This window comes from Parasteatoda tepidariorum, chromosome 1 (assembly GCF_982258835.1).
Source record: "Parasteatoda tepidariorum strain Cologne lab strain chromosome 1, Ptep-v5.0, whole genome shotgun sequence".
In the NCBI taxonomy this organism is placed as follows: Eukaryota; Metazoa; Arthropoda; class Arachnida; order Araneae; family Theridiidae; genus Parasteatoda; species Parasteatoda tepidariorum.
In genome coordinates, this window is record NC_141755.1 from 42,354,683 (window position 1) to 42,931,398 (window position 576,716).

The 576,716-nt window shown below is 29.5% G+C and overlaps 8 protein-coding genes, 3 long non-coding RNA genes and 1 pseudogene across 17 annotated transcripts; 4 read left to right on the top strand and 8 right to left on the bottom strand.

Annotated features, from left to right (window-relative positions):
• Positions 1 to 8,846: 8,846 nt before the first annotated feature.
• Positions 8,847 to 12,871, bottom strand: LOC147816412 (uncharacterized). The gene is made up of 3 exons (XR_015433518.1): positions 10,578 to 12,871; positions 9,784 to 9,942; positions 8,847 to 9,001 (listed from the first exon to the last, which is right to left on the bottom strand). It is a non-coding gene; the product is annotated as an uncharacterized LOC147816412 (long non-coding RNA).
• A 9,987-nt stretch (positions 12,872 to 22,858) lies between these two features.
• On the bottom strand, positions 22,859 to 27,297 carry LOC147816413 (uncharacterized). Its single transcript, XR_015433519.1, has 3 exons — positions 27,166 to 27,297; positions 26,110 to 26,254; positions 22,859 to 23,298 (listed from the first exon to the last, which is right to left on the bottom strand). It is a non-coding gene; the product is annotated as an uncharacterized LOC147816413 (long non-coding RNA).
• A 3,768-nt stretch (positions 27,298 to 31,065) lies between these two features.
• Positions 31,066 to 33,407, top strand: LOC107445616 (exonuclease 3'-5' domain-containing protein 2 pseudogene; annotated as a pseudogene). Its single transcript, XR_015433520.1, has one exon. The product of XR_015433520.1 is annotated as an exonuclease 3'-5' domain-containing protein 2 pseudogene (transcript).
• A 2,272-nt stretch (positions 33,408 to 35,679) lies between these two features.
• On the bottom strand, positions 35,680 to 60,802 carry Dis3 (exosome complex exonuclease RRP44-like protein Dis3). Its single transcript, XM_016060047.3, has 22 exons — positions 60,434 to 60,802; positions 55,823 to 55,980; positions 54,881 to 55,068; positions 54,079 to 54,164; positions 53,826 to 54,002; positions 53,412 to 53,564; positions 50,575 to 50,691; positions 48,518 to 48,658; positions 46,982 to 47,128; positions 45,139 to 45,255; positions 43,980 to 44,081; positions 43,015 to 43,079; positions 42,723 to 42,807; positions 42,408 to 42,535; positions 42,235 to 42,321; positions 40,988 to 41,144; positions 40,098 to 40,318; positions 38,073 to 38,163; positions 37,869 to 37,946; positions 37,630 to 37,791; positions 36,925 to 37,047; positions 35,680 to 35,784 (listed from the first exon to the last, which is right to left on the bottom strand). The coding sequence occupies exons 1-22, from the start codon at positions 60,650 to 60,652 to the stop codon at positions 35,719 to 35,721; spliced, it is 2,868 nt and encodes a 955-aa protein (XP_015915533.1). The 5' UTR covers positions 60,653 to 60,802; the 3' UTR covers positions 35,680 to 35,718.
• A 21,952-nt stretch (positions 60,803 to 82,754) lies between these two features.
• On the top strand, positions 82,755 to 159,597 carry LOC107445614 (sodium- and chloride-dependent GABA transporter 1). The gene is made up of 15 exons (XM_043047937.2): positions 82,755 to 82,949; positions 123,142 to 123,343; positions 125,167 to 125,301; positions 126,857 to 127,000; positions 132,275 to 132,431; positions 136,441 to 136,573; positions 145,609 to 145,743; positions 146,671 to 146,774; positions 148,436 to 148,560; positions 150,419 to 150,531; positions 150,622 to 150,750; positions 152,130 to 152,229; positions 153,927 to 154,039; positions 156,598 to 156,771; positions 157,590 to 159,597. The coding sequence occupies exons 2-15, from the start codon at positions 123,151 to 123,153 to the stop codon at positions 157,737 to 157,739; spliced, it is 1,905 nt and encodes a 634-aa protein (XP_042903871.1). The 5' UTR covers positions 82,755 to 82,949; positions 123,142 to 123,150; the 3' UTR covers positions 157,740 to 159,597.
• Positions 159,598 to 164,488: 4,891 nt separating this feature from the next.
• rg (A kinase anchor protein rugose) lies at positions 164,489 to 408,794 on the bottom strand. Of its 5 annotated transcripts, none has more exons than XM_087162543.1 (55): positions 408,312 to 408,772; positions 330,168 to 330,272; positions 329,088 to 329,214; positions 327,383 to 327,483; positions 326,430 to 326,525; positions 324,531 to 324,652; positions 321,827 to 321,953; positions 319,770 to 319,889; positions 317,452 to 317,598; positions 317,319 to 317,375; positions 315,430 to 315,570; positions 313,713 to 313,775; positions 310,756 to 310,838; positions 309,610 to 309,718; positions 309,346 to 309,504; positions 307,827 to 307,995; positions 306,899 to 307,041; positions 304,617 to 304,714; positions 300,910 to 301,002; positions 299,888 to 299,996; positions 298,713 to 298,794; positions 297,246 to 297,369; positions 296,165 to 296,357; positions 293,181 to 295,531; positions 287,924 to 288,077; positions 287,030 to 287,210; positions 281,291 to 281,445; positions 279,924 to 280,031; positions 277,844 to 278,033; positions 274,593 to 274,741; positions 274,069 to 274,159; positions 273,676 to 273,990; positions 272,127 to 272,253; positions 270,215 to 270,323; positions 267,970 to 268,261; positions 265,667 to 265,819; positions 264,645 to 264,781; positions 184,457 to 184,574; positions 182,715 to 182,817; positions 182,515 to 182,630; positions 182,071 to 182,183; positions 179,958 to 180,098; positions 178,101 to 178,220; positions 176,764 to 176,916; positions 176,570 to 176,642; positions 173,613 to 173,707; positions 173,382 to 173,471; positions 172,567 to 172,744; positions 171,360 to 171,440; positions 170,034 to 170,189; positions 169,043 to 169,219; positions 167,428 to 167,526; positions 167,072 to 167,268; positions 166,491 to 166,642; positions 164,489 to 165,219 (listed from the first exon to the last, which is right to left on the bottom strand). In XM_087162543.1, exons 1-55 carry the CDS (start codon positions 408,486 to 408,488, stop codon positions 165,129 to 165,131), a joined length of 9,510 nt encoding a protein of 3,169 aa, XP_087018669.1. In that variant the 5' UTR covers positions 408,489 to 408,772; the 3' UTR covers positions 164,489 to 165,128. The 5 variants fall into 5 exon arrangements, with proteins under 5 accessions (XP_087018669.1, XP_087018667.1, XP_087018666.1 ...); XM_087162541.1 differs by having other exon boundaries at positions 281,282 to 281,445; XM_087162540.1 differs by having other exon boundaries at positions 273,676 to 274,159; positions 281,282 to 281,445; positions 408,312 to 408,794.
• LOC107445613 (protein mab-21-like 2) lies at positions 211,637 to 213,635 on the top strand. The gene has a single exon (XM_016060044.5). It carries the CDS (start codon positions 212,084 to 212,086, stop codon positions 213,179 to 213,181), a length of 1,098 nt encoding a protein of 365 aa, XP_015915530.1. The 5' UTR covers positions 211,637 to 212,083; the 3' UTR covers positions 213,182 to 213,635.
• Positions 408,795 to 424,279: 15,485 nt separating the features above from the next.
• On the bottom strand, positions 424,280 to 433,711 carry LOC147816414 (uncharacterized). The gene is made up of 2 exons (XR_015433521.1): positions 433,471 to 433,711; positions 424,280 to 424,638 (listed from the first exon to the last, which is right to left on the bottom strand). It is a non-coding gene; the product is annotated as an uncharacterized LOC147816414 (long non-coding RNA).
• A 12,182-nt stretch (positions 433,712 to 445,893) lies between these two features.
• Positions 445,894 to 457,036, top strand: LOC107437286 (membrane-associated progesterone receptor component 1). Its single transcript, XM_016049223.4, has 3 exons — positions 445,894 to 446,625; positions 453,401 to 453,550; positions 456,041 to 457,036. Exons 1-3 carry the CDS (start codon positions 446,307 to 446,309, stop codon positions 456,178 to 456,180), a joined length of 609 nt encoding a protein of 202 aa, XP_015904709.1. The 5' UTR covers positions 445,894 to 446,306; the 3' UTR covers positions 456,181 to 457,036.
• Positions 457,037 to 468,215: 11,179 nt separating this feature from the next.
• Iswi (nucleosome-remodeling ATPase imitation SWI) lies at positions 468,216 to 506,396 on the bottom strand. Of its 2 annotated transcripts, XM_071179933.2 has the most exons (27): positions 506,195 to 506,396; positions 506,019 to 506,106; positions 504,755 to 504,916; positions 504,196 to 504,246; positions 503,349 to 503,518; positions 502,660 to 502,707; positions 494,015 to 494,118; positions 493,077 to 493,177; positions 492,811 to 492,990; positions 490,952 to 491,107; positions 490,730 to 490,861; positions 489,116 to 489,184; positions 486,655 to 486,764; positions 486,157 to 486,293; positions 485,864 to 486,075; positions 483,765 to 483,917; positions 483,540 to 483,672; positions 482,882 to 483,027; positions 481,523 to 481,645; positions 481,333 to 481,446; positions 481,095 to 481,208; positions 477,404 to 477,529; positions 476,455 to 476,571; positions 474,209 to 474,343; positions 473,137 to 473,349; positions 472,910 to 473,026; positions 468,216 to 468,547 (listed from the first exon to the last, which is right to left on the bottom strand). In XM_071179933.2, exons 2-27 carry the CDS (start codon positions 506,097 to 506,099, stop codon positions 468,485 to 468,487), a joined length of 3,267 nt encoding a protein of 1,088 aa, XP_071036034.1. In that variant the 5' UTR covers positions 506,100 to 506,106; positions 506,195 to 506,396; the 3' UTR covers positions 468,216 to 468,484. The 2 variants fall into 2 exon arrangements, with proteins under 2 accessions (XP_071036034.1, XP_087018671.1); XM_087162545.1 differs by lacking the exon at positions 504,196 to 504,246 and having other exon boundaries at positions 506,195 to 506,303.
• A 5,151-nt stretch (positions 506,397 to 511,547) lies between these two features.
• On the bottom strand, positions 511,548 to 519,101 carry LOC122270480 (uncharacterized). The gene is made up of 2 exons (XM_043047933.3): positions 518,927 to 519,101; positions 511,548 to 513,432 (listed from the first exon to the last, which is right to left on the bottom strand). Exons 1-2 carry the CDS (start codon positions 518,964 to 518,966, stop codon positions 511,607 to 511,609), a joined length of 1,866 nt encoding a protein of 621 aa, XP_042903867.2. The 5' UTR covers positions 518,967 to 519,101; the 3' UTR covers positions 511,548 to 511,606.
• Positions 519,102 to 532,546: 13,445 nt separating this feature from the next.
• On the bottom strand, positions 532,547 to 549,901 carry LOC122270479 (uncharacterized). Its single transcript, XM_071179931.2, has 2 exons — positions 549,768 to 549,901; positions 532,547 to 543,357 (listed from the first exon to the last, which is right to left on the bottom strand). The coding sequence occupies exons 1-2, from the start codon at positions 549,820 to 549,822 to the stop codon at positions 532,787 to 532,789; spliced, it is 10,626 nt and encodes a 3,541-aa protein (XP_071036032.2). The 5' UTR covers positions 549,823 to 549,901; the 3' UTR covers positions 532,547 to 532,786.
• Positions 549,902 to 576,716: the final 26,815 nt, after the last annotated feature.

Sequence of the window (576,716 nt, forward strand, 5' to 3'; positions counted from 1 at the left end):
TCCATTGCCTGATAAAACTTCACAAAAATTTTTTGATTTAATAAGTACTATTTAAAAAAAGAATAATTTCAACAATAAAATTATTGCCTATTGTGCGGATAACACTAACGTAAATTTTGGTGGAAAAGCTAGAAGAGGCATCAATAACATTTTTACGAAACTTAACGAACATTTGAAGCAAAAAAATATTGGAATAGGTTGTGCAACGCACATTCTTTACTTATACTATTCAAACAGCATCTGACTTACTTCCAGTTGATGTTGAAAATATTATTGCAAACATTTATTTGTATTTTTATGTATATATTGTGCGTGTTGAAAGTTTGACTAAATTGTAATTCTCATTTCATCCCATTTGTCCCGCTTTGTCTCAATAAAAATGTGGTCACTTTATACATAGATCACCTTAATGTTAACTTTGTAGCGTGAGTAGCTCATAGTTTTCATGTGAATAGTGATCATTATGATGCAATTTGTGATTCGAAAGGTGCTTAACCTAAGAACAGCTATGTGTTATTCTTAAATCATTTTGATGAGAAAACATGATTTTTAAGCTACTAGAACAGGGGTGGTCAACCTGCGGCTCTTTGAAAGATTATTTGTGGTTCTCGATAAATGTACCAGAGTTCCCTTTTCATATTTGTGCTATTAAATTTTAATATTTTTCTGAACCAATTTGAAATTAACACTATTCAAGGTGAGTTTTCCGTTTCCAATATAATTATGACCCAAAAAGCACCTGAAAAATTTGGATTAATAGAGAAGCAAGACGATCAAGTTCTGTAATTAAAATATAAGTCGACGTCGATTACTGAATTTTGTACCAGAATTAAAGTATTCGCGAAAAATTTCACATTTTGAAAAATGGCTCGACTATCAAAAACCTTGGCCACCCCTGTAGAATTGTGAGGCAAGATTCTGAAATTACTTAAATATGTATCACATTTTATGAATCAGAAATAACTTTAATTGAAATCACAATGTGTTATTGATACATCACTTTAATGTGAATCATGGTGTGAGATTTATAAAATACCTTAATACGAATCCTGATGAGTAATTTGCAAATCACTTTAGATTAATATTCAATATGTGATTCATTAATCACTTTCACAAAAAAAATCAAGTACCCTATGGCAGAATTCAACGACTTTCCAGGGCCCTGATTTTTTTAAACTAAATCAGAGGACTTTTAAGGTTTTTCAAGTACCGTGGGAAGCATGTGATTTGATCTAAGCATCTTCTAAGAATTTTGAATTGCTTATCTCAAAAAACAATTTTTAATCTATAAATAAATAGCATGTAATACATAATAAATAAATAGGAAATAATGAAATAAAAATATATCAGAAATAACCTGAACACAATTTGAGTTTACGACTACTAATGTTCAACTTCTTTGCTTAAAAATTTTGAACCCAACCCAGAAGACAAGTAAACTCCTGTATCAAGTATTGCTAGTAATCTTGCTAGCAGTTTAAGAATATCTTCCAGTTTAATAGTTATGCCAGATTAAGACAATTTAATTTTTGTTCTGAAAGTTTTCTTCTTTTGTTTTTTATTTTATATGCATTATTATCAATCACACAAGGAAGTTCAGCTAGTTTCGATAAGGCATTATTGACACACGTTCTATTTTATTCGGAAATGTTTCAGAAAATTTTCTGCTAGGCGAACTCTAATAATTATATATTACATTTTTATTCCTTTATATTAAAGCTTTTATCGATAAGCAAAATTAGCTAATAACATTGTAAATTTAATTATTAAGGCTCAATTTTTCATAGATCATACGGTCTCATTGAGATACACTAAAATTTTAAATTACAATGAATAATGTTGAAATTTCAATAAACAAATTTTAGCACCGTTAGTCTACTTTTCATTGAAAACTTCCCATTTTAAAAATCTACTATCTTGTAAATTAGAAAGAAAAAAAACAGTATAGTGTATTGCAAATTCGACCATTTTGTAAATTAAAAATAAACAAGTAAATAAGTACTCCGAAAATATTTACTTTTCCAAAATTATCTCCATCAGCTGATCCTTAACAAAGTTTAGGGATTAGCAGGCAATTGATTAAAATTTACTATAAATTAACTAATTAAAAATGGTAACTGATTGAAATTGGCCATAAATTACTTGAAAGCCATTACCTGTTGGCTGTCAAGTCAATGCCGATAAAAATATTATTCGCAAAATTCCGGGGGGAAACGTTTCCCTAAAATAAATAAAAGTGACAAAATGTTTTAATTCTTTAACTTGCGTTTATTTATTCCTTTTTTGCTATGGATGGGTGGTCTAATGTAAACATCCGCTCATGTTATGATTACGAGGCGATGTGTGAACAAGCCTTATATTCTATGCAGTTTTGTTATTGTAATTTGGGTTCAAATCTAAACATAATTGTACAGTCGGCAAAAAAAAAAAGATATCACCCTGAATAACTTTCGTTCTAATGATCGGATTTTCACGAACTAAGTGTTAATCTTAATGGTTCCTGGGGGTGACCTCAAATATGCTAATTAATTAGTGCTAACTACTAATTAAGTTACGAAATCAGACACAAAAACGTACTTTCTCTGAATAAACATATATTTTTTCTTACATATTTGGATTCTTAACCTTCAAAATATAGGGGGTAGCCGCAATCTGGGAAATATGGTCCCCATAGTTTGGTCAGGAGAGCGATCCAAAGTTCGTACCCCTTAATGTTAATTTCACTTTTTACGTTTTTAGTCATATTTTAAAAACTAATAAAGCAATTCGAAGAAAATTTCACCCAGTCATAAAACTCATTTACCCAAAGATAATTTCACGAAAAAAATAATTTTTAATAATTGTTAATTATTTTTTATTATTTAATTAAATTAAGGATGAAAAATTTTTGAATTATAAGGTATGAATTTTTTTATACCATATTAATCTACATATTTTTCAATTGAAAAATCTAAAGTTTCAACTGTTTTTATTTATTAGAAGCTGAGAAAAATTAAAATTAATTATTTTTAAAAAAATAATTTGGCGACAATGAAGAAATGATTAAATGGAGCGATTAATATTAAAATGTGATAAACTTACGAGGAACTTGACTTCGCGCGCTTAGCATAAAATTTCATTCATATTTTTTTCGCTAATAATCGTTTGCTTATCTTTTCATTTTTATTTTTTTAAGCTATAAAATACGATGTTTCTTCTTTAGTCGTCTAAAATTCTATTTGCAATTTAGTAAAGAAATTTGAATAAAACATTTTATTGAATAAAATACATTTTATTCAGAGAATGTGGAGTTTTATAAAAGCATGCTTCTGATAGAATATGATTAAACAACAGATTGTGCTTCTTTAATGTGATTATTATTATTTTTTTTCTCAATAACTGATAAAATTTCAATAATATACATACGAATGAATAAATTTGGAATAAAATATTCATCAATTTCTTGAATATATATTTTATAAATATTAATAAAAATACGCAGTCAACATTTTTAAGCATCTCTCACAACATCGCAAATTTCTCAAAATCTTATAGGGTAAACTAACCAGTGAAGGAATACTTAAGCTTAGCTTGCCTTTAAAAAAAAATCATAAAAATTTCAAAATTTGTAATTTTAGCTAAATGACGTATTTGTTATTAAATGCATGTCGACATATTTGTTATTAAATGCAAATTATGTAAAAAAAATTTAGATAACTTACATAATATTGTTTTAAGCTTTTGGTGGTTTAAATAATAAGTAGTAAGATAACCAAGTGAAGGAACAGTTCTTAAATTTAATAAACACTAAATTTTCCAGTGAATGAACACTTAATTTTGAGAATGTTTGATGCTCGTTAGGAATCCTTAGGCCACACAGATATCTGTCGCCCTGTAGATGCCTGAATTGACTGATGTTAACACAGGCGGGCATTAGGAAAAAAAAAATCTTTTAAGTTTTCGTGCCCCCATTTCAGTATCTTAAGGGCCTTACGAGCTCTGTTTAAAAAGAGAGTATCATATCAGATATATATATATATCTGATATATATATAACAAAAATAATCATAGTAGCAGTATTTGGTGGTAAATGTAGCTTATCGTAATTGAAGAATATGCTGTGCGACATTTTATGGTGAATTTGGGAACGTAAGTTTCAGAATGTATCGAAACATGTGGATGCTATTTGCTAATCATCTTTATCCAAAGAAAACCATGTAACGTAAATATCTAGCAAAATGAAGCAATTTTTTAAACAATGAATCATACAATATGCAACATATTATTTCAATATCTTATTCTTAAACATAACATATTTCAATGTTTTTAAAATGCCACTAAACATTCAGCAATTCATTGAGTTATAGAAAAAAGAAATCGTAAATTACAGAAAACCTTGTGAATGTGCATTAGAATTACTATACAATCTACATTTTATTTTTCATGCACTTTTTTTTTCTTCAAACTTTCATGCCTAGAAGACTCGATTAAAGCTGTAAAAATCATTATCCCTAAAATTTTGTATATAGCTATTATAAGTTATGTTAATTTGATTTTAGTATGAAATCCTCGAATAAACATAGCAAAAATAGCATAATCTGAATAATATCAGATAAAAAGTTCATGTATTTAAATTCTGAAAACTTATAAATCGATTCAAATTTTCTTTTCAAAAGAGATTAAAATAATTTTTTATTTTATTTATTTATTTTGCTTTTTGAACATAAATGAACTTAAAAATTGTCTATTCGCGATCGCAACGCTCGAGTACGCCATCTAGCGGGAGACTGAAAATATCGGACATTAGTTCCCACAAAACCATTGGCAACGACGGACGCCATTTCATTAGCAGCAAATAAGAAGCAAAATTTCCCTAAGGAAAAGGTAGAACTTCTTGAAAAAACTAATCAGAACATGCCAAACATTGAAGCAGAACACGCCAAGCATTTGAAGAACAATTTCTGGATAATTTTTACCTTTCTATTACCAACAACATAACTTCCAATTTCATGATAACTTGCTGTTACAGATTGTGTGCATTACGGTAAAATAATTTTTTCTGTCTTCAATTCATTACAAATTAAAGTGAAATCAGCATTGCTTTCGTCATTCCAATGAATAAATAAGAATTCAGAATATGCACAGAACTGTATAATATGTAGTTATAGAATATTGTTCTTCTTTATAGAACAGTATATATTTCTGTATCTATTATTCGTAAAACAACAATAAAGAATCATCCGAACTACTTGAAATAGATTCATTTGTGCTGATTATTAATAAATTTGAATCGTTTTCTTGGTAATTATTATTTTGTTTTGAAGGAATAATTTCAACTAGAATTCAGCTATTCTGTTTTTAGCTACATATTCAAATTCATATCAATTATAAAATTTTACTGTGTAGTATGTTATCTAAAAGTAATGAAGGGATAAACTATGCAGATATTATTTGAGAATAAAGTTTTCAAACAAGGAACTTATCATTTTGGAATTCTCCGGGAATTATAAATCAGGTAAGTGCAATGATTTTTACAATAAAAAATTTGCTTGTAAATATTTTTTTTTTCATTTGATGTTGGTTCTCTACAGAATGGTTTTTTACGTCTGATTAAGAACTATAAGAATAATAAAAAAAGAAACAATATGAAAGTTTTTATTTCAATGTAAAGAATTCTTAAAATCGTTTTTTTATCCTAAGAATTCTTTATTTTCCATTTTTTAGTTTATAATTTTTTGATAAAAATTGTTCTCAAAATACTTTTTCTGAAAAATTAAATGGTATAACATTATGTGTTTATGTATACTTCTTGTATATTCCAATGTTTGAAGTAATATGATTCAGAAAAGTATGGAATAAAAATTCGGTACTTACTTATTAACGCTACCGCCGCTACAGATTTGGCGGTTTTTAAGTGCCGCCAATCTACACTTAAAATTTTTGCGACAATTCATAAAATAAAACACTTTATTTAAAATCAAAATAGTCAATCGGATTTCGGTGGAAAATGAGCCGATATAGAGTTTAGCATAGATTCAAAACAATCATATCACCATATGAACTCTGATAAATAAGATTCCAAATGAAATAACATTTCCAAAACATACGTTTACCAAGATAAAGTTTTATGTTGTGGGAATTGGTACATTTTCGTTTTTTCGGTAAAATATTTCCCTCCTGAAAAAATAAAATTGCTTCTTGTTTTGTTTTTGGCAAATCCCAAAGACGAATTTTCGTAGCACTAAAAATGGCGACAAAAAAGAATTGTTTTTTTTTTTTTGTTTTTGTTTCGTCAGCATTCTTTATTTTACGTTTCTTAGTTTCTAAATAATGATTTTTATTGAAACTTGAAATTTTTTGATAAAAATTGTTGTCAAAAAACTTTGCTTACAAAATTAAATTTCATAAAATTATGAGGCTTATGTATACTTTTTGTTCATTTTAATTTTTGAAGTAATATGATTCTTAAAACTATAGAATGTAAAGTTTAAATGGGCCTTTCATGTTATATCATTAAATTTAGTAATACTATTTCTCGGGAAATTAGGTTTTAACTCTTATAAGAAATATACATATTTTTTTCTGTTAATGTACAAATATTTTTCCGATGCGTTTTGGATATTCCTTCTCTAATAAAAAGAGATACCATTTAGTTTTCGTTTGCAGAAGAAAGAATATCAAGCATTTTTCTTTTTTAAATTTAATTAGCCACAATAAAGAAGGAACGTTGCAATGCTACACGCTACGTTAACGACGTCTCCAGAGTAACTGAATGACGGTTCATATAGAAATCGCAGGTAAGCGGCTCACACAACAACGCCCCCTATAGTTCGTTGCGATCGCGAATTGCCTAGAAACTTCGAGGTGTTTTCTATTAACTATTAATTAAACCTCTCAGAGCAATCACAAAACATTATTTCAATTTTTTTACAGTCAGAAATTGGTTGCCTAGCAACCTAGTAAAATTAAGCGTTTCTCTTTTGAATCAGTCAAGGATTATCTTAAAATATTTATTTGCGCAGGCGACTTTTTTTGGCGGTTTTCTGGACTATCGCCAAATATATAAACCTTTATTGCAACCCAATTTACGACCCAATTGTTTTAAAATTTTGTCTACCCCCCCTAATTCAAGTGTCTAGATTCCAAATATGTAAAAAAAAATATATGTTTATTCAGAGAAAGTACGTTTTTGTGCCTGATTTCGTAACTTAATTAATAGTTAGCACTAATTAATTAGCATATTTGAGGTCACCCCCAGGAACCATTAAGATTGACACTTAGTACGTGAAAATCGGATCATTAGAACGAAAGTTATTCAGGGTGATATCTTTTTTTTTTTTGCGGACTGTACCATTCATAAGATCTTTCAGAAATGTATTGATTCTCAGAGGTCGTAAGGCCAAAAAAAAATTTTGGAAAGTTAATATCTCATTGTGAATAATTCTTAAGGTTTGCCATGTTTTGTATTTTATCCCTTATTTGGCTACATTTGGATAAAATGTCACCAAAAATATCTTTTTAAGATAGCCTAATTAGAAAATATTCTAATGATTATAATATTAATATGATAATCCCATACAGCACATTGACTTCGTTATGACATCCTAAAGTTGTCATCTTTAGGATTCTGTGACTTCCAGAGGAAGTCCTATATTTACCGCTAAATGTCCTACGGATGTCATCTGCGTGTTAGAATGTCCCACCTGCAGATATCTTAATGATGTCATAACTAGGACAGTTTCAGGATACCTTTAGAACGCTTTAGGATGGCATTAGGACATAATAAGACCTGTTTAGTAAGGATTTAGATAACTTGTGGGATGCATGTTGGAAATGGTATGATAGTAATAGGAGGGTGTCTTATTTTGGAAATAAATTTCATCTTCGAAATTTTTATTAATTTTAGCAACTTAAATAAGTTTTTTCTTTTAAATTTACTGAATTAGAGGTCAGAAAAATGTTTTCTAAATGAAAAAAAAAGGTGATAGTTTTTAATTTGTATACCACTCTTATTTTTCCAGAAAAATGGGCTATTCCTCTACTATTTTTTTAGGAAAATTAGTAAAGGAAAAGGGAGTAAAACAGCTAATAAACAAACGTATCTAAAGAAAAGAATAATGTATCATTTTAATACAAAAATATGCAAGATAATTGGATTTCACTTTTCTATTGTTTGGAATAAAAACTTGGCCATTATTAAAAAGTCTAATTGGATGTACCCTTTGAACACCAAGGAAGGTTACCATTCTCCTAATTAGCGTTAGTTTTCTGTAAAGAATATTTCTTATTAAATTAAATTATGAAACTTGTTGAATCTTTTATGTACATTGTAATTTACGATTGCTTCATTATTGCTCATATTGTTTAATGTAGTAGATTCATTAAATATCTTATAATAAAATAATGAATAATTTTCTTTTTAATGCTGCTCTAATACTGAGAACTTCGCATTAATATTTAAATTTCTCGTATTATCAATTGAAACTAGTTAATTGGCAAAATAATTCTCATTACATTCTTCTGCAAAATTTACTAAAAAATATTTTATATTATAAATAGTTTAAATGAAGTTGTGACTATTTTATCAAAAACTCAAAATAGATGTTTATGGATCACATACTTTATTGTTTAGTTATTGTGTCAATGATGCAATTTAAAAAACAAATAAAATTAGAAAATTATTTGTTTTTATATACAAACTAAAACAGCTGTTGCCATGTTTTGCTGAAGAATTGTTAGCTGAAGGCATACTTAAATCAGTATCTTGAAGATATCAAAAATGATAACATGTTTCAAGGATTTATCTATTTTTTGCAGCATAAATTTAGTGTATGCAAATAAATATGAGAATAGAAAAAAAAAACAATATTAGAATCACATAAGAAAAACTTTTATTTGCACAATTATTTCTTTAATTTTTTTACAGAATAAATTCTTCTTTCTTTAGCATGGTACAACCAGCCTCTAATAATGCTTCCAACTTCATTTACTTAAGTGTTTGTGAAAATACCAGCAAACAGCCTCTAAAACATAACAAAAAGAAAATATAAACAAACCAGTAGGTATTTTTATGAATAAACATAAAATTATTTCAGAACCTATTTAAAAGGTATCTCAAACTAAATTAGTAGAAGCCCAGATTTCAATTACTCTCAGGGAAAATATTATGGGGTGACCTTGTTAAGCTGCTTTTTCAATTGCCCATCATACGTAACTTAATACTAGTTCATAAAAAATAAAATGATTTGATACATTTTTGATTCATTGTTATAAGAAGAATCTAGTTACAACAACTGTAATAATGCTAAAGCTGTTAGTACAAACACATGTAACTATGATAAGAATACTTTAAAGTGCAAGTCAAAAGAAGTGTTGGATAACTTAAGTATCATATGATTACCATTCTACTGTGACTGGAAAAGGAGATGGTGATACTAATAACAATATTATTTCAAACAATTACACACTCATAAATTATTCTAATGTTAGAAATTTATAAACTCATTGAAAATTTATGGAATACTGAAATTATAGTACATTAAAAAGTTTAAAAAAAAGCTGGTTATAGATGCTTAATAAAGCTGGCTATAGATGTTTATTTGACAACTAAATTTAATAATAATAATACCATTTTAATAGGTATAAATACTTTTAAAAATAAGATTTATTTTCTAGAAAGGCAACTTTAGCAACACAAATGTTAACTATATACTCTCAAACTACAAATGAAATAATATATATATATATATATATATATATATATATATATATATATATATATATATAAACAGAGATTAAATATTACCAATAATTGCGCCTGACACTCTATAACCAAAATATCTTTTTTTTCATTATCGCCCATCCAGCTTTAGAGTTCAACAACATCATCAGGCATGATGTGACGAATAGCTCGTCTTGTATGTTCTTTAAAATCAGTTCCATCAAGACTTTGCAATCTAGCAGACTATGAGAAAGAAAAAAAATTATACAAATAACAATATTTTAAAAAAGCGAATTGACATGTAAATGACACAATCATTAAAAATTTATTGAAAATATAGCCAAGCAGAATAAGCAGAAGCAAGTATTGAGTTGGAGATTGTTATTGTTTACATTCATATTGAGAACACCATTCATAGACAATTTATAGAAAAAATTATGTAGAAATGGTAAAATAACAATATACTAAATAATGAAGATGAATAGCAACATTGAGATAATTTAATTGAGATCATTTCATCTGTAATTAGAAGAAATGATTAATTTAGGGTTACCAAAAAAAACATGCCAAATAACAAGTTAAAGGAAGAAAACAAAAATAATAGAGAGAATGAGTTATCAGAACAAATAAAAATTTGCCTCACGAAATAATAAAAATAAAGCTTTCTCAATAATTATGAAAAAATTAAATAAACTCCGCATTTAAATTTTTAGTAATGTATGTAAACATTGCAAACATGCATGTAAACATTGCAATTGAGATATTAAAGATAATGACGGGGTTCAAGTACACTTATAAATCAATTATATAAATAGATTATGAAAAAAAGAAAGATAAACAAAAAAGAAACTAATAAAGATATTTGAGCTTATAAATACCTTATTATTTAGATTTGACTAGCAGAATTGCTCTTGTCGCTGGATAAAAGAAATAACATTAACGGTAAAATTGAAGTTAACACGCATGCGCTGAACGATGATCCTACAAGACTCCTAAAACACTCCTTTGAAAGGCCTGTCATATTGCTGTCTATTTGGGACATCCTACGAAATTCTTTCTTCTGACACTCTACGGATATGACTGTTCCTGGAGTGTTCGGAATGTTTTGGGATGTCTTTAGGACGAAATTTGCTGTATGGGAATGCTGAAGTTTAAAGGCTGAAAGAAAGAACTCGGTGCAGGTGAAATACTGCAAAAGATATGATGGCGCGTTTTTTCTATCTGTGGCGTAAAAATATATCGGAAGCAGTAACCCGGAAGTCTTGCGAGAGCAATTTAACCACTAGCGCCACCCCCTTAGCTTTACGGGTCTCTATCTTTTAAGGAATTGGTAACTAATTTTAAACCATAGTTTCTACTACAGAATGGCAACAAGGAGATGATAACGTCGGATCAATGGGCTTTTCGCACTGTGATTGGCTGTTGAGTATCACTCATGGTTGCAAGAATTTGAGAAGTTATCGCGTTTATTGTGAATTAAAATAAAAATTTCAATAATTTTGTGCACGCCTGTCTGTGTTCTCGCGTAATCTCGTACTTGGTGTGATGAAACAATTGGTTCATTGATGGATTGTGTTTACATTTATTTCGTAAACAGCCACTGGAAAAGAGGAGATTTGTGCTTAAAAAAGAAATTAGGCGAAAATGTTTTCGATATTTATAAATGTAACAATAAAAATGAATGTTTTCTTTGCTGTGTTTATTATTTGTTTTTAAATAAAATTATGTCATTTTGATATTAAGAGTATGTTAACGGGTGCTCTTAAATATTTTTAAATTAAGTATTCTCTTTTAAAAGCTTAGCTGCAATATTTATATAATTTTCTTACGTTCTGTTGTAAGGAAAAGAAAATTCGGATCTAAATTAAAAGAATAATCATGCCATGTAATGTCTAATCATCCTATGCATATTTCCTAACATTTGTACTTAATTATTAAGCATTGTAATTGTAACATAAAAAATAATTCTGCAGTAAAGTGCAAATTGATGTTTAAGTGTTTATATATTATGTTTATTCGACATTAAAAGTGTTTCTACTTATAACATTTTATAAATGAATTTGTAACAAGCAGTTTTAATAAAATAAAATTATGGCTAGTTAATAAAACTATGGCAAGATTTAAAAATTATCGATAAAATTTTTATGTGGTTATCAATTATTATATATTTATTTGGAAGTAATGAAAAGTAATAATATATTTGTGAATCTAAGCACATCATGATAAACAATAATATTGAAATGATAAAAATTCTGTGGAAATAACAATAATATTGGAAATGATAAAAATTCTGTGGAAATAACAATAATATTGGAAATGAAAAAAATTCATGTTACATGAAATTTATTTTCGAAATAGTTGACTACTTACTTTTATGATGATAGATTAGATTTTTGATTACATATTTACTGCTGTGTATTAAGAGTTAGGTCAAATGTGCATCAAGTGGTTAGTATAAAAATGTTGCTTTTTTTAAACTTACCACTGCCTTATTAGAAAAACAATTTTGTAACAATCAAATAATAAATATATAAAAATCTATATTTGAAGCATATAAGAGTAAAATTTTTTATTTTTTGATTTAGAAACTATCAATCAAAAAGATCCTTTAAAATTTGAATTATATTTATATAATAAGTAGAAGGAAATATTAGCAAAGGAAAAATTTCATAATGAGTCATTCCACAACAGATCAATCACTTTTGAACTGACCCCCCTACTATTTTAATGAAATTTGGTGGAGCATGCACACATGATAATGTAAACAATTCGAACAGTTTTTAATTTGAAATTTGTCCAAGTTATAAACACGTGAAAAAATAAAATTTTCATTGAAAAAACCACTAACTTGCATGCATATAAATAACTGCAACTTTTTTTTTTTACTTAAAAAAAGTTACTTTAAGAACTTTACTTTATAAGTTACTTTTTTTTTACTTTAGAAGAAAGTAAATGGTGTTGAAAAAAAGATTTGAAACACCATTGTAATAGACCTTTCATTTGATACCTTATATGACTTTCTGAGGCTAGGTCAACTTTCAAAGCAACCTGATTAGGCCTTTGACCTGTGATATGTGATCTCAAAGAATTACGAAAGAAATATTTTTTATTGACTGCAACATTCTTCTACACCTTTCAAATTTGTAGCATAGAAATTGAAATTTAAAAAAAAAAAAAACATTAATTATTGCAAACCAAAATTTTTATTAATTGAAAGTGGTATGCTGTACAACTTTTTCCCCCTTTAAGACATTTCATACAATATACGTAGAAAACTGAGTAAAAAGCCTAAAATTCTTAAACCAATATATAAATCAATGATCATTCATACCAAAAGTAATATTTATCCCATACTTTTGGCTCCTAAAATGTATCGAAAATAACATTTTTATTTTTAGCAAGTGTATTATATTTTTCTTATTAAAAAATGGTTTACCTTTTGATATGCAAAAAATATTTAAAATAGTTACAAGATATGAATAACATTTATTTCATAGAAAATAATTTATAAAATTAAAATTATGATTATTAACTCTGTTACAATATGTTATGAACAGAATTAGTAATTTTTTAAACATATAAGCATTATAAAATTTTATGAAATAGTTAGGAATGATGTAGTGCTATTTTTTTGTTAATTATTTTTATCTCATCAGACGGTATGAAAAAGTCTTAACCTGTTGTTGTTAGTACTTCAACCTTCTAAATGATCCGTGATTTATTTACTTTCAATATCAAAGGCTTCCGTGGGTACGAGTATGACAGTAAGGGTCCATGAGGCTGTAGAAAACGTATTTTAACTTCTTCGTAGTTTATATTTACATCTAAAATACATCGTATCCACCATTGACTGTACTGCAAAATAACAACATACCCTCTAATATCTTCTAAGAGCAGTTCTAAAGGATGTAACACCACTGACTGGATCTTACTTTCAGATGAATTTGAATACATTTTCGTTTTAATTGATGTGTGGCTTTCATGTCTGCTTTAATTGATTTTTTTGGGTACCGGAGATTGTGTGGCTTTTCTAAAAAGTGTCTCTATTTCTCACAATCATAATATGATTTTATAATACACAAAATTTGTTTATTGATGACAATATTAAAAAGTGTAAGTAATTTACTCTAATTTTTATTTCATTAAAGTTTTTTTTGAAATTTTTTTATAGGATTGTTTTGTGTTGGATGAATATCTAATTTAAATTGGTCTAAATGTTGCTAGCATATATATATATTTTTTTTTCTGAAAAAGTTATGTATGAATGCTGAAACATGAAGGAAGAAATTTTTTTTACAGTACAACTGTCTCGTTTTATGTTAAAAGGGCATTTATTTTTTATGCTTTGTTTAGAAACATAAAGAGACCAAAGAACATCTTAAGGGATTGTGGATCTCATTTCAAATCAACTTAAGTAAATAGAATTAAATTGTTGGTTATTATTTGAATTAACAGTATTTGTTTATGCTTACATGGTTACTGCTACTTTATAGCCTAAAATAATAATTTTTTGTTTTGTAATCAAATGGAGAAGTGTATTATTTCTTCTTAGTCTAAATCAACTACAGTTTAAATGGTCATAAAAAGTATATTAAATTCTTAATTTATTTACCATTTGTATCAATGTTAATGTACTCAAAGTTTGGTATGAAATAAAACCTAATATAAAAAAGAAGCTGCTTTTTTACATAGTCTTAAAAAAAAGCTACAAGTAAAGTAAAGTTTCATTTTTTCGTAACAGGTTACACATATATAATTTTTTTTTTCATTTTTTTATCATGGCTAAAATAAATTTTTATACATTTAATACAGAAAATGAGATTTGTTAAATATTTAGTTAAGAATTGGCATTTTATTTATAATCTGCACTAAGGCTCTTTCTCATACTGTTTAGCAGTTTTCGAATTTTGACATTTTTTTCAAAAAATTATTGGATATAGCTTTTCTTATTTTATTTATTTTTGTCGTTTCTTAGATGACCCTTTGACTATTCTTGGGCTGCAACCCGCTAACAGTAAGCCTATACTTATCCCCATGATTCATGCATAGAATGAAAAGGCATTACCCCATTAATTTAACAGTACTTTTTATTATTTATTTTTAATTGTTCATTTGTAAAATCGCTGTTTGAACTCTAATGCACCATTGAAAAAGATTTTCCTTAGAGCATGAGTGGTGAGTTTTCATTGCTTATTACTAAGGAAAATAGTGAGGTTAACTGGTAATCAATAAATAATGTTTCAATTTTGATTTGCTACATTTTATATATGAATTAATTGTATTTGAAGAGAAGTGTGCTTAGGATGGAGCTCAAACTGGGCCGACTCTTTCTAGATGAAATTTCATTTATAGTTTAATGACAGCATTACCAGAATCGACTATACTGTTCCAAACGTCAATGATATTAAAAACTCTAAGAAAGCTCATCAATATTTGCAACATGCCTGATAAACCTAGTATGAAACACAAGGATAAAAGCAGCAGAATTTTATTTATTTACTTTTTTTTTTCCTAAGTGCCTTCGACATTCTAAATGCTCCTCAATATCGTTTGAACACTAAGTTGTTCTTTTCTTCGTAAAATCTATGCAACTTTTAACAATAGCTCATTCTAAAGAGCGGTCGAAAATATGAGCACAAATGCTATGACAATTCGCATTTCCGTCGTATCTATGAAGTTAAATTCAAGAATTTAAAAATATTTTCACATTACAGTAAAATTTATTTGTCCAAAACTAACGTTGAATGTTAACCTTTAAGAATTAAATATTATTTGTATTTTATTCATTAATGATTATAAAAAGAAGTGTATTTTAAAAGGTATGAAACATTTTATATCATTCTTAACATCATAATTTTTCAACATAATTTTGAAGAGACGTAGTAATTACAAGAAGTTAAAAAATGATATTTTTAAATTTTAGGTATTAGAAAAGCTATTTATCTTATTAAAATTTAAATTTGATTGTGAAAATTACCTAATTAATAATCACGTAAAATACTGTATATCATACAGGGTGTTCTGTAATTACATCTAACACGTTGTTAAAGCTGCAAATTGATATTTCATAGAGGAGAAAAAATGACAACTTCATCGTATCAGTTAAATTAATTGGTAAATAGGCGGTATGAAAAATAGAAAACCAGTTTGAATGGCCGATGACACACGAACGTGTTAAATTTTAAGCGCCTTCTAAGTTTTGTTTACTCTAGTAATCACAAGTTTTTAGTCAATCCCACCTTCATCAGTCGTGATTCATTAAATTTTGATTTTTTTTCCTTGCCTAAATATTAATTTATGACCCTTAATGTGTGTACTCGTTTTTTTACTTAAATTTCATCAAGGATTTTAAAAATATACATTAAGGTTGAACTTCATGAAATGCCCTGTTTAAGTTGAAACCTTTTATTGTTTTTAAATGAAATTATTACGACAACCAGTTTCGACAACAATGATTGTAATAGGATGATTTGAATGCAGTCATCCAACTCCATCCAAACTCAAATATGTTATTCAGTTTAAGTAATGATATTTAAGAGCTTTAAATCTGACTCTCAAAAAAAAAAAAATAATCGGGATATTACTGAAAAATATTGTGATTGGAGCGCGTGGTTTTTATTTTATTTCATAATCGTCGTTCAACAGTCGACCCAATTTTGGGTTTACTGTTACCAATGTTCAACAACGTCGCCTTGTAATTTTGTACCCAATCCAGAAGACAAGGGAACTCTTGGATCAAGTGTTGGGAATTTTTTTTTATTGAAACTAACCCGCGTTTGCGTTACACGAAGAAAAAAACCACGAAATCCTATAATCCGTCTACCGTGGAGGATATTTTGCATCAGCACTGTAGTAGGTGCAAGCCGGGTGCGGAATTCGCATCGACCAGCCATTATTGGGATTCGAATCTGGTTCACCTCATTCGGAGGCGAATACTCTTTCCCTTGGTTCCATCTTCACTGAGTATTAACTCTACAGGATGTTCCAATTTTTTTGATTGGCACCAATTTTATTGTTTTGTCTAAATTTAGTCATCTTCAAAATGTAAATAGCAATTCGATCGTAATTTATGGAAATAAACGGTTTTTTTCTCTTAATCCGCAATGATTAATGAGAAGCAACCATGAGGGTTGATCAGCAACGTAAACAAGGGGCGGAACTTTACAGTTTTTAATTATAAAATTACAAAACTACGGAGTTGAACATTAGTGGTCGTAAACCCAAAAATTGGATCAGCTGTTCTACGACGGATATAAAATAAAATAAAATCTATCTATTATAGGCCTGGATAGTAGGGCACTGAACCCATGCCCAAGAGTTCGTGGGTTCATCCACAGCCGGCCGAAGACTGCCCGTGTAGTAAATGGTGACTGATGCAAGTTAAATCTATCGAGTTGCAAAGTCCTCCATGTTCCTATAACAAATCAATACCTCTGAGGGTACTGAAACAAAAATTTCCTTGTCTTCTGAATTTGTTCAAAATTACAAGGTTACAGAGTTGAACATTAGGAGTCGTAAACCTAAAATTGGGTTGGCTGTTCAACGACGGTTATAAAACAAAATCTATATTTTAAATAAGGCGAGTGAAAAAGTCTTTCTCTCAGTTCAAATAAGGGGAAAAATCAAAACTGTTACTCGAGTAACCAAAAGTAGATTACAAGACAGGATATGAATATTAAAGTGCAAGAGCGTTTAGTTTAGAATAGTAAATTAAGAAAAAGACTTCGACAAAGGAATAACATAAAAAGATTAGTTGAAGTGCTTTATGTTACACACACACATATATATAGGGAGGGGGGAGAGACTCCCCCCACTCTATAGGTACTGCCGCGGTCATAATTTTACTTCTTATAATCTTAGCTTAACTAAATTACGCCGAAGGAAAAAAATGTAGCTTTAACTTAAACTAAACTCAGTGGCGCGACAGCCCCTAGGGGGCCAAGGCCTACTGGGCCCATCTCAGTTTTCTTGACATTGGGCTCTGGGGTACAGGAGCAGATGTTCCAGTTAGGTGGTCAGCCGAACGCGGAACCCCAAGTGTTTAGTTCCCAAGCATGCTTGGTACTCATTTGTCTACCCACTTAAGGGATGAAAGGCTGAGTCAACCTTGCCCGGCCTGAGGATCGAACCCAGGACCGGTGGCACGGGAGCGCAAAGCACTACCACTCAGCCACCGGGCGTCTAGCTTTAACTTAAGATAATTTAAAATCTGTTCTCCTATTTATATCCAATTATGTTAGAGGCTATGTGTCCTTTTCGCTCGCACTCACTTGTTTTTTCCTATATTTTAAAAACATGAATGTAATTATAAATGGATGCAGAATTTAACAGAGTATTTATAGTTTGTCTAAGCTAAGAACTCCCCCCGCCACATGGTCTGAGGCCGTCTGCTGCTATGGATACAAGAATAGCGTATTCCAGGGAAGGTAGCTAGCCGACCGGCCTGTGGAGGGGTTAGGGAACTGCCTTTGCACCAGAAAGGTTCTGGGATCGAATCCCGGGCAAGGCATGGATGTTCTTACTTTTCTTCTCTGTACTATCTGTCCTTACTGTGGGAGCAACGTTGGCCCACCTAATATGGTGCCCTTGTAAGAGAGGCCAACAAATCTGCCCTGTTAATGTCCGAATTGACGAACAATGTTAACACAGGAGGGCATTGGGGGGGAGGGAAGGTAGCTTCTCTTCACTCTAGGGCTAACACAATAGACTGGAAAAAAAGTCCTCTTACTCTCGCTGAATCTTAGCCAAAATCTGTCCTAAGCAATGACCCCACATCCCTTGAAATAGTTAGACCTCGTTACCATAGTCACCGCCAAGGGTCTTGACAAATGGCTAGGCGAGTTTTTTCTTTAGACAAACTATACATTAACTAGTTCATTAAACATTTTTTTAGAAAAAATTGCACGTTGAGACATAAAGGTTTGCCACCCCTGGACTAAACCATCCGACAGAGAGCAATGAAATTTGGCATACTAATAGTTCGTCGCACGAAGATTATTGTTCACATTAAAACATTATATTACAAACCGTTCGAGCGAAAAACGGATTGGAACTTTCTTGCGTCATGTCCACTTAATTACATGTCGGATAATCGAATAACAAGCTTACACGAATGGAACCAAATCATTTTGTATGCAACTAATGTTAAACTTCCCCGTTTAAACTGAGATTCTTTGTTTTTTGTCCCCGCCTAATTGCATGAAGAAGAGGTACTGAAATGAAAAAAATTTGTTTATTTTGGAGAAATGCTTCACTAACTAAAATGAAATTTTCGTTTTTCAGTTAAGATAAGGATACAATAGGTGGTCACTTCAAAAGGGTCCTGTTCATTAGTTGGTCTAAACAGGTGTTAGGGGTAAAATTGAAAAAAAAATCTAATCTTGCTGCTAGTTATACATTGAAGTGAGCGACGAGTGTTTTACCCCTCTTTGAATTATAGTTTGTTTACGGTAAGAACTCCCCCCGCCACTAAATCTGAGGCCGTCTGCTGCTAAGGAAACAAGAATAGCGAATTTCAGGGAGGGTAGCTTCTCTTTACTTTAGGGCAGTGTTTCCCAAACTTATGACTTTTGTGTACCCTTTCTAAATTTTTCGTAATGCTGTGTACCACTAATAAAAAAATGAGTGTATTTTTTACTATAAAAAAAAATTGCACAAAAGTTAAAAATCACAACTGGCTGTTGACACCACTAATTATTAACTGCAAACTCCGCAAAAAATAGCAAATAGAAAAATACGTAATCGTAAATTTTCATGGCTAGCTTTGTTTTTAAATAAGTTTGTTTGAAATTTTCGTTTATTGCAAGATATTTCGCATAAGGACGCGTACCCTCGCTAAACTGTTCCCGTACCCCTGGGGGTACGCGTACCACACTTTGGGAAACACTGCTTTAGGGCAATATGAAGAAAAATGATTCCCTTTCTCTCCCCCACCCGAGACAAAATATATCCTAAATAGTGACCCACACCCCTATTTGAAATAGTTATACCTTGTTACCATAGTCACCCCCACAGGTCCAGACGAATAGGGGAGTTCTTACTTTAGACAAATTGTACTTACTTACACATCATTTAGAATTTTAAAAAGGTACAGAGTGATTTGTTTTGTAGTCAAGATTTGTGGTCCCCTCCTGGTGCGCTATTAGCTTTCATAAGAAAAAATTTCAAAAACGTAACAAATCAGTATACAGTGTGTCTTTCTCTTAAGTAAGAATAATTATTGCTTAATCCAGAGAATAACTCTGAGAATGATTGCAAGTTCAGCGAGAAAAGGATGGATTTGACTTAATCGAGGGGGGGGGGCAATGAATCTGGGAAACGATATATTAAAAAAAATTCCAAACTAAAATAGCTCATTAATTTGGAAATTCTCAAGACGAGGTTAGAAAAAAAAAATTTAAAATAAATAATCTGACTATGCGTTTGAGAGGAATACGCAATTATTCATGAAAGTTTTAATAGAAACTGAAAGGGAAAATCTAATTTTGATAAATTGACGAATTAAACGGGTATAAAAATAGTCTTCAATTATAGATTTTTTCGGAAGGGATCAAATAATATTTTAGTACCTATATATTATACTATTCACTAATATTGATTTATTTTTATATAACTTTAAATGACATTTATATTTTATGATACTAACACAGATACTATTAATCAAAATTGTTTATTGATCATAAAACTAAGTTTATTTAATCAAAACACTATAATTTGCATTAAATACCATTAAAAATAAAATTTCGCAGAAATTTAGGATAGAATATTGCACTATCCTTTTAATCGAATAACCCGCTCAATTGCATAGATTTGGCTGGAACTGATGATATTCCTTTAAGCGGGGTTGACTGGTTAAGCCTTAGCCGTTGTTTCCTCAAAAATCTTAAAGATAACATCATCGATACTTTATAGCTCTATTTAATAACAATAAAAAAGAGTTATTGCTTGTACTTTATTTAGTTTTTTTTTCTCGCTACGTCATAATTTCAATCAACAACAGTTCCGCAATTGACTGATTGTTGTCACGTTCTCAGCAGATCACCGAAGTCGAGCATATCTGGCCGCTGTCAGCGTGCGGGTGAAAAACTACTTGGATCAATCTGTGAAGGGACCGAGGGTGTGAGGTATTGTTTCTCGTTAAAATGTTATACGTAAGTACTTGACTTCACGCGCATGTCGTCGGTCTATCGAAGCGAAGGGAGCCTCACCTCGGCAGAGTTCAAAATTGTGATGGCATGTCTTCAGATGATTGTCAGGAATGTTTACCAGACCGTTACCAATAGCCCATTGAGCAGCTTTAGTGCGACGTAAACAACAACAATGAAAAAAAAATTTACGTGGTAGCAATATGTCACCAAATTATCTCTAAAGTTATCTGAAATCACGTATTTAATTTGTCACGTCTGTCAAAATGTGTTTCGGTATAAGTAAATAATTTTAAAACAGCGGTAATTAAAATTTAAAAAAAATTCTTTTGCAATGAAAGGCAAAATTAATGGGAAAGTGGTACTAATTTGCTTAGGAAAAACGTAGAAAATTACTTCAGTTTTATTAACCGCTGTCCCTCTTTTCTTTTTCTCTGGCCTTTTAATTCCTAGTAAGAATATATATATTTTTTTGGTATTCTCTCTTTAAAAATAAAAAGTCAAACAGCTGATAAAAAATATTTGTTAGATTACGGAATTATATATTTTACTGAAATATAAAATTCAAAATAATTAGTTTGTAAAAATCTTTTTTTGATTCATATTCGAAAATGTATTAATGATTTTGTAAATTAAAAAAGTTTCAATTATAAATAACTGTTTCGCTAAGATTTAAATAACTGCATATTAGTTAAATTGTTTGGAAGTGAACCGCGTTTGAAATATTTGACTTTTTATGCAGGAAGGTGTTTCACATTATATTTCATCTCACCAAATATTATTAAACTTCTAAATTTATTTCTCACCTATCCTGACATGAATAAATAAAAAGAAATAATGAAAAAAAATATATTTAATGAAAATTCTGAGTCAAAGTGTTAATGCTGACGCTCAGTTCATTTAAGTAATGTAATAGATGCATATTGAAATACTAAAAAGTAAGCCATTATGATACAAAAAGCAACATTTATGGAGTTCAGGTACTTATTCGTATTGACTAATCGTAAACAAGCGCCATACTATTATTGTCGCCAATGATGCTTAATTAATATGGGTAATTCCTATTATATAAATTAAAAAAATTACTTATTTACAAAAATTCCAAGTTAATGGTTCATTTCGATAGTATGCCTAATAATGTTGAATACAGTTAATCTCAATTTTAATGGGCTGAACAACAAAAAACAGGTTTTGTTATGTTTTTGCTTATTAATTTTGTCAGTATATACCGTTCAGTTTTGTCCACGATTTCATTGGGTTGTTCAGTACCGAGTTATTGTTTTTTTGATTTTATTAATCCTGTTCGAAGAGTGGATATTCAGCTAGTTGAAAATAAAAAAAAAGTTGAATTACAGTTCATTAAAAATAAGTTAACTAACGCTTTTCGTTTCCCAATTCCTATTGGAATAATATTTTCCAATAAAAAGCTACTAAAAATTACTTTAGCACAATAATCACAGGATGCATGCTTGTGGCGATCAGAAAAAAGGATTGGTTTAAAATCAAAAATTTTATGAAAATTCAGAATTTTTATAAAAATATCAGATTGGATTTAAAAATTAGGAACAGATTCGAAAAATTCTGAACAGTTGGCAGCTATGCTATTGTCTGCTTAGCCAGCTGTAAAATAAAAGCATTTTTCTAGATAAAAAAATAGAAATCGTGTTACTTTAAAATTCTACAGTGGATCAGAATCCAATCAAAGACTTCAGTTATATTAATAACTGACAACCGTGCCGGAAAATAAAGAGCTTAATTATTTTTATGAATTTAAAAAATATACAATTATATTTAATACATATAGCAAAATCAATGACTGAAATGTTATCTTGTTACGGTACAGAGATATTCTTCAAACTAAATGAGACTCTGCATAAACCATTGTAGAAAATCAAGTCCTGGTAAATATATCTCACAGAAAAGCTTTAAGCAGACAATGCTGTGAGACCATTCCCCGGGACAAACATGAATCATCAGCAGAATCCAGGCAAAAGCTAGAAGAGAACAAGTTGCTTCAAATTAATATTGTAATCAAGATACCTTGTTAAGATTTCAACCAATGATTAAGTATATAGATAAAAGCACAACTAATAAAGGTGAATCTAATAAAGGATTGCATACATTAGTTTGAATCAATTTGAATTACAGAGTGAAAGAACATTTAGCACAGAAGTATAAGTTTTAAGTTATAAGCACAGATTAACATAATTTTTTTTATTATTATTAAATCTGGCATATCCATCTTTTTCCACGCATATGGCATACTTGCGACACTTTCAGAGTGGTCTCACAACTCTTTTGGGTGGAAGCATCACTCAAACTCATACTCGGGGATTTGACACATCTGTCACTTTAAAATCAAGACATAAAAAAGGAGTGTAAATTATTGCAACATTAGCTTTGTTGCTCGATATTTTCTTTTCGCAGATCCCCAATTTAGTCAGGTTACTTACATCTGAAAGAGAGGGAAAGTGTCTGAATAATATTATTTAATATTTCTATTGCAGCATCAATCAGGGTTTACATATAAAGACTAATGGCTTTAAGAACAAGACAATCACAGGACATTACATCACAGCATTTAATAGTTAGTCACAGCACAGATTTTATTATATTTTCTTTACACAACATAAATGACCCCACAGCCAATTGTTCAGTTGGTGTGTGCACTGTTGAGTCACCGTTTACCCTAGAGACAGCCACGTAGGCTTCTTAAAGGCACGAATCCATGATGGATCATGGAATGTGCATGTTGTGTTATCCCCACGCTGACTTTTAATGATGAGCCAGTACATGTTGATGTGTTTGTCCGTTGTTCAGGTTTGATTGCACTGTTCCCAGTTTTTTAGTATCTAATCATCTAAATTCGGTCGACATCACCAGTTCCTTAATGAATATTATTTTCTAAACCTTTTACAAGAATAAAAAAATAAAATCATAAATTAATTTTCTGAACTTATTAGTATCTAGATCAAACATTAAATTAGTTTTTATTTAGAATGCAATAAATGCCACTGATAAAAACAAAATTAATAAATATTTTTAAATAATTGAAATAATCAAAGTAAAAGAATATATATTATTAATAAAAGAGGAATATACTAACTGGTAGGGCACTGTCTTTTCCTTAACCACGGTGTGATTAAAGACAAATACTGATAAACATTAAAAGATCATTTAATTCATTCTGACTTTAATTATTTTATTAATACTGTAATAATTTATAAACAGTGCTGTACTAACAGTAAACAATCCGTACTATAACAATACAGTTGGGGGAAAAAAACTCACAACGATTAAGGTATAATGCCACTGTTAAAAATATACAATTCTCCGAATAATCAAAACATTATAGTAATAAAAGAGAAAGATACTAACTGAGACACTCATATTAGCTTCTGTTGAGTCTAGATCTCATTTAAGCTGACAAAGAATAGAATTAGACCAATCTCCGTGCAATCTAAAATTTTTTATAATCTCTTTTAGTGTTGAACATATACCCATTGCTATTTAGAAATAGCAATTGGCATTATTCATTAGCGTTATTAGCATTATTCATTTAGTATATTTTACCAAAGGCATTTAAAGTGGAAGAGTATTTATAATTCAGGTACAATGCTCTAAACAATCTTCCCTCTGTCCTTTAAGGGTAGAACCAGAATCATTGAGAGAGAGAACTAGTCATAAAACATTCTATTGCAGCTAAAAAATTTTCTGCATTGTGTAAAGTAGCACAGATAAGAATATTAGAAAAAAACACTCTCTACTGAATAGTTTTCTTTACAGCATCATAGTACTAAATCTGTTCAAGTACTGTCAGGGATCTGTCCAGACATTCTGTAAAAGGTCCGTATTTGTAAAATTGGGAAAAAAATTACTTGTAATTTGTGAATATAAAATAAACGTTAAGTCACATTCTTTCAACCAGGGTCCTGTTTTTGTGAATTTGTGCAAATAGGGTCTGTTATTGCAAAAAAAAAAAAAAAAAAAAACTTTTTCAAGGAGTTTTTAAATTGTAAAGACTTACAAGATTATGCCCAACACTGTAAAATTATAATTTAAAAAATAAACAGCAATTGCTGCTACTAAATTAGAGATGCAACATACAAATATTTGGTATTTTGCCTATACTGCTGAACGCAGAATATTCATTTCGGACGAATAAAGGAAGAAGTGTCTGCCGAAGACAGAATTTATTTAGATTACATCTGTCGTTCTCCCCCCCCCCCGGGAAGGGTTTATTCGATTAACAAAACAATAATGAAGATAAACGAATTTGTGAAGGGTCTGAGTAAAGGATAAATTATTTTGTGAAATGTCCGTTTTTATGAAAAGATATTTTGTGAATAGTTCGTTAACGGACCCAAATCTCTTCTAAACAGATATCTGACTGTGACTACTCTTTCTTATTTGTATGGGATGAGTTCTGGTTATCTGGCTAAATGTCAAGACAAGATTACAATATTTTTATATTATTAGTATATAAAGTTGTGTATAAATACACTTCTTTTTTTAGCAACTTTGCTATGCATTCTTCAAAGATGTTTGCCAGTTGAATATGGCCCTGGCAGTTTAAATGTATGTGATCTTAACCAATACATTCATCCACAGATAAAGCTGATTCACAGAACATTAGCTCAAGTAAAATTCACAAAGTTTTAATTACTTCATTGAATCGCTTTATAGTGACGTTTCCAAGATTAACAAAATGTTGATGCATACACTGATCTTTCAGCAAGAGAAATTTCTAAACTCTTCGTTCGAGAAAAACAACTCAGAAATATTTCTGTATTGTGATTTGCCGTGCCAACTACAATCGCCAAGGTGCTAAACAGATTTTAAACTTGCAAATTTAATAACAAAAAAAAAAAACACATGTAGATAGTTGTCCGGGGGTGGTTACGAGTTATACCTTCTGAGTTCCCTTCTCTTTTTATTAGTTCCTGGCGGCTGGAATTAGTTCCTGGCGGCAGAATTATTCTTCCACAGATAACCAAACAAAATCTCCCCAATAACCCCACAAATTTTATGAGCCACACAAGCCAGTTTTTTAAAGTTGGGCATTGTACCCAATTGCACATCATTAGTTCTTTTATTTTTAAGAAAAGCAAAATAAATTATTATTTTATAGCACAACCATAAGTAATATTAATAAAAAAATAAATAAGTATCTGAATTAGAATAGTTACACAAGATACTAACAATGCCAACAAATGGTTTAGATACATAATCATTAAATATGTAAATAAATTACATTTCAACTTACCAACATGAATTAAGACAAAAACACAATCGTCCCTTCACAACTGCACACTTAATTTGTCCACACCGATTCCAGGGTGTGCAAACATCGATATCCCATTTTCATTCAGCATTTAAGTAATTAGCCAAATACTTCGCCAGGGAATCACCTAGTAAAAAAGTATTTTATGAAGAGAAAGAAGAAATATGAAAAGTTTGCTTTACATTGTCCACATAAACTGTCAAAAATCTTAGGGTAATGAAAAAAATACAATTATAGATATAGTTTGAGAAGTTAAATAATTGAAAAAATTCAATTTCATATTAATATCCAATAAAGATAACTTAAATTTAAGATAACTTGCTAATCTGAATTATCTTCTAATTTATTATAGTATTTGTATTATGTATTTTAAATAAAACAAATTATTGAGTACAAATTGTTTTGCACATAAATGTGATACACCTATAGAATATAATTTTTTTTTGAAAGTATGCATGCTCATAATTTATTCAATAGTTAAGACAACCTAAAAGAATAATAATGAATGCAGTAACTGTGAATGAAAATGATAAATATTATCTAAATTTGTTCCATTTCTATCAGAATTTTGTTTTTAGATTAGTTTACAATAAAATTGAAACAAATTATTTTAGACATGATCAAAACTCTCTTTACTATTTTTAAGAAAATTCAATATTAATCTTTCTATATAAAATAAATTTTAATTAGCAATATATTTCATAGAAAAAAAAGATACCTCTGTATTATGTCACTAAAATAAACATAAATCAAGTAATTTAACTAAATGAAATTTCATTACTAAACTGCTTCACACAATTTCGGCAGATCAAACAAAGGATTTCTAAGGAAGCAGAGAAAAACTTTGATAAATGAATTTTTATAACGATTTTCTTAAAATACATACATTTTACAAACTATTTACTTTAAAATCTAACGCGTGGTATTCACAGATATTTAATAAAATTCATTAATCTTTTTAAAAATTTCATGTAATTTTTTTATATACTGCTATGAAACGTACACTAATATTATAAATCTTTAATTAATAAGAATTACCTGTAATTAAAACTTTCATGATGATGAAATATGAAATCCCGCGCAGCCAAATACAGAAAATGGCTTCCTCTAACAATAGCTTTTGTTTAAACCAGGGACTAATATAGGGGATAAGGACATTTAACTTTCCCGGGGGGGGGGGTTGTAGAAAAGCAACACGCTTTTGACAGACCGGTTTTACGCACAAAAAGTGGCGTTCGCGTCGTCGTAGTGATTATTTTCTGACATCCCCGCCGTACCTTTGCATTGCGCGTAATCAGTGTTGATCATTAAAAAGCAATTTAATTTAAATTCTAAAACTTTTTCATTTCCGTAAACCAGTATATTATTTTGTATATTGCTTAAAGATGTCTATTCATTACTCATAATTTATTTGTTTGTTTATTGAAGCTTTAAAAGCAGAGATCATTCAGATTACGAGCAATTATATACTATAGTTTCGGTTTTGTTTAGTTTTGGTTTTCATAACTTAGATTAATTAAAACCGAAGGAAGGATATTTACTTATCCAACCATAGTTATTAGTTTGAAGCGTCTGGTTCTATTATAACTGAAGTATAGATGCTTATATTAGCATTTTTTTATATTTAAAAATATGATTTAACAGAAGGAGTTCGAAACTAAAATCCTTTGAATTTTATAAGTTTACTATTATTGTTTTAAAATCGTAATAATTAAAAATGCACATCAATGACACATTTTTTTAAAGCCATGCAACCGTAAATTTGTTAAATTTTCCGATGAGAATTAAAAATAAAAATCTTTTTCATGAAAATAATTATTCGTAATATTTATTATGAACTCGATTGTATTATCTATTAATTTCCGATCTTTATTAATGCCTTTGCACAAATAATTATTCAAATTATTATAATATATATATATATATATATATATATATATATATATATATATATATCAGTATCAAAATCTCCCAATTCATTACTTAATGTCCGCGTAAGACTATGTACCTTGCTAATTAATTGCCCACAATCAAATGCTCTTCATTTTGTTTTGATTTACAAGGAATATAGATCAAATAATTCATAATTTATGTAAATATTTAAACATTGCTGCCTTTATGAATGTTTTTTTTAAGAAAACAATCATATTTTGCGTTACACGTAAAGGGAAACCACGAAAATATCTTTCAGATTGCTTGACGCTTAAGAGCTCCAGCGAAATGCCCAGTAATCGTAATGAATTTTTTTTATATAATAAAAAATTTTTTTGCGTCTTTGACAGACAGTCAATTATTTCGGTGAATATAGCGAGATGCTCTTCATATTTTTTGTAATTTTTAACTCATTCCAAAAATCAAAGTAACGTGCAATTTAAATATCGGCGTAAAACAATGTTTATAAAAGTTATAAAAATAATTTATTTTAACCAAGATTAAGTTGAAATTAAAGTAATAAAATTTTGCGTTACAATCAAAGGAAAACCTAGAAAATGTTTTTCAGATTGCTTGGCGGTAATAGGATTTCAACTAAATGTTCATCTTTATCTCAATGAAATTATTTTTTTATAAGCAGCCATTTTTTATTATTAATCAGGCCTAGCCGTTGTGGTTCAGAAGATCAGGAGTCTCCTTGAAGTCAGGCTAACCGTGGGATGTTTTCCTCAAAATGTAACGTAAATGCGGGCTAGTTCCATCAAGAAGTCCAATATGGAGGCAAATTTCTCTCAATACTTTATAAAGGACTCTCCCTGTCTTTTGGATATGATTTAAAATTGAATTTACGGAGTTAAACATGAGTAGGCGTAAGCACATAATTAGGTCGGCTGTTCGACGACGGTTATAAAATTATGAAATAGATAAGGTATCAACTTTCTGAATATAAACGAAACACTCTTCTTTTTAACTCAACCAGTAAAACAAAATAAGCCACAATTTAAGTATCGAATTACAATTATACACTTATGAAAGTTATAAAAATAATCTATTTTATTAAAGTTATAAAAGAAAGTTATAAAAATAATCTATAGTTATAAAATAATCTATTATTGATAATTTATAAAATTAAATTATCAAATTTTGCGTTACATGCTAAAGAAAACTACAAATGCGTTTTTCAGATTGTTTTTATCGGTAATAGGTATTCCAGCTAAATGTTCATTATCTAAAAGAAGTTATTTTTAAATAATCAATAATTTTTTTTCTTCCCGTCCTTGATAGATGGCTTAACATCTTTGTGAATATAAGGAAACGTCCTTATTATTTTTAATTCAACCCAGAAATCAAAATTACTCATAAGTTACTTGGAGTACAATCATAATCATTAAAGTTATGAAAATAACTTATTTCAATTAAGGCTAAATAGAAATAATCAAATTTTGCGTTACATGCAAGGAAAAACAGCAAAAAAGTCTTTTAGATTGCTGAACGGTAATAGGATTCTAGCTAAATGTTCATTATCGCAATGAATTATTTTTTCAACAATTAATTTTTTTTATCATCCTTGAGAGACTAATTGTCATATTAGTTGATGTTGTGAAACACTTTTTACTTTTAACACGACCCAGAAATCAAAGTACCTTGCAATTTAAATATCAGAGTAAAATCATGTTTATAAAAGCTTTTGTAGTAACCTATATTGTATTTAAAATTAAATTAAAATTTAGACAAATCAAATGTTGCGTTAAATGCAAAGGAAAACCACGAAAAAATCTTTTAGATAACTGAACAATAATAACATTACAGCTGTATGTTCATTATCGCAATGAATTATTTTTTTAACCATTAATTTTCTTATCATCCTTGACAGACAAATTGTCATCTTAGTGGATGTTGTGAAATACTTTTCTTATATTTTTAACTTTTAACACGACCCAGATATCAAAGTAACTTGCAATTTAAATATCAGAGTAAAATCATGCTTATAAAAGCTTTTGTAGTAACCTATATATTATTTAAAATTAAATTAAAATTTAGACAAATCAAATGTTGCGTTAAATGCAAAGGAAAACCACGAAAAAGTCTTTTAGATAACTGAACAATAATAACATTACAGCTGTATGTTCATTATCGCAATGAAGTATTTTTTTAACCATTAATTTTTTTACCATCCTTGACAGACAATTTCTCATCTTATTGGATGCTGTGAAATACTTTTCTTATATTTTTAACTTTTAACACGACCCAGATATCAAAGTACCTTGTTATTGAAATAGAGGAGTAAAATCGTACTTTGAAAAACTTTTTGAATGAAAATAATTAGAATTTCCGTTACACACAAATGAAAACCAAGAAAACGCTTTACTAGCAAACTAATTGTACGCTAACAGGCTAGCTTGGAATGTTTACTAAAATGTTCTTTATTTTATTTATTTATTTATTTTTTGTAAGTACATAAATTGTGTGTTTTATTTTATTTCAAATATTTGAATTTCAGAATGATATAAAGAATTAAATTTTAAAAACATATTAGTTTTTTTTTTTTTTTTAATTTTAAAATTTACGATTTATAAATCTTTAAAAAAATCTGGAAAAAAAATGTGTCATAAAATTTGCGAATTTCAGATTTTTCTGGCAAAGAGACTGAATGTTATCAATTATTATTAATCATTACAACTTATAAAAATCAAATAAAAAAGAACAAATTATGTACAGCTGCAATAAACAAGCACCGCAATTCACTAGAGGGCGTGGATATAGAGTACAAACTAGTTACTAGACCAGTGATGTCAACGTTCACCGTGACGTCCGTTTGGTCGAGTGATTGATCTTTCTGCCTTTATATCTATGGTTTAAACAACGCCAATTGCTTTGGCGAAAAAGTTTGGTCTCACAATCAATATAGGGTTATAAGAAGATTGATGGATAAAAGCTAGCGTCAAGCTCACTCCGCCCAGTTACCAATTCCTAAATTGACCAAATATCTAGCTTTACACGATTCCATAATAAAATAGAAAATAATGAAATAAAAAAAAGTATCAGAAATACGACGAAAACAATTTAGTACAAGATAGCTGCTGTGTATGTTTTTTAAAAATTAATTTTGCACAAAATATCGGAATGAAACCAAATAGCCAAGCCCAAGATTGCTCAAATTCTCGGCTACCGCAATTTTCATAATTCAATTTGAAAAGAAATGAAATAATATTAAACACATGTTCCTGTTTGTTTGTAAACAAAATATGATTTGTAAAGTTTAGAGGCGTCGCTCGAGGATTATCACTGAATGATGCAATGCAAGTGAAACTCATTTAGCGCTAATTTTCATTTATATTATTTACGGTCACCTATGATATTTATTTTTTACAGGGAAATATGTCACATATGCCGATTAAAACAAGTTGTGCCGTTTTAGCTACAGCTGCGGGATTTCTAGCTTTCAAATATTGGAATTCAAAAATTAATGTACAGTCAAAGTGTATTGTTATTGAAAATATTGATGATTGGAATTATTATGAATCGGAGATTATATCAATTTTAAAAAACTCGAAAGTTATTGGACTTGATTGCGAGTGGGTAAACGAGGAAGGAAAGAGAAATCCTGTTTCACTATTGCAACTGGGCAATAATTCGGATTGCTGTATTCTCATACGATTATGTTGTTTGCCAATATGGTTTATACCAGAGAAAATTGGCATTATTTTATCCGACGATAGCATTTTGAAAGTGGGCGTAGGAATATACGAGGATGTGAACAAATTATTTGAAGACTATGGTCTTGAAGTGAGAGGTTTTATTGACTTAAGGTTCTTGGCAAAAGATTTGAAGGAATTGCATGGGAAAAGCCTAGGATTAAAGAGTTTATGCGAAGAATTATTAAATTTTGAACTTAATAAAAGTAAACGTGTGCGATGTAGCGATTGGGGTGCTTCGAAATTGTCGAGCGAACAGATTAAGTATGCTTCTGAAGATGTTATAGTTGCTGCTAGACTTTTCTTTGAAATTAAAAAAAGAAAAGCAGGGTGGTTATCTATTTTTTCCTTGAACATTACTAAAGAAATTAATTCTTTCATAAACTTACAATTTAAACAAAATTACAATCACAAACCAAGTAAATCATTTTCTCCTTACCATGTTCTATCCACAAACTCAAATAAAAATCTTTACAGCAAACCACGTCAGAAACTCTTGTATGGTAATTGTCAACTCATAGCTCCTGATGGTGAGGTACTTTGTGGCTGTGACAAAGGTAAAGCAGAATGGTACGCCATGAAAGGTTTAGGTGAGGTAGTAAGTCAAGAACCATTTACAGTGCGACTGAACTTTGAACCTTCCAGTAGACCTACATTAGACAACATATTTTATACGAAAGAAATATCAAATTGTTGTGTTGTTTGCGGTAAAGCTGATCAATTCAACCGCAAGCAAGTTATACCATCAGAATACCGTAAATTTTTTCCCAAATTAATGAAGAAAAATTTATCTCATGATATAGTATTGTTATGCGTAAACTGTCATAAGAGAAGCAATATTATAGACCAAGCGATGAGGCAGAAATTAGCTGACTTATGCAGTGCACCTTTGAGTTGCAGAAAAACTGATAAATTCGAAAGCAATTCAGAATTAATTCATGTTAAGTCCGCGGCTAAGGCTCTTTTAAAAGCAAGTGATAAAATCCCAAAAGCTCGTAGAATTCAGTTAGAGCAAACAATTAAAGATTACTTTAAAGTCTCAACTATAGAAAAAGACTTGTTAAAAGAAGCTCTGAATGTTGATGTTAATATGCCTAATGATGCTTATATTTCACATGGACAAAAAGTATATGAATATTTTTGCAAAAATAGTGGTCTGATGGAACTTGAAAGAATATGGAGACAGCATTTTTTAGATACAATGCAGCCAAAGTATTTACCTTCTATGTGGTCCATAGATCACAACCACAAAAGGTTAGCAATACAAGTAATTAATCAGGAAAGGGAAATTGACTTTGATATCTCAATTTTAGGAATGAGCCAAGAGTTAATAGATGAAATTAAATGTAAAACAGACAGGCAAAAATAATATTTTAAATCTTATGACTGTCAAAATTGTCAGGTAAAGTAGAACAGAAAAACGTAAATCCATTGCATAGAATGATTCTTTACTATTTTACTAAAGTGTTTATAAACATTCACATTCCAGATAAAAGTTTTGATATATTTTATGTGTATTTGATATTATGATAAATTACAGAATTTAGATTTTTGTTATTTATTTTCTAAATCTTTTGTTCATGTTTTGTACATATAAAATTTTTATTTGTTAAATGTTAATTAATTTATAAAATAAAGAAGTTTGAGATGGAATGACTAAGAAAGTTTTTTTCCCCAACGAAATAATTGTGAAACATGTGTCTATTTATCTATTCATTTCTAATTCTTTAGTGTAAGGAAGTTTCATTTATACCCAGATTAATAACATAGTCACTACTTTATATACATGTTGCAAATCTTGCATTGCTGCTAAGCTTTTAAAATATATTAAAATTGTATAATGCAGTAAAATTTATACAATCAGCTGTTTAAGTCTAAATAAAAATTCCCATTTTAAAAAAATACAACTTATTTCGTAGTTTAGTTATTAGTTTGGCTAAAATTAATACTAAATAATATTTTCAAGTTTACAGGAAATCTCATGTTATAAATACTATACCAATTTAGTACTACAGCAAAGATAAAAAAGTAGGTAAGCACAATTTACACTGATAGAGTCAAATTATAAAATTACTATTATTTTTAAAAATAATTATGCTCTGAAAATTAAAACATTTTATAGCCTTTAAAAATATTTTACTTAAAAAAGCCAGTCTTTTTGAATTATATATATTTTTAATTCTAACCTTTGGTCATTTTAAGTTAAGGTTTAAAAACATCATCATTGGGTTTTGAAAACAAATGATTCACCAGTTTTGTATAATTACAGAGGTGTCAACTTTCACTAACAAGCTTTCAATAATTAGAAGTATAATAATGTAGAAGTATATATAGTTAGCATTATGAAATTTTAAGTGTAACTTTATAAAGGTATATAATTTTAATAAAGTAAGGCATAAATTTATTATTAAAAATAGCTCAGATAAAGGTACTAAATTAATAGTACAACAAGGAAGCTTTTTTACTTCAAACTATATAAAATAATAGTTAATTTGATTACTTGGAATTAATGTTCTAATTTAATTATTGATTAAATTAGAACTTGCCTTTAGCTTTTTTATCATCCTGCATTTGAATCACTAGAAATTTTTATTAGCAGCATTAAGTTCTTTTACTTTTCTACAAGGAAAGAAGATGTGTCAGAATAGACGACGATGAAAAGAAGTTACAAAATCAGAATTAATCAAAATCGGATTTACAGAAGTTAAATCTTGAAACAAAAGATTAAACTACTTAACTATGTTGTAATATTTGTTATATTTATATGAATAATTATTATGAATAATTCAAGTTTCATCTGACATCCAAGTACATTCTAATATTTGTAATCTAGCCTTCTTTAACAATGATTTTTTTTCTTCCTCAATTAACATATTTATAAAAGCATATTAGCAAGTAGAATTATAGTAAATAAGTAGATCAAAATCTTCCATTGCAATCAAGTATAAAATAAAAAACAAGTTATTTTAAATTAGAAAAAAATTAATTTACTAATTAAAATCATTGTAATATTTGTAACTATACTTTTTCCCAAATTAAATCTAGAGAAAGAAAAAGACTTTATTTTCATTTTAATTAAATTTTGTTCTTATTTAGTAATATAATAAATAAATTCTAAAATATTTAAGAGTTAACTTATTAATTCTTTTGTAGGTACCAATTCTAAACAAATTAACAATAAAAAATAAAGATTTATGTCATATATATGTTTAAAAATAATTATTTTTAGTTTAAATACATATCTAATCATAAATTGTTCATAAAATTTAAATAATTTTAATTATTTCTTATTTAATTTAAAATAAGAGTTAAAATTGTTAGTCATTACTAATTTAGAAATTGATATTTTTCTTCAGTAGATTATGAGTGACACATTCTAAATTCTTTCACAAAGATTCTCCCTCAATGATGTCAATCCTTTCAATATATATTTACACAGAAATTTAAAACAAAGACATGTGGAACATAAACAAACTAATTATGCATCGAAGTTGCCACGTACACAAAACAAAAATATATCATGGTTACAATAAAATACTTAAACAAATAAGTAATCTAAGTTAAGTAAAAGAAGTAGACGAGAAAGAATTGAATTTCAACTAATTTAATGTGCAATATGGCTCTGTATTTAATTAACTTATCATTGATTAGCATTCTAACTTATGTAGAGAAACTTAGCTCAACTTGAATACACCGTTTGCTGATAAAGATTAGCTGGTGCTGACATCGTAAGTCACATGTGTTGGTATGGGAGGTCTTAAAATCCACATATCCAATAGAGTGACATTTTTGAAATAATCATAATTGATTTTTAAAAGGTAAATATATATTCTACCTTAATATGGTGAAATTAAATTTTACTAGTGTTAATAGGATTGAATTTTAGTATGGTAAAATATAGAGGCAAAATAAATAATGATCCAAATTTTTATTAAAAATATGTTTATTTTATTTTAAAAATATTTTACACCGTTTTTTTCTTCTTGGAAGGGGGTTCACTTGTTAAAGGAGGCACGCTAAAACCAGGAATCTGTAATAAAGTAAAATACATAAAAGGTTTGTTTTCTAAAAAAAAAAAAAAAAAAAAAAAAAATATTGATCAGGCGGTATCTAAAGATTATTTTTATTACATTCTTTTTAAATCCAATTTAGAAATGATCACAGTTGATGCTGACTGGCTCTGATAGTATTACTGTTGGATAATGTGTAACCCTCACACTAAGTTGGAATGTACTAAAAATTCAATATGATCCTTACATTCTTATCAAAAGAATCTAGAATGTGTAGAAATTAATATTTTCAGAAATACTTTGATAAATTCATTAGGTTCACCTTTTTAATCATTACTCAGAGTTGCACAACCATTTTAGAAAGCTAGTCAGAAAATAAAAAAAATATTATTATGAGGGTCAACATTAACATTACTGTATAAATGTAAATAAATTGGAAGTATTTAAAATTAAAATGAATATTTATGTATATCTATTTTTTTTCTTAAGTGCAGATGATAAAGATAAATATATTTAATGTACTTAAGTCTAAACAAATGTACTTACAAAATTATTGGAATAGAAAAAAAAAAAAAAATTTAAATGTCTCCCCAGAGTTAACTTTAATTACCATTCATAAAGCAAAACAAGTAACTTATACAGTATCAGATTAATGTGATGGAGGTTTTCTTTGAAATCATAATTTTTTACTGTTTATGAATCTTTTCTGATTTCAAAATTTTCTTTCCTAGTTAGTTAGCACAAATACATAAAAGAATTAAATTTCATGGTAAACACTGAATCCATTGTCACAGATAAGTATTGCCAAAGTAAATAGTTACCCTGAGAAAGACTGTAAACTAGATTTGTAATTTTTTGTTCCAGAACATGACGGAGAGAGCTTGAAAAAAAGATTTATACTTTTTTCTTTCATATTTTTTTATTATTTTCAGGAGTGGGCCACTTTGGGCATCTATGTAATAATTTTCTGGAGTCTTGATATCCAGAGATAAGGAATTTTAGTTACGGTGACTCAAAAATTGTGTGAATTTCACTCAATTATAGTAATAATAATATAGTATTTTTCATATCACCTTTTATAATTTTAAATTGCTTAATAATTACAGATATAATTAACAGGAATGCAATATTATACGGATTTAAAAATAAATTAGGCTTACATGAGGCTTTACAAGTTTTAGAATGGTCTTTTGATGCTGAACGTTAGTTCTGTCAATGTGAAGTTGGACAGTCACAGGATCAAATTGTCTGAGAGAAACTCCAACAGCAGTTTGTGAGGGTGCCTAAATAAAAATTTAAATATTTAGAGTTTACAAAATATTTTAAGAAATTTTAAAATTGATACCGAAGAAATTCAAAAACAAGTTAAAATTTGCAGAGCATCACTCTACATTTGATGACAAACATTTTGAAAAAAAAAATTATAAATAATTAGACATAGTAGATTTTAGTTTGAAATTTTACTTTAAAAAAATTAAAATATGTAGCAAATTTAAACTTTCAAACCTTTTTTATTTTTGAATCATTAGTTTGGAAGTATTAATTGCATTATAAGTATGAACTTTTTTTATAGCGCTAAACAACCTTTTTTTTTAATCACTTTTTTAGGGAAAAAACTCACAAAAGAAAAAATATCTTTAAACTGAAACTATCATCTCTAAATATTAATATAGATTCTCTTTCCCCACCCCCCACTTAATCCGAAAAAAAAAACTTCAAATATTCTGCTTATTTCTGAGCACTTCTGCTTACTTAGAATTAGTAAAATATTTCATAATTTATAAATTGGGAATAAATTTTTAGAATATCAATTTACAAACATACAGATAATAATGATTAGGTTAAATAAGTAACAGAATACTCACGTTTTCATCATATTCAAAAACAACTTCATCATCTGATTTATTTGTTGAACTTAAATACAGTGTACATTCAAGTCCAAAACGAGGTAGAAGTATTTGCAAAGCATTTTCTCGAATAAATAAAATGTAACCTTCCTCTTCAACAGTTTTGTCTTTGAAAAAGATCTGAAAAAGTTAAGTTATTAGGGCATAAACTTTTTGCAAATTTTATGATGAATAACATTTAAGTTTTATAAACTTACATGCGTATAGAGATTTACTGATGATCTACCACAATACTGGGCTTGCTTATGACGATAATTTAAGTTATTACATAGCTCCTGAAACCAAAAAAAGAAAACTTAGTTAAAAGAAAATTAACTGTAAAATTATTTAATACCAAGATCTATCAATTATTTATACAAACAACCGTAACTGACAGAAATAATACATAAAAATTGCAAAACCTGTGTTTTCTTTTTGTCAACAAGATCTGGATAGGTTACATCAGCTCCAATTGCTACAGCAAGTAGACGATGGACAATCACATCAGAGTATCTAAAACATTAATAGAATAACATTTAACTACATTCTATAGCAAATTATTATTTCTCTAGATTATTACACTTTTTTTTATCTACATACAATGAAATCTTCAAGCTGGCCTCTATTATCAAGAAATGGTATTTATCTTGAATAATAAAGAGGGCAAAACCTCCATAACTATATAACCTGTCTATCTCGTGCGTTGACTGCTAAAATAAGTCATATTTGTTTAGTTGTGTTATTTTGAATTTTCAAATTTTAAAAAATTGAAATGAAGACCGTTAAGTTTTCTAATTGTATAAATTAGTGAGTACTGATATTTTTAGAAATTGTTTTGAATAAATTACTAGTCTATAATAATATCAAAATATGAAATTATCTATTTAACTGACTATATATTACATAAAATTGGCTAGAAAGATTCTGTGAAGTACATACACAGATAAAAATTTACAATCAGTTTACATTCAAAATAATAGCAGTTATCCAAGACAAGCTTTGGTACTACAATCTACTAATTATCCACATGCTGAAATTGTGAATTATTTTGTGAATCATACAGTCAACATATTTATCATGTCTTGTGTCAGATTATGTAAAAAATAGAACTTTCAATTTAAAAATAAAACTTTGTTTTAGTTACTATACCATGTAAATAATACACTATTCGAAGAAGTAATAAAAGTCTTAATATAAACTTGTATTATTTTTTAATTGAATTTGTTTTGGGGCAAAAAACTATTTCAATTTCATCTAATTCCAAACTTCTGCTTATTGTCCCTTGTCCCAATAATTCCACTTCATCCCTATCAAGACTCTAATCACAGCACTTTTGCTATTTCGTTACCCAGTAATCAACAGATTCATCAATTTCTTCATTTCTCTTTTTGGCGACAGATTCTCATTTCTTATTATAATTTTTCCATTCATGTAGAAACATAAAAGAGAAATTACTCTTATCAATAACAACTTCTTCCTTCCTTTTTTTCTCGTAAATTAATATTTTCTAAATTGATTTAATGCCAGATAACATAATTATCAACTAATTTCAACAGAACATTTAAGGAATGGATTTAGGCCCTAGGTCTGTTACCTCCCGATTTATACTATGCATCCACTGTAACAACAACAGTAATTGTAAACAGATTTTAATAATTGTAACAGAAACAATAACTCCTTAGCATGGGAGGGTGGGTCAGTTTCTCTCACTAAATAAGACATGATACAATTCTTAAGCTATTAAAATTATTCCATTCTCTTACAGAAATTTTGTAATCACTTATGCCTTTTAAGTAAGACCTATTTACCATATTGGATAGTATATTTAATTTCCTAGCATTATTAACATAATTTCGGAGAATGTAAAAAATAGCGAATCTTACAATAATGAGAGTAAATCTTTGTGTAAAAAATATCAAAGTTTTAGAGCATTAAAGCTAAATCCAGAATTCCATTGCCCATCTAGCGCAAAACTTTGCTTGGCAGAAGGTAATAGGTTCGATATTTCCTCACCTAATATCATTAAAAGTATTTCATGCACTGACCTGGATTTCTGGGAGAATTTCTACTTCGAAAACTCAATTTTTAATGACGTAGCTACTATTATATATTTTACAAATATTTGAAAATCATTAATTTCTTAACTTCTTTTGTTTATTTAATGGCGTTACTTTTAATTGTATATTTATCTCTTTAGTATGATGTAACCTCTGATGAAATACAGTTTCATCATTCGTGCCATTTATCGTACTGGTGAAGGTGTATTAATGTGACACTGAAATGAGTATAGGTTGAGTACTGCTTATAAAGAAATTTTAGTGATGTTACAACTAGAAATAATAAATTTTCATAGTATTAAGTTGTTAAACAGTTGTTAATTTGTTTAACAGAGTTTAAAATGGATTGAAAAAAAAACATTTAGAAGAAAGAGATAAAATTATGTTTACCTTCTTATAGGAGAAGTAAAATGAGTATAGATTTGAACAGCCAGACCATAATGGAAGTACTCAGACTGAGGTAGAACTCCACTACTAAAATACAATGCCTGTGCCATACATCGTGTGGCTACCATTCGCAACATCACATTAAAATAAGGATTATCTGATACAGAGGCAGTATCTAAGGACACAGCCAGATCCTTGGCACAATCAACTTTGATATCAAAACCCTAGAAATTAAACTAGACTATTTTAAAAAGGCTTTAACACCATACAATAATGCTGTTGGCACCTAATGTTAAAGTAAGAAACAATTTTCTTTTCTTTCAAATAATTTAAATTAATACTGAAAAATCATTTGTAGCCCAAAATATAATTTTTGATATGTTTATTACTTTTTTTAAACATTAAAAAAATTATGAAGAGAGAAAGACTGCAGATTTTTGATAAAAGGAAAACAGATGATCTATTATCTGGAAAAATCTATTTTCCGGACTTGTCGAAGGCTCGACGATTTTGGATACGGGACTTTCGCTGTATATATAAATATATATTCAAGTTAAATAATGAGTTCAATTTTCCTAATATTATTTTGAAAATTAAGTAATATATTTATTTACAATATATGTTATACAATCACACACCAGCAATAAAAATTTTTTATTTTTATTTAAATAAAAATATAAAAAAAATTTTTCTTATGTTTATAATTAAGTGAAAATAAATTTCAATTAAACCTTTGAGCATTTGACCAAATATTTTTTGCCTTTTAAACTAACTTCTTTTCGACAAAACAAACAGGCATAAAAATTCTTTATAAACTAGTTAATGGGGTTACTGTCTGTACGGTTAATGTTTGGTTTCAAGTATAATAAAAAATCACATTAAACAATAAGTACTTTTGATTGGCCAGCACGGATGAGTGGTTCAAAATTAGCTAGAGCGGGTGCGGGATGCCTCCTTAGAAGAGCACAATCTGGGAACTCTTCAAGTATTCTTTTCGCTGTAGATATGTTTGCTAATAACATAAATTCTTCAACCATTGAGTTTGTTTCCCTAGAAAAAGATAAATATGGTATATTTATTAACTTTATATTATACTACATTTCATTTTCATACAAATACCGGGAGGCATAATCTGTTCCATTATCCTATCACTTTTTTAGATGAGTTCATAACAATGGTTTTTGGATGCAGATATACTATAAAGACATTATCTATATTTGTTTTACATATTACAAAAACTGTGGATATTTCTCTCAGCTGTGAACATTTTGATCAAATGTGAATGCCTTCTATGTATTGTTACTTTTCAAAAATATGAAAATGCACAACATGATAAAATAAAAAAAAACTTTTATTTGAAACTTAGATGTACCATAGGTTTCCCTAACTTTTTTCCTCAGCAAAATACATTTATTTTTTATGTTGTTCTGCTTTAAGACAATCAAAGAATAATAATAATAACAATAAAAAAAGCATAATATGTAATATTAGACCTTGTAAACATTAACACAGGGTTCCTACTCAAATTCAGAAAAAAAAATTCCCTGACTTTTCCAGGTATACCAGGTAAATTTCAATGAAAATTTAGAACATCAGAAAACTTTGATTCTTTTATTTGTAATGCAAAATATTAGATTTTCTGAGTAAAAAATATCACTAAATGAGGAAAGGAATATCTCAGTTTGACTAAAATGTGAAAATTGTACAACAAATCATTGTAATAGATATTAGAATTATTTAACTCAAATCTCAATAACTGATTACTGTTACTAACAATTTTAAGGCTGGTTATTTTCCCAGTATGATATAGAAATATTCCAGGTTTTTATATTAAAAAAATTGCAACTTTCTCTGACTGTTCTTTGATTTTTGGAGTTCAAATAAAATTCCCTGACAATTCAAGGTTTTCCCTGTTCTCCCTGACCCTTGGAAACCCTGTTAATATTACAAAAAAAACTAAAGAAAAGACAAATGAAGCAAATAAATAAATTATTGTTTCAGAGGGGGGAATCGACAACTAACATTAACAACCCTTATTTAGAACTATTTCATGGATGTAACAAATTTCTTAATTAGCAACAGGCACTTTTTAATTTAAATGGTATGATGGTTAGAAATTATATGATATTATTATATTTACTTTAACTCTTTCTTCTCAACATCTATGGGATCGTGAGTTTCAGTGTCCATTGCAAATCTGACTTCAGTGGATGCAAGGGATAAGGCTCTAAAAACAAAAGATTATCAAACAAGAATGATTAATTTAATTATAAAATACTAACACACAGAGAGTGTTTAAGGCTTCTTTCTTACCCATTGTCAATTCTTTGCTTTTTAAGAATTTTAGCCAGGCGATTCAATCCCCTCAGACTTAATGTGAGATCATCATTTAAAGACTGGTCATCAATTCGCATTTGGGCTTCAGCATAGGTAAGTGCAGCCTAAGAAAATGATATTAAACAATGTGTAACTTTAAATAGTTTAGCCTTCTTTATATCTTTACTCATTTAATTGAAATAGAAAATAGGTTTTATTTTAAAATCTTAAAATGCATGCAATACTCATTTTTAGTTGATAAGGTATAGATTTTTCATAAACTTACTTTTCATTGGTAATGTGAAATCTTACCTTTGACTTGATAATAGATTTGAAAAATGTAGTTCGAAGTATTTTAGCCTCTGGTGTCATTTCCCAAATCACAGTAAAGGCAAACCTTAAACAATCAAATTATTAATTGTAAAATTTTTACCCAAAAGAAAAATTGGAATAAATATATGTCATTTTTTTTTTTTGTAAAGTATTTTTTTTTCAAGAAAAGCCATTGTCCAATAATTGAAACAATAAAATATTATTAAAAAAATATTTTTGGACATGCCTTAAACAGAATTTTAATTAAAAACATTTTTTAACACTGACTCACCTCTCTTCGTTGCCTCTTAAAGAACATAAATTCGAACTCAATAGCTCAGGAACCATATCAATTCTCTAAAATTAAAAAAAAAAAAAAGAAATATTTCATGACTTTGTGAATAAAATTATTGAAATTAAATTATTAATCATTATTAATACAATAGTTTCCACACTCTTGTATTTCCTCTTATAAAAGAAGAAATAATTTATATTTTGATCAGAGAATTTCATAATGTCTGCTAATAAGTAGTATATGTCCTAGGCTAATTGGAAAATTTGGCTGTCTACAAACCTCCCTTCACATACAAGGCTAACAACAATAAGCCTAACAAATGGCAACATCAGCTTGCAAAGAGCCAGATTTTTTCTAATTAGCCTACATCATACATAGTATATTCAGTACATTTCTTTAAATTATTTGGCTTATCAACTAATGCAGATTAAGAAAATTATTATTATATTTAGAAAAAATAGAAAAGTGAGTCTCATATGCATAAGAAGATTGTCTAGAAATAACACAATAAAAAAAATTCAACCTCATGTAACTAATTTTTTTCTTAAGTAATTCTTTTAACTATCTGGTGACAAACATACCAAAAGCTCTTTAAGCATACTAAAAAATTTTTCAACTCATGGTAATGCAGAAGAAGTAGAAAACTTTCTTATAAGCTTATAGAAAGATACATTATTATGACATCAACATATAGTAACAAAAAGCCTATAAGTCCTATGATTATTATATACATGGAGCTTATAGGCTTTTTGATATTATATGTTAATGTCATGAATATAAAGTCACTTAATTTTTGGAGTTTTGCCTTTATCTGTTATTGGAACAAAATCAGCCTACAAGTAAGTGTTATAAAATTGTTTTTTTTTTTTTTTTAAATAACTTATTTATACACAAATGGCACTCATACAACATGTTTATCAAAGGTGATAAGAGATAATGACCTATGCATAAAAAATCTATACCTTATCAACTAAGTAAACAGTTGTTCCTCTCATTGCTGCCTCGTTATCAATAGCTGTTCCTGGTCTAATAAAATGAGAAACATCAGCTATATGTACACCCACCTGAAAAATTATAAAACACATTCAGTTAAAAATCTCAATGACTATTAACATGATTGAGCTATTAATGCTAAATATAACATTAGTAACTAGTGATGAAATTAGATATTGTTTTACTCCAAAATACAGAGTAATGCCACAATAGGCCTTACATATTTCCTAGCTTTTAAAATTTCATAATTCTTTTAATCATTCTTAATCAAATTTTAATTAAATTAAACCAATTATTTAATTTTTATGACATTTTATAAAAAGCTAATATATTTTTATTCTTTTCTTAACAATCAATGTAACGGCTAACTTTTTATTTCAACACAAATGTAAAATTCATTAATTCACTGTTTCGACTAAATCAAATACAAAATCTGTTTATAACTCTTTATTTCTTATCACGAAAATGTTTTAGTTACATGGTTAGACTAATTCTCACAGTCTTTTTGGTAATTCGCTATCACCAAATTAATTTAATACTAATTATGGTGTGTTGGCTTTACTTTTGGCTGTGTTATTTTTCGATAAATCACGAACCATGGATCTCTTCCCATGCTCCTAACTGTCCGCCTGGAACAATCCATTTACCTTTAATTTCGAGCTATTGGTGTGAAGACTGGGGGCTTCGGCCTCTCAGTTCCAACTGTTACATTGACATCTTTACGGAAATTCTTGATGAGATAACAAGAATGATTCTCTTGATCCCTTTAAGGGACTTTCTTTTCTTTATTTTATAATTTTGGAATGTGGCCAGGTTCATTATAATATTTACTTAATAAATCAATTTTTCCTAATTGATTTTATTTATATCTCTAGGATAAATATTCCTGTATCATATCCAAATTAAAATGTATCTAAAATGGCCATAATATGCTTGAATTCTACAAAGAAACTACGTTCACTATCAATAATTTGGTTTAAAACTGCTACGAAATACAGTATTGTTTCCAACAATAATGAAAAATTATGAAATCCCTCGCTCTTGAGAGAAAAAAGTAGTTACAGTTATTCTTTATCATTCAGATTATGTATTAAATGAATAAAACAAAAACAAATTTAAGCATAATACCTCAAAATTACCATTTTCAAGTTGCCTGCAGTGCAGGGCATCATCAATGTCAGTGCATCCAGGTGGATCAACACTGCAAATGGTTATATCTCGGAGATCTCTTCGAACTGCAACATCCTAATTTTTGAAAATAAGCAGTAATTAAAAACAGTAAGTAGTAGAAAATGAATGTGATATAACATTACTTATTTTCAAATCCCAATGAATTCTGTTTATTGTCTGCAAATACTAATATCTATATTCATTTCATTATATAAGTCTTAGAAATATGATATTATTTTAAGACAAAATTAAATTCCATATAATTCTGAACTATTGTTCATAAGATTTTACAAACAGGACACTAACAATCCTTGTAAAAGAAATCATTGCATGACATCTAAAAATTTCCATTATTAAAAATTTATTTTATTACAGGTATTGACCATTGTCCAAGACAAATTACACCGATTTTAATGGGAAAATAAGGGAGAAAATATGCATTTTAAACAAACTTTTTCACTGATTCTATTTTTGGTTTAAATAAATTATTGATTTGTGATCTAAAATCTACATAAAATCTTGTAATATTTTGCAAATACTTCGATTAGAAAACCAAGTATCATGCTCTCTTCATTAATAAGTAGTTAAAATAGTTCATATATTAATTTTTTGTTATCCTAAACAAGAAAAATAAAATCTTTTCAATTAAGCTAGCATGAAGACTAGAAAGATGTGGGGGGGGGGAGGAAAACAATTTTTTTTTCAATTTTAAGCACCATCAAAATCCCCACAACTTTGTTAGATATCCTGACTTTTCATGGGTGCACATCAATTAGAAAATAACATAAACATAATATGCATAGATAGAAAAAACAACAATATTAATCTACAAAAATTTGATTTCTCAAAAAATAACAAAGCCTCTTAAAATTTTTGTTTTAAATTTGATACACCATAAAAAGCCTTTTACAATTGATAATTCTAATTAATAATTTAATACATCAATTTATAGAAGTAAAAAGTGTATTACCAATGTTTATTTAATCATGGTAAAAGGTGTAAGTAACTGAAACATACTTAATCTGAATTGCATGCATAATGACGAAAACTAATTTTTCAATAATACTAAATTAATAATTTACAACATTAATTTATAACAGTAAAAAGTGTTTAAGTAATGTCTATTTAATCATGCTAGAAGGTGCCAGTGACTGAAATATATTTAATCTGAATTACATGAATAAAATCAGAAACTAACATTTTAAGAATTCTAAATTATAATTTATAACCTCAAATTTATTTATAATAGTAAAAATTGTATCATCAAAGTTAGTTTAATCAAACTCGAAGGTTCCAGTGACTGAAACATACTTAACCTAAATTGCATGTATGATAACAAAAAATGTATCATCAATGCTTATTTAATCATGCTAGAAGGTGCCAGTGACTGGAACAGGTGTAATCTGAATTGCATGCATAACAACGGAAATTACTTTTTTAAAATAATTCTAATAATTTTTTCAGTATTTTTAATAATTCTTGAGAATTATGAACCTACACAATTTTTATTGTGTCTAAGAATATAAATTGAAAATTAAAATAAAATCCTATGATTCTATTCTAACCATAGCTTCTGATACAAAAAATAATTTTCACTAAAAGAATTTAAGAAATATATTTCACAGAAATCACATTTTAAGAGTATGTATTATATGAGTTACAAGAAACTTAATATCTAGCCAAATAATGTTGAATAATTAAAGTGAAAGAAAAAAATCATGTAATAAAAAAGACTTAAAAAAAAGAAAAAAGTTCTGATACAATTAAATATTAATAATTTAAACTTAAAAGAACTACTTACAGCATCTGTTATGATCCAGGGTAATTTTGGTAAGCAATCAAGTACTGCTTTTGAGAATGGTTGGTGAGGAATGTCATGCTCCAAAAGAAGTACTTGATTTTCAGTGTCTTTTTCTCCAAGATCACCAAGACATTGAACAAAATGCCCCTTTGATAAAAAAAATTGTAATAATCATAGAACAAAACTATCAAGTTAATTAATAAATGCAAAACTTATATTATTACAACATTAATGTATAATTTTAGCAAATTTGTGGAAAATGAAATATGCACTTAAATAGTCAAAGCAAGAAAAGACAACATATTAGAATTAACATGGGCTCAAATATGTAAATGGTGTGCTGTACATAGTCGATTGAAATAAATAGGAGGTATTCAGCAAGAGAATGAACAGGATAAGCTAAAATGTGGGAAATTATTTCTATTCAGTTTTTAAACTGATGAATTAGAATGGACGAGGAAAAACAACAATTTATAATTTTATTTAGTTTCTGATGAATCATTATTTTTAATGCTTTGTTAAGTTTGTTATTTACAATTTTATAGTGCATATCACACCAAGCAGCCTTCCATCCCTTCAGTGGGTTGATAAAATGAGTACTAAGCATGCTTGGGGACTAAACATTGGGGGTTCTGCATTCGGCTGACCACCCAAGCTGAATATCTGCCCCTGCACTTGAGCCCAAGGTGAAGAAAACTGAGATGGGCACAGTTGGCCTTAGCCCTCTATGGGCTGTCATTAAACTGAGTTTAGTTTATATCACACCAAGTCATAAGAAGATAAATAACAGTAACACATGTTTTAATGTAAAGCTTTTTAATTAAAAATTTCTTTTCATGAAAATTATCCCTCATTCTTATTTTTTTTCAAATTAAAAGAAACTGATTATTGATAAAAAAAAAAGGAATTTAGTGGCGCATATCAATTAGCAATAACTCTATTCTTTTTATTTAAAAAAAAGATATTGTAGTTGTTGCTTTCATTGTAAATCTTTGTAGCAGTGCTTCTTACTCTAATAACAATTAGCAAAAGCTATTTGGTAAAAATAAAGGAAATCTTGCACATTAAAAAAACTATTTCAGGAACATTCTGATATTCATATGCAATCGACAGTCATGAGTCTTTGAGATATTTTATGTTAAAATGAAAGATTTCTTTTTGAGCTACAAACCAAATGACGACCAGCAGTAACACTTAGCATTATAAAAGAATAAATATAAAATTTAAAATATAGTAAATAATACATATACATAAGAATATGTTTAAGTTATTTGTTCAGATGAACATTGTATCAATTGTATAAAAGTAAAATAAGCTTACTATATATGATAATTAGGAAACATATTGGATTCTTTGGCTATAAAGCAAATCAAATTACAAAGGAAATTATTGAATTCAAATACTATGAGATTAATTTTAGATTATAAATGGATTTTTTTATAAAAAATTTAATAATTGGTTACATCTTAAATTAATTTAATATGCAAGCCTATTAAAAAAATAATGAAATTCTAATGCAATTTTGCTGATTCTTACTTGGGGATATCTTGAATCTCTTGGCCAGCCATCAATAGAAACTATGATTCTTTTTGACAAAAGTTTTTCGCCTTGGCGAGTTTCAATTCGAATTTTTGGTATCCTTCGCTCCGAAGGAACAAAAAGATAATGTGTGGTTTGCTGCAAAAATAAAATCATAATTAAAAATTATGAAAATAAACACAACCAGTAAAATACAAAATAAATTATACTATTTTTTCCCAACAAAACAATCTAAAATGTATCAAATTACTGAGATTACAAGTGGAGCAATAATTTAGTTTACTTGCAAAATTCTCAATTTCCATCTTTTTTGGAAAATGCATAATAGTTCTCCAAAGAGCAGAGCAGTGGCCTCACACATCATAACTAAAAATTTACATTTATGTTCATTTTCAAGTCAGTTCAAATAATTAATTTTTATTTTTAAGCAAAAGTTTTGGCACTGACTTTATAGGAATAGGATAAAAACCAGGCATACTATGTTTTCTTTTAACCCTTCTCCTTTTGCAGTAAATGTAATGTAACACTTTTGCTTGAATCCTGTCGGCAAGAACTGTATTGAAGTGAAAAGAAGACCAAGTAGTCTGACCACTATGTTATATCTTTTCTTGGTTAACCGCTTGGCTATCTTTCTGGTTAACCACTTGGCTTTGCTGTGAGATATTTGGATGATCTTACTCAAAATAAACATTGTTTGTATATTTTAGTTCCCAAGTTTTAAATTATTTATAAAATGATTATGATTTTAAATTATTTTGGAATAATTATAAGGTAATTTATTTATAATTATTCCAAAAATGAATATACTTTGCAGTAACTGATGGTTTTTGCAGTGAAATGGATTATCTTAAGATACTTTGCAGTAAGATACGTCATCTGAACAACCACACTCATCTCCAGTGGCGTGCAAAGGTGAGGGATGGAACAAAGGGAGCAACAGCTCTAGGAATCTAGACGAAATGGTCCTTTGACCACAAACAAAGGGTTACACATTGTTTTTATTATGAGATAAATTTTTAACAGGAAAACATTTATTTGGCTTAAGCTAAGTATTTTATGAAAAATTAAATATGATTTTCAGACAAAGTTAATAATGGCAGTTTCAGATCACTAAAACTTAAGCTCAAATTTGGAAAAAATAACAGAACTCTGTTTCAAAAAATAATTTTTAGATTAAATAAAACATGTAAGTATTCCAAAACGATTACGTTTTGAAGAGTCTTAAAACTATAGGATCAAAAATTAGTGACTAAGTTACAAATTTGATAAATATTTTCATAACTTATTAAAATAAAATAATAATAATCATTACAAGGATTGACTGTCATCTGAAAATAGAGTACCTTGTGCAACTTCACACACAGATCATTGAAGGTACAAAATAATAGTTTATAACACACAATTAACTTACAATATTTACCACAACAGGATACTCACAGTATTTAGCTTCATTTAAGGCAGATTTTAAGAGTTCAACAAGTTAATAGTTAGATTTACTGACTTATGGTGTAAAATGGCAATAATAGAAAACAATTCCGTAAAAAGGGTGAGGTCACTAAATTTTTATTTTTTTTTACAACACTGATTCAGCAATGATTCATTCTTCTAAAGAAAATGGGACGATAAAGAAGGAGTTCTGTTTTTATCGCTAACTCTCTTTCACTTGAAACATGCTTCATACTGAACTTTTTGAATAAAAAACATGCTGGTTTTGACTTCGCTAAGTTTTTCTTATTTCTTTTCACCATTGTGTCACCAAAATATTGAATAAAGGAAAAATTTCATTAACTTATATTTTAAACAAACAAGTTTTAAAGAAAAATTTTTTAAGCTACTCTTTTTATAATAAATTTTTAATAAAAATAAAATATTCTTTAAAGTAATTAAGCCCATAGGTTGCAATGATAACTTATCAAACCAGAAGGAAAAAAAAAGTTGAAGCTATTATAAAAAAATATCATAAAAAGAATAAATCATTTCTGACTCTTTTTAATAATTAAAAAAAAACAACAACATAAAAATAATTCTATTGCCATAACAAACCAGAGACATACTTTTATAGAAGGAGGCTGAAGTATTCCACAATAAGGTCTCCAGTTTCGTTTGATAATTCCAATAATAGCACCAGACATAATTTTAAGGCTAGATTTTTTCTTCTTCAAGATCTTTTCCTAGGAAAAAAAAAGAATTTTTTTTTAAACATGAAGCTATAACTTATATATACTCAAAATCCAAAAGGAAAAAAAATTATTATAAATTAATTCAAAAATATTAATAAGTTTGTTAATCAGAAAATTGCCGAAACACTCACGTTAAAAACTGAATAGTTTGAATAAAGCAAGAAAATGCTGAATTAATACAAGAAAACAAATTTTTTTCCATATTAATTTCTGCATTATAGATGAACTTTTCAACATTTATGCCATTTAAAATATTAATGCCCTTTAATGTAATATATGAATTAATGTAAAAAAAAAATCTTATTTTTGTGAGGTTAACAAACACATTCAAACCATCCAGGGGTAGCAGCAAAGTTTTTTAAAATTTTAGGGTAATTTTAGGAGCTTTTTTCAAAAAAATTTAGGTAAATTTTAGATAACATATGATTTTGCTAGGATAAAAGCAGATCACACGGTAGTTTATTACATAACAGAAGATTATTACAATTCATCCACACATATCATAAATAATTGCAAGCCATAAAATAAAGCTCTGAAATTTATTAAGTCAAGTAATGAAATCTCTAAAGTGTAAAAATGAAATTTCAACTTTACATATTACCTATCAGAAATTAAGTGCATAATTCAGGAACAGGCAAAAGTGAGAATAAATCAAGAGAAAAAAATAAATTAACACCAACTTGGATTTTTATTTAATTTTTACCTTCTTAATCAAAACTTTATTATTACCCTTTAGCTTACTTTATTAAGAAAAACTATTGTGTGATATTATTAGATTTCAAATCAGCAATTTATATTAGAAGTTAGAGAAAAACAAATTAATCATGATAATTTTTCTAATATATTCTTGATATGATTTGTGAGATTCTTTTACTGCCCTCAATAGTGTTGTGGTGATCTTCAACACTCTTCCATAATTTTGAATGGTATCTTTGATTAGTCTAAGAGACATAATAGTATTCTCATGGTGACTCACATTAAGCATTGCTTTATTTATCGAAAAACCTCTCTCAGGATCAGAATTCCCATGTGGCAAAATTAAAACAGTTTTAATTAATGTAATTAAATTCTTATATTTTAGATTATTGCTGTTTTATTTATATTTAGCCTATAACTCTAATTTTATTAGGAACACCAACAAAATTTTATCAGATTTTTAGGAATTTTAGGGTTTGCACATAGTTTTAGGAATTTTATGAATTTTAGGGGGAATGGAATGCGACCCTTGAACCATCCTATATGGTTTATAGTTTTCATAAATTTAGTACTGCATAGAAATACAACAGACAGAGGCAAAAATATCTGTTGAGTTCAAAAACTAAGTATAAAGAACGCAAAGCATTCTCCATGAAGCGGAAAGATATTTATTAAATATTGATTCCCTTCTGAATGAAAACCAAGATATATAAGGAAATGCATTTTAATAAAGATAATCTTGAAATAATAAGAATCATATTTGCATTCATATTTAGAAATAGGTATCAGTGCAGCTGAAAGATCTAAGTTAAAAGGAATTATAACCAGGGTTGGCATTTTGTCTGGAAGGAATTTTGAAAAACTGGGAGAAACTAAAATAAACTAATATAATTGTGTAATGATAACTAATACTATTTTCAGATTATTTATTTTCAATTTTGACTTATATTACCTTTATTTTTCAGAATAAATTAGTACACTTATATCTAGATGAATTATGTGTGCTTACATTATTTCCAGCTAGTATATTATACTGAATATAAAGATAGAACTATCTAAAAAAATTTTTAAAAAATATAACTTGGTAAAATATTTATTCATTATTTATTACATTTTTTCAATGGGTAAAACTTTTATTACAAATTTTTTTAAGGTCAATGTATTTTCTTTTAGTTTTAGATATTAATTTCTTTTAATAAATTATCTCTTTTTATTAAAAAAACTGATTTAATTAACATTAAAATAAGAGTTAATTTTTCTACCTAAATTTATAATATTACTAAATAAGCAAAATACTGTAAAATTTTTAAAATGTGAAGGAAAAAAAAACATATAGAGAGAGAAATAAACTGACATGTTGTACTTATTCAAAATAAAACTTGTTTTTACATAATTTTCAGTTCAAATATTTTAAAAGTTTAGAAAATTATTTATTGATAAATGATTCGAATTCGAATTGAATTCTTCATACAATGAAAACATTGCAACAACCATTTAATGGTTTTAAAATATATTTTAAGCAAATGTTAGTTGTAGAGTAATTATCAACTTACAGAATTTATTTTTTCTCAACTCAAAAAAAACCTCTTAATAATTATATTTATTGAAAAAAAGGATTAAAATAAATTTAATTATTAAACTAGTGGAAATATACCCATTTCGGCAAAATGAGGAATTATTGCACTGAGTAGAACTATAAGTGGCAGGATAATTCAAATACTGTTTCGCATTTAAAAAAATAATAATGTTTTTAAATATAAACTTTTCGTTTAAAACTTTACATTAAAGAGAATGGAAGTTACAACTACTTATATAAGTTCTTATTTATTTAAACTTAAAATAAATAAAAACTTATACATACTAGTATAAAAATTCTTTTGAAACAAATAAAACTAGAAAAGGTTACAATGTAGTCAAAGTAATAAAAAAAATAAAAATAGAATCTTAATTAAAAATGTGCAGCAAACAAATATTGAATGCCAGTTATTTTTTTTCAAAATTATAAAAACATTTACTTCCTCAGGATCTTTTTCAATATCTGGACTTTTTGTTTTGTCCTCTAATACAAGAGATGATGGGCAAGTCCACTGATCTTCAGGAAGAATTTGGACAGCGACCACATCACCATGAACGACTCGGTTCAAGTGCTTTAGACTCTGTATAAAAATCTATAATAAAAAGTATAAATAATATATAAATTGTCATAAAATGCTCACTTTGAACGGGGTTCATCCAGGTTTTATCTTTTGAGACTAATTTTTGAGAGAAAAATAATATTTTAGTAATTAAAAAGTAGAAATTATTTTTTGTGAAAATGAGATTCAGTTTTAAAATATTAAATAAAGTGTAAAAGAAAAATAAGAATAAAAATAAATTGTCAATTAATAATGAAAATAATTTGAATTTAAAATTATTAAAGAATAAAATACCGATTTTCCATCTGAATCATCATCACCACCAACAAAAACATATCCTTCAAGATAATTTTCCCTACTGGCTTGGAATTTTCCCTGCACAACTGTTCCAGATTTTAAACTATCTTGAATTTGTGATAACTTCCAATGCTCAGGATAAATGTAAGCTTTCTTACCAGTTCGAAATTCTGGCTACAAAACAAATGAAATATTAACATTTTATGAAAAAAAAAGAGGGAAAAAAAGAAACAAATAGTATAATACTTACCCCTGAATGATTTGAATGCATATTTATCTGTGCCAATTTGTCCACTAGTGAAGGATATTCTTTCATGCTTTTCACATATTCTGAAACTAAGCAAATTACTTATTGTTTTTTTTTTTTCAGTATAAAATGGTAAATAAATTTTTATTAAATATTGACATAGTATTTTTTTCGCAAAAAATAACACAGTTACTTTTATTCTGAAGTCACAGTCACTTTTATTTTATACTCACAGGGTTCCCACTCAATTTCAGAAAAAAAAAATTCCCTGGTTTTTTCAGGTATATCAGGTAAATTTTGATGAAAATACATATCATATTTTATCTATACCATGCAGATTTTCATCAGAAAACTTTTTTTTTATTTGTAATATCAAATATTAAATTTTGAGAGCAAAAACACATAATAGAATGAGAATGGAAATCTAGAAAAATTTCACTAAAAAGTGGAATTTTATAAAATAATTGTAATAGATGTTTGAGTTATTTAACTCGAATCAAAATAACTGATTACCGCTACTGACAATTCTAAGACTGGTTATTTCCCAGACATGATATAGAAATTTTCTAGTTTTTTTTTTTTTTTTTAAGAAATTGCAATTTTCCCTGCTTTTCAGAGTTAAAATAAAATTCCCTGACAATTCCAGGTTTTCTCTGACCTGTGTAGGAGCCCTGTACCAGTAAAGATCACTTATAAAATCATAAAAAATTTCCTTAAAATTTTTTTAAATGATACAAAATTAAAATTTTTTTTTAATTTTTAAGTCTATAGTAATGTAATTACTATTAAAATATTATCCACTTACAAGTATACACTAATATGCCATCTTTTTCCGCTTTTATTGAGTTTTCTTTATCATTAGTCAGTAGGATGACTTTAAGGTTGGCATCTGAAGGTTTTAAATGATCCTGATACCATTTTGCAGCTAACCGTATTGATCTGTCATTTCGGTCATTAGGTGTTTCACCAGGTTTTCTTTCAGTGTAAGTATCTCTAAAAAGATTTAAAAGAAAAATGAAAAAAAAAATTACATAAAATACAGTGAAACCTCCTGGAAAGACCAACTCTATGTAGCGACCCCCTCTATTGACCACCAAAAAAATAACTCAGGAAAAGTTTGTGGAAGAGGAAAATGATTGTGATCTGTTAGAAAAACATGTAAAGCAGGCTTTTTTTAAAAAATGGTAACGTAAAATCTGGAAAAATTTAACATTATCGGTATAGGAAATTTTCATGAACCTGCAGAAAATGATGTAGGAAGCAGTACAACATATAACCGGATTTCACTATATAAAGATATTTGCTTTTATAATTTAAATAAAGAAAAAGCTAGCACATCCAAAGGGTTAGGAAGCATTTGTACCTACATCAAAATGGTCACCAAATTCTAGTAACAACCGGTCAGTGGCACACTTAAAGCTGAAAAAAATCCCAGATACCACTAGGTATCTGTGATTGTGAACCAACAATGAAAGTATTTACTTCATTACTTGTAAGTTCAAGAATTGGATGGTTAAACTTGGTGATTTTAGTTGGTGCAAACAGGCCCCAATATAGAAATATCACTCCAAGAAGGATCACTTTAAAAAAAGAATGCACTAGTTCGAATTTTTTTTTCTTCCATTCTTATGACTGTAGTTAAGATAAATTTATAATAGATGAAATACTTTATAATTAAATTTAAATATGATAATAATAAAAAATCAGAAATGTAAAATATTAACTTTCAGATGATGAAAATGTTTACCTATGGTGCTCATTTGTAAAAGCATAAAAATGTCGATCAGCATTAGATATGACTTCTCTAATTCTATTGTAAGCAGGTGAGTGCCGATGTCTAATTTCTTCCAAAACAGTTTGTAAAATAATAACATTTTTAAAAACAGTTTCAGTTAGAACATCAATCTGTAAAATAAAAAAATCAGCTTTTAAGTACTGATGGTTAATAATTTAAATATAGAAAAGAATAACTACAGCAGGTTTCAATTCATGGTTTCTGCCTAAACTTGGGTACAAGGTCTTAAATACAAATTAAATCAATAACTCAAGACAAATACAAATTAAATTAATAACTCCAGAGAAAATTTCCATATTGGTACATTAGCCAAAAGCAATACTAAGTTTTAACTGCAACACAATAGTGACTTGCACAAAACTAAAAAAAGATGAAAGAAGGCATTAACTTGTAGAACATTATTCAAAACTGCTATACAGATAAATATTTTAGGGGCAAGCTAATTTTTTTGAATTTTATCTATGTTTTGCCGATACCACGGATACAAAAACCACGGATTAGCATTTTGATTATTGCAGTTGGTGTGAACAAGTATCAATATGAGGATATACCCTAATTTTTAATCTTGAAAATCTATAATAATAATATACAGCATTTGTCTCAGAAGTTTTAGGGCGATTATAAATAAATATGACACTATACATCCTCAGTAGTTAGTAGATGGATTTTAAGGTAAAGTCATCTTGTTGGGATAATCAAGAGAGATATCTATGATTTTTTTCTTCATGTAATATAAATGTGGAGGAGCTTCACTTAAGCCCTCCACAAAGGGAAGTTCATAACATTTTTAAACTGTATAGAGTGAAAATTGAATTACAAGTTTCCTGATCTAAAAAAACATTGTGTCAAGGTGCAAAATCTCTATCAAAGTAAATTTTTTGAAAGGAATTTTAAGAGAGGTAGAATTAATTTTTTGCATTATTTAAAGCCCAAAATTTCCCAAAAAGTCTCTATTTTAGTCCTAAATAGGACTGGGCTATAAAGCGGTATATCGTTTTAACGCCTGAATTGGCTGGCCGACACAGCGACTTTCGTTCCAGGCGATGCATCAGAAATCTGATTTAAGCCGTTGAGTAAAGAAGACGAACGATATAGCGATACAAGACACGAAAAGATCTTTTACGTTCAGATGCCAACTCGCGCTGGGGAAGACGATGTACATATCGTTATATTGAAACGCCTTTGATTGATGAGCGGTACAATCAGAATCAGTTTTGAGAACATATATCGTGATCTCGCACGTTCGTTTCCGCACCTCTTAGTTTTTTTCTTCTTCTTTGTCACGACTTGATATCGTTTCTTGTAGATTATTTTCAGTGGGACTGACTTTGTGATCGTTACCTTGTTCTGAACGTAATCTATTATTGAAAAGAATATATAAAGAAGTGTTTCTTAATTAATTAGGTAAATTTTTTTTAAAAATAAAACTTTCTTTTTTATTTTTAAATGTGAAAATTAATTTTGATATTATATGTTTAACTATTATTTTACATTATTGAATTTATTACAAATGGAAATCTAATTTAAGGTGCCCATAAAGAATTAAATTAAAAAGTAATTAAATTTGTTAGGTTATTTTTTACTTTATTAAAAACTTTAATAATAATTTAATGGGTTTTTATTACTGAGTTTAAATTTATAAATATTTAGTTGTTTTAATTTTTATAAATAAAATTATAACAAAACTTATTTTTCCTCTTTTGGATTTGGACATAAGTCAATCAACTTTGTTTATTCAAAGTCCCAGTCCTAAACCATGATGGAAAGAGGCTCAAAAACTGAGTTTGCCCCCCATCCCAAGCGCTGTAAACCCAAGCTACACCTCTGTAGGGTACATGAATTAAAAAATAAATATATCAGGTAGTTAAAAAATTATAAACTAACTCTGCATTCCTTTGTTTTACTAAGTATTATCCTATATGAGTATTATATTTCAACACTAGTATTGAACAGTTGATTTATATTGGATTTGTAACTAGTAATAATCAAGTCTGAGGGTTTGTACCCAACCTAAAAGACATGAGAATTTCCAGATAAAACATTTTAAAATTTAACAGTGTACACTAGCTGAGCATCTATTCAACTTTGTTTTTGATTGCATACATTGTTTTTGATTAGATGATAAGTATATCTTCAAAAGACATATTTCTCTTAATATGTCCCCAATTCGCTAAAAATAATTTTTAAAAAAAATAATTATGTGCAAACAAACTACAATATTAATTGCCCTGATATTTAATTCTCATGTAAATCGAATAAAAATTTCAAGTTATGAATCCTCCAATTAGCGAACAAAACTGAGGTTATTTAAAAGAGAAAAGCATTTTACTCTAGATTTCTTTTATGATATTTCATGTGTTTGGCACCCCTCTAAGGGTGCACCAGGGGACAGATGTCCCTCCTAGCCCCTCACAAGCTATGTGACAGGTATCCTATTATTATTCTTTTTGAGTGTAGGGCCACTTGCTCAGCAGGTTGATTAGCAAAGTGCCACACACATATTTATCCACATTGGTGGCAAATATGATAATTTTCAATTAATAACCTAAGTTGATTTATCAATATATATATATGTAATACAAAAATTATAAATATTTTTGTATTAATAAAAGTATTAAAACTCTTTTCATAAAATGTCTTTGGTAAAGAATAGGTGTAGAGATATTCTATTTTGGAACATCAAGGCTGAAAACATATCACTGAATAATAATTAGATTTATATTTCAAAGGAGTTATTTTTAGAATCTTTCCCTTCCATATTAAGAAGCATTAAATGATTTTCCTTAATGCGTAGGGTTACAAGGTATGCGACGATTGAGCCTTTTCAGTCATTTTTCTGTTAGTACTTAATGCAGGAGTGATTCTTTTTGCATGACTCTTGCTGTATGATGTATTCCATGTAAGATCTGCCGGAACCATCCCGAGTTTTGTCCACCCCCCTCCCTTGTGGAGAGTGGACGTGAAATGTTATAGCCACCAGTCTACCCGTAAATAAAACTAATGAAGGAATAATTGGTTCACGACAGAATTATTGGAACTAATTGTAACAAATGATAACAGGGATGTAGCCCTGTTTTTACACACACACACATATATATAATGGGAAATATAAATTTTAACAATAAATGCTTACAGAAAGAAAGTGAAAATAAAAATATACATATTTAAATGAATAATATAAATTTGAAATAGTTTATTTAAAAAAATTGAAACCAAAAATTAAAACAAAACAATTATAGTACAAAATAAGATTCAATATTCATCTGATATTATACTTCAGAAATTTCATCTAATTCTTGAATTATTAAGAGGTTTTCTGCATTTTAAATAGGAATATTTTCATTTTTTTACAAAAAATCACATAAGATCTAAAAAATTTCAAACAAAGAGTAGTTTAAAAATTCATGTTTTCCTCCATTTATGTTGTTATAACATTGTACTAAATAATCTGGATTTTAAATACCACATGCAAATGCATGGCACTAACTGCTGAAAAAATAATTTATAAACAATGAAATATGCACAAATAAATTATGTCAAGGACTGATTATTCAAATGAGCGATTAGAAACTCGTGTGACGTAATAATATTGTAGTTAAAATAACAGGAACATCACAAATACGTGAAAAAAACATAACAATAATTGAAAAAAAACTTATATAAATATAAGATTTTTCGTGATATATTGAATAAAACCAGCATGAATAAAAAAAAATAAAGTGCCTAATAAATAATTATTCAAATGCGTGATTTAAAATTCGCATGTCGCAATAAAAATCAGAATTTTGAAAGCCACAGGAGAATACATCACAAGATAAATAACTGGCACTCAGCACGAAATCGGCAAAAACAAAGAGCGTCAAAAAGTGATTACTTGAATGTGCGATTTGAAACTCATATGTCGTAATAATATCTTAAAAAAAGTACAGAATTTTAAAAATCAACAATAACAATCAGCAAAAGCTGCCTTTAGAAAAAGAATCAAAAAGACATTTAGATTTACAATGAAATCGGCATTAATAAAGCACGTCAAAAAGTGATAAATGTGAGATTTATAACTCATTAGATGTTCACTCCAAACTGCATGGAAATTGGTAGTTATGAATGCCAAAAACTATTGAAACAGTTGTTAGGTTTATGATGAAATTGGTGCTTTTTGTCTGGCTTTAAAATTGAGTAAAAAAGTGACTACTTAAATTTGAAATTCGCATATCGTATCAAAAATAAAACAAAGCGGAATGGCGTAGCAGTAACTGTTGAAAAGCGATCAAAGAACAACATAGTTTAACAATAGAATCTGCGCAAATTGAATGCATCAAAGAGTGAAGACAGAAATGTGTGATTAGAAATTTTCGACAGTTCTTTATTTTTAAAAAACAAATTGTGTTCAGAAGCTCCCGCAGGTTTTTGTTACCTGATTTGGTTATCACTAAATTTTTAACAAAATAGTACAGAAACAATGTTGACTTTCAAATAGATTCATAATAGCAATTGGAAATTGTGGATTGAGGGATAAAAAAATTGAGACCCCATTCAAAATAGTTTCTCTATAAATTAATTTACCTGATGCATGACAACATTAGTGTCAGGTATAATATAATGAGGGTCTGAGCATAAATCACTGATGCTTAATGGCTCAGCTTCCAAACATGCATTTTTCTGAGAACATTCAGAACATAAAGCTGAACCACATAAAATGTCATCACGGAGATAATGTTCTCGAATACCTTTTACAACCGATCCTCTTTTAGTTTTCTTTACAAAAACTTTGGAGGTTATCATAATTGGATGAATTCGGTAATTTATTGTACTGAAATAAAACAAAAATTTAGTGTGAATGCTATAAAAGCATGCAATTGTTATTTGTTTATTTACAAAATTATAATGGAAATGCCGAAGTCACAGTTACAGCAGTTACATTGACCTCTGAATGAATAATGAATTATAGATGGCGCTAAGCAAAGCGAAAAGTTTTTTCGAATTGCACATTCCAAAAAAAAGAGGAAAAAAAAAAATTTACTTTTGCAAAAATAGTTAAAAACAAAAAATACATGGCTCCGTTTTGAATATAAAATCGATTAGAAACACAACCTTTTATGAAATTTTTACGTAAGACTTATTTAAGCAGAAAGAGTTAACAATCAATTAATTTTAGTTTAAACGTGAAAGTCTTTGATGAATGCGCGAAAATATCGTAAAAATTACCAAAATTACTTTATATTTTTAAAAAACGAAATGGAATTTGTATTTCACATAGTCATAGATAATTATTTGCTGAGTTTCGTATCTGTGTAATTTCAACCATTTAGACCAAAACCTTTGGAATTCATTTGAAACTGGTATCAGATAAAAAAGTGACTGACAATATGTTTAAAAATACCCATATATGTGTCAAAAAATTCTTATTCACATTTTTGAGAAAAATTTGTTTAGCCCTAAACATGTTAATGTATCACGAAGTTGATACGAAGTTCAATCAAAGAACTTATACAATCTTTGGTTCAATCCTCATATTTAAAAGTCAGTGTGAATTTTCTTGAAAATACCCTTAAACTAAACAAACTTGTAACTAATAAAATTTTAAACGTTTTGGCTTATTTAGGGTAAAAAATGCTGCGAAAAAGATCATGTACAGTGCGCCAAAAAAAGAGGGGAAGAAATGGATTATTGGATGTTTACTTTCTAGGACTGAATCTTAATGGTTTGAAAATGTGTGGCTATATTGTATACAAATATCAGGACCGGATTAAGCGTACGCGGGGCCTTAGGACATTCAAACTTTTGGGGCCATTGGATTAAAGTATTTATAAATCTTTTCATTTAAGAAAGCAAATTTAAAATAAAAATAAAGAATAATAAAATAAATATTACTTTATTTTATTAAATTAGGACTAAAAAATAATCATAACATTTTGAAAAATCATTTTTTTCTTAATTTTTTAAAATTTATTTAAAAAAAATCCATTTTAAGGGGGCCCCTAATCTTTGAGGGCCCCCAGGCCATAGCCTAGTCTGTCCTAATGGGTAATCCGGCCCTAACAAATATGCTAATTATTTACTGCACACGATACTATAAGTTGTGAAATCTGACACAAAAACACATTTTTTCTTAATAAACAAATCTTTCCTCGACGAAATTGAATTTCTGATCCGCAAAATAAAGGGAGTTGCCACAATATGGGAAATATGGTGCGTTTATTCTGGTCAGGAGAGCGTTCCAACGTTTTAACCTCTTCATAGTAATTTTACTTTTTGCGTATTTCACAATATCTCGGGAATTTTTTAACTTGAATTTAAAAATTTCCGCCACACAATTATAAAATTCGTTTATCCGAAGATAATTCCATGCAAAGAATGAGTTTTAGTAAATATTTATTATTTTTTATAAATTTATTTAATACTAGTAAAAAAAAGTTTGAATTGTAAGGAATAAATTTTTTTATATAACTTTAAAGTATCTAATTTAAGATAGCAAAGTACAAATTATAAGCGAAATCGGTACAATAGTTTCTAAGAAATCGAGTCTTAAATATGCAACTTCTTTAAATTTCGAATTCTCAGGAACTATTTAACCAATTTGGTTAGAATTTTGTATTTTGCCATGTAAAATTAAATACTTCAAAATGAAGTAAAGCATTGCGCACCATACAATTCAAGAAATTTTCGGCTATTATTAAATAAAATAAGGAGAAAAAAAACATTTACTAAAATTTATTTCAAGAAATATCTTTGGATAAAAAAATTTAATAATTTTGTTCAAAATTCGGATAAAAAATTCTCGAGATATGGTGAAATACGCTAGAATTAAAATCAAGGGGTTTAAACTTTAGACCGCTCTCCTGACCAAACTATTGTGACAATACTTCCCAGATTTCTCCCCCCCCCCCAATATCTTTGAGGCCAGAAATTTGAATACATAGCAAAAAAAGGTATGTTTATTCAGAAAAACTACGTCTTTGGATCGGATTTCATTACTTAAAGTATCGTCGGCCCTAAATGCTTATCATATTTGAAGTCACCCCCCGAACCATTAAAATTGAGTCCTAGAACGTGAAAATGCGATTGTTAGATCAAAAAAAATTTTTTTGACGCGCTGTACAAACAAAGAATATCATAAAGGGGGACACTTTTGGGATTTTTTGTTAATAATTTTTTTTGCAATTCGGAATTTATTTCAAACTTAATTCAAATCAAAAAGTGAGTACCCATTTGCATCAAAATACTGAAAATACCCATATATATCATGAAATAATAGTCGAAAATTTTTGGTGAAGAACTTGTTTAGTGCAAAACATATAGGTTAAGAGAATATATATCGCGAACGTAAGGGAATTTTTTTTATAATATGTTGCAATTCGGAATTCAAATTAAACTTCGTTTAGATAAAAATATGAGCGTCAATTTGTTTTAAAAATCCTATATACACCATGAAAAAAGCTTTGAAATTTTTCAAGACCTTCTTAGTCTAAGACATGCTAAGTTAAGAGCTTATGCATCGTGAACCTATAAGGGAGGACGCCTCAGCGATTTTTTTATACTTTTTTGAAATTCAGAATTAAGTTGAAATTTGTCACCTATTTCAAAGTCGGCTTCAATTTGTTTAAAAATACCCTTAAATGTTTTAAATTTAAATTTTTTAAAAGTTTTATGAAATTTTGTTTCTTCGAAATAGGCTTAAGAGAATGTGTAAAGCCGTCATAAAGGAGTTCTTTTGCGAATTTTTGTATAATATTTTACAATATTGAATTCATTTAAATCTTGTTTCAGACTAAAAAGTAAGCGTCAATTTTTTATAAATACCCATATATGATAGCAAATATTTATTTAAAATTTTTGCGAAGAATATGTTTATTCCGCAATTTGTTAAGTTAAGAGGAAATGTATCACAAGCGTAAGGGAGTTACCACTTTGCGAATATTTTATAATTTTTTGCATCTGAGTACTAATTTGAAATTTTCATTGCAGCTTTCGTGGCCCCAACCAAAACTCTTCCTTTCTCCTTTTTTCAGTTAGAGAATAAATTATTCCCATAAATTATCAACATGTGTTATCTGGTTTATCACGTGCTTATTTTAGTAAAATTTTTTCCTTCCGTTTTCGACCACTACCAAACAATGTTTTCTTTCTAAATGCATTTTTTTTAAAAAGTTTAACCCGATATTCGATATCAATTTTGCGTGGTTAGGATATTAACATAGCTCTGTTTTCTTTTTTCTTTTTTTTAACTTGTGTAATTAGTTTCTAATATTTTATATAATACTAGCTGAATGCCCGTTCTTCGCATGGGGTGAATTAAAAAAGAAAAGAGTCAATAAATCAGTACTGAGCAATCAGGCTTAAAATTGAAAGGCATTTACTAAACTAAACTCAGTGGCGCGACAGCCCATGGAGGGCCAAGGTCTACTGTGTCCATCTCAGTTTTCTTAACCTTGGGCTCTGGGGTGCAAGAGCAGATGTTCCCGTTAGGCGAAAGCGGAACCCCCAATGTTTAGTTCCCAAGCATGCTTGGTACTCATTTATCGACCTACACCCACTGAAGGGATGAAAGGCTGCCCGGCCCGAGGATCGAACCCAGGACCTGTGGCATGGGAGCGTGAAGCGCTACCACTAATCCACCTGGCGTTTGAAAGGCATATACCGACACAATCACTTCTTTCTTAACTAATCCAAATTAGTTTTTCGTGCGCTTGCATGATTTTTATTTCAAATTAGGCAGTGGTAAATCAAATAAAGCAGTGGTAAATCAAATAAAGCAAAGAACCAATCATCAAATAAAGTCCACCTTCAACTTCAAATTGGTAATAAAATAATTCGGATACAACATCTTTTTTCGTTCTGAAAATTTTACATACCTGATTCTTACACTAAGTTTTTCAATTAATATAGCTTAAATAATTTCATTTTTTTAAAATTTAATATTATTTATTGTGATAGATAAAATGCATTTAGCATCACTTGATATGATGCTATTGCTCGCGGCCAATTCATGATAGTTAAAATTTACCACTATTAAGTGATTTTCTCAGGTACTATCCCTTCCGAGGGGCCATAAAACACTTAATTCCAAAGAATGGATATTAAAACTGCTTAGTATTGGTGCAGTTTTAATAATCACCAAATATATCAATATAATATTTTTTTGCCTATTTTAGTAACATTTGAGTTTATACATATTTGTCAGTGGCAGCCAAGTAAAGCCGAATTTAAAAATATATACAAAAAAATTAGAACTTCATAAGGAATTTGGAGCATGACTCTGTCTGACCTTTAATTTACTGTTAAAATATTTATAAGTAGTAGTGGAAAAATTTTCTTTTAATTCTAATTTTTTAGAATATAAATACACCACTAATTACCACTGGAAAAAATATTTTCTGAAACTACGGAATATCCGTTGTAGAATTCTTACCAAAACCAATTCACCAATTACCATAATACCAGTAGTCAGTGATAAATATGAATTAAGCGTCATCTGTGAATGGCAAATTTTTACGGTTGTCTTAAATGAATTTCCCATTAATTTTTCCACCATGGGTTTGGCTTTTTAGCACATAGCTTATTTTATTTTATTCAACAATAATTAAGCATCATTGTCGTCAATGATAGTATGACGATTTCTTACGGTTGTTCTAGACATATAAATACATTTGCTCCATTTCTTTTGCTTTCTATTACATGGCTTATTTCTTTTATTTCAAAATGCATATATTACTTTAATTAAGCATAGTTGGCTTAATTAAGCCTCATTGGCGCCGATTTTTTATGTTTCTTCTAAACGAATTAGTACCACATTCCAGACACAATTTTGCTTTTGAATATGTAAATATTTTTTTTCTAATCCATTATCATTGGTTTTAAATAAGTAATTTTACAGAAACACATTTAAAAGTATTAATATAAATAAAACAAAAGCACTTAGTATCAGACAAAGTATAAATGTGGAGACGTAGACCACGCGTGCTACCACGTAATGTTTATTGAATTTATCTGACATAAAGCCCCTGAATTAGCATTAAGGTTGCAACATTGAAGAGCTCTCCTGACCCTACTATTAGGACCATATTTCCCAGATTGCGTATACCCCCTATATTTTGGGAATCAGAAATTTGAATCCGTCGAAAAAAGGTATGTTTCTTCAGAAAAGTACCTTTTTGTGTCTTATTTCGCAACTTAAAACAGTGTTTGCACTAATTAGTTAGCATAATTGAAGTCCCCTCCTAGAATCATTAAGATTGAGTTGTAGAAAGTGAAAATCAGGACATTAGATCAAAAGTTATTCGGGGTGGTGAGTTCTTTATTTTGCGCACTGAACAATGTATCATCGTGAGAAAATCACCATGCAGTCTATGCATTCACTATGTTAAAAGGTTGATATAGAAAATTACAATCATGTTAGTTTCTTTTCAAAGGGTATATTAGATTCATCAATCATACTTGTCTTTCAAGATTTTGTTTCTCGTGAAGTATTAGTTCTCTTGTTTGGCTCATTTTCGAAATAAAACATGCAGCATTCGCATTTCATATGCTGTATTTTGTTTTGTTTTGACTCTGTTGTTCTCTGGATGTATGTTAATCATCGAAAATAATATTATAATAATATATTGATGAATATTAATTGATATCATCATGTTCATATAATAATATTATTAATTATATAAACATGTTAGGAATCAGAATATTATTTTAGTATTTTTCAACGTGTTATTTTAAATAGTACTTTTACTTATATATTAACTCAGAAAATATCAACTTACTTATTACACTGTCAGTTTCCAAATTCCTATTAAAATATCTATCAATGTTTCGTCTAAATTCCAGTGCTTTTTTAGTCATCAGAAAATAATTATGCGGTTTTCGGTCACATATAATATGACACTCTCACTTTACAATAGTCGCTTTCATTTGAAGAAGATAGAGCTCTTTCTCTTCTCAGAGCTGCGGTAAAAAAGCCGCAACCTGTCAAAAGTTTAAGTTTAAACTTATGAATCACCAGTTAGAAATTGTATATTCTTTGATAGCAAGATAGCATATTAAAGCTCTAGAATTGCTAAAAGCAGTAACTAAGCGAGAGTTCAGAAGATTGTTATGGACTTAAGAAGTCACCCTACAAACTGCAATCCCTTAACTTCTAAACTACTTCGTAATATGGACACTACTTTGTTTTCTACATACGAATGGACACAGCATGTTTTCCGCATACGAATGAACACAACATGCTTTCCACTTTGTTTTCCGTTTTCAAACTGTAGAATATACTTTCCGCTGAATTAGCGTACGTCAGTTCGGGTACTTTCCCTGTAAAAACTTTAAAAAAAAGTACAACAGTCTTATAGCCAGAATATTTTATTCTTTATAGTTAAAAACAGAAACTTCAAATAACCAAACACTTTTTGAAGCTAGCTTCAAAGGAAAAAAGCAGTATCTCTTTTTTTATTCCTTTAATAATGGACATTTATTTCATAACAGTTGAATTACGATTTCATTTTATTTGGTAAAGTCGATTTTTTTCTTCTACAACTTCTTGTGTGAAGTGGAGCATTGGACAAAAAGTTATGAGCTTATCAACCCACCTTTTTTCTTTATTCTATTGTATTTTGCACAAAAATGAATACTCTCAGTTTTCTGCCCTTGCAAAAGAAGTTCTAAATAAAATCATGGCCTTGTGACTCCGGTCGACTGCTCTAGCAACACTCATGTATGGCCTTTATGATAGCGTTTGAAACACTAACGTCTCGTGACCTCTGATGTTTAAGATGCTTTTTTAAGAGATTAATTATGATTTCTCTTGTTTGCTACTATTCTCTATCACGTGATTTAATGTGTATATGTCATAGATTGGAAGAAAAAAATATGGCACTTTGAATACCGTCATGAGACAGGGTATTTGGAAAAGTCTTCAGTGTTTTCAAATCGTCACGGCACTTTTTAAGCTTATTGAAATGAACACGAAAACTTTTAGGCTAATAAGAAAGTGTATCATTTATTTCTCAATTGATTTGATTCACAATAATACTTGTTTATTCAAAGCTCCTGCAGAATTACAATGGTAATTGCTGTAAACCTAATTAAATTCAGCCTGATGGAGTAAAATGTCGTGCATTTTTTGCTTGCATACAGAATGATTCCAGAAACCCTGAAAATATTTGATTTGATAGAAAATACTATACATTCCGGTAAAAAAAATAAAGGGACATTTTTTTGCAATTGAAAAGACAAAAACTAACAAAGCAAATAAAACCAAACCTTGCCAAAATATCATCCAATATCAGACCAATATATGAGTTTATTTGCATCTCGACCCGCCCTATTTAAGGGCATACGAGAGTAGATACATACACAAAACATACATTAAAAATACGCAAATCTCTAAAAGTTACATCAACAGCGAGTATAAAAATCAGAATATCTAAAATAATGTTCAATACAATTCTATTAAACAAGTGTAAACCAATTGAAATAGTAAAGTAGTAAAAGGGTTAAAAAAACAAAATCACCCCAAAACCAATAAATGTTAAAACTTTACAGAAGTATGTAAAACAGTGATAAAATATTATAAGTTAAAATTCGGTATAAAAGTGAAAAAGCAGGACAAGTTAAGAATCAAAACAATCAGTTAAAAATTGATAATAGCAATACAAGTTAAATCCTAGAGAAGTTTAAAATGATGGTAGATAAAAACACAAGACAGCAGCAATAGAGTTCGCAGGCTCCGAGCAGAGTTAAATGTGGTTCAGAATGTCCTCCAATGTTGCCTTTATAATTTTTTTAACAATGTTTCTACAGACCAACTTAGCAAAGCATTGATGCAAATAAATATCAGACCTATATATGAGAAAAAAAATGGGTACAACCTATATCCCAGAAAGGAAACTGTCACTTGTCCAGCACAGAAACTGACCGACATTCTGTCAGGCAAAGAAAACATGTCTAATAGAAAGTATGATAACATCTAACAGCTATATAACTCTCGCATCAGCGTCTTATACTGCTTATTCGGTTCCTCATCAATCCCAGTGGCAACTGCAACCACTCTTGCACCAGGGCACCAATCCAGCTAATTCATGGTAGTTGGAACTGGTCTTCGTGCTGCAATTGAGCGTCCAAGGGAGACCCATACGTGTCCAATGGCTTTAAGGTAAGAGGACATCGCAGGTCACTCCAATCGTTGAATATCCTCCGTTGTTCTGAATGTCGCCATAATCCATATACCTCCTAATATGGTTGAAGGTGTTTGCTCACCAACTAAGCCTTGTTTGTATGGGCGTTATTGCCCATAACGATGAAATTCGGTTCATAAGATCCGCAGAAGTCTTACAAAGGATGCATGGATCTTGTCCCTGTACCGCTAACCTGTCACAGTACCCTTATCAAATACATGAAGGTCGGTATGTCCATCTGCCATGATACCTGCCCTGACCATAAAACGACCACGACGAAAGATGTCCTTTTCGACAATATTAGACGGCCGATATCGACTCCCGGGTTCTCGCCAGATGATTTCAGTCTCGATTCGTTGTCCAGTCTGAATCGCGACTCATCACTGAAGAGAACCCTCCAGCACAGTTTCACAGGTCCAACACAGGTTTTGTAGGAACCATGCTAGACGGACCTTTTTGTGGTTACAGAGTTATGCAGACCAGACCACCTGCATTAAGTCTTTGGGCGACTGTTATCCGGGAAATGAATGTTCCTCTTACATTATACAGATTGAGAGGGACAGTTGTGTCTTTATTACGGACTTATCTCTTTTTCCATCCACATCTTCTTTTTCATAGCGCTTGTTAACTTAACATTATTTTTATGTGACCATATCTAATTATAATCAAACTGTAACTATGCACTGACTTGCCAGGCACAAATTTTAATGTATTGTAATATGTTTGTAATTAGTGTCAAGAGCTGTCTCAACTTAATAAGACATTTCAATATCAATAGGTGTCAATTCTAATTAATAATCTATTATTAAACTAATAATTGTTCGATTCAAGTCTTTCAATGAGTTAACTGTGCTTAACAGTATTAATAGTGCAAAGCAATCTTACATATAGTATTATCATGTAATGTGTAACTCAATAACTTTGCCAATTTAAAATTAATGATTGTAATCAAACCTAATAATTATTAAACTTATCGTTAATCTAGACCATCTCTATCTAATGTCCATAACAACCTCAGCTTGCGTACAATAATTCTAAACTGGCACCGCACTAATTCAATCATGGTCCACATTTAACTTCCAATAACTGCAAGTGACGTAGTTGACGCGGTCGATCCTGATTGGTTGTCGAAACGTGGCATCTGTTTCCTTAGCAACTGTTCTTTCAATTTTTTTCGAGTAAGCCAAGCCAGTCAAGTATCAATTCTCTTAAGTGATACACTCTATATTCCTTCACGCTGATTCTTTCACTAAAATTTAAATCCTTTCACTATATATTTATATAAAGACTTAACACAAAGACAGACACGAAGCCATATAAAACATAAATAAACTAATTATGTATCGAAGCTGCCAGGTACACAAAACAAAAATATATCACAGTTACAATAAAATAAATAAACATATAATAAATAAATATATAATTTATCTAAGTTAAGTAAATGAAGTAGACGAGAAAAAATTATATTTCAACAAATTCGATGTGCACCACGACGATGTATTTAATTAAATTCACGTTAATTAACATTATAATTTATGTGGAGAAACTTAGCTCAACTTTAACACGCCATTTTGTTTATAAACGATCAGATGGCGCTGATGCCATAGGTCATATGTGTGGGTATTGGTGATATTTTTTCTTCTTCTTGAAGTGCAAGTACTCAATTGCGAAGTTAATACCATTACAAAGAACTTAAAAACATTGCTTTTACAGAAACTGTTCATAAAAATGATTTTATATAGTTTTGGAAGGGATACACACCCAATAGGTGTTAAGTCGGAATTATCACTTGGTGGTATTAACTGTTGTGAAAGCTATTTGTGAAAATTAATTAAGCGGAACGTATACCAAGCCTCTTGTTGCTATTGCTAATCAGAGATGAATTTGTTAAAGCGATGGCATATTATCTAAGAAATTTTTAAGTGAATATTATTTATTTTTAAATTAATATTATAAAGTTACTCTTTTTTAATTGTATAAAGATAGCAAGATGGAAACATTTACCTCTAAATCATTAATTACTCTGAAATAGCAAGCTTGAAAAAAATAGTTAGGGGGAGAAAATTACACTACAAAATGTTAGTTACTTCAAAGAGGAATCATGTCATGAACATTCAAAAACATGTTCCACGTGAATCTTTTAAAAAGTATGCAAATGAAGAAATTTTGACACTTATAAGTACACCTTATGACTAAATCAAGTTTCTCTTTATTTGTAGGTTTATTTGTATACTCTTCCGGTTTGTTTTTCATTTATAGTTGATGAAATCTCTATATGTAAGGGATTAAATTTCAATAAGGCAATATGTCACTGCATAAGTTAGTTGCATAATGCGTAAATTAGTTCTACCCGAAAAAAAATAAAAGCTAAATGAAGAAAGTTTTTTTTCTTTTTTTCCAATGCCCGCCTGAGGAATGACTTACGTCATACAGGCATCTGAAGGGCAGATTTGTTGGTCACTCTTTCAGGGGCACCATATTAGGTGGACCAACGTTGCTCCCACAGTAAGGACAGATAGTACAGAGAAGGAAAGAACATCCATGCCTTGCCCGTGATTCGAACCCAGAACCTTACGGATGCAAGGGCAGTTCCCTAATCCCTACACAGGCCGGTCGGCGATGAAGAAAGTTATAACTTAAAAAATTTGTAATGTATTATTTTTCGGATTTGTGATTATTATAATGATTTTATTAACTTGACTTCACGTGCATAAGGACAGGATATTACTGTCAAAATTTCAACCATTTTCCTTCTAGCTATCATCAATCAAAATTCTTTCCACCTTCATACTAACTAGATAAACAAAATCTATATTTGAACGAATTTTATTTGTTTTCTAACCTCTACCAGCTGAATGCATCGTCATTTTATAGCCAAATAATCTATCAAAATTCCAACCACTTTTTGACTATAACCATGCTGAAATCTCTTTTGCAGCTCTGTACCCGATGAAAATACGAGTTTCCATGGTTTCCCCTGAGTTTATTTTATTTTATAATTGTCGTTGTAAAGTCGAGCCTTGTTTGGGTTTGGGGCTACCAATGTTCAAACGCGTAGCCTTGTAATTTCGAACCTAACCCAAAAGATAAAGGAGCTCCTGGATCAAGCATTGAAACAAAAGTAGCCCACATGGAGAACTTTTTGATGGAACTTATTTTCATTGCATTTAGAGGAAAACAAATGGTTAACCCAACGGCAAGGGGATTTTAACTAATGATCCATCAATAACTAGGGATATATGTGGTTGCAACCAACCACATTGAGCTGAGAGCAGAATTCGTGTCCACCAGCCATCTCTGGGATTCGAACCTGTGTTGCCTTATAGGAAGGCAAGCGTTCGATCCTCTGAATTTATTTTATTTTACAACCGTCGCTGAACAGCAGACCCAATTTTATCGGTTTACGACTAATGTTCTACTCCGTAGCCTTGTAATTTTGAACCCAATCCAGAAGACAAGGGAACTCCTGGAACGAGTATTGGGGGAAATTTGCCTTCGTGGAGGATTTTTTGATGGAGCTAACCCTCATTTGCGTTACATTGAGAGGAAGACCACGAGAAATTGACACGGTTAGCCTAACGGCAAAGTGACTCTAACCCATGATCCATCTACCACTGAGGATATTTCACGTCAGCACTGTGATCGGTGCTAGCAGGATGCGGAATTCGTATCGACTGGGATTCGAACCAGGTTCGCCTTATTGGAAGGCGAACGCTCTATCCCCTGAGTCATCGCGACTCCCTCTGAATTTATTGTCACATTATCGCAACGTAAAATTTTTCTTTAATAGAAATTCTGATTACTGACCGATTGGCTAGAATAGACAAATCTTGATTTGAGCTCTGTGCATGATGCCAATGCAAGTTACACTATTATACCTTAAATGGTGCAAGCAAATTTAATCATCATGTTACCGCCAATTGAAATTTAGACTACTTTCTGTCATAAACAAATTTAAAAAGAAAAAAAAAACTGTGCAGAAGAAAGTAATTAAATAAATCTTTTAAACAGTACAACTTTTTGCTGAAAAGGAACAAAAAATTACATTTGTTAGACGTAAAGCGTGAGTTTCATCAATTTTCTCTCTCCACTGCTAATTCCAACTCCATATATTTATCACTTTAAATCTGACATAAATAAAATGAATGTTCTCCTTTTTCTATACAAGGTTTAAAATAAAATATGTATGTCTACTTAAAATAATTTTTTTTTAAATTTTTATTTTCTTTTGCTCTTGATTATATAAATGGAAAAGCGTTCAATTTTTTTATACTTCGCTTTAGCACCATTTCACTCACAAGGAATGCGTCAAGTTGGCGAGAATATCTCTTTATCATTGCTTTGTATCATCACTCTTATCATATAACTTTATGTATAGGACGGAGAATGAAAAATAACATCAAAGTATAAGAAAATTATTAATTTTTTTACCATTTCCGCATCGATTTTAAAATATTTAATAATTTTTTTTTGCAAATTTAAAAATACAATGAAATTCCGTTGAAAGAACTCAGGAAAAAATATAACAATGATTTATTTTCTCTCATTTTAAGTGTACGCACTTAATAGTGAAGTGTTTGCAGCTAAAAATTTCATTTACCATATTTTGTTCACTTTAATTTATATGTAAGCATCATTATTTTTTATAAAGCCGAGAACGCTCGAGGTCTAGATACTCGTCATCCAAAGGGGTTAGAATCCCTCTGTGATGATCAGTTGTATACTGTATCCAACGTCCAGACGAAAACTATCTGCAGTTGTAGACAGATCATGCATTCTACTTTCCTTACTGTCGGGCTAACTGTGAGTGGTTTAAGTAGTTTTCCTATCCATGTAACGCAAATTCTTGGTTAATTTCACTCAAAAAAGTCTTCTACGAAGACGAATTTCCCAAATTCTTGATTCTTCGCCATCAAGATCGTGTTCAAAATTAAGTCGCTGCAGAGTTAAACATTCGATAATTCGAAATGGATTAGATTTTTAACACCGATCAATAATTAAATAAAAAATCTTTAAAACATTAAAGTAGAGCTTTGAATGTAAGACATTTTGTAATTCTTTTCTGTAAAAATTGATGAAACATAGCAGAATTTCAAGCTTTTACAAAGTTTCAAAAACAGTGCATGAATACAAACAATTTTAGAGCTTAAAAATAATTTCACAGCCATTTATTCGTTTTCTAACAAGTTTTCTATAGGAATAAAAAAAAATTTTTTGACCAAAGAGAATTCCCGTTTTTCCAAACCAAAATATAAATCAATAATTATAAAGGAAAAAGGATTTTAGTTTTGAAAAATAAAATTGAAAAAAAAAACGTAAATTTTAAATGGATTCATGCGATAGGTTATGAAATTATTATTTTATTAAGTAAAACATCATTTTTTCAACACTTGAAAGCTTTATTTTATTTACTCATTTGAAAAACCAACATATTATTCATCATTTTTCCCGTTAAATCCAACTGACGCAGAATTTTATCACTTAATTATTATTTGTACTGCCAAATGTTTGAAACACGAGTAATCAAAAATCAACTTCCCGAAAGAGTGTTTTTCATACTAGCAAATATCATTTCCCTGTTTATCAGACATTAGCACGAATTTCTCCCTTTTCGTCAATGACTTTACTAGTAGTAAAATCGTAACCGGACATACCCACACAAAGGTACATGACAGGACGCTTTTGTTGCCGAAATAGTTAGAAATATGCAAAACACGTTCATCCCATAGGAAGGGAAATGTTTAAAAAGAGAATTAGAGAAATATCATCTAAAATTATTTGCGGGAAGGTTATATGATTGCTCTTTTAGTCGTGTTGGGTTTTCACTCGAAATAAAAGTTTTGCGAAATGTTGCGCAATGTTAGTGACAGGACGTGAAAGACACAATATTGAATACATTAGTTTACAGGAATGCGTATGAAAGCAAAACATTTTTTTTTTAAAACAAGATTTGAATTTTCAGGAAACTTGTTATTAAAATATTGTGAATGTGAAACAAAGGCGCCCGTCGAATTTTTCTCACGAAAGAGCATCAAAGGAAAAAAATCTTAAAATGTTTCGAAAATTATGCAATTTTTTTGTGTACTTCTTAAAATTTTTTCACATGTAGCCTTACAACAACAAACAATTTCAAATAATTTTTACAAACAATTACTAACAATTTTAGTAACTTAATTAAAAATGCGAAAGCAACTATTTTTTTTCCAAATTTTTTTAAATATTTTACAGCATTCAAGTATTAAAAGATAATAAATGAACATAATTCATGCTTTGTTAAGAACCTAATTAAGCTTGTTATGAGAATAAAAGTGAAAACAGTGGGTTCTTGTGATAGATAAATTTCTTTAATCATGACTTAACTATTTATATTTTACATTTTTCGATGAACATCTCATCCAATTTTGAGTTTACGGCTACTAATGCTAATCGCCATAGCCATGTATTTTTGAACCCAATCCAGAAGACAAGGAAACTCCTGGAACAAGCATTGGGAGAAATTTGCCTTCGCGGAAGACTTTTTGATGGCACTAACCGCCTTTACGTTAGATGGAGAGGAAAACCACAAAATCCTCGCATGGTTATGCTGGCGCCAAGGGGACTCTAGACCATAATCCGTTTACCACTGAGGATATTTTTCGTCTGTACTGTGGTTGGTGCGAGTGAGGTGCGGAATTCATATCTACCAGGCATTGCTGAGATTCGAACTCATTCACCTCAAAAGAAGGCTAACGCTCTATCCCTTGAGCCACCAAATATCACTACTTTGAAAAGTCGTATTTGTTACATCCTCTATTTTAAAAAATATATTAGTTTGAATGTAAGTAGAATGTAATTTAAGAGTGTACATTTCTGCTCGGCTTATGAATCAGGATATTATTTGCTATTACTTAAAATTAAAAAAAAATATATCATCTTTCTTCATTTTACATTGTGAATCTTTCAATAATATGAATCTTTTTCATTATTGTGTTTAACCATTGTGTTTAAAATAAAAACTTTATGAGAAAGAATGTCAAGAAATTCTTGAAATGCCGACATTTGTATGCTATTTGCATCGAAAAGTTTATAAAGGTGGAAAAAAAAGAAGCAGTCAGCAAGGTCAAGTGGCGTCCAGGAGAGAAATGAACTCCAAAAATAGATTTAGAACAAAATGTCGAAGGAAAAAAATATATTTATTCAATTCAATGGAATGAAAGAATGACTGAGATGTGGCCTCAAGTGTACCTAAAAGAATTTCTTGAGTTTCAAAAAAAAAAAAAAAATGTTCCTAAGTAAATTTTTAGAGATTGAGAAAACTAGTTTATCTTGATAAAAGATTTGGAATAAAAGGTGGATAAAATATTTAAGAATCAACCAAAAAAATTCAAAAAATGCGTTTTTGTTAGTTAACAGTAAACGCTGTGTTTAACATTTTTGTTTTATTACTTTTTTTCGTTTTAGTTTCGTGTCTGTTAGTTTGTTGAATATGGAGAATTAGTAGCAATTTCGATTGGCATTGAAATAGCGATAAATTTTGTTAAAGAATAAATTGAATTAAAACTTGTACAGACTTACAAAAAGTGGACTTATGATTGCAAGACTGGAGAAATTGTTAATTTACTATGATGAAACTTTTTAACGATATATTTTATTTGATACGTTTTTAACGTTTTATTAATTATACTGATGATTTTCCTGTCAATATAACTATGTTAATTATCTTTTAAATTTTATGTACGAGCTTTTCTTTTTTTGGTCGACTATAAATTACTGGGGTTTGGACATAAGTCCAATAGATATCTTATTATACATAAAAATATAATGATGGTGTCGCAGTTTTCCATTGTTGCCAATACATTTTTATTGGTCGTGGAATCCCGGGGTAGGATCCAGTTTTCCCACATTAATTTTCATATTGGTTTGGTTGTCATCAGCATAAAATTGATATAAGTCATAAAGTTATTGTTTTACTATAAATATTTTTGTTTTCCTAACTTAAAGGTTAAAATTACCTGTACTGTTATTATTACGTTTTTGATTTTGTCTGATTTCTAAATTACGAGTTTATGAGGATTGTTTTCATTATTATTATTATTAGAATAACGTAATTCTACGTTACATTTTAAGATGAAGTTGTTTAAATAGGTGTCTGATCTTATTAACCATTTCACAATCATTATTTTTTGGTGCAAATTACAGTAATATACTATTATGAATTACGATTAAAGAGATTCGTTAAATGATTTAGAACTTAACTTTCAGCTTCATGCACAAAGTGATGAATGCAAAAATTGTATTTAAAATACATCAATCCTTTTGTTAACAAAAAATATTAAATTACAGGGGAAAAATATACTTGAGGGTGCCCCTTGGCGAAATTGGCGACTTATGTTTGGCGCTATTCCTGTTTGCGCGGAACACTGTGGTAACAGGAATGGCGGCCAAAACATAATGATATTTCAATAAAACATTGGAAGATTTAAACAAAACATCGGCCAAAACTTGCAATGAACCCAATATAAGCAAAATCAATAAACCCAGTAAAAGGATTTTGAATTGAAGCAAAAATTAACGGAGTAGGCGCAGAAAGAAAAGGAAAAAAACAACTCACTTCTTCATTAAGCTTGGATATTCTCAGAGTTAGGTGCACAGAATTATCTAATAACAGTTAGATACTATCTAAATTTATCATGAATACAATCTGTATACTTCCATCGCCACATAAATTCGACGAAATACGAATCGAAAATGGCGTCTGTAATACCGGACTAGTGGTGACATTTTTTTCTTAAATCCCTTTTTATGACTGCCCTCATACCTTCGATCTTATTGACCAGGTTCAAAAGTAACCTTACTAGCCGGTATCCAACGTAGAACTAACGGACCTCTGATATTACATGTACCGCTGAACATTGAACATTTAAAAATAACGCTAAAATCTAAACCAATCAGAATCACGATTGGGTTTCAACATGGCCCAGCTTGGCGATCAACCGCGATCACAATTTGGCGAGAATCAAGGGGCACCCTCAAATATAGTCTACCCAATTACAGTTGTGAACTCACCAAATTTATGATAGCAATATACTACTTTTAATTTTAAATGTTAACTTAACAAAATTATTACTTAGAAAAATGATTTATGTTCACTTATAGATCTTAATAGTAATCATAATGGAAGTATTTGAAAGTAGGAAGTGTAGACACAAGTGTTCTTTTTAGTACATCTATTTTTAGTCGAACTATTTCAGCTCTTTTATGCCAAGAAACAGCAATTATTGCGAACCAATCATCGGGGTTGGTGAGCGTCAGCGAACAGGGGTTTTCTTAGCCCTTTAAGTCTTCATAAAATAAATGCAAACATTTGAGTATTTACTGTTAAAACTTTTATTACTTTCATTTAACTAAAAAAACTATTATCCTCTACACCTTGCATTCTGACGGTGGTTTTTACATGTTTTAATTTTCATGCCTAAAATTTGTAAATTGAAAATTATGTATTGCCGAAACTACTTTTCTGTATTGTTTTGTTGTTTTAATAAATGCAAAGGGTGGTGGGTCAGATGGATTACCAGGCAGCGTGGAGATGTGCTTTACTTGGGGTTCCCCTTGAGGGAACCCGAATGCTCCATAATGGGGGAGAAGGATAAAAAAAAATCATACAATGTAAAAACTTTTCATTAATCTGAATACAAAAAAATGGTGGCAATTACTTTAGACCAAAGTATATTTGATAAGTGTTCCTCGACACCAAAACCGAGGATAGTTTCTGGAGTAGAGAAACACATAGAATGTTCATTAATATAGTGCCGCTTTGAGGAGAACTACTCCAGACTGAAAGTCTAGGGCTATCTGCCGCTATGGTTACAAGCGAGAGCACATTTCTAATGGGGGTGGAATGAAGGAAGGAAGATGTCGATTGTCTTACTCACGACGACCTACGCTAAGATTACGACAAAACTATTCACCCCACACCCCTATTCGAAGTGACCTTTCCTCGTAACCATAGTACCCGCCACGACGCGAGACGTGTGTCTGGAGGAGTCCTCCTGAAAGCTGCACTATACTTAGTGTAAAGTAGTTTGTTATTCAGTAACGTGTTTCAGTATCATGTTTCACCATGTTTGTGATTCAGTAATGCTAAAATTTATAATTACAGTAAGGTATGATACGCATAAGAGTGCAGTAAAGTTACTTTCACGATACGATCTAACGCAAGAATAATAAATTTAGAATGCATGTATACAATATTTCCTAAAATGAAATTAGTTTGTTAATTAAACATACACTCAGCAGAGACAGAATATCAATTTGAATTCTAACAAAACCGAAGTGAATTGAAGTTAAATGTTATAAAATTATTTTCATATAATTGACAGATTTTGAACTTCTAACAATGGTCCAGGCACATTTGTTATTAGTTTAAAATGTATACGCTTAAAAATAAGTACATGTTTAGTTTCTGTCAACTCAATATGTAAACAATAGAGTAGTTAGCAGATTTATATTACCTTTTCTCTCTAGTTTGAAATAAAAATACATTTGACCTGACTGTAAGAAATTTATGAAGATATTTATATTATATTTATTCGATATTTGAATATCAGCTGAGGATAGATTAGGCGAAACATCAGTGTTCGGAGTACCGGTTAAATGTATACTGGGCTGTGACACTTGACCTTAAAAAAACATTTATATAGGGTATACCGGGCAGTGGCACTTAACTATATGTGATTGTTAACATTCACCGAAGAAAGTCAACAACCACCAATTTCAGTCATCCACAGTAACACACATAAACTTAACACGAGTTTTTTTCAAAAGTCTAATTTGTTTGAAAGTTATTGTTTTCAATGTTACTTTTGCGCATATTTTATTTCATTTTTGACTTTAGATTATATTTTGTTTTGCTGCCCCAAAAACTATAAAAAGGACTCGAAATTATGAGGATGAGTAGAAATTTTTTTAAGAAGTATGATAAATAAACAAAATTAAATTAAGATCTGGCCATTAGTTTGAGAGTTTTCAACTTATAAACTTTCAGTAAAGAATACCAAGTGAGACAATTTACAGCCAGCTACAATGCAACAGCAGAGTTGAAATTCGATGAGGGGAAAGGACTATTTTCATTATTAATAATTAATTATAAGTTAATTATGAATTAAATATATATAATTTAATAATAAATTCATAATTAATCATAATATTAGTTAATGAGTATTTTTTGCAATTATTAACATTTAATGACTATTTATCCGTCGTTGAAAAAAAAATTTTTTCTCTCTAGAGACCCTTATTCTATAAGCTCAAGCTTAATGTCACAAATAACAAAAAAGAAAAACAACATTAAATGAAATTAAAAAAAATAAATAAATAAAACAAGAGAGTGAGATATTAGATGTTGCCAGATATAAATCTTCACATTTATGTCGGATTTTTTAAAAATATTAAGAATCATAGTCAAAATAAGACATGTATACTAAGAAACAATGATAATTCAATTTTATTTGTAGTTAAATAAGTAGGGATAAACGAATATTTTACAGGCTAACTATACCTTTATGGCTTTTAATTATTTCATATTGATAATAACCAAGGAAATATTGATCTACTTGGGAGTCATGCCATGTGATTTACCAGTCCAATGGGATCCGTCATAATTTTCATGTGATTTTTATGTAGATATATAGATTTTTTTTCTTCATCTTAGGTTTAAGTTATGTAAAATTTAAAAATGTTGTTTTCTTCCAGCGGTTTTGTTTTGTATTTTCATTGATGTTATTTTGTTTTGAAAATCATTGATGCTAATTAAGGTTCAAATTAAGTCTTAGTTAAGTCTTTTGGAAACGTTTTCATTTAAATAAATAAATAAATAAAAACTTGTTTTTTTTCGAGGCATTCGAACTATCGTAAAAGAGAAAGTAAAAATAGCAAAATTTGCAGTTGAAGCAAAAGTTAACTTCAATTTATCCATAATTCTTTCTCCACCCCTACAGTGATTTATAAGTACACATAAAATATTACTATTGTTATGTTCTCTATTGTTTATGTCGCGATGGCTCAGTGGTTAGGACACTGAACTGTCACTGTGAAGAGCTGAGGTTCGATCTCAGTGGCGGCTTGAAGAGCATCCAGCCTTAATTCTGCGGCTTTCAGCTGGTCTGGGGGGAAAAAAAGGCAGCCTGGCTGTATAACCATAATTATACAAATGGTCACGAAATTGTGGAGCCTTAACCTAAATAATACTCTCCTAGCCTGAAGCGGGCTGTTGAGGAAGTAAACAGGTTCAAAAATGTTGTTTACAAATTTCTCCCTCTTCTTCTACCAGCACAACAGCCGATTTCTATCCATGATTGTCCCAAGAAGCTCCATCCATCTCGATCAGCCAGAGTCTGTAATTTTCAAAAGCTTTTCTTTGATATCATCCAGCCCTGCTGAACTGTTACTATTGTTCGAATCACTAATTGCCATTTCCACTTCCCCCAGTATAGGGGGTGTTTGTTCATTTATTTCCACATGCGACATTAGGTGTTTCCGTTAAAGGCCTTGTAATTCATCTTTACCATTTAATGATTTCTTGAAATGTTCTCACCATTTAATAAGTACAGTACACTCTTCATAACTCGAAAACCTTGTTATGTCAAAAAAATATTTTCCCCCTTGTCATTATATATGCACCGAATGTTAATTTGAATTCCTAAGTCGAAGAGTTTTTTCTCAAAACCTTGTTGTGTCGAATTTTTTTTCGAAATAGGAATTGAATTTTTTCCGAAAAATCCCAAAGTAAGTTTATTGTATATCAATTCTTTTCTATTTAATGCATAGTTATTTTTATCTTACTTTCAAAAAAAAAAATTATTATTGGTGTATTTAGATTTCAAGTCAACTATCATTACATACATATTTAATAGTAGTTTTTCTTATGTTATGTTTCAAGACTCTACTTTTTAGAGTAGAATATATTTTTCTACTTTTTAGAACAAATTTAGCTCTAAAATCGTTATTTCGAAAACTCGCTATCTCGAAATTTTTTTAGCATCCCTTCAACTTTAAGATATCGAGAGTATACCGTATTTCTGTTTTGTCATTATCCATTTTTATTAAGACATGTGAGGATTCTAGTTCAGAATTATTTTCTTAAAATATTGACGTTTTTGTAGAGTTTTCTTACCTCTTTCTGCTTTTTGAGGTTTTCAATTTCTTAGTATTGTCGTTCCCAATATAATCTCTTCCTCTTTTTTTTTAAAAAACGTTATTTTTTAAATGTGATCTAACGCGTAATGCTTTGTTTGCTAGTAGATGTTTATTTAGTATAACATAGCGAGGAACAGTGGTTAAAAATATTAAAAAAAGAAAAAAAAAGCTTTGACATCATTAATGGACAGCCCCTACAATTAGTAATAAAATTCTTTCGTTTTATTAAGAAAACGAAAGAAACACTTGAAAAACGTGATTCATTTAGGATGAAACGCCTGTAACTGTTTGGGAAATGAAGGGTTTTACCGTAATCTTTCGGAGAAAAAAAAAAGATATACACATAAACAAAGCCACGTTTTTGCCCCGGAGGTGAGTGTTAGGGTGGAAATACTTTCACTTTACTATTTTTTTTCCTTCTCATTTCTTGAACAGAAACGGCATCTAGTTTTACCGAAAAGAATTCAACGTCACCTGTAGCGGTCCACCAATAAGAATGCTGGCCGCACGTGAAATCAGAGCGGAAGTAAACTTTGAGAAGCGGACGCATGCGCACTTTGAATTTACCTTTTCCATCGTCTGCCGTAAAAAATATTTCTCTCTGAGTTTTACCCTTCTATTTCATTCAGAAGATCTTATGATTACAGGAGGTTGGATGTGGATGAGATATCGTTTTTTGTGATTTTCCGGTCGATAAAAAAAGAATTTTTTTTTTTAACGGAATTTGATTGGAATACCGATTTGATCAGGTAAATATAGTCATATTTAACAAATAATAAATTATTGTATTTTTAATTTTACTTGGTTAATTTTTTTCCGAATGTTAAAGTCAAATTATTTTTAACGTATAATGTGCAATGATGTGCAAAGATCATTTGAAATTTTTCATTGGAAACAATGCCTGAAACAATTTTTTTTGAAAATATCTTTTTTAAAGCTTCTTTTAAAAGCATTTTTGATTATAAGACTGCAAAACAAATAGAGGAATAAAAAATTTACAATGTATGAATTTTTGACAAATATGTTTTAATACTAATAACAGTAAACTATTAGTAAAACAATATTATGTTGATTAAGAGCGAACTAAAGTTGCATTTAGCACCTGCAAATAATTTTGAAAACCGAAAAAAAAGAAAAACAAACTATTTGGAATTTTGAAATTTTGTTAACTGAAAAATTTCTTTACAATCTCATTTTCAACGAGAAATTGAATATTTTTTATTCTAGATTTAAGATAATGTGAGAAAGATTTTAGTAATATATTTTTTGTTTTAAAAAGATGAATAAAATTTCGTCCTTTAAAAAATTCAATTAAAATTTCCTAATTTCACAAATTAATTTTAAAATTTCGTTAATTTCATTAAGATATTTGATATTATTAATGAAATTTATGGGCTGTTAACAAAATTGTTCTAAAGCAAAACTTTTGCTTTACTATTTTTTCATTTCTCTTAAGGTCGGTTTTTCCTTAAATAAATTTTTTATTTTGTACAATCTTATGCAATTGACATAGAATAGCATTTGGTGAAACAGAGAAACATTTGTGATGCATTTTTTAAAAGGCAAATTTTAAAAAAAAATTTGATTACTGACGTACGGACAGTCATAGATCCAAATATCATATGCACAATATCCAATAACGCGAATGAAGAAAAGCAAATAATTTCACTAAATCCCTTGTTACCGACCAAAATTTTTTTTTTCATTGCAATTATCAAATTGCTAAGTGATCGGTCATGCCCTCTTCGTGGTACTTTATGTCCATAAAATAATTAATAAAATAATTAAATAAAATGATAAAACAATTGTCTCAATTTACGTCCGTACTAATCATAAATAATGTTAAAAGATAAATAAAAAAATTAATTAGATGAGGGAAATGCTTTAGAACATTAAAAAAAAAGAAATTTAAGTGAAAAGAATTTATTTCAAAATGTAACATTTCATTAATTAATGAAATAATACAATATATAGATTTTTTTTTCTTCCTGAAATTAATGAAAAGTTGGATTAAATGGTTCTAGTTTTGCAATTTCATTAAAAATAATTGAAATAAAATATTTTTCATGTTCCTTAACCTTTACGGTCCTACAAGTAAAAAAATAAAATGAAACAAAATAAATAAATTAACACATTTTCACCAGAATTTTTTTCTCCGCATTCATTTCTACTTGTTTAATACATAGGAAAATCACGTATTGGGGAAAAGCATTCCTCCAAATTGGCGAAAGCGTTAGAAGGTATCAAATAAAACTTTTAATTTGTTTTGAAATCGTTTTAAATGTTCTCAAAGTTACATGTGTTTTTATTTTTATTTTTATTTTATGTAAACTTTCAGAATAATTCAAATAAAAAAATTATAATAAAGAATTGTTTTGAAAAAAAAAAGAAAGGAAAGAATTTTTGTACTGATACTATTGATGTTTGCATTAATACTGATCTATATATGCAGAATAATAATAAAAAAATAAAGTAATTTCATAAGTCACTTAATTTTGTGAAAAAAGTCGAACGTTGTTAAAATGTTTAGGTGACGTTGTTAAAACAAGTAATTAAACAAGTAAAAAGTAATAATAATTAATAAATGAAAATGAAAAAAAAAAAGAAATCCTGAATAAAAATTGACTGCACTAAAAAATTATAATGAATTTTTCATATTTTTTATTGCATTCTTTACATTAAAAAACTTGATTTTCGGGAAATTGCGGTTGAAATTTCGATTAAGTTTGAAAAGTATAAGGCACATAGAAAAGGTAATCGAATTAGTATATTTAAAGCTATATGAGACTACGGTGCGTTTGTTTTGTTTACGATTTAGAAATGTGTTTTTATAAATCTAAACAAGGCAAAAGCAATGGTAATTGAAATAAAAAAAATAAGAATGAGAAATAGAAAATATAAAACAAATATTAATAAAAATTTTAAGTAAAAAAAAATGCATGCAAAAATGCATCAATTTCATTAAAATAAATAAAAGCATAATTAATGAAAACTAAAAAAAATATAAATGCATATTCTTACAAATATGAGCAAAAAATAAAAAATTTTCAATTAAAAAAAAAATTTAATGTTTTAAAAAATTTGCCTGCTTTAACGAATGATCATTCTTTTAAAAAGCAATAAAAAAAATCAGTTTGTTATATTCCTTAATTTCAAAGAAATCTTTAATGATACATTGCAAACCTTTCCTAAAGGCATACTAATTTGAAGTTATGTGTCTTATTGTTTTGTTTTAGTTTTCAAAATGAATGTGACAACAGTTGTAATTTAAATTAATAATAATTAAAATGAGCAGAAAATTTTCCGAAACCATCCATGCATATTAAGAACAATTGGAAAACTATTTAACTTGCAATAGTTCGGGTTTCACAGCTGTGATTGCAACATTTATTCCATTTTTTTTTCTACCGCTACACAGTTATCAATTAAAAATAAATACAAAAGTATATTTCAGTTATGTTACTGTGACTCTATTTAACAAAAATCTTTATTTTTCTCACTTTTTTTTAAAAGGATATAGCTATTTTTTTATTTTAGAAATGGGAAGTTTATGAATAAAAAATTCGTTTAGAACATTAAATAATGTCTTTTAAAATTTGCATATTTATAGCGAGCAGCTAAATATCCGTTTTTCGTAAGAAGTATAATAGAAATTAATAATTCCGTATTAATCAACACTACGTAATCATGTACAAATCTGAAAGGCAAATAGCGACACAATTAAAATAATTAAATTTATTTATTTATCTTTATTTAATTTCTGCCCTTCTGCCTGACTTTACGTAATTAGATTAATCAAAACAAGTTTATGGAAGTTCACCTCATCTATAAATAAATGAATATATTCAAAATCGTTCGGCACCAAAAAATGATGTTATGAATTGCTGCCAATTTATGATAGTCAAAATTAACCACAATCAAGCAATATTCTCCAGGAATGTTGAACTTTAATAATTATTATTATAACTAATATAAACTCATAAACATCACTTATTTTTTTAAAATTTCAATTACCTTTGCTTTTGCCTTGTTTAGATTTATAAAAACGCATTTATAAATCGTAAACAAAACAAGCACATCGTAGTCTCATATAGTTTTAAAAATACTTATTCGATTATTTCACATACCAATCAGTTTGATTTACCTTCAGCGTACATGACTTATTCAAAAATAAATAATTGTTGAAGAACGGTAATAAACTCTCAGTGAAACTTTTTTTTTTGATTATATAGAGATGTAAGCAAGGATGCATCATGGTTGCCATCCAGTAAATAATCGTCTGCAATAATCCAGAAACAAAATCGTCTGCAATTTGATTTTCGTTAATGCGTAATGCTGAAACATTGATTTTTCTAACGTCCCTCCATAACCTGTTAATTGAAATTTTGAATGATGTTAAGCCTCATTGGCTAAAATTGTCACTTTCACCAGCTGCCCAAATTTGAAGGTTTTTGTTTAAACGATTAAGGAATAGGGGAGACGCACAGACACAAGCACACATGCTCTTTCTTTTATTATTATAGATGGTGAAAATATTCAAACGTTTCACGCTTCGAACACTTTAGTAAAATGTAATTCTGAAGGTGATATTTCACGCTTCGTGATTTGATATGATCTATTTGTTATTTAAGATTTTTTTTATCAACGATATGTGTCAGAAATACGTGTTTGTCCGATTTTTTGGTCCATATTTATAAAAAAAAAAGGCCAAAGCACTTTTCATTTTTTTAATTTACATTTATATGAAATTGAATTATTTTAAAGTTTTAAATTTAACACATAGTTTTTAAGCTTTAAAATAAAATACTGGATTTGGAAACAATATTTCAAAAGGATTCGGATTATTTTCATTTCTGATATTTTTTAAAGAAAATTATTATTCATTTGAATGGTAAATATGAGAAAATAGTGTAAACCTATTTGTTTAAAATTCATGACACAGGGAAGGATTAGGCATTGTGTGTATAAGAGGTATTAATAATAAAGAACTAGAAACGGTACCAGTGTTTTGTACCCTTTCAGGAGCTGCATCAGCTTTCCCTAAATGCTGCATTCAGAAAACCTCATTTGTTGAATGGGACAAAGAAGCGCGTAAGAGAATTTTTTATTGCCGTATAATTCAGTAGTATGGTGTGAGATAGTGAATAAATATAGTCTTTCTAAGCTAGTAAAGACATTCAAATTTCTTAAGAAATTAATTGTGTTCTGGAGAATTTTATATCGCGCTTAACATATTGAAGAATTATGCTAAATAGAATTCTGTCGATGTCGGCACTTGAAATGTTCGACTTCGACTCGTTTGAGAGTTTAACTCCGACTTATAAGTTATTAAAATTTTTTCAGAATCCTCGGAAAATATTAATATTACCATTATAATATTAATTTTATATGATATATTTCCATTTTTTTTATATATGATAGGAATTAAAGGAGTTTTATAAAAAATAATTACATTTTTTATAATGACATAATAGTTGTAAAATAATTAATAAATATATTTGTACAAAATATTGAATTTGTGCAAAACCATTATAAGAAAAGAGCTATATATTAATATCTCATGCATTAATAGACATCTTAAAACTATAAAAGATTCTTTAGAAAATATTCTGGAATTAGTAAACCATTACAAATTGTATTTATTTGTAAATCCTCCTAATTAACTTTTCAACTGAGTTAAATTTAAAACTTGTTTTTGGAATGTATGTACTATTTTAATGGTTCTATCAAACATAAACTCACGAATGTTTAAGTGTAATACATTAAATTTGAAGCAAATTATAATTTAAATACTTATCACGAAATTTATTTGGGAAATATTTTGTTCATAGTTATTGTAAATATTTTTCTTAATAATTTCCTTTAGATAAACAAATTTGTTTCTGTTTCCACCTGAGGCAGTTATACTTCGCGGCACAAAGAAAAATTAACAGGAAGAGATCTACGAAAGAATTTAGCAAACAGTTTACAACAAAGCAAAATCTATTTGATGAAAGCTTAAAACAAAGATTAACGCTTGTAAAAATTCAAAGAATACAAAGGGAAGAGAAATTAAAAGGTGATTAAAAAATCTATTTGTCCTATTTTGCCGGTATCACGTGTGAACTGAAAAGTCCCTCACAGAAGTTGTTGTGCTACAGTTTCGGTTAAAGTTATAATCTCGTAACATTTATTCTTTTAACATTTAACATACAGGACTTGATCTTATAGTCGGAGTTGAGCAAATTTTTTTCTGACTCCTGTAAAATCTGCTTTAACTCCGATTCTTTGATGTTGCATACGATTTCACAATCGAAGTGAAATGCATAAAAACACCATAAATTACCACACATTTTAAGAAATTTAAATATTTTCTTAAAAGTTATAAATAATGAAATTTAGTATTATCAATACCGAACTGCATGTGATTGGGTTCGCAAATTATTGAATTAATTATACTTTTACTACCCTGTTGCATCACCTTACTATATTCATCATGAAATAATGAAGATAATGTTTTCATTAGTTGTCCAAGCTATTAGCTTTCATAAAATATAGCGAGTTTTAAATGATTAAAAATAACGTTTTAGCAGTTTTTTTTTTAAAATAGTAGAAACTAAAAGTATCAAAGTTATGCAAGTTAGATTTACACAAGTTAGTTGCAACAGTTAGCAACAAATCTATTTAATGACTGATAAAACAAAGATTAAAGCTTGTGAAAATTTGCAGAATACAAAAGAAGAAGAAATAAAAAGGTGATGGGAAAATCTTATTTTGCTGGCATCATCCTGAGAACTGAAAAATCTCTCGCAAAGGTTGAATTTCTACATTTTCGGTTAAAAAAATCATACGCTCGTTACATTTCTTCTTTAACCAAGAGAACCTAACCTTAAAGTAACAGGAGTCAGAGTCGAGCAAATTTTTTCCGACTCCAACTCCTGCAAATTTTCTTCGACTGCAAATCTGATGTTACATACGATTTCACAACCAAATGCTTAAAATGAAATGTATAAAAACACCACAAATCACTGTACATGGTAAGAAATTTAAATGTTTCCGAAAAAGTTATAAATAATGAAATTTAGTATTATCAATGTCGAACAGCACGTGATTCGGTTCGTAAATTATAAAATTAAATACACTTTTACAACCTTGTTTCATCAACTTACGAAATACATCATGAAATATAATAAAGAAAATGTTTTTCATAGGTTGTTCCAGAAATTAGTTTTCATTAAAAATTGCGTGTTTAGAATTATTGAAAATAGCTTTTTAACAGGTTTTTTTTTTAGAAAAATATTATAAACTGAAAATATGAAAGTTATGCAAGTTAGGCCAACAGGCTGCGTTGAGAAGCAATTAGATAAGCTTCATTATCAGCATTTAATATGCGAAATTTTTATTTGATATGAGTAGCATTTAAATTGAGATAACATACTTTTGAAATTTGCTACGTGAGAAATTTAAAACAGAAATAAAATTTTCAGTTTCATGAATTGTGCTATTTTTCAATCATTAGTATAATCGTGTAATCATATATAGTATACAGAACAGGAAAAAAATGATAAAGGGATAATGAGTGAAATATTCCACTGAATTAACAATGGTAATATTTTATTAACCATTGTTGTGCAAAAAATTGCAGTTTTTGGAATTGTTTCAAGTTTTAATTTCAAACCACAAGTCATACCTTTACTCTAATTTAATCTAATCTTTTAATTTTCTTCGGCTCTAATTGTTTGAAAAAAGGTTATTTTTTAGGTCTAACTAATTAGAAATCGAAACATTACTGTCATACTGTTTATTAATATGTAGCATTGTTATCAAATTAAAATACGTAACTACAAAATAATATTGTTATTAGAAAACAAATTATCTGCAAACTATTATTTATCATACATTTGAATTTAAAGACCACTTCTGTGTTTCTGTTCTATTTATTTTATTTAATAGAAACACAGACATCTTCTAATCAATTCAAAAGAATCAACGCGATTCTTTAAAAAAATTTTTAGAAAACCCATAATACTTATTGCTATTGTTTCATGCTCTTTCTTCCAGACAATTAGATATTATTAATTATTTTTAAAGTCAAGAACGGTTTGTAACGTTTCTGAAGCTTCTATTGTAGCAGGATGGGGTGGAGTAGATAAAAACTATTCTTGTTTTGTAACCTAATGAACCGGATAGTCCCAGAATGTTTCGGTTTTATGAATTTGTAGCAGTTTCATATTATCGCCACGACTCAATCTTAAATATGCTAATTAGTTAGTGCAAGTGTAAGCGATATTTAAACTTACTAAATTAGACATAAATGTACTTCCTCTGAATAAACACACCTTTTTATCAACGAATTTGGATTCCTGACCCTCAAAATATGGGGGAGTGGGATCTAAACAGTAGGGTCTCAATACTTTGGCCAAAAGATATGTGGAAAGTTTAAACCCCCTAAATGATAATTTTACTTTTTATGTATTTCGCCATATCTTGAGAACTTTTCAAGTTAATTTAACAATTTTTGCACTTAGTTGTAAAATTCAACTTCGCACCATTTTTGCACAAAACACAATAATTTTTTTTTAATAATAATTTTTTTTAAAATTCCTTGTTATTTTATTTAATATAAGTTCAAAAGTTTTTGAATTGTAAGTTTTGTTTTGTTTGAGTTGTAAGTAAGTTTTGTTAAATTCGAATTTGAATTTGCCAATTTTTGCATGATTTTAAAGAATGTAATTTTAAATGGCAAAATGAAAAAATTGAGAGCAATCGATCAAATAATATCCTAGTTAATAAGTTTAAAAAAAAGATAATTTAAATCTTATTTCTGCTCTATTTAATTAGCATATTTAAAGTTAAGCTCTCAAACCATTAAGATTGAGTCTTAGTATGTAAAAATCCTATCATTACATTAAAAGTTATTAAAGGTGCTTAAATTTTTTTCTCTTTCTTCCGCATAGTACGTCTATATAATAATTTCAATATAAAATCACTTAGTTCGAAGAAATAATTACTTCTATGAAACATGATTTCATTTTTTATAAAGTTAGCCAAAACAAGTGAATTGCGCATAAAAATTATTATAAAAGTATTATCACATAATAAGTTAATTTTTTGCAAATTTTGTATAAAGTTAATTTTGTAAGTATGTCATTATAAATGGTACAACAGAAAATTTTTACTCTTCAGTATGGGCTCCAGCCCATACTGAAGCGCTCCAGAGGACAATCCTTCTTCCTCTTATTTTTTTATTTTTATTTATTTACTTTTTTATAGGCTTTAAAATCAAACTCTTTACCTGACGTAATAAGGAAATCTCAGTTAACCTTAAAGTTGACGAATTTTAAAACAGAAAAGTTATATTTGTTTCACTTGGGGGCCGTTCAAAAAGTACGTACACAAAAATGGAGAAATTTTAACATTATCGTACATAAGGTCTTACTCCCCCCCCCTTAGAGTACATACATTTAATTAGTCTACCCCCCTTTTTCATAAAAATTAAAATAATTTTGTTTTAAATAAAATTAAATATTTATTTAAAATAATGTATTCATTTAAATTATTTAAACAATAACACCCAACTTTATCTTTGAATCAATAAATAAAACAATCTTATCTGATCAATGTAATAATTTCCTACAATCAATACAATTAATCTACAGTATTTTCCCAAGGACATTCCAAATGCTTCTTGAGAGACACCAATTCAGTGTTACTCTTGTCTGCGACTGATGTAAAATTTCACCCGGTACAAGAAAAAGTTTCGGGTAAAATTTGGAGGTCGCAATTTTTTATTTTGCGAGACAACTTTTTTTGAGAACTGATTTACTCATTCTAACAAGTGGTCGCCGTGTGAAAAAAAATACAAGAACAAACATATGTATAATACATGTACAGGAAAAGTGAAATTTGGTGCATGCTTATAATGAACGTAATTTGTATAATACCTCCCCCCCTCCCCATCGTACAAAACCGTACAAAATAGCAAATCCCCCCCTTCGGGATGTACGTACTTTTTTAACGACCCCTTGTTTACTTTTGCTTTCCTTAGTAAACTTTCATGCACATAGAAATCTAATTATATTCTAAATGAACATATTTAAAATCATAACCGCACTACATAATTACATAAAATAGCAAATAACAATAAAAAATTTAGATTCCTATCTACAGAAGTAAGTTAAATAACATTTGAAATTTTTTTTAAGCTTAATTTTTTCCTTTCACGTGTAAAGTTTCAAGTTGTAATAATGTCTCTCGTCTCACAATATATACAATAGAATAACACAGATTGAAACCAAATTCATGGACAGTATTTTTCTGGTTAATGTCGATATTAGTATAAAATCTATAATTTATATCATAAAATGTGACTAGAGCTCATAATGTTTGGGTTATATTATAAAGAAACTACCGATTTCTTGTAAAACTAAAATAACAAAACATAGTAAGCTTCTAAGAAAAAAATTATCAGGTTAGTAAAGTTTAAATCTACAACATATAGACGCGTTTGTTGCGTTTGCCATTCAACTCTTTCGTATATATAGAATGACAGTTTTGTCCCATGCATAACATTACACGACCTCATTAAGTAGGTGACGTCACAGGGAACCGGTGAAACACGTAAAAAAAACTGTGCACGTGATAAAATTCTTAATTTTTGAAGTTCGAAATTATAACCATCATATGATAGACGGCCTCGACGATGTCAATAAAATGATCTCAAATTGTCTTTTGATAAATAGCTCAATGCTCTTATATATAATTTTATATTTTTGTTTTAATTAAATAAAAATTACTACCTTTAAATTACAACCTGTGTTTTAGACTAAATTTATAATAAAAATTAATCATTAATTGTGGGTGTACATACCTAGACACACAGGGCATGAAATTTCGAAGATAATAGCCGAACTAAATTTTTGCTCGCCACTATTTTGCATTCATGAAAAATTAGAGCAATTTATAACATGTTAACATTTATAATGTGAAGAATTTTACGGTAACCAAAATCATAAGAGAATCTAAATATATATATATATATATATATATATATATATATATGGGCAAATCTCTAGAACCTTTAACCTATGGTGTCTTCAAACTTTTCTTATAAATATATAACATAATATGGGAAAATTAATTCCAATAAAATTACAGGAGTAACTATGCATTATTAACTTTAAGATACGTACGGTTTCGATCGCGAATAACTTGCTTTTGGCTGTCATTTCTTACTTCAATCCTACATTTGACAACTTTTCATGAGTGTCGCTTAGAGTGTTTAACATACTTTTTTTTTTTTCAATATGTATTCCGTTTAAAAAAAATCTGAAAATCACTAAAGACATAATTTAGTAGCTCAGCTGTACTATCATATTTTCTTGAATGATATTTTTCGTGAATATTGGCTTTTGCAAACACTTAAAGTTTGTCGCGAAATTTTGGCACGTCAAACCGTAACCATCGAAAATTGAAAAAAAAGTATACAATCCAATTCTGCGAGTTTTTTGTTAGTGATATTCCAAAAGCTTATTTAAAGTAGAACAAATTTGTATCATTATTATAGATAAATATTTTTATTTGCAGTAATTATAAATTAATCGAATTTATCACAAACTGTCATTCGGTGAGGTAACATCAACGATGTCAAGACCGTAACCAGACGCAGATCTAAAAAGTAAATGTTAAAATCAATCAAAATTTTGCGCACACGTTTGTCATTGCCTAATTTATTTTCTGTGTTGTGTGCATCGCATTGCGTTGCATCTAAGTAAAGTTTTCAATCTATTCCGTAGGTTGTCCAGACCGTAACCCTGTCAAACCGTAACCTCAGGATTAATTCATTGAATTTAACATATCAGAAATTAGTTTTTTCCCTATGTTTTACTAATTGAAGATATTTTTTGACTGAAAATAATTAAAGTAAGCCTTTCTATACATTTTATAACAATTTAATTCAATATTAAAATTTTTCAATTTATTTATGACACTAATAATTTTTGATGAAAAATAAAGGGTAAATATGGAATAATGAAAAATTTTAATTTTTTGTTTATACTTATAAGGGCATCAAAATTCTCGATGTTCACGATTATTTTCTGATATTTCATACATTTTCAAACAATTCTGGAGATGTAAAAATAGTGTGCCTATATTTTTTTTAATTTTTCTTTTTTAATCAAAAGTTAAAGGTTGTAGAGATTTGCCCATATATATATATATATAATATATATATATATATATATATATATATATATATATAAAAGTTAAAAGTACAAAGAAAACAATGAAAAAAAATTTAAAGAAAGAAGAAAAATTATTAATAAAATTTTTTTTCTCAAAGCATTTAAAATTAAAAAAAATAACTAAAAAGCCAAAAAACAAAATAAATAAAAAGATATAATCTAGTCATCAGCTCACACAATTATATCCGTAAAATACAGTGCTTTTTAATTGTAGTATATTAATATAGCCAAGGCAAAATGTACCAATACAAGAGTGTGAGTGTAATTTTTAAATTTTAAATATTTTTAAAAACTTTCTATTTATATATAATTTTTCTTCTTCTCTTTAAAAATATTATTTTCTTTGTTTCTTCGTATTTTTAACCTGTAATTTAATATTTTACAGCGTGGAATAAAAAAAAAACCAAAGCAATGCTTTAATAGGAAAATATATATATAATAAAATTATTTTTCTTTAAATTTTAAATTTATTATAAAGGATTTTAATTTCTACCATCTAGAAATCTTTAAATACTATTTCTATTTTCAATGAAGCTGTTTGAGAAAAACTTATATGTTCTGTGAAAACTTAAATATAATGTAAAAATGCATTGAGTGGTGGTTGAATAAAATAAAAATTAATAAAATAAGAGGAAGAATCATACGCAGCTAATGCAACTTAATAACAATTATTAACTACATAAAAATATTCCATAAAAAAGATTAAATAAATTTGAGTTAGAATCTCTACACTATTGCAGCAGGTATAACATTTCCACCCTATTTCATTACCATTTAATAACGAAAGAAAAGTAATATAACCTAGTATTGCAAGCGTTATGTGAAGAAAGAATCAAATAAAGAAAAATATGGATTTTCCAGACCCGCAAGCTATATCACATGCTTATTACTTTTTTCTCTTTGTTTAAATGCCAGACAGTCAGTCTGTTCCAGTTTCTTTAAGTTTAGCGATTTGCTTGCTTTAGATGAAATTCGATTATTTATAATGATATTGAAAGACTGTTTTTTTACATTAGCTTCTTGTCTTAAAAAATAAATTTAAAAAAAATACAAAAAATTATATATATATATATATATATATATATATATATATATATATATATATATATATATATATATATATATATATATATATATATATATATATATATATATATATATATATATATATATATATATATATATATATATATATATATCTGAACAATACAGAAAATTTTATGATACTTGTATTGCTAATTAATGTACTAAAGAAAAATTAAATAGATAAGAGTAATGGAACACCCTGAATAACTTTTGATCTTATGATCGGATCTTCACGTTCTTGATCGAATGTGTTCCAATAATATTGTAATTAGCATTGATAATTACTTTTTATAGTAAATTCATAAAAAAAACTCTACTTAAATTTTATCATCATACTATTATGTAATCGATAAAAGATCGATGGTAGCAAATATTTTTGAGATAACAGGGATTTTCCTAATATATTTTTTAAAGTGGTTATATCTACAAGTGAAAATTACTTTAAAGTAATTTTCTATTCCAAATCATTCCATATTAATATAATTTTGCTAAGGAAAATTAGTTAAATCTGCTGATTTTAGACAGATTTTAAAAAGTTATCAAAATATTTTTTATCTTACAGAGAGATGAAAAATATTATAATCATTTTTTACATTTGAATCTTTTTACTTTTATAAGCAAATCTTCAGCTACCCAATGTAACAACATAAATTTAAAATGTAAAAGAAAACAAAAGAAAACAGGTTTCGAGCGTGTTACTCAAGAGAGAGAATGATTTATTACTATTCATTAAAGAATAGTCTTCAGAGTTTTTAAAGCAATTTGAATCTTAATAATACAATCGGCTTTATAAATGAGAAAACTAAACTTTTCTTTATTGCTAAGACAGACTGTTTTTTCATAAGCCAATCATATGTAAGATATAAAGCGTAAAAAAAAATTAAAAAAAACTCATATCGCGAAAAAAAAAACTGCAGTGTCAAATAGTAACTCTTATTAACTCATCTTCACCTAATTCCGATTAAAACAGCAATAAAAGTTTCAATTACATCACAAATAATCCCCAACAATCTTTTTTGAAACTGTTAAATGTTTGTTTTGAAATGTTTTTATGAGTTGATATTCTTGAATTTTTGAGTAACCTACATCTTGAATTTGATTGGGTGGCATGCCAAATTCCTAATTATTAGTAAGTAATAATTCAATTTAATTTCTATAATTTTTCTCGATAAGTAATCCGTGTATTTTGCAAAATTTTAAGATTTTTTCACGAGCTCTAAATATGATATAATATAAACATGAAATGCTCAAAAAATGGAACCACAAATCACTTTGTTAAAAACCCCTGAATCCTTTCGTAAAAATCCCTATCTCTTGATTCTGTCGAATTTCTTATGGCTCCCGCTGTAGCAACTCGACCCTAAATGATCAACACCCTTTTGATGGAACCCCACCTTTATAATTAAAGTATATAAAGACAATTGTGAAAGTATCAACCTGTAAAAGATTGCTTTATTTTGAACATATTTAATGGCTCAGGGGATAGAGCGTTCGCCTTCCAATGCGGTGAACCGGATTCGAACCCCAGCGATGGTTGGTCGAACCGAATTCCGCACCCGGCTTGCACCGATGACAGTGCTGACGTGAAATATCCTCACTGGTAGACATAACATGTCCCCTTGCCGTCAGGCTAACCAAGTGAGGTTCTCTGGTCTTTCTCTTCATGTCAAGGCATTTTTTTCCATCGTTTTATCATTAATAATCTTAAATTCGGTTTCAGATTAGACAGTTGAATCCACAATCCTGGAACTGATTCTAGTCTGAATTTGTTTTTGGTGTAAGCTGAAATTGAATAAAGTAAGCCGAATTATGGTTTTCGTTGAAATGAAAAATAAAAATAACTGTTATAAATGTTGAAAGTGATTATTAGGGAATCTTTATTAACAATTTAGTTATTTTGTTCTGTCTTGAAAAGCGGGATGTGAAGTACTAATGCAGTATTTTATAAATACATGTCCTTGTCATAGTTTATTTAATACAGTGTTTTAGGGAAAATTATGCATTTTTTCCAAAATAAAAAGCCGTGCTATTTCTTTTTTATTGGCATTTTACTTTAAATATCATCGTAAAGGCAATCAAAATATTACGGAAATAATGGGTTATTGATTGGATCTAAATATAATTACAGGTGTCCGTGGTACTCTAGGGTTCCGTGGAATACCATTTAGGAGTAGCTGAGCAATTCTCTACATAAAGGCTAGAGAAATCACTCAGGTTCGAAGTAAACTTAACAGACCGGTTTACTCGATTTCTAAATATGATGAAAACTTTAAAAAAATTAATCGCAAACTTGACGTGTTTTTTTTTAGTATCTTTTTTGTGCAATGATAAATTACAGATATAACAATAACACCATATTACGAGAAATTCGCTATTGTTACAAATTTCCATGTCATCGTCAAAAGGCTAATTTTAAAAATACAAAAGCTATTCGTTTATAACGAGTTAAAAATTATTAGCTTTCCTTACGACAAATTATTTTGAAGGAAATGCATTTTTCTGCTGTTTAAGTAAATAATGTTATAGGAAAAAGTTTTTAATGGAAGACATTGCTATTGGTTTCAAATGTTATCGAAGAAGAACTAAAAACGGACATGGTTTAATGGTTACAATTTTAACACTTTATTTTTATAAAGTAATGTATGGGTGACCACCAGCTAAGATGTCTTCTTCCTAACAAACAAACAAAAAATTTTCGTCTATCTTTAGAAATCACGTCACGCGATTCAAAAGAATGTGCCTTCTGTTGGCCACTTATCTTTCACGCCTCCTAATTTTCCTTTTTAACAACTTGCTATTTGAAAACTTATAGTTTGAACATACCTATCGTAAATATTTCTGCCTTACATAAAGCACAGAGATACGTAGTTAGGTCTACTATATAAAACGAAAGCAGTTTACTCCAGATATGTATTTTCTATCAAAAGTTATTCAAAATTCTGGAAAAGGAGGCAAGAATATTTCTTAAACATTTTAGACTCTTTATTGCTATTTTAACAATAAATAAGATATATTTTTTTATAACGACAAGCTCACTATAACGGCAATTACATCTGCTATTATGTAACAGAATCTTTCTCAATATATATTATTATATATAATACTATGTAAAATATTGTGTAAAATATCATAATAATATATGTATTTCGTAAATGAAATTCAGTTTTCAGTTTAATTGCTAGATTCAGAATTAAAATATCAGTTTTAATAATAAATCTAAATATATATGTTACCGTTAAACTATGAAATCCGTTATTTTATAGAATGCCTAGTTATTCCATGAAATAACTGATCGTGTCCGTTAGTTAAAGTGTGAAACTCTCTTGTATTTCACGGTTTAACTAGTTATTTCATAGAATAACGATCTGCAGCCCGTTAAAGTGTAAAATAATCTATATCATATTCATATATCTCGCACAACAAATACATTTTTTACCTTCCACCCCTACTGCATTTATGAACTATTCAACAAAAAATGTTTTTGTTTCAGAAATAATGTTCTTTGTAATTCCAAGTGTCATTTTAGTAATCCTTGTTGTAACAAATGATTTTCTGGTACGTTTCCATAAATACCATTTATACGCTGCATAAATTAGATAAATTGCTTCTTTTTCATTTTAATTATCTATCATTAGTTTATTTATAGAATACCTAGTTATTTCATTTTAGATCAATCGTTTATTTTACACTTTAACTGTCTCTCATTAGTTAATTTATAGAATACCTAGTTATTTCATAGAATAACTAGTTAAAGTGTCAAATTAATAACATATTACACACTTTAACGGACACGATCAGTTATTTCATGGAATAACTAGGTATTCTATGAAATAACTGCATTATATACTTAAACGGTAACATATATATAAATTATTTCAGAAGAATGACACGACAGTTGTGTTGTAAATTAGAAATATTTTATCGTTACATTATTTTTGTTTTTCATATTAAACAGAAAAAATAATTTTAGATATAAACAGCCAAATATGTATAGGAAACCTTGATCTTGACCTTGCGTAAAAGCAGACATTTCCCACCGATTTATCTTCTGCAGGAACCCGAAGTAACCCAAACAGGTAAAAAAGAATGCATATTTAAAAATCAGATATTGTATTTCCTTTTGCTCTTGCAAATGTAAATCCCGCTTTCTCAAATGATGAACCCACGAAGTTCACAAAAGGTCACCCATTTTACATAAAGAGTTAAAAATGCCTGTAAGGGTCACACCAGCCTGCTGCATTTCATTTGTCCTACTTCACTGCATTGTTAATTGTAATTTTTTATTTTTTTTTATTCGACTGTTGACATACATTCCTCAATGGAGAATTTGTTAAATGCATGTTTTGGGGAAATTATTATTTTTTTTACTGTCATGTACTTTCATCAAAAACAGATAATCCCAGTTAGAGGTTGTTTGAACTTTATTGAAAGTGTTTTCCATTGTTCTGTGTAAATTTCTTCTTCAGCGTGTAGTCTTCAGACTCTTCTAAAAATAAATGAACAAAGAAACTATAATTGTTTATGTAATTTTTTATTTCTGCTTTATTTTACTTCATTTATAACTCTTTATTTAAATGTCGAGGAGGAAAATTCCCGCTTTGTTATGAGCATTACATGGTTTTTCGTGGTGTTTAAAATGTGTGCCAAAGTCATTAGTCTGACTTCAAGTTTCATTTCCTTTTCCAAAATGGATTGTTTCTCATAGTTTCAAGAATAATTCGAATTCAGTGATCTTCAATCGAACTCAACATCCCAACATCAATAATATATGTTTTACATAAAGTTAAAAAATCATATATATTTTATTTTAATGTAAAACGTTAGAAACCTTTTTTAAACGTTTTTACAATGCATGCTATTACATTATATAGAGAAAATTGTTGTCGTTGAACATACATCAACAACAGCATAAAGTTACTTAGTATCAGTAATCAATTACTTAGTATCAGTAATCAGTTACTTAGTATCAGTACTAAAGTATCAGTAATCAAACTGGAAGGAAACTACTAAATATAGCCGTGCCCTTTTGTCCGCTTATTTTATCGTTGAAAAGGACAATATTTTATATGATATTGGCGGATTTTATCCGTACATATTTGGAACTAAATTAAAATATCAATTATTATTTAATTCTCTTAAAAAATTGGAATATAATGTTCCTATTTTTTTAAGAGAATTTAAGTAATCAGGAGTTAAAATTCCAATACAATGTTACTGATAGTATTTGTTTAGTTTTGGGTAGGTATTTAAATGAGCGTATTTATTATGTTATTTTACAATAATATAAAACAACGGAATTATGAAGCAAATCAAACTCGCCTTTTTTTTGTTCCATATGAAGAACGCGTATTCAGCTAGTTTATAACGAAAGTATAGAAACTTATTTAAAACGAAAGAATAATTAGCATGCACAATTATTTCAAAACCTGCGCAGTTACTCCTCAGAATTTAAATGGACGAGAGTGTGTGTGTGAAATCTTATTGCTTTAAAGTCTCTAATGCCCTAATATATTTGTCAACTTGTGCGATTTTTTGTGAATGTTAGTAAATATACTTAGTGCAAGCGTGTCCTGTCAAGAAATTGTATCACAGAGCTTCTATCAACAGTATCTATACATACTGCACAAAGTTTGCAAGAATTGTTCCATAGACTTGATGGATGTCGTGCAACAAAAAAAAGGAATATTGAATGTTTGTTATGTCTACATTCAAAATTTGATAATAATGCTTACATACATAGATCTTGTAAATAAATGTATTAATTACATTTCGTATTTCAATGAACAATAAATGTATTAATTACATTTTATGTATAATTGAAAAATCCCAACATTCATTTTGGCTTATTTGTATAAATACAGAATAATTATCGCCAAAAGTAAGCTCTAATTCCTTTCTTATACCTAATAACACAATAGAGTTGAAGTATTCAGTCGTGAATTCAGATCTCAATCATTTTTCAAGACAGAGATCCCAGCTGGAATATAATTGAATCAAGCAGACTGAGCTGTCGTCGATATTGTTGATAGACGTACTATTATACCGGAGAAGGAAGCTTAGTCTTATTAAAGAGTCAATCGCGCTTCCTTACAATAGGAGAAAGCTCAGTCGTATCAAATAAATATATTCACAAACCTTTGTCAATTAGAATGTGATAACACTGAGAAACAATTTTTTTTCGTTGCATGCGATTTTTGACCGAGTCTTACACATGTTCAGGTAGCGGATTTCAAATTTTAAATATGTAATCGGTTTCTCTCTACAAGCTTCAGTTTTTATGCAATTTAATAATATATTCCCATGCAATTTAATATGCAATTTAATAATATATTCCTATGCAATTTAATATGCAATTTAATAATATATTCCTATGCAATTTAATAATATATTCCTAACCACGATTTTTCAAAAGTTACTTGAGTAAATGTTAAGTGTCCCCACTTCTCTGCAACGCAGGGAGTGGTATAAAGAAGGAGATAAAATATTTCAGCTTATCATGCAATACGTTAAGATTATGTGTTTTTTTTTTGTCTTAAGTGTTATTTTTAAAGAATCTGACAGGTGTATAAGTATGTATATAAACCTATATGTTTTCTGTAAACTTGTTCATTCAGACAAAAATAAAATAAACTATAAATCTTCAGCCTTTGGAACAAAACTAATTTCAGATCTGAAATTCCCACACCCGAACAAAGTAAGATCAAATACTTGTTACAGCTGCAACAAAAATTTTGTTCTCATGTGTAATCATTACACTCGTAAAGCAGATTAAAACAACAAGGAACACTTTCAAAATAATATTTTAAATAAAAAATAATAATAATACTTATTTGACTGTACAAAATAATAATAGACATTATTTAAAACTGTGAAAAGAAGTTAGTTTCAACACTTGAAGTTAATGTCAACACTTTAAATATTTTTAATTGATATGTTCTTAAAAAAATATTATAATTATAGCTTACATTTTGTGACTTAGTTGGAAAACTTAGCTGAGTTTTTCAGATAATAAGAAGTAACAAGTTTGTGAGGCTGACCTTCTTAATTAATTGTATTTTTTATTTCCATTAACTTTGTGTTTAGGTCAGCAAGTGACACACAAACGTCTCTCAAGCAATAAACAATAAATTTAAGCCGAAACAGTGTATGAAATATGTTGATTAAAATGCTGATCATCTTTCGTTAATGTCTTTATAGGCATTAACGAAAGATGATCAGCATCATACAGATGATACAGATCAGAAAGATGACGGATACATTTAGCGGGTGGGACAAATCCTCTTATGGGTCAATCGGGATAAATATATTATTTAAAAAAAAACTTGACTTTAAACGTTATTTTTAACTAATTCAACAGAGGCACAAATGCTGTGGATTAGTACATTTTCTTATTCGTTTGCAATAGAAAGATTATTGAAATCTAATGAATGAAAGTAAAATGTGAAAATCTTAAGCTGTAACTAACAGAAAGGTTATGACGTATTTAGAAATACACCTTTATTTCTTAGCAGTTAAATGACTTTTAAAAAAAAGAAGTATATCTCAAATCTAAACTAACCATTTGTTTTCAGATGAGGAATTCCCAGGTTTCGTCGGATGGGGGGGGGGAGACATTCGAAAATCTGGGAAACATGTAAAGCAGGAAATAATAATCCCAATAAATTAAGCAGGAAAGGAGGGGGGGGGGGTCAAAAATTTGATTATCTTCGAGTAACTTTCACTTTTAGCACACTTCACCGTACCTAATGCCATATCTATTAAAATAAATGAGTCCAAAGAAAACCCGAACACAGTTTTCTCACAACCAAAATTTAAAAAATAGTAAAAATATATGTGAAAAAAAGAGGAATTTTTTCTTAAATTTTTTTTATATTTTTATTCCTAATACTATGGCAATTAGTTAAACTCAATTTGGATTATATTTCTTTATTAATGAATATATATAAGGAATTAATGAATGTGTATAAATATGTATATTTCTTTATTAATCTTAAATATGTATATTTCTTGTTAGTGATAACTCGAAAAAGTGCCCTAAAGTAGATTCGGTTAGCAATGTAAGGTTTTTCTGGACTAAAATTTTAAAAATAGTAAAAACATATGAAAAAAGAAAGATTTTTTTCTGAAATAAAATAGTAAATTCTTATTCTTAATATTATAGCAATTAGTTAAACTCAATTTGTATTATATTTCTATATTAATGAATATGTATAATGAACTAATGAATGTGTATAAATATGTATATTTCTTTATCAAAGAATATGTAAGTGAAAACACGAAAAAGTGACCTAAAGTAGATTCGATTCGCGATATCGGGTTTCTCTGGACCAAAATTTTTAAAATAGTAAAAATATATGAAAGAAAAGGAAAAGAGTAACAGGTAAACAAAAACACGATTCTCCAACTTTCCATTTTATTGTTAAAAATATTATGGTAAAAAAAAACTGAACAGATGAGCTTAAAATAAATTTAAAACTGTTTCATAATTTTGCTCTCCATTATTTTGAAAGTAGTTAGATATTTTATGCAAATATTATCAAGAGTGCAAACAATTACGTGACGTAAGAGTAATAAAGAAACTGTAGTTGAATATCAATTGCAAACTCTTATCAAAGTTTTCCACAATTACATTTTTTTATCGAATACATTCTGCACGTTAATACTAATTATTGAGTGTAAGTATGAGTTGATTTTTGACCTCCTTTGGGACACGTGCCCACGTAATGAGGGCGCTCAAATATTTATATAGCGATGGGTCGTCTCGGGTGCTGATGAAAGCAAATCTCCACCCCCAAGTCACCCATTTAATGTTTTTCAACATGCGACCCTGAATATTTTTCTCTTCAGTTTCATGAATCGAATTTAAAGGTTGCGATACATATTCCTGAGCTTTTCCTTTAACCTTGACCCGTGGAAGATGTTTTAACATTGTTAAGAAATATATTTTATTGTTATCCTTGAAAAGGAAATATTTATTTAGTAATTCATTTTTAAGTTCGTGGTTAAAACAATAGAATTTCCTCAAAAAGAAATATTTTGAAATATGATAAAGCATTTTTCAGTTAAAATTTTTTAAAGAAAGCCTAATCTTGTAAAGTTTATTTTTTTAAATTTAAATTTGAACAAAGAAAGACATGGCAAATGTAAAGGTAGTAGTAAAAACCATACTAAAATACCTTGACGAGTTTAAAGAACTCAATAACCTACCTTACCTTAATAAAAATAATAACTCAACCTTAACAAGTAATTCACCTTAATTAATTTACTCAATTTTAATTTATCTTAATTGAAAGTAATCAAACTAATGATTTAATACATCCAAGAAGATCTTTTGGTTTCAAAAAATTGAAAAAGTTATTTACTGATGTCCAAGATTTCTTATAGGAATAAAAAAAATTTATATTTCAATCTTTATATTCCTTAATTTCATTTTTTTAAGTCAATAAAATCTTATCTTAAACCAATCTAATAGTTATTTTAAACTGTTAAAAAAATAGCTATACGTTTAAAACACAAGTCCAACGTGAAATAAAACGCTTTTTTAATATTGTATATGGTCTAACGAGTTATTTTTTATTTTTATTCTTAAAGTAATGTAAAATATGCCTTAAAATAACAAATTAATGAGTTTGATTTAATGAAATAGAATATAGATTGAATGAATAGATAAAAGAATAGGGTGGCAGATTACAGAATAATTTAAACTCAAAAATTAAAAAATAAGAACAACTGGTGGGTTGGGTTCCTTGGGGTATTCATCCGTTTTTCCTTCGAGGAGAATTTCATTCCCCCTTCCTTACCCGTCGAATATCGAAGGCCCTGTTATTATCGTTTAGAAAACGATTAGAAGCTGTTAGCGAAGAATTCTGAATGCTCTGCGAGTGTACTATGCATGATTCTTTATCGCCTTACGAGATCATCGCCAACAAAACCAATTATTTTTATTTTTTGAATCCGGAATGAAAACTTTAGCAGAAGAGTTCCGATTTCTGTGTGGATGCTAGTTTCTGTTTAGTTAAAGTGGTTCTTCGCTTACTGACCAAGTACCAATCTTCATTTCTATAGTTCTTTTTTTTTTTTTTCCTTTTCCCTTTATTTCAATCGCTTTATTTTGTTATTCACAGATATATTTTAAAACAAAAGGATTAACTAAAATAAAAAGTTTGTTTTTCATTAAAGCTTCATACGTAATTAAAATTAAATAAATTTGTGTCTTAGATTTAATTTGTGTTATAAAATTTTTAGCAAAATAAATTCACCACATGTTTTAAAATGCTTTAAGACAGGGAAAAAATTATATATCACATTTACCCATTATAGCTTTCTGATTATGTCATTTTAATAAGGATAAGAAGGATATGAAAAGAATAGTGTAATAATGCAATTTCTAGGAGAGGAGATTTTATTAAATAAAAATGAAAAAAAAATTTGGAATAACATGCATTAATAAACATTTTTGTTTTAAATTTATATATATGTATGTGTCTAATCATAAATACAGGAGTTTAACAAAATAATTGAGACACTTCGATACTAACACATTTTTTAATATTTAAAAAATAAATACTTAGAGAATCAGTTCATAAATTTAAAAATTATTAGATGGTACGATTTCTCCTACATATCAATGAAGTTAACGCTTTTTGAAGTTTGAGGTACCGACAATGAACCACAAACGGAAAAAAATGTTTTTCAACAACTGTGCCAAAAAATGTGGCAATAAATTTGCAACTCATAACTATTATTTTGGATATTATATGCAATAATTGGACAAAACTTCGTACACCTTGGTTAAATATTTCTGGAGATGTATGAAAATTTTTATAAAAAAATAATTTTTTTTTTTTTTGCTATAGTTTAAATATTAAAAAAAAATTAAACAAAGCGTTTGAATCAATTTTAAACTGATAACGAAACTATTGCTTTAAAACTAAAAAAAATAATAATTAAAACTGCGCCAGATAAGAGTAATTGAAGTAGTTGCTTTATACAGCGCATGTGCAGAAAAAAATTTTTAAAAAAAATTATCTTAATTTTACAGTGAATCGTATTTGACAACTAATAAGTTAAGTCCGATTTGAATATCTTTAAAATGAAAAAAGTTTCAAGCAATTTTCTAAGTAGTTTTCTTACTCTTTTATGAGAAAACTCAAAATTATGAGGGTTTTTTCACAAATTTCATTTTGTTCTATTAAACAAGATTTATTAACAAATGATGATACCCAGAAAATGATGGTCTGGATAACAAAGTGTGATGGAATTAGGAAATAAAACATGCGAAAGAAAGGATACTTTAATCGGCATAATCTCCAACCGATGTCATTTATAAATCTTGTTTAATAGTACAAAATGAAATTTGTGGAAAATCGTTTATTATTTTGAGGTTTCTTTTAAAAAGAAAAAAAAAACTCCTTAGAAAATTGCTTAAGATATTCAAATTGGACTTAAGTAGTAGTCAAATAAGATTCACTACAAAATTAAGAAAATTTTTTAAATTATTTATTTATTTTATTTAGTTATTTTTATTTTGCGTATATGCGCAGTATAAAGAAACGTTAATTACACGTATTTGGAGCAGTTTTTAACAAATTTTTTTTTAAAAATTTCTATGTCAATAATATTTTAATCAATTTAAAATTGATTCAAACGTTTTTTATTTTATTTTATTGAATTTTTTTAAAGTTATTAAAAAAAAACGCAAGACAAAAAAATAATTTTTTTTTAAATCTTTTTTTTTATAAAAATGTTCATATTTTCAAAAATATTTAAGCTACGTTTACGAAGTTTAGTTCAATTATTGTATATAAGAACCAAAATAATAAGTTACAATTTTATTACTACATTTTTTTGTCATAGGGTGCTCAAAAGTATTTTTAACGTTTGTCATTCATTCTCGGTGCCTCAACCCTTATAAAGCTGTAAATTTCATTGATATGAATAAGAAATCGAAGGATCTAAATTTATATTTTGATTCTCCATGTATTTTCTGAGAAATATCAAAAAATGTGTTAGTATCGATTATCGAAGTCTTTCCATTATTTTGTGCAACTCCTGTAGAATTCTTTTAATCAAAATTCGAACATTTATCTTCATTTTCAATGAAAAAATCGAACATTATGATTTTAATAATTTGGAAGTATACTTTTTCAATAATCATTTCGTTTAAAATAATTAAACACTACTGTAGACACGTGAGGGGCTATTGTGGATAAGTTATAAAAATAATTATTTAATCTATTGTTAGTTATAAAAAGTAAATAAAATTAAAATACCATTCAATTCTCAACTTGGTTATTCGATTTGTTAATATTCTGTACCACGTCCACAGCTATATTTTTAATAAGATACAGCGACCGCTGTGTCTATAAATGATAGCAAAATGATAAATTATAGCATTTTGTCACTTAATTTGAAAATAAACAAAAGAACCAATAATAATTCAGCAAGTCTTTTGTGTTTAAAATAGTAGTTTGAAACAGCGCAGGTGTAGAAATCAAAAAATTTTCTTTACGAATTCAGCAAAAGCTGCATTTGAATGGGGAAAAAAATTAAACATTGTTGGCAATTAATAACATATTATTCCGGAATTTATATTTTAAAAAAAGCATTTGGATAAGGAAGGATTTTAATTAATTTAAATAAATACATAAAATGTGGTCATCATGCTCTGAGGTTTATATATGATAAAAATATCGGGCAATCGTACCTTATCTTAATTGTTAAAACTTTTGATTTTAAAATGATTTAACATATCAATTTAAATATCCCTGATAAATATCTCTAAATATATTAAAAATGTCCCGCAGTGGACTGATCGTTAAGACACGGTTCCCAGCAGATCACCGAAGTCAAGCATCGCTGGCTGCAGTCAGAGTGCGGGTGGGTGACCACTTGGATTAGTCTGCGTAGGGACCGAGGGTTTGCGGTATTGGTCCTCGTTAAACTGTTCTATCGTAAAGTGCTCAACTGCGCGTACAGGTCGTCGGGCTACCGAAGCAGGGGTGCCATCCCCTCTGCAGAAGATCAAAATTGTGAAGGCATGACTTCGGATCATCCTCCGGGATGTTTCCCAGACCGTCTCCAAAAGCCCATTGTGCAGCTCCAGTGCGACGTAAATGAACTACTATTAACTAAAAATATAATGAAAAATAGTTAATAGTCGCTTCATGTTAAACGTCATATTTTCAAAACCTAAGACTCATCAGCAATCCAGTTGGAGACACACACACTAATTCTTTAGTTTATTCAGGGCCGGATTTAAGCTTGGTGGGGCCCTAAGCTACTGAAAATGATGGGGCCCTTATAAGTTCAATTCCATTTCTATACACCTAAAGTAAACTGTCATTATTTTTTATTGTTGAGTATTAACATTTTATTATTAAAAAATTTGATAGTATTACTTTATTGCTAAATATATTAATTGTGATGAGACTATTATGTAGAACCTTTCTTTTATTGCACAAATTTTTTTAACGAGGGGAAAAAGTTACAAAAAAAAAAAACACATTTTAAGCACAGAGTAAAAATTTGGCGTGCTGGGCCGCTATATACTATTTAACAGAGTTTTTTTTTTTTTTTTTTAGATTCATTTTGAATATATTTTATTTGCAATTTTTAATGATTTTTTTGCGAATTGTTTTCTCAATTGTTTTTTCTTTACGTTACAAAATCTGTGAGACTTAGAAACATGAAATTTTGAATGCGCGTAGAAAATATGCAAAGAGTTAGAAAGAAAACAAGAAAATACAATTTGATTATTAGTTTTATTTTTTTTTAATTACCGCCGTTAAACAACCAACTCAATTTTGAATTTACGGCTACCAATGTTTAACTCCGTAGCCTTGTAATTTTGAACCCAATCCAGAAGACAAGGGAACTGCTAGATTAGTACCCAGAGTACACACACGTGCACTGCAACCAGTCCATTGCGAACTGCAATACCATACCGATTTCTGATCCTTATTCGTTCTTTTATAGTTGAATAAATTCTTCCTAAATATAAGCACTCTGCCTCCTCTTTCCGAAGGAAGAAATTGAATATTATTTTCGTCCATTTAAATTTTTATTTGCAATGCAATTTCGAATAAAACTAATTTGTAAAATGTTGCGTTAAAATTAAAATTGTAAGTTATCATTGATATGTTTAAATTGTGTTCACTTCTCTTCACAAACGCCATTAGTATATGCTTATATGAACCCAGTTAGTTTTGGTAAAAATAAATTTAAGAATATTTTTATCAGCAAGTAAGACTCCTCAGTTCAACCTCTCACTTAATTGCTGGCGCGTCACCCCTACGGACGCCAACCCGAAGGGGTGTCCCTTTCGTACGCCAAAACGAAGGGGTGTGCAACCCTAAATGCCACACACCTCTTTTAACCCCCTATATCATTATCTCCTCCATCATGGCTGCAGCTTCTTAGAGGGGTGGGGGCCGAAATCCAGGTGCATCTAAAAACGGATGAATACCCCAAGACACCGGTGGGTTGCGCCTCCTGCTCGCTAACGCTCGCCAACCCCCGAAAATTGCTACGCAATCTTATATGGTTTGCTTCGCAAACCAAGATCGCTTTACTCGCTACTAAGTTAGATACATTGCAAATGCACAAAATTCTAAGAATTCAAAACAATCATTCAAATCCATATAACAACTTTTTTTTTTATAAAAAATTACATCTTTTTAGTAAATACTAAATCGTTAAAATAAATTTGATGTCAAATAAATGACACGTAATTCGTTAAACCTATTAGAAATGTGCTATAGTATAAAATCTTAAGAATTCGTAATATATAAATTCATGAAAAAAAGCGCTTTCGACAAAATACTAAAATAGAGATCTATCGACAAAGACTACTCACTTCTGCCAGCTTAATAGTATGAGATTGCCGCAGCTGATAGGGTGAATTTCGGAAGAGATTACATTTGGTGATAATGCTCTCTCTGGTTATTTCAGTTTCCGTTTTTAAAAGCACTATATGTTGAGCCACCTCAGCTAGATTTGGCATGTGACATTTTCAGCGGCAATCATTGGTCAATTTTCTAGCGCTGCCATTCGGGGAGTTGTAATGAGGCTTTTTTTTGTCGCCGTGTAAGAGAAATATGCATATAGATTGTAAATTTTTAGTGCAGAATTCAACTGCGCATCTCTCTCTCTCTCTCTTTACACATATATATATAAAAGTACACCTATAAGTATCTGGCCAAATACGTGTTCATTAAAATTATTTCAGAATTCCTCAATTGTTTATGTTAAGGGGAAATTTATTTTTCTGCACTTGCATATTTCCAAATTCTGTAATAACAAACTCCACTCTCATGGCAGATAAAATTTTACGCAGTATGTTCTTTGCTGTTATTATAAATGAATTATTGTTTTTAGTTATTTATTTTTCAAGAAGGGCATCCATTCTGTCATTGTTTTTCGACCGATAAGACGCAAAAAAAAGTTAAGATAGCTTGAACGTGCATGACGTCAATAAGTTCACAAAAAAAAAAAAAAAAAAAAAAAAACTGAAAAAATAAAAAATGTCAGAATTGAAAGCTGTTGAACTTGCATGAAAACAACCACCGAATACTTCCTGAATTCTTAAGCGTTTTTACTCTAGGAAGTTCAAAAATACTTACAGAAAGCTAAAACTTTTACTCCATCTAAAAATTGTACTCTTCAATATATATTTTAGTAAAACCCATATTGATTTTTAAGCGAATGATCATATACAAAATAAAAAACTGAATACATTCAGAGCTTTTAATCTAAAAATCAGATTTTCTCTTACTGACATACAATCTTAATCATACGAGGGTCAAACTTGACCCTGGAAACATCAAGAGTAATCGTTAATCTGGAAATTATGGTTCGAATAATTTATTCAGGAGAAGGATCGAAAATTTGAGTCTCCTCATGTACGCCTATTTCGTTATATTTAAAAGAATAAAAGCAATGGTACACAATAATAAAACTTGTCTATCTAATGATGTTACGAATTGCCTACGAATACTAATTTTTTTTATGATTGCTCCTTTATTTAACTTAATGATCATCATTGTAAACTGCACAATCTTCAACGAAAAAACTAAAATTTTAAAGAAATTTTTTTAACTATCGACATAAAAATTTCAAAATGCAACTTTACGAAAATCTTATTCGTCAAAAACTATTCGACTAACTTTAAAAAAAAAATTCTATTTTGGTAATTAAAGCTCAAATCCTAAAAAGAAAAATATATATATTTTATGATACAAAATTTTTTCAAAGATTTTGAATTTAAATAATATTACAAAAGTAGTTTTAACCATGGATACCGTGTTGTAAACTGAAATACTAATTGTGGTACGAATAAACGTGCAAGAGGATTACGAAGGTTAAGAGGTTGAAACTATTGGTATGCTTAAAGTGTGCAAGGTTCAATAATGAATTTACAATTAAGAAAACAATTATCTTTCCTTATTAACTTCTCAAGCGTTAATTTTGCTCTTTTCCTGCCTGCTTGTTTAATTATTGCATATACATATGTAGGCTTGTATTCTCATTACACAGAGGAAAAAAATATGGTCACAACTACTAAAATTTGAAAAATTTTAACGTGTTAGTGGCTCTTTAGGAATACCAAAAAGCTTGGCAACTTCTGCTGAAGCGCTTTAGTAGCGATTTTGGTAAAATTAACAATAAAATACTGTCTCATATAAAATTTGGTAATTGTGAAAAAATTTGTTAAGCTTATCATACCTTAAAGCATGGCATAAAAAGCATTTATTCGTTTAAATTTGCTTAAAGTTTTGTATTTTTTTAAAATTAAATTTATGGTAATAAGAACTAGAATTTTGAAAAGCAGAATTTTCGGTGAACCGCTACCATATGAACGGAAAAATTATCAGAATTAAGGTTTTAACTAAACAGAAATGTCATTACCATACAGAACGATAATTTTACCAGATTTTTTTCTCCGTGTATAAAGTACGATTTATAAGTTGGGAACTTGAACAGAAAGCAAAACTTTTTTATAATTTTGATTCGTATTTGATTCTCCCAACCAATTATGTATTTTTTGGTATTATCTCCTCGCATTAAAGATTAAATTTAAGTGCGAAGTTGTTAAGACTTCTTAATAAGGAACAAAAAGGTTTTGATAATTTATTCACAATTAGTTCCAGGGGAATCCAATTATTGATCAAGCTCACAATGTAAATTTAAACTTAGCGCGTGCAGTATTTTTTAAGAAAAAATCCAAATACGATAATACTATGTTAATTTTTATAGTAAATGGAAAAAACAAAGTTATTTCCGATGGAGAAAAAAAAATTATGCATAGCCCAATCCGCAATAGAAACCCGCATTTTAGCAGAAAATCGATCAGGGATTAAGGAAAACAGCATGATCCTTCCAGCTCGCTGACAATTTATGAATTACTGTTCATGAGTCGATAGTCAACAGGTTCGGAGATGAATACGGAGTTGACATAAATTAAATCTATGCTATCAAATTAACTAATTTATTAAAATCTTTAGAACAATTGACAAAATTTTGGGGATTACGGATTATTTCCTGAATAAAAAATTCCCAATCAGAAAAGACAAGATTTTCTCCAGTCTGACGTAAGTGAATACTGTGACTTCTTTGTATATATATGTTGCGGTTAAAGTAATAAATCCAGTTATTATTAATACTAACAGGTCAATATAAATAATAACCGCTTCTTCTGGTCTAAGTGAGAAATATCGTAAATTATTCATTTTAACCGGTTATTATAATTAATAACCAATGAAGTTTGTTTAATGTGATTAAACGGTATATAAAGCATTGGGACATGAGTTTATCTCTTTGTATATGTGTTACGGTTAATATGATAAATACGGTTGTTATTATTAATACTATCCTGTCAAAATTAATAATAACCACTTCTTTCGCTCAGAATGAAAAATAAAAAGGAGGAAGTTCCGTATCTGTGGCAGAATAATCGCCAAGTTTTGGCGGTAACTTCCGGGCAGTGGTCCGCGAAAAACTGAAAGAAAATGAAAGAAGAAAAAAACATCACAGAAAGGGACCAACTTGAAGTATAGCTCCTAGTCACAACCGAGCAAACATATACGTGTTTTTTTTTCTTCTAAATTTTCCAGTTTAAAATCAGTTTAGGGCTTTGGCGATTGTAGTTGGCGGGCAGATCACGATAAAAACGAATGAGGAAATATCCTCAATAGAAACGCAAGAGAATGACATTGACCAAACTTCATTGGTTATTATTAACAATTACCTGTTAATGGGATAAATTCGCTTAAATACTCTTTAACCGGCTTCTTTGGTTAGTATTAATATTGATCGGTTAGTATTAGTAATAACTAACTATTCACAATGACTGTAACACATATATATTTTTTTAATTTAATATGAATGATATTTCTTGTAGTTTTATTTTTTAAAAGCTTATGCAGCCATTTTTACTAATCAGACATTTGCATAAATTTCTAATCCTTCAAAAAATTCAAAGTTTCATATTATTGGACCTAAAAGCTTTGTTGTCATGAGTACATTACCATATAAATACTGAGAGAAAATTTATTGAATATTTTGTAAACATTTTTGTTATCATAAACATATTCTCAGGAAAAACACCAATTATGGATAAGAATTATTAACGAAACGAAATATTTTTAAATTAAATAAATCATATCTTTTTAAAAGGTGTACCGAGCACGTAATAGATTGCCATATTAAACCAATTTCTGTTAATCGTATTTTTTGTAAACGAATCTTGTGCAAAAACGGGACAATAATCGTTATCTAATGATTGTAAGTTGAAAAACATTCTAATTGCTGGAAATGAGTTCCAATGAAGTGAAACGAAACTATGCTTGTTCTGATGAACATGTCAAATCAAAACAGCTTTCAAACTTTGAAATTAAAGGCAAGTTTTGTTTTTCTTCTTTCAAAAAAGTAAAGAAAAGAGAAGAAAAATACCTTCATGAGCTCAAGTATGATTTCGACACTGGGTCAAGATCGTATATGACGTTAACAGAAATGAATCTTACATCAATGTTGATTTTTTCAGTCGAATATCATGCAATACCTAGAGCTAGAATTGGAGCAAGGGCTTAGGAATTCCTAATCCGGATAGTTTTATTATCAAAGAAACATCTTTCAATAAATTCAAGAAGCTTAATCTGTAAGATGACTGTCTCAGAGTATCAGCACGCGGTCCACAAGGTTACTCAATAAACTATATTGCATCTGATAGTGTTTAGATGAAAAAGTAATTGGATCAAGGTCTAAAGTTTAAAAAAATTGAATTATTTTCTCATATTTCAATCGTTATCAGTTACTAGTGCCATTTTCAAAATAATATAAAATAATAACTGAAACATGAGAAATTAGAAGCAAAAAAACTTCTGTTGTCCTTCTGTTAAACATTCACGATTCAAGAATTGCAAAAATTTTAAGAAATTTTGTTTTGCGTCTTTTGATAACTTGCATAATTTTTTTTTTAACATTTAGAAATGTTTCAGCAAGCATTTGGAAACGTGTTTCCAAATGCTTGCTAAAAGAGCTCATAATTATAGGAATTTAAAATTAATTTACTTAATTACTCATAATTAGAGGAATTTTTAAATTACTGGAAATTTTAATTAGATCGGTTGATGTTAAAACGAAGATGTATTTTACTCAAATGATTGGTCTCCACAAAATTTAATTTATAGCTTAGTTGCTATTAAATTCATTGTTAAAGAAAAAAAAGGAAAAAATAAAACAAATTACAAGATCTATTTTAGAACATATCTGTTTTATTATCGCAAAAAAATTGTTACGAATAAATAAAATCTTAGATACCAACCGTCAGAGAGAGAATCCAAACCTGAACTCCAGACTTCTTGATTTAAAAGGGGAATCCCGATGCAAAAAAGGGGATTCCCCTCTTGGAAATAATGTGGCAGAAAATATGTTAATTACAACATTATGATGTAACACAGGTATTCCCAATTTTTCGGCAACGGAACCCTAATTGAGTAACCTCCTTTCGGCGGATTCCCAAAGTAAATAAAGACGATTGCGGCCGTATTTACTGTTAAAGGACTTCAGTTTAAAAATAACAACAATAGGAAGAATGAACTTTTTTTCATCGTTTAATCATTAATAATCTTAAACCAGTTTTCATGTCCGACAGTTAAATTCGAAATCACGAAGCTGTATCTACTCTAGTGATAAATTTGTTTTAGGTGTAATGTATGCTTGTAGCTGAAAATGAATAAAATAAGTAGAAATATGGTTTCATTTGAAATAAAAACTAAAAAACATACTGCTGTAAACGTTGAAGATCGTTATTAGGGAAACATATTTCTTTATTAACAAATTTAGTAATTTTATTTTCATTTGAAAAGGGTGATGGGAAACAAAAAGGAAAGTTCAATAAATGCAAAATCTTTTTAGAATTTATTCAATATATTGTTATTAGAAAACTTATATTTATTAAAACATTATCCTTTTTTTCTTTAATGGCATTTTACATTAAATTTCATAAGGGCAGCTGAAATATTAAATAAAAAATGGAATATTGATTGGATCTTACTCGTTTTAAATGTTTCAAAGGCTGCAAGTAAAAACAAATGCCCTAACCTCTTTTACTCTTCCACGGAACCCTAGGGTTCCACTGAACATCACTCCGGAAACGCTGATCTAACATACAAAACTATTTTTAACACATAATTTTAGAGCATCTGTATTTATCATAATATTGCTTTGTTTTCTTGATAATTAAATTCACAATAAGCCGGATTAACCATAATTTTAAGTTTTCTTCTGATTGCATGAAATGATTTAGTCCACCATCCATCCACAGGGTTTTTTCCCCAATTACATCAGAGTTAAAACATTTATATCTTTAAAAAATTGCTTCTAGGTTAAGATATTAAATAATCTTAAACAGCAATTGTATTATATTTCATGCATAAACTTCTATTATCAAATGTCTGATTATGCACCAGACTCCGTTTGACAACAAGTTTAAGTCAAACATACGTGGAAATAGTTTCTTATTTACATATTCCTTATATTATTGACTTAGGCTTATTTATCCAATTCTCCAAACGTATACCATAACATATGCGGTCGAGTCTTAACTCGTGACTTCTGAGCTACAAAAATGCAACCTGATAAAATATATTCCATATCAGAAAAGTATCCACATTCTTCAAAGAAATGTTTTCGCAATTTCAGCGGAAACTAGTTTATAAAAACCTTATACAAATATCAAAAATACAACTTAAGATAAAGTAGGGTAAATTTAATGTAAGGTTTAAAAACTAAATTAATAAGCAATCCAATACTTTAAATTCTCAAGAATAGGTCGAGTAAAGCTATTTTAACAAATCATAACAAGCGAAACAGATAAATAATTATTAAACTTTAAAAAAATAAGAAAACCAATTCATTCAAGAACTGTACGAGAACTGTACGAGATAAAACTAAACTAGATCAAAAAATTGCATCCTTTATGTTTGTATAATTACAAATCTTATTTAATTCCCTTCCTAAATCTAAAATTATGGAATTTTTAGTGATAACACACTCTGGAGTAGTCACCAGATTTTTTTGTCTTGCATGTTAGGCTTTAAAAATACTTTGTGACAAAAAAAGTATAAAAAAATAAAAACAGTAATTGTACATTACAAACTGAACCCAACACTTGTTTAAATAATATATGTATTTCAAAAATAAAGTAAAAAAAAGAAAAAGAAAAAATTAATGTACATTGTTTTTTTTTTAAAATTAATAAACGGTTTTATTTTTCATTTTTTCAAACGAAGATACTGCTATAATAGCGTTTCTTGTGCCTCCCCCCAAAGAAAAAACTGCTTGATTGTGGCAAATTTCTATTATTAATTAGTCTCCAAGAATAGAATCGTGCCGAATGATACTAGAAGCAATTAGTAATTATTTTGATATGATTAAATTCCAAAAACGAGTTTTTCTAAATCTGATAACGTAAAGCCACCGAGAAAGGTTGAAAAAATAATGTATTAAAAAATTATATTTATTTTAGTTTTATTAATTGCGTCATCATACCTTTCAGTTTTGTGCTTCACTTCGTAATGTTGATAATCCCGATACGTTAATAATTTACTTTTTTCACCCAGTACGTAAAACAGGTATTGAACTACAAATATAAAAAAGTGTGTTTTCCTATGATTTATTGTTAAAGAAAATGTCAATTCCTTGAAGAAAAAAAGTTGATTAACCTTAAATGTTTCAGGTCACATAAGTCTGAATTTTTTTTTTTAACTTAAAAAGTAATTTCTATTTATAAAGTCAATTATGCAAGTGAAATAATCGGACTTTAATTGCAAACTCAAGGGCGGTGTGTTATGAAATCTTTGATTTCACAAATCGCTTAAGCATTTTTTTTAAGAGTGACTCAATATTTAACAATAGTAGAAATCGTAAAAAATATTTGTTTAAAATTCTTTTTTTGTTTAACTAACCTTATTTTCCTTTCTAAATCACGTAACGGAACTGACTTTTCATTTCCCGAACGAAATTCCGATTTTTTTTAAAAAAAAAAACCCCAACAAATGCAAGTGTTTGTAGGTGGTAAACAATTAGGAGGAAGCGTTCATCACTCTCAGCTATAGAAGCCTTGAACTCATTGAGCCATATCAAACATTTTATTGGGGTTAAACAAACTAGTAGTACAACGAGTACGTGAACACGATTTTCGACACTGTTGATTACTGACAAAGACATCAGTCATTTAAAAGGGGGGGAAAAAACGATGTATATCATGAATTCTTGTCAGGGACAAAGAGCAATATACTGAGCACACAACGCGGAAATCCGAATTAAATTAAAAACATTCAACTGACGGATGCCATACCTGTTTGGGATTTAACATACAGGTAACAATGTGTTAGTACCGTTAAAAAAGAAATAACACATTTGCATAACATTATAATATGTAGGTTAAATTGGAATGACACGGCAATGCAATGCCCTCTTCCAATTGTCACAACGCTTTAATATAATAATCAAACTCTATTTTCATTTCATGGTTTTTTGTAAGTGGCATTTTCGAAACGTCCATTTCTGTGGGCTTTCTTCGTAGCTTAATTTTTTTTCCTTCAGAATTTTAGGATGTCACATTTTAGAAACATAAATTTTTATTTCATGGTTTTTCAATGTTAGATTTTAGAAACATTAATGTCACCACGTTTTCTTCATAGCTCAATTTCCATTTCACAGTTTTTGAGCATAAAAATTTAATAACACCAATAATATTGCTTTTTCTTCATAATTCAATTTCCATTTCACCGTTTTTGAGCATCACATTCTAGTAACATCGATATCATTGTGATCATCGATATCTTCGTAGCTCAATTCCCATTTCGCAGTTTTTGAGCATCACATTCTAGTAACATCGATATCATTGTGATCATCGATATCTTCGTAGTTCAATTTCCATTTCGCAGTTTTTGAACATCACATTCTAGTAACATCAAAAACACTGCTTTTTCTTCATAATTCAATTTCCATATCACTATTTTTGAGCATCACATTCTAGTAACATCGATATCATTGTGATCATCGATATCTTCGTAGTTCAATTCCCTTTTCACGGATTTTGAACTTCACATTTTAGTAGCATCAATAACACTGCTTTTTCTTCATAATTCAATTTCTATTTCACTGTTTTTGAGCATCACATTCTAGTAACATCGATATCATTGTGATCATCGATATCTTCGTAGCTCAATTTCCATTTCACAGTTTTTGAGCATCCCATTTCAGTAACATCGATATCAGTGTACATATATATCACGTTATGTTAATTATTTCTATCAAAATCATCGAATTAAAATATTGCATTTAGAATTCGACCTTTCATTAATTATGAACTTCAAATTATAAAGTATAATATATTATTACCTTGCGCAAACCCAATTTTTGGGCCGATCCAAGGTAACTATCAAATCAAATGTGGTTCTCTATTCAGCATGACAGCGTTTTAAAAATATATCCCACAACCCTCTATTTGCGCGTTAATTTTGTAATTCGAAATCTGGCAATTTAGTTATTATTATACATATTTATTATATATATTTATAAATAATTATTAATATTTATAAATAATTGTCATTTTTGTATGATATTATTTAGGACATGACATCTGTTTTGTCTTCTCGCTTTATGTGTTCTTGTTTGTTCCTATTTGTGTTATGTTATGTATTTTTCTAGAATTTTATGATTTTTACTCGTTAAAACTTTATTTTTCGGTTTCTGATTTTTCTTTTCTACTTCCTTTGGCTCCTTACACTATTTTATAGATACATTTTCATTGACAGATACATTGACAAATTTCTTTGTTTGAACTTGTAGCTTTCAATTAATTTTTTTAACTAACTTAAACGTGATTTTTTCATCGATATTATTTCTGGGGCATTGAGTGAAATTTTTGAGATTCCCTACAAATTTCTTAGCTTGAATTTACATTTTCAATACTATATGACTCTGCAATCAAATTAGAAGGGGAAAAAAGTTCGGTCGTATACTTTGTCTATATTTATATAGTGTTAAAAAGCGCTATTTTTGCGGTTATAATCGTGTGAGTTGATGACAAGATTATATTATTTCGTTATTATTTTTTCCCAAGTTTGGTTGTTTTTTAAATATTTTTAAATATTTTTATTATTTTTATATTAGATATATATGCGGCACGTTTTTCCTCTTTTAATTTGATTGCAGAGACATAAATTATTAAAAATCTAAATTCAAACAAAGAAATATGTAGGGAAACGCAGAAATTTCACTCAATGCCCCAGAAATAATATCGTTGAAAAAATCACGTTTAGGGTACTTAAAAAAATTAATTGAAAGCTATTTCTCGTTAGAGTTGCTAATTCAGCTAATGAGTTGATAATATAGGAAGAGATTGCAAAATGCAGAGTAATCAAGTCTTGTAATTTAATTTTGAAAGTTTAGCCTTTTAAAACACAAATATGTCGTTCTTCAATTCATTAGTTCTCACTCTCATTATATATATTTATATATCTTGTTCAAGTTTTCAATCGTTAATAAAATACTTTTTATTCATTCACTCAAATTTAAATACATTTTTTTAAACTTGTAGCGGATGACAGTTGATGTTAAAACAATTTTTTTAAATATTAATTGATTAATTAAATTTAATTAATTAATTTTAGTTTTATATGGGAGAAAAAAAATCTTCTTATATAAGATATTTAGCAGGATATAAATTTAGGAATAAATACCGTTAGTGGCGAAGCTTGTAGATCTCTGGAAAAACTAACTAATTAAATTAATTAATTTAAAAAGTAACTAAAATAAAATTTTTTATTGTTGACCTAAGTTGGAATTAACTTCAAAATTTTTTTCTTCATATTACTTGTTTTTTAAAGTGGAATAAACCCATTTTTCTTTCTTTCTTTTCTTCTTTTTCTCTCTTTTTCTGTTTTTTTCTTTTTCATTGAAAAATAATTAGTATTTGAAACTTCTTAATTTACTCTTGGTTTATCTGAGCTTATTTTTTCTATACTTTAAATTTAAATAACTAAAGTAGTTGGAAGAGAATTTATCATGAAAGGATTTTCCCGCAGTATAGCTTCCATTCAAAAAAAAACTTATAAAGATTACATATGTTTGTCATAAAGGTAAGCTGTATTGAAGTGAGTCATGTTCTGAAATGTAATTGCATATTATGTTCTCAAATTCTTTTGTTGTCATAAAGGTAACACATTCTTTATTGTACATTTCTTTCCCGGTATGCAACGACAATCAGATCTATTTTATTGTTTCTAATTTAGCGCTGACGTTAGTTTAGAAAAAAATGCTCTGTTCAACAGACCAAATGGAATTTGACAGTTATTTTTTTGATTCGCATAAGGTCCTTTGTTCAAACATAGCAACGCTAAATGAATGGGGATTTTAACACATTAGAATATTGTTTATAAGCGCGTGTACAGATCTTGTTTACTTTATATCCTAAAACAAAGAACTAAAAGGAAAAATTTGTTTCGCATTTTTCTGGCAACTAAAAATTCCTGCTTTTTTTTACGTATTAATTAATACTAGAAATAACCCCCAAAACAGTAAACTTAACTAACATATTTGTACATGTATCTAATAAAGTAATTATGATACCTGATAAATAATATTTTACCTGATTATATTGTACCTGATAAAAATATTTTGGTTACAAAACTATGCACTACTAGCTTGCTCCCTTTCAATTTATGAAGCAAACATTACTACATGATTAAATTGTACAGCGTGTCAACTATCTGTATAAATATGCCTGTCGTTGTCTTGTGCAGTGGATCTTCTGTATGCATCGAGTTATGGTAAAAAGTGCCATCAGGGTGCCGGTACTTTCTACCGTAAAGTTCACTTTTACCGAATAAAAATTACTGAATAAAATTATTTCATGTTACGGAACAAAAAATCTGATATACCATATTTTTTACTCTAATTATCGTAAAATCACTCCAATTAAATAATTGTTACTGTGAAAATTTCGGCATAATATTTAACGGGAAAATAGATTTCACAGTAAAGTGAATTTTAAGGATGATGCACCCAAAGCCCCTATACTTTATACCGTTATTTGATCCTAAAATTTTTTTAAAACGTGGCATAAGAACATATATAACGCGAAATTGTGTTGCGCATTATTTTTTCGTACTTGCGTACTGTGCTCCAAAAAAAGTGGACCACTCAGAATAACTTTTGATCTAATGATCGTACTTCACGGATACTTCACGTTCTAGAACTCAGTCTTAATTGTGACTTCAAATATACTAATTAACTAGTACAGACGATATTTTAAGTAATGAAATCAGACACGAAAGCGTACTCTCTCTGAATAAACATACTTTTTTATGAACGAAATTAAATTTCTGACCCTCAAAATAAAGGAGGTAGCCACAATTTCGGAAATATGGTCCCCATAGTTTGGTCTGAGAGAGCGATACGAAGTTTGGGCCACTTAATGTTAACTATACTTTTTGCGTATTTTGCCGTATCTCGAAATTTTTTTTTAGAGAAAGGAAAATTTTTTACACGAAATTATAAAATTATTACTAAAAATGTACTTATTAGTTATTTTAGTAAAAATGTATTATTTTTTTATTATTTTATTTAATAATGGTCGAAAATTTTTTTATTTGTAATTTATCCAATCTAAAGTATGTAATTTTACATGGATACTATCCATTTACTATCCATTTTAAAGTATGTAATTTTACATGGAAAATTATGAGCTTTCGAGAAAATTGGCTGAATAGTTCCTGAAAAATCGAATTATAAATATTGGACTTCTTTAAAATTCGATTTCTCAGGAATTATTCAGCCGATTTTGCTCAAATTTTGTAATATCCTATGTAAAATTACATACTTTAAAATATGCTACGTAAAATAAAAAAATTTATACCTTACAATTCAAATTTTTTTCAACTATTATTAAATAAAATTAAAAAAAATAATAAATATTTACTGAAATATTTTTTTACGGTTCACTGTTCTCAAAATTTCAAAATGAGAATAGAATATTTTGTGATTATTGAAAAACGATTAAATTTTTTTAATATTTATTATTGACCTAAACGTTCGATTGATTTCTTATTCTTGTCATCAGGTGTCCAGAATGACATCTGGGAAGGAAAAAGCTGCAATGGTGATGGATGCAGAATCCACAGTGGTACAAGACTACGAGGAAGATGTACCAGACCGGGGACATTGGACTGGGCGGTTTGATTTTTTGTTGGCTTGCCTTGGAAATGCTGTTGGATTGGGAAATGTTTGGAGATTTCCATACCTTTGTTATAGGAATGGGGGAGGTAAGTACTGCACTTAACATGTTTCTTAATTATTCTTATTCAAAATAAAAGTTAGCAATTTTATTTCATAAAATATTATTTGGTCAGTGTTCGGTGCAGTGAGTTTAATGCGTAGAGAGCAGCACATATTACATAGAAAATCCCCGACAGACTTGTAGCCATTCGAAGCGCTCTAGTAGCAGATTGAAAAAAAAAATAAAAATTTATTAAAACTTGAATTGGTGGCTCAGGGGAAAGAGCGTTCGCTCACCAATGAGGTGAACCAGGTTCGAATCCCAATGATGACTGGTTGATACGAATTCCGCACCCGACTCACACCGATCGCAGTGCTCACGTAAAATATCCTGAGTGGTTTATGGATCATGGGTTAGAATCCCCTGCCATCAGGCTAACCGTGGGAGGTTTTCGTGGTTTTCCTCTCCATGTAACGCAAATGCGTGTAAGTTCCATTAAAAAATCCTCCACGAAAGCAAATTTTCCTCACTACTTGATCTAGGAGTTTCCTTGTCTTCTGAGGTTAAAATTAGAAGGTTACGGCGTTGAACATTAGTAGTCGTAAACCGAATAAATTGGGTCGGCTGTTCAACGACGGTTATACAGTAGAGTCCCGATTATCCGAGCCCCGGTTATCCGAGTTTCCGCTTTAACCGAGCTATCAAATATTTCAAAGATTTTTTTTGTTCTAGTTTATTTTTAAAAAAAACCGCTGAAAAATAAATCTGAATTTTATCTTCCAAACACTCAGAAAAACAAAATCTAACAACTTGGTCTGATGAAATTATCGTTAATATCGTCAATAATGATAATGAATCTAGCGAAGATGATGAAGACAGTGATTATTAAAATCAACATATAAAAATCTCTCATACAGATGGACTAAAAGCTATCGAATGTACTATTGAATATATAGAACAAGAAAAAGAGGCGACACCAGCCTTCCTGTTATCCCTAAAAAAGGCGAAACATTGCTACAGGAAAGTTACAAAGTTACGTAGAACGAAAAACGATTAAGGACTTTTTTTAAGTAAAAACTATTTAATTCTCGCAAAGTATGATTTTTAAATGTTTTTAAGTAAGCTTTTTAATTTATAATATGAATCGTATGTGGTATTCTCGTATACTTTTTGTATTTCTTAAATATATTGCATTTATACCTTCTCCTTTTCTTTCCGTTTTTATACTCTTCGCTTTAACCGAGTTTTTCAGTTATCCGAGTTTGTTGCGGTCCCCATTAACTCGGATAATCGGGACTCTACTGTAAAATAAAATTACTTAAAGCAATGTAAACTTTTTAGTTTTATATAATAATTTACTCTGTCAGTTACCAGTGACTGACGCAGCTTAATTTTTATAATAGTCTATATTAAATTTATTTATAATAATGAACGGAAAAGAAAAACATGTTAAAATAATAATTCTTATAATAAAAGAATTTACCTTTCAATAGAATAATACCGATAAATGCATTAAGATATTTAAAACTTATTACAAGCTTTTAATTCCTTAAAATTGTTATGACCTGTATACAATAATGAATGCTTAATTTTTATTCTAAAATAAACCTTAGTTTATATTATTATAATTGAGGATTGATTGTAGTAATAACTAAAATACAGACAACAGAAAAATCGCTTATTTCCTCTAAGGAAGTAGCCCTTTTCCCGAAAATTATGTCTTCATTTTAATGCACATTTTATGTAAATATACTAATTTATGTTTAGACCAATAAGTTATTCACAACAGAATAATTAAAATAAAAACAATTAGTAATTTTGCCTTTCTTTAGTATCCAGTACAATATATTAATTATTGTCTTTCTACAGGTGCATTCGTCTTAGCCTATGTGATAATGGTATTTTTAATCGGTATGCCAGTGTTTCTGTTGGAGTTATCCATGGGTCAGTACAGTGCTTTTGGACCTTCGAAAGTGTTCACTACAATATCTCCTGTGTTTAAAGGTACCATACTTTAAAATTATATTTATCAAAAAACTTTTATAAGCTATATATGGAATAATGTTAATCAGCAAAACATATTTGATATTTATAACTAGCTTGTTACAGTTACTTTGAGTTAAGCACAGATCCCTGGAGTTAAGTTTAGCCTATCTTCAGTCAGCGCCCTCTATGTTTATTGTGAAAATGGCCCAACTTGAAAAGAAGCCACAGTTTCGGGAAATAAAAGTCTTTTCGTGCTCCTATCTTATAGTATTATTTAAAAAGCTACACCAACGATGTTATTGTATAAACTCATAAAAAGTTTCAAAAGTTAGGAAGTGAAAAACTCTCGAAAAAATTGGCGACTTTTTAAAAAAGTCAATATTTGAGACATTTGTTCGCTCTAATGTACAAATAATTGAAGGCGGTACATGTATTTAAAATTTTCTATCAGCACTGAAATTGTGGCTTCTTCCATAGCAAAAGAGTTTCTGCAAAAGAGACTGTGTTTTTTTCAAATTAAATTTTAATAAGAAACTTTTCCTCGTCAGATTATATTATTACAGACGTAAGATTATATTTTCTTTTAAGGAAAATTGGCACAATTTTCAACCTTAGTTCGGTGCTGAGTGGTTGCAACCTTTATACCGCGTTTCTGTTCAAGTTATAATGTTGTGTTTTAGCTGTACTGTATTATACTTTAACTTAACATCACATTTAGGGTGAACCTGATTTGAACGAAAATATTGTTGAATCAATACATACCAAAATTTCCAATTGTGGAAACTCATTTTATAATATTCTATACCAAATAAAGGTATTTCTTAACTACATGCTTAACAAAATTATTACTTAAGATACTTAATAACTGTCGAGTTATGTGACTTATTTTTAGAAACGAAGATGTTAATTCTTAACTAAAGATACAAATTTAAAAATCTAAGTTTATTAATATTAATTTATCTTGGTTATTATTTAGAATTAATGCTTCTGATTTTAAAAAAAAATGGGAAGTTATTTTTTGTTTTTAAATTTTTTGTCAAATAAAAATGCGATAGTAGTCATTAAATAATGTCACGCAGGCGCATCATTGAGTAAATGTAAAATAAATGCATAAACTGCTCATAAATTTCGAACTTACTATAAAGGAGAACATTAAACAATAAATTTGACTGCAATCAGCCAAAAAAACGGTAGAAGTTTTTATAAGCCTGCGCAATTAAGTTTAGCCAAAGAATATACATAGGAGGAGGAGTCTAGCTTCCATAGACATTATGCAAACCAGTCGCTCAAAGTTAGATGCAGTACCTGTGTATAAAGGGAAAAACAAACAAGAAAACCTGATTTGAAATATATATTACAAGGAATATAATCAAAATTTTAGATAAAATAAAGTTTGTCAATAACCAGAATAAAATTCATGGTGTTTTTAACAAAATGTTCGTTATTAGTAAGGGTGGCTTATAAATTGAATCATTTAAAGCGAGAAAGCTTTTTTTCTTTTCTTGGTAAATAATGAGCGAAAGTATTTATTTATTTTTTCGACACCATTTGACTCTGAATATTTTTCTCACAGGAGTGGGCTATGCCATGGTGATCTCATCATCTCTAGTCGCTATTTACTACAACATGATCATTGGATGGACCTTGTTTTATTTTGTACAATCTTTTCGATCAGATTTACAGTGGCAATACTGCCATCATGATTTCAACACTGACAGTAAGTACGAATCTGCTTTCTTAAATTTGTGATAGCAAAGGTAATAGGCAGCGCAATCTTCATAACTTTAAATTTGTCCGCGACACACAATCTGAGAGACTATTATTGTAAGAATCAAATACTGGAGAATGGAGAACTTGTGATAAAATTAGTTCTGTTTTCTGACTAACTCAGAATTGCACTTAACAAGTCAAAAAGAAGGATCTACCACATCTGCGTGTTAATATTGATAAATTCACGGCGTCTGCGTAGATGAGTTTATTTTACTATGTGAACTTTCAAATGTTCTTTTGCTTTTAAATTATATTAGCGTTATATATTGGTCATACAGTTACAAAAATTACTTTCTGTCCAGCGAAAAATAATTAATAACCCGTTTACTAAAGACCTTAATAATTAATCCTGTTGTGCTTCGATAACCTCTGCTCCCGGGGTAAGACTGCCCTGGTAACAGAGTACCATCATTTTTACGTCAAAAAATCGCATATTTCACTTTTGAATTTTACTAAGAAGTCTTAAAATTTGCGTAAAACTAAAACGTCGAATTATAGCAAGAAATAGTTATCTAAAAAACGAAAAAATATGGGTAAATAAATTCGCTTTTTTTTTTTTTTTGTGATTTTGCCAATCACTTTTTACTAGGTAAAAATAAATACGCTATTTTTACATACTATTTTCGTCAAAAGTACGTCACAATTTAAGTAAGTTGAAACAGTGAATTATAGCAAAAATTGGTAATCCGAAAAAAAAAAAAATCGGAAAAATTTAGTACAGTTTTACATAAACAAATTTTCTTCTTTTGCAACTATTTTACCAGCCACTTTTTACTAGTTAAGAATGAGTGCGTTATTTTTACATAATGTTTACGTCAACAATACGTCAAATTGTGCGTAAGTTGAAGCTTCAAATTGTACAAAAATTTGGATAGTCAAAAAACAATAATATTTAAAAAAATTGAATCCATATGCAGCTTATTACCAAGCTACTTGATTTTTTGCAAATTAATTATTTTTTTTTATTTTTTTCAATTTCCAAAGTTTTATTTAATTAAATAAAAGATAATTTTCCAAATCATCAATTTTCCTAAAGTTTTATACCTACAAATATAAAAACAAGCATTAATGAGGAACTGTAACCTACAGTAATTGAGTAAGTTTAGGAATCAAAAATAAATATCTTGCTCCTTATCTCAACAAATTTTCGTACTTTAAAGAGATAATTAAAAAAAAAAAAAAAAAAAAAAAAAAAAAAAAAAAAAAAAACAGAAATTTTGATATGAAAAATAATTTGCAACTGCTGAATAAAAGTTTTGATTTTTTTAAAAACTTTTTTCCGCAATTTTAATTTAATGCAATTAAATAAATTTTTAAAAACGAATGCAAATTCAAAACATTAATATTTTATGTTAAATAGTTCTAGTTTTTATGATTCTTTCACTCACTTATTATATTTTGATCATTTATCACTACGTTTTTGTAAGTTTTACATTCCCCTTCATTAAACTTTTTTGGGGTTCTATTGTATTGAATTTTCCTTCCTAAGTTGAGGCATTTACTCCACAGCTACATCTACTGCAGCAACCCTCTATAAAAAAAATAGTTAAACCTAATTTTGTGGTTAACAATTATAATGATTATAATAGTTAGCTTCAAGGTATGTCTAGACTTCCTGTTCTCATCTTGCATAATCATTTTTTTTCTTTTTCATGAACTTGGAGATTCATTACTTAAGTGATCAATTTTTGTAAAATATCGATTTAAGACTTCTTTACTATCCCATTCGTCCTTCACAGAACTTGGTGTCCTTGTTTGATCACGGACCTAAATTGATTCAGATTAAAATTCGTTCGAAGACAACCAACTTTCCATTCAGGTGGTGACCTTGGCGAAAGACCATAATTTTCGTCATCAATTTTTCGCTTTTCACTTGGAAAATTAATCGACACGTAAAGGTTGTTCTTTAATGTGAGAAAAGAACAAAGAAATTTTATACGCAAAAAAAACTAATTTGTTCCGTTTATGAGTGATTTATAAGTGTTTTTTTTTTTTAATAAAACAATTCTCTCATCCTGAAATATTGTTTTGATCATTAGCATCTACGCCAGACATTGAGAAGGCACAAAATATTTTCATAAATCAGAAAAGAATGCTTTCTTTTTTATATGTTCTTCACAATTGTCACTCTCAAGGAAGCATGTATGGAATCCGAATATCCATACATGTTTCTATATACGTGAATATCTAAAAATAGGGATGAGCTATTGAAGAAAATATCGTTTAGGCATTTCCGTATATTATGTATAATATCCTCGCAATAAACATATAATAGTTCATGTAGAAAAATGCAAACATCTGCGTCAAGCATCGAGGCTATACACTTGGAAATGTTTAACGCACTATATGGGAATTTAAATTTTTATGATCGTATTTAATGCAGCTTCAGAGTAAAATATCAAATATTAAACACATAAGATTATTAGCCCTTTTATTCATATTGACATTTTGTGCCATTTTCAGATTCAGAATAGATAAGCAAATCTTAATACGTTCTAACCCCGTTATTATAAACCCGGGATATATTTTATTTTACTATCGTCGTTTAACAGCCGACCCAACTTTTAGGGTTTACTACTATTAATGTTCAACTCCATGGCCTTGTAATTTTCAACCCGATCCAGAAGACAAGGGAACTCCTGGATCAAGTATTGAGAGAAATTTGCCTTCCTGAAGAACTTTTTTGATGGAACTCACCCGCATTTACGTTACATGGAGAAGGAAACTACGAAAATCTCCCAAGAAAATACCAACGGCAAGGAGACTTCAACCCGTGATCCGTCTACCACTGAAGATATTATATGTCAACACTGTGGTCTCAGCGAGCCGGGTGCGGAATTCTTATCGATTTGTCCTCGCTGGGAATCGAACCCGGCTTACCTCATTAGGAGACGAACGCCCTATGCCCTGAGCCACCACTGCTCGAACCCGGGATATAGTGGAATCCAGGATAATATTCGTCTTAAGTGAATGTTTTTATCGGTCCTTTCCAAGCTGTTATTTAATAATAATCTTTCATCAGCTTACAGTGAGCGGCCAAGAAATTTGCAGTTCATTTATAGTGGACTCGTATTTCCTTTCTGCAAGAATTTAAATAAATGTTACATAACTCAAAAAGTATATGATTAGGACTTTTAATTATAAATGAAGAATTATTTAGAAAATTCATTTTGGCGTAATTTTGAGGTTCGAGTTAAATATAGATATTTCTATCTAGTGGAAAAAAATCATTCTCTAAAACACAATTTTATTCGCCAAATGTACGATTTTATTCCATTTGGCTAGGTGGTGAGGTGAATGCTTAGCGCGGGTCCTGAGTAGGGAAACAACCACTTTGTCAGAGAAAAATTAGGCATGTTATTTAACGTTGTGATTCAAAATTTCGTTACTGAAAGAAATTCACTGTGAGTGAACTATGTTGTTGAGAGACTCTATACATTTAATTACTTAATAATATATAAAGCGAATTCTTTACTATTAAAGATATCATTTCCTATGTTACAACTGCAATACGCTAAAAAATATTTTTCATAGATTTTGGATATAGTGAACAACCATTTATAGTGCGTTTATTGTTGCGTCTGCAGACGGTTCATTAAAGTGGGATTCGACTGTATAACGACATTTATGAATAACTGTTGCAAACTCCGAACGGTTATAAAAATAACATATGTATCTGTAAAAATACCATGTTATGTTATTTCGAGCCATGATGACTCAGAGGATAGAGAGTTCGCATTCCAATTATGTGAACCGGGTTCGAATCCCAACGATGGTTCCACATCCGGCTTGCACCGATCACAGTGCTGACGTACAATATCCTCAGTGGTAGACAGATCATGGATTAGCCCCCTTGCCGTCAGGCTAACCATGGGAGGGTTTCGTTGTTTTCCTCTCCATGTAACGCAAATGCGAGTTAGTTCCATCAAAAAAGTCCTCTACGAAAAGCAAAATTTAGCCCAATGCTTGATCTAGGAGTTCCCTTGTCTTCTGAATTGGGTTCCAAATTAGCAAGGCTACGGAGTTGGTACTCGTAAACCAAAAATTGGATCGGCAGCTCATCGACAGTTATAAATATAAATATTATATTTCATGTGACGTCGATGGTCTCGAAAAACATTAGTAGGGATCGTCGGGGATTCACGATTTTTTTCCCGGCTTGATTTTTCCATATTAATAAAACATTATAAATGTGGAACGACTATGAACAGCCATAAAATCCTGTTCTTATGCAAAATAAATCTATATGTGGCTCATCAAGCTAATTAAAATTCAGAAAAGGGGACACCAATCGAGTAATTTTGAGAACACATATATATTAGGCTCATACACACTGACATTGAGTTAAAACAAAAACCCGAAAACTTAATCTGAAAATATAAATTTGTTACTAAAAATAATTGCAAAAATCTCAGTAATCGATAGTACGTACGAACTATTTTCGAAAATGAAGTCTATTCCGCTGAGAATACTATCTGCAAAACCTTCATTAATTTTTCAAGGAACTTAGATAAAACAAAGAGATGATACCATCAAATGTGCAACTTTTTAAGGGGGAATTTAAAATAATCACAATATGATTAACATTAAAACTCATTCGAGCTATTCATAATTTGTATAATTAGTTTTATTACTGCTCATATTCAGATTCAATACGTTATGATGGGTATGTCAACTGTGTCTTGCGAAGTTCTTTCACCAAGAAAAATAAAGAAGCCACTGTTGAGGTGCTTCACGGTTGAAGCAAAGCTATAATTTTGCATATACCAGCATGCTAGAAAGAATTATCTGGACTTTAGAACGGACTGATAACTTTTAAAAATTATCATCCTTTTTTTTATTTGAAAATTAAGTCACTAAAGATTTTTATTTTTACAAAACTGTAGCGTTTCTTTTTATTGATGTTTTGTGCCATTTTTAGAATAAGCATAGAAAGAACTGATTAAAGATAAGCTAAATTCAAGCTAACAATCATGAATCACTGTTGAAAGTGTGCTTTAGTTATGAAAATAGTATATAGTTCACTAAGAAAAAATATATATACATTTTAGGTGACAAGAGCCAATCGAAAAGTAATCTTAATATTTTGCAACATTTTCCAGCTTTCTTGTAAACTTCTACTGGAGTGTTCGTAAAACAAAAACTAGTGTTCTAAGTTAACCTTAAAAAAAAAGCAAATGAATGCTTAGTTTAGTTGTTCTAATTTTTCATATTTTTGTAGGATGCTTCAGTGATGTTGCTTTCCAAGCTTGTAAGTCTGATAACTCAAGTAACGTCTACAACTTCAGAACATGTTACAATGAAACATATGCTGCGCAACAAAATCTGACAGATCTTCCAGAAGATCTGAGAATTTCAGCACCAGAAGAATACCTGAAGTAAGCAATACAAGGTGTCACTTAAACTATACCATAAAGGGGGGATTCTAGAATTTGCGATATTTAATTTAGCCTAAAATCACGTGAATTATTTAGACCTGTTTAATAAGTTTCAAATTTACCCCTCCACCTGCCCTAACACACTTCTCTATTCCACTGTTAAAGTTTCAGAACCAACTTTTAAAGTCCTCATTCAATTCTGGTGTTAGGGTTATCCTAATGATTCCTGGTTGTTATCGAAGACATTAAGAACGTCAGAATTCGAACAACAATCAGATAGAGGACTTTGCATTACGACAGGTGGAGATTACATCAAAATAATTTAAATAGATATGTAATTCACATAATATTTTTTAAGAGTTATTAGAGCGGTTCCAAAATTAATAGCACACGTTATATATATCTATTTATTTGATATTTATCTTGCTTTAATAAATTGTCTACTTTATCTATTTATATGTTTGTTGTCTATCTATCTTCAATTACTTATTATATATCTGTCCATTTATTCATTCATTTCTAATACTTTTCTGAAAAACGCTGTTACATGTAGTTAAGTTGCTTATAATGATTAAACTAATAATCATGTCGTATATTTATAGTCTGTTGCAATTAACATTTTGTTATTATTAAAATTGTCTTTCATTTTTCTAACAAAAATTAACGGTTGTGTGCAATAAATAGAACATAGATAGTATAAAAATAATTGAAGATAGTTTCAATTATTCATATGTAAACCTTGCACACAAACTCGACATACAATCTCATTTATCATTGTTAAATATTCATTGATATTTGTTAGTGGTTAATAAATGTTCGATAGCAAAACTTTTCTGCTCGACAAATAAGTAGAAAATTATAACAATGTCATAATGTTGGTAAAGGTAAAAAAGAAGAAATTAGCAATTATTCAAAAAGCATTAAAAACAAAACAACTTTATTTCGTGAAACAAACTGTGTGCACACTCAGAAATAAAATCCTCTCTTTTGACGATTCAGCAATCCTTAAGCAGTACTTTGTTAGTTAATTTTGGGAATAATTTCGTTACGAAATCACGTGACTTGTGACGAAGCGCGTACTCTCAAATATATGACGAAAATGTTTCCTCGACTCGAGACCTCATCGTAGTAGACCTTATCCATGAGTTACAACAGGTCTAGTGATTGTTTTATATAGCATTTTTTGTCTGTTAAATAATTTTGACTTTCGAAATGTTCTTAAGCTATGAAGGCATCGATTAGCTGCTATAATGCTTCTGTTCATCTCTGTGTTTATATCGTCTAAAGCATTAATACTTGAACCAAGATAAGTGATCATTATAAATTACCTGTAAAAGATTTCCTTCTCTTGAAGGGTTAATTTTGTTTTTATTATTTTATGGCTGACCGTCAAACAGTCCGCAAAATTTCCCAAAAAACAGGAAAGCAAACAATGAAATTTTATTTGTATAAAAACCCCTTTACTGGAGGTTTCATTATATCGTGATGATGAGTACGATAACAAGTTTGCATGTAGTTGGAGATGGGATTGCACAACATTTAACTGTCATCCTTCACAATCGAAAATGTTAAATGACCGGGAAACAGTGTCTGTCGCGTGCTTTGTCTGGCCATGACATTCCTCAAAACTACAAAGTATATAAAGTAACACAAATATGATGGACATTGAAAACTCGCACGATTGCATCCAGTTAATATCATTTTAAGTCATATAACACGCCAGCAATAATTTTGAAAAGACCTATCAGTCACTGTAGGTGACTTTGGTTTCTCACAATATTCCATCCTTCTAAAATTCTTGTCCAGGAAGCAGGCTTCAATAATTTCCTCTTGAGCAAGAAAATAGGCTGCCCTATGTTTAAGGTGTTTTTCTAATTAGTTATGCAAATATTGGCACTGTAGTTTAAATTTATACTAAGTTTAAATTTTAAAATGTTATATTTATTTCAATATGTAGTTTAAATTTTCAATTTAAACATGGCGCAGCTATTTAAATTTTTACCAAGTGACAATTTTAGTTTTTATATTAAGTTTGTAGTGTACACGTGGTGTACAATGCGCAAAAAAAAGGAAAAAAAAAAGGAAAAAGAATATTGAAGATTGTTTGATCTAATAATCGGATTTCCACGCATTATGACTCAATCTTAACGGTTCGAGAAACTAACCTTAAATCTGTTAATTAATTAGAATTGACAATATTTTATGTTATGATATTAGTGACAAAAACGTACTTTCTCAGAATAAATAAACACATCTTAATTTCAACGGATTAAATTTCCTGACCCTCAAAGTGTAGTTTCATTAAAGGCAAATATGGTTCCAGGAAAACGGTCGAAAGTTTGCACCCCTTAATTTTGGTTTTTGTGCATTTCGCAATTTTTCAAGAATTTTTTAAGGGAATCGAAATCTTTATGCACACAATTATAAAATTCGTTTATCCAAAGATAATTCCATGCAAAACATAATTTTCAATAATTATTTTATTTAATAATAGCCGAGAAAGTTTCAGATTGTTAGGTATACAAATTTTGTTATCACTTTAAGAAGCAAAATACAAAATTTATGCGCAATCGGTCGAAAAGTGTCAGTTCGACTATTCGAATTTCTGTTCTGCCGAAAAGTTCTGAATTTCGACTTCTTTTTTGAAGTTGAACTTAAGTTTAACCGATTTGGTTCGAATTTTGTATTTTTCAATTGAACTTTACATTCTTTAAAAAGAAAGAAAAATGTGCATACCTATTAATTCGAAAATTTCTTTGATCATTTTTAAATAAAAAAAAACAGTAATAAATAATTATTAAAAATATTTTTTGCATATCATCATCTGTGGATAAGGGAATTTATAATTGCATACAAAAATTACGCGGAAAGTAAAATTTTACATTAAGGAGATAAACTATTCCCCAGTTTGTCGCAATCTGGGGAATAGAATAGGGAATAGTACTTCAATATTTTCTTAGTGAAGAATTAAAATCAGTTGGAAAAAAATAGATATTCAGTGAAAATGCATTTGAGTCTGAATTCTCACCTTAAAATATCGGTTGCACTAATTAACCAGCGAATCACTCACTCCAATTATTAGATAAAAAAATATTCCAAGTTTTCCATTTTTCATTCTGCATGGATGCTGAATTATCAGAATTAAAAACGTCAGAGCATTAAAAAAGTATTAGAACAAATTTGAATAGAGCGGACGAAGGAATTAACAGTGAAATAAAAAAGTATTAGAACAAATTTGAATAGAGCGGACGAAGGAATTAACAGTGAAACGATCGTTTTGAAATGTAATTTTAGCCAACTCTTTTGTCTAATACCGCAACTTATGTGAAAAAAATTGCTCAAGACGCAGTAGGATGCGTAGCGCGGCGAAGTTCAAGAAAAAAAACTTTCTTTCTCGGAGTTTTTTTCTTTTTTTCTCGTTGCATTGTATTCATGTAAGACTTACGAAAGTTTATCCTGTTTGTGGAATAGTCTTTGACGCTGTGTTCCAAGATCAAAATAAAGATGCTTCCTATTACAATCTGTATGAACTCAATCAGAATATGAAGAAAAAACCCACTCCACCATTTATTGCACGTTAAGGGTTTATTTTTAAAAACTCTTGCAGCTCAAATCCAGCTTCTAATTTAACTAGCCACCATAAACTTGTATACATTCAAATACTTTTTGTTTTAAGAAGATTGGTGTTGAAACTTACAGCTGATTCGCTGTTTACACGGTAATGCAATAGAGTGACGGTTGACCATTTTTGGTACTCTGTTTTGGTGATCACCTGCACGCAGATCGGAGATAAGCTAGGTTAGGTTACAGTTAGGTACAAAGGTACAAAGACAATCATCGAAATAAAAGGGGGACAATGCCACAACGGGTAAATAAAACGAAAACTAATAAAACTCAGTTAAGTTAGTGAAACAGAAACGGTTGGTTAAAATGTGATGTGACAAACATCTCAATTACTCTTTATGTAATGTGTTCCTTATTTTTTATTTATTTTCAATTCATTTATTAGCAACTACATGCTGGGTAAATCAGATAGTTTTGAAAACTATGGAACAATACGCTGGCCATTGATGTTGAGTCTCTTCGTGGCATGGATAATTGTCGTACTCAGTCTTTTGAAGGGCATTAAAACATCGGGAAGGGTAAGTGCCAATTTGAAACGAATTATTTTAATAAATAAAAAAACTAGATAAATACAAAACTTAAACTACTTTCTTTCACTAAAAATATTAGTTTTAAACCATTTAAAGATGCTGATTTTACTGTCTTTTCGCGTTAAGTTCACAGATCGGTTTCTTGTAAGTCAACCTAGAACAACATATGCAACTATTGAAGAGATTTTGGAAGAAAAAAATTATTTTTGAATAATCAGGAGGTTTATCATTGTACAAATATATGATAAAGTTCCTATTTTTCGAAAAGTGTAAAAATTATTAGTGAACGGAGAAATTTTGTTTTAAAATTACCGTATTGTATGGTAATGACATTTCTTGTAAAAAGAACAATAATTCTGGTAATCGAGCCCGAAATATACAGTATTTAAACCATAATTTTGGTAATTTTTCCGTTCATATGGCAACGGTTTACGGGTATACCGAAAATTCCGTTTTTCAAAACTATAGTTCAGATTACCAAACATTTAGTAGAAAATACAGAAAGGAGCAATAAATTTCACTGAGCAAATGGATTTTATGCCATGATCTGAGGTATCATGATAAAGTTACCCAACTTTAACGCATTTACTGAATATTATCACGTATTATAAAACCACACTTTGAAGCTAAATTTACCGAAATTATTACCAAAGAGCTTCGGTAAAAATTACACTATGTTCTGGTAGTTTTCACCATGAAGTTTTTCTTGCAAAAAAATCAGTCTTTTCTGGAAATTAGTATACATTTGAGACCGACGCAAATTAATAATAAAGTATTACTTAAATATTCAAATCTGAGCTAGTTTTGAAAGTATAAAATATGAAATAAGAAGTACGCCGTTTCGAAGAAAAAAAAAAAGGAATTTCTTGAATTATAAAGCAAACAAACGGTATCATTTTTAACATCTAAATTTTCGTGAAAAGTCCTGTGACTTTAAATAAGTCTTCGACATTTTTTAAAACCATTGTATTACTAATAAATACTCCATATAAACTTTATAAGGAGTATTTATTAGTAATTTATTAGTGATTTGGTTACATAAATTTCATAAATTTTATTTAATTTTCTTTACATCTTTTCTCTTATCTCTTTCTTTCATCTATTTTTTCTTTTCTCATAAATCGGATCTTAAAAGTTCAAATAAGAAGCAATGAATGTTTTTATTATGTGGAAAGTTAATATAATATTACACATTAAAAAATAGTGCTTTAAAAACAACATAGCTAGATTATTACATATAAGTTTATAAATTAGAAAAAGACAAAAATTGATGGTATGTTTTTCACTGTTTGCGTATTAGATGGATCTGAAAATTCCTTTCAACTTCATTAATCTTTATAATTTTTATTTTTTATTCGATTTCGTTTCAATATTGACATCCAAACAGCTGTGTAATATCTAAAATTAATGACTATTCCCCATTGTTATTGTTAGCATTTTTTCAATGTCATTTAACACACAACTTTCATTTGAACGTCCGACTATAATTATTTTTATCTTATTTTTAATAATACTCGGTTTTTGTTGCCTAAATTCAGCTTGTTAATCGTAATCAAAGCTACAAAATATTGTTGTCTCTCGATTACAACATTTATGTGCAAAAGTATAATGCATTTCGCTTACTTTTAAAATTGTTTGTTTTTGAAACTTCTGCTTTCGCAATCATATTTTTCTCTTTTCCTCTTTTACACTTTAACAAAGATATTCTAATACTTCCCTCTGAATTTGATTGTAATAGATAAAAAAAATCGAGACAAAAAAAAAAGGAATATTAACTTTTAAACAGTTTTGGATTTCATTTATTTGTACCGAGACCAGTGCCGTAACTTCACCCCTCCGGGCTCTGGGGCAAACATTTTTGGAGGAGGCCCTTTCAAAAACTTTCAGTACTCCATCTCTAACGTCATTTTAGCTATTTATGTACTATGTTAGCGAATATATTTATGAAAACAAGTTATTTGTTCGTATATAAATTGGACTACAAAACATTGTAAGTTTTCTACATGGCAAAATATAAAATTTCAGCAAACTCGATTAATCCTGAGAAATTAAATTATAAAAAAGTCGTTCTTATAAAACTCAATTTCTCAGGAACTAATGCACTATTCAACCAATTACGCTCAAATTTGTATTTTCCATGTGGAATTAGATACTTTAAAATGATACGGAAAAAAAATTATATGGCTTACGATTCAAAAGTTTTCAGACTATTATTTCCCGAAGTGGAGTGACCGTTAAGACACGGTTCCCAGCAAATCACCGAAGTCAAGCATCCCTGGCTGCGGTCAGTGTGCCGATGGTGACTACTTGGATCAGCCTGCGTAGGGACCGAGGGTGTGCGGTATTGGTCCTCGTTAAACTGGTCTACCATAAAGTGCTGGACTTCGCGTGCATGTCGCCGGGCTACCGAAGCGGGGATGCCATCCCCTCTGCAGAGGATCAAACCTCAAGGGATGTTTCCCAGACCGTCGCCAATAGCTTATTGTGCAGCACTAGTGCGGCGTAAATGACCAACAACATCAGACTATTATTAAATAAAAAATAATAAATATTTACTAAAAGTTATTTTTTGCATGGAATTATCTTTAGATAAAAGAATTTTATAATCGTGTGCAAAATTTTTTCGATTCCCTTAAAAAGCTCTCGATCTGTAGTGAAATACAAAAAAAAAAAATAATAAAATTAACATTTGGGGGTCCAAACTTTGGATAGCTCACCCGACCCAACTATTGGGACCATATTTTCCAGATTACAGCTACCTCCTATATTACGGGGGTTAGAAATTTGTTGAACAAAAGTTATGTTTATTCAGAGAAAGTATGTTTTAGTGTCTGATTGCGCAACTTAAAATAAAATATCGTGCACTAATTAATTTGCATATTTGAAGTCATACCCTGGAATTATTAAGATGGAGTCCTAGAACGTGAAGATCCGATCATTAAATCAAAAGTTATTCAGGGTGGTACATTTTTGGTTCACTGTACGTAAAGGGTACCAATTTATGACATCTCACCGAGGAAATATGACTAGGGGAAAAAAAGCAAGGTGTTAAACATTAGGCAAGGTGTTAAAAAAAAAAGCAAACAACTGTCAAAAGTAAAGAGAAGTGGATTCGAAATCAAAGGAGGGCACTGGCCCACCCTGGGCTGTCTAGCCAGATATGATGATGAAAAAAAAGCTATTCATGTTGTCTACTTTTGTCCCCCATGTCCACAGTAGCCTCCTTTTCCTCTAAATATAATTCTAATCATAAAATACCAATTTTATAAACCTGTTGAATCCGGTTACTATATCGCAAGGAAGGTCTTTTCAAGACAAAACCATTATAAAAATGAAAATTTATTTTCAGTTTCAAATCTAAAAGTTTTTTGATCGCATTATGGAAACTGAAGGAAATTATAGACTTTTTTTTTCTATTGGCACATATACCACATTTAAAAAAATTCCTAATAGAAAAAAATATACCGAATTTTTTTCTCTATATACATCGATTAACAAAAACAAAGTTGCCTTACTCCAATATGGACATGTCCCTAGAAAATCGTTCTTGAATATTTGGACTATGTATTCATGACACCATGTAAAAATGAAAGAAAAATGAGAAAAAGTCAAAGCATATTTGCTAATTAAAAAAATTTTTTTTAAATGGTTTGTCAATGCAATGAATTTTAATTGCTACGGATTTCTAAGCTGATGTTCATAGCATTTTTATAAAATTAAATGCGTTTTTATAAAGTTAAATATGATATTTTTTTTATATATAACATAAAGATTGCATTTCATTTTTTAATGAAAACAAAGTTGTTAAAAACCCTAAGAATTCGAAGTTCCAATTAAAAAAAATTAAAGGTCTTAATAATTTAAAAAATATAAAATAAGAACAAAATCAATGCACACAATAAACAGCAAAGTTATCAATTAAAGTACTATACAAACAAAATTTTATATACGAACGTAAAAAAAAGCAATTGCTATGTTACCATTCTTATAAAAGAATTCTAACAGTATATAAATATAAAATTTAAATGTATTAAATGAGTTAATGCAAACAATTACTTACCTCCTTATAAATAAATTTACATTTGGTTTTCCAAAGAAAAATTTTATTAAGAATGGGAATTATTGATATCACGATTTATGTTTGAAAAAAAGGAAGTTGCAAAGTAATTTCAATAACTGTTAATTAAAGTTAAATTTTAATTTCAAAAATTGAATAAAATAAAAGATAACAGAAGATTTTTATCTGAATTAAAAATGGTTAATTTAAATGACGCAATTAAATGCGCTAATAACTGGAATTTAACTGGAACCTTTTACGTTTGTCTCAGAAAAAATCTCTTGGCAAAATGACCTAAGTAAATGTCAGCAAGAGTCATCCCCTTGGTTCCCTTAAAAGCATCTGTTTTCCTAGAACATCTAGATTGTTGCTAGTTTAAGACAACTTAAGGGACATATAGATGGTACTGTAAATATATGACATTTTATAAAAGCACAAAAGAGCCCAGGGTCATAAATAAGATTAAGGCAATTTAAAGAAGCAAAAGGTCATTTTCCCATGGTGTAAAAGGAGATTATTTTTTGAGGAGTCAAATAACTGTGGGTCAACTCTGCGGGTGGTATGAAGGTTTTAACACCTTCATTCCACCCACAGTCAAAAGATGCTTTAAAATATATCGATTAGTCTCAGTGTAGAATGCATTTTTCAGGTGCAAAACAGTGGTACTTATTTAGGTTTTCTAAACACTTGTTATGTTTTTTTATGATGTGCAGCTCTTCTCTTTAAGCAATTTAGTTTTAAATTTTTTTAATAAATTAGAAGTCGTAACATGTAGAAGAAATTGAAACAAAACCGAAGTACTTTTCTTGTGGGGAGGAATTTCTATTTCAATTTGTAAAATAGCTAGTAAATTGCAAAAAAAGTAGTTTCTTTTTCTAAAATTCTCAATTTTTTTTACTTTATTGTAGCGAATGTCAAATTTTCAGAAGAGGTGGCTCACATTATCTGCCATCTCAATTAAATTTCAGAGGAAAATAAAATTTTCGATTTGGAAAATAGCTTTAAAGTCGAAAATAAGAGTTAAATATAAATTTTACTTGACCTTATGTCTGAATTTCAGAAGAAGTGGAGTATATTCTTCGCCCCCTCATTTTAATTTAAGAAGAAAATAAAATTTTCTTTTTGGAAAATAGCCTCAAAGTTTTTTTTTAAAACAATTTTACTAGACTTTATTATTTCAAATGTCTAAATTTCAGGAGATACAAAACACATTTTAGCCCCCCTTACTTTATATCAGAAGAAAATAAAGTTTTCTATCCCCTTACCGTGATTTAAGAGAAAATGGAGTTTTCTTTTTGGAAAACATCGTCGAAGTTCTGAAACAAAAATTTTTTTTCTTCAAAAATTTCCAGCTTTTCTTGATTTTATTCTATTAATGTCTAAACTTCAGAAGATGAGAAGCAAATCCAACCCCCCTCTCACTTTTATTTCAGAAGAAAATAAAGTTTTCTGTTTGGAAAATAGATTCAAAGATGACATTTTTTTCTGATACCAATTTTTATTATTTTTGATCACTTTGAAATTTCAGAAGGAGTGAAACACTATGTTCGCTCCCTCATTACTATTTCGGAAGAAAATAGAGTGAAAATTGGAAATAAAATATTTTTTTCCACTTTTACTTTACTTTTCGAAAAGTCAATAAACACATTAATCGCCCATAACAAGATAAAGTTTCTTACTTTATGTATATCTGCCAAACTGAAGAAGAATAGCTTTTTTTTTCTTCTCTAAAATTACCTATTTTACTAAACTTCGTCTTGGCGAATTACTAAATATCAGAAGAGGCAAAGCACATAAATGTTAGAGGAATATATAAAGTTTTCTATTTAAAAAATAGCTTCAAAATTTTTTTTTTTTTAAATTACGGATTTTACTTTATTTTCGTGAGTGTCTAAATTTCAGGAGGGGCGAAACGGATCGTTTGCCCATCACTTAAATTTTAGAGGGGCCCTCTGCCTCCCCCTGGTTGGCACGCCACTGGGTCTGACGCTAGAGTGTAGAAGAAACAACTAAAGTTAACCAGAAGTGTAATAAATAGAAAGTGTTAACAGTCAACTACACGCAGCTGTGGCCTTTCCTCTTCTCTACAAAGCGTGTTTGTTCTGTTGGGAAAGGGAAATAATTCGCGAAAAGGTGTTTTACAGTTTTTTACCCTTCCCTTTATGTTATAGTAGGTACGCAATTACAAAAAAGAAAATGTTCATCAACTCTATCTTAACACTATTTCTTTCCTACATATATATAATTAGAGTACTTTATTTTGTAAAAACATGATGTGGTCTCTTCATATGGGGCCCCCTTGATCGTCGGGGCCCCGGGGCGGTGCCCCGACTGCCCCGGCGTAGTTACGGCCCTGACCGAGACCAGAAAAACATTTGCATTACCTTGAATACAATTTGTTTGAATGATCGGATTTTCATGTACTTATACTATTTTTTTTAATTCCAAAGTTCCACTTCAAATATGCTTGTTCATTTATTACTAAACATTAATCATGCTACGAAAGACAGAAAAAATGTACTTTCTCTGAATAAGGAGATATTGGATTCAACGGATATAAATTTTTCGCCATCAAAATGCGTGGGGTAGCCAATGTCTAGAAAATATGGTGCAAAGACTACCAAGTAACAAATAATTTTAATAACTATTTATTAAATTTTATTATTTTGTTTAAAGAGGTGGAAAATTTTTGAATACTAATGTAAATTTTGACATCATTTTTAACTACGTTATATTAGATGACAAAATACAAACTCTGAACGAAATCAGCTTCAAAACTCATATTTTTAAATTTTCATTTCTCATGAAACGTTCCACTCAAACTTTAGTATTGTGTCATATAAAATCACTGAGTATAAAACGATGTAAAAAGTTGTATGCCCTACAATTCAAACTTCAATTAATAAAAAATATTAAATAAACATTATAAATTAGTTTTTACATAATATGTATTATCTTTAAAAAATAAAAATAATTTCCAATTATGTGTGCTGCGGAATTTTTTTCGAGGGGCTAAAATGTTCTTGTGATATGAACGAAATATGAAACAGTCGATTAAACATTTAGGAAGGCCAAACTTTCGGCCATTCAATTGCTTGAACTATTAGAATCATATTGTCCTGATTGCGGCCGGCTACCCCCCCCCCCCCCATTTAGATGGTGAAGAACCGAAATCCGTTGCGAAAAAAAATATAGAGAGAATATACCTTTTGGTATCTAATTCCGTAAACTACTTAACATTCAGTACTAATTAAGTATCATATTTGAAGTCATCAGCCTTTGAACCATTAAGAATTTACTTTGTTCTTGAAAATCCGATTATTCAAACAAAAAAGTAACACATCATTAAAAAGAGAAGCAAAAGTAAAAGTAATCGATAGTATGTACTTTTTTTCTTCTCTATGCATTACAAATGCAAAATGTGCATGTCTGTTATCAGATGATTGCAAATGTTCGTATTCAATTAAAAAACTAAAATAACGCAACCTAAAAAATAATTTCATTTATCGATTGTGTATTTTTAATGATTTTCTATAACTGTCTCTCAAATTTAAACAGTTTGAATTCCTTCTTTGTGAAAAACAGCGTTATTTCTTTATTTCATTTATTTATTTACTTATTTAGATTTTTTTTTTATTTCGCTTGCTTATTTATTTATTTTTAATTAATTGATTCATTAATTAATTTACTTACATATTTTCATAAAAGAAAATCGTAAGAACGGTTTTTGATTTCTTCCCCCAGAATGGGTCCTCTGTCAAATTACAGAATGTAAGGCGGAGTAGGAGGATACCTCTTTTGAAATCTTTAGTTTTTGCCGTGTCTGCTCAGCGACATGTGGTGAAAGATGATACTTTTTTGACTAACCAAATGAGGACATTTTCCCTTGATTCCAATATTAAGTTAAATTAGTGGCTCACGATAATCTACTCCACAATCATTTGTTGGTCACGTTTTTTAGGAATATGACCGGACGCTGCGAAGCTTTCTTCTTATCCTATTTAAGTCGGTCACGAACCTTTGCAATCATTTGGTATACATGGAAAATATGAAAGTGATAACATAGAGTCTATTTTTTATGTTCATTGGAGGATTTTTATTAAGATTTTTTTCTTTTTTCAACTCTTAAAAATCATTAATGTTTTAATTAATATCTATTATCAATATTTATAATTAATATAGCTCATTAATATTTTCTGAACCAATACGGAAGAAACAACAATGAAACTTTTGTTTTTGATGCTTTTCTAGCAATCGCTTTCATTAATTTTAATCATTTGCATCCCTTACAGTTTAAAATATTTTTGAGGTTTATTTGCCGTTATTTTGAGGTGTCGAGGTTGATTGAAGGTTTTTTCTGAAGTTGATTTCAAAAACAGCCTTAAAGGATCAACTTCCCAAGGTGTATAATCAAGATGTTTTATTTACACTTGAGGTAGAAGTTGTTTTGAGGTTGATGGAAATCTACCTTAGAGCAACCCAGTTTAGGGAGGTTGTTTTTGAGGAGTACGGATTATTTTCTCTACTCAAGTATATTTGAGATGTGAATAATTTCACCCAATCTAAACTAAAATTATTTCAGAGTTGTACATGAGGTTGGTTTTGTGAGGCGTAAATGAGGTTGAAATTGAGGTTTGTTAATGAGTATATTTTTGGTGCAGATCATTACCTCATTTTTTACCTCAGGTGTATTTTTTCATCTGTCAACCTCTAAACAATCTCAAAAAACTCCTTATCTTTGTAAGGGGTCTTACCTCGCATTACATTTCATGTAAGTTTGTTTCAATTTGCATAACTCCTTGGTTTTGCAATTTTCACAAACATGAATGTAGTAATTAAAGGGACAATAAAAGTAACATTATACTATGAGTATTAACAACAACTAAAATAGTTATTTCAAGTACTACGGAAATGATTGTAGTAATATTACTATCTGTTGTAATAAGAAATATTTTTCTAATTTTAGGTGGTGTATTTTACAGCTACTTTTCCATACGTCATTCTGGTCATCCTCTTTTTCCGTGGTGTAACATTAGAAGGAGCAGCTGATGGAATATATTTTTACCTTGTTCCTGATTTCCAAAAACTCCAAGAAATAAGCGTAAATTATTTAAAGTATACTTTACATGAAATCGTAGGAATTGAATGACCGTTATTTTCTTCTGCTTAAAATATTTGCAATTTAAAATTACTGAATTGGAATATAAAATGACATTTAAATAATATTTTAAATTAGTAATTTTGATAATATAATTATACTGAAAGCTATGAAATGATCGCGCTTAATGTATATATTTTTAGAATCCTTGTAAAACATGAAGTGAAAAAACACAAATTAATTTTAAAGTTATAAATAAGCGATAACGTTTCTAATGAATATTGAGAACGCAAAAAACAAAGAAGGGGTTAAAATAATCTAATTTTAGAATGAAGTTTGTAGGTAGTGACCAAAGAAAGGCAAATGCATTCCAGTCTGACTAGATAAATAAACAGGGGTTACATATTTTTTGAAATTTTTAAATTTTTTTATATATATAAGTGGGTGGATAATTACAGAGCAACCAATATGTAACGTCATTATGGTCTCTCAATTTATTTTGCAAGTAAAATACCATAGAAACAGCAACGTAAAAAATCTCAGTTACGTATACTTCAGAAACAGTATACTTACGTATACTTCATCCACAGACGCTCAGTTATGATCAGAACAGATCTGATAATCGTTGAGTTGTTGTAACAAAATTATGTAATACATTTTTACTAACTCCAATCTCTTATGAAGAGTTGAGATACTGAAATAATTAACAGTTACTTGTAATTTAAAAATTACATTAAAATATTCTACCTAAAAATATGATAATCATTTGCTTCAAAGCATGGTAAAAATTAAATATTTCTTAGCCTCAAAGTTGATTAGTAATTTGATAAAGCGTATATCTTTTCTTTCAAAAACCGGTGTATGAAATTTCCAGCTGAATTTTATAACCATAAAACTATTTCTTTTTCTAAAAATAAATTTATTCTATAGGTGTGGCAGGATGCAGCCATACAAGTATTTTATTCTTTTGGGATTGCCGGAGGTGGAATGATAACTTATGCAAGCTACAACAAATTTAACAATAATTTAATAAAGTAAATATACTTCCTTATTTTCAGCTATCACTGCTTCATTTATGTACTTTTATCAAGTTATTCCGAAATGTTCGAAAATTCGGAGAATCGAAATTTTATTTTACCTTCTTTGGAACAAAAAAAGCCTAGAACCCGTAATTGTAACGAACTTCAGACAAAATTAGTATACCTAACTGCTTTTAATACAGCTAACTACCTTTTTTTAGATTAAAGCCGGATTACGGTCTACGGTGCTTGTTATTTAACGGTAAAAACTTATTTTACTGAAATCCGTTGCAATAACTGAGTTTTTTTTTCCTCAAAAAAGACAGTATAAATCAATTCTACTACAAATTTTACGGAAATTTCTTAGAGCGTTTATCAAATATTGTGGGAAGCTACTGATGCGTAGCGTCTTTAAGATGTTTCGCCCTTGTCTGTATTACTGAATTCAATAGATAAAAGAAACATTGATTTGGTTGGTTGTCTTCCTTAAGGACGTAAAACATCGCTTCCGATAATGGAAGCAAATTACCTAATCTTCTAAGAAAGGATATTGATTGTAAAAATTATGTTTAAAATGCAAAATTCAGACAAAAATATGAGAGCTTTCCATGTATTAAAAGAACATTTTGCTTAATTGAGCTTTCGTAAAAATTGGAGGAATGCGATATAGAAATTTGTGATAAGTTTATTTATAAGAATATTTAATGAAGAGGATCGAAATATACTTTACTTATGTCACAGAAATTATGAATATTAATTAAAGTAAACGCTTATCTCTCTCTCTCTCTCTCGATATATATATATATATATATATATATATATATATATATATATATATATATATATATATATATATATATATATATATATATATATATATATATATATATATATATATATATATATATATATATATATATATATATATATATATATGTGTGTGTGTGTGTGTAATAACAGGGCTCCAACCCTGTTATCAGTGTTGTATTTAGCTTGAAATAATTGCAGTCATAAGTCATCAGACGTTCTAAACAGATTTATTTAAATATAGGCTGGTATTGCTAACAGTTTACGTCCACACTCCCTATGGGAGGGGAATGGACAAGACTTCTGACAATTCCTGAACAGCTTATCAGGATCAAATCATGATGAAAGGACACTCAAAACTATGCGTTCTTACGTTTTATACCAACATAGATTTGAAGTAAAAAGGCACATTTCGTACATTCCTTGTATCCTTACGCATTAAGGAAAATCATTTCTGCTTCCTTATATGGAATTGAAAAAGGGAACGATTCTAAAAATAACTCTCCTTTGAAATATAAATCTATTTATATTTCAATGGTATGTTTTCAGCCTTGAATTCCCAAAATAGAATCTCTCGACGTTTATTCTTTAACAAAGACATTTTATGAAAACGAAAGAGATTTAATTCTTTTATTAATACAAAAGTATTTCATTTTTGTATTATATATATATATATATATATATCAGTATATATATAACAGTTTTCTTCACTTCATCATCAGCATCAGTGATCTGTTAACCATTATTCATTGCGAACGAAATAAATGAATATTGATTGAAATTTCTCACAGAAATATTGGATATCTCATAGAAATGTAATGAATACAGACATAGTATACTTTTTTTAAAAAAACTTTTTTTCTTCACAGAGATGTGATCATCATCGGCATGGGTGACATGTTAACCAGCATATTCAGTGGATTAGTCGTATTTTCTATGCTCGGATTTATGGCACTTCAAATTCAAAAATCAATACACGCTGTCGTCAGTTCAGGTAATTTAAATGTTTTATCTTCCGTTTTCATAAGCGAGAAAATATTAGTTTGACAGCTCAAATTTTTTTAAGATCTCAAAGCGCTTTCCATGACGCTTCATACTAACTCAACTGAATAAAAGTATTGAGATGCATCTTTACAGTCAAAATTTGCATCAATCATGAGCTGTGGCACTAATTACAGGTATGGCGCCGTCTTCCCACACAACATAAATGTCACGAGCAGCTTTTGTGGCCTTAAAACATACAGTAAAAGCAAGATTAAGAGGCTGTCAAAAATGCTCATTTTTTCTCAATTTAACATTTCATTCTAATCATCTGATCATCTAATCATAAATTAACGAAAAAAAATCCAATAGAACAAAACATTCCTTTTTGAATGTCTAAAAAAGTGGCAGAAATATTTACAGACTCATGAAATATTAAAGTTTGATCTTGTTTGAGAGGATTTAATTGCCAATCCAATATTTCAAGATTTTTCATTGTTTAAATATGCATGTAGATACTAGAATGGAGAAATGGTATAATTATGATTACGACATTTTGATAAAATTATTATTCAATTAATGCCTTGATTATATTATTAATATATTTATAATTTAATATAAATTATTCAAAGCAAATAGGATGAATAAAAATAAATTCTTGTATTTTAATATCTTAAAAACTAATTACTTATTTTCAAAAGAGGCATTTTATATAGGAAAAAAACTAATTTTAAAATTTTTTAAAATAACTTTTACAGTGTTGACTCAATGCATTTTAAAAGAAGGCAATATAATTTAATTTGCATAATCCTTTTTCTTTATTTTTTATTTTTTCAATTTTTGAGAATGTACGCATATATAAAGGGAAGAAAAGTTTTTGCAAAATGAGTTTTAAAAAAATCTAATTTATCTGAAATTTAAGAACTAACAATAAGTAAATAAAAATCAAATTCTGTAATCGAAAAAAAAATCGATGATTTCTGACCCGGTTTTTAGTATTTTTTTTATTCCGAAAAAAAAACAAAAAAAGAAACAGATTTACTACAAATATTTTTTTGAAACTTAAGAGTCTTTGAAAACCTATTCAACAATTAAAGAACTGCGTTGCATCAATTTAACTTTAAATTTGCCTATTGAAATTTTAGATGGTTTTTCTCTTATTTACTAATTATTCTGTGATTCGTGATTTTCGGGCCGTTTCCAAAAGTTTTGAGAATAACACAGATCTAAACTTTAAGTTCTGACAACAACAAAGTTTAAATTTAATTCACAGTAACAATTTTAGAGTATATTTACAATTATATCAAGTAACATTGCTTTCCTTAAATATCATAAGAAAAATCTTTTCGATACGCAAGGGATTTCAAAATTTTAGTTCTTATTACCTCACTTAAAAATACAAAACTTAAAATTAAATTTAACCTTATAAATAGTTTTGTGACATGCTCTTAGGTATCATAATAAAACTATCAAATTTACCACATTTACTACCAAGCAGGATAGTAATAAAACCATATTTTATTGCTAATTTTACCAAAAGTCGTTACTAAAGAGCTTCGGTAAAAATTACTGTGCTTTTTGATGTTCGCATAGAGTCAAAAATATGGTAAATATCACCATATTTTGGTAGTTATGATAATACTTTTTTTTTCTCAGAGTATAAAATATGTAAGAATTAGCTGTTAATTTTATTGTTCCACCATTTGAGAAGTGATCTCATCTCACAATTTATAAAAATACATAAACAAGAGCAAAAATCTGTGATATAACACATAAGTTTCAGTCATGTATATCGCACTAAAAGATTTTTAACTGAACATTCTAACTATTATTTAGAGCATTCGAATTTTATTTATTTATTTTATTTTCAGGTACGGGGTTAGCTTTTATTGCATATCCCGATGTTCTAGTACGCATGCCTGGAGCAACTGTGTGGGCTATTTTGTTCTTTTTCATGTTGTTTTTACTCGGAATAGACAGCCAAGTAATTATGCTCCTGCATCTTCTATTTTTATTTCAAAATTTAATCCTAAAACTCTTTTTATACCATTTATTTTCATTTGATTTCTTTCAGTTTGCAGCAGTTGAAACAATTATAACATTTGTTTTTGACCAATTTCCAAAAACAAGAACGAAAAAACCGTTTATAGTAATTGGTACCGCTCTAGTATTATTTTTACTTGGACTGCCTTTGACTACCAATGTAAGTAACTATATAATTGTTATTAATAACATATTAAACTAACTTAACAATTTCATGGCCATTAAAAAGTAAATTAGAAAGATATTTTTCTTCAACTATGAAATTTTTCTTTCTTTATTCGTTATTATTAATAATTACTTCAATATTCGTTAATGTTTAAATATAATTTAGAACAAATCAAACATATTTATGTTACATATTTTTTTCGTTTTATAATTAATAAAGACTCATTAACTCTATGGTTGTTATTCATAACACATTAAACTAAGTTAACAATTTCATAGGCATTAAAAAATAAATTATGTATATAGATATTTTTTGGACAATAAATGTTTCTTTCTTAAATATTCATTAATGTTTGAGTATAATTTAGATTGTAGCAAACATATTTATGTCACATATTTTTTCGTTCTAAAAATAATAAAGATTCATAACGTCTAGGAAATGCACAACATGGTGATTCACCAGCATTTAAATTTACTTCGAAATGAATAACTCAACTTTAAAAAAATATTTTCCTTTAACACAACTTTCATACCCTACGATAATAAAATGAGTAATCCCAAGAAAATGAATCGAAAAAATATACTAAAAAATATAAGAGCTTCATTTCCTTCCGAAACATATCGACTTCTTCCACCTTTATAATTTGTGAAACAAATGAAATATTACATTATTATCAAGTATATGTTTCGACATGGTAAAGAAAAATGGGCTTTTTTTTTTGTTGCGAACACTGCTGAATAATGATTAAATATTTTTTTAAAAGAAAAATGTTGGTAAGAATAGAAAAGTAAATGCCATGATCAATTGTGTGTATAAAACTGGTAATTACTATTTATATCGAAGTACTGAGAATTTTTCTCCTTTTCAAGTATTGCATCAAAAACTAGAAGTATTTTATAAGTAGATATTTTTTTTTTTTAAATAACTGTTGTTTTGTTTCGGACAGAAAAACTAAAAAGGCCGACTGTGAAACATCAAGGAGTGATCAATAGTATTTTTAAAAAATGCGTCCAGAATTAAAAAAAAAAATTATTTAAAATTTAATATTTTAGTGGCGGATGGCGATACGAGGCATTTTAACTCATTTCTAAGGTTGGCAGTAAATATTGAGTTAATAGCTATAATAGGTAGCTTTTTTCAGATTATAAACCATTTTATTTATAGACATAGCAGAAGAAATAATTGCTTCTATAAAGCTGAGCATAATGTAATTGCATACACAATATTTCTAACGTTTTAAAATTGAAACTTTAATTTAATTTTTTTAAATGTTTAATTACGATATTCAAAAACTCCTTTCAATCAATGATGTTATAAAAATAACCATACAAAGAAATGATGAAGGATTATTTATTATTATGTTTAATTTTTAGGGTGGCATTTATTTATTAGAAGTTATGGATACCTACGCAGCTGGTTGGCCTTATCTGGTCACAGGTCTCATGGAGCTTTTTGTGATAGCTTACGTTTATGGTAGGTATTCTCAGATCAAATCAATATGGTAAGAAACTAGAAACCAGTAACAATGGACAGTTTAGCAGCAATATAAGTAAAATGTTTTCGATATGCAATCATGAATATGAAGTAGAAAAATAAAAAAAGTGAATATCCTGAATAGCTTTTGACAGTAAAAAAGGGTTTCGCAAAACTGAGCATGAATGTGTATTTAAAATTGAAACAACATAAATTCATTTTGGAGCAAAATACATAGTCTCAAAAGTAATATTGGGGGAGAAGTGGGCGAGAGAGATTTGACTAAAGCAAGATTCAAACCAAGAACATCCGGCATCGTTGTAGGCCACAGTACAGGGTGCATCGCAGTTCGTTCTAGTAATAGTACACCACAGTACAGGGTGCGTTAGGAAGCTTTATACGTCGCAATGACGCTCGTGACATACTAATTTTCAATTTCAATGTGATAAAGGATGGCAATTTGGAAAATATAATACCAATAGCTTAGTCAGGAGATAGGTTCTTGCAAATTGTTTCTAATGGAGATTGGAGCTTCACTCTTTGCTTATTTCGCTATAACTTAACTTTCAAGCGAATGGAATATTTGCAATGACGTGTCATTGCGGCGACCACTCTATACAGCTTTCTAATTCTTTTTGGACAGGAGGGCAGAACTATGGTAGTTAGAACATCCTACTGCGATTCAGGGGGTCCTTGGTCCAACTCTTGCCGACAGCAAACGAACTTCTCTCTCGCACAATTCTCCCTAAACATCAATTTTGAAACTAAGACATTTTGTAGTTCATTTACGTCGCACTAGAGCTGCACAATGGGCTATTAGCGACCGTCTGGGAAACATTCCTGAGGATGATCCGATCACATGCCATCACAATTTTGATCCTCTGCAGAGGCGATGGCACCCCCACTTCGGTAGTTCGACGACCTGTATGCGAAGTCGAGCACTTACGGTAGAACAGTTTAACGAGGACCAATACCGCACACCCTCGGTCCCTACGCAGACTAATCCAAGTGGTCGATCAGTCCAAATTTTTTCGATTACTATCTAATAAAAAATAATAAATCAAAAAAATATTTTTTACGTTAAATTATCATCGGATAAACCAATTTTATAAATGTGAGCAAAAATCTTTCGTTCAAAAGTTTAGACGACTGAAAAAGGAAAAAATAACGTAAAAAGGTAAATAATTGAAAAAGGGAGGGTAACAGTTGTTGGTCCAAACTTTCGCTCGCTATCCTCACCTTTTGGACACTATTTTCGATATTGCGGCACTCCCGACTTTTGAAGGTCAAATATCCAAATCTAATAGAGAAAAAAAGTTATCATTTTTTCCTAAAAAAAAAAAAGAAAAAAAAACTTGAAGTTATAAAACATCAAAAAAACTTGCAACACACCGTATATACCAATGTGAAATTAAGAAAACAATTAGTTAGCACATTTGTATTTTTTAAAAAATTTGTTGAAAGCAGGTAAATTTAAAAAATGAGTAAAAAAATATGCCCAGCCCTTTTTTCTACCTTTAAGTTAGTCTTAAAAAAAAGTTTACATTATCAACCAGACATTTAAACGAGCTGTCATTTTAAATTAAACGAATTCTTTAAAATAATTAATAATTATAGAAAAAGTAAAACTTACGTGCAATAATAAGAGAAAAATAAATTTCGAGGCAATAATATTATCAATGAACATTTTGTTTCAGGTATGAGCCGTTTCATGAGAGACTTGAAAGAGATGACGGGATGGAATCCCGGGTCTTGGGTCAGAAGTCACTTACTAGTCACAGTCATGACCATCAGTCCAATAGTTATAGGAGTAAGTTAAAATACATTTTATCTATTTAGACAACAGAAACCAAAAACAAGTAGTTTAGAGGTCTAGATGGTTTTGATTTAGTGGTGAAAGCATCAATGCACAACTTTTTTTTTTATTTCCGTTAACTTATTCAAAATTTAACATGACTTTCTTATTTCTGGGAATCTAAACACACGCATTATTTAAATACAAACACTTGTGTGAAATAATGGAAATAAGTTTTATAATTTAATTTTCTTGAGGGCAAAAATTAGAAGAAAAAAAAGAGAGATACTATGACGTTTTGAGCGATTAAAGTCATAAAACTCATATTAACGACTTACAATTACTTTTAATCGGTAGTCAAATATGCTCTTTTAAAAACCATTTAAGCTCAAAGAAATTGCGAAAGAAAAAGTATTTATTAATAGAAAAAGCTTTTGATTTTTACATAAAAAAGTATTTTGATCAAAAAAGGGAGAGTTATAAACATCAAAGCCAGTTTGATTGCTGGATGAAATATTATGGCGTTTCTAGTATAATCACCTTTCATTCTTAAATTCCACCAGTGATGTTTTGATGATTTTAATCGTTCTTCGTAAATGACTAGTCAAATATTAACAGCATTTTTTTTTCTTATTTAAATATTAATTTGCGATCCCCGATGTATGAGTTTTTTAAATTTCATTTCTACTGAGTATTCTGAATAAGAATGAAAAATAATAGAAGAAATATTGATTAAGAATGGTCATTATGGAATAATAGACCCGATAATTTAGCGGTGATGCCTTTTGAATACGGAAATAATTAAGAGAAAGCTGGAAATAATTTTAAAAGTTGTGTTTCGGGCTCAATATTTATATCTGAAGTTTGCCTCTTACTCCAAAGTGAACTTTAGCCGTCATCTTGAATTTACTGAGAGGATAGGGTGTCAAAAGAGAAGGAAAATTTAACTTCAATCTAAAAATCATGTGAGATATATTGAACTCAATGGCATTTTTATGAAACAATGTCGGTGAATCTAATAGTTTGAAAATTACTAAGGTTTTTATGCACAAAAAGTACAACTTAGTATTTATACCTATTTAAACCTCTGGTATTTTATAATGACTTGCGAAAAGTAATACTGTATATATATATTAAGATGAACCGAATGTGATCAAATCGAGGTAGATAGAACTGATAGTTTAGAAGCTATAAGAGTTTAAATTTTTCAAAATATAATTTTTCACTTTTGCTTTTTACTCATAAAACGCTTATATATTCGAAACTATTCATTCTATCGACGTTTTTTAAAAATTTTATTGAATTTAACAATTAATTTGAAATTAATTAAAATATGAGGAAATACATTCAAAACAATGCATCACTTTTCTATATAACAATGTCAGACGTATAAATATGCAAAGTGCGAAAAATGAACTTTTTATGCATAGAACAGGTATAAATCTTATAACTTCTAAAATATTAGTTCCTGTAGACTTGATTTGGATCAATTGGCGTAATATAAACATAGTTTTAATAATAACAAATATAAACTTATCTATCAAGCATGTCAAATGATACAAAAGAATAAGTGGAAAACAATAATTTTCATGCATAAAAATTTTATAACTTTTAAACTATTAGACCTGCCGACTTAATTTTAATTTAATTCGATTCAGTTTCAAAACTACATCGGAAATATTACCTCACTTGTCTAGATGGGCATATCAGATGCATAAATAGGTGTAATCAAAAGTTGTACTTTTTCCATACTTCATACTTAATGAATAATTTATAACTTTAGAGCTGTAAAGTCTATCGATTTGATTTGGATGTCATTTGATTTAGCGCAAATAAATACACGGGAAACAACGTCTCACTCATTAATATGATGAAGTATAAGTTTTTACCCCTTTCGACCACCTCTCCTTCTCAAAAAATTCAAGATGGTGGCTAAAGCTCCTCTCGGGGAGGGTCACATTTTGGTATCTATATTGGGCCCAAACTACAACTTCTAAAAGAATTTTCAACCTTTCTCTAATTATTTTCGTATTTAGCCTTTTCTGTAACGCGTGAACTTGCCTATTAAGCTCTATTGAAAATTTTAGTAGTAGTAGTACATTATTTAAGTCGTACTTGAGGTTCACAATCGGCTATTGGAGACGGTCTGCGAAACATGTCTGAGGATGATCCGAAGACATGCCATCACAATTTAGATCCCCTGCAGAATGGCTCTCTCGCTTTGATAACCCGACGACTTGCTTTCAAAATCGAGCACTTGAAGGTAGAACTGTATAGAGGATACCGCGAGGATACACCTGCGTAGAGGACAGATACCGCGCACTCTTCGTCTCCACGCAGACTGATCAAAGTGATCACCCAGCCACGCACTGACAGCAGCCAGAGATGTTTGACTTAGTGTTCTACTGGAAACCGCATCTTTACGATCTACAGCGGGACTTGAAATTTTTAATGTAGAGTTACTATCATTAGTAAAACTCTTTCGCCGACCTGTGTAAAATTCGACATTCACGCCTTTACCAAATCCAAATTGATTCATTGATAATTTAATTACCCATATTTCTTTTTCCTAGGTTATTTTACTGTTGAGCTGGATCAACTTCCAGCCCCTTACAATGGGAGATTATGTATTTCCCATGTGGGGCAATGCCATTGGGTGGACAATGGCTCTCGTTCCCATTTCAGCCATTCCAATTGGGGCAATATGGCAGATGTGCACAAAGCATAAGCATTTATCAGTCATACAGGTAATATTTTTTTATTTTTTCCCAGTTTTAAATTAGCAATTTCTTTTTTATTTATAACATAATAAAGCTTGTAGTGATTATTATATGAATTTTTACGTTAAGATGGAGTTATAGAATGACGCTTATTTTTTCAGCGTTCTCCATAAATATCTTTTCAATAACTTTGTGTTTTCATAATATATGCATGATTGCAACTTATCTGCTTAAATAAGATGGAAATAAGTAACTACCGCTTCGAAGCAAAATTTTTCTGAGTGTTTTTCATATTGTTAGGCAATTCTGTAAGATACTAATTTATGTACAATGAGCAAAAAAAAAAAAAAAAATTAAACCGGACCATCCTGAGTAACTTTTGATGTAATGATCGGATCTTCAGGCTCTAGAACTCATTCTTAATGGTTTGAGGGAGTTACTTCAAACATGCTAATTAGCGCACTATAATTTAAGTTACGATTCAAACACAAAAACCTTTTTCTTTTTCCATATGGATTTGGATGTCTGACCCCCTTAGTATAGGGGGCAGCCGCAATCAGGGAAATATGGTCCCTATAGCTTGGCCATAATACTAGTAGTGTCTCTTGCCTATATAGTGTCTATTGCCTCATTGAGGTCAATAATAGTATTTAGGTTTTTTGCTTTTCGCCTAAATGAATTAGTAACATTTCTCCGTACATTTTTCTTTTTAGTACATATTCTTTAAAAACATTCAGAAAATCAGACATGTTATCCCCACACTGTCAAGATATCTTTGCTTAGAGTTCTATCATTCATAAATCCTCTTAAAATTAAATTGACATTAATAGACTTATTCTTTGCAGCGTTTCAAAGTTCTGATAAAACCAACGGATGAATGGAGGGCCAATGCAAAAGCAAACAGTACTTCTCAGATTGGGAATGGTAACTTAACAGGTTATGACAATCCTGCACTGACTGAACCACCGCCAGTCTACTCACTCTCCCATCTGTGATTTCCTTCTCTTCCAAATCATCTACAGTTTGTCTATAGAAAGAATTCCCCTCACCACAAAGTCTAAGGCCGTCTGCTGCTATGGTATAGGGCAATAGGGAAAATTCTTTCTCCCCTGATTCCCTTTCTCTCGTCGACTCAAGCCAAAATGTGCCTTAAATAATGAATGCCTTGAAATAGTGTAACCTCGTAACCATAGTCCCCGCCACTACTCCAGACGAATGGTTAGGGGAGTTCTTCACATAGACAAACAATACTGATTCACTCCTCAACGGATGGTTTTGAGGAAACGCAAGCATAGGAAGTGAAGTTCATCATTATGTATATAAATTATTTTGTATTATAAGAAATCTATTTTTAAGAACACAGATATTTTTGCCATATAGTGAAAAATGAAAGGAAGAACAAAATATGAGTTCATCCCTTAGAACTGTATTTTCAACCATAATATTTATTTTCTTTTTTTAATAAGCAAGCAAGAATGACTTAATTATATAAGTAAATGCATATTCTCATAAAACCAATGTAAGCCTCAAATGTAAAGAAACATTTTCTTCATATGATCAAAATGAAAAGCTAGACTGATTTATTATATACAAGTTGAAATTCCTTGATCATGGAGAAAGAAAAAAATAATCATGAAAAAAAAAGAACCATGTTCAAAAATGAAAACAAAAAATTATTCTTGTAAGAAAGTAGATATTTAATCAAGAAAAAAAACAAAAACACTCTCGAAATCTGACAAATCACAGTACAGGAAGACGGACAACATGTAAGAGATAAAAATTAAATCCACTTTCTTTTGAGCAATATCAGTCTTACATATTGTCTTGATTTTTGACAGTACGATTTTAAATCTCGAAATTCTACCTATTTAAAAAGGCGGGTTAGATGAATGTCGAAGGTGGCTAGTTTTTAATATAATTATTAGTCATTGATAACAAATTAGTATCAATTACTTACTATAAACTGTAAAATAATAGATTTTTTTAATAAAAAAGAATGTAAATTATTACTTTCAATTTGAATGAACAATTAGTTATTTTTCTGTAATTTATTAACAAAATATTTTTTTAAAAATTTCAATTAAAAATCACTAATAGCTTATTTATAAAAAAAAAGATATGTTAATCACTCATGTCTAAAAATTTAAACTGTTTGATGTCTCACATAACACCAATAAGAGTTTCAAAATATATAATAGCTTTTAAAAATATCGTTATTATTGTCAAATTCTGAAAAAATGAAATAAAAAATGAGAAAGTTATTTCTATTATTTAAGATTAATGCCATGCATGCACAAATTACAGATAAAAAATTTAGTGTTAAATTAAGTAAGATAACACTAAAATAAGTGTTAAATTAATAAGTAAGTAAGGTTAAGCAAAGCTTAAATTAGTAATTATATTATTCATCTTTCAGAAGGTTTAAACATACTTCATTTACTGAAATACATCAAAATTTATTTGTTTTACTATGATTTAGTATGCTTTGTATTTTCTATGTACATAATGTGAATCTCGATTAAAATTTCCCATTCTCAGAAAATGCTTTATAAATTTGATGAAATTTGGTAGCTGAAAAACTGAAAGTCAGCCTCTAAAATAAATAAATAAAGCTAAATTTAATTGTATTTTTTTTTCTTTGTACTTATTTAAATTTTTACATTTTGCCCTTTCGTAGTGAATAATGCATAGAGAGACTTTAAAATAATTTAATAATCTATTATCGGCATGAATAAAATTGATACCTTGAAGCAATGTTTTTAAAATATTGCTGAAAGCATTTGTACATATGTAATCATTTTTATTTGTGTTCGTTTTTTTAACTTGGAATAAAATTTATACGTACTTTGACAATTTTGAAGTTTTTTTATTATTTAAGACTTACACCAATTCATCTGTGGTTTAAAAACAAAAAATATAATTGAATAGTGGTGCGGAGAAAGCTCCGGTTTTAATGTTGTTGATTTCGTGTCCATGGATTTTCATATAACATCAAAAGTCTGGACTATTGCGGCTGCCAGCTTCGGCGCCTCTTGACTGTAGAGAACAACTCTTAGATTGTCCTCAATTGGTTCCATTCCCATTTTCAAAATATGTGTAGTAAGTGCAGGGCACTCAAATATCTGTCTTGATGTCAACGCGACATCCGATTTTAATCACAACGAAAAGTACTTGCTGGAAGAAGTGATGAAACAAATTTAAAATGATGCTTAAAAATGGTATTCCGTTCGCAGTCATTAATGGCAACATAAATTTGTTATTAAATTAATTTAAAAGATATTAATAGTAATTGCAATACTCCCACATTGAAAGTTGTACATTTGGAAGAAAAAAAATATTAAAGAGCCCTGGTGGCTCAGGGAATAACGAGCTCGCCTCTCGAAGAGATGACCCGGGTTTGACTCCCAGCTATAACTGGTTGATACGAATTCCACACCCAGCTCACACCAACCACAGTGCTGACGTAAAATATCCTGAGTAGTAGGCGGATGATGAGTTAAAGTGTGCCCTTGCCGTCAAGATAACCGTAGGAGGTTTTCCTCTATGTAACGCAAAAGCGGGTTAGTTCCAGTTAAGTTTGTGATTAACAAATTTGTGTATATGTTACTGTGAATGACCGAAATCATGAGAATGTCGACTTTCACCTTAGAATGTCAACAATCACATAGTCTCTTAGGTGAATGTCCGAAATATTTGTTATATCCGTTTTGATATTAATTTATTCGTTGATATTATATTTACTCGATATTTTAATAACGGCTGAGTTGAATAAAATTAAATTTTTATAAAAATATGAAATGAAAATTATATCGAGAAGAATCCCAAGGTCGGATTGTAATGGGTAAAGCTTCTGGGGCCATTCGCACTGCATGCGATTTACACATCTCCGATTGCCGTCGATGAATTGGTAAAATACATTGTACCAAGAAAAACTCACCAATCAGCATCGCTTGAGAATTTCTTCTTTCAGTCCCTTCCCTCTCTAAGTAATTAATTGTTTCAACTGGTTGTGTTATGTAATAAGCTGACGAGCTCTGCTTGTTTCTTTGTGTGAAAGCAGGAGTAAACGTGACAAGCACACTTCAAAACCAGTATTTGCTTAGAATGGAACAAGGAACATTAAATATTTAAATTTATATAAATATAAAGTTCCTTAAACTAACAGCTAATAGATTTCTTAGATTGACCAAAACATTTTACTCTTAATATATAGGAAAAACTGAAATTTAATCGAAGTTATTAAATTTTTTAAATTAAATTAGTAACTGGCATTGAACAGCTTACCCATTTTCAGGTTTACGACCATCAATGTTCAATTTAGAACGCTGGTAAATTTTTTTATTGAGAAACACTAGCCATTGTGGAGGACGGAGGAATTTTTGAAGGAACTAACCCTCATTTATGATACATAGAGTCCGATGTTAAGGGAATTTCTACCCATGATCAGTATAACCATTGAGAATATTTTATGTCAGCAATGTGATTGGAGCTAGCTTGGAAAAGCATTTACAATGACTAGTCGTTGCCAGGATTCAAATCTGGTTTCCCATTGGAAGGCAAGCGCTCTATCTGAACCACCGTGGCTCTATTATATGAAATTAAAAATATTAGAGGTAACACACAATGAAAACAAAACAAATACAAGTCAATAGCTTTATTGAACCAGATCACCTGATTGTTATACAAGCCCCAATATCATTTGTGCAGACAACAAAGGGCATTGACAGTGTAATTGAATGCATCGAAAAAACATAAAATTCAAAAGCAAATAACAGTTTGTACAATTTTTTTTTCTTTAAACAAATGTTTTGCTTTCGAAAGGAATGTTCAGTAGAAATATAGTTTAAGTACAATTTAAATCACCTTTCAAGATAGAAATATTTCTTTACACACTTTTGATAGAAAGAGATCAAAATATTAAATTTTAGTGCATGCGCGAATTACAAAATTTTCAAATATAGTTATTTTTAGTATCACACATTGTAATAAATGAGCAAAATATCATGTGCAACAGCATTAAAAAAATATTTTAAATGCCTTTTGGCGATTGCTAATTCACCTTTAAAAGAAAGATAACAAAATGAAACATTAAATTGCATTTAAAATTTAATAATTTTTTTTAACACTAATCTCAGGTAAGAATTTCTACTCAAATAAAAAAACATCATTAAAAACAGTAATTTTTAAGTAATTTTGAGCAGATACTTTAAATAAAATAGTTGTCCCAAGAGTAGCTTAAAAACATTCAGTTGAGAGATAAAAACATAATAATTTTGTTCTTTTACATTTTTTCCGACTCAACAATAAAACTTTTAAACTGGGCAAGAATCTTATTTCAATCAATAAATCTAATTGAGTTTAAAATTTTTTTTTTTTACCCTTGAAGACAAATTTATAAATTTAAGGAATAATTATTTTGTTTCACAGAAAAGAAACATTTTTGTATTATATAAAATAATAATAACATTTTCCGCTACTTTAAATGCATAAAACATAATTGATTTTGTTAAAGCAGCAGCAACATATAGTTTTAAACCAAAAATTTAAGATTCACGATTCAATAAAAGCACTATTTAAAATCACAAATAGTGTGTTTATTAAAAACTAGTATATCATAGTATATTTATTATATACTAGGTTATAAAATGTATACTCTCGATAACTCGAAAATCTTGTTACTTTAAAAAATTATTTTTCCCCCTGGCATTATATATCCGACTAATGTTAATTTGAATTCCTATGTCGAAGAGTTTCTTCTCAAAACCTCGTTAGGACTTTTTTTTCGAAATAGAAAATGAATTGTTTTCGGAGAAATCAAATGAAAGTTTATTGTAAGCCAATTCTTTTCTATTCAATGCTTAATTATTTTTGTCTTACTATTAAAAATAAAATTATCATTGTTTTATTTAGACTTATCGTCAAATATCATTATATACATAATTATTGGTAGTCATGTCTCCTGACTCTACTTTTTAGATAGTAATTTTAAAATATATTTTTCTACTTTTTAGAACATATTTATTTCTGAACTTGTCCTTAAAAAAACTTTGCTATCTCTAAATTTTTTTAGTGTCCCTTCAACTTCGAGACATCAAGAGTATACTGCAATAGGTTCTAATGAAAAAAAAAAAAAAACTATGTAATTTTAAATGATTTTATTTAAACATTGTTTTATTATCAAAGGTTATCCCTGTTATTTCCTTATTAGGGTCCTATTTAACTATTTTGAAGAAGAAATTTTAAGAGCATTAATAAAAAGGAAACTTAATTTACTCAGCTGAAGCAAAATTCTAAGTCAGAAGCACCAAGATTTAAGCCATTTTTTTTAGTACACCAGATAAATAAAATTTATTTTCCTAAAAAATTGTTATGTTTCCTTAACTATATAGCATAATTTATGTAAAATGACACAAAATACAATAACTATTGTAGCACAATCAAACCCGTTTGCATCTTTGAAATAATCACAGATTTATAACAATAACAGAAGAGTACCCTTTTCTTCCCAAAAACATAGAAATAGGAAAATAAAAATAATGTTAACAAAGAATTTCAAATTTAAATACTGTACAAAACATACATGAAAATAATACTAAAAAATTAGTTACAATGAAAAAAAAAACAAACACATTTTGATATTTTTTGTTAACATTCACTTTCAGTGTCAGTCTAGGTAAAAGCTTATAAATAATTTTTCTAAGAGCTCCAATAATTTGAACAGATAAAATATTTCAATGCCAGTTGATCACTGCACGATACCCTAGGCATTTGACTAGAAATAATTCACTAAGAGTTGCTAGAGGGCAAAGAGATAATAGACTTTGCTAAAGATAATTAATAGTTTTTTTTTGAGCCAAATTTATTTTGTTCTTAGAACTATCTCAGGCTAGACGGAAAAAAGGTTGGGTAAGGAGAAGTGTTAACTAATACATCGTATTGAGCAAGGCAATTTTTTTCAGCTAGGGGTGTTCTATAACCATTCAAAGAAATTTTATTCTAAAAATTTTTCCTTAGATATTTTTAAGATTTTTTTTTTTTTTTTTAAATTTAGTGGATATACACATAAAAGAATGCATGCAAACTGCGTATAGCACAACTGAAATAAATATCAAGATTGTATTCCAACTTTAAAAATTATTAAAAAAATTTCATTATTGAATAAGTAAGAAAAAAAATCTCAGCAGTAATTGAGAATATTTATATCACAAATGCACAACAGCATATACTAGTTTCTATAGAATTTTCTATACTTTCATAAGCATTTTTGATAAACATATACCTATATATTTTGATGACATATACTTTGCAAAATTAAACCAATTAAGATAATTTTATTTTTTCTTAAGTTATTATAGAAATGCCGAACTCAAAATATGCTTAAATTTATTATGACATTCTAAACCAAAACCTTTCCTAACAAAATAACCATTAAATATTCTTTACTAACATTAATAATTTTAAACTATATTCAAAGAGCTAAACTTTTAAATAAATACTTAAAATCAAAAGTAAATCTTTTAAGTATGAATAAATATCTCTAATTTTTCGAAACAATAACAATTACAACTTAAAGAAAAACCATAAATACTTTTTTAAATTCTTAAATATTTTATGCACCATAAAATGTAAAGTAAAAACAAAAATACGACAATAAATAAAATACATAATAAATATAGCATTTATATGATAATATTAAAATAAAATAAAATACTCAAATAAAGGACAATTTTGCCAAAAAAAAAAATTTAAATTTGTAATCCAAAAGCAAGTTTCTGAATTCTCTAGGCAAAGCAAATCTTTGTCAGCGTATAAGAACACCCCTGAAGTCAAAATTTAGTGAAAGGGATAAAAGACTATCAAGAAAATTGCAACACCTTGTAATTGGCAGAAAGTGTCAAAAAACATTGACAACTCTATGTACTTTTTTTTAAATATATTTATATGTACAACTGGAGGGCCTCGCGCTGTGGACGTTCAGAGTTCTATCTGTACAACAACTTTTAAGTACAACACTACAAATGCACCTAGGGACTGTGCTGGAGCTCATTTTTTTTTATGCGCCAGCTCACTTCAATAAAATAAGTGCAAACAAACATAAAAACATATCTAAAGCAGAAAAAAAAACAATACTTCCTTTGGAATGATTCAGAGTCAATGATTTACATTTAACATTTTTTTTAATAATAGGTCGTTCCGATTATCTGTAAAATGAGTGCATAACAGCATCGTGTTCTTGCATGGCCGGTTTCTAGATGAAAATAATGAGCCGCACTTAGCCGTTTTTGTGGTTGCTACCCACATGGACTGTTAAGAGCGACGATATTAACAACAGTTTATGTTTACAATATTTTGAAGGGCAAACCAAGGTCGCAGCCCTTTCAAATTTAGTACCGCTGCTGGAACTCGTGGTGCCAGCGATTGAAGTCAATATAGAATACAGTCACTGAGCCATTAGATAAACCGGCTAGGAGGAATCTAAAAAAATAAAAGTCCATTAATTTTGTTTACTTTTTAAGTTCTATAAAGAATAATATAAAAAAGAGCAACAACATAGTTTATACTAAAATTTGAGTACATGATGGATATATTCATTCAATATTTTAACTGGTGATGGCAATTGAGTGTTAAAAGCAGTAGTTTTCATTAACACTGAAACATCAATTATCAGCACTTTATAAACTGATTGGGGCAGTCATTTAAAAATTTTGGCAGATTTCAAAACAATAATTTAAAATTCAATTTAAAATGATAGACATGAATAATTTGATAATAATATCAACAAAAATAAAATTTTCACTGTGTTTGTAATGTGCCTAATATAAATTTTTGAATAGGCTTGCCACACGCTTTTTTCCAAAAGGTGAAAATAACGACGCTTCATGGTGATCACACACTATGATTACAAAGATTGATATGCTGGTGACAACTAGATACAAATTAGAACTTAAAAGGTCATAGACACGAAAGATGTCTTAAACTCATTTTAATGAGAAATAAGAAACAACCTAAAATGCATGACAAACATCAAAAAATTATAGCAATCAGCATAGAAGTACAAGTGACAGTTCTACTTAAACCCACATTCAATTTATCAAAGGTGAATTCCAACAGTGTAAAATAGATTATTATAATTGTCTCTAATTTAAAAATAAATGAAATTTTAAGAAAATATGACGTTAATTGAAGACGTATGATGTTGCATTTGATAATTCTGTTCCCTGCTGACAGAAATCATCCTTATAGGTGCAAACAAAGAGACCAAATTTATTTTGTATATAAAATAAATTATGTCGTAATAATTAAGTCGTTAGTAACATCCGTAGATCAGAGCATTTGATATTCTTAATTTAATTGATAAAATGTAGCAAATTGGGAGTAATTTTAAAAAAAAATCATTAAATTGTAGGTTAGGGCAAATTTGTAAATACAAAATAAATTTGATCATTTAAAAAAAAAAGCGAGACATTATTATAAAAGGCAGAAGCTGCCTGCATGTAGGAGAATCAACAATGCCAAGTTTATAATAACAGACACAACATAAAGTAATGCTGAATTGATGTAAAATTTTCATTTTCTATATTGTGGTGGATTTTTAACGTAGTAAAGAATCTGGGTCTGTAGTTTTCAAAATATGTCTAAATTAAATTGGTATTCAGGAAATAGATATTGATGTTTAGATAGAAATTCTCTGTGTCTGATAAATTTCTTGTACCTGCATGACTTAAATAAATGCTTAAGATACTCACTTCTGATCATGGGAGAGTGCCAAGGACCTCACACCACTATCACATGTCGAGAAAGCATACAGCAACGCAAGATTGAAAGTTCGCCAGACTTCAACAACACCTTTGTCACTGCCTGTCATCATGTACTCTCCGTCTCTGCTCATTGCTAAGCACTTTAAAAAAAAGAAATATATTATAAATATGAAAATATGCTCATGCCTGCATATTTTTGGCCGTTAAGCTCATCACTACTTTTCTATAACGCATTTATAATGAAAGGATGAATAAAAAAGAAAATATACAAATTTCACAACTTTTTCCGCTTTGAATACAAAAAAAAAAATTTGAGGAGCAATATATATTATGTACATATTTTGTTAATAATTCAGAAAGTTAGAAACACAAATCAAGCAGAAAACAAAGAATATGAAGAATTCATTTTCTGCTTGATTTGTGTTTCTAACTTTCTAAATTATTAAAATAAGGCGAAATTTGGTTTTAGCTGCTTTTAGCCCTTTTCCATTTTGACTTCTTATTTCGTCTTTTTCTGAATTTGTGTAAATCAGTTTCATTCATTGATTAGTACATATTTTGTGTAATACCTGTATAGAATGATGGTGGGTGTCACTTCGAAGTCTGCGACCATTAATTGTAAAACAACAAACATTGCACTGGTCATAACAAACAACAACCAAGCCTTCTCTACAAAGTGCACACAGTTCAGGAGAACGGAAATTTTCAGGAGCTTCAAGTGACCTCAACAAATCCCCATTTGTAGTATGGACCAAAACAGGTCCATCTAGAAGAAAGAAAGAGGGGAAATAAGATATTTATGAAAATTATTATTATATCAATCATTAAATTAAACACAGACAATCAGAAAAGATATGAAAATAAATTTGAGCAAAAGTTTGTAACTATAAGCTGGCAGTTTTACAGTTACAACAAACATGTTTACCTTTAGAGCCACTCACAACTAGACCAAGTTCTGCAGATACAACTATACAGGTAACTTCACTTTCATGCCCAGTAAGCGTTGCTCTAGGTGTTGGAATATCTAAAAGTACAACAATATAACATCAATGAGTATAAAATAGTTATAAAAAATTATATATATGATTAAGTTCGATAAATAATAAAAATTTATCGATATAGCCAGTCACCATCTCTCCAACTTCATTCTCAAATTTAATTTGTTATTTGGATTTTTTTTTTTTGTTGATATTTAATAAAACATTTGATCATTTTATTACTTTAACTATTTCAGTTTACAATTGCTAATTTTATTCTTAATTTACTATTTACTTAAATTACTATTCCAAATTCTAATTATTTAATTATTATTATTATTCCAATTATAATAGTAATTATTCCAAAACCAAAAACCAGACCAGAAGTTAAAAACTTGCATTTAAACACACCTTACATTCATGACGAAGTTAATTCTAAAATCATCACGCTATAATAATTTCATAGATTGTATATTTCGCATTTTGTAACAATGTTTCAAATTTAAAAAGAGGTAATTTGTTAGAATTTTTGAAGCAAAAGAATTAACCCAAAATATTGCTCTCTAAATGTCTTTTTATAACGTAAAAATAAATCTTGACTTAAAGGGTGTGGTAATTTGGTGATAAAAGTAAACTGTTTAACATTTTTCTTCAGAAATAGTGCTTCAATTTAACTCAAATGATGAATAGCTACAAAATACTTTACAAACAAAATACATATTTTGACATACCTTATTTTGTTTCAAAACAGTACTTTCAAGCGAAAACATAAAACAATGTTGTGAGAAAATTTCCTACTTTCATTGTTGAGCAAAGTATGACATATGTTACTGTGAATGACCGAAATTGACTTTCACCTTTGAATGTCAACAATCACATAGTCGCTTTCGTAAATGTCCGAAACATTTGTTTTATCCGATTTGCTACATCTGATATATTCGGAGTAGAGGTTAAATGTATACTGGGTGCTTCGAAAACATAAAACAATGTTGTGAGAAAATTTCCTACCTTTATTGTTGAGCAAAGTATGACATATGTTACTGTGAATGACCGAAATTGACTTTCACCTTTGAATGTCAACAATCACATAGTCGCTTTCGTAAATGTCCGAAACATTTGTTTTATCCGATTTGCTACATCTGATATGTTCGGAGTAGAGGTTAAATGCATACTGGGTGTTTTACCTTAAAAAATATTGATGAAGGGCATACCTGGCAAATGTATACCGGGCAGTGGCACTTAACTAGACCTAGTATATATTTTGGACATTTACCAAAGCGACTATGTGATTGTCAACATTCAACGGTGGAAGTCAACAACCACCAATTTCACTCATTTACGGTTACATATACATACAATTAGTGGATATATAATTTGATTGTATAACATATATACAATAAAGGTACTCAATAGAAAAAAAAGATAATAAGCTATTCAAAATGCGAATTTTATCTCATTATTGACATGCTTCTAAAAGAAAATATTTAAAAATTATTTGTACAAAAAATTTAAATTTTACCCCACATTATTTGGAAAAATTCTTTAAGTATATAATCAATGTACCTGGACAGTTCAAAAGATCTCCTGCAATACACTGTGTTCGAGCATTCCAATGCCACAACAGAATAGTGCAGTCTTCAGAACCAGATGCAATGTAACAGTCAGAAGTGATGTTGCATTCAGATCGAGCTAAGCAGGTCACAACCCCAAAGTGACCATACACAATTTGGACAATTTTTGCTGCAAAAGAAAAAGTCACTAAATTACAGTTGATTGGAGGAGCCAGCAATGTTGGCCCCGTAGCACTTAAAAAACTTAATCCAACCAGCTGGTTAGGGTCTCTATATCTAACATAGTTAGAGAATTATGACAAGCAGTTACAAATATGCGTGAAAGAGAAAGCCTACAAAGTTCATTATTAAACTTTACAGAAATTTCATTCCATCTTGCTTTGACAATCTGTGCCAAAACCATATTAACTATATTGAGCTACTTTTTTTAAAATCAGTTGAAGAAAATCCCAACTACACTAAAATTGTATAAGTTATTGATTAAACGATTCAGCTCTTTATGTATTGTTTTTGTTTTGTTAGCGAAATTTTCAAAACTAATGCTTCATTACAACATTAACTGTTTATTTCGCATAACAGCATTACAGTGGAAAGAATAGGTATCGTAGTTTTTATAAGCATATAATTTCACAAAATACATAGTTATTTAACAATATTTTTATGTGTAACATATACTTTGATGTGTAAAATTTAATTTCAAAAGCAAGAAAAAAAAATCAACAGTTTTGAGATTTTGTCCATTGCTGAATGTCAAGTTTATGAGGAAATTTTTGTTTCGCTCCTTTTCGATAGATACATTTTGGCTTTTAACCAATTAGTGTTACCTGTATACATTAATAGTCTAACTATGTTAGATAAAGGACTTCATTCCTTGTGAACAAAAATATTTAATAATTTAGAATGGAACATTTGGTCTTGTTTTTCAAACAATACACAGAATAAGAATTTCTGAAACATATCACAATTTCAATGTTAATACATACCAGATTCTGTCGAGAATACTCTGAAGCTATTATCCCAAAATCCACATGCTATGAGAAACCTGCTATCTACAGTTGTAACGAAACAGCACGATCGCATTTTGACTCTCTGACTAAAGTTATCACCCAAGTGTCTCTTGTATGGGGCAACATTCATAACTAAAACAAGGAAACAACTCATTATGATAATTTGCATTAAGTAACACACACGGCCTACACTAGTCATTCGCCACCTCGCCAAATACCATAATATCGCAAATATGACAAATAAAATTGCGCTTTGGCAAATGATTTTTTACTTTAGAAAGAAAAAATATATTTAACTCACTCCTCAAAATTACATTAAAAAAAATTTCTAAACAAATCAGTATTTGTTATTTATTTGATTACAATAATTTTCGGTTAATGTGCCACATAACAGATTAGAATTGGGTCCAAATAATATAAGCTTGAAACAAATTACCATAAAATAGTTTTTGATGGGAAAAAATAATCATAAAAAATCAGGGTGCGTAGTCAAATCTTTTAACAAAAAATAAACACCTTTAAAGTACTTTTTAAGCACTCAAAAAATATATTAAGCATCATATACTAATGATCATAATAAAACAATGATCATGATAAAATAACCACATCCTGAGAAAGAACTCTTTTCTTGATTATATTAGCCATTATAAAAAGATCAAGAGGTTTTTCAGTTCAATATCAGAGGGTGGGAAATGAAGCCTGAAATTGAGAATATCTTGCAAAATGCAACAGAGTTGCACATGAGAATGCAAGAATTTCACCCAACTCAGCTCAATAGACGCATATGTCGGCTCGTAATTATTTCGTGAAACATGTAAAATGGTTGGCTCTTTCATACACTATGTACCGCTGGGATGCCAAAATAGATTGTGGGTCAAAAAATTGTGAAAACCTTGAATAGAAAAATGCGAAAAGCTCGCTTTTATATAACACATGGCGAAAATTGACACAGTAAAGAAAGAAAAATCATGTTTTCGAAAAGGGAAAATTAAGCACTTCTCAAAAACGCCCAATGAAAAGAAGCACCTTTAAGGGCTTTTAAAAAACAAATATCGAAAATAAGCACTTTTTAAAAACGCTATGCACCATGAAAATTGTTATGTTTTGCATTGGGCGAAGACTTTTGAAAATTGGCAAATACTTCGGATGTTTGGCTAATTTATTGGCTGATAAATCGAAATCCTTAGCGCCGGCCCTGAACATTCAATACATAATATTAACTATAACAGCAAAACTAGATTATACAAGGTTTTTTTTACAAAAAGTTTTACAAAATGCATAAAAGAACTTTAGACAACTCACTGAGAAGAGGATCCATGGCAAGTGGTAATTGAGAAGGAGAAGTTTGAGAATTGTCAGAATATGGAGGTTGATGCAGGGGACCTACAGCAACAAATTAAAATAATTATAAAAATAAAAACTTTTTATTACAACACAATCGACTACATGGAAGTTTAATTTACCCTTATAATGTGCAATCAAAGTTATAAATGAATAATAATTTCAAGCTGACATTTTAACTCAAGTTCTGTAATTGATTAATAATAGACACATCAGATCATATTTAAAAGAAATTATTAGAATCTATAGGAGGAAAACTTCGATCATTAAGTTTTGGAGTTAAGTCTTCTAAAAGAAATTCATAAGAAAACTACAGATAAAAGACTTCACAGATTCATCACTAATTCTCCAACTTATAATGAAGTTGGAGAACTAAAATTTGAATCATATGTTCTTTATGAGATTAAAAGAAAAACTAAAAAAGTTTCATTTTGTTGTTTTGTAGTTATCTGGGCAGTCAGGCTAATGGCTAACAATTAGCCTAATGGACAGAACATTAGATAACACTTTTTCAACAAAACAGAAGTCTCAAGTTTAAACAGTGTTTTTTTTTAGATAAATAAAAAAATTCTATAAAAATTTTATTTCAATATTCTAACAACCAAAATAGTTAATAAAATTATTTTCATCTTAAACAACAATCAAACATATGAAATGTCTCTATAGGAATAATAATTATTTTTAAATATTCTGTCAATTTAAATTTTTCATTAATACAATTAGTTAACACATAGCACAAGACAATAGTATGGTTAGCAGCATTTTTGAAAAAATTGAATTGATAGAATCATCTGCTAAATTTTACAAAATTTCATTTTGTTACTGTTAAAGACAATTCCTTAATTAAAATTAAAGAAACCCTGATTGTTATAATAAATATATATATTATATATATATATTATATATATATTATATAATATATATATATATATATATATATATATATATATATATATACATATATATATATATATATATATATATATATATATATATATATATATATATATATATTTGAATTATCGCATTTACCATTGATAAGGAATGTGTTCTGAAGAGAACCTTTACATTTTCCTATTAAAAAAAATATTCCATTTTATTTTATTTATAAAACTTAGATGGCCCGTTTATTTCCGAAAGCAATTTTATGAAGGGTGCAGAAACATACCAGAGAAGCAAGGGTTCCACCTATTAACAGCAAAATTTTGATTGCAAGATATTGTAACAACAGATGGCAAAGGGAGCTGTGGATAGGTGTTAGCCGATATATGACAAACTGGAGAGTTAGACAAGAACTTCATTATCATGCACACTTCTTCAGTAATGGGAGAAAACATCATAGGGCTCTATTTTCAAAAAGAGACATTATCATGATGGTTATAAAGTGAAGATAAAAAAAAACATTACTGACAGATAGAATTTTCTCCAATTCCTTTAATTTCAAATTTTCAAAAAAATAAAATAAAAAAATTATTTTTTATTTTATTAGTAATAATAAGTTTTTAATCCGTAACCTGCACAAACGTAACAAATAATTAAAATATGAATGAAATGAAAAAAAATCACTTATTATTAAATAATAGATTAAAGTTAAGGAAATTTAAATGACTAATATATCTATAAATCAATAAAATAAATAAAATTTATGGATATTGACTAATTAATTGAAAAGACTGGAACTAAAAGAGCATTTTATTAATCTCTAACTGATATTGTCTTAAGACTTCAAGCTAAGACTTTTAGGGATGAAAAAATCAAATTTGGATATATCTATGTTGGCAAGAAACACGTTTAAGAATGAATTATGAATAGATTATCAAGTTCAATTATTTAATATTAAGTAAAATTATAAATATTAGAAAGTTTCAGAAAATGATAAAGCACTAGTCAAAAACAAATGCTACGAGTTAAAATTTTCATAGAGTGATTCATAATTCAGCCAATTTAAACAACAACAAAAATATATGCAATTGTTTTACTCACAATGTGCATAGCTGAGCTTCTTGGTGGATGAGGTTCCATTAGTAATTGTGAAGGTGTTTGCCCAAAGTTTCTAATTTGATTTTCAATTGCCTAAAACAGGAATATAATACAATGACTAAAAGGTTTGTTTTAAAAATGAAAATTAAGTTTTACTCATGCTTACTAAAAGGTATTTAATTTCAATTAGGCATAATTAACTGACAATAGAAAATTAGAAACAAAATTACTCACCTCTTTCATCACTTGATCCTTCATGTTTTCAAGATCAACACTTCCTTCATAAGTTAAATAATAAAAGACATTTGTCGCTCTGACAGCTTCAGGTCCTGAAAAAAAAATCATTACTGTCTACCAATTCAAATCAAACATTTAATTCAAGCAAAGCATTTAATCTATCATTAAAAAATTTATTAGACAACACCATATATATATATATATATATATATATATATATATATATATATATATATATGAAGCATGTATGTCAGGAGCACTAAAAAAAAATTGAAACAAAATAGAGCACATTAAGTAAAAAGTACATCCCATAAAAAAAAACAGAAAATAAAATGTAAAGAAAAAACAGGACAAAACACAAAACTAAGTCTATAAAGCGAGTTGTGAATTCAAATGAACTTACATGTACGGGAAACTTTCAAGAATTATTTAAAATCTTTTTGTAATACGACTGCCAGATTACAAAATATGAAAACAAAAGTATAAATAGAGGGATTTCGTTTTATGGCATGCTCTTACTGCAGTACTGAAGCTTATTTGATTTGTTAGATACCAAGGATTGGCCCGAAAATGGATGTGAGCTAGGTAATAATATTATACAGGATAATTCAAAGAAGTTTATAATTGATAAAGTTGATATTGAATTATACAATTTTAATGATTTTTGGAAAATCAATGTTTATTTTTTTTTAAAAAAAAGAGAGAGAGAGAAAGAGAAACATGATTTGCCTGAATTAGATTTGCACATGGTAATAATATAAATTAACAAAGAGGTTTTTAATAAATTTATTAATAATAACATACAATTAACTCAATGATTTTACATAGAATTTAATTACTTTCCATTCTTTTCATTGATATCCACTGTTTTTTTTTTTTATCAAACTTTGATAGAATTTGTCTATTTTTTTCTTAAATAAACAAACATTACTACAGATTCTTTTCATTTGATTAATAATGGCATTTAAATAGATGCTTTAGAATTCCAAGTAAATAGTTTATTTATATTAAAATTAAAATCATTTCTTTAGTTTTATGTTCCTGTAACTGCGAAAACTTTTAAAACTTATTAAACACATAGTTTGTGTATACAGATAATGAAGAAAAGACTTGTTCTTGCAAGAGTAGTTCAGAATTTATTTTTTTCTTTTGGTTTTTTGATCTAACTTAATTTACTTTCATCTGACAAATTAGGTCTTTATCTTTATAAATTCAGAAAAGTTTTGAGCTTCAATAAAATCAACTATATTTTTAATTTTTCAGTGATTTGTTAGTAAAATAATTACATCTATTTTAGGTAGAAATATTAAATATTTCAGTTAATAATATTTTCAAGTAGTATTAAATATTATTAATATATTCTTAAAAGTTTTAATTTGCATCATTAAAAAAACAATAAAATATCTTATTTTAATGTAAAACAAATCATGATTTTTGCTAACCCTGAGTGTGCGCAATATATTTAAATGCAATATGAAAAAAAGTGGTTAGTGGTTAAGCATGAGGATACTGACCCATGTGAATGCTAATTGAAATCATACATAATATTTAGTTAATTTCCTGTTACTATGCATTACTATATAAAAAAACTAATAAACTAGTATATATATATACAGTCAGACCTCGATATATGGTCACCTTAAGGGACATTGCAAAAGTGACCTTATAAGCGGGGTGACCTTTTAACCGATTCATTAGCAGTTCGTAACTAAGCATGTAAATAGTACACATTATAACTTTTTAAGAATAAAATTAAAACGAAAACGATCGGCCATAAATTAAATATTTAAGTCAGCAAATTTTAACAGAATTAGTAAAGAATTAAAGTTAGTTAGATTTTCAGAAATTTTTTTTAATTTAAAATAAAGCTGTTTATAAATTTCCTCAAAGTGTACATACATACATTACATCTTACCTTATTTAAAATAATCATTTATGCAGGTCTGTCTCGTTTTTGGTTTCATTTTTCGAACAATGTTTTCTAGCCTTTGTAACTTCTCAAAATGTTCCTCAGCTAACTCATGGTTTGTAAAAAAAATTTGTATAACATTGAAGGCTTTGTATTGCATTGAAGGCTTCCACTTGGGTTACAGCTACAGTCTCAGGATCACTGTCATTGTAATCACTGTCCACAACTTGTGAAACAATTTCAGAAATTGTAGCTTGTTCGTTGGCTGCAACATTTTCTTAGAACTTGAGAGGGGTAATTGCCTTGTACAGAAGTTAAATAAGATTTTGTTAGAACAGAGCTTCCTTCGCCTCAGATAAAAATTACCTTATAAGCTATAACGATTTTTAAAACTTGACCATATATCTGATAATCTGTAACAAAGAATTCCTATTCAGTAAGGCGGGACTTTGGAAAAGTGACCTTATTTTCGGACGACCTTATATCGAGGTCTGACTGTATATGTATATATATCTATATATATATGCAATGTTTTAAAAAAATATACATATATAGATTTTATTCTTATTTTCCAAAATATTGAATCCAACATGGTAGTAATATTAGTATTTAATTTACATCACACTAGAGTTTTGCAATGTGCTATTGGGGACAGTTTGGGAAATATCTCTGCGGATGAACACATGACATCACAATTTTGATCCTTTGCAGAGGGGTGGATTTCCCACTTTGATAGCTCAATGGCCTGCATCTTGCAATTTACAACGGAACAGCTTAAGAAGAAACTATACTGTGCATCCTTGGGCCCTTCGCAGGCTGATCAAAGTGGTCACCCACATGCTCACTGATCGCAGTGAGTGATACTTGACTGGTGACTAACTGGGTACTACGTCTTACAATCAGTTCACAGTGGGACACAGACTAACATGGAAAATTCATAACAAATTTAAGTCATGACCCAAAGGTTTAAATTCTTCAATCTATAAAAATATTTTAGAAATAAAAAAAATAGCTAAAATAAAAATAATAATTTTGATAGCCATACCTCTTTGTTTGTAACCAAATATAAGATCAATCCATTGATGCAGCTGGCAGGAAACAAATTCAGATTCCAAAGCCTACCAAAAATAGATAGCTAAACGTAACTCAAAATTATATGTTATTAATTTAAAACAAAAGTTAGTATTACATTTAAAAATAATTCGATAAATTTAAAAATATTTTGGACAACTAACGCACCATTCTGTTGATACGGACAAACTCCTCTGGTGTGGAGGCCCATGGTGGAAGAATCACATCAACCACCGGTACACCGTCTTCTTGGCAGCCTAACTGATAACCATTTTTATTCATGAACATTTCAGCCAAATAGAAAAATTCAGGTATCAATTCCTGAAAATTATACACAAGATATTTACAACTTACATGTTTTCAATATAAAAACTAAGAACACATTTTAAGTTTATAAAAAGGGGATATTTCATCTTTCAGAAATGTCATATTTGCAAACTTAAAAAACAGATAACTCAGACGAAAAAAATCGCATAGCTCCAACAATTTTTATTAAAATAAGTCTAAATGCCGTTCCTTCTTACTCCAATTTTTAGTAATTAGTTTAAAAAATTAATAACTGGGTGTTATGGTCATAACACAATATGAGTTATGCTCATAAGAGCTAGCTTTTAGTTTTTAAAATTTTTGAAAATCGGAGTGATTGTAAATTACACCCAGACTTTTTTCACAAAAATTAGAATAGCTCGAATTTTTCAACTGAGTTTTAAGCTATTTAAGCCTGCAAAAACTAAATACAACGTTTGTAAATCGTGGAATTGCCAAAAGGAAGAAGAGTAATGATAAGTTCAGAGAAAAAGAAAATTTCTTAATGAAATATTACGATAAAACCATCAAATTTCGTTTGTTTCGAAATGCGATTATGGGTCTTAATACAATTTAATTAGAAACTATGAAATTTCTAAACAGAAATTCGATTGATAAAGCAAACTGTGCAATTGTAGAAACGAGAATATTAATTTGTATTAAAACAAATACTAACATTCAATTGTAGAAACGATAATATTAATTTGTATTAAAACAAATACTAACATAGTTAGCCAATTAATGATTTTTATTAAAGTGCCACAGAGTTAAAAGTAAAAATGCTTTGGATTTTGTTTACCTACAAAGATTAAATACTAAAACAAGAGTATAAATGGCAATTAAATATATTTTTCAACATTTATTGTATAAAATGAGAAAAGATAAAAAGTTGGGTTTGCAAAGATATGTACAAACTTAGTAACATTTTTTGGTGAGACTAAAAAATATAATTTTTAAAAATATCTAATATTTATAATAGAGTAATATATTTTTTCTTGCTTAAAATCATTTTTAAAATGTTAAAATATTAGAAATCACCAAAAATTCAAATGAATGGAGAAAGACATATGAGCTATTCTGTTTTAAAGAGAAATGAAAAAGGAAGAATTATCATTCATTAAAGCAAGTCCCTAAACATGAACAAGCTGAGGAACAAAAACTTAATCAAAAATTCATATTATTGCAACAACAAAAATTACTTTAACATCTGAAGTATCTCTTTGGCAATTTTTCCAAGCCTGAGCTACAGAATGGAACATCCTGTTGGCATGATCAAATTTACCTCCTTGCAATGACAAGAACATGGTTGTAAATGGCTCCTAAAAATTAAATCACATTTATTATTAATTTTAATGACATGATCTAGTGATAAAAATATGGAAAACAACAAAAGGTTTTAATTAAAAACAAAATATCTAATAATTCTATAAAAAAAATTCAAATTCCTACATTATTTAAGAAAAAAAATCTACTTACAAAGTAGAAATTTACTAACAAATTGCAAGTGAATAAAATTCTACAAGATTATTAAGATTTCCTTTTTTAAAGCAAAAAAAAATATTAAAGATGTAAATTTAATTTATAAGCTCTTTAAAATAATGAAGAACCAGAAAACTAATAATATATTGGAAATTTCAATTGTGAAAAGATAAAATTGTGCACAGATAAAAAAAAAAAAAAAAAAAAAAAAAAAAAAAAAGAGCACATTTTAGAAATAAAAGGTAAAGATTAATTCTGAACAAAATTTGCATGTATATAGTGAAAAATACAAATCTCTATCTCTGATTGAGACAGATGAACAACATGGCAAAACAGCAATTGCATTGCTTTTGTAATTCCATAAGAATAAAAAATAAATGTTATGTTCTTTTAAACATAATCAGTTATTGGAAGCTAAAGGATTATTTAAGACCCCAGACTTCCAAATTTCTGAGTCTTACTAGAAGTGATCCCTATTTAATATAAATTTCTACTTGAACTGTATACATAAAAAATTTTATGATTTGGAATAAAACACATTGAATAACTGATTCAGCAATTATAAATCCACAAAGAATTATAACTAAAATTACTATTTTCATTTAAAATTATTTTCATTTTGTAATTCTGCTAACAAAACAGAAGAAAAAATAAATTTTTTTTTTTGCTGTTTAATTTTTTCCAAATAAATCTGCTTGCACACTATTTTTTCGTTTTGTTACAGAAGACCACCTCTATTTATGACCCCTTTTGGGAGGCACAGAATTTTTTCCATAGACTTTATCTTAGAAAAAAACTTTAAGACCTCTCCCACCAATCAGGGAAGCATCCACACCGAATGCAAAAAATGTCAAATAAGGAAACACGAAAAAATATCAAAGCAAAAAATTCAAGAAAACAAATAAGTAGATTAAAATGTATTCAAAACATTTGTGTGAGACTCTTATTTTGAGAGCTTTTTTGACGATACAACCTCATGTTGCAGTCAGAGTGCACTAAAAACGTGCTATCAATGATTTACTTTCAGAGTTGAAAGTTAAATTAGAAAAAAACATTTTTTTAGAAAAAACAAGCATCTCCTATAAACAAACCTCTTCACAAATTTTAAAGCTAATTTTTATAATATAAAAAATTAAATGCAAACTTAAACAAAAAATATTTTATTTATTCAAATAGGTTCAGTTGGAATAATTTTTATAGATGCTGAATCTTATTCATCGATCCATCTTTTCATGAGACCAACAGAAGTGGCATTTATGCACCAAGAATGACGCTGACTAAAAATTAAATCCTTTGCGAAAAACCATGCACCTTCGATAACAATTTTGAGGTCAATGGAAATAACCTCTAAGAATGACCCTAACCTCTATCAACGACCATTGTACCGTGGAACGGAAAGTGGTCACTACCTAGAGGTTTCACTGTATTATTATTATTTACTTTGAATGGCGAGGGATGCGTCATAACTTACCACCAACTACTTTCTAGTATTTGATACACTATAGTGCATAAGAGGAATTACTGCCCAGATAAAAAACAATAAAAATTAATTACTATAGTATGAGAAGGCAACTTACCACTCTGACTAGCCAGTTTAAAGTGAAAGCAGATGTTGAATAATGGGTCCCAAAATGAAAGGGAGGTATTGTTTCATGTTCCCAGGTTTCATAACGCTCCTCAAAAAATGCTTTTCTGCTAGGATTAAGCGCTCCTACAGGCTGAAATAAATAAATTACGGTTTTTACCACCATAAAATAAAATTCAATCAAAACAAGCTTTGTAACAGCTTTTCTGCGTTACAACCTATAGTATCAGTGCTGTAGTTGGTAACGCCATTCCCCGAAATATTTGATTTACAGTGGAAAATTTTTTTAAATATTTGAAAAAAATTTCAAACATTCATTTTTTTATTCGTTCTCATATTTAAAGTCAAACAAAAATTTCTGCTCAGTTCTGGGAAAAAACAATTCTACTCTGACAGAAGTGCAGATTGTACTAATCATATTCGAAAGGACAAATGAGCTTTCAATTCTGAATGATTCGTTAACAAATCCGAATGATCGGTTTTCATTAATTTCATGAGGTTTGTAAAATTTTGAATATTAAATGACATTATTTTTCTTTACAGCTCTGTTTTACATATTCTATAATCTGGTAGGCAAGGAAATCAATCTAAGAACAAATAATTATGTTCCAGTAATAAAAAAAAATTAAAAAAAAACTCAGGAAGTTCACTTACTTTTTATTTTAATAAAGATCCTTTTAAAGTAAGTAACATAAGTTATTATTAATGTGAACTTCTATTACTGTTAAACTCTTACAAAACAAATTAGTATATTTTTTTTTTTGTACATGCATGTATGTATTTTCTTCCTTCTAGATATCAAGACAAAGTGTTTAACAGATAAGTAGTTAATAGTGTTTTTCAAGTGCTAATAAAGAATTGTATAATTGGTTTTATTTAATCGAAATTTATATGGTTAATTTAATTATATAATTATTTTATCAATAGCTTTTATGATGAATACACAAAATATAAAAAAAATGCAAATTGGGAAAAACCTTTTTTTTAAAAAGATAAAAAATAAATGCCTGCATTTTTTAATTAAAGTTGGCCAAGTAATTTAAATTGGTTGTTTTTCGGCTTACATAAAATCAGTCAAATATAACATATATGCTATAAAAAGATGAGAGTTCCCCAAATATTTTTTCTAACTACAGCACTGTATAGTATACATTGACAAAGTGACAACTTTTAGTCCTAAAACCACAAAATTTTCCCCTATGGGCTGCATCTCACCTACTAATTGCTTTCACAAGAATTTTGTAGGGATGCCAAAACTGTTATGGATAAAACTGTTAAACATTGAAGAGAAGGAAATTCTTGATAATCTTCTTAGCCATTGTGATTATTCAAAAATTTTGGGAAGGGTTAAAAAGTATAAGTGCAAATTACTTATGTAAAACTGAATTCATCTCACATGATTTAAACGAAAATGAAGAAAATAAGGAAAATGAAAAAAATAAACCAGAATTATGGAAAAAAAATCAAGAATAATTTTTCTTTGGATTCTGATTTTAACACTTCTGTCAATGCAGATGTAAATCTTGAAACAACTGAAATATTATTAGAAAATAATTCAATTATATATATTTTTATTTCAAATCTATTTTATTCTTGTTATGCTGACTTTGAACTCAGCAAATTTTTATGAATATTTTGAAAAATATATTCTTTCTTTGTAAAGAAAAAAAAAACTCAAAGTAATTAAGTCTAAAGACACAACATTATAAGATAATCAAAAATTCTTAAATAAATTGTGACATTCCAGATCCTGAACATTTTTTGCAGTCCTCGAAAATATGAACAGTTTTGTAATTAGAACATAAAATACACGGTAACAATTTTATAAAAATGTTTACTCTATGTACAATAACAAAAAACTGGTTAGTTATAAAATCTACTCAATAAAAAAGCAACATAAATATTCATTACTATCCCAATAATAATTATAAGGAATTATTCAAAAACTATTTAATAAAGTAAAAAGCATAATTAAAACACAATGGATGAACATAGTAAAAAAAATGACATAGTAAATTATTCAATAATAATATGGCAAAAAACTGCACTTTTCCTTATCTGAGTTAAACTTTGTTAAAAATTATGTAAAACAAAATTGATAATACCTTGGAAAGATCTCTATAGTTACTAGGTAGGCTAAGATCCAACTCAGGTGATTCATAATTCGTCAACACCCAGGGGAAAACAGGGTATTGGTTCAAATCATTGTAAGTTCGACCTGTATCATAAAAATATAAATGTACGAAAGCTAAGTGCAAAATTTTTTAATTTTTTACTAATTTAAGAGTCACAAATGTAATGAATAACAACCAAAACCAAACTAAACCAAACCCAAAAATGTAATGAATATAAATAAATTTGTAATTATTATAAATTTAGAAATAATTGTTTTATAAAAGAATTAAATTATAATATTGCTTTAATTACAGCAATATTTTTTGTCAGTATCACACTGAAAATATCTAAATGAAAAATAAAACTCTAAAAATTCGTTTTCTTCTAGGAAAAAAAAAGAAAAAAAAAGAAGAAAGAAATTTGAATGAATTTACCAGCAATAGTGTTTAGGAACATAAGGTATTCAAAATTTGTTATTTCTCTTCTTTGCCACTTCTGCGTCATGTTGGATTGTTGGAAGATTTGGCGAGGAGACATTAAAGATGCCCTCCTGCACATTAAAAAAAATGGCATGTTTAGAAAAATAGAAAAAAATTCAAATAATGTTAATAATTATCTTATAGAGTATAAATACCTAGTTTGAGGAATGCCATATTTAATTCCAACACCAACACATGGAAGGGCTTTCACAACTTTTTTCACAGTTAAATGATCCATGAAAGCAAGCATTATGGAGGCTAAAATAAAAAACAAAAAAATATAATGATAATCAGAGAGCAAGGTTTAAAATAAAAGAAAATGTATTTATGTATAAACAATAAGCATACCTGCTGTTTTCAAATAAATAAAATAGAAATCAGTAAATTTTATAAATATACAATCTCATAAATATATTCACCAGTTAAACGGACATCAAAACTATGTGCTCAGCTCAGAATATTTATACTTTTTGAAAAAAAGAAACTGTGATCAAAATAACAAGGTTTTAAACCATTTCAGACTGCTGTAGTAGAAACGCAACATTTTATTACGATATAAGAAGTACCATTATGAAAAGGGATTAAGTTTAAATCAATTACCAATTTAGTTTCAAAACATCACAGTACATTAATTTTAGACAATTTTATTGAAGCTTAACAATGTCAATATATTTGAATAAACACACCTGTGCCTTTTTTTTTCCAAGTTAAATTTTGACAATGAAATAACTGGGTTACCATTGATAATTTTTTTGAAAATAGCTCATAGGAACAATGATCTTGAATGGGTAAATAATAAATTAATTTGTTAATTCTTATAAATATTAGGAGATAGTAATTTCAAAATTTTGTAAATAACTCATATAGAGTTGAAATAATTAGAAAATTATTTTTAAAAATTCATGTTTTTTTTTTCCTTTTGTACTATTATTTTTTTTTAATAAATTTTAAAATATGTAATATAAGTTTTAATTAAGAAGTTGATAAGCCTCACATTTTACACATTTATTCAGAACGTATATATCTGTCAAAATTTGCTCTCTCGAATCTTCTAGATTATAAAATATCTCAAACTTTGATACTAAACAAAATTTTGTAATATTGTAAGATCATAACAAACAAAACATAATATAAAATAATAAGTATATTTATTCAAAAAAATTTTTTTGAAGGGAGTTGCTTCAAGTTATTTATACCATTCAAGTTACTCATTCTAAAATATAAATAATATAACTTGAAATTTTAATAATCAGTAAAGAATCAAAATACTTGTCTATTTTAACTGTTTTATACTTTTTTTTTTAATTCTGGTATTTTTAAAATCATGTAAAAAATTTTAAAAAAATGATGGATTTTTTACTTTAAAAAACGAAAGTTATTATTATAAAGAAATTGTGAGTAAAAGCTTCACCATCATCGCTTTTGGCAATTGTGCTCGCAAATTTTTAAATATTTTATGATTTAATTACGATTTATTTGTAGATCAATGATTCATAGAACGTTATTGAGTGTATCCCGCTGACATTTGAAGATAAAAAACGCAAAAGGGATATTTTTTAAATTTTACAGAGCTGTAAAAACAGTCTTAAATGGTCCTCTCAGGCGAAATTTATAAAACTGACTACAACGACTATAACTATTTCCACACAACAAGACAGAAATGTGCGGTTTGCTGCTCAAGCTAAGGAAACAATTTATATAATTCTTCAATTTTTCTTTAATTAGCAGTGGCATCTATTGACGAAACTTAGAGAGAATAAACAATGGTTTTCTAAGCAAAACGCAGCAAACTAGTTATTTCCATCTCCTGTTTTTCGCTATTCGATTTTTTCTTAATCGATGGTCGCTTTAGAGCCATTTACATTAGACAAACAATAATTATATAAATAAAACTAACTTCTTGAGGCCAGAAATATTTCCAGAGCAACATTTTGCAGTAAATATCGCCTCGAGAACACAGCTCGTATCTCACTAAAATGCCACTTCCCATGGACATGATCACAATATTTGATAACCTGAAAGAAAGAAAAAACTTTTTAAAATAAAGCACAAAATAAATAAAGTAAATATTATTTTAAAGGCTACGAAAAAAAAACACTTAAATTAATGATGATCACATACAAATGCAAGTAAAACAGGAGATAAACACAATAAAATTATTAAATAACTTCGTTGAAAAAAATTCTTGAAGCAGAAGGTAAGAATTTTATTGTAAATACCGAAAATGAGAAAAATAATTAAATAAAAATAAAGTCAGGCGATAATTTCGTCAAAAAACATTATACTCGAGAAGCCCTTATTTTTAATAATAGAAAAAAATTGACATTAGTATCATTTTTCTGGGGGGAGGGGACAGAAAAATGGGACAGGTATTTCCGACTTCGCACGAATATTAAACACAATAATAAATACCTGAATAACGAGTATAAATATATATTTTTAAATTAATATCGTGAGATGAGAAGGAAGACTGTATGAGTTAAGAGAAATGTTTTCGACATAAATTTTTTTTTCTTTCAATAAAGCGAAATATACTAAAAAAAATTCGTAAAACTTTTTAAATACTTTTTTCCTAAAATTTAACTAAATTGAACGATAATTATTTCAAATTAAATATTTTTAGCAGTTGTTCGGTGACAACTTTAGGTTCGAAATGTCTTCCCCTATATTAGTAATTATTTAGTGATAAACATTCCTTACAGGCACCTAAAATGAAGAACATTTTCTTTGTTTCCTAACATTTCGAAGGCTACGAACATTTTAAAACTGAATCTTCAATAAGTCTTCATTTAAATCTCAATTATAGAATACATTAATCGAAATGGAACTAACAAATAATTTTCGTATTTAAATTCAAATAGGTACTTCTTGCATATCTCAATTTTAAATATTTCAAAACAGTGTTGAATTGAGTGTGATACATACAATCTCTGGCACAAATTTCTGATATTACTATGGGCTCTTCCCACGTGACATAACAATTACGAGGGATCGTTGAGTACTATGGTTATGTCAAGAGCCGTGGTGGCTCAGAGCTTCGCTTTGCAATGAGGTGAATCGGGTTCGAATCCCAGCAATGGCTGGTCGATACGAATTCCGCACCCGATTCGCACCGACCACAGTGCTAAACGTAAAATATCCTCAGTGGTAGACGGATCGTGGATTAGAGTCCCTTTGCAGTCAGGCTAACCGTGGGTGGTTTTCAAGGTTTTTCTCACCATGTAACGAAAACGCGTGTTAGTTCCATCAAAACAAATCCTACATGAAGGCAAACCTCTCCCAATACTTTCTGAAGCACCTGTCTTTTGTATTGGGTTAAAAATTACAAGGCTACGGAGTTGCAAATCCAAAGATTGGACTGGCTGTTCAACGAAGTTATAAAATAAAGTTAAAATATTGTTCGACTTTGCTAAAACGAGAAAGAAAGGCACTGTTTTTATTTTTCAATAAAAGACCTAAAAAAATATTTGTGTAATTTGTGTACTTAAGAGGCATAACTTTAAATTTGATAGCCGTACAATAAATGTATCAAGATTTAATTTGAAATGATATTTTGTTATTCTGCAAATAGAGACATTATCATTTAAAGTAACATTCAAAAGGTTGAAATTTACTTGTTTTTAAATGAATAGAATTTCTTGAAAGATTGCAAAAATTGGTAAAACCATTAAAGTTACTTTTGTTACAAAAGAATATGAAAACATGTCTCTATATAGTATATGGTTTTAACTTTTAATCTTGAATAATTTAATAGAGGAATGTATATCGTTTTATTCTTTTATCATTTACACCCACTAGAAAGAATAAATTATTAATTGATAATTAAATAATTGATCTTTTAATAAAATAAAAAACCAGTACTTTTAACTCAGCATTATATTAAGTTACATCATTTTTAAACATAATATAACTTTTTAACAATTTAATGAATTAAAAAAAGAATTTCAAATGTATAACGGTTTATCCAATTGACTGTAAGTAATTACCGAACAAATTGGGATGAAATTCATTATTTTCCCTAGCATTGCATTAAGAAATATTTCAAATTCTAGTAAGATATTTCAAATTCTATTTCGAAAGAAGAAAATGCAAATAAAAATTCTTAGCAATCTAAATACACTGTAATACATATACACTACAAAATGGTATAATCTACACTATGGTACATATTATATGAAATGGGATAATCCAACACCCTATCCTACACCACGTGACCAAGTAGTTAACGTTGAGAAGAGTTCATTGGGTCCGCTTTTAATTACTTTGTTTACTTATTTTACTTTTTATTATTATCCAAGTCATTAATTTCACATCTACAAAAATATAAAGAAAAAAAAACGTTTTAGAGAAGTAAAACAGAAATCAATCACTCAACAATAATTTCCTTAATAACGTTTCAAATATTAATCCTCCCTAATGTAATTAATTAATCCTTCGTGAAAAAAAAAGTTTTTGAAGTAAATAAACTTTAAGAACATACGTCAAACAAGCCTAATTTTCATCCCAAAACAATTATGCTGAAATGAAAAATGGGCAATATTTGCATAAATTATTTTTCCGGATCAATTAATTTCAATATACCAGAGAGCTAAAGATTGAAAGAAAAAAAAAATATAAAATTATTTAAAAAAAAAAATTTAAAGTAGAACTACCGATTTTTGCCGAGCAATTAAAAAAACAACAACCTAAATGTTTCACGATAAATTTCCAGAAAAGCGGTTAAACAACTATTTACTTTACCTTGCTCGCGTTATTAACTCTAAAATAGAATTAACTCTAAAAAATGATTTTTTTTATAGAAAAATTATAATTAATTTTTTGCAATGTAGCTTATATTCAAAAATGCCAAATAAAAAAAAATCTAAATTTTGATTTTTCTTTCCCCCCGCTGCTTGAGTTTATTATTTTACTACATGGCAGAATTAGCTTTGTTTTTTTCTTCGATTCAATTTTCTTAAAAAAAGCTTAAAATCCATAATAACATTTTTAAAATACCAATTAAATAAAGGTTTGATTAGTTATTGAGTTAAAAAATTATTTTTACGCAAGTTGCGTTTTATATCTATGAATGTATGATGAAAAAAATTAATAATTTTACTTAAATGGCAGTAGTAAAGAATTTTTATGCAAATGTAACAAATTTTACAGAATGACATTTCCATCTTATCAATATTATGTCATCAACTTATTTTAAAAACAGTTCAGGTTATAATTATAAGCTGAGTTTAAAATATTAAGGAGAAAAAAAGTTTAGGGACAATAATTTATCATTTATAACACCTATCATATTCCTCCAAATTCTATTTATAAAATTGTAGTTGTAAACAAATCTTAATTATACAATTTTTAAAGCATGATTTATTTCAAAATAAGACCATTCTTTTCATAGAATCCGACAAGGTAATATAAAAATAACTTGATAGATGGTCACTTTTTTTACAATAGAAATACTGCAAACTGAATAGTCTTTTTATAGAAGTGTAAGATAACTAGCAAATTGAGTTTCAGATTATTTAAATTCTTTAAAAGGTTATAATTTTGTTTTGGATTTAAATTTCGATTTCTCTAAATCATTTATATAGTATTCAGCTAGCACTGACATATACAGAGATGCCAACTGCTCCGGACACGCCAAAATACTTAAAAAAAAACGGTAAATAACTACTAAGTAAATTTTTCAAATATTTGACTATTTTTGCTTGCTTTTTAAAAGATATAGCATGACATAAGTACTTTAAAGTGGCGAATTATATAAGCCTACGAATTATTTAGAAATAGTGGTGAATATAAATCTACTAAATTGAATTTATTAAACCAAGAATTACAATTAATAAACTACCACTTTAAAATATATATTTGCTGTCCGGAGCAAGTTGGCATCTCTGCATATATAATAAAAAAATTCTATCATAATTCTCATTCATAACATATTGAATTTATAAAAAAAGAGCCAAAACTTATACATCTGTAACAAAAAAAAAATTGTTTTATTAACGCGAAAATATTCTTTTTGTGATAATAATAGAAAATATTTTTTTAGTGATAATAACTATAGTGGTTCCCAAACTTTTTAGCTACTTGGATCAATTTTTTGAAAAAAAGAAGAAAAAAAAAGAAAGATAGAAGTTTTTTTATGCTTTGTGAAGTTTTAAATTAATGATATGTTTGAAAAAACCCATTAGATTGATATCAATGACTTAAAAAAAATAGTGGATTTCAATCAAGCATATTTAAAACTAACGAGCCTTGATCTGAACAGTAATATATTTTTTATTTCTCAATAGACGTACAGTGCGGGGAAAAATAAATAAATAAATAAAATAAAATAAAAAACAGACCACCATGATTTCGCTCTAATAATCGGATGTTCCAGTTCTAGAACTCAATAGTTCGAGGGGGTGACCTCAAATGTGTAAAATAATTAGTGCAGATGATGATTTAAGTAACAAAATCAAACACAAAAACGTACTTTCTCTGAATAAACATACCTTTTTTTTCCCCCAACGGATTCGGATTTTTGACCCCCCAAAATAAAGCGAATCTGGAAAATATGGTCCCCAAAGTTTCGTCAGCAGAGCGATCCAAAGTTTGGACCCCTTAACGTTAATTTTACTTTTTGCGTATTTCTGCATATTTCGAGAACTTTTTAAGTTGAATTGAAAACATTTTGCACACAAGTACAAAACTTGTTGGTCAAAAGAAAATTTCATACACAAAAATAAATTTTAGTAATTATTTATTATTTTTTTATACAATAATAGATCAATTTTTTTTAAAAAAAATTGTAATGTGCGTAATTTTTACATCATTTTAAAGTATGTAATTTTGCATGACAAAATACAAAATTAAAGCGAAGTTGGATGAATAGTTGAGAAATCGAATGTTAAAGAAATCGAATATTGAAAATTCGATTTCTCAGGAAATATTTAACCGGCTTCGCTCAAATTTTGTACTTGGCTATGTAAAATTACATACTTTAAAATGATGTAAAAAATTGTATACCTTACAACGAGATTTTTTGGACTATAATTAAATAAAATAATAATAAATAATTACTAAAATTAATTTTTTTTTATATAGAATCATCTTTGGATAAACGAATTTTATAATTGTGAGCCAAAATTTTTCAATTCGCTTCGAAGTTCTCGAGATAAGGCGAAATACGCAAAAAGTAAAATTATCATACAGGGGTTCAAACTTAGGATCGCTCTCCTGACTAAACTATGGGGACCATATTTTCCATTGCGGCTATCCCCTAAATTTTGGGAAACAAAAATTCGAATCCGTTGGAAAAAAAAAAAAGGTATGTTTATTCAGCGAAAGTATGTTTTTGTGTTTCATTTCGTGATTTAAAAAATCGTCCGCACTAATTAATTAGCATATTAGAGGTCACCCTTTCAAACCATTGAGATTCTAAAACGTGATCTCTAGATCAAAAGTAATTCAGAGTAGCAAAGTAGTTCGTTTTTTTTCTTTTCCCTTTACCAAAATAAACTTGATAAAATTAGAAGGGGAAAAAAAAAAAAAAAAAAAAAAACACTTTTTCTTTCTGCCGAATCTTTCCTCTCTCTAAATTTGTATGAAGTAATCATGAAGAAAATGGGTATTAATTCGATGACGATTTTTCCTGGAAATGAAAGAAAATATTATTCCCGAGAAATGCTTTTTATTAATCACAAATAATAAAATAACAAATCTAAATAACAAATTAAAAAAAAATTAAATGGACAAAGATAGAATGCAAATCATCTTGGTGACGTGAGAAATAGAAGAAACAAATAACGCGGATTAATTCTATCACTTATTCATTTAATTCTTTAATTAGTTCAATTTTAACTTTACGGCATAATATCAGACGAAACGATTTTATTAAACAATTACGATGAATTAGTGCGATGATAAGTCAATCTAACAAAAAGCTTCAAGCGGTTTTCAGTTTGAAGAATAGAAACCAAGGTCATCAAAAAAATTGGAAAATTTTATCCTTTTATCAATCTATCTAATAATAATAAGTGAACAAAATTATTAATTTGATTGTTTAATTAATTTAATAATGTCTAAAGGCATAATATCAGCTGACACGCTTTTATTAAAAATTACAACAAATTAGTGCGAGAATTTTTCAATGTAGAAAAAAGCTTCAAGCATTTTTTCACTGTGCAGAATAAGAGGCGGAGTCAAGATGTCATCAACGTTTTCAAAAATAAAATCATTATTCATTAAACACTAATAATTCTATCATTTAATCCTTTAACTTAGGTCATCAACGATTTCAAAAACAAAATCATTATTCATTGAACACAAACAATTCTAGTATTTAATTCTCTAACCTACTTGTCAAACAATTATACATTTGATTCTAAAATTCGTTTAATTTAAAATCAATGGCATAATATAGGCTCCGCAGTGGCCTAAAATAAAAATCAGAACAACATATTACGAAAAAATTAGGACAAAATCAGTGGCGCAACGCAATACACACTGAAGAAAAGGAAATGAAGAGCTAAAAAAAATATTGTAATTCATCGCTCAGAAAATTCCGTTTTGTGAAGCATATTTATTTAATTGCCCACAATCTTACGGCATATTTCTTTAAAAACATGTAGACAACAATTAACGTTTTTAAATAATAAAAAAATATGAGCAAGTTGATCAGAAATAAATTTAAAAACGGTGCACTGCTACACGGTGCAATGTTTTGCACCTGCCTACACGCAGTGGAAAATTTCGGAACCCGAATTTTCTTGACTACGGAAACAGATTCCTTTAGGTAAAAATTAATCGAAATGAGTTTAAAAGAAAATTGATAATCATAGATATTTTCATACTACAATAAATTACTTGAAAACTAAATTGTATACAATCTACTTTCTAAAGAATAAATGTATGCGAAAATAAACAAATGACAAGAAAATGTAATACGTCGTCGTAGTATGGCAGCAAAGATCACCAAAATAAAAAAAAATAAAGAAAATAAAACGATTGTTTGCAGTAAAAGGACATTTAAGAGTACTTTCGATTTTGCAATAAAGAAAATTTATTGCTCTAATATGTTAATAAGTTTATTTTTAACACCACTTTTCAGTTAGCAGTCGGACATTGTATATATAAAAAAAAAAAAAATAATCGGCGGCAAAAATGCTGTTTCTTGTTCATAAAATGTCCTGTAACAAGACTAACAACTTGAGCAATAGAATTTTGTGATTTTTACTAGCAGTATTAATTGAATTGAAAAATGCTACATCGAAAATCCCTATCTTTCGTTTCTTAAAATGTATTAACTCTCATTGATAGATATTGGTATGTGCTGAGAACGCACACAAAAATCAGAAACATCAGGGGGGGGGGACTAAAAATCAGGACAAAATATTTTGTACCAGGAAAATCAGGACAACTACGGATCCTGTCTAATATCAGCTAACACATTATATTGAAAATTAAAACGAATCATTATGAAAATTTTTTAATGATTTTAAAAAGCTTCGAACAGGCTTTCAGAGTAAAGAATAGAGATCGCGAGGTTATCAAGATTCTAAAACTGAGATCATTATTCATCGAACGCTTGAATCATTTAATCAAGCTGGCAATTATTCCTTTAATTCCTTAATTAGTCTTATCTAACCTAATGGCATAATATCAGCCTCCAAGTTTTTTTTTAAAAAAAAAACTATGATGAATAAGTATGAGAAATTTTCAATGAAATAAAAAGCTTCCAGCATACTTTTTTCAGTGTGAAAAATAGCGGTCGAGAGGTCGACTAAGACAAAACCAGAATCGTAACTTGCAATGGGAACTCAGCAATTCCATCTGTCTCCAAGATTTGAAATTTACGACCCAAGGAGATAAATCTTATCACCCAGTCGCCACACGAATAATTTTTCGAGGATGGTTGCGAATTTTCTTATCTGTGAATGCGGTTATCATAAAGAAGAAAACATGGAAACAAAAGGAACACTGATGGATGAGAAAAAATTAAGAAATGTTTTTTTTTAAGCTTATTATTTCAGGATGCTCAAGTTAACTTCTGTCGTTTAGAAATTCAAGGCACGACGGCAGGCAAGTGTCGAGAACTATCCATCACAGGGACTGGCTGTCCTAGCTTGAGATGGCGCATCAACTAAACAGTTTGGACAGCGGCGGACAGTAAATTATGAGAAAGATGCTTCAAGAACTGATAAAAATCACACTCTCTTCTTGAGTGAAAGATATTGCATATTAGAAACAAGGAGTGGCATAGATGTGTTAAGCTGATTTGAGGTAGCAATGTGGAAGTTGATCATCAGAGAATCTTGGTTACGGATAGTTAACAGTCTGTCCTCAAATAAATTTTATTTTATAACCGTCGTTGAACAGCCGACCCAATTTCAGGTTTACGACTACTAATGTACAACTCCGTAGCCTTGTGATTTTGAACCCAATCAAGAAAACAAGAGAGCTCTTGGATCAAGTATTGGGAGAAATTTGTCTTCGTGGAGGACTTTTTGATGGAACTAACCAGCATTTGCGTTACATGGTGAGGAAAACCACGAAAACCTCCCACGGTTATCCTGACGGCAAGGGGGACTCTAAACCATGATCCGTCTACCAATGAGGATATACTGGCAATGATGACGAAGACGTGAAAATGGTCGTGGCCTCTTGGTTAATGGAGCAGGCGACAAGTTACAATAAAGAGGGCATACTAAGTTTAGTTATAAGATATGTTAAATGTTTTAGTAAACTTGGCAATTTTTATGGGATAAAAAGAAAAATCAAAAAATAAATTTGAGAATTTTCTTCCGTTTGGTTTATATTTTCAAACGGCCCTTACTTAAAAAACAGCCATCGCACTTTGAATTTTTCACGTGCAGTTGTGGAAAAATTATTTAAAATGAAAAATACTTAACTAAAAATAACTTAAATTTCATTACCACTAGAAAATATCTTTTTACAAAGCGGAGAAAATTATTATTTCGATATAGATACATACAATTAAATTTCTTCATTCTCAATAAACTATATTAACCAGACAGAATTTTTTTAAAGAAAAATCTTACGACTAAACGTGCAAAAATTTAAAAAAAGAAATGTATGAAGAAAAAAAAAAGAATCTGACGACATTGAAATAATGTATAACCATTTCAAATAACCCTAAATTATGTACAGCTATTAGACATTTTGGATAAATAAAAATGTTGGAAAGGCACTCAAAAAAGTACGGAGAAAAAAACCAAAGTAAAACTATGTGTTCAACATTTAATTCTGTTACATAAAATCACCGATTACCGCACTCAATCAATAATGATAGCGATGAAAGGAAAAAGTGTAACTGGAAATCGCGGATAAAAGGGGAAAAAAAGATCACCACTATAAGTATATATAAAAAAAGTATTCAAACTGTCAACGTTGGAAAACAGTTTTACACCCTGAAAATGCTCGATATCAACGAAGTACCACTTCTCTTTTTTTAAAAAAAGGAAAAACATTATGGAAAGGAAGTATCTGAACAAATGTTGGGGGAGATGCAAACAGCGGGAGCAAATAATTAAGTTTGGACAGCGATTAGGACCCAGAGTGGATGGGTTCAAAGAGAGCATGACTCCGGGATGCTAATCCGATTTGTGAGACGAGACGGATAAATGCGGTACAAATTATATTATACTTACATTTAGACGATTCTGTTTGCATCTCTAGTTTTATTTTGGAGGAGGGGGATTGAAACTGAGTCATATAAGAGTGCTTCTGATGCGATAATGGATTACATTGGATGCTTTCGATATCTCATTCACAGTAACGAGTCCAGAAAATTTGTCAATAAAATATCGAATCGAGAGAAGATAGACCTTTTTTTTTATCACATAATTAAAGCCAGTTTCCATATTTTATTGTTATAGTTTTCTTAAAAAATATTTCGTTAATGATAAATTAAATGTAAATGTACTAAAAATGAGTAAAAACAGCGGTAAAAACATAAATAAACAAACATGGCTATTTCGGTGACAATGGTCAAGGTACAGATGATTGTACTTGTTTAGAGTACCAAAGTGTCTTATTTATTTCAGCTTCATAAGCCATTGCCTCATTTTTCTTTTACTACATTAGTTTTCAAGGTGTGACCTAGGACATTTTGATTATAAGTGTAGCTTAATCAGTCTTCGTAAAAGTAACTATTATTTCTGTCCAACGAACATAGGCATTAGTGATAAACGCACGTGTTTATCATTTTTACTTTTGGCAGTGTCATGCAATTTATTTATTCTTTTGTTATTTAAGTCATTTAAACATTGCAGATTCAAATTCAGTTACGCTTTGTAATAGTGTAAAAAAAAAATTTCTTAATTTCAAATTTTTTTTTTTTTTCTTCTCAGAATAGGGCCACTAATATATGACGCAAATATGTTTTTAGCATTTCTGGACATTTTTATTAGTAAAAATAAGCAAATTGCAAACTGCTTACGCAAGGAATGTGGTAACACCCTTGATTTTTTTTCTTACTCCCTAAGTTTTGCCTTAACAGTGACTGTAATAATCAAATTTTAGGATTAAAATCAAATATAAGATGCAGCTTTGCAAAAAAACAAAATATACGTTTTAAAAAAAGATGTAGCTTTGCAAAAAAAGAAAAAAAAATATTTGCGTTTTAATTCATTTGACAATAGAATATATTAAGGAATCTTATGCGATTTTCTTCGGCAGTCAAAACTTTTGATCCCCAAAACTCTTTTGGAAAAAAATTTTTTCCAAATTTTTCTTTCCATAAATTTAATTTTCATTTTCATTTAATTTTAAAAAGCATTAAACTAAATCTTCATTTCAAACTTAAAATATTTAAAAATGCAAATTTGTTTTAAATTTCCATTTTATTGCATTAAAAAATTTCAGAGTTTCAAAATTTGATGACATAAATTAATGAAAAAAACATGATGCTACACTGCATCATTTTAGAGACACGAAAGCTTTGTGGGAGTAATCCTTAAGAGAGAGACCAAATAATTAAAACAAAAAGAGATAAACCAAAATAATAAAAAAAATTCAAACTGAGAGAGAGGGAAAAAATGTCACATTCCTATTTAAGTCCAGCATCTTTGAAGATCAACCGTCACTCACGTTTCCAGGTCATGATAGCAATCAGATTAATGTTGGATATCCCTGGAGTATCTTTGTCACTGAGCGCCCTTGCAAAAGGTACAAAGAGCAGCCGCCAAGTTGACCCTGACAATACATCTAAAGAAAAGCTTATTTTTACATACTTTTTCTATCGATGAAGATCAGAATGGTTCAAGGAACAAATACCCGGCATTTTTCGTAATACAAACTCGTCAAGAGGAGGGGAATGAAGAGATTAGAAAAAAGCAAGAAGAGAAAAATATAAGGCACAATAAGTTGAAAGAAAAAGTAAATATAAAGAAAAGGTAAAAGAAGAAAAAACTTCTCTTAAGCCTGAGGCTATTTGTCTCGTTTTTCAATAACCTTTCGAGAAGGCAGGTATTCTGGCTTTCCAGTTTTTCCGCATGACTAAAAGTTCTTTTTTTCTTTTTCTTCGGAGATAAGAAAATGAAATGTGAGCACTTTCAAAGAGGAATCCTAAAAAGATACTGGCTTCAACGTAAACGAGGCATTGCAAAAACAAACCTGAAGTTAAAGTCATCCTTTATCATCCCTCCTGGAACACTTTCAATAACTCTAAAAACATACATTCTTTTTTGAACGTACATCAACCAAGTAAAATCATTATATTTCTGTTTAGTTAAACTATCTTAAACCAATGCATCATTCTTTTTTTTAACTAGTAGGCCGCGATGAGTAATCAGAGGTTTGGCTCAATCAAAATCCATCACGCTTCCGTACGTAGGTTCTGCGCAAGATCTGCAGAAAACCGAGATCGTTTTGTGGTAACAACGCAGAACTTAAGTAAGCTACATGTCAGAGTACGTAATCTTTCCTACTTCCACAAAGAGGACATTTACATTTTTTAAAAAGTGTTTAGTTTGGAAAATTTAAACTATTTTAAGGAACTACATGGAACACGATAAAATTTTACTCTGATAATGTATAAATGTAATAGCAATTGTCATTTTAAAGGCATTAAAAAGACAGACCCTTAGATTTGTTCTGTTTAACCCTCTCCTTATATGGTCTGTATAAGTTTGCCAACTGATTACCCAACGTTGTCATTATAGCAAGGCTATCCTGTAATTTCATTATCTTCTTATACAGTAAAATAAAAGAAATCTTCAATAAAAATAAAGCGGGCAATAGGATGTTGCTGAAAATATTTTTCACCTGAATTGCTTAGGAATGCTAATTTTTAAAAAAACTTAATTTCAGACTCAATACCATGTTGGGTAGGTAGAAGTTAAATATCTCTTTAAAAGTTTTACATAAACAAAAGACTAGTGTGTCAGAGACCACATTATTGAACTTTACTGGCATAACATATCATCGAGATACATATAATCTAAGGATAACAGTAAATTTTAAACTAAAATTTATTGAACAAAAAATAATTTCCGATTCAGCAAGAAAATACTAGAATTTCAGAGAAAAAATAAATAAATGAGTAAAGAAAATTATTATAATTATTTTAATGAATTGTATCAGCTTCCAAAAGCTACGATTAAAGTAACATGCAAAACTTAATTTTTGAAAAGCATTATTCACTTGATCTTAATATGTATGTAAATTATTTTCTAAGAACGTTATCTTGGTACGTAGGAAACAATGCGATGAGATCTTCATAAAATACAAGGAAAAAAAAATAATAATGAGTGAAATAAATAACCTCTTTATCTTTAGTAGGTATTATAATAATTTTTTCGCGAATAATTTTTAAAATAAAATTCTATAGATATAGAGGCTAATATAGGGAATGAAATACAAGCAATCCTTGTCTGATTAACACTAATTTATATTGTTTATTAAGCGGTTTCAGCGAAGTTAAGCTGAAAATTGTGTGCATAAAATATTTTATCTCATCATTAACAATTGCACAAAAAAAAAAAAAAAAAAAAAAAAAAAAAGAGAGAGAGAGAACCGTAACTGGCTAAATTAGTGATGAACAACAAATGGGTACATGGAGCAATAGTGGCCAACAAAGCCTTTTGACATTGCCCCTGGACTGTCTTAAATATTAATAAAAATATCGAAAGAAAGAAAAAGTAACAGAAAAATTCTTTAGTTTCAGTCGACCTCTATAACAGTTAAGTTATTGAACTAGCTCAACTTTCTTCCAAAGTATCAGATGGTAACCAGTTTCAATCATAACCATAACATACTTCTTATATATTGCATTACTAACAAGTCCTGTTTTCTGAATTAAATATTAATAAATTTTAACTTCTGGGGTACATGGAATTTAATTTTCTGCTTCCATTTACCTTCTATATATCTAATAACTCATTATTATAATTTGAGGAGTCATTTTGTAACTAATAAACAAAAGATGAATAAATAAAAACATTTTAGTTTAGTTTCATCATCTGCGTGCATGTTTCATTATCTGTTTAAGTCTTTTGGATAAACAAACTCTTCTTGCGTTCCACGACGACGAGACTCAAAAAGAACTTCTAAAATAAGTATGAATCCGGAGTTAAAAAGAATCACCATCGCCTTTTTCTAAATGCCACGCTTAATTAGTTGTGGCAGAATTCAGAACAAAAATAGAAGGAGAGTTGCACACACCTGTCTTCCGAAAAATCTACCGGCATTTATAAAAACCAAAAACTCGGGCAGTTACTTATTTAACTTATGGTAATAGCAGCTGGCGTCTTGCGTGTTATTTCCGGCGGCTGACTTCCAATAGTAAAAAGAACGTTTTCTTTTTAAAGGTAAGAAGACACCCCCCTCCTTGTCCAGAAGCGGCATATAAAGCAGAAAGGTTTAATAAGGGGTGATTTTCCGTAAAAGCTCTCTCGGAAATTTGAAACTGGGTGGGTTCATTCAAAGGCATTTCTGATATGGCACGGTCACAGTTTAACACTTACCAGATTTTGACACAAGGTCCGCCACAGTCATCGTCAAACGCATACCGGCGGAACTCAAAGAAAAAGGGTAAAGAGAATCGTGCAAATAGAGCGTGAAATAACTTGAAATACAAAAATAAAGCAGAACATTTTCTCGGAGAGAGAAATTTTTCTCATAAATAAAAATCCTTTTCCCATCTGAAGAAAGACGCTATATTAAATTTTTAATTTATCATTCATTCCTTTTTAAAAAGAAATCCCTCAAAATTAAGACTAATTCAATAGTTAAGCAAGTAAATAAAATTTTATTAAAAAAAAAAAAATAAATAACTTTGCTTTAATAAAAAGTCATAACATACAGTACATATAAGTCGCGAAAAATTTATTCACAAACTGAAGATTTACAAATCTTACAGATTTGTGTTTTTTATATGGTTTACAAGAAATCAAGAATGTCATAAGGCATCTTTTCGCCAAAATATAAAATATACATAAAATTAAGAGTGTTAAAATTGAGAAGTGCACGTATGAAAAATAAATTTGTTTATGACTAATGACTGTTACAGCAGTAAAAAAATTTTTTAAAAAATATATGATTGTAAATTTATCGAACAGAAACTTTTACGAACTTATAAAACTTGAGTATACATAGAAAGGGAATAAAATAATTACTTATTTAAAAAGAGAAGAAAAAAAGGGGGTTGAACGTAAGATGAGCGGAATATTACTTTTTGGATAACACAACATAAGATACAATGCTAATTTTCCATCATTAAAATTTTAAAGAAGAGAATAAAGTATTCTGTCATAAATTTGAAAAAGAAATTATGCAATATTCGACGAGTCTGTTTGCATTTCTGAATACTATAAAAATTTCGTCTGATTATCACAACGAACCACTCTATAGAATATCAGAGAGGATTATTAGGATAGAAAGAAATCAGAGAGGATTATTAGGATAGAAAGAACTTCACAAATGAATGGAAAGTAAAATATCGATAGATGGCCGGAAGATACTCTATGCAAATTAGCACAAAGAACGGTAGACTCATCAGAAAGGATTATAGACACGTGTGCTCGCAAGAGATTAATGTCAACATTTCAATAAATTTCAAAATATTAAAAAGAGCCTCCAGCCTTATACAAATTAACTTGCCTAATTCCTTCACTGAAGTTTACTTATTCCTCCCCCGTGCTCTACCCTAAATAAGGATATTGTAGTAACGGTATTTTAGTTGAACATGGTTTTTCCCATTATAATACTTTCTGCATAGCATTGACATGCTTTAAATAACCTGTTAAACACTTATATAAAAAAAAGATGAATATTGATATTTTGAGAACGTAATTTGTTACAAATTTATAAGTAATCTTAATTTGTTACAAATAATCGTAATTTTTTAAAATCTGAGTACAAATTTATAAGTCTTTTAGTTTGTACTAGTAATAAAGACTCCAAGTGATTTTAATATATGAACCCAGGTATAGAGAATAAGTAGTGGAGTCCGTGGAGTCGGTAGTTGAAATGTTCGATTTATTCTTAATTATAATTCAAAATCGCAAGAAAGTATGAATATTAAGTAACCCTTACGATTTCAAATAATATTTTTTTATTTTATTTTTAAGCAATAGACACTTAATTTAAAATTACATTTCGTATTCTTACATAAAAGTTTTTTTTTCCCTAATGCCCGCCTGTGTTATCCGTCAATTCAGGCATCTACAGGACAATTTTGTTGACCTCTCTTACAGGGGCACCATATTAGGTGGGCCAACGTCACTCCCACATTAAGGACAGATAGTACAGAGGAGGAAAGAACATTCATGCCTTGCCCGGGATTCGAACCCAGAACATTTCTGATGCAAGGAAAGTTCCCTGCCCCCTACACAGGCCGGTCGGCCCTCTAACATAAAAGTTGAAGAAATAAATATTCAAAAATATATTTGTAGAAAGTATAGAAATACTGCAAAACTATCATAAGAAAACAAATACATACCAATATCTAACACGTACACTCGCACATGTATAACGTTTCATGACAAGAAGCATGTCGAACATATATGAACCAGGAACGTATTACATATGTTACATTAATCACTTAGCATATTTTTTGTTAATTTACTCATTCACTTAGCTAAATAAATTTAATTTTGAAATTTATAAATCGAAAGATAACTTTCTAATAATCCCATTATTAATGCTGCTTTTTCAATTAAATCAAATATTCTATAAAGTTCTATGTCTTTTTTCTATAGTTTGGTTAAACATAGGATCAAAAATGTTCAAATGACATTTATTAACTTTGTGATAGGCAATAATTTTAATGATTGTTATAATAAGCATTCGCGTGATATTTTTTCTAACATAATTTTAAATATTTTTCGAAGAATTTCATAAAACTAAATCCCTCCTTCTTTTAATCTACAAGACCTAACTTTCAACTAGTTGAAATCGAGCAAAATTTCCAGACTCTTTCAGAATTTTTACGATTCCGATTCCATAGCCATGGTTATAAAGCTTACACTTTAAAACTATTTAATTTTATATAACCATGTTATTCTGATTCTAGTGCAAGTGATGGTAAAAAATGTGTAGCGGGAAAAAAAAATCTTTTTTTCCAAATTGAGTAAGAAAAAAAAATCAGAACAAACTTGAAAAAAAAAGGACGAATAGCGTAAATTATATTACAATAGAACAGAATAGGTATCTCCTGATAAAGATTGGAAAAGAAAAAAAAATCTACGGGTTTGTCATGCATATTTTTGCGCTATGGATTTCCAACCAGTAGCCAACAGGCAATGCAGCTATGTGATATGAAGTTTAATCAGTGGCATGCAAAGACTTATAGAAAAATTTTAAAAAATCCTGTTTAGGAAATTTGGCAAAATCATTATAAAAAAAAAATCATTTAATATGTCACAAACCATCTAAATATAAATTATACTATCTATATATACCGAAGTGAAGTCGAACCTTTCAACTGCAGACTCTACAGCTTTGATTGTTTGTAAATATGGAGAGAAAAAAGAGAAAGAAGTTTTAGTTATATTATATATATAAACAAAATGTAAACAAAAAATGAAATTACGTATTTATTAATTTCGATAACTCTTCATTTTTAAAATACGCTAATGAAAAAAATAATAATTTCGTTAAAAATCCAAAGTGTCTTTCACGAGTGAAAAAAAATAAATAAATAATAGTGAATCATAAGAAAGTCAAATATACAGGATCATTAGAGGATACAAAATTACAGGATCATTAGTCACTATTTAACTCATTACATTCCTCTACTGTAATTAGTCAGATTTCAAAAGCGTTCTTTGTTTTTTTCCTCGCTAAAATATTAATTTGCGATTCCCCAGACGTATACTTTTTTGTACACAGATTGAGGCATATACAGATTGTGAAAATACACATTAAGGGCGATCTTTACGAAATACCCAGTATTATAAATATAAAAACAACAAATAGTTATTACAGGCTAGGGGTGCAGTGAGACAATTCTAAGTTTCATAAAGCTTTCGCAACTTGGAAATATTTGGGAAACTCTGCCTTAATTCAAGAAAAATTCATATATTAAACCTAAAATAAATGAAAATTTTAAGTTTAATTAGGTTTAATTTTAAGTTAATATTAATTTTAAGCTTTGTATCAATATGATAGTAAACACCGTTTATCAAAATAAATTTCATTCAAGAAAAATTCATATATTAAACCTAAAATAAATGAAAATTTTAAGTTTAATTAGGTTTAATTTTAAGTTAATATTAATTTTAAGCTTTGTATCAATATGATAGTAAACACCGTTTATCAAAATAAATTTCATGCCAAGAAAATGACTCTCAAAGAGAATTGATACGGATTAAAATGATAAAATACATATAAATATTATTTTAATCCTCTCCCCTTTATTAATATAATGCTCATATATATTTACAGTTCTCACGTTTTACTATTAATACAATTTAACCGAATAGAAGGGCTGCTAATCAGCTCTAAATTTTAAACAAACGACAATAAAATATCTTACATTACAAGAATATGTAATTTCAAATATGCATTGTATGTTACTATTAGTTACCATTAAAACCGTCAGGTAAAATTTCCTTCGAACAGTTTTAGAAAAAAAAAACTGCAGTAAAATTTAAAAACACTAAACACATATACGAAATTTTCCACACTTTAGAGCATTAGTTTAGTAAAATTAAAATTTTTAGTTTTAACCCAAATTTTGCTGTAAAGGCCATTACTATATTTCCTATTCTAAAACCCAAATGTATATCGCAGTTTATCTCCGTCATTCAATCTATTAATTTATTATTTTTTTTAATAAAGTATCTCTACGAATTTCAAGTCTCCAAACTGTCGCACAAAATAAGTCTTATCTTCACCTGTCTGGCCGTTGCGATGGATTGAAGCTAGGACAGATCGTATCGAAGTTGGGCCAAGACTCATCGCCTACTCCTGTCATGAATAACAAGTCCTCCTCAACGCCCAGGTCACAAGCAGAATATTCAATTTTACGTCCTTTGTTTGTCAAAACAGTCTTATCATTCTCTTATGGGTAATGTAAAAAACAATTGCTCTTAGAAATGGAATTTATCCCTATCCATAAGATATAATAAAAGTAAATAAGCAGGGGGAAAAATGCAATCACATCGCAATTTTTTATGACAATGTCTCGTTAGTTAAACTATGTAACTTTTAATTTTTAGTGCTTTTACATGTCGCACGGCACGCATTAACGATTCTCAAGTAGCTGAAATATTTTCAACTAAATTGTAATGCTAAAATAGACCCCCAATTTACTCGTTTTGTCGAGAAATGCTTAACTCTGAAATAGAGAATATAACGAAAAATCGAATTAAACAATAGGACATTAAATAATCAGTAGTAGAAAAATTCTGTGCAAGATACTATATTGTGGAATCGAGTTATTAAAAAGAAGACGAACGAAAAACGTATGATTTGTGCGTTCCATTTAGAAAAAAGTGTGAATGCTAGGGATATGTCTGAGGAAAAAAGTACTCAAAAAGAAAAATATTTATCCTTTTTAGATGATTTAAAAAAGAAAAGTATGATAAGTGATATTTTTAGTGTATTTATTATGCGATATAATTTATTTTTGCTTTCATAAGACGGTTTTGATTGAAATATACTAATTGTGAATTTTCTTTCCAGCATTAACTATTCATAATTATTAAATTTTCTTTTAAATTAATGCAATCTATTGCATTTTTCCATAGAAATTGTGTTTGATAATCATTTAATTAATAATTTTGAATTTTTATTAAAACAAAAGTATCTGATTTATAAATTTTGATATATTTTTTTTTAACGCAAATATTTATTTCATCCAAGTGACACACAAATCAAAGCGCTCCGATATAAAAATTAGGGAAAATTTTGCAAAATAAATCAGTAAAATGTTTCGTTTTAGGGCATAAGGGAAATCTGAGTAATAACAATTAGTCAATTAAATAGGTCATGGGAAAAGTTTGTTTTTCACAAGTTAATAAAGGGAAAACTATAAAATGTTAATTAACGCATTGCACAACTTGAAGCCAAAAATATATTAAAAGACAGGATGTGAATATTAAAGTGTGAGAAAGCGTTTAGTTATGAATAATAAATTAAGAAGAAATAACATAAAAAGATTTTATATATATATATATATATATATATATATATATATATATATATATATATATATATATATATATATATATATATATATATATATATATATATATATATATATATATATATAGCTGTTTCAGACAGTGCGCAGCACTATCAGAAACAGCAACGTATGCATGATGGTTATAGGTGTACTGTTATATTCACAACAGTGTTGCTGTAATATTTACAGTACTTCGTGAAATTTACATCAGTCTGCTATAATATTTGAAACAGTCTACTTTGGTGTAAATTTTACAGCGCTTACTGGCAGTTGCGGTGCGAGTAATTTTAGTTCTAAAATACAAACGATTTTTTGCAGAGTATTTTTTTTAAAAATTCATCTAATTAAACTTAGCTTTTTTTTTTTTTTTACTTATTTTTAATTATTAGATAAAAAAATTATAAATTTTTAACTTTCTTTTATTTACATATTTTAGGATATTGCCATAAAATATTTCTTCTTTAAACAAAATTCATTCAATTTAAATAATAAGATAGTTAAGCGACATAAAACTGTCTCTCTTGAATCGAACATCTTTTTCATTGTAATTCAAAACTCCAACTAACGAGAATGAATGCAATAAGAATGACATATAAATAACCGCTTTGCTTTCTAAAAGTATACAAGCAAGCAAAGAAGAAAAAAAAAAGAACAAAAAAAAAAATTATCTCAAAATATTTCCCAAGAAATAAAATTATACCAAATGTTGTCTATATATATTATATATATTGAACGCTTGGTTTAAAGAAGATATTATTATATATATTACAGGTATTACATATCACTGGTAGAAAATCCGCTTGCATTGATTTTTATTTTTTATTTTTTTAAATCATACTACAACTTCTTTTTAAATGTAATCATTTGTTTTCGATGGCGAAAAATTCGTTTGCAAGTGCCGGCAGTTTTTTTTTTATAACCGTCGTTGAACAGCCAACCCAAATGTTTCGGGTATACGGCTACCAATGTTCAACTACGTAGCTTTGTAATTTTGAATCCAATCCAGAAGACAAGGAAACTCCTGGACCAAGTATTGGGAGAAATAAGCCGGAGGCGGAATTCGAATCGATCAGTCATCGGTGGGATTCGAACCCAATTCACCTCCTTGGAAGGCGAACGCTCTATTCCTTGAGCCATTACGGCTCAGTGACCGCAGTTGTTCTGCTTTTCGGTGCACTATCCGTCGAAGCATTAATTTGTTATCTGAAATTAAGATGCTCGAATTAATTTTAAGATCCATCCGGCCGAAATTAATGAAGTAATGCATTAAAGAGGAAAGACAGTCACGTTCTGCTTTGACATACGAAAAAGACAGTAAAACTTCCTGTAAGTTTTTTTTTAATTATTATTATTTTTTTCTTCTTAAATAGATGGTGAATAAGCACAGTAAGTGCTATGAAATTAAGTATTGGGAATTGATGATATCACTGAAAAAGCTAAGAATAAGGAAATTATTAAAAAGAAGAACAATGATTCGCTTGTATAAGCATATACTTAAACTGCTTCGTTTACTTATTCAACGATTTTGTGCATTCACCAAGTAAACTTACTTCATGATAATAAAATAAGTTAATACAAGGTATTTTCCCTATTTGATAAAAATCAGGCAGAGCTATGATAAATAAATCCGATATGTTCGTTCAGTATTAATTAACTTCACTTTTAGGTACACCACTCTAGGTTCAGATTCATTTTGTTAGGTTGTCGTAACTAATAATTTAAGTAATGTTAGACAATCAGTTATACGGCAAGAATTTATTTAGATTCATGTTGTAAAGTAGTTTTAAGTGATAATTTACTACAGAGTGTTCAATATTTATTAATTTATTAAACATTTATTTAAATAGTGTTCAATAGTTACTTAGTAAGTATTTATTTAAATTCATTTCGCAAAGTACTTTTAAGTGATAATTTAAATAATGTTTAACAGTTAGTAACTTATTAAGTATTTATTTAAATTCATTTTGAAAGGTAGTTTCAAGAGAAAATTTAAATAGTATTCAATAGTTAACTAGTTATTCAGCATTTATTTAGAATAATTTTGTACTTTTATAGAAATAAACACTTGATTCCGAAGTAATTATTTAGATTTACTTTTGATTCTTTCTAAAATGGCTGTAGAATGGCTTTCTAAAATGGCTGTAGAAATTGTAAACATACACAGTTTTCTATACTATATCACGACAGAGCTTGAAGTAATTTAAATATTTCTTTTGCCTACTATTCCGAAATATCCTGTACTCGCATGGTGGTTTGTGTGATTTAATGGCTGCCGGACAAATTTTAAATCATTATTAAAATTCAATGCATGAAAAACTTAGATAATATAGTGGACATCTACTGAAGATCGTCAAAATTGAAATCAAAGTACTTAAGCGCGGGTAACAGCTAATTGGTTAAGCATGATAACTTAAGTAACGTATATAATTTTTTTCTTCTACATTTATATCAAAGATTAATTTTACAGTATCTTTGTATTTTGTAATTACAAGCTTTTTATTGAATCCTATCGTAAAATGTTCTTGATTTCAGCTTCAAAAATTAGACTAGTAGTTCATTTTTTAAAATATTTTAAATTCAACACAAAAAAATTGCTTTTTAAATAACTACTATTGACAATCATTTTTCTAATAGTCAAGCTAATCTGAATAAACCTGTAACGAAGCTAAAATTACACTATTATGAATTTTGAAATTAATTCTATACTGCTACTACTCCCGCAAAAGAAGGTTATCACCAAATAATCTGTTCTGAAAAGCAACAATTGTGTTAGGGCTAAATTAAATATCAAGAATATAAATTCAGTACGAATGATGCCTCGATAAGTTTAGATACGGGGAAAAAAATTGAAATTTCTCATACTTCAAGCATCTGAATGATTCGTGTATTCAGGTAACAAAATATATAACATTTCTAAAAAATCGGTTCAACTTAGACCGTGAATTCTATCCAATTTAAACCAAGGAATGAGGTAAACAAGTTTAAGATGATTAAATTTAAAAGATATTATGGTTTAATACGATCCAAAATTTTTAACGGGAGCACATCAAATGAGAATTAACCCTTTTAGGGTCGTATTAGTTTTTTATTTATCGATTTATTTATTTCAAATAGTTGTGTCACACTGGCCGAAGTTAATTTTTGTTGGAAGAACATAATATATAGGAAAAGAAGAGGAAAAAGTTCTATTTAAAAAAAGGAAAAAAGTTATTACACTTAATTGCAATTTGTAAGACATTATTTTGAGTTTCATCTATCTCCCAAAGCCGGTAGATTTAAGAGGAATAAAAACAGTATATATATATATATATATATATATATATATATATATATATATATATATATATATAGCACAATAAAGGCCAAAAGGATAAAAAGAAAATTATTTACTGCGAATAAGCTGCAAGTATATAGAGCTCATAAAATAAGTTAAAAATATAGAGAAAACATGGAAAATAATATAATAAAGATTAATGAAAAGAGAAGATAAAAATTATTAAAATAAAATATTTTAAAAAAATATTTATAAAAAAATTTATTTAAAAAAATATATATAAAAAGCTGGCAAACAAAATATGTGGATAATTTCGTGGATATAATCGTGTCAGCTAATGACGAAATTATATCTTTTCATTCCGGCTTTTTTATTTTACTATAAAATTATTCGTCTTTTTATATTTCATAAAATAATTTTTTTTTTAAATATTTTATTTTAATAATTATTCTTTACCTCTTTTCATTGATCTTCATGATATAATTTTCCTTGTTTTCTCTATTAAATTATTATGTTATTAAAAAAAAAAGACACTATTAGCCATGTAAATGACAACATTAAAGAAATATAACATCGAAAATGCCATTTTCTTTAAGTTTAAAAAATTACATAAAGCAAGGTATAAAAAGGCTGGAAAACAATTGAGGAGGGCAGCGGGACTCGGTTTGTCAGCACCCCCGCTAGTTCCTCTGGCGTCAACCCGATCTCTATCAGTTGCTGTGGATGGTGAGGGTCCCGTGGAAGAGCACCCCACAGGTAATCGATCCTAGGTGGAGATAACGACCTCCACTTTACAGGTAATGTCAGTATCGTCTTTCACGAACCACTTTTGAAGAAAATGAATGTCAAGTTTAAAACAGTAGGGTTCCGTCTGCGGTATAATTTTTAAAAAATATCTGACATTTATTGCAGCAACAACAACAGAAAAAGAAATTACGTAAAACAAAATACGAGCTAGAAAAAGAAACACGTTTTGCTTCTTTTTTTTTCCGAGAGCGTTTTTCGAATGATATTTTGACAATACTTATTGGTTGTTAAAACTGATTAATCATTGAAAAAAATTAGAACTAATTAAGAAAGAAATATAACTGTCAATTTCACATTAAATAACAAGCTAAAATGAAACATGATTCAAATAGCATGCATTATAGTGGACATACCTTGCTGCTGAATTATTAAAATAAATTGTTTTCCTTTATTTTCATTATCGTTTTATCTCCCTCCCTCCCCCCTTTATTCCAAGTTTACTATGACACTTGCCTGGAAATAATACCATAAAATTGTTTTTAAAAGGTTCGTGTTATTAGAATATATGTTATTTTAAAATAGAACGATAAGTCTTTAATGCAATATAACAGTGTTCGTAGATTTATACAAATTCTCCAGTTGCGTCTTTTAATCAGGATTCTGTTCTTCAAAATAAAAACAAATAATGACAGAGGATATTTTTCTGCATAAATATAAAATAAAGATTGAATAAATGCTTCCTCAAATCAACAGGAGTCTTATTAAACATTAAAATGCTCTTACCACACAGAAATGTTCATAAAAAATGATAGAAAAATAATAATGAATTCTTATTTACATGGCATGTTCTTAAATTATGAGGGAGAGGGCTTGGAATTATTGTTTAAACTTAGACAATACCGAGGAGTGCCATTTCTACTAAAAACTTTCATTTTCTCTGGCATTTATTTAAAATGGGGGGGGGGGAGAGAGAGAATAGCATTGATATAGATTACAATACCTTAAAGATTACCAAAAAAAGAATATTAAAATTTCGTGAATGCAATATTTTCTTTGTATTCAATTTTAACACATTTTATAGTTAATAGCTAAAAAAATAATAGTAATTAACCACATTAAATTATGCAATTTTTTCGTTTTTGTAATAAACTTAAAAAACGTTGAGTTAAAATCTTCAAATAAGACAAGTTGTTTAGGCCATTACAACCAACATATTTGACACCAGAAATTGTAATGTATTAAGTTTTGATAAACGAAACCTTCTGATTATTAAATCTGTGTAGTTCGATCAAATTTACTAATAGTTTAATCAATTTCAAAGCAGAAAATATTTAAACCGTCATTTTAACAATTTCTCATTTTCTTGAAATTTTTATTTCATTCATTAAGCAGGAAAAAAAACTAATTTGAAAAAAAAAAAAAGTCTTCAATAACAAAAACACTCAAAAATATTTTGAAGGAAAGAAAAAAACACGGAATGTAAATAACATTTCGAAACATGAAGTAAATAATAAATTAACAATCAGGGGTCATTTTAAGACAGATTTGAGTCCATTTACGGACCCTTAAATAAATAAATAAAATAAATATTTATTCCTAAAATGGGATTTTTACAAAATATTTTATCTCAAAAATGGACTTTACACATCATTTTTCATTTTAAAAACTATTTTGAAAGCTACTTCCAATCGAAGTATATTCCTCGTTTATTTTCTTATTCTTTAGCATTTTCTGCTCAATTCTAAATTAGCCTATTTCATTTATTTTAAGGTCTTAAAATTAGAAATTTCAAATTTATTTTAGTAGAATGAGCTCTAAGTTACCGAGTACTAACAGATATAAATTTTAAATCTACAGACAACATGTATAAATTGTTAACAATATTAAATGTTATATATACATTGAAATTTGCATCTTAACATAAATCTAGTTAAGAACAGCAGCTACTTGAAAATCATACATCTTTTTATTCCCTGATGTTTTACAGAAACGAAAACAGGATTGTCAATATTCACAAAAAAAAAAAAAAAAAAAAAAAAAAAAAAAAAAAAAATGGCCGAACGAACAGGATTTAATGCTTATTTCAGATACACAAAATTATGAGAAAATTTTTCATGCAACAAAAATCTTTCACAAAAAAAAAAAAAAAAAAAAACTTTTAAAGAACTTGGCAATTGATGTCAATAGGCAAACGACAGTTAATTAATTTAAAACGAAATAAAAATTTAACAAGCTCATTTTTTGGAGATTGAGCTTTTTTATTTTTTACAAAGTACTGTTAATTAAGTACTACAACTTTAATTAATGAATGTGATAATGCATATTTTTCTTTTTCTAAGAGAGGTAGTTTTAAATTTAAGTTAATAAGTGACCAAAATTAATAACTAATTACATTTCAGGGAGTTGAAAAAGGAAAAGGATAAAAATGAAACAGATACTAAAAATAAATCAATAAAAGAAAAATGCCAATTTTTTAGCACTTAATTTTTTTTTATATCTGACTTAATCAAAATATTTCATTACATTTAAATATGCATAAAGAATACAAGAAAAATTAATATTATTAATATATAAACCCGAATTTATGAAAAAGAAAAACAAAAATTTGAGGGAACATCCATGACAAAATTTATTAACTAAATCTCTCCTTAAATTTATCAATTTTATTCTGAGCTAAATTGTAATTTTCGTTTCTAAAAGAATGAGAGTTTATTAGTTTAAAATAACTCAGCATTTAAAAAAAATTTAACCCAAAAAATTATGAACTTTTACAAGTAAATGAAATTAGATAAACAGTAAGCGAGCTGATAAATATATTAACCGAAGAGAAGACTATTTTCTACACGATTACTTTTAAAAACAAATAATACTCTATTTGAAAAAGAAAAAATAGATACTACAAACTATTTAATATCATAAAAAACATCATGTAACAATAGTGATCAAACAATAACTATAAAAACTTAAATCTGTAAGCGAAAAAATCAGTCATATCTCAAACAACCCAAAAGTAAACAATACTATGCTTCATATAGCTTTTTCTTTTTTTTACACGATTAATCACGTCTTTCAAATAAAACTACATTTAACGGGAAAAAGAGAAAAAAAAGGGAACAAAAAAAAGTTCGAAAACAAATTTATAAAAAAATTGGAAAGGAAATCGATAATTTTAAGTTCACAAAGAAAGGAAGCGGAACAATAGAATACAGGAAACTTGCTTCCAAGCTTTTCGCAGAGTGTGTCGAAAAAACAAGTATGCTTCGCCAATTTCGTAAACAAACACGATGCTGTGAAAGGTAGTAAAAAATATTTGAGTGAAAAGGTAGCCATCATCACTCACCTGTGTCTATTCTAAGAGTCCATAGACGCCACACAACTCCACCCCTTTTTACGAGTAGGGTTTGGCTTCACTGTTCGCACTTGTCTCATTAGAAAACATAAGAGTGACAACCTCATTCTCTCCTTTTTTTTTCGAATCATGCTTTCAAATTTCGCCACTTCAATCTCCCTCTCCCCCCACCGAAAAAAAAAAGGTCGTGGACCCTGTCCTTGTCGATCGACCAATGGCAAACACACGCGCTCGCAGGTAATGTGTTTCCCGGAGAAAATCGTTTGACGGCGTGCGGTTGGACGTTTAAATGGAGAAGGGGCGGAAACTACCACAAGGCGCATGCCGACGGTGGTCGCGATGATAGACCACGCCTCCTTTTCGCCTAAGACGTAAAATTTACTAAGAAGCATCTACACTCGGTTTCATTCAGGATAATCGTCTGCTCTAAACAATACCCATAGAATATGGGAAGATAAAATAGATTATCTTTTCAGTTAATTCTTGGAAATTCTTCTGATTCTGTGTACAGACAATAATATAAAATATGCTGGTACCACCAGACATGCTTTCTGCACAATCTAAGCTCTTATACCAGTTGAATAAATTCTATGGTGAAAGGGTTCATCATCGTAAATCAAACATTGCAAAAAACGTCCGAGAGGTATGCAAGGTGGTTCAAGATGTCCTGAAAGAGGTCGAAGTTCAGGAACCTAGATTTATCTCTTCCTTGAATGATTGCAATGGACGCTACGAAGGATTCGACGTTATTTCCCCCACCGAATTCGAGGTGGTGCTTTACCTCAATCAGATGGGAGTCTTCAATTTTGTCGATGATGGATCTCTACCAGGCTGTGCGGTACTGAAACTCAGCGATGGAAGGAAAAGATCCATGTCCTTGTGGGTGGAGTTCATCACCGCTTCAGGTTACTTATCAGCAAGGAAGATAAGATCCCGGTTCCAGACTCTAGTGGCTCAAGCCTGTGATAAATGCAGCTACAGGGACGTAGTCAAAATGGTAGCTGACACCACTGAAGTCAAACTCAGAATAAGAGAGAGATTTGTGGTTCAAATCACTCCGGCATTTCGATGTAGTGGACTTTGGCCGAGGTCAGCCGCGCACTGGCCTATCCCGCATATTCCTTGGCCGAACCCGAATCTGGTTGCAGAAGTCAAAACTGAAGGATTCGATCTGCTGTCCAAAGAATGTGTCACCCTCCAAGGAAAGCAATCTTCCATGGAGGGAGATGCATGGGTGCTAAATTTCGGAGAAGCCGAAAATCGATTGTTGCAAGGAGGTTGTAGAGGAAAATGCTTGAGCATTTTGAAAACAATGAGGGACCGCCACTTGGACATTCCTGGCAATCCGGTGACCAGTTATCACATGAAAACTCTTGTCCTTTACGAGTGCGAAAAACATCCCCGTGAAATCGAATGGGACGAAACATGTCTCGGTGACCGACTCAATGGTATTTTGCTGCAACTGATATCATGCTTGCAGTGTCGACGTTGCCCACATTACTTTTTGCCACAATTGGATCTTTTCAAAGGGAAGTCAGTCAGTTCGTTGGAAAATGCGGCAAAACAATGCTGGAGATTGACGAGGGAGCTTCTCACAAATCCCCGAGCATTGGATAAACTGTGAATTACATTGTTCGTCTTCAAAACGCTTCCCAGTGACTTTTTAGTGTTCTTTTTTTATTTTTCATCAAACTTAGTGCAATCAATTTAAGTGTGAACTGAAAATGTGTTTCTGAATCAATTACTGTTAGTTTGGAAAACAGTGCTTTAAATTAGTGGTTTTGCAAAACAGGAGATTAAGTGCTGTTTATACTTCATCATTTTAAACATATAAGGTTTTTTGGAGATAATTGCAGACTTATAACAAGAAAAACAGCACAAACATTTAAAAAAAAATACGACTGCTCATCACTGACAAATTTTTTCCCCGAAATATTTTAAAAGTGGAAGTAAAAAGCTTTTTTGTTATGAACAGTTATGAATGTTTTACGAATTTATAGAATATAATATAATACAGCGTCGTTTTTGTAAGATTATGTGTACGATATTCAGCAAAAAATATAGAAGGTAAATGTTTACATTTTGTCTTATTTATTGCCTATTGTACTTTGTGATTCATTCTAACTACTGGAAAAATACAAATAAATTTAACATTAATTCAAATGTGGCATATTATAGGAAATACTACTGAAAACAGATTATACAAAGTTAAATTCAAGTATGTAATCTTTAATTTTAAAAATTACAAATTTAAAAACTATTTTTTTAAATGAGAAGTTAATTTTTAAAATGAGTAGAAAATTAAAATTTATATTTTCATATTATATGAGAAAAAGCATGATTCTGCTGATTTAAAGGTTGATTAGACAAAACTAATACTTAATACTAATCATCAGTTAATAAAAAATAAAAAAAGAATTCATTGATAATCATAAAATAAATAAATAAAAGACTAAATTTTCATATATAATTCATTATTTGAATAACTGATAAATCTTAAATGCTTCAATTCAAGTAATGACAAGTAATGGCTTAAAATTTTTATGTGAGATTCGATTTAGAATTTAAATAAGTTCTACGCATTATAGTGTAAGGGGGAAAAAAATCGCGATTTTTTATTACTTTTAAGTACATATCATTAATTTACCAGTGAATAATTATGATTACTTGCGATGATTAATTTACTAGTGAATTATGATTAATTTACTAGTGAATAATTTTAATTATGATTAGGAATTACGTAATACTTTGCATTAATTTTAAATTCTATATAAATAGCAATGGAAAGTTGAAGATTTTTTTTATTATGGAATTTCGTCACGCGTGGTTGAGAACATTTCAATATCCAGTGATGGGGGGGGGGGCATGTGATAATGGCAAAAGATGTAAAGGAAAAAAAAAGAAAGAAAACAGTTTTTATTTTCTTAAAAATATTTTTCTTTAGCAAGTGTTCTAGATTTCCTTAATTCATAATTGCTTGATTATATTTTTGATAGTAGAATTTTTTTACGCATATAACGCCTATTAAAATTTATTTATAGATTCTGCATTGGCAAAAATTTTTTTTGATTGCATCAATATTTTATCTGAACAAATTCATAATTAATTAAATAATTAAGCCAAGAAATTAATTCTAAAAGTTGTTAATTTTGTAGTTCATTAGTTTAAGCCAGACATTAATTACATTTATAGTTTTTATTCTCTGAAGAGTTAAAATAATGCAAATCTATAAAAAAGAGTTTAGAGTAATTTAGAATTACTACATTTAACTATTAATTTGAATAGTTATATTTCAAAGAAATAGATTAATGATACTCTGAGAAATCAGGGAAATTGATTATATAGAGTGGGAGATTAAAAAAAATCATAAAAAGTACAAATAAAAATAGTAAAATGCTGTTTCGATACAAGAAATAAAGATAATTAGTGTCAAGACACAGAATCAACTGAAACAGTATTAAAAGTTGTTAACACAGTAGTTGTGTTTACCTAGCACACACAGTTCCTTCAATTTCAGTATTAGACTCAGAATATTTTTATAATTATTCAGAATATTTTTTTCCATTTAAAAATGCAAACTTAAGAGATAACTATTGCTAACTAACCTAAGGTCTCAATTAAAATATTCCTTAAAAAAAGAAGAAAAAAAATACTGATTTCAGAAATTTTGCTTATCAATTAGTTATAATCTATCAAGACTAAAGACGTGCTATTATCATCTGGAAAGAGACTAGACTATACATTCACAGTAATAATAAATTATAAATTAAGTAAATAAAATAAAAAACATGCACAAATAGCAAAACATAAAAAATTTTGCTACATTTAATTAATCTAAATATGTACGATATAATACTCAAATTATTATACAGATAACGAGAACATAAGTATATATATATATATGTGAATGGCGAGATTGATTTTAAGTAAGTTGTCTTTGAATAATGTTTTGCTTTAAAGTTCATTAAACATACAGAGGCATTACAATCAAACATCGATTGAAACACACAACATCGATTGAAAACCTGAAACCTCACTGAGAGAATATTCATTCATTAGTTCGGTATAGAAATTAAAAATGAAATTGAGCTAAACTATTAAAAAAATACTGAAATTTAACTGATAGAGTAAAAGTTGTTGGTGAAAAGGATGAAAATTATGTAGGAAATAAGATATTTGTACTAAAAAGTACACGTGTATAAGACCAAACTAGTTTTAAAAAAATTTATAAGTAATTTAGAATTTTTAGGGAGGAGTTCTCTCAAAATATTAGGGGCCCAGGACAAATGAACCGAATTCAGTCCTGTGAATCAGTCCGTGCTAATAATATAGGAAACTTATAGTAGAGGATATAGAGCTATAGTAAGAAGAGCTATAGTAGAGGTGAAACTTGGGAGTTCCAACTCCAAAACCGCTATAATTCAAAAAAATTTATTTAATATAAAAAAAGGATCTTTATATTAAGGAACAATTATTTTCAAATTATGCCTTATAAGCTTTTAACTAAACAGACAAAGAGATAGAAAAAATAGAATTTATTAACAAAAGCGAAAGATTTGCCTGTCCGTCGTTTCATATCTTGATAATCTTTAAGCACAAATATTTTACAAGGAAGAACAAGTCAAATAGACAATCGAATTTTCTCAGTTCTCATTTTTTTTAAAATTAAATTAACCGTTTTTTTTTTCTTTCTTATTTTAGAAAATTGTCAAAAACTGCAAAATTAAATGTGAAGTTTAAAAATAAGTATAACTGTTAAATTTTAAAATAAATCTCATTAAAAAAATCACTTCGAGCTTTTCTATTTTAAATATTATAAAACAGTTATTAGTTTAAAAAAAATATCAGAATTTCATTTTTAAATTAATGAAACAATATTTAATGCATAACTATCTAAAATGAGTTAGATATCTATAACTAATTAAAATTATGGATTCAAAAATATAATCAACATTATAAAGCAAACCAATTTAATGTGAATCATAAGAAGAAAATTTAAATTTAGAGTTTTTAGAATAATATAGGGTATTAGGGTAATGGTTTGAAGTTTATATTAATTTGTCTAACCTAGTCTTCTTCTCTTTTATAATGTAAGCTATGAGTTCAAATTTGAATCCTTTTAAGTTTGAAACAATGCAATTAAAATACGACAATACATTGTTAAAAAATAATAATAAAGTAGAGCAGAGATAGTTTGTTGTAGCAATTTTATCACACACCAAGTGCTGAAGGATCTTAATAAGTTATAACGAGGATGCAGGTCAGGGGGTGACAGTGCGGCGCACGCGACTCCCTCTTTTATGAAGGGAAAAACATGGGGGACCTCTGAACTCCCACTGAGACCTTAGGATTTGTGACTCCGATTACGTGTGTCCCATCTTTAAGAGCAGTTTTACAGAAAAATTCGCTCCAAATAGCTTACAGCTATTAAAATAATTTAAGGTATTAAAAACAGATTATATAGCTTCTAAGTATTATTACCTTAACAATAACTGCGCAATAATTAATATTGATTAATGATAAATATTTTAATTAAAATAGCATTTTCTTTTATGCTAAAAACTATTTAAAAACTAATATTTGAATAAGAAATTTTAAGTTAAGAAAGGTATCAATCGTTCCTTTCCAAAAGACATCAAAATAAACTTATTTTTGACCCAACACAATCATTGTTTTTTAACACAAGGATTGGCAACATTTTGACAAGTATCAGTTATTGACAAACCATCACGTAAAAATATTTTTGTGCAGGTATAACTTATGTTGAACAATTGCTTTTGAAATAATTCCACGAATAATTCCTTCACATCAAGAAGTTTAAAAAATCCTGTTGTGCTCTGGTTTAACTTATGTTAAACATAGCTTTTGAAATAATTTCATCACGTCAAGAAGTTTTAAAAAAAAGGCCTTGTGCACTAGTATAACTTATGTTGAACATAGCTTTTGAAATAATTCCATGAAGAGTGGTAAGGTCAAAAATTAAATATTAATTTCTTATATTTAAAGTGTAAGAACGTGGGTGGAAATGTCTTGGGATTAAAAACAATATAGTTGAAAATTCAAATTATTTAATAAAAAAAAGCTGTGCTCACATAACATCTTAATTTTAAAGTTAGTAGTGTACTTAAACATTCATACGCTAAATAAAGCAGACAACTCAGTAAAAGTTGCTTTAAAGAATAACAGTCGAAAAGTAATTTTAAACATTTTAGTGATTATTTATACTTTTTTTCCCGTTATTTCCTCATAAAAAAAAAAGAAACAAAGTGATTACTTTCGGTATAGAATTAAAATTTGTTATAAAATTAATACAATACGCAGTTATTAAATGTAACTAAGGTCATTAAAAACGAATTTCCATTTACAAACCTCATAAAAATTGTTTTTATTAACACCAAAATTAAAATAAATCTTTAAGTGATTAATTGATTCCTTAGGTTTATTTCCGATTTTATTATGTTAAATTTAATACTTTTTATTCAACTATTTTGTTTCTGAAAGCAATTCGGTTTATAAATTTAGTCAATTTTGTAATTCGTATTTCATGTTGTTGTAAGACTCTAAAATATACTAAATAATTATTTAAAAAAAAGCGTGCAAATTGTAACAATATTTTATATTATTCATAAATATTTTCATTTTAATGATCTACTTAAAGATCCCTATAAAATACGAGAGAGAGAAAGAGAGCTCACCAATAAAAATAAAAGTTATGAATATAAAATGCAATTAAATTTCTTTTGCCTAAAATATTGTACAAAAATTGAAAATTGCAATAAGAATTGGATGGAACAACTGTTTAAATTAAATTTTAAAAAAAAATAAAAAATACTTCTAATGCGAAATGATTAAAATTTTAGTTTAATAATTAGGTAATAATTTGTTAATTTTTTAACAAAAGTGTAAGACTTAAAATATTAAAAACTAAATTGTAAACACATGAGCTTTAAAAGATTGCTCAAAAAGAAATTGGCTACAATTTAGTTATAAAAATTTGATACATTTAAATGCTCGTTACACCAAATTTATAAAATTATCTCCTATAATTTACAATTAACCCAGACTATTGAAATTATAATGACAGTATATTCAGTACTAGAATAATTTTAGAATAATTTAAACTTTTAACTGTTAATAATCCTATATTTATTTATTAACATGCATTTATATATTAGACCTTTTTTTTTTAAAAAAAAAAAAGTTATCAACGCAGGTTTTAAACTATAACAAATTTTCGAGGTCAAAACTCTTGTTATAAGAAATAGTTAAATGATAATTAATCTTTTGGAGCAAAATATTAAAACATCTTGATTTTTTATTGTTCGTTTAAAATGCTTTTTTTCTCTCTTTTTTTCAAAAACCAAACTGGAAATTTTCTTGGGAGCTCTATTTATTTAATGTAAAAAAAAGTGGGCAGGAAAAATGTCAATATATGAGAAATATTTATGAATCTCGCTTGCTTAATATTTCAGTATTTTATATACTTTAAATTATTTTGACCATGAAAACTCTACTTAAGTATAATGAAAGTTTTAAAAATATATTAAGCACTTGAAAAGTATCTTTAAAAATTTATAAACACAATAACATTTTATAAAATTTATAATTTAATGTGCGGTAGTGGTTGATAGGCGGAAAAATAAAATTATATAGTAGGTTTTGTCTTTACATTAAAGACTCAAAATTAACTAAAAATTTTGAAGCATCAAAAGACCAGAATATCAAATCATTCAGCTCAATTCATGATTAAAAGTAAAACTCGAGTGAAATTTTTTTTAGATGCCGTTATGTAGAAGTTGATCAACAAATTATAAAAATATCGAATTTGAGGTAACATAAAATACTCATGAGAAGCAACTGTATATATTAAAAAAAATGTTTTGATTAAAAAACCAAAAGGTAAATAAAATATCTCACATTGCAGACTGAGACAATAAATGGACATGGAAGTTTAAAAAAATAATGAATGCTTTCTTCCAGTTCATTGCTTAAATATGAATTAATCAGACAGAGCGAAATAACCTAATTGATTACATCAGTTTAACAATGCCTAGTTATATCTTCAGATCGATGTATTATTTCTAAAATAAATATAAACAAAAATAATGAAATATATTTTTTCTGGTAATAAATGAATAATTTTTATTCAGAAATTGCTTTTCTTGGTCAACTTTTCTTCATAATTTTATTTGCAAATAGCTAAAAGACATGGGTTTCCGGAGAATATGATGCTGTTAATTTTCAGCAAACCAACACCGGTACATCCCACCAGGATATAATTTTAATAAAGAATAATAGTATTAACTATAAATAATAGTTATTTATAATTAAATAATTTATTGTGTTTTCTTTAAATTTTATAACCATCGTTGAACAACCGACCCAATTCTTTGCGTTTACGACTACTATTGATCAATTCCGTAGCCTTGTAATTTTGAACTATAAAATAGTAACGAAAATTTTACGTTTAAAATAATTTCGGAATAATTTGTTTAGACACAAAGTTCCATTTGAATCTTCGTCAAACTCATTCCCTGATAATGAAGTTTAATTTAAAATTTGATCTGTTTGATAACGATTAAAATATAGTTTAATTAAAGAACTGGCAAAAGTAGACGTCGACCACGTCGTCTGAGAGGGATAAAAAATGCAGACTCCCAGAATAACTTTAAAAAAAATATTGATTTAATAGAGGAATACAATGAATGATCTTATGCTTGAACCCAAATACTATAAATTTAACTCTTGTTTTCTAATTTATATGCACTAACAATACAATGCAAAATGTCTGAAAGTGAAGAAACTTAACTGTAGAACCAATCCTTATCATGGAGAGCATGCATTTTAATTTTAAAAAAAATAATTAATGAATAAAAAAGTTTTACATCAAAAAAGCATTGAATAAAAGACATTAAAATAATTATTAAGGAGAAAAATACTTAGTTTAATTTATAAATATCTAGCTCTCGATTCGCAAAATTTTAAACACCAGTTTTTTTTTGTTTATTTATTTACTTATTTTTAATTCTATTCAAACCAGGTTGGGTTTTTTTCCGGTTCAAACCAATTAAAAAAAGCAATATGTTGAATAATATTTTAGGCCTTTAATAATTTAAATTAACTAAACTCTTCCAAAGTATTTCATAGTATTTAACTATTAATTAATATTTTCAAAAACAATTAAAAAATATACAGTTTTTTTCTCCTAATTATGCAAACATAATAATAAAAAAACGAAGAACTGAATACTTTCAATATGCTTTCATATTACTTTACAACTCAACTTCCTATAGAATTAAACACTCAACAAATAAATTTTATTTCAGTACTTTTTTTTCTTTTTTTCAGTAAAGCATGTTAAAAGAGTGATTTATCCCCATTTGCTTGCCTGTTAATATAAAAAGGCAATATATCAGTTTCATTTATTTAATATCATTATTTAGCTGAATAAAATTTATAATATTAGCATTAATTAAGCTTTATGAATTATACATCTCTTGTTTTTTTTAATACATTGTATCAATAACAATTTTAATATATTTAAAATAATAAATATATCGTATATATTTTATATTAATAATAATTTAAAAGTTTTTTGAAATAAATGAAATGATGAAAAGGTTTAAAATGACATGGGTTGGTTATAAAATAGTTAAGTAATTTTTAGAACTAATGGTTTAATAATAAATAAAGAGTAAACTACTTTTCTTTATTTATTTTAACATAACAGACCTTTAAATTTAATAATATCTGAGTTAGTAGTGGTCCTAAAAAAAAATTTATTTTGTCGTTATTTGTCCTTTATTTTTAGCTTTTTGACCTGATATTTTCGATTTGCGTGCGTTCAGAACATCCCATTTACCACTAATGCAGTTCTTAAAATAATCAGTTTGAATAAACGAAAGATTTGGACTCTTGATCTTATAGCTTTTTATTTTAATTGATAGTCCATCTAGAAAATTATTTTTGAACACAAATGCTTGCACACGTATATTCACTGCTTTCGTTTCGAAAATATTGAAACCGCACTTTAAAATATGTGATTAAAGATGTCTTAAACTCAATTGTAAAATTTAAATAAATATTGATATGAAGGAATATTAACTAACTAATACTGATTACTTTTTAATGAACAGTACCATTAAAATTTCCTAAATATTGATCTCAACTTATTGTGAGTTGCTCAATGCTTCATTAATCAAATTCTACTGGAAAAATTGTTAAAACTTTTTCAGAATAAAAAAAATACTGAAATAAAAAATAGTATATTTTAAAATTATTTGCAGTAAAGTTTGCCCTATTGCACTTAGGTTGAGCAAATTATACTTTTTTTTTATGTGTCCTTTGTTGTTGTTTGTCCTTTTTAAAAGTAGTCTGATACATGTATACTGTACCAAAAATGTCTTTTGGCCCAATAAGAGGTCTACAGTTTGCTTACTAATATAATGCAGCATTAAATAAAATGAAAAAAGATCATAATGCAATACAAATTTGTTAACACTGGTAATTGAAAAAAAATTCTAAACATAAAACGAAAAGTAAAGAATAAAACTTAGACAAACACTTCATTTCTATTTAAGCTTTTGATTGTAACAAGCAAAATGCGTCCTAATTTTTTTAAGTTTTTTTCTTTTATTTTTTAAATTTTATTTGTTTAATAATTAAATTATTTTACTGATTTTAAAAATAATCTGAAAATAGATTTGGTAATGTTGTATTTTATTTTAAACATTTTAGAACATTTTACCCCCATCAATTTATTTTTATAGACTTTTTCGCAGGAAAGCTAACAATTATATTATTATATATTTATTGACAATTATATTATATACTTATTATAATGTTTAGATATAACAATTATATATCTAAACAATTAACAATTATATATTTATGTTTATTTAAAGAAATACAGACTCTTATTAGTGTTTAAACTTAAAAGTAGGAAATTTTTATGAGAAAACTTAATATTTTTTCATTTGGTAATATTTAAATTAAGACTATTAAAAAATTAAAATTTTAATTATGAAAAAAAAAACAGGCTTGGTGTTTTTAATATAAAAACATTTGGTCTAAGCCCAACTCTGCCATCAGTAGTACAAGAACTTGGGGACTAGCTCGAAACTGTTAATGGTAAAAATAGATTATAAAAAAGTGTAAAAAAGAAATATAACAAGCCGCAGTGGGTAAACGATAAGCTTTAGAAAAACCGTCCGAAGTTTCAAATAACGGCAACAATTGTCCCAAGAGACCTTGTTATAAAGGATTAAGTGAGGCACATAAAAGAGAGAGGGAAAAAAATTGAATGCGTCAATTAAAAAATGGGGAAAATCTCTGCCAAGTATCAAGAGGATGAGTATCATACGAATTAAAGAAAATTTTGTAATAAAAAAATACTTTTACAAAACTTTATATAAAAATTTAGAAATGTAATTAAAGAAAAATTTTTACACAGGAATATAATGTAACTTAATTTTTTCGTTCTGACTTATAGTTGGAGGTAGTGTAATTTAGAGGAAATAAGTAAGATGAAAATTTTACAATGAGAAAAGAATTCATTATTTACATTGAAATCTAATATCAATTTTACATTGAAAGAAGAATTGTGAACTTCATTTGCAAAGAATGATAATAATTTAAAGGAAATATAATTTAGCAGAAAATTTTCAACCAGAAAAAAAAATATATCGAAAATTTATTCGTTATGAATTATAATAATTTAGGTGAAATATAATTTAATAAATTTCAAAATGTTAAAATTAAATAACTAAATTTTATTTGCTGTGAAATACGATAATTAAGAGAAAATGTAATTTAGAGGAAAATTTTACCAAAAAGAAAATAATGTAACAAAAGTTTATTATAATGATTCTAATAAAGAAAAATATTTATATTTTTTTCTTAGATTCTTTCTTACTTATATTTTTACTTATTTCTTCTGTACACAGAGTCTTCAGCCGACAGGGATCGAACTCACTACCTCTTAGACATGGGTTTAACAACCTACCAACCAGGCTATCCTGGCTTCGCGCTGTAATAGCTCAGGAAAAAGCGCAAAAGCATTATTCTGAAAAATTCAATAACTGATATTCAAAATATAATAAAAATATGGGGAATATTTCCATTTTCAGAAATGAAATGTTAAGAGAAAGAAATAACAAAATGTCATGGGTAGATTTATTTTAAAGATAGGGGGAAAAAAATCTAAAAACTGCAAAACATTCATCATTTTTCATAATTCGAGTTCGCAGAAATTTCAGACTTTTTCTTATTTTCCCACTCTCGTGGCTTTATTGTTTAACATAGAAAATTTTACAATAGGATTTAAAATTGTTTTAATGCACACCCCCACATGCAAAATCTAAAATCTAAATCCTTGCTTCCTTATTCTTCTATAAAAAAAATAACTTAAAAAAAAAATTAATACATACATTTTTTGTATCCTTTAAAGTGCGGTTTAAAATAAATGAAATTAATGTGCGATAGAATCGAAATCTCATACACATGTGTGGGAAATAAATGTTGTTGCATGGGAAAAGGATAAAAAATAAATAAAGATAAGCTAGGCGCCAAGTTTGACTGGCGAGGGTGCTAACTACGTTAGGATTCATGGTGTGACAAAAGGCAGAACACCCCTGGCTGCAGGAGTTTTGAAACTAGGAAAATGAAGCTGACCAGATAAGGCACATAAAATCCAATTTCCGCTTCCGACATTTAAAGACATTATAATCAGCGGCAAACTTCACTGAACAAGAAATAAAAGATTTTGAGACACTCTTCTAACATTTAGGAAAGGAAAAAAAAAAAAGAGTTTTTTTTTTTTCTTTGTGGAAAAGAAGAGGAAGATAAGAGCAAAAAGCGGCAGAGAGATAATTCAATAAGATGTACAGTAATAATTCCTATCTCACTCCGAGTAATTCAAAACTTCGAATGTGATCCCGAAGACAAGAAGAAAAAAAAAATAGAAATACTTAGTAATTTAGCTACGTTTCAAGAAAGTTACATCTAAAACAAGTGGCATCAAGAGAAAAAAGAATTTTAAAGGCAAGATATAACTAAGAAGGAAAAAGCTGTTGGTTACACTCTATGTCTGCTTATACAAAAAAAAAAGTCGACAAGAAAGCCTCAAAGTTGATTTCATAAAAAAGAGAGAAGAAAAAAGAAAGAAAGAAAGAAAAGGGATATATGAATAGTAATCGTTAAATCTGAAAGTTATTTTTATCAACCTATTGATTATTATGCGTAGATATAAGGCGTATTGACCAAAGTGAGCTTGAATTTTTTCTTTAAATTTTAATCAGTTGAAATGGTACTTGCATACTTTTTTTTTTAAAATTAACGTAATTCAGTTAACACTAGATTGCCCAAGGAGGTCATTTTGACTGCTTTTTAATTTCAATTAGAAAAATAATGATGACACAATTTCTTAGAAATTTGTGACTTTTTGCACAACATATAATTTTTTTATTGTTAATATTTACTAATAACTTGTTATATAACTGAAAATAATATCAAAAATATTAAAAATTAATTTTAAACAAATTTCTTTATACATTAGTTATTCTTTCACAATGTAGTCATTTTGACTGCTTTTGGGCAATATAGGTATTTTAGTCTTTCTAGTGTAAAAAGTCTCGATCATTGGTTATCCCAGCATTTACTAAAAGGTGTTCCGCAGAACTCTAAGAGTTCCGTGGAAAGGTCAGAGGGATTCTCAGAAGTCAGGACTGTATTTCACCAACTATGATTAAAACCTGTAATTATTTTTAAGTCCCTCTAATAATTCAATATTTTGGTTATTTCCATAAAATTATTTCGGAAAAATGCAAGAGAAGAAAAAAACAAGCTTTATGTTAAACAAACAATATAAAAAAACATTTGTAAAAAAATTTCTATAGCATTTCCAATCAAACTTTTCAATTAAAAATATAACGGTATCTTACAATAAATAAATATGTTTCTCTGATAAACACGTTCACAACTTTTCTTTTTCGTTTTCATTTCAACACAACCATATTTCAGCTTATTTTATTCATTTCCAGCTTTCTTAAGCATTCAACAAAAACCACATTCTGAAATAGACCATAAGCCTCTACATCAGGGGTTTCCAACTTGCAAGAGGCCGGGGCCACAATTAAACACACAAATCAAATGGCAGGCCGCAACTTTATCAAGATTTTATGTATGACTCTTTTATGTTTGAAGGAACATAAATGTTACTGTCAGATTCTTACCAAGTTGTAAAAAACAAAAGTATTGAATTACAAATTAAAATAAGAAGTAGATTTTTAAAAATATTTAATTGCATATTAAAAAATTCGGACTATAATAACTTTAATGTGCACCCATATATTAAACACTAATGTGCAACAGATATCTAATTGTTAAGATATAAAACTTCAAAAAGGTTGGTATTAAAACTAGCACACAAAATATTCAATGACAAAATTGAGGTTTGTCTGCTGCAACCACCAGAGAATAGATATTTACATTTAAAATTTACAAATGTGTGTGTAAATATTTTCGTCCAAAATGAGTGGTTTCAAAAAGTTAAATCGGAGAATTTGTTCGAGAAAATTTCTGAAACGCACATGCTAAATTATATTCACAAAATACAAAAAAAATTAAATAAAAAAGAGCAACATACACGATTATTTTTGTATTTGAATAAATATTTTCTTGCATGCAAAACCTGAGAAATAATTTTTTTTGCACCGTTGGTATGATAAATTTCGCAGGAACGAGGAAATTAGGTTTTTATTAAGGAGAAAAGTATTTTAAACCCATATAGATTTTTTACGAAAATTGTCCGCAAAAAAATGACAACTAATATATTTTAGTTCGCGGGCCACAAAAAGAGGCTCCGAAGGCCGCCAGTTGGAAACCACTGCTCTACATGAATTAAACTGGTATAAAACCTTATTTTTAGACTAGTTTTAAAGTTGCTGTTGCTGTCTTGCTTATATCAAGGGTGAATGTTTCCAAATTTTGGAGGATGAATTTTGCAAGTTCTGGCTCCTGAAGCCTGGCTGACCTTTGATAAAAATTAGATTTCTTCCGTTTTCAAAATAATTAGAGCGCGAAATAATTAGCAAAATATTATTATAATAATAACAAATTAGATATGGCGTGTAAAAATTATTCTTTTCAAAAAGCATTAAATATATTAAGTCATATAGGACAGTATTAAAAAGCGCGTAATTGTTTAGATAAATCTACAAACCTTCTTTGCGCGTAATTATCACACACATTTTTTATTCTCATTATTTGTTTATTTTTATTGTGCTGAGTACATCCTCAGAAAAATCAGTGCAGTTTAACCAAAGGAAAGAAATCTTGAAGCATGATAAATACCATGCAAACTTACTCCAATCTTAATTAAGGGCTAAATTTGAATCATGTTTAATTTGAACCACAGTATTGCAAAGCCAAATTGAAAAAAGTTCATATTTTGTCTTGACCTATTCCTCAAGATTCTCCTTACATTTCAAAACTTCATGGTCACATATTTTTACATGGGCATTAATGTTGTTTCTTAGCCTCCTCTGTTAGACCTGAAAATAATCACCCGCCACATGGCGAGCCGGCGAAAGAAAATGGCGACTTAAATTAAATAAGCAACCGGTCGTTTTTTTCAATCTTTTATCTAATTGCTTTATTGCACATCGAGTTTGAATTTTCTTGCATGGCGAAGTTAAGACAGAATGTTTAATTAAATTTTTTCATATATTTATATAATTTTTAACGTTGAATCAACTTTTTATAGCCGTAGATAATTTCTAAAGCAAAATTTAAAAAAAAAAAAAAAATCTAATCCAAGCAAAAAATCAAAATCAAAACGTGACTTTTAAAGGAATAGGTGTTGGGCCGGTATTGGTCACCAGCCCATTAGTGACAACTACTTGAGTCTACTGGCAACTGACTACTAACTGAAACCCTCTGCATATCTATAGTTTGTCTACGGTAAGAACTCCCCATGACACGAAGTCTGAAACCGTCTGTTGCTATGGAAATAAGAATAGCGCATTTCAGGGAGGGTAGCTTCTCTTCACTCTATGAATAACACAATTGACCGAAGAAAAAGATGACCTTTCTCTCTCGGAGCCGACCCAAAACCTATCCCAAACAATGACCCTACACCCCTACTTGAAATAGTTATGCCTTGTTACCGCCACGGGTCCAGACGAATGGATAGGGGAGTTCTTACTTTAGACAAACTATAGTTCTGTCCTTATCTTCAAGACCACTACTCAGTTCTAGAGCTCTACTCGCCGATCGAGAAGAGCTATGGTAGTATCATCGCAGTAAGATGGAATAAAAATTAAATAAATAAAACCTTCCTTCCAGGATGAATTATATTAAACATATAATCAAATTTGAGATGCTAGTAAACTATTCCTACAAATCCCGTGTTTTTAAAGCGGATACTGCACTTGGTTGCCTGAATCCCAAAACTCATTTTTTTTAATGTCCTTCCGTGCTGCCGGAGGTTGTGGCTACAGCCTCTTTCCCATTTCACGGGTGGACAGCTTCCCACCAGCATCTGAGTCAGATGGATGCGCGAGAAAAAGACCGTATGTAATCGGTTTACGTGCATACAGGAGTGTAGGGGGTGTAGGGGGACTATCATTAGTCGCACTTGACTGCTTTCGAATAACTCACCCCCTAGAATGATCAGGGAGTGCGAAAACTTTTTGGAAAAAAGGGGATCTTTTCGTTTAATGAGGATGTTGTGCAACAAAATGATTGAAGGGGATTATACGATGAAGGAGGGATGCTCAGTTTTGGTAGAGTTTATGATGAACGGCAAAATAATGAAGGACTCTCTTGCCCAATTTTAAAGTATATAACCCTACTCGAGGCATTATTACTCGCATCTATGCGGCATTAGATGATGAGTTTGCCTAGTGTGAAGATCTACTGCTCTTTGGCTACAGAAATATAAGATTTTAAGAACATAAATTTCGTCGATTTTTTTTTTTTTTTTTTTTATTTTTTTTTTTTTAAGAATTAAAAATACATTTGGAAGGAACATTTTTAAGATGGTGTGGAAAAAAAAAATATAAGTAGATTATAAAAAGGTTGCTATCATTGGACAATCTCCATTATTTTGTAGTTATTGACAGGACAGGAGCAATTTTTTAATGGTTTAGAAAAATTTAATAAGTTTAAAAATCACCATGTTTATCGCAAATTAATTTACGTTTAAAGAAAGTTCCTGTACTACACCATAAGGTAAGAATGTAGTACCTTTTTTTTAAATTTCTCAATGCAAACAAAATATGGATATCAGAGAGGTATTAATGGAGTTTTAGTTGTAACTGAGAACATTTAAATCAGTTACATCAGCATTATTTAACCATTTTAACAATAGTAGTATAATTTGTTACAATCAGTTTTACATATCAACTGCTAGTTACTACGAGCCCAACCATGGAAATTATATGTAGGCTTGCATTTCACAAATTTTTCGAGTTATGCAATAACCAGAGGTTCAGTCGAAACATATCTACAATTCGAGAAAAATCTGATTAATTTTTTTCCTTTATTAGTACTCACACCAAAAAATCTCGAAACATTGGAAATTGCTGGCATTTCAGAATCATATAATGCTTATCCTGATTTCAAATATTTTTTTACTGATTTGTATTTCAGGTGACACAGCAATTGATCCATTCGTTAAAATTTCCTTTCCGTTCGATCTATATTTTTCCAATAATTATTTAAGATCCTATCTATATCTAAATAGATATATATGTGTAGTATGGAAAGTAATAACTACATTAACACGCACAAAACTATAAATCGGGCTAACTATAATCTTAAACAAAATTATCTTAAGGACCTTTAGCTATTTATCAATTTCAACGGAGCAGTATGCGTTATTAGTTTTCTATTATGCAAAATAGAGATTTATTAAGAAATAATACATTGAATAATATTTATATCTTCTTCATATTTTATAAAAGTGGAAAATTGGTTTTATCGAGAAAATTGAAAAACAATTTTAAAAAATGAAACGAATTAAAAAAGCGTCAGAAAGCGTTTACCGATTTTTTCCCCTCGTCTTCAATATAAGATAAGTAATTTTACTCATTATTTTTCTTTTAATTGTAATATATTAAAAGTTAAAAATGTTGATCCCGTCAGTTCAAACATAGTTTTATCCAAACCAACTGAATGAAAATATGCTTAAATTAGAGCAACCTTTCAGTTTCAATTTTCATTTGACCAACGAGTAGAAATGGGTGTCTAATATGAAGTAAAATTTGCAATTTCAAGTATAATCCCATAACTTATTATTATTATTTTTATAATAGCAAAATTTTTACACAATCTCACATTTTTCACACATTCTTCCAGCTTTAAATATGCGAAGAAGTTTTTACATGCTACATGATTATTAAAAGCATTCAAATTTTATCTGATAAAATACATTTCTACAAAAAATATTAGTTTGATGGGTGAGTATCACAGAAATTAGTTCTATTTAGATAAATCAAAAAAGTGCTCTTAAGATAAGAAAAACTGTAACTCTAGTACTTGAATTATTTTCATTTTCTAATATAAGCTATTGATTTTCTCTCAAAAAAAACAGATGGCTAGAGTTTTCTATAACAGTTCTTTTGTATCTATCATAGAATCGTGCCTTTTATGTTAACAACAGAACAGATCAAACTGTTTTTCCAAATAAAACCGAGCGAGTTCAGCATGTATGCGTTTGGACACAGTTTAGTAAAAATTTGATACTTTCTTAATGTGACAAAATTATCTAAGATTTGGAATTCGAAATAAGCGTAGAAAACTTATAAGAATTCGTATTACGACTAAAAGCAGTTTTCCTCCTACTTTTTAATTAAGTTAATATAAATAAATAGAAGAAAAACTAGGTTATAGAATTAGGAAATGAAAACACGCCATTTATTAAATTAGTAAAACAAAATATCGAGTACTCAATAAATTTAAAATGAGTCAAGCGAAAAATTTTTGAAATGCAGTACACTCTTGATAACTCGAAAACCTTGTTATGTCAAAAAAATATTTTCACCCTTGGCATTATATATCCACTTAATGTTAATTTGAATTCTTATGTCGAAGAGTTTCTTTTCAAAACCTTGTTATGTAAAATTTTTATCAAAACATATGAATTTTTTTTTTTTTTTTTTTTTGGAAAAATCAAGAAGTAAGTTTATAGTAAACCAATCACTTTCTATTTAATGCATAATTATTTTTGTCTTACTTTTAAAAATAAAATTAAATTATGTTGTATTTAGACTTAAAGTCAACTATAATTACATGCATATTTAACAGTAGTTATTCTTATGTTTCATGACTCTTCTTTTTAGAGTCATGACTCTTCTTTTTAGAGTCATGAGTTTTGTTTCATGACTCTTCTTTAATATTTTATAATATATTTTTCTACTTTTTAGAACAGATTTAGTTCTGAACTTGTTACCTCGAAAAATCGCTATCTCGAAATTTTTTAGCATCCTTCAACTTTGAGACATCGAGAATATACTGATAAATGGTTTAAAATTTTAAGTGGAAGCTATATCTTATCTTGCCAAACAATTATTTCTTAAAAAATAATAACTTCTCTGTAATTTATAACCATCCCAATTAAATGGTAATGTTATGTAAGCACAGATTTTATTTTAAGCTCCTGGCAGAATATTTTTTTCCAGTTAGTTTATGCTTTTATATTTTATTCCTCGGTTACATAAATTTCATAATTTACGCGTTGTAGTGAGTAAAAAGGATTTTAATCACTACAATGCGTAAATAATTAAAATAGATACATGTCAGCAAAATATCTGTAAATCCTTAAATGTTTTTAGTCTTATCGCCATTTCAGAAGAAGGGACATATTTTTTACGACCGCCTCCAAAAATCTTCCTTGAAAAGTGTGAAAAGTATCAACCCTGTAGTTATCAAGGATTTTTTTAATACTAATAATTAACAAAAAATGTAAAGTCAGAATGAATTTGAACATAATTCCTGTAAATGAAAATGTTTTGAGCAACTTGAAAGATAGTATTTATTTTAATTAGGATATATTTAAAGCCTACTTCTTTCAAGCAGATAAGGTATTCTGTTTATTAATTATTATATTTTTTAATGAAATATTTTTATTGAACATAGCTAGCAAATTTTTAAGTTTGCAAGCATTTATAAAACTTTAAGAATTGAGTAGAATCTTTTTTCAGGGTTCCCACTCAATTTCAGAAACAAAACTCCCTGACTTTTCCAGGCATATCAGAAAAATTTTAATGAAAATCCATATCATATTTTATCCATAACATGCAATTTTTAATGAAAAAACTTTGATTTCTAATGTCAAATATTAGATTTTGTGAGACTTGGAAAAGTTTCACTAAAAAGTGGAATTTTATAAAATAATAAAAATAGATGTCTAACTTAGAACTATTTAACTAGAATCTCAATAATTTATTATTACTGTTACTGACAATTTTAAGACTGGTAATTTTCCAGGTATAATATAAGAATTTTCCAGGTTTTTTGTAAAAAAATTCCAACTTTCCCTGACTATTCCCTGTTTTTTAGAGTTAAAGTAAAAACCCAGACAAATCCAGGCTTTCCCTGTTCTCACTGACTCGTGGGAGCCTTGTTTATTTATTTGCTTATTTTTGAAGCAATAGCAATATATAGAATAAAGTAGAATTTTTAACAACTTGGAAACACAGTCTGCATCCAAATTATTTCAACTATACAATCTAGCTTTATCCATTAATTAAAGTTAAGGCAAAATCAAAAATATATAGAGAGATGAATAAGCAAGGAATAAACTACTATTTAATGGAGAGAAGAAAAAAAACTTTGAAGAAAAAAAACTGATTAATTCAATATTTTTTTCCCATTTTTATTTTAATTATTTACTTATTTTGTGCATACTTAGATTGTTTTGAAAGAGAGAGAGAGAGAGAGAGAAATAAGTCGAAGGGTTCAAAATAAGCTTGTAATGGTCGAGAAGAGAAGACAACCAAAATGGTGGCCTTTCACACAAGAGTAAGGAAATCTCAATTGTTGTGAGGGAGGTATTGAGAGGGCGTGTTCAAGGGAAGAGATGAAGGCGGAGGAAAGCGTGCAAGATGAAGGAGGGTGTCAAACAGAGCTACTGCATTGCGCATCCCGCATCGATTATTGCATTGACCCATCTCTCTGACTTGGGAAGATCTTCCTTCTTTAATGAATACGTCAAAGTGATACGCCATTGCGAATAGCGTCCAATTCTACTTTTAAATATTATTTCAGCATCTAGTATATTTTATGCAATACAAGGGGACCCCAACAAATTATTCAATTAAAAGATTTTTATTTTAGTATCACATAATACAGATTTATATTTAGTTCTAGATCCTATTGTGCAAATCATTGAGATCGGTTACCATTGCAATCTCATTCACAAAAGTTTTTTACTTTTAATTAATTTTTGGTTACCATAAAAACACGTTAATTCTTTTAAATATTTAATTATTTAGTAGAATAGAGCAAGAAGTAAATTACTAATATTTCACTATTTTAAATAGTGATTCAGTATTTAATCTTTTAATTGCATAGGCTGTCTAAACACAGTTTTATATAAAATTATAAAGGCATAGATAATTTATTAAAAAGTATATTTGCGGTTTAACAATTGTCTAACAGTAATTAAATATCTTTTTACAAAAATGTTGCATAATAAAATAATATCGTGCATTTATTTTTAGTATAATAAAGGACCAATATGTATTTTTAGTTTTTAGCTCTTAATTTTGGAAGCAAATACAAAAACGTAATAACAACAAAGAATAATATCAAGAAGGAGTGATAAAGAATTTACATATAAATACAGCTACAACTTTCATTCATCTTATACTTAAGACAGTCAAATATAGCTGGATGTTCTACGTTTATTATAAATCATATCAAGCGACTTTCGATCCAAGAAAAAGTATCTTTTTATGATATATACAGAGACAAACTTCGTCGACTGTTCTAGAAAATTTCCATTACAGTTCCGTAACTCTTAAAATTGGGTTATCAATTAATAATGATTCTATTTGGTGTGTTATTAGGCAAATACTAAAAAATAAACCAAATAAAATCTATAAAAAAACACATTAGCGTCATGGCAGTCATTATCTCAATTTCAAGAAGACTTTTACTGAAATCGAAAGTAGAAAATATGTTTTTTACCCGAATTTAATATTTAGATTATAAATTCTTAATACGTCGCATCGAATATTAGATTTAGTAGCACATGAAATCTAAGTAGGACATGCTGCATTAAGACGTAATATTTTTAATTAAATAACTATACATAATAATCAGTACGTCACTAATCCTCCCGTACTTTATCAATTGCTATGTTTTAAATTTTTATTTTTTAATAGTTAACATACAAATATCTTAACTATTTAATTTAAATTACTTTTTACAAAACGCAATAATTTAAAAGGAAATTAATAATAAAAATATTTAATAATAATTTACACTATATGATTTCTGGTCGTAAAAATTTTCACTAGTGCTCCATAATTTTTGGGACAAAAATAATAAAATTATTTTAGAACCAATTAATTTTTACTTGTCATTCGGAAACAATTTGATTTCTGGTTGTAAAATTTGTAACTAGTGCTACATAACTTTTGGGCCAAATATATTAAACTGGTTTTAGAACTAATTTATTTTTAGTTGTGTATCTAACTTTCGGGAAGATGGTTTGCTTTGGCCAAAAATGAGTGAAATTTGATATGATTTTTCAGAGAAAGGTTCTAAGCGACATTTTTGAAATGCAACTCTTAGATTTTAACACGTTGTAGGAAATTTAATCAAGTTAGAACAATGAACAAAATAATATTAATAAGCAAGTCAGTTTGTATTAATGAATAAAAAAGATAAAACAGGTCAGATTGGTTAAATAAATAAAATAATGAACATGCGAAATTTTACTTTAAAAAAATAATAAAATAAAAAATAAAAAACAGGTCAGTATGGATTCATGAACAAAATAATGAATAGGTTAGCTTAAACTATTGAACAAAAAGATAAACAGAACAGCTTAGACCGACGAATAAAAGAAAACAGATCAATTTTGATTAATGAGCAACATGTTAAATAGGTCAGTTAGCAATATGTGTTAATTAGGTTTATTGAACAAAATAATAAACATGTTAGCTCAGACTAATGAGCGAAAGGATAAACAGGACTGCTTGATTGATAAGCAAATGGATGAACAAGACATAGAATTAACAGGCCGGGGCAGTGTGAACTAATGAGCAATAAAATAAACAAGTCAGGATAAATTGACATAGATAGGGTAAAAATATTTTACTCTTGAATTTAATGCAAGATTAATACTCCTTTGAAAACAAAACAAAAAAAATAATAACTATAATGATAAGCAAAATATCACCACGATTGGAATAGCTAACGGTTTTTTTTTTTTTTTTTTTTTGAATGAATGAATGAATGAATTTCCATATGCACTTGAATTTGGAAAAACAACGAAAGTAAAATCATGAAATTTGAGGTCAAAAATAATCATAATATTTGGCTCGATATCACCTGGTTTACATTCTAAACATTCTCCCGAAGAAGTCAAATGATTAAAATTTGATCTAAGTTATGTAACTACATAAAAAAATATTTCTCATCTTCAAAACTCTTACATTAAGTGAAGAATAAAATTCGGAATTTGCTTATTTTTGAAGGCAAGGGAAGAAAAAGGGTTACTATTTCCAAAAATAGGCTTACGTGTTATTCAAGTGGCTTTTTAACAATAGTACCTCATAACCGAAATTCCAAACCAAGTGCATATTTCAAACCTTTATAACTATAAAAATCTGTATATTTTGATGTTCCCAATCATTTAGAGAAAAATTATTATCTATGATGATAACAGCCTGTCAGCCGAACCAGACAAATTTGAAAGCTCTGATTATATCTATTATCCCCTCCCTAACGACAACAGAAAAACAAACCTTTGAAATTCTAAGAAGATAACAAGCTTCGATTTGAATTTCAGACAGAAAGACACAACAATTCACCCCCCCCCCCCCAACAAAAACACAACCAAAATTAACCATAGTTTTGAGAACTCCTTCAGAGGACTCCATCAAGAAATCCAAACATCCATCGCAGACCAAACAAGCCGTAAAAAGAAAAATGGGGGGAAACGAGAGCTATCCATTACATGGTATAAATCCTGGAGGTCGAGGTGAAACCACGAGGGGGTGTTGGAGAACCCCCGTTCATCAGATGGAATGGAAAATCGGTTCTTCTTGACCAACCAAGCGATGCTATTCGGATGATGGTAGGAGTACCCTCTCGAATCTGGAGAGCCTAAGTTGTCACAAATGCTAAAGTCAGAAATATTTTAACTTCAGCTCCTAAGCCGAATGTACCTGCGCTGAGTCAACAACAAAGAGATTAAAGCGAAGAGAAAATACTCTAGGGTGTCATGAGAACAAAACTGAAAGCCCCAATAAGCAATAAACCTCCATTCGTTAAAGATTGAACATAACGTACACTTGAGCGTGTAATATGCTTTTCGGCTGCGTCACAATACGAAAAAAAAAATTTTTTTTTCGTTAGTTAGAACAGTTTAAAATATAATTCTTTTATAAATTATACAGAGTTGTGATGACTCAGAGGAAAGAGCGTTTGCCTTCCAATGAGGTGAACCTAGTTCGAATTCCGGCGGTGGCTGGTAGATACGAATTCCGCACCCGGCTCGCATCGACCACAGTTCAGACGTAAAATATCCTCAATGGTAGATAGATCATGGGTTAGAATCTCCTTGTCATCAGGCTGACCGTGGGTAAATTTCTCATATCACTTGATCCAAGAGTTGTCTTCTAGATTGGGTTCAAAATTACAAGGCCACGGAATTGAACATAGGTTATCGTAAACCAAAAAATTGCATCAACTGTTCAACGACGGTAATAAAATGAAATACTTAAACAATATTACACCCTTGAGAACAGAATTTTACCAGATATCGTTATAAAGCTTTAAAAAAGATACAGATAGCTTTATCGAATATAAATACGAAGAAAACATTATATTGTTAGAATCAAAATTACATCGGTTAGATGTGCGATGTGCAGCACAAGGGCCGAATGCAATCCCTCCAACGAAACATTTATAGGAAAAACTGCATAATTAGCATATCAATTTTTTAACTATTTTTTAGAACTAATTTTATTAATTGATGAAACAAAACTTTAGTTAACAATATTACATTAAAAAATGCAGAGGTACTAATTCAAGATGACAAAGGATTAAAATCATTCAAAATTTAATTAAATATTTTTTTAAAGAAAAATTTCTTTAACTAAAACATATTCAGACCTAATATAATATAGCTATTTCGTGTGAAATTAAAATTGTGAGAAAAGTATTAACAGAATTTTTTTTTTTTAAACATTATTTTTTACTAATTTGTAGTCAACTACCAAAATAGGACGTTCAACTCAAATTTATTACTATATGTGAAAGATCATAAATGTTTATTCTTGAGACTTTATTTTGATGGCACAATCCTCATGACGCTAAGGTTAGTCATTTATAAAGCTACAAAAGAAGGGTAACTGAAATGAATTATTTTCTAAGCCAAATTCAGGAATTAGGACTAAGGCGTATATCCGCGATTTTAAAATCAAATTATTATAATAATCTAAGTATAGTTTATTTAGCTCCAAATTAATTTCGGTGAAATTTTTAAAAATTGAAGTGAAAGTTAAAATAAAATAAATAATATACATCACATTTTTAAGCAATGTGTCGATGCGATAAAAGATAAAGATGGTCGTTTTCATAATTGCACACACGAGTAACACACATATATATACATACACGAGGGCTGACGGAGAGAAAATAAAAAACACATTTGAAAATAAAAACCAAATAATAAATAATGAAAAAATGAAAATAAAAACCAAATGAAAGAGCATTTTCATGAAGCAAATAAATTTTTTGATTCTACATATGTTTTTCTTTTTTTCAAAATAGTAGCCAAATTTGCTTTAACACTTATCATACCTTACAACTAGATTTAGAATACCCTCTTCATAGCTGCTTGCTCCGATAACGAAAAGATCACGCCCGTATTCATGTCTTCGTCATCGTTTAATGATTGCTCCCAAAATGATGTCTGAAACATCGGAAAAGATGAAAATCACTTAGGGCAAGATCTGGGCAGTATTGTGGGTGATCCAAAACTTCCCAGCCCAAAGAGTCCAATAAAGTTCGGGACCGAGCTGTGGAGAGAGTCATTGTCATGGAGTAGCAAAATTTTTTGTCAGTATGCCAGTAGGAAGTTTCGTTAACTTCACAAATCGGCCAGTGAATGTATGCAGCAGACAGGTTTTTTGCGGATTAGGAGGACACACACTAGGAGGTGTTAAAAATTTTAAATAATTTTTCATCAGAACATTTGCATTCGTTGAAACTTTCAAGCTCAAAAAATATGAAATTATCAAACATTATTGAAGAAGAAATAGTTTTCTGAAAAAATTTGTAGAAAAGAATTAAAAATAAATAAATAATAATAGCTATACGAAAAGTGATGTAAATAACGAACTAAAATTCCCCCCCCCCTATCTATACTTAAACTAACTTTCCATCTAAATTGCTATTCATAAACGAAAAATTCTACGCCGTCCTATTTTATAATAGTGTTAAATATAAATCACATTCTACGAAGGTTATAAAGAGCAATTAATAAAAATATAAGTTTTCCTCAACCTAAAAACCGCTGTCCACAAATTGATGCGCCATTTCTGCTGCCAAACATTTAATCAGAATTCTATTTAAACTTCTCAACTGGAATTTAATGTATAGAAGAGCATAAATGAACAAAATAAAAACTATGCCAGAATGTACTCCATAAAGGATAGATGCAGAAAAAAGAAGAAGAAAAAAAAAGATCAATATTCGAAACATAACGCTCATTAAAGCAGAAAATTAAATACATCATGTCTCTACTTTTTCCACCCTAAACGTGGCCACAAATATTTCGAGGGTTAAATTTATGAGTAGTTAGGAGGGGCAGAACTTAAGAGTAAATTAATGATAGAATATGGTGTGGAAAAGTTTGGTCAGGCTTCTCTTATCCTTGTTTCAGATTACAGATAAAGGTAACATCAATCTACTCTCCAATCGTGCAAGGAGGGTACAGTGCGTTAATTAATTTTTTTTTCTCCCTTCATCTTTGCCCCAACGCCTGGAGGAGGAAATTTTCATCAAACAAGTACCAATACTTTGGTCTTATTAATATATTAATATATAGTGAAAGGATCAGTAACTTTTATTATTATTTTTCAATCATAATATTGAAGTTTAAATTATGTAATCGCATTTACAAGGCGCTGTTAATTATTTTCTGGCCTGCTCCCTGCAATTAATTGTTAATTTAATTTGTTTCAAAGTAATCATCCACTAATACACTTCTATATACAGCCGTTGGTAGGGCACTGGGCCCATGTCCAAAAGTTCATGGGTTCGATCCCAGGTCGACCGAAGACTCCCCGTGTAATAAATGGTGACTGATGCACGTTAAATTGTCGAGTTGCAAAGTCCTCCATGTTCCCATAACAAATCAAAACCTCTGGGGGTACTGATCCAGGAGTTTCCTTGTCTTTTGGATTGGTTCAAAATGACAAGGCTACGGAGTTGAACATTAGTAGTCGTAAATCCAAAATTGGGTCGGCTGTTCAACGACAGAAATAAAATAAAATAATATATATATATATATATATATATATATATATATATATATATATATATATATATATATATATATATATATATATATATATATATATATATATATATATATATATATATAAAGAGAGAGAGAAAGAGTCGTGGTGGTTCAGGAGACAGAGCGCTCGCCTCCCAATAAGGTGAACAGGCTCGAATCCTGTACCTGGCTCGCACCGGCCACGGTGGTGACGTAAAATATCCTCAGTGGTAGACGGATCATGGGTTAAAGTCCCCTTGCCGTCAAGCTAACCGTTGGAGGTTTTCCTCTCAATGTAAAGCAAATGCGAGTCTTCCCCCCAGTTACATTTCTTTCTCTAAGACAAAGCTTGGAATAATTTAACGAAAAGTTCTTTTTATGGTGAGTGAGTATTGTGGCGTAACTACCCACTATAAATATCAAATACCAATTTACTAATATATAAGACACGCTATTCTATCTCGGGGTACCTTTTAATAGATGAAGGTTGACATTGTCGACGAGTTATGAACACGCCTACTTGGATGGATGGTGCATGTAACAAGTTGACTAGCTATTTGTGACTGCGTCATCGTCCTCCTCGCGCTGTTGCTTCTCAGTCTCATTTAATCATAACGGATTCCCACACACACTCGACTGTAAATGGCAGCATAGGAGAGATAACACACACAACCGTGAACTTAACACAGCTCTCACCACAAACGCTCAAAATCCGATAAACTTAAAACAACTCTCCCAGTCTTTCGCGAAAACCGCTTTGAATCAACTAGTGGTATGTGTAGTACTCAATCCCAAATAAAATTCTGGTGGGGGAGTACTGTGGCTTAACTACCACTACGATTATAAAACATCAATTCACTAGTCTATAAGACAGACTAATCAGAATTCATGCAATTTTGATTCTTTATGTTACATTTCAGACAGGTATAAATTAAAGAACATATATTGAGAAAAATATGAATTATTGCTACTAAAAACTGAGCATGAATGCTTAAATAAGATATTCAAAAATAAATAAGTGTTGTTTCGATCACTTTTATTTCACTTCCTTAATACCTTTTAAACACTGATACCACATTGACACAAAATAAAGTGAAAAGGAATTGAATTAGAATTTTAACGAAAACCACTCTCGATTTTTAAATCTCTGTACATAATCAATTTCGTTTGAAAAATAATTAGTCTTTATAACCAGATTCCTATTAGTTTACTTATTTGACTAAGTGACTTACAATTTTTTACCATTTTCAAAATAGTAAACTAAATCAAAAGTACAGAATTTTCACATTTTTTTGATAGATTTAATTTATTTTACTTTTTACTTTGAGTAAGGAATGTTATACTTATGTTTAACACAATATAGACTATTTCAAATTTTCTACAATTTAACTCCTACATTCAATCACGAGAAATTATCTTTTCTTTTTCATTTTTTTTTTCTAAATTAGAAATTTGGTTTCGGCATATTGAACATATAAACACGTTTGTTCGGCACAGTACATTCACTTTTGGCCATTTAACTCGACAACGAACCTTCCTTCCTCAGAGGCACGACAACCGAGGATGGGCCCAAGTCTTCTTCAAAATTTGATATCAGATGAACCTATCTTTGGCTTTGCCTTTCTATCCTATCTACAACAAATCGATTTTTACCATTTAACTATAATAATAACAACACAAAAACCAACTTATCGAGTTCATTTGCAAAATCAATAAAAAAATTGGATCCTGAAAACGCTCTAATAAAAATAAATAAACTTAACTGAAACAAATTACAAAAAAGCATTATCTTTTTCAATGCTATTCAATTTCAGCTTTAAATTCCACTTATCTTAACGGAATAACATTTTTCTTCGGGAATGGGGGCGGAGTTGTACACGTCACGACTTATGTACACAAACGTAGGTGTGGCCCCCCTTGTACTAAAGAAGTATCAAATTCATTAATCATCGTAAAGCGAACCTCCACATGAATAAAAGTTATATAAGATTCTTTCGCTTGTGTACACACACACCCAAGTGCATACTCTCCGCCCCTACATCGTAATCCTTATCACCCACTTATGCTGGTGGTTGGTTTAGACTTTTTTTTTTTCATGATAGATAAGAGTTTCAAGTTTCCCACTCTAGACGCTTTTTGCCATGTTCTTCAACACTTTTAAAGAGAGTTCATCGCCTTTTGTGTATGCTACTTAAGATTATTTACTTGTAAAAAAGATCTGGCTGGTAGACGCGAGTGATGAAAAATAGGATAATTAAATAAACATACTTCGTTGCACTAACAATTGGTATTCCTATTGCTGTCTATTTAAAATGGAGCTCAATTTTACCATATTTTGATTTTTTCACCAGCTCCAAATATCAGTGTAGAAGGTTGCACCAAATTGAAGAAACAAAACACCTATTTTCATTCTTCCTTTTTCGTTTCTTTTTTTTAAAATTTATTTATTTATTTTTATTTATTTTTAATAAAAGCAGAGGAAGGTTGTACCATTATTAGGTATTTTTAAAGCGCTCAAATGGATAGCTAGGTTGCAATTCGCTAGGCTAAATCGCTAGGTTGCAATTTACCGTAAGTAGGTTATTTTATACCGCGAACCAAATTGAAAAAGGCAACATAAAAGAAAAGAATTTTAATTAATGTAAATAAAACATTTACTTATCTAACTAAGTTGATACTTGAAACACAACATGAATTAATCGTCCTGATACACCGTAGTTGTTGATAGTTGTAAATAAAACATGGCGTTGTAAACAAATATCGTTTAGTTTACAGTCACCGTCAGAGTTTTGTGTCTTTTACCAAATTTTGTTGCAGTTAGTTGCACCATAAAAGTATTTCTCGATTATACTTCACAATTTATGGTGCAACTAATATAAAATGGGGAAACACAATATGAATTAATCGTCCTGATACACCTTAGTTGTTGATAGTAGTAAAGAAAACATGGAGTCGTAAACAAATATCGTTCGGTTTACAGTCACCCCCAGAGTTTTGTGTCTTTTACCAAATTTTGTTGCAGTTAGTTGCACCATGGAAGTATTTCTCAATTACTTACTTACTTACTTATCCTCTACGTGCCTTGGGCACTTAAGGCCTCCAGCATATCCCTCCAACGCCTCCTGTCTTTAGCAATAGATCTTGCTTCCTCCCAGCCAGATATTCCACATTCTTTTAATTCGCCCAAAAACATGCGCTGGATGGTAAGTCTGGGTCTTCCTCTTGTTCTCTTACCATCAGGGGCCCATGTAAGCGCAACAGATGAAATTTTTTCTTTGGGCATTCTAAGGATATGTCCGAGCCAGCTCCATCTTCGTTTTTTAATTTCATCTTCGATTGTTTTTATTTTAGCTTTCTTTAATAGATTTTGATTTGATACTTTGTAAGGCCAGAAAATTTTAAAAATAAATCTTAAACATTTGTTTTGAAAGGTTTCTAATTTTTGTATTTCGATCTTAGTCTGTTTCCAGGTTTCTGCGCCATATAATAGTACTGCTCTAACAATAGCTTTGTAAACAACTATCTCAAATACACTTCACAATACATATTATTCCTGCTTTCTCAATTACACTTCACAATTTATGGTGCAACTAAAATAAAAGATCTTTCATTTAACTAAATTTTGGGATAATGAAATACTTTACACCAAATACTGGTTAAAGACTTACCGAGTTTTTTTTTTTTTTACAGTGTTCAAGTAATTAACATTTTCAATTAGATAAACCTAATTTATTTTAAATATTGAATATTTTAAAATTATATTTCAGGGAAGGAAATCTGGCTACAGATTTACTACTACATTGCGTCTTCTACAGTAATCACCTTTCTTTCTACTACTTGATGATTATTTTAAGACGTGACTCAACAAATGGTCATGACTCTTAGAATTTTTGTCAGCTACAATTGATATAGTCAATAATCTAGTCTTCTTTTAAATAAATAAATAAAACTGTAACACATTGGTTCCCACCACATTATTTATTTTGTTAAAGCATTGGCTTTAATTCTATACAACATAAGTTAATCAAATAACAAAAAATTAGAGAAAGTGAAAGAATATTATTCAAATGCCATAAAATATATTCAAAAAAAGCTTCAAAATGTAATAGAAGAACTAACAAACAAACGCAATGTTCTAAATGATATTAAAGATACATATGTAAGAGCAGCTAAAAATTTTAATAGGGGAAGAAAGCGTTATTTTTTGGACATTGAGGTAAAAAACGTGATTAAGGGTTAACAGAAAAATGGACATTTTAGAAAGCAGTTCACGAACAAATGAAAGTGTTAATATCCGGTCTCGGTTTAGAAGGTTTCGTTTTTTCGGGGGGAAAAGAACGGAAACAATGGGACTCAACTCGGATGTCCGTGAATAGAGGAATATTCGTGATTAGCTAAAATGAATCACACTATAACGAAATGCGCAAAAAATGAATACTAAATGACATCAGAAATTTACAGTGCGTAAAAAAATAAACGAAACACCATGGGTACAAACTTTTGATCCCAATAGCTAGATCAGGAGAGCGGTCGAAAATTTCGACCCCGTAATGTACTTACTTAATGTCAATTTCTGCGAATTTTAAAAAATCATATATTTAAAATAGGTTTTTTCAAGCAGTATTCGACCAATTTCGTTCAAATTTTGTACTTTGCCTCATAAAAATATATTCTTTAAAGATGTAAAAACTTACATAACTTACGATTCAAAAATAATTTTTAAAAAATATATTTCGCATTAAAGTATTTATGGATAAACGAATTTTGTAATTGTATGCAATGATTTTTCGATTTGCTTAAAAAGTACTCTCACAAAATGTAAAAATTTCGACCACTCTCCTGACCTACCTATTGGGGACCATATTTCCCAGATGGCAGCTACGTATTTTGAAGATCAGGAATTCGATTTGTCGAAGAAAAGGTAGGTTTATTCAGAGAAAATAGGTTTTTGTCTCTGGTTTCGTAACTTAAAATACCATCTGCATTGATAAATTAGCATATTTGAGGTCACTCCTTTCGAAACATTAAGATTGAGTCCTAGTGTGTTAGAATCTGATCATTCATTTCATTAGAATCTGATAACCCGTAAACACACGTTAAAACAAAATGCTTTTCACAATCATCTCAAAATCCTTTTTCAAGAGTTGGCATGCTTTTGTGGCGAACACACATCACTTATCAAATGTCAATAATGAAACGAATAGAGGTGGATTTAGTTAATGGTTCAAAGGGCCAGCAACTAAAAGATATTACTAGTCAATACACATTTTCAGTGGTTCGTTTACATGTCTTTATTACATTTTTTTAAAATGAAAAAATTACGATACAGAGAAAGTGTGATGTTCACAATTATGATGAAATATTATATTTGGTGACAAAACACAAACCAAAAAAAAATTTTAAGTGCTTAGGTTATATAATTTCTCTTACTTATGAATGAAGTTCAAAGTTTTTAAGAGGTTTGAGGGGCCAACAATAAATTACGAACGGAAAATAGTGTTTTTGAACACCCTTTGCCAAAAAATATAGCAATAAATTTGTAACTTGTAAGAATTATTTTGGTTCTTATGTACGATAATTGCTCAAAGTTACGTAAACCTAGCTTAAATATGCATGGAAACAAGGATATTTTTTATATATAAAAATAAAATAAATAAATTTTAAAATAAATTGTCTTACCTTTTTTGCGATAACTTTAAAAACATACAATATTATTCAAAATTATTGCTTTAAAATTTGAGAAAAATTTGTTTAAAACCACGCAAGATATGAGTATTTAAAGTAGTTCTTCTATACCGGGCATGTGCTGAAAAAACTTAAATTTGTTTCATCTCACTTTTGTAGTGAATGGTATATAGCAACTAATAAAAAAAGTTCGATTTGAATATCTTGAAAAAATAAAAAGTTTCAAGCAATTTTCTAAGTAGTTTTCGTATTTTTTAAAAGAAATCTCAAAATGAGAAGGGGTTTTCCACAAATTTTATTTGCTATTAAGCAATATTTATTAAAAATGACACCTACATTGTTGGGAATCATCCCCAATAAAAGCATGTTTTCTTTCCTTATACAATCATATTTCGGTGTATGAACGTTTATTGTAAGGTGTTATCATTTGTCATTTAATTTTGTTTTATGATGCAAAATAATATTTGCAGGAAACCCCATATCATTTTGAGTTTCAAAAGGTACAAAAACTTAGAAAATTGCTTGAAACTTTTTAAACGTTTAAGATATTCAAATCAGACTTTTCAATAGTTGCCAAATACGATTCACTACAAAATTAAGAAAAAAAAATTTTTGATGATCCCGCGCATGAGTAGTATAAAAGCGCTAGTTTAATTACTTATATATTGTACAGTTTTCAAAGAATTTTTTTCAAATTTTTAAACAAAAATTTTGTAATTAATTTTAAATTGCTCTAAAACTTTTGTTAAATTTTATTGAATATTTTAAACAGTAAAAAACAAAAAAAAAAAAAAAAAAAAAAAAAACGTAAGACAAAAAAATTAGTTTTTTTATAACAACGTCCATATCTCTATAATTATTTAATCTAGTCGTACGAAATTTTGTGCAATTATCGAATATAATAACTAAAATAACTGTTGAAAGTTACAAATTGTTAGCTAGCTTTTTTAGCATAGGATGTTCAAAAACACTATTTTCCGCTCGCAATTTTGTGTCGGTACCTCAAACCTCTGAAAGTTTTAAACTTCATTGATAAGTATAAGAAATCGTTTGATGTAAACACTTCGGAAGTTATAAAATGATTCTTTTAGTATTTCTCGAGCAATATGAAAAAATTTACTAGTATAGATGTGTTTCTATTATTTTGTCCACCCCCTGTATATCACCAACAATAGCAGCAAAACAAAGTAATTCAATTTTAATAATAAGGAAACTAATATAATACAACAACTAAATAATTGATTTAATTAAGTCAACTATTTAAAACTCTTGAAAAGATGAGAGCTCTCATCTATAAAAATAAAAGGAAGAGTTTGACTAGCTGACAGAGGAGTTTATTGAGCATTCCTTAATTACTTTTAACTTTACCTTCTTCAATTACTTTTTATTCGTTATGTTAAATAAGCTCAATGATCAACGAGGATGACCCGTTAGATCTACGCCACTGAACTAGGATGTAAGTGTTCTGAAAACGAAGTGTTTATTTGGTTTACAGTTATACTTTTAAAACACTCTTCGATGAAACTAAATAATTTAAAATAAACTTTAATTGATATAAAGAACAAGTTGTGGACTAAAAAGAAAAGTAATAGATACTTATTCGTTTAGGAAAATCGTAAAAAAATTCGCCATACTATTATTGACACCAATGAGGCTTAATTAATTTTGGTAATAGGTACAAATTGAAATAAAAAATTATAAATTTTGCAATAAAAACTAAATTAATGGAGTAATTTACTAAATTATGAAAACCGTAAAGAATCACCATGTTATTTTTGCCCATTGATGTTGAATTCATTTTGATAATTGGTTTCACTGACATTAAATCAATTGACTTTTATTTTTAATAAGTACCAAATGTAGTTATATAAATATCAAGTTACCTACTATAGGTACTGTGTAAATAGGTGTTTTACGACCAAAATTATTAATAATGGCAAGTTTTGACAACCAGCCTCAAGCAAAAGCATTATGCCAAGTGATACTGAATGCAGATCATTTTTACTTTGATGGGATGAATTACTAAAAACGTATTTTGCTTAACCTAAAAACATAAAGACAACAGGAAGGGCGGAAAATAATAATAAATAAAAATATGGAATTGTTTTAGCTTATTTAATTGTGCCAGCATATGTCGTTCAATTTTGGGTAAGATTTCGTAGTGTTGATCAATACTGATTTCTTGATTATTTCCTTTTTTTTTTCTTTAAAAAAAACCGAACAAAAAAACGAGCATTAAGCTAATGTAAAATAAAAAGGTAAAAGGAAATATGAATAAAGAGGTAGAATTATTTTTCTTCTAGCCTAAACTATAATTTTTACTTTAATATAATTATTGTTCATTCTAAATTTTTATTTAACATATAATCATATACACAACACTGTATTTGTTTATACTTATAGACAAACTCCTGTTTAAAATTTACTACAAAAAAGTTACAGTTTCGTAACTAAAACCTTAAATTTTTGTCACTTTTTGACTGTCATAACTAATTTTTGAAATGTCAAAACCGAACCCTAGTTCTAAGTTCCTCAAAAAGAATCGAAATTAAAAAAAAAATTTTCAAAACACCCTTATCAAAGGTAGCCTATTAAATAAATAATAAAAAGTTGATTTACTGTTTTTTAATTTAGGTCATTAGTATACATTGTTATTTGTATAAATTGACACAGCCACAGAGAGGGACTTTTTGCCAGCTCTAATTAAAAGATATGCAATGAGATCAAATCACACTCCAAAAAAAATGGAACGAAAATTAATTGACATATTTTCAAATAAAACAAGATACCTTTGTAGCTCTTGTGAATTAATCCATACATGTTTCATACAAAATTGACTTAATTTATGCTTTTTTAATAATTTGTTTTAAGATTTCGGAAAACAAAAATCAAACTCAAATATTTTTATCTTTAAAAAAGTATTATGTTTTAGATAAAAACCAAATATCGATTACTCAGAAATCTTACACAGGGATTTTTTGCAGGCGGAAAGCGGTCGACCGCAGACAGCAGCCTGGAAGCACGCGATGTGCCGATCTCCAACCGGGTTTTCAAAAAAGACCACGCGGTGGGGGAGTAACGGAGAGATTTATTCGGGAAAAATATTGTTAACACGTGAACAGCACGCGACCAAAAACGCAGGGCAGGGAAAGTAACAACTAAAAATTTGTCAAAATAAAAAGACGCGTACTTCTCACACACTACCTAAAAACTAAACAAATAAACTACAATATCAGTTAAATATAACACCTAATAAATAAATAATATGCAATATCAGTTAAATCTAACACCATATAAAAAAATAAATAAACTACTGCAATATAAGTTACATATAGCAACAAAATAGTATGCATTTTTTCATGTCTGCAAGACGCTTCTAAAAAATAACTATTTCGATTTTTTTAATATGATACTACGCATATTTTATTTATTTCTAAAAAATAAAAACAACATAAAGGAACTTTCTTTTCAGAAATTTCTGCGATTTATAAAATTTATTATTAGTATTTTATTTTATTCTAATTGAGCTTTACTCACATTTATTTTAAATTGAAACAATGTTTGCTAATATAAGTTAATTACTCTAAAACTATGAGATTCGTGATTTTTATTTTGGTGACTTATTTATTCTTATTTTATTTATTGGAAAAATTATTTATTTTTAGTTTTACGCAATACGGTAAAATTATAATTAGGGTTTACATGACTTAAGTTCCAATTTCTGTATTTGAAGCAAGCATACGCTAGGAAAGCATGCTTTCTAAGTAAACTATTTCACAGAGTAAAATAAATCTAATGTTTTTTCTAGTTGTTCTTTACAATATTTTTTTTTAAAAAAAGCAGAAATACACTTTAACATAAAAATCAATGTATTAATTTTTTTATTTTTGTTTTGAAAGGGTGAAAAAATTGCTTATTAGAAAAATTAAAAGCTCCAATATACAATGAATACATTTATAATTTACCGGCAAATTAAAGAAGGTAACATAGTATTAATAGATGGCTTTAAATAAGGTTTCTTTTTTTTTTAATTAATGTTGTCTGAAAATATTACTATTATTCATAATTTTTTTTACAAGAAACTGATTCAAATTTAGAAAAACTAGAAAGCAAACCCCAATCTAGGAAAAGACTAATTGCAAATCTTCAATTCTATTTTAATTGTTAAAACATTACATTAAATTGCAACTTAATAAAATTCAGTTTCTAAAATATAAATAGAAATGTTCATAATTATTAATACAAACTTGTAGATAAAAATAAAAAATAGAAACGAAAAAGTTTTAAAATACGAAAAACAATCTGATAACTGTTCAAATAAACATAGCATCTCTTAAAAAAAATAGTCTTTTAAATAAGGCAATTCAGCAAGCGGGGGAGGTATTTTATGTAGAAGAGATAATAATAAGGTAAAGGATAAAAGGAAGAAAAAACTGAAATCACTAAGTTATGTATATTAAAAAAAAGCCGGCGGTGAACATATGACTTATAATCTGCTGTCCACTGAGAGAGGACAATGAAATTGCCAGGTACTAGGAAAATAAATAACCCATTATTAGATGTCTGGCATATATTGAAGTACTTCAAGACAAGGTGGAAATAGGTGGCGGCAATATTTAATAGGTAAGACGCTGTTTGTCACTCAAACACTCTTTAGCGTCACTCAAAAAAAAATATTGGAGATTGAAGCTATCATCTGTGGCTGGTTTAAACTATGATTTAGTACGCTAAGAAAGCACGCCTTTATAGGATACAGTGACAGATGGCTGTTGTCAAAGTACCACCAGCATCAGTAACAGGCAAGCAATATACTTTTTGTTATTTTAATCATTATTATTATTATTTTTTTAAATAGGAAAGAAGGAACTAAATTTAAAACACATACATTCAATACATTCTTAAATAAAATTAAAAAAATAAACGGAAAATGCTTTAAGGGAAAAAATGATTAATTAAAAAACAATATGTAATGAAATAATTACGCGCAACAAAAGTGAAACATCATATATTCTTTTTTTATTTCATAACCGTCGTTGAACAGCCGACCCAATTTTAAATTTATGGCAACCAATGTTCAATGCCATAGCCTTATAACTTTGAGCCCGATCCAGTCGACAAGATATAATAATAATTATTTGTATGCAATTATTTGGAAGCGATTATGAAATTTTATTTATTTTCCTTCATCTTTTTAAGACAATCGTATCTAAAAGTACTTATTAGAACTCGATTTTTTTTTTTATCATTTACAGGAAATGCTATCCTAAATGCTTTTAACATACAACATTCTTTCAGTAATATTAAAGCAAAAAATTAAAATTCTTAACAACTTACTGTAAGAAAGAAATTAAAGCCTAAATTAAAATTAATGACAAAAATTAATTATGTCTGACTTAATTATCGACTTTAAACTAGCTCAGGAAACAAAAATTGACAGATACCTAAACATTAAGTCTAATCGAAAATACAAAATGTCTCCCAAAACAAAAGTTTTCATTTATTATTATTTTTTTCTTAATTTAAAAAAAATTACTTTGATTGAATTTATAAAACACTACCAGAAATAATATGTTATCACTTAAAACTACTATCATTACCATTAATCCATCATCGTGTCCAATAAATTTAATTTGAAATTGAAATTTAAAAACTGAAATCTCAGCAAATTAAATCTACTTGTTTAGCAACATGAAAATCGCAGCGATAAATGTCTTTTGCCAGAGACAGATGAACAAGATCGAACAGAAAATGTTTTAATTAAAAAATAAATAAAAATGGAAGCTGATAAATAACTGAAAAATTAATTAAAACAGACCATTAATTGCTTTAATCAAAATGAGAAAGACTTAATGACAGGTTCTGCCTGGGAGGCTATTACAAGCAGCCACAACATTAAGGGATCCTACCCAATGATTAGCCTTAATAAATTGATAATGAAATCCGATTCATTTACACCAACTGTATGCGCAATCAAGTCAATTGCTTATGGTATAGTTTAATTATGCGCATAAAATGCAAGATAACGGATGGTTTGGATGACAGCACTCCAGGGCAATAGCATAACGAAGCACCTTACTTGAAGATTTTTAAGATAATGATCTTGTATTAATTAAGTCACGAGGTTTCTCATGCTTTCAGAATCATTTTATTTCCTTTATCTGGCGATTGAGTAAAGAATTCACTTTGTAAAGAATTCATTTTTACATAAATCGGATAGAGGAAAAGAAGAAGAAAAAAATAGAGGTGTGGTCCATACATCACGCACCTTTCCTCATATCTTACATTGTTTGTTTATGCAAATTTGCTGAATAGTTAAGTCGTTGGATTATGTCGTACGAATTCGGCAGTCGAAAAAGATTTTGAAGTGATTTTCGATTAATTTATTGAGCATATTACGATTGAGTAAGTCACCGGAAATATACCTTTCATCATTATCGATTATATTTTATTCCACGAAGGCGAAAAACAACAGTAGTCGATCAACAATCAACAACACAGAAATTTTTTCATCCAATGTTTAAGAATTGGTCCGTAATCTATATTATATAAAACGCTAATACGTACGCATGTATGTATGTATGTATCAATAAAACCGATGATATTTCTTTTCTCGCGCTGGCAACAGTTTTCATTTTTAATTGATTGGATTCGGAGCGCAAGAGCACGTAGTGAGCAACCAGATAACAATAACCAGAGTGAGCATTATCAGGTTGTTCAATTCAGATTCATGCACTAAAAACATGACAATATTTAATTTAAAATCAATTAGCAATTAATTAATTAATTGCAGTGAGAATGCTTTAAAAGGCCGCTGTTGAATTGATATTTTTCTACTGGGAGCTACCTAAACGTCTAAAAAACGTTTAAGTGCTTGTATTGAATGCATTGAATTTTTTAATATTTCGCGTTTATTTATGCATTGAATTTTCACGCTTTAAAATGCAGAATATTAGTGAAGCAATATTTGATAATTTATTTTGCTAATATGTTTCTTATTTAGCTAATGTTTTGATTTTTTCACCATGTACAATCTAAATAGCTAATATACTTTTTTAAAAGCCAATAAGAACATTGGTAGAATTCTTCTACATAAGTACAATACTATGTCTTTGATGATAAAATACTATGTCTTTGATGATAATATATTATGTCTTTGTGCTAGAACATTGTGTTCATTGGCGAGAGAGCGCAGCGAGCCATGGTTCACGGCGTGAACCACATAGGAGTGCGTAGCAATTCTTGGGGGTTGGCGAGCGTTAGCGAGCAGGGGGCGGAGCCTCCTAGTATTGTATGTAAAACGCTATGATTTCCCTCTTTTTGCGCTTACTAGATCAGTGGATCAATTACGATCCATTTCCCCTTCATGAAAATTACCAAAATATTATTCCTGCTTTTAATATCTGAAAACATATCAATACTGCAGTCAGATTTTTATTTTTCCTAAAACGTCTTAATACCATACACAATTTTTCTTAATACTAGCAAACTAATTATTTAAGCGAAATAAATATCAATGCGTTGTTTGATTAATGGGATGGCTAAGAAGACACAAATGTTGCCCAGACAAATCTTTTCAGTCGTAAGATTTGTACACTAACTTCTTCAAATAAATCTTTTGCTTACAGTCCAAGACAGTGAAGAACTTTTTCAAGATAATGGATTTCAAATTCTCACCAGGAAGGCATATGAGTGTTAGCAGATCATAACTGCTTTTTCCCTAGAAGTTCCCCAATAGGGAGAATTGCCCTGTGGTTGGGAACCACTGTTACTAGATTATATATTAACAAGAATCTGAGTTTTTTCAAAATAGAACATTTTCTTTTTGCATAAAGCTCATTGCAGAGTCATGTAAAAGGGTACTATTCGCATTGAAAGTTAAAGTTAAGATGTTAATAATATAGCACTATGTCTTGTTGTTACTTATGCCACATGATTTTTATAACCGTCGTTAAACAGCCGTCCCAGTCTTTGAGTTTACGACTACTAATGTTCAACTTTGTAGCCTTATAATTAAGAACCCAATCCAGAAGACAAGGAAATTCTTGGACCAAGTATTGGGAGAAATTTGCCTTCGTGGCGGACTTTTTTATGGAACTAACCCTTATTTGCGTTACATGGAGAGGAAAACCAAGAAACCCTCCCATGGTAAGCCTGAAGGGACAGGAACTCTAACCCATGATCCGTCTACAGCTGAAGATATTTTACGTCAGCACTGTGGTCGGTGCGAAACAGGTGCGGAATTTGCCACTTGCCAGTATCAGCAAACCTGCTTGAAATCAAGCGAGTTTTCAAGACAGAGGATACGTATTTTGTTTTTTCAGTGGCGCCATGTATATCCAAGAATACGACTTCCACACATACTTTACAGCCCGTTTTACAGGGAAGACCTAATCATACTCCATTCATTCATTCACATATCGTAATTTTGACCTGATCCAGAGAACGACCAATCTCCAATTCAGTACCCCTATAGGAATCGATTTGTTATGGGACTTGGCGGACTTTGTGACGTCGACTGATTTATCGTGCACCAGTCACCATTTAATGCACGGCATTATAGGTCAATAATAATAATTTTAAACAATTTAGAGTGGATTTTGGTTTAAAACCAGGGATATAAAATCAATGCAGCCCTTTGCTGACTTGCTAAGTAAAACTTTGGGTACTGAACTGTTGATATTTGAATTATTTACTGAGTTTTGGTTCCTAATGACCGGCCTTAAAACACGATTTTAAAATCTTCGTTAATAAGGAATCAAAACTAACATACAAATAAGATATCGCAAAATAATAATTAAGTTAATGAAAATCAAAAATTGGACAAAAGGGGACTGGACTGGGATAGGAACCACTTTTGAGCCACATCTTCAAATAAACCAGCTAACCAGCTTTTTGTAGATATTAATCCATGCCTTTTAATGATCGATCTTGACAAAGAAGAGTCGAAGTTTGATACATTTTTTCTATCATTTAAATATTAATTTGCGACCTCTAATGTGAGCATTTTGTTTTTACTTCGCTTTTTACAAACTTCCAGAAAGAATTGATATTAAAAACGGTCATTCCGAAACACCTTGCATAACAATTTAATAAAAATTTTAATTGAGGAAAGCAATGGATGCACTGTTGAAATCAATAAACGAGAAAAGCTTTCAGAATTATTTTCAAATTTTCTTGATTCACATAAAAGCATAATTCATTATCTAATTTTGACATTAATTTTAAGTTTTATTCTCGTATAAAAAAAAACATCGTAAGAGAAAATCGTTTTCACGCATAAATTCATATTGGTATGAAACAATTTTTATTACTACATTTACTTATAAAATGCAGTTTAAGCAAATTAAATTATTAAGTATCTTAATTATTCATTCTTTATGCATCCAAAGCTCGACCAAACCATTGTTTATCATTTTCTTAAAAAGTATTCTAAAATAATAATTCATAAATTACTAATCAAGAAAAACACAGAAGTGGTTTAATTTTGAGTTCTTTCGATTTCAACAGAGTTTAACATAGTTCGTATAATCCCGTTTTAACAATATTCTGATATTTAACTGAGTTTAAAAGAAAAAAAATATATAAAAAATGAAATACTCGTTTAATAAAAATAGAAATCTTACTCAATAAATCAGTTCCTGAAAAAAAAAGGAAAGACAGAAAACAGAGTTAAATTTTTTTGGTCATAAAAGTAATCTCGTTTTTTTTTTTTTTTTTCAAATTAGAAAACAAATTATCAAAAATAATTGTTATAAATTCAGTCTCAACATTTTTCGTACCTTAATTTGAACACATCGTTATTGATATTTAACTCACTTTTAAAACATATGTATACAAAATTGAACAATGTGTACAAAATTGAAAAAAATGAATGTTAAATTAGTAATTAAAAAAATTATCAATTAAAAAAATACATTTACATAATAATTACGTGCTAATACGTAAAAATCTGATCATAAGTTATTAAGGTGTTGGTACGCAACTCCAATTCGTGAACGTATAACGCTCCAAGATTCTATCGCGTAAACTGTCATAACTATAACTTCTGCCATAACATCAGCGTCTACAAATGGCATCCAATAAAAATAAATTCACAATAATTGGCGGAAGAAAAAAATAAGCCAAATAAAAAAATAAATAATCTTGATGAAATACGATCTTTGATGGAGTATACATAGCCGTCAATATCAATCTCGATCGCAGACCTACTCTATCAAATCTGCTGAAAAAGGGGGCGGGTACCAGATGAAACTTTTTCATACTGCGTGTGGTCCTCGCCAAGAGAAAAAGGCCTCCCCTTAATACCTTTTGTTGGTTCGACCACAGAGATGATGAAAAAAAATACAGGTATACCCAGGGTTAACCCAGCTGTCTCGAGATGACCTTTACAGACGACCGGAGTTTAGATGCGTCTCCTCTTCACTCTCATGAAGATGGGAGAAAAAGTTTCCATGCATGAAGAAACAAAATATACATAATGCTAACTATTTTTGATAAGAAAAGATTTGGACTTTCAGAATGAATTTCAAGGAAGGAAGCTCAAACCAGTGCCTGATTTATCATAACGCCTACCCCCATTTCTGGGGTCACCTAAATGTTACAAATAACTTTTTTTTCTGTTTTTTTTTTTCTTCAGAATTATCTATTAGAGTTACGAGTTGAAACAAAAATTGAAATAAATATAAGCTCAAATTTACCTAGGTATCGTAATTTACTTGTGCTATTAATAGTTTAAACACACTTTAATGAAACAACGTGTAAATTTAGTTCAAAGTAACGACCAGGAGAATTAACTTTAAATATTGGGTCGAAGTAGTCAACAGTAGCGAAGCTAGACTCTCGGGGGGCCTCGGAGCAAACGCAGCAGGTGGTGCCAGCTCAATCCCTGGAACTCTGATATCTGTCATATGTAATGAAATCTCTTTTTAATTAGAAAGTATCTGTAAACAGCATTTTTTCGGATAGATAATTTATAAATAAGCTTGTATGAAGCAAATGTCTCTCTATATTTGCTTAAAAAACCGTAAAAGCCGCAACGATTTTGGGGACTCAACTTAGCGTTATATTTCGTTTCTCAACACATAAACAAAAAGACTTAAAAACTTAAAATTACTAAGGTGTATAGAAAAGAGTACAGGGACTAAGGTGGAATAAAAAAATTAAAATTAGGTAATTATTTCGAGAATTATAAATTGTTAAACTTCTTTGAAAAAATACCATACGGACAGCTTTACAGGCCGAAGGAATACAACTACAGAGTCAAAATTTTGATATGCTAAAAGGGCCATATTTGTTCATGAATTTAAACCAAAATTCCAATTTTTCCGACAGCTATTTTATTTTATTTTATATTCGTCGTTGAACAGCCGACCCGATTTTGGGTTTACGACTACTAATGTTCCACTCCGTAGCCTAGTAATTTTTAAACCAATCAAGAAGACAAGGAAACTCCTGGATTAGTAGCCCCAGAGATATTGATTTGTTAAGGGAACATGGAGGACTTTGTGACTCGACAGATTTAACGCGCATCAGTCACCATTTACTACACGGGGAATCTTCGGCCGGCGGGGATCTTAGTCATGGGCCCAGTGCCCTACCAAGCAGGCTATCCCGGCCTTCCAACAGCTATTGCAATTTTAAATCCATTTTGCGAATTTATTCTCAAGTATCATTGCTTCGCGTTACATTTCGCTTTGCTGCTCAAAATTTATAAGGCCTAGAAACATTAAATTTAGAAGGTGTAGAAAGGTGTGTAGAAATTTAAAAAAAAAAAAATATATACGATTCGCGTTTTAGTTCGAGAATAATTAACTGTTAAACTTGTAGCAAAAATAAATAAATAAAATCATGTTGACTGATCTCCTGTCCGCTGAAATAAAACTACTGAGTTTGAAGAAGACGTGCTTATATGGGATCATATTACATTATAACTTTAATGAGATTTTCTTTTTGAAATTCCTATTTGTTCGGAAGTAATTGCAATTTTAAGTGGTTTTTTCTACTCCTTTTTTTTAAAATAACAATTATTAGATAGATTTTTTCTGTTTTATGGATTTTTTGTGAACTAATTAAAATTGCTACAACATTGCTTAAGCAATTTTTGCACCCTTACTCGAGCTGACGCCCCTGTCGAAAGTCAACCCTGCCACTAGCATGGTACAGTTTGTCTAAAGTAAAAACTCCCCAAGCCAGTCACCTGAACCCGTGGCGGTGACTATGGTAACGAGATATAACTACAGTGCCCGCCGCTAATAAAATCACCGGATAATAAAATCAGCCGCTTTATAAAATCAAATCGGCAAGAACCGAATCGTTACAATATTAATACATGTTAAAAACATCCTTTAATAAAATCAATGCCGCCTCTTTTTAAAATCAAAGATGCAATATTTCAGCTTTTTTTGTTCTTATTTATAAAATATTATTTTTTCGAAGTTTAAAGATTTTTTTAGAAGAAGCAACAGTTACTCACAAACCTGTGAAACAGGTGTGGTTAGCGCTTTCCTGCTATATACATAGTGTAAGAGTTAAGGAAAAATGTGGGTGGTAAGCGGCGAGTTCATAGAAATCAATTTATCAGTGTTAATTCCTTGACTTGAGTGAAGTTTGGAGAAACCTATCTCACTCAACAGGGGGTCGAATTCTTATCTTACTTTTAATTGAATGAACCATAGAAGGGAGAGAAGCTTCTTTTGTTATCTATCTTAACAGAGAACATGAATAGATTTCCAAAAACTGTCTGTGCGCATGTTCCATATTATTTAAGCCGTTTGAGTAAATTATAGTTAAAGTTAGAGCATATATCATTTTTAAGTTCGTTTGGTGTTAAATTTTATCAGCATGCCGAAAAGAAAGGATTTGAGTCTTAAAGATAAATTTGAAGTGTTGCAAAACTATGATAAGCTTCCTAAATGTAGTCAACGTGAAGCTTCAATGGAGATGGGGCTCATAACTGTTTCGAAGAAATGATCAGCAAGGAAGAAAATAAAACGGACGAGAATTTTTCACGTTACGTAGCTATTGACGATAACCAGTAAACATCAGGAGAAAAATCTGATTCTGAAATTGTTATAGACATCAAAAATTGCAAAGTTATTTCCCATCAGGAAATGGAGGAATCAGACTCAGAAGATGAAATGAACTCATCAGTGCCATCTTCAATGGAAGTCAGAAAAGCACTTAATGTATTGCGGCAAGCCTTAAAACAAAGAGGAGGAATATCGAAAACTATAAAAACTTCTATAAACTCTCAAATGATGTTGAAAAGTTAATTTTAAATACTGCAACTCAAGCAACCATTGATCGGTTTTTTGCAAAACTTTTGTAAATTTAATCTTATGTTGGGTTTTACTTTATTAAAATAATTAAATTAGTTAAAATAAAGCACTAATGTGGTCATTATTTCAAATTTAAAAGTGTGTGCATTTAGAATAGATCGTAAAAAAAAATTTTTTTTCTTCAAATGTTGAATTGCCTCTTAATAAAATCAGCCGCTTAATAAAATCAAAAGAGCATAAAACGAAAGTGATTTCAATAAACGGCGGGCACTATTTCAAGTAAGGGTGAGGGGTCACTGTTTATGACAGGTTTGGACTCGAGTAGGAGAGAGAAAGGCAATCTTTTTTTCTGGTTTATTATGTTAGCCCTAGAGTGAAGAGAAGCTACCATCCCTGAAATGCGCTATACTTGTATCCATAGCATTTTTCGCGTTGGTAACAAAGAAATGAATTATAAAGCGCGTAAGCTGTCGTAAGAATAAAAGCGTAAACGTACATGCTTACAAATTTTTGAATGAAAATTCTTTTCTCCGATGGAACACGAAAAGCTGAAACAAACTGAATTCTGAATTTAAAGCGAAATAGTTTATATCAACAAACAGAATATTCTATATTATGTTTTAATTATACTTATGCAGGCTAACAAAGTTGTGAATCTTTAACAGTAATTAATTTTTAAAAGGATAATTATTGTTTTTGAAAGTATTTTCATTGTATGCTATTTATTTGAATTTAATTTTTTTTTTTTTATTTCAATGACTTATTGACCAAAGATTTTATTTTTTGAAGAGGAATTAGTTTTAAATATTTTAATAATTGATTTATATTTTCAACATTTTACGCTAGACTGCACTTCAAATGGGCTTAACATAGTTACAAGCAAAGCGAACATGGTTTGCAAAGCGAGCATGGTTTGCAAAGCGAACAATAAGATTGCATAGCAATCTTCGAGGGAAGGGGAGTGTCAGCGAACAGGGGCAGATCCCACTAGTAAATTATTTATAATTTTTTTTCAAGTGTCACTTCATGGTGTTAACAAATTTAGAATTACAGAAATTTGTTTTAAATATAAATAGTAAAGAATTAATCAATTGCTTCGACATTTCAAAAGAAAATCAGAAAGTGAATCATTTTGAATAATGAAGAATTCAGATTACGTACGAAATTTTCAATCAAAATAATTACTTTGATTACAAAATAATTACTTAAATATAAACAGTTAAGAATTAATCAATTGTTTCGACATTTGAAAAGAAAATCAGAAAGTGAATCGATTTGAATAATGAAGAATTCAGATTACGTACGAAATTTTCAATCAAAATAATTACTTTGATTAAAGGGTTAAAAACACATAATTTTTCACTTCCTGCAATCGATTGAAAAGACCGTCATTCCTTTATTTACACTATTTTATTTACGCTATTTCGTTTTATCGCTATCAAATTGTTTCTCTTTTCCATAAAGATGATTTAAAGTATCTAACTCTCCATTTTCTAATTATTCGAAGGATGAAAGGGGTACTAAATTGAATAAAAATTAGCCCCGAGAAATACAATCAAAATAAGAATTGGCCATTAGTATCACAAATGATATGAGAGTGAATAAAATATAATCAATTACGAACAAAGAGGAATAAAAGACAAACAACTTTTCATCAAGAGTGCCCTCTAACACTATAAGAAATCCATCATTTGAGCTCGTATTTCAAGGTGGTCTGAGCCATCAACACAGGTTATCCAATTAACGACAAACGCTTCCCCTTACTAGAAAAGCAATTTTAACCGTACACTTGTTTCAGACCATTCAAATTTAATTAACTAAAAAGAACTCCGGAAGATAAATTAATGAAAAATAAAGTTATTATACAAATATTTTTATTTAATATTTTATTTAAGTAACAATTTGATACAATTATTTATTTATTTATTCATTTTTTTTTTTTTTTTTTTTTTTTGCTGCATCCATGAAAAATAAATGCAGAAAAAGTCCGTTATAAAAACAACTATAGTAATTATCGTTATAGCGAGTTCAACATTATTTGCGAATACACGTATTTCATGTTAAAATAGCAGTGAAAAAAGATAAATAAAAAATTTAATGTAGTACAATAGCTTTAGGCAACACTGATAAAACTGAATATTGTTTTAAGTATTAAACTGGCATCGGATTCGATAGTAAACTGGGGAAGCTTTGTTAAGAAGAGGGGGGGAAAATATGAGGTCAACAAAAAAAGCACATTTTTTGTGCAGCGGATTACCTAAAAATAGCAGAAGAATTTTTGTATTGCAAGGAGGTAGACAACTTGGTCGTTGGTCGCCCATATAAGCTTGCTTTTAAACATAAAGGGTTAAGATTGTAAGAAAGAAATATGGTGAAATGATGTTTGTTTTTACTTTTCTCAAATGATACTAATAATAATGATAATTAAAATATCTTTCATGTCGCCTTTTGTCGTACAATATTGCTCATTGAAAAAGCATAAAAAATGTATCTATCTAAAAAATTATAATAGAGATAGCGGAAGGTTAGTAATTTTTTTAACTCGTTATAAACATACAATATTTGTATCTTTAATATCAGCATTTTGACATACATTTGAAAATCGTAATACGGATTTTGATCTTGAAAAACACTCGTTAAATCAAGCTTTTACATGTTAGTAAAAAAAAAGTGATGTTAATACTAAATGTATCTAGAAAATTTAATGTTTTCTGCAATGAACAACGTTCTCGAAAAAAAAGAATAAATAAATAAATAAAAATCCAGCAACGTGAGAATGACATAAACCTCATTCTTACAATAAATGCTTTTATTACGAAGTCCTTAATTACTCAGAACATTCCAAATACGAGAATGTAAAATTCTGAAATCAGTTCGAATACGAAATATCTTAGTTCAGTCTCCTATGTATTGAAAATATCTTAACTTAAATAGCTACTTTCAACTACAAAAAAAATTTACTTTTTTTTAGGAAATTAGACCAGTTTACTTTATTTTCGTTCATTAATGCCATGCATTTTTATATTTTATGAAAATCTTTTTTTCTTACTTAAACATCAGCATTAACTAATATTAACTTCAAAATTATGAATTTTAAAATTCTTAGTTATTTACATTCCAAGTTCTAAATCTTGCAAATGTCTTTCTGAAATTCATTTGAAGTAATTAAAAACATGCATTTATATGCATGATGTTGAATATTAATAAATACGTATAAAAAATTACTAAAAGACCAACAACAAAAAATCATTCATAAAAGTTTTTCGGTTAATCAAAAAGGAATTTTTTTTTTAAAAAAAATTAACACTGCAAATAAAAAAAATAAAATTTAATTTTTCGCTTTTTAATGAAACCTTTTCCAATGACAATATTTTACATGATTTATTTGAAGTTTCAAATATTAAAAAAAATTAGCTTTCGCTATTACTTTTTTCATTTTAAGTAAAAAAATTTATATTTCTCAGAAACTTTCACCAACATTTTGTTATTTAGTATAACCTAGCTTAAGAGTGAGCAAAAAAATGTTTGGCATCTATTTCATAATAAAAATCAATCATTTTTCATATGAAATTATCTTACGATATAAGAGTTTCATAAATGAGTGCGGATATTTTTTGTTTCGTCAGAATGTGACTATATTTAGGCGGTAAAAAATTCAAAGGCGCGTCACTGTCGCGATGAAAGTGTCAAGTCAAAAGTTATTCAAGGTGCTGTTCTCAATTATGCACGGCAAAGCTTCTTAAAATAAATTGAGGCAAGATAATATATTTTCACAACTATTACTACAACACTTTTTCCATATTTGAATAATAATATGTTGAGATAAGAAAACGAGAGAGAAAATAGTTTTCCATCTTCCTCCAAGTCGAAAACGAAACAAAAACCGATTTACTTTATTGGAAAAAGCTTACAGCGCCATCTCCCGACAAGATTTGAAACACTAAAAATTAACTAATTTCCTGTACGGTGCGAATATGAGGAGTCGATGGAAAATTAAATTTAATGATAGAACCTTATACTTTTACGAAATTAAACTAAAGGACATACTTTTTCTCAACTATGTATTGGTTTCTACAAATAAGGATTTTAAAATTTCGGGGGAAAGGGGCGAACGGATTTGGAGAAAATGATGTATCACAATCTGAAATAAGTTCCAATTGAAAAACAGGAGCGGTTCAAAATTAGAACACCTTAAATGTTGTTTAATCAGAAAACTAAGTTTTTATATGTGATTAATAACTTATAATTCATAGGCAGCATATTTCAAGTCTACTTCATGAACCAACTAAATCTTTAAACTGATTATTATATCAAAAGTTATTGAAGGTGATATCTTCTTTGATTTAGCGTACATTGGGAAAAGAAAGAAAACGGTAAGTTATAAAAACAGATAAAAAAAAGTATAGGCCAAGATTTTCTTTAATTAAAAATGAAAACGTTTTTATTAAACTGATATTTTAAAAACTTTGGTCTCTGGTTTAAGGTGTAAAGTTTTTTTTCTTCCAGAACCAATTATTCCCATTTTTTACAAGCACAAAAAGAATTTTTAGCTTGTAAAAAAAACATTGTTACTTTCAAGCTGTGCGTTGCCTTGCACAAAAGTGTGAAAAATTGGATATTAACTTGAAGATTCTCTGCAAAACATTTTTAATGATAATAAAAGAGAATCGTTATTTATAATTTCAAAAATTTAATTGTTGAAAAATTCAACGAAATTTATAGATAAAGAATTGTTTTGCTATTTTTTTATCTTTGCTTTAAATACATAATATTTTCAGATGCATTCCTTTCTAATCTTCTTTTAAAGTAAAAATACTGGCTATTGTTGAGGTTGAACAATTCGAATACCTGCTCAAATAAAAACAAAAGGTACCTTTCTAACAATTACTTGTCAATTGTTATAATTAGCTCGGCAAAACCTCCATTTAAATTGTTGCTAGCAAAAAAAATATTTATTTTAACTACAGCTAGTTTTTCTTTTTCATTGAAAGATCCTAAAAACCGTCAATATCAACTATTTAATCACTCCAAAACTAATACGAAGTTTAAACAAAGTAAGATGTCTTGCTAATTTTAAGACTAAACAAACATGGTAAAAAAATAATAAATTTTTAAAACACAAGCGATAAAGTGATATAATTTTTTTGTTGCTTTTTTTAAAATATAGAAATAAAAAACAATACTATGCACCCGTTAAAAGCACATTTAAAGTTGAGATATTTTTACATATTTGTATAACTGCAAATGAATTATATCAACTCCTCACAGATTCTTCATATTCTAATTAAAAAACTCAAAAATTTGCAACTATCCTCAAAAACAATTAAATTAATTATGGTTTACTTTTGATTGCATAAATTCAAAAATTACCTTTTACATGTTTCTAACATACACAAGTTGATCTTTATAGAAAGTGAAGAAATATTTAAACACGTACCTGGCGGTCCACAAGATGTTTCCGTACTTACCCTCATGCTCCTCAAGATGCTTAGATGTTTTGAAAAGATGATATCTAGATAGTGAGATGTTTTTGCAAAAATTTTTTTTTTTGTTTTGTTTTCCTCAAATTGTTTCGCAGAGAAAGAAATTCACAGACATTCAAAGAGAATGTGTTTATTTTTAGAAATCGGTTAGTCACTAAAAACTTGGATTATCTTATATTCGTATGAAAGTGGCAATAATAGCATCTCTTTTGTTTCAGCCCCCATTACCCATAAATGTACATAAAATGTTGTTTTCTCAGAAAGCAATTTCAATATTCCTTAATTTTTTTCCTTGTACTAAACTCGAAGTAAATATTTGAAGATAAACCGTTTTGTTAACCAGCATTGATTTTTGTAATAAAATACTAGTTTGTTGTACCTTTTAACTCCAAAGAGTATTTAAATCAAATTAATATGGATATCAGGTTAACATTAGTTTACATTTGAAGCATATTTTTTAAAGCAGTTTTTAAAATTAAATAAAGTGCATTATCAAGATCTGATTGGAATGAATGGATTTCTGAATCTGGAATGAATTTGACTAAATTCTGAATGATTTTAATCAAAAGTGCAATATCTTTTTTCGAAAAATATAAAAAAAATAATGATAAACCTAAATAAAACGAAAAGATTATTTTTTATTTTTTTAAAATAGCTCTTAAATCTTTTTTAAAAGTTTTTTTACCAATAAAAATCAAGCTATCGTGATTTTAGAAAAGTTTTGTTAAGATCATAAGAGTTTTTAAACACGTGTTTGTTTTTTGTCTCATACAAGTTTCAGTAAAAAATATATGTTCAACTACGTATAATAAAAATAGATGATATATTCAGCAATACCTCTTCCCCCAATTAATGTTGATAAAGATATCGATAAGCAGGAAAAGAAAAAAGTCTAACCTCAGGATCCATCTTCTTGTACTCAGCATCATCTTCATCGACTTCGAAAAACATTTCAGCTTGAGTAATTGACAGCATACCGGGCACAACAACTCCTGGAGCAACTAATCTGCATTTTGTACTAAAGCTCACTGGACCTAACAATGAAAAAAAGAAGGTTAGATGCATAAAAAAAATCATGATGATGTCTGTTAATATTTTAATCGTTTAAAAATCTAAAAATTAATAACAGTCCTTTGAGTGGATAGTTTTTGAATTCAAATGAAACAATCTATTTTGAACAACAAAATAATTGATAACTTGTTTATAAATTATTATTAATAATTAATAATATTTCAAAATAAATTTCAAAAAATTTATACAGAAATAATCATGTATAATATTCAAAATTAATGCTTAAATTAATAATGGTTATAATCATTAATAATGGTAATAATTAATATATTGGTATAATTTTTCAAGATAACTTTTTAGTGGTGTATAAAGTTTCAACATCGCTCGAAAATAAATGATCTTAAAAATCATGCAATGTTAAATAATTATTTCTAAAAGAATTGTATTTTTTAAATAATTTTTTTTAAAATTTCACAAAACATTATTTTTACATGATATGCATATGGAATATGACTAGAATAAGATATTGATGTGTACCAGATATAAAATACATATTTTTAAATAAAATCTGATACACTGCTTAATTTTTTTTTTCATAGCAAAGCATAAAGTAAGAAAGTTGTGTAAAATTTAATATTATTTTAACAAATTTTTTGAATCAATGAAAGAAATTCTATTTATTTTATCAAACTTAATTTTCAAAGAAACAGTAAGTAATGAAGAAACAAAACATTAATATGAATATTTAGAATTCCCATTAAGCAAATAGTGAAAATTGATTAGGACTCTTTATTTGTTATGTTTCTATTAACAGTTGTTTAAAAAAGAATAGAAGTTTTGACTGTAAGGGGGCAATTTTGAGCAATTCAAGCCTTGTTATCCCCAAATCATGAGTATCAAACAAATACCTGCTAATTCAGCATCCAGATCTTTGTCGTCCCACAAATCACTGTCATCAAGTAAATCACTACTTTGTAAGTGGTGCTGTTGTTGTCTACGTGTAATTGCTAAATGTTGGTGAAATTCTTCCCGGGCCTGTAAAATTGCATCTTCTGGAGCTCCTGCAAAATAAAAAAATATACAAATAGCACAAATTTGAAAATATGAAAACAAAGGAATTAGAGGCTGAAATTTTCCAAAGAAAAATTTCAAGTGATGTTTCCCGTTGCTATGATAATAAATTTGAGAAACAGAATGTGAAGTTCTGCAGTGTCTGAATAATCTATAGCATGACAGCGCAAACTGGGCTAAGGACACCCCCCCCCAAAAAAAAAGATTTAAAAGCTACTGGTAGGGTCTCCCAAGCCAGTGAGATGATTGGTGAGGCACCAGGTGAAGAGTAATACCCTGGTCCTTCCGTTGGGTAAGGGGTTGACTAGTAAAAGTAGTTTGCTCAGAAATTCCAAATAGTTGAAGACAGTCGGTTAAAACCTATCTACATGACCTGGCATGAAAATGGACATGATTATTGATATGTGGATTATTTGAAATCTTTATAAGAGTGATGCATTGAGAAATCTAGTAGATGTTTTTTGACGAATATAAGATTGACATTCTACCATTGCAAAAAATTTACTATACAGCTCAGGGCAGCTTCGAAAAGAAGAAGCATCATGTTTATCATAGCTCTCAAGATAAACTACATCAGTTTATTACAGGATTTATTGTGAACAATAAAACAATGTCATTAAATTCAAGCCTTTAATGAAAAAAATTGTTAACTTCGGCTAAAGAGGAAATACTATACAGCATAATTTGTGTTCATGCACCATCTTAAGAGAAAACTGTGACAAGGGAAGTTTTTATGATTTATTGGAAAACACTTATGAGAATAAAGAAACTTCTGATCAGAAATTTCAATACAAAAATCGAAAATAACAATGTGATATTGGAGAACAAGGTTTACATCAATAAACTAATGAGAATAGGGAATTTGACTGATTGGTGACACAATATTCTAGCATAAGATATTCATAAAGCCTATGTCTCCCGTTGGGAAGACATGTAACCAAATCGACTATATTCTTATAGACATCAGATACCAAAGTAACTTACTGTATGCTCGATGCTACAGAAGAGCAAATGTGAATTTAGATCACTTTTAGCTTTTGTCAAAAATTAGATGTTGACAAATGACATTCTCATAAAAGTGACTAAGAAATACTTAAAAAAATAAGTGACACTGCATATGAAACCTTTCTCAAGGAGTATAAGAACAAGCAAAATAATGCCTAGGAATTAATGATCCAGAAGTAATGTGCACAAAAAACTGAAGAATTTAAAGACCTAAAAATGAAGGAAAAGCGATTACACAAAAAAAGAGACTTTTCATTGAGCAGTATAAAGAAATTGAAACTATCAAGTCCCAGAAAGAATCCAGAAAATATTATCAGTTGATTAATAAAGTTAGAAGAAAATATAAGTAGAAGAGAATATATGATACCCCGATATATGATACTACAATGATACCCCGATTTTTTATTTTCTCAGGTGACAGCGTCTTTTGAACCTAGTGTAGGCTTTCTTACACCAGGGGGAAGAGTAACAACAACAATAAATGTAACACTTAATTAAAAATTAAGTAAGTTAAAACATGAACATCTTTATTGACAGCGATGGGCAAACTGAACTTCGATTCACGAATTGGGAGTTTTCTCACAAGGTGTTGCCAAAACACAATGAGGAATAATAATGTCCCAGATGTCACATGACATGGTATTTGCCTTTCAGCTTTGTGTATGATTTTGTAGCGTTGTTCAGTACTGAATTAGTGATTCCTTAATTTCATCCAGTAAAAGAATGGGTATTCAGCTAGTAATTTAATATTTTACTACAATATGTAGTAAAATATTATATGTAGTAAAATATTAACCATAAATTAAAATACAAAGTCAAAAGAAAAATATGAGCAGATAGATGAAACTAATGAATATTTCAAATAACAATGTATATTTAGAATTTGAATATGTTTTAAAAAAGAAACAATGTAATAAGCACAAATAATCAAATTAGAGTAACTAATAATGTGATTAGCTTATTTAATTTTGATGGATCCACATTATTTTACTATCTGCACAAACAAAGCCATAGCAATCTCATAATAAACAAGTTAGGAAGACAGATAACTTTTTATTTGTGTTTAGTATGATGCTTCTAAATTATTATACAATCAGCAAAAAGATAGTTGAATAATATGTTTTTTAATACATACCATGCTCAATAGCAGCTTTGAGTGTAGCTTCAGGGTGACTAGAACCATGAGGATTTTGTATGAAGCGTTTTCTCCTCCGAGCATCGTCCTCCCAAGAATCTAACTTCAGGTATTCTCGGGGTGGCATACAAATTTTGTTTCCCCAGGCACCATGTTTATTTGTCAAAATATTTAATATTTTCTCAATGTTCTTAGACGCAGTGACACTGTCACGTCGTCGAGCTGCAGTAATGAGATGGTCGCACATCTTCTCCTCTTCCTTGCGATCAAGAACAGTTTGAGCACACAAAGACTGTATTGAAATAAACATATAAATTAATATATCGTAATTTTGACGTTATTAAAAATCATTTTAAAAAATTTACAAGCATAAAAACATACCAACTAAAAGCCAAAAATGAATCATAAAAATAAATAATATAAAACAAAAATTATAAAAACTATGCTTTTAATGTAGGTTGGTAAAAATTTCTCTATTTTTGTCCCATCTAAAACTTAAAGCTAGGTTAGACCTTTGAAAGATGTGGAGAAAATAGAAATTTATTATGAAAATGATGAGCTCTATGATTTTCAATTCAAGTCTGACTAAATTAAAATTATTTTCGCCTTTTTAAATAAATTTGATTAACAAATATCTTTAAATTTTTATTCATTTTTCTTCTTTTTAGTTTGCTTCAACAGGTAATATAGAAAGTTGTCAAAATTTTGATTGCTGATAAGTTGTGCTTCCTTCTACCATTTAGGGCAAATGTAACTTCTGTAACATGTAATAGTTACATGTAATAGAACATAAGAAACAATGAAAATCATGAATAATTATTTCAATCTAGTTGTTGTTTGGCAGTCAGTAGTGTAATTTGGTTATGGGATTTATATTTCAAGTAAGTTTTTGTGCTTTTTATTTTTATGTATTAGTCTTGATTTTATACTTTTGCATTTGCTTTATGCATTTCATATTTTGTATTGTATTCTCTTCCTGGACTTTGGCAAAACCTTTGGGGTACAGAGAGAAAGCAATTTAGACATTTGTCTTGCTCTATCAATCGAAAAGGTTTTGCATTTATAGCTTCCGGAGCTGGTACCCTTTGAAGACGTAAGCTTTGGTTGTCATATTTTTCATAATTTTCATTTTTCATTGTTTCTTTTGTTTCAATTCCCATTTGGATTTTCAGCTGCATGGCGTGTTTTTCCACTGGAAGTATTGTTTTTAATTGCTTTAATTATTTTGAATTCTTTTCTTAATATGTAATAGAACATGTAGCTTCTATTAGCATCAGGTTAGTTACATGCAATAAATAGAACATGTATTCTCCATTATTTTGCTTATAGTGGTCAGGAAGGAAAGAGAAGCAGAGTAATGAAGTATGTGAAGTCAAACCTTGTTAGAATTCAAGTGATTACGAAAACACATTTATTATAAACAGGAACTTATATGTATAAGATATTTATGCAGCATATAGGAAAAAGTTATTGTTTGCTCTCTTATTCAAAAGGAGTACTATCAGATGTGAAGAAAAAAGCAGCACATGATTGTTAGCTCAATTTAGGTCAGAATAAAAAAATTTGTAAGTTTGCATTATTATGATAAAAACATTTTATTTTTTTCAAGTTAAGCACTTTGAATAATAATAGATTTTTCCTACTAAACATCATAGATGTCAGAAAAAGTGAAGGAATATTTTTCTTCCACTTTAAAACATCAATGATGTGTAGGGAAAAAAATGTTTTGGAACAAGTAAATTTGATAAATTAAAAAACAGATTTATTATTTAAAGCAGACTGAGCAAATAATTTTAAAATTTAGAGGAGCATAAGGATTTAAAATTAAATTTTTGATCACCCCAAGTATTACCTAAATATAATGTATATCTGGAAAAAAAATTTACTTAATGGGTTTCTAGTTGAAAACTGGACTAAAGTGGCAATTATTGTTTAATGAGTTTTAAAGCAGCTCAGCATAATTTTTGGGGGAAAATGGTATTTTGTAACTATTTAGAACAGAAATTTTGTTCTGTAGCAGTTTGGCGCAATTCGTACAGCTGTTCCAACTACAAAATTATTTTAGGATTAGCTATAAATATTTTAAATTAAAAATTATAATACAATCTTCGGAAAAAGTAAAGAGAATCATCAAAGTAAAGATAAAATAGTTTAACACCAAAACAAACACCAATAATACTATCATAAAATAAAGAGAACCTATAAAAAGAAAAAATATTAAATCACAATAAAAAGAAAAGCTTACTTCAAAATCTGCATGTTTTAAGACGTCATCTGCTCTCATGCGATTTAGAATGAATTCTGCTTCATTTGCTACTCGAACGATATGATCTTTCATTGCATGAGATAATAATCTATAAATAAAATGACAAGAAAGTTTTTATTAATGAAAGTAATACACAAATAACAACAAAATATAAACAATGTAAAAACATTTCAATTTAACAGAATACATTACACGTAAGTAAATTAATGAAGTATGTTTTTAAAAACAAGCATTATAATACTTAAACACTAAATTACAGTATTGACTAACTATTCAACACTTCAAATGATCAATTTGAGAATATGTTTTAGAAGAATATAATTTTTTTAAGTAGTACCCAAATTAAATTTATTTTCAGTAAATAATTAAAAAAAACTGCAGTATACCTTTTTTTCCCCTTAATACAATTTTAAGCTACAGTGAAATCATAATTAACTGTGCATTAGGGACACTTTTTCATTATTCACCATGATGCCAACAAAACGGATAGTTTTATTTTCATTGAACAGCCAACCCGATTCTGAGTACAGAACTAGCAATGTTCAACTCCATAGTCTTGTAATTTTGTATCCAACCCAGATGACAAGGGAGCTTCTGGATCAAGTATTGGGACTAACTAGCCTTTGAAGAGGATTTGAGGGAACTAAGCCACATTTGCATTACATTGAGAGGAAAACCTCCCATGGTTTGCCCGACGTTTAAGGGATTCTAACTCATGATCCGTCTACCACCGAGGATATTTTACACCAGCACTGTGGTTTACGCGAGCTTCATATCAACTATCGTTGGTCTCTACATTGGCAGGTGAACACTATCCTCTGAGCTCAAACATATACATAGCAGAAACATGCTAGCTTCCTACTCACCAATATGATAGCATCATTTCAACTTTGATAAAGTGATACCAGTTAAGTAAACGCAGGATTGATCTGCAATCTTATCAAATCATACTGATATTTTTTTCCCTTTTGCTTTTACTCTTATGCCTTGTATTTCAATAAGGAATTCGATGTATGTCCAAAATTATTGTAAAAACACGTAACATGTTGCAAAAAATTATTCTTTATAATTTTTTTTATTTATTAACTACAAATAAAATTTTCATGAATAAACCTACTTATTCCCTACTTTAACGCTAACAAATAATCATATTTCAGATGGCACCACTAGTGTAGTTTGTGTTCTTTTCTTTTTTTTAAAATAGTATAAACATGAAAATAATATTGCTTGTTTTGATCAATCGTTAAGATATCGCTTCATTTTCTTCCACTTTCACAAATTCTTCATTTAAGGTTTTAATACTAATTCTGTTAAAAACCTTCTGATAGATACAAAATTCTAATAGATTCCATAATACTACTACAAATAGATACAAAATGAAGAAAAAAAATTTCTTATGTTTATAGTATTTTACTTGTATTTGGCCTTTCATAACAAAATTTTGGCAACAAAAAAAATTACAATTGTCTAAGTAAGTCACGACATATTTTTTTTAAAAATTATAGCATAAAGTCGAATAAAAATATAATATTGTGAGACAGAATCTTACAGGAGTAAAATATTGCGGCATAAAATCTAAAAATTATTAAGGTACAGAATCTAATTCACACAAAATATTGTGGGACATTATCTGATAATCTGACAAATAACAGAAAACACAATCAAATATGGACAAAGTATTATAACCTCATAATAAGAAAATACTAAGCAGTATTTCACACACGCAAAGTTTTGATGTAGAACCAGATCATGAATTAGGAGACTATAATCTTTATAAAACATCAAAACAACTTAAAGCAATAAATAAAAGCTAGACTAAACAGTCACAACAAAATTATTTTAGTTATGCAAATAAAAAAATATCTAATTTAAGGTGTTTAACAGTACAGACCTTCCCTCATTAATCAATTCAATAAATGCCAGTCCTGCATGCTTCTGAAGAGAGTTTTGCCACTCTTGGGAACATAGCAGCATGACGAGCTCAACAACTGATGTACTATTCTTAAAGGTGCACAAACCTGCACAATTCAATTTCAAAAGAATTTATTGTCTTTACATAATAATAATAAAAGAATACACTAAAATAGACTGTCAATCTAGAAACTAGTTTCATGGTTTATATTTATATAGACTTATAATTACTTCAAGCTGTATTTATACTATTTGTATAAACTAGTATATCCCATACCATTTTTTTTCCAAGTCCCCACTTTTTTTACAAGACAATACGACTTTAATATTACTTCTAGTAACAATATAAAATTACTTAAAAATAATTTAAAATATAATGTAAAAATAAAATAAAATATAATTTTTACATTATATTTTAAAAATAATTTAAAATATAATGTAAAAATAAAATAAAATTGTGTGTTTACAGAGCAGCACTTCATCAGGGGACACACTGTCTGTAAATTGGCCAATTTGAATTAGTGTAGTAATGGTAATTTATTTTTCCTACCTCCTATTTCATAATTTTGACTTAAGAATTTGAATTTATCTTTGGATTTAATATTACTTCTTAATACTTCAATAATACACTTAATAGACTTAAATATTACATCTATAATTATAGCTGCTGCTATACAAAAGTAAAGAGGATGCTCACCAGGGTTTGATGATTCAAATCAACTGATTTTTTTAATCACTGATTTAAATCGAATATTTTTTCTTTTTTAATGAAGTCATTGATTCAAAAAATTACAATGCATTATAATATGAGATATTAATTTTTTTTAATGATTTTTATGGCCTTAAAATTTATTGTAAATACAGTTCTATATTAACGAGTTTCAATTAGTGAAATTACATTAATACATAATACCTATCAAGCACATTATACTATTGTTACATTAGTATTGGTACCTCAGAATCCCCATCCTTAAATCGCAATCTTAAAAACCCCGGTTTGTTTTATCATAGCAAAATTCATCGCTATATTAAAGATTGGCTTGTTAGCCTGCAACTCATTAAATTATGATTGATTTCTATTTCCTTTTCAAATAATTTGAATCGTGCATTTACATGTATCATGTACTATAAAACAATTTTTAACACAATAATATTGCTCGTAATGTATTGTTATGATCTGTTTTGAATAATTTTTCAATAATAATTACATTTATGAAATTTAACTAAAATCCAAAGAAATCCAACTTAAACTAAATAAATGAAATTTTCAAATTTTTAAAAAAAATAATAATAATAAATTACAAACACTTGTGGTTACAGATTCTAGTAGACACCTTATAAATTATTTTAGTTACATTAACACCCTATATATTTCCAAAACTGTAAAATAACAGCAAATAGCATCTCATACTTGCTGTATTTTTCAATTTCAAAAGACAGTTAAGCTTGAACAACTTAATATGCATGGCATTAAATGAATTTTATACGATATTTAGGAAGAAGCAACATTAAAGTAAAAAAAATCTTACCTTTTCCTTCCATCAACAAATCTTGTCCATGAGAGCCAACCAAAGTTCTGGACAAGAATGGGGCAAAGTCCAACATAATTTCTCTTAGCAGTGGACACACACTACCCAGGGCAGACTCTAACTTCTGAGTTAAAGTAGCTTCTCTAGACAGAGAGGAGCTCAACATGTGGAAATCATCCGCACTTCCAAGTGAAGTGATGTGAAGGTCTTCTCTAGATTGCTGGCAGCCATCAATGGACTCCATATTTCTGGAAAAACCATTTTGAGTCAAAGAGGTTTGCATGACTGGAGGATCAGAAGCATGACCTTCATTGCCTATGGATATTGAACTATCATTAGGAACTGAAGACATATTAACTGTAGCATCTTCCACATCACATTTGATAAGCTCACCATTTATTTGAGGACTCACGGATTCATTTCCATTCACCATCACCTCTTGTTGAGCAGTCGTATCGTTTTTAACTTTCTGAGTCTTAATGACCTGGAAAAAAAGTAGGTTATTAGACAACTTGGTTTACTAGATCCAATATTCATTTTAATATTTCGTTCGAGATGATTTTAATTCATAGGTCCTTTACTTAATGATTACTTAAACTTTACTATGTCATATTTTCCACTAATATGATTGTATAGCCGGGAATGGGCGGAGATAATATTGCTGGCTAAACTTTATACCTGGTACTCTTTTATAACCCAGCCATTGTGGTTTGAAATAAAGCCTAAATCCTTAAAAATTAATGAAAAATTCGATTCATTCAAAGTAAAATTACTAATAAAACATTGATACATCAACTGAGAAAAGAATAATAATATAAATTAATAGTTTGCATTTTAAATATAAAATTGTAAGAAAATATCACTAGTCTCACTATAATAACTAGTCTAATGAAAAAATTCTAAATTTAAAGACTCACAGCAGAGACAGCAGCACCAGATGAATGTAAATGAGCTAATATACTAGAATCAGTGTCTTCAACAATGATTACTTCATCTTCACCATCCTCATTACAAACATTAACAGACTCAGAATTTTGACCATTGTTTCTGGATTCTGAATCAGTCCCTAAAATGAAAATATATACAAATATTATGGCACTTGTTAGAGCAGTTTCAGTCAAAATAAAATAATTAAAAATAAATTTATAATGCACGAAAATGAACTAGAAAATGCTTAAAAAATGTTACCTTTTATTGCAGATAATTCTGATCATTACATTCAGTCCATTTTTGTGGTTAATCATATAGATAACTATATAACAACTTTACATAGTAACTTATATAAGATATAAATAATCCTACTAAAATTTTAAATAAATAACTAAAATTTTCACAAGACTGGGAAGGAAGGCACTCTACAGACAAAATTAAATCCCTCAGATTTTCAGAGCAAAATTCAAAAACTTTTACAGATTTTCGTTATTTAAATTGATGAAATTATAATTGTAATTTGAAAGTTTACATTTACAGGGTTCCCACTCTATAATGAGATTGAAATTCAAGGACTTTCCAGGACTTTTCAAGGACCTCAACAAAATTTTCAAGGACCTTAATCTAAGACCAATTTTAAAAATTATTCTCTTTTATTTTACTAGAAGCAACAATGCTTGTTGTGGCAATAATTAATTTCAAATATAATACCTAAATGCTTTGCCTATATAGAGAGAAGAGTGTATATATATTATGGACTAAAATTTATATTTTTTTAAAAACAACCCTACTGGTTTTACATATTAATTCACAAAATCATTTTCAGGACAATGTATAACTAATGGTAATGAGGTGTTAATGGTGAAATCCTTTAATCCTGTGTATTTCCATGTGAAGGCTGCATGAAAGACAGAGCTAAATCTTAGGTATTCCATATTCCATGACTATTCCATAACCCCCTCCTCTCCTCTATTAAACATCCTTTCTGAAATTATTCATCCATAATTTACACAACCTTCTCTAAATGTTATGCAGCAACAATTCTTTCTGAAAATAAAAATTAGAAGGAACATCATATCCCATTTTCACCATGTTTAAAAGCATTATTCGTTATGTGTAATCCACAACTGCCAATGAATATGACCTGGTGGGAATATTTCTCTTTTAATTCACACTGAAGCTTCTAATAGAATTTCCAATTGACATAGGGTCCATCCATGGATAATTGAAGTATTTTAGAGAGCTTTTAACCATCATCCATGCATTTGTAAAAAGAGGACAAAATAGTTTCTGCAGTTCCATGACCCATAAATTGGGAGGTAAGGTACTTAGTGCAAACTTTATTATCAATTCCTTACCATAATGTCCATCTGCTTAGATTGTAGAGACTGATTTAACGTCTCATCAAAGAGTACAGTGTAGCAATCAACATTCTTCAGCTCATTTATAAGAATCCCTTTGAAGTATAGTGCCAATCCAAAGGAGCCCAAATAGGCTCACTTTGTGGCACTACAAAAAATTGTCTCGCTATACAGCTATCAGCAAACATTTTGGAGAACAATTCACTAATCCCTTCACAGGAGTTACATGAATAATTACTAGTGATGCACTTCAGACTCCAGAGAATTTCAGCATCAAGCACATTCCTTTTGACCAGATAAGAAGACAATGTTACCTCGGCCACTAAAGTTTCTGTTTCACTTGGGGCACACGATGTTGAAGGAGTATTTACACCAGATGAATTAGATGTTGATGTCTTTGGAAAAAGAGAACTCAGGGCATGATACTGCTTTTTTGTTTTACCTTCCTTTCATGTGTGATATCAGAGCAGATTTTTCCATTTTTGCGATATCGATCTCCTTCATGCATAATCGGCACTTGGCTCTGAACTTCTTTTCGGGCAACGATAAAATCTATTCCTTATAAATTTGATTATCCATCCATTGGGGATTAAAATAGCACTTCCCAGGCATAACTAGTCTAAACTACATAACACAAATACGAAGCCGTTCCTTTGCGAATACGCTTTACAATAAAGTTTTGAAATGACGCAAACGTAAGGACAAGTGCGGATGGTAAAACGGCAAATTTATTGAAAACTACAAGGTACATATTGTTACGAAATTCACGAGAGTATTCCAGTTTCGATAAGAAAAAAGAAGATCTAAGCATATGCGACAGAAGATGTAGTGGAGTCTCTCCCCAAACGCATTGATTGTCTGCTGTGCTCCGCGCGCTTGACAGACACCAAGACGCTAGGCCCGGTTAGAAACGGTGGCGTTAAAAACCACGTGAGAGAGCTCGGGAACAAAACAGAAAGAACGAGAAAGATCCGCGGGTGTTTTATAAAAAGGACCGTCGGCAGTATTGGACAAATTCAAGGACCTATCAAGTTTTTCAAGGACCTAAGACGTTTTTCTAGCACTTTCAAGGACCTAAATTTAGCAAAAAAAAATTCAAGGACTTTCAAGGACTCTCAAGGACCGTGGGAACCCTGATTTAAGTATTATGACTTTAAAACTAATGCAGAAAATTATTAATTTATTCAATCTAAATCAATTTATTATATCACACCTATAAATAAAATAAAATAAATAAAAAAATACTTATTTCTGTTTGAAGAATTCATTATCAGTTTTATTAAAATTTCTAGATAGATATGAATCAATTTTTAAAAAAATGTTTATCATCTTAATGCTTTAAGAAATTAATTTCATGATTTAAAAAACTATTTGCTCAATAAAAAGTAGAAAGAAATTATAAACTAGAATTACCTAATAAACTAATATTGGAAGCAAGAATAATAAAGGACAGTATGACTGGATAAATTTTCATAAGGTGATCAGGGCCAGCGATAAACATTCGCCACCTCGCCAAATGCGATTAAATCGTAAATATGGCGAATAAAATTAGGTTTTGGTGAAATTATTGCTGAATGATTTTTTCACTGGTAAGAAAAATATATATACAAAATGTTTAAGATTTTCATTTGGCAAAGACTTTTGAAAATTGGCAAATACTTTTGATATTTGGCTAATTTACTGGCTAAGAATTTTAAATTCTGAGAGAGAGTCTTATATATATTTGAGTTTATAAGTTTCATAATAGATTGAAAAACACTCAGAGAAAAATTGCATGAGTTCATTATACATCACTAATATTGCAGATTTAACAGTCCATTTCCTTGAGAATTTCAGGAGAGACATGCTTAGAAAAAAAAACTGTTTTGTTTCCTTACCTGTTTGGGCTGCAGTCGAAGTAGCAGAGGAGGCTGTATAATGACTCATTTCTGATATAACAGGAGGACGAGATGTAAAGGATGATGGAGGAAGTGGTGGCTCCAAAATATCTCGATACTTTGAGACCATTAAGACAGATATAAAGTAAACTACAGCCAAAGCAAGGAACTGAGCTTGTTTTGTTTCATCCTGCATAAAACAAGATCACAATGAACAAAGATTACAGAAAGTACATGGTTGAGTGAAGATTATAACTTGTTATTATATTTTATTAGTATCAAAATATAGCTGCGAATCTCGAAATGACTTTACTCTTTATAATTTCAAAATTAAGGGAAAATTTTTAAAAGTTTTTTCTGTTTTGTCTTACTCATGCACCACCAAGTCAAAAAATTTATAATTTTTAATGGCTCATACAATTCCTTAAGGAAAAACCTAGTCATGAAAATTGTTTTTAAAAAAATCCAAGCATTATTTTCAACAAGAAAAGAATCCATAATTATGAGATTCAAATATCCATTATTCTTCAATTAACAAAGATTACAGAAATTATATACATCATAAAGTACATGGTTAAGTGTGCTGGCATACAGGATGTTCATTCAACAAGAAATAAATCCATAATTATGAAAAAGCTCTTTGTTCAGAATATTGACTTTAATTAATTAGACTTTAAACAAAGCCTTAATATAGAAAGACTTATTAGAGGTTTTTTTAACACATATATATGTCCTTACTTATGCCAATGACTGAAATATTGAGTTATGAAATGAGTAAAATATATTGAGTAAAAATTATAAAGTTACAAAAATTAAGTAATGGAATAAATGAATAAAGCAAAACTCTGTGAATAAAGCACAAATAAAAGTACAGTAATTCATCATGTACATTCTGTCTTGCTTTATTCAAATGTAGCAAAAAGTATACTCCATACTCATTTCTTTGAATGAATATTATAAAAATCACAACTTTTTTTGTATTTGTAATAACAAAAAAACTTTAAATTAAAATATTAGGAAAAATTCTCAAACTTATTAATATTTAAATACAATCATTAGAACTATACTAAATGAATTTTATCATCTAGAATGATAAAAAAGCTCTTGCACAGCCACAATAAACAAATCTTTAAAACATGTTATCAATAAGAAACAATCACATAATTTATAGAAATTGCTCCCTTTTTTTCTCAATCAATTACAGTAAATTGGAAACTTCAAGTAAAAATGTATTAAATGCTATTAAAAAAGAATTTTAATAAATGTTATTTAATTCAGAAATCAATTCATAATTACTTAATACCCTATGCCTCAATTTGTATTACAGACGATAAATAAGATATATAGTACATAAATTCCTTACTTTTATTAATGGTTTTAAACTAGTGTTTTTTTATAATTATACATAAAGTATTTATTACTATTTTGGAAAAAACAGTAGATCCCTAATTATCCGACACCCACGACACCAGGTTTATGCTGGAAAATTAGAATCACCAGAAAATCAGGAAGTAGTTTTGCAGAAACATTAAACTATGAGAAAAATTTTCAAAATAATTAGCAACTTTAATAAAATTAGAAAAAAACGCTCGTTTTTTATTTTGTACTACATTTGCAATGATAAAATATCATGGAAAAAAGATTATTGATATATTTCTGTTTAATTATCCTTTTCTAACAGTCATTTTTAATATTTGTAATATGCAATAATGATTAAATGTATGTTAGGATAATTTTAAACAGTAAAGATGTCGGTAGAAACAATAAATAACTGAAGTATCATAAGATAAAATCTAATTGAGGTTCTATTATAATGAAAATTATAAAAATACTTTTAACTATATCCGATGTGAGCATCACATTTCACCAATAACATAGAATAACAACTTTAAACAAAAAGTTATTACCTCGTTATTAACAACAAATAAAAATTAGCACTTATTTTTTCAATTTTTCATCCTTTTTTTTTTAGTCTTTTAGTTCTGAGAATCAAGAATAATTGCACGAAAGCTATTAAAAATGAAAATATGGTTGAGAAATACAATATGAAATGTTATATTTAATAAAATAGATATCTTACCACGTCTCTATAGATAACTGCTCTTAAGCGGTTAACATCCATATCTTGTAAGAGTTTTTCGGGATCTCTAATAGGACTACTCTGCCCCCCTAGGTTTTCCACGATATTCTGAAAGTCAGAAAAAAAAATCTCTAAACATAATAAAAAGTCTAATATGAAGAGATAAAAGTATACTGCAATAAAAAAAAAGTGTAAACGCATGCACAGCAAAATAATAATAACAATTCTCATAATTCCAGTAAATGCACTAATAAAATAAGAGGGGGAAAAACAAATAAATCATAAAAAGATATTATAATAAGCATTAAACACTCAATTATTTAGAGTTTTGCTTATTCAAGCTTCTTTCGAAATTATAGAAATTGAAACAAAGAAGAGAAACAAAAATTAGAAGAAGAAAAAACAGTTGATGATTGCTTAAAATTATATATAACAAACTGTCTTAGTCATAACAAACATAGTATATATATATATATATATATATATATATATATATATATATATATATATATATATATATATATATATATATATAAACAATTCCCTTATATCCCAGAACTTTGAATCTACCTTTTATTAATTAATTTTCAAATAAAAACAATGAGGGGGCAATGATATTTTATCACCAAATTAACCTTTCGATTGTTTCTCCAAAAATTTGTTGATTAATTGGAATTTTTAGTTTAATCTATATAACACCACAATGAAATGCTGCAAAGATATTCGATCACAGCAAAAACAATCCAAAGTTATTGGCTTAGCCACTTTATAATGTATAATGTCTTTGTAATGTCTGCAGTTAAGATTTACACAATAAGAAGCTGTCTTTAAAAAAGATTACACAACTATTTCTAGTTTAAAATAATTGATAGAGACACATAGGAGATCTCTTTAAAAAGCATGAATAAATAAACAAACAAAAAACAGACAGTTTTTTAAAGAATATATGAAGCTTATTTAGAACTCCTTTAAAAAAAGTTTTAATTTTGGAAGCATTAGAATTTATTTTAACTGTGGGGTAACTAACTATTTTAATACAGGGCTAAAATATTCAAGAATGGGTACGCAGTTTTGTTCGAATCTCAGATATTGAAGAAATATTTTAGCATTTACCAAACAAATGAATCATTTTGTTATTAGAATTAAACTAGCATCTTACATATTTTCATGCAGTAAATTTAATGAAGAAGCTAATTTTTCTCCCTACTTTAAACTCAAATTATGGATGATGTGTGTTTGAATACAGAGCACTAATAGATATTCATGCAATAATTGAAACAAATAAATTTAAATAAGAGCTCTTATAACATTCAACAAGCACAGGACAAACACATAAAAAAAGCAAAATTATTTCATACAAAATCCACCTTGGCTGATGGCTGAACGCCACCAATCAAAGCTTGGATAGGGGAGGGCCTTAAGCCATCTCTGGACATGTTGGCACTAGGGTGAGGTAACACAGGTGTTTGTGGCAAACTTCTTTCACGACACTCCAAGCAATTACGGACAGCTGAAGTACACACTAATTTAAAAAGAGAACAATAATATTAAGTTAAATACATCTTTTTTTACTAAATTAATGGGTATATACTAAAAGACAATAACTAAAGAAAACTCAGCTAAATACAGACAAAAAAGTAAAATAACAGCATCAAAAGTATTAATGGACATTCACCACAAGAAAAATGTTGTTGTTTCCAATCCCAGAGCTATACCAGATCCATGAAGCCGTGAATCTTCAAAAAATCGAGGAAAAGGAGAGGTCTCTCAAGAACCTCTTCCATGGTGAAATCCAGGCAATCAAGTAAATGGTGAGAACTAGCCTTGCTGGAGTTACACTTTTTACAAGTTGGAAAAAGTTTAATTTGTCCACTGAAAGTGAGGCTCTTAGTATGCCCACTGACAAATCTACAGCTAGTGGTTTGGTTGGCACGTGTACCCTGAAGGTCAAGGGCTCCTCCAGGACGCTTGCGGGGATACCAATTGTGATCCGGTGGAACAAGCCAAGCTTTATTAACTTTAGATTTGAAAATAATTCAGAGTAAATGAGGGCCGTGTTTGGAGAGGCTGGAAGGGAAGTACCTTCTTTTGCCAATTGATCAGCACGTTCATTGCCAAAACGACCCACGTGTGAGGAGAAAAATACTTGGCTTAAATAATGAAACTTAATTATTTTAAAGTTAGCTCATTCAAAAAGGTTTGATTTGTGTCTGAAATTAACATATTTAATAATCTTATTAAAGTCTTTGACCATGTCTTTCTTGTTTAGAAAGGAATCTTTCCACGGGGAAAACTTTAAGTGGCTATTCCTGCCACCATCAATAAAACCTGTTAACAATTGGATACAGATCTATACAGGTGGCTCAGTAAGAACTTCCGAGAGATGCTGTTTTCTCAAAGAGTTTCCAATTCAAAAAGCCTTTAAGTCAAAATTCAAACTATGTATGACATGCATTCAAATGTATGCAATTTATGACAATCCAAACGAATTTGGGGAGGTCTGAAAAGAAATTTGTCCTTATAGATTGTTAAACTGAAATTTTAACAATCACAAACTATATCCATTGAATTTAATTGTACAAGTATCATCAACACTGTACTGGAAAGGAAATAGTTCTACAATGAATTCTTAGCTTGTAGGGAAATGCAAAAATCCACACAAGAAGGCAACTCTCTTAGAACCTCCTGCGTCTCTAGCTAATCTGAGAAATATTAAAATACTAATAAAACAAAAAATTAGAAGTCAATGATCAACAGGGTTTCTACTCAATTTCAGAAAGAAAAAAAAATTCCGACTTTTCCAGGTATATCAGGTAAATTTAAATGAAAATACATACTATATTTTATCTCTACCATGCTATTTTTCATCAGAAAACTCTTATTTTCTTTAAATTTGTAATATCAAATATTAGATTTTATGAGTAAAAGCACATAATAGAATAAGAAACAAAACATTGAAAAGTTTCACTAAAAGGTGGAATTTTATAAAATAATAGTAATAGAGGTTAGAGTTATTTAAATCGAATCTCAATAACTGATTATTGATATTCTAAGACTGGTTAATTTCCCAGGTATAATATAGGAATTTTCCAGGTTTTTTGTCCACTGCTTTTTAGAGTTAAAATAAAATTTTCAGACAATTCCAGGTTTTCACTATTCTCCTTGCCCGCGGGAGCCCTGATCAACTTTTTACAGGGAACGAGCTCTTGGGAGATCCTCTTAACAGCATTTGTCTCTAGGAGCCTCCCTAGGGCTATTGAGGTTTGCCATTTCAGGCTTCTGAGTGGACACTACTTTCTACAGGGCTTCCACAGGAAATTTACACCATATTGGACTCGCTGACTCTCCTGACTGCATTTTATGTGAGGAATATGTTGACACAAATGGTGAACAAATTAAACATGTTTCTTTTTTTTGTTTTTCTGCAAAGTTGTTCAAAGGAGACACAATATACTAGTAATAAGTATTGGGACTGCCCATGCAAATTGGCAAAGGTGGAGTTTCTGTCACACAAGAACTTTTAAAAAACCTAGCTCGAAGAACGGCCAATTGTTAAATATGAATACATTTTGATTTGAATTTTTACAAGGTATTCAAATGCTTACAGTAAAATACAAAACAAGTTCCCCAGATTTGATAAAGCTTCCCCCCCTATAGTTTTATAAGAATTTTGATGAGCGATCAAAGCCAAATTAAGCTCCTACATATCTCCCACATCCAGAGTTAGATAATATTGATGCATACGTACACGCCATGAGTGGATACACCCATGAGAATTCCAACATTTCAAAGATACTATTGAAAACTATCAGGAGTGTATACACGATTTAAAAAAATAAAATATCGCAATTAAGAAATTTCACATTGTGATTCATATTCCTATGATTTAAAAATCCAATATCACGATTTTTATTTATGCATTTTTAAAATCAAATATCAAAATTAATGTGATTTTAATATCAAATATCGATTTTGATTTAAAAGCTAAACATCAAAATTTGTATTCACAAAATTTAAAGAGTAGTTATTACGATTCAAATTTACGAGATTTAATAAGCAAACGGCGTGATTCATATTCACGCATCTTTAATATTCAATATCGTGATTCCTATTATACGTTTTAACATCACACATAGCGATTCCCATTCAAACAATTTCAAACCTTACGATTTGTATTTAAGGGATTTCAGACACATCATTTTCGATTCTGACTAGAAATAGATTTAATTAAAAAAAAAAAATTTTCTTTTGAGTTTATTCTTTGTAAAAAAAAAAATTTGACTTCTCGCTAGTTGCTTTTGATGATGCAATCATAATGATTTGAAAAATAAGAGCAAAGATGAAAAGTATGTTATTTAAAATACAATTAATTAATTTTAATTTCTTTACTTTTACTTGTTTTATACTTGCAATTTTTTCCTTGTTATTGTTTATTCCTTCATGTTGATTTTCATTAAAATTGGGGTGAGGCTTAATCAGTATTTTACGATATTGGTAGTTCCAGACAATTGTTGCCTCACTTAATTTGGTAATCAAACCTGACACAGAGGTTTTTAATTTGATTCAGGTTGAGGGTTTGAGCAGACTAAATAATTTGGTTAATACCATTTCCACATGGCAAATCCAGGGTGAACTTTTCAACATAAGAGCTAACATTGTCTTTTTGGAAGTAAGTTAAGTTCAATCTTTAAAACTGTCACTAAGAAGTAACACTGTCATCCAAAATAATGTACTAAACCTCCATGTTCAGCTTACCACAAGGATGAGATTAGCCAAAAGGCAAAAAAGCTGAATTTCCACGATAGTAAATTTTACGCAAGCGCAACCCTTTCATAATAAATTCCAGACAGTTTAAGGTAATAAATAATGTGTTGACATACAATTGTGTACTAATCTATTATTATATAAATGATTACATTGATACTTAACATTTAGTGAAAATAAAAATTACCAATTGAAAAAATAAAGCTAGAAATTATATTTTTCCTCAGTTCACATAAGAGACAATTATTACTTGAAAAACTACCTGGTTTAGCAAATTAAAACTACTAAGAATATACATTAATATTTCATTTCTTTTAACAAATACTGTTATGTGATTTATAGCAAATATATCAGTAATATTACTTTTTAAATTATATTGGAAAAAAAAACTTTAACGATGAACCGAATCATTATGTTCATATTATAGTCTAATCTAACTATAGAGCCCTCTGAAACATATCAATAACAGTGAAGTAGAAATTATATAGTTACTCCTTAACATAAAAAAATTGCTATTTTAGTTTGAAAAATTACATGACAATCAGCAACTGCTTAGATAATTGTTTTTTTATTTGATAAGAATTTTGTATTTTATAGCATAAATAACAGCAATTGGAAATAAAATTTTGATGCTGAGTTAATTAACTCTTTTTCCAAAAAAAAAAAAAAAAAATTAAATCCCTTTTTATGCGATTGCTTTCGTTTGCTATATCTTTTATGTTTGCTATATTTATTCGTTAGTCCATCTTCAAACATCCTGTGACTAATCCTATTTTTTCTTCTTTGCAAGCACAGAATGTAAGTTTTGAATATGTTGTAACACTTCTAACCAGTTTCTCTGATGTTGTAACACTTACATGTACTAATAATCGTCGTTAAAAAAACAGTCACCTTTACAGTAACTAATTAAAAAAATATTTACTTCTTGCAAGAATCACGATAGTTGATCTTAAAATTACGTGAATATGAATAACAATTATGGATTTTGAAATCACATGAATATGAAACTAGATATACGATTTTGAAAATGAGAAAATACAAACTGGGATATAGAATTTTTAAAAGGCGTAAATACAAATCACGATTCATAATTTTTAGATCACTTAAATACGAATCATGATGCTTAATTTTTAGATTGCATAAATAAGAATTATGATGCATAATTTTTAGATTCAAGTGAAAGCGAATCCCAATGCCTTATTTTAAAATCACGTATAAATACGAAAATCAATGCTTGATATTATAAACCGCATGAGCAAACCAAGATATTGAATTTTAAACTTGCGTAAATACGAATCGCTACATAGGTTTTTAAAAAGGCGTAAATACGAATCACAATATCGGATTTTTAAATCTCGTAAATAAGAATCGCAACGTACAATATTCAAATCGCGTGAATAAGAATCGCAACACGCAAATATGAAAAGCTATGTTTGATATTCAAATCGTGTGAATAAGAATCGAGATATTAGCAGATTCCAGGCTTTGGGACCTCTAAAAGGATTGTCAGAAGCAGCGTCGTTTGAACTGCGAAAATCGGATCTATCTGGAGGGCGGGTAAAAAATTCGCAAAATAAGCAAAAATGAGAAAGGATAGTTTGAATTTTCTGTTTCTCTTTGAAAATCGGTGAACTTTCTGAAAAAGCGAAATACTTATAAAAAAAAATGAAATATTTAGAAAATCTGAATTTTTGATAAAAAAGCTGAAATTTAAGAGATAAAAGTAAAAAAAGCGGAAATCCGCTAAAAAGCGGAAAAATCTCATCCCTGTTACCAAGAATTCGAACCTACACGACCAGACAGTGCCGAGAGAAACACCCCAAACCGCAATTCCACCATCCATCAATATGTATCTACCAATAAGTATTGGTAGTTAATACAATTGACAGAACATTTTTATATGCGTCTGAATCAGGATTATGGTAGGTAGGTACTTTATTTAAGTCACACTAGAGTTGCACAATAAGCTATTGGCAACAGTCTGGGAAACATCCCTGAGGATGATAAGAAGACATGCCATTGCAATTTTGATCCTCTGCAGAGGGGATGGCTCTTCTGCCTTTATAGTCTAATGAACTGCACATGAAATCGAGCACTTTACAGTATAACAGCTTAACAAGAACCGATACCACACACCCTCGGTCCCTACGCAGGCTGATAAAAGTGGTCACCCACCCTGATTACTATCTGCAAACAGTGATGCTTGACTTCGGCGTACTACTGGAAACCGTGCCTTTACGATCAGTCCACTGCGGGACTCAGGAATATGAATTGAAATGTTTTTTTCACTAATGTTGATTGTCAACACACTTGTTTCAGAAAGATTGAATGGAAAGCATTACCTAATCTCAAACACTGCCTCAATATTCCTCCACTGGACATATTTTTCTCAGCTTCCAATTCACTAAAGCTTAAGGATGATGCAAAAACTAAAACATCGGTCATATTTACAAGACGCTGTAAAAATGCTACAGCCACTTCAATTGACATGCCTTGTGTTGGTTCAATGACATCAAGCTCATGCTAGAGAAGAAATTTTATATAATTATTTACGAAATTATCATTTTTTAAGACTATATAATAGTAAAAATGAATTAATTTAATATGAAATTTAGATAAAATTAATTTCAAATTTTAATTTCTCATACTTAGCAAAACTACAATACTTTAATGATTAAATTTAATATAGTACACTCTCGATACCTCAAACTTCGATATCTCGAAAACCTTGTTACGTCATAAAAATATTTTTCTTCTTGACTTTATACATCCACCTAATGTTAAGTTGAATTCCTATGTCACAGAGTTTCTTTTCAAAACTTGGTTATGTAAAAAAAATTTCGAAATAGAAATGAAATTTTTTTGGGAAAATCACAAAGTAAGTTTAGTGTAAACCAATTCTTTTCTATTTAATGCATAAATATTTTTGTCTTACTTTTAAAAATAAAATTATCATTGTTGTATTTAGACATATAGTCAACTATCATTAGAACGTATTTAGTTCTGAACGTTTCTAGAACGTATTTAGTTCTGAACTTGGTATCTCTAAGCCTCACAATCTCAAAATTTTTTGTACTTAACATTTTCTTCAAAATATTTAAAATCATTTAGCTTTCAAAGATAGATTGCACTTATTAACAAAAATGACATATTCAAAAAACACAGAGAATAGATTTTAAAGAACATAATTTAAGAACATAAACAATATTTAAGAACATAAATATTGAAAAACGTACGTTTGGTGAGGTTGCAGAAGCTAACAAAGGTAAAAGACCACCACAGGCAATAATTATATTGTCAGCAACTTGAGATATTAAATGAACGGTGTTAATAACAAATATTGCATTTTCTCCACTGTTAACAAAATCTATCACAGTTTTTGTAGTGTGGCTGCAAAAAAAGAAAAAGGTTAACTACTTTATATTGATGAATATCAAATAGTCAAAATAAATAACTAGAAAAAAATTGTTAAAAGTAAGAAACAGATAATTTAATCTATTGAATGCTCTAAGGAAGTTTTTAACAAGTTTTTTCAGCTATGTAATGCAATGCTTTCTTGAATATATAGTATGGCTGGCTGTAACACATGGGTGCCACTTTCAAACAATTTTAAGATTAAACTTATTATTTGACCAATTAACATGATCCAACATTGTTTACCCGAATTTTCAGAAATTTATAGCTTGCGGACTCAGAAACGTACCTTTCTATGATAATGGCACATGCATTTAATCAAGGATTTGATTATCTTTCTAAAAATTTCTCATTTTATTAATTTTTTTAGAGGAATTAAGATAAAAATAACAGCCAACTCTATACATCTTTTTACACCAATCACTGAATAATAAACCACTAATTTTTTCATGAAGCAATTCACATTTCTACTTATTTTTTGCTTCATCGTTATTTTTGAATTTTTCTTACAAAAAAAACTTACCTTATTTCAGCATTTCAAAACATTGGGGTAAAGTAAAAACTGAAACAAATTTCTAAACAACAGTAAAAATTTTGTTAAGCAAGCAGGCAGTGAAGCATTGTTTATAGACACTCATTTTTGGCATAACTTTTATGTTTCTGAATACTTGTGTAATAGAAGCATCTATCACATTTTTTCATTTCAGTGTGGTATCAATAATTGATCATTATGCAATAATTATGAAAAATAACAATGTTTTCATTAAAATGAATAGAAGCATCTATCACATTTTTTCATTTCAGTGTGGTATCAATAATTGATCATTATGCAATAATTATGAAAAATAACAATGTTTTCATTAAAATGTATTATATTTTAAACAGAAAATATTTACTAAATTTTTAAGGAAAATAGGACATTTTAATTTAAAAACAAATGGAAAAGCAATATTAGTTGATGAAATTTAGTTTACTGATTTTTACTCAAGACTGATTTCTGTTCCTAGGACTGAAGAGTGACACCTTTGTGTAACATGATAAGATAAAAGGAAAAAATAAACTGGTAGTATTATCATGTATCTTCAAAGTTTATTTATGCAAGGAGAAAAATATCCGTACACACAAATTATTAACAATTTTAAGTAATAGTGAGAGGCTCTGCTCCCTGTTCAACAGTTCAGTTTGCTCACCAACTCATGTTTTTACATTCATTTCTTTTTTCTTAAAAGTCTACATTTGCAACAAAAACAGATGACTATCTTAGATGGATAGTATGTCATATAATAAGAAAAGCAACCTAAGGTGGAAGGCAAAAATCAGCCAAAATAAAATCCAAAGCTTCAAAGTTTCAAAGAAATATTGATGCCAGATATTTAAACAGTTCTTTTTTCAAAACATCTAAATAAATTCATTAACATAACCAACGAGTTTGCTAAAAGCAAAGCAAATTTTCTTTTTAAAAATTGAGTCATTATTATTACTAACCTTAAGTATCAAAATTTAACTTATGAATAATTTTTAAAATTGAATAAGTACAGTATGAGAGCTTTCCTGGAGTCCTCCTACCTCAACAATAAATACACTGGTTATCATAAATTAAGGAAAATTCACAAAAATCGCGATAACTCAAGAAATTACACATGGAATTTTATGAAACTTACCCACAATATACAACACATAGTAAGGTATTAAACAACATAAAAAGAAATTATCAGACATTAATAGTAGTATAGAAATTAGCACATGTATAAAATAAACAAATTGGAAGTATCGGTTTGCAATAGAAAAAGTACCTTTAATATGGAATATGATTGCCTCTAGAAGCAATACAGCACAAACAGCGATGTGTGATGCTTTCAATTATGCGGTCTATCAGTTCAATAGGAAGTGAGAGCCATTGCTCTTGTAAAGCAGTTGCAAGCGTGGCAAGGGTCTGAGGGGGCGGATTGATGGCAGATACACGCCTCCCTAGAGCATCCCAAACGTGCTCGATAGGATTCAAGTCCGGGGATCGAGCTGGCCACTCCATGCGAGTAATTGTTTCCTGTTGAAGATAATCATCAACAATGCGAGCTCTGTGTGGTCTTGCATTATCGTCCTGTAACAGGAAGTAATCACCAATTGCCCCGGCATATGGGCGCACATAAGCATCAAGGATGTTGTCTCGATAAACCTGAGCATTCACGGTTCCCCTTGGAAAGACATGGAGGTATGTGCGCCCTCCTAAGGATATGCCTCCCCAAACACAGACACTGCCTCTTCCGTATGCATCTCTTTCACGGATGTTTGATGGATGATAACGGGTCCCAGGTTCTCTCCATATCAAATAACGTCTACTGTCACTTTCTAGACTAAACCTGGACTCATCCGTAAAGAGAACAGGCCTCCATTGATCTGACGTCCAGTGGACATGTTGTCGGGCCCACTGCAAACGGTCTCTCCTATGGCGTGATGTGAGCGGCACGCAAATGGCTGGTCGTCTCGCATACAGACCACCTTCGTGGAGCCTTCTGCGCACAGTTGACGTTGACACCAACCTTCCGGTGGCTGCAGCAAGAGAGGATCTAAGATGTGTCGGAGTAGCGGTTCTATTCCTGCGTGCACTTAATGTCAAATATCGGTCATCGGCACTGGTCGTAACAGTTGGCCGTCCTTGACTGAACCTCCTAGATGCCGAATCTGTGGTTTGAAATTGCCTCCAAAGTCTATGAACCACAGATGGACTCACATTTAGCCATCTGGCCACTTCTGATTGACTCTGCCCTGCCTCTAGTCTCCCGATGGCTCTCCATCGTAGTTCTTCAGGCAAATGATGCCTAGAGGTCATTATTACGAATTGGCTATCTCAGATTTTCAATGTCGCAATCACAGTAAAATTTGTGTGCTTTCTCTCAAACTTGGACTTTTATGCTCCAGGCAGATGACGTAAGCCGAGTGCAGCGCCACTAATTTGCATATTGCAATTTTACTCAGCTACTCTTAGTGGACAACATATGCAAATTTTGCACGGTTTGGCTTACTTTTGAAAGAGTTATCGCTATTTTTGTGATTTTTCCTTAATTTATGATAACCAGTGTATTTGAAGTTATCTACAAAAATTTTGACACTTATTTTGAAATTCTCATTAAAAAAAAGGAGACGGTACTGTTTTAACAATTATTTAAATAATAACATAAGTGACGTTTGCCAGCTTATAACTTTATTTAATCAAAAACAAGTTGTGGTAGGCGAGTAAAGGCAGTGTCATTAAATCACTTTTAAAGCTACCTGACACTGCATTTTTATTTGTTTACAATTACGCTTTTGAAATATGTTTAAAAAAACTAAACAATGTAATAGTAATTAAAATTTAAACAAAGGGTTATTAAAATTTTTTAAACAAACAAGAAGGTAAATAAAATTAAAAAATATATATACAGTACAGAACCCGTTATCCGGAAATCAGAAAACCAGAAAACCGGAACGAAATTCGATAAATAATTTTTAAAAAAATTTTTTTTCCTCATAAGATTTTAGGATTTTTCTTTCTTTTTTGAAAAATGTTTACCTTACCATCATTTTGGAAATAATGGTTATTACTTCATCGTTTTTTCTTCTTTTTAAGATTATTTCCAGAAAAAAAAAATTTTTATAGTTGGGTTTAACAATTAAAAAAACGGCTTTTTGTAGCGATTCAGAAAACCGGAAAAATCAGTTATCCGGAATAGCGATGGTCCCGATCGTTCCGGATAATCGGTTCCCTACTGTATTAAGCTATGTACTAAAAGAGTAAAATAAATTTGAAAAATTACTTGATTGTATATTATGACGATTCGGCAGCATGACTAATGCCGAATGTTGCTAAGCATAGATAATCTTTATTTTGATGAGTTAAACTTTTAAAAACATATTTTGACTAAGCATTGAGTTACTAAAAAAGGCAAAAGAATAATAATCATTAAAAAAAATCAACTATTTGTGCCTTTCAGTTTTATGCCTGATTTCATAGTGTTAATTAGTACAGATTTCTTGAATATTTGCATTTATTTTTAACCTATATAAAGAACAGATATTTGGCAATTAAAATACAAAAATGATAGTAAAAAAGTTGCAAAAAAAACTAGAAAAAAATTGTTTTGAATGAATTTTTAAAAAAATTATTCCAACAAGGTAGTTAAAAACCTAAGGTATAATATATTTTCCTAAGGACACAGCAAAAAAAGAATATTTAAAGTTGAACAGTCTGGTTACAGTTCAGCTTATTTAACCATACTCGCATGTGTTGTCAGGCTTAAGGCAAGAAAGTAAATTAGATACATAATAGTACAGTATAGAAACCTGTTATCCAGAAATCAGAAAACCGGAAAACCAAAAAACCGGAACGAAATTCAATAAATTTTCCCGCCATTTTTTAAAAAAAAAAAAAAATTTTCCTCATAAGATTTCAGGATTTTTCTTTCTTTTTTGAAAGATGTTTACCTTACCATCATTTTGGAAATAATCAATAGTGTATTACTTCATCGCTTTTCCCTCCTTTTACGATTATTTCCAACTATTTTTGCTTTTTTTAGCTGGGTTTAACAATAAAAAAAACAGCTTTTTGTATCTATTCAGAAAATTGGAAAAATCAGTTATCCGGAATAGCCAAGGTCTCGATCGTTCCGGATAATCGGTTCCCTACTGTATATAAATATGACACTTCAAATCAATGTTAAGCAATAATTATAAATGGCCTTTTGTGATATGCTTCAAGTTAAAATTTATAAAATTTTTAAAGAGCTGACGTTATTGAAAGCATTAAAGGTAAAAAATTGAACTAAGCAGCTCATATTTCTAGATTGGTAGTTAAAAAATCCAGGAAAGAGGATTTTTGTTCCAAAGCCCTTCACAGAAAGGAAAAGATAAAGGCCAAAATAATGAGAGCACAATTGGGGAGTTTTCACTGGGGTAAAGAATTGGTAGTTAAGATAAAATAAAATAAGTTGTCCTGGAGGAATCTTCAACAGAAGATTAGGGCCCATCCTGGGATATCATGCCAAATATGTTGATGATAACACAAGAAGCACAAATGATTAAAATGTCTTTTAAAAGCAAACTTACCTTCTCCACACTTGAATATCTGTTTCCAATGAAAATAGTAAGTCAGATAACAATCGTTGATGAATAGGAGACCACCTGAATTCAGGTATTCTGAACGGTGGTCTTGTCGGCCCAGAATTGAACATTTGACGCCCATTTCCATTTGATGACTTTTGACTTAACGACATGGACTTGGGCCTCTGTATTGTAGGCGGTATCTGTTTGCGAGGCAGAGTTACACTTCTACCACGTCTAGTAGGAGCAACATCTATCTCTGATGGTAATGGGGTACTTTCTCCAGTAGATGCAACTGCATCTGGAGTGTTCACTTCTGGAGCGCTCTTATTAACAGGATCAGGGATCATTGTTTCAGAAGCGATTTTTGGAACAGGAATTTCAGCTGACGGAGAATCGTTCATTTTTTCATCTCCAGCCTCAGCCATCAGCTTCCTTTCTCTTTCTAAATGTCCTTCAATTGTACTTATTACAGTTGAATTATTTTCAGTTTCTCTTTCTTCAAATTCTGTTGAACCAGGACATGTTTCCTCACTGGCTGCATTATCTTTCACATCAGTAACAGTGTCCTGGATTTCTGTTTGAGATGTCACACTATCTGTAGGTTCTTGAGATTTTTCAGGTGATCTAACAGATTCTGGAATGGGTACATCAGACTGTGAATCGCTGACTATTTCTTGAGCATTCTGAAGACTAATTTGAGAATCAGCAATTGACTCATGGGCAGTAGTGATCTCCCTTACAGATGATTTAACTGTTTCAATGCCATAGTCTTTACACAAGCCATTTCCTTCGCTATAAACAAGTACAGTATCCTGAATAGTATGTTCTGAAAATGAAACAGCATTGATATCTGATAAAGTTTCAGATTCTGATATCACAGTTTTGACACTTTCTGGGAGTGGTGAAGTTGAAATATTTTTCTCTAATTCAGTTTGATCAGATTTTTTAGGGGAATTTTTACAAGATTCAGGTTTATCCTGATTTTCCAGTTCTGTACTTTTATGTAGTGGTGAACTTTCAGGAGTGGGCAATGAATTCTCTATTGTTTCTGAAAGATCTGGTTCAAAAGATAAAGTAGACTCCTCTGGAGCCTCTTCCTGTCTGTTTTGTTCTTCCATTGATTTTTCCAGTTCACACTCTTCAGAGATTTGAATAGGAGTTTCACTAACAGCAATATCAGATGTTAAGTCATTGGAATTTTCACTCAATATTTCTTCAACAGAAGCTGCAGTTTCATTTGATGGTATCTCACCCTCAAAATTCATTTTAGAATTTGAATCATTGCCAGTTTCAGAAATTTCAACATCTTCAACACCTAGATCAGTTTTTTGTTCAACATCAGGTATATGTGTTTTTTCAGGGGAACCAACAGAATCTACATTTGGCGAATTTAATTCAATATCTTGTTCTAGCTGCATACCTTCATCTATATCACACTTCTGATCATCTAGATATGAAACTGCTTCTGAAGTTAACAGCTCGCTGTCATCAAAAGATTTCATAATCTGGTCGTCATCCAGAGTCTCGTGAGGTAATTCATCAGGAGACCTTCCAGTAGCTGCACTTTCATCATCAGGAGCAAGTTCACTTTCACACATCACCTCGTCATCAGGAACAAGTTCACTCTCACACATCACCTCATCATCAGCAACGGTTTTGTTCTTCAACTCCTCAGAATCTACAATTGAAACAAAGCCAGAGTCACCAGGTGAGTTTGCACACTCGGTTTCTGTTTTGGCACTGATAGGAGACTGTGACTCTGTCTCGTGAGGATCGTTCAAGGGAGATCTTTCTTGTTCGTTCACTTGGGAAATTTCTTCCGCATTGTCTTCAACGGCATCTTGGATTTCACATGGTTCAGCATGAAGAGGATGGATTATTCCACTCTCATCAGAAGAAACGGGAACTGGCCGATGGTCATCTGTAGTTAAAAGAGCCTCACAAAGACTACTGTTATAATTTGGTTTGTTACTCACATCATAGGTTTCTGAAGTTTGTACAGGTATGGGGTTTTCTCTTGAGCTATCTATACTAGATGAAACCAACTTCACATCACTGAGTTCCCCTTCTGCAACAATGACATCTTCCTTTCCTTCAATAGTGTATGATAAAGAAGTCTGGTTAGCTGCTTTTGAATTGTCAACAACTGAATTATTGTCCTTTAGCTCTTTTTGAATGACATCAGGTCTGGGTGGATTAATAACATTTAAGGCACGATTATTATTATCTAATCCTGAGATTGTGCTGATGGGCTTCTGTTTCCGAAGTGCTGGATCTGTTATGTGATCTGATCGCCGCTGTTCATACTGTTCGTACATCTGAGAAAACTGCAACTTAAACTCTTCAAATGATACCTAGAAAAATAAATTATATAACAATTTATTAATATTTATCATTTACTGGGGTTAGAGACAAATTATCAAAACAATATACTTGAAAGTATTCATTAGCAAATACATCAATTTATGAATAAAATTCAGTGGAATCTTGATCAATAATTTTTTATAGGACCATTCATTCTGAACGACAGATAAAGGAAAACAAAGAATACGCGTCATTATAAAATATCAAATAATGACGTAATGCGTATAAAGTAATAAAAAATAATGGATATAAAATTAATAAACTACCAATAAAAAAAATAATGATAAAATTATGTATTTACTGCAAAAATATTCACAATGCAAAAGGAAGATAAATAAACAAATTTATTTGCTTAAAATATTTAGAAATTTTGGTTTTAAAACTCTTTTCTTCTCATCACTAACTATACAATGAATTGTATAGTTAGAGTTTGAAACTATACAATGAATTGTACAGTTAGAGTTTGAACAGTTTTGAAAAACCAGCTAGAAATAAAAATTGCATTCTAACTCTTAGGGTAGACCCCAATTGATCCTTCAGTTTCTTCACATTTAAGCGTTTATTACTACACGGTAAAGCTGCATTACATCTAAATGCAGTTTTGAAAAAAATGAAAAACTTACTTTTGAATGAACAATGGCTAAAGTGTCGACCCAAACTCTCCAACCACCATATTCATATTTTATGGCATGATGAAGGAGCATTCGAAACAATGAATAAACCATGTCAGAAAGCTTCTGTTCGTCGGCATTTTGAGGATGAATATAAGCCATTGCTATGAGCCACTCTTGCCAAACAGACATTTGAAGTACGGTCCTTAAATATAAAACATTTGATTGATTCGAACAAAATCTCTTAGCAAAACAAATCTGTTTTACATTTTTTTGCCTTTATTTAGTCACATTTAAAAATAAATTTATCAGAAAATATTTCAATACAATATTATAAATAAATTTTTAAAAAAACTGCTATTTACCTCATTAGCCTGAACTTTTTAGGTAAAAAGAAGCATTAAAAATATAACAAGAAGACTAATAATTTCTAAATAAGAAAATTATAATTCCAATAAGCAATCCCACCTAATTATACAAATTAATAAGATAAGAAGAGAGTTAAAGATATGTCTTCAAAAGACATTTAAACTATTCTTTAAATATTTATTTCTAAAATATGTTTTTTTTTTTCATTCCATTCCTATTTACTTGTAAAAAAATTAAAAAGACTAATTATCATTTTAGCTTCAATTTCAAACTTTTATCTCAAATTTGCTAATATATTTGAGTTAATCACACAGAGATATAATATCTTATATGTAGGCATAAACTAGAGAGCATTGATAATAATTAAAAACATAAAATTCTAAAATTAAGGAGTTTATTAAGAAGAAGTAGATTTAGTTAACAGTTTCAAATAATTTTGAACAGGTGCAATTACAAAAAGAAAACAAGTGAATTAATTTTTAAAAATTGTTTTTTTTTTTTTTTACTTCCATGCAGCTTTATAACATGTACAATTTAAATACAAATGGCACAGGAATTCTATTGAAATGCATTATGTTTTAAAAACTTAATTAAAATTAAGGATATTCCATTTTCTGGACAAAAGTTTTGAAATAATTATATGTTTGGAATTGCATTTTATTAATAGATTATTTTACTTGAATGATAAATTTAAATTTTAATAATATAAATTTATAAAACAAACCTTCGGTTTTCCTTATTATTGTTGCAAAGCAATGTCATATCAGAGAGAAATAGTTTCTTTGTTTCCATAAGTTCTTCACAAGTTTTTGATTGACGTATTAAAGTAGCAATTACTTTTAGAATCACTAGAAAATATGAAACATATCATTAGAAAAAAAAAGAAATAAAAAATTACATTTTTTTTTTAAAAAAAGCAGACGATTCTGTTTCAACAATTATTTAAATAATAACATTAGTGACGTTTGCCAGCTTATAACTGTATTTAAATATATATATATATATATGCAAACATACACACAGTGGAACCCCGGTTTTACATTGTCCATTTTGTTATTTCGCTTCCTACGTCGTTTTCTGCTGGTCTGTGAAAACTGCCTACATTAATGAAGTTAAATTACTCCAGATTTTACGTTGCCCTTCTTAAGAAAGTCCTGCTTTATACAGTTTTCTAGCAGATCAAAATCATATTTTCTCAACAAAGCTCGCACTAACTTTTTTAAAGCACTTACTTTCTTTTTTTCCTACTTCTTAGATAGACACATTTGTTTAAAAGCTGTTTGAAGCTATTTTGACATTCTTTCGATCATATTGTTGTCCTTATGGAAGTTGTTAAAATGTGGGAAAGGAAAAGCACAGGAAGGGAGGTTTAAGGAATTAAGGGATAAAGCGTATATCGACTGCAACATACATCTGATTACTTTTCATTTTCTTCAATATGTTTTAATGCTTGCTACCGATGATAGTAATTAAATCCAAAAAGATGAGTAAAAAATATCGAAAAATATGCCCAAATTTGATCAAGAGTTCCAAAGCATGAAAATTCTGATAAAATATTTACTTGCTAATACCAAAAAGCTAATATCAAGAATGGTTTACAAATTTGCTTTTGTAAACCAAAAAGCAAATTTGCAAAGTACAATAAGTACTGTATGGGATTGTGTGTTGAAATAATATCTAAAAACAAGTAAATGTTACACATTTTTCTACTAGTTTGTTTTTGAATGCGTGATGTTTTTGAAAAATATGCTTTTATTTATCCAGGTTTTCCTGCTTTGTGTGTTTTTTAATGGTACTCCAGCAGAAAATGCAAAAAGTGGGGTTCCACTATAGATAAAAAGAAAGATTACAAAGCAGAATTTCAGCCAAACATGAAATCAAATTTTTAAAAAAAAGGGAAGATTTTTTGAAATAAATAATTTTGCAATACAAACTTTTAAAAATGTCTGCATTTAATTTTGAAAATATCATTAAAAAATATTCAATTTATGTAAATGGATTTTCATTCTGAATTTTTGATATCATAGCATTCGTTGTGTCTTCCTTCGAGTTCATAACGTCAAGGTTTGATTGTATTTTAAAAGAACATAACAATTTATAAAAATGCAAAACAAATATGCCAATTTATAATTTATATAACAATTAGTTATAAATATATTTATAAATTATATAAGCAGATTCATAAACTAACTTGGATTTTCCAAACGATAATGAGATTCGGGCTCAGGATGCTTTTGATACAGAATCTGGCTTGATACATGTTCAGTTAGAATCTGGAATTAAAATAATGAAAAAAATTTCATATTAGTCCGGTAGGATTAAACTTTCAAAATTTTCTGTTATTTCTGAAAACACAGTAATTAAAATTACAAAAAATCTTTACTATTACAGGGATCATACTATATTTCTAGAAAGAAATTTGCTGAGTTTTTCTTCATTAACTTAACCTTTTAACTATCATGCCGGAAATAATTTAGAGCACAGCACTGGTGTTCCAAAATGTCATGCCAGAGTATCACTCGGGGTAATTGTTTTTCAGTGCATTATATTATTATACCCAAATATATATTGGGAGAAGTTTATTACGTTATCATCTCTTTATCACACCCGAAAAGTTAATTTAGATGCATTTTAGAACGATAGATGGCAGTACTTTACTAAAAATTTCAAAGGATGGAGGTTTATGTTCTAAGTGTGCAGAATTATTATTATTTTTTTTTTTTTGCAAAATGGTGATCAGTTCTTTAAAACATTATAGAAATGATTTATTTTTTTCGAAAATAATTTTTAAAAAACTTTTAATTTTTAGAAAATATTGCTAAACTAGAAGCACATTTTACTACTTCCACATTGAGTGGCAGTGCAGACAAATTTGCAGTGGCTACAAAACCTTTAAATTTTTATGCATGTAATTCAAAACATCAATTTTTAACTACTAAGTATATTTTATTTTGTACTAAACATTTAGTTTTTGTAATAAAAAAAATTGAAAATTTTCATCAAAATAACTTGACAGTTAAAAGGTTAAGCAACAATTCAAAAGAATATTAGTTGTAGCAAATGAACACACTAGTTAAGAAAACATGAAAATATTGGTAGACAAAAAACATCAATAAAAAATAACAACTGTGAAAAATTAAAAGTTAATTGCCTCAATACCAATTCAAAATCCCTATTATTCTTACATCTGGTAGCATTATACAAAGTTCTTCAATGTGCTTCAGAAGAATTATTTCATTTAACAGAAAAATATTTCTTTTAAAAAAAAAAATAATATGGTATGAACAAAATTGAAAAGACAAGAACTCTTTTAATTAATTTGATCACAAATTATAAATTATTTCAAAATAAATAAAATTTATTTACCTCATACAATACATTATATGTTGAAAGAGAAATATGATCAGAATGTAAAAGCAATCTGTCAGCTAATAACATATATAAATTATGAGGACCCATCACATCATGCTTCCGCCTGTAAAATATATATATTTAAAAAAAAAGTTAGAGAGTCAATACATTTAAATTCTAAAATATTGCAGTTATAAACACTAGACTATATATCAGGGTTTCAGAAAAAACTAGCCCTTTCTGAAAAGATTCAAACCATTATCGGCTTTTATTTTTTAATATTAATCAGAATTAAAAACTGTGTGTCTAAATTCAATTTATTGATTATTATTCAGAAAAAAATATTGCTAAAATTTGATATATTACAAGGAATCAAATGCGTAATACTTCAGCAAAGTGCAAAAATATATTATAATAGCTATATGAGAAGAAAATCACCACAAATAACATAATGGGACTGTGATTCAAGAGGAATTTTCATGTCTTTGAGTAGCAGAAGTTTGACTTTCAATTTTGTAATAACTTGGTTTTCAGAAATGTTGTAATTAATTTCAGTTTTATTTACAAACATCTTGTACTACAGAAAAATAAACTATAAGGCACTATTGAGCTGTTCAGCATCTAATCCTTTAAAAACTGATAAAAACGTAACAAAAGAGAAATATATAAGTTGAAAGATTTCATAATGTATAATATGAATCAGGTACCCAAAGAAATTTATGCCAATTTTTTTAGAAAAAATTAATAACCTAGTGATCTTGTGTAAACAAATTTTATTCATAAAAATAATGTTCTTCAGCCAGAATTACACATTCCCAGGGAAATAGATGTTTTCAAATACAACATTTTTAATAGTTCCTATCTTTATAAATAAATAATAGTTAATCATGAAGAAGGTATGGCAGAAATGGTTCATTAAAAGTGCACAAATACAAACGCAAGTCGAAAAAAAATTTCATGGCACAAACTGTTTTGAATACTTTATACACAAGAATGATGAACTGATTATTTCAAATAACTACTAAAAACAAACTTACTTATGAGTACTTCTGCTCAAAAAATAGCCTAACAGTTTTAAAGCTTGTAGGCGAATAACCTCATTGGTGGATGCAAGCAATTTGAACACAGTTCTAAAAACAGGAAAAAAAGGAATTAATTTGCTTAAACTTAAGCAGTGAAATCCTTTGAGAAAGAAAAATGTAATAAGCAGACATCTAGAAAATAAAAATTCAATCTGAGTCACTTTTTTTAAGCATGAAATAGTAATGTAAAATTTTGCAAAAATTGATTCAAAATAATTTTTGAAATAGCAAGTTATTTTATTATTACCGACAGATTTGTAGGTTATGAAGAAATTTTTTTTTCTTCATATATCAAAGCAAATAAAAGGTTTAAGAATATAAATAAAATGATCAATTTCTTATTAAAAAAAAAGGGGGGGAAAGTAGTTTATTGTCTTAAAAACGTACATAGTACATTTATTAAAAGTGCAAATTTAGGAAAATTATTCAGCAAGCATTAAACTTATTATGCCAACATTTTTGCTAACTTAATTTGCATTAGCATAAGAAAATATAAATAATAATACTTAATCCGAAACTAATGAATAGCAAATAGCAATAAATAAATATAGTTAATTAAAAAAAACAATAAACTAAAATGTGTAGTAAAGTATCATTAGTTAGTACCATTTCTTTGATTCAAAAGTAAAACTTCTAAACACTAATTTGGCTCGTAGAAAACTATTTGAGAAATTGAAGGATAAATAAATAAAATTATGAGACTAATGTAATTTTTGAAAATAATTAAACATATATAAATCTTTCATATTATTTTGATGTTTTTTAAACAGTTAAAAAAATATTTCACTTGCTATATTTTTATCAGACTTGTTGAAAAATGTCATATCTGTTATCATATCATGTTTAATAAAATTAAAGCACTTAAATCTCGGCACACAATGTATATTCAAAAAGCATTGCTTAATTTTTCAAAATTTATTTTTGTCACGTCTCTTACCATAATAAAAAAATTTCAAGTATTATTTTATCACAAAGTACACTAAAACATAATTAAAGATTTACCTCTATTATTTGCTCTTATATTAAATAAAAAGAAATAATATGAACCTTTTACAATATTAATAATGCATAAATTAAAATTTTATTAAAAAAATTATTAATAGTAACAGACATGAAATTTTTTAAAGTATAATGAAGTTTACTATTTAATTTATCTTTCAAATTAGTGAATAGAGTCTTTACATCAGGTATTTCTATACCAGTAAAACTTCTTGGTCACCACCTCACTTAATAGCAGCTCAAACTATCAGTAGCACCTTAGCCATGACCAGTTTCATAATATGATCATGATTCATATTTAAAATAGCTCTCTGTTATGAGCTTGTTTGAAAGGGAGGGAAAAAAATTTGCTTATTCCGCATTGTGTTACCATCCGAAATATATATATATATATATTTTCTTCATTTCCAATGAGCTGCACAATCGGTCTTGTCGATGAGCAGACCTAGTGCGTTCTCCAGAGGTGGTATCCACTCTTTCAGGACCACCACAATGGGTGAGATACCGTTGGTCATGTTAATTTGGACGTCTAGTTTCTGCCACACTAGATGGCAGCACCGAGGCTCTATTTGGATGCTAAAGTGCACTAGGAATTTAATTTTGCCGGAAATGCCAAGAGCCAATAAGGCACTCCAGGGATATTTTACATGTCGCATAATCATACAACATGGCCGCTGAGGATTTTCTGCATCCCGAAAATCCGGTGTCTGGGCCGGAGATCGAACCCGCAGACTTGGGCTCAGATCCGAATATATAAATAAATATATCCGAAATATATAAATAAATGTAATCCGAAATATATAATAAATGTAAATTTGTCAAAAGTGCCAATTTTAGTGGAATTTTCTTAAGCTGATCTAGTATTGGTTAAAGTTGAGACCAAATAGCAGCTGACTGACTGTGAAATTGCGTGGGGAAAAAAACTGAAACTTTTCTCGTTTTTTAATATAAATTCTAGTGTGTAAAGTGGCTTGTTGTTCTGAACCTCCAAGATGACATACTTGAATTTCTGTGGCAAGTTAGCAAAAATAATAATCTAAGAAGTCAATGTGAATCATTGCTTTATTTTGCTGAAGGTTTTCTTATCAATTTTAATATGCATGATATTGCTGTCTAATATTGAAAATGTGTTTTTTTGAGTCTGCTTATATCAGTGTTGAATTTGTTTATTAGTCTTTATTATTTCTTTCAATATAATGAGAATATTAACTCTTTTTCTTTTGCTGTATTACTTTTCTGTTGCTCATTAATTTATTTGACCAACATTGCCATTTCATTTGATCGCTGGCTTCATTAAAATTTGCATGTAATATGTATTTCATCGGCTGTTTGTTGGAAGGAATACATACATAAAGTAGACGAAGTCTAGTAAATGTGTTGCATGAAACTTTCACAGAAAAATTTTTCTTTACTTAGATTTTATGACGATATTTTTTAAATTGTCTTAAAGATATCTATTTTGCTTTTACATCATGTTGTTAAGTGTGATATTAGTCTTTTTTTTTTATCTAGTGTTGCCCAGCTAAAAATCTTTTTGTGGAAAGAAAGTAATGTGTTTAGAACATTTTGAATGTTTTTAGATTATGCTACACTAAAAGCTATTGAGTCTTTGAAATGTATTAAACATTAAAATAAGTATATAAAACCTAGCATTATAATGGTTGTAAATTATGCTAAATTTGATTAAAAAGCTCAGGTAAAGAGAATTTTTATTAGCAATTAAGAATCTGAATCCCATATTCTGATTAAAATTTGTTCTAAAAGGAGACAATCTCTTCAAAATTTAAACCTTGTGACAAATCATGTCTGCTACCATTTATCATGTCTGTTACCACATATATCATGTCTGTTATTAAATATGGTAACAGACAGGACATATCAAAGAAGAAAAAAAATTTGGCAAAAAAATTCTATCATATATTAAATAAAATGTTTTATTTGATTTAGAATAAAATCTCTCAAAACGAAATTATTTTGCAGAAAGAACTAAAGTTAAAACCATAAATTTATTTTATACAACTAATTAAGGTAACAGACATGACATAGCAAAAAATATTAACTACTAAACAAGAGTCACTGGTATACAAGTATTACCATTAAGGAATTCAAATTGTGCAGTTTTAAAAGTGAAAATATATGTATGGTAACAGTCATGACATTAATTTCAGAACAGTTGTATTATATTAATTAAAAATTTACTTTTTATTTATTACAATTTTATCATAATGTAATTTTGATCATTTCACACAATTGTAAAATACAACAGAGTGAAAAGTTTAGTTATTGGAATGTGTAATTCATGTAACAACATGTCAGTGTTTATGCTTTGGACAGCTGTTGTTTCAGTTTCCTTTTATGTAATTTCCTTAAGATACAATTTTTTCTTATTAGCACTTTAAAACATTGTACTTCCTACACTAGAAACTGTCTGTTAAAAAGTATGATAAGAAAAACCATTAAGTTTCCTAAAATTTCTATAAAAAAAATATACTTTTCTAAATGGACAGCAAATGGCACCTACATATGAAAATGGCCCATTTACATACTTTTAAAATATTCATTAATTTGATGTGTATGCAAGCTAATTTTAAATTCTTTTATAATAATTATGGTTCATACATTTTTCCCAGTTATAATTTTAAAAAAATTATTAATAAAAATACCTTATTCCATTTTTAATATCAAAAGCTGGAACCATTGAGGCAGGATGTTCGGACATAAGCGACATCAACATTTGAAGTACATCGTGAAGATTTTCATCCTATATATAATGAAAGAACAAGTTAATGTTACATTTGTTTGCAGTTATAAAAATACCTTTATTACTTATCAACAAGCGACTTTGGTAAAGGTTTTAATAATACCAGGTAAAGGTTAAATAATTCAGTCTTAAACAGAGAACAGATTTATTAGTTTGTTACAGTGTCTGCTTCTCCGTATCACATTATCCCATTATAAATTAAAATTTCCATTTACATTTCTTTAAAAGCTGTTACAAGACAGGAAGTTCATTTACTGTTCTTGCAAGTGCAAATAATAATTGAAAAATTAATAAAAATAAAAACATTTTCTGTATACAATAGAATAGTTAATCCAAAGTCCATTCTAAATACTATTTCTCAAACATTAAAATAAAATCCAATGATACTTAAATAAAACAATTTAAGAGTTAATCATAACTAATTTAATTAAAATCCCTAAGCTAAGAGTCTTCCAGAAATCCCATCATGGACAAGCACCTAGCCTCTTTTCAAGCATCTTTCTTTTAAAAGCCATGGAAGGAATGTAAATTACTTTAATCCTGATCAGAAGAATTACTTTAATTCTGGTCAGTTTCAGTCACATAGTCAATATAATTTTATATGTACCTTATTGTATGCACACCAGATTATTAGAGAAGTTTATATTCAAACCCACAACCACATTGTTCTAAGCAGAAGTGTAGGCTTTCTTCTAATCACCTTTTATTTTATATTAATATTCAATTTTTCATGGTGCAACTGTAGCACACTTTATATTTGGGATGTAACGAATATTTGGTATTTGGCCAGTTTGCCAAATATTCAGTCAAATGTTAGGCAAAGTATTTCTTAACAATTTTTTTAAAATTTAAATAGATTAATAAAGAATAATCTAACATATATTTTTTACTAAACATTATCAGAAATAATTTTTACATATATTTGTTAAATTCAAAAACTTGTCGAATTTTATATTCTGAAAGACAAGCAAAATTTGAAGAATTGTAATTAGAATACTTTATACTGAACCACGTATTTTGTACTGCTGATTTTTTTAAAATTATATTCAATCAAGTCAAGTTTTCACATTTTTTCAACACTTTTTGTTTTAAGAATTTTGAATGTTTTTGCTGTTTTTATTATAGCACGGCATTTTAACAGAACGTTTCTAATAAGAGGATTGTTTTTTATTGTCACCTTTCCCCAGTATAGTAAGAGATACAAATGGTAACATAGAAAACTGTGATTTTCAATATTAAAGTTCTATTTTAGGAAATAAGATTTTTTCTTTTTTTTCTAAACTTTTCTTTTTATCAGTGTTTTTATTATGACACAGTATTTCGTTGAAAAACGTTTCTAACGAACATTGTTTTTTAACTTCATTTTTTTTAAAAATACACCAATGTGAAAAAGTAAAATTAAGATTTTTAGCATCAAATTTTTCATTTCAAAATTAAGAGCGATTTTTGATTTGGTATCTATCTAGCTTTTTTCATTTTCAAAAAACTTCTGCTTATATTGACATTATTATTAAGATGCAGCAATTAAAAGGATTTTTGTTTCTACTATTTAATATATTCTTCTGTTTATTCTATAAAGGGATTCCATTTCTATTTTTTCTTCTTTATTTTTTCTTGAAAATTCATTAATTGGAAAACTGAGATGTTCAGCTTTAATTCTTTTTTTTTTCAAGAATAAAGATAGATTTTTATTTTTTCTATTTTGCTTCTATATAGAATCTCTTGCTTTTATGGGCTATAGTTCTTTTAACATTTCTAGATACTCTTTTTTGGAAAATACTATTTTTAGCACTTAAGTTTTGTTTGAAGAATAGTAGTTTTATTTCTTTTTTTCTTCAATTTTACAACATTTTTTTCTTTAAATATTTCTAATGGATAACTCTTAGTCTTTTTTTTTTCTTCATCCCATAATATAGTTAAGTCTTGATTAATTTTCAATTATCCCCCAACTTATTCATACATAAAAAATAATATTAATCAAAAAATATACTTCATAATGTGAGAAATAATATAAAATGCATACAGTATGTAAGAATAATTTTTATTTTTTTTTAAAATCAATAAAATTAGAAAGAAAAACAAGCATTTTTTTAGCATTGAATCTTAAATTTTATTTTAGGAAATTTTATTTTTTGTTAGGTAATTATTTAGGTAAATTTTATTTTAGGAAATAATAAAATTTACCTCATGGACGGTAGTCAAATAGTTCAGTATGCTTTGTAGCTCATCTTCTTTGACCCCATTTCCTTTTAAAATCAATTGCTTTAAAAATAACAGAATGTAAGCACGAATGGACATTATATCATTTTGATTAGGACGGGGACCATCTGCAAAAGACAAAACATACTAATTGTAAAAAGGTTTCAAAAAATTAAGAGGACAAACAAATTTGTTTGTTAACAAAAAGTAATCTAATTTTCTGCATTTATTTATATGTTATATTTAGCCCAATAAATAAATATTACAACTAATCAAAATAATAATAATAAAAGAATTTAAATTGTACTGTTTCTTTCTTAATAACTAAAAAGTTTTAATTATATCTGAATTAAAAATAAAAATATGTTTGATAAAGTTTTAATCCTTATTTAAGCATATTAATATTGATAAAATATATTTAAAAGGAGTGATTTTAGATTGAATTATTATTTTCAATAAAAATTACAATATAAAAACAGTCTTTTAACTGAAATATTTAGAAAGCAGAGTAAAATATTTCTGCAGAATCACTTGAGTCCCAATCTAACAACGAAATACTTTCTCTTTTTTTTCCTTCATCAAATTATTAGAAAAATATCACAACAAAAGACAAACAATATATTTTACAAAAAAAATATTGTGATAGTATAAGAATAAATAGTTAATTGCAAAATGCGTAATTCAGCTTTTTTACATCTTTAATTCATATTACAAATGTAAGTTAGTGAATAACCCCTTTTAAATTTTTATTAAAATTTTTAACATGATTCAGCATTTCTTTACTGAATAACTTTTTAGTTATAACAATATAGTTACTAAATATTTAACATAGTAAAATGCTTCACACGTCACAAAATCTTTCACAACAAGATAATCTTCATTTTTATTGAATTAAATAAAGAAAATTCCATACCTATTCCTTTGGGAGTTATTCCACTTTTGTTTCTTGGATTAACCACCCAGTAATAATATTTCAAAGTGTGCATTGTTTGCAAAACAGTGCTTATTCGACGAACATTACTATATATTTGTGTATCCGCCAGAAAATCTGTTGCAAGGTACGTAAAAAGCTTTGTTTGAACCTAAAATTTAAACACATATAAAGTTAATTAAAAAAGGAAATTAGAAAAAATTGATTATTGACCTGAAATAGTAAAATGTTTTATGATCAAAAGCTGAACATGGACAAAGATGTTTCTTCTATGAAAGAACTCCTTATGATTTCCCTATGACATAGATGTTACTTTTTTAATATTCTATTTGAATGGAAGTAAAAAAAAAATACTTTTAGTATGTGTAACCTAATTTTCCAAAAATAAATAAGCACCTTTTAAAAAATCAAAAAATATTTCGAGCACTTTAAAAATATATATATCATAATTTGGATATGTGCACTAATAAAATTTTTTCCCCCTATTGTTGAAAGTTTTTTCATCAACGAAATGCAAACACATTTTCATGACTTTTACATGATCATAATAAAATAAGTAGTTTCTGACAGAGAGCTCTTTTCCTGATTGTATTAGTTATCATAATAACAATTTATGCACAACTTTAAATATCTTTCATATTGAGTCACTCATTCTATTTTTAAAATTAATAGTTACCTTATTTAATTAAATAAAAAAAATTAATTCAAAATTAAAGTTAATATTAATATTAGTTATATAACTATAATTTTAAAAAAGTTATTGGGTGCATTTTTTAGATTTAAATAAAAGTTATTTATAAAAGTATATGAAAAAGTTATCAAGATTAATATTATTGACCATGTTGAACTTTAACGCTTGTAAAAATGTTGAGTGGAATAATGTGAATACCACCTTCTTGCGTAATTCGTGGCAAAAATCGACATGGTAAAAATTTTTTTAAAAATCTTATTTTGGAAAAGGGAAAATTAAGCAGTTTATAAAAACACCTAACAAAAAAAACACCTTTAAGGGCTTTTAAAAAATTAAAATCGAAAATAACCATCTTTAAGCACTTTTTAAAAATGCTACGCACCCTGACTATTTTATTTATTTCTACATTAACATCGAAACAAAATGTTTGGGAACATTTAACCCCAAAGTATACAAATAGATTAAAAGTGATAAAAAAATGCAAATTTATTTAAGATTTAACTCAGTTTACAGTGACAGAAAAAAATAGTTTAAACTTTATTAAATAAAAAAATAATAATTCATAAAGTAATTATGCTAATGCCATGATTTTCTTTTATTTCCTACTTTAAAACAAAATTTCTGTTTCGTGTTTTATTTTTGGCATTTACTTTTGACTTATTTAAATGTAACTTATTTTAGAATTCTATTCAAATATTAAATCTTATATCTTAAACGAGAAATTTATCTCAGCTGTTCTTGATTCTAAAATTTCCATAACTGTACACAATATAAAACAAACTTGGAAAATGGAAGAGCTTATCTACTTACAACAGTTGGAGTGTAAATCCACAGGGCCGGATTGAATAAAATGTGGTCAAGCAGTTGTTTCAACAATAACTCACTGTTACTATTGTTAACTGTGACCAAGTACTTTGTAAGATTTAAGAAAGATAATAACACTTCCTCTGTTATATGATCTCTAGAAGCCTATTGAAAGAAAAGAATTTTGAAGGAAAAAAAAGTATTAATTTGTAACAAAATATTGAAAGTATCTTTAAAATATTTTTGTAAAATATACTTTAATCATCTTACTTTTTGTAATAAATAGCTAATAACCAAAAAAGCTTTGTTTTGGATCATGTGCTGTTGGACGGTAGGAGAGTTCTCCACCAAATCGCAAACAAAACCAATTAGAGTAGAGCTGTATAAAGTACAATTAAAATGAATACATATACTTGATTAAAACTAATTAAGAAACACTGAAATGAGTAAACATGTTTGAAACAACTTTTTACACTTTCAATTGTAATTTAAATTGGTTAAAAACACTGTAATATAAAAATAGGGTTTTCAAAGAAGTCAATAATATAATTATAGAATAACTAACGAAAAAGATCTATAGTAGGCTTCTATTGAATGCATAAAATAAGCAAAAAATATGATCAAGTTATCAAAAAATATGATCTAGCTGCATGAATAAAAAATAAATAAATACTAAAATATAATTATTTCTTTGGGTTTTTTAATCCAGTGCTCTATGACCATCTCAGATACTGTGAGATTATGAATTTCTGGAATGCAATTGATTAGGCAATCCAGAGTTTTCACTGAATTTTATTCAACATAACTTCTTTCCTCTTTATTACTTGGTATTTGATGAAATGCTGATCTGAAATCCTTATAAATTGTTCAGGGGAAAAAAAGGTTTTCAAAAATTGATATTATGCATTTGAATTTCACTGAATTGGTAAAATAGCATTAAAAACTAATCTAAACCCCTTTGTGGGTTAACCATATTGGAAACTAATAACATTCATAATAATATACATTATATATGTTATACTTATACATAAATGAATAATATGATGAAAAAGAAAAAAAATGACTCTCCCCATCTATAAATTGACCACCTGCTTCAATTGTCTATTAAAACAACGAACCATAAGTGGACAACTTAAATTGAGCTGTATTCATATTTCAGCACATATAGTAAATTATTAATTTATATTAATTTAGAAAATGTGTGCTCTTTAGATTTCAAAGAATGCAAAACCCACCAAAAAAATGAATGTCTTTGTTTTGTTGCAAGCACAATGTTTCTAACTTTGTGTAAAGCATCTTGTGAAATATATTTTTCATAAAATTTAACATTGACAGCATTTATTTTTTATTTAAAAAGATAAAATTACTGAAAACAAAATATAATTTTTTTTATTTTTGAGTATTGATGAAGCATACCATGTTGTTGGTTTTTTCTCTTGGTTTTTCGGTAGAGTGATACCAGTTGGAATATCTAGCTGACCCAATAATGGAAATAAAACCTAAAAGATTAAACAAAATGAACATAATTAAAACTTTATAAGAAAAATTAATAGCAAGTTAAAAAAATGTCTAATGCTGTTGGTTAAAATTATATATCTAAAATTAATTTGATGTTTTGAAATTTGAATTCATTGCATTTGATTAAATATTTACTTTTTCTTGCAGGCGTAGTACCTTGGATTGTGAGTGAGAGAAAAAGAGAGCCTGATTGGTGAGTTTATCGCAGAAAAATATACTTCACTAAATTTATTCTATGACTACTGAGATATTATTTCATATTATCTTAATAAAAATTACTTCATATTATCTTAATAATGAAGATTATGAAGTACTGCTCCCTAATTTTCATCATATTACCTGGATTGATGCATTATCTCAGCCGACATATCATTCTGTGATACAAGAGTAAAGTATAAATAGGTAATAAAATGAAATAGTTTTTATTTAAAAACGAAACATTAAATAAAAAAATCTTGAACTTTTAATTATGAAATATGAAATAAAATATATCAAAAAATAAAATATTAAATAAAAGAAAAATTACAAACATTATGTGATTCCAAATTGAGTACATAATCAACAATTTTTTAAAATAAAAGAAAGTGCCCATCCACCCACTCCATACTGATAACAATTATGTCACGTTTACCTTAACCTTGATTCCTTTGGGAAAATTCTTTCTCGGCCTTGTCTTCTGCTTGAGAATAACAAAAGGAGCAAGCTTTGCTCCTACAGCAAAGCACGCTAAAACTACAGTGACAGCTGTCTTCTTGTTCCCTGTCATCGTAACAGTGGCAGAACTCACACTGCAGGAACCAATAGTACTGTTTAGTGGGAGGGGCAATTAAGTAGTACCTAATCCATGCTCATAATATCGTTTTCTCTGAACTTATTATCTGTTATTACGGGTCTTGTTAAATTTAGAAATTACACACATTTTTATCTCCAATCTGAGGGTTAGCACTGTCCAATAGTAGTATGGGCTCTTACCTTCATATTTCAGTGCTTCATAAATCGGCTGCCAATCAAATTGGATATCAATCAATGGCACTATCAATGGCTGCCAATGAAATTGGATATTCCTTTTTCATCTGTTAGAACACAATTGAAATTTCTTTCTCTATTCTACTGAGGATTTAGCGATTTAATTCTGATTCTAATGCAGACAATGCAGCTAGACCTCTTTCCTCAGAATCCCTTTGTTTGCCTGTTACTAAAAGCTTTTCTATAGATTTTCTACAAAGAGGAATATTTGATAAACCTATATTAAAATACATTCCAACCGCCCAGTTTTCTCCTTTTCAGACTTTTGTAATAGTTTTAAATTTAAATTCTGAAGTGCAACTAACACTTTTAGATTTTAATCGATTCAAATTCACACAGAAAATTTAGATGAATTAAACTGCAACAAGAATGAAATTGACCACTTCCCAAATGCTGTTCTAAGTTAGTAGGGGAGAAGAGGATCATTAGGTGGCTTATTTGTTATCCTCTAACATGACGTGACAATGAAAACAGACTTTTTTTTCTCTTGTTCAGAAAGGAAGGTCATGAAAGAAAATACAGAGTGAAAAAAAGCAAAGAGATACATTGTTTTTAATTCATAACTTTTAAATTTGTAGCAATTTTTTAATGGATTAAATGAACAATGAATTTCTGTAAGGATTTTTTAAACAGGCTAACGTAAAACACAATAAATTACAGTCTTTATTTATTCTTTTTCTTATTGTATTGAGACAAAAAGATTTTATTTCTCCATAATCATCAGCCAGTCTTTTATGATTTTTCTTTCTTTTTTTTTTTTTTTTTTTATTCACTCAATCATTCTCTTTTAAAGACAAATTATTTCTAAACATTTCTGTTGTTTTTAAGACTTTTTTTAAACTTTTTAAATTAGGACCGTAAAAAAAGGCATTCTTACTGCAGTTGACACACCTCCCATTGGATTTGAGAGAAAATAGTGATTGCTGAGTTTTTCACAAAAAAATATATATTTCACCAACCAGGTTCTTACTTTCCCTTGGAGTGATTGGATGTGCATGAATTACATGCTGTGAGAATACTACCTTGAATTACTTACTTACAAACAAAATTTCCGTAAAGAGGGGAAAATAGTTGATTCTGAAAGGTAGAATTAAAAAAGGAATTAAAACTATGTGGTGTTCAACACCCAGCACCCAGTTATATGACGATGGCAAGTTAAACTCACAAAGAGAGAGAGAATAATTAATAAATAAAATAGAAGACACGCACAAATATGATTGTGGCGCCAATTATGGGTAGAAAAATTGGCAAATGCTGCTAGTACCACTGTGGTATAATATTACATTTTACGAGTATTGACGCCTATTAAAACAAAGGAAAACTTTCAATTTGAGTTTCCTGTAAGAAATTTGTTCCAATGAGCAAGCTATCAAATTTGCATGATTTATTATCGATTGCTGTTAAATATATTTTTTATCCAAAAAGTTTTAACATTTCTTATAATATAGAGATTAAACTTGAAAATTAATAAAACAAATTAAAGAAATCTGGAATAGGAATATTTTTCTAAAACAATAAACTTTGTTCAGTTAGTTTTTTCAAATGTTCCAAATTAAATTTGAATGAAACACTTTTTAGGTTACATTATACCAAAAAGATGTGTCTAAACATGTCTCCGTTAAAAAAATTATAATTAGATAAAGAAAAAAGGAAAGAAAGAAATTGAACTTTTAAAGAAAAAAATTGAACTTTTTAAAACTATTCTTGAATGAAATTAAGAAGATTCTTTAGCTATATATTATTTGATATGATACATAAATAAAAATTTGAAAGAGATTAAAACCATTACAAGCGTATTTCATTTAAAATAATAACAAAAATAGAAATACCTGAATTCCACCAATAGAATTTAGAGTACTGTGGATGGAATATGTTGTAATGGCTTTTACATCCTAAAAATAAAGACAAATATTACAAAAATAATCAACAATGTGACTTCTTACTATATAAAAATCTAATGATGGTATCGCAGTTTTCCATTGTTGTCAAGTATTTTTATTGGCTGGAAAATCACAGGGTAGGATCCAGTTTTCTCCTCGGGCCGGGCAAAGTTGACTCAGCCTTTCACCCCTTCAGTGGGTCGATAAATGAGTACCAAGCATGCTTGTGAACTAAACACTGGGGGTTCCGAGTTCGGCTGACCAGCTGACTGGAACACCTGCTCCTGCACCCCAGAGCCTAAGGTTAAGAAAACTGAGATGGGCACAGTAGGCCTTGGCTCTCAACGGGCTGTGCGCGCCACTGAGTTTAGTTTAGTTTAGGATCGATCCAGTTTTCTCACATTAATTTTCATATTTGTTTGATTGTCATTAGTATAAAATTTATATAAGTCATAAAGGGACCGTTTTCTATAAATATTTTTGCATTTCTAATTTAAAGGTTTTTACCTGTACTGTTATTATTACAATTTTGATTTTGTTTGTTTTCTAAATTAAGAGTTTAAGAGGATTGTTTTTATAATTATTATTGTTAGAATAACGTAATTCTACATTACATTTTAAGATAAAAAGATTTAAATCTGTGTCTGATCTTATTAACCGTTTTACAAATATTATTCTTTGGTAAAAATTACAATAATATACTATTATGAATTACGGCTAGAGATATTTATTAAATGATTTAGAACTTAACTTTCAGCTTCATGCACAAAGTGATGAAAGCAAAAATTGCAATTAAAATATACAACTGTTCGTTTGGCAAGCAAAAATATTAAATTACAGTCGTAAACTCACCTAATTTGTCATAAAAATATACTTTTAATTTCAAATGTTATTTCAAAAAATGATTACTTAGAAAAATGATTTATGTTCACTAATAGATCTTAATAGTATATTATAAAGAAAATATAAGGGGACAAGTATTCTTTTTGGAATTTCAACTGTTTCATGCCAAGAAACAGCATTTATTGCAAAACAATCACTGGGGTTGGTGAGCAGTACCGTCTTTACGCATGGGCACACCCGGCACTCAGGGGGCCCTTGAGAATCTTACTTTTATAAATTGCATTAAAAAAAAACTAAGACTAAACAAAATTGCCTTACATATTGCTTAAAATAAATATATTATATTGTATAAAGTGTGTTTTTTGTTTTTCTTTCTACAAATAGTGATTGATTATCGTACAAACAACAATAATTTGAATAGTTTATCACCAGGGAAATTTAAAAAGGCAACCAAAATCTATTTTTCTACGTTCTAATGAAATTTTTATGCGAATTCAGTTTTTTTGGGTCTACTAAAAACAAATTTAAATACATTTAAATCAAAATGTATTTAAATTTGTTCAAATTATTGCATATGTTAAAAATGCTTTATTTTATGTATGTGAAGTTCTTTAGTTCCATTTTAAGCAGTATGACAAGTTATAAGGGCCCAAAAAATTTCTTTGCCCAGGGGCCCTGCATGCTTTTAAGAGGGCCCTGTTGCCTGTTGGTGAGCGTAAGTGAACAGGCGGCTTAGCCCCCTAGCTCCTTCATAAAAATATAACTTAATTATAAAAACAAAACAACTTTTTGACTACTTATTTCATAAAAATATCTAACTTACTTGCAACATGAGTGCATGAGGTGTGTGGACAAAGAAGGAAATATTTCCCTTTGGAGCAGCTTGCAAACATAGCTGACTATCCGTGGCTACAGGATTATACATGAACACTATGGCACTTGAGAGTTTGCCATCATACAATACCTGCAAAGGATTTTTTACTGTTAAAATATTACATGACAAAAAAATTCTAGCTGACAACAAAACATTCAAAAAATTTCAGAAAATGCTGCTCACTTTTCCTGAAATGAAAATTTCAAAACAAGTCCTTTATAATGAATCATCTGAGGACTCAGTAATAAGTACACTAAAAACAGTGGCTCATTATATCCAAAATCAGTGTTCATAAAAACATTTTCTTTGTAGTTAACAACTACTTTACTACAATTGTACAATTTATTATAATTGTAGTTAACTACAACGACTTTTTTTTAAATATAGTGACTACAAACTATTGTCGAAATGTAATCACTACTTTGTTACTTTTAGAAAACAAACTTAACTGGAGAACATAATTTTCACCAATATTCAAAATGATTTGGAATAAAAAAATTGGCTTGATTAAATATGAGGAGATATTAAGAAGTTTTAATTCATGTTTATATGAAATAGTTTTTATTCTAACAATTTTTGACGATTTTGTCCCTTCAACTTTAAAATTCTATGCTTTTCTCGACAGTGGTTTAAGAAATGCTAGGAAATTATCAAACATTTGGGATTTAAGTGATCATTGTCTGCTTTTTTATATTCTTCAAAAAAAGAAGTACAAGGCGAAAAACAAGAAAAGGACCACCCTGAATAACTTTTGATCTAATGATCGGATCTTCACATTCTAAGATTTAATCTTAATAGTTTGAGAGGTGACTGCAAACATGCTAATTAATAAATGTAGACTATATTTAAGTTAAGAAATCAGACACAAAAACGTACTTTATAGTTCCTGTGAAATTGAAATTTAAAAAAGTCAGATATTTAAAATTCGATGTGACAAAATGTAACAAAAAGTGATTGTTAACAAATAAAAAAATTTCTAAAAGTTTATCTTTTCTATATTTTTTTCATTTTAGGCAGGAACGATCATTCATTTTAGGAAGTTTTAAGGTATTATTTTTTTTATTTCTGCATTTTGGACGAACTGAATAAAGAAAGAACTGAACATTACTGAATATTGAAGAACATTGTTGAATATTGAGAGCATTACACTACATAAAGCTGGAATTTCTATAAAACCATTTTTCTTTTCCATATGTCTATTTTTGAAATCATTTTCATTATTCATTTAAGCGAAATGACTCATATTAAACATTCCTTTATAATGTGTATTACTTCATTTTTGATTAAAAGTCAATTATATACTTTGAACTTATAGCATCGATAAAAAATTTTCACATTATTTATTTGAACAGCTACAAAAAAGAAAACTGAGTCAACTATGAATGAACTAACACTTTTTCAGCTGTTTACATTAAACATTTGAAATAGCACTCATTGGAGTTTAGATGGAATCACTAATAACATTCATTACAACAGCATGTTCATTATAACCCGGGTTTGTTATAGCTGGGTATTACAACTGAATTATATTTATAATTTGAGCATTTTTTTATTATATTTTTTATTAAATAATATGCTCCTAACTTGAAATATCAGACACTCATTTTTAAATTTCTTTTTATTTGAAGCAGGACCTATAATTTTAATGGAACCCTAGTACTCACATTGACAATAGTTTAGCGTGAACACTGTTAATGTGATCATAAAATGAGCCATTTTATAAAATTATGTAATAACAATAAGATATTAAGTGATAGAATATTTGCATAGCATAAAACCTATAATAAAAACTAATTATGACATCACAATATGACAAAATTTACTACTAATAAAATTACCCTTTTTAAATTTTCTGGTAAAGATGAACTCGCTTCCCCATCAAACCGAAATTGACTCTAAAAATTAAAATAATTTAATTAATAAAAGAGTTTTATTATTGAATTGTTGTTTAGATGTCATTACAGTGCATACCTGGTAACCTGGACCTAACCTATGGATGGCACATATCTGGTGAGTTGAAAGAGCTTCACTAAAAAGATACATCGCAGACATCTGTCCACAAAAAACATGTTCTTCCTCCAATTCAGGAGCAGCACCAATGTAACACTTATCAAAGGGCTAAAAGTATTTGAAGATTCATGAAATTAAAAATGAAACATATATTCAATAAACATTTAATACAATGCACAAAGACAGTTAACTAATTTCATATAAAAAGTATTAGTTAATAATAGTTAAGAATATCTAATGGCAAAATGTCTTTTGTCAAATGGCTTTATTCAAAGAATAAACGAGTAAGAAATCCACAAAACTTGTACACTACTTAACACTTCAGCAACTAATTAGCTCTTACAACACATTTAAGATTATGAACTGAAAATGGTAAGGTCGATGTGATCAGATCATGCCTTAACAAAAATCATAGAAGCAAATCTATGTAACGCTGCCTGAGGTACAAAAATTGCAGGCATGATAACTTGCATGAATTAGAATCCAAACCATTTACACAAACAATGTGCATTATTTTCACTGAAACACTCAAATAGAGTTGGATCCTCTAGGACAGTGGTCGGCAAAGTGCGGCTCCAGAGCCGCATGTGGCTCTTTGGCTCCTTAAGTGCGGCTCTGGTATAAATATCCACGGAAGGCGCAATAATATTTTCATTTAAAAAAAACTTGGTTAGAAAAAAATTACTTCTTATTTTGATAAATTAAAATTCTTCTATAAATCGAGAACATGCATAATTCTTTGTTAAAGTTAAAAGATAGATAGGTATTTAAAATTTTATATTGTTGTAAAAATACGTGACGAACATCGAGTTTAATTTTATCAATTTTCTAAACGTAAGCACAAACCATGTACAAGCAACCGGCTGAAATTGTTCGTACATTTTCGGCGTACTCCGGTGTGATACAAAGGTACCACAAGCATGTGCGCGCATACTTTTTCTAAAGTAGTGGGGGTACAAATTGGCATCATAGACCAGCAGTTGCAGTGTGAACAGTTTTGTCTCATCTACCGTGTCTGCCGTTGTCCTGACTTATTAAAAAGTTGTTGTATTTTTCAATCTAGCTGCAAATCTTACAGGTATTTTTATACGATTTTATTACACCTGCTATGTATGTTTGTGGTTCCGGTACAAAATTTGTAATCAATTTTTCAATAACTTCTATTTTTCTATTTATACTAAGGAAACTTAATTTTTTCGATGTTAGAAGAAGTAATAACATTTGAAAACAAATTATCCATATTTTCTCAGGATTTCGAAAGGGAAACATTGTCTCACTTTCCGAGCCAGCTGAAGCATTGCCAAGAAAATAATTCCTCTATTGATAAACACCATTTCAAAACAATAATTTTAAATATGAGGGAAGCATTTCTCAGCACGTTTCAGGAATTTAAAAACATCAGAGCAACTTTAGCATTTGTCAAAAATCCTCTTAATGCTACGATAACAGAGTTGAAATTTTCTCCTCTTGAAATTGACATTGGTAGCTTTGAAATACAATAGCTGGATTTAGAAAACAAGGAGATATGGCGCTCTAAATTCGAACGTCTTTGTGTTGAATTGGAAGTATTGGAGAAGAAAAAATTTGATATTAGTTCACAACACAAGTGGTCTGCTTTGAATGACCTGGAGAAGGAAGACATGATCATTTTCAACGCTTGGAATAGTATTTCTGACTCTTACGACCAGCTGAAAAAGCTCGCCGTTGCTGTTCTTTCCCTTTTTGGTTCTATATGTATATGCGAACAATCGTTTTCAAGCATGAACATTATCAAGAGTAAACTTACAAGTCGTCTTATTGATGAGAACTTGGAATCATGCCTAAAATTAAAAACAACAACATACAAATCTGATTTACTCAAACTTTCCAAGGAGATGCAAGCACATTGTTCGCATTAATAAATATTTATTAAGTATGAAATTTAGTTTTATTTAGTGTACTACTTATTTAATGTAATAAAAGTTTACTAAACAAGCAGATTTGGCTCCCAATTCTTAAAAAAAATTGTTGTAATGTTCATATTTGGCTCTTTGGCTAATAAGTTTGCCGACCACTGCTCTAGGAGTAAAAACTCAGATTTTCCTCTTAGATCACTTTTGAATAATGGTAGGATTATCTATAAGATAATCCTATCATTATTCAAAATCAAAATTCAATATGACGATTTTGTAGTTTGCAACTTTTCAAGACCAATTAATTTCTTAATAGTAATTTAAACCTCCCTATCATACTGACAATTTGCTAGTAAAATGTAGATTAAGATATAAAAAAACATTTACCTCATTATTATTCACAAGCCAACTCATTTCAGTCGTTGAAGCCAGCTGTCCATTAACAAAGCATTTGATTTCACTCTTGCTCCAACGATTATAAATATATACAATAGCAATCATATACCACTAAAATATTTAAAACAAATATTACTTTTGAATTGTAAAATAACAAAGAGAGCAATTTCAAATATTTTTTTTTTCATAGCCAACAAATAATAATAAATATACAGAAAAAAAAATTACATATGATTTAATTTATAACTCAACAAAGCACGGTTGAAAAGCTTAAACAACTAGTTGAAAATATTTCCAAATTTACTAAAATGTCACAATCTTTCTTTCACAAGTCTGCAATAAATTTGTATCAAATGGTGGAATAATTTTTATTTGCAATTCAATTTTTATCTGCATTAAAGTTTTAACAAATAGTGGAAGAATTTTTATCTTCAAATTAATATTTAACTGTAATAATTATAATTTAATAACTTTAAACACTTGTGATGTAGTTAGAAAATAATTACATTTGAAGTAACATTTTTCAGTTACCTTCCTTGTTTTTCTTGAAAACCAGATATTTTCTTATCAATATATAAATACAGTCGGATTTCTATTTAACGAGCTCCCATTTTGCAAGTTTTGAGGGGAAAAAACATTTTAAAAATTTCTTAGCAAAATAACTTCCAAATAGCAAAGTGAATTTTCTATTTAACAAACTTTTCTTTGCGATCGACTTTCCCTATTTCCCAAAATATTTCAGAACATTTCAAATTTCTTAATGCATTTTATGGGGGAAATGTCCTTGAATTGATTTTTGCAGCAACTTAACTTTCAGAGAAAGCAGCAAAATCCCTTTCCCATTTTGTTTGCATTTCATACAGGAATCCATGCAAAAAATTAACTTATGAGAAAGTCTAACAGAACTTTCTAAAGCATGGAACTGTGATGATATATATCACACTATCCGCAACAGTTTTGGTAAAGCTGGATTCTTAGTATGAGCAGAGAGTTTTGAAAGTGCCGAAGACAAGAATGATATTCTTTAGAAGAACTTTAAAAAATTGTGGGTACAGATAAAGAGGACCACAAAATTAACAATGATGAACTGATTAATGATTTTCTCTTTATTGATTCTAAAGCTGCAACCACAGAAACATTAACTGAATCGGATATTTTGGACAGTGTGAAAAATAAAAACAATACAGCAGTAAATTGTGAGGAAGTTGAAGACAGAAATGATTAAGAAATCACCGAATCTTCATATTATGAAATGTTAAAATCATTTGGAAAAATTCGATAGTAGATAAAAATTTACAAGATAAAGATGTATCAATTGCTATTTTAATTATGTTTAGCGTTTATAAATTTAAAAACTCTTTCGCGTTGTTTAAGTATTTCAAATGGGGGGATTTTCTGCATAAGAAACTTTTAATCGGGATTTAGACTTCGTTAAATATAGGTCCGACTCTATGTGTGTGTATATATATACACACACAAATAAATAAACTGGAATGTTTTTACAAAAAGAAACATGCCCACATTGGAAAAGGCAACAAACTTTTAATGGCATTGAAAATGAAAAATCTAAATTAATTTCATTTGTTTGTGCACACAAATTATAACATTTATATACTTCTAGTAACAGAACCTTATAAACGTAACTCTTTTCTTTTAACTTTGACCAATTAACCCTTTAGAAAATTGGCATTATTGGGTTCATTGGCATTATAACGTTTCTCCGTATACACTATTTCCCTATTTAATAACAGTGAAAACTTGTTTCGCTGTGTGGAGAAGACTGCAGATCAAAATATGACTTTTTACGCGCAGAACCATTAGTGGGTTAGGTAAAAATATCTTTTGCTACAGAAGTTAGTTTCAATCAAAATAAAAAAGACAAAAAAGAGCAAGTGTTTTGAAAAATCTGAAAAGTATTTTCAATTATAGTAATAAAAAAAAAAAGCGTGAGTAACAAAAGGTATTTTCCCTTTAATAAAATCTAAAAGATCATTAAGTTTTGCTATAAGACAACTTATAAATTAAACATAAAGAACAATGAAACAAACCTTTCTTGGTTGAAATTCATACTTTACACAGTGCTGGTAGCCTTTACCTTTCACTTTCATAGATGTAAAAACAAGACAATTTCCTACAAAATGTGCAGAGTAACCAACTCCTTTTGAGGTACGAAAGCTTGAAAAAAAATAATAATAAATTAAATGCCTACATACATGCTTGGGAAAAAATCATTTTATTAGTCTGCAATATTTATTGTAAGCAATTAATGACAAACCACTACTAACACTTTCAATGCTTTTGGATACAGATCTAACTCAGTCAAAACTCAGATCCATTTCTTTAGGTGAATTTACGGAAATTTTTGGTCTCATAGTATAGGGCAAAATTAAGAAATTTTGATACTAGCCAGAGGCCAGTAGTATCATTTTTAATCATGGCTACTTTTTCAAAAAATAAAATTTTTAAATTAATAAAAAACACTAACACTAATGATATTGTTATTATAAAACATTTCTCAAAAATATCAGAGTTTATTTCTAAAATGAAGAAATATTTTTCCTGACCTCTTGAAATAGGTAAAGTGTTTGAGTTTCTGAGCGTATAATGTGATATAAAAATTATGTTTATGAACAAACATAAAATTTATCAATTGCAGTCTGAAATAATTGTAATCATAATGATGAAATTATATTATATTTGATTATTCAATTCCTGCTATTAGTTCACAATCTCCTTATATTTTGTTCAAATTTTCAATATTAAAATAGTTTTTATGAATTTACTAAAGTTCAAATACATTTTTTTGAACTTGTTGTGGATGACACTTGATGTTAATACAGTTTTTTCAAATATTAATTTATTAATAGAATAGGGATGAGCAAAAAACAAAATGAAATTTTCTGATTGGTTAAGCATTAGTCATTGTTTTAAATTTTATTATAAGCAATTCAGTTTTTCGCATATTTTCAAAATAACAGTGATAATTTCTAACTTATAGCTCTATTTGAACAACAAAAAAATAGTTTATTGCGCATATTTAAATATTTAATTATTTTGTCAGATAAATTCGATAAAGAACATTAAAGGTGCCAATACGTGTGGTCTAAGTCACCAAATTTATACTTTTATAGTTGTCTGATACCATGCGTCTTTTTTTTTTTATTAGTGCACACTCTCCCTATCTTGTTCAACTTTTCAATCGTTAATAAAATACTTTTTATTCATCCATTCAATTTTAAATAAATTTTTTTAAAATAGTGTGTATGACAATTGATGTTAATTCAGTTTTTTTCAAATATTAATTCATTAATTAAATTCAATTAATTAATTTTAGTTTTATATGGGAGAAAAATTTTAATTATCTATATTATATAAAACGCTAATACGTACGTATCTATCAATAAAACCGATGATATTTCTTTTCTCGCGCTGGCAACAGTTTTCATTTTTAATTGATAGACTTCTGCGCGCAAGAGCACGTAGTGAGCATCATATGGCTAATCTATATTACATAAAACGCTAATACCTTTTAATTGATAGGCTTCGGCGCGCAAGAGCACGTAGTGAGCATCATATGGCTAATCGGGTGAATTCTCACAGAATTATCAAAAAAATTCTCACAAAATTATCTTCATCGAACCCGATGCTTTACATCCGGCGTTCAGTACTATTTCATATTGTTTTACAACACATGGTTTTAGCCCTCTGGTGGGAAAGACTTTAAAACAAAACTTACAACAGTTACTTTTCTCAACAACTGAAATTTAGAATAGTGTGATTAAGAAAAATATGCGAACTGTTTTCAATTTCAAATTAATATTGAAATGCACAGGTTTAGAATTTTCTACAGTGAAAAACTTTCGGAACTTCAGCGTTCGAAAAAGTATACAAAAGCTAGACGTTAAGAACGTATTCAATGAACTGCAAAAGCAGTTCCGGGGGTTGGCGAGCAGGGGGCGAAGCCCCCTTGTTTAATATAAAGTAACTAAAATAAAAATTTTATTTGTTGTCCTAAGTAGGAATTGACTTTTTTTTAAAAATTATATTACTTGTTTTTACATATTATCAGGTATAAATCAAAAAAAAAAGGAAGAAAAAGAAGTAAAATGAAATTAACTTGAACTGAAATGAAACTTTTTATAAACAAATTCAATTTTCCTAAAATTTTGAACCAGCTTAGAATAATTGGAACTTTCTAGAGTTATAGTCATTCTGTATAATAAACAATAAAAGAAGTTGGAAACACATGGGATGCATCGAAAAAAGTGTCGATAAACAAACAAATTTCTAATCATAATTTTTTATACTTAGTCGCAATGTGGCTAGTGACGACCATTAATTTTGCCCTATGCTAGATAGTGTATACATTTAAACAAATTTGTCTGAGTGAACATTATGAATTCATAAGCAAGATCTTAACTTTAAATCAAAATGAATTATTTTAAGATATGAAGCAAAGAAAAATTGCTTGTATAAATTTAAATAATAAATTATTAATCAGATGCATAATTAACAATTTTTAATTATGTATCTGATTAGAACTACACATAATTTACATAACTATAATGCATCATTAGATAAAATTAACACTTAAATAAAAGGCGGGGGGAAAAACCTTCAATTTTATTAGCATTATTTAAAAATATATTTGTTATTTCTCTCAAATTGAAAAGACATTAAGCATAAATAATAATTATAAAATAAAACAAAGATTTCTCAACTGCCACTTAAAAATAGTAAAAACTTACTTACCAAAATAGATATGGTTTTTCTCTTTCAATATTTACACTATTTATTGGATCTAACCTAAACCATGAACTAAATGTCCAACCATTTTGATATGGCCATCTCGCTAAAGGGGGTAATGCTATAGCCTAAAAAATAAATACAATACTTTAGTTAAAGGGCAAAATATAAAAAAATTCTTTGAAATGATTAATGATTAGAAATTGATTATAAGAGAATTATTAGAAAATGTCCAATAAATTACAAAATATAATATATAAATGTTTTTATGTGGTGCTCAATCATTTTATTAATGAATTGACTTCAAAGAATAAACAAATGAATAAAAGATGGAAAATAATGTGTCGTTAAAAATACAGTGAAAGATATCAAGTTGACAACTCTTGTCACTTAACCATTTGTCCAAATTGACCACTATTATCACTAATTTATCCTATATAATAAAAGAGAACAAAAGCTACATAACTTGACCATCTGGGTATCTAGTATGTTGACTACTGAAATAAGTCAAATTAAAAAACTTTTTAAGTTGACCAGAAAAGAAATTCTTTAGAAAATTTTTTATGTTATTAGGCTATGTATTAAAATTTCACCAAATGGATGAAATAAATCTATAAACTATTAATGAAATTCACTTTGTGAGCTGACTACATAGGAAATTATTAAAAGCTTTTACAATCAATAGCTTGTAAATAAAACTGAATCATTTTTCAAATTTGGAAATAAAATATTTTCAAAATATCTGACTCCATATTTGATTATATGTATTGTTATTTTAAGAAATTATTTATAATAAATACCAAGTATACATCATTCACTAAATATACATAATTGCTTCTATAATCAATTCAATGTTAAATTTATTAAACAAATTGTAATTTGTTCAGTAAGTAATCTCTTTTAGATGCATGGGTTATTTACTAATGCAATTTTAAATTCATGTAAATAAATTTGATTATATTTATCTTTACTTTGATTTCCAACATAAATATGTAAATATTATGAACAACATAGTCCATATAAGAACAACATGATTAAGGAATTTATTAAAAAAAAATGCATAGACTCAAAGCTCTTCATAAGTTATCCTATCCTTGGACCTATCTAAAACAATGCACCTCAAGTGGTCAACTTATATGGGTGACACTGTAACTCTGATATGGTTATGGCGTTTTAGCCTTATGTTAAAACTGGAAAAATCTTTTTAAAAAAACATTTAAAATAATAAAAAATAAACCGTGCAATGACAAATTATTTCTTTAAAAAGATAAAACATAACATAAAAACTAATTTTAAAATCAGCTGAAGGAAAGAAATAAAACATTTTTAAAATAGCAAAAAATTATATTAAATTCCATTCGTAAAATAAAATTTTTAAAGAAACAAATAATTATCAGTTACAAAACATTTTTAAGCAAACATAACCATCCTGCAAGTAAAATTTTGGCAAAATCTTTCACATTTAAAACTTAATGAAATATTTAATTTTAAATTTACAGAAAAATAGATACTATACTAAAAAAATAAATTTTTATATGGTTTAAAATTAATTAAGATTCACGATGTTTGCAAAAAAATTTACCCTTAAACTGTTTTTAAAAAAATTTAGCCAATACGTACAGTTACTTCACTGGAGAATAGTATTTCAAATCTACCAACATGAAGAAAAACATGCCTGTTGTGTAGACAAGTAAATATAGAAATAAAATGTTTAACAAAAATGCAAACTAAAACTGACTAGACTGAAATTTAGATTTCATGACAAACTTAAGAATAAATGGATCTGCAAAAATGTTACACTAAATTTAATGCTAACTAAAGTAGAGAGATACACAACTTTTGAGAACAAAATCATACTTTAAAAGTTAAAAAGAAAAAATAAGAACAGTTGACTTAGATACTTACAGCACCTTTCTTGCCAGAAAAACTAAAGAAAGTATCAGGACCATGTCTTTGTGGCAACTGCCTTAATACTGAAAGAAGTTTTACAGAATGCCTCGGCTGAAAAAAGTAACAAAAAAACATGAAAGTATATGATAAACATAATATTATTTAACATATAAAAAAGAAAGTTTTAAAAACTACCACTTAAAACGAAAGAGATGGATGATTTGAAAATTAAATTAAAGAGAAGTGGAGAGGAAACAGAAATGTACAGTTTGCAGAGGAAACCAGTTGATTATTTCCAACAAGCTTCAAAATTAATAACAAAGTTCTTTAACAGATGGCGTTGCTAACTAAATAAAAACTGTAACACAATGTAATGTGAAAAATGTCTCTTTGCCGCAAGAATGTGGTCCAGTCTTGAGGACAAAATTAACCTAATGCTAATATTTCAGCTGGTATATAATATGCAGCAAGAGTGTTTTGTGATTTTTATATTAAACAACCACTTTTGTGGACAAACTTTAAAACTATATTTGAAGCTAGGGAATATAACTGTTTTCCTCGTAGAATGCAGCCAACTATATATTTTTGCTGTGTATTTATACTTATTTGGTATACACAGTGTAAAACAATTAAATACTTCAACAACTTAGATGGTTTAAAATAATAGATTAAAATAAATTCTTGCAAGAAAAATTTCCTTTTACTTACAATTACTTAAGAAAATAAAAAAAAAAATTAAAATTTTATTCTAATAATTTATTATCCCTTCCATAAAATTTTATTTTGTTTAAATCACAGTCTCTTACAACTATGACATTTTCCCCCTGTAAAAATCTATTAAATTTTCGCAAATTAAACAAACCATTAAAAAAATAAAAAATATTCATGGAAAGAATTACATTCTGAACTAGATGAACAAAACATACATTATTCATGATGCATTGTATAAATAAGAAATTCAAATTTACCCATTTTCCACTTTCTGCTTTCATACAACCAGATAAAAGCTTAAGCTCTCTAACAGTAATACTATAACTAGCTAAAACTCCTAAAATTTCAATCAGTAGATCTGAAAACATGAAGAGGAGAAAATTAACATAAGAGGCAATAACAGTGATGACATTTATGAACTTATACTTAAATGAAAACTTCAAAAAACTTTTTTTTTACTTTTTTTTTTACTAACAGCATTTAATTTAAATTAATATTGTCTAAAAAACAAGTAAACTATAAAATTTATACAAAAAATGCAATATTTTTACAAAATCATGTTCAATTTACAACAAAGCTTTTTTTAAATTAAAAATAAACAAGTTTAAAAAGGAAAACAAAAAATAATAAGCTACTTTTAGTTAATGTTCTAGGCCATGTATGTCAAACTTAATTGCCTAGGAGCGTCATATTAAGTATTTTTAACTCTATCTTTGCCCAAATTAAAAAATATATACATAATAAAAAATTATAAATTTCCATTTTTCGTTAAAACGGCTTACCAGAATTCAATTAACTTCTTAAAAAAATTTCTGTTTTTAAACAAAATAGGGTTCGTTATAATTATATACAGCTAATCGCATTAATTATATAATGGACATGCATAATACATAAAGATTTTTTCTATTTTTAAGTATTGACATATTATTTTATATACACATATGGATTTGCATGCTCAACAACATATTATTTAATTTCATCTAATTTAATAAATATTTTTATATTAAATTTAATTTAAAATGTGCATTATTGGACTAATAAACATGATTTTCTAATTCTGTTTTAGAATGTAAAAAAAAGTTTGAATTAAATTTTAAAAATTAAAAAAGAAAACCACTAAAGCTTTCGATTAAGAGATTATTACAAATGCAAGAAGATTTGATAACAAATGGCAATATTACGTTAGTATTTTAAGGCAATGTTTAAATGAGAGTCCAATCTCAATTCCAACATTGAACTGTATTCATGATTCATCACACTATTCATTTTTACCCATTTTCACCAAAAGACTAAGAATCAAAAAAATTTTAAAGAAAAATACTAAGCAAACATAATGATTATAAGCCATATTTAGATAATATAGTTAGTTATCAAACAAATTGAAATTATTCTTTTTGCAACTGAAAAGGTTTTGTTAACAGTCCAAAAACTTTTATAAACTACTTAAAAAAGAAAAGAAAAAAATTGCTTAAGATCAGCAGATAGTCTACTAAAGATCATTATTTTTCAAAAATTATAAAATCATTTTCTTTAACTAGCTACAATTTAATAAAAAAAAAAATTTTTAAAAAACTTCAAAAAATTCTTATTATTATTATTTTTACTCAGTTACCAGTTGGATCTGGATTTATAACATTCCTTTCTTTCTAAAAGTATTGTTGCTTAAAATTCAATTAAAGTAATTTAAATTTTTTACAACATAAAATTTTTTGTAATGCAAATTTTTCTTTATCTACATACTAGATTGAGTCCAATTATTACAAAAATAGTCTCTTAAAGACTGTAAATTGAATCAGTAAATTTTGCAACAAGAGAATACAGTAAATCCTTTATGTCAGAAGAAAATAAAAATGTCTTTAAATGACAAATCATTATTTTTGTGTGTGATAAATCACCAAAAATTATGAATGTCACATGTAAAAAAACTGAGAGAGAGATAGAGAGAAAAGAGATTGAAATTACCTGCTACAACTTCTTCAACACATGGTAACCTAGAAAGAACATGTTTAATAAGACCAACATCTGTACAAGCTTGTAGATTTCGAAGGCTTTTCCTTAAAATAGCAATAAACACACTCCACACCTCAGCCTATAAAAAAAATTGACAATGATTCAGAGAATTATTTCAAATTTAAAATAATTGAGCCGTTATTTTCGAAAGTGGAATAAATCCATATATGAAGAAAAAAAATGAGTTGATAGTGACTTTAGTATGATATATACATGTCCTCTTTTTTTATTTTTTTAATCATACATTCAATGGAGCACGTTTTGTATGTAAAGTAATCAAAACAACATTGTTTAAGAATAAATGACAAGACAAGCATGGTGCATTACGAATTTGTAATCTCTCGAACCAATTTATACTTTGAAGTCATTTACCTGATTTTGTTTAGTATTCCTTCGAGTGTTCTACTATTTGGTTTGTGTTTCATACACCAATCAATTGCATGCATAAACATTATTCAAATAATGTAACTGTTATGAAAGCAAAGAATCAAAAAATAATAAATTAAAAGACCTGAGCAAAATTACTATGCCACTATATGAAACGTCAGGACTTATCCCATAACAAAAAAGTACAGCAACATGACGGGCACACTATTTACCATGAATACTTACTTGATGTTTTAAATAAAATTATTTATTCGTGTATTTACATATTTAGATTTCATCGTTATTTTTTTAACATTAAAAAAAAACCCATTTCAATAAAACCTACGTGTAGAAAAATACGGACTTTCCTTTTGCATTTATTTCCTATAAAATGTAATGCAATTGTTCATTTTCAGTTCATTTTGAGCAATCAAATAATAATAATAATAATTTTATTTACAATTTTTATCATTATTGCATTTTAAAGTTTAACCACATTAGAGAGTTAAAAACATCTCAAAAATTGATTACCATTTTAACACATTTCAAAAATCTATTCTAACACTAACAGTTAAATATCTCGATTTATGAAAAAGTGGACTTTATCTACTTTCCAAAATAACGGTTCACTGTCATAGAATTACGTATTATAAGAAATATTATTACCTGCAAACTGGACGGGCAGTGATCCAACAGATCTAGCATATGTACTATATTTTGGGGCTGTTGTATAACAAAATTTAGTTCCATGTCGAATTCTCCCCCAACCAGCTGAAACAAAAAAACAGTACTCATCATTAAACTTAAAATGTTAATAAACAGAAGAGAATAAAATTCGGCATCAATGATATATGAGAAGTCAATATAAAAACAAATCTTCCATAGTACATTTTGAAATACGCAGATTTTGTCTCTCCAAGCAATATCAATATTTGACAATTTTAAATTATAATACATTTGTTTAATTTGGTATTTAAGAAGGGTACCATAAAAATAAATAACCTAAATAATAACACACACATATACATATATATTCTTCATTGCAAACTTAATTACTAAATTTTAGATTTATAACAGAAATTGAAGTAAAAATAATGAACAACAATTTGTTACCATTTCTAATCATTGCACAAAGAAATTAACGACTCATTTTATCGTACTTCATAATGTTATAAAGCCTTAAATATAAAACATTTATCGTTAACAACCAGAATTATTAAATATCTCTTTTTTTAACAAAATACCAAATACATATTCGGTAAGTTAAAAAAATCACATATCAAAATGAATTTGTTCTTTACACTAGAAAAGAGAATATAGAAAAAAACACAGAAAAACTATGTAGGTGAGAGAGATTAATTGGTCAAAATTCATGGATCGTTTAACACGTGACTGAATGAATCATAGTCTCAAATGAAAGTTATTATAGAGATGAGGTACGTAGAATCCCTTGAAACAGAAGTCAAAATTAAATGTTAGCAACTATTCTATGTTGATAGTAGGGTTCGTTGATTTAATTCAAACGATATTTTAATGGAAATCATCAATTTAAAATTTTATAAATCATCTTAATATGAGTTTGTTTAAAGGTTATTTGTTTTCTTAAGTTTTGTAGATATATTGCATAAGTACTTGATAGGTAATGAGTAATGAATTAAAGTACTTTTGAAATGACGTTTTAAAATTATTTTACATTCTTCCAATTTTTTGGAATGCCAACTTGGAACAAGATAACAAAGTAATGTAGTTTTTTTTTATATGTATAGTTACATAACTTTAAAACACGATCTTCAAAATTACAGTTTATTTCAACATTTCAAATGCCTGAATTACAGTAATTTAAGAATGTTACAGTATTGAAAGAATATTGACTTAACATAATATTTTAAAAAAAAGTTGTTTAAAAACAAATTCATAATGCCTTTTTTTAAGTAAGATTTAAAAAAAATGAATGGATAAGTTATTCTATATGTCAACTTGCAGTTAGGGTAAAGTGACCACACGTCCCGATTTTGGCGGGACAGTCCCGCGTTTTGGTGAACTGTCCCGCCGATTTTTAAAAATGTCCCGCTTTTTAGAAAATATCTGCATTTCTTATTTTAAATGTACTGTAAAAATATATTCCTATTATTTATTAAGTATTATGGTGAATATAAAGAAATAAAAAATACATAAAATGCGTGCAGAGTAAACTAAATTAGGCAGTGTACCAAGTTAGATTTACTCGGTGGTGTGCGAATCATTGTCTTTACGTCTCGGCTTAATTGAGATAAGTGCGGACTGCCGTTAGACAGTGCGGTTTGTTGTTTTCAATTTGACGTTCGGTTTGACTCATTATTTGATTGACTAAGGTTGAGCAATAGTCGCCACAAAGTAACGGTCAATAAGGTAAAATTTAATACTCTTTTTTAGCCTTTGTAGTAAATTTTTTATTTATTTCTAGTATTGACCCACAAAATAAAAGACGAGTAAATAAAAGAGGATGCAAATTTAATGAAGAGCTAAGCAGAGAATTTCCATTTAATAAAAGTAACAAAATGGACTATATGGTACGGTGTGATAAACGCAATGCTGAATTTTCGGTCTCACATGGTGGAAAAAACGATATTACTAAACATCTAGCGACAAAGAGGCACAAAAGATTTTCTAATAATACCGCTTCCTCATCTAAAATGGAACAGTTTTTTCGCAGTGTTAGCTTTAGCAACACGGAAAAACAGCTAGCATTAGCAGAAGGGCTATTTGCTTTCCGCACTATAAACCACAATCAAAGTTTCAGATCAATGGATTGTACGACAAAAAATATGCATGTGCAAGGACAAAAACCGAAGCAATTATTTGTAATGTTTTTTCACCATATTCGTTTTCACAATTGCAGAAAGAATTAGAAAAATGCGCATTTATATCCATATATTCTGATACTTCCAACCACAAAGATTTAAAATTATTTCCCACAATTGTTAGATTTTTTGATCCAGAAACAGGAATTGAAATTAGATTTTGTTTCATTGCCTGATGAAACTTCACAAATAATTTTTGATTTAATAAGTACTACAGTCGACTCGTGTTATAACGACCCTGTGATAGAAAGACCAACATGATATAACGACCCTGTGAAGGAGTCCCAATTCACATCCATAAAAGATAACGTTATTTTACTCTTGCTATACCGACCGTAAAAAAGGTCAACTCCTAATATAACGACCCTCTCTGAATTTGAACACCGCTCTTTTCTAACTTCCTATTGGAAAGTGGGGTTAAATGGTTGACCTTGAACAAGCACACATATGTTAAGTCTTCTTAATATGTAACTTCAACAGATTAATGCACATCAAAAAATTAATGTCTTCGTCTGATGAAGTCTCGTTTATGTTCCTCGGTTTACTCTTCTTTATAATACTGCAGATTATGTACATAAAAAAAAATTCGTTATATATACCGCAAATTATGTACATCAAAAAATTAATTCATTAGAAACTAGATTTTTTTTTAGTCATACTATGTTTTTTAGTCTGCACTTTAAAATAAAATTCTTAATTGTTAACAGTTGTAATTCAATTGTTAAAATGTCATTATGTTTTATTAATGTATGCATCCTATCCTTTTTTAGTTTATAACATGTATACCACAAATAGTATATGCATGCATTATGACATTTAAAACCATTATGCGACCGATTTTCAAAGGAAATTTGCTCATTTTGATATAGCGACCATTTGATATAACGACCAGATTGGGGCAGTCCCGATGGGGTCGTTATAACGCGAGTCAACTGTATTTTTAAAAAAAATTATTTAAACAATAAAATTATTGCCCACTGTGCGGCTAACACTAACGTAAATTTTGGTGGAAAAGCTAGAAGAGGCATCAATAACGTTTTTACGAAACTTAACGAACATTTGAAGCAAAAAAATATTGGAGTAGGTTGTGCAGCGCACATTCTATACCTATACTATTCAAACAGCATCTGACTTACTTCCAGTTGTTGTTGAAAATATTATTGCAAACATTTATTCGTATTTTTATATATATATTGTGCGTATTGAAAGTTTGACTAAATTGTAATTCTCATTTCATCCCATTTGTCCCGATTTGTCTCAATAAAAATGTGGTCACTTTAAGTTAGGGTAAGGTGTGGTACAGGGGATACAAATTATTCTGTTAGCACAAAGGTTTTTTTCGTTCTTTCTTTCTTTTTTTTTTCTCGTAAGAATTTTTTTAAAAATTTCTCGACAGTTTTTCAGTTATTTATAAGGATACATTTTCTTTTTAAATAAATCTGAATCACCATGCATCTGAATCATCATCATGTTTTACATAACTATAAAGCTATTTTTGGTGTAGCAATACAGTTCGAAATGTATTGTTGTTTTATTTATTTTCAATAATTCAATTATAATTATATTTATAAAATATATTTAACTATCAAATAAATTTCTTATGGTATTTAAAACAAAATTAAAAAATCTAATTTAAATAAAATATATCAGGTTTTCCGTAATTGTTTTTTTTTTTTAAATAAAAAAAAAATCACGATTTCTGGTTGGAAGAAGAGTAATATCAAATATGCAAGATTCACAAGGCTGTTATTATTTGAGTTTTTCATGTATCTAAACAGATTATTAAAACAATAACAACAAATATAAAAATTAACCTTAATTTTAAAAAGAACTTTTGAAAGTAAATAACCAACTTTATAAATCAATCTTTTCTATCTATTCTAACCCTGATCGCTTGTTACAGTAATGCAAATTCTTTTAATCCTTAAAAACTATTTGAATTCCAGCTTATGCAAACCAAGCAGTCACTTACTATGTAGTTACTATGTAACTGACCAGCAGTCACTTACATAGTAAACATAATTCAATTTCCTTAAGAAGGCCAGCAGTCACTTACATAATTATCAAAACTGGCACTTTACATGTATGCTTCCATTCTAAGTTCAACACAAAAGCCCAAAAAAAAATTTTTTTTCACTAATCGCCGAGAGTGTAGTTGTTAAGGTAAATATCTTCGCAACTGAATTTTTTATTTATATAATTTGGAAGTCATAACTAATTTTTACCCATTTTATCTACATATTTAATTTTCTAGGCAAAATTATTCTATGTGAGCCGTTAAAAGAATGCAATAGAGAGAGAAAGAGTGGCAGATAGGCCTTAAACAATATTGCATGTAAACATAACGTAAAGTTTATTATAGTGTTGTAAACTATGAATGACGGTTGTTGGGGGAAATCACTTGGGTGCTATGGGGTCGTGTGACCTGTATTTAACTTTTAAAAAAAAGGAAATGCGTAGTCTAGAATAGGGTTTTAAGTCAATGCAGAATATTTTATAAAGTTATAAAAAAAAAAAATTAAGGCATTTCAAGACAAAAATTTACAAAGGCTAAAAGTCACATAAGATCATTCATAGTTATAGTCCACTTACTTTGGTTATCATTTGAGTAATCATAAAGAAAATAGGCCTAATTTCTTAGCAACACATTCTTAATGTGATTGATAAGTGCTCTTCAAAACAACAATATCGGAGTGGGAGAAAAATTGCCCAGGTATTATTAATATCCCAAAAATTGAACGTTCGTTATTAATGTTTAACTATGTATTTATTAATGTCTTTAAAGAAAGAAAAAAACGATTGTTAAAAAAATGGCGCTTTTTTATTGTACAAAGATTAATTTTCGAAGGAATATGAATCGTTTATAGAATTAAGTCTTTGACAATCTTCATTAAATCACTCACTAAGAAATATCAGAATAAAAATAATTACTGACGACGAAAAATAAATTTAAGTAATTAAAAAATGAGAACAGAAATAATAATTAATAGGGGAAAAATAAGTTCGAAATACCAAAAGCTACGCAATTAGTAGAATTACCTCAATAAATCAAGTATTAAAATTTAATAATTTCTATAATTGTTCTCGTTTTGCTTTCTACTTTGTAGTTTACCATCTAATAAAGAAACAATAGTTTAAAATACATTATATACTGACAAGCTATCGCAAAAACAAAGCTTAAAAAAAATGCAATGCTTCAAGCTCGGAAAAAAATTTAAAATCTCTACGCAAATAATATTAAGGAATGCAATAAAAAATGGAAAAAAAATGACATTAATGATCTCCGATACAAATTGTACATTTTCTCCCAGTCAATGCTTTTTTTACATAAATGAACTCCAAAATTAAATGAACGAAAATAAAACATTGCGTTCGGAAAAGGATAGGTTGTATTTTTCTTCAAATGATTGATGATTAGAAAATTGCATTTGAGTACATCATTAAATTCAAAGAAACAATTTTTCTATCATTTATATTTAAATTTGATTAAGGGAAAAGTTAAAAGTATTAAACTAACAAACTAGAAACTGATAAATGGCTCTGATCATTATTAAATAAAATAATTAATAACCATCTTTACGGTAAATGAATTTTATAATTATGAGTAATGATAGATCGATTGGCTTAAAATATTCCCGAACAAAATGAAGAACTTTCGACCGCTCTACCCGCTTGGTGGGAATGATTTAACTCACAATGAAAATCTCGATTTAAATCACCTAATAAAAAAAAAAATTTAAAAATCATTAATTTTTGGAGAAAAAAAATTTATTTGTAAAAGACTGATATTATTGATAGCGAAAGTTTTTCTACAGAGAAAACGATAAAACGGAGATGTATTTAAATCATTATATTTCATAATATACTAAAATTGGATACAAGTGACAAGAAACTTTTAAATTATAATTTTCTATTGTTTGTAAGCGAAATAGGTAATAAACATATTTTAACTATACCCACTTAGTTTTATCCTTTTTGAAGTGCGAGTGCTTTTAAAACTCAATGTATGTCAATAATGAAGAAAGATTTTTATCTAAAGTAACTCAAAATAAACTCTCCATTAATTCATTACATATATAACTAGATATACATTTAAGACATAAGCGAAACATTATTTATTAATTTATTTATTTATTTAAAAAAATCATGATTATGAGATTGACTGTAAACCCACTCTGATCTCTAAGGATCCTATTTTTTAATTGAGGTCACTCACCAAGTTTTTGAGCCCAATAAGCATCTAAATCAGTGGATGAGAAAAACTACAACTACTTTTCTAAAAATGTAGTAATAATAACAACAACTACTTTTTATAATATGTAGTGATTCAAAACTACTTAGTAATTTTAGTAACTACTTCACTACTTTAAGAAGACAAACTTCGCTGGGGTACTTAACCCTTTGCACTCGAAGTCCTTTCAACAGTTAAAAAAATGGACGCAACCACTAAAATTTTGAAATTTTTTGTACAAACTTGCCCTATAATACCCGGAGATCATTGAATGAAGTGGTAACAAACCTTAAGATGAAAAACATTTCTCCACAATATTAGTTATATTATAGTAATTTAGTAATATTAGTTTCCACAATATTAGTTATACGTGATTTTAAATACGCAATTACTGTTAACGCTCGGCTACAGCTACTGGGTCATTTTCATTGTATCCATTGACGAACAGGCGAAAATTTGTACCCATCAAATTTTTAAAAAAATTAGTTGCGTTAAAACCGTGTTTCTTCACTAAACTACCAGTTAAAAGTAGTTGCCAGAAATGGCTACAAACTGCTGTTTCCCCCCCCCCTCTCCCGTATTGCACTGCTCACTACATTTCTTTTTTTAAAAAGTAGCGCAATGTACTACAAACTACGAAAAAAAAGTAGCGACTACAGTAGTTTAACTACTTGTTGTGCTCTACTTTCGACCACATATCTAAATACATCGGAAAAAAGGTAGGTTTGCACAGAGAAAGGCGTTTTCTGTTTGATTCTATAACTCAATGTTTCCCAAAGTGTGGTACGCGTACCCCCAGGGGTGCGGGAACAGTTTAGCGAGGGTACGCGTTCTTATACGAAATATCTTGCAACAAACGTAAATTTCAGAGAATTTTATTTAAAAACAAAGCTAGCCATGAAAATTTACGATTGCGTATTTTTTTTATTTGCTATTTTTTGCAGAGTTAACAGTTAATAATTAGTAGTGTCAACAGCCAGTTGTGATTTTTCAACTTTTGTGCAATTTTTTTACAGTAAAAGTTTGTAATAAATTCTACTTATTTTGATTTTTTTTATAAAATATAATTTTTATCCTTCTTGAAAAATAAACATGATTGTTTTTTAACGTCATTCTGGCTGCAAATGCAAAATATGTATCCAGTTTTAACAGTAAAAGTTGTGAAAGATATTTTGCCTTTTTAAACTTCATATTAATGCGAAGTCACTTTTTCAGCTTTCGTGGATATTAATTCGAAAAAGAAATAGATTATTGTACGTGGAATCGCATCTCAGACTAAAATTGACCACAAGAGAACCAAATTATCATGAACTGTTATCACAGCAAAAACAATATATCAAATAAACTTATTAACAAAACTTTATACCAAAAAATAAAAAATTACATATTTTTAAAAAAATACATTCATTTTTTTATCAGTGGTACACAGCATTACGAAAAATTTAGAAGGAGGGGTACTCAAAAGTCATAAGTTTGGGAAACACTGCCATAACTTAACATATCGTTTACCTAAATATTTTAGCATATTTGAGTTGACCCCTTTGATCCATAAAGACTGGCATTGCCTGGCTGTTCTGGAAAATTACTTCGTCTCAAGGAAAGAAAAAAAAACATTTTTGCAACAGTTTGACCGGGAAATAAAAGCAGCCGGTGCGCAATGCCATCATATAGTCAATCTTAAAATTTTTCAAAACCTGGCGAACTTTTTACACAAAAGTACTAAGAATCCTAACAACTTTTAGAAAAATCCTAATGTTAAATCCGTTTTAATACTTTTATTAATGTCAAATCTTTTGAAAATCCTAACGTTAAATCCATTGAAAAAAAATAATTTGATTCTCAATAAAAATTCTTTGGTAAAACTGGAAAAACAAATGAATGAATCTTTCTATGATACAACACAGTAGAAAACATTCTATCGGGAAGTTAATTAACGAAAAAATTCTTTCACAATTCATCTTAAGTTTATTTTATAGAAAGAAAAAGAAAAATTAAACCTTTTGTAATAATTCGGTTTTTGAAAGAGATAGAAAAATATCCCCCCTTACATTTTTGTTCTTCGCATAATTAAACAAGAAAGCTAATTAAATGAGATCTAAGACAAATAAATTTCCATTAAGGTAAGCAATGGTGACCGCCTAAGGTGATATTATGACCAAGTCTGACAGTTAATGAAGAGAACACGTCGTTTGGTTTTTAAATAAAATAAGACGGGTTATATTTCCTTAATAAAATGAAACTTACAACATAACTTAAGTTTATTAGCTTAAAACTTATATAATAAGTCATATTAATTTATGCTAACAAAATAATTCAGAGTTCGACGATTTAAAGTGTGATTATATTTAATGCCATTGTACGTGTTTTAACATCTTTTTGGATTCTTTTTTAATTGAATAACATCTATGCATGTTTCTTTCAAAATTTAAAAATCTTAGAAAGTTTCAACTCTGATTGTAGTGATATTTGTAAAATTTAGGTAGGAATTTCCTTTTCTCGGGATCTAGCGAATTAATAAATTAAACAAATAAAAAGCTCAATAATTAATCTCCTATAGTGTTTTATTTTTATTTTTTCAAAACAAAATGTTTTTCTTTAAATTTCCTTACAAAAATAAGTATATATATTTATAATTTCAAAAATATTAAAAAAAAAATTCATGGAAAAACTCAATGGTTCTTATCAGGATGCATTCATTTACGACTGCGAAAGAGATATTTCAAATAATAATTAACGAATAATATATAAAGAATAATTATCCTAAGAAGAAAATCACTATCTTGTCATCAGCTCTCACGATTATATTCGCAAAAATTGTGCTTTCTAATACACTCAGGGCCTAATATAGGTGGGTTTTACTACCGTTAATCGGTACTTTCAAAAAAATCGTATTTATCCTAGCCCAGAAAGACTAAAAAAAATGAGATCTCTAAAGTTTTATTAAACGAGTGTAGAAAAATACCTTTTGTATAAAAATAATTCAATTCACGTGCATATTCCATAAGTCCCATGATTAAAAAAAATCACACATAGCGATTCGTGTTCATGCGTTTTAAAAATCATACGTTGGGATAGTCTTTTTCTCGCAATTTTCGTTTCGTATTAAAAAGATTTAAAAGTCACATTTCGCGATTCGTATTCACGCGATTTAAAAATCACTCATCGCGATTCATATTAACGCGATTTAAATATCACACATGTCAACTCGAATTCACACTATTTAAAAATCGCATACCATGAAAAGAAAGAGCATTATCTAGAATGAATACCCAAACTGTTAATGCTTTTAACATCAAGTGTCACATCTGCAATTTCTGTAGAAAGACTATTTTCCAAGATGCATTTGGTATGTTTGAAATTAAGGAGAAATATTTCAACAAAATTAATGCATTTTCATTTAATGGCCACCCAAAACTATTAGGTGATCAAGTAGATCAAATTACCATAATATTTAAAATTTCTGCAAATCGCAGGATAAACATTTAGAAATTTTTTAAAAATTTTCTATCTACATGAACTATTTTATATCATTTATGATCACTTGCTAAGAAATTAGTATATTATTAATTTTTTAATTGTAAAAAAGTGTAATTAAGATAAGTAATGTAATTTGAATTAATTGTAAATATGTGTATTAATTGTAAATAATAAGTGCCATGCTAAGTAAGTATTTGTCATAAAGATTTCTAAACAAGTATTTTAATAGTTCTTTTTTAATTAAGGAAAATAGTTCCTTCAAAATTAATTTTTTTTAAATGTTTATTCTTAAAGATGCTTTAAAGATGCAAAATATACAATACAATAAAGTGACGAGCACCAAAGGGAACGGGAGAAACCAATTCATAAAGTTTTATCAAATAAAAATCACAAAAATTCAAGAAAATTACACAGCAAAACACAAATAAGAACATAAAAAGGCAGAACGGATGTCATGTATTACTGATATCTTGTAAAAATGATTCAGAAATATTTTCGTTAAATTAAGTTGCCAGATTTCAAAAATGAAATTAAAAAGTAAATAGAGATAACAGTTGGGTTTATTAAGGCGCGTTCATACTGAAGTAAAGAACCATATTTGATTCATCTATTACATTGGATTGGCTCGAAAATTGGATTTGCGCAAGGTAATCGGTTTAAGGTAATCATTGCAGCTTATGCGCAGTATAAAAACTTCATAAATTTTAAAGTCTTAGTTACCCAGAAGACACTAAAATGTCGTAACTAGAAAAAAATTCCCTTGCAAATTAATTAAATAAAAGGAAAGAGTAACATTTTAAAAAAGGACATAAGTATCACTGATGCTTGTTTCGGATATATTGACTGAGAATAAGTGTCGAAAATCACCAAAATATGTACTTGTGTTTTATTTTGGAGATCGTTATTTACTAATTATAACACCGCATCCGGTTGTATAAAATGAAGAATCACAAACATTTGTGTAATATTTTAAATCGTATAAGTGCCATGAATGAATAATTTTCAACTTTTAGGTGAAATAAATTTTCGAATGTTATACGCAAAAAATAAATAATAAAAAAAACCACGCAAGAAGAACTTTTATCAAGAATGAACAGATACGCTAAAACTTTAGAATGGAAAAACTCTAAATAAATGTTTTTCCATTTTCTTCTATTCAATATGAATAGAAGAAGATAGAAAACTTTCAAACGATCATTTAAAAAATGGATTCTCTAAAAAGGGTAAAATCGTTAAGTGCCATGGATTGTTATTTCCAACTTATTAGTGAAGTGATTTTTCGAATGCAATATGCAAAAAAACCATCCATAAAAAAATGGCGCACACATCAAAAGTGAACTGGTTTGCTAAAACTGTAGAACGGAAAACAGCATAAATGTTTGAGTCGAAGAAAATGGAAAACGTTCAAACGATCATTCAAAAGAAGGATTCTCGTAAAAGGGTTTTATGGAGCATTTTCAGGAACAATTCTATTTTAAGGAAAAAGTCTTGCTTTTAAAAACGTTCGGATGGAATCAATGTAAAAGCGACAAGCTTCTCCTGATTTTTTTCAGCGATCTTTTACAAGAAAAAAAATGGTTATAAAAAATTGCACGAGAAAAAGAGGGAGAAAAAAAACATACTCACGGAAATTGAAAGCAATAAAAAAGTTTAGAAGAGAAAATAAGTTCTTCCTACAATTTTACAAGTAATAGAAAAGTACTCAAATTAACAATAAAGCCCCACTAAAAATAAAAATTAAGAATGTTCTAAGCAAATAAAAATAAATTCTAAATATGTAACGTGTCTCTAAATACGTTAAGTGACATAACAAATAAATGCTCAAATAACATATTAAAAAAATTAATTAACAATTCTTCAAATGTCACCAATTTTGAATTGATATTAAAGCATTAAAGACTTGCACTTAAAGAAACAAAAGAGCTTTATTATACGTAGTATTCAATAACATGTACTGAAAAAATACATTTCAAAAAATAACCAGAACTTTATAAGTCTATGTCAGGGTGGAGTTTTGACATCAAAATCAGGTTATAACTTAAGTAAAAAAATATCAAGAACCTAGGATGATAGTCACGAAATCGTAATGCATGTTAAACATATTTAGTATAAATATATATAAACATATAATATATTCTAATATATAAATACTCTCTATATAAGTATATAATTCAGAATAATCTTATCAAAGATATTATAGGTTTGAGCAAAATAATTTTTTTACTGTTTTATATTTATTATTATAAAAATTTATGTCAGCAGAAAATTTGATTCAATAAAATCAACAAAATAGTGCAATTATTATTTTACTTTCTCAATTATTGAAATGGCAATATTTTATTTTGTTGTTTCAATTTCAGATTTTTTTCCCTTCAGATCTTTCATTATATATATAGTGATCTATATTCAAAACATATATTTGCAATATTTTTCTTTTTACAAGAAATTTTCTTTTCAACATATGTTAAATTGTATATGAAAAGTGGAATTTCTCTGCAAGCGATTCGCTGTCACTAGTGCATGTTTCTGGAATTACCCACATTATTTATTCCAGCGATAACAGATAACACATAGCAACAGTAATGAACAACAGATTGACATAGTCAGATCATGTAAAGAATATAAAGAACAAGGTAAATGCTGCAACAGTAAAACTGCAAGCAATTATGTACAATGAGAGATTGAGCTTGAAACTTAAGAGACTGCTATTTATCTCAATGATAAGACCGATTATGACCTACGTCTCCAAGGCATGGTGTAGCATATCGGAACGTGAGCTGGGAAAACTCACTGTAGTGCAGAACTAACTACTGAGAAGGATAACGAATGCGAGATAGTACCAAAGGTATAGCAATATTTACTTGGACCTTGAGATTGGCTGTTTAGATCATCACTTTCTAAATCGAAATTTCTTTGACAAAGTGTTGAACTGTGATTCTGCAAACTTTAACTCGAGTTTTGACTACGAAAATCTCATAGTGGACGCCTCCCTGAGGCCAGTTGCAGACTTTTTTTAAAAGTGATGCAACAATGACCATTTGAGTTTTGACTCATTTGAGCGTTTATAGTAATAAATAATATTTATTTGGCAATACATATGACGATATTCGATATGAATATATAAAAATGGGGAAATATAAATATATATAATGCGTTGACTGAAATCAATTTGAATTGAATGGCACTAAAAATAGACTAAGCTTTTTGATTGATAAATTAGCGTTATGTGATGCATGATGATGTGATGTTTGTTGTGAAGTGATGTTTTTGTGTTGTGATGTGTAGTTGAAACGTGCTTGTGTTGTCTTGTTGTACTGAAAAACTTTGTACAGGAAGTATAATTTTCGATTATTTATATTATGTATTCTTATTTTTATCTTTATGTATGAGTTGTTATATTTATGTATTTTCAAACTTCATCACACATGATAATATTTACTCGGGTAAAAGGGGCCCATTTATTAATTCTTACTTTTATTTCTAGACAACAAGGACCAGAAGGTTTCTACCTCAATGATCCTCACCAGATGATGAAGAGGTAAAGGGCCTCTCCGGCCTCAGGAACCCCGGCAAATCGAAACGACTGCGAACACATAGCTACAGAATTCTATAAATGAAGGAAAATGACTATACTCTATTGCAAGTTAAGAAAAATCCATTATCCCTATGGAGAACGCCTGTTTGCATCTATGTGCACACCAAATGGATGTCAAGCATCTCGTGCAAACGAATATCAACATCGCAATCTCTTGAAACGACGTAGAGCGGCCTTCTTTTTGCTTATAAAAAAGGGCTCCAATTAAATTTCTATTCGACGAGTTTAACTATTAAAAAGTTTAATATTGTTTTGAAAGCATAATTATATAATTTGATAGCTAAATAAAACGGAACTATATGCAGTCACGTATGATTACTTAAATCCTATAGGTCTTTTCTTAACTTGCACCGTAGTAGAGTTTCAAATACTCTTTTATAATGTTGCTATGTAGGTCATTATTTATTATTATTTTTTTTTTTTTAAATCAAAAGTCATTTGACTATAATCACCTTCCCCAAATCAAGCCAATTTTATTTTCAATCCCGTTATGAATACGTGCCCATCACCAAACTACTAATATTTTGTTATTATGTATATTTTGATATTTTATAACCGTCGTTGAACAGCCGACCCAATCTTTACGACTACGTTCAACTCCTTAGCCTCGTAATTTCGAATCCAATCTAGAAGACAAGGAAACTCCTGGATCAAGTATTGGGAGAAATTTGCCTTCATGGAGGCTCTTTGATGAAACTAACCCTAATTAGCATTACATGATTACATGGAGACGAAAACCGCGAAAACTTCCCACGGTTAGTCTGACAGTAAGGGGTCTCTAACCCATGATCCGTTGTCTATCACTGAGGATATTTTTCGTCAGCACTGTGATTGTGGTCAGTACGAGTCGGGTGCGGAATTCGTATCGAGCAGCCATAACTGAGATTCGAACCCGGGGCACCTCATTGGTAAGCGAAAGCTCGATCTCCTGAGCCACCACGTCTCTAATATATATACCAACATACATCCTGTAATATCGAACAAATGATCAGAATAAGAATTAAACTGGGGAGCGTTCGGAAGATGGATACAGGAAACTACGCCCATTATCGTAAACAATGAAAAGCTACAGTCGGAGGTCCTGATGTCGAAGAAATTGGATGAAGCCAACTGAAAAACACAGACCGTTATGAAGAAACGTACTATTCTCAACTTTTTATTTTCCCGAAAGAGAGTTAATCTGAGAGTTCGTAGAAGAATTATTGGTCAATCATGAAAGTAAATTACAGTTAAGATCAAAACGAGTCAATTGCTATACCCATTCGATAAAATTTCGTTAAGTTTTTTTCCCCCTCAGCTTTTATTAAGAAAAGAGTTATTTCTAAATGGTCCTCATAGAAGAAATTAAAGAGTTAAAATCGTATCAAATTCGAATCAAATTCAGTTAATCTTTCAGAACAAAAATACTTTCGTTACTCTCTGAAAATACTTTGAGCCATCCTGTAGAAAATAAAAAATGATAGAGAAAAAAATACAGGAATATAAAAATACAGGTAATAAAAATCATACGCGTAACGAACATAAATAAAACTCAGATAACTATTGCTATAAAAATGGAACAAAAAAGAAAAGTAAGCAATAAAACATTATTCTGTTAATATAGTTTTCAATACTGAGTGGCAAATACAACAAAAAAAAAAATCTTTGTAAAAGGTCTTGTTACAAAAATAAATAAAAATTTTAAAAAATAGAAAATCAGCTCATAATTTTGTGAAATTTGATTCTTTTAGACCGGCTCCTATTTCTATCAATTTGTAAAAATAGGGTTCTGTTTTTAATTTAATAAAAACACTGATCAATTTGTCCTCTAAGTTGTAATGAATTATTGATGAGTACAAAATTATATAATAACATTGTAAAATAATTTTTAAAAAATGCACACAAAAAAAATCATTCAATATTATCAAAAATATATTCCGATTTTTATTGTACAAAATTTTAAAAAAAAATTATAAAAAGTTAAAATAAAATTATACAAAAAAACATAAAAATTAGAGATTAAAATATTACTTAATTTTAATAACATGAGGGTTAGAAAGGGGTAATAATAATATAAAATTTAAAATCTCTCTCAAACTGTTCACATCATAGCCTTTAGTTTTAATTTGCTGTCAAAAGAAATACTTTCTGAAAAACGAGTCGACAGTTTATTGCCAAATGAACTTGCAATAATCATCCACTCCAGAGTCAATTACTAATGGCGCTTACTTCTTCACCAACAGAGATATTTGATATTCAATATAAATTTCGATGTTATGTAGTTTAGAAAAAGAAAAAGAAACTAAACTATTGAGTTTTTGCCGAGAATTTACAACTGTTTCAAAAATGCTTCAGTGGGAAAATTAATAAATATCATATTTCACCATACGCACCTACCCCCTTTGTCACATGTCACGTTATATTATACAGTGAAACCTCTCAGGTCAACCACTATACAGTCAACCACTCTCTGTTCCACAGTAAAATGATCGTTAATCAAGGGGTTACCTCCACTGACTTTAAAATGTTATCAAAGGTACATGATTTTTGTAAACGATTTTAATTTTTGTCAGTGTAATTTGCTTGGTGCGGAAATGACACTTGTGTTGGCGTCATGAAAACCGGATCGATGAATACAATTTAGCGTCAATAAAAATGATGTGCAAAAACAAATTTATTAATTATGAATGTCAGAACTATTTTAAATAAATACACAATTATATTTTTTGTTAAAGTTTGCACTTAAATTTATAACTTAAAAATTAGTTAAGATTTAAAAGATGAGAAGAGGTTTGTTTGCTTCAGATGCTTAGTTTTTTTTTTCAAATAACCTTTTTTCTAATTTAACTTTCAACTTTAAAAATAAATCATTGATAGTATCGTCTTTAGTGCACTCTAAATGCAACATGGGGCTATAGATCTTTGAAAGAGTTCTCTAAATAAGAGCCACTCATAAATATTTTGAATACATTTTAATTTACTTATTTGTTTTGTTAATATTTTTTGTTTTGATACTTTTTCGTGTTTCCTTTGTTATTATTTTTTTTCTTTTTACCTTTTCCGCATTTGGGGCAGATGTTTGCCCGGTCGCTGATAGAGGTTTTAATAGTTTCACCTAATCCTTCAACAAAGTCTAGGAAAATCCGTGCCTCCCAAAAGTTGTCGCAAATAGAGGAGGTCGTTACATTTAGGTGGTCTTTCCTGGAGGTTTCACTGCATAAACATATGCTAGCAATTCAGAAACCAAAAAATAAATAAATAAATAAAAATAAAAAATAATATTTTTAAAAACCACGTTTTTGTAGTGGAAAATAATAATTAAAAAATAAAAATTTGGAAAACGACGTGGGGCGCATGAAACTCATAACAGTAATGTTATATTAGTGTGTGTATGTGTGCTCATGAGAATATGTGTATGTATATCTGTAATTGTATCTGAATGTGGAGTACGTGGACTATGTTTGCGTATATGTATGTGGATGTGCATGTGTATAAGTAAGAAAATGTGTATATGTATGTGGATGTGCATGTGTATAAGTAAGAAAATGTGTATATGTATGTGTATATGTACTGTTATGTATTTCATGCGCCCACGTTTTTCGTCTTTCAAATTTTTATTTTTTAATTATTATTCTCCACTACAAAAACGCGGTTTTTAAAAATATTATTTTTATTTTTTATTTATTTATTTATTTATTTTTATTTTTTTGTACTCACTTCCAAAATCTCAATTTTTTCACTCACTGTACACAAAACTTTTCAACTGACATGTGACACTAATTTGAAATAATCGAACCGACAACAAAACAATAGCGAAAATACTAATTTTTCTTTAATTTTATTTTACTTTGTATGTCTTCTTTCTCTTCATTTTCACGAATTCTGAACTATGTGCCAAATTTGTAGTTTGTAGCTAGTCGGGAAGTTAGTTTAAAATCGATTACAAAATTCCACCCGCACAGATATAGACGAAGGCAAGTTAATGTAAACATGGTAACATGTTAATGATATTTCAAATTTAATTTTCAAACTTAAACTTTTTTTACTGACATTTTTGAAAATAAGAATAATAATGATTAGATATGATCTTCTTCTGATGATAAAGATGAAAGAAAAATATTAAAAGAAACAATATATAAGTATTTAATTTATTGATTTTAAATATTTTTAATTTAACCAAAGTGTGGGTTGCCTCACTTTTTATTACATGCCTCCCTACCTCTTGTTACAAACCCCTCCCTCCCTCCCACCAAGAGTGATATCATTTTATAAACGACCCCTTAGAACCTTTTTATGTACCAGCCAGTCAAAAATGTATTCTGAAATTTTTCATTCCTAAACACAATAAGAAAGGAATGTTTGCAACAAAATTTAAATGCAACTTCATGAACCACCAAAAAAAAAGTAAAAGCCAGTCAAAAATGTATTCTGAAATTTTTCATTCCTAAGCACAATAAGAAAGGAATGTTTGCAACAAAATTTAAATGCAACTTCATGAACCACCAAAACAAAACAAAAAAACTAAATAACCACTACTAACTTTTTTCAGTTTGAGTTCCTTAAAAAAAAACATAAATGCAAAGCTTTTTCCTACAGACGAACGTACATTTAATAAACGGCCCCTTAGAACCTTTTTATGTAAAAGTCAGTCAAAAATGTATTCTGAAATTTTTCATTCCTAAACACAATAAGAAAGGAATGTTTGCAACAAAATTTAAATGCAACTTCATGAACCACCAACCAAAAAAACCAAATAACCACTACTAACTTTTTTCAGTTCGAGTTCCTAAAAAAAAACCATAAATGCAAAGCTTTTTCCTACAGACGAACGTAATTGCGTTAGGAATGTCTTCTTCTTTTTTTTTTTCCTTGATAGGCATTTCATGAGCAGTCACGGAATTGCCTAAGAAAAGAGAAAAGCCCGTGCCTGACATCTACCCTTTTGAAGAAGTCTTCAAGAAAAAGTTCCAATTCTTCAATAAATTCGCTATTTCTTTCGTTTTCAAGAAACCGTTAGTCGAACGCAGAATCTCGTATATATAAATAATTCATCGGGGCTTCTAACGGAAGAGTGGAGCCCCAATCCATTACGTAGAAGAAGATCGGACGGGTCGGATCGATGCGAGTAGGAAAGTAACCTGAGGAGGAGGATGAAAATAGGGGATGGCAAATGTGCAATTCATCAAGTAAAAATGAGTAAAAAACAAGACGTAAGGGTTATACAAGTCCAGAGGAAAGTTTAAAAATAGAGAAATATGAGATAGAAATCTTGGGAAGAAAAAAAAATAATAAGGAACTAGCGCATTGTTAAGGGAAAAGTATCTGTTAAGAATGCTTTTAAATTCTAAAAGATATGGTTTTGGATGGGGGGTCGGAAGAGTACAACGAATCTTGACAAAGATTTATTTCTCACTTTCCGGAAAATATGCGGAAAAGAAAATTTTGTTGTTTCAAATGAATTTTAATAAATTTCACGCGACATGAGGGATAAAATTACTAGTGTTTTACAAATTAATGTTTCATAAAAAAAATATTAATACGTACAGAATAATTAAATCAATAACCTTCTGGGACTCAAACGTTAAATAATGTCTGAAAATTCTATTTTTACTTAGAATTGTAAAGCTTAGAAGGGAAAAAAAATCACGAATGCAATGGAATATTTTTTTTATTTTTAAAAACGATTATTAACTTTTTTTTTAGTTATATTTAATATTAAATATAAAATTATAAGTTTTAATACATATTTAGCATTTTTTTCGAATTTGTAATAGATTTGTATTCTATATTTATTCTCGTTCTGGTCATTAGACAAAATTTATTACCATAAAACAATAACCTTAGCCTTAGAACTAGTGAAAAGATAACTTCAATAAAATTTCTTAACTTTCTCAAAAAATTTTAAGTAATTAAAAACTCAGACCGAAGAGGGCTAACCCAATTATATTATTTTGTACATACTATCATTTTGTTAATGCTTGCAAACAAAAGAAAAAAACTTATAAAATATTATATTTAAAGTGAAAAAATTGAACCAAATCTTATCAAATAATTATTATTAATGATATTTTAAAATAATTATTGCAACTAAAAAAAATAAAAAGCATTATAATATTGGGGAAAATTTAAAATAAGAAGAAGAAAAAACTGTGCTCAGGGTAAATATTAGGCCTTGTGAAATTTCGGCATCCCTGTTTAAATGCAGAGTATGTATAACCTTAGTCAAGTTCAAAAAATTCGTTATCCCGAAAGTGTCCCCGTTTAATGGAAATTGGTAAACCTCATTATAAAAGTTCTGTAAATAGAATAAAGTAATAAGTATATAACGTCATTTAGACATATTTGAAATTTTTACGTTTAAACAAATTACATTCAAAATAATTCACATGATTTTACTGGGAAGTTGAATTTTATTTAAACATAGAGAATTTTATTTAAACAAGGGGTAAACTCAGGGGGTCGGACCACCCTGAATACTTTTTGATCTAATGATCGGATCTTCATGTTCTAGGACTCAATCTTCATGATTTAAGGCAGTGTTCCCCGATTTATAAGGGAGCGACAGCAAATATGCTAATTAATTAATCCAGACACTATTTTAAGTAACGAAATCAGACACAAAAACGTACTCTATAGTTCCTGTGAAATCAAATTTTAAAAAAGTCAGATACTTAAAATTCGATTTCTCAGGAACAACTCGAGCGATTTCGCACTGTTCCTCCTGAGCATCAGACGTAGATCTTATTAACGTTCGGCCTCAGAGGCATTCTTATTGCGTACGTTGACGGGGTCGCTAAGGATTTGCACCAATCAGATTGGAGAAACTTTTTGCGTTTGAACTTTCGTTATTTACATAACGTGAAAAGTAATTGCCAGGAATCACTACAAACTGTTTTTCTTTTTGTATTGCACTTCTTCTTTTAAAAAGTAGCGCTTTACACTACTTCCGGCCACTGGGTAAACACTTTATAATCTATGCCTACAATAAAAATTCGAGATGAAGTAAAAGTTATGTAAATATATGAAAATGAGTGTTCTTCTTTAGTCCTCCATGCTCCCATAACAAATCAATACCTCTGGGGGTACTGATCCAGGAGTTTCCTTGTCTTCTGGATTGGTTCAAAATTACAAGGCTACGGAGTTGAACATTAGTAGTCGTAAACCCCAAAAATTGGGTCGGCTGTTCAACGACGGATATAAAATATAAAATAAAACAACGTATCTTTATAATAATGAAAATAACAATTTTTCCTCAATAACATCGAAAATATGTTGTATGCATATTTTGAAACCTTTTAAAATAAAAAAGTAAAAAGTTTTAAATATTTATCAAGAGCTTTTTGGATACAGCACATGAAGCTTTCAGATTCATTTTAAAATTAAGCAAACACATTTAGGTGTTTCTTGGCTTATTCAAACTAAATAATTTATAACTATCTGCGTCAAACATTTATTTATCATCCGGGACATCATGCAAAAACCCGTAAAAAAGAGGCATAAAAGTGGAATGGTTTTAGAATACTTATTCCCATATCACATTCACGAAAAAGTTTTAAAAAAACTAAACACGAAATTTTATAGCTCGAGTCGATAAAGTATAAAATCTCCTAAGTAAAACATGCTAAATTTACGATGTGCTTTTTTTCCCTCCTTTATTTAAGCATAGGAATTCTAACCATTTCCCAAAAACATTTTCGCATCAAAGTGAGGAGAAAATAAGTATTGCAAAAAATAAATATTAAAGTGTTCGAATGTGATATTAAAAAAAGAACGGAGGGTGATGTCGTCGAATGCAAAACTGCGAACCTAACGAGCCCCCATTGAAAGGATATACAAATAAAAATATATTATAAATAAGTAAATAAAGGATGCCCAAGAGTCCATTCCAAAAGCTGTTGGAAACCGTTTTGGCGGCTTCTTGGCGGACGACCCAGTTAGGGAGGGTGATATGTCTTGAAAGAGAATGGGATTCATTGATGAAATAGAAACAAATAAAACAGGCGCTCTCGAATAAATAAATTGAAAACCGCTGGAGCATTTCTATTTAATAGCAAGTGATGTTGAAAAGTTCGTAAAACACCTTACATGATAACTAGTTTCTAGCAGTACTGTAATAAGTAGCAGTAATAATAATAAATATTCGTAAAAATATTGTTTGTTTCGAGAAAAAAAACCATCATCACACTAAAACTAACTTTTTCAATATCGTTATTATTTTTAACCACATAGTTGTAGCAGCAAATGTTTTTTGAGAAATTATGGGGTGTTGATCCACCATATGATTTTTTGTAATATAGGGGATACAAGCGCTATTTAATTTATTTCAAACTACGGAATAGAGAAGAAAAGAATTTTCCAAAAGGAAAAGAAAAAAAGAAGAATTTTTTTTTTCTTTCCTAAAAGAATTTTTTCTTTAAAGAAAAACATAGATGTAAGTCATCTTTAAAGGAAATAAGAGTTCAGGTGCATCAACCTTAGTTTCTAATCATCATATCCTTCAGCTGTTAAAATAAGTCAAATTTAAACCATTTTCTTTCTATGCTTTCGAGAAAGAAGAAAGAAATTAATATCGGACACGTAATTCTTTCGGAAATGTTAAAAAGAAATAACAATGACGAGGACAGGTAAGAGTCCTTACTATATCTACCACTTAATCTTACACACATTACTATTTACGCTCTAGCACAACGCATTGCGTGTCATTCCACAATGAGTTCGGTAAATTAAAACATGCCAAGAATGGCAGGAAAAAAAAGAGGAGGAAAAAACAGGTTTTCGTTTTTCTCTTTTTTTTAATTTAAAACCCTTTTTTTTATTTAAATTTAAAGCAACCTAACCATTAAAAAACATTTCACATTATTTTTAACTATTGATTGATTAATATCTTGAAGAAATATTTCAAAATATTAACTTATGTTCCATAAATATGTATATGATAAAACTGTATAACCAGAGAATTTAAATAAGTTTGTTTATTACTTTACAACTCCACCTAACATGTAAATAAACATTTAATATCAAAGTGTTATTTTAGAAATGTGTTTAAAAAGAATTTTCTGCCCTTATCTTGATTAGTCAGCATGCATAAAAATTTAATATTTCAGCATTAAATACATGAATGTCACTATGAAGCAGTATACAATTTGTAGTATTTCATTTCATCAATTGTTATTTGAATAGCATTTCATCAATTAATTGTTATGATGAGAATTTCTTGTCTTTTTATTTATTGAATCAATAACAATTTTTATATAACGGACTATAAGATATTCCAGACGTATAATTTCAATTAAAAAAATTTAAAATTTTAAAAAAATGACGAAAAAGAGCAAAATTGATAAAAGGGCTAAATAAATACAAACTTATAAAATAGTTATGTTTTAGTTTTGACGGCAACAAAAAAATTACTTTCTTGTCAGTTATTTCAACGCAATGGAGCTTAAAATATAGAAGTGTTCTCACTGACGTATAGCAGCATTAAGAAAAATACTTAAAAATATTTTAAATATAGAACAAAAATTGTAATTTGAAATATTACAACAATGAATATATGCATACTACATATCGCTCATGGGCTGCAATAGAGGCACAACTAAAAAAAAAAATCATGTTCTGAGATAAGTGGGTTTAAAGTTTTCATTGCTAAGGAAAATGCATAAGAAATGCTTTAGTTTGCTTAAACGAAGATTACCTTCAAGTTGAATTATGAGTTGTGCTAGTATTGCTGCTAAAAGAATGTGTATTTTCATATTTACACCTGTTCTTATTATAAAAGGCGTATTTTTTGAGTTGTGCCACCATTGCAGTCCATGAGCGATATATTCAATAAAAATTTGTTTACCCAAGTAACAAAAAATAAATCTAAAATTACGCTGAAAAACTAAATTAGAAAAACACCTTAAACCCATTTATACTTTTGACTGCATCAAATATTATGTAACTTCAATAAAAATATATCTAGTTTGAAAAAATTTTATTCCTTCAATAATTACATGATTTAACAAATTTTAAAAACTAACACATCATGAAATTAGTAATGATCTGTTTAATTATAAGCATTTTTAAGAGACCACATGATTTTATCTGAATTTTGCTTGCTTTAACTTATTTTACATTGTTGTTGAAATTCTATTTCTGCGTAAATATTTAAAAATTGTCTTTGTAATATATACGAATTTCCATTAACAATTTAATGGTAAAAATGTGACAAAACTTTAACTTTTTGTTTTATTTAGCACTATTCAAACTGAAAAAAATTCACATAAATAGTAGAAAACTAACTTTTTTTTGTTTAAAGTTTGGTTTTAATTATGGTTTAAACCAATGTGCTTACCAAGGCTGAAACACAAGCATAATGCGTTTTGGGATTTCATTGAAAATTTGAAATCTGAAAGTATGTATTATTTTTTTAGAAAATAAGTGTTCGATTGTTGTTGTCTTATGCCATTAAGGCAAAGGGGGTGAGCTTCTTGTTTTTCAGTGGTTCTAGTCTATGGCCAAGAATTCGACTTCCGCCACACGCATACGTGAATAAAGCAAAAATCAAGTAGAGAAATTTACAATATAGTTTCTGTTCTCTAAACAAGGACCTTCCTCAGTGTCTAAACACTACCTCAGTCAAATTTGGAGTTGAGACAGAGAAAGTTTCTTGTCTAGAATACCGGAACTTTAGTATGTCCATTTCTATACTTAATTTGTGCTTTTTTTACGTTGTTTTTCACTTCGTCCAGTACTGTTATGCTTACGAATGTCATTAAAATACTAGTTTAAGTTTAAAAATTCTAAAAAATGATCTATAACATGTGTTTTGTTTATGAACTGCTAGATATGTTTATATACCCGTGACAAGGGGTATGGTGAAGTGTAACACTTTGAGACAAAAGGGAGAACAGGATTAAAAATATTGAGAAAAAAATGATATTTATGAACGGCATCTTAAAAAGTATTTAAAAAACGTAGAAAGAAAGGGGCATCATTCAAAAATGTATCAATATGCAACAAAATTTTATTATTAATTTTAAATATAACGAAGCAAATTTTTTAAAACCTATAACAAGACGATTTTGTTAAGTGAAAAATAAAAAGAAAGAATACGGCAAAAAGAAATAATAATGATTTATTAACAAATGTATGGAAAAGTGCCAACACAAAGTTAAATTAAGCAACTACGTAAAAAAAAAAAAAATTATAACTCCATCAGATCGGAGCTCCAAATAACCGAAAAATGTTATTAACTATTCCTTCCCTTTTCCTATAATCATATTTCTCAGGAGGCATTATTATGATTAGGAATCACCATCCAATGATAAGTAATAAAATTAAGACTTGGCGACACACTATTATCCTCCGAAGGAAATATCAGCTTCATCCGCCGCCAATCGATAAAACAGACCCTTTTCTCGGACAAGAGTTTTAAAAGATCTCAGGAGAATCCCTCCGAAAATCACCATTGAAATAGAGGAAAATACAAAACATTTCCTCATTTTTCTTCTCTCTACAAAGAAGGAAGGAAGCCAAGCTAGAACGAACTTGTCATGTCATCTACTATAAGGTAGGCCAATATTTCAGAAAACAGTTCGTTTTATATTCAAGTCAGGATGATTGCGAATGGGAAGAGTTTACGGAGGGCATAATATTAGCCGCCGCTCAATGTCTTCCTTTTATCTCCTTTCTTTCTCCGCTTCCAAATATTTAGTAAATAAAGTTTTGACGTTTCCCCGGCTGCAAGAAAAGAATATCTGCAGCGCGAAATTTATAAAGCAGTAATAATAATTCCTATCGTTCATAAGGATAAGAATCCTACCATTTTATTTACATCACATGGATGGACAATAAACTTTTTAAAGAATAGGTTTTAAAAGCTTCTGTTTTATTTTTTAATTTCAGACTTACGTACTAAAGTTTTTAAATTTGAGGATTTGCACCATCAAGCTTCGGCCGGGATGAGTCAGGGGATAGAGAACTCTCCTCCGAATGAAGCGACCCGAGTTCGAATCCCAGCAATGACTGATTTATTTGAATTTTGCTCCTGGCTCGCACCCACCACAGTGCTAATTTTAAATATTCCCAAAGATAGACGAATCATGGGTTGGAATGCATTTCAATCGAATTAAAACAGTGATGGTTTCTGTGGTTTTCCTCTGTGGTCTCCTCCATGAAAAGCAAAAGAGGGTTAGTTCCACCAAAAAATCCTTCGTTTCAATGCTTGACTCAGGAGTTCAACGCCGGTTATGAAATAAAAAAAATAATATAAAGTTAGGGAGTTTCAAGGGGGAGGGGGGAATCGGGATTTCGAGAAAAATCGATGAGTTCAACGCCGGTTATAAAATAAAAAAATATCACGATAAGGAGTTTCGAGGAAAAAAATCGAGATTTCGAGAGAAAGCGATATATTCAACGCCGGTTAAAAAACAAAAAAATATTATCAAGATAGGAGTTTCGAGGGGGGGGGGAATTGAGATTATGTTTTTACTCTAAAATGGTTAAAAGTTTACTTCAAGTAGTTTGGGGACCATGTCTTAAATTTTTATGAATTTGGGACATTTAAATAATAAATAATCCCAGTGCCAAAGATGTTGCGATTCGCTTACATTTTCAGGCAAAAAGGCGTATACCATGCTTAAGTAAGACATTAAATCCCCTTTATCCTCAAAAAACTCTTTCGCAGTTGCCCAATCATTAAATTCAAAAAAGAAAAATTTATTAAAAAAATTTACTTATTCAACTTTTACTTACTCAACTTTTTGATGACAATAGGTGCAAAATTGGACCAGAATTATCAAATATCACTAATTCTTAGACACCGTTGAATACGCATCGTCCTAACTTGAGTATTCAATACAATTATTACGAAAAGAAACTATTAAGTTAATGAATAAAGTTTCGAAATAAAAGTTTCAAACAAGAGACTGTATGATTTTTAGCAATATTTTTTATTGCATTTTTCTAATGCAGTTAGGCATGAACTGAAAATCAATATTACTAATTTTATGGTTCAAATAGCATAATTATTTTTTCGTGTTTTGTTATCATAAAAATATTTATAACACCTATTGACTTATATTAAAAATAAGCAAGTTCTTCGCCTGGAAAAATTTTACTTGATATGATAATATAAAGTTGAAACAGAATACATTGCATTACATTAATCTTAACTCAAAATTCTTTTATAGTGTAAAATTCACTTCTCATGAAGAAAATAAAAGAAATTTTATCAGCAGAGGAAAAATAAACTAAAAAGCGCTTATCAAGATTTCCACAAAATATAATGCTATCTCCATGTATGATAATGTCTAAAAATTCACGATCAAATAAACTTATTTTGTTTCTATTGTAGATTAATTTTTTCTGCTAGGAGAAAAAACTTAATATTAAAAGAAAGTAAATATGAAAATTATCTCGTTAAATCAACTAAGTAACTGTAGACATTAGATTTCCGCAATATAAAAGGGGAAAAAACGAACCAATAATTGCGGAATCTGTGTATTGTTTCTGAGTATGAACAAAAATATTCGGTACAGTTTCACGGTCAGATACGACCTTCACCTTTTCCCACACGGTCACAGATGGGTGCGCTTTTGGTTCATTGCATTAACTATGAATAACCAAAACGCAACTCAGCACAATTTGATAAATTCTTTTTGTCATTGTCAGAAATATAAGGACAATAGCAAAAATTAACTAGCAACGCGAATAAAATTGAATGCTAAAGAAACAAAAAATTTAAATAATACACTCCAAAATTACAACCGAATGAAATTTTATAAAACATTATACTTGGAATCAGTTCATTTTAACTACAATTTTTGTCCATTCGTTAGGGGGTACCATTTTGCACTAATAGAAGACTCCAGTTCAGATTTAAAATGGTTTCAATCTATCTCGAGTCTTCTATATTTTTAAAAGTTCGAAATCTGTCTTCTTTTTTTTTAAATTATTTGATTTTTTTTCTTCCTTTTGACATTAAGGCAAGCGCGAACATATGAAATAATTAAATTAAGATAAATTTTTCTTCAAAGAAGGATAAATAATCATTTTTTTTTAAAGGTGAGGGAGAGAAAAAATAACTTAAAACTGCAATAACTTAAGTTGGAATTTTGAAAAGAAAGAAAAAAGAAAAAACTCACGCTAAGTTCATAATTGAAATGGTTCTTTCAGGGCGTCACTTTTTAACTCTGTAGTTGCATTTCAGTAGGCAGTAGATCAGCCAAAATATTTCTATTTTTTTTACTAGAAATTTAAGAATTGACAATTTTTGATTTAAAAATCGAATTTTACATTCTTGTAAAACGACGAATTCGCTGTACATACATACCTTCATAATTTCAAGTTTCTAAATTTTATAGTTTTTGCGTGGAAAAACAAAATGTAATGTTAAATTAAACACCCAAAACAGCGACGGAGGTCATTACGATTATTTAAATATAGAGAGACTATTTCACCCAAGCTGATTTAATGTGAAATAAATAATAATAATATTTGTTTGAAATATCAAAAATGTAACAATTTGATAATTATTGTAAAAACTTTATTCACAAAAATATTCCAAAAAAATAGACTAAAATTAAAAAGAAAGAAAAAAAATATTGTTGAAAATGATTTTAATCAGTTCGAGAGAAATCGAATTTTAAAAATGTCGTATTTTTGAAATTCAATTTCTCAGGCACTATTCAACCGATTTCCCTCAAATTTTGTATTTTATCATGTAAAATTACTTTTTTTAAAATGATGTGACAAAAATGTGTACCTTACGATTAAAAAAAAATTCAATTATTATTAAATAAAATAAAAAATAATAAATATTTACTAAAAGTTTTTTTTTTTTTTTACATGTATCTTTGGATAAATGAGTTTTATAATTGTGGGCAAAAATTTTCAATTAGCTTAAAAAGTTCTGAAGATATGGCAAAATACGCAAAAAGTTACGAAATCAGATACAAAAACGTACTTTCTCTGAATAAACATACCCCTTTTTCTCGACTGATTCGGATTGCTGATCCCTTAAATATAGGAGAAAGCCGCAATTTGTGAAATAGGGTCCTCATAGTTTGGTCAGGCGAGCGGTCAAAGTTATGACCCCTTAATCTTAATTTTATTTTTTTCGTATTTCTTGCTTATCTTGAGAACATTTTAAGCGAATTGAAAAATTTTAGCACAAAATTATAATATTCATTTATTCAAAGATAATTTCCAAGCAAAAAAAAGTAAATATTTATCATTTTTTATTATTTTATTCATAATTAAACGAAAAAATTTGTATTTTAAGGCATGCAATATTTTATATTATTTTAAAGAATATGATTTTGCATAGCAAAATACTAAATTTCAGAGAAATCGGTTGAATAGCTCCTGAGACATCGAATTTGAAAAACACCACGTTCTAGAAATTCGATTTCACAGAAACTGTTTAACCGATTTCACTCAAATTTCGTATTTTGCTATGAAAAAATATATTCTCTAAAATGATGTTGTAAAAAATTGCATACAAAATTTTTTCGACTAATATTAAATAAAATAATAAAAAATTATAAATATTTACTAAATGTTATTTTTGAACGACATTATCTTTGGATAAATGAATTTTATAATAGTATGCAAAAAATTTTCAATCCCTGAAAACGTTTTCGAGATATGGCGAAATACGTAAAATATAAAATTAGCATAAAGGGGTTCAAACTTAGGACCGCTCTTCTGACCAAACTATTGGAGATATATTTCCCAGGTTGCGGCTACCCCATATGTCTTAGGGGTTGGAAGTCCAAAACCATCGAAAAAAAGGTATGTTTAATTTAGAAAGCACTTTTTTGTATTGAATTTCGTAAAAAATATATAGTTTGTACTAATTAATTATCATATTTGAGGTCGTCCCTTTGAACCATTAAGATTGAATGCGAAGATCTGATCATTGGATCAAAAGTTACTTGGGGTGGTCCGTTTATTTATTTATTTTGTATACAGATCATTTAAGATTTCATGCTAATGACGTCTCGCACGCTTGAAATTTCAATCCTTTGCCTGTCAATGCAAAAAATAAATGAGCATTTTTTGTAAAACCTTGTAATTAGAAATATATTTAAAACTTCGAAATGCTTATTCGCTGATTAAACGACCCAGATTCATTTCACAGTGATTTAAAATGATTTTAATATATACATTAAAAAGAAGACGAAACGGAAGGTTTGCATTTATGTTTTAAATAGTGAAAGTTCAAGCTTTTTTAAATACTCCGTTGGTAGCGGAAATTAAAAGCATTTCCGATAGTAATTAATTTTTCTATAATTAAAGCAAAACTCGAGAAAAAAAAATTTATATCCTTTGATGGTCCCTGTGAAGTGAAGAGCAAAATGAATCGAACGACTTAATAGACGTTAATAGTTTGTCACTTTATTTTTTACCCCTATTTCCGACAACGAGAAAAATTATAAAAATATATAAGTCGCTAATGAGCTAAGTAATTTGTTTCATTTTTATCTGATGAAGAATATTGGAGGCGAAGAGTACCATTAATTTTCGGTTTAGATAGTTTAGTTGAAGCCTTAATCTCCGAAAGAGAGAGTAGATGTTTTAAAAATATTTTAAATCAATATTGAAACCTCGGGATACGAGAAACTTATCGTTAACAAATATTTCCGATAATTATTGACAAACTTGATAAATGGCTTATTTATTAAGTTTTACAAATTATAGTAAAGCAGAGAATATACTTGGAAAGTAATATTATGTTTGGCTAAGTTCTTCAAATTCTGATTTTGCACTTCATAAGACTGTAGAACTTGGCATTCGATGTTATCTTCAGTGGATACTTGAAAATATATATAGAACAGTACTGTTTTTTTTTTTATGATTTGAAAACTATCAGAAATAATCGGTTCTTTTCAACTACAGCAAAAACATTTATCGAAATTCAAATGCTTAGTTAAAAGGACCTGTGCTCACATGTGGTTCAGAAACATGGGCTACAGCAAAAATCACGTAAAAATCGATGTTATTTTCGAGAAAAGAATTTTGGGGATTCTGGGTGTAATGAATAACAATAGTACATGGAGGCACGGATACAATAAGGAGCAGTTCAGGCTGTATAAATAGGTATTATAAGCCCCATTTAAGTAAACTACATAAAAATTCCTGGACACATCCAGAATCTTTCATTTTAAGACTGTTTTTCGAAGACTCCGTCGAAATATGAAATACTTTTTTTTTTCGAATAATATTTTTTTTTTTTAACTGCTGTGAGTTTGCAGCTGCTACTCAAGACTGTTAGGTCAAGTTAAGCCTATCTAAAGCCAGAGCTGTCTACACTCATTTTAAAAATGGCCCAAAATGTTGGCGAAAAGCCACCGTTTTGTGAAAATAAAAAGCGTTAGTGGTCTAATTTTTCTAAAAATTTAAAAACTTACTATAATGCTGCATTACCTGGGCTCATAAAAGTTCTCAAAAACTAAGAATAAGACAGTGATTTTGATAATTTTCATCCAGGTGGGAAAATGTCGCCAAATTGGCGATTTTTAAAAAAGTTTAATAACTTTTACAATATTTAAGCTATTTGCATGTTCTAAAATACAGATAATTCTTCACGGCAAGATTATATACATAGTTGAAAATCATGACATTGCTTCAAGTGTAAGGCACTTAAACTATGATTTTTTTTATTTTCCTTGGCGACAGAGCTTCAAAAAACAGCGTTAAACCGATTGGAACTCAAACCAAAAACCAAACCACTCTGGCGAGGAAGAAAGCACAATAGAAAAAGATGCTAAAGAAGGCCTTTGCCCATAAAGGGATGTCGAATCAGTAAAGAAGAAGAGTTGAAATATGGTTTTTTTTCCTTTAATTCCTTAACTATCGGTTAATTTTTAAGAAAACGGTCATAAAAGTGTCTATATTGCTAAATACACGTATTTGATTACTAGTTTAAAATAAACTAATTATTTACAATTACCTTAAAAATATTCTGGTACTGCTATATTGTGCGTAAAATGAGAAATAAAATTTTTTCCGGGCAAAAGAAATGAATTAGTTTTATTCTTATTGGCGCATTACTACTGAACACTTCAGCCCGTCAATATCACGGGAGCGAGAAATAGCGAGTGTAAACTCACCCCGTCATTTTCACGGGAGCGAGAAGGAAGGGGTTAATGTAAAAGCTTCAAAAATAAATGGGGCTTAATTTGATATCAAGCACGTCGAGTAAAAACTTTAATAAAAATGCATCAAATAAAAAACTTAAATTCTAAAGCATTTGGAGCGTTATAACCGTTTCTCATCATCAAAAAGAATTTATCAAATTCTTATAAGATTACTTCGAATTTGTATTTACTATCTTTTAAAATAGCAATAAAATCACAGTAAAAGTTTAATACATGATCTTCGAAAAGAAATAAAATAGTGGAGCACAGATCATGACTGGATAGAGTTAAATATGCAATTTCAATACAAATTGAAAAATCGATGCAAGAAGCTACTAAAGCGAAATAAATTACTTAAAATTGCCAAGATAGGACATTACATAAAGATTTCATTTTGAAAACAAATAATTTTGTTTTAAAAAAAAATCCTCTTTAACGAAATAAATTGATATTTTTTAGTAATGCATTTCGATTTTGATTACAAGAAAGAAGAAATTAAATGATTCGCGTTTTATTTTCAAATGGAATCCAATAATCGTAACGTCTTTGAAAAATAAATGAACTTCAAGAATTCGTTTCGCTTCTAACTAAGCTGCATTTTAGCTGAATACGCGCTCTTCGTAGGGAATAAAAAAAAAAGTAAATGATCAATAAATCAGTATTAATCAATACCAAGAAATCATGCCCAAAATTGAAAGACATATGCCGACACAATTAATGAAGCTAAAATAATTCCCTTTATGTATTATTATTATTATTTGCCCTTTTCGGTTGCTTTATGTTAGCAAATTAAGCAAAACATGTTTTGAAAAGGTCATTCCTTCAACAACAAAAAAGATTAATGGTATTTAGTACCATTTGGCATATGCTGTTGCTCTAAGTCAACTCCTGATTTTTAAAAAATTACCAGAATTAATTTTCTTATTGCTTACTCATGTCCTTTCTGGAAGCGTTATGTTATCAGATTAAGCAAATCATGTTTTTAGAAGTTCATCTCTTCAAAATAAAGATAACTATATGTAGTCAGGGGTCTGTTTAGAAGAAATTTGGGTCCGTTAACGGACCCTTCACAAAATATCTTTTCATAAAAACGGACCCTTCACAAAATATTTTAACTTAAAAACGGACCCTTCACAAAATGATTTTTCTTTTAATCGGACCCTTCACAAATTTGTTTATCTTCATTATTATTTTGTTAATCGAATAAACCCTTTCGCAGAAAACAAGAAAGATGGATGTAAACGAATTAAGTTTTGTCTTCGGCAGACGATTCTTCCATTATTCGTCCGAAATTAATATTCTGCGTTCAGCAGTATAGGCTAAATATCAAATATTTGTATGTTGCATCTCTAATTTAGAAGCAGCAATTGTTGTTTATTTTTTAAAATTTAATTTTTTTAATTATAATTTTACAGTGTTGAGCATAATCTTGTATGTCTTTACAATTTAAAAACTCCTTGAAAAAGTTTTTTTTTGCAATAACGGACCCTATTTGCACAAATTCGTAAAAGCGGACCCTGGTTGAAAGAATGTGAGTAATTTTTTCACAATTTCTCGAAAAACGGACCTTTCACAAAATGTCTGGACAGACCCCTGGTAGTACCATTTAGCATAAAGCTCGAAATAAACTTCTGATATTCAAAAACTACTATAATCTACAATTTTCTCATGTACATATCCATTTCGGTTTCACTATTAGTATATTTAGTACTTATTAAAAAAACGCCAATTAACTTAAGTACCTATTACTAAAATTAATTAAGCATCATTGGTGTCAATAATGATAGTTAAGGTTTTTCTAGATGAATAAATACCTTCCTTCCATTAATTTAGCAATTTAATAAAAAAAAAAATTTATTTCAATTTTCACCTATTATCAAAATTAGCAATTGCAATTTTCTAAAATAATTAGAACATTAATATTTTTATAATCATATATGACGAACGAACTAATATCAGTACTAATTTCGAAATTTTTTGAAAACCAAATTTCAGAAAAAAAATCATATTCAGAAATATTAAAACTACATGTTATTTTGTAGTTAGTATTTTATTTATTTGTCACAATTCTAATTATTTTTGAGAAATTTTAATTATTTTTTTAAATGCTTAACTAATATCTAATGTTTTTTGTATAAACTCAGTAATATGAGCATTTTTGTGAATTTTAGCGTTGTGAAATTGAGCGTTACATCTGACCCAGGAAGCATTCGGAAAATGCTAAAAGGAATTAGACCTTCGATTCGAGTGTTCTTTATTTTAGATTCATTTATTTCTAAAAACGAATTGCGTGTTAAAAGAATTATAATATTTTATACATAATGGAGCTAACGTATTTTGTTTATAATATTAGGATTTATATTTTCAGATAACTTCAATGTACGTTCATAGGCAGAATTGGAAACATATATAATGAAACCGTTTCGAACGTGCAAATAAAATTAAACAGAAAAAAATAAACTATTTGGACACTGAATGGACATCATGTCAAGTGTCCATTAAGAAGATGTTACTATACTATTATATTAAGTTCCCGACAGAATTGAAACCTTAGTAAAAATCACCTTGTAGAATGGTGGTAAAATAGACAATAAAAAAGAACCATAAAATTTTGATTAAAACATATATAAATGCAAAGGTAAACCCTAAAGTATATTTATTTTTTAAAATATACCTAGAAATTAATGCCTGAGGTTTTTTAATAAAAATTATATATTCATTAAAATATGTTTTAAATTGCACAAAGAGTAATATTCTTTTTGTATTAAAAAAATCAGTTATTTAAAAAAAAATTGCAAAATAAAGCGAAATAAAATGGATTCTTTGTTAACACATCAGATTAAAAATATGTAAAAACACAGTAAAGGAGAATACTGAAAATTGGCTTTGAAGCCAATGGAACAAAGAAGAAATAATATATCTTTTTTAAACAAAGATATCCAGACATATTAAAATTTTTATCAATTGTCTAACTTATTGTTAGTGGAACAACACGATTCGCGGCTTCATCATTTTCAAAATGTTAATACGACATAGGAAAAAAAAAAGGGAAATTGTCACAATGAAAACAATTAACGTTCTATGCAAATGTTCCCTATGCATTAAAAGACAAAACAAAATGTCGTAAAAATGATAAATTTCATCTAATTTTAATTTCGAAATACTTCTTCTACGTAGATTATAATGCTCACGACAAAAAAAAATTGTAGGTGGAACAAATTTAAAATAAGTTATTTCCATTTAAATTTATTTTTCTTTTAAAAATTATATGAAAAGAAACTGAATAAGGCATTGATGTGGAAAATGTTTGTAATAGCGTAATGTATTGTAAAAAATAATACACTCAAGAGGAAAAATAACAGTCCAATTAATTTGATTATGCAAGTAAAAGCATGACACAAAAAAATTATTACCAGCAATTTATTTTTAAAAGTGAAAATCCATCACGAAAACTTAATTGTTAAAAAATTTTTCATTAATATCATAAGCACAATAACTAAGATATTTTAAATAGATTTTGAAACAAAAATATAAGTTTGTAGAACAAACTTTATTTCCAAAAAAAATTAAAATATTGCAACATTTAATCATTTTAATTGTAACTGTAATATTTAAATTGACAAAAACGAAGAAGCATAATTATAATAATATATAACATTAAAATTTAAAATAATACATTATTATTTAAAATAATACACTGGTGTGCAAAACTTAAGCAACAAGTGGTTTTTCGGCCACAGCTCCCCAACAAAGTATAAGATAGCCATGAAATTGCAGTATAATATGCACGTAATTCAATAGAAAGATTATTTGTTGCAAATTTTAGAAATAAAATGTCGTAGGTGATGTAAGTGTACGTAAACTTTGTGGGTCGGTGCGAGCAGGTCAAAGCTGTGATAAAAGGATGAAGAGCACCGTAGTTAAAGACATTCGCTGCAAGTGCAAGTGATTTGTTTTGTGAAACATGTCTTCACGAAATCATTTAGACGACTTTACTCGAGGAAGAATGATTGGGAAGCTTGAGGAGGGGCATAGTGTGACCAGTGTCGCCGAAGAGTTCGGGATCAACAAAAGTGTTGTTTCTCGTGCTTGGAATGCCTTTAAAACTACTGGTACAGCTGTTCGGAAGGTTGGTGGTGGCCGTCCAAGGAAACCAACACCAAGAGATGACCGTTACATTATCCTCCAGGCTAAAAGAAACCGTTTTCAGTCAGCGAGCGCCATATCTCAGCAACTGTGCACAGCCACAGGACGACAAGTATCAAGATTTACAGTGGCCAGACGCCTCCACAAAGGTGGCGTATTTGCTAGACATTCTGAACGCTGGGTCTGGTTCATTTCATCGACAATCACTTCATCGACAGGCCATTTCATCGACACCACTTCATCGACAGGCCATTTCATCGACTAGGTCATTTCGTCGACAGGCCGTTTCCTCGACAGGGTTGTTTCGTCGACAGGCCATTTCGTCGACAGGGTCACTTCGTCGACAAGTCATTTCGTCGACAGGGTCATTTCGTCGACAGGGTCATTTCGTCGACAAGTCATTTCGTCGACAGGGTCATTTCGTCGACAGGGTCATTTCGTCGACAAGTCATTTCATCGACAGGGTCATTTCGTCGACAGGGTCATTTCGTCGACAGGGTCATTTCATCGAAAAGTCATTTCGTCGACAGGGTCTTTTCATTTACAGGGTCGTTTCGTCGACAAGGTCATTTCGTCGACAGGGTCATTTCGTCGACAAGTCATTTCGTTGACAGGGTCTTTTCATTTACAGGGTCATTTCGTCGACAGGGTCATTTCGTCGACAAGTCATTTCGTTGACAGGGTCATTTCGTCGACAGGGTCATTTCGTCGACAGGTCATTTCGTCGACAGGGTCATTTCGTCGACAAGTGATTTCGTCGACAGGGTCATTTCGTCGACAAGTCATTTCGTCGACAGGGTCTTTTCGTTGACAGGGTCATTTCGTCGACAGGGTCATTTCGTTGCTAGTGTCATGCGTAATTCTGAATCTATTTTAGAGATTTAATCTAAATATTTCTATTATTAATTAGAAAAATGCACTTATTTAATTTTATACTAAAGTAAAATTCTTTATGGCGGTTTATTGTTCCAATTGCATTAAAAGAAGTTCGCTTTTTAAATTAATTAATAGGTAGTTGAGAAGCGTTTAAACGGTTGATGTATCGAAATCTACTTTTCTATATCTAAATCGTAATAGCTCGACACTTATTTTTAGGATAGGTAAGGATTGTCTTCAGAACATTACCAAGCATGATATCCGGACCGTGGTTACAGTTAATATAGTGTGACGTTAACAATCAAATTGTTTTTAATATCAAATCAAATTAATAAAATATATTTCTAGAATTGAAAGCAATAAAAATATATTACAATGAAAATTTAGACACTATTTCAAGGAGAGGAAAGCTAAATTTATTGCTGTAAAAATTTTCAACATTTTTACATAAATTTTAACAAAAACATAGACATCAGTCGAATTCTCACAGAAATGAAAATAATCATAGACCTAATTATTATATCTGCTTAAGTAGAAAAAAAATTCTAGGTTTTTTATGATGGAAAAGTAATTTCTTAATGTTCACTTTAATTGCAATTTTAAACTTTTTGTTCAGCATCTTTAACATTAGGACAGGAATATGCGTATTCGAACAATCGAATTGAGTCTTAGTTTCGTTACTACTATTAGAGATTTCGAAGAACAATAGGAACACAAGCTTGATGTTTAGGTATTTACCGAGGCGGTTGTAGATTCCCACAATATTTAAAGTGCTACTCACCTTACCAAAATTGTTTAGAAGCACGGGCGTAACGTTGCAAGCCTGTTAGTGTTTGGTCTTCACAAAATATGTTTTTTCTATGAATAGTGAATTTAATAATAGTATTAATTATTCAATTCTAATCTAAGACTATCAAATTATACTATTTTTGCATTATACTATTATTATAATTAAATAATAATAGTATAATTTAATAAGAATAATAATAATAGTAAGTAAATGATGAATTAATTCATTTTTTATTCACAGGATTTAAATTAGACACATTTTGCTTAAAAGAAAATTAACAAAAAGTCAAGCTTGGAATTTAAATGTGAGAATAAATAACTCCTACTCTACAAAAAAGAAAAAAAAATTTTGCAATTAAAATTTGACCAATTTTTTACTAGTATAATTGCTGAAATTTTTAACTGATTTTCTACACAGGATGAAAACACAATTTTCAAACACTTACTGACCACTATTAGCACGACTTATCGCCAATCAAAATTTTGATTATTTTCTGCCTGAACAAGCCAGGAGACTCAAAACTAAAATGTAGAAAAAATGAAAATAAAAAATGCACATGTATTTAAAATATCAAGTTTGTTCAATAGACTACAAATGAGAAAAACAATTTATAAAAATTTTCACGCATAGCAAAAACCACAAGGGCAAAATTTCACAAAATATTCTATCAACATTCAAAATTCCACTTTTTTCGTTTTGGTAACGAAAATTCACATTTCTTTATCAGGACACATATCAAACATGATATTTAAAAATTTACACTTTTTAAAGGACTTATTGCTCGCCTTTAAAATATATATACTCTCCCTGCAAATTTTATCAATTTAAATAAATTTTTATTCTCTTGCAAATCGAAAAGAAAAACATTTTAATATTTGAGTAAAAAAACAAGTCTGCTAAACTTATTTTAATTAAATAAAATCAGATGCATATAGATAACTCTCCTCAATTATAAACTCAAAAGTCAATTTATTTGTTATATCGTAGTAAATTGCGTTTTTTCCCCAAATGTTTCAGATCATAAAAACCAATTAGACAGGTTTCCTCCCCTCCTCTGATTTAGAACCATTTTTTATATCATTTCGATTGCATCGCATACCGAGGATGTGGAGTCATTGTGAGTTTTTTCTTTTTTTTTTTACTTTATTAAGTTTATTTTATAAGGTAAAAGAACTTATAAATGTTTAGGGAACATATAGGATAAAATACATATTAAACGTCACAACGTTATAAATAATTAATTAAATAAGAAATAAAATAAACTGGAAATGCGAGAACAAGATTTTTGTTTAAAATAATATTTCATTTAAATTTCACAAGAATTGTCAGAAACTTCCCTCTTCAGCAGAATAGCTTACAAAGACATGAGGAAGAGAATTAGAACAAAAAATTTATCAACATTATTTCCCAATATGTTTTCCAAGTTGGATTTTCATTTTATTTTTCCCCTCATGCATTTTCTTCCCAAGATTTTTATAATACTATAAAGTTCAGCCCGTTGCTCACTTCGCTCGCCAACCTTCGTAATAGCCACTCATACAACTTAGTTTGTTTTTTTCCTATATCGATCTTTCTTTTAAAGAGAAAATATATAAATATTGAAATTTCATGTAAGAAAATTTTATTAATATGTCAATAGTAACAAAATTAACGATTACTTGCATGTAAAAAAAATCAACTGAGCTTGAAAAAAATAAATATCTAAACACAGGGAATATATAAATTTTTGATAAAACAAGAAGTAATCTTACTAGCTGACTATCTAAAAGGTTTGTGTTTTTCGGATTAAATTCTTCGTAAACATCACCATTGTTATCATTGCAAAAGTTAGTTCCTTTTCCTTCTCTTTTTTTTTGGACAAGATTTTAAACTGTATTAATGCGTTTTACTCATTGCGGGGGAACGCTATATAAGTATAATCTTCTTTTTTATGGACAGAAAATTTTTGCAGTTGAAATGGCCTGTTAACGAAAAAACCTTGTCATTGAAATTATCTATCGACCCATGGTTTCATTATCTCACAGATTCATTTTATACCGTCTTTTTTTCCTTCCTAATTTCACCCGTCATTCACTCCCTACATCAAGAATCATTCACAATAGTTGTTGCAATTGCTTTTGCGATGATAATCTACAATAATGTACATTAAAAATTAATCTTAGAAACAAATGTGTTAAATATGATTAGAAAAAAATTGTGTAATATACAACTTAAATGTGTAAAATACAATTAATGTTTCGTTTTTGCAACGTGATATGAATAGAGGAGTAGGCAATTTTCAAATGAAATGCTTTTTTCCGGCAACTTCAACATACTATTAAGATTTTGCATTAGGCTAGGCTTAAAAATTTCATCAGAAATATACTAAATTACAAAAAAGTGCAAGGGGCATAGCGTCTATTGTAAAAGAATCATAAGACTAGTTTCAAAATTACGCATGACTTTGCCTACAAAATAATCTTCTCTTAATATTGTCGACGAAATGACCCCTGTTGACAAAATGACCCTGTCGACAAAATGACCCTGTCGACAAAACTACCCTGTCGACGAAATGACCCTGTCGACAAAATAACCCTGTCGACGAAATGATTTGTCGATGAAATGACCCTGTCGAGGTAACGATCATGTCGACAAAATGACTTGTCGACGAAATGACTTGTCGACGAAATGACCTGTTGACGAAACGGCCTGTCGACGAAATGATTTGTCGATGAAATGACCCTGTCGACGAAACGATAATGTTGATGAAATGACCCTGTCGACAAAATGACCCAGTCGACGAAATGACCCTGCTGACGAAACTACCCTGTCGATGTAATAACCTAGGTGAAGATACGACCCTGTCGATGAAATGACTTGACGACGAAATGACCCTGTCGACGAAATGACCCTGTCGACGAAATGAACCTGTCGACGAAATGACTTGTCGACGAAATGACCCTGTTGACGAAATGACCCTGTCGATGAAATGACCCTGTCGACGAAATGACCCTGTCGACGAAAAGACCCTGTCGACGAAATGACCCCGTCGACGAAATGATATGACAATGAAATGACCCTGTCGATGAAACGATCATATCGATGAAATGACCCTGTCGACAAAATGACCCTGTCAACGAAACGACTTGTCGATGAAATGATCCTGTCGACTAAATGGCTTATCGACGAAATGACCCTGTCGATGAAATGACTTGTCGACGAAATGATCCTGTCAATGAAAAGACCCTGTCGACGAAACGACTTGTCGACGAAACGACTTGTCGACGAAATGACCCTGTCGACGAAATGACTTGTCGACGAAATGACTTGTCGACGAAATGACCCTGTCGACGAAATGACCCTGTCGACGAAACGACTTGTCGACGAAATGACTGTCGACGAAATGACTTGTCGACGAAATGACTTGTCGACGAAATGACCCTGTCGACGAAATGACCCTGTCGACGAAATGACCCTGTCGACGAAATGACTTGTCGACGAAATGACCCTGTCGACGAAGTGACTTGTCGACGAAATGACCCTGTCGACGAAATGACCCTGTCGACAAAATGGCCTGTCGACGAAACAACCCTGTCGAGGAAACGGCCTGTCGACGAAATGACCTAGTCGATGAAACGGCCTGTCGATGAAGTGGTGTCGATGAAATGGTGTGTCGATGAAGTGATTGTCGATGAAATGAATGCGACCCCTGAACGCTGCATACCTTTAAAAGTTAGCCATCGGTGGCACCATTTAGAGTGGTGCAGAGAACACGAAACCTGGACACCTCATCAATGGAGTCGCGTCCTCTTCACAGATGAGAGTCGTTTTAGTGCTACAAGCTATTCTCATCGTCAGTTGATCTGGAGAGAGGTTGGAGCTCGATTTCATCTCAATAACATCGAGGAAAGAGATCGTTACTGTGTCCTGGAGTTGTCGTCTGGGGTGGCATTATGTTGAATGGGCGGACTGAGCTTCAGATCTTCGACCGAGGTTCCGTAGCTGGAGACCGCTACTGCAATGAGGTAATCCTACCCCATGTGCGTCTGTTCCGAGGGACCATTGGACCAGACTTCATTTTTATGGATGACAATGCCCGGCCACACCGTACTGCTAATGTTCAAGAGCTACTGGAAAGTGAGGATATCACACGAATGGATTGGCCAGCTTACTCTCCAGATCTAAATCCCATAGAGCATGTGTGGGATGCATTAGGGAGACGTCTTGCGACACGACAGTATCCTCCTGGTAACACCCATCAGCTGAAAGATGCGTTAAAGGAGGAATGAAGACGTTTACCCCAAGAACTCCTGAATAATCTGGTGCTTAGCATGGAGAGACGATGCCAAGCAACAATTACAGTAAGGGGAGGGCATATCCCATACTAGGGAACATCTGCCAGTTGTACTTACGCTTCTTCTGGCAATCATGTGTAACGCCACTAAATATCAAATAAAGCCTTTTTTGGTTCCATACCCCAGCTTTATATTCATTTCTGCGCCATTATTCTTTTACCATCGTTTAAGTACAAAATAATGTACATCATATTCAAATTTCATGTCAATCGGATGATTTCTTGTAGAGTTATAACAAAAAACGCACTTGTTGCTTAAGTTTCGCACACTAGTGTACATTAAACTATAGACTCTGGAAATGTAATCAGTTGCATTTAAAAAGCATAAAAAAAGTAACAGAAGGCCAAAAAATTGAATTTTTTCCAAAAAGTTCTCTTTTAATTAACACAAAAATATAATCAGAAAGAAAACAAGGTTTTTTTTAAAAAAAATAGTTATGAAATATGATAAAACACCACTTTTTAACTCCTCACAAAATGTTTAAAATTATAAATATCTATCTCCAGTTATAAAGTAGTTCCCAGTTTAATTTGAATGATGCTTTACAAGTGTCTAAAATCATTCACAAAAATAATACAAAAAATTAAACTAAAATATTTGATTTAAATCAGAATTGTTTTTTAAAAAAATCTGATTTTTTTTTTCAGATACTACAAAAATTTTAATTAATAATAAATTAAATTTATAAATATACTTGAAATGTTATAAAAATAAATCAGAATACATTTAAAACCATATTACTTAATTACTTTAAATAATTATTTAATTACATGAGTTATTTTTACAAAGACACAACAATTTCATGTCTAAACAAAATATCACAAGATTATTGGTCTTAGATATAAAATTGTTATTTTTTATAGTTTTAAACTTATTTTTCCCCATGAATTGCAGTGCATATAAAAAGCTAATTTATTTACAATTTTCTATTAAAAAAATTACAATTAGAAAAAAGTCACCCTCCTTGCCTGTTCGAACTTTTTCTAAACTTTAGTTATTAAAAATTTTTACATTTCAATAATTAAAATAACATAAATAAACTATACATACATATTTAGAGGTGTAAAATAATATAATTTGAATCCGTTTATTTATTTAATTCACCAAGAAGTATCATTTAAAAGTTTGCCCCATGGTCACTCTCCTGGCCCAGGAAATTTTTCTATTGTTTCAGAAAAAAATTTAGACTTTTTAGTCTTGCGCCATCAACATTGTTTATTTCCACAGTTTCATGATTGATGGATTGCTAAGAACTAGTTCACCTGATATTCTTATCATAGCTTTGAAATTTTATGCCGAAATTTGTAACAGTTTCTGCAAAAAAATTTAAGCAAAAATAAATATAAAAATCCATTAATACCCATAAAGTCACACGCAACGTCATTGTCAAGCGAAAAAGTTGACATTTAAAACGTAACGTAAATGTCTTATATATTGATAAAATGTTGCATAATAAGCGAAAATATTAAATAAGTCACTATTTTAACAGCTGCATATAATCTGTGTTAGGACATTAAAATGTTAAGCAGCAAAACATGGAATGGTAAGTAAGGAAAAAGATGAATTACTTAAGAAAGCGAATGAGACCAATCGTCAAAGAAAAAAGCATTGTGCAACATCTCACGTAAACCGACCGAGTGCGGGGAATCAGTATTTTACTTTTTCCACCACACATTTTAATCCGCGGGAAAGCAGAAAACCAACCTCACGATTTCCCTTCAAAACTTTTCCGTGCATTTAAAATGAACATTATCAATTTTTCAGCAAAATCAAGAATAATAAGTACTTATGTAGGTAATAGAAATCATGTGTTCGCAACTGCTTTTCCGAGTTATTGCTTTTTTCGCCAATGCGTCGCCAACATGGACATGGGACTTATAATTAATATAATACCGCGATGTATAGTAAAAAGATATCGATTATATTATTTTTACATTGATCAATACTTTCATTACCCAAATAAAATTTATATACACTGACAGTGTTATCGCATTCAGTAATAATCGTTAAGTATAATACTAACATTATCATTAATATTATACTTAACGAAATGATGATATTAATATTATCATTTCGAGTGATCGTGATATTATTGTATTCAATAAGTATTCTTACTGTTAATAGTTGCGGTAGTGTCGTATTTGATATATGTATATTATTAGTAACCTCTGAATGCAATGCATAAAGTTTGTTGGAGGAAAAGTCTGCTGTCAACAGACTTTTCCCACTAACACCGTACATTGAATGAACTCTATTTATTTGAAAATTCTTTTTTTCTTTTTATCCGAATGATCTTTTTTATTTTTCCCGTCATCGACGACTGTCCAGGCAGAAGAAATGATGTCTAAGCTGTGAGCATGAACCATTGCTGACCATGCCCTATAAAGAATTCTTGCAACGATTCGAGTTCATTTTTCATAAAATCATGATAAACATCTTGATCAATTATTTTAGAATGAATTTCAACTACAAGAATTTCATTTTGCAAGTAGGATAAACTTTAAAGTGACATCCCATGAGCCTAAGTTGCACGTTTTACTGACAATGTTCGCTGGCAGCGTATTTGTACGAGTTATTAAATTTGATTAGAATTCTGGATGAGTTTTTGATTTATATTTGTCTCTTGATTATATGAGCAGTCCAGTTTCATTACTCTTTAGATTAATAATGCTACGGAATCCTTAGTAATAATGAAGCACGTGTTGATTCTAACTAATTAAAATTCATTCCTTAAATCTTCAAAACTTAATTTCAAGTAATGTTTAATCATTCACGTAGCATAGTAATAAATTTATTAAGAGTTCAGATAAATTGTTCCCTTTGAACTTGAATGTTTTACACGTTGTTACAAATTAAAATTATATTGATTGGATAATTGAGTATTGGTGCCGAAATAATAAGAGATTAAAATCATGCTTGTAATTTGGGAATGAGAGGATAACATAAGACCCGAACCAAAAGATTGGGATAACATATGAGATTGGGATTGAATGGTACGAAATTGTATTTGGATATTGAATACTGTCAGTCGTTGATAGAATATAATATATCAATTAAAATACAGTTTGCTCTCGATATATCGAATTTCGATACCTCAAATGCCTTGTTATGTCAAAAAAATATTTTCCTCTTGGCATTATATATCCACCTACTGTTGTTAATTTGAATTCCTATGTCGAAGAGTTTCTTCTCAAAACTTTGTTATGACAAATTTTTTTCCAAAAGTAGAAACCGAATTTTATTCGGAAAAAATCATAATTTAAGTTCATTGCAAACTAACTCGTTTCTGTTTAATGCATAATTATTTTTGTCTTACTTTTAAAAAGGATCATTGCTGATCTTTAAAAATGAAATAAAATGATCATTGCTGTATTTAGACTTAGTCAACTATCATTAATTACACATTTATTAGCAGTTATTCTTATGTTTATTTTTATTATTTTTCTACTTCTAATATATTTTTCTACTTTTTAGAACATTTTTCGTTCTGAACTTGTTATCACGAAAACTCGCTATCTCGAAATTTTTCTAGGGTCCCTTTATAACTTTGAGACATTGAAAGTATACTCTATCAATAATCAATAATAAAATATATAAATATCAAAGTCAATAAAAAAAAAACAAATAAAATGAAGGTCGAGAAAGAAATAATTAATGAAAGGTAAAGGGAAAGTAAACATTTAAGGAACGTGGTGATACAAAACAAAGTGTAAACTAGTAACCAAATGGTTGACACTGAACAGAGTGGAATGACTAAAAATTTAGAGTAAGTTTGCACAAAATAATCAAAATTAAATAAAAAATTTGTGATGATAAGATCAAATGACTGACCATATTAAAGCAGTCAGATAACATATTTTTAAAACGGGGGTGAATGATGTTTCCAATAACAATATACAAATAGGAAATAAGAACAAGATGTACTCTCCGCCTAAAGGCGAAGGAACACATTTTTTTGGAGGGGGGGGCGTAATTATAATCGTCATTTATTTTGCATGAACAAAATTAAATCACTAAGAATTTAAATTGAGGTAGCTGTCTTGACATATATTTGACACAACACACAATGGATCAACATCAATATAAGAAGACACGCACAATATAACAAGGCTGATAGGACATTTAGCAAAAAAACATCACACAAACAAAATTTTGTTATAACATTACAAATTTTCTTTAAGTTTTTTTTATTTATTTTTAGAAATGGTTGACGTGAGACAAGAAGGAAAAGTCAAGAGATGTTAATCACACTTGACTTACTAAAAAAAACTCAGATTAAGAAGAAATTATTTCATTATTAACTTATTATCAAATATACAAATGTTTATAATATATAAATGTCAAGTATGTGTTTGTTGTTATAGTATATAAAGGTAAAGTTTATATTTATTATCAATATTTAAAATGAAGAAGAACTAGAAAATTGGATTATGGACTAAAATCCGCATCTCGAAGACAAAAAAAGAAAAGACAGCAGTTCGCAAAGAAAAGTGGAGCAAAATTGAAAACAGGAAGCTGACCGAGAAATTTTTAGAATAAGCCTTCAGACAAGCGATATCCAATTGAAATTCAAGAAGATTAAAAAACTGGCGGTTAAGATTAGTTCAGAAGCTCCCAGAAAAATTAAGAAAAGAAAAGAATTAACGCCTATCTCTCACCCACGAGAAATTTAAACTCAGACAGAATGGGGGCAATTACAGCTGATCGCAAAGAAAATATTGAAAGCTAAAATTCTTTTCCAAACGAAATGAAATTTTGAGAGACAAGGGAAAAATATTCATAATATTCACGTTTAAATTACGAAAATTCACTTAACAGGGGTGATTGTGACACTGAAACAGATTAACAAAGTGAAAAATCCTGAGAATTTTATGTGCAAAAACTCGATATCAAGTAATTATAGTAACTCATTAAAGTAAAAAAAAATTAAGAATATTTAAATAGTTATTGGATTTGAAAATTGGAAGTTGAAAACGCATGAATACGAATCGAGATATTGATTTAAAAAAACACGTAAATACAAATTGAGATATTGGATTTTTAAATCACGTGAATATGATTCACGATGCGTAACTTTTAAATCTGATAAATACGAAAATCGATGTTTGATATTAAAATTGCGAGAATAATGAATCGCGGTATTAGCGGATGCCAACGTAGTTACAAATATTAAAAACGACGAAAATCCGACAAGCCAATAAAAAAATTCCAATTAGCGGAAAAATCACGTGTATGCATACGTTTCGCTATCGCGATTTAGTGGAAGATTCAAAATTTGAATTTTAGATTCTGAAACTCTTAATTCTTATTTTAAGTCTTAACTCTTACTTGAAATTTTAGATTGCAGTGAAAATTTCGTCAGATTATAAGTTTTGATTCACGGAAATCCGGAAATCAGTCTTGAAAAACGCGAAATTCTGCAAAATTTACGGAAAAATCACATGCTCTGCTCCTAGTTTTTAGACCTAGAAGGATGATACGAAAAATCCGGAATTCCGGGGTTCACCCGGAATACAATCACCTTTAACTTAAGAAAAAATCACTTGAAAATTTCGTATACAATAAACTTAAACTGTTAGAAAATTAAGGGTAAATAAAGGTTTAAAATAATCAGATGAAGTCTTAAATAAATGAGTAATTGCAACATTACACTGAATCGTAACTGTGAAAATAGTATTTTTCAAATGCTGAGCAGAAGAGTTTCACAATAGATTAAGAGGAATTTAATTGCAACGGTTTAGGATTATTTAGCGAGTAATTGAAACAATATGGAAATTAATAGTCTAATCGGTATTTAATCTAAGCGGCTAGGTTTGAATTATGGATGAGATTTTAAGTATACTATTGTGTTAGTTAATATCTTAAAATTACGGCCACACGCTTTGCTAATCACAAATACAATAAATTCCTTTAATCCCGATGTAAATCAGAATAAGGTATTGTTCTACGAGTAGGAAAAATTCCTAGTTCCGATAACCGAAAATGTCTCTATACCCACACTGTATAATATAATAATTTTGAAATAGATAAAATTCCAAAATAACAAAATAAATAATATTGCCCACTCCCAAAAAGTTCTTTACATACAATGCTTATTTTATTTAAACAATATGACTAAAAAATAGTATTTCAAAAGAAAAATTTATAATTTATAGAGAAGGGTTGTTTAATTATTACCTAAATTTGTGATTTAGGGAATTTGACAGCAAATACAGGGCAGTCTAAATAAAAGCGGCAGTGAAAATATAAGTTGTGACTAAGTAATAAGTGGAACATTAATTATCATTAATAATACGAATGTTTAAAAGTCCACTTTTATTTTGGTCACTTTGCATAAGACAAGTCGACACCACTTCTTGATTCATATGCATTGTATATTACATATAGATATATTTTAAAAAAATGGCAATCTTTTTCCATCTTTAGGTAATTTTACAATTAACAAGAGATTTTTTTTCTCTATTGAAATGGAGGATTTATAGTCCTACGTAAGGATTGGTCATGCTCCCCCACTCCTTAGATGCTTATGTACTGTGTGAACAGCCCTCGAGAGCAGATTGAAGTCAGTATACATCTTTTCTTAAAAACTAAAAATACTTGCCGCAGAAAGTGATAAGAAACTTTCTTTGCAAAACTTTTCACTTGCCAATTACAGAACCTCTCCCAGTGGCGATATCAAGCTTGAAATCTTATTTTCGAAGTAATTTTGGAAAAAAGGAAAAAAGAAAAAAAAAATGAAATCAAAACGAAAAAAGAAGAGAGAGAGAAAAAAAAAACCCTTTCCAAATAGTTGGAGCGGCATTTTATAACTTGCAGGAATAATAAAATGTGACATAAGCATCCCAACCTGTGCAATCACAAAACTAAAGATAAAAATCCCATTTCTCCATCCATAAGAATATACACAGTCCAGTCACATTAATGTGACCACCCCCTATCTTCGACGTCAACGTGAAATAACCAATCACAGAAGGCAGGTGGCAGCATATCACAGTAGAGCGCATGTAAAGGATGTCCTAGGGCATCGGAAAACATTTCAAGCGTTGGCGTAATGCAAAAACGTAGCGATTTATCCGACGTCCAAAAGGGTATGATTATTGGCTTTCGGGCCAAGTGTGGAAGCATTTCGGAAACGGCCAATTTTGTGAACTGTTTTCGTACCACCGTGTTGAAAGTATACCGTGCATGGTAAAATGGCACTATCCAAAATCAGCGGCGTGCCACATGCGGTGCACCACGGGCTATAGATGGCAGAGGCGAAGGAAAGCTACGGAGACGCTTTCGGGTGAATAGACGTGCAACTGTTGAGCAACTGACCGCCCAGATGAACCAAGGGGCTACCAAGTGTGTATCCTCAACAACGGTTCAGCGAATGTTTCTGCGCATGGGCCCCCGTAGCAGAAGCCTGGTTAATGCATCTATGCTGACTGCTGTTCATCGGCGACGAAGGCTGGAATTTGCATGCCAGTACCGCAACTGGACGTCCACAGAGTGGCGACAGGTGACTTTATTCGATGAATCACTTTTTATGCTCCATCGGACGGATAAACGCTGGCGTATACAGCATGAAACGTCTGAAAGCAAACACCCTGCAACAATTGCCGAAAGGATCCAGGCTGGAGGAGGGAGCATTATGGTTTGGGTAATGTTTTACTGGCATTCACTGGGTGCACTCATCATTGTGGAAGGAGCGATGGATCAGCACTAGTGCGCATCTGCCCTTGCGGACCATGTCCACCCCTTCATACGAACGATTTTTCCTTAGAATGATGGCATCTACCAGCGGGATAATGCGAGGTGTCATACAGCTCACAGTGTATGTGCGTGGTACGAAGAGCACAAGGATGAGTTTACCATACTTTCCTGGCCAGCAAACTCTCCGGATTTAAACCCAATCGAGAATCTGAGGGACCACCTCTATCGGGTTGCTCGCGCCACATATCCTCAACAGCGTAATTTAGCGCAGCTGGCCATGGCACTGAAGTCGGCATGGCTCAACATCCCAGTGAACACCTTCAGAAACCTAGCTGACTCTCTTCCTGCACGTCTCACAGCGGTCCACTCTGCCAAAGGTGGTTATTCTGGCTTTTGACAGGTGGTCACATTAATGTGACTGGACTGTGTATTTGTTAAAAGAAAATAACTTAAAAACTCTTAGTCCCGCTTTTCTCGAGACTTCACCTTGGTTAGCGTGACAGCCTTTATTTAGAAAGGAAAGACGTTTCCATTAACTTTTACAGTCGCGAGACATGCAATTCTTACGTCATTCGGGATTTTGGTACAAAGGGGTAGGGGAGAGGAAAAAAGGTACTAAAATGCACTAGCAATTTTTCTAAAGTGGATGGAATAAAATATCTTCTCATTAATGTTTTTCATATGACAAGATGCATTTTCCATTAAATTGAATTCCAAGCACTTTTCATTCATATCATCAGAAAACTAGTAAGATAAACGGTGTCATGAACGCGTGTTCTTGAAAGAATGGGATTTAAAAACAAGATACTCTGAAATCGTATACACGATCTAAAAAGTAATTTGCATATGGTTTGTTAGTTGAGATGAGCATGATAAACTAAGTTTTTTCCGATCGTTGGATAATCATGATGCACGTTATGCATAAATAAAAAATGCATATATTCAAAAAACTATCATGACCTGAAATAAAAATTTATGTGTGTCGTCATAACTAACTCGTAACTAATAGGACAAAGTAAAAAACTTTTTAAGAGAAACAATAACTAAAATAATTCTTAGCTACTGTGAATACCCCCAATGGTTCTAGGCGCAAGAAGAAGAAGAAAAAAAAAGAGAGTGACTGAATTATTTTTGATCTAATAAACGGATTTTCACGCACTAGAATGAAATATTAAAAATCGATTTAGTGTCGATGATTAACAGGTGCGTAGCCAAATTATTCAACAAAAAATAAGCACCTTTTAAGCACTTTTCAAACAAACAAAAATATTTTTAAGCACTTTAAAAAAATATCATAATTAGGCAGTGTTGAAAAGTTTTTGACAATTGGCGGTTTTATCTTGTTTTAACCATCATGTCAAAAAAAAAAAAACTTTTAGCAATGTTTTTGACAATTGTCAAAAATCATGAAATTTTGAATCATGTAAAACGAATGGCGTTTTTCATAACCTACGGACTGACAATAAGCCAAAATAGATTGGGGTTGAATTAATTGTGAAAACATTGAATAAAACAATGTGAATTGCCTTTTTTTTCTTTCTTTTTTTTTTTTTGCATAATTCATAGCGAAAATCTACATGGTAAAGAAAAAGGCTCATTTTGAAAAAAGGGAAAATTAAGCACTTTTTAAAAACACTCAATGAAAAAAGCTTCTTTAAGTGCTTTTAAAAGACAAAAATCGAAACTCAGCACCTTTAAGCACTTTTTAAAAACGCTACGCACCCTGTCTTTTATTTACCCTGACTTTTTTATGTATAGACACTTTCTGACGTCCTAGATAACTCAAACTTTGCGCATGAGTACTTTGCGTCTGAGCTTGATTTCGGTCATTCGCGGGTAACAATACAATTTATGAAAATTTTGAAATGTTAAAAATAAATTATTTCTTTTCTTAAATTAAATGCCCGTATTTTGCGTGTGTGGGAGATTTTATGAGGCTAATTTTCTGCCATGAATGCCACAAAATTTCTTTTTAAATTCATTTTATTAGATAATAATTGCAAAATTTTTAAAGCTAATTTAAAAGATTTGTTTAGAACAATTTTTTTACAAAGGATTGGACATTTTTGTAAACGAAGGATTAAACAATTTTTCACATTTTTTCATTCATTGCAGTGAGATTTCTGCTATATTTGATACAAGGTTTCAAAAAAGGTTTAAAACAAACTAGTGTGTGTTCCGTAAAGTTAAAAAGAAAATATACTAAAAATCTTGTTGTTGTTGTTGTTGTTAATTTACGTCGCTGCACAATGGGCTATTGGCGACGGTCTGGGAAACATCCCGGAGGATGATCCGAAGACATGCCATCACAATTTTACTAAAAATCTAAAAAACCAACGTCGAAAAGGGCAATTTATAATGACCTTTTAATTGTTGTCACTTTTTTCAATTTGATGGAAATAATTTTCGCACACAGGTGAACTTATTTGATCGATAATGAATTTGAAAACAATTTGTTCGATATTTCTATTAACTCTGACATTCAATATTAGTGTAATATTGGATATACAACTTATTATAATACTTTTTTAAGTATGGCAAATTGTGAAAAACTATTAAATGTTTCAATTTGCATTTTAATATATTTCTAAGGAAAGCGGAATGAAAAATTCTCTCTGTTGCTAAGATCCTACGAAAAAGCATCGCTGGAGTTTGGCATCCCCGTAATTGTAACTGTTCCGCTTGTTTAGCTATTACATAAAATATTCATCGGATGGCAATGCATCTCATGAAATGGGTGCTCAAGTTATCGATTCTTACAAGGAAAGATAAAACTACCCGAGTCTTAATGTCTGATAATATATTTTCATTGAATACACAAGGTCCAAGTAAATTCTCAACTCTAACTATCTTAGAAACATTTCGTAATTTCGAAAAAGGATTTTAAGATAAGTGCTCAATAAATATTGCAAAGGACTTTAACCAGTTAAAAAAGGGAGCTCTGTGGTCATTCATTGCCTCTAATTATATTTTTCTAAAAATAAAAAAATACTTTACGAAATTTGGCTTAAAATTAGTTAAATCTTAAAAATATTATAATTAAAATATTATTAGAAAATTATAACAATGCATTTCAAACTATATTTATTTACTGCATTAAAAAAAAAATTTATAATAATGCATAACATGCAAATCCATGATTCAAACATCATTTGTTTTGTCTAATTAAATCAATTGCTGTAAATTTGTAATTTTGGCCAGTTGTTAACAGTATTTCTATTGAATGATTCTTATTTCCATTCCAATAGAAATGTATTCTTATTTTGCTACTAGTAATTGATTGATCACTGAAGAATTTTCAGTAAGCAGGTAAGTGAAGTGACGACAGCTTAGATATCTCAATAAAATAATAGGCATCTCGAGCTTATGTGATTTTTCGACTCTCCCTACTTTTCCCCTCACCATCATCATAGTTACGGAAAATCTTGTTTTTTTATCTCAAGGCAGTACGTTTCCGAAAGAAGCGGGAATGCACGAGTGAGGAAAGCAAGATTTGTGGATATCATTGTAACGGAGAGGGGAAAGTTAGAAGATAAGGGAAATCGCATAACTTACAAAGACACCTATTTACAAAAAATATATAAAGGAGCAAATAAGTCTATTCTAGTCATACTGAAACGAAAAACGTAGTAAACCCATTTCGGAAGACGTGAAATATATTTTCGGAAGCTATAAATGTTTATTACAAAGGTGACACACCCTACATTTTTCGCTTAGGTGAAACCAAATAGATTTTTTTTATTTTCTTTAATTTTACTTCAAAATTTTTATTACATTTATTTATTTTCTTCATTTGTTCTGTGTCTGCTTGTTTAGAATATGGACTAAATTTCGATCGGCGATCGAACGAAGAAACCATTTACTTGCAACATTTAGAAAACAACAATAACTCGTATTGTTATAGTTGTTTTCTAAATAATACATTTATATTGTTATCAGGCAAAGAGCAGTAGAGATTTTAGTATTTTAACTAGTATGAAAGTTGTCGAAATTTCAATTGCAAGATTTCAGTCTCACAAATACAGACTAATTAATAAAAAATGCTGCAATAACACTATTTTTCCTCCTTTTTCTACATAAGAATTTAATTGCTGTCAATTAGCTATTTCACAACACATAATTAAAAAAATTTTCTCATTTCACAGTTAAACTATTCTTTTTTTCTATTTTTAATGCAGCGAAATACCAAAGTTCAATTTTCCACTTAATAAAGCAAACATTACTGGAAAACACAGTGACGTAGCAAGTTTTAATGAAGTAATTATTGGAAATTTTCGTGAGTCTTTTACGATTTAGATTTTCTTTGAACTCTAAAACGCGAACTTTTTAGGAGAAGAAAAAAAATAACCATATTTATTCTATTCAAATTCTATTTACAGAAGTAAATAATTTCCCAGGACAGACAAATACCTCGAAACACACCATACTCGAGTAAATACTTTCTAAATGCCAGAATATCGGAAAATGATTTACAAAAATGAATAATTTAAATAGTTAATATGAAGTTTTAAAAAGTCTGGTAGAAGCAGGAAAAGAAATATTTTTTAAAGCTATTACAGATAGCTATGAAATTGCTTAACTTCGAGTTAAGCACTCAACATTAATGGGTATTTTTATATACCTTTTCAGTCTCGCTGAAACAGTGGGAAAAAACATAATATTTACAATTTGTTTTACTCAGTTTGAGAACTTCTCAACATTACAACCAGGCTAAAAATGAAAAACCTACTTACTACACGTTCGTGAATACGTGAGAGAGAAAATAAATGAAATATAAAACAACTAAATAAAAATAAACGGTGTTTTAATATCCAAGCTAATGAAATCTTGGATACAATCATAAATTCCAACTCTACTGGATTTTCCAGTAGACTGCTGAAGTTAACCAGTTAATTCCTAAAATTGAGCAAGTTTCCTGAAGAAATCTCTATTGAAATAGAATTTTTGCACAGATTATTACCTGCTTGAATATTTAAATAATTGTTATGAATCATAACGAAGCAAGCCTTATTTATAAAAATCAATTTAAAACTTTATTGTTCTAAAATTTTGAGTTTATTTTTATTCAGAAATCCTTTCTTTGATTAATGAAATATCCTTTAACTATTTTTGATGAATTAAAGGCGTATTACTATTTAAAATTATGAGTAAACAGAATTCGCAACATTTCAAGTTCATTTAATGTTAATAATAAAAATAAAATATTGCAGTTTTTCTATTTTGATGACTATAAAAATTCCTAAAATTCCACATGTGTAAAATATTTAGAATCTTTCGCAACAATTGTCATGAAATTTATATTGTTTTATAAAATCTACTGGATTTTTTCCCATCCTTGTTAACAGTTATGTACAATGATAAATTTAAACAAATATTTTTTTTAAAAAAAAGTACAGTCAGCCAGCTTAGCCACCAAGACTATTCACCCTTTTCACAACATGAAAAAGTTCCAAAAAAATTGCCATGTAATATCTTAATGATTTAACGGAAATTTTCAGTCATCAGTCAAGCTATAAAATGCTAATGAAGGCTTCCTTTCTTTCGTACTTTTTTTTATTTTTTTTTTATTAGCAAGTACAATTCTCACTTGAGTTACATTTAATTACATGAAAGTAAAAAACTATTTCATTTATAAATTAAATGTTAGTATTTACTTGATTAGTATTTTATAACTTTTTCAATAAAAATTTAGTTATTTTTTTTAAACTCTTTATGTAGGAATTTCTTTTATTTTAAACTATTATATTGTTTAACTAATCGATTTAAAAATAAGTCAAATGGAATTCTCATAGTCATCGAGAGTTATAAAATAGTAATGAAAGCTTTTTTATCTCCCTCATAATCATTTTTTTTCACCAGTAATTAACAAAATTCTTGTTCGAGTTTCAGTAAATTCCAAGTTTAGTAAATTGTATGAAAGTTAAAAAATAAATTTTCTTTGTAGATGCAATTAGATTAAAAATACTGCTTGATTAGTATTTAATAACTTTGCCACGAAAATTTTAAACAGATTACATTTAACATAGTTATGTAGAACTTGTTGCATTTTATTTAAGTTGCTTTCATATTAACAACGAAATTCAATTTTAAAAATTATAAGTAGGTATAGTTTTCTTTACTCAACTTATGCCTAACAAATATATTTTTCTTTACTGAATTTATGCTAAGCAAATATATTTAACTTTACTCAACTTATGTTAAGCAAATATATTTTACTTTACCCAACTTATGCTAAGCAAATATATTTTGCGTTACTCATGCTGAGTAAAATTTAAATTTCAACTCAGCAATGGGCTCAAATTTAAAGTTCTTTCTACAGTTTTTAAATGCAATAAATGTATTTTAAATATTTGTTTCGTAGTAATTAACAAAATACTTATTTGTACTTTTAAACAATTTTGTAAATACAACTTTGCACACAACTTTCTTCTTCATTCATTTTAAGTTAGCCCGACATTATTTTTCATTCATAACATGGTTTTGAAAGAATTTTTTAAGATTAAACAATAAATAACTCCTAATAGGAAAGAAAATATTTTAAGCATACGTCACTTTACCTCACCATAAAAGTTAGCTTGTAAAGCTAATTTACTTCTTACACCTGGACTGCGTCACAACGAGCCGGAAACTTTCAATAATAGTAAAGTTAGCTCATCCTCCGAAGACACAGGAGAAAATTTGGTAAAGTTTATTATTACGCGGCGAAGAAGTTGTCTATTCAAGTTAAGTTTGAAACATAGAGCCATCTGCTGATGACGCTACAAGAAGAATAAAGTTTTGAAAATCATCAGCAGAAGTGAGGAAAAGTTAAAAATAAAATGTAAAGAGACAGTTAATTAACGGAAAGTGATTAAAATTGTATCAAACGAAATATAAACTGGCAATAACAAAATCATAAAGCAGTGAGATAATTAATGAGAACTCATTAAAAATGTAACTTCTTTTTGGAAGGTATCATTTCATTTCGAAAGAAAAAAAATAAAAGTCACATGAGGGGAAAATAAATGTAATTTATTGCTTTAAGGTACTAGATAACTTCTTTTAGAAAAAAAAAGAAAAAAGAAAAACTGACTAACTTTCAAACTCAAAAACAAAAAAGGATTGCGACTTGCATAAACAACTCCTCATTTATAAGCTAGGAAAAATCAAAACTGTCTCCACCCAGTTTTATCTTTATATGTTTTAAAAAAAATGAAGTACTAACAAAAATAAAATATATTTATTTCTACGGTTTATGAAGTAAAAATTTCATTCCCTCAAAAAATAAATCATTTTTCAAATACATGTTTTCAAGTATGTAAAAACATATATAAGATAGAAATATAATAAATTACAATTTTTGAAGTAGGATTAAAAGCAAAAAATGATCAAGCTAAAAAAAAAATTCTAAGTTTATATACATGAATTTATTTTGGTAAATCAAATGAGATTCCTCCTTTTCTAAAAAAATAATTAATCGTTTCTTCGCCTCTGCGGAAGAAAAAAAGAATTTAAATTTGAATAAAATTGAGCTCATTCAAACACAACCTTTAAAATAATATTTAGAGAATTAGAATCCATTCATAAATTTAAATCCGTGTAAACGAAATCAACTTTAAAAGATAATTTTTAGCAGGGAAGTGAATTGCGGTAATAAAAATGTAGGCAAATTTCGAAATGTCAGTTTATTTCTTGCGGAAATTAACTCTAAACATACATCGAAGCAAATAACAACCATTACTTTCAAAAGCGTTCATCCTTAACTCAGAACGCAACGGTAATAAACTTCACAAACTAATGTGTTTAATACGCAATCATTAGAAACTATACCTACACTAGAGAGCCATTCGCTCACAAATAATGAGAACTAAATTCAATTTGCACTTGATAAATATAACTGCTTAAGCTTTCTTTTTCAGCAACTAGGACTTAAGAAAAATGAACTAACAAATTCAAAGCTAGCATTAAAATTTCTAGTGATATTGTAATACACGGCGCAATTCATAAAATTTTGGTACAAAAATAACCAGAACTAATTCGAATTTGCATTCGTATTAAGAGAGAAAAATCTTTCGTAACATTATTTTTATAAATGGTAAGAGTTTAAGGAATAAATAAATGTACAAGACAATAATGCGTCTCATTTTTTATTTGAATTATTCGCGTGTATCATAATTCTCAAATTATACACGGCAGAAATATCCCTCTCAAGAAATGATAAAAATCATATCGAGTAACATACCCTAGCAGTCTCATAAAAAACGAAAACAACTACAAAACAGAAATAAAAAGAAGAAAACCCTTTAATACACGTATTTTATACACAGGGAAGCGTTATTCGATTTAGATATCTCATTCGTCCTTTAGCGCGAAAAATTCTGTTTCCATACAACCCACCACAGAAATAAACAAAATAAATCGAAGAAGGCATGAAATTTCGCATTTTCGTCCTTAAAGAGTGAAAATCCAATTTTAGAGCATGTCATGAATATTTCAAACGAGGAGGCAAATATTTTACGTTTGATAAATAAAATTACATCCAAAGGCATTGTAAGAAAATATGGACGTAACTTTGAGAAGTCAAAACAAGCACATTATCCGTTAGTTGCTGTAGCAACCCGCGATATCTTTTTTTATTTTATTTTTACAACTCATTTTTACCACAGACATAAAATTTTAAACAAAAATAATAAAAAATCTAACTTATATAGCCACGACTTTTACTATAAATCTTTGAGACATCAAAAAAAAAAAAAAAAAAAAAAAAAAAACCTACGATTCTGAACAAAACATTGATTCATTCAGCACAAAGTATCTCCAACTAAAAATACCATATGAAAAATAATAATAGAAAACGAACTATCTAAGCATAATGAACTTATACAACCTAATTAATACTACCCAAAACCAGTCAATAATGGCATGTCATCGGCTCCAAATGCAGTAAATCTTAAGTATGGAAAATTTATTATAGGCTCATTGCTCTATTTTATTAATTAAAGAAATAAAAATTTTATCATATATTAAGTATTTTTAATATTTTACAAACTGCGTGTTTAATATGTGGCAGATCATTACTTTGACTAAAAACAGTTAGAACAAAATGAGATATTTCTTTTTGATTTTATGATTAAAAATATCGTCTGCGAAAATCAATTAGTATGTTTAAGGTTAAAGCATGGAACCATTGCGTTCGCTTTCTATTAAGCAACTATGTGATTGTCAGCATTAACCGGTGGAAATCAACAACCACCAATTTCGGTCATTCAGAGTAACATATATTTATATAGAATAAAAAAGATATTTACAAAGAAAATTAAGAAAAATAAGCGCTCAATTACTCACAAGGCTCATTCCAACAGACCAAAGTAAATGTAGGCATATTGACGAAATCTTCATGTAATTTTTTTAATTATCCTAAGGCTGATTGTAACAAGCATGAAAATGGTTAGAAAACATTGATGAATATTCTAATAAGCCAAAGCATATTCAAGCGTAGATAAGAGACGTCTATTCTTGCAGAAGAAGTCGGATTTTTCAATCAGCATTAAGACACTGTTAGCGAATTTGAGTAACGTCATTCAGGACTATTCACGTCAACCCTTTCGCAGACACATTAGTTCGTTTTTAGATTATATCGCGAAATAAACTAGTGTGGTTTATCATGATGATTAAATTTAATTTTTACAAAAACAAATGCTTCTATTGTGAAGTTTTCGAATTCATATGATGCTAAATTATAATATTCAATCGAGATATTATTTCTTTTTCCGTTACTGCTTATAATCAAATAAACTGAAAACAACTATTTATAAACTTCGCTATAATTAAAATTTTGAATATTATTCGTTTCCGTCGCATAATGGAACCAATCATATAAACAATTATATATTTTTTAAATTTATTTTATAACCGTCATTGAACAGCTGACCCAATTTATGGTTTACGACGACCAATGTTAAACTCCGCAGCCTTCTACTTTTGAACCCACTCCAGAAGACAAGGGGACGACTGGATCAAGTATTGGGAGATGAATCAACCCGCATGGAAAAGAAAACCACGAAAACCTCCCGCGGTTATTTCGACGGCAAGAGGACTCTAACCCATGATCCTTCTACCACTGAGGATATACTACGTCAGCACTGTGGTCGGTGAGAGCCGATTGCGGAATTCGAATCGACCAGCCATCGATCCGGTTCGCCTCATTGAGTGGCGAGAGCTCAATAAGACCCTAGAAGAATTAGAGCTCCCTAAGCCAGTGTTTCCCAAACTTATGACTTTTGTGTACAACTAATAAAAAAATGAATGTATTATTTACTGTAAAAAAATTGCACAAAAGTTAAAAATCACAACTGGCCGTTGACACCACTAACTATTCTCTGTTAACTCTGCAAAAAATAGCCAATAGAAAATTACGTAATCGTAAATTTTCATGGCTAGCTTTGTTTTAAAATAAAAAATTTTGAAATTTTTGTTTGTTGGAAGATATTTCGCATAAGAACGCGTAACCCTGCTAAACTGTTCCCGTACCCCTAGGCCCAGAAGCAGAAAGTGCTTAAAACTGTGACGTACGTCGCAGAACAAACGAAATCCTGAAGAACAATTTGTATCGTGAATAAGTGACAGCGTTTTCCTGCGAACCCTCGATCACCTGCAGATCACCTCGATAGTCTAGCAGAACAATCCCCAACCCTAATCTCATACATTCTTCTGTAGACCATAATGACCTGAAGGTTCAAAAGGCCCTCATAATCTTGCAGAACATTCCTCCCACCTCATAAATCACCTTGTGTTTCAATTTTTGACTTAAAAATCTTTGATAAACCGCTTTACTCGTTTTGTTCTTTGTTAAATTCAGATTTCCAATTTCATAAAGTTTATGACTTTTATACTTATCATTCCCATTTTAGAAGCAATTTTACAATCGTGGGGCCCACGATTGACAGAATTGTTTCTAAAAGACCAAATGTTTTCGATGGAGATGAAGTTGTTGGAACAACAGACCAGCGAATGTTTGTGTTTGCAAATGGTGCACCATCTGGGCACTTGTCCCTTCGAAAGATTTTTAAGGTAGTCCTTATTTTAATGTTCGGACCTTCATATCATAGGCATTTAATAAATAATTCATCATCATTAACAAAATTTTGTACTTCAAAAGTGATTGAAAAAGTAACAAATCAAGAATGTTTACCTTGGTTTAAAAAAGAATGCATTGTATCTGTGTATGATCCTGTATTTTAATAAATGAAAATATAGTATTTTAACGCAAAGTTGACTTTTTTTCGCTGTGAAATGCTTGCAGAACGTTTGTATAGATTAATAAGTCCTGTTGCAGAACACTTGAAAATATTCTGCTTATGGGCCCTTAGGGGTACGCGTACCACACTTTGGGAAACACTGCCCTAAGCCACCAAGACTCAAACAATTATATTAATCAACTTTTAGATGTTTTTTTTTTTTTTTTTTCATTTTGTTAAGTTCTTTCCTGTTTCAATAACATCATTAAATAGTTTTCTAATAAATACGTATATTTTACTGTTCTGAATAAGAGCGTATACAATGTCTATTTTTGTTTGGAGCTCTTAATTGTTCGTTTAAATCTATCAACTTATTTTGTCACTCAAAATAGGACAAAAACTTCCTGCCAGTCAATTTCGAATGAAATTACAAAAATCTCGTCAAACAGTGACACTGACAGTACCAAAACAATTATCCACACTTGTGTATTATTCACTTCCATTCAATCTTTCACAACAATGATTTGCAAAAATTGGAATAGTTCAATGCTCAATAAAATAGAAATAAAAAAAAACACGAGAAGTACATACACAATTTAAATCAGATATCTGAAAAAGAGTGTTCCATTTTAAAATGAAATGTAAATTGAAAGTATATCTTAAAAGAGCTATTTCCAAATTTGAAGACCAATGCGAATTTTTTTTTTGAAAACTATATCGGACATAAGGGATTTGCCAAGTTACATTTGTCTGTTCAGAAAATATGTCTATTGGCGAAATTCCAAAAGAATACTGGAATAGAAGAATGCAAAATAAAGAAGGAAAAAAAACTGAAATAGACCTACACATACATCAAATTGTATCTTTCAGTTCCCAAAAAGATGCGTCATCTTTTTAACATGATTTGCATATTGTGTTATAACTATTTTAAAGTGTCGATTGAACGACAGGAAAGAGGTTACATTATGCCAATAATTTTAAATTGTCTTCTTAAATGAATTTCTCGTACATAATTTAAAATAAAAACAAAACAAAAATCCTTCATATAAAACCATAACGTAATTGGCCTAATACATGTAGCAGACATTACTAAAAATAATTATAAAGAATATGAATAAAAAAAATAAGCAACTGAAATGTTAAATTAACGACAAATTTCATAAATACGTATCTCGTAATGTAAGAAACTACAGAAGCGTTTTGGATAATGAAATAGATAACGAAACGTCTCTTAGACTAAATTGAATATTCGTAAATTGCGTTGAAAGTCTAAATGAAACAGATGAAAGCTACTGCGCCACACGAAACCATTTAACGAAATCTTGAGAAGCTGATCTAACACCGCAGTAACCTAATCCTGACAAAAAAAAAAATAACTGTAGCACCTCGGATACACCAGGAAAGGTTGCAAAGAATATAGAAAGGAGAAGGAGTCAGAATACGTAACAAATGCAGGGAACTACTCTGTTCGGTATGCTGCACCAGAAAAACAACTTACATGGTGAGCAACATACTCAGATTTAACAGGAGCATCATATGTACAAAGCACGGTTTGTGATTTTTTTTTATTTAAATCAGATTTTTTTGATTTTTATACAAATACATTGTAAGAACTTTAATTTTTGATTAAAAAAACTCTATAAATGTTTAATCAAAATTAAATTAATATTAAAACTATATTATAACAATATTTCAGAAGCTCTAACTTACTAAAATAATTTTTCATTTGGTTGCATAGCAACCATTTTGACACAAAAGCATGAATGAAATTTAAAGACTAGATGAAGTAGAGAATTTAAAGAATACTTCAGGGGTATATCTAGGTTTTTTTTGATAGGTACATATTTTGCGAAAATTTAGACATAATTTGTGAAAATTAAAAATTACATTAAAAAATCAACACAAAAATATGGTAAAATTATAAATTTATCGTTTCTCGCGAGACTCAAAAATAAAATTTTAGGAAAAAGTATTTTGTGAAACTACCATTTTTCCTAAAATTGAATTTGTGAAGGTACCGCTAAACGGTAGTAAATTTGGCTTGGGCAGACTATTAAAACAAAGTTTCAATTAGCAAACCATAATTTAATTTAAAATTGTGATTTTTTTTTCTTGATTTTTAAAATAACAAAATAAATAACAGATTGTGTTTATAAATGTATTCATTCATCAAAAAATAAATAAATACTTAATCTATATATTTTTATATTAAAATATTCATTTTTAATCCTATATCAAAATAGATAAGTTAAGCTAAAAGAAATTTTAAAAAATCTCTGTACTCATTCGAATTTTTTTCACTAAATTTCTTGATAGAAAATCTGATAATGTCAAAGATACTGTAAACATATTATGAGAAAAAAAATACCAGTTATCATTTAATAATCCCACTGCTTCAAATTGACTTTGAAAGGCATATAGAGTATATTTTGGGCATATTAGAGTAATTTCTTTTTAATATAACCTCAAGTTTTAGAAATATACATTTTCCACCAATAAAATATAATGTAGATTTTAATTCCATGCTTTTTCAATCAAAACGTAGAGTTTTAATTAACATTATTTGCATTTTTTTTGGAAAAAATTCATGTTTATTAATTACTTTCTACAGCTATGCAAGTCTATATTAAAACTGCATTAAATGTTTACTTTAATCTGTACTTTCAATCTCAAGAATCAAAAGATTTTTGAAAATGCAATTTCATATGTGTTGGAATTTAACACACATAAAGAAAGAAAGTAATTTCGCTAACTAAAATTAATTCATTCAGCAATTTATTTAAAATACATTTTAAAACTAAGAAAAGAAAATAATTAAAGTATCAGTAATTTAAAACACAGTTTTTTAAATTTTAAAATCAATATATATGTATAAAAAAAATCAGTTGATTTAAATCAAAGATTTTTTTTTTTTAAAAATATTTGATTTAAATCATGATTTAAATCAAGCTTATTTAAATCAATAAACCCTGGTACAAAGGTCCAGAGCGCGCATACGAAGCAAAGTGACTGTCAGGAGGTACGTCATCTGTGAACTGGTTTTTGGGCAAGTCTATAAATGTAAGGTTGGGTACGCTGCCTCCCGCCAACCACAATATTTATTCTTTCTTTCTATGTCAAAATGTGTTGGCAGATTTCATCAACATGGAGGATATACACCGAAGAGCCATTACATTATGACCACTCTCCATCTATAACAATGGGCTCACGCAGGTCTTCATGGTTTAGCCCAGGTTCCAGGTCTTCGCCCAGGAATAATGTTTTCATGGGGCACATTAGGACCCATAATCCTCATAGAACAATCCCTGACGTCTGTAAGCTACTTGAACATAGTTGCAGACCAGGTTCACCCATTCATGGCAACAGTTCTTCCTGCAGGGGATGATGTTTACCAACAGGATAATGCACCATGTCAAAAGAGTCAAATCGTCGAGGAACATTCCAGTGACTTTCAAGTCATGTCTTGGCCCCCAAATTCACCTGACCTTAATCCAATAGAGCATTTGTGGTCCTACTTGGAAAACCAAATTCGTGCTGCCACTCTACCCCCCCCCTCGCAATGTGAGGGAATTGCAGGACCAGTAGGTGAGCGCTTGGTACCAGATACCTCAGACTACCTATCAGCACCTTGTAGAATCAATGCCATGGCGGGTGCTAGCAGTTTTGAGGCTAAAGGTGGTCCTACATGTTATTAGCAGGGTGGTCATAATTTAATGGCTCTTCAGTGTAAATTATTTCTCAAAGATATGTCTTTATTATCAGTACAGTACCGTTTATCAATAGTGTAAAAATGTAGAGGAAACCAATAATAAATAAAAAGATAACTTTTCTTCTTCTCCCCAACCCCTGTAGTGATTGGGAGGAGATGAGGGTGGAAACCAGTTTCAAGAACTTCAGTTACTGTGCCTCAAAATATTGTTTTCTCCTTTATACTCAGGAACCACACTAAACCTTGGGGCACTGGTTTACATTATGACAACGGAAGCTAGCCTTCTCCCCCTATGCATATATAGTCTTCGCATGAGGTACCCTGATTACCCATAAGAAATCAAAGAGAATTCATACATACTTTTTGAAATACAGCTATTTATGTACACGTATAACATATCAGAAAATCTTTTCTTACACAATATCAAACATGAAATGTGGAAAACATCTTCAATAAGCACAACACAGTTTTATTTCTTAAATTTATTAGAAGAGTACGCCCGTTTAAAAACTAAACTGTGATACTTTCGTTTAATAATATGTGATGCTTCGAATTAATAATAAGAATTATAATGTATCCCTTTTTATTTAAAATCCTAAAAATCAACCATGGTAGTAAAATCAAAAGAAAAGTAAGAAAACTACATTATCAAAATGAAAGTAATATTTCTTAGGCATCATCAATTCAGATAAAAGGTGCATAACAAACTTATTCTTTCTGATGATTTCCAGCTAATAAATAACATCCAAAGGATCAGATAAAAACAGAAAGAAAATAGAATCGTTGCAATAAAAGCGAAGATTCTCACACAGGTAGACAATAATGCTGAACTTAAGTTGAGAATGATAAGATATTTTAAGAAGATTTTGTGAGATTATAATGAAAACATTCACTTTTAACATTATTACTTAAGAGTTATATGATAATTAAGCCCAATTTAAAACAAATATTAAAAGTAGTGTCAATTGCTAATTTAAATTTTTTTGCGAATAATATGCTATTTCATAAATGTTGAGAATTATTCATGTGTGTTTGTCCATTTTTAATCAGCGCCTCCATGCTAATCACAAAAATGGCGCAATTTTTAACTATGAATAAACAGTTTTGTGAAAAAGAAAAGAGTTTGGGATATAGTTTATATGACAGTAGAAAACTCATTCCAACGCAACATTGTATGTTTTTATTAAAGCATGCAAAAATTGATAATCATTCACTGTTTTTATACTTTTTTTTATCTGGGTGGGGGGAAAAACAGAAAAAAGTTCTTTAAAAAAAAAAGTTTTTTTCTCAGTTTTTAAGTCAAGAATTTTTTTAAAAAATATTTTTTACTTAGTATGTTTGATTTCGTTTCAATTTTTTTGAGTGCTCCTCACACTATTATATTGATATATTTTGCTTTGGCTACTTATTGATATAATATTAGAAAGCACTCCTTTTTGCTGTTACAATCGTGCGAGCTGATGAAAAGATTACATATTTTCATTATTTTGTTCTCCTGCTTTTAATATATATATGCATATTTTTTTGTCCTTTTCGTATATATATATATATATATATATATATATATATATATATATATATATATATATATATATATATATATATATATATATATATATATATATATATATATATATATATATATATATATATATATATATAATTTTAATGGGCTGTTCCTCACACGAACCTAACTAAAAGTTCTAAGATTAACACGCTGGGTTTTCGACCGAAGTTATAAAGCCCCCCTAGGGTACCATGTGGAACTCTTACCTAAGAAACAAAAGAAATACTGTGAAAAATAAGATAGCCACAAAATGTGTTACGGCTGCCAAGGGAGTTATAAGGTGAGGGTTTATATTAAGATGTATTTTCTTAGGGAAATGAATAATGAGCTAAGATTACACATGTAAATCAAATGAAAAGAAATAGGTCTAAAACGTTTTATTTTCTGCAAGACAAAAGTTTCAATAAAATAATTTTTGACTTTCAAAGAGTCTTACGAGCTAATTTAGGAAAAGAAATAACAAGTACGTATGCATCAGAAGTTCTACTCATAAATATCAATTAACTTCATTTAAGTAGCACATGACTTAGGGTAAGTAGACAATAAAGGAGCGTATTGAGTGCGAATAGCGTATTGAAGATCAATAAATAATTATTTACTATAACCATCTATTTGTTGATCTGTATGACTCTCTGTTCTTCATTAAGAATAAAAAAAATTTTATTCCTCACTTAAAACAAAACGAGAATATAGAATTCGTGTAGTTCTCTGTAACGCTTTCATATTTGTGAACCATAAAAATGGCATAAAACCTAATGTCAAAACTATCATGTGTGAAAAAGCAATAAAAATTATATAATTGTAAATTTAACATTATCAAGGAACCAGAAATATCAATCCTTAGTCCACACAACATATAAGAGATGGTTTTTGACTGCATTGAAAACTATTATTATTAACTCATTTTGATTGATAAAAAAATTCAATATCTCTCTCATTTATTATTACTTTTGTCCTTTCCGATAGTTTTATATTATTAGATTAAACAAAACACAATTTTAACAGTTTAGAGTATCAAAAAGATTAACTGTATTCAGTATCATTTGGCATAATACTCTTGCTTAAGGCCAACTCACAATTTATTCAAAGTATTTTCTCCCGTTGTTATCCATTTCCAAAGGACCGTCACTCTTCCTTTAACAGTATCTGTATTAAAATAACTCAGTGCACTGGCGCAGTTATATTAATTTGGGGACGTAGCCCACCTATACTTTTACTTAAGCTTATCCGACAAAACTAATAAAATATGAATAAATATTATAGAACGTTAGGCAAACTCCTTTTTTTATTAAGGAGAGCTATAAGCTAACAAACGTCGATGATGTTATATTACAGAAATATTTTATAAAACTGAATCATCTACAGTTTAATTTAAAACAATGGCTAGTTGGCATGGAACAATGGCAGAAAATGAGAAAATTGAATTTTTCAAACTCCTCTCCCAAACGATATAATAAGAAACTTTTAAACGATTTTTAGGATCAGCGGTTTAAAATTGCTCCCTTTAATCACAATCCAAATTTCAGTCCACAAACTCAAATAGTTCTGGACTCATAAGAGATACACACACACGAACAGACGCACAAACTCTTCATTTTATTATTATAGATGTTTTCATAATAATTGCGGATGAAAATTGCTTGAAATGATACAATAAGTAGTAAACGTAGCCACAAAAAGAAGAAAAAAAGTTTTGTAAAAAAAAATCTTCAATAAATTTATAAAATATTACGAACGAAAGTTTTGTAAATTATAAAATGGGCAATAACAATTACAAAGATCAAAAGAAACTAAGTTTAAATCGTCTTTCTGATCATCAGAGAAAAGACTCCATCATTCCAAAGAAAGATTTGAGTTCGAAATAGATATATCTTCGCAAGCAACATAATACCATAGAGACATTATCGATGAGGACAGAAAGTAACTACCATCACAGACTCTTCAACAAAAAAAAAGAGAGAACATGAAGAGCCGGCCGAAGAAGAATGAAAATAAAAGGGTTGTGGATGCTGACAATCGATAAAAGGAGAGAAAACGGAGAATTTTCATTTGGCCTACTTGTGCACTGAGACAACTAGAAAATCGCCACGGTTGTTAACATTGCAGTCTAACCTAACCTAACCCATTCTATCAAACTATAGAGGTTACTCTCATTATCCGTACTCCAAACATAAACGATCTAACAAAAATTTTAGAGAGTAGACACGCTAGGGATTTCTTAATTAAAGATTTCGCCAGAAAAGTTACAGCAAAGGAGCCTATGTAAGAGTGATGGCTAGTTTCTACCTTAGTAGATAAAACCGCCCCGGGAAGAAATCTTTTTCTTCCAGCAAAAGTGAAAGAAACTTTCTCAAAAAGAAATAACTAATATTAAAACAATTTTCGAATAATTTATAATCGCAATTTAGTTTAAATGATAGTACAGTATACTCTCGATATCTAGAAAATCTTGCTATGTCAAAAAAATATTTTTCCCCTTAGCATTACATATCCAACTAATGTTAATTTGAATTCCTATGTCGACAGGGTACTTTCACAAAATATTGCTATGGCGAATTATTTTTTACAAAATTATTATTTACAAAAATCACAATACAAGTTCATTGGAAACCAATTATTTTCTATTTAATGCGAAATTATTTTTGTCTTACTTATAAAAATAAAATTACCATCGTTGTATTTAGACTTATAGTTAAGTTAGCCTAATAGTAATTTATATTATTGTTATCAGGTTAACTGTTTATTAATCTCATTTTTCAATATTTTTCAGTTTTTTTTTAACAGTTTGGTTAAACATAGGCTCAAAATGTTCGAATGAGATAATTAAATTGGTGGTATGTAAGAAATTAAATAATCGTCATATTTAGTTAAGTAATGTTTATTTTCACGTAATTATATATATATTCGTTTAAAACATTTTCATGAGACCTTTTTTTCATTTTTCAACCTCAGGACCTAACAAACTTTCATCTAACCAAACAAATGTTTTTCGACCCAGTCTTCTAAAACTCTTGACTCCAGGGTCTCTGATGGAAGTCTCAACGTCGGGCAGTAAAGATACAGAAAAGGTTCCCTCAGAATGCCAAGCGTTCTGGTGTAATGGAGAAACATTTCTCCAAGACACGCCAATTTTAACGGCCTAAGAGATGAATAAACGAAGGGATCAGATTCTAATGGAGCAGATTAGATTTGGAAACTTAGATCGTTAACACCATCTGCTGGGCTTAAATTATTCGAGAAACGTCATTTACAAGAATGGACATGAAACTGCTGCTCCATAAAATAAAAAGTTAATGATTCTTAAACTTAGATAAAGGGTGACGATTAACAAAGCGACAAGTAAAAAAAAAATTTTCCTACAGGTTAGCATTTTTAAAAATAATATGTACGTAAGAAATAAAATTAGAGAAGGAATACAATATATATATATATATATATATATATATATATATATATATATATATATATATATATATATATAATACCCGCAAATACTATTTGAGTATTTAATTTCAAAAATGGAACTGAAGGCCAATTAAATCAATCCTCTAAGATGGACAGGAAAAGTTAATAGCCCTATACTAAAAATGTTAAAATGGGATCAGCGTGAATGAATATCAATACCACCAGCTCTTGAAACGACGTTTCACTAACTTCTCTTTTGCTTGCTTTCTTAAAATAGTGAGAAAAGGCAAAACCAAAACTTATTGATTAATCAATTAATAAGCAATAAGAAATAGTAAAAATGATATCTAAAAATCATAACAAATATGCTTTCTGTTCGCCTTTAAACTGTTGAAAGAATAATAAATAAAAAAAATTTGCAGACGATTTTTTTTTCTATAACAAAACAAAAGAAAAAAATTATTTACCTCGCATTTGATATATAAAGAGCATGTTAGCATAAGATGCGCCATTTTTAGTAGTCCAATCAAATGCAATGCTCTTGCAACGTCATATAGTTGTCCCTTTTTCAAGAATGAATGTTCTTATTTACCGAAATATGTCGCTAAGTCTAGGATTCCAGAAAGACTACGACTCTACAACCTTTTTTAAATAATTTTATGATATATATCGTAAAAGATAGCACGAATTAAATTTCTGTCTAAAATGTTTAACTTTTAAAAGCAAAATTTTAATAATTTGATAACGAAATAAAACGGAACTATATGCAGTCGCGGATGAATACTTGAATGGTCTTCTATACCGGAATGGTCTTTTCTTAACTTGCAACCAGGGACTAATATAAGGACTATATTTATATCTATGCTTGCAACAGAGTACAATGAGAATTAGAGGACTATTGTCAACCAGGTGGCTGGCTGCTTGGAATTTTCTTAAATTTTATGAATAAATATAAATTGATCAATTATTTACAAAAAAAAAATGATCTAATATTAATAAGAATGAACACACAATGCTTCCGGGATGGGTTTATTCGATTAACAAAACAACAATGAAGATAAACAAATTTGTGAAGGGTCCGTTTTAATGAAAAGATATTTTGTGAAGGGTCCGCTAATTTCTTCTAAACAGACCCCTGACTTAAGGTATCGCAAAATGAAAGGGAAAAAAAGGAACGTGCAACGTTTATCTAAATATACATGATTTTGGTGAAACTAGAAGGGAAAAAAAAAACCTCAATTCTATTAGGAAATAAAAAAAGAAACATTCAACTGATGGAAAATATGAGAGTCCCATGCTGAACAATCATAATTCAAAGAGAAATGAAAGTTGTAATGAAAAACAACTTTTACGCTATTAATAATGAGTTAGCCATTGATCACGAACTTAGCTCACCTACTTTTTGCTATACTTTATTTCTCGTTTATTCGAACACATTTTTTATCGTCTACTTTAACTAAAAAAGTAAACAAATGGAAGATAAGATAAAGATGCGCATGTATATTAATGGAATTTTCGAAATTTTGATTTATTTAATTTTGACTCGCAAAAGAAAGCGTGAAAAAAATGGGGGGGGGGGAATTTACAACTTAAAAATACGAGAGCAAGTACTTAAGTTTTTAGAATCTGGTAACAAAAACCCAGCTACTTACAGCGCAGACGATTTTTATCAGAATTCAACTGCGTTTATAGAACATCGAAAACTGTGAAATTCTATTAACTGAGATTTTTCAAAAAACATAAGTGTCATGTAATTATGGAGTAGTGTAAAAGGGATTTTAGAGCCATGATCTTTTGACTTTCGACAAGATTTGACATGGAAACAGTGTCGCGATAGAATGAAATCGATGTTTGGTAGTGAAGCCCCATCGAAGGTAAAGATTTACATCAGGTTTGAAGAATTCTCCAGCGGGATTTCAGCGATGATGTTCGCGAGGGTCGACCAAGAAGTGCTGTGACTCCCGAAAACATTGAAGCTATGAGAAAATTAATTTCTTCTGATCTTCACATGACATATAATGTAATAGAAACGTCTTTAAACATTTCAAGCACCCGCGTACATTCAAATTTATAAGATCATTTAAAGTTGAAAAAGGTGTAGTTAAGAGAGTTAATTAACGTGACGTTAAATAAATACAGTGCTGTATCACTCATTAAATTTATTGAAATATAATTCTTTCTCTTCTACGTCTTTTACTTAACTTAGATTTATTATTTATGAATTTTGTTATAATCGTGATACATTTTTGTTTGTGTACCTGGCATCTTCGATGAATAATTAGTTCGTATATGTTCTACATAGCGTCACACCTATCTTTGTCTTTTTGTTAAGAAAGAAAAATATATTGTGAAAGAATCTTAGTGTAAGAATATAGAATGTATCATTTAAGAGAATTTATGCTTGACGGGCTTGGCTTACATGAAATAACTAGAATGGAAAGAACAATTGCTAACGTAAATAAATGACACGTTTCAATAACCAATCAGGATCAAGATACACACACTACATCACTTGCAGATTTCCCACTGAAACTTTATGGCTTACTAAAGGTTTGTCAGAACTATATTTTTTTTTTACATAAGATAGAAAATATTAAAATTCTATATAATATTGAAAATATAATATTTTAAATTTTAATTCAGTCATGGAAGTGAAAGAGAATTAGCGACGAAAAGTTTTCACGTGATATGGCGTCTTTTTAAAGCAGGAATGAAAAGCAGTAAAAGTTGGAAAATAAAACTTCAAAAAAGGAAGAAGAAAACAATAACGCTGAGTAAGATAGTTTAACGAGTAAAAAATGCTAGGTGATGTAACCAATTTTTTAATTTTCTGCCAACATAAAATGAAGCAATCACGAAAAATTTTAATCCTCTCTTTAAAATAAAATTTCCTCTTTAAATACTGAGTACAAAAATAACTTTAAAATGCAACGCTTTTCTGCGATAAAGACCATGAGGTTAAGCGTGTCTAGCTATAAAACTTATTGCTAAACAGTTTTATTGGTGATTAATAGTTTATTCTATTTTATCCAGTTCCACCAGGTGTCCTGAAAGAAATATTTTTCTTTCATGCAAAATTCTTACCTTAGGTCCCAAATAATTATGTCAAATTTGTTTTTCTGAGAATTGTCTTTAGATATTTCTCACTTAGAAAGTCAGATTATTAAGGAATAAAATCAGTTGAAGATTTAAAAAAAAAACGAACAAAATTCGCGTTCAAATATCAAAAGGATGAATGAAAGAAATCACACCGAGCATGGTGAAATTAAACGGATATTTTATATTCAAAGTTACAAATTCAAACAGTGTTACAAGCTAAGCCTGTGGGGAAAATATTAAGTTAGGGAAGGGTTTTGCGACCATGCAACAAGTGTATACCTAAGGAAGATCTAAAAAGGATATTTGAGCCGGGATAGCCTAGTTAGTCGGGCGCTGTACTCTCGTTCGTGAAAACGGGAGTTCGAATCTAACCGGCCGAAGACCCCCCCCCATGTAGTATATTGGTGCACGTTAAATATGTCGGGTCACAAAGTCCTCCATGTTCACATTACAAATTATACCTCTGGGGTTACTGAATTGGAGCCTAATCGTTCTCTGTTTCTGGGCAAAATTACGATCTGTGGATGAATGAATGGGTGCATGAATGAGTCGGCTCTATAAACGGGTATGGCAGAAGTAGAGCTCTTGGCCATAGAAGGCAGCACTCGAAAACATGAACAATCTCATTCTAAGTGCCTGAATGGCCTACGACGACAACAATAAAAGGATATTTTAGAAAAATTATCTATCACTGTTTTTGAGCCTTCAATATTGTTCTGCAGAAATGAAAATAATGTGTTTAGATAGGTAAAAGGTGGAAGATATCCATAAAATTCTCTGGTGGAATCTAACCTAGGTAAGAGAAAGAAAGGTCTGAAGTGATAATAAAAGCTTAATCCTCTCAAGCATACAAACCACATTCTCACCTTTAGACAAAAAAATAGACAATATATATTAATTATATAAGAATGTCACTTAGTTTTCAAATTTAGCACAATTATATGTGGAACTTATAACTAACATAATAAAAGTCTAAGACAATAAAAGGGGAGGGCTTTGTGATACTTTGTAGTTCAAAATAAAAAGAGCTTTGTTCTTAAATGCTTTATTATTAATTTTTTCCAGTAATTCCCACAAAAATTGAGGTTGCAAGCAAGTAAAAGAACTTTAAGAAAAAAAACTATGTAAAATTCCAACAAAAAAATAAAAACCCTTTTCTTTGAATTAATTTAATTTAGGAATAAAAATTAGATAGATTGGAGTAATGTTATGCAATCTCTTTTTACAATCTTTTTTGGCCTAAATAACTCAAAAACTACGAGGAACAGCAAAATATAATTAATAAACCAGAGTTCTCCCTAGGAATAAAAATAGGCAGTTACTCCCAGGAAAAGGCACATTGAGTTTTGAAAGGGCAATCACTTAACACCATTAAAATTTATCAAAATATGTAATATTATTTAATAATGAAATCATCAATCTTTAAATTACCCTTTTTTACTATTTTATGTTTATATTTAAAAATGTAATTCTCCCTCATTATCAAAATAACAGAAAAAGTTGAAGCTTTTGAAAATTAACTAAAAGTTAGCCTTGTGTATCAATTTTCTTCAGAAAACAAAAAAAAAAGTTTTAAAAAAAGGGATTAATTGATGAACAACTTTATAAAGCTTTTTTTTACATTTTAAACTAAAAATTTTGAGAAAATAAACATTTAAAGGTGCATTTTGAAATAAAAAGGTATTTATTAAAAAAAAATGGTAAAACTTAAAATCACTCCCAAATGTGAATATCTCTGAGACCGAATCTCATGCAAATTTTTGCTATATAACTAGACAACAAAAGAAAAATCAAATGAAGGAATGAAATTAAAAAATTAAAGTTAAATAACTATGAATAACAAAATAAACCAAAAATGAACTGAAGAAATAAAATAAAAAGGCAGCGCTTTTAAGGTTATTTTTGCAAAAAGGGGAAGGTGGGGAATCATCAAAAACAGTTAGGAAGAATGCTGAATGTACAATAAACGCAGAATTTCTTACAAAAACGATATGTTCCACTTCAGAGGAAGAGCCAATAATAAAGTAATGTATATCTGGAAAAGACTTTTATAACAACAATTTACAACTGCAGACAGAATTGTTGTTATCAGCAAATACATATATTTAAGGGGTAACAATTTTATTCTTGTATTACAGAATCATAAACATCAGTTAAGTGAGAAAACCATATTTTTGCGCTTCTTAAAAGTTTTGAAAAGATACTTCTTTTGCATTCAAATAAAATTTAAAAGTTTTATTATGATTCTAGAGCTTTCTGTTTTTCTTTCCATGGTACTGTTTTTTCTACTACCATTAAAACTCAAACAAGAAACTAATTCTGAATTAAAATTATCAAATTGTAAGAAAAAATGTTTGAAGAACCTTGGAAAAACTGAAGCAAGGTGCAAGAGCATTTGTTTTCATTAATAGCATTGAACTTTTATTTGAACATTAAGCTGACAAAAAAGAAGAGGGTGGCATGTGGTCAACAAAAGGAGCATTCTTTTTGAGTGAGCAGCACAATTCGATTCCTAAAAATAGCAGAACAATTTTTCTTTTGTTAAGAATTTATTTTAGTTGGTAATTCCTTACATATGTTTGTATAAACATAAAAGGCTGATACTGTAAGAAAAAATAAGGCGAAATGATGCTTGTTATTCACTTTTATGCTATTGATTCTAGAAATAAACAAAATGACTTTTCGTATAAAATTACTTAAACAGAAAAAAAATAAATTTCTTTCAAAAACAAAAAAAAATTATCACAATAACAAGAAGCTATATAGTAATTTTAAGCTTATCTATTAGCAAGAAAAACAATTTTTGTATCTTTACTAATTAACATTTTAAAGGTGATTTGAAAACTTGTTGTAATAGCCACTACATGGCACTCATTTAAGCTTTCACTGTATATTTAAAGCCATATGCAACAAATTGGGGTAAAAATTGAACAAGTTTTAGAAAAACATTAAATCATTACCTAGGTACCCTCTTATTAAATAATACAATTAAATAAGAACAGTTATCCATTAAAAATTAACTGTGCAAAATTGATACTATTATAACAACTAAATACAAAAACCCTATTTCCTCACATCCTTAATTATTTTATTTAATAGCACAAAAATACGTTAGACATCCCATCTCCCCTACCAAAAAAAAAAATAATAATAATATTTAGACACATTTATATAAAACAAAAATTTGATTGTGAAGAATTATGCAACAACAAATGCTATATTTTACTTCTCTTAAAGCAAATAATGTTCTGTTGATAAAATACAATTCTGAGCACTTATAAGTTAAAAAGAAAAAATATACAATTCATATTTCATTTAGGTATCTAAATCAATTCTAGGGCTGCCCCCACAACCTTTTTGCTCCTCCTCACCCATGTATAAAAAAACTATATGTACCCCACAAAAACAAACTGAAAGATAAAGCTTTCTGCATTCTAATTCTTCATAAATCTATTAATTTTTATCTCCCTCTCTGCTGACGCTACAAGTGGTCTTGCTCTCTACACTGAGTTTCCACCATGCAAAAGGGAGACAACCACAAACGATTTGCAATTTACAAATTTTATAATGCATTAAATTTCATTAATCGAATCAAAGTTGCTTACTTGCAGCCTAAAGCCAGTTTCCTAACCCATTAAAAAATTATTCAGTAGAGAATAAAAATTATAACATTTTTACTTCTCTACTACACAATTTTCAACAAAATCTGAAAACAAGTTGTAAATCAGGGTTTTCTGGTTCAAAAAATTGAAGTTAAAGAGGATATTTCCGTATCCTTATCTGTCGCACCAAAGTGCCAAATAGATTTTAAACTTGCAAAAAAAACATTTTTTTAAATATGTAATGTTTGCCCAGGGGTGGCTACGAGTTATACCTTTCAAATTTGTTCCTTTCTGTGATGTTTTTTTTTTTTAGTTTCTCGTGAGCCACTGCCCAGAAGTTGCCAAGACCTGGTGATTATTCTGCCACAGATCAGGATACGGAAATTTCTCCAATACTTTAAACATTGCACAAAAACGCTCATAAAATATTTCATATTTACATTAATCATATTTTTTCAACATAATTAAAAAATAAATTACTGCACACTTTCTTTGAATGCATAATTGATTAATTAATTACAGCTGTTTTTCTCACTATTGGTGAAATCGCATGAAATAAATAATTTTAATTAAATAAAAAACCTTAAAAGAGTCAAATCACAGTATTTGACTTGTTATGAGCAGTAGGAAATGAAACTTATTTATAAGCAAATATATATATATATTTGAATTTAGATTGAAAAGCTTATAAAATATCAAAATAATAACTCTAAATTCTTTACATAGTTTTCTAATAAGTACAATCATAGAAAAAAATACAGATATTTTAAAATTTGATTATGAAATTTCTCAGGCATAACAGAAATAATTTAATTCACAAAGTGAAAAAGGAAAATAGTTTTAAAATTACAACTTCTATACCTAACTTTCAAATTAATTTAGATACATTTTAAAAATCCAAACATGTAGAGACACTTAAATAACAGTTTTTTATATCCTGCACATAGCATTTTTAATTTTTAAAATATAAAATTAACAGCAAAATGAAAGATAAATTCCTAAATTATATAGCTGAAAAAATGCATAAAGTTTTTTATTCGAATTTTCTCAGTGAAAAAATAGAAACAGGTTAAAGTGGGTCTTTGATGTGTCTAGTGTATATTACATATTCTTATACCACATAAAGGAGACAATCCTGTATTGGAACCTAATTGTACCAAATACAGGGACACTGCTGAGTACATTGGTACTTACAATGTGTCCATAAAATATTAATAATGGATTTCTCAAGGAAAATAGAATCAATTTTAAAATCCTTTCCCCATTTTGCTATGCTTTTTAAGTTCTTTGAGGGATACTATAATTAACGCGAAAACTTGGTGACCGAATCCGAACTGGATCCTCTAAATAATAATCTTACCAACACAAACATATGTAGGATGACTAACACCTTTATTACAGTGAGTAAAATAGCAATTAGACACTATAAAATATAGTTTTAATTTATATTTTCTCCCCTTTTTTTAATCACTAAACATAATACTTAACTTTATTTACAACACCCTGTCACGCTTATGTGAATTTTATTTTGTCTTTCATTTTAAAGATAAAAGATATAAATTAATATTAGAAAGACAATGGCTTTCTCAAGATGTGTTTTTTTTTAAATATCAAGCATAGATATCAGAATATTCAGCAAAGAAAATACAAAATAAACTGACTTATCATCAATAACAATAAAGCATCTGTTAACAGGATTGCTTTTGCAATTTAAAGTGAGTACACTGAACATGAATATTATAGTAAGTCTTATTACTAGTGGATAAAACTTTGACAAGATTTAGATGCAGTAGATAAAACAAATGTAGTATATAAAAAATTCCATGATTAGGTATGAAAACATGTATATTTCTAGATACACAAAAAATTTCTATGTTTTGAATAATTCATTTAAGAATTTAGAGGACATTTAAAACACATTTGTTGTTGGCATGTTAAAAATGGAAAAATACTTTAATAGGATATGAAGACTTAATACTGAAATAAAATCATGTATGAACTTCAACCAAAGATCATAAACAATAACTTAATGACGACTTTGATTCCGCAATAGAAGTAAATAAATAAAAAGAAAGGTATTCAAAGAATATAAATTTACTATATTTGTATAAATTTTCAACTTACCAGGTGAAGAACTGTGTTTACAACTTCCTTGTTTGACACTTGCCCCACCTCCACTAAACCTATAAGAACAGCAAACTTAAGGTTATCATTTAGGGGCATTTTAATAACATCTTCTGGCCTTTTGGCTTCAGTAACATTAGTTTCGTCAATTTTCTCCATTTTAACTCTCGAAGTCATCGCCACAAAACTACACAAAATACATCAAATATGGAACTACAGGCGATGAAAAATTTACAATACAATGCAGCTAAATATTCACTCGCTAATAATCGTATCCTTCCTCATAGTTAAACGATCACAAATTGTATCAATTCATTTCTTTTTGATTAAAAAGATCCACAAACATAATAAATAATCAAATGAAATAAAGTTTCACAGGTAAAAATTTTCCCGTTTGTTTATATGATATAACTGTTTTCGTCAAGGAGCTATGGTGCACCGGTCCTCATCGAGCTAACTGCGATGCGAAACTACTTTAGAAATAAAATATTCGATTGCAGCGCCATCTTTCAAAGCTGCCTTCATCTGCGCAAAAACAAGAATTTATAATGGTTGGATTGATATGGTTTTGAGATTTAAAATCTGTGGTTTAAATTTATTTGATGATTTATATACTTAAAATATTCTTTCTTTTATGACATCGTGACATTATTTTGGAGTTAAAGTTATTGCATTCTGAGATTTTTATGAGAACAATCAGAAGATATACGTTAGCAAAGGTGCATTACGTTGATGCGTTGGAAAAATCGAAACCCATTTCAAAACAAAACTATTGTTAGTAACTCTGGACTCATTAGTTCCGAATATATATATATATATAATTACTTTATTGCTAATAACTTTATTAAAATAAAGAAATCGAAGGAAATAATAGATTAGTTTATTAGATTTAACTGTTAGCGTCACACTAGAGCAAAACGATTTAGATGTTGGAGATGGAAACGGTTTGAAATAGTAAAGAATAAAATAAAACTAAAAAATTACGAATGCTATTAAATAAATAAATAAATAATGCAATGCAATAAGTGACAGGTTTTTTATCAGAGCTCTCTATCTTTAGAAATTTTTAGAATAACAAATTTTTCCTCTCATTTTTTTACATTGGGATACCTGCAAGTGGCGTAGTGTAGGTATCTCTATCTATTTTTTGAAAAATTTGACTCTTACTTTTTATCTGAAACAAGTTTCAAATGAATATCTCTTTGCAAAAAAATTATTAAAAATTCACCGATTGTCCTACATTAGGTTATCGATAAATATGCTCATACAGTGAGTAAACAAATCCTTCTTAAAAATTTTTAATACGTATTTCTTTAAATATATTAATATTTTTGAAAAAAGTGACCCTCACTTTGAAATCAGAAACAAGTTTCAAATGAACTACTTATTGCGAAAAATTTTGAAAAATTCACGAAGTGTCCTAAATGATGTTAATAATATATACACTCTTAAAGTGGCATGGTTTAGACTAAACAAATGTTTCTTAAAAAAATTTTAGGGTATTTTTGAAAAAAAATTGACGCTTACTTTATTCTGAAACAAGTTTTGAATGAATTTCTCATTTTAAAAAGTTACAAAAAAAAGCTTCATTATGTCAATTTTAGGCATGCTTTTAACGTAGCATTGCTTGAAATAAATAATTGCTTCTTAAAAATTTTGAGTATTTATTTCTTTACATTTGTGGGTATTTTTGAAAAAGTTGACTCTCACTTTATAATCAGAAAAAAGTTGTAAAAGAATTCCTCATTGCAAAAAATTAGGAAAATTTCGCAAAATGTCTTCCATTTTTATAACTATACCTATGCATCATGGTATGAACTAAGCAAGTGCTTCTTAAAATTTTTGAGTATCTATTTCTTCCCATCTATGGGTATTTCTTAAACATTAGAGGCTTTCTTCGCCAGGTCACCATCTTGACCATGCCAAGTTAAGAGCATGTATATGGTTAACATAATGGAGGGCACTTGCGTGTCTTTTTTTTTCTTCTCTTTTTTTTCAAAAATACCAATATGTTTCATGAAATAAGTTCTAAAAACTTTTAAGAAAGATTTGCTTACTCAGGGTATGAGCATAAATATAAATAATAATGGAGGTCATTTTGTGAAATTTTTATAATTTTTTAAAATGAATAATTCATTTGAAACTTGTTCCAGATAAAACATACGAGATAAATTTCTCCAAAATAACCCTAGTTATGAAGAAATAAATACTCAATTTTTTAAGAAACATTTGCTAAGACCTAACCATGAGCATATATATAATTAACATAATGGAGTTCATTTTGAGAATTTTTAATAATTTTTGGAATTTATTTGAAACTTGATTTAGATTACAAAGTAAACATCAAATTTTTCTCAAATACACATAGATGTGAAGAAATGAATACCAAAAGTTTTTAAGAAGCATTTTTTTTAGTACAAAACATGTTAGGTTAAGATCATTAATATAGTTAATATAACAAAGGATAAATTGCAAATTTTTCGTAATTTTTTGCAATGAGGAATTCATTTGAATTTGTTTCAGATTACAGAGTAAGCGTCTAATTCTTACGAAATCCCCATAGATTATAAGAAATAAATACTCAAAATTTTTAAGAATAATTTTTTAGTCTAACCCATGCTACATTAAGAGCATATACACTCTATAACAAAAAATTCGACGCACCAAGAACGCACTAAGACGCGCAAAATCGACGCTCGATCAGGCTGAAATGATGCCGACTGGTGACGCATAGTGTTTAACGACGAATCCCGCTTCCAACTGTGTCCTGACGATCATCGAAGACGTGTTTGGAGACGCACAGGGCAGAGGGGGGATCCTGCCTTCCCTATTGCACTCCACACCGGCCCTCAACAAGGCATTATGGTCTGGGGTGCCATTTCCTTTGACAGCCGGACCCCTTTGGTCGTCATTAGACGTACACTTACTGCACAGCGGTAGGTCGACGATATCCTAAGATCTGTTTTGCTACCGTTCCTTTTGGAGTGCCCTGGGCTGGTTTTTCAGCAGGACAATGCCAGACCACATACCGCACGTGTTGCTATGAACTTTCTGCAAGCTTGTCAAACTCTTCCTTGGCCTGCCAGATCACCAGATCTCTCTCCCATCGAGCATGTCTGGGATATGATGGGAAGGCGATTGCATCTGGCACGGAATGTTGATGACCTCGTTCGACAATTGGATCGAATTTGGCAGGAAATACCGCAAGAGACCATCCGGGACCTTTATTGGTCTATGCCACGCCGTGTGGCAGCTTGTATCCAGGCTAGAGGCGGGTCAGCACCTTATTGAACTTGTTACTGTAACTCTGCAATAAATTACTCAATTATTCTGAAATTTTAATCATTTACTACTCTGTACATTGTCTTGATATCCACCAATTTTCGTTTCAATCGGACAACTCCTTCTTGGTGCGTCGATTTTTTTGTTATGGAGTGTATATAGTTAACATAATGGAGGGCACTTAGTGTATAATTAATGTTATGCAGGACCATTTGCGAATTTTTTTTAAATGTTTTGCAGTGAGGAAATAATTTTAATCTTGTTTCCGATTAAAAAGTTCACGTCAAATTTTTCAAATATATACATATTTGTAAAGAAATAAATACTTAAAATGTTTAAGAAGCATTTGTTTTGTTCAAATCAATTTGTTTAGTTCAAATACGTATTGAGTCATGCTATCGTCATACCTACTAAGAGCTTATCAGTGAGGTTGAACTCTCATCCATATTGAGGAAATCGGGTGTAGCGTTCATCCTATAGACGAGAGGTCATCGATCCGAAGTGGGTTGAAGCGCTCATCCAGTAGCACTATAGTAAGAGAGGTCATCAATCCTAAAAGTGGGGTGAGGGGCTTTAGCCCACTTCGGATCTTGTCTTTAGGATGAGCGCTACACCCGACTCCCTCAGTATGAATGAGAGTTTAATTTCGCTGATAAGCTCTTAGTAGGGATGACTGTAGCGTGGCTCTTTACGTAGCATGATTTGAACTAAACAAATGCATCTTAAAAAATTTGTATATTTATTTCTTTACAAATATGGGTATATTTGAAAAATTTGACGATAACTTTTTAATCAGAAACAAGTTTCAAATGAAATTCTCATTGCAAAAAATTATAAAAAATTCGAAAAATGTCCTACTTTATTTTTATATGTAGGCTCATAACGTAGCATTGTTTGGACAAAAACTTACTTCTTAAACATTTTATGTACTTATTTCTTGACACATATGGGTATTTTTGAAAAACCTTGACGCTCACTTTATAATCTGAAACAAGTTTAAATTTATTTCACTATTACAAAATTTTTTAAAAAATTTGCAAAAATAAATAAATAAATAATCCATTATGTTACTATATACACCAAAGAGCCATTACATTATGACCACCCTGCTGATAACATGTAGGACCACCTTTAGCCCTCAAAACTGCTAGCACCCGCCGTGGCATTGATTCCACAATGTGCTGATAGGTAGTCTGAGGTATCTGGTACCAAGCGCTCACCAACTGGCACCCTCTCATTGTGAGGGGGTAGCGTGGCAGCACGAATTTGGTTTTCCAAGTAGGACCACAAATGCTCTATTGGATTAAGGTCAGGTGAATTTGGGGGCCAAGACATGACTTGAAAGTCACTGGAATGTTCCTCGGCGATTCGACCCTTATGACGTGGTTCATTATCCTGTTGGTAAACACCATCCCCCGCAGGAAAAACCGTTGCCATGAATGGGTGAACCTGGTCTGCAACTATGTTCAAGTAGCTTACAGACGTCAGGGATTGTTCTATGAGGATTATGGGTCCTAATGTGCCCCATGAAAACATTGTTCCTGGGCGAGAAACCATGAAAACCTGGGCGAGCCCATTGTTATAGATGAAGGGTGGTCATAATGTAATGGTTCTACGGTGTATATGCTCTTTACATAGCATGGTTTATACTAAACAAATGCTTTTTCGAAATTTTGAGTATTTATTTCTTCACATTTAAGGGTATTTTTGAAAAATGAGACACTTACTTTTCATATAAAATAAGTTTAAAATAAAATTTCTTATTTCGAAAAATTAAAAAATTCGCTAAGTTGACCTCCATTATGTTATCGATAAATATGCTCATACCCTGAGTAAACAAATCCTTCTTAAAAGTTTTTAGAACATATTGGTATTGGTTCTTGAAACATGTTGGTAATTTTGAAAAAAAAAAATGACTCGCACTTTCAAATCTGAAACAAGATTTAAATGAATTGCTCATTGAAAAAAAAAAAAAAAAATTACAAATATTATCAAAGTGTTCTCCGTTATGTTAATAATATATATGCTCTTAACGTGGCATGGTTTAGAATAAAGAAATGCTTCCTAAAAAATTTTTAGTATTTATTTCTTCACATATATAAGCATTTTTGAAGTAAATTGATGTTTACTTTGTAGTCTGAAACTAGTTTTAAATGAATTTCTCTTTGGAAAAAGTTATAATAATTTCACAAAAATTTTAATCATACGCATGCTTTTAACCATAGAATTGTTTGAACTGAAAATTGCTTTTTAAAATTTTGGGTATATATTTCTTCACATCAATGAATATTTTTGGAAAAGTTGAAGCTCACTTTAGTTTCACTTTTTTCTCCTCAAATAGCACTATAAGAGAGGTCATCAACCCTAAAAGGGAGGTGTATCGCTAATTTTTCCCCTGCTTTTGTCTTTCAGAAAGATAAAAAATCGCCATACTATTATGGCACCAATGATGCTTGTTTAATTTTGATAAAAGGAACTTACAAGGTAATAGAAAAATTTTGTGGAAGATTCATTTACCCTAAAAAATAAGAATGAACAAGAGTCAACTCAGCAGTAGTAGTAAATGGTCTATACATAATATTAATAATTACTGAATTACATTAATTCCTTTAATTTATGGAAGAATGTCTGCAGTATCTTTCTATGTTTTCTTCTTCTTTTTTTTTTAATGAATGCAAAGCTTGAAAAAAGTAATAGATAAAAGTGTTCTATTTTAAATAAAGCAAACAATGAAAATGCTCTAGTTTCATAAGAATTTCATCAGATGGCAGCACTATGTCTCGCAGCTCATAGATATCTGAACAAGTTTAATAAAAAATAGGAAAATAATACAAATAACAAATATAAATGTGGAAAATTTAAAAGGAAAAGAGAAATTTAAGTAAATCAGAAAAGAAACAGAAGGAAAGCCACACCTATATGCCACTTGACACAGAACAGAGAAGCAGAAAAATTTGTTTTACATATATTCCAAATCCAATGCAAATTTCGTGAGAAATTTTTTTTTGAATGAAATTAAAAATAAATGAAGCAAATAAATAAGCAAAATATAAAGTTCCCAATCTGTGAGCTTTTCTTCGTTGTAATTTGATCTGAATCTTATTTTCTTTCTTTAAAAAACATACATAACAATTCATTTAAATTCGCCGTAGAACAATAATTCATCGTGCACAATTCGTAGGACGGCAGTTCGTCGTGGGCACAACTAGTCGCGAGCACAATTCATCAACAAAGGCACAATTCGCAGCAAGCACACAATTTATTGCCGTTTCGATGAAATACATACATTGACGAAGACAAGACTACTTACATGTGTCTATGTTACTGTGAATAACCAAATCGGTGATTGTTGACTTCCACCGGTGAATGCTAACAATCACATAGCCTCTTTGGTAAATGCCCGAAATATATACAAGGTCTAGTTAAGTGCCACTGTCAGGGATACATTTGCCCGGTATGCCCTACATCAATGCTTTTTTAAAGTCAAGTGCCATTGCCCAGTCAGGCCCGGCGCTAGACATTTTGGCGCTCCACGCAAAACCTTATTTTGCCCCCCCCCCCGTTTTTTTTTTAAGTAAATCTCATGCGACCATATCAGAAAGTCAAGAAAACATTGAAAAAAAATATTTAAAAAAAAAACGTTTTATTAAAAACTCATCATCAGATAACAAGATAAGCAATTTAGCACTTAAGGCAAAATAACAAAAATTAAAGTGTAGTAATGCTAACTAAACTAATATCCCATATTATAAATAAATTCTAACTAACCAAAGTAATTAAAATGCCCTTTTTCTAACTTTTCTTTCGGCAAACTCACGAACCAGTGATTTCAAGTCTAATTTGGTGCTCTATAGCTATCATTGCCAATCCATTGAGACGATATTGCGTCTGCATCGTTCTGAGATAATTTTTTATTATTTTTTGTTTTGAAAAGCTTCTTTCACCTGAAGCCACAGTGACTGGCAATGTAAGTAGGATTCTTAATGCTATGCTGAGGTTTGGTGCGAATTTAAGTGTAGCGATAAACTTGAGAACTTCAACAGGGGTTTCCTTTTTTGTTAATATGACGAAACAATGCTTATTTCATCGGCTAGTTCCAGGGGGTTTAGATCGCTTGAATTTCCATCAGTTAAAACTACTTCCAAATCTTTGCAATGAGCCAGTAGCTCATTTCTGGTCATGTCTTTTAGACCAAAAATATTATACAAAAAGCTGAAATAACAAATGGACAATTGCACAAGCACTTTTTTAAAGCTTTTTTGCACAAACAATTTAAACAAACTATTTTATTTCGCACCAGCCGAAGTCTAGTGGCAAATAATGCATTGTTTTAAGTCTACTTCCTTTTTATATGCAGTTAAAAAGGGCTGTTAGATCTTGTTTCGCTTGGTTTCAAAATTGTTGTTTCCTGTACAGTCGTGTTGCCACGGGCCGAAAAACTTGTCAATTCTTGAAAGGCGGTGGTTGAGTGGGTTTGTCATGCTGAATTGAATTCAACTAGATTTTGCCTTTATGTTTAAATATATTATATTATTTGAATTATGTGCTTGGAAATAAAAAAGATAAATTCCTCCTGCCGCCTCTCAATCTTGTCAACTATCATTTTGGCGCCCCTAGATCATTGCGCTCCGGGCGCCATCCGGATCGCCCCACCCTGGGGCTGGCCCTGGCCCAGTATGCATTTAACCGGTACTTCGAACACTGATGTTTCTCCCAATCTATCCTCAGCAGATATTAAAATATCGAATGAATATAATAATATCAACGAATAAATTAATATCAAATCGGATATAACAAATATTTCAGTCATTCATGAAAGCGATTATTTAATTGTTGACATTCACTGGTGAAAGTCGACATTCTCCTGATTTCGGTCATTCATGGTAACAGCTACAAAAGCTAACTAAATATTTATTTTGTGGTCGTTCTTATTATCCAGAGTCCCGCAGTGGACTTGAACGTTAAGATACGGTTCCCAGCAGATCAGCGAAGTCAAGCATCGCTGGCTACGGTCAGTGTGCGGGTGGGTGACCACTTGGATCAGTCTGCGTAGGGATCGAGGGTGTGCGGTATTGGTCCTCGTTAAACTGTTCTACCGGAAAGTGCTCGACTTCGCGGGCAGGTCGTCGGGGTACCGAAGCGGGGAGCCGTCCCCTTTGTTGAGGATCAAAATTGCGATGGCATGTCTTCGGATCATCCTCAGGGATGTTTCCCAGACCGTCGCCAAAATATGCTGGTTTTGGTCTAAGGACACAGTAGATTTCCGTTCATTCAAGTCGATGGTGAAGGTTTTCTTAGTTACCTTAAAAACTTTGTGGGGACCTGTGTAGGACTGGGCGATATTAGAAATTATATATCGTGATATATCGTCAGTTTTGCATCGCGATATAGCGATGTATCGCGATATAGTATTTTTGAATTTCATTTACTTTAAGGCACAGAAAGTCAGATTTCTATCAAGACTTCATACGCATATTGATTTAAATCAATTTATAAATTTGAAAATATATATGTTTTGCTAAAGAAAGATATTAAATAAATTGACTAAGATGTACAAATTTTACTTAAAATATTTATTGAAAAAATGTGTGTAGATACAGAATGAAATATTTGCACTTCTTTATCGTTTATAAGGTATTAGCAGTCTTAATTTAAGTTAACCCCTAAAACACCCTTAATGAAAAAAAATATTGTTATTAAACAAAAGCTGATTTTAAAATTTCAAAATATATTTTAGTTAAAATAAAAGTTAGATTGACTAAAAGCCGAAGTTTAAAATTAAAAATGTTCGAATTTTAAACTAAAAAGTAAACATAAGAATTGTAATAATTTCTTAAAATTTTCGTTTCCTGAAAGATTTCTCAGTTTAAAAATAAAAAGGGAATTTTATAAAGATGTCTAGCTGAAATTATTGAAAGAAAATTTAAAAAATTAAAAAAAAAGTTTGTTAAGAAATTCATTATACACTTAAAACAAAGTGTTAAAAATATATATATATTTTTTTTAAAAAAAAGAAACTTTTTTTAACAAATCAATATTTGCTTGTACTATTATGCGTAAATAATTACAGAATTATTAAGTTCGATCGTAATGTTCAAATTCTTAATGAAGAAGTAAACACAAGTTTTGTTATATTTTCTAAAAATGATCACGCAAATAACAAAAGATTTCTTAGTTTAAAAATAAAAAAATAAATAAAAGTGAAATTTATCAATATATTTACCTAACAGCATAGGAACAAAATTTAAGAAATAAGTTCGTTAAAAAACTATTTGTATGCTTAAAACAAAGAGCTAAATAAATTTTAGAAAAAAAATGCTTCTTAAACACTATTTTTATTATTATTTCATATAAATAATTAAATTAAATTAAATAATGAACGAACGAAAAACAAAGTAAGGCAAAGTTTCCTAATTAAATTCTTAAAAATAAAAACAAAAGAATTGTGATATTCGGTAATATATTTAGCTAATTAACTAATAATATAAAACGAAAATTAAAAAAAAATAATGATTTTACTCTCTAATAAAACGAAGTAGTAATTGATAAAAAAAAAAGAAATGAATAAAATTCGCAAACTTTTCAAATTCTTTTGAACAAATAAAGTTTATTGACTTATGTCCAAAAAATAAGTTTTGTTTTAACTTTATTTCTAAAAATAAAAACAACTAAAGATTTATAAATTTAAAATCAGTAATAGAAGCCCATTAAATTATTAGAAGTTTTATCCGAAAGGTTTTTAATAAATTAAAAGAAAGTAAAAAAATAACCTAACAAATTTATTTACTTTGTAATTTAATTCCTTATGGGGTGCCTTAAATTAGATTTCCGATAATTTTCACATCTAAAAATATAAAAAAAGTTTTGTCAGAAAATAAATAAAAAACTTATCTAATTAATGAAGAAACTTTTCTTTATAAATTCTTTTCAATAATAGATTGCGTTCAGAACAAGGTTACGACGGCGATCACGAAGTTAATCCCATTGAAAATAATCTACAAGAAACGATTTCAAATCGCGAAGGTGCGAAAACGAACATGTGATATAACGATATAAAGTCTCAAAAGTGATTCTGATTCTACCACTCATCAGTCAAGGCCGTCTCAACATAACGAAACAATATCGTCTTCCACAGCGCGAGTTGGCATCGGAACGTAAGAGAAAGTCCTTGCGTGTATCGCTATATCGCTATATCGTCTTCTTCACTCGACTGCTTAAATCAGATTTCTGATGCATCGCTTGGAATGAAAGTTGCTGTATCGGTTTGCCGATATAGGCGTTAAATCGATATGTCGCGATATATCGATTTATAGCCCAGTCCTAGACCTGTGTATGATTGACATAGAGGAGGTTTCACTTTGACGATCTTTTAAGAACGGATTTAAGTAAAATTTTATTTGTCCGTGATTGGATGCCTCTACTGGATTCGTCCCACGCATTGCGTTTCGTAGGCGATTAACAAAACTTTCAATGCATGATGGAATGATTGATGTTTCAATCATCTCACTGGGAAATATACCAATTTTGAACAAGCTTAGTGTAGGAAATACATGGCAATGGCCCTAACATTTAGAAAAGCATTAGTGGATGGAATACCGTGTAAGTGTATATCGAGCAATGGGATACCTGTAAGCGACGTAGTGTGGGTATCTCGATCCTGATTGCTGTTGAAAAGTGCCATTTGATTACCTTAGCAACTGTTCTTCCCATTCTATTTCGAGTAAGCCAAGCCCGTCAAGTATGAATTCTCTTAAGTGACACATTCTAAATTTTTCCACAAAGAATTTTTCTCAAAGATTTCAAACACGAAGCCATGAGGAACATAGACAAACTAATTATGCACTGAAGATGCCAGGTACCTAAAACAAAAATATATCACGGTTATAATAAAATACATAAACAAATAATAAATCTAAGTTAAGTAAAAGGAGTAGACGAGAAAGAATTATATTTCAACTAATTCAATGGGCGATACAGCTCTGTATTTAATTAACTTATCGTTAATTAACATTCGATTCTAACTTATGTAAAGAAACTTAGCTCAACTTTAATACGCCATTTTGCTGATAAAGATTAGCAGACGTCATAGGTCACATGTGTGGGTAAGGGATCTTTCTTCTTGAAGTACAAGTACCCAATTGCACTTTACCCTAAATAACATTAGTGATGGAAATACGAGGCATTTCCTACCTTTCAAAACCTGCAGAAGAAACGCAACAAACCACTAGGGAGGCATTTTGGGATTGAAGGACTAGCGCCGCATGCTTGTTGATTCGTAATGTTGCGCACTGATATTAAAACTCTTTTACCATGGTAATCAAAATCTGACTGTGTATCCAATAAATTCTGCGTATCCGGTGCAACAGTAACTAAAAACAATAAGCAGGAGGTGCTGAAAATACTAATTTTTTTACTGGATATTCCAATTTAATGATCAGAAAAGAAGAATAAATTAACTCGCACAAAAATACATATAAATATCTATATATATATTTCTCTTACACGGCGGCAAAAAAAGGCCTCATTACAACTCGCTGAATGGCAATGCTAAAAAATCGACCAATGATCGCCGCTAAAAATGTCACATGCCAAATCTACTGAGGTGGCTCAACATATAGCGCTTTTAAAAATGGAAACTAAAATAACCAGTGAGCACCAGCTGCGGCAATATCATACTATTAAGCTAGGCAAGTCTTTGATAGATCTCTACTTTAGTATTTTGTCGAAAGTGCTTTTTTTCACGAATTTATATATTACGAATTTATTTGACGATTTTTCTTTAATCTTTCTCAGTATTTGTTCGTATTTAGTATTTATTGCAAATTAATGTTTAGTTTCTGCAAGTTTTTCTTTTGTATGTCAAAGTTCTAAAACTTATACTTATGTTTTTAACAAAGTTGTGAATCGTTCATGTTATTATTTTTTAAAAACATAATATTTTGTTTATGCAGGTTTTTCCATTGCAATTCACTTATTTAAATTTTTAATAGACTTGATTATAGCCAAAATTTTAACCTTTTTAACGAGATATCAGTTTTAGAAATTTTATCTTAAGATTTTATACTATAGCACATTTCTAATAGGTTTAATGAATTACATGTCATTTATTTGAATTCAAATTTATTTTAATGACTTAGTATTTACTAAAAAGGTGTAATTTTTTTTTTTAAAAAAAAAGTTGTTATATGGATTTGAATGATTGTTTTGAATTCTTACAATTTTGTGCATTTGCAATGTACCTAAGCTAGTAGCGAGCGAAGCGAGCTTGGTTTGCGAAGCAAACCATATAAGACTGCGTAGCAATTTTCGGGGGTTGGCGAGCGTAGCCCACTAGTATAATTAAATTCCGGTAGAACAAAGCATCTTCTCTCTAAAACATTATTCCAAAATCATTTAATAACATGAGGAATCTTAAAATTTAAAAAAAAAATTAGTTTAAGGATTTTAGGAGTTTATGCAATTAAAACTTATCTGCTTATTTTTCTTACCCATATTTTTGAAATAATGAGCGCCATAAAATTTTTATATATGAAGCATCACTAGTCATTGACATGAGAAACTAACGACCGCACCCACAATTGCCCATTAAAACGACTGCAATACTTGGAAAACGTTTAGCATCTCACACTGTTTCTTTTTTCTTTCTGGGATAAAAAGGACTTTTAATAAGAGCAAACTTTTCTCGTTAATACATCATTAAATGACAGTTTAACAACTACTTTGTTGAAAATAATCCTCATGCATTACTATTTTTACTATTATTATTTTTCCTCCACTAATACGGATGTCTACTGTTAAGAATACCTAAGGTATAGACAGAATTTATTCTATGTTAAATACATTATAATAATACATTGAATAATACATTAATAATACATTATAATAAACTGTTAAATACATACAATTTTCAATATAAGGGTTCCAGTCTGTAAGATGGGTCTCAACCTAAATTTGGGTCACGGGGTCTTAGGCGATGGGTTGGTAAAGTTTCTCAGGAAATAAAAGTTATTAATTTGTTTATTTATTTATTTATTTTGAAAAACATTTTACATATTCAGTTTGAAACACGTAGTGAAAGATGAAAATGTTAACTAGAACTAATGAAAAATAGAAATGTTATTTAGCTCTTATTCCTACTTTTATAGCTTAACTAGGCGTTGAATGATTTTTTAAAAAAAAATTTTAGTCGAAAAATTTTTTTAATGGCTTATCTAATTGCAATTTTAAGAAATAAGTTTCTAAGTAATTTGGCAAACCTTTTAACATTTTTTTTAAAAAAAAAAGGGGGGGGGGGAGAAAAGGAAGGAAGGAAAAAGAAAATGGAAAAGAAATCGATGCTTGAAAAAAATTTAAAATTTTAATGAATAATATAAGCTAATTAGGGAGATGATAGATCTTAATTAATAAATATGAAGATAGTTTAGGGTTTCTATAGTTCATTGTGAAGCTTTAGTGAGGCGTTAATAAATTATCTACCTACCTATTATTATTAATATTATTCAAAAATTATATCATTGAACTTCTATTGATTATTTAACTTCTTTTAACTAAATTGTATAGTTAAAATAAATATAATTTATAATTTTAAAATAGCTAAAATATATGTAGTTTCTTATGGAACTAGTGCAATTAGGCAATCATAATGTTAAACAAAAACTAATAAAATGATTTATTTATTGGATGAATTAATTGTTGTAAGATCACAAGATTCATTACTAAATATCGACCAAACTCTAAATATGCTCTTATTCTTCTTTATTTAATGTTCACAAATAAACTGATAGTGGATATTTACTCTATTTCGGTAGTTATACACCGAAGAGCTATTACATTATGACCACCCTCCATCTATAACAATGGGCTCGGCCAAGTTTTTGTGGTTTCTCGCCCAGGAACATTGTTTTCATGGGGCACATTAGGACCCATAATCCTCATAGAACAATCCCTGACGTCTGTAAGCTACTTGAACATAGTTGCAGACCAGGTTCACCCATTCATGGTAACAGTTTTCCTGCGGGGGATGGTGTTTACCAACAGGATAATGCACCAGGTCATGGGGGTCGAATCGTCATGGATTGGTTCGAGGAACATTCCCGTGACTTTCAAGTCAGGTCTTGACTCCAAATTCACCTGACCTTAATCCAATAGAGCATTTGTGGTCCTACTTGAAAAACCAATTTCGCACTGCCACGCTACCCCCTCGCAATGCGAGGGAATTGCAGGACCAGTTGGTGAGCGCTTGGTACCAGATACCTCAGACTACCTATCAGCATCTTGTGGAATCAATGCCACGGCGGGTGCTAGCAGTTTTGAGAGCTAAAGGTGGTCCTACATGTTATTAGCAGGGTGGTCATAATGTAATGGCTCTTCGGGGTACATAAAATGGAAGGGCGTCACCCAATCGAAGTTCGAAATATAAAACGTACCGTATTTTAGATTTTCTATTCATTTTTCTCACAAAATTGTAATAATACAGTTCGGAAAACAGCAATTTTTAAAAGATAGTTAAATAGCATATAGTTATCTATTTTGATATTTTTGATAAATAGCTTATGCACTTGACGTCAAAAGAATTTCTTAGCATCATCCAAAATCGGTTTTCTTCAATTTAAACTAAAATAAATTAAATTTTAAAAAATCTAAAAACTGAAAAATGTGTAGTTTTAAATGACTATCCAAAAACAACAATCTCGATCTCTTGACCTGCTCTACTTCCGGTTAGAAAGTATGCAGCTGCTTACTACAACATATTTTACGAGGCGATATTTTCAAACAGATAATTTTGTTTTTAATAAAGGAATAAGATATATCCCAGATAGCAATATAAGGTTTTTTTCCCCCAACAAAAACCTTTTCATGTAAACCTAAAAAGGGTTTTTTACACGGTTTACGTGTAAACCTTCTAACCTTAAAACGAGGTCTGCGACAATCTGCTCTATTCTACGCACATTACCCTAATCCAAAACCTTGGAAAACAACCTTCTGCCTAACAACCTTAAAACGAGGTTGTTTTAGGGTTTTCAAGTGAAAAAAAAAACCTTGAATAACGCTAGTTCTAAGATGAAAATCATCCTAAATCTACATAATTATAAGGTTTCCGTTTGCAGCGTTTCGTATGGTCATCTAAAATCTACCTTGTCATGAGATTTTCATTGACAATGCAATTTAATACTATTGCTTGTGTACGTCAGCTAAAACGTCATTCTGAACGTGATGTCATCTCTTCCACGATTGTGTGACGGCGTGTTTCATTATTCGTTTTATATTTTACTTCTTATAGCTTCTCAAACCGAGAAAAATTCTCCTTTCCATCTATTTTGCTTGATTATTTTGGGGAAAACAGTAATTTTTTATCAGCCTGACTACTTTGCTTTTAGAACTTAGAGATTTACAAGATAAAATATCGATTAATATGAAATTTTTTTTATTTGACGATTTGATTAATGGAAACATAAAATAAATAGAACATATGTAATACTGTCTGCATATTTTCGTCTTTCTTATTCGGAAATTTATGCGGTGTGAGAAGTTTTGATGAGTGCAAAAATGTTCAGTTTTTTGTATATCAAAGAAAATTAACATGAAATATCTTCTTCTGTCAAAATAAATAAAATGCAACTGATTATTTATCTCTTACTTAATATGTATGATATGATAAATGTAGGAAACGTAATGATAACAAAATATTTTTTTAAAAGAAATCGTTTAATGAATGTAGAAGCTCCAAACATATTTTTTTAACACAAAACAACAAATAAATATTATGATTATCATAACAATTAGTATATGACAAGTGTATTAGTACAAATCAGATATGCCATAATTATATTAGGTATTTTGTTATATAAAAATATTATCTGTATAATAACCATTAGTGAATAATACAAAACTGATACACCATAATCAACTATTTCGTCAATACATAAACAAATGATATTATAGGTATAATAACCACCAGTGAATATACAACATATTTAACATGAAGGAATTAGCGAAACAATCCTCATTAAAATAAATTACTTCCTCGTCAGATATTCTCCTTTCTCTGAAAAATAAGAGGAAATTTTTGTGAGCGTACTTGCGTATATTGAATGAAATTTTATGCATATACACATGAATTGTATGTACGTACATGGACACAAACGTATATTGTACCTACAGGAACGCATGCATACATTATATGTATACAGGTGCATATACACGTATAAATAAAAATGCATGCATACACACGTATAAGTAAAAATACATGCATACACACGCAGTATATAATTATATTTATGTGGTCACTTTAAGTATCGTTGTATGAATGTTGTTGTTAATTTACGTCGCACTAGAGCTGCACAATGGGCTATTGGCGACGGTCTGGGAAACACCCCGGAGGATGATCCGAAGACATGCCATCACAATTTTGATCCTCTGCGGAGGGTTCCTTGGGGTATTAATCCGTTTTTCCTTCGAGGAGAATTTCATTCCCCCTTCCTTACCCGTCGAATATCGAAGCCCCTGTTATTATAGTTTAGAAAACGATTAGAAGCTGTTAGCGAAGAATTCTGAATGCTCTGCGAGTGTACTATGCACGATTCTTTATCGCCTTACGAGATCATCGCCAACAAAACCAATTATTTTTATTTTTTGAATCCGGAATGAAAACTTCAGCAGAAAAGTTCCGATTTCTGTGTGGATGTTAGTTTCTGTTTAGTTAAAGTGATTCTTCGCTTACCTGACCAAGTATCAATCTTCATTTCTATAGTTTTTTTTTTCTTTTCTCTTTATTTCAATCGCTTTATTTTGTTATTCACAGATATAATTTAAAACAAAAGAATTCACTAAAATAAAAAGTTTGTTTTTCATTAAAGCTTCATATGTCATTAAAATTAAATAAATTTGTGTTATAAAATTTTTAGCAAAATAATTTCACCCCATGTTTTAAAATGCTTTAAGACAGGGAAAAAATTATATATCACATTTACCCATTATAGCTTTCTGATTATGTCATTTTAATAAAGATAAAAAGGATATGAAAAGAATAGTGTAATAATGTAATCTCTAGGAGAGGAGATTTTATTAAATAAAAATGGAAAAAAAGTTGGAATAACATACATTAATAAAAAATTTTATTTTAAAATTATATACATGTATGTGTCTAATCATAAATACAGGAGTTTGACAAAATAATTGAGACACTTCGATACTAACACATTTTTTAATATTTGAAAAATAAATTCTTAGAGAATCAGTTCATAAATTTAAAAATTATTAAATGGTACGATTTCTCCTACATATCAATGAAGTTTAACGCTTTTTGAAGTTTGAGGTGCCGACAATGAACTGCAAACGGAAAAATTTTTTTTCAACAACTGTGCCAAAAAATGTGGCTGTAAATTTGTAACTCATAACTATTATTTTGGATATTATATGCAATAATTGGACAAAACTTCGTACACCTTGGTTAAATACTTATGGAGTTGGTTAAATATTTATTTATAAAAAAAAAGTTTTTTTTTTTCTTTTGCTATAGTTTAAATATTAAAAAAAATTAAACAAAGCACTTGAATCAATTTTAAACTGATAACGAAATTATTGCTTTAAAATTAAAAGAATAATAATTAAAACTGCGCCAGATAGGAGTAATTGAAGTAGTTGCTTTATACAGCGCATGTGCGAAAAAAAATTTTAAAAAAAATTTATCCTAATTTTACAGTGACATTATCGTATTTGACAACTAATAAGTTAAATCCGATTTGAATATCTTAAAAATGAAAAAAGTTTCAAGCAATTTCCTAAGTAGTTCTCTTACTCTTTTTAGAAAAAGCTCAAAATTATGAGGGATTTTCCACAAATTTCATTTTGTGCTATTAAACAAGATTTATTAACAAATGATAATACGCTACAAATGATGGTCTGGACAACAAAGTGTGATGGAATTAGGAAATAAAACATGCGAAAGAAAAGATACTTTTATCGGCATAATCTCCAACCGGTGTCATTTATAAATCTTGTTTACTAGTACAAAATGAAATTTGTGGAAAATCCTTTATTATTTTGAGGTTTCTTTTAAAAAGAAAAAAAAACTCCTTAGAAAATTGCTTAAGCTATTCAAATCGGACTTAAGTAGTTGTCAAATAAGATTCACTACAAAATTAAGAAAATTTTTAAAATTATTTATTTATTTTATTTAGTTATTTTTTTGGCGTATATGCGCAGTATAAAAAAAACGTTACTTACACGTATTTGGAGCAGTTTTTAACAATTTTTTTTAAAAATTTTTATGTCAATAATTTTTTAATCAATTTAAAATTGATTCAAACGTTTTTTATTTTATTTTATTGAATTTTTTTAAAGTTATTAAAAAAACGCAAGGCAAGAAAATAAGTTTTTTTTTTAAATTTTTTTTTTACAAAAATGTTCATATTTTCAGAAATATTTGAGTTACGTTTACGAATTTTAGTTCAATTATTGTATATAAGAACCAAAATAATAAGTCAAAAATTTATTACTACATTTATTTGTCATAGAGTGTTCAAAAGCATTTTTTCCGTTTGTCATTCATTCTCGGTGCCTCAACCCTCAAAAAGCTTTAAATTTCATTGATATGTATAAGAAATCACAGGATCTAAATTTATTATTTGATTCTCTATGTATTTTCTGAGAAATATCAAAAAATGTGTTAGTATCGAAGTCTTTCGATTATTTTGTGCAACTCCTGTAGTATTCTTTTAATCAAAATTCGAACATTTATCTTCATTTTGAATGAAAAAATCGAACATTATGATTTTAATAATTTGGAAGTATACTTTTTCAATAATCATTTTGTTTAAAATAATTAAACACTACTGTAGAAACGTGAGGGGGCTATTGTGGATAAGTTATAAAAATAATTATTTAATCTATTGTTAATTATTAAAAGTAAATAAAATTGAAATACCATTCAATTTTCAACTTGGTTATTCGATTTGTTAATATTCTGTACCACCGCTATATTTTTAATAAGATACAGCGATCGCCGTGTCTATAAATGATAGCAAAATGATAAATTATAGCATTTTGTCACTTAATTTGAAAATAAACAAAAGAACCAATAATAATTCAGCCAGTCTTTTGTGTTTAAAATAGTAGTTTGAAACAGCCCAGGTGTGGAAATCAAAAAAATTTTCTCTACAAATTCAGCAAAAGCTGCATTTGAATGGGGAAAAAAATTATACATTGTTGGCAATTAATAACATATTTTTCCGGAATTTACTTAAAAGGAAGCATTTGGATAAGGAAGGATTTTAAATAATTTAGATAAATACGTAAAATGTGGTCATCATGCTCTGAAGTTTATATATGATAAAAATATCGGGCAATCGTACCTTATCTTTATTGTTAAAACTTTTGATTTTAAAATGATTTAATATATCAATTTAAATATCTCTTAACTAAAAATATAATGAAAACTAGCTAATAGTCACTTCATGCTTGACGAAAATACATTTAAGAATATTTTTATCAGCAGCTGGCGCGTCACCCCTACGGACGCCAACCCGAAGGGGTGTCCCTTTCGTACGCCAAAACGAAGGGGTGTGCAACCCTACGGCACAACCCCTCTTTAACTACCTATATCATTATCTCCTCCATCATGGCTGCAGCTTCTTAGAGGGGTGGGGGCTGAAATTCAGGTGCATCTAAAAACGGATTAATACCCCAAGACACCTCTGCGGTTGGGATGGCACCCCCGCTTCGGTAGCCCGACGACCTGCGCGCGAAGTCGAGCACTTTACAGTAGCACAGTTTAACGAGGACCAATACCGCACACCCTCGGTCCCTACGCAGACTGATCCAAGTGGTCACCCACCCGCACACTGACCGCAGCCAGTGATGCTTGACTTCGGTGATCTGCTGGGAACCGTGTCTTAACGATCAGTCCACTACGGGACATCGTTGTATGAATAACATTGTTATTAAATAGTACATGCATATAGTACATGCACACGTGAGTACATTGTATGTCATATGAACGTAGAATGAATAAATTATTTGTTGAAAACAAAAAGCAGACCACTCTGAAAATTTTTTGGTCTAATGATCGGTTGTTTTTGTTGGTCTATGTCGCACTAACGATGAACAATGGGCTATTGGTGTAGAGTTGGGAAACATTCCTGAGGATGATATGAAGACATGTCAACACAATTTTGATCCTCTGCAGAGGGGATGGATCTCCTGCTTGACGACCTGCGAGTGAAATCGAGATCTTAATGGTTGAAAAGTTTAATTAGGATAGATACCGCACACCTTTGGTTCCTTTGTAGGTTGATCAAAGTGATCACCCATCCACACACTGACAGTGATCCTTGACTTCGGTGTTCTACTGGGAACAGTGTCTTAAAGTTCACTCTACTGCGAGATGATCCAATATTTACGTTCTTGAACTCAATCTTAAGGGTTCAAAGGATCTCAAATATGTTAATTAATTAATGCAAACCATATTTTAAGTTATTAAATTAGACAAAAATAAAACGTACTTTCTCTGAAAAACATACCTTTTCTCGACGGATACACATTTCTGACCCACAAAATATAGGGCGTAGCCGCACTCTGGGAAATATGGTCCTAATAATAGGTTGGTCAAACGAGCCGTCAAACGGGTTTTCGCAATCCGAAATAAATCGTCCCAATAGTGAGGTCTGAGTCCAAAGCTTAGACTCCTTAATGTTAATTTGACTTTTTGAGTATTTCACCATGTCTTGAGAACTTTTAAAACGAATTAAAATAATTTTGCATACAAACATAAATTTCGTTTATCCAAAGATAATTCTTTGCAAAATATAACTTTTAGTAAATATTTACTTTTTTAAAATTTTATTTTATAATATCCAAAAAATTTTTGATTATTACAGTACACAATTTTTTATGACATTTTAAAGAAGGAAATTTTAAATGGCAAAATACAACATTTGAGTAGAATGGATCGAATAGTTCCTGAAAAATTGAATTTTGAAAAAGTCACATTATTAAGAGCCATTCGATTGATTTCGTTCAAATTTTGCGCTTTGCCATTTAAAATTGTTTAACTTAAATTCAAAATTTTTTAGACTATCATTGAATAAAATAATTAAAAACAATTATTTTGACTAAAATTTATATTTTGCATGGAATTAGTTTTGGACAAACGAATTTTTTAATTGAGTGCAAAAAAATTTTCAATTAATTTAAGATGCTCTCAAGATGTGGTCTCATACGTAAAAAATATTAACATTAAGGGGTACAAACCTTGAACCGCTCTTCTGACTATAACTATTGGGACTATTTTTTTCCAGATTACGGCCACCCCTATAATTTGAGAGTCAAAAACCCAAGAAACGCCATAAAAAAGTTATGTTTGTTCAGAGAAAGTATGTTTTTGTGTCTGATTTCGTAACTTTAAATATCGTGGGCACTAAGTAATTAGCATATATGTCATCCTCTCGAACCTTTAAGATTGAGTCCTTGAATGTGAAGATACGATCATTAGATGAAAACTTATTTAGAATGGTCCATTTATTTTTTGCGTATTGTACATACGTATATATACTTTAAGTAGTATATATACTTTAAGTAGTATATATACTTTAAGTAGTATATATACTTTAAGTAGTATATATACTTTAAGTAGTATATATAAGTATGCATAATCTTATGTACGTTAATTCACATATATGCAGATACACGCATACTTTATATGAATATATAATGTATATGTCACGGGCAATGTAAATAATTGGGCATTGTTTATAATGCCCGGGCAATTTAAAAAGTGCCCAAAAGGATATGACAAAATGATAAATTATGTTGCAATTATTACATTGCCCGGTCATTATGTATAATGCTAAAAGTCAAGTGGGCAATTTGTGTCACACACAGCCACAGTGTGTCTTGGGATATTCATCCACTTTTAGATACACCTGCATAATTTTTTTAAAATTTTTTCCCGCACATGCGCTGTATAAAGCAACTACTTCAATTACTCTTATCTGGCGCAGTTATTATTATTTTTTTTTTAATTTTAAAGCAATAATTTCGGTATCAGTTCAAAATTGATTCAAACGCTTTGTTTAATTTTTTTTAAACATTTAAGTTATAGCAAAAGTCGCACTAGACCTAGTATATATTTCGGACATTTACCAAAGGTCTAGTCACACTAGGTCTGGTTAAGTGCCATTGCCCGGTATATCCCACACTGATGTTTTTTTAAGGTCAAGTGCCACTGCCCGGTATACATTTGCCCGGTATACCCTACACTGGTGTTTTTTTAAGGTTCAGTGCCCCTGCCCGGTATACATTTGCCCGGTATACCCTACACTGATGTTTTTTTAAGGTCAAGTGCCACTGCCCGGTATACCCTACACTGATGTTTTTTTAAGGTCAAGTGCCACTGCCCGGTATACCCTACACGGATATTTTTTTAAAGTCAAGTGCCATTGCCCGGTATATATTTGCCCGATACTCCAAACACTGATGTTTGTTCTAATATATCGTCAGTAAGTATTAAAATATCGAATAAATGTAATTATATCCACGAATAAATTAGTATCAAATTGGATGTAATAAATATTTCGGACATTCACCAAAGCGACTAATTTGATTGTCAACATTCACCGGTGAACATTGGCCAGCCAGAATCACACCACACGCACGTGGTTGTCCCATTGCTGTCAATTAATCAAAGTGCCCAAAGAAATAATAGCGGTATTTATAATGACCGGGCAATGTGAGAAATTATCGTAAAGTAATTCAAATTTATCAAATTGCCCAATTTTAATGGTCATTATTCATAATAACTAAGCATTATGAATACTGACGTAAATAATTACATTGCCCGTAACATATATATGTATCTATGTAAATGTGGGTATATTTGTACGCCCGTACGTTTGTACGTATATACACAATTTATATATGTTCAATATATGTACGCATATATGCGCTATGTAATAACGATGTATGCACTTATGTATAAACAGGGCGCAAAAAAATGAAAACCCTGAAAATATTTTATCTATTGATCGGATTTTAATGTACATAATACTAATCGATCTTATTTGTTTGAATGTCTAACTTTATGAGGGATTCAGTTCCTAGACCCTTAAAACAGGAGAAGCACCTGCCATCTGCAAAATATGGTATCAACAGTTTATGAAGGAGAGCGGTTGAAAGTTTGAATCACTTAATGTTAAAATTCCTTTTTGCAAATTTCGTATTGTATAACTTTTAAAGCAAATCAAAAATTTAAAATTTGAATGAAATCAATCGAAGTGTTCTTCAGAAATCGAATTTTCTATAAATAGCTTTTTTTTAGAATTTGACTACCTAGAAACTATTAGTCCGATTTCATTCAAATTTCTCATTTTGCCTTTAAAATTACTTTCTTAAAAATTATGGAAAAAAATTTCTATATTTTGCAATGCAAAGTGTTTTCGACAATTAGTAAATAAAATAAAAAATATTTATTTAAAGTTATTTTTTGCATAGAATTATCTTTGGATAAACGAATCTTATAATAGTGTGCAAAAACTTCATGATTCGCTTAAAAAAGCTCTTCAAATACAGCGAAATACTCAAAAAGCTTTGTTAACATTAAGAGATCCAAACATTCAATCGCTCTCCTGCCTAAACAACTTTGGCAATATTTTCAGGCTGGAAAACTTTTAAAATATTGACTACCTTCCATATTTTTAGGATCAAAAATTCAAATCCATTGGAGAAAAAAAATCGTTTTTTTTTTCTTCTTGTTTTGTAACTTAAAATATCGTTTGTATAAATTAATTAGCATGTACAAGATTAGGTCCTCGAACAAAAAAAAAAAAATTGAGACTCAAGACGTAAACCATTTACGTATTAGATTGAAAGTTATTTAAGACGAGTAATTTTGTTTCGCACTATATATAAATATGAAGTCGAATCAATAGATAAACTACATTCATAGTTCCGAAAATTTTGTGGTAGAAGCAATCCATCAATTAGCACAATCGATCACGTTATCTTCCATGTTGAACCCGAACTATCGCCTAATACAAACTGAACCAGGGTGTCCTAGTACCGGTCACAAAAATTTTAATGGCTATTATTCGAAACTTGACAGTATTCGACGATTTTTGATCAATTATAGAAATCAAATTTCTCAAATGAATTCCAATTTCAAAATGAATCACAATTAATCGTATAAGCAATCAATTCTACTTATGGTGATTAGAAAACGAATAAAACATGTATTATCATGTCTTGAAATTAAAAGTGCTTAAGCTAATCGGAAAGTTACCGAAATTACAAATACAATCTTCTAGCTATGGATACACTCGAAAGTGGGTTAAGAAAATATTATAAATGCTACGTTTGGAAAAAATCAGATTCAAATTATAGTAATACACAGTTTCTATTTTAAAATCCTGATAAGTAGTCTGGAACCTCATAAAACTTTTTAATGTGGATAAATCTTCAATTTCTGAAATATTATTTTTATTTGCTGGGCTATATTTTGGTATTAATGTAAATGTAACTAACGTTAGTGCTAATTTCCATTTTTTATAATAACTATAAATGTATTGTAAATGCTATTTACTTAAATCTATCGGCAACTCATAAATAAAAAAAAATTAAGGTAAAATAGTAATAACAGTAATAAATGAAAGTATTGATAATTAAATTTAAATTATAGTTTCAGTGTTTACTTGAAACTTACTGAAATTAAGAAGGGAGCATAATAACCATTTAATATCCTTTGGGTAAGGCCGTTCCAAGCATAAATTTAAGTTTTAAATTCTTAAGTTAATATTAATTATTGATAACCTTAAAAAAACAAATAACAATGTGTAAATTAAATACTTAATAAGGCAAATGAAATGCAATTAAACAGTGTACCTACTTTTTATATCAACTAAAGGGAAACATCTTAAACTTGGAAGAATAAAACAGAATATCATTAAGAAACTTCAATTTTAAACTTAAATCAAGCAAGTAAACTCCAAGATTGTAAATGATCAGTAGCCGTAATATTAGTACAAATTTGCGCATGACGTAAGCAGCAGTTTTTAAGACAGCATTTTGAGAGTGAGAAGAATCAGGGGTTTGCAATAATTTTCAAGAGTTAAATTTAGTGAGATTATTTTTTTTCATTTTCTTTTATTTTCTTTTATTTTTCTTTTATTTTATTTTCTTTTATTTACTATTTTTAGTTGAATAAGGATATTGAAGTTTGAACATTAAGCATTGCCTCAAAGTTTCGGTACAATAAGGCTAATGGAAGTTTTTCTAGTTTTTAAAAGAGCTTCGCTTAAAATTTTATTTATTGCTTTTCCATTTTAATTTTATGTATTTTAGACGTATATTTGTTTCATTTTTCGAATAAGACGTTAAAAGAAAGAGAATAGATTTAAAATAATATCTTCCGATTTTTTGAACGACTTAATTAAATTTTAATTAAACAGACTTTTAGCCTCCCCCCCCCTTTAGAAAGACTTATTTTTCTTTATATTAGTCCCTTTTACATTCTTTTTTTATTTTGAATTTTTATTTTCAACAGTGTTTTGCCGATAATGTATAGAGGAAATTCTTGACACGAAAAAACTGCTGCAAAATTTCAGGAATGGTTGAATATTTACATACCTGCTTACTTATAAACTTTTTCGAGAAAATCTTTTGCAGCAGTGCCAAAATTTAAGTTAAGAGGTATAAAATTTTTACATCCTTTTAAAATATGTAATTTCACCTGACACAATGCAAAATTTGAGCATAATCGGTTGAATAGTTTCTGAGTAATCGAATTTTAAATATATACAGGAACAATTCGATAGATTTAGCTCAATTTTTCTGCATGCAATTATCTTTGGATAAACGAATTTTGAAATTATGTTCAAAATTTTTTTAACTCGCTTAAAAAGGTCTCTATATATGGCGAAATATGCAAAATATAAAATTAAGATAGAGGCATCCAAACTTTGGATCACCCTCATGATCAAACTATAGGGACAATATTCCCCAGATTGTGGCTACAGCCCCCTATATTTTGGGGGTTCAAAATCTGAATCCGTCGGAAAAAAGGTATGTTTCAGGTATGAAAGGTATTCAGGGAAAACACATTTTTGTGTTTAATTTCGTAACTTAAATAATCGCCTGCACTAATTAATGAGATTACCCCTCCGAAAATTAAGATTGAGTTATAAAACGTGAAAATTCAATCATTAGATCAAAATCTATTCAGTGTGGTCTGTCTTTTATTTTGTACACTATACATCGAGTTCTGTGAACAAAATGTTCTTAAATTCACTCCAAAGATATGATGAAAAAAACTGTGGGTCTAGGTTTTGAATCCACCCAGTTTTAGAGCGGGTACCAGCTTGTCAGGGAAATAAAGGCGGTAGGTGCACAATGCTGATTTTATTTTCACCATCACTCCTCGTTAGTCATAAATCGTAGAGTCTTAATATCGATGACCCTCTAGCTCACAATAGACAGTTGGGCGAATTTTTTCTGTATATAAATATTTTAAATAAAATTTCTCTTCGCGGATATTTTATTGCTATACCATAACTAGGTTTGCAATGAAGTAAAATGAACGAGAGAAGGCCAGACATTTTAAAGGAACCGTAAAGCATGGGACCCCTAAAGCCAAATTCGAGAAAAAAGTAAAATATGTAAAAAAATATTGAAGAGTCAATTTTAAACTCCAGATTAAATTTTTTTTTAAATTTTATTTATTTTTAATGAGATTGTTTGAATGAAAAGTTTATAAAAAAGAACTATTACTTATACTTGTGTCGAGAAACCTTTCGTATGTAAGAAAGAAATTTTTCGTATTGTACTTTCGCAGACCTTAAAAAACAATCCAAAAACATGGTCTTATGCTCGGTTATTTGCTTTCTCTTAAATGAGGTCCTTTGCAAAATATTTTCTAATTATTTATTAATATTTTCGCTGAAAAGGTTAATATTTGCTTTATTTCGTTTCCTTTGAAAAAGGTTTTCGCTTAATATTTCTGCTAATCTAATCATGACAGCAAGCAAAAATGCAAAAAATAGGGTTTACTATTTGCTTGTTTTTTAACCCAAATAACAATATTTTTTAAAAAAGATTTAAAAATCATTTACTTTTCCTTTAAGGAGGAAAGGTAGGAAATTGCAATATTTTTACGTCATTGAAAAAAGGTTTTTACTGCAAACCTTTTCGTGACAATGAATATAAAGTTAAAACACAAGGTTGTCGTAAGGTTACATGCTTTCTGGGATGATTTCTGAGCTCAAATCTGCTGTATTTCATAAGTTATTAATAATATTAAGTAATTCTGACGAGTTTGAAGTGAAAATCTGTTTTAGTTATTTATAGATGTATTGTTAAAAAAAAGGTGACATGGTTACTAGATTTAGTAAGAACGCTCTTTTTTGGCAGTCCTGATTCGATCTCTTGTTACTTGCTTATTGTTGTTTGTTCTTATTGCAAGCAGGGCACCATCACACTTTAGTGTTAGCATATTGTTTAAAAGCAGCGAGATTAAGTTCCTTTTATAATTATCATTCCTGTTTAAATTTCGAAGTTAGTATATTATTGACAGGGTAAGAAGTGTTTGATGACGATCCTTTTCTTCAAACGACGATTCTTACTTCTTGAAATGACAGGTCTTAAAATGAATATTATAATAAAGATTCGTTATTAAATTCAAATAATAAATCAGGTAACAAATACACGTTTACAAGAACTACGACTCAAGATAGTTATAGGCCGAATGGCTTCAAAATACACAGAAACAATAACCCGGAAGCATAGACAGTAGTCAAAGAGCTTGCTGCTAGTTTAGAAAACACCGTCCATTTAACAAAAGAGACCGCTTTATTTTCCACGTTTTTCTAAAAGGTGTTGTGTTGTCGAATAACAATATGTCATCCAAAGTTTGCTTTACAAATAAAATAATAATTGTAGTAACCACAGCGCCATCTGAACAGGCAGTAGATGCTCAGACTTTGAACCGAATGGACCTTCTTTTTTTCTCCTTCTCATAAATATTCAGATTTATGTTTGTCCGTGTGCTATTTGTAAATTAATAAAAATATTTGGCACTAAGCTTTCCTTTATTTAAACCTCCGATATCTAGCTAGGGCCATCTAGCTAGGTGATAAACACGAAACCTCCTTCAATTGGTGACTTAGGAGGCTCGAGCATTAGATTTGTCAACCACTGAGAATCAATTGTTTCCCTGTGGTTGATGAAAGCTGAGAATGATATGAACTAAAATTCGTTGCAACGGAAAATTACCGAAATAAAAATTAAAAAAAAAACTCCGGCGCGTGCAATAATTTTTTTTTAATAGGTTAATTTCCTAATGCTTATCAGGGTAAAAAAGAAATAAAAACTATTCATGCGATATTAATAGATAATTTTTCAAGTTCAGCAAGAGTGTTTTAAAGCTATTTTTCCTTCATTTTTATCTTATCTCCTTTTTTACGCTTAAAGCAAGAATCGCGTGTTATGATATGACCGATAACAGACTGAAATTTTACTTCAAACATTATTTTTGCAAAAATGCTGACGTTGCTGACAAGAATGCGTTTGTGATACAGAAATTCAAAAAATTGGCTTATAAATTTAGCATTTCTATTAGTGATGGACTTTTTTTTAAAAAAAATAAATAAATGGTAGTACAGAAACAGTGCAGAACGGCATAAACGCTAATTAGCATTTAGAAAACCTTTAAAAGTCGTTTTATTGTCAGATAAAAAAATTCTATAGTCAGATAAAAAAAATTCTCTCTAGAATAATAATTAATGATACTACAAAAGAACTTTCAAATCTTTTTTTCAAGCATTATTTATTTCCAGTTTCCAGTTAATTTTTGATTCAGTATAAGTATATACACAGTATGTATAGCACAATTGCTTCAAATATTTCAGAATACAATTAAGGAACTGAAAATTTAATGCAGCTATTTCTTTGTACTATATACATATCTGTTAAAAGTTGTGTCTCCGCAAAATACCTCACGGCAATGAAATTTAATGATATCATTTTAATTATTGACTTACGAATAATTTTTAATATTAGGACTAATATTTTGATTTAAAGACAAAGAAATTAATTACTATATATATTTATATATATATATATATATATATATATATATATATATATATAAATAAATAAATACAAGAAAACACTAAGAAAGTTATGAAAAACACTTTTACTTATTATTTCCCACCCCCCTTTTTTCATATGTCTATTATTTTTCTTTGTTTTATTCTTTATTTTGAACTTATATATATATATATATATATATATATATATATATATATATATATATATATATATATATATATATATACATACATGTAATACAATAATTATAAATACTTTTGTATTAATAAAACCATTCAAAATCTTTCGTTTTCATAAAATGTCTTTGGTAAAGAATAGGTGTAGAAATTCTATTTCGGGACTTCAAGGATGAAAACGTACCAACCACTGAATTATAATTAAATTTATATTTCAAAGAAGGAGTTATTTTTAGAATCTTGTTCCTCTTTCACTTCCATATTAGGAAGCATTAAATGATTATCGATTATGCGTAGAGTTACAAGGTATGTACGACTTGAGCCTGTTTACATCATTCTCTATTAGTATTTAATGCAGGAACGATTTTTTTTCGCGTGACTCTTGCTGTATCATGTATTCATTGTAAGGTCTGCCGTAACCATCCGGAGTTTTGTCCACCCCCTCCCTTGTGGAGAGTGGATGTGAAATGTTATAGCGACCAGCCAACCCGTAAATAAAACTAATGAAGGAATAATTGACTCACGACTGACTTATTTAAGCTAATTCTAACCAATGATAACAGGGATGTAGCCCTGTTATTTCATACATATATATTCATCGAAAAAGGCAAGTTGGTATGAACTATACGTGGCTAAAAATTTCTACAGCAATTTTAGAAAGGATCAAAATTAAATCTTAATTAATTACATCGTAACTAAGTTTTTATGTCAATAAATATACAAAATTATTCTTAAGTTGTGCTTAACGTATAACTAATTATAACTCTACTTAAAACAGACTAACAAAATTGATCTAAATAAATACTGAACGTATATCTTATTTTTTAGCACTTAGAGAATACCCGAGTTAATAATGTCACATAAGAGAAGTATGATGTCACATAAGAGAATTATGTATCATAACAGTTCTTCCTGTTGGTCAGGCAGAAATTCGCAACACTCTTTTTTGGGTGACAATTTATTTTAAAGAAAATAGTAAGTAGTGAAAATTTTGGAAGATAATCTTAACATACTTCTTAGAGCACCCTTTCTAGAACCCTTTCTAAATTTTTCGTAACGCTGTGTACCACTAATAAAAAAAAATGAATTTATTTTTTACTCTAAAAAATTGCACAGAAGTTAAAAATCACAACTGGCTGTTGACACCACTAATTATTAACTGTTAACTCTGCAAAAAAATAGCGAATAGAAAAACACGTAATTGTAAATTTTCATGACTAGCTTTGTTTTTAAATAAAAAATTTGAAATTTTCGTTTGTTGCAAGATATTTCGCATAAGAACGCGTACCCCCGCTAAACTGCTCCCGTACCCCTGGGGGTACGCGTGCCACACTTTGGGAAACACTGTCTTAGAGAAAACTATGAATGAAAGAGATTTATAGATTTAAAAAAATAAACCTCATTTTTTATAACATAAAATTTATTGACATCTCGAATGGACTATGATACCATACCTGCTTTAACTTTTAACAATATAAAAAAAAAACACCTTTGAACTTTATCAACTTGATAACACCAAGAGAAACCTTGAATTTCGAAATATCATCTGAAATTGATCATTGAATTGCTTTCTCAGGAATAGAAATGTCATTGTTCATCTGATAAACTTGATAATGAAAAACAATGACCTTATTTTTCATATCGGCAACAGCCATTCTATATTTAATACAACTTGCAGAGATAGGTTATATTATGCCTCGCACTAAGAAATTTTTTACTATTTATTTTTTTACAATTTAAGAGGGAAAAAAAAGTATTTGTGTTTTTTAAAGTTCTATTTTTTTTTTGCTCAATGAAATTTAACTTAAAATAAAGATCTAAATTTATTTTCATTCAATAGCTAATTATTATCAAATTCAAGTTATTTTTAAACCATTTATTTTAAGTGATTATTTATTTATATGTTGTGAATATGAAACATCAGAAATCTTCACTCACTTTAAATGTTTTATAATAATTTCCATTTTTAAGCTTAGCAGTACCTATTGATGACATTAATGCTCTCTATAATTCCCCTTTAAAATTACTATGCAGTTAATTACTTTGAAATTACTAATCTATGCAGGTGCTCCGGAAAGATATAAAATCTTTGTCAAAAACGAGGTTGAAAAAGCAATTATTAGGATGATAGCGAGAAAAAAAGAAGATATGAAAATTTTACGAATTACTAATTTACTCTACTGAGGAAGATGGAATTGAAAATATTAAAACCTACTGATGGAAATAGTTGGGATTTGAAAGGCTGTTATTAAAAATATCTCCTTTTAAACTGAATTGTAACTTTCAAATATTTCATTAACACTAGTGATTGCAGAATTTTTATTTTTTCCTCGATTTTATATTATTTGTGACCCCTAATGCTCATGCTTCTTTTTACCTCATTTTTGACAAGGTTTCTCGAAATATGCATATGCTAGCTACTGTGGAAGACCGAAATCTGAAGAAAGTCGACTTTCACCGGTGAATGCCAACAGTCGCATAATCGATTTGAAGAATGCCCGATTTGTTATTTCTGATTTGATATTAATTTATTCATTGATATTTTAATATTTATTCGATATTTTATTTTCCAACTAGGATAGATTAGAAAAAAAATCAGTTTTGAGAATACCGGGTAATGTATAATGCATATCGACCGATGGCATTTAATCTTTAAAAAAATAAATAAATAAAATAATAATAAATAATGACTTTCATCAATGCATCCTAAAAAGTCGCCATGTGCATTTTAGCATTCTATTACATAACTGTTCTATCATTGATTAATACTGTTTAATATAGGGTTGTGTACAAATTAACTATACCTTTTAAAACTTCAATAAAATTGCTGGGAATCTATCAGGGTGCGTAGTCAGATTTTCCAACAAAAAATAAGCACCTTTTTAAGCACTCAAAGAATATTTTTAATCACTTTAAAAAAAAATAAGATAAAACAATTTTTTAAAAAAACACGATCTCACCACTACAGAATGAAGAAAATTGTGATAACCGCAAGGCAATCACACGTTACCCATTGGCAAAATGGTTCTTTACCAATTTTTTTCGGAAAAGAAACTTTATTGTGTATTCAACTTGGACATCTTTAACTGTTAATCCTGAACTGCTCGGTACACAATTTCGCAGACATATTTTAAATGCAGCTCAGACACATTCTGTGTAAATTCTTTTGGTGACAGAATAGACATTGAACAGTCAATCGAGATCAGTATTAACATTTTCGGATTGGTACAATGGTGTTTGATGGAAATTGCAAGCTGCATGATGCACCCGTTTCAGATTCACAACTTCATACATGAAATATGATTTGAAAACTAGGCTTTTTTTTCAATTTTACATGAATAGTGGATGAATCATTTAGATTGCGTGGAAGATAGTCTACGGTCTTGTGCAAGTTATTGGGTATGTTGAAAATGAATCCTTTTATCCCTTACTGGTGATCAACATCCAGTTCGCGTATTTGCATGAAAGGGGTTCGGAGAATCACCATTCGCTCTTCGGTAGGGTTCAATTCTCTCAACCACTTTGGTACTTTTGTGATGGACGTGCTTAATGCTTGCGTTTGCGAACGGAGTTCTTTCTTTTTTCCGCTTGTGTGTAACGTTTAAGGCACTCCCGTCTACGTTTTTTGGCTTTTCTAGCCTCGGTAAGTTTAGGCCTAGGCATCGTTTTTTTCTTGCTTCAACTCTAACTTTTTGGGACCGTGTAAATCAGTTTGGACCCTCTTTATTTGCGATATTCACTTGAATTAGTATTGAAAATGATCCAGCGTGATCTGTAGGTTAGAATTTCTGATTCTTAATTAGAACAATAAAAACAAAAATATCGTTCAAATGATGAAATTCTCTTTCATTCACATCTCAAGAAGTATTTATGGGATCTCTCTGGTTCCATATCTCGAAAATAAACCCACCAACTTAATGCATAACAAAATCAAAAGTGAAAAAGTAAAGAATTCTAAAAAAATTATCTAACAGCAGCGGTCGCCATAGTAACGCATGCGCTCTGTTTACTATTACTCTTGATTATTGTAGATGAAAAGTGAGGACGCCATGAAATCCAAACCAAGACCCATTTTACCAATAGGTAATAAAAAATGAAAAAATGAAAAAAAGATTTTTAATCTTAAAAAACATGAAGCTAGAGAATACTTGCTATTTATCCTCATACCTGCCCAGTATCCCCAACACCAATGTTTTTCCAAACCAATCCTAATTGGACAGTAAAATATCGAATAAATATCGATGAATAAATTTTTATGAAATCAGACCTAGTTTATGTTTCGGACTTTTACCAAGGCGACTATATGATTGTTGACAATCGCCCTCTCCGTTTCAAGTCGATGATCATCAATTTCAGTACATGATGATTAAGAAACTCTTACATAAAACAACAAATATGCACTTTTAAATTTCGTTTATTACTCCCTTTTATTAAATTATTATATTTCATACCAATTTTTAGATTTTAATTTGAATATTATGAAGACATGTTTTCTCTTGGAGCTCGTTTGTTTCAAACTTCCTTAGGAACACAAATATTTATACAATATTTTAATGAAATCAGATAGATATTGCAATAGACCAGGGGTGGCCAAGCTCCTTGATAGTCGAGCCATTTTCCAAATTTTGAAATTTTTCACGAGCCGCAATTAAATACGTATTTAAAAGGTAGGCGAAAAAGGTATTCAAATTTTTTTTTTTTAACATAAATTATATTTATTAAAAACGTATAAGTAAGTGTACAAAATATGTGTATTGAATTTAAATATTAAAAATTAAGCGTATTTATTTTACTTCCTGATAATTATTTAAAATTTGGTGTATAACTCGCGACAGCACTTCTCAGTAATTCTTTGAGATGCTGGTTAGTTAATACTGATCGGTGTTTGGATTTCACGAATTTTAAAGTGGAATAAAATGATTCACATAAGTGCGTTATTCTGAATATTGAAATAATTCGACAAGCAGACTTTTTTAATTCAGGATACTTCGATTCTGGTACAAATTTCCAAAATTCAGTAATCGACGTCGACTTATTTTTAAATTGTAGAGCTTGATCTTCTTGCATCTCTATTAATTCTAATTCTCCAGGTGCATTTTGGGTCATAATTATATTGGAAATGGAAAACTCACCTTGAATTGAACAACGTTGCATTTAGTCTTTCATATTTGTTCTCAGTAATTTAAAAGACATTTCGAACACATACGGAATGATAATAATTTTTTTTTAAAATATAGCACAAAAATGAAAAGGGAACTCGGGTGCATTTATCGAGAGCCACAAATAATCCTTCAAAGAGCCGCATGTGGTTCGCGAGCCGCAGGTTGGCCACCCCTGCTATAGACGATCGATATTATTATGATATTGTCCCGATATTTTGTTTTATTTTGCTTTTTACTTTATACTCATACTAGCTGGGACTGGCTTCCAAAAATGTTTTAGAGAGCCATAAATATAGATTTAACAACATATATCACTTTTGCCTCATTATTTTGGTAATTTGTGTGCTTAAATACATAAACTAAATTTTAATTGAAAAAATAAACACAAGGAATTACATTTTTTTCTGAAGATGTAAGTTGACTATCGATTATATACAGTGAAAAAAATTGTAGTTGAATCGTATGTTGTCTTCAGAAGGCAATTCATTACTCATAGATAACAAGACTTTTATGACCTGAAGATATTCTTAGAAAATTGAGAAGTTTGAGGGTAAAAACAAAATTGGCTTATTTCGGATATGAATAGAGAGATTATTGTATGAAATATAATATAACAGCCGCAATATATAAAAAAAGGTAACAATTTCATTCGAGTAGTTTGTACCTCAATATGTTTTTTTTTAAATATTTTATTTAAATAATTTTTAGCAGTTTGTATAAAATCAAATTTAAATTCAACATTTTTAACTTTATAAATTTATTTAAAGAAATTACATAGTATTATTACCTAGAAATTAAGCATTTTTCGAAAAATATTAGCTGAAATAATTGATAAGATTATAAAAAAATAAAATTATTTATATTTATAAATTTATATTATTTGTATTGAACATTATTTTAGATATTCTGATTTTTATACTCACTGTTGATGTAACTTTTAGAGATTTACGTATTTTTAATGTGTGCTTTGTGTATGTATCTACTCTCGTATGCCCTAAAATAGGACGGGGCGAGATACAAATAAACTCATATTTATAAATTGCTATCTTGAAATGTTAAAAAAAAGGACATAAATATGAAAGTTATTTTTCAAAATATACTAACAAAAAGACTTTTTAAAACAAGTTTATGTACTTATTAACTATATAATGCTTCTTGCAAAAGGCTTTTGCTACTCCCAGTACTATGCGAATGTATTGATTTCAATACCAATTTAAATTTTTGGGAATAAAAAATCAGTAATTTTCAAAATTGAATTTTCGATAAAAACCTGGTTTATTGCAGTGAATAAACCGGATATTTTTCCAACCATTGTAACTCTCTAGAGACTCTTGGCCCGTGACATTGGTCTCCTTTGGTCTCCGGTAGTGCTCGTTCACCTGATATCAAAAAAATAAATATATCACTCCTAAAACTAAATATTGCATTACTCTTCTTTCTTCTTTCACTATTTTCTCTACTAAATATTTCTACTGTTATTTATTGGATGGAAAAAATTACGCAAGGATTTTAAGCATAAGAAAAAAAAAAAAAAGGGATTCTTTTAAAAAAAAAAGCTAAAATTTTAACAAACGCTACAATAATTTTTGCTTAACTTACAATCATTTTGTGAATGGGTCGGTTTCCAGGCTATTAATTATTCAGGGGGTAAAAAAGTGTTCAGCCCTTATGGCCAGCATATACATATAAAAGTTAATTAGTCCGTATAAAACTTTTGTAATTGTCTCACTTCTCTCTATTTATAATAATTTACAAGAAAAGATAGGAATATAATAACAATTTTTTCAATATTTTTTTATAGAGAAATTGCTTAAAGGCAAACAAAACATAGGCAAACTATTAAAAAGTGCTTTCTGATACAAAATGCATTAATGCTAGTTTCGCAGGGATAAATCTGATTCCAAGTTAAGTTTCACAGAGTTGCAGACTGTGATAATATCATTAGATATCATTTTTACTGATCAATAGTTTTTTGCATGTTATACTTTTATTTTACTGTTTTTATTTAAATGAAATAAGTTTTCCTTTTTCAAGAAAGTTAAATTCCACTGCGAACTAATTGTAAAGACACAGTACCCAGTAGAACACCGAAGGCAAGCATCACGAACTGTGAGCGAATAGATGACCACGCTGATCGGCCGACGAAAGGACCGAGGGTGTGCTGTATCAGTCCTCGTTAAACTGTTATCATTCACGACTACCTCAACTTCATGCGTAGGGGATCGATCTACAAAAGTTGGGGAACCATCCCCTCTACAGAGCATCAGAATTGTGGTGGTGCGATGTAAGTAGTACTACTACTAAAAATTTAGATTTGTTGTTGTAGTTCATTTACGTCGCACTAGAGCTGCACAATGGACTATTGGCGACGGTCTGGGAAACATCCCTGAGGATGATCCGAGGACATGCCATCACAATTTTGATCCTCTGCAGAGGGGATGTCACCCCCGCTTCGGTAGCGCGACGACCTGTGCGCGAAGTCGAGCACTTTACGGTAGAACAGTCTATCGAGGACCAATACCGCACACCGTCGGTCCCTACTCAGACTGATGATCCAAGTGGTTATCCACCAGCACATTGACCGCAGTCAGTGATGCTTGACTTCGGTGATCTGCTGGGAACCGTGTCTTAACGATCAGTCCACGGGGACCTAAAAATTTAGAAGCAACGAGCTTCAGTTTTCAAAATTATTATTTTAAGGTCTATGAAAATGCTATTATTAATAATATTTCTTTTTTTTGGGGGGGGGGAGTGGCTGTTCTGAAAATGGAAAATTGCTTCTGCCCTCAAAATTGACACCCAAATGACAGAAGAGTTTTGAAAGTAAACCGATGCCATACCTCAATAATTAAAAAAATGAGGCAAGTTACAGTGAACGAAGAATTCGAATCGATGCGATCTGTATCAGTGTATTTATTAAAAGAAAAAGGAAACGTTATCTCGTAATGATGTTACTACGTATCAAAATAAATCTTTAATAATATCAAATAAAAAAACTGAAGTAACGTTAAAAACTAATGATATCTTTCTGTTAATCAAAGTATCAAATGAACTGTTTATCTTTCTCCTCAACCCCGGTAGATAAATTTTTCCTGTTGTTCTCTCAGAAGTAGATAATTGTGTTTCGAAACAGTGATTTGCGAATATTGTCATAATTTATAGTTGACACCATGAAATTTGTGAATGCTTCGTTTTTTAACTTTTAATTTATTGACTTGTACCTGATTATAGCTTTTTGATTACCTTCTGCTATTTAGTCGTTATTAAAATCCAATTATAATATGGCGCAAACTCCAAAAGATGTTCCTGAAGAAATAACATCTTCTTTTTTAAGCAACTTAGTTGCTGATATAGTATACAGCCCCCTCAATTTGGCTCTCTTAGCATTGTGTGTATATTTGTTGTATAAAATATTTTATACTCGAAAAGAAGAAGCTTACTCGCCAGTGTCATTACCACCCCCTCTTCCTCCAATGAAAAAAAGAGACATGACACACCAAGAACTAAAAAAATATAATGGTGTCATTGATGAACGTGTTTGCGTAGCGGTGAATGGAAAAATATTTGATGTTACTAAAGGAAAGAGATTTTATGGACCAGGTAAATATGGTCATTAATTTTTGACATTTTGTTAACAACTTTAAAATTTGTTTATTAGGATCCATTTTTAATATGAGACACATAAAGTTATGTCACTGTAATAGTTTTTTAATCAAATAGTATCTAGCTATAAAAATTGTAATTGATAGTGCTTATTATATTAAACAGTGAAACAAACAGATAGAAACACATTGTACTGTCTTGAGAATGTATTGACAGAATTTAGTGTATTTGTTACTGTATTAACTGTTATTTATTTTTATCGCTTTCAGTTTCAGAAAGTGGGGATATTTCCGTATCAATATCTGTGACGCTAACTATAATCGCCAAGGGGCCAAATAGATTTTAAACTTGCAAATTGTTTTAAAAAAAATATGTAGATGTTTGCCTAGGGATGGCTTCAAGTTATACCTTAGCTAGATTAGTGCTCTTCAATATGGAATTAAAAATACTTATATAAATATGAGAAATAATGTTAATTTACTTAGCCTAAAAATAAAATGTAGTAGTTATCGTAATCTGGGGGATATATCTGCAGTGGCGTACGCAAGGGAGGGGTTTAGGGGTTTGAACACCCCCTTGAGCTCAGACAAAATGGTAAAAATAAAAATTTTAGTAGAAATTATGCGAGAATTATTTTTTAAGACTATATATTTTTATTTGCCTTATGCCTACCATTTTTTCTCACGGTATTTCTCAGAATACAGAAGAAAAAAACATTTATTATAATAGGGTTGTACTTTTGAAACCAAATTCAAGTAATACTGTTATAGACTGGTTCCTTTCTGTTCTGTCAGTCGCGATAGTTTTCGAGACTGGCTGTCATTCGCGAGGTCTTTACGCGATTATTCTGGAATCTTAGACGTTCTGTCATCTTTGCAGGGATGAGATTCTTCTGCGGATTTCCTCTTTTTCTCAGATTTTTCCATTTTTCCCGCTAATTTCCGCCGAAATTTTTTTTTGCACAAGTTAAAATATTTTATGAGGAATTTAATTTTCCGCGGAGCGAAATTATTGAAGTCCTCATTCCTCCCTCTGAAGTTTCTCTAAAAATCAATTCCTTGGGATAAAACTGGTTGACCTTTATACAGGGATGAGATTTTTTTCTCTCGAATTTCAGCCTTTTTATCAAAAACTCAGATTCTCTAAAAGTTTCGTTTTTTAAATTTTTTAATTTATAAATATCCCGTTTTTTTAAAAAAAATTCAGTCGTTGAAGTCAAATTATTATATTTATTTACGATTTTCAAAGAAAAACGGAAAATTCAAACTATGTCCTAGCTGCTAATCCTTCCGCATGTTTACTTATATTAGCTATTTTCTCCGATTTCACGCATAGAAAATAAGATTTTCCGTATTTTTTATCCGTCGGCCGAATAGCTCGTATTTTCGTAATTTAGACGTCGCTGCTTCTTGTATTCTAGCGTGAAAAAAAAAGAAAACAAAAATAGAGGTGGATTTGCGGTGAAAATATTTATTTGTTCATTCAATTAATCTTGTAAATTTTTATTTATTATGTCTAAACAAAAACAATACAAACAAGCCCAAGAAAGCCAATCCCTTTTAGACTGCAAATATCTCGATTTTTATTCACGCGATTTTAATATCAATCATCGATTTTAATATCAATCATCACTTTATACTCTTGCCACCAAGTCTAAGGCCATTGAAAAAGTAACCGTGCATTTTAAAAAGGGTAATTTCTCTCTTCCTTTTCTCTCGGCCCAGAGCTAAAACCTGAGATATATAAAGCCAAGACCCCTTACTTATAATAGTTAAATGTTATAATCATAGTCACTGCCACTGCTCCATATGAATAGTGAAGGAAATTCTTGCCTTAGTCAGGATATAAGCTGATATAGTGTTTATAGTGTAGGGTACACTAGTAACAGGCAGTGGCACTTAACATTAAATAAACATCCGTACTAAGTATACAGAGCAGTAGCACTTACCCTTGGTGTTGAAACATGTTCTATATTTTTTAGACTCTTGAAGTAACGAATAATAGTAATTTGGCCAAATACCAATATTCGGTATAAAAAAAAAACACTGCTGAATACCGAATATTCAGCAACCAAATGTCAATACTTTTTTTTAAAAATAATTAATAATTCTTATTTTTTTTTTAAATAAGTCAATTTAGTCATGATTGAGGAATAATCAAAACTGTGTTACATTACTGGTATGCTAAAAAAATTCAATATTCTTGCTGCATTATTTATAATCAGGGATCTTTCTAGATTTCTTTAAAAGGTATCTATTTTGCGAAAATTTAGACATAATTTGTGAAAATTATATTAAAAAATCAACACAAAACTATGGTAAACTAAGAAAATATATTCAGAAATTGTCATTACATATAAAAATCATTTATGACTAGTAAATTTCTATTTATATTTTTCCCATATGTCCAAAACCAATTTTGTTATTGTAAAATTTTGGGCTTAAAATTGTATCCAAATTTAAAAATCCATAAAAATCGTTGTCCATCGTTAAATTTCAACTTGAATTTAATAAAAACGGGCATTTATCAGTAGTAGCACTAAAAGTTATCTTCATTATGAGAGCATTCGTGGAGGAAGCGAGTTCTTCTATTATATCATAATAGCAATTCGCGGGAGGGTTCTATTGCAAATCAAATTGCGTAATTAACCGAGGATTTATCCATAAAAATAATTGTCCATCATTAAACAGGGGTGATTGTATTCCGGGTGTACCCCGGAATTCCTGGTTTTTCGTATCATCTGTCCAGGTCTAGAAACTAGGAGCAAGGCGTGTGATTTTTTACGGAAATCTGCATAACTCAATACTATTGATTCGCGGACTTATGCGAATCAAAGCTTATAATCCAACGAAACTTTCACCACACTCTAAAATTTAAATTAAGAATTAAGCTCGACAATCTAAAATGTAAATTTTGAAATCTTCGCTAAATCGCTTTAACAAAACAAGTGATTCTTCCAAAATTTCGATATACAGTGCACTCCCGATTATCCGGGTTAATCACCGGAACAGGGAGCACGGAGAATCGAAAAACACGGAGAATCCGAGAACTCTTTTAATTAGAGAAAAAAATCAATATCAGTACAATGAATATAAAAATTACTGACATTTGCATGCTGTATAACATCAGACTAGGAATTTTCCTTTTAAAAAATTGTGTAATGCGTCTTCGTCATATGTTTTACACATGTTTTACGAACCGCAGTAATGTCACCGTACCCATATAATCTAATAAAATTTCCACAGAGCAGCAGAAATAGAAATTGTATTTCCCTCATTTGCTACATCTTCTGCATCAGTTACTATCATCACAATTTGATTTAACAACATAACGATGTCTTCACCTGTCAAATATGGAAGTCAGTCTCACATGCATCACTTTGAAACCAATCTTCAAAATATTCTTCGTCAAGAATTTCGAAACCTCATATTTCTTTTGCTTGTTCGAGAATACTGTTATCATATTTTTCTTGAACATCTGAAGAAGATTGCTCATCAAGCGATATTATCTTTCTCCTAGATCGTGATAAAGTAGACGATTTTACCTTTGACCATGCTGCTGATATTCGATATACTTCAATCCACTAACGAATATTGCTTTCAAAAATTTGGTAGTGAATAAAATCATGAATAAATTTTTTTTTAATCTTTGAAATGTTTCTCTTTATATTTTTCGTGTGACTCCGGAATGAGCACGGATAATCCGCAAACCGGATAATCCGCGCACGGATAATCGAGAGTGCACTGTATATAATTTTGTTTTGGTTTGTCGGATTTTTGTCGTTTTTATTATTTGAAACTACATCTTAATCTGCTAATATAGCGATTCATATTTACGCGATTTTAATGTCGAACATCGATTTTCGTATTTGCCTAATTTAAATCATTCATTGTAAATCGTATTCAGACTATTTAAAAAACTTACATCTCTATTTGTATTCACGTGATTTAAAAATCCAACATTGCAATTTGTACTTACATGTTTTTGAAATCAATATCACAGTTCCTATTCATTTGAATTTAAAATCAAATGTCCCTAGTCGTATTCACAGGATCTAAAAATCATTCATTGCGATTCGTATTTTCACTTTTCAAAAATCCAATATTGCGATTTGTATTATCGCCTCCCTAAATCCAATATCGTGATTTTGCATTCTTAAAATCCGATATCGCTCTTCATGTAAGAACTAGATTTTTTCTTAGTTACCATAAAAGTGTGTTTTATTGAAAGGTAGTTTAATTATAAATCTTAGTTCAAAAAATTATATTGAATATGAATAGTATATAAATTTATATCTTGTTATCAAATTTCTGCTCATGAATTTTCAGGGTTTTTCACTTCCTTTCACAATCACTCCTGATTAAATTTCAACTTGAATTTAATAAAAACTGGCATTTAACAGTAGTAGCACTAAAAGTTATTTTCATTATGAGAGCATTCGTGGAGGAAGCGATTTCTTCTATTATATCATAATAGCAAGCCTCAGGAGGGTTCCGTTGCAAATCAAATTGCGTAATTAACCGAGGATTTATCCATAAAAATCATTGTCCATCATTAAATTTCAACTTGAATTTAATAAAAACAGGCATTTAACAGTAGTAGCACTAAAAGTTATCAGCATTGTGTGGGAAGCAAGTTCTTCTACTATATCATAATAGCAGTCCATGGGAGAGGGTTCCATTGTAAATCAAAATGCGTAATTAACCCAGGGTTCATCGTTTTTATGGGAATATAACAACAAATTTTGAAAGGGGGGTGAGGATCTGAGAACTTGCTTTTTTAAAAGTATTCTGGAAAACTACCGTTTCACCTTAAATTAAATTTGTGGAGGTACAACTAAACAGTAGTAAATTTGCCCTGGACAGACCCCTGATAATATAATACAATATACCACTGGATTCTAAATTAGTGCCCTGGTATTACCAGGGCACTAATTTACAATCCAGTGGCCTTTAAAACAATTCACTCTCTTTCTTAAAGATTTTTTTCTTATCTGTAGCTGGTCCCAACTTTAATGTAGGCTTTTATTTCTTTTATTATTTGATACCTGAGGTAAAAAATTTTAAGATTAAAAGTTTCTTTTTATTTAAAAAAGTTCTAAACAAGGGAACGGGTTATGAAAGGCCACTAAATTGGAAAGTTGCTAGCACATACCTGCCAACTTTTACGCATTTGGCGTAAAATTTTATTTTAATATTTAAAGTGATAGTAAATATATACTATTTTTTCTTTTATAAACTTATTTTTTAAATGATTTTGATCACCACTATTCTTAAAAAAGTTAAACCTATACATTAATATGTGTTACTATCATGGTTGTCAGCTAAAGATATTTCAAATACAAAGTATTTTTTTGCTCACAATTGAAATTTTAATTTCATTTTACTACCACTGGGAAAAATCATAATGGAAGGGATCAAAAGTTGGCAAGTATGCTAGCAGGATCTCGGAAGGTTCAGAAAACAGAGATACAAAACAGTTATGGTTAAATCCCAAATTTTCATCTTTTTTTTAAAACAAGTATTAAGATGGAAGAAGCAAAGGAAAACTTGTTTTGGATGAATTCAGAGAATAGAGTGCGTGGCCCTAAACAAACATATCCTTTTATGGTTGTTAGAAATTTGGCGTAATTCTACATTATTTGGCGATTTTTTCGCTTGCGTCCAACTAATGGGAAAATACCAATTAAAAAAAGTTGTGTGCTAAGAAAACAAAAATTGATGCTAATTTATGTCAGAAAATCATCAAAATTTAGATTGGCGGTTAACTTAGCTTGCATCACCTAGGAAATAATTGTAATTTGCACTTCAATAATGCCCAGAGCCAGCTCAAGTATAATTTAAATGCTGTAGCTACTCTGAAAGTTGTCAGAATTTCATTTTACGATTCTTTCCTTCTGAAAATAATGATACGTAAATGTAAATAAATTTATTTATTTTCAATTCTAAATGCTATATTGTTTTTCATTGCAAAGGAAAAATGAAGTGTGAAAGATCCACCTGTGAATAATCGAGTCTACTGTTCTTTCTAATGTAAAAATGTTATTAAATGATATTTTTTTATTTCTTTATGATGTGCAGTGTCAAGTATGTGTATTTAGAGCAAAATTTCAATGATTACTATTTAAAAAACAAGATTTTGAATTTTATTTTTGTCTAATAAAGACCCTACAGTATTTAATTAGTGAAGCAAAAGATTCTGAAACTTCTAACATATTTTTTTAGTAACTTAATGCTTATATTAATTTAAGGACTTGTATTCTTTTTTTTTAACGGGAAAGAAAGTAAGTGCTAGTATTGTCTATTTGTTTTATTGAAAACCAACTTAGCAAATAACATCTGGTGATATAACCGAAAAAGAAGGGACAAAACAGACAAACTTTGGCAATATGTGAAATCATATGAAAAGACAGATATTGACCATATATATATATATATATATATATATATATATATATATATATATATATATATATATATATATATATATATATATATATATATATATATATTGAAATTTATGTTGTACACCTTTCAAAATGTTAGTCCTGATATTATTTTGACTGAATTATTGAAACATATGTATTCTATTAAAATATTTGATTATCATAACCCCAAATTTTCAATATCAAAAAAGTTTGTTTCTCTTCTAGTTAATTAATTACTTTTGTTAACAATAATGATCTACATTAAATTTTTTCTGATTTTGTTTAATTCATTTTGACTTGTAATAATATTGTTCTTTGCAATAAAATAAATTATTCTTTCTCTAGGTGGGCCATATGCATCATTTGCTGGCGGAGATGCAAGTCGTGGTTTAGCTACATTTTCAGTTGAGGTTCCAAAAGATGACTATGATGATCTCTCAGACCTTAATTCTATGCAAATGGACAGTGTTAGAGAATGGGAAATCCAATTTCAAGGTATGTGGTATTTAATCTCCTTTTCCGACCTGCCAACTCTCAGGCATTAGGCCTTAGTATTAAGCTTTTGCTCGGGCCTCCAAAATATTTTCTCCAGGTTTTTTTCTAAATAAGTGTCTGAATTGGAGGATTTTGTGAATACACCCCTACAACTCCTTATTACAGATAAGCGGTTTTGTAGTTCGAGTGTGTTTAGTTTATCGTTAATTCCTTTTTGAACTTTTTTTAGACGAAAAAAAGATACAATGTTTGATGCTGATAAACCTAAAAAAAAATATAAAATTTTTAACAAAGTGTGCACGGATCATCTCTCTTTTAAGAGTAATATTTTATTTTAAAGGATGCTAATATATCTGAGAATAGAATAACTAGCTTCAGAATATCTTCATTCTTTTGATGTCAAAATAATATAAATTTAATAGCAAGAAAATTAATGCCTGCAGTTGTTGGCCTGGTTAATGCTGGTGGTATTAACTATCCCTTACAGCAGTGTTTCCCAAACTTATGAAATTTGTGTACCCTTTCTAAATTTTTGGTAACGCTGTGTACCCCTAATAATGTAAATACATTTTTTACTATAAGAAATGCACAAAAGTTAAAAATCACAACTGGCTGTTGACACCACTAATTATTAACTGTTAACTCTGCAAAAAATAGCCAATAGAAAAATACGTAATCGTAAATTTTCATGGCTTGTTTTGTTTTTAAAAAAAATTTTAAATTTTCATGTGTTGCAAGATATTTTGCATAAGAACGCGTACCCCCGCTAAACTGTTCTCGTACCCCTGGGGGTACGCGTACCACACTTTGGGAAACACTGCCTTACAGCGATATGCCTGTGAGAAAATATCCAGCCACTTAACAAAAATCCAAAATTAATTATATTCTTCCTTGTCAGACATACTTTAGAGAATTTGATAACTGGGAAGAAAAGTTTATAAGGATTTTTTTTATAAAGTTTGTAAAATATGCTCTATTGGTTACTTAGTTTCAGTCATTACTTTTTAGGGGTAAGAGAATTTCTTATAAGAATCTGAATTTATTGTTTTAATTATTTTTTATTGTTTTAATTAATGTAATATGTCGTGGTTGCCAAAACTCTCTGGCTTTTTTAATTTCTTAAGTTCGCAAGTCTGACTTTTTAACAATGTGTAATTTATTTATTTTTGATGTTTGCAATTAATTTGTGCATTAAATTTTTTTTAAAGATTTATTTTTTTGGCTATTTGGGACTTATTCTTACTCAGAACTAATTGAACTGTAATAAAAGTGACATATTATTAGAAACATATGTTTTATTTTAGTATCATATTTATTTAGCCTGTGCTCTATTCTACAAACCCTCAATACAGAACACCTTATTATAATAATTGATAAGTCTTATATGTTATTCCACAAATACACCCTATTATTTTTGCACCTCAGCATCTGTTAAAAAAATAATTGATCCCGACAGCAATCAAACTAAAAATGTATGTAACAATCATCTGTCCTATGGTGACATGTGGCTGAACTTAGACACAAAAAGATAAATAATTTGCTAATTTTTGAATGAAAAATACTTAGAAAACATTTTGGCCCAATACAGCTAGCTAATAATTATTGAAGAATAAGAACTAATGATGAACTGGACGCTCTAATCAAGCATAGAAACATTGTAAAATTCATCAAAGCATTAGGGCTTTCATAGCTTGGTCATATTGAGAGATCACCTAGCAACCAATTGGTAAAGATCTTGCATTGGAAGCCCATGTGCAATAGAGCAAAGGGCAGACCAAATAAAAGATGAAGGGATGATGTTTTGAATGGTTTAAAAACATAAGAGGACTCCAACTGGAAGATCAAGGTCAGGGACAAAGCTGTCTTGTGAAACATTGTACGGCAGGCTAAGACCCATTCTTGGTTGTAGTGAAATAAAGAAGACAGTAATAGTATCTGCTTGAGTTATGAGCACAAACACATTTTAATTTATGACTTGTCCCGCAGTGGACTGATCGTTAAAACCCGGTTTCCAGCAGATCACTAAAGTCAAGCATCACTGGCTGCGGTCAGTGTGCGTGTGGCTGACCACTTGGATTAGTTTGCATAGGGACCAAGGATATGAGGTATTGATTCTCATTAAACTGTTCTACCGTAAAGTGCTCGACTTCGCATGCAGGTTGTCGGGCTACAAAAGCAGGGGTGCCACCCTCTCTGAAAGGGATCAAAATTGTGATGGCATGTCTTCGGATCATCCTCAGGGATGTTTCGATGCCAGATCGTCGCCAATAGCCCATTGTGGTGCTCTAGTGCGACATAATTGAACTACAGCTACTAATCTATGACTTTGAAATTTCTGCTACCAGGCTAATTATGTAAATTCAAATTTTATTGTATTTCTTATGAATAAATATTTTTTTAATTCAAAGAAGTAATTTTTTATTTTGTTTAAAATAGCTAAGATATTTTTAAAAATTATGATGACTGATATGTAAACTTTTTTATCACCAGAAAAATATCAGTATGTTGGCCGTCTCTTGAGGCCAGGTGAGGAACCCACTGATTACTCAGATGAAGAAGACACAAGCCAGGACCAGAGCACTGAAGCAGCTCAGCAGACAAATCAACAGTCTTCCAAAAAAGATGAATGATTTTGTTGACAATATTTTGTATTCTCATTCTTTTGGAGAAAGTTGTTCTGCTTTTTCTTTTACTAAGATTTTATATTAAAAGATAGCTGCTAGAAGTTCTTCACAAAATAATTTTTTTTTGTTTTTGTTTTGTCTAAATTTTTGTCATGTTTCTTTTTTCTATTTTGTTACTTTTGCACTGAGTTTTTGTTGTATTGTAAATTTTGTGGTAAAGTTGTTTATACAATTATTTTTGAAGCAAAAGTTTACAAATCCAGTTACTGGTTAATGTGGTTGTTCATGTTCCTGAGAAAGATATACTTTAATTTTGCCATCATTGGGAGGAATTTTCAACTGATCAGTATACTAATAGTAGACAACTGTTTTATTTATTTTTTAAAATTAATATTATATTATTTTAAAATTATTAGTATTAAAATTTTTTTTAAAAATTAATATTAAAATTTAACAAGGAATAAAAATTTTTTTAGATTATTTTGTTGCTTTCAATAGTATGTTATATTTACTTCTGAACAAGTACCATTTAATTTTGCTATTAACATTTATTGTAATAAAAATTTTATTATTGGAATATAGATATTATATCTTAGATAACAAATGAAATCAGTTTTTTTTTTCCTCGAACATAATTTTTTTTTCCTCAAGCTATATAAAAAAAAGTTAATAATATGGTGATATAATTTTTCTTTCCTCAAATTATATCACCATATTATATATTTTTTTCTGACTTTATGCTGCCTTAATAGGTGAGAAATCTAAAAAATACCGTTCACTTTAAATGCCGTTCATCATTGATGAACTCAAAATATTAAAATTTACAATGAATTAACACATAAGTATTTTAAATTAAAATGAATTTTTTTTTTGCATGTGATTAATAAAACTCCTTTGATTACATCAACTTATGAATGAATTTGCATCAATAAGTTTAGTTTCTCCATTAAACAAAAAATTTTTTGTATTGAAATAAATTTTAGCTAATTAAATATTGCTGATAAAACAAGATAATATGATTTAACGTGTTATGTGTGATGAAATAAATATATATATAAGATTAGTATTGAAATGTATTTGTCAGAGCTCACGTTGTTAAAAATTTTTTGTATTGCTTCATTGATATGCAGGTTTGTCTATATATATATATATATATATATTTGTTCTATTAAAAAAGGTATATGTTGTGCAGATACCGACTGTGTATAAAAAGTTTGCAGAGAATGTGTTAAAAGCTATATATTTTTACAACATAAATATGTTGTCCTCAGAAAAGTGATTGTATGTGTAATTTTGTAGCTCATATTATGTTTTCTATTACTGAAATTGCGCTTCATTGAATATAAAAATTGCTTATGTCTAACATTTTAAAAATAATTGTAAAGCTTTCTGTAAATAGAATGTTTCCTTTATAACAAAAAAATCTTGTAGGCACTATGTTGTGTTGCTATAATAATAAAACTAATTTAACTGCTGTTTGTTTATTAAAAACTAATGAATAACTGTTAAGTTTGGAAAAACAGCTCTGTTTAATTCAATGCAAGAATAATTTCTTTGCTATCTGTTTATATGAACTATTGAATTACAGCTCGGTTTTAAAATGCAGAGCTCTTTATTTCGAAAATTTCATTTGCCAAATTAGTTTAGATTAGTTTGCTTTCAGGTATATACATACATGTTTTTTTTTTTTTTTTCTTTAGCTGTGTTTTTTTTTTTTTTTTTTTAATTTTTATTTTCCATTTCTTGTGGGTTTTATTTTTGAGTATCAAAAATTAAGTTTCTTGGTGATGGTGTTTTATTTTGTGTATGTTTTTTGCAATGGGTAGGTTTTCATTATCTGGGTTTGCGTCAGTCTATATCAACTTTAATTTTTCATGACTTTTACTGTAAATTTTAAAGACAATCTTTGTAGAAAGTTATGTTTTAACTGTATTTTTGAACAAACAATTTATAATCTTTCTTTTATTCTTTGTAAATACTAAATGAATTTTATGCTAAAAATGAATTTGTCCGAAAAATGTCTGGAAGATGTTTATATTTAAAAATTAAAGAATGTTGTATGCTTAAAAATGTAATGTTTATTATATTTCTTTTGTAAAAAGATTGTTTTAACTTTAATTGAGCATTTAGTCTCTTGCAATGTATAGAATGCTAAACAAATGTATTGAAAAAGATGTGAAATCTAGAGAGGAAAACAAAGTAAATTGTAAAATGTATTATATTTCTTTATATAGTTCTTAAATAACTCGACCAACATGTTATAAAGTTAACTCATATTTTTATCTTTACTGTAAAACTGTTTGGTTTTGTAATAAATTTCATAATACAAGTATTAAATTGTTCTTTATATGTTCTCAAAATTTGAAAAGAATATTTCTAACTCACATTTATTTAAATTTTAAGGGTGTGATGTGGCGATTTCTCTAGGCTGATTTTATGGGAGACATTAGTGATTTCCGGCCCCGAGTATCTCAGAAATTTTTGTCCGATCATTTATTTAATGTATACCTAATTAAAATTAGAATTAAAGAAAGAATTTAATGTTTTCTGTAGAATCTTAAAAGTTTGTTTTATGGTTGCATAATATGAACCCATTATTTCATTTAAAATTAAACTAACTGTAGTTAGGTAGGTAATAGCGTGCGACTTGCAGTTTTCTGGGATATTTGTACCAGAAATTCGAATCGGGTTAATATTAGCGACGACGCCTATGGCTTTTTAAAAAATGTCGGTGTTTAACACGTTCACGCCGGGGTGACCCACCGGTGGGTCACGCTAGAATTCTCATCTTAGCAGCGCACCGGAGTAAAAACTGGTAACAATAAATTTAATTTTTTTCCGGGAATAATAAAAATCCATAACTACCAATTGTTTTTAACGGATGCAATTTTTATATTGAATTGCTTCTTCGCCGTGATATATTTCCTTACAGTGAATTGTTATTGTTGAGAATAGATTAACTCCTCCCTAATATTATCTAATATTGAAATAGTTCTTCTACCAGTATTTTCTCTTTTCCCGTACCAGTATTTTCACTTTTGCCGGCGTGAACGTGTTAATATATAGATTGAGTGTTAACCATGCAGCAGAATTTATTATCAATCAGAATGTTTCCCACCTGCCGACTAGCAAATTTTAACGGGAACTTTCCATACCTTTCTAAATTTGATAAGTATTTAAGCCATTTTCCAAAATAAAATTTGTCAATGCATTTACTAACACATAATATTTGAACATTGTGCATTTAAACATTTTCATCTAAAATTTAAGACTTACAAGTTACTTAGGCAGTATTTTACGTATAGTCCAGTATAGCACAAAAAAAGTGTTTTTTTAGAAAAATTAAGACCTAAAATTTTTTTTTTACAAAGAAAATTTTATTTTATTATAAACAATGACAGATAACTCCCATAAACACTTTACCCTTTTGAGAATGGAAAAGGACTGATTTGGGAAAATAATTTTTTATCTCCTATGCAGACAAGTGATGTATTTTTTTCCAGTGAATATGGAATGATCAGACCAATAGTTAAAAAGGTTTTATGTGCAAAAATGTACAATTTCAGGGTTCGTTCACAACTGGAAAAAAATCTTAAGGAGTAAAAGTCTTAAAATTGTATCAATATTATCCAGCTGCTTATGAACGCTAAATTGTGTACTTGTACCCATTTACACATCTAACATTGCTATCTAAACAAGTGAGTCATTGTTTTCATACTGAATCAAATGAAACTATACACGAGGGAATAGAATGAATAGTCTAGTAGTGACAGGAGTTTTTTATCTGTAAAAAGTTTCTTTTGACATGTAATGTGAGCCAAAAGAAAAAAAAACCCGACTACTCTGAATTACTTTTGATCCTAATAATCAGATTCTTACGTTCTATGACTCAATTTTAATGGTTCGAAGTGGTGACTTCAAATTTGCTAATTAATAGTGCAGCCGATATTTTAAGTTTTGAAAGCAGACACAAAAACGCACTTTCTCCGAATATGCGTAGGGGAGAGGGGGGCACCTTTCAACATTTTTCGCTAAAAAATTATTTGGGAAGTTTTATTGCTTTAAAAATCTAAGTTCTAATTTTTATTTACTAGATTGATATTTGAGGTAACTTCTCAATTTTTTCCAAAGGTCTCAGCCAAAGACAAAATACCTAATTTTACACATTTAGTGAACCATGTATTTTGTTGAAATCTGCCCCTCCTGGGGGGCAGTTTTCAACAATTGAAGAGAATGTAACAAAATAATACATTTTGGAAAATTAACTTTATTCATGAAATAATAATAATGAATAAACATATTGGATTGATTTAGGTATTTTCTACATTATTTTGTCTTTAATTAAATCAAAGTTTATAGAGAATGTCACGAAAAATACAGCTCGAGCTGTTCCGCCACTTAAACTTGGTTGAGGCAGTTTTATTTTAATGTCACTTCTTTCTATACTACTGATATCCTCTTTTTCTGGAAAATAAAATTTCCAAGAATCTTCCTTCTTTCTCATAAAATTTACTTTATAGCTGTCTTCTTCTATCTCTTCAATTTTTCCTACAAATAGAACTTTTTTTTTCTTTCCACAAAACTCAACAAGAACAAAGTCGTTAACCTCGATTATTGTATCATCAGTTATCTCAAAATCCATCTGTTTCTGTTCTTCAATATCTGTAATGGAAGGCGTCAAAAAATCTTCACATTCTGATTCTTTGCTTAAAGAAATATCATATGCATACTCACTTTCAGAAGATTCAACAAATAACAATTTTTTTGATGGTTTTAATTTGAGCTTAATTTCATTTGAGACTGATTTCCTCTTCTTTTCCAATCTTCGAATTGTTTCTTCTTGAATGCGGTTTTTCTCAGGTGTTTCAGTCAATATTTTGGACTTTCCCTTTTTCCTACCTCTTTTTTTAGCCATTGTAATAGATTTAGGGTAAGGTCTCACATCTGCAGGTGTTATTAACGTGGGCTCATTAGGTTTACTTTCCGTTGACCTTGTTGGTGTACAAAAATTATGATTTTCTTTGCTAGTACTTGGGAGACTATCTATTTTACACCTTTCTTCAATGGTTTGATCCACACTAAGAACTTCTCTAGAATTAATAGAAGCCTGCAAAACTGTTACAGAAGAAGGTTCTAAGTCTTCATCAGTAAAAATGGAACGTGAAAAGGGCCAGATTCCAGTTTTTCGGAAACCTGCAGTGATGTTTTTGTTTGTAAATGATAAAGTATATGCGGTATTTGCTATTGCGGCCAAGTTATGTATGCTAATAGTCTTAAATGGATTAGATACCATCCAATCATTTTGTGCTACTCTCAACTTAGATTTGAAAGGCCCTATGACTCCAACATCCAAAGGCTGGAGACGATGAGAACAATGCGGAGGAAGGGTGACTAGCACAATACCATTATCCTTAGCAAACAGCACAGAATCCAGTGTACAGTGGCTTTCATGATTGTCCATCATCAAAAGTATTTTATTTTCTGTTGAGCATCGGGTGTGCTTTTTAATATGCTTGAGAACCTCGAGAAAAAGAAGTCCAGTCATATATCCACTTTTGGGACTGTTAACTAAACCTAAACTCCCTAGTGGTGCCCCAAATAGCATAGAGTCATGGAACCTTGTCCTTGGAAAAACAAATACAGGAGGAACAGTATTTCCTAAAGCATTGATTATCATGCACATGGTAATCATGCTTCCACGCTCGCCAGAAACGACCTGTCCTACCTGACGAGCTCCTAGCTTGGCAACAACATTCGGAGCTTGAACAACTGGTGAAACTCCAGTTTCATCCAAGTTATATATTTGATCAACTGTAAAATGAGCAGAAGTAAGTGCTCTCTCATAATTGTTGAAAAATTCTTCGACATTTTCTTTATTAAAAGCTGTAGCTCTTGCGAGGCTAGTGTTTTCCGGCTTTCTTAAAGTAAGCTGTGGATGACGCTTCATAAAACCTTTAACCCAGTCAATTCCAGATGTTTTATTTTTGTCCCAGCTGCTTGGAATATTAGAGTTGAGACGCTTTGCGTAATCATAGGCAAGTTGTCGAACTTGTCTGTAAGTTAAACCATAATTTAGAATTGAGCATGTAATTATGTATTCACAAAGCAGGGTTTCTTGCTGGACATCAAAAACTTGTTGGCTTGCGTATTTAGAACTATAGCATTTTGCGTTAGTTGTACATTGTTTGGTTTCATCAACCAAACAATTATTTGACTTCCTTTTTTTAAATCTATAAAATAAAGCTGAAAAGTCCATTCCAAATAAATCAGCTGCTGTTCTTAAAGATGCACCATTTCTGACAGCTTCCATTGCTTTTTCAATGTTTTCTTCACTAACTTCTGGTTTAGTGCGCTTTTTTTTGTATGTTCGCACCATTTTCATTAACTATAAGAAGGCAAAATAACAGGATTTAGCATTCTATTTCATATAATGTTACTTCGTAAACTTTTTAATTTTCATAAAATTATTTTTATTCTAAATCAAATTTTCTTGAATATTTTTATAAAATTCTAAAAAAATTATTTTATTGATTCTTTTAATAAATTTCTGTAAATAAATGTTTCATAAATTCTATTTTCAACAACAATGCTTAGAACTGAATCTTGATTTTAAGCTTTTAAAAAAATTTAGTATAATTGAAAAAAAAATTATTAAACATGCTTCCTTAAACACATTCACATCTTTTTCAAAGTTTTTAAATGTGACAACCGTAATTAATGTGTTTTTGCACTAATAACTTCTTCAAGATTACTTAACAAAAAAAGCCTGGGGCACCTTTCAACACTGTTGAAATGTGCCCCCTAAGCTCTGTTGAAATCTGCCCCTGGTACAGATATTTTGGTTAAAGTGTTATCAACCACTTTAGAAAAAGAATTATTACTAATAAATAATACAGTTAGAAGCAGAATTAAATAAACTAGTAGATGAATAAATATCACTTACCTTATTAAAAGATTACTGGTTGATAAACAGTTTCAAAATCAGAACTGTATTTTTACTTTCGGAATGTTAAAACTTGTTCTATAGAATAAAACAACAGTGGTAAAAAGAAAGAACTTAAAACTAAATGCCAGCTGTTATGCATAATTAAAGCTTATTGACTGGCATATTGGCCAATCACTAAGAAATATTAGAAGGGAGAAATTCTAGCTGTTGAAAGGTGCCCCATGTTGAAATGTACCCCCCTCTCCCCTACTTTTTTTTTGACGGATTCAGATTTCTGACTGCCGAAATATTGGGGATAGCCGCAATCTGTGAACAATAGTTTGGTCAGGAGAGCGGGAGCAAAGTTTTGACCTCTTAATGTAAATTTTACTTTTTGAGTATTCCGCCATGTCTTGAGAACTATTTGAGCGAATTGGAAAAATATGCTCACAGCTATGCAATTTGTTTGTTCAAAGGTAATTTCATGCAAAAAATAAATTTATGTAAATGTTTATGATTTTTATAATTTTATTTAATAATAGTCGAAAAATTTTTTAATTGTGCATTTTTTTACATCATTTTAAAGTATTTAATTTTCATGGCGAAATCCGTCGACCAGGGAAATTGAATAGTGGAAAAAAATTCCATTTCTCAGGAACTATTCAACCGCTTTCGCTCAAATGTTGTATTTTGCAATGCAAAATTAGATACTTTAAGAGAATGTAACAAAATTATATACTTTACAATTCAAAATTTTTTTTCGACTATTATTAAATAAAATAATAAATATTTACTAAAATTTATTTTTTGCATGAAATTATCTTTGGATAAACAAATTTTATAGTTATGTACAAAAAATTTTCAATTCTCTTAAATGCTCGAAATATAGTGACATATTCTCGAATACACAGAAAGTAAAGTTAACACTAAGGGATCTAAATTTTGAACTACTCTCCTGACTAAACTATTGTGACCATATTCTCCAGATTACGGCTACTTCCAACATTATGAGGTCAGAAATCCGAAAAAAGGAATATTTATTCAGAGAAAGTACGTTTTTGTGTTTGATTTATTAATTATTCTGTTATTAATTAGCATATTTGAGGTCACTACCCAACCATTAAGATTGAGCCCTAAAACGTGAAGATTTGATCATTAGATCACAAGTTTTTCTGGATGGTCCGTTTTTTTGGTACACTGTACATCCGTGCACACTTTGCATTACTATATAAGGATTATCTGCACACGTAAAAAATTGTTTCTGATCTAATTTTCACGCTGAATTGAATACCCAGACAATCTAAAAAATAGTTTAGTTCTAAGTGTTTTGTCTGCAAGTACTATTTTGTACTTGCTCTTATTTACACATCTTACATTGCTAGGCAGATAAGAGAAAAAAATTTTCTCGTTTAATGAATCAAAAGGGCTAATATTTCAAAATTTGAAATGATATTTTGTATAAAATGTACTTTTTTAATTGCATTATTATAAATAAAATCCTTATAAGTTTAAAACAATTTATCCTATCAATTCAAATTTTATCTTACTCATTTCAATGTATAAATTTTAATCGGAAAATATACCTCACCATGCGCAGATAGCCCCTAGATAGGAAAGTAGAAAGTGTACATATCTCATGTAAAAAAAAAAAAAAAAAAAAAAAGAACTTTTTATAAATAAAAACTCTCGCGTCTCAAGAATTATGCGTTCTATTGACTCTAGTATAGTCTCATTCCGAGGGTAAGAAAAAAAAAAAAAAAACGTAGGAAATCCAATATCCGATACGTAAAGAGGTACGGGTAAAAATTTGGACATTTTATTTAAAAAAATTTTAAGATGTGCCAGAGATATCATTTTTGAGGACATAACAAAACTTCTTATGAAAAAAAAAAAAAGAATTGGGTGTTAATTTCTCCGAAGAAAAAGTATAATTTTACTAGAGAAATAGTGTGTTTTAAATTTTTCTCGTTTATATTGTTGATAAAAATACCTCAATTTAATCAAGGTTCCCAGTTTATTTCCAAGGATCGATTAAACATTAATTTAACGTTATTTTAAAAAATTATGATATTAAGTAGTTCGTGTTCTAAAACTACGACAGAGACCTAAGTCAATACCCTAAGTTCACTTATATATATTTCGCTCTAACCGAAGTCCCTAAATATGTATTAGCACTTTTACGATCATCAAAATCCATCTATTCTTTAAGCAGATGTTATATGGGTTCACACACTTTCCTGTGAGCATTGAAAAAAAAAAAAGTAAGAAATAAAGAGGAAAGTGGATGATATTTTGTTAACACAGCTGTAGGCTGTTAAAATATTGAATTTTCTTTACTGGTGCTTAAGTGTCGAAAAGTATAAAGGTTTCGGTAAAAGTTTACACAATTATACATGTTTTCCTACTATAAAATGGTAGTGACCAGGAAGTATTACGGAATATTTTACTTGGAATTCTAAAAAGAAGTGAAAAGTTTAATGAGAAACGGGAATTTTTTAATTTTCTAAATTATTAAAAGCAGTTTCGAAGGCAATGCCTAATTTAAAATAATTGTCTTAATTTTAAAGGGAAAAAAAATTCCGATGTCTGAAAGAGCTATATATTAAATATTTAACTCTTTTTAGGAAGAATTTCAAAATTTAAAGAAAAGTGAATTCAGATAAATCTCGAGTAAACCATGAAGTTTCAAATGTTGAAAAAATATTTTCAAAATGTAAACAAATTATGGTAGAATTAATTCCCCACAGCTTAATCCTGCCATGATTTGTTAGTATTTTGAAAACATTTCTTCAAGATTTGAAGTTTTTAGCTTACTCTAGATTTACCTGAACTCTCTAACTTGTAACTACTTGTGGAAGTGAATTTGCCGTAAATATTCCCCCCTCCCCTGCATAACTACTCACAATTTTTATCCCATTTACCTAAGTAAATAGGATATGTATGGTTGTTGTAGTTTGCTATGCATGCAGGTTTATTAGTTTTTAAATTATTTTTTGCAAATTGTTGAAACAATAAACACTTATCCTTCAATCACCACTGCTTAACCCTGCCAGGATTTGTTTTTTGAAATTTTTTTTCAACATTTGAAGTTTTTAGCTTACTCTAGATTTACTTAAATCCACTTTTTCCTTAATTTTAAACTACTTATGGAAGGGAATTTTGCCGTGAATGTTTTCTTCTATAACTACTAAAATTTTTTTATCCCATTTACCTAAATAGTAAATAGGATGTGTATTATTGTTGCAGTTTACTACTGTTGCATGTTGGTTTTTGCAAATTGGTGAAACAATAAACACTTCTCCTTCAATCAAAAACAAAAAAAATCTAAGTGTAATAGAAACTACATACTTCAGTAACATATACTGTTCAATGTTAAACCATACCGAATGAATGTTTTTAAAGTTGTAAAATTTTATTCAATGTAAAATCTATATTAATGAAATCAGTTTTACAGAATCTTAACTTACAACTGCCCAAAATAGTCCCCGTATGTCATTTATATATATATCTCAGGGGTTGCAAAAACTGAGTTTGTTCCTAGTGCCATAAGCCACACCTTTGTTTGTATCAGCAATTGGTACTTTACATCTGAATGCATATGGCAACCCTTTGAGCCAACTAAAGTACAATCATGTGCCTAAACTCAAGAACGGTTTCTGAATGTGGGTCTAAGTTGCTTTTCGCAAAAAAAATAAATAAATAAAAACTCTTAATTTATCAATTTTAAGTTTTAATATAAATAACTTAAAAGTAGATCACAGCTAAGCAGATTTTATTGGGCTACTGAGTTTAAATACATAATTGTAAATTAACCTAAGAGAATATTTAACTGGTTTTTATTGCTACTTTACTTCATTTTATAAAGAAAAAGCGAATTAAGAGTTGGGAATAGATAAAAATAATTGTTATGCAAAGAAAAGCTGTGATGTTTGACGAAAAAATAATTATTAATTTACAATAAAAATATTTTCAAAATCAAACTAAACTAGATTTAGAATCTTGCTTAACAGAAAAAATAATTATGTTAAATCCTAGTGGCCCAGTACAATTAATTATGTATTTTGGTGTCAAATGTAAAATATGAAAAGTGCATATTTAGAATTTTTTTTAAAAATCAAAATATAAAATATTTCAACACATTTGTGCAAGATAACCTGTTTTGTTACAGTTTATTTTAATTATTATTTATTCTATTTTCTATTATTAGTGTGATTTTTTTTAAAAAAAACTTTTCTTATTAGATTCTACTTACCAGGATTAAAAATTTCAAATGATGCAACTCTTCCTTTAATAGCCATTAACTTTAGAAAATTAGGAAACATTAAGGAGAACATTAGGAAATTTGATACTTATTGGTTAAAAGTCATTACTTTTAAATCTTCAGTTTACCTTGAAAATAATACCTTGTTAGCTTAAAAATATTAAGTTTAAAATTTTAGTTATCTGGTTGACCGCTAAAGTAGAAACCTGTATAGTGCAGAACGAAAAAAGAGTTTCGTTTTTCTTCTTCCTAATAAACACATATGAATAAAATTTTTTTATGTTCTATGTTGATACATCATTTAACATGTTTCCCATACATTCCTCAGTTTTTACCAGCTTTAAACAATTACGAACTTTCGGCATTGAAATTCCTACATATTTTGAGTTTTAAATCAAAGATCAAATATTTACCAACGAAACAATAAAATTAAATGTTAACATGCAGTTGGTTCATAAAAGAACCTTTTTTAAAATATGTTATAAAAAAAGTTAAAAATTTCTGAAGTATTTTTGCCATTAGCAGATATTTTATCACAAGAAAAAAATTTAGAGAAATTTGAGAATATATGGGTAAATGGAAGATAGTTGCAAAATTTCAGAGTTTTCGTTAAAAAACAGGAGACATGGCCGGTACTTTTCCAGGGTTTGTCTAAAATTACTTAATTGCCATTGCCAATTAAACTACCAGGTTTCTGTGACAATTTCTGATTTCTACGATCCTATGGGAATCCTGTTACAATTAAATGGAATAAAAATGTTATTAAATGCCAATCTAAGTAAAAAGTAGGGTAAAAATTTCGAAAATTTACTTTTCTTGGAGAAGAAAATTAATATATAAATAAAGACACCATGATTGAATTTAAAATGTACATTTTATTAATAACACATAAAATAAACTTAGTATCAAACTGTACAATGAATAATCCAATGATTTGCTACATGATATTAAAATAAAAAAAGAATTGCTAGATTTCCTCGGCCAAATGATAAAATTATATAACTTAGGGGATGCACATACAGAAAATAAGACCAAGATAATTTTGCAACCATTTTTTTAAAGGGTAAAACAAAAGAGTTCATTTCTTTTTTTAAAATCATAACATAAAATTCCACCCGGGAGCTTTACTTCTTTTTCTTACGACCTCTTCCATCAGGTATTCCATCGGATTTTCTTTTTTGAGGACCCTGCAAATCAAATAATTTAATTAGAAAAAAAATCTGTGATAATAATAATAAAAAAACAAAACAAAAAAACAAATTAAATGGAATGTAATCAAGTTTATTAACATGCATTTGTAATGTTTCACAAATTTTTGTGTAAGATCTCTTCATACTTAATATATATTAGTGATTTGAAGAATAAGACAAAGTATCAAACTAATTTAACTTGAGATTTTGGGGAAAAAAAAGTAAACAATAATTTTGGAAAAGGCTTGGCATGAAGTTTAGGTGCTCATAAAACCTGTACCAAATAATCTATACGTAATCACATTGCCTTTCAACATGCAAATAGTAACTGGTGTCTTAGAAAATTTCTTCTGCACACACTTCTCACTTTCACAATGCAAAAACTATTTAACGAAAAAATAAGAAATTTTGCACATTCTTTTCTGAAAATATTTCTCGTGCCACACTGTTTAATACAGTGAAAAGCATTAGCAAGAGAATATGATTTTTGTAGATAACACATCTAGTTTTGGAGTAATTAAAACATATTAACTTATTTTCCGGATATTTCGGTGTAGTTATCAGCCAGGAAATTGCTTGAATCTTTCAGCAAAACAGAATTTGTTTCACTAAAACACAATTTTTATTGCATTTGGGGGCAAATGTTCTACGAGGACCCTGTTTGGTTTATTCCAGTAAGCTCTACAGCAGCAGAAAGACGCTTTTATTGCATGACTAGAGTTAGGGGCCAAATTGAAAAGTTCTATCAAATAAAAACAAAAAATTTTCATCTCGTCTTCTGGATTGGATCCAAAATTACAAGTTGAACCATAGCTGTAAACTCAAAATCCGGTCAGCTATTCAAGGACTATTATAAAATAAAATTACTTTCATTTAATCACACTCACAGTTCAGTGGATTCAGAATTACAATTTTCAAATTACCCTGGGCTACTACCACCTACTTTGGAAGTTCATGCCATAAGGGCGACTGGTCTTTTTTTTAAAGAAAGCATGTGAATACAAGTTAACCTTTTCCGGGGGGCTGTGACAGCAGTTGTCACATCTTATCTTGGGGTCCTGTGGTGGGCATGTGACACTTTCAGAGTAAGAATAGGGGAAAAAATCTGCTCCTCAGTTAAGAGACAGGATCAAGTTACAGCGGGACGTGTTTTATTGTTTTAGTGTTTACGAGAGGTCTCACCTTTTTAAGTTCAGGGGAGAAAAGTTTCCTTCCATTTCCCACCTACTTTCAAACATCTATTCCAAGTTAGGGTACTTTTTTGTTTGTCCGCCATTTTCTTACGTCTTTTTTAGTCAGTTTCATTGTTGCCATTTTTTGTACAAATTTTTTCGTTCTAGTTGTGAGTTATATTTAGAACAAATTGATTTCGTTATTGCAAATATAATTTAACAAATATTTTCAATTGTATATAAAAAATATGGAATAATCAGAATCGAAAAGCGTTCTTTTAAGTAAATTAAATTAAATTGAAATAAAATATCAAAGCAATATATTTTACATGAACTCAAATAAATAGTTTTTTTTAGGTTATATTTTAAATTCGTGTTATAAATATAGTTATTGGAATTTCAAAATTTTGATTATAATTCCTGCAGTTTAAAAAAAATGTTCTTACATGATTTTAAATAAATATCTGCATTTCCGAAGAAAAATATCTATACCTAATACTACGCAGGAGTATTTATTCATGCTTTAGGATTAATAAATATAATAAATGTCACATTTATAAATATATAATTTATAATTACTAATGTATTTTCTATGTTTAAGAAATTGAAATCATAAACGCTATTTCTTCCTTTGGTGGCAATTTTCATGTTTCTTTCCCTCATTCTGCACACAGTTCAACTTTTAGTTATAGGTTCTAGAAATTCTTTTAATATCTCAGTTTTGTAACTTTTTATAAGGTTAAAGCTAAATTTTTGAACAATAAAATTCAATAAATCTATTACATGAGTAAGTTGAAGTCAATTGTGAATGACTGTATTTTTAAAATTATGTAAAAGAGGAAGAAGAAAAAATGTTATATATGCTACGCAGTTTCAATAAAGTGCTTACTTTTCACGAAATTTAATGCAAAATAAGAGAAATGAGCCCGATTGTTTTATGTTAATCAATTACAACTGTAACACATTAACTGAAATATTTCTGAGTTTTTGCTGTATTTCTGACTATTTTAAAAAGACATAAGGGAAGTTGATGAAAAATATTGTTAGAAATTTAGAACGCATTTTAGTTTCTAACTAAGAGTTCATGGGATAAATGTGCTAAGAAATGTGTTTTAATTTTAGAGTTCCGTTAACGCATAAAATATTTTTTAAATGAATAATTTAAACTATTATATACTACTTAGAAAATTAATTAACATAGTTATTATAGTTTATAATTTTTTAAGAAATCTTAAAAAATTATAAAATAAAAAGAATTTATTTGATAACATAATTTTCGATCGAAATGATCTTGCTTTCTTGAAAAAAGAGGATCTTTCAAATTAGCTGGGAGTTAGGGCAAAATTATCGTCATTTACCTTGCTTTTCCATTTCATTATTATTAGTAATAATAACAATAATAAATAAATGACCCTGATGAATGAAGAGAAAAATTATTTATCATTTATTGAAGTGACCGGTATTTTTCATAAGTCGATAGATGAAAATAAAATAATTCAGTCAAAGAGTTAATATCAAATTAAATTTCCTATGTTTTCTTCCATCGGCTATATGACACTAATAACTCAGACTCAAGAGGCCTGTATACAAAAATATGACATTATAACTATTTATATCATTTCCAAAGATTTATAATCTTTCGATAAAATTATAAATTATCTGCAATGTTACAAATATTTAATCAGTAAAATCTTGATATATATAATGTTTAATATAGATATTTATAATTAACTAAATTGAGATCACGAAAAAGAACTCTTTTTGCATATAAGAATAGATTCAAAGAAAAATCGATTTCACTCGCGAAAAAAAAGGTTTTTCCGCACTATGACCAAATTTCACTGCATGATAACTCTCGGGAAAAACTGATTTCACACTTAAAACATAGTAATCCTATAAATGCGAAAGAGCATGATCTATCCGTTATTTATGTGAAAAATGGATATAAACCGAGCTTTTTCCTTTGGTCTTCGAAATTTCCGACGTTTTTTAACTCAATAAAAGAGTGTTTATGATCACTGTACACCTCATTAGCTTGCTTATCTTTTGCGGAAACATTTAAATAAACCAATCGTTTTAATATGGCATCAAAGAGCTTATAAAAAATAGATATAACTTTAATAACTGATATAAATAACACCTGTAATGCCAAACTGAAATTTTCAAAAACTGAATTAACTGTTGAAATAATATCACAAAGAACAGTTTTTTTTTAAACTATTCCTCAAATGCGTAATAATAGTTTTGCATTTTAATCAGTAAAATGTTAAAATGTTTCATAATAATACGTTGAAAATAGTAATGTAAACCAGAGAGCAATGACATACCACAATTACAATAATTTTAAAGTAAATATATGATAAAAAATGTTTGATAGAATGAATTTTTTTTTTTTAAATAACCTTAAATCAAAATCAAACGCGAGAAAGATAAAAAATTCAATAAAAATACTCTCATGATGGAAATTTTAATTATTAATATAGTTTAGAATGGATATTGACACTGTAATCAATAGTTTTCTTTTTTTTATAAGTTTTAAACCGCAAATATATATATATATACACTAAATCTGAATGTTTGTAAAACACCATAAATAGTCAACATGTTACATTCGGAATGTAGTTTTTTTTACACTGAATCGTATAAAACCACCAAAGAAGTTTTCCCGCGCTTTTTTAGTTGTAAAAAAATGGGAATCCTCCACCAGTGGTATTTCTATTATCCTGAACTGCGGTGGTGTAAAAGATAGCAACTGGCGTTTAGAATAACAGAGGGAGAATAAAACTCTCGGGGATGTTTAACATTCATCACTTGACTTGTTTCAGGGATTAGCGGTGCCCTTTCTTTAATTCATCCCCCAGACTCAGAAAGAGCCCACCAGAGGATCTAGATTTCTTATTTTTGCGCCCACATGAAAAGGTTAAGAATCAAACTGTATTACAAATATATTTTTTTAATACATTAAATTTGCTGAACGATGTGAACAGATGTTTTCATTAAAGAATTCTATATAATTGATTGTAATAAATTTTCTTATTTCAAATTTAAAACAAATTAATGACTAATGACAGCAATTATATTAACATGATTTAGTTTTTAATGGCAATCAGTTTCTTGTTATATTGTCAATGTTATATTTAGTTAAAGATTAAACTGGCTACGGTTTCATCAATTAAAATAAACATACTTTTGGAATGCCAGGCTTTGGTCCTCTCTTCTTTCTTTCAGCCTTTTCTTTTTCTTCCAATTCTTGATTTTCTCTTTCAATTAAAGTAATCAAGGTATTGCAGCGTCGTTGCAACTCCTAGAGAAAAGTGGTAACACTGAATTAATGGTTTGTTTAATATACATTTAACTGGAATATATCTAATTACAACTTAATGTTGGATAGTGGTAATAAAACAATACACATACAGCAGCAGTCCGAGATTTTATGAACCAATCAAATCTGAACTGAGGTGCTTTGCGAATTTCTGATCTTAGTTCATCGTAAGCATTTTCTTTGTCAAAGCCCAGCTTATGCAGCATGCAGACAAGAAAACGATCTTCCTCTTCCGTGTAATTTTTCCCTTTGTTAGTTCCATACGCTATTCTTAATTGATGGAATGGTGCTCGATAGCGAGCCATCTAAAAGTGAAAAATAAGAAATTTTCAAATTATGAGTCAACAAAAAATATATTCAATCAATATATTTAATGTAATAATAACAATACAGAACATCATTTCATTTTTAAATTTCTCCAACTTTTATGTTCTTGGAAAAAACATTGATATTATGAAAAGGTTTGCCATTTACCGAGGAACTGAGTATTTTTTTTATATAAAAATACTCAATACCCCCCCAAAAAAAACAAACTACTTGTTACTTAAATACATGTTTCGGCAAAAATCTAGAATAAAATAAAATGTTAGTAACTATAGGTTTAGACAAATTATTTTTAATTAAATGAAGTAATACAAACATCTAAGAACTCATTATAATGAAGAAAACATATAATTATGACTATTAACTTCATATTATATAATATGAAGTTAATATGTATATAGTATGCACACATAATTTTAGAAATATACATTTCAAATCATAAAATTAATAAATATAAATTAAATTAAAAATACTTTTCACATATGTAATTTTTAGTTAGAACCTAATATATTTTATTAATATGTTTTTCTAATTTGAAATGCAGCTAAACATTTCATGATTAATAAATTTTAAAAATGTTTAAAATCATTTCAAATAAACAGTACAAAGAAATGATTTCAAATTTTTGAAACATCTTACAAGATTGGCTTATCTCACCTAAAAATTGCAAATTGTATGTTCTGAACATAAAAAAAAAGGAATATTGGGACAAAACAATAAAAATAAGGAAAGAATATTTTTAACAGGATTTTAAATTTAATTCTGAGAAGAAGTACTTTGTTTAAATTTATAAAAATCTGAAAAAAAAAAAAAAAAAAAAAAACTGCTAAAAAAGTTTACCTTAGCATCCAAAGCTTTTTTAATGCTGGCTCTTCGTTGAATACGAGCTTCTCCTCGTTCAATTTGAGCCATTATCCTTTCGATATCTTGCAATTCATGACACCGTTCCCAAAACACTTGAGAATACTCTATGACCTTTAAAATGAAAATTAGAAAAACAAATTGTCAATTTCATGCATTTTTTAAAATCATTCATTGTATGTAGAGGATAAATATGGTTTTTCTTAACTAAATATGAATAACAATATAGAGCTGTCAAGTCTCTTTTTTCAAAATATTCTCAATAGTATTCACTGGTTCTAAAGAAAAATACACTAACTGATATATTCTGCCTTTACTCTCAGGTTTATACTGATTACTGAAGATTAAAATAAGGATTATAAAAAAAAAATAGTTTAAACTATAGATACTATGTACTGACATAACATATATCTTTTCTTGTAAAATATTTTAAATTAAAAAGAAAAGAAAGAATATTTTTGGTGTAAATAAACCAGCAACTAGGACTGGGGTAAGTAAGAGATTCTATATCGTGATACACCGCCTGCGATTTAACATATGTTCAAGATGTCTTGAAGTAAAAACAAACACAAGCTTTATTTTAATTTTTTTTTTAAAATTAAAAATGACTTAAGATTTATTGGTTTAAAAATAATACTAAAACTGTAACAAAATATTTTACATACATGCATTAACATTTAATTAAAAAAAAAAAAAAAAAAAAAAATGAAAGTAAAAAACAGATCGAAGAAATATTCACTTGAGTAAAACATTTTTTAAATTTGTTGAAAAAAACTGGGCTTCTGAAACATCATTAGACCTTTTATTCATTTATTTAAAATAATAAAGTTGTATTAACTAATGGTCAAATTCTATTCTTAATAAATGTAAAAATAAATTTAAGTTATTTATTTATTTGTTATTAATTTCTTTTTTGAAAATAAAATCTACTTTGTTTAAAAATGATACTATCTAACAAATTATGAAACAAACAAGTATTGAAAGAATTTTAAGAAAAATTAAAAACAACAAACAAACTGTAAGTAATATTGATCAATTATTAAAATGCGTCAAAGCATTGCTTAACTTTATTTAGTAAAAAAAGATTATTATTTTTAAACTAATAGCTAAATTTTGGGAAAAAAAAACTTTCTTTTTTTATTTTCTCAAAAATAAAAGCAAATTAAATGTTAAGCCTTGTTTTAATTTTTCTATAATTAAAAACGGTCTGAAGATTTATTGTATTAAAAATAATCTAGTTCTATCAAATTATTATACTTACGCGCATTAAATAAATTTAAAAAATAACTAACTTTTTATAACAAGGTTAAATGCAAAATACCCTTATTCAATTGAATCACTTAAAATGAAAAACAATAATTAAAAATATCAATGAAGTACCTTTTTTTTTAACTTAATTTTCTTTTCATTAATAGATTTAGTCACGAAAATTTAAGAAGACAGAGATAGCAAAGTAGCAGTAGGTCTACTAAAAATAATTGACAATAATCGCTAAATTCCAACAAAAAAAAGACATGAAATAATTTACAACGTAACAATCGGTAAGTAGCAAAAGTCTCACTGAAAATAATTTACCAGAAACTTTAAATCCTGACGAAATAAAATGCACTGCGACCGCAAAATAATGCAAGTCCTGCTGAAAATAATCTCCAAGAAACGTGAAATCCCCAAGACAAAAATGGCACATAAAGAAACAATGCATAGCGTTCTATATTTCAATGCTGATCCTCGCTCTGAAATCGGGAATTATGAATAAATTTGCTTTTCGTCATTCAACATCACGAAATAACATAGACTTTGTAGCTAGACGAAATAACATAGTCTTTGTCAGAGTGGTGGCAGCGCTAGCCTATGCAAGGATCATCTCATGTTAAACAGTGAGTGTTGTCTTATAATCAGATTTTTGATGCTTAGCCTAAAATGAGTAATTATCAGAGGCTTAAATCAGATTTCAGATGCAGCGCTTAAAACGAAAGTCATTATCAGTGGCTTAAATCAGATTTCAGATGCCTCGCTTAAAACGAAAGTAACTATATCGAATTGCCGATATAAGCGTTAAATCTATTTATCGCCCAGTCCTATAAGCTACTATTTCAGAAAACAAGTATTTAAAAAGTTACATTGAAGAAAAAAAAAAAGAAACAAAAAGATAGATCAAATCTATCACTACTCAGTAAATTAAATGAGGTTAAAGGGACAAAAAAAAAAAAAAAAAAAAAGCAAACCTCCTCTGGAGTTTTTCCTTCCACTTCTTTAGCAATGCTGTCAATGTCATCACGGCCATACTTTTCATTTGCTTTGATGAACTGATTGAAATCTCTTCTAGACCAGGATGTGAAACCCTATATTATAACACAATTTATTAACACACAGTTATAAAAATATATTAAACATTAAAAATATTTAAACTACTCTTAAGACAAATTCATTTCCTACATTAACAGGACTTTATTTTTACTCATTAGCAATCCTAGCAGTTAAAATTATTTCAAATGAATCTGAACAATAAATTTGAGATATTAGTATGTAAAAAATACCAGGTTGACAAAACATCTCTTCCCTATGAATATTACTAATTTAATAAAATGTTAACACAGTCCAATCTTGATATCCTGAACTTGAAGAGTGACGTTAAAAATTTTGCAGAATCCAAAAGAGTATTTTAATTGAAAATAGAATATTTTCAAAAATGTAGCCACATTAATATCTGTACAGATATTTTAAAACTTGTATAAAATGAATTTACTAGAAAAAATATTGATATTTTTGAATCTTCATTTCATTTTATGTTCTGTTTCTCATCTTTCTCTACCAATACATCTTCCGATGCAAAATATTTTTGATTCTTCCCTCTTACAGAACACTCTGATGTTATTGTCTTCATTAACTACATTTTTACAAATATTGCTACCATTTATATTAATTACATTAGTTAGTTCTTTTAATTTTATGGGTGGTTATTCTTATCTACATGACGTCTGATTTAGAAATGGATTCAGGTCACTTTTTTTTCTTCATTCTGTCAGACAATCTCTTTTTTAGTGAACTTCCACAAATTGTTCATAATAACTATAAAAAAAGGATATTAAGACTATGTTTAAGACATCTGTAAATAACATTTTATCATTTAAAATTCATGCAGAAAAAAAAGGGGGGGGGGAATGAAAGGTTTACCTCATTGAGCAATCTTTCTTTTTCTGCAACTTCTTCTTCTGTAAGAGGTTCAGCATCATCGATTTTTTCCTGTTCCTCTTTTTGAAAAACTGCTCCTTCAGGACCCAGATCAGGGTTCTTTGGAACCTATATAACATACATGAAATGAATTATAAAAACAAATTAAACCAAAATATACATACGAAAATCAGAAATAGAGCAATAAGAACTGAACTCTTTTCAATATCAGTTTCAAGTTAAGGTGATAAAAGAAACAGACATTTCACAATATTAAATTTTATTATTTCAAGATAGCCCCGATAAAATTGCCTAACTTTTCCAATTTCAATTGAATTTTGTCGTGTAAACAGGTTGTTTGATTATCCAATACGCAATTATAATGATATATGATATGAAATCACAAAAAAAAAAAAAAAAAATTGTTCCTGCATTGTTAGAAAGAAAGGAGTAGATAAGGGACATATTTATTACACTCAGAAAATAATGAATTCTAATCTACACAAACAAGAAAATGACGTATTTCTTTCAAGTCTTGTTTTACAAAAATAGAAACCATATTATTTTAAGAAATAAATATATATATATATTTAACAATATTCCTAATATAGATCCCAAATCCTTATACAGATTTAGACCAGTCTTGAGTATTCAAAAAATTACTACATAAATATAACTTCAAGAAATCGAACAATATTTTTTATAATTATTTATTATTCGTTTCTTATTTTATCTGCATAAACACTAAATTTAAATGATAATTGTGAGAAAATAAATTTAGATTTTAAAATGATTTGAACATGAATTACGATAGTTAATTTTGAAAATATGTGAGTATGAATCGCTACATTAAATTTTTATTGCTTATTATATAATATGACGCCCGGTGGCTGAGCGGTAGCGCTTCGCACTGTCGTGCCACAGGTCCTTGGTTCGATCCTTGGGCCGGGCAAGGCCGACTCAGCCTTTCATCCCTTCAGTGGGTCAATAAAATGAGTACCAAGCATGCTTGGGAACTAACACTGGGCCCATAAGCAGAATATTTTCAAATGTTCTGCAACGGGACTTATTAATTTATACAAATGTTCTGCAAGAATTTCCCAGCGAAACAAAGTCAACTTTACGTTAAATACTATATTTTCATTTATTAAAATACAGGATTACACACAGATACAATACATTATTTTTAAACCAAGGCAAACATTTTTGATTTGTTACTTTTTCAATCACTCTTGAAGCACAAAATTTTGTTAATGACGATGATGAGAATGAATTGTTAATAAAATGCATATGATATGAAGGTCCGAACATTAAAATAAGGGCTGCCTTAAAAATCTTTCGAAGGGACAAGTGCCCAGATGGTGCACCATTTGCAAACACAAACATTCGTTGGTCTGTTTTTCCAACAACTTCTTCATCTCCATCGAAAGCATTTGGTCTTTCACAAACAATTCTGTTAATCGTGGATCCCAACGATTCACAAATTGCTTCTGAAATGGGAATGGAAAATATAAAAGTCATAAACTTTACGAAATTGGAAATCTCTGAATTTAATTCTTTTACGGCTTGCTTTAGAAGCTCTCTTGATAAAAATGGTGATCGATTTCTCCTGCTGTATGCTTAAAACTGATACACCCATATTATAAAGAAGTTATATCCATAACCTAATTCACTAATTCCCTCCTCAGAATGGCAAAAATACGGAAGAGGGAGATTACTGATAAATGTGCTGAAATTTGTGTCTCTTATTCAAGATACAAATTGTTCTGCAGGACTTCGGTTTGTTATGCGACGTACGTCACAGTTTTAGGCACTTTCTGCTTCTGGGACACTGGGGGTTCCGCGTTCGGCTGACCACCTGACCGGAACATATGCTCCTGCACCCCAGAGCCCAAGGTCAAGAAAACTGAGATGGGCACAGTCGGCCTTGGCCCTCTTAATGGGCTGTCGCGCCACTGAGTTAGTTAGTTATTATATAATATAGAAGAAAATCGTTGCCAAATCTTAAACAAGTGATGATTTAGGAAAAATGGTTGTTATGCATTTTTTTTTTTTACTCAAAGAAAGTCTTCATAAACATTCCAAGTAAGAAAAAAAGTCGCAAATGGTAGCATTTTAGTCGACAATGGAAATCTTACATTTGAGAAAATGTTTTCAGTTTAAACAAAAATAATGTTTAAAATCAATAATGATGAAACAACATTTTGGTTTACACCAGCTTTTCTTTTTTGGTTGCTTAAACCCAGTATTTTTGGTATTGAAAACCAAAGGTTAAATAATATTTTAAGCCTCAAATTAAAAGTAACCAAACCATCATAAAACATTTTTACATGCTTTTTAACAATTGATTGACTAATATTTTGTATAAATAATTTATAAATATTAATTTCTGTTTCATAAATATGCAACTTAGATAAATCAGAGATTTCAAATAAGCTTCTTTGATACTTTACAACTGCACTCAACATGCAAATAAGAATTTAATATCTAAATGTTGTTTTAGTAGCGCATGTAAAAAAGAAGTTTCTCCCTTGCATAAAAGTTTAATATAGTTATTTATATTTATGTCATTATTTAGCTGTATACAATTTGTAGCAATAATATCAATTAATTGTGAAGATGAAAATTTCTTGAATTAATAAAAATTTTAATATAAAGAACCATGAGATATTAAAGAAAATGTATAATTTCAATTGAGAAATGTTTAAAATAGAATGAAGGAAAAGGAGAAAAATTGATAGCATAAATACAAACGCATAAATAGTAACATATAAAATAGTAGAAGTATTTTAGTTTTCTGTCATTCATTTTAACATAATGGAGCTTAAAACATAACGTTGTTCAGTTTGATGTATTGCAGCATTAAGTAAAATATTTTAAATATATTTTGAAATTATTATCTTAAAACTATATTTCTTTTATGGTATAAAAATTGTAATTTGAAATATTCCAAGAATGAATACATACAATAAAAAATTGTTTAACCAAGTAACAAGAAATAATTCTAAAATTAAACAGAAGAAATAAAATTTATAAGAAAAGGTAAACAGTGTGCATGAGCCATCTTGGCACCCGTTGCTATGACGACCGATGCTATTTGATAATTTTTAGAATTCTTTTTTCATCAAGTTCATTAGGCATCGATATTTTTTATACAGTTTACTCTTGAATTGTGGGACCTGAGAGATCTCATAAATATCACTGAAATTGTCAATAAAGAGAATCTCATCCCTTGAACAATGTTTTCCTTGTTTAATTAAGAATTAGAAATCTAGCCAACAGTTCACCCATTTATACTTTTGACTTTAGCAAGCATTATGCATCTTTAACATGCATATACAATTATAATTTGAGATACTTTTAATTACCTGATTTAATAAATTTTAAAAATAGAATGCATGGATACTATATTTTACATTTCTATTTTATTTTAAGACATCCTGATTAACCTAAATTTTGTTCACATTAATTTATTTTACATAGGTATTTTTATCGAAACTAATTCTATATAAACATTTAAAAATTGCATATTTATATCTATTTAAATAATAAAAATTCCTGTTTGCAATTTAACTCAAAATTGTAAAAAAATATGAGAAAACTTCGTTTTTAAATTTTTTTATTTATTTAAATAAGTGGTTTAAACCAGCTAACCCTGGTAGGCAGTCTTTCATTAGCAAATACACAATCTCACCTTGTATCCAATGGTCTTTCGGAAGTAAAAGATTTCTTTATCCAGTAGTTCAAAAAGCCTTGGAGGGAAAAACTGAAAATCTTGAATGGTTGGTTGTTTAGGAGGTCTTGGCGCCTACAACAAGCAGGATATTTAAGAGATATAAGAAAGTGGTATAAAAAATGGAAAAAAGTAGAATAAAAAACTTATCTTCTGCTTACACTTAAAAGGAGAAAAATCATTTTGAATATTTGCTTACCTTTGGAGCCTTTGGCTCACTGACCCTAAGAGCTTCTCTAAAGTAGGCATCAACGGCATAGTTAGCTTTACGTTCTCGCTTTGGCGGTTCAATCCAGTGTCCTATTCCAGCGATCTAAAATAGCAACTTGGTTTAATACTTGCACCTCAGGAAAAAGAAAAAGAAAAAAAGTCATACATTAGAAGAATACCTTTTGCCTTTCTCTGTAATCTTCACCTTCAAAGCGATACACGCTTTCAGTCGGAGCATCCAGCGTAAAGTTACGCAAGGTGTTTTCTCCCATTGACTCAAGCTTCTTTTGCATGTCCAATGTCTGAAAAAAAAAAGAAGTTTCAAATTACCACAATATCCATTAAAAATAGTTATTGATCCCTACATTTGATAAATAATAAAGAAAAATTTAATGCAAGAATTGTTTAACATATAGATCAATATATTAATATTTCAAGAACAAACTGAAGAAAGTAGCAAGTTAAATAAAAAAAATAAATTAAAAAGGCTTAAAAACTAAAATGATTATGCGTAACTAAAAAGGTCATTAGATGGCATTAGGGAAAGTATTTTTGTTTTAAAATTGTATGCATAATTTATATTTTGATTTGCTTAGGTATAGAAATTAGTTGTATATATGGATTGGACACTGAATATCTTGTTAAACTATATAAAACAAAAAGAGGAAAATTCGATGAAAAATGTTCTTAAAATATTTATTTTCTTGTTTAAAGGCATTACTCTTTATAATTTGGGAAAATTATTCTAATTGTACAAAGCTATTCCAATAGTAATTATCCAAAAGCTTAGGTATTTAAATTCAAGATATTTTGAGAAAAAGAGTTGATTGATTTGTATAAGGGAATGGCTCATGTAGAGTTTGAAAAAATTATATTGCAGCATTATAATTTTTCTAGTAAACTAAAAATCTTTATTTTTCACACAAGCTAATTCTTTTATTTCTACTTTCATTACTGGTATTTTAAAATATTAAACATAAAACAAATGAACTTTCTTTTTTAGCTTCTGGATGCCGACAAAATGCAAATTTTTTGTGCATTACAACAGTTAGCTGGGAATCAGACATGTCACACACTTCAGCTTATACAGTCTAATTTAATTATAAACTAAGAAAACTATCTACAGGCAATTGAAGAGCCAGAGATGAATCTAGTAAACTTTATAATTAAATTTAATATGCTTTGTACAATACAACATTCAGCTTGGAATCAGACACATGTCACATAGCACTGCTTATATATTTCAATTCAGTTACAAATAAAGAAAACTATCTGTGGCAATTAAAGAGACAGAGATGAATCTTATAAATTAGGAGAATTACTTTAAACTGAAGTAGTTTGTCAGGAGAACACGCACACAGTTTTACTTTAAAATTAGTATACTTAACATTTTTTTATATGAATACAATAAATTTGATACTAATATACATCATTTAACAATTACATCAAAGCTATTTTTTTTAAAAAAAAAATGGGGATTTTATTAAAACATAATAAAGAGGTACCACACTAATAATAATTTTAGAATGGCATAATACCTTGCGTTCGCCTTTTTCCAAAATAGCATCGATGTCTTCATCAGTAATCTCACTTTCTTTGGATGCAAAAATGTGATCTGCACCATGCCGAATCATGCCAAGCATTTCTTCTTTTCCCAACTTAGCTTGTGCATCAACTAATCTACCTGAATTGGAAGTAATTATTCTTTTAATAATCAGGATAAAGTCATTTTTTTTTTCTTTTTTCAAATTTAAAAATCTAGACAGTGTTGCAAAGCTATCAGTAAGTTTATAAATTAGTATCGCCTAGTATACTTAATATACTCCAACTAGATATGAGTCAGCCCAGAAATATTTCCAGTTTTGTTTAAAAATCACTTTCTGATATGCTTGATTTGATTAGATAGGACCTCACCCAACTTGTTGCCAGATAAGTGACAATATCGAAAAATAGTTCAATTTAGAGCAAAAAAAAATTTTGACTTTGAAATTCAATGCATAACTAGGTTAAATTTGAACTTTTTGCTCAACAAATATTTTTAGCTTTGGAGATGCCTGGTGCAATTTTGGAGGGGGAAAAAATAAAAATTTTTGGAGCAGCTCAGAGCAGACATTTTATTTTGGAGCAGTTTGACGAAATGTGCGTAATTGTTTCGATCTGAATACTTGCTTGATCTAAAATAAAAGAAGAGCTTACCTTGTTGAATAACAACATTATCCAATCTCAATTTAACTTCAGCCCTTTCTACAATTCTCTCTTCCACTGTGTTTTCAGTAATCATACGGAATACTTTAACTCTTTTAGTTTGACCAATACGATGAGCACGATCCTGAAATAAATAATAGATTGGTAGGTTTCCTAATTTTTAAGTCAACATGCACTCAACGTTCATTATTAGGTCAACATATGAAAGAAACTCACCATAGCCTGCAAATCTACTTGTGGATTCCAGTCAGAATCAAACAGGATGACAATATCAGCAGTAGCTAAGTTAATACCCAAACCACCAGCTCTTGTACTCAACATAAATATGAATTTTTCACTGTTTGGCATGTTGAATTCATTTATTTGACGCTTTAAACAAAAAAACAAAAACCATTTTAGTATTTAAAAGTAAAAACAAAAAGCAGTAATATATCAATAAGTTTGAATAACAGACACACCTAATTTAAGTACCAATCTATGCCAACAGTTAAGTTTTTAAAGATGCACTAGCACAATTGTTATTTAAAATAAATTCATGAACCATAATTATGATGATAAATAATGAATTTTCATGTTTCGTAAGTGACCAAAATACCACATTTTCAATTTGAAAACTTAGGAGGGAAAAAAAGGTTGTAGCCTTTACATTTCCTTCTTTGGTAGTAAGCATAAATTTTAAATTGGTGACAATTTAAGTGCAGAAAAGAATATTTTTTAATAAGGAATATAATAGTCTGTTTGCGTAGGTGCTTGTGTTTGTCAAAAACAAATATGATCAAGGGTAAATATTTATCTCAAAATTTTTGATACACATTACTTTCTTTAAAGCCTTCAAAGAGCCTAAACAATAGACTGTCCAAATAGAATAAGTTCTATATTTTATAAATTTCCAATATTTAATACAAAATAAGTGAGGTTTTCCTTCCAGACATGACAAAAAATAAGGAGTTGGACTACCAACCTTTTTATTCCTGTAAATACAATAGCTATTATTATAAATCCACAGATTTCTGAATATTTCTCTCAAATCATTTTTCAACTTTTAAAGTAACAATCTTGATTATTTTCTAATAAGCGACCTAAAAACTTTTAATTTATTTTTGAAATCTTCACTATATGGAAATGTATTGAATTTTAAGGTAAAAAAATATTTTAACATATTATAATTTTGCATTTTACCAGATTTTTTTTTTTTAAAAATCTCAATTATTTCTCATACTAATTTATAAGAAAATTCTAAAATTAATGGTACATTGCAAAGTAAAAATAAAAAGATTGTCACATTTAGTAAATTAAAGTTGTGTAACTGTCTCTTCTGGTTCTAAATTCACTCTTTAAATGTCCATAAACTCAAATAAGCTTTTTGGTCTTTTAAAAAAAACATATTTGTCCTTTATAACCGTTTACAAATTGTTGTAACATAAAAAACAAACAAACAAACTGAAATGCTCAGCAGTACCTGTTAAGGAATGATGATAAAACCATGTCTACTTATGATTAAATCACACAAATACAACACATAAAAAAGGAGGCAATTAAATGTATGGTTTGAGATTGACGTGTTGTAACAAATAAAAATGCTTTTAAAATATCAAGATTTTAAAAAAATCTGCAAAAATCAGTAGCGACAATTAAAATTGATTGAAAAAAAATAATAGAATTACTGTGCAAAATAGTGTATACTTAAGTGCGCGATTTGAATTTCCAGTGTCATAATATAATAAACCTATAAAAAAAAAGTTTTTTTTTTGTGTTGAAAATTTTCTGGTACATATTTTTTGTCCAAAAGTAGTGTTTAGTCTGTTAACAAAGATATTATATTTTAAAAATTATTCAGTTGATAATACCCACTTTAAAAAACAATTTTGAGATGCAAGTTTTACTTTCTAAGAAATTTTTTTACTTCCAAAATGAAAGTTTTTTTTATGTTGTCTGGTCTCTTACTAACTTTTTAATGAATGAAGATCTATTAACTGCATAAGATGCTTGTTAAGCTAGCCGCACTAATATTTTTTCTTCACGAGTTCCTTTAACAAAAAATATATTTTTTCCATAAAATTTTAGATACGTTTTTTGAATAAGTACATTATGCATAATTCATTATGATCAAACATTTAAATATGTATATCTAAATTCATATTATTGAATGTATTTGGAAGGAAATTTTTTTTTTCCCAATAGATAATTACAATTAAAATATTTCACAAATCAAATTTTTAACTTTTGTTCATTGTAAAAATTAATAATAAAAAAAAACTTTAATAATTAGTATAAGGAATATTTAAACTTTGAATTGTGTGGAAAAATTATATTACCTCTCTATCTTCGTGGGGTGTCTGCCCATCCAAACGACAGTATGGATACTGACGCCATAAAACATAATCTTCTAAAATATCCAGCATTCTTGTCATTTGAGAGAAAATGAGTACTCTTGACCCCTGTTCACGTAATTTGGGCAGCAATTTATCCAATATAACCATCTTTCCACAGTTGTAAACAAGATGCTCATCAGTTGTGTATGGTGGTCCTTAAAAATCACAAAATAAGTTAAGCAAATGAAATGTAAGACATTCTTTTTAAAGCTCACTGAATATTAAAATCTGCATACCTGGTTCGGCTCCATCGAATAGATAGGGATGGTTACAACATTTACGAAGCTGCATTAGAATGTTCAGCAGCCGCATTTTGTCAACTTTTCCTGCACCATTGACAATATCAATATCTTTCATCAAAACTCTAGTATACCTAGCGATGAAAATGTAAAGAACAGTTATCACAGATATTACTTCAAAAAATATAAGATCAGTTGTAACTAACGTGAAAAAATCTGCACACTGTCATACATTAACCCTAACCAGACATACACCTGTGGACCTCTAAGCAATCTGTGACTTGTATGTCAATATCCCAGATGCACTGAGAAGCTCAAATAGTAGTATAAAAAATTTCTCAAATAACAAATCAAAACTATGAAACATTTACCATTTAGAATGGAGGAAATGATTGCTCATGGGAAATAACACAACCATATTTAAAGAAACAGGATAATAAGTATTACAATTAATGCAGGGAAAAAAATCATTGACTTGTACAAAAGAATACATACCATTCCCTTTGCATTTTGCTTAAACCAACATAAATCTTTATCTCTTTTTTAGGAGGCAGTTTTTTTTCTACTTCAGATTTCAAACGTCGTAGTAAGAAAGGCCTTAAAACCTGAGAACAATTTATGATGCATTCATTTACACTTGAAAATTAAATCAAAAAAGTAATTAAAATGATTAATTACTAAAACAATGCATAAATTATATATATTACAACATTAATCTTCTTAAAATAAAAGTTTGACAAGAAAAGCACAAATAAAATAGACAAGAAAATTAAATTAAAAAATACTTTGGTAAGCAATCTGTTAGGTTATTATAACATTAAAAATCATTATGTAATTATAGACATAGTTAGATAACAAAGACGCATGCGGACACGCCATGAACGGATACATTGGGTGATTGTCCAACTTTGTAGATACTTTTTAATATAAAAAAAAAAACTGCGAGCAAAAAAAAGTTTGCAATGGGTGGAATATGAAGCAGACAGCGTAATTAGGGTTTAGGCAAGGTAGAAGAAAGTCAGTGTTTAGTTGCACACATGCTGCTCCCAAAGAGAAAATATATAACTGCCACTTTAGTCTAAGGCTTAGTGACTCCATCGTTAGTGGTGGAGTCTACAACCAGCTGAACAACCATTTAATTCATCAAAGACAGTGAAGAGTTTTTCAATTAATTTAAAAACGGTGAACTGAATAAAATTATACAACATTTTAGAACAAAAACAGTTTTTGATTTCTATAACTTTTCACTTACTTCATTATGTATTAGTAATACCTATTAAGATATTCAAACAAGCAATAATCTGTTTCAATAGGGATTTTTTAAGGATACTTACTAAATTTTAGGGAATTTTCTAAAATGTACAAAAAAAAACAAGGGAATTTTTATTAAACCAGTAGAAAGAAGATGTGGAGTTTATTTTATAACCGTGTAAGTAATTTTCAGAGTGAAAGAAGCTAATAAAGGGTATATAGCAAAGTATATATATATACTATATAATTAAAGTATGTACAGTAGAGAACCAATTATCTGGGATGCTCGGGACCATCGCTATCCCGGATATCTGAATTTCCCGGTTTTCTGGATCGACCAAAAAGTGTCGTTAATCGATGTTTTATCGAACCCGAAGTACAAGGAAAAAGTGTAATGCATAAAGTAAGAGAAAAAAGAAAGGTACTCCTAACTTTAAAAAAAAAAAAAAAAATGGTAGAAATATAACATTTAAAAGAACAAAAAAATTTTGCAAGTTTAGACAAGTAAATCAAGTTTAAAAAATACAAAATTCTCATATTTACTTTTTAAAAATAATTACAACTCCTAAATTAAATAATATAAACAAAACCAATGATTAAATAACGCAATATATTTCATACCTAATTATACGGGGGAAACGATAAAATAAAAGGAAAACTTATTAATCTCAATAAAAACACTTGAAAATTATCGAACCGAAACGATAGTTAAAAAAGGCACTAGCATAAATATTAAAACCCGAAACAAGGCAAGATCAACGGAATTCAAAAAAAAAAAAACCTAATGATAAAATGTATGAATAAAAAGAATGAATTAATTTATTGAGTGCGAAATTTATCGCGAAAAGAAAGAAAATATCAAACATAGTGGAATCAGAAAAACAAAACTGCAATCTGCTTCATAAAATAATCCTATGTTTAAAATAATAAACAATTCTCCTTTTATTTTATTTTTTTGTTGATAAAAACAAGATTTTTAATTACAGCAGATGTGATTCCACACCAAGAAAAACTTGTAATTGATACCGCACTTCCAAAGAATAAGAATTTATTCAAAAGAAAAAGATTTTATTTTTATTAGTCGATGTCAAATAAATATATTTTTCTCTTTTCTTTTTCTGTTCACTGATATGCATGCAATGCATTTTCCCCACCCCCCTCGTAAATCAAGCAGAAAACGAAATCAGCATGCCACACCCTTGAGTTTGATTGACGGCCTAAAGGAAAAAATAAAACATTCCTCCCTTCCCTGCCTTCAAGGTCACGGAGGAAATGACGTTTCTCTGGGTAAACGGGGAAAAAAATCTTCCCCTTACTTACATTTTCCTTTACTCAACTTCAAGGATGAGTCCAATTTCCGCTTTTTTCGTTCTAGTTTAAAATGGCGGGAAATTCGAGCAAAATTTCCCCCGGTTTTCTGGTTTCCCGGTTATCTGGATACCGGATAAATGGTTCTCTACTGTATTAGTACAAATAGAAGTTTAGCAATTCTTAAGTAATTTGATTAAAATAAAACTATACTTAAGATTACTTAAATAGAAATGCTCTGCTTGTGCAAAGATTGATATAGATGTAAAACTTTTCACACAAAATAATCTTTGAAATAGGGAACTTAGTCTATAATCAGACAAATTAAGCTTAGGCACAAAAAATACACAAGTTTATGAGACACATATAGAGTATTTTATTGAAAATAATAACTTACTGCATGCAATCTCTCCACAAGTGAAGTATCTCCAAGACAATTATTTGTATTAAACCAGGCATCAAAATCCTTAAAAAGAAATTAGTTCAACTTAGTAAACTGTAAATAAACTAAATTATATATGTATGGTCAATATATTATATTGTGGGAACACAAAAACACTTTAAAATATTAGATAAGTTAAGATCCCCTATATTTGATTGGACAAGTAAATTTTTTTCATAAAATAACTCAAGAGTACTGAAATTTCTAAAAATGGATAAGGAAACTTGTGGATGGTTCCCCAGATCAAACATTTAGAATTGTATTTTTTAAAATCTTTATTTCATCAAAAAGGCATGAAAATGATGAAGATTTGTTATTGACTATCTTAAACCCAGATGGAAAACTTAATTAATGAATGTATCTCAAGTTCAAGCATTGCGGTACTAATCTACACATAAAACAATGTATTAATGATGGGCGGGTATGGGCCTCTTACACCAGAAAATATCATTAAATAACAGTGAATTGATGTAGTGGCAGAACACAGGAAAGCACAACTCCTTTAGAAACATATTCATTTGATGATTGTGACATGTGAATGAAGTACAAATGATTAAGATTAAAAGATAATATAATCATAACTACACATAACATAGTCTCATGCCAGAGAACAGACTCTTCCTTTGGAAAGATTTTACACAGTAGCTTTTACAAACAAAGGGAGAGTTCAGATTAAATCTTGGCCTTTTAAACATCGAAATTTGGAGTCATTGACTAATTACAAGATACGGGGCATCTGGCACAGATTATTTTACAGGTAGATAAAAAGTTGAGTAGTAACTGGCTTCTGGGAGGAAAACACTGTCTCACAAGCATGGTTTGTCACCACTAGAGATGAACGAGACTTTTACAACATCATCCAATGACTTAGCAAGAGATAAACAATGAGCATAGTTTCGGTCCAAGTATCATCAATATTTTAAATAATTAACACTATTGGCTTCTCAGTGACATGATGTTATTAGTGCAGAAGAGAGTGGAAAAGGGAGACAAAACTTTTCTTGAGGAAAAAAAATAAGATAATATGCAGTTTGTCCTTTTAATTCTCAGAAAGGTTGGCGGGGAGGGTGCAGGAGATGCAAACGGAAATCACGAATCAACCTATGATATGTCCATAATTCATTACACTTTGCCACAGTTTTTAAAACATCGTTCTTAGAATGTAAACACAGAAGAATTTTGAGAGTCCTCTCATCTCTAGGAATACTAGCAGAAAAGAAGAATTTCAACAGTATAACAGTTGTTTGGCAATTAATTTTATTATTATTTCGTATTTAAGGCAGCCACAAACAAAAGAGTGAAATAATGAATTTTTTGAGAGATATAGGGCTTAGAATTCATTGAAAATCAATGTTGTTTAAAACATTTATTTATTCAAAATTATGTTCTCCTGACCTTTTTTTTCCCTTCTAATCTCATTTTCCTGGCGCTTACGAACTGCGCATATATAATACATTAGAATCAATATTAGATTTGGTTTTATAACCCTCTTGCTTAATCAACTATAGGCATATCAATGTCTGGTCTAATCTGATTTAAAAAGCAAGTAATAGTAAGCAAGTAACTTACTTCTGAAGAGTTAAACACATCAGGTAGTAAAAAGTTCAGAAGAGCCCACAGCTCATGGAGATTATTTTGCAATGGGGTACCTGTTAGCAGTAAGCGATTGGTGGATTTGAATTCTCTAACAAACTCAGAAAGCTGAAAATAAAAAGGAAAAAAAAATTATATTTAAGATTATTTGTTAAAAATAAATAATAAATAGCACATTCACCAATTTCCTATTTTTACCTTTGATTTTTCATTTTTGATACGATGAGCTTCATCTATAACTATATAGCGCCAGTTAAATCTTTTCAATGTTCCTTTTTCTCTGATGATCATTTCATAAGAAGTTATACACACATCCCAGTCACCAGGATTTAAGACATCTCTGATGAATACATTCTGGAATGTAATAAAATTAAATTGACTAAAAAAAGAGTAAAAGTAAATATGCGCCTTAAAATTTAATGACCATTATTATTCAATATTGAAATACTGCATGATAAAAATCTACATCAAATTGTGATAATAGTTAAGAGTGGACTTAAACAGGGTAATAATACATTTGAAATTGAAAATAATTTCTTCCGAAACAAATAAAATGATGCCAAGCCTAAAAAGTTCACTTCATATTTAAAGTAAATACTAACACATGAAAAAGTAAGGGAATTATAAAAAAACAAACGAAAGTATTGTATAGTGGAAAAAAAGATTTCTTAGAACTAACCATTAGTTTTTAAGAGATAGCACTATTGATTTGAGATATCTAAACTATCTTAACTGAATGGGTTTTGGGTATATAGCAAATAGTTTAAATTTAGCAGCTGATGCAGAAACGTAATTTTTTAAAAATTTGTGTTTCAATAAACATGAATTTAAAGGTAGGAGAATTAATTTTCTTGTAGGAAAATTAATTTAGGTTTTTTTCCTTCTTTTTAGTATAATTAAAGAGTCCTAAAAACTCAGCCACAAATTAGGTAAAATAGGTAACTTTCATATTTGTTTTTTGATCCTGATTACAATTTCCAATAGATAAAAAAAAAGGTCAATTCTAGCCGATTTGCTTGTAAATCCACATGATTGACATTTTCACATGGTTTTTTAAACTCTGATATTTTAATACGTTATTACGATCTGCAAATTTTGAATTTGGGTAATAACCCTTCGACACATGCTGGCCGGCCTGTGTAGGGGGAAGGGAACTGTACTTGCATCAAAAAGGTTCTGGGTTCGAATCCCGGGCAAGGCATGGATGTTCTTTCCTGCTCTGTACTATCTGTCCTCACTGTGGCGACGTTGGCCCACCTAATATGGTGTCCCTGAAAGAGAGGCCAACAAAATCGCCCCGTATATGCTTGAATTGACGGATGTTAACACAGGTGGGCATCGGAAGAAAAAACAAAACTTTTTGACACATTCGATTTTGAACGATTCCATCATAAAGTCATGTCATTAGCTCTTGTTTTTGAGCTTTTCCACAACGCTTTTCAATTTCAATATGAACTGATAACTGATTTTGGTAATTTGGGATTATCCTGTTGACCATTTTTGCCAAACCTGATATTATAACCAAAAGGTAGCTTTTGTGCCAATAACTGCAACCAACCCAAAACACTTAGAATCGTATTTAAACAAATTTATGTGGCAGCGACTGTAGAACTTTTTGTTTGGGCTTTAAAAGTTATCAAGGATTTGTGGCTGTCGAAATGATTTGTAATATATATGGTTAGATTCAAGCATAATTCAATGTGCAATTATAAAAAAAATAGGTTTTTATTTTATTTTGGTGCGTTGACAGGTTGACGGCATGATCTTAAAGTACAAGTTGATGGAATAATCTCGAAGTACCCTGATTTTTGAAAACAAATTGGGCCAAGCTCTTTTGGAGTAGCTTTGGTACTATTCAAAAAAAAAAAAATAAAAAAATAAAATTTTGGAGCAAGCTGGGGCACAAATTTCTTTTTGGAGTGATTTGTACAGCTGCTGCCAACTTGCTAGTGTCTTGGAAGAAATAGGATTCTTGCGGACAAAATATCACTCTTTAACGTAAGTAAAATGGTATAAAAATAGTAATTAAAGAAAAAAAAATGCAGCTATAACCATACCCTTGTATTTTGGTCACCAATAAGACAAACTGCCTTCAATGATGGACACCACCTTTCAAATTCATTCCTCCAATTAGCAAGTGTGGATTTAGGCACAATAACCATATGAGGACCATCGCAATTACGATAATGTTTCATATAACCAAGAAGGGAGATAGTTTGCAAGGTTTTACCTAAACCCTAAAAAAAAAAAAAAAAAAAAACGTAAGAACTATTTATTGACATAATGGAAAAATTAAGATTATAATTTTAATAAATATATTTACCATTTCATCAGCTAAAATTCCATTAATACCATGTTCATATAAGGAGATCATCCAATTTAAACCTCTGACTTGGTAATCACGAAGCTCACCATTAGCAATATCTAAAATAAATGTATAATAAGCAAAGGGTTATTACCATTTCAGAAAGAGTAGAAATAACAAATCAAGATTTTTACAGCGAATATTTTAAATATCTTGATTTATATATATTAAAAAAAGAAACTGCTCTGTGTTAAGACCTATGCTGGTATAATTCTTTCAAGCGATAAATTATTTTCACACGTTTTAGAAACTTTCTCAGAAAACAGCTTGTTTACTTTTGAAAAAAGAAATGCTATAAAAATGCTTTTAAACCATTTAAAACCTATCAGTTTCATATTAGAATTACAAATTTTTGTTGATATTTCTTACAAATTTTTGAAAATGAATCAAAATGATTATTAAACTTGTTATATGCATATGATAAAAGTCTTTGCATAAATTAACAAAACAGTTTAGTTAAAAATACCTTGACCAAAATGAATTGAGATAAATTGCACCCATATTTGCATGAAATCGATTGAGAAGCTAACCCATTAAATATACTTTCAATAATTGTGTTCAATGACTATTTATATTTCTAAGTTATTGAATTTGAAGTATTGACATTACAAAACTAATTAATTTAAAAAAGAAATGCCCTCCTGATCTAAATAATAGAAAGAATACCAAAATGTCTATTTTCATTGAAATAAATATATACTTTATTATCAAAAACAACAATAAAAAACAAAATACATTAATCCTTTAAATATGTTTTATAAAATCGAAGCTATTAACCTCTGAGTACTGTCAGTTTAAGTTTATCTCCCCTCTCAAAATTTTGTTAAAAAACATATTTACAATTAAATGTTTTTATTTACTAGTCTACAAAAACGGTTTAAAATAAACAAAATTACATGATGGTGATGCTTCAAAACGAATGACAGCTTTGGAGCTCTTTTTTGTAGCATTTGTCAGTAGTTCTTCATCTTCTTCTTGTTCTGTCATACGATGGCGATGGCTAAAATAAACAAGAATGATTAATTCTGGTATAACAAAACTTAAATTGCATTGCATAAAACCACTTCCCAAAACGCTAATAGTGAAAAGATTTAAGTATGCTATTTAATCCCTACTAATTTGATGTTTAAATTGACTATTTAATATTAACATATATTAATTTAATTGAAAACATTAAGAGGGCTGATGGGATAATTTCGACTTTTTCCAACTACTTACACTATATTTGAACATGCAGATAAAGATTACATTCTTTTTTTTTTTTTTTTTTTTTTTTAACATTTCTCCAACCTTCAAATGTATGGATCAGCAAAGGTCATTGCAGAATATGTAATGAAAAAAAAAATGAAAACAAATTAAATATCCCTACCGGATAACATCGTAATTTACACGACCTTACAATTCTGAGTTACCGTTTTACTCAACAAAATGTTATGTAAGAGGGCTTTTTTTTTTTTTTTTTTACACAAATCAATTCTGTATACATTATTTTCAATTTGAAAATGATAACAAAAAAACACTTTTTTAAATCTTGACTAATCATTTTATTATGCAATTGTTTTAAAACATACTTATACTCATTCATAATTACAAAATTCACTTTCTAGATTAATAAAATAAATTAACATTAAGATTTAACCTGTGCTTAAGGTGCTCCATGTTGCACCATCATAGGCAGTCTACATGTTGTACCAGCCGTAAGCAAAAGGTTAATAAACAATCATTGCTTTAAATGTTTGTAAGTAGCAGACATAGCTGCTTTTAAGAATCATTTATCGAAGGCCTGCCCCTAACAACATCCAATTTGAGTGGTTTTGGTAATTAGAACGTCCTCTAGTGACAAAGAATTTCTAAACTGTGTTAATTTTTTTTTTAAAAAATCAATGATGAATACCTTTTCCCATTCAGCATTGCTGTGTGGCCTGCTTAAAATAGCCACTATGATTTTTGCTATCCAACTTAATTACGCACGGAAAGCTTCAGAATATGATTCTAAAAATATCTGATTGTAAAATTTAGGAGGTATTGTTACAAACTTTAAAACAAAATCAAGCAGCAACCCACGTGCACCAAATCGTCACAACACATCAACCAACAAAGTTGAGTGGCATAAATAGCCATATGTTATTTTAACATGCTTGCCAACTTTTAAAACTTAATTAAAAAATATTACTTTACACACACATTATGATAAATAATTGACAGAATTCATGTTATTAATACAAATTATCTTTTCAATCTGCTAAATCAAATTTCAGTTCATAGAAAATGTACAAAATTAGATAAAATATCAAAATTTAAGAACACAATAACTACTTTGCTACACCACAATATCAGTACTGACAGTGAATTGCAATGTATGTTTTGTAAATCGCGACGGTATGAACAGTTAATGATAGGATCAGAAAAGAGCACAAATTAATTAGTCAGATCACAGCAGATACATGAATCTTTTATTGCAAATTGCATTGCCTTATTTGTATATCATTTTAACAAAAAAGGAATGAATGACTGTCTTTGACTACAAAATTTAAAAGCTTATGGAACGAAAATTAAGGACTATCTGTATAAAAAGAAGCTGTGTCACACAATCAGTTTTGTTGAATTATCTGTGTATTATGATTGTGACCCCAACCAATAACAAACTTGCTTTCCCTCCTTAAACTGGGCATATGTTGCAAACTGATATTTGTGGTATAGGTGTGTACCTAATACTGATTAAGTAATAATCATTGATTATCAGTTATTGCCATGCATAAAACATAAGTTCGACAAAAAAATCTTATTTTCAAGTAGTCTGAAATTCAACCTTCTTTAAATTGCTCTTTTTAATTGGGCAATGATGAAGTACAACAGATTAAATTACAATTTCGGAAAAGTGTTGAACTCAAACAAGTGAAATTTCCAGTTGTTTAGTCAATACATAAAAAAAGCATGACCTCCTATTGCTCAAATTACACCTTTGCCAATATATTCATTCACTGCTTTGAGAAATGGAACTAAAACACACTAATGCAAGAAAAAAGTGTCACAATTCTAAATAGTATGCATGCAAATGAGTCTGCTTAAGACAGCATAGAAGTGGACTAGCACCTAAGGAAACGTGGCTTAGATAAAATAACAAGGAAATAAAACTTGTTGGTTGCACTCAAATTACAGCTTTAGAATTTATTTTTGCGCTTGTGTAAGAGCTAGGAATTGGAGGATTTTCACAGCACATATCCTAATTGATCGAGTTTAGTTCATAAATTAATACATAATCAACCTTTCAACACTGCAATGAGTAATGAGATATCCTAGAAACAGATTTCACTTAATATGTATTTAGGTAATTATGTTGTTGTCATGCATTGACTGTTGTAATGCCTGTAATTCTTTTAGTATAAATTCCTTTGCTTCTGATACTGTTTTAATTGCTTCTTTAAATGGTTTTGACAAATTCCTACACAATCCAGAAATATTTTCATTTAAGCAACCAGTTAAAGCCTCAAAACAATTCGTTAATTACACTTTATATTTTTGCAGATTTATTTTTAAAGATGGATGAGGTATCAATTTAGGTTAATGCAGGTGCCCATCCACAATGTACAGTAGATGGCTACCATTTCACTACAAGTATATATTAGGGTTCATACAGAGATCAGAAGAAGAAATCTAAGGAGTCCAAAATTTTAAGGACTTATTTATGTTATATCGCTGGGCTTTGCTTTAAAAGCCAGACATCATAATGTATGTGAATGTATAATCAAGTATTTTGGAAATGAAGAAAAACTATGTTTTATATTAGGGTATTAAATCTCTGGAAGCAGGTTAAGGTATTATTTCAACCTGGAGCAGGTAATGTTTGTTTTCCCTAAATCCCTTTCATTAATTATTTATTCCCTGTTTTCAAGTTCTCTTTTTCCCGCTCTGACGTACGAGCGAACCACCAATAGGTAGTAGCTATAGCTGTGACGAAATAATGTCGTCATCGAACCTGTGCAGCGTGGACGGTGTGGCGCGTGATCTACGAAGGGAGAGTTTTTTTTTTCTTCTCTCTCTTAGCTTCCCGAGGTGATGGTCGTGACTGGCGCCTGCAGGGTCCGAATCAAGTTAACGCGGCGGGACGGACGCGTCCCTATCTCCCGATGGACATCACGATAAGTTTTCCTATTTCTTTTCATATTGCTTCGTTTAACGCTAAATTTAAATAAACTAATTTATTTTTTTTTATTTATTAAATCCGTAGGATCCTATCAAATAAGTAATTCTAATAATTAAACTTAACTTCGTGGTAGCTGTGCCACGTGCGCGCGCTAATTTAACTTAATGTGAAATGAAAACTTAATATTTTTTTTTTATCATCCCCTGCTCCAGAGAATCTTTTTTTTATTGTATTAAAATGATTAGTAATGATTTTCATTGTCATGTTTAAATTAGAATGTTAAACCACATGAGGAATGTTATACTTAGTTGTTTTAGAATGTTAAACCACATGAGTAATGTTATACTTAATTGTTTGAGCTGAACATGATTAATATGATTTTCAATAAATATTGTAATTTTATATAAACTTAACTCTCATTTATTAGCAGTTATTAATTGATTCACTTTAGGCAGTTATTGTGATTTTAGTAGCTTTTAGTTATATATTTGGATATTTTCCTGACAGGCTCGAACCTGATTTTAGATTAGCTTAAATAATTTATTTGGAGGAAAATGCTTGAATTACTTTGGTTGCATAAAAATAATAAAATATTAAATCAAGATAAATAATTTTATTAAGAAATCTAAGCCTAGATGCAATTAGATTTAAGTATTAGTGAAGCACGTGTCGATCCACACGTGTTGATTTAGACTTGAACTAGAATAGTAAATTGTTAATTCTAATTTTTTCTTAATTAATTTCATAATTAAATTAATGAAACGGTTCGATAGTGATGAGTAATTATCAAGGAATATTAATTATTTTTCTCCACTAACTAGTTATTCAAATTCACAACGCAATTCAAATTAATGAGAGACACATTTTTAGGTACTGTTATATGTCTCCATAAAGTAAGTATAACAAATGGTGCCGAGACACCTGTTAGGAAAAATTTTATTTCAGTAAATAGTAATATTTAGAAAGAAAAAAAAAAAAAACATTCTTTTAACGTCATGTTCAGCAAATGATTTTGAATTTGATGCATGTTATTTTCATTTATGTGTTATTTTGTTATTAGTATTACTGGTATTAAGGTATATTTATGTGAATGTGTGATATATTCCCCTGATGAGATTGATATTAGTGGTTACAAAGCTAATTAGATTAATGCTTTCGAAATAGCAATTATTTTTAGGTAAACTTTCACTAAGACAAAAATTTTAGTTTATATATTTTTTTTTTAGTGTTGGTTTTTCCGTTCTTTAACTAGACATGACTGATAACCAGTTAGAAGGTCTTTCTACAAACTCTACGGGAGTAAAAACAATAGACATTATTCCAGTAGTCAAAAGTCACACAGTTTCTGAGTTCTTACCCGTGATCCCATCGTTTGACGGAAATTCTAATTTCTCTGCTTTTATAGATAAATTTAATTCGATTGCTGACTATTGTAAATGGGATGATAATGACAAAATTTTGGCTCTTTCGTTACGCCTTATCGGCGAAGCTCAGGAATTCGTATCCACTCAGCGAGAGTTAAGGTACACTAAGGATTTTAAATTGTTAGTTAAATCGTTAAGGGAAAGATTTGAAACTAAATCGAATATGGCTTCGTATATAACCAAATTAACACAGGCATATCAGCTGCCTTGTGAAAATGCACGCCAGTTTTTCAGCCGTTTAGAAGGGATATCATATAACTGTATTCCAGGTAATGGCGGTGAAGAGTTTGAAAGTTATAGAGAACAACTTTTGTTATCCGCTGCTAAGCAAGGTTTAAGGGTTGAATTGTTAAGAGGAATTGCATCGACCGCACTAGATAGTTATAATGAATTTAAAAAACATACTCTTACGTTTGAGGAAAATTTTAAGTTAATTGAGCCAATGCAATTAGCGGCAGCAATTCAAGCTAAATCGGACGATAATACAGCAGCCAAAATAGATGATCTAAATACAAAAATCGAACAGCTTACACTAACAATTTCTAAAATGCAAACAAAACTCGATACCGAACAAAACAATCGGGAATATAGAGAGAAGCCGCGTCAAACACATAGTGCTAGAAATCGTTATCAGAATCAGTCTGAAAAGAAATGTTTTAACTGTAAAAAATTGGGACATTTAGCAAAGAATTGCCCAGTTCCATATTGTAATTACTGCAAACGTATAGGTCATTCAGTAGAGAATTGTTTTAAGAAAAACAAAGATTTAAACTAACTAGGAATGAGGTTTCAAACAACTTTGAGACTGCTGTAAAAGTGTTGGACTCTAAAAAAGACAACACGCATGGTTATAACTTAAGGTCAAAACAAAACAAATAAGGTTAAAAAAAAAAAAAAAGAAAAAAAAAAGAAGTAACATAAATTTTTGTACGAATGTTTTTATGTATGTGTGTTAAAAATGTTAATTTGGGTGTTTGGGTTTTTCTGAGCTTGGAATTGTATCTTTTGAGGATAAGTTCTTCCATTTTCCCCTCACCGTTCCCTTCACAACAGAAATTCTTGAGAAATCTTGTTGAAAGCTCCAAATAGAAAGAACTCTTGATAGGACTGTCAAACATGATGAATCACCTTAAGAAATTCTTCATAACACAAACTTTAACTCAGATAATCTAGTTGACTATTTTGTGGTCCAACTGCAAAAGAAGTAAGACCAGACAGAGACCTGAAACGAAAGGAAATTCCTATCTACTGCTCTCGTAGCCTGATCAACTGTGAGGCAAAGGAGAGAATTTACCTTACAAGACAACTTCCCCTTCAGTGCTAAACGTGATGAAATGTTGAAATCCCCGGATTGGCCACTCGAGGAATAAATAGTTGATTACCAAAGCAATGATGATGGAAAAAGGCTTCCATGGCGCCTGGAACCCTCAACACACACCGAACTAGTACTCAAAAACCAAAAACATGATGGAAGATTGGCAGACGTATTTGACTCTGAATCCCGGATTTTTTTTTTCCTTTCCTGAAAAACCATTAAATCCAGGAACCCTCAGTGAATCCTCGAAAGATGACAGATACATTCCAAGCAGGTGAAATGCTAAACAAAAGAGGATCTTTTGTGAACACTTAATAAAAAAATTCATCCTCAATGACAAAGTTTCGTTAGCTAAGACAATTTCCAGAATTTGTCCTCTTGGGTGCAATTCCTCCCCTCAGATCCCCGAACTCCCCTCTCTAAGGTTATGTCATATTTACTGTATTTGTTATGATATGTTATCTATGATGTTTGGTAATAGGGCAGATTCAAATTATGATATGTGACGTCAGTCTGAAAGTTTAAAAAAAAAAAAAAAAAAAATTTTTTTTTTTTGAAAAAGTCTTCTTTTGCTTAAAAATATATATATGTATGTCTGTGTACATAATATATATATTTTTTCCCTTACCCGGTTGGTATGTTATATCGCTGGGCTTTGCTTTAAAAGCCAGACATCATAATGTATGTGAATGTATAATCAAGTATTTTGGAAATGAAGAAAAACTATGTATTATATTAGGGTATTAAATCTCTGGAAGCAGGTTAAGGTATTATTTCAACCTGGAGCAGGTAATGTTTGTTTTCCCTAAATCCCTTTCATTAATTATTTATTCCCTGTTTTCAAGTTCTCTTTTTCCCGCTCTGACGTACGAGCGAACCACCAATAGGTAGTAGCTATAGCTGTGACGAAATAATGTTGTCATCGAACCTGTGCAGCGTGGACGGTGTGGCGCGCGATCTACGAAGGGAGAGTTTTTTTTTCTTCTCTCTCTTAGCTTCCCGAGGTGATGGTCGTGACTGGCGCCTGCAGGGTCCGAATCAAGTTAACGTGGCGGGACGGACGCGTCCCTATCTCCCGATGGACATCACGATAAGTTTTCCTATTTCTTTTCATATTGCTTCGTTTAACGCTAAATTTAAATAAACTAATTTATTTTTTTTTATTTATTAAATCCGTAGGATCCTATCAAATAAGTAATTCTAATAATTAAACTTAACTTCGTGGTAGCTGTGCCACGTGCTCGCGCTAATTTAACTTAATGTGAAATGAAAACTTAATATTTTTTTTTTATCATCCCCTGCTCCAGAGAATCTTTTTTTTATTGTTTTAAAATGATTAGTAATGATTTTCATTGTCATGTTTAAATTAGAATGTTAAACCACATGAGGAATGTTATACTTAGTTGTTTTAGAATGTTAAACCACATGAGTAATGTTATACTTAATTGTTTGAGCTGAACATGATTAATATGATTTTCAATAAATATTGTAATTTTATATAAACTTAACTCTCATTTATTAGCAGTTATTAATTGATTCACTTTAGGCAGTTATTGTGATTTTAGTAGCTTTTAGTTATATATTTGGATATTTTCCTGACAGGCTCGAACCTGATTTTAGATTAGCTTAAATAATTTATTTGGAGGAAAATGCTTGAATTACTTTGGTTGCATAAAAATAATAAAATATTAAATCAAGATAAATAATTTTATTAAGAAATCTAAGCCTAGATGCAATTAGATTTAAGTATTAGTGAAGCACGTGTCGATCCACACGTGTTGATTTAGACTTGAACTAGAATAGTAAATTGTTAATTCTAATTTTTTCTTAATTAATTTCATAATTAAATTAATGAAACGGTTCGATAGTGATGAGTAATTATCAAGGAATATTAATTATTTTTCTCCACTAACTAGTTATTCAAATTCACAACGCAATTCAAATTAATGAGAGACACATTTTTAGGTACTATATATGTCATCATAAAGCAAGTATAACATTTATTATAAAGAACTTGCAAAAATGTATATTTTGCATAAGATATTTTTTTCTAGCCCTTTTGAAATAAATTTTGACTTTGTCAAACTTCATCAAGAAAAATTAAGTTATCACTTTCACACATAAATACATTTTCCAGCTTCAAATATTTTAATAAATCTTGTTAAAGTACATAGTACAGATTAACATAAAAACCTTTCACTCTTATATTTTTAAATTTGAATACATAAGAAAATCTAAGGCATTTTATACAAAAAAAAAAAAAAAAAAAAAAATCACAGTAAATTATTAATTAAGTTTGCTTGTTACATGTAAAATTAAAATTTCCTGTTATTTTATTTCTTCTAACTCTTGCAATTCAATTTTTCTTAAAAGTTTTTATTAAAACTATTATATTTTGATAGCTAAGTCATATAATTTAGTTTCCCTGCTTGGACAGCAGACTTAGTAAGTTAATGAATGAAACACAATAATCTAAGGAGTTTCTAAGGACTTATTTGGAAATCTAAGTAGTTCCAAGTACTCCTTGGAGACTTTTGTATTTTGAAGGAGTTTATAAGGAGAAGTCTGTATGCACCATGATATATATTTTTGATAAGCTCGTTTATTCTACTAAACTCTAAATTAAAAAAGTTAATTTGATTTGAAAAATTTACTTACTCCCCTGCAGCAGACAATTTTACCTTATCATCAGTAGTTTTCTTTTGCCTAGGAATGAAAAAAAAAAACTTATTTAGTAATTTACTTGGTATAACATGAACAAGCAGAAATTAACACAATGCTCCAAATAGGGGCAACATCTGTCCAACTTTTGTTGATATACATGCAAATGACAGTTATAGTCATTCACATAATTTTAATAAATAATAAAAATAGAAACATCAATAGCAGTAACTGCATAATATATTCATTTGTTAATCATACAGTAATACAGTGAAAAAAAAAAAGAAGAAACACACTGTCATTTGTTTTGGGAAGGTAAAAAAATGTGGCGATGAGCAAATGAGGGTCACAGTTGAGAGTTTTCATGGAAAAACTGGGACAAAATGTGATCATTTTCACTTCCTAACACTCCTATTTAACATGGCAGTCATTACAAATTATGTCAGCTAAAGATAGATCAATCATTTGAGATTTGCTTGATGTAAGGAGAATGTATTGCAAAGGATTGGGATTTTAAAAACAATGTGAAAATAACTAAAGGAAAAAAAAAAAAGAATGAAAGAAACATGTAGATTTACAAAGAAATTGACCAAAAATAAAGCAAAATAAAAAATAAAGTCCATTAAAACTCTGTCTGTAATGAAATGTGCAATAATTATATGAATAACTTTAAGGAATTCACGCACTCTCCTGCAGCTGATAATTTAGCCTTTTCATCGTTCTTCTTCAGCCTCGGTCGTCCCGGCTTTAGTTTCACGGGCGAGCCATCTTTTACGGTTGAACCCGTTGTCATAAAATGAGAGAATATCTCAGTTTGTTGTAAAAGAAAGTCGAATCTTCTACCTCGATCAGATTCCTAGTAAAGAATATAGGGAATTATTTAGTAATATGTAGATAAATGAATTGACTACTTAGATTATTTGTCAAGACATAAATATATAGAAAACACATTAAAAGTTTATATATGTTAGGTTAAAGTATATATTAATCAGCACATAATGATCAACTTTTTAAACATAACTCTTAGACACTGCATATTGTCACAAAATTCCACGAAAATAGAAAAATGTGACAATTCTGTAACTTATGAAATAAGCTCAAGATAAAAATAAATAAGTATATTTTTAATTCGCAGCATACCTAACTGATGAAATTGACGTTTTGAAATTTTAGTTCGCTTCAAAACAAGTTCATTACATTTCGTTATAACATAATTAAATTGGTACTAAAAATTACATGAGAGACACTCACATACTTAATATTTTAACATCACTGTATGGTTTTAATTAATTCAACAAATAAAAGATAAAATGTAATTAGGTACAACAATAAAATTAGCTCCAATATTCACATTCAGGTTTTAAAACTTGAAATACCGATAAAATGTTTTTTATAGCAAAAGCTTAAATCAATAATGAAAATATGGATAATGAATGAATTATGAAATAATAGTGTTTAATGCATTTTTTAAAACTTCTTTTATGATAATAAATGCAGTATATTTTCCTCTTACAAAAAATTTAAACATCTTACCAGTTTAGTGTCAAATTCTTTGTCATCCCTTTTAATCGCTTCTAGAAGACTCTGATAACAAAAATGAAAATTGTCATGTTACAATTGAAAAAGTATCTGATAGCAGAGGAGATGGGATATAAGTTTAAACAATAGGTTAAGACAGAAGTAAAATATAGCGCATAATTTTACTAGAGTTTTAAAAATACTTAATTTGAAAATTTATATTACAAAAAAAAAGTCTTAAATACAAAGGAAAGAATAATGATAAAAAATACATTTGAAAGGTTTGTAATAAATGAACACTTTTAAAATTAAAAAAAAAAAAAAAACAACACTAATAACTTAAAATACTAAGCCTTATTAATCTTTGATTGTATTTCCTTATCTTGAGTTACAAATAAGTAAATGTAATGTAATTAGTAAATGTAAGTGGGGAATTATAAAGATAGAATTAAAAAGTTGTAAAAAACTACTAACAGTACAAATTTAATGTTTCAAAATAGAATATCGTGACATTGTTAATATCTTTTGAAATAGTAAACTCATTTGTTAAACTTTGGAATTAGGGAAAACATACTGCAGGGTCTTCATCGTCTTCCTCTTCATTTCGACTAGGTGTCAAAGAGTCATCTTCAGGAGTTGCATCATCCAATTCTTCTTCTTCCTCAGCATCATTTTCTCCTTCAGCTTCTGCATCCCCATCTGCCTCTTCAGCTTCACCTTCTGACTCTTCAGGATCCTACATTCAGAAGGAAAAAATAAATATATAATACTTGCTCTAATCATATTTTTTTTTTCAAGCTACAACTAGAGAGACAGGGAGAAACATTGCTGCCTTTTTCTTTCTTTAAACTTAAGAGGTTAGCTTAAGTTCTAACAACACTGTTTTGGTCCTCCTTTATTTAAAAACAAACAAACTTAGCTATGATAATAAGCATATTAACTAATTGTAGCAATATGTATAATCAGAAGCAGTAATTTCTATTGCTTGTGGGAAACAAGGAATTCTGAACTAGAGCTGATATTTGAATTTCAACTAATACTTTTGACATTCAGCTAATAATTTGAAGTCATTAAGGGGAGATTTCCGTATCGTGATCTGTGGCAGAATAATTGCCAAGTCTTGGAAACTTCCGGGCAGTGGCCCGCGAGAAACTAAAAAGAACATCAGAGTAAGGTACCAACTCAAAAGGTATAACTCATTGCCAACCCAGGGTAAAAACATCTACGTGTCTTTTTAAAAAAAATTTGCAAATTTAACGGAAAAACGGGCTTTAATCTTGCAAATTTTTTCTTCGTAAAAACAAACATGTAGATGCTTGCTTGGAGATGGCTACGAGTTATACCTTTGAAGTAGATCCTTTTCTGTGATGTTCTTTTACTTTCTTGCGGGCTGCTGCCCGGAAGTTGCCAAGACTAGGCGATTATTCTGCCGCAGATCACGATACGAAAATCTCCCCAGACTGAGGAGCATTTTATTAAATTCGGTGTCATTTTGGACAAAAAACTATGTTTATTTTAAAAAAAATTAAGCACAATTATAAACACTCTATGATTTAACTTCACAGAAAGTTTACTGAAGGTTTTGACCGAAATTTTTGTGAAATAAAGAATCTAATATAGTAATATATAAGTTACAAATGTAAACGAATTAATATGCCACAGGTTATAAGCGAATAATTTAAAAGTAAACAATATATGCAAATTTAAATTGGAAGTGACAAGGAGTGATAATATTAATAATAAACACAAAGGAATACAGCAAAGCATTAGAAATCAATATAATTAGACATCCAACGACTTTTTTCCACATAAATAAAAACTTAAAATCTTTTATTTACCAAAGACGCCGTGTCATTAGCGATGTTATCCGACTCAACAGTTTCTTCTACATCCTCGACTTCAGGTTCAACTTCTGACATGTTAGGGCTGTGAAATATGCGTTTGTAAAATGTAAAATATAAGGTTATAATAAGAGGAAATTGAAATCATCAAGGTAAAGGATCGAAGAGGTTACTTTTTTTAGCAGTGCAGACTGGCGCTAATTTGGACCGCCAAACAACAAAGGATAGAAGAACAGGTGACGGTCACGATTAAAACATTAGATAATTTCTTTTCAAAACAATCTTCTAAGAAACACGAGGGCCGAGAGATAAAGTCATCTAAAATTAATTCCGTTTGGATAGTGCTTTTTCATGTTTTCCACACTAGGGAACGCTGCAAGCCATTCCGCCTATACTTCCGGGTTAAAGTTTCCGGTGTATTTTAAAGCCATTTGGCTCACAACGTGATCATTATGCTTTGAGATTCTTGTAAACATGGTATTATCTAATTTACTTCTTTTATTGAAAACAAAATTATCCCTTTGAAAATATCGCCTCGCAGAACAAGCTGTAGTAAGTAGTCGCAAACTTTCTAACCGGAACTAGAGCAGGTATTGAACTGGAGATTGTTATTGTTTACATTTACATTGAAAACACCATCCATTGGCGATCGAAATGGGCTACAGGTGGTGTATTCGAGCGTTGCGATTGAGAATATCATTGGGAGATTACAGCACGCGATAGGAAGTTTATATAACAAATTTCAAATGGGTTTCCTTTGTAGCGAGATATATTAGGATAGTTTTCAAAGCAAACTACATAACATTCTTCGGGGTTTGAGGAGTATCAAAGAACAGGAGGTGGAGCCCACTTGTCAGTTATAATCCATATATGCATACATAACCAGTTATATATCCGTATTCAAAAAATTGTAAGACGCCGCCGCTGTTTTGGGTGTCCAACGTTACATTTTGTTTTGCAGCGCAATAACTATAAGATTTGGAAACTTGAATTTATCAAGGCGTGTAGGAGAATATACTGGGATGCGATGGAGTAAATTCTATTATTTGTTCTAGCAGATAATTAACAAAATAACTGCCGTATTTCCTGCAGAAAATACTCTGCAGGGTGATTGCAGTCCAAAAAAATGTAACTAAGTAAAAATTTGAGGTGCCGAAAGGGTTATTTTGGTTCTAGACAGCAAAACTAGTTATTTTTTCTATTTTGTTAGAAATAACATGTAATTACCTTTGGATAAACGATTTGATAATTGTGTCTCAAACTTTTTCAATTCACTTAAAAATTTCTCTTGATATGACGAAATACGCGAAAAGTACAACTAACAATAAGGGATGCAAATAATCGATTATCTTCCAAACCAAACTATTTAGGTTATATTTTTCAGATTGTGGCTACTTCCGATGTTAGAAATCATTATCGGTCAGAAAAAAAGTATGTTTCTTTAAAGAAAGTACATTCTTCGCTATTTAAAATATCGTCTGTAATTCTTGTAATACACTGCAGAGTAAATAGCATGCATATAATTCTCGGACATATGTATTATTTTTGCATTCCAATTAAAAGTATTACTTTTAATATTGTTAAATAAGTAATGAATCTTAGTTTTTTGAATGAAATTAAGATTTAATTGGGAGATGGGAACGATTCGTTCCCAGTTACAAGTTTAATAGAAAAAAAGATTTATTAATTTGTAATTTTAAATTTTTTTTACTTAGTTCTTATTAATATTGCTAGGTATCTAAAAAAATAGTTAAGAATTTTATTAATTGGGGTAAATCAAATTTTTAGTTTATCTTGTCGGTGATTTCATTTTGCTCACAGCTGTTAATATGTATTGTAAGAAATGGACATAGCCCAAAATGCGTATCTATGAAAATGAAATTACAAAATGTTAAAATAATCTATTTCATCGTTATCCCTGTACATTTTTCTATTAACTATCATAATTTCACGTTTATAAATATGATAGCGTGCAGAAAAACAAAATGTAACGTAAAGTTTGCTACATTTTACGCTGCAGTGTTTACAAGTTTTCTTTCACGAGGGTTGTAAATTAAATAGTGGCAATTTAACCTTGAAACTCACAGAAGGGCGGGCATGCGTAAATAGGGAATGGGTGCAGTGAGGTGGCTTTGTCGATGTGTAGAGTGCAAGAAACAGTCGATTTGCTTAGAAGGGTAGTTGTTGCGTGGCCTTAAGTGAGGAGTTTCGTTTCCATCGCTCTAAAGCATGTTGTGAAAAGGCTTAATGACGAAAAAAGACGAGATGCTTGAACCCATCGTGCTACTGTCCTATACGGTAAAACATTTGCTCCACAGGCTTCCACTAAACCTCAATAGCCAACCTGTTGCATTTTTGCTACGGGCAACCTCGATTGTAAGCCACTACCGCTGATCATCTTTTGAAAACATGCTTTAGAGCAATGGAAACGAAACTCCTAACTTTAACGCCACGCAACAACTACCCTTCTAAGCAAATCGACCTTTTTTTGCACTCTACACATCGACAACAGCGCCACCTCACCGCTCCCGTATCCAATTTGCGCATGCCCGCCCTTCTGTGAGTTTCAAGATTAAATTGCCATTATTTAATTTACAACCCTCGTATATAGTGAGATATTTATATTAGTTACAGATGATCGTAATATAACTCTTGTTATTTTCGTCAGAAACAAAGCTGTAAACCATAATAACTGCTTGATTGCATTTTTAACATCTCGCAACACACAGAATATTTATTTTTTGAAAAGTATATTGGAATTTATGTCCCGCAGTGGATTGATCGTTAAGACGCGTTTCCCACTAGATCACCGAAGTCAAGTATTACTGGCTGTCAGTATGCGGGTGGGTGACCACTTGGATTAGTCTGCGTAGGGAACGAGGGTGTGCAGTATTGGTCCTCGTTAAACTGTTAAACCGTAAAGTGCTCGACTTTGCGTGCAGGTCGTCGGGCTACCGGAGCGGGAGTGCCAACCCCTTTGCAGAGGTTCAAAATTGTGATGGCATGTCTTCGGATCATCCTCAGGGATGTTTCCCAGACCGTCGCCAATAGCCCATTGTGCAGCTCTAGTGCGATGTAAATTAACTACAACAACAGCTACAACAATATTGGGATTTCCCTTATTAGATTTTAAAATCACACAGGTAATTTTATAGTTAAGAAAGACTAGCCCTTAATACTATTATGTGTCAGATCCTTAAAACCATTGGAAATCCATCATGACGATATTCAGAACTATCACCGAAATTTATTTTAAATAAAGTAAACATGATTTGCGTTATTTGATACAATGGGATACCTGCAAGTGATGTAGTGTGTGTATCTCGATCCTGATTGGTTGTTGAAACGTGGCATTTGCTTACGTTGACAACTTTTCCTTCCATTTTATTTCGAGTTAGCCTATCCCATCAAGTATTAATTCCCTTAAGCGACACATTCTAAATTCTTTCACACAGATTCTTTCTCAAAGATTTCAATTCTTTTACGCAGACTGTTTCTGAAAGATTTCAATTTTTTCACTATATATTTTTTTCTTAATACAAAGACAGGAATGAAGTCACGTGGAACATAAACAAAATAATTATGCCTCGAAGTTACCAGGTACACAAAACAAAAATATATCGCGGTTACAATGAAATATATAAGCAAGTAATAAATCTAAGTTAAGTAAAAGACTTAGACGAGAAAAAATTATATTTCAAAAAATCGATGCCAGAATATTTTTTCCAGTGGTAGCTAAGATAGTGTATTAATATTTAAATGAATTTGAATAAATCGACTTTTTTTCCACGTCTACTTATTAATATTTTAACAGTAAATTAAAGGTCAGATAGAGAAAAGGTCATGCTCCAAAATCCATATGAAGTTCTTATAATTTTTCAGAAAAAAAAAAAAATCGACTTTAGTTGGCAGCCACTGACAAATAAGTGTAAACTCAGAAGTTGAAGTGTTATGTATTAAGTGCCACATATATTAAAATAGGAATAAAATATTAAATTGATATATTTGGTGATTATTAAAACTGCACCAATACTAAACAGTTTTAATACCGATACTTTGGAATTAAGTGTTTAACGACCCCTCGAAAGGAATATGTACCTGAGAAAATTACTTAAAGGTGGTAAATTTTAACTATCATGAATTGGCAGCGGAGATAGCATCATGCCAAGTGATGCTAAATGCATTTTATCTTTATTCCAATGGTATGATTTACAAACAACGAGCTTTGCTTACTTCAATAACGTAAAGCCAACAAAGAAATAACAAAATATAAAATAAAAAAAAAGGGGTTTTAGGTACATTAATTGAAAAACTTAGGGGAAGAACCAGGTAAGTGACATTTTCAGAAGAAAAGAAGCTGTATTCAGTTTTGAGCATGATTGCGTTGTGTTTCTCAGTACTGATTTATTGATTCTTTTCTTTCTCTTATTCACCCAGTGGTAGAACGGGTATTCAGCTAGTTATTATAAAAAACATGAAAAGATGCTGGTAGTTTTCCATTGTTGTCGTCCAGAAGAAATTCCAGATTTTTTTGGTCATCTTTATCATAAAATCAACAAAGGTTGTTTCTTATTCGAAAAATATCTCTTATTTAACGTTATTTACCGGCAATATTTATTTATTAGTAATGTTTTCTGCTTTCATAAGGTATTTGTATTTGATTATTCTAAATTAAATGCTTAAAATCAAAAGCGGGGTTCCCTTGTTATGAAATAATCCTTTGACAATTTCTAAATATGCAATGTCATATGATAAACATATTTAAAATTGTATCTAACTTATTAACCGTTGTACAGTTAACCATTAAATAAGTTGTCTATACTTTTATAATCAGCTTTAGGCAAAACTGCCCAGTTAAAATAATACATATAGACTTGTAAAGCATGATTCGAAATTAACTTTTCGCACTATTGTCTTTCCAAATAGAAAAAGCTCTCAATGTTATATGATTTTCTCACTCTCCACACTTTTCCACTTTCCGTGACCTTGGTTTCGGTAAATCTTGCTTTTTCCTCGCTGTAGTAAGTTTCAATAAGAAGTTTGAATGTATTGCGTTGGAGAAAAACCATGGGAATGGAGAGGGAAAAAGTGTGGAGAGTGGGGACATGTAGTGATAGTTGACTATGAGTCTCATTACAACAATTATAATTTTCTTTTTAAAAGTGAGACAAAAATAATTATGGATTAAATGGAAAATAATTGGTTTACAATAAACTTATATAGTGATTTTCCCGAGAAAATTTATTTTCCATTTCGAAAAAAATTCGAAATAGCAAGGTTTTGAGAAGAAACCGTTCGACATAGGAATTCAAATTAACATTAGGTGGATATGTAATGAGAAGGGAAAAAATACTATTTTGATATAACAAGGTTTTAGAGATATCGAGAGCATACTGTATAATAAACGTCAGCTATGCAATTAAGGAGTTGGCAAGTGGCAGCGATCAGGTAGCGTAGGTGAAATAATTCTCACAATCACAGGAAAAGTGAACTATGAAAAACGTGAACCGTTAATGTAGCAAAGAATTCAATTAATTAATTAAATTTATTCAAGATGATTACAAATCAAAGAAGGAGGTAGAATATTATAATAAATTGCTTGAGTGCTTTCGAAGGGCCTGAAAATATGTGTTGTTCGAATTTTTATAAATATATTGAAGAAAAGTATCGTACTTTTCTTCCTGTTCAACATTTTCATTTTCCACTTCTTTAATGAATGAAGAAGATTTGCTATTTGTAAGCTGAGATTCCTCTTTCTGGAACTTCTCTGCTTCATCTGTGGTACTTTCATCAGTAGTTTTTGAAACGAAGCTTTCATCTGTTGTTTTTGACGCTATGCTTTCATCTGTACTTTTTGAAGTGATGCTTTCATCTGTAGTTTTTGATGCGACGCTTTCACCTGTAGTTTCTGAAATGATGCTTTCTCCTCTAATTTTTGAAGTGATGCTTTTATCTGTAGTTTTTAAAGTGTTACCTTTATCTACAGTATCTGAAGCGATGCTTTTATCTGCAGTTTTTGAAATGATACTTCCACTTGTAGTTTTTGAATTGATGTTTTTATCTGTTGTGTTGGAAGTGATACTTTCATTTGTATTTTTTGGAGAGATGTTTTTATCTGTAGTTTGGGTTGCAATATTACTTATTGAAACTGCTTTTTTGTCCGTTTGAGGTTTGTTAGAGTTCTTTTTCGTAGTGTTTTTGCTTTGAGATTCAGATAACGGGACATATTCAGCATTTAATAGAGTACTACCCTGTGAATTATTTTCTGTAATTTTAGATTTTTTTCGATCACTATTATTGTTGTTCTTTTTATGTCTGTCTGATTCTGAGCTTAAACTTTTTGCTATTTCAGAGCTGGCATGGTTACATGAATCCCCGTTCTTATTGTCTTCATTTTTATCACCGGATTTAGAATAATCGCAGTTTTCATTGCTAAAGGTATCGTATTGTTTCGTTTTATGTAACGGTGATAATTTTTTTGAATCTTGACCTTCATCGTCAGAATATCCATGATTATTTAATTTTGTTACTTGTGTCTGATCCTTTTTGTTACTCACACCTGGTTTTGAATTTCTTATTCTGTTGTTTTTCTTATTAGGACTCTGATTCTTTGAAGATTTTCTTTTGGGCTTCTTTCGGAGTTTTTTATGATTGTATTCATTCAAATGATCTAAAAGATAACTAGATAGTGAATCCTCATCTTTTAAAATTTTGTTTTTTCGCAGCCATTTTTTAAACAATTTCCCATATACATCGTCGCTCTTCTTCTTCTTTTTATATTTTGGAACCTTTTTGTTTTGATTTTTCTCAGGTACAGGAAAAGCAGACTCTCTTCCTCTCAACTTATTTACAAAATCCAATGCTAATTTCAGAGGGTTTGATAATGACCATCGGTTTTTATTCCCATCTCTTGTTCTGATATTTTCATTGCTTTCTTCACTTGATTCTGTGTCTTCGGAAGACCAGGCTGACTGATGAATTGTTCTACCAAGCTTAACGGGCACGTCTTCACTTGATTCTGTGTCTTCGGAAGACCAGGCTGACTGATGAATTGTTCTACCAAGCTTAACGGGCACGTCTTCACTTGATTCTGTGTCTTCGGAAGACCAGGCTGACTGATGAATTGTTCTACCAAGCTTAACGGGCACGTCTTCACTTGATTCTGAGTCTTCGGAAGACCAGGCTGACTGATGAATTTTTCTACCAAGCTTAACGGGCACGTCCTCACTTGATTCTGCCTCTTCGGAAGACCAGGGTGACTGATGGATTGCTCTACCAAACTTAACAGACTCATTTTCTCCTGAGTTTCCTGGTACATCACTTGGAAGTTCAAAGTTTTTTTCATCATGGTTGATTCCTCTCCTCTTCAAAGCCTTCCCTTCTTGTGGTAAAGCAACAGCTACTGACCAGACTGTAAAAGATTGAGAATTAATAAAGCAATTAATATTTCAATGTAAAAGAAAAATTAAGAGTTTTCTTCAGTCAGAAAATGGATTCCTCTGTGCTAACTTACAGATTATTCTGTATTCATTAAGTAACTAATTAATATTTATAATTTTTTTTATTCATTGAAATATATTATATTGAACCCGTTCACAAAATTGTAAATTTTGGGATGATGAGTACGCTTAAAACTAAGTTTTTCAGTGTTGAAGGACACAACTTTAAAATTTAGCAACGTAATAAAACTACATTTCAATGAATAAGATGAAAAACAAATTTTTCAAAAATATTACTGAATAATGAATGAAAAAAAAATTGCGTTCATTTAAGTTTCTGTGTGTTAACATGAAGAAAATAGAATCCCATTCTTGTCTGAAATAGACTCTCAACAATCAGAATATTAACTTAAAAATTTTATACTTAAATTCATTATTTGTTCAGGCAAAGTTTTAAAAATTTTCATAAGTCTACTAACCACAATTAAAATTTATTATTAAGATTGAATAAACATTACTTTTAACAAGATTATCTTTTAAGAAGATCTTAGGAGAAATTCTCTAATAACAAAATAATAAACCCCGTACAGTAAAAATGGGTTACATTAAGTATAGTTTATAGTATATTTCACCTGAAGAAGAATATTTATAATAAATTTTTATTGTTGTAACTGTCGTAGACCATTAGAGCAAGGGGTGCAATTGTTCTTGGTTTTCAGTGGCGCCATCTATGGTCTAGAATTCGACTTCCGCCACACCCTTAAGTCACACTCGTTTACAAAGTGGGCCCATTCATACACCCAGTCATTCATCCACAGATCGTAATTTTGACCTGAACCAGAAAACGATCAATGTACAATTTAGTACCCCCAGTGGTATAAATTGTTATAGGAACATGGAGAACTTAATGACCCGACAGATTCAACGGGCACCAATCACCATTTACCACACGGGGAGTCTTCGGCCTCTGGATTTGAACTTCTGTTCTCACGAATGTGAATCCGGCACCTTGCCAACTAGGATATCCTGGCCCTAATAAATTTTTATTGATATTTTTAACGTTTTATAGTGTATAGAAAAGCTTTTTGTTTTTATTTACTGTTGGTTTTTTCTGCATTTTTTGCACTGTTTATAAACAGTACTGTATCATTAATTAAGATATTCATTTATATCATCCATGTTGATTAAATCTGCCAACATAGTTTGTGACAGAAAGAAAGAATTAAATGGCGGTTGGTGGGAGACGGCTTACACAACCATCCGTGTAGAGTCGTTCGACGTTCTGTTCACAGGTGACGTACCCTGTACGTGACTGTCACTTGCTTCCTATGCACATGCGCTGGATCTTAGTATATATTATGCTCTGCTATATATGAGTAAGTAGCTTGCTCCGTAAGTTGTATACAGTTACCTATTCGAGGAGTTGGACTTTTTTCTCCCTTCTATATTTTTTTGGTTTATAGACAAGTTGAACCAGAACAATTTTAGTTTAATAAGAATTTTACAGGGCCTTTGAACATAAATTTAAGAACTGCAGAAATTTAAGAGGAACAATTTTAAAACTAGTTTCTTTTTTGTCAATTAAGCTAAATGCAGTCATTATATTTAGAAAAGAGTTCAATAATTTATGATGAGGAAGAATTATCAGCTTCGAACTCTTAAGGTAGACGTAAAGAGATTCCAAGCAAATTACAGCTAACCATCGCTTATACGTCATTCAGGAGACCTATATAAATCAACGTGTAGATGAAAAGACTCATAAGCGAAAACTAAATGAATTAATGGAACTCTGCTCAAAAATAATATTTTATAAAGTAATAGTATTCTAATTGGGCACTTAATATTATTCATACATAAAAAAAAGGAAATAGTATATTCGGAAATAGTATATTCAGCGGAGGGGGAACGCCCGTCAAAAGCTGTGTGAAGCGTGGAGGTGGCGGGTTCGAATCCCAATGTAACCCTGGATGTATTCCTTGCAATGTTTGTTGTTCTATCTGTTATTCTATCTAAATTGTTCTATCTGTCCTTTTACTTGACAAGGGCTTATAAGCCTAAATTGAGCAACCAAGCCTGCAAATGTATGCAATTTCAATAAAGCAATAAATAAATAGCAATTAAAATTGAAAACAAAACATCTATTGCAACCCAGGAAGGTTTTCATGATTTTTTTCTTATTGTAACTCAAATGGGAGTTAGTTCCATCAAAAAGTTCTCCACGAAGACAAATGTCTTCCACTACTTAATCAAGATGTTCTCTTGTCTTCTGTATTGGGTTCAAAATTATAAGGCCATAACATTAGTAGTCGAAAGCCCAAAATTGGGTCAGCTGTTCAACGATGGTTATAAAATATAATGAAGTAAAATTGAATATAAAAGAAATGAATGTGGATTTTTACTAGTAAAGCATGATAGAACAACCATGAATACAAAATAAAATAATTCAAAGTAATAAATGCGTTTAACCTTTTTATTACCTCGGTCCACATATGTGGATCTTCGCTTTCTTCTTAAAACATGTTATAAGAAAAATTTATAGTTTTTTCTTCATTGAAACATTCGTGGGTATTTAAGCTTTCTGGAGATTCCACAATAGATGCAGAATATGTAAGTTATTTGCGTAGAATTCTACGCAAACAGAAGTGATTTCAGAAAAAGACGCTAAACCCAGATGCTCGAACTAATTTAATATATTATGTAATTTAATTATTTTGAAAAAAATTTTTTTCTTTTGACTTAATAGTTCTATGATCTGTATGAAGCTTTTAAATATGTATTTACTTAATATTTAAGAATAATACAGTCAAAAACATGTAGGTCCACGTAAGTGTAACTTGGTACGCATGGAGAAATTTATGACAGAAGTAGACGTAGAAGTAGAGTGAAATCTCATAGTATTATGAATATTCAATACCGTCAAAAACATGCAGGTTCACGTATGTGTAACTTGGTACGTATGGAGAAATTTATGACAGCGTAGCAGTAGAGAGAAATCTCATAGTATTATGAGTATTCAATACCGTCAAAAACATGCAGGTCCACGTACGTGTAACTTGGTACGCATGGAGAAATTTATGACAGCGTAGTAGTAGAGTGAAATTTCATAATATTATGAGTATTCAATACAGTCAAAAACATGCAGGTCCACGTATGTGCAACTTAGTACGCATGGAGAAATTTATGACAGCGTAGTAGTAGAGTGAAATTTCATAATATTATGAGTATTCAATACAGTCAAAAACATGCAGGTTCACGTATGTGTAACTTGGTACGTATGGAGAAATTTATGACAGCGTAGCAGTAGAGAGAAATCTCATAGTATTATGAGTATTCAATACCGTCAAAAACATGCAGGTCCACGTACGTGTAACTGGTACGCATGGAGAAATTTATGACAGCGTAGTAGTAGAGTGAAATTTCATAATATTATGAGTATTCAATACAGTCAAAAACATGCAGGTCCACGTATGTGCAACTTAGTACGTATGGAGAAATTTATGACAGCGTAGTAAAAGAGTGAAATCTCATAGTATCATTAGTATTCAATTTTATATCTATTTAGTAATATTTTCATGAGTATTTTAACTAATTCTTTTATATTTAGATACATACATACATTTAACTTTAACTTATTGTGTTTTTTTTCCATAATTTTGAAATTTTACCACAGGAATTAAATATTTTTTCATAGTTAATGTTTCATTCCTTGCAATAATTATTTATTTTGCGTGGTTTGCATAGCTAAAATAGTTTTGGAACTGAGATTTCATGCACAGTAATGAATTGGTAATCATTAGTGTTTCATTAAGTATTGCATCTCATTGTAAAAAAATTTCATGTTTTTTAAAATTTATTTCTTTTCTAAATAATTATGATAATTATTCTATTTATCATTGTATTCAAATAGACCATAATATAACAGTATGCTTGTTTCTTCCTTCTTTAGGTGCAATTTAACATTTCAAATGTTTGTATTATTTTACTTTGTTAAACCCGAGGTCCACGTCTGTGTACCTAAAATTATTACCCCCTGGAAGTACAATCTTATTTTGTAATTATATATATCTTATTTTGTTTATCCTATTATGACCTATGGCAGCAAAAATGGAAATTCTGAACTGTAAAATATTTTTTTGCAATATTCCTTTATACTTCAGTTGTGAAAAGGTTAAGTGCAATAGTGGTTTTTTCTTTTTATGTTGAGAAATCTTAATCGCCGCTGTTTTGGGTTTTCAACTTACATTTGTTTTGATGTAAGACGTAGAAACTTGAAATTACTATGGTATATAGAAGAATGTACAGGGAATACGATAGAATAATTATGAAAAGTCTGTAAAAACAATTTAACATCCATTAACAAATTTCAGAATTATTAACTGTTTGACGTTTTGTAAAAAAATAGACTGCGGGCAGATTTACAGGCCACAAAAATGCACTTACAGAGTTACAAGTTTTTCGTGCTGAAGGGGTCATTTTCATTTATGAATTTATGATGCATTTTTTTAAAAGTTCTATATTGCGATTTTAAGTGCGGTTTTCGCGATTTTTCAACCTTTTTTTTTTCCTTAATGTTTATTTATCCATTGTTTGAGAAAAATTTATTTCTCCGGAGAATCTCAATTTATAATCTGGCGCTGGAATTGATGCTAAAAAAATAAATGTAATTAAAAAAATATGAGAGTGAGATGTTGCCAGACATAACATTTGTAAATTTTTAAAAAATATAAAAGTATCATGCGATATGAAAACTGTTTCCAATTTGAACTGTAATTTGATATAAAGCTATCATTATATATTATTGACGAGAAAAACTATTTCTTATTTATTATTCCAACTATGCCATAAATAATAATAATGAAAAAAAAAGAGAGAAAGAGAGAGACGATATAACATCTTAACATTTGTAAGGAAATTTTTAAAAACAAAATTTAAGAGTTAAAGAGAGAGAGAACTGTTTGATTTGAATCGATGAAATGACACAAGGAGAAATATCTGTTTCATTTCTTTTGTTGTGTCAGACACTCTAAGTATACTTTTTTTTCAAGTACAGATTTCCAAATGCAGATTTTAAGTACATTTCCAAGTACAGATTTCAAGTACAGATTTCCAAATCGAAGCAATCATTCATCTCGTTAACAGTTTAATGAAATGTGCCTTAAATAGTTACATATTTTAATAACAAAAATATCGGATTTAAAGACTAAACAATTATGCGAATGAGAAGCAATTCACAGGAAACCTTTTAGTGTCCTAAGGAATTAATTCCGACTAGTATGACATCTTTGTATGAAGCTGATATGATCGTCAAAGGTTAAGAAATGTATGGAAGTTACAAAAGTGGAAATAAATAAACATATTGAAAACACTATAAAATAACCTTTTCTTAAACAAAGGAAACATTTAAAAGATTTTCTAATTATCAAATTCATAACATGTTTTAAAAGAAAACTAAAATACTTTCCTTACCTAGAAGCAATATTCCACAAGTGTACTGCAATGTCATCATCTTTAGGCTTAGTTGGAATCATTATCTGTGCTCCCAAAATATATATTTAAACAGAGGGTTTTCACTCGCTTAAAAAACTCACGATTAGTTGTTTGTTTAATGAGAGGCTATCCCATCTTGTTAAAATTTCCAGATTTTGCATTGCCCTAAAGAAACAAAGCTATTTATTTATTTCTCATGAAAAACCGCAGTAATAACATCATTAAAAAAACTTGTTAGCCATTTATTTTAGTGGATTCTTCGCAATCATTAAAAACACACTATTTCGAAAATGTTCGATTTCTACTGCATAGTTGTCTGTTTAGCCAATAAATCTTCCAAACAAACTAATTAGGTTTTGTTAAAGATATGGAATTTATTAATTGGGTTGGCTTCAAAACAGTTGAAGAAATAAGAATATTTAGTAAGAGATGAAGAAGAATTTTCGACGAGGAAGTATTTTGATTCCATTGTGATAAAACTTTAACATCATTCTTTTGGTTGCTTACTAACACAATTTAATCCACAAGCGTTTTATAATTCTTATTTAATACTTGTTTATGAAAAAAATTTGTTAAATATTTTTAGAAATAGTGTGAAATTTCTTATTATTTCTTTACGATTTTAAATAGTTGCTTTGATCGAACATGTACAAGATTGTACATCATTTTATTTGTATATGCTGGCCACGCAGTTTTTCATAGAATTTATGAAATAAAATAGCTAAATTGTGAAATTTATAAGTTGTAATTTATTGTTAATTTTATGAAAATTTAGAGTGAAATTTTATGATACTTTATTTGAAACAGCGAATTTCCCATGACTGTAATGTTATGGAGTATCAATTTAAAGGAATACTTTTTAAAAACTGACAATTCACACAAAGTAACGAGTATAAAGTTATGATTAATTTAATAAGAGCTTTTTAAAAAAAAATATTGGAATGGAATATATTTGGAAAGTGTTTGGTATAATTCATTGATAAAACTTTTGTTTCATAAACTTTTTTAGACTAAATGTTAGGTTAAATACTCTCCTTAATATGATGTAAATAACATAAAGATTATGTACAGTGCGCAAAAAAAGGAACACCTGGAACAATGAATGGTTTTTATCTTAATGGTTCGATTTTCTGACCTTAAATATGCTAGTAATGTAGTACAAATATGCTAGTAATTTAGTAGAATAAAGTGCTCGCCTCCCAATGAGGTGAACCGGGTACGAATCCCAACAATGGCTGATCGACACGAATTCCGCACCCGGATCGTACCGACTTCAGAGCTGACGTAAAATATCTTCAGTGGTTGGCGGATCAGGGGATAGAGTCCCCTTACCATCAAGCTAACCGTGGGATGTTTTCGTGGTTCTCTTTTCCATGTAACGCAAATGGAGGTTAGTTCCATCAAAAAGCCGTCCACAAAGGTAAATTTCTCACAACACTTGCTTTAGGAGTTCCCTTTTTTTCTACATTGGGTCTTTTTTCTAGATTGGATCTAAATTGGCTAGTCGTAAATTCAAATTTGGGCTGGCTGTTAAATGTCAATTATGTAATATAAAAGAATATAATTTAGTAAAGATCATATATCAAGTTACTAAATCAGACACAGGAACATTTTTCCTACGAATCAATATAAATACTTATGTTTATTCATAATGGATATGTTAGTTATGTTTATTTATGAATGCCATCAAAGTATGGGGATAGCAATAGTTTGGCCAGATAGAAGTAGACGGTATTGGACTCATTAATGTTAATTTCCGTTTTTTACATATTTAGCCATATCTCGAGAAATGTTTAAGCTAATCGAAATTTTTTTTGCATGCAGTTGCAGTTATTTGTTGATCCAAAGATAGTCTTACGTAAAAATTAATTTCTAGTAACCATTTAAGATTTTAATTAATTTAGTTATTAATAGCCCAAGTTACGGCATTTTAAAGAATACAATTTTGTATTGCAAAATACAGCATTTGAACGAAATCAGTCAAATAATTAATGTAAAATCAAGTATCTTTTAAAGCTTCAAAACTAAGTATACCGAAATTCATGTTATTCTGCAGTGGAGAAAATGTTCCTTTCGTGTTGGGATTTTCAGTTTTGAGAAAAAAAAACACCTAAAGTAACTGATTGCAATATTGACGAGTTGCTTAAAAAGGTTTGAAAAACAAACAAACAAACAAACAAACAAACAAACAAACAAACAAACAAACAAACAAACAAACAAACAAACAAACAAACAAACAAGCAAGCAAGCAAGCAAGCAAGCAAGCAAACAAACAAACAAACAAACAAACAAATAAACAAGCAAGCAAGCAAGCAAGCAAACAAACAAACAAACAAACAAACAAACAAACAAACAAACAAACAAGCAAGCAAGCAAGCAAGCAAGCAAGCAAGCAAGCAAGCAAACAAACAAGCAAGCAAACAAACAAACAAACAAACAAACAAATAAACAAGTAAGCAAGCAAGCAAGCAAACAAACAAACAACATAAAAACATTTCTCATGCTGCATTAACTTAGAATAAAAACTAAAACTGTTTTTGAACCATTGATGTTATTACTTATATTATTTGATCTTTGCAACGAAGTAAAAATTGAAATACGTGATTCTTTATAATAGCTTGTCTTACGTTTAATAATTGTAAATCAGTAAACTAAAAGGCAATTTTTAAATCTATAAATCTAATCTTTTAATTTATTAAATCCAAACTTAATCCTTGCAGATCGATCCTTCTTACCTGTATTCTACTTCGACAAGTACGGCACTAATTATGAATTGGTGACCAATTCTTCTCTCTCAAAGATTAACTTTACCATTCTATTATGATCTATTTGTAAACAAAAATAACTTTCAATATTAAATATTTATTTAAAAACAAAACAAATTTGGTACTTTCGAACATGAAATGCGTAGTAAATTCGTAGGATAACGTGTGTATGCTAGTTTAGAGCAGCTGTGTTGGAATTTGTGCCCTACCACCAAAGAATATACATGAAGAAAGAAGGGTAGCTTCCGTTGACATAATGTAAACCAGTCCTCCAAGTTTCATGCTGTACGAAGCTAGCGATGCGTTTTAACGATATAAACGTAAAAATATTAATTTAAATTCTCTTTTTTGAAATATTTCTTTGGTAGAACTTTATATCACTTCATGAAATATTTTCTAGAACTTTCTTAATGGGCAATAGTTTGGTGCTAAAAATAGTTTAATATGCATATATGCATAACATATTTCATATTAAATTATATACATAACATATTTCAAACACTTAAAAACAAAATTCCTTTCTTATTTAATCCTTTTTCAATAAATAAAAATCACTAATATTGTCTGTAATCTTTTTATACCACAATCTTGAATTGAGTGCTGAATAATTTTTTTTTTATAGATTCAATCTACATCTGCCTAACACATTAGCATAGAATTCGAAAACATTTAGATATAGTCCCGCAGTGAAATGATCGTTAAGACACGGTTCCCAGCAGATCACCGAAGTCAAGCATCACTGACTGCGGTCAGTGTGCGGGTGGGTGACCACTTAGATCTGTCTGCGTAGGGACTAAAGGTGTGCGGTATTGGTCCGCGTTAAACTGTTCTACCGTAAAGTGCTCGACTTCGCGTGAAAGTCGTCGGGCTACCGATTCGGGGTGCCATCTCCTCTGCAGAGGATCAAAATTGCGGTGGCATGTCTTCAGATCATCCCCAGGAATGTTTCCCAGACCATCGCCAATAGCCGATTGTGCAGCTCTAGTGCGACGTAAATGAACTACAACAACAAAACCTTTATATGGTATCTTATGTTTTGAATTCATAAAATTTTTTTATTATTTCCCATACTTTCTTTTCTGACAACACATTTGAATGCCTAAGGCTAAGAAAAAGAGCATTGACATTAAATTTAATCTATTAACTCAATACATGCATTCTTTAACTTTCCTTGACGAAAACTATGCTAATGTACGCATGACACTGGCATTTTTGATTTCTTGGTGGACGGAGTTGTCTTGTAGGGCCTAGCCCTGTTGCCACCCACCTGGACCATTTTTTTAAATTTATTAATTTTTCTGTACATACAAATGATTTTTTTTTACTTTGGAGCTTCATACAATTCCATATTTCTGACATAAAATATTTTTTATTATTTACCGAATTTAATACTTCATTAAAGCAGTTCCTATTGTTTAATATCTACATCACTCTTTCCTACATCGCAATGGAATAAAATATGGACAATTGGAAATACGCCAATCAACAACCTCTTCAACTTATGGTTGCTATTATTGTTATTCATCCCCTTGGAATTCGATAAACGGATACCACTAGTTGCTGTACTTGTGAAAGTACCGGGAGAGCTGGTTTTAAGGTCACCAAGTTTGAGAGAATGTGAATGAGTATTAACCATGAATGTGAGAGGTGTATTAACCATGGTAACAGTCGTAGGCGCTCCTGTGTTGCCATTAGCAGTCGAGTGTACGCAGGCAGCGGTTGTGTCTAATCGAGACAGGACTGAGTAGCAACAGCTTGAGGAGGATTGGATACTGTCGCAGTCACAAGTCAACTGTTCAATGCGAACCATCCAACGAAGTAGGCGTTACCAGATCGAAGTGGGCGTTTCTGCGTGTTCAAATCACTTCCGCAAGTCACCAATGTGGGGATGGGGGTGGGGGTGGAGTTACAGACCATGTCAACCTTCATCTATGAAAAGGTACCCCAACATAGAATCGAGTTAACATGTCTTGTATACCAGTGAATTGGGATTGTATTTTTGTAGTGGTAGATACCCTATAACATAATTTGAAAGTGGATGAAAAAATTTTGAATTATGAGGCATACACATTTTAAACTACTTGGGGGCTAAGTCCCCTGTTTGCTACAGCTTTGCAATAATTGCTGTTTCTTGGCCGAAAACAGTTTTCCTACTAAAGTTAAAATTATTCTCTTAACATATATGTACAAAAAAGAATTCTGTTTGCTTACGCTTGTGCCTCTACTTCTCACGTCTAAACATATTTATCCATTAATATTATAAATATTAGAATATTAGTAAACATAAGTAATTTTTTTAAAGATAACATTTATATTTCTTTTTTTTTTTAAATGGCGGGCACTTGAGGGTTGTCCCATTGGCCACAGGAATGCCAGAACTGCTACTCTCTTCTCGTTACCCAGTGGGCACCTGTGGCGATGCCACGGCGGAGGAGCAGCGTCACCCACGTCACACAACCACAACCCGTTTATAGGGCGGGTCACATTCACAGAAAAAGGATATAGAACACAGAGAGAAAGAAGCATCCATGCCCTCAGCAGGATTCGAACCCGCGACTAGCGGCTCCGCAGTCAGGCACGCTGACCACTCGGCCACCAGTTCGGCACATATATATTGTTATAACATTATATTGTTCAAACAAATTTGATGAGTTCACAACCGTAATTTAATATTTTCGTTCACCAAACGGCGAATATGTTAGATAATTTAAATTCTTTATTTTAAAATGTAGCGTAGAATTACATTATAATAATAATAAAAAAACAACAATTCTCTTAGTTTTAAACTCTAATTAAAAGTGTAAAAATAGCTGTAAAGGAAAATAATTTTAAATTAGGGATACAAAAATATTTATAGAAAAGCATTACCTTTATGACTTCTATCAGTTTTATGCTGATGATTACCAAAAGAATATGGAATTGAATGAGGAAAAACTGGATCCTACCACGTGATTCTCCGACAAATTAAAATGCATGGTCAACAATCGAAAACTGCGACGCCATCATTAGATTTTTATATATAGTAAGATGCTAATCTACGTACTTTTCTAATGAGGAATCTAAAGTTTCAATTGTTTCTATTTAGTAGAAGCCGAGAAAAATAGTAATTTATTTATAATTAGTTCATATTTCAAATGAAATTTCAGTCATATTTTTGCATAGGTTATCGATTATGTTCCTGTTTAAGTCGTCTTAATTAGTCTTTATTCTCAATTTAGTGAAAAGATTTGCATAAAATATTATATTTAACGAATGTCAAGTTTCATAAAAGCGCGTTTCTGAAAGAATGTGGTTATGCAACTGCTCTTTTAAATTTCATTTTTTAGTTGATTCATTTAATAGTTGCTTCAATTTCAATCATAAAAATAATTATGCTTACAGTTGGAATAATATATTTATCAATGTGTACAATACGTATTTTAATAATTAAACAATGAAAAAATGAAGATATAGATTTAAAGTAAGGTATCTTTATATTTTCTTGAATCAAATTCTTGGAGCATCAACGATGATTATTTGGTATTTTAATGTTTCAAAGCAATACAAAGAAAATAGAGTTAGCGAATAGTATACCGAGAAAATTTTTCGACATCTTTTAATACCTTAGTACAGGGCTGTCCAACTGTAAAGAGCCCACGGGCCAGAATTCAGGTCACTGATCACCTGGTGGGCTGCAGTTTGAAAAAGTTGAACAATAACTTCTTACCTCTTATACAATAACAATTAATAGTTGAATTATAAATTATAAAACAATGGAACAGAAGGATTATAAAACAATTTGCTTACATTTTAAAGGGGAAAACTGAGGCCGATTAGCCTGAATAAGAAGTTGGCGGGCCGCACAATATGTGTTGGGGGGCCGCCAGTTCGACAGCCCTGCCTTAGTATCTAATCTTAGTATCCTTAGTACCTAAATGCCTTAATATTAAAATGGAATTTTAAATTACCTGGCCACGCGTGTTGCGCACAACTATTCAATCAATTATTTAACAATATATTTTTTATATTTTTCAAAATCTTATTTTTCATTCTAAGACATAGGTAATTTTTTCGATATTATATTAATTCATTTTGTTTTATTCTTATTAGTACTCTTATTTAGGCTTTCTATAAATAATACATTTGTTTTGAACTAATTATCAAGTTTTTAATAAAAAGTATTAAAACTATTGCTAGTTGGTAAAGAATTAAACCTTGTTAAAAAATTAAAACATTTTGCTATTTTGAAATTATTCGGTGTAAAATCGTCTGAATGATTTATGAAACACGCCTTTTTTTTATCGAAAAATGAATAAACAAATTATTAATTGTTTTTCTATTAATTGTTATATCTTTAAGTTATGACTAGCAAATTCATACTAATGTAAGGCAAAGAACTGCAGCAGTTTGTTTTGTCTTTTAAATGAGAAAAAATTCTTGAACTATAATTTCATTTATTTTCAAAATTTTTCTGCTTTAAGAAAGATGCCTTTTTCAAAAAAGATAAAAAGATGAAATTCATGAGATATTTTCGCAACACAGCTTGATAACAGATAAATTCCTTGATATGCTTTATTTTGCTAAATAGCAGTTTTTAAAAATAAATAATCGTAAAAAAATTCCAAAATTGGGCTATATTTATTATCATCACAAAAAATCGTTTGCTTTCTAACTTAAGTTTCTCTTGTTCTAAAATAAGATATAAAGACTTTTTTTGGATTAATAATTATTTTATAGCTGCAATTAATAAGTTTAGCAAATATTTTAACATACTTTTTTACAGAAATCATGTTGTTAATTATGTTTACCAATTTTTCTAATATTTTCTCATACGAAGACAAGAATGTAAATGCTCTATTGAACCGTTTCAATTTCATTAATACCAGAATCGGGTACTTGCACTCCAAGAAGGAGATCATGTATACCCATACATATGACGTCAGCACCGGCTAATCGCTAATACGTAAAATGGACTGTTGAAGTCGAGTTAAGTATCTCCACGTAAGTTAGAATGTTAATTTACACGAGAAAAGCTAAATACAGTGCCGTATCACACATCAATTTTATTGAAATATAATTCCTTCTCTTCTACGATTTTTACTTTACTTAGATTTATTATTTGTTTATGTATTTATTTGTTACCATGATATATTTTTGTTTTGTGTACCTGGCAACTTCGATGCATAATTAGTTTTTTTATGTTCTACATGGCTTCATGTCTGTCTTTGGGTTAAATAAAAAATACGAAGTGAAAGAATTGAAATCTTTGTGCCAGAATATAGAATGTATCGTAAATGAGAATTGATCGGGCTTGGCTTACCGGAAATAGAATGGAAAAAACAGATGTTAACGTAAGAAAATGCCATGTTTCAACAACCAATCAGGATCGAAATACCCACACTATGTCACTTGCAGGCATCCCATTGAAATTTATTTAGTTGAAATACTTTATTGTTTGAGCGCAAAAAAGTGCTACGAGTGTTAAAGTGTAATACGAGCAACAATTTAACTATTATTTATTTAAATTTACTCCCATATTTTGTAGAGGTCAGAAGTAATGACGATAAAAAGTAATGATAAGTTCTGTTCACCATTATACTATTGTTACCTTAAATCATATAACGTGAATAATTTCAGCAAATAAAAAAGCAAACAAGGGTGTAAAAATATACTATTAAAATATGACCTAAAGCAAATTTAAATTATATCTAGAGCAAATTTTGGAATCGATCAGTAAAAAATACATTTTCGATTAATTTCGTTGTCGTTGTTGTTGTTGTTGTTAATTTACGTCGCACTAGAGCTGCACAATGGGCTATTGGCGACGGTCTGGGAAACACCACGGAGGATGATCCGAAGACATGCCATCACAATTTTGATCCTCTGCGGAGGGGATGGCACCCCTGCTTCGGTAGCCCGACGACCTGCGCGCGAAGTCGAGCATTTTACGGTAGCACAGTTTAACGAGGACCAATACCGCACACCCTCGGTCCCTACGCAGACTGATCCAAGTGGTCACCCACCCGCACACTGACCGCAGCCAGTGATGCTTGACTTCGGTGATCTGTTGGGAACCGTGTCTTAACGATCAGTCCACTACGGGACCGATTAATTTCGAGTAGTTGCGTTAACTTTTTTTCCCCAATGGCCGCCTTGGGGAATGACCACCCTTGATAACACATGATCCGTTTACTACTGAGGATATTTTACATCAGCACCGTGGTCGGTGTGAGCCGGGTGCGGAATTTGTATCGAACTGCCATCGCTGGGATTCAAACCCGGAAAACCTCATTGGGAGTTTCATAGTATATTACAGGTGATATGTGAAGAATTTTTCTAAAATTACGAGAACTTTGCATCCCTTTATAGAAGTAAATTGATCATTTAAACTTAATTCAGGATATGAGGCTGCATTCCTTGAGAAATACTTTAACTTCAGCACACGTTTTAGCTTACGAGATTTGAATCATAGCTTGTCAAAGCTGTAAAGGAACTACTGCGTAATTAGAAAAGAACTACTTACCATCGGTAAAGAAGACGAACATTTTCATCATCATTTATATGAACAGAAATACAGATCACTCGGCTTTAAAGCGGTGAATAAATTTTAAAAATATAGAAAGACTAGTGGCTCGTTGAGTACCGAAATTACAGGAATATGATTTTGAAATCCAGCATTGCAATGTATCCTTTTTATCAAACTGCCGACACTTTATCCAGACGGCCAAACGCAGAAAATTGAAATCATTGTAATTAAGCTGAGAAGGAAAATATGAACGAAGTTTTTACTTAGCAAGTTTCTACTAATAATAGAGTATCACTAGTTATAATCCTTTGAGTGATTTAAATAGGAGAAAAGCGCAATTGGATGATGTCCATATAAAACCTATTTAAGAAATGATGTCACCTACGAATGAGAGGGCGAGTTTACAAGAAATATCATGTTTTAGCTTAATAACAAAAATATACTGAGCTTCTTGTGTTTCTTTACTATTGAAGAACTTTTTTTTTTTGTGTGTGTACCGAAATTGAAAATCCAATCATGGAAGGAAAACTGAATTGCATTTTATAGTACCACATTCAATGACCAATGGTGTGATAAAGGAAACGCATAATAATCCACGTGGAGTTAATTTTGGAATCCTAAAGAAGCTGACTTAAGGTCGAGTACGCTTCTTTTGGGATAAATCAGGATTGGTTGTTGAAGATGGGGGCAAAGCTTGTTATATTTGTGCAACTCGTAAATGACAAAAGACTCGCATCCGTGGAAAATTGTGAAGCTGCAATGTCGGTACGAAGTTTGAGAGAATCAAAATTGATGTTTTAGGACTCCTTTCTCGAACTGACCAAGTCAACAAATACATTACAGTCGTTATGGATTATTTCAGTGGATTGAGGCGGATTATGTTCCTGATTTGGAGGCAAACTAATATTGGCAAGTTTCTTCTAGAAAACTGAGTATTACGGTTTGGAGTTCCTTTGCAATTATACGCTGAATAAGGCACAAATTTACATCTTATTATTTATTTTTATAGAATTTTGCCAATGACTAGGATTCGAAAAACTAGAACATTCCATTGAATCCTACTTCCGATGGCATAGTTGAAAAAAATTAATCGCACGATCTTTAGTCATGTTTCCGCAGTTTTATAAAAATATAAAAAAGATTGGGGCAGCAAAGTACCGTTATTATTGTTGGCATGCAGGAGTGCTGTACCAAACAACAGGTTATACGCCTTTACATATACTATTTACCCGTGTACTCGGATTGCCATGTGATCTGATCTTTGGACATCATCTCCAAAATTGCAGTTAACTGGGGAAAGCCCATATGAAGTAATTAAAAAATTAAATGTTGTATGACGGATCCGAAAAAGTTCTTCGTCTAATACTAGGGTAATTCACGTAAATATATCATCATCATATCTGGCTAGACAGCCCAGGGTGGGCCAGTGAATTCGAATCCACTTCTCTCTACTTTTGACACTTGTTCGACACATATATAAGAGCCTTAAAGTAGATCTGCTCAAGTTTAACACTTAAGGATATGTGTACTTACTTTTAGATATGCTTTATATAGTTGCTTTGTATTTTTATAATTTTTATATAGAATTTTTGCAGAAATTGCTTTTGCATATAAATGTTTGTGTTGAGTTATTTTTTATATATATTTTGCAACGAGTGCAACTAGTTTCGAATAATAATCATTGAAAAATGATATAAGTATGATTTCTAAAATAATTAAAGAGTAACAATTTAAATTATTTGTCTTTTATTACTTTACAATAAGGTTTACACTGATCGGGACCTGCAGTCCTTAAAGAGAGGGCAATGTGGTCTATGTTACAAAGATTCCATTCTTACGCGAGAATTTGCTTTAATTGGGTACTTTTTCATCAAGAAGAAGATCACAGATACCCACACATGTGATCTATGACGTCAATGTTTTGCTGATCGTTTATAAGCAAAACTGAATATTAAAGTTAAGCTCAGTTTCTCCACATGAGTTAAAATGTTAATTAAAGAGAAGTTAATTAAGTACAACGCTGTACCCCTCATCCAATTTGTTGAAATATAATTCTTTCTTGTCTACGTTTTTTACTTAGATTTTTTTATTTATTTATATATTTTATTGTAAACTTGATATATTTCTGTTTTGTGTACCTGGTAACTTCGATGCGTAATTAGTTTGTTAATGTTCTACATGACTTTATACCAGTCTTTGTGTTAGGTAAGAAATATGTAGTGAAAGAAATGAAATACTCATATATTTCAGGAGCAGTATTTTATAATTTTTTAACAGAACTCTTATGATATTGGATTATGATTATACTATAAAAAAGTTAGCAATACTTTTTATTGTTTCCCAAAATTGTTGTCATTGTGTAGCATTTGAACTGCCATAGATATTTTTAATTCTAGATTTGAATTCTGTTTAAATACAGTTTTAGAAAGCCTTGCAAATAATTACTACTGGATTTTTTTACTGAAGAATTTTCTTTTCATGCACTTTTAAATACATTGAGACAAAATGAATGTTATAGTTATCTATTAAAACTTCAAATTAATAATTAAACCACTAAGTTTAAATATTAATGTAAAATATCATTTAAACTAAACTGTGAACATGGTTTACATTTAACTTTTGCTTACCTATATTTAACCTAAAATTTTAATTTGCAATTATTTAGAAAAATGTGTGTAATATTGTGTGTAATGAGCAAAGAATTTTGCAAATGTGCTATGAATAAGTAAGTGAATAATTGAAGAAGTAATTTGGAGTATAAATAAGTTAACAATGGTATTTCTGTACTGAAAAATTTTGGCATCTTTTTTTAAATAAAGCAAACTATTTATTGTTACATTTTCAGTTCATTTTAAATTTAATAAATACCTTTTTTTTAATTAATGATAGTTTATATTTTCGAAGTTTCATTTTATATTGTAACATTATGTTTTTAATTTAAAAACTAAATAATGCTGAAAGTGAAATTAGAAAATTTAGTTCTTAGGTTTGTGCTAGTCTATTCAGGTGACCAAACAGATCGCAAGGCATTTTTAATAAGGGTTGTTAAAATATTGCGTAAACATCTGAGTTGGGATTGGTTTGTGATCTTCGCTGACAATGCTTACATAAAGCGCTAAAATTTCTTACTTCCAAAAATTTTATTATATGCAAAAAATGTAATAAAAATTAGGAAAAATTATATGTCTGGAATAGTTTTAAGTTTGGCATAATTGGAGAAAGAAAATGCTTACAAAATATTCTTAAAACATTTTTCAGTAAATGAACTTTCCTCTGTAATCAAATATACTAGACTCAATAGAGAAGAATTGGTTTCATAACGAGTCGAAGACAGTTAGTCATAAAAGATGAGATTTTCTTCTGTAATCTAATATACTAAGACTGAATAGAGAAGAATTGGTTTCATAACGAGTCGATGGCAATAAGTCTTAAAAGATAGGATTTTCTTCTGTAATCTAATATATTTTCTTCTGTAATTTAAGACTGAATAGAGAAAAATTGGTTTTATAACGAGTCGAAGGTAATAAGTCATAAAAGATAAGATTTTCTTCTGTAATCTAATATACTAAGACTGAATAGAGAAGAACTGGTTTCATAAGGAGTCGAAGGCAATAAGTCATACAAGATAAGATTTTCTTCTATAATCAAATATACTAAGACTGAATAGAGAAGAATTGACTTTATAACGAGTCAAAGGTAATAAGTCATAAAAGATAAGACTTTCTTCAGTAATCTAATATACTAAGACTGAATAGAGAAGAATTGGTTTCATAACGAGTCGAAGGCAATAAGTCATAAAAGATAAGATTTTCTTTTGTAATCAAATGTGCTAAGACTGAATAGAGAAGAACTGGTTTCATAAGGGGTCGAAGGCAATAAGTCATACAAGATAAGATTTTCTTCTATAATCAAATATACTAAGACTGAATAGAGAAGAATTGGCTTCATAACGAGTCGAAGACAATAAGTCATAAAAGACGATGATTGCAACTAGTTTAGTCGGTATCTGATTAGATACTTTTCTGTAAAAGTTGAATAATTCATATGGTTCTGTCTAAAATATGTGTATCTGATTGAGATTTTTAGCTCAAAATTTTAGAAAATGAATTAAAACGTAAATTTTGTTTTAAGCAAAGTTGTATCTCCAAAATTTTTTCAAAAACGTATTTATATGGCTCCACTCACATAATATTTGTTCGATCCCTTCGTTATTATATAATGAAAGAAAAAATTTGCTTAAAAGTTATATATTAACATGAAATTAGTATTTTTAATGATATAAATGCTTCTGAGTTGTGAGATAGATGGGGAAATAAAGTTAAACTGCTGTTAGATAGTTATAATGATACTTTATTGCATAAAGATTTGAAGATGTATAATAATTTACACTCAGCACCATCACCACTGCAAATCATACTGATTATACATAAGACTGAACACAGATCTGTATTGCTACATTTTCTGCTAATAGAAAAGTTTTTACTAATCACAAAATTGTTCCATAAAAGTGTTTTACGATACATGTTTTGTTTAATTTTATTTATTATATCCTTGTACATGTTCGGCTATTTAAATTCTCCACGACCAACTTTTATGACCATGGCTACCTCCTTCTTTATGTCCTTCATAACCATGACCACCCTCTTCCTTGTGTCCTCCTCCACTCTTCCATGACCAACTATTTCTATGTCCTCCACCATCTCCATGTCTTTCACTGCTTCCGTGTCTTTCTCCACCTCCTTCTTTATGTTCTTTATGACCATGACCACCCTCTTCCTTGTGTCCTCCTCCACTCCTCCAAGACCAACTATTTCTATGTCCTCCATCATCTCCATGTCTTTCACTACTTCCGTGTCTTTCTCCACCTCCTTCTTTATGTCCTTTATGACCATGACCACCCTCTTCCTTGTGTCCTCCTCCACTCCTCCAAGACCAACTATTTCTATGTCCACCACCATCTCCATGTCTTTCTCCACCTCCATGTTTTTCTTCTCTACCATACTTATCATGTAATAATCCAAGTTTTGGCAAGTGTCCCAAATCTTTCTTCTTATGTCCACCGCTAGAATCTTCATCTACGCCTTCACCACCACTAGCGCCGAGATTATTTTCAAATAACTTATATAAGTCAGAACTAACTGTTTTTGAACCTGATGCCTGATGTTTGTGAAGGCATTTAAAGAAATTAAGGTAATAATTGGCCGGTTTTGTTTTATACCGATGACACCACTTAATGAACTTAAATAGGCTTTCATCTTCTACTTGCACTCCAAAAAGGTAATGGAATACATTTCGATGCTCTTGACTTAAAGCGTTTTTAAACGTAAGAGTTTTTAAGAACTCATACCTTCCTGTATAGTCCAAAGAGTATCCGAAATTTGATCGAGAATATAAGTTTTTGTGGAAGTGTTGATATAGCTTGTCGGTCACACGCTTCGAACTACGGAATTTACGGATAGTACTATGGAAATTTTCTGCAAATCTGTCTGGTTTTTTCTCAAAGTGATGGCAGTATTTAGTGAAGTCAAAAATCTCTTTAGTTTCGGGATAAAATCCGAAAACAACATAGTAAAAGTTCCAGTAGTTCTCCGAATCCTTTAGTTTATCGTATGAGACATCTCTTAAGAAGTAACGTTTTTCCAAGTATTCGGAATTGTTTATGTAAATCTCTTTTGAATGCAAATTCTTTTCATACTTTGTAAAAAGATCGCTGCCAACTTCACGGGATCCAGACGCGAAGTGCAGATTGATAATATTCTGGAAATTGACGACATAGTTACTGGGCTGCTCAGGATATTGATGGCATTTTTTAACGAAATTGAAAAAACTTTCAGTTTCTGGATAAAGTCCTAATAATTTGAAGAACTTGTGTAGGTTTTTAGTAGTTTTCACAGCGCTGAATGTTATTTTTTTCAAAAATTTATGAACGTCAGTGTATTTTATTTTATTCTTTGTTATCCAAGTATAAAAATGAGAGTTTACTTTTCCCGCATAGCGTTTTTTATTCCACCCTCTTGTTTGTTTGAAAGTGACACGTTCCCCGAATCCAATCGCCTCTTTTGATTTTGAGTCCCCTCTATGGTGGGATTTTGAGCCACCATGGTGTGATTTTGGGCTCTTATGATTTTCATGATCAGTCTCTCTTCTGCTGCTACTTTCTGACACATACTTTTCATATGTCTTGTACAGTTTATCTGTGATCTTTATTGAATTCGATTTTTTGTAAAGATTCCAAGCCTTTGAAAATCCTTTTTTGTAGTTTTTAGGTTGCTTTTTGGAACCGTGTGCGTGTTTAGTGAATTTAAACAAACTGCTTGTAATGGGATAGTATCCGAAAAGTTGATAAAACTTGGTGTATAGCATCTTTTGTAGAACATTTGTATAAGACAACTTACTTAAGAACCTGTACCTTTCACTGTATGATGCATTGCTCTTATACTTTATATTTATGTTAAACAAATTGGTACTATATTTCACATAAAAGTCCTTGGTGAGGGTAGTAATTTTTGTGTCAAAAATCTCATTAATGCTATTCTGGAAGTTTATGAAATAGTTTTCTGGTTTTATCTGAAAACTGTGGCAATATTTGATAAATTCAAATATGCTTTCTGATTTAACTTCAATTCCAAACAATTTGAAAAATTTGTCGGAATTCTCTTTTGTTTGGCAGTTTTTGTAAGTAATATCTTTAATGAAGTCTCGCCTGTTGTCGTAAGTGCTTAGTATTCGGCTGGACGTGCGCTTAGCAAACAGCTTTTTATTAAATTGACGGTACAACGTATCTGTAACTTTGCGGGATTTTTTGCTTACAATATTACCAATGACTTTGAAGAAGTTGTCGCTGTAGTTATCTGGTTGTTTCTTGTAATGATGGCAGTATCTGGTGAAATGAAACATTTGCCTTGTTTCGGCATGGAAACCAAATAATACATAAAACATATTTCTCGCATGCTCAGAACTCTTGAGTTTATCATAGCTTAAGCTGCGTAAAAATGTTCGTTTGTAACTATACTGAGAGTTGTTGATGTACCTCTCCTTGGAGTTCAAATTTTTCTTGTACAGCTTATACAAATCTTTTGAAACTTCACGTGATCCCGAAGAGAAATGAATATTCAAACAATATTGAAAATTTGCTTCATAATTTCTGGGTTTCTTTGAAGTTTTATGGCAGTATTTAGTAAAATCAAACAAACTTTTAGACTCCGGGTAATATCCCAACAATTCGAAGAACTTTTTAATAATTTTCGTCGATTTGATGTTTTCAAAAGTAAGGGTCTTCATAAATTTGTATACTACTTCATATTTTACTTTTTTAGTTGTCAAGTGTACATAATATTTTCTATTTTTTCCACCATAATTCTTTTTGTTCCATCCATTTGAATATTTGTACACATAATCACTATCTTTCCTGACCGAGGTGTCTTTTTCAATAGTTTCTTCCTTATTATCTTCCCGTTCTTTGTCTTCATGTTCCTCTTCCGGTTTTGTGGTCTCCTCCGCATTAGTATGATTATCTTTGTCGTTTTCGTGGTCTTCTTCAACATTTTCACCTTCTGATGAAGTCGAAACATACTTCCTGAATGTCTTTAATAAATGCTCCGTTACTTTCAGTGATTTGGAGTTTTTAAACTCTTTCCGACATTTTGAAAAACCCGTCTCGTAATTTTTAGGCTTTTTCTTGTAGCTGTGAATTTTTTTGGTGAAGTTAAATAAACTCTTGTTTAGTGGATAATAACCGAAGAGATTGTAGAACTTAATGTAGTATTTTCTCTGGATCACTTCTTTGTAACTCAATTTTCGTATAAAGCTGTACCTCTCTTTGTAAGTTGTCCTTTTATTGTACTTCGTTTTAATGCTGTATAGGTTTTCATTGAACCTTTCATAGATTTCCTTTGTGATCTCATTCGATTTGGAACTAACAACATAATTCATACAATTTTGGAAATTTTTATAATAATTGTCTGGCTTGTTTGGGAATTTGTGACAAAATAGAATAAAATTAAAGAGGCTCTCTGATTTCGGATACAGTCCAAATAGGTGGGAAAACTGATCTGAGTATTCTTTGCCTTGAATGTCTTTATAGGTTTTATTTATAATAAATGTTCGCCTATTTTCGTAAGTGCTATGGAAGTCAGATCTTGTACCTTTAAACAACTTGTTGTTAAAATGTTCATAATGTTCATCAGATACTTCCTGATCTTCCTTGCTGAGAACATTTTCGATAGAATTTGAGAAGTTATCTAAATAATTGTCAGGTTGTGTGGGAAACTGATGGCAATATCTCGTAAAGTCAAAAATATTCTGGGAATTTGCATAAAACCCAAACAATATGTAGTAGATATGTTTGTATCTTTCTGAAGTCTTCAATTCATCGAATGATAAAGGTGTTAAAAACTTACGTTTAAATTCATATTGTGAATTATTAATAAATTTTTTCTTGGAAAACAGGTTTTTATTATAGAGTGAATACACACTCTTTGAAACCGTTTTAGAACTAGAGAAGAAATATTCGTTTAGGCTGTACTGAAAATTGTGTTCGTAATTGCTTGGCCTTTCAGGATATTTATGACAATGCTTAACGAAATTAAATAAACTCTCAGAATCTGGATAAAATCCCAACAATTTATAGAATTGTTCTATTTTTTCCGAAGAAATGGCCTCTTTAAATGTTAAATCTTTTATGTAAGTACTTACGTCCTCATAACGAATTTTATGCTCAGTTATCCACGAGTAGTAAGTATCAATACTTTTCTCGCCATAATGCTTTTTGTTCCATCCCCTTATGTGTTCAGGAATAATTTTATTATCTTCTTCTACACTAACATTTGTCTTAACAATGTCTTTTTCGGAGTCTTCTGAATCATCCTCCTCTACATAATGATATTTACCATTAGAACCTTTTGCAATGGGTAATTTGATTCGATCTCCAATTTTACCATTTTCACTGTCACCTGATTTTTCATATTTGTAAATAGGGCGACTTCCGTTCGAATCACTAGTTTCTACATCATCCGCTCCCTCGTCGTCGTATTCATAAATCTTTTTTTCATTAAAGTTTTCCTCGTTAGAAGTATCATTTTCATCATTTTCAATATAGATTACATCATTATCGTCACCATTTTCATACGAATTTTCAGGTATGGATTCGCGCTTAGTTTTATGTCCTGGTCTTTTACCTCTGGAGTTATTTTCGTCATAACTTTCATCATTTGGAATTCTCTCTTCAAAATCCCTATCTTGTGATTCAAATTCCTCATCAGATGTGTATATCGAATCGGATTCAGTATCTTGGGACTCAGTACTTTCAAAAGTTTTATATATCCAACTGAATGGAGAACCTTCATTTTCAAAATCATCATCATTTGTAAATGTCTCCTCGAATTCAGTATCGTCATATTCCCGATCGGTATCGCGTCTTCCAGATTGTCTTCTTCTATAGTAAGAGGTATCGTTATCACTATCGGAACTTCTTGAAGAGGCACTTTCCTCCGATGTTTCTTCTCCGTTATGAGAATGACTGGAATACGAATGTTGGCGTTCGCTCCAAATTGGCTTGCCATTTAAAGAATCTTGATCGGAAAAATCATCTTCTTCAAATGAAGATGAATCTGATCTTTCCCTGTGGATGCGGCTGGATTGTCTGGAACTTTCCTCATCAGAGGAAAACAATTCAGAGCTTTCAAATTCATTGTCAATATTTTTATTGATGAATTCCGAAGAATCTGTTTCAGAAGTTTTACCATTCTTAGGTTTCTTGGTGTGATGCTTCTTACCACGTGATCTACCACCGGAGAAATTATTATTGCCATGTCCCCGTGATTCCTTACGTCTGCTGCATTTAGGTTTGCGTCCCTTACCGTGCCTGTCATTTGTTTCACTCGATTCATCTTCATAGTTTGATCTATGTTTGTGTTTTCTGGAGCTTCTTTCATTAAAAGAATCTTCTTCCTCCGAACTTTCAATAGAAGAATATTCATCAAAGTCATTGTGTTTATTAGTTCTTCGCTTTGAACTTCGAATATCTCCATACTTCCCTTTCTTTCCCCTTACACGCTCATTCCTGTCAACATCAAAATCTTCCTCAGAACTAGAGTCATTCAACTCTTTTCTTGTAGTCGAATGTTTTCTTGATTTACGTTCACTCGAATATCTTTCATCTTCTTCTGAACTAGTTACAGAAGATTCATCATAAGTTTTCTTATTATGTTCTTCTTCAGTACTATCATACCTTGGCTTATCATGATCATGTCCTGGCTTATTTCCTGTACCAACGGGAAGAACAATGGGAAGGCCTGGTTTGTTTTTACCATGTTTTGGCTTATCTCCTTTTCCATGTGGATGATCTGGTTTGTCATGATCTCTCCCGGGTTTGCTTCCTTTACCATGGGGGTGATCTTTTCCATGTCCTGGTTTATCTGGATGCGAATCTGGTTTATCCCCTTTACCATGAGGTCGACCACCTGGCCTCTTATGACCATGGTCTTTTCCTGGACTTTTCGGTTTGTGTTTTGAATCATCCGTTTCCGAATCGTGTTTGTGTTTTCGAGAGGAAGAGTGCTTATTCTTTTTATGGTGGCTTGAAGAACTTTCATCTTCTTCTGAACTAGTTTCTGAAGATTCATCATGGGTCTTTTTATGATGTTTTTCTGTGATGCCTCCGGATCCTGGTTTACCATGTCCGTGACGAGGTTTATTTCCTTTACCATGAGGGTGATCTTTTGGGTGACCAGGTTTATTATGTTCAGGCTTATCTCCTTTTCCATGTGGATGACCTGGTTTGTCATGATCTTTCCCGGGTTTGTTTCCTTTACCGTGGGGGTGATCTTTCCCATGTCCTGGTTTATCAGGATGCGAACCTGGTTTATCCCCTTTACCATGAGGTCGACCACCTGGCCTCTTATGACCGTGGTCTTTTCCTGGACTTTTCGGTTTGTGTTTTGAATCATCCGTTTCCGAATCGTGTTTGAGTTTTCGAGTGGAAGAGTGCTTATTCTTTTTATGGTGGCTTGAAGAACTTTCATCTTCTTCTGAACTAGTTTCTGAAGATTCATCATGGGTCTCTTTATGATGTTTTTCTGTGATGCCTCCGGATCCTGGTTTACCATGTCCGTGATGAGATTTATTTCCTTTACCATGAGGGTGATCTTTTGGGTGACCAGGTTTATTATGTTCAGGCTTATCTCCTTTTCCATGTGGATGACCTGGTTTATCATGATCTTTCCCGGGTTTGTTTCCTTTACCATGGGGGTGATCTTTCCCATGTCCTGGTTTATCAGGATGCGAACCTGGTTTATCCCCTTTACCATGAGGTCGACCACCTGGCCTCTTATGACCGTGGTCTTTTCCTGGGCTTTTTGGTTTGTGTTTTGAATCATCCGTTTTCGAATCGTATTTGTGTTTTCGAGTGGAAGAGTGCTTATTCTTTTTATGGTGGCTTGAAGAACTTTCATCTTCTTCTGAACTAGTTTCTGAAGATTCATCATGGGTCTTTTTATGATGTTTTTCTGTGATGCTTCCGGATCCTGGTTTACCATGTCCGTGATGAGGTTTATTTCCTTTACCATGAGGGTGATCATTTGGATGACCAGGTTTATTATGGTCATGCTCAGGCTTATCTCCTCTTCCATGTGGATGACCTGGTTTGTCATGATCTTTCCCGGGTTTGTTTCCCTTACCATGGGGGTGATCTTTTCCATGTCCTGGTTTATCAGGATGCGAACTTGGTTTATCCCCTTTACCAGGTCGACCACCTGGCCTCTTATGACCTTGGTCTTTGCCTGGATGCTTCGGTTTATTTTTTGAATCATCCGTTTCAGAATCGTGTTTGTGTTTTCGAGTGGAAGAGTGCTTATTCTTTTTATGGTGGCTTGAAGAACTTTCATCTTCTTCTGAACTAGTTTCTGAAGATTCATCATGGGTCTTTTTATGATGTTTTTCTGCGATGCCTCCGGATCCTGGTTTACCATGTCCGTGATGAGGTTTATTTCCTTTACCATGAGGGTGATCTTTTGGGTGACCAGGTTTATTATGTTCAGGCTTATCTCCTTTTCCATGTGGATGACCTGGTTTGTTATGATCTTTCCCGGGTTTGTTTCCTTTACCATGAGGGTGATCTTTCCCATGTCCTGGTTTATCAGGATGAGAACCAGGCTTATCTCCTTTACCATGAGGTCGACCACCTGGCCCCTTATGACCGTGGTCTTTTCCTGGATGCTTCGGCTTATTTTTTGAATCACCTGTTTCAGAATCGTGTTTGTGTTTTCGAGTGGAAGAGTGCTTACTCTTTTTATGGTGGCTTGAAGAACTTTCATCTTCTTCTGAACTAGTTTCTGAAGATTCATCATGGGTCTTTTTATGATGTTTTTCTGTGATGCCTCCGGATCCTGGTTTACCATGTCCATGCTTAGGCTTTTTTCCTTTACCATGAGGGTGATCATTTGGATGACCTGGTTTATTATGATCATGCTCAGGCTTATCTCCTTTTCCATGTGGATGACCTGGTTTGTCATGATCTTTCCCAGGTTTGTTTCCTTTACCATGAGGGTGATCTTTCCCATGTCCTGGTTTATCAGGATGAGAACCAGGCTTATCTCCTTTACCATGAGGTCGGCCACCTGGCCCCTTATGACCGTGATCTTTTCCTGGAACCTTCGGCTTATTTTTTGAGTCATCTGCTTCAGAATCGTGTTTGTGTTTTCGAGTGGAAGAGTGCTTACTCTTTTTATGGTGACTTGAAGAACTTTCATCCTCTTCTGAACTAGTTTCTGAAGATTCATCATGGGTCTTTTTATGATGTTTTTCTGTGATGCCTCCAGATCCTGGTTTACCATGTCCATGCTTAGGCTTGTTTCCTTTACCATGAGGGTGATCTTTTGGCTGACCAGGTTTATTATGATCATGCCCACGTTTATCTCCTTTTCCATGCGGATGACCTGGTTTGTCATGATCTTTCCCGGGTTTGTCTCCCTTACCATGGGGGTGATCTTTTCCATGTCCTGGTTTATCAGGATGCGAACCTGGTTTCTCTCCTTTTCCATGTGGATGATGATCTGAATGTCCTGGCTTGCCATGGCCTGGTTTGTTGTGATCTTTTCCCGGCTTATTTCCTTTATCATGGGGATGATCAATTGGATGACCTGGCTTATCTTTACCGTGGTTAGGTTTATCACCTTTGTCATGAGGGTGACCCTTAGGACCTTTATGATCATGATCCTTGCCTGGACTTTTAGGTTTAGTTTTTGAATCATCTGATTCTGAATCGTGTTTATGTTTTCGAGTAGAAGAATGCTTACTCTTTTTATGGTGACTTGAAGAACTCTCATTTTCATCTGAACTAGTTTCTGAAGATTCATCATGGGTCTTTTTATGATGCTTTTCTGTGTTGCTGCCGAATCCTGGTTTACCATGTCCGTGATGAGGTTTATTTCCCTTATCGCCTGGGTGTCCACCTTTGTGACCGGGCTTACCATGATCATGTTCTGGCTTATTTCCTTCATGCGGGTGATCACCTGGGTGACCTGGCTTATCATGACCCTTGCCGGGCTTATCTCCTTTGCCGTGTGGATGACTTGGTTTGTTGTGATCTTTACCGGGCTTACTTCCCTTACCATGGGGATGATCTTTTGAGTGACTTGGCTTATCACGATCTGAGCCGGGCTTATCTCCTTTACCATGAGGATGATCACCAGGTCCCTTATGACCATGATCTTTGCCTGGAACCTTCGGTTTATTTTTTGTTTCATCTGTTTCAGAATCGTGCTTGTGTTTTTTAGTGGAAGAGTGTTTACTCTTTTTATGTTGACTTGAAGAGCTTTCATTTTCATCTGAACTAGTTTCTGAAGATTCATCATGGGTCTTTTTATGATGCTTTTCTGTGATACTGTCGGATCCTGGTTTTCCATGTCCATGCTTAGGCTTATTTCCTTTGCCCTTTGGTTGATCTCCCTGATGTCCTGGCTTGTCTTTACCATGATCTGATTTATCCCCTTTACCGTGGGAATTATCAACGGGTTTCTTTGGCTTTTTGTCCTTGTGCGTTTTCGTAATTTTGTCATCAGACTCGGAATCATGTGTATGCTTTTTTGAGGACGAATGCTTGTTTTTTTGGTGTTTACTCGAAGAGCTTTCACTTTCTTCCAAACTATTATCAGAGGACTCACTGTGATTTTTTTTGTGATTTTTATCGGTGTGCTTGCTTGATTCTTTTCCACCTTTTTGATGATTTTTTCCACCTTTTTCTTTATGAGTATCATGTTTCTTGACATTACTTTCATCATTGATGTCCTTTTTCAAAGAATGGCTGTGTTTGCTTAAAGAATGCTTAGAATGTGAACTGTCCTTTTCATCCATTTCTTTTGACGATTTATTGCTACTGGACTTTCTACTGGAATGCTTAGTTTTCCCTCCATTTCTGATATCACTCTCATCTTCTTCTTTCTGACTGCTGTGTTTACTGGAGGAATGCTTTGAATGAGAACTACTATTTTCATCTCTTTCTTGCATAGATTGATCTCTTTCTTCATATCGACCTGTTTCCTTTTTAATACCTGATACGTCACTTCCATTTAAAAGTTCTTCTTTTTTGCTCTTGTTTCTGCTTGAAGAGTGTTCGTGGCGAGACATGCTTTTTCGATCCTCTTCGTCCTCTGATTGGGAACTCTCTTTGGCACTGCTTGAATGTCTACTTTTACCATTTTCAGAGAAATCTGTTTCGCTCCTACCATTCTTCTTGTTCGATGAGTGTCTCGAGTGAGAACTATTACTTTGTTCATCTTTATCAGAGGACTTATAACTTTCACTCTCTGATATCCTATCTCCTCTTTTACCAGAGCTTGAAATGTAAGTGTCCTTTTCTCCAATTTTATAAACCTCCTTATTTCTTGAACTGCTTGAATCTTCTTCATCGAAGCTGTTACTACTGCTAGAACTACTGAAACTACTGGAGCTCTTTGATCTACGAGAGCCACCAGAGTCACTCGAGCTACTAGTGCTACTATAACTACGTCTTGAACTTGAAGAACCTTCTGAATCCTCTTCATCGTATTCAATTATAGTTTCGTAAACTGTGTCTCCATTTTCATCAGTGTACGTCCGAGTTTGCGTAGTAGGCTCTGATGGTCTTGCCAGAACAGTCGATAAGGCTGAAAAATATCAATTTCATATATTTTTCATGTATACAAAAAATAAGAGTTATGAATTAAAATAAAAAAATATGTGGCGAGTTTTATATTTAGTTTGGCCATCAAAACCACACTTGTTTTTTAGATTTCTTACTATATATAAAAATCTAATCGCAGTTTTCCATTGTTGTCCGTTTATTTTTATTGACCGAAAAATCACGGGTTAGGATCCATATTTTCCTCATTCAATTTCCATATTGTTTCGGTTGTCATCAGCATGATATTAACAAAAGTCTAATAATGAAATAAATTTATTGTTTTTCTATTAATATTTTCGCCTCCCTAATTTGAAGTTATTTTCTTGTACTACTATTATTATTACGCTCTTAATTCAAGAGTTTAAAACTAAGAGAATTTTTCTTTTTATTATTATTATAGTGTAATTCTGCGCTAAAAAGATAAAGCCATTTAGAAAGGTGGTCTAATCTTATTAACCCTTTGCTTAAGGTATAACATGTTGTACCATTACCAATGGTCCACATGTTGCTCCAGCCGTAAGCAAAAGAGTGACCGTCTTTCAGATATTATTTTCGTGCAAATATCATTAATATACTGTTATAAATTATTGTTAAAGAGATCTGTTAATTTAGAGCCTAACGATAAGTTTCATACACAATGAAATGCAAGCAAAAATAGTATTTAATATGTTCGCCCGTTTGGTAAGCGAAAATATTAAATTACGGTTGTAAAATGATCAAATTTGTTATACCATATAATGTTTTAACAATATAAATGTTATTTCAAAAAGCAATTACTTAGAAAAATTGCTTCAGTTCACCTGTAGATGTAAATATTCATAATACTGACAGATAATAGTATTCGGGCGTGGAAAGTGGAGGCGCAAGCGTTAACAAACAGAATTTCTTTTAGTACATATATGTAAAGTGAATAATTTTAATTTTAGTAGAAAACTATCTAAACAAAGTTTGGAAAGGGAACTATTCTATACAAAGGTAAAGTTTGAAAAGTCATAGGAAATAAAATGTAATTGACAACAAAAAATTATACAATTAAAGACACTGTTCACAACGAATTCGTAAATTTGCTTCCGTTCATCCGCTTCTTGAAAATTCTTGTCCAGGAAAAGGCGTCGATGAGAGAGGTATAAAAAGACGATGTATAAAAGACGATGTAAAATCCACAGGAAGACGCGTCATCTTGGTGGTTGTAAGCGTTGAGAGGTTTCACGATGCATCCTTTCAGCTTTTCATTCGTAACAACGGTATTCAAAACGTGTCGCAGTATTTTTCTCAAAACAGCATCGATGGGCAGCGGGTTGTCGACTGAATGGCAGACTAATAGTTGACGTTCTCCATAGCTTGCTTCGTAAATTCCTACCATCCAGTGCTCGCCTCTATCCATTTGAGCTCTCTTGTGAATGGGAATGAGTAGCACGTCGAATCCTTGTTGAACGCCGTATAGATAGTTGGAAGCCTTGTTCTGGTCGCTGATATCGTTGAGAAGAGCCATTCCTTCATAAGCGCCATCCGCTGTTGTAACGTAGAAGCGTGCGACAAATTCAGGGTGAAATACGGCAACTTTGACAGTCGGGTAAGCTTGATCGGCGTAATGGAGAAGCATTCTGACAATGACGGTATCTTCTAGTTGTCCATTTGCGGGTAGAATTGAGTTGATCGCTTGTTGTTCCAAAACTCCGGCTCCTTGAAGAATTTCATGTAGAGGTGCGTTCTGCATGTTGAAAATGTAGCTTGAAATCTGACGAATGTTGAAATGTCGGACTTTGTTGACGGTGATTTTAACACAAAAGTTAAACTTTTCTCCACTTTGATAAATGTAAACTAATGCGAACCTTACAATTAAATTATTAATTCCTTCGTATATTATTGGTTTAAGTTGTCGAAAATTAATATTCCAATTGTAAGGTTCGCATTAGCATACATTTATAAGAGTGGAGAAAAGTATCTATAGCCATTATGGCGAACCAATAAAGTTTGAAAATATCCTATCTGTAACTCCGAACTGTTCGACCGTAGCGCTTCAAAACCGGCGCCAATCGATTCCTCGTGGCCAAAAACCCCAGACCCCCAAGTTTACCGGAGTTTATTAATTCTGGGGCGATTTTCGACTTGGCAACCATTCCTCGTATTATAGTATAAGATTTAGAAATGTGTTTTCAAACCACAGGGGAATCTTTAAGCCATGTTTCTCTGGGATGAGATCCCCTAAATATTTCCTTCTCCCTCCCGTTAAAATCGCAGGGTAAAATTTCGCTCTTATTTCTGGTGCCCGCGATATTTCTGGGATGGTGTGTTCAAAAGTAACGTTCCAAAAAGATTAGAACAATTTATTTCTTATTTCCAGAATCAGGTTCGTTGGTGAATCCTATATATGAATTGGCAGAACCAGATTCCTTGTAATTTGTTTTGATGTGGTTGTTGTAGTTGTAGTTTATTTACGTCGCACTAGAGCTGCACAATGGGCTATTGGCGACGGTCTGGGAAACATCCCTGAGGATGATCTGAAGACATGCCATCACAATTTTGATCCTCTGCAGAGGGGATGGCAACCCCGCTTCGGAAGCCCAACGACCTGCACGCGAAGTCGAGAACTTTACGGTAGCACAGTTTAACGAGGACCAATACCGCACACCCTCGGTCCATACGCAGACTAGGCCAAGTGGTCACCCACCCGCACACTGTCCGCAGCCAGTGATGCTTGACTTCGGTGATCTGCTGGGAACCGTGTCTTAACGATCAGTTCACTATGGGACTAATTTGTTTCGAAATAGTCTTAAACTAGATGTATCTTTACATGTCACTCCTCAAATATTTGTGTTTGAGATTAACCCAAAAATTAAAAATGATTACATATATTATACATACTTTTACCGTTTTATAAATTTCTTGAATAAAAAAATAGGCACATTCGTGACCATTTTCTTCAAAATTATGCAACCATTAAGGGGTAAAATTATTATTTAATTAAATTTAATTTCACGAAAGTGACAAATTTACAATTGTGTACATAAAGTTTAGGAATTACCAAATTTTTTGCAATTTATGGCATAGCTTAAGTTCTATTCAAATTTAAATCAACATTTTTGCTTTAATGCTTTTTTTGAAAAAAATTCAATAGTTTTGATTGGTGAATGGTATAGCTTAAGTTCTAATCAAATTTAAATCAATATTTTTGCTTTAACACTATTTTTTTTGAAATTCAGTTTCTTTAAAAATAAAATTCAATAGTTTTGATTAGTGAATCACATAGCTTAAGTTCCAAGCAAATTTAAATCAATATTTTTGTTTTAATCTTTTTCTTAAAAAAATCATTTTCTGATTTTGGTTTTGGCTCTCATTTGAAAATGCTTCTAATAATTTCTATTAAGGCATTCACAGTCTCCTGCAACAGTTAACATGTTTTTATGATTTTAATCTTGTCCTCCTCGTTTTTGATATGCCAGATTTTAATAATGCAACAATAATCCGTTACAAAGTCATTTCATAATTGCAAATAGAATTGTCATTATAGTGAGCATGTCGTAATTATAAAATGCACACATTTAATGCTAAAACAGCAAGATAAGTGAAATAGCTTTTAAAGTCATTTATAGTACTAAATGTTGACATTAGAAGTAAACTTTCAAGAAGAATGTTTTAAAAGTTATAAAGTTCTTTAAAAATTGCCAATTTGGCGACATTTCCCTCCCTAGAAGAGAATTATCAAAATCGCTTCCTTATGCTCAATGTTTGCAAATTTTTATGAGCCCAGATAATGCAGCACTGGAATATGCTTTTAAATGTTAAAAAATTAGACTAGAAACACTTTTCATTTTTAAAAAAACTGTGGCTTTTCTCCATAATGACGTTTTGCACCCTTTTCAGAATTAACATAGACAGCGCTGGCTTTAGATAGGCTAAACTTGACCGAACATTCATGAGTAACTGTTGCAAACCCACAGCAGTTACGAAAATGGTATATTATTCGTAATAAAGCTTCATTTCATATCACGACTGAGCCTTCGAAAAAAAAAAAAAAAGACTTAAACATTTGCTGCAGATTCTTGAAAATAGCAGAAGACATTTTCTTTTGAAAAGAGGAAAATAACTTTGCAGGTGGTCGCGCCCACTTAGGTATGCTTTATAAGCAAAACGTTACCTTTTTCGTTCAATACTGCTTAGTTAAACAACATAAAAATGTATCTCCTTCAACAGAAAAAAATAAATTATTCGCCGCAGTAGCGGAAGGTTAGGATGTTTTTTTAAATTTGTTATTAAGGGGCTAAGCATCCTCTTCGCTGCCGTTCACCAGCCCCTATGATTGCTTCACGTTAATTGCTGTTTCTTGTCAGAAAACAAGTTTTTATACTAGAGTTAAAATTATTTAGTTAGCATATATGTACCAAAAAAGAAATCTGTTTGCTTACATTTGTGCCTCCATTTCCCACGTCAAATATTATTATCGATTAATGTTATAAATATTTAGATCTACTGGTGAACAAAAGTACTTTTTATAAAATAACATTAATATTATTATAAAATTATATTGTTCAAACAAATTTGATGAGTTCACTATCGTCATTCAATATTTTCGCTTATCAAATGGACGGATATATTAAATACTATTTTTGCTTGCATCTCATTGTGCATGAAGCTGATCAAAAAGTTCTAAATCATTTGACAGATTTCTTTAACTGTAATTTATAGCAGTATATTAATGTAATAATCATAAAACGGTTAATAAGATTGGATCATTTTTCTAAATAACCTTATCTTAAAATGTAGAGCAGACTTACATAATAATAATAATAATAATAATAAACAATTCTCCTAGTTTTAAACTCTTGGGTTAAAAACGTAAGCAGTGCAGGAAAATAACTTTAAATTAGGGATACAAAAAATTAAGAAAAACAATACGTTTATGCCTTTTTTTAATTTTTATGCTGATGACAACCAAAACAATATGGAAATAAATGAAGAAAAACTGGATCCCACCACGTGATTTTTTGGCTAATAGAGATGCACGGACAACAATAGAAAACTGCCACACCATCATTAGATTTTTATGTATAGTAAGATAAATGTGTAATTTTTATATTTTTACTTTTAGCTTTTTCATGATAATTCTTCTTCCACGCAATAAGCCGAAATCGTTATATCGAGCTTTTACAATATTTTTTTCTTAGCTCAAATGAACAAATCCTTTAAATTGTATCTATATATTTTTTGAGTTCGTTTCCGACAATTTAATTTTATTCAAATTCAAATTTTCATTTTCCTCACTGAAATATCAGTTTATAGTATTAAATTAATCTAAACATTTTTCTACACCGAGAAACATTCAAGCTCTTTAAAATCAAGGAACTTAAATAATTTTATATTAATTATAATTGAAACATAAAATAAATCAAATTAGAAGTTGAACAGAAGTCGCAAATATAACTATGATCATGCCTCTTTGCAGTGATAGCCTTTTTTCCTATCCTTTAAAGTTGGGTCATACTTTCTTGGGATTTTGTTTCAGTCTAGTCATAACCGATTTTGTCCGACTGTCTATTTAACAGAAAAGAAGACTTATAATATTTTAAACGAGATGTAAGAGCTGCTCTAATGATTTAAAATAACGCCTAAAAGAGGCGTCATCAGATGTTTAATTTGCTGAAAATAAATCTTCAAACATTTGGAAACAACAGGATAGAATCGGGAAAGTAAAAAGGAATTTATTTCTAATCATTGCTTTTTTAAAAAAAATGCTGCTTATAAATAATTGGTATACACTGAGTTTCATTCATTTTTAAATAATATGGTGTCTATCTCTAACTAGTTTCATGTGATTTCTGATAAAAGATAACAATTAGCTTAGCTAAAAGAATCGGGTCCCGGTTTTGTTCTCCTCATCGGTTTTGTCCAGCTTTTCTCCATAACTAAGAAAGTTCTTAAAAATAATTTAAAATATTTCTTGTTTCATTAATAATTGTCCATTAATTTTTATATAAAAAATGAACGCCTTTTTTCAAACACTATCAACCGTCAGAAGTTTTCCATCATCTTACAAACTCAAATATTTCCAAAATCCAAAAATGTGTTCATATTATTTTCATGTAAGGTACCGGATTATTAAACCTTTTCACCATTTTATGTAAAGCTTAGAAGGAATTAACTTTTAAGCCTTTTCTTGCTAACATTAAAAAAAAAGAAGAAAAGGAGTTGTAACATGATGTTCAAAACATACTTAATTTGAAGCCGTTTAAGAGTTTTAACTTATTTGTAAAAGTTTTCCTAGGATTTTTTTTACCGTTGAAATATATCTTAACAATAAGAGCATATCTGATTTAAAATACTGAAAGAATATCTGCTATATATTCATTGAGACTTAACTAGAACGCAACATTGGAAGCTAATATTGGTACTTACGAAGAATAAAGGCTAGCCATATGGCAAGGCGCATGAGTGCCTTGCGCTTATCCATGGAAGGAATCTGTCCTGTCTCCTATTGCTGTCAGGAATTGTAACCCAGCTATCAGGAAATCAGGTTGCAAATCGCTTGTGAATCTCTCAAAGAAATTGATGAGTATTTATATGCTTCTTTTCAAAATGATTGCTAATGTTACGTAAGATGCAATTTAAATCTGAACCAACAAATAATTTGTTCTAATTGTGGACTAAAGAGAAAATAGATATGCTACTTCAAACAAAAAAATCCTTTTAATTGAGTCTTTTGAATCACGATTCGCTGTTTGCGTATGAGATGCATTGATTATGATCTAATGATTCGCAAATTAATTTACTTTCCAAACATTTTCAGCATTGGAATCTCATTCTTAAGAAAGTGATGCAAAAGGATAAGGAAAAAAACAAAACAAACAAAAATTATATCTTCTAATGGTTGGCAGCTGCGTAACTATTTTTAAAAAATTTTGATGATTAAAAAAAATATCGTCCAGAAATAACTCCAAGCAATTTAAATTTTCGTTGAAATGATGCTACTAGTTATAAAATTTGAGGTTTAAGTGGTCAAAATCGTTAATGTATATATCATATAAGTAATTTTCGAAGTAAAGTTAATCAACTGAATTAATTTTTTTTAATTCGAGAAATATCTATAACTATTTTGCGCAAAAGGAAGACTATATATTTTCGAAGCATTAAGAGTATTGAATGGCTGCGAACGAAACGGATGCTTGAATTATGGAGAGAATTTTTTTTATTTACATTGCACGCTATTTGAATTTGGAGTATTGTAAAGTTTGAGTTTGGAGTGAATGTAAAGTTCTGCAAATGTGATATAAAAGGAATAAAAAAGTATAACTTTTTGAAAAGAGTATTACAAATTTTGAAATTGAACGATTATTATGAAGGTACTCCCTTCGAAAAGCAATAAATAACGTTTAATCTATATTAATAATAAAACTTGTTTTCAGTATTTCAATGTTTTCAAAAAATTTGTGTGCTTAAAATATTTGCAAGAAACGATTTCTGAAAAAGGCGTAAGATTTTTGCAAATAAAATAAATGCAGCAATCATGTACAGAAAGAACTTTATAAACGAAATCTTCTCTAATGGATTAAAAAGAAAAAGTAATGATCAATGTGTTTTTTATTTTATTTTATGTCCATCGTTGAACAGCCAACCCAATTTTCGATTTTACGACAGCGAATGTTCAACTCCGTAGTCTTGTAATTTTGAACCCTACTCAGAAGACCAGTGAACTCCTAGATCAATACTCACAGAGGTATGATTTGTTATGGAAGCGAAGACTTTGTGACTCGACAGATTTAACGTGCATCAGTCTCCATCTACTACACTTTATGATGGAACTAACCAGAATTTGTCTTATATCGAGAGAGAGGAAATCCACAAAAGCCTGCCACGGTTAGCTTGATGGTAAAGGGACTCTAACCCATGATCCATCTACCACTGAGGAAAATTTACGTCAGCACTGTGGTCAGTGCGAGTCGGGTACGGAATTCGTATTGACCAACCCTCGCTGGGATTTGAATCTGGTTCACCACATTGGAAGGCGAATGCTCTATCTCCTGAACCATTGCAATCCGATAAATATGTATTATAGTGATTCAAAGTCGTTTAAAATCATCATTATTATTAATAATATTTTTCACATTTTTAGTGAAATAATTTAAAACTTTTAGATTGGAAAAAATGATAGACTCAAAACAATGAGTTTCAATTATATACTTTGTGAAATTAAGTATTAATAAATAATTTTTGCTCATTACGGTACTAGTATACTGCAATTGATATCGATGATGAGAAGAGTATTTTTTAAAAATGTAAACGGACAGTTCTCAAATGGTGGGAAAGTAACACAAATCTAAACTTTAAGCTTTGCGAACGGTGAAGTTTTAATTTATTCCTCAGTTAAATTTTGTAAGTTTATTTTTAATTCTTCTTATTGATAGAAATTAACATAAATTATAGCATAATTTTTTTTTAATAAATACTTTAATAAAAAATTTATTCTAATGATCTAAAAAAAGATAAGATGTGAATGTAATGATTTATTGTAATGATTAGGCAAAAAATTTATCGTGCTGCTATACCATATTTTTCAAATATCTTAAAAAATCATTAATTTTTTGACCTTTTAGTGTTTTTTTCTTTAACTGTATAGTTTTCTCTTTAGTTTCTCCTTACTTTGTCGGATCTCTGTTTTACCATTTCTTCCTTTTATCCTACAGGTGAAGATGTACTATTATAAAATCGTAACGTGCATAGGTTTTAATTTTTTAAATTTTAATTTTATTTTTACAATTTGAAATTTAAACGTAAAGAAATTTTAATATTATCATAAAGAATTTCTCTCGTAATTTTATAGTAACGCAGGCTAAGAGTTCAATATCAAAGTCTACCAAAATCCAATGTGGAATGAATATTGAGAGATTTAGCATATCCTGAAGTGTATCTTTGATTATGAGTTTATCCTTTGTCTTAGGATTAGTTTTAAGCCAGTCTTTTCAGTAAACGCCTTCCAATAAGGCGAGTGCTCTATCACTGAGTCATCAAACACAGGTGATGGTTTGTTGAATCGAATTCTAGCACCAAATAAATTACAGACGCTAAACAACCCCTTTGTATAGGTTAAACTTTCCTTGCCGTTGGACTGACCATGGAAAGTTTTAATGGTTTCCTTTCTGTGTTTAGCAATTACGGTTAGTTGAACCAAAAATCTTCCAAGAAGGCTAGTTTTTTCTAATGCTTGATCCTTTGTCTTCTCGATTAGGTTTAAAAGGACAAGTCTACGGAGTTGAATATATTGATAGTCGCGAGCCTAAAAATGGACAAGCTGTTTAATGTCGGTTATAAAATCAAATCAAGTAAAACAAACGTGACTTATTCATGTAGCCCACTTATTAAACAGAAGATAAAGTTCAAGAAAGATGGCGCATGTAGGATATCATTTATAAAATTTACGATTTTTGCTCCCAGCAGCAATTATAAAAAATATCTCCTTTACAAAAAAACTATAAATTACGTAGTTGGTATGATGGTTAATACGTTGTATGCATGCGGTAAAATACAGTTCGCACAACGTCTAAGTATGCTAAGTATCAAATTATCCAGCTGATCTTAAGAAAGATCACTCAACTCAGCAAGTAATGCTCTCCTTAGTTCCGGTACAGATGTAGGACGTGGCTAACGGGATACAACTCGACTGCCTGATGTATTCCACACTATTGGATTGGCTATATTGGATTCAAGTTGAATGAAAATGCTGACTATTCCATGCTGGTGATATCCTCAGATTGAAAACATTCTTCTACGATGCTTACTTATTGAGGGTAGATAGATTATTGTCTTCTATAAACACAAATTTTGAGCCCCCATGGCACCCCTAAACAAGCGTACAAATTGTTCTAGAATGATGTCTTGTCATGGTTCCCATTTTTACAGGCAGATCTGTTCTGAAGCTAAGTATAATTCTATCTCAAACGAAAAATGTTGCACCATCGTAAAGTTGTTTTCCATACGAAATTTCGATGTGAATCAGACTGCAAGCTAAACCTGGGCCCGTCGAAAAACATAATACAAGCCCACTGTGTTGATGTTCACATTGCATGTATTCTACTCAAGGCTAATCGCTGGCGGAGTTGTTGTGAGTGGAACTCATCTGAAATTCTAGTGAGCATATAAACTAATATTTCCAAAACGTCTTTATGCGGTTTGCCAAGAAACCGTGGTACTCGTGGCCTGGAGAGAGCAGACGAGACAATTCGGGTGCTGTGCATCGTGTGCTTTGTTTAGAAGTTACTATCTAAGAGCGATGTTCATTTGGCGTTGTAACTCGGAGGTAACTATAACGTAAACTGTAAAGTTTTCTTACATTCGCATCATATTGGAATTGTCGTCAAAACCTAGAGATGACATTTTGGACAATTCCAAGTTTCTCATATACTGCCCTCATTGCAGGCGTCCGATAATTCTACCAAGCAGAAATTCATCCAAATGTGTACTCTGTGCCATAACTATTCGTTTATTGTGCTGAGTGGATCACCGACTGCTGTTGAACATCCTTATTTATTTGCCACAATTTCTTTTAATTTGATCATCTGTTCTCTCGTCACTGTAACGCACTATGGTTGTCATCTGATATCTTCCTGTAATTTGAATATTATTCTTGAATTGTGTGTGATAATTCTACAGACTTTCCTTCATTCTACAGATTTTACTTCAGAGTTCAATTTCAGTGTGATTCTGAATTATCCTTAATTTGTGGACATCAGTGTGTATGTATATATATCAAAGGGTATAGTTAGCCTGGTTCCGTTCCGTTGGCAACGGTGATGAAATTATGAAAAACAAAAATTTCAACTACTCATATTGAAAGTATGTTTGACCTCAATGGCCAAACGAATGAAGATCAAGATCAGATCACGAAGTGATTGTATAAGCCAGTTTTAATCATATTTCCTATCAATTAGCAAAATCTAAATGAAATATTTTAAAGAAAAAATTGCAAATACCCTATTTTTTTCATTTTTTGCTAAAATCTTCTATTTTTCTATTAACATAATAAAACACATTGATTAAAGTGCATAATATCGATGAGAATGTAATTTGTAAACAAGTTAAAGGAAAGTTTCCTGAAGTTGTGTTACTCTTAATAAGTATTTTCGACTGACAATCCAACAAGCATTTTATAAAGAAGACTAACCATCGTTGATCATAATGTGAGTTGCATTTTTGTCGCAGATCGAGTTTCAGTGAATAATAATTTTAATTTTTCAAACTAATGAATTTTTCAAAATAATTTACGAGAAAACTTTCAAAAATTTGATATTTTTTCCATTAATTTCTAACGTTTTGACAGGAACTATTACTTTTCTGTAGCTTCAAAAGTAATATTGTGTGATTGCCGAAACATTTCAGAGATTTAATCAATAGAAAAACCGAAAATTAAAAAAAATCACGATATTTGAGAGGGAAAAATGTAAAATTTACAAAATAATGATCAACGAGTTCAGGGAGGGAAATGACCCAGTTTTGGAAATCTAAGATAGAACATTGGCAAGAATTTTTTCCTCCAAAGTAGTTACTTTATGTTAATCAATGCTTAAAAATAACATTAACACTGAAGGTATGAAATTATGTATTATGAAAGAAGAGAAAAAAGAACAATATTTCGTAGCAAAATTCTGCTTAATTGAATAATACTACACAAAATTAAAATAAATAATTTTTTTTAGCCTTTTTCTTATATACTTTATTAGTTGTACTACATCTTAGAGTGAAATTCTCACGATTCTGCTATGAATTTTAGTCTTCTTCTTAACCGCAACAAACTAGCGAACTTTATCGTTAATATAATTTGAATCATTATTATAGAATCATTGTTATAGAATCGTTATTATAATTACATTACTGCAATATTTATATTTAGAATCACGATGATTAATTGCAATAATAGTCGTAAATTATGATTACTTCCCAGGTAGCAGAGAACCATCAATCTTACGTTAAAAATGAGTATATTTCACCCTTAAATTTCACTACGCATTTGTAAAATTTACGTAAAACTGAAACGTCAAATTACAGCAAAAAATAGTTATCCAAAAAAATAAAATAGAGTTTACGTAAAATTTCACGCAAACAAATTCGTTTCTTTTGCGAATATTTTCCCAATCACTTTTTACTACGTAAGAATGAGTATGTTGTTCTTACGTAATATTTACGTCGACAGTACGTCAAAGTTGATTACATAAGTTGTTACATCAAATCATAGCAAAAAGGAAAAAAAGAAAGAGAGAGAAAAAAAAGCAGTTTTCCAAAAATCATTAAATTTGCGTAAACAAATTCGAACAGAAATTTAACAAAATATAAGTTGTAAATTTACTTTGTTAATCATGCTTAAAATGCACCGGATCGCTTTTACTAATTCTAAGTAGTAAATAATTTTTCGTTAATCTTTCGTAAAATATACAAAAGGTAGTTATTAAAAACCATTCCGGTAATGTTACGTAAAATATATCAAAGCTTTTTTTCCTTCCAAATATCTCAATGGTAATATCATTCCTTCAATATTACGTAAAATTTACGTATAAAGCGTATTGATATTACAAATTTCCCAAAAATTTACGCTTTATTTACGTACCGCTTTTTATGATTGTAGCGGATAGCTACAGTGACTGACGCCCGGTGGCTGAGTGGTAGCGCCTCGCACTGCCGTGCCACAGGTTCTGGGTTCGATCTTTGGGCCGGGCAAGGTTAACTCAGCATTTCATCCTTGGGTCGATAAATGAGTACCAAGCATGCTTGGTAACTAAACACTGGGGGTTTCGCGTTCGGCTGACTACCTAACCGGAACCTCTGCTCCTGCACCCCAGTGCCCAAGGTCAAGAAAACTGAGAAGGGCACAGTAGGTCTTGGCCCTCTATGGGCTGCCGCGCCACTGAGAGCGAGCGGATAGCTAAAATATCAATAGTTCAGTTATAGGGGTCTCAAATTTCTTTCCTCAGTTTTCTTTTTTAATTTCTCCTACCGTAAACCGGGGCGAGTCTACCCATTTTAGTTTTATTTAATTTTCACTATTTTAAATTGCAAATAAATTTTTTTTTACCGACGGAGGATTTAGTTCAGACTCAAAGGAAGATGGCGCTGTAGTAGTTTGATCCGTTTTTATTTACTTGGTGTCTTTTTAACCGACCTGTTCAAACGTCTTTTGAGAGATTTGTATTGAAAATCAGCAAAATTTTAGTTGGTGTTCCGTAAGTATATTATTATTATTACTATTTTCACTTCGGTTAAGTGATAAACTTATATAAGACTAAGATTACATTAATTTTATATGAAACCCCCCCCCCAAAAAAAAGGAATGTAAGTTTTGCTGTTGTAAACAAAAAGTCAGAATTCGCGGGGTGAGTCTACCCATTCGTATTTAGTTTTAATAAAGTATAATAATATAATTTAGAACTTTGTTTATATTAAAATTAAGTCATTTTAAATGAATTTGAATACATTGTTTTAATTCTGCATTGATAAATTTATCATTAATAAGAAAATTTATAGGTTAAATATAAATGTAAATATAAAATATGTTTATTTTACACATTTTTTCAATTTTTATATTACAAAATAAACTTTTTTTATTTAATATTATATTTCAACGAGAAAACATTGTAAGAAAAATCACACCTCCCAAAAGAATGGGAAAAGGATTTTTCATGATTCCCAATGTTTGAATTCCGATTTTGTTAATAATCTTTAATTATTATTATTTATTAATTATTTAATTGTAAATTTATATTAATTTTAATTTATTTTTATCAACAATAATCAGAAAAAAATGTTATTTTATAATGTTAATGATTATAAAAACAAAACTGTGACCCAAATGTGATAATCGATCAAATACTCAATTTGTGTTATTTTAAGAATAAAAAAATGGAATATATAATAAGGTTATGAATTTTATTTCATAAATATCCTATATAGTAACTAAAATAACAATTTAATAGTAAAATTTGATTATTTACAATGTTAACATTCATTTTAGTAGAATGGGTAGACTCGCCCCATACGAGAGATTTGTCAGCAGTTCTATGAAAATATACAGTAACAGCGTAACTGTTAATATTTTCTAAAATCGATTTCACAGCTTTAAAGAGGGATAAATAGCGATTCCGAAGCACCTATTAAAAGCCTTTTTTCTTTAATATTTACAAAAGTTTGACCACTTGAAAGTTGACAAACTGAAAAAATGGGTAGACTCGCCCCGGTTTACGGTACTTTAAATTTGTGGGAGATGCGATTGCAAATGACGTCATTTATTTACACTGTGCCAAATCTTACTCTTGCCAACTTTAATCTCAAACTTAAAATCGGCATTAAAGATTCTGACACTTTCTACTGGAGAAAATGAAGACTTGAAAATCTGGATTCGTTACTTATTGTTGAAACGAGATTTGATAAAATAATAAATTGTTTTAGTCTCAATCGAGAAGTATCAATTTCTTCATTAAATTTCAATTTCATAAATTTCCAAATCTATTTGAGAATTTTTTTTTTAAAACATTTGATTTATTAAGTGTTCAGTCGGCTAATAATTTATACACAAATTATGTACTATCGTAATCACGAATTCCGACAATACTATTGTAATATGACAAAATTTTTTTCTTCAAAAACCTTGGATACAATAAGCAACGCTTTATTGTGGACTGGTTAACAGAAAGTTCACTTTAATAAGGTTTGACAGTATTAATTAATTATTTTTGTCATCAAATACTGTTGCTCTCATTCGCATATATAACATTATATTTTTTTAAACAATTTGTAGTTGATTTTATTTATTGCTCACCAAATTCATACATTTTTTCAGGTATTTTATCTTAAAAAATTATTTTTAATTTAAACTTAAAGCTCTTTTTTAGATATATATATCTTCAAAAATCTCAGCTCTTTAATACTCTAATAAGATTTACTAGGAAAATAGAGCATTGAGTTTGTAGCGGAATTTACTTTTTTTAACAACTCAAAATAGAGTCATTAAATACAAATAATTGCAGAAATTTTTTGAAAGAAAATCTTCCATGTTTAAAAAAGACTAAAAACCATTTTTTACTAATGTAGTTTTAGAAACATGATTTTACCCACTCAGTAAAATGAATTGATGTTTTATTGAATGTTTTTAGAGAGAAAAAAGTGACCGCGAAATATTTTTCAAGAAAGATTATATCATTAATGAAAAAATATTACTTTTTTGGAAATAAGACAACAGCTTCATTCTTTTTTCTTGTGAATAATATTCAAATGAAATCTTTTAAACTATGTAAACATTCAAGTAAGCTGAGAATAGCCTTTTTCTGATTTATGTTGTAGGTTTAAAAGTATCTTTTTTTTTATTTATGTTGTAGGATTAAAAGTATCTTTTTTTTTTATATATGTTGTAGGATTAAAAGTATTTTTTTCTTTTTAGTTTTTCCTCTTCAAACCTTCTTGGTAGTTCTAGAATGTTTTCTTTTACGCTACTTCGTGTAAAATAATTTTTATTATTCAGTAATACGAAAATTTATAATTACAGTAAGATGACAAACAAAATAAGATAAGGCAAGATAAGATGAGATGAAATAAGATAACATCCACATCAGACTCAGTAATATATATATATATATATATATATATATATATATATATATATATATATATATATATATATATATATATATATATATATACAACAATTATTTTAATGTCGCACTATCACGTATAATAAACAATAAAAAATGCTACTGAATGAATGCGTGCGAATTTGCATTGGCTGAATGAACGAAGGCAAAAACTTTCCATAAATGTGCTGTTGACGCAAATTTTTTTCCCCCAGTGTGAAAGAGGCTGACATCTTTCATGAGGTTCGTTCATCTACAAAAGTACTTTAAAATTTTAAGAAATTAAAGTGTTCAGGAAAACCTTGAGTAAACCCTGAAGTCTCAAATGGTGAAAAAATACATTAGATGTATCAAAATGCAAACAAATTATTGCAAAATTACTCCTGCAATAATGAGTTTGTATTCGGATATTTAAAAAATATTTTTACAGCAATTGAAAATATTTTTACAGCAATTGAACAGGCTTAAATGAACTAATGTTTTCTTTAAATTTTAAAATACCAATGGCGTTGAAAAATAATTTGTCATGATATAGCATCCACTTAATACTGACAAAAAAGATTGAAGAGGTCTAAAAGATTGAATGACAATCTTTAAAAAAATTGAATGACTATCTTTTAAACATCATAAGATTGAATAATAATAATTAAAGAAAATAAATTGTATTTGCGCTGTAATGCTCAGGCTTTACTCAATAGATGGCACCAGCACACGCGAACAGAGCAGCTAAAATTTAGATCAAAGTTTAAATCATTGAGACTGTAGTATTAATATTTCTAATTTGCAGATATATTTTTTTGAAAAGAAATTAATGTAATAATTTTAACACTTTTCGCTTACTGCTCATTTTTTATTTTTCTTACATCGAATTTTTAAATTGCGATATTTACACAGAAAAATTAATCGAAAATCTCATCAGCATCAAAAAGACTTTTTTACTTATTTCAATAATGTTTTTCCTTCTCATTTAAAACTTTATTGCTATTTTATAGCTTTTTTTCTAAATAAACAGTGGGAAAAAATGGGATACATTACGACTTATTAGTTGTTAAGGATAATATTCGATAGATGGCAGCAGCGCACAAAATTTCAATGCATTTTTATGCATTCTCTAAAGTACATCAACGACAATATTATCAAAAGTTAGTAAAGCCTTTTAATTTTTTAAAAAAACTATTGAAGAATTAATTCAACCACGAATACACATACGATCACAGAGTTGAACATTGTTTTTCGATTCTTATGTACAAAACCTTAAGAATTTTGAGGGGGTTGCAGGTAAAAAGAATTATTCGTTCAAATATATAATTCATATTGCGTCACGTTATCTTGCTCATTTATAAAAACTTCATGCTCATGTATAGTAACTTCAGCATTTTGAGGAGGTTACAGGTAGAAAGAATTATTTATTCAAGTATATAATTCATTGAAATATATACTTGATGTTGTTGCGTCACGTTATCTTGCTCATTTAGTAAAATTTTGTTGTTCAATGACACTAACATCCTAGTAATTGACTTTTCGGAATTTGGGAAAAAAAGGCGAGAATTTTTTTCCCTAAGGGGAAGATGATCATTAGCAGATTTTCAATAAAAATTGGATTAATTATAATTTAAACGGAAAGAATTTCCCGCATGTCACGAAACCTGAAAAATGGTTCATTTTGAAAAGAATGACAATGAGCAAAAGAAATTTTTTTAAGGCCTTTATATATATTCTCCTGAACTTTTCAAAAGTAATTTTAAATATTTGTTTAATGTTAATGAACCAACATTTTCGAAATCTTTTTATCTTCAAATTGCAGGAAAAATTAGTACAAAATCAAATTTCTATTTCATAAGTTTAAAAAAGGATAATTTTTTAAATAAGTTTCAAACTTTGCAAAAGTAATTTCAAATATTCGTTTAATAGAAAGAAACCAACATTTTAGAAAATTTTTTTATTATCAAATTGCAACAAAAAAGTGTATAACATTAGATTTCCTCTTTCTAAGGTGAAAAAAAGGAGAATTTTCGAACAAATTAAAAATGGGCAACAAAATTAAGTTATTTAATCCTTTACAGTCGAACACGTTGGTGGGTGGACAATAAAACTGTAAAACCTGAAAAAATTTATATTTGTAATGCTAATGCACTATTTTAAATGATAAAAGTATACAATAATCCTACTTTTTGAAAAGTAAGATATGAGTGTCATGCTGAGATATGCATAACATATTTCCTAACATTTGAAAATCAAAGTATTTTCTTATTTAAACCTTTTTCAATAAATAAAAATTGAGTGCACAACCTTGAATTGAGTGCAGAATAAAATCTGTTTTTAGGGATACCCTTTACATCTGCCTAAAACATTATCATGGAATTCGAAAACAGTTAAATGGTTACTAATAGAGTCTCCTTGCCGTTAGGCTAACCGTGATACGTTTTCGTGGTTTTCCTATCCATGTAGTACAAATGCGGATTAGTTCCTTCGAAAAGTCCTCCACGGAGGCATATTTCTCCCAATACTTGATCTAGGAGCTTCTTTGTCTTCTGAATTGAGTTCAGTATTACAAGACTACGGAGTTTAATATTGCTAGTCATAAACTCAAAATTTGGTCAGCTGATCAATGACGGTTCAATATCTTTTTCTTTTTACTATCTTAAATATTTTTAATTTTTGAATTACTTCCAAAATATTACGAATCCAATTGCTTTTCTTGTTGACTTCCTTATGCTTAATATTAATTTTAAAAATTGAAAACATTTATTTTTCCAAATATTTTCAATTGGTTAACAACCTTAATAAAGATAAGTGAAAACACAATTAAATCAACATGACATTTATGATAACACCTGTTGTAATTCTTGAATCAAGTGTCCGTATCAGCATGATATTTTTATTTTTATTTATTTTTTTATTTCTAATGAGCTGCACAATCGGTCTTGCCGACGAGCATACCTAGTGCGTTCTCCAGTGGTGGTATCCATTCTTTTAGGACCACCAGAATGGGTGAGATACCGTTGGTCATGTTAATTTGGACGTCTAGTTTCTGCCGCACTAGATGGCAGCACCGAGACTCTATTTGGATGCTTAAGGCCCTTTCTACGCTGAAGGAGCTGTGGGTGGGAGAAAGGGAGGAATAGGCGTGGACATTAGTGGACATAGGGGGAGGAGATATACTGAGCGACCACGGAAGTCCGGGTTACATTTTTTGGCAAAACTCAATATTTAAAGGGTGCGCCAAAAATAGATCACGCAACTATATTTATTACTTTTTCACTATTTTTGGTGTATTGGTCGGAGGTAGTGTGATTCCTTGTTACTCCTCTTATTTATTTAATTATTTTTACACCATTCATATTTCGTCATCATTCCAAATACTGGTAATATCAAATAAAATTTAAAATAATGTATGACACTGTTTTTTATTCCTTCATATTAGGAATCCTTTAAAACATTTACTCTACTCCAGAAAAAGACTTATTAACCAGACTATTAATATTTATAAAATAATAATTTTGTATAAATTGTTTTGGGGCCTTCAATCTTCTTTCTGCGAATCCCCAACAGTAAATAAATATTACAGCCTCGATATCATTTTGAATTTTCTTTCACTCACGTAACTATGTAATATAGCGTGTATATAGTCATTAAATCTCCGAATATTTCAGACCATATTTTACATTAGAATTAAAGTGCGCAAGGGTTTTACTTAACGGGGGACAATTAACTTGCATTTAATGGTGATCCTAAAGGTATATTTAAAGGGTTATTTTATATTTCTGATGTTATTGAAAAATGTGAAAACTGTAGTTTCCATGATTCACGACGAATAAATCTTAATGTCTTTCCCTACATTATCTTGGAGTTTCAAATAGATTTTTTTTTCAAATAATTATGAAATAAGTTTAAAATATAGAGAAAACATGGAGATATATTCATTTTTTTAAATTTTTAATCACTTTTTATTTATCTTTATAATATTTTTTCCATGTTTTCTCGAAGTATGATTAATCCGGAGTTTATATATAAGAACCAGTTTGTTTGCATAGTTTTCAGCTCAAAATGGTAAATGTGAGAAAAGTCACCAAGCTTTATGAAAATTAGTTCAGTTTGCGCGACTGCTGGACTTTTATCAACACGTCACAACCACATGATTTCAGTACTTTTAAAGAACATCAGTGTAGGATATACTGGGCTAATGTACCCCAGGCAGTCGCACTTAATCTAATGAAAAAAAAAACATCAGTGTAGGGTATACTTCAATTTGTAATCACATTACTTTTCAAAAAAAATAAATAATAATAATAAATAAAAAATATTAAAAGTACATAACTGCTTTACAAATTACTATTAACGATAAACAAATTACTAATTTATGGCAATAAAAGCTACTGTTACATTTGGAATTGCTAAGTGCTTTCTACTTCTTACATTTGCAATGACTCGAGTTGTATTTGCTTCTACAATTACAATACTGAAATCCTTGACCACCTAAGTTTTAATCCTTACGAGGAAGTTTTCTCTTAGACTTATTCACTATCCACATAGTTGCCACATTTTTTGAAGCAAGTAGAAAAAATTTTCCTGTAACAAAACACTGCAGAAAATAATTGTACATACCAGATATTTTCCGTAGTTCAGAGAATAGTTGACGCTTTTACGCGTACGGCCGAGAAATTCGACATGAAGGTGGCTGCATACCCTGACTTGCATAATGAAATAGATTATTTTCGTGATTTTTTATATATTGAAAACCGTAACGTTAGAAAGAATCGTAGTAGACATTTTTTCTCCCATCCTGAAGTTCAGACGGACATAAATGTCATAAGGAATGATAACTCTTTTAATGTATCAAATTATTTGTTGCCGCTTTCACACCAAAGTTTCTTAGACTCAAAACTGAGAAAATCAGTACCTAACAAATACAGTCTGTATCAATAATTACAGATTTGATTTATTAGCAGAACGAAAAATGTGTCTTCGGTCAGAAATTTTCTAATAAGAAGTCAAAGCTATTCCAATCACTATCGATTTTGGAACTGTTGATGGAAAGAAAAAATTTCAATATTTTATAAGTAAGGAACTTTTTTTTTATAAGTTAGGAACGTTTTTTTAAAAAAGAAAATATTACGCAATATGCGATTTTAATTAATGAATTAAAATCCTAAGGAAAAGAAAAACATCAATGGTTACAGATTGCATGTGTTCAGAAAAATACCGTACATCGTACTTTTGTGTGAATATTATATATATATATATATATATATATATATATATATATATATATATATATATATATATATATATATATATATATATACAGTGAAACCTCCTGTTGTGGACACTCCTGCAAAACGGACGCCTCTCAATACGGACATATTTTTAATTCCCCGGGAATCTTCTATGAATAAACCATTACGTACATTCTCCGCAAAGCGGACACTCCCGTAACAGGACGCGGACAGTCATTTTGGTCCTGAAACGTTGCTTTTTATCTCTACAAACCGGACACTACTTTTTCTAAATAAATTGCAAGCTAAAAAAATTCAACTTTTCACCATTTTTAAAGCATGTAAATAAAACTTTTTGCCTTATCCATAACTAAAAATATTGTTAAGCTATTTCACCAGCGAAAAATCAATCTTTCTCCTATCACCTTGCCTTATCTTTGTAAAGAAAGGAGAGAAAATGGTACTGCACTCCTGAAATAATTCTGACATCGGCATCTTTTGATCTTTTCATCTGGACCACACAGGTTATGAGACCCCTCAAGTTGAAATTACTTTTCTCAAAGCTTCTTCCCCATTGAAAATTTCTTTAATTTTCTTATCAATTTGAAGACTGTATTTAACACAACTGGGGTAAAAAAAAAAAGAAAACAGAAGTATAATCTTTGAGATGTTTATATAAATGAAACATTTATTCAGACACTTGATAGCTGATCAATTGTGAATAATCATCTCCATAGGTCCTCATGACTTACAGGTATGCATTACTTTTTTTTCTGTGAATCATAGGAGGTTTATTTTCCAAGAAGGTATTAACCATGTTCCCTATCAAATGATAAGTAGGTGTAAGGGGATGTGAACCTAATAATTGAAACGGACTGAGGACAGTACGCTCCTATTTGGTATCATATGTCTAACTTGAGTATCTATGATAATAGGAAAATTATATTTATTTATCTGTAGCTACATCCAGAATTATGCATTTATATCAAACTTCTTTATATATTCTTTTTTATCTTTCTTATTGTTTAAATAAATATTCTTGTAGATATTTACAGTATCCTTGTAGATATTATTTAATACTTTCTACATCTTTGAGAATATTCAAAAAACAATTTACGGTGTTAAATTTCGTTATTAGGGTACCCTTCCCGTAAACGGACAACTCTCATAAACGGACAAATTTTTTGGTCCCATGAATGTCCGCTTAACGGAGGTTTCACTGTATATATATATATATATATATATGTATATATAATTTAAAAATTTCATTGAAATTATTTTAAATCAGGGTATATTTATTAAAATTTTTAAAGGAAATATTCTATGAGTTGTTTTGTTACTCTCTCGGTGTTCTTAGTGTCAGATAGACCGTGACAAATTCTGTCAATTTGTGAGACTCAAGACGCTCTCTTTTTCGGGTGGGAAAGAATTAGCGGGGAACTCCCAAGCAGAGAAATCTCAAAGCATGCACGTGTAAAGTGATACCTAACACTGGTGCTCTTGCCACATAGCGGCAGACGTACCGTGAGAATTTATGCGCATAATAGCCCTCTTTAATTTTTCAGTAGTACTACAAATACCAATTTAATAAATATTAATGTTACGTGAAAGTGTGACAGCATTTTAGTCCGTGGGAGTTAGAATACAGGAAGTTTAATTTTTCAGATATAATACTATAAAAAAATACAAGCGGAATCAATAAGACAAATAATTGATGAAGACTTTCAGTTTTAATTTCATTTTTTTTAATTAGAAAATACATAAATCAAATGAATAAATAGTAAGAATGAGTAATAAATTAATAAAAACTTTTACTGAATGACGCAACATTCATCGGACTCAGCAACTCCTATATAAAATAAATAAAATAAACATTTTTCAATTGTAGAGTAAGAAATACAGTAGAACCCTGAAAATCCAAATTTCTCAAAAAATGCTTATCAAAAGTATCGTGATCTATTGAAAACAAATCCCAGGTCATTAATTAGAAAATATGAATTTTAATTAAAGTGCAGACCATGCAAAATCTGACTATCAAACGATTTCTCGTAATTTCTTCGAGAACTTGAGTTAGGAAAAAGTATAACTCGAAAATAATAATAATAAAAGAAATTTTCGCCACCATCTGAAATTGATAATCATCAGGGTCGGCCCGAGTAAGACTGGGCCCTATTATATATGGACGTCGATTTTTTATTATTATGTGAATTTGCAAAGGAGAATTTTTGTCCTTTATGTCGAAGAATATATGAAATTGAATAGTTAAAATATATAAAATTTTGAATATATAATATGTATTTTGAATAAATAATTTTTCTTTTTTGAATATATAAAATTTATATAATTATGTAGTTCACGTTTATTAGTATTTTCGTAAACTAAACTCACAGTTTTTTAATTTTTTTATGTACAGGAAAAGCAAGTCGCTGTAAATATATCATGTGAATCATTCACTTCTGAAAATAATAGTAGCCCTTTCATAACTCGAATGAATTTAAGAGTTATTGAATTTTATAGTTAGTTTGATAGTTTTTTTCCGAAGTGACTCGTTTAAAACCTGAAATAACTGCATAGTCATATTTTGACGATATCATTTTGAATGAATATAGTTTTGATGAATTCCCAATTTACAAAAAATACGGTATGAAATTTCAGAAGAAACTAGCTATTTTCAAAGCCCTTTTTTAATTTAACATAAATGAAAAATATGAATTATTATGTTTAACTTTTCATTATTAAAAATAAATCGCCTGAAATTATTTTATCAAATTCAGTTTAAAAAGTTTTCAAATAATATAATTAAAACATGGTATCTGGGTAAATACCTCACACCATGATGATTCTAAAAAAAAAAATTTAAAAAAATATTATATCCATAGTATGTGTACAAGGGATATCGTGAGTATTATATTCTTTAAACATAACTCAGAAACGTATTTTCTTAAAAAACAAATACGTAAACAATTGAATCAGAAAAATTCCTATCTAATAAAGGGGGCCCGGAATAGCCTGGTCGGTAGGGCACTGAGTCCATGTTCAGAAGGTTGTGTGTTCGACCCCCGCTGGCTGAAGACTACCCATGTAGTAAATGGTGACTGATGCACGTTAAATTTGTCAGGCAATAAAGTCTTCCATGTTCCCGTAAGCAATCATACCTTTGGGGATACTGATCCAGGAGTTTCTGTGCTTTTTTTTTTCCTTTTTTTTTGGATTGATTGAAAATTATAAGGCTAAGAGGATGAGCACTAGTAGTTGTAACCCATAGTAGTCGATCACAGAGGTGACTGGTTGATACGAATTCTACTCCCAGTTCGCACCAACCACAGAACTGACGTAAGATATAGTCAGTGGTCGACAACTCAGGGTAAGAATTCCCTTTCCGTTGTGCGAACCGAGGGAGGTTTTCCTCGCAATGAAACGTGGATACGGAATATTAGCTCAATGAAGCTACGAAGGCTAGTTCGTCCAAATGCTGGATGCAGGAGTTCAATTGACTCCTGGTTATTGTTATAGAATAATCAGCTTCGAAATGATAGGCAAATTTTTCCAATTTAAAATCCTTATAGTAAGAAATCTACTCACAATTTTAAAAAATATGAATATGTAATCAGACTATGAACAGAATCTATGGGAAATTAGGAATAGGCGTGGAATCAAAATACTTGGCAATCCTTAGTAGTTTAAAGTTTTGTATGAAAAAATGATTTACTAGAAATTAAAAGGTATTAGTTTATAGACATTTTAGTTTCTGATATATATATATATATATATAGTGGTTGTATAGGTCAAAATAATCGAAAAAATGAAATACTAACGAATTTTTTCATATTTCTCAAAGAATACTTAGAAAATTATTTTAGAAGTGTTAAAGTCATGCGCTTTCTCATATATATTAATTAAGTTAAAGGAATGTTTTTGAATATCTTATTCCGAAACAATAAACGAAAAGCTTGTGACTCCGATCAATTACGTTGATTATCATATGAAAAAACAATCGTATACATACTAATGTAATTAAACTTGTATTATAAAGCAATCCGATTTTTTTAATATTATGAAAAGTTGTTTAGCATTCTTTAATTATGGATCAGAAAGTCTTATTTTAGTTTTATTATACATATAAGATAAGCACGTGAGGCATCTTCAGTCCATAGCGTACTAAAAAAAAATAAAGACAGTCTTCTTCCCTATAGTCCCGGCTAGTACAACCACATTTGAATGGCCAGAAGGAACCGGTTTTATTCATAGATCCCATAGTAACAGGAAGAGATGGATGAAGTTTCTTGTTTTTCTTATGCATTATATGATAGAGAGCTTCTTTTCTTTTCTTTTTTTTTTTCTATTTTTGTTTCCTACTGTTTACGCTGTTTTGAAAGTATAAAGTTAACGTGACACAAATGCGAGGTGAAAATGCTTGGGGGAAAAAATAAAGATTGTATGCAGCTGAAAATTGTATTTGTATAAATTATTTATTTCCGAAATGCTTATCAATAATGATTTATTTTATTAATTATTTTTTTTAAAAAAAACTGGCAACTGCGAGGAAAAAAATTAAGATCGTAAGGAATAAAATAAGATCTCACTATTTGTAATTATAAAATATTCATCAAATTTTTTTTTTCGGATAATAAAACTGTCCCATATCTTTATTATAACTGTTCCAAAATATATTGATATTTATGGATTAAAGATATGAAATGATTTTCTTACCGGTTTCCAATATTTCCATTTTGTTTTTAACTTTCTCCCTTCCTTTTTCAATAATTGTCGTTGAACAGCCGGCCCAATTTCGAGTTTATGAATACCAACTCCGTAGCCTAGTATTTTTGAACACAATACAGAAGACAAAGTAACTCTTCGATCAAGTATTGGGAGAAAATTGCCTTCGTGGAGAACGTTTTGAAAGAAATGATACGCCTTTTCTTCAGGTGGACGTGAAAACCTACCAAGATTAGTCTGACGGATCCATGATCCGTCTAACACTGAGGATATTTTTTGTCAACATTGCGCTCGGTGTGAGCCGTGGGCGGATTTCATATGACCAACTATCACTTGGATTCGAAATCGTATCACCTCATTTGGAGGTGAGCACTCTATCCCCTGAGCCACCACGGCTCTTCCATTTTGATAATTATGTTACCGTCAAAGTTTCAAAGCCAACTTTCTATAGAATGTCTAGGGGTTGTTATACTTTAACTATAGTCCATTCCACCTTAAGTTGGCACTGGAGAGAAAGGTAGGAAATGTAATACTCCGCCCTTGAAAAGTAGTTCTTCGCTATTTTGGAATTAATTGCAGTTTAAATGCGCGTACAAATATAAATAAATGTTGTATAGTAAGAAAAGTATGTCTTGAAACATTCATTAGAAGTTTTTCATGTTTAAATGTATTTAACTTATAAATACCTTCTCAGTAAAGCGAATGTACAAAGAAGAAGGAGGTGTTTTAGTTTGGCGCTGAATTAGTTTTCAAGGACAAGGAATTGGCTATGTTTCTACACTGGTCAGTCAGCTTTTCCATTCGCCTTGGCTTTGCTTAAGTGTCCTATCACTTGTGCAGTTCTTATTTCGTTTTTTTTTTTTTTTTTTTTTTTTTTTTTTTTTTTTTTTTTTGTATTTGATTATTTAATTTTCTAAATATTAACCTCATCTGTACAATATTTAATGAAATTTTTTTTCCCCTCAGAATAAATGGAAAAAAAAAAACATCCCAATAGACAGGTGAATATTATTAAACTAATGACAGTTGAGCATATTTGCTGTGTAGCTAATTCAACTTGTGATTTTATTATTATTTTTTTACGACAAAAGAAAAAATTTTTTCGCTTTATTCGATCTCTGTAAAGTTTCAAATTTTGCGTCTTTTGCGCCATGTTTAGTTCTGAAGTACAATTCGCTTTTTATAGGAACTAAAATAATGTCAAAATTTAAGATTTTTAGTTTGTGCAATTAAAGGGACTTTTAAATATTACCTGAAATACAATTGCCATAATAGAAGTGTTAATTCGTTAGTTATAAACTAATAAAATGTATAGGAATTGAAATAATTTCAAAAAAGACGCAAAATTTGAATCATTAATTTTTTTTAAACATCGAAAGGTTAATTTAAACCAATCAATATTTTAATAATTATTTTTGAAAGACAAAGCCCAAAAAGCTGAGAAATCCTTTCTCTTATGTAGAAAATATTAAGATATTTCAGTATCTGACAAAATATTTCGAGACTAACTAATTCTACTGTACTTAAATAACAAATTATACGGATTTTTCTCTTAAGCCTCCTTTCACCTGCAAAGATCCTGAAAAGTAAAGGAAAGTTCTGATATTTCAAAATATGTATTTTCTTTTGAAGAAATGCGCCTACCCATCCAAGTAGAATTTCGCCTGATGAGAAATTGTGGATTGAATTCAATTCAGGGCTACCCCACAAAGAGTTTGCAGAAGGAACTGTCAATTGCTAAAATATTAAATGAATAACATGATAACCACCAGGATAGGTGGTTATCATGTTATTCAAAGAGTTCCTGTTTTGAGTCTAAGAGGGTGGGATATGGCAGCTGAAAACATGGGGGGGGGGGGCGAACAAACAGTACGCGCCCCCCATATGGATAATACTAATTATTTTTTCCCGGTAAGTTCTTTTGTCTCTTAGAAGCAAATATATTTCAAGAAAAAAAATTTTATAGTAAAAAAAAAAACTTTTCTGAAATTTTTTTTAAAATTTTTTATTTATAAAAAAAAAGAACAGTAAATATTAAAAAAACATAGGTATGATATTTTTTATGATCAATGATTTCCTGCCTATGTTGACCTTTTCTTCCCCAACAAAACACCAATGAGGGATAAAATAATGTACATTAATCTACACAAAATAAGCATTTAAAAAATAAAATAATACAAAGTATTTAAAACGAAGTATTTATGCGCATCTATGCATTTCGTTTTTTTTACTTAGATTTCAGCAAAAAAGAATTTTTTTAAATATTTTTTTTTGTTTAAAATTAGTTTCGTTTAATTAAAAAATTATAATAAGAAAAAAAAACAGTAAGTATTATAAAACATAAGTATGATCTTTTACATGATCAATAATTTCCAGCCTATGCTGACTTTTCCTTCCCCAACAAATCACCAATGTGGGATAAATTAATGTACATTAATCTACACAAAATAAGAATAAGAATATAAAAATAAACATTTAAAACAAAGTATTTTTGCGCATCTATGCATTCCTTTTTTTTTTTTTACTTATATTTCAGCAAAAAAGAATATTTTTAAATATGTATATTTTTTTCTGTTCGCTTACTTAAAAAATCATAATAAGAAAATCTGCTTTTTAAATACTAATTAAGAAATCAGCTTACAACTAGTATCTTAAAATAATGATTATGAGAAATGCTCTAAAAAATCGTGCTCTTTTCCGTATTCTGTACAAAATTTTAGTATGATTCTTGGTTTAAAAAAAAAAAATCGGCGTTTTGCTTTTAAACGCCAATACTGGCCACTTTCTCTCCCTTTGTTGCTACCTCATCCCCGTACTGACTTAAAGAGTAACCCAGTTTCCATGTAATCCGGTCTACCTACCTTTCTCTCCAGTGCCAACTTAAGGTGGAATGGACTATACCTACCTTTCTCTCCAGTGCCAACTTAAGGTGGAATGGACTATAGCCAGTGAGTTGAAACGCCTTAAACTTGCAGGCAGTGTCTGAAAGGACTCATATTTCACACATTTTCTAAGCATTCTATCTAATGAAAAACCTTCAAAGTGTAAAATATGTCTCTGATTCGTTTCGAAAGTAATGAAATGTAATTTAAACGTCATTGAAGCTTACCATATCAGAGCAAGTAGTTTAATTTTAATTTCTTCATTTGTATATGAAAATTTTGTTTCCCTTCATATGGCATGGATTCTTCAAGGCATAAATTTTGTTTTATTCAACTTTCATTTCCCCTACGCATTTTGAATACATTTATTTAATGGCCTTCTCAATATTTTTTCCAAATAACATTTAAATTGTCGAGGAATGGGAGTAATTTACAGAATAGCCTTACCAGGACCTTTCGTTTTTACTTTGCCTCAATATCATTTGTCATTCTATAGAATGCCCAGCTATTACATATAGTGTCTAGGGAAAGTATATAACAATTCTCATATTTCGTGCTTTGTAAAAAAAAAAAAAGAAAAAAAAAAGCCTGGCATTCCATGCAATGTTATGAAATGCCGATGTCTCATACTTTGCCCCGGTAGCATGTAAACTCTCTTTACACACATAGTATCCCCAAGAGATTTTGAGCTCGCTGATTGGCTTTCTCGGCAACGCCATCTGTGACGTATGACTATTTCATTTTGCCATGCTTGTTATTTTCAGCATAGATTGATTTCTATACTCCAGCTTTTGTGTACAAACTTGAAATGCCAGTTTTTTCAACAGAGAAACTGCCTTCTTCATTTAAAAATGAAGTAAAAAATATTTCCTCAAATACCATGGGTAATAGAATTTGGGGAACTTACCAATGCGAAATGGAATTCTAGAACTTCCAAACCTCATGGACAAAGATTTGTTTGTAGGTAAATAACTAGTTTAGTTATTTTAAGAAAAAATTTGTATTTAATTTTTATGGAAAATGCTTTTTTCGTTACATTTATGATTATTACATACATAAATTCTTATGAAGCTAATATCCCTCTAATTTATTGAATAACTTTGAAATCGAATTTAATTGCCTTACTTAATTCTTATACTCACTATAAAATGAAAACTGAATGGTTTTTATTAAATTAATTAATTTATTAATTAATTATTTAATTAAATTAATGTTCATTGAATTAAGTTAATATTTTATTTCTTTCTTGTGGATTACTAAAATTAAATTATAAAACTTTTAATTTAAGATTTATTAGTGGCGCCATCTATTATTATAAATTAAAACTAAGAGATCTGCATTATGCCTACCCATTTATTACTTATTTTTAATGTTTCTTTTCCTTTTTTTTTTGTTAAATGTTTTATAATACCGAAAAACTATTAATTGACATTTAAGAAATCAAGCAATTGTCTTTTAAGATGTTTATTTTATTAATTTTTGATTGCATAATTCTCATCAAAATAAAAGTAAATGATTATGAATTGTCCATTAAATTAATACCATGAGTAATTAAAGAATAAATTTACAAAATATTCCCTCTTTTAATTCTAGTAAATTTCTATTGGATTGTATAGATATTTTTTTATTATTTAAGTGCAGGAAATTATTTGTTTGTCACCACAGTGAGTTTATGAAAGTGGCGCAGGAGAAATGTAAAAGAAGTTTTTCAAAAAATTCTACAATTTTTACATTTTTTTAACATTTTAGAATATCATCCTCTAAGATATGATGAGATCTTTTTCAAACATAATTTTAAAAATTTATTCATATGCATTTTAAAATCTCATATAATAATTTCAAACTTAACTGAGTGGTTCTGCAATCATACTTAATAAATTTAAGTAAGAGATTTTAATTTCTCAGTGCATAAGGATATTCACAATGCTATTCAATTTGAATATTAATCAATTCTTTTATATATATATATATATATATATATATATATATATATATATATATATATATATATATATATATATATATATATATATATATATATATATATATATATATATATATATATATATATATATATATATATATATATATATATATATATATATATATATATATATTACATAAAAGCGAGCTAATGAAACTTTAATTTATGTTTAATAATTATTATTATACTAATTTGATGTTTTACCTAAACATGATAATTTACCTTGCATTCGCCTAAAATTCATAGCATTAATATTAAAAAATATTAGAATAAAATTTAAAGCAAATTAGATTTAAATAAATGTGTTATTATTAAAATACAATTAATAACTCTGTTTAATTTTTTGAACAAAACTTTAACATTTGTCATAAAATTAGTATGAGAAATATACTGGAACAGATTTATGATTGATTTACATTTTGGGGACAAACTATGGATAATATTATTGGGGAGGAGCTACAAAAAGGCGTAACAGAAGGCAATGCCGAGAAAGCCAATCAGCGCGATCAAAATCTCTTGGGGATACTATGTGTGTAAAGAGAGTTTACATGCGCCCCGGTAACAAATGATGCATGCATACAGCCATCACCTCCTACATTAGAAAGTCTCCACACGGCCTTTTATAAGTAGTCCGCGCAGACTATTCAAAAAGTGAGCCAGTTGTGCTCATGAACCCAAAACCTTTTCGCTAATAATAATAAAAGTAATAAAAGTTAATAATAATAAAAGTAATTGAGAGAAATTTATCATCTATATTTGAGAATTGAATCTGTAGTGGTTGACAAGTGAGTAAGGCAAACCAATAATATTCATAAATGAAACAAATTTTTAGTCATATATTTGCTACCACTTTCTTATTTTAACTAGATTATGTATTAAATGACTCGTTCGGAAAGTGGATATCCTTCACAGTGGTCTGATCAGACTACCTATTAAAAACCGTGTGGAGACTTTCAGTTATAGGAGGCGTTGATACTGCCCTGAATTAAAGATTCATAACTGAGTTTTATTAAAAAATTTTACGAAGCATTTTAAAACTTTATTTAATAAAACAGGCAACGTGATTTGTCTCTACGTAAATTGTGCAACGAAGTTTGAAAGGTAATATTATTTCACCCTGCACATTTCAAAAACAATTACTTTCATTTCGTTAAAAATTCTAAAATTGCATTTGAAACATTTTGAGTTCTTCGAAACTGTTCTTTTTTTTTTTTTTTTTTGCAGGGCTGTAATTTGGTAAATTATATACGTATGATTTCAATACTTTTCATAAACTTAAAATTAAATTAACCAAATAGCAAGTTCTAAATATTTAGAATTTTGTTTCTCTGTTTTTTTTTTTTTTTTTTTTTTTTTTTTTGATGCGCAAACATTAATAGGCTCGGATTTTGCTGCTATTTTAATTTTTCAATATTAAATATACCGGAACTTATTTCAGCAGTTGTAAGCACCTGTGAAATAAAATTGGAAATTATAAAGTGGGAAATGAACTGGAAATTAGCTTTCATTGAAGTGTAATGTCTGGATTAAAAGTAAATGTATAAATTTAATCTTGAAAGAAATGATATTTCAATAGAACGAAATGAGTATTATCTTTCAATTTATTATCTTTCATTCGCTGATTTTTTTTATTACATAACCTATATGTAAAGTAACATTTTCCCCACTAAAGAAATTCAAGAATTTGTTATATAAAAATACGCTTATTATGTAAAGTAGGATATTTGTCTAATTTTAAGAAATAAGGAATTATTTTAATCAGACAAAAGCTAGAAAGCTTTAGCTTCATTTCAGAGAATAGATCATATCAAATGTTTTAAATATTTTCTTCTATTGATTAGACAAAATATTTTTCGTAACTATGTTTTATTTATTGATCAAAAATAAGAAAATGTATTTTTTATTGAAGGGGTAAATCATGTGTTATTTTCTGAAGATAAATTCATGTATCTAGTTTCAAAAGTTTAATTTAAAATTATTAAATCATGTAATTTCTCATTCCATCGAAATTGGATTATTTCATTAAATAATCAGCACAATTTCCCATTAGAAAATGTATATTTTTTCTGAATTCTTTTGCATGTTTGCTGTTTTGCTCTAAAAATTACGAGTAATAAAAAAAATTGATAACAGTACATATTTTTACTTTTCCGAAGAAAATAATATTTACTATCTGTTGAAATAAAAAAATTGCATTTTACTAATAGCCTGGAAGTTGTAAAAATCGCAGAATCAATTTATTCATATAACTTTTCCTCTGAATTCCTGTTTTTAATGTATGGGCAAATGTATGTTTTGTAAACTCTATTTAAATAGAATTTATTGAGAGTGAAACAGAAGATTTCACAGTTAATGTTTTTAAATTTTTGAAATTTTTTTACCGATAACTCAAAAATATTTTATTAAAAACTTTTGAAAATTTCCGATTTGTAGATTTCTATATTTTAATGAAATCATTTGTTCAGGGAGGGGGGGGGGTTGATTATGAGACTGACGCGCTGCCTAGTTCGCTATCGAGGCTCGGTGAGGGGTTACTAACTGCTGACTAAATAATAATAATAAAGTATAGTGTCTTTCTATATGTATAATACCAGATTTCAATGCATGCCCATAATATTAATTCTTATCTTTCACTCCTGAACTTTAAGAACCAAAGGAAAGATCGAAGACGTAAAGCGTTTTCCAAAATAAAATTCGCAAAACATTAAGAAATTTCTACAAGTAAAGAAAATTACTTATTCTACCAGTAAGGAGAGGCTAAAATTTGGCTACTTTTTTTCGAATGAACCGCCATTCCTTAAACCAATCAATGACCAGCCGACTAAGGGGGTTGCTTTTTTTTCACTTCGCATAATTAGGTAAATCAACGCCTTCATTGTAGGTGGCAGCACAATAACTCAGTTAGCTTAGATTTAAAGTTCAAATTTCGTGATGTCTTT

Coding starts and splice junctions, on each gene's coding strand:
- Dis3 (XM_016060047.3), bottom strand. CDS start 60,652: ATGATAACCTCCAAAGTTTTTGTAAAGAAAACTAAAAGAGGATCGGTT. Junction 40,319..40,987: donor TCCGTGCTGGCCAATCAAAA/GTACTTATTGTT, acceptor TTTAATTTCTAG/GGTTTTGATATCAAAGTTGA. Junction 38,164..40,097: donor TTTACTTCTCCTATAAGAAG/GTAAACATAATT, acceptor TTAATGTTTTAG/ATACTCTGATGTGATTGTCC.
- LOC107445614 (XM_043047937.2), top strand. CDS start 123,151: ATGACATCTGGGAAGGAAAAAGCTGCAATGGTGATGGATGCAGAATCC. Junction 123,344..125,166: donor TTGTTATAGGAATGGGGGAG/GTAAGTACTGCA, acceptor GTCTTTCTACAG/GTGCATTCGTCTTAGCCTAT. Junction 146,775..148,435: donor TTTAACAATAATTTAATAAA/GTAAATATACTT, acceptor TTTTCTTCACAG/AGATGTGATCATCATCGGCA.
- LOC107445613 (XM_016060044.5), top strand. CDS start 212,084: ATGCTGGTACCACCAGACATGCTTTCTGCACAATCTAAGCTCTTATAC.
- rg (XM_087162540.1), bottom strand. CDS start 408,488: ATGACTTCGAGAGTTAAAATGGAGAAAATTGACGAAACTAATGTTACT. Junction 324,653..326,429: donor TTTCTGGCAAGAAAGGTGCT/GTAAGTATCTAA, acceptor TTTATTTTTTAG/GCTATAGCATTACCCCCTTT. Junction 173,708..176,569: donor ATTTGGTTACAAACAAAGAG/GTATGGCTATCA, acceptor TTTTTTTTTCAG/GACCTGAAGCTGTCAGAGCG.
- LOC107437286 (XM_016049223.4), top strand. CDS start 446,307: ATGGCGCAAACTCCAAAAGATGTTCCTGAAGAAATAACATCTTCTTTT. Junction 446,626..453,400: donor AAAGAGATTTTATGGACCAG/GTAAATATGGTC, acceptor TTCTTTCTCTAG/GTGGGCCATATGCATCATTT. Junction 453,551..456,040: donor ATGGGAAATCCAATTTCAAG/GTATGTGGTATT, acceptor TTTTATCACCAG/AAAAATATCAGTATGTTGGC.
- Iswi (XM_071179933.2), bottom strand. CDS start 506,099: ATGTCAGAAGTTGAACCTGAAGTCGAGGATGTAGAAGAAACTGTTGAG. Junction 503,519..504,195: donor AAGAATTTGACACTAAACTG/GTAAGATGTTTA, acceptor ATTCTTTACTAG/GAATCTGATCGAGGTAGAAG. Junction 486,294..486,654: donor AGCAAAATGCAAAGGGAATG/GTATGTATTCTT, acceptor TTTCATCGCTAG/GTATACTAGAGTTTTGATGA.
- LOC122270480 (XM_043047933.3), bottom strand. CDS start 518,966: ATGATGACATTGCAGTACACTTGTGGAATATTGCTTCTAG. Junction 513,433..518,926: donor TTGTGGAATATTGCTTCTAG/GTAAGGAAAGTA, acceptor AATCTTTTACAG/TCTGGTCAGTAGCTGTTGCT.
- LOC122270479 (XM_071179931.2), bottom strand. CDS start 549,822: ATGGATAAGCGCAAGGCACTCATGCGCCTTGCCATATGGCTAGCCTTT. Junction 543,358..549,767: donor ATGGCTAGCCTTTATTCTTC/GTAAGTACCAAT, acceptor GATATTTTTCAG/CCTTATCGACTGTTCTGGCA.